The sequence below is a fragment of the Prionailurus viverrinus genome, chromosome B2, assembly GCF_022837055.1.
Source record: "Prionailurus viverrinus isolate Anna chromosome B2, UM_Priviv_1.0, whole genome shotgun sequence".
Classification (NCBI taxonomy): Eukaryota; Metazoa; Chordata; class Mammalia; order Carnivora; family Felidae; genus Prionailurus; species Prionailurus viverrinus.
The window spans coordinates 111,227,072-111,803,787 of record NC_062565.1 but is presented as its reverse complement, the minus strand read 5'-3'; the positions used below and the strand labels follow the sequence as shown (position 1 = coordinate 111,803,787).

General features: G+C 35.3%; 2 protein-coding genes across 2 annotated transcripts; both read left to right on the top strand.

Moving 5' to 3' along the window:
• Positions 1-95,140: 95,140 nt before the first annotated feature.
• Positions 95,141-401,023, top strand: TRDN (triadin). Its single transcript, XM_047860375.1, is given in 30 exon segments — positions 95,141-95,162; positions 95,463-95,672; positions 116,944-117,108; positions 118,171-118,203; positions 137,838-137,897; positions 152,505-152,552; positions 156,413-156,472; positions 164,604-164,774; positions 170,613-170,672; positions 196,536-196,617; positions 209,637-209,641; positions 215,381-215,434; positions 216,705-216,764; positions 275,947-276,000; positions 283,216-283,245; positions 292,999-293,028; positions 293,743-293,760; positions 296,924-296,956; positions 297,082-297,108; positions 299,085-299,111; positions 307,402-307,449; positions 323,417-323,464; positions 341,468-341,518; positions 347,827-347,877; positions 364,805-364,843; positions 391,571-391,597; positions 392,090-392,119; positions 397,213-397,242; positions 398,842-398,984; positions 398,986-401,023. Coding segments are annotated over 30 exon segments (1,800 nt in total). The 3' UTR covers positions 399,070-401,023.
• An 8,118-nt stretch (positions 401,024-409,141) lies between these two features.
• Positions 409,142-441,049, top strand: LOC125166572 (triadin-like). Its single transcript, XM_047860462.1, has 6 exons — positions 409,142-409,175; positions 409,946-409,990; positions 412,847-412,870; positions 432,950-432,991; positions 435,207-435,242; positions 438,914-441,049. Exons 1-6 carry the CDS (start codon positions 409,151-409,153, stop codon positions 439,051-439,053), a joined length of 312 nt encoding a protein of 103 aa, XP_047716418.1. The 5' UTR covers positions 409,142-409,150; the 3' UTR covers positions 439,054-441,049.
• Positions 441,050-576,716: the final 135,667 nt, after the last annotated feature.

Below are 576,716 nucleotides of genomic sequence, written 5' to 3'. Positions count from 1 at the left end.
ATTAGAATTTCTGTGATGAATAATGTAAAAAATGTTTTTATACCCTTACTGCATACCTTCTACTGTTAATTCCATTCCTAAATGTTCAGCTATTACTTAATTTGGTGATTTTTGTTATTATTGAATTATAAAAGCTCTTTATAGATTGTGCACATAAATAGTTTGTATAACATATGTATTATGAATATTTTCTTGCATTGTGCCTTACTGTTGTTTTCTAAATGGTAGCTTTTAAAGAGCTAAAGTTTTAAATTTTGATAAAATCCAGTGTACTATTTTTTTTTTTCTTTCATGGCTCAAGCCTCTTTGGTTCTATTAAAGAAAACTCGTCCTATCCCAAGGTCACAATGATTTTTTTCTTCTATTTTTTCTTTGAGTAATATTTTTAGTTCTAAATATTATTTGAAATTGGATTGATGTTCTTTTATTTTGTTCTGTACAGACATTCAATTGATGAAACACCATTTATTGAAAAGACATTTCTTTTTCCCCATTGAATTATCTTGACACTTTAGCCATAATCTAAATTCCCACATCTGTGTAGGTCTATTTCCAAACTCTCTATTTTTTTCAATTGGTCAATATATCTTTCTTTTAGCCAATAGAAAATTGTCTTGACTATGGCATTTTTATATTTAGTCTTAGAGTTTTATATTAAAGTCCTTCAAACTTTTTCTTCTTTGGACATATTTTTTATACTAGTTCTTCATGTGCTTTAGTTTTGTATTCCATGTTCTCCTTGTTAGAAGGTAATAAGCAGTAGAGTATCCATTATTCATAATTGCAGAGTTCAAAATAATTTTTTGAACTGTATATCTAAGGAGATTTTCCTCTTTTCTAATGTGATCTGCATTTGGGGAAGGAACATTTTTTTTCTCTTCTTCACATACTCTTAAATTGAGCTTTTGTAATAAGAAGTTTTTATAGTCCTTGGATTTTTTCTTTCAATAAAAATCATGCTAAAGTTCTTCTCCTGGTAAGGAGTGGAAAGTACAATTGATGGGCAGAGATTTGTTAAGAGTTAGAACACCTTAGACATCACCTTGTGGTCTATGCTACCAGAATTCCTTAAGCTTTGAAGAAAAACATGATTGGACAAAAGTGTACACCTAGAATTACTGGAAGCTAAGATCAAGAGCTAAATGTGCTGTCAAAGAAGATGGTAGTGAGAAAGAGGTTCTGAGAACAAAAAAGCAAGATTAGTAAGGAGCCACTGAGAGGATGAGCAGAGAACCAAATACCTGGAATATTGATCATATAACTGTTTTCTGTTTGTTTACTTTGGGGTACTGAATGGAAGGAATAATGCATTTAAAGTAGTAAGATATTGGGGCACCTGGGTGGCTCAGTCACTTGTGTCCAACTCAGGTCATGATCTCATGGTTCTTGAGTTCAAGCCCCATGTCAGGCTCTGTGCTGACAGTGCAGACCCTGCTTGGGATTGTCTCTCTCCCCCTATCTCTGCCTTTCTCCTACTCACGTTCTCTCTCTCTCAAAATAAATAAACACTTTTAAAAAATGTTAAAAAAAATACGGGCACCTGGGTGGCTCAGTCAGTTAAGTGTCTGACTTCAGCTCAGGTCATGATTTTGTAGTTCATGAGTTTGAGCCCCACCTTAGGCTCTGTGCTGTCAGCTCAGAGCCTGGAGCCTGCTTTGGATTCTGTGTCTCCCTTTCTCTGCCCCTCCCCCCCCCATGCTTGCTCATGCTCTCTCTCTCTCAAAAATAAACATTAAAAAAACTTTAAAAATATTAAAAAAATAAAGTAGCAAGATATTGGGGTGCTTGGGTGATTCAGTTGGTTAAGTGTCTAACTCTTGATTTCGGCTCAGGTCATGAGTAGGTTCATGAGTTTGAGCCCCAGGTCGTGCTCTATGCTGACAGTGTGGAGCCTGCTTGGGATTCTCTCTCTCCCTCTCTCTCTGTGCCTTCCCTGCTCATGTTCTCTCTCTCTCTCTCTCTCTCTCTCTCTCTCTCTCTCTCTCTCTCTCAAAATAAATAAATAAACTTTAAAAAAATAAAGTGGCAAGAAACATACTACAACTTATAATGATTAAGTGCTCATTCCACATGCCAGATATTGCTCTAAGCATTTGCATGAAGTAACCAATTCAATCCTCAGAACAACCCGATGAGTTTGATTTGTTAAGAAGTTCATTTTGGAAAACCAAAGTACAGACAGGCATCACATAACTCCATGTATCTCCATAGCTAGTAAGGGGGAAAGAGTGTTGAGGAGTGTGAGGCCTAGATTTGAACCCAAATAGTTACAAAGTCTCATGCTATTATCTGCCTTGCTAGGTAATCTTTTCAGATTAGATAGAAACAGGCCTCATGCTGGGTTTTTCTTTAGATATACCGGTAGTTCTTTTATTAATTCGTATTCCAGTAATTTTTTGTTGGTGGTCTATGTATTAAACAATTTTGTCTGATTCCAAAATCAGACTAATTTGTATAGAGTAATAAATCAGGCAAAATTTATGATTCTGAATAGCTTTAACCTATTGATTCAAGGTCAGATTTAGGCTGTCTCTTTTAAGTATCAAAAGCTTTGTGAAACCTCCATCTTTATGAATCTCACTCTTTATTTTCTTGTAACGTTTATTTATTGTTTTGAGAGAGCTAGTGAGCAGGGGAGGGGCACAGAGATTGGGTGAGTGAATCCCAAGCAGGCTCTATGCTGTCAGCTTGGAACCGGATGTCACACTAGATATCACAAACCCTGAGGTCAGAATCTAAACCCAAATCAAGAGTCTGATGCTTAACCAACTGAGCCACCCAGGAGATGCTGAATCTGACTCTCTCTAATAGGTCTCATACATTTTATAAGCATATATATACCCTTGGCCCTTTGACAATAATGAACCCTGAGAATGCAAAATTCTATATTGGATTTGACTTAGGAAATATGTCTTTTGTTATACTATAGCTATATTCATTCTCACACTTTCTCTACATTGTTCCTAAACTGGAGACGTCTTTAAAATTTTATTATTTTTGTAATATAAAATACACCTTTATGTCAGTTTTCTAAGAAAGCTTATTGAGGACTGAAGTGATCTTCCTTAATGGAAAATTCTGAAAAAGAAGTATCCTGGACCTCACTGACATTTGTAAATACATAGAGATTCAAGAAAAGCTCCTCAATAGCAGTGCAGTGCAGTGTCTGAGCTTTCACTAAGCATGTCTATAGCCACATTTTCTTGTTGTTTGGAACTGGCTTTGGGTCATGAATTTGGAATGCAAAGTGGTAGCATCTTCTCTAGGGTTTAGTTCTTTGAAAGTATTTGCACATCAACAAAAGAGAGTGCTAAAATAACTATATGCTTTTTATCCTCCTCAAATTTTTACATATTTTCAGAAGATCCACTTCCACTCTGAGTTCTAAAAGGAGTATTGTCTTGTGGTTAGGAGCATGGACTTTGCACGCAAACTTGAAACTGCGTCTGCTTTTACGTGGATAGTGGTCATATTCAGAATTTCTCTGCTTGTAAGCAAAATGATAAGAACTATGAATAATAATAGTCGTGATGATGTTTACTTATCACTTACCATATATATTATTTTCAACCTCACAACAGCAGAGTTACCTGTGAAATAAAAAAAATGAATAAATAAACTTGAAAAGAAAAAAAAACTCAGAAACTTGGCTAGATTGCTAACGAGCTTGGAGCAGAGCCCAGATATTGGACTGAGACTGTCCAATTCAGTATATTTGATATAGCATCTTTTTTGTTGACTTAATGTAGGGCTGGGCATAATAGGCACCAGAAACGGATTTACCAAGAAGCTAATAAAGCTAAACTTTAGGACCCCTCAGTTGCATGGATACCTTTCAAAGCTCTGTACCTAAACTTGTATTTAAACTTTTGTTTCCCTTTTCTTATAAATGGCCCTACAAATCTTATAACTTTTAAGCTGGATTGACCTCTGCTAGTCATCCCAAAAATGTTAGCTCTGATTATTGTTAGCATCCATTTACTATTATTATTTATTAGAATATTCATGGGGTTTGTGCTGAAGTTGCAATTTCTCATTTACTCTTTTCTCTACTTCTTGTTTGCCAAAAACATGTACCTTCTCTCCATTCTTTGTTTACCTGGCATTCTCTGTAAGGCTTCTTACCTATAGGCTAACTTAAATAGAGATATGTATGTAGAAGGATTGTGAAGTGCAGATGTGAAGTGCAAAATACAGATGGATTTTTATCCCTGCTATCATTCGACACATGCCTTTGAGAAGTGAGAAGATATTCTAGAGAGATGTATCCTCTAGTTGCCTCTCCCGTTTCACTCCTCACTGCCTATCATTTGTCACACTGAATAAAATACTAAGTGTTCTGTAAACTTAGCATGGCCTTGAAATCTATTTAAGAGTAATAATAAATACATTGAAAGTCTTTATTGTTATCATCATAACAATAACTGTACCAGAAACTGATTACTGATATAGTCATAGGCCAAATGCATGACCTATATTATTTGATTATTATAAAACCTTCTGAGATTGCAATTTGATTCCCAATTTATAGATAATGAAACAAAGTCTTGGAGGGATTAAGTAACTTACCCAAGGTAACATAATAGGTGGTAGAGTCAAGATTGGAACTCAGATCTATAACCCCAAAGTCCTTGATCTAACCTCCACACTGAGTTCCTTCTGCCCAACATTACTCAGACCACTAGTATCTTGACTCTGCTACATAAAGTATGGGTATAAATAGTAAATTGATGCAGGGGGGAAAACCTCGAAAAACTACTCTTTATGTCTGAAGTATTCAGACAAATCATGGAGTTAATTATATATTCTAAAATTATGCAAATGATCTTTTTAGTTGTGAATTAATCAATGTTAATCACTTGAAAAATAGCTTGTAAGTTCTTTTTTTTTTTCCTAGAGATATGTCAAAGTAGTTGAAATTCTCTTAGTAAGCTTCCTTTTTAAAAATTCCATTTTTTTCCCTGGCAGATGAAGACTACTTGAGTTATTTTGGTGTTGAGCAACAGTCACAGTAGGTGATTAAATTAGAGGCAGGTGTAAAACCCCTAAGAGTTAGCAGGACTCTGTTTTCTGATCACTGGGGTTATGGATCAGCAGTAAATTTCTGACACTTGAATGCTTTCCTTTTGTGTAAGAGGAAAAGGAATTAATGTGACTTCCTATTTAGAAAGAAGAGCTAATAAAAGAATAGAATGAACACTGGATGAGGAAGATATGTTCATCTGCTTATTTGAATGCAAACACAACACATTCTCAGCTGTGGGTGTTTCAAGTTTGCACTAAGAAAAATGCCAGTACAGCAAAGGAAAAGGCAGCCAGCCCTCTTACCAGCAATCAGTAGGCCTAGTAGTAACTCCTCATTCATTTTCAAAAGACCCTACTCAAGTGACTTTCAGTAAAGTTTCTGAAGGTCCTCTGGTTAGAATGGAAGCACATTCTAGCTTGCTCCTGACTCTCACAGTTTTGTAAAATCAACAAAGCTGCATGGATGTATAACATGAGAAATACTTCAAGTCCATCATGAAAAGGAGATCTGACTCCTGAACGTCTGGGCATGTCAGGTGGCTATTATTTATCTTTCAGATATGTTTAGAGATGTATTTTTAATCTGAATTTTGCACCACAGATGCATATTTTTTTCTCTTCAGTAGTATATCAAAATACCTGAGAGATTTGAGTATCACAAACTATTGGTAACTTGTAAATTCCTAAAATTCATTGCTGTTAGACATCTGATGGTTTTGGCATGTCTATGATTTTTCCTCTTCACTTCCAAGAAGTGGATTAATTTTTTTCTGCATTAATTTTTTTCTTTTTGAAAAAAATGTTCTGAAATATAAATCTTTGTTTGATTTCATGGTTTTTTAAAAAAATTTTTTTAATGTTTATTTATTTTTGAGACAGAGAGAGACAGAGCATGAATGGGGGAGGGTCAGAGAGAGGGAGACACAGAATCTGAAACAGGCTCCAGGCTCTGAGCTGTCAGCACAGAGCCCGACGCGGGGCTCGAACTCACAGACTGCGAGATCATGACCTGAGCGGAAGTCGGCCGTTTAACCGACTGAACCACCCAGGCGCCCCTGATTTCATGGTTTTTATGTTCTATGGTTCTTAAGCTCAACACCTTTATATGATTTGAAAGGAAAGATTAATTGTTAATCTCACATATGGTTGGGTTTCTCCACTGGTTACTACTAAACTGGATGTACCTAGGGTCTGATTCTTCCTGGATCAGAGTGAATCATGATGATGGACGTGTAAATTAAGTTTCATAAGAATAAGCTAATAAACTTACAATATATTGGAATCCTCTTTTCCCAGAGTGGCTAAACATGGGAAGACTTTCGCCGTCAGAACCTACCAGCTCTAGGAAGGACCCTGAAAATACATTTGTTTTCAAGTAAAATCTTACATGAATCTTTTAAATAATTTAATGGTATATTAGTACTCCAGGAGGTCTTTTACCTTGCAATCACAGGTGTGTCTAAAAAATCCAGTGCATTCAGGTCATAGTTATATACACAGTTATACATGATAAATAAAATTCAGGTTTTTCAAGGTAAAAGCTAATGAAAAGATTTAGATTTAGGAGAATTACATTTCAGTTAAAACAATACTATCAAAATGAACTGTAAAATGATATCATTAAAAATATCTAGCTGTGTTTTTATTTTAAAAAGGTGCACATTACACAAGCCACATATATTTATTTTTGAGACAGAGACAGAGGATGAGCAGGGGAGGGGCAGAGAGAGAAAGACACAGAACCCAAAGCAGGCTCCAGGCTCTGAGCTGTCAGCACAGAGCCTGACATGGGGCTCGAACTCACAGACTGTGAGATCATGACCTGAGCTGATGTCGGATGCTTAACCAACTGAGCCACCAAGGCATCCCATACACAAGCCACATATAGATGCGCAATAAATCCTTACTGATTGAGCCTTGATGACAAGAGGTTTATTTAGTAACCTAGGAAATCAAAATTCATCATTTTGAGGGCACACAGAAGACACATTTCAATGAATAGGGAAGTGAGTACTTTATTTTCCCAAAGCTAGTTAGACTAATTGATTTTGTAATCCTAAAGGTTTACAATTATTTCAACTTTGTTTCAGATGACTAAAAACAAGTTATCCTAAAATGAGGAGGCAGGACATAGGATGTTTGAAATTTTTACTTCTCATTTATTAGAGTCATTTCATTTTCATTTATATATGTATACAGATTTACTTCTTGTTTTGTTGACACCTTATTATGAAGATAAATGAAATATAAGAAACTTGCAGTGAAAGTATTTATGGAGATTGTTATGGAAGTTGAGGTTTGTCAGTTTCACAACTAGTTCCATTACCAAGCCTTCTGACTCTTATTTCTATGCCTATGCAAGACACCTAGATCCACTATCCAAAAAACAAAACTCAGCCTTGTCTTTTACTTCCACCGGGAATCTAATCACATCGGGGGGGGGGGGGGGGGGCACAAGGTGAAGTATGTACTAACCTTGACCTTACTTTTATTTTCTTGGAAATGATACAAGATGACCAGCTCATTCTGATTTACCCAGAACTATCTCAGGTTTAAACCTGAAAATTCCATTCCGGAGGGCAAACCAGAATGTTGGTTACCCCAGATTCCCTCATTCTAGGGGTATTCCAAATTCTAATACTCCTGTTTAATAAACACTTTTGATACACACACTGTAGTTCACATATTCTACCCTTTGCAGACACTCAAGAATTCAGGGGAATATATATTTTTTAATTTCTCTCTGAGTGAAAAATAAACACCATTTCCTTAGCAAGTTTTGTTACACACATTTTTATCTGAGTCCATGAAAAAGCATGGTATTTACTTGAGTCTTCTGTGACTCATGCTCCTCCTTAGTGGTTGGGCAAAGATTTTCCCCAAGTTGCTTTCTGGGAGAAAATGCCTTCTAGTAGTTTATGTAGGATGGACAGTCATGCCTACCCTATAGGAGGGTGATCCCCACTCTGGGTGGGTCAGTGAGAGGTCATTCTGTTAATAAAATTCACCAAGGATTCAGGGGGACTAGAGAATATGCATTTGTTGTTATATCAAACTCATCAGTGGACTTTAAAAGTGTTCTAGAGGGCAGGCAGAATTCTTAGTTTGGGTCTTTGGCAACCCTTTTGTCATGTTACTCAGAGCCTCAGTCCCTATATCTGAGTCTTACACTAAGAAGAAACAGTATTAGATGGATATCTTATCCATTTTCTCTGTCTCCTGCTAAGTGAATGTGATGCTGTGCCCATCCAGCTTCTTTTGAGTCCAGAAAACTTATAACTATGGCCTCTGCCACATTGCCTGACCTTAATTTTGGAACAAAGGAAGAAGATTGCCTTGGAGAAAAAGCATATTTCAAGATACAGATCTTTAGTCCCAAGGGAAAGTTTAGCATAGTGACAGAGACTGCACAATGATTTTTTGACCTTTGCTTGTTCCTGTGAGCACACAGCTAGGTCATACTTTCCAGTCTCCATTGCAATTCAATGTGTGACTGAGTTCCAACCAATAGAATGTGAATGGAAGTGATGCCACTTCCAGGACTAGTCCATGAAAACCTGCCAGTTACTATTCTCTATGTTATTTCTCTTCTCTGGCTTGATGCAGATGATTACAGCCACCTTGAAATTGACATGTTGAAGATTAGAGAGCCACAGGATAGGCATGGGTCTCTAAACAATTGTTTGAAGGAAAGATGCCTTGAAACAGGAATACCCACAGTGAATTTGCTGAGTGAGAAATATAATTCTATTTCATCAATTTACTAAACTTTTGAGTTTCATCTATACAGTGCCTAGTGTTACTTTAAATAATACACATAGCAATTAAAGAAAGATTCTAGAACCAGACTGCTAGAAGTCAAGTCTTGGCTAGTTCTATATGCTGTCTTTATGTTCTTGAGCAAATATCTTAACCTTTTTGTGCCTTAGCTCTCTTATCGTTAAAGTGGAAATGATGACAGGTACCTACTTCATAGCATTGCTATGAGGATTAAATTGTTTATTACATATAAAGCACTTAGAACAGAGTCTGACATTTAAGAAGTACTATATAAGTGTTATTATTTCATGAGACTGAGTTTCAACAGTAATTTTTATGTATATGTTTCTCCAAAGCAACCTTTTAATTTTTTTTCTGACTGTCCTTAACTTTTCAACATGGCTACATTGGATCTTATTTGAGTCACTTGTGTCCATGTTTCAAGTCTTTAAAACTACACATTATTGCCAGATTCTGCCACTCTCATAATTGTCATTGTTTCTCCATTTTTCAAAACAACTTTACTGAGATATAATTCACATACCACACAATTCACCTATTTAAACTGTACAATTCACTGGCTTTGTATATCCACAAAGCTGTCTGTTGGTCACCATTATTAGTGTTCTTTATCCCTCTATTTCTGAGGGCTCCTACACCCATAATATTTTAGGAGCTTGTTACAACAATGACCCCAAATTCTAAATCTTCAAGTGCATTCATTGTATTCCCTGCTGAGATCTAGGACCTCTATGAGTTTTTGGCTCTGAGAATGGTTCTGGCAGCCAGTTGTTAGCTGTTCAGTCTCAAGGGACTACTGTTTTGTTAAGGGAAGTGGGTCAAGGTTCGTTGTTTTTGCTTCTTGCTTGTCATTTATATTTTGTTGATACTCTTTTTTTACTCCTATACTCCAACATGACTGCAATATTATTGACAGATAACATATGGAAGTTTAAGGTATGCAATGTGATGATTTGATACACACATACATTGCAAAACTATTGCCACAATAAGTTTAGGTAACACCTCCATGTTTATCACTATGCACCAAAAAAATGGTGCGCAGTGATAAACATTTAAAATCTATCTTAACTTTCAAATATATAATTCAGTATCATTTCTTGAAGCCACAATGCTGCACATTAGATTCCTGGGACTCCTTCTTATAGGTGGGAATTTGTACACTTCGGCTAACATCTCCCATTTCTTCCTCCCCCAGCTTCTGATAACCACCATTCTATTCTCTGTGAGTTTGACTGTTTTAGATTCCACATGTAAATGAGAACTTATGGCATTTGTATTTCTATCTGACTTATTTCACTGCACAAAATGCACTCAAAGTCATTGCATGGTGTTGCAAAAGGCAGAATTTCCTTTTTTTTTTGTGGCTGAAGGGCATTCCATTGTATGTATACACCACATTTTCTTTACCCATTCACCTACTGATGGATGCATAGGTTGTTTCTATGTTTTAGCTTTTGTGAATAATGCTGCAAGAATCATAGGGTACAGACATCTTTTGGAGATACAGTTTATATTTCCTTTGGATATATACCCATAAGTAGGATGGCTGGATCATATGGTAGTTCTATTTTTAATTTTTTGAGGAAACTTCATACTATTTTTCATAGTGTTTAAACTAATTTACATTCAGGATAAGACTCTTTATCAGTTAAAAGTTTCTGCCATGACGTAATAACTTTTCCCTTTCAAGACAGTCTCCAATTTTTTAAGTAAGTTTGTGTTAATCAAGGATAGATTAATATCCAACTTTTGGCTTGAAATTTTCCAATTGATTTATTCATTCCAGTAAGTCATATAATAAACTTCCTTATTTCTCTGAACCACTTAATATCAAATATTTCATTCCCTGCCAAGGCTGTAATTCTACTTTCAGAGTAGTTTCAATAACTTTTCTGACTACTAGGTAGTATTCCAAGGATTATGCATGCAATAAAAAGGAAGGTGAGCGCTTGATATAGCACCTGGGTTGTTCCTAATTCTTGTTGTTAGTTCAAAAATTCTAGATGAGCCACCAAATGTAAGCCAAAAGTCCAAAGGGTCTTTCTTGCACCGAAGGACACAGCCTTGACTCAAGGCCTATGGCTTTTCCCTGAATTCAGCCCTTGCTGACCCTGAGGCTAAGTGCATTCTGCAAGAAACCATTTACTTGAAGATATGTAGTGGCTTACTTCAATCACTCACTTTCATTTTATTTCCTTAGCTTCCCAGGTGTCTCCATTCTTGAATTCAAATAGACTGAACTGTCCCTTTTTAACCTTGCCAGAAACTCTTTCTCAAGCACACTGTGGTTTTTATGGTTTCACTAAATATTTGCAAGAAGTAGTAGCAGGTACAGCATCTTGCAAAGTGTGTGGATTCCTTCCTCTAGTTGACTCTGAATTTCTTGGCAGGTGTCCTCTTCATGGTTTAGAGTTCCATAACCATCTAAAATCCCCATTCCTTACATGGAGTCCTCTTTACTTTACACAATACTAGGATTTGTAGTGAAGTTTGTGCACTGCAATTGACTACCCCTAGAGATGAACTTGCAGCCAGAAAGATTTTTCAAATGTCCATATTCCCCACCCATCTCCAGGAAATTCTAGTGAATAAACTTTTCTCAATCTCTTTATAAAATCAATAACCATCATAGAAAGGCCAGAGAGTTTGCAAATATTTTGAATAGATCTTATGTAGTGTAGATATCGAATAATAAAGAAACAATGAAATAGAGACCCACAATGTGGTGTGACTTAAAAATTTAATGGAATTTTTGATTTATGTCAAAATACATTGCATGTCAAAAGACCACTTTCTGGATTGTGTTACTTTTATCATGATGAAAAATACCACTAAATGTGTCACTGAAAATTAAGTAACGAAATGATTTGACATATGAAAGAAAATTTTAAAACAGTAGTTTTTCTTCCAGCTGTCACAACTCATTTAGATACCAATTGTCTGCAATTGCAAATCTCTGAATCCAAATGTCAGCAAATGTCTGCCTATGGTGGGGAAGATGTCTCTAAGGTGAATATGAATATTAATTGCCAGAGCTGTATCAAGAAAGAGACCTATGATTGGCTTATTCTTTTATTAGATCAAAAATATGCACAAACATTGGAAAATCTGGCAGAAATAAAGACCCAAATCTGAAGCACCCTCAAGAACATTTTAAGTGTGATACTCCTCTGAAAACATTTTTCCCTTGTCCACGTATTGCATCCCATATGCTCCATCACTTCTAGAGACACTGCTAATATATCTGGAAGAAGGAGGAAAAGATAGGAGAGGAATACGTAGTTTTTCAGATTGCCCTGCCTGTCAGTATGTCATGGTCATCTTATCTTACACACAAGCTATTATATGTTTAAAAAATGTCACTTTTTTGGACATAGTTTTATAGAAGAAAACTACTGAAGTGTTTGAGAATGGTCCTGACAAATCTTAACAATATCTTTTGTAACTGTTATGGGCTACAGAGATACCCAAAGGATAGATCTTTGAGACAGAGGTACTTGGCTTTCTTGTGATAAAAAATATTGCAGAATGATATGTTAAATAAAGATAGAGAGAATATTATATATTTAAAAATAAATATTACCTTATACGCTTTCTAAAAATAATAAAATAAGGAAAATATGATATTGTAGAAACAGGTTAAAGTAGTTTTAGAAGATTTTATATTTTATGATATAAAGTAATTGAATACTTAGACAAAAAGTTTGTTCTTATTTTCAAGTATAGAAAAGCATTTTTGAGATAATCAGATTCATTTTTTATTGTAAAATGAATGATTAAAGCAAACTACAACAAGGTTGGATGTTCCTAGTATTTGTTTAAGTCTATGATCAGAAGATTACAATTCCCATTATTTCACATTGGAATATTCCTTTTTCAGAAACAAACATTTCACAAATCCATGCTATATATAATATTCTTAAATATTAACATTTCCTCCAAACCTTCTCTGATTAACACTGGAAAGCAGTACATTTTATTAGTTGCTAATAGTTACCCCCACCCCCGCAAAAACAAACAAACAAACAAAAACACACACAAAAAAAACTGTCTCCATAGAGAGCTCTATTGTTCTGTCTCTTCCTCCTTTTTTCTGTGTAGCACCCACGGGGTTTACACCAGACCTACTCTCCAAAATCTCTAATTTTTGTCCAATTCTTTCTTCCTTGAAACAAAGGGTAATTGGAGATTTGCATCTATTGAAAGGACTTTTGGGATACTGTTGTAGTGGGCTGAAAGATGACCCCCACAGTTACCAAATTCTAGTCCCTGGATTTTATATGGTAACATATGCTTCTGCAGATGTGATTAAATGAAGAATTTTGAGATGAGATCATCATGGATTGTCTGGGTAGCACACCAGAATATTTACTGCGTCCATAAATACAGAAGCTTTTAAGTAAAGTACTAGTAAATAGAATTAATTGGTTTACAACAAAAATAATTATACATGAGCAAAATATTTTCGCTGGAATTCACAAATTATTTTATTTCAAATGAGAAAAAATGTTAAGAAATCAACAACAATTTAAAAAAACATGAATAGATAACTCAGGGGAAAAAAGCAGTTAAAAAAGGAAAGAAATAATCACTATAATTACACTTCAAGGAAATACAGACTAAAACAACATCTCAGTTTTTCAAGCAGGTTTGCTACAATTTTTGTTTTTTAGTAGCAAAAACTCAGCAACAGCAAGTATGTCATGAGATAGACCCTCTCATACTCTACTTAGGGGAATATCATTTAGAGCAACATATTTAGAAAGTTATTTGGAAATAATTCTTAAGAGAAATAAAATATTTATACCTTTTGACCTAATAATTCTACTTCTGAGAATCTTTCCTAAGAGAATAATTTAAAATGCAGATGTTTTTTGCTCAAAGATATTCATCACAACATTTTTTGAATATTAGAACTTTGGAAATAACTTTATGTGTTTCAAAACAGGAAAATAGGTATGGTATGTTACATTTATCTGCAGACTGATTAATTAGTTGTTGGGTTTGGTATATGAATTAAAATATGCATTTGTTAGAACAAAAATAATAGCAGAGTTAATGATATGGACATTAGCAAAAGAGGAATTAATATATCAGAAAGGGAACACAAATATAGTGTAGGGATTAACAATGAGTATAAATCACTAAATATACTTTGCAGGTTCAATAAAGGCCCCCAAATATGTCTACGGCCTAATCCTTAGAACCTATGGCAAAAGGGATTTTGCAGATGTGATTAAATCAAGGATCTTGAGATGGAGAGATTATCTTGGATTATGCAGTTTGACCAATCTATTCACAAAGTCACTATAGCAGGGGTGAGAAAGTCCAAAAGAATGGGTGATGATAGAAACAATGATTAGAAAGATGTGCTTTGAAGATGGAGGAAGGGTCAGGCACAAATCAAGGAAAACAGACAGCCACTAGAAGCTGAAAAAGACAAGGAAACAGATTCCCCTCTCAGAACTTCCAGAAAGAACCAACCTTGCTGACATCCTGACTTTAGCCTGATATTTTTACCTCTGTACCCCAGAAATGTAAGATAATCAATCTTTGTTGTTTTAACCCACCAAGTGTATAGTAATCTGTCATAGTAACAGTGCAAAACTAACACCACATAGATACAGGCATGTCAGTAACATCTTTAGTATGAAGATGTCTACTCATTAGAAAATTTTTTTTGTACTTGAGTATGGTTGACACACATTAGTTTCAGATATATAGCTTAGTGATTCAACTTCTTACATTGCGAGGTGCTCACCACAGTGCAGCTACCATCTGTCACCATACAGCACTGTTACAATTGGCTGTATTCCCTATGCTGTGCCTGGTATTCCGTGACTTCTTCATTCTACCACTGGAAGCCTGTATCTCCCACTCCCCTTCACTCTTTTTGCCTATCCTCCACCTCCTCCCCACTGACAACCATCAGTTTGTCCTCTGTATTTATAGGTCTGATTCTTTTTGTTTGCTTGTTTATTCATTCATTTTGTTTTATAGATTCCACATATAAGTGACATCATATCACATAGGAATGCCATAGGATCATTAATGTGTGTAAAATTACATTGTGGAAGATTTCACTGGAGAAGAAAATCCATGTTCTGATTACAAAATATGTGTGATAATGACATGGAAGGTCAGGGAGCAGGTAGGAAAGGTGACAGATACTGTGTATAGAAGCCCCCCAGGGAATCTGAGAATGTAACAAGCTAAGTCAGGTAGCATGAAGTACTCCTTTGAGACTGTCCAGATTAGGATTGAATAAATAGCTGCTTAAAGTGTATAAATATTTTCATTATTTTGGTGACCTCGTAGTAGCCATGGTAGTCTAAAAAGCCTAAATAGTAAAACACTTCATAAATTGGATTGTTTATAAGCCCATGAAAGATAGGTTTATAAAATGATTATATCAATCATTGTTTTATTTTATTAAATAATTATTTAACATCAAGTGAAAAAGCAAGAGACAAAATCGTATGTGCAAATGATCTCAACTAAATTACTGAAGTATAGATAAAAGGCTAATGGAAAGTGTAACAGTATTCTGAGTTATTAGATTTATCAGTGATCTGCTTCACTACTTAATTATACATTAATTTGTTTCCCAAATTATCTAAAATGCATATGTATTTTATAGTTAGAAATTACGAATCAGTAAAACATTTAATTAATAATTTAGTTATATTTGTGCTACAGATTTCTACAAATGTGCTTGCTTTAAATTTTTTTTTTCCAACGTTTATTTATTTTTGGGACAGAGAGAGACAGAGCATGAACGGGGGAGGGGCAGACAGAGAGGGAGACACAGAATCGGAAACAGGCTCCAGGCTCCGAGCCATCAGCCCAGAGCCTGACGTGGGGCTCGGACTCACGGACCGCGAGATCGTGACCTGACTGAAGTCAGACGCTTAATGGACTGAGCCACCCAGGCGCCCCGAAATGTGCTTGCTTTAAAATTAACATCCATATTGAGATAGAAGATTATTGTAGGATTTATTTTATTAAACAGCTTTTATGAAATCAACTTTATAGCCACAAACAATGGATATTTTAGTGGTCCTTGTCTAAAGAACGTTGGGGCCTCAGCCATCTGAAAACAAAATATACATCAACATTTTAATAATTAAAATGTAGTAAATTACTATGTGCCAGATGCCAGCATCTTCCTATTTCATATGGTAACTTGTTTAACCCTTAGGCCAATCCTATAATTGTTGTAACCTTCATGTAGCAGATGAGAAAATTGAGGGGCAGAGAGATTAAGTAATTTGTTAAAAGTGTATATAGCTAATTAATGGTAGAGCCAGCATTCAAAAACTGGCATCAGAACCCCAGAGTCATACCTTTGATGCAGGATTCTCACACAGAGAGTTGTGACATGGAAGCTTTTTCCAGGAAGCAACTTTATTTGTGCCAGCAAGGTGCAGTCTGGTTCCTACCCAAAGAACTGAGCCCCCAACGCCACGTGGCATAGTTTTTAAAATATGTTTCTATTTCTTTGTTTCCCATATATGGTAACACACAAACATGCAGTCTGGTTAATTGGTCTCATGTTATAAGTCATGAGAGCTGTTGTCACTTATGCCTATAGCCAGGTTGCCTTGAATTTTTTTTTTCTTCTTTCCTCAGGGAGGGGAATACTTTACTTTAGTAAAGTACCTACCATACTTTAAATGCGCTTATTTCTTTTTTTAAATTTTTTTCTTTTTTAAACGTTTTTATTTATTTTTGAGACAGAGAGAGACAGAGCATGAACGGGGGGGGGGGGGGGCGGGGGGTGGTCACAGAGAGAGGTAGACACAGAATCTGAAACAAGCTCCAGGCTCTGAGCTGTCAGCACAGAGCCCGACGCGGGGCTCGAACTCACGGACTGTGAGATCATGACCTGAGCCGAAGTCGGACACTCAACCGACCAAGCCACCCAGGCGCCCCTAAATGCGCTTATTTCTTAACTTTAAAATCATTGCAAGTACAATTTTAGAGTGAAAATTTAGGAGAATGAGTTTTATTTTCTTCAATTATGAAATTTTGTGGTATTTATTAATTTTTGGTGCTTTGTTTCCATATAAAACGCATAACAAACAAAAGTGGGTCTTGTTTTTGTCAATAATAAATTACATAAATATATATTATATATTATCGCAATATAAACATACACATTATACATTTCTTGTATCTCCTTTTCCCCACTGATCCTCATTTCACAGCAATGTCATAAAATATTCTGCATGCATACCTCTAAACTCCATCTGTTTTGTTGGAGAACTGTATTTGCATAGGAGTGTGGCTCTGGGTAGAACGAACCCATGCTGGGCAAATCAGTTTCTCAGCCCAAGAAATAGGGAATTGGATTCAGTATATATGAGAATTTAAAGTCTAAGAACACATTGGGCCCTTTGGGGCTATCGTATCATACTTGGGAAAACAGATACCATCAATCTGCTGACAGAGAAAAACTCAGGTGAAAAGAACTGGCACGCAAAGGCTTTTGGGAAGCAAATGGGATACACATTTCATACTCTCAGCAACCCCCTCCCTCTTTTAAGCTGGCCTCTGCTTTGTGCTCCAGACTCTCAGGAAAGTGGCTTGGAATCCTTAGGAGAAATACTGCTCTTTCAAACTGTGTGGGGTTTCTGTTGCTTGCATCTAAATGATCCCAGAATGAAACCATTATATTTTGAAGAGGAAATGTTTATTTTCAAGAACTATGAAAAGAATCTTAAAATAATTTCCTCTTGCCAGCAATCTCAAGAAATTCAGCATTTTGTTTTAAATTGCTTTAACAAGAAAGTAAGTAATATACCTAAAGATAACTTGGGGGTTGTCCATTGGTTAGTTCTCATTAAGGGAAGTCACAGGCATAAGTTTTGTTTTTAATGCATTTTGATATGTATAAAGCAGATAAAGAATGGTATTCACACCCAGTTTTTTTTTTGGGGGGGGGTTTGATGTAGAAGTGCTAGACTGATACTATTTTTGAGTGTAATAGATGGTTTAATGTCATAAGGGAAATTCAATCTGTTACAAAAATAGAATATTTTTAGACTAAGTTTATTTTTAAAAGTAATTCTAATACATTTTTATTGCACTCTGTGTAAACCTCATTATACAGGTATAACATTTAGGAATTAAAATTAAAAGGATTTATTTGCTTTATAATGCCCTCGAGGTTTTTTTTTTCATATCAGAAGATTACATTCATATAGAAAATTAGGGAAATATTAGAAATGAAATGAAAGTCATATATATCCCTTTCACATAAAGATAAACATTTTAAATTATTTAATGTATTTTCAGTCAGCCTTTGTTTCTATATGAATCTGTAATCTCTTTAGTAAATATTGGTGGTATAGAGATAGTTTTAATCATGCTTTTTTCACTTAATATACTTATGAATGTTTCTTGTATTATTATTATTTTTCCAAACCACATATATTATTAAAAGTTCTTAAGATTCAACTCTACAAATGCTTCTAGTTTGGGACTTTTATCTGTTTAAAGCTGCAATAAACATCATTATACATGAAAAACCATCAACATAAGATACTTTGCTTTTAATGGCTTCCATAGTGGTGTTTGTTGTTGTTGTTGTTTGTTTTGTTTTTGTAAGATTTGTTTTGCCAAAAATTGGGAATGTGTATATCAGAATCCTTTGTCTTATATCATCTAACCCTAGGAATAATTTATGTCTATTTTACACCACCGTTATGTTTAATATTTTCTTGAAAATCATGCCATATTGCACATTTGCAGGATTTGGCAATGGTTTCTACTTATTTTTATAATTTAAAATATGTTTATGCCCTTACCAATAAGTGTCAAATGCTGTCATATGCTACAATTTTGAGGTATGCTTCAAGATCATACTGAATAGATGCTCCAATGTTTGTGAAGTAAAAAGGTTAACCAGGAAACTTTTGTTGGGGCACCTGGGTGGCTCAGTCAGTTGAGTGTCTGACTTCAGCACAGGTCATGATCTCATGGTTTGTGAGTTCGAACCACGCGTTGGGCTCTGTGCTGACAGCTCAGAGCCTGGAGCCTGCTTTGGATTCTGTGTCTCCCTTTCTCTCTGCCCCTCCCCTACTTATGCTCTGTCTCTCTCTGTCTCTCTCTCTCAAAATAAATAGACATTAAAAAATTTTTAAAAATGAATCTTTCATTAATATGAGCTTACTTAAAAATAGGTTAAAGCATATGGCAAAGCACTATACATCTAATCCAGCCAGTTATATTTTATACATGAAACACTGAGGCTGTATACAAAACAACCTATTACACATGGAAAATTAAATTGATATTAGATTCCTAGTGCCTGAATATGCCTTATTGTTTCTTGGAAAAATGATTCAATTAAATTTATTCTACTGTGTACTTACAAATTGAGTATCCTGAATTTAATTGTCATTTAGGTTAGCTTTAACAGCCTTATTAGATGTCAAAGGAAAGTTACATGAGCAAAACTGGATAGGATCTAAGAAATTCCTTATGTATCTTTATATTTTAAATAATTTAAGTAGTATTTGATGATGATAGACAATGTATAGGACATTTAATGTTGTGAGTGGATTAATTAAGCAATATCACTGCTGAGTACTATGATCAGGAAAGTACTTTTTAATTTTTTTTGTTTGTTTACTTATTTTGAAAGAGAAAGCACAAGTCGGGGAGGGGCGGTGAGAGACAGAGAATATCAAGCAGGCTCTGAGCATGAATCCCTCTGTGGGACTCAAAAACACAAACCGTGAGCTCAAGATCTGAGCTGAAGTCAGACGCTTAACCAACTGAGTCTCCCAGACGCCCCGATTAGAAAAGCATTTGATGGCATTATTTGTTGAAAGGAATAAGGTATTCCCAAGTACTAAGGTGCATTTGCTTTTCAGCCTGGAACTCAAAGTGAAAGTGAATATTCTACCAAAAGAAGATTTTAAAATGATTTACCATAATATCAGGCATGCTAAATTATTGGCCACCAGGTGCTCAGTGTAGAGAAAGACTGAGCTCTAGCATCACAGATTCTTTCCTAATAAGAAATCAAGCAAGTACCTAGCAGTTATTGGGAGACTGGAAAGAAGTAAAGCTTCCTATGAACTTCAATTCATAAAGATACACCATTTAAAATAAATTGTGGAGGGGCACCCAGCTCATCTCATGGCTCGTGAGTTCAAGCCCCACGTCAGGCTCTGTGCTGACAGCTCAGAGACTGGAGTCTGCTTCGGAATCTGTGTCTTCCCCTCTCTCTGCCCCTTCCCTGCTCATGCTCTGCCTCTCCCTCTCTCAAAAAGAAATAAAAATTTAAAAATTTTAAAATAAGTTGTAGGCGACAGACTACAAGGTCAGCATCTGGGCTCGGAAAAGAATGATATCTAATTGCAAAACAGAAGGTGCCCAATATTGGTGATACACTGAAAATGACCACTAAACTAAGGCAAAGAAAAGAGACTGATTCCAAATGGAACCAGCGTAGAGAACTCTGATAGGCTCTAACTAAGAACTATCATCCAGTTATCAGTGAAGAAGAATAGCATTTATATCAGAATGCCATTAAAGAATATTTAGACTGATTTATAGATGCAGAGCTTTGTAAATATTCGTATACAGAATTATGTGTGTATATTACACACACACACACACACACACACACACACACATCTCCATAATTCCCTTCGTTAAAAAAAAAAAAAAAAGAAAAAAAGAAAAGTGAGAGGTTCCTGGGTGGCTCAGCAGTTAAGCATCTGACAGCATCTGACTTGATTTTGGCTCAGGTCATGATCTTACAGTTGGTTGGATGGATCCCCTTGTTGGGATCACTGTTTTTGGTCATGTATCTGCCATCTCCCTTCTCTCAGGAGTAGCACCCCCCTTCATTTTCAGGGCTTTTCTCTATTTCATTGCATGCCATCAGTGCCCTGTTATCTTCTAGCATGGGGAATGACTGACCAAAGCTTTGGCAATAGGTACGTCTGTTGTGGGATGTCAACTCTTGATTGGAGAGACAGAACCATTTTCAGAGTTGGGGCACCTTCTTTCTAACCAAATCAGTTCAAGATCTGACTTTCAATAGAATCAGCATAAAAATGTTAAGGATTTACTGTCAAAATTAATAGACTTTGTATCACTCTAATGCTAAGCATGTGCTCAATGCTTGACCATTAATTAGATAGCCTTCAGGAAAATGATCTGTTCACAGAAGGAAATAGTAACAACACAGAAAAATGGAGAAATAATTAACAAGTCCCAAGTTTCAGGACATTTAAAATGTTAAATGTTACCTGCCAATTGACATTTTAGTTCAAGAACACTGGAAAAACCATTATGCAAACAGATGTTCTGAGGTGGTAACTTTGAAAAAAGGTATTAGGTAAGAAGAGGAAGTTTTTCTCAGGCTCAAGTTACTTGTTAATATTAATGGAAAATTTCAAATAATCTTAGGACTACTCTTACAGTTTCAAGCACTCCCATTCTCTTATAAGAAGAATTTTCCATGTATGTATTATGTTAGTTTATTTGTGGTGCTTTTAATATTTTGAAAAAAATTTTCTGCCTATTCATGTTCAGAAATTGTTATGTCCAATTCTCTACAAAAGGGTACCTAAAAGAGTACTTATAGAGTACTATTGTTTGGATTTTTGGTGGATATCAGAGGTGTGTGGAACGAGGGGGATTCCTCTGTCTAGGCAGGAGTTTTACTCACACTGCTTCTCTGTCATGTGATCTAGAAATCCAAAAGTGTTCGACCTCTGAAGTATCAAATTCAAAATTAGTCTTGCAGAATCCAGCCTTGTAACATGACAACTCACTCATTTGGTTAATTGCAGCCATACTTTTTCAACCTCATCATAACCTTCAACATCTGAATTTTCCTACATCAGCATTCATTCAGTAATAAATATCTATCAAATGCCTACTACTCTGTACTATACCTGCTTCCAGACACTAGGAATAAGTGCTAAACAAAACATACAGACTATTTCCTCAAGGACATATTTTAGAGAGGGAAGCAAATAAAAAATAAATATGTATTATAATTTTGGGTAGAAATGAGAAATATAGAACTTCTAGCAGAATAATGGTATATAGAAAGTGATGGGGTATGTTTGGTTCTTTTAAATAGAGTGTAATAATTAGCTCTTGCCACCATATTGTTGCAAAACAAAATAATTTCAAAAATTCAGTGGCTTATAACACAATATCTGCCTGCTGGATGGAGTTAGGTGGTCTAGGTTGGGCCTGGCTAGACTTGGTTCCATGCTTCAGATGGGGTCCAGTTTTTCAATCTCCTTCAATCGGCAGCTACCCATGCATGTACATTTTAACTGCAGAAGGTAGGAATGCAAGAGAAAGACTAATTGGGCAATCACATTCTGAGACTTTGTTTTTGCCAAGTCTGCTACTATCCTCTTGGCCAAAGTTGGCTGCATGGCCAGACCCAAAATCAAGGGGCAGAAAAATACTGTCTGCTCAGCATAAGGCCATGCCTTGTAGCTGTATGAAAGTGAAGAATGTGGCAAAGTGTAGCAAAGTGAAAAGTTGAAACCAAATATTCTCCACTTTATATGAATGGGAAAATTACTTTGAAATTCCATTTAAGGCCTGAATTAGGTGAGTGAACAAGTAATGTGAATAACTGAGAGTAGAACATGCCAGGCAGTAGGAATAGCAAATATGAAAGTTTAGAAGTAAGGACAAATTAAAGAGACAGCAGTTTGGTGTGATAGAAGTGGAGTAAGTGATTGACATGGAAGAGTAGTAGGAGATAAAGTTAATGGGAACCCAATGTTAAAATCATTGCAAACCTTGAAGACCATGAAAATAAATTTGTTGTTTTTAAAGGAAATTCTTTTTTATCACTTTTTTTTAAAGTTCATTTATTTATTTTGAGAGAGACAGGGAGAGCACTAGTGGGGGAGGAGCAGAAAGGGAGGAAGGCAGAGGATCTGAAACCAGCTTTCTGCTGACAGAAGAGAGCTGGACGTAGGGCTGGAACTCACAAACCATGAGATAATGACCTGAGCTGAAGTCAGCCATTTAACTGACTGAGACACTCCAAATGAGGGTTTTATTCTATGTTCATTGGAATTCCTTCTGGGAAATTCTGAGCAGGAAATGGTTGTGATCAAATTTCTGTTACTAAAAGACCACATATCGCTGGGTAGAAATTGACTCTATGAGGGCAAAAATGGAAAGAGAAAAATTAGTGAGGGATTTTTGTAGAAATACAAGCGTGAACAGGTAATGACTCATATTAGGGTGTTAACAATAGGGATGATAGGAAGTAGAATTCTTGATATATATTTCTGGAAAGACCAATATTATGTAACAATGGTTTGGGTATGAGATGTGAAAGAAAGAGAAGATTCAAAAATGACTGCTGAGTATTTAGTTTGAGCAACGTAGTAATTGATGTGCCATTTATTAAGTGAGAAAAACCCAAGGAGGAATGGGTTTGGTGAAGGAATTGAGAATTTGCTTTACATAGCTTAAGTTTGAGGTGCTTTTTGGGCATCTAAAATTTTAAGTGTAAGGAGAGTAAGGACAAAAGAAATTGGTGTTAAAGACACAAATCTGGGCACTGTCAGAAAATAGGTGGTATTTAAAGCCTCAAGACTTGGTGAGATCACTTAGGGAATAAGAAAGAAGTTCAATGATTCAGCTCTGGGTGCTTCTAATATTTTCATTCAGAAAGAAGTGATGGAACAGGAAAGTGATACTAACAAGTGTCTGGTAAGGCAGAAGCAAATGCAAAGGTGTGTGGCATTCTGGAACCCAAGGGGAAAAAAGGAATTTCAAGGAGAGAGTGATGAACATGTGTCAGATGTTGCTTGAGGGATCTAGGAAGACGAGGACTAAGAATTATTCACTGATACTGAGCAAGATGGAAATCATGAATCCTTTTCACAGGAGAAATTTCTATGGAATGGTGGGGATGAAACCTTATTCAAATGTATTAAAAAGAAGGAATCAGAAGTAAGCTAAATCAGAATATCCAGTTCCTTGGAATTCTGCCAGCCTGTTAACTCCCAGCTACTTTAACATTTACTTTATTCCTTACTTTATTTCCTGTCTATTCTAGATCATATGATCAGAGTTTTCAATCAATTGTAATTGCCTTGCTATCTTGCTATTTCACTTGAATACCCAACAAAACCCCAAATCTTGACCAATACAACCACCTCCTCTTTATTTTTACATTCAGGCAATTGAGTTCTGCTGAAGGAAATCACAAACTCACATAGACTGATGCCTTGAAAAATTCATATCATCAATACCATCTGTCATTTTCCCTATGTTCTCCTAGTTATTTGTCTCTCTTCTATTCTTCACATCTATAATTTACTTGGCCTACATATATTCTTTCCATTTATAATCTCCCATGAGAAAGAAGTGTCCCTTCTTATAATTTATCTATCCCATTCTTACGTAGCCTCCCACCTCCTCAGTCATCTTGATCCATCAATTATCTCTTTTCCTGTGTCTTCAAAATTACTCCCCTCACTGGCTCTGCTCCATCAGCATTTAAATATTCTCAATTACTTTCCATCATAAATACAATGTTTTCCATCTCTCTTTCTGCTCCCATATTTCACTCACCTTGCAACAGTGGCCAAATTTCTTAAAAGGATTGTCTCCCCTTATTATGGTCATATTCCCTCCTCCTTTCCTATCCTATTCCTATAATCTGGAATCCTCTCTCATCTCCCCACTACATTAAAACTTTCTTGTGATCATCACCAGTAACTTTACTTAAATATCAGGTCCTTTGGAAATCTAATTTAATTTTATTTTTTTCCCTAGCAGATGACAATGTTTAATAGCCTTCTTGAAATATTCTTCTTAGTTGACTTCTGTGATGTCACACTTGTTTGTTTTCTTCTTTTCTTTCTGGGTGCTCTAAGTAAACATCATAGCTGACTCTCTTCCCTTTTTTTTATGTTACATATTGGTAACACATAGTTAACTCATAGGGTTCCAATGACGTTGTATTCTTTTTCTCCCTTTGTGTTCTATTCCTATATGACCTCATTCACTCCCGACACTTTAATTATCATTTATATTCTGATAACTCACAAATGTATCTTCCCAAACCTGTATATCCAACAATCTCCTGGATATCTCCACTGGTCTGTTCCTCTGAAATTTAAGCTCAACAAGAACATCATCTTCACTCTCCTCTAAGAAATCTGACTCTCTTCTAAGATCCTCTAAGTCAATGATTGGAGCCATCATGCATCTAAATGCCTAATAAAGAAAATTGGATAAAATTACTCCCTTTCTTCACTCTCTCATCTAATCAACCAAGTCCTATTGATTCTCTAGAACCTTTACATTTTTTATTCATTCAATACCATCCATCTTGTGTGGATTTACCCAATTCAAGAAAGCTATCACCTCTCTTCTGGATTTCTTCAACAGCTCTCTAAACTCAGTTCCCTGCTACAGCCTCAGCCTTCCCATTTATCTATCATGCACATATAATGCTCTCATTAGCTGTTTTACACTTTTCAATGTCTTTGACTTTTTTTGTCTTGGTAGATTTCAAATCTCTTTGGAATTGCTACATACTATGTAGTTTTTGGAGCACTCTTCCCCATTCATCTTTTATTCGTACAGCATCTAACTATATCCTACTTATCTTAAGGTTTCAGCTAAGATGTCATTAGTTCCTGGGTATTTCTCATCTTTCAAATTCTGACTTACTCTCTTTATAGCACTTATCATACTGAACTATATAATGCATACATGACCAGTTTCTTTAGTATGTATGTAGACATAAAGTTATATTCACATTGATACATGTTTCTTGTTTTTGCCCAACACTTGTACCTCTCTGACCCATCCTCCTGTCAAAATTTCAGAAGACCCTTGAAATGAGTTAGAGCATCAGTCAGTACATATTTTTGTAAAGGCCACTGTGAGGCCAGGCAATCCTTGAGGCTCCAGGAATGGAGAAGTCAAGAAAATGGAATGCCCAGAGAATTATGAGATAGTCAATAAACATGAAAACATACACATAATTTCAGGTATAGGTAAATGCTCAAAGTGGTTAAACAAGAAAATCTGGCAGACTAATTGGAGTCCAGAGAGAGAAGAGAAGAGGGTGTCATTTTACTTTAGAGAATACTGAATTCATGCCTGAATGGTGAGGAGAAGGCAGCAATACAATGATTTGGAGAAAGAGAACTCCAAGCCAAAAGAACATACTGGTATCTTGGCATAAAAATAAGTTTGGCATATTTGAAGACAGAAATGAGGCTCTCATAAGAGCAGCATTAGTCAGAGGGATGAAAAAGAGCAGTTCAGAGAGTTATTCAGGGCCGTGTCATGCAGGGCCTCATAGGCATGGAAGGAGTTTGGATTTTATTCTGGTTGCAGTGGGAAATCATTAAAGGTTTGAGCTGGACAGTGATATAGCTTCATCATTTGTTCATGAGTTTTTGTGAAGTGAAAGGACTCGCATGTTCTCACAAACTAACCTCTTCCATTTAGTCAACAGGTAGATAAGGCTCTAGGTCTTTTAGAGCCTTCAGTAAAATGGCTAAAGGACAAACTTGCAAATTAAATTAAATTGAAGCTTGCAAATTTTTTATTGCTTCTCAAAAATGGGCTCTGTTGTATCATTATGTTAATAGATTTTCTCTTCTTTTTTATTTAAATGTTTTATTTATTCATTTTTTGAGAGGAAGGGAGGGAGGGAAGGAGGGAGGAGAGAGAGAGAGAATGAATAAGTGGGGGCGGGGCCGAGAGAAAGGGAGACACAGAATCTGAAGCAGGCTCCAGGCTCTGAGCTGTCAGAACAGAACCTAATGTGGGGCTTGAACGCCCAAACCAGGGGATCATGACCTGAGCCAAAGTTGGAAGCTTAACTGACTGAGCCACCCAGACACCCCTCATTATGTTAATAGACTTTCTGCCTTCTGGGAGTGAACAAGGACTGATGGCACAGAGAAGCTCACTCTCTTTCTCCAGTGTTCATCTGGTGCTGCTTCACATGCCATAATGTCTTTGAAGCTGGAACTGTGACTTGTTTACCATTGTATCCACAGACCTGGTACAGCACCTGGATAAGAATCAATTACTGTTTGTAATTGTTATTGATGTATGGAGGCAGAAGGGAGAATTTTTAATTCTCTCCATGATGGTTGTTCCTCGTGGAGTCTCCATGTATGCTTTAGTGGCCATCATCCATTTCCCTGAAAGAATGGTCCATAGCTCACTGCAATCTCCTAACAGTGAATATACATTACCATGTCTCCTTGGAAGATTTGAGCTTTCATTCCTTGAAGCACAACTAGGTGAGGACTCCCCGTTGCTTGCATTTACTTAGATCCCAATGCAGGGTTAAAAAAAAAAAAACTAATTAAAGTGAACTTGAAGATTGGATTGAAAAGGCATATGTTTTTTTCATTTGCATTTGGAAGTGTGAATGACAAGATCTAGAGTTCTAGGGTAGGATAGTGATTGACAGTAATGAGTAACAATTCAGAAAAGAGAAACATATTGCTAGAGTCACAAAACCTGTAATGCCCCAAACATTTTCCATCTTTGAAAAATTGGCCCTTTTTGTATTATCTTTTTTTGTCAGATGAGTTGTAGCTGCCATTCTCAGCTCAGTTTCTTTTGCATTTGTGCTCATGAAAAAACAAAACTGCAAAGCACAAAAGCTCTACATTTATATGTTCAGATGAAAAGCTGAAATCCCAAACACAGGAAGATATTGACAGCCCTGACAGATCCATCCCTGGCTTTAACAGTCAAAGATGGTTGCATGGAAACACTAACAGTCAAAAATAACTTCTTTTGTTACAAAAAATAATGAGGAGGAGATGAATTGAAAGGCTTTGGGACCCAACTGAGTATCACAAAGATTATTCTCAAGTTTTGGACCTGACATTTTGTCTACTAATTTTCATTCTAAAATTCTCAAAATGAGCCTCAGAGAACTTTGCTTCCCAGGTTGCTAATTTAAGTAGAGAATTGAAAACAGTGACTTTCCCACAATGGCTCTTTAAAACACTTAATTCTAATTTTTTTCCTACTGTGATTGATACCCCGGAGTCTTACCTTAACTCCCTCCCCACCTTCCTAGATCAGTGCTGAGAGTTACAGCTCTGCTTTTCGTGCACTTGCTGGGCTGTGCTTCCATCATCATCATGGGAGGACACTCCAGCAGCCGAATTCTCATTTGTCTTCAGTGATACTGTGTGTCATAGTTTCATAAAAACACGGTGGGATAGCTAAATACTTAAAGGCATTTTTTAAGATTCAGGAAATAGACTCAGAGTTATGGTTCTGTGAAACCATCAAACTGGCTATTTAGGAAAGACTTTTAAAAAGTGGTTGTTTAATGGAATTTTTCATGTTCTAGTGAGATATATTGGCAGCCTATAGCAAGCCTTATTCCTCAAAAAGTTTGACTTGTTTAAAAAAAATGGACATTGTCACTGTTTAAGAAGGATTGAAATTCAGCAGAACTCATTTCCCCATATCTATAAATAACTGTTTATTGAAATTTACCCTCTCACAAATTCTATTTCCTTCCTACCTACAAAGCTCTGCCTGAAAAGTGCCCATTTCTCATTAATATTCATTGGAATTATTTTGTTCCCTAATTTTTTTTTCCTGTTTCTTTCTCTATTTCCAAGCATACTGTTGCACCTTGGGTGAACTAAGAGTCATTAATTTTTGAGCCACCTTTGAAGTTTCAGCTGTCTTGTGTACTTTCACCAGACTGATTCTCTGACTTTTTTTTTTTTTTTTGGCTCAGACTGAGCTTACTTTAACAGAAGACAAGAGTCTAATTGATTATGTTTGGTTAATGAGTTAATATTTCAGAAGGTAAATAAAACCTGAGGCCATGTAATCCCTACCCAGGCCCTCATCCTTACAAAATATAACATCAAATTGTTCACGATTTTCTAAGCTCTTTTAACATGCAACATTGTACTGTGGTATAATTTTTAAATTAATCAATATAAATCTGTATTTTTTTCAATATATTTATCAAATATTAAGTTTACTGGGCCCAATCTCACAGGAACCCTACAATAGCATGAATTATGGGAATGAGACAGAATCATTTGGGAGAACTCTGGAAGGTTTTTCTTGGCTGCTTGGCATATCTCATACCATGGGGATCACACTTAATCAAGAAATGACAGGCTTCATGAAGATTTTATAAGATCCCAAATTATATTTATTTCCCTAATATTCTTCCTTCAGTTTTATCCTCCCTCCAAACATAATAATCACTTACAAACATATGATGTGATGGGCATAAGCTCAATGGAAAGAATCAGTGTGTCATCAAGGAACATAACTAGCTGTCACAACCTGACTGCATTTCTGACTATTGTAAATGGGCAGGTGGAGCATAGTTCTGTCCTGAGGAGTATGGCTTCTGGAGCTTGAACTAGGTTTGAACTTGGGTGTTGCCATGGGCCACCTGGATGACTTTGGGAAAATAACCACTTTCCTCTGTGCCAAAGGTTCCTTACTAGTAAAATAAGGGATAATTATAGCACCTATCTCATAGGCTTCCATGTGGATCAAAACAGTGAATACCCATAGAAGCACTTAGAACAGTGCCGGGTACATATAGATACTATCTTAATATTTGTTATTTGTTATTGGTCACTTTGATATGTTGTTCATCATAATTTTTTGCATTAATTTTGATTCTTTAAAATATCGTTACAATATTATTTACTTCTGATTAGTGAGTTCTTTGGCCTTCCCTTACATTTTTTTTATCCAAGGTGAGTGTCTCATTCATTTTATCCTGGTCCTGGCCTTGTCCATAAATTATTACCATTACTAGCTTTCTTGATGCCCCTGATAAAATTTGAAAAATTGTTACCTTTATTTCTTCATTTCTTTCTTTCTTTCTTTCTTTCTTTCTTTCTTTCTTTCTTTCTTCCTTTGTTTCTTTCAAGAGAGCATGTGAACAAGACAGGGGTAGAGGGAGGGGGAAGAGAGAATCTTAAGTAGGTTCCATGCCCAGCTCAGAGCCCAATGCAGGGCTCCATCTCATGACCACAAGATCATGACCTGAGCAGAAATCAAAGTCAGATGTCTAACTGAATGAACTACCCATGCACCCCTTTCTTTTGTTTTAACCATTGCAATTGTGAAATCTATAGTATATGTAGAAAACATATTTTAAAAATATATATGTTGGTGATTTAACACAAATAAATGTTCACACCACCACAACTCAGATCAAAAAATAGAACATCACCAGCATCTCATACACCATCAGCAATAATTATCCTTTTCTTCTTTCAAAAGGTTGAGTTCTTTCCTAACGTTTGTGGCAATTGTTTCCTTGATTTTTTTTGATTATTGTCCATCTAAGCATGTGTTCTCAAATATTATAATTTCCATGTTCCTGCCTGTAAAATTTATACAAATAGAACGATGCCCATACATTATGTATTCTTTTATGTCTGGCTTTGTTGACTCAACATTAGGCTTGTGAGATTTATCCATGTTGTTTGTTGCACAGAGTTGTAGTTTGTTAAATTTCATTCCTGGATAGTGACCCATTGTAGAAATATACTAAAATTTATCCATTCTACTGTTCATGAGTATTGGGTTTGTTTTCAAATTTTTGCTATTACTAACAATACTACTAGGACTACTCTTGAACAAATCTCTTTGGACACTTATGGTACACGTGCTTGTATTTATTAAGTATGTCCTTGAGACTAGAATTAGTATTAGTGCTGGTTTTACCAAAAATAAAAGTGGTTTTAGTAGTTTTTACCTGTAAACTAACTTGTTAAATCTAATAGTTTATCTGGAGATTATTTTGTATTTTCTATGTACACAGTCATGTCAACTGTGATTGTATGGTTAATGTGATTAATGATGGTTGTATTTCTCTCCTTCAAATTTTCAAATCTTTCAACATTTTATTAACGCCTTACTGCAATAAGACCACCACCTCCAGTACTTTGTTGAATGAAAATGTCTGTGCTTTATTCCAAGTATCACAAGAGAAACTTCCAGCATTTCATGATTAGATGAGTGTTTACTCTAGATTTTGTGTAATGGTCATTTGTCAGATTAAAGAAGATCCTTGATATTATCAACACCCACACAAACATCAAAGAATGAAGGTATTATGCTAAGGGAAATAAGTCAGATTGAGAAAGACAAATACTATATGATCCCACTCATAAATGGAACCTAAAAAACACAAACACACAAAAGAATTAAAAAAGGAAGAATCAGACCTATAAATACAGAGAACAAACTGATGGTTGCTAGAGGGTAGAAGAGTAGGATGTTGGGCAAGATGGGTGAAGGGGAGAGGAAGATACAGGCTTCCAGTTATGGAATAAATAAATCACAGGAATAAGAGGTGTAGCATAAAGAATCCAGTCAATGATTTTGTAATAAGGATATAACAGGACAGATGGTAGCTACGCTTGTGGTGAACACAGCATAATGTATAAACTTGTCAAATCACTACATTGTACATCTGAAACTAAAGTGTGTTAAATGTACTCAAAGAGAAAATGTATTATTGTATCAAATAATTTTTCTACATATATTGAGATGGTCACAGAGTTTTTGTCCCTTATTTGGTTAATGTGATGAATTATATTAATGATTTGCTAATGTAAAACCAAATTTATATTTCTGGATCAATCCAAATAGGACAGGATGTTCCATTCTTTTGTATTTCACTGGGATGGTTTGCTATTTTTGCTTTAGGGATTTTTGCATCTATATTTGTGAAGAAAATGGTAGCTTGTAATATTTCCTTCATGAGATGTTCATATTTGATTTGGCATCAAGGTTGTCATGAATATAAAAAACATGTGTTTGAGTGATAATTCTTCACTTATTCTCTGGAAGATTTTGTGTTAACACTGACATTCATTTATCCTTAAACAGTTGATAGAATTCACCAGAGAAGATACCTAAGCTTAGAGTTTTTTCTTTGAGAAAATTTAAATTCTGGATTCATTTATTTTCTAGAATATTCATATTTTCTATATTTTCTTTGATAGTGTTGATCATTTGTATTTTTCAAAAGTTTTATCCATTCACAAAATTTTTCGAACTTAGTGTGTAGTAGGTGGAATTGTTGTTTTCAAAAATATATGTTCAAATTCTAACCCCTAGTACCTATGAATATGACCTTATTTGGAAAAGAGGGTCTTTGCAGATGAAATCAGGTGAGGGATTTTGAGATGAGGCCATCCTGGAATAACTCAGTGGGCCCTAAATTGAATGACAAATGCCCTTTTAAGGAAAGGAAAAAAAAAACAGTCAGACAAAAGAGAACCAAAGAGGGGGCCAGTCACATGAAGATGAAGGCATAGGTTGAAGTCATGATGCTATAAGCCAGGGAACACCAAAGATTGCCAGCAGTTACCAGAAACTAGGAGAGATTTGTGGAACAAACTCTTGCTCAGAGCCTTCAGAAAAACCAACCCTGCTTGATTTGGAATTTTGGGCCACCAGACTGGAAACTAACACGTTTCTGTTCTTTCACATCACCTAGTTAGTGCTAATTTGTTTATAGCAGCTCTGGGAAACTAATGTAGCCATGAACTCACTCTTAATATTCTCTTGTGTTTTTAATAATGTCTACAGGACATGCAATTACGTCATTATTTTCTTTCCTGATACTATTTCTCTTTCTTCTTCCCTGCCACCTTTTTTCTTTTGCTTTTCCTTTTAGTATTTTATAGGTCTTATTAAGGGTTTATTAATTTTATTGTCTTTTTAAAGAACAAACTTTTGGCTCTGCTGCTCTTCTCTACATTTGTTTTCTAGTTTTTTTGTTTGTTTTTGAAGTTAATTTATTTTTGAGAGAGAGAGCACAAGGGGGGGAGAGGGGCAGACAGAGAGGGGGACAGAGGATCTAAAGCAGGCTTTGCGCTGACAGGAGAGCTCAATGTGGGACTCAACCTCATGAACTGTGAGATCATGACCTGCTCTGAAGTTGGATGCTTAACCGACTGAGCCACCCAGGCACCCCTCATTTTCTACTTTCTTAATTTTCTGAATGCTTTCTACTCTTTCTTTACTTCTATGTTTTCTGTTTCATCCCTTATTCTCTTTCTGACTTGCTTAAAATGGCCATCGAGCTCTCCTTCCTTTTATGTATGCATTTATAGCTGTAAATTTCCTTTTATGCATATTTTTCTTCAGTATCATCAGCTTGAGAAATTTTAATTTTTCCATTGAACTTTCTTCTTTGATCCATGTATTATTTTTATTTCCTAAATTCTGAAAATATAAAGATTTTCTAGAGATAAACCAAGAAAATAAAATATACTAGTGGGGTGCCTGTGTAGTTCAGTTGGTTGAGTGTCTGACTTTTGATTTTGGCTCAGGTCATGATTTCACAGTTCATGGGATCAAGCCCTGCATCAGGCTCCCTGTTCTAAGCACAGGGTTCTCTCCTACTCTCTCTGTCCCTCCTCTGCTCAGTTTCTCTCTCTCAAAATGAATAAACTTAAAAAATAAAATGAAGTATACTCGCATAAATATACACTAGTAAAACAAAACACATATATTTTTGTTCTCTTAAATATTTTGATTTACTTTACAGGTCAGTATGTGAACAATTTAAAAATATTATATATTTTATTTTGAAAAGTGCTTATTCTGCAGTTTTAACTGTACTGTACTGTATTATACATGTCTTATTATGGTGGTTGTAGTGTTCAAATCTATCTTTCCGATATTCTTTTGTCCTCTTTTTTAATCAGCTGGTGAGAGGTGTGTGGATTTATCTATTTTCCTCAAGACTTTGTGTACATTTTTGCTTATATAATTCAAATATATATTATTAAGTGCATTCAGATTTGATGTTGTTATCTATTCCTAGTCCTTTATAACTTTTTTTTTCACTATGTAGCGCCTTCTTTATGCAGCAATGCTTTTTACTTTAGCATTAGTTTTGTCTGGTATTTAATGTTGTCATTCCTGCATTATTTGGTTGATACTACAAAGAATATCTTTTTTAATCTCTTTTTTATTTTTCAGTATTGTTATATTTCCAATGAGTGTTTTATGAACAACACATAGTTGAGTTTGTTATCGTTAACCCAGTCTGACTGTATCTTTTAAATGGATCATTAGTTCTTTTACATTTATTGTAATTACCAATATTTTTTAGCTTTACCATCTTAGTCATTTCTATTTGTCCTTCCTCCTTTGGGTTCTTTTTCTCTTTTTGACTTCTTTTAGATTGAGTTTTTTAAAAATTCCCTTTCTTTTTCTATTAGCTTGAATAATATACATCCTTAAGATTCTTTTAGTGGTCTTTAGAAAAAACAAAAGCAATATTCTTCACTTACCAAAGCCTTATCCTAATTGTTATTTTCCCTCTGCTTCTGAATGACTCAAGGATTTTAGAATACTCTACACCATTAAAAAATATAGTTAATTTTTTCTATATTTGAAAGACTTTAAAGCATCATTGTTAATGTTTTATATGACCAGTATCCACTCAAATATTCTCGCATGCTTACCTTTTGTCTTGCTCCTTAATTTTTTTCTGAAGTTTTTTTCATTCTGATTAAACAGTGACTTCTAGATTTTTTTGTTTTTTTTAAAATTTTTTAAAATGTTATTTATTTATTTATTTATTTTTTATTTATTATAGAGAGAGAGGGAGACACAGAATCGGAAGCAGGCTCCAGGCTCTGAGCCATCAGCCCAGAGCCCGACGCGGGGCTCGAACTCACGGACCACGAGATCCGTGACCTGAGCCGAAGTCGGACGCTTAACCGACTGAGCCACCCAGGTGCCCCTTCTAGATTTTTTTAAAGAAAAAGTTTATTTGTTTATTTTGAAAGAGAGAGAGAGAGAGAGAGAGAGAGAGAAAGAACATGAGATGGAGAAGGGCAGAGAGAGAGGGAGAGAGAGAAAATCCCAAGCAGGCTCCATGCTCCATGTTGAGCTTGCTGCTGGGATACATCTCAGCACTGTGAGATCATGACCTGAGCCAAAAATCAAGAGTCAGAAGCTTACTTAACCCACTGAGCCACGCAGGCACTCCTAGATTTTTTTTTAATCACAGGTATTATGCCTCCATATTTTGTACTTCTAAAAATGTCCTTATTTTACATCCATTTTTGAAAGATATCTGTAGGTGGGAATAGAATTCTCAATTGTCTTATTTTCTCTAAACATTTTAAAGATGTCTTCTGGCTTAAATTTTCCTGTATAAAAGTCAGCTCTAAGTCTCAGCTGATGCTTCTTTTTTAGGTAACCTCTTTTGTTTTCTCCTGCTGTATTTAGATTGTTTTTTTCTTTTGTCTTTGGTTTTCAGTGGCTTTACTGATGTGCCGGAGGGTGTGGTTTCTTTATATTAATTCTTCATGAAGTTCTTCATGTCTCTCGAAATATGGCTTGACATTCTTTAAATTTGGAAAGTTGTTAATGATCATATCTTAAAATATGACCTACCTTTAGAGGAATCTGACTGTATACCTAATAACATCTTTTCAACTATCTTTGTCTTGTACCCTATCATTTGCATTTTCCAGCCCTTTCTCTGGGCTTTAGTCTGGATATATTTATTTACTTACCTTTGGCTATGACTAATCCTCTATAAACCTATTAAATGAGTTCTTAATTTCAGTTGTTTTGTTTTTCAGTTCTAGGATTCCCATTTTTGGAAGTTTTTATTCTCCTTCCAAACTCTCACACTTGTCTTTTATTTCCTTGAACAAGTAGAATACTTATCTTAAAATTGGTATCTGATATCCCTAATATCAGAGGCTTTTGGAGTCTATTGCTGTTTCATGTTATCTTCTTTCTTTACTGCCTGAGTATTTTTAAGTATACCTTCTAGCTATATTTGTAAACACCTGGTAGAAATAATCTGTGACCTGGGAAATTATGTATCCTCCAAAGAGGATCATCATCATCATTATCATCATCATCATCACCATCGTCATTTTGGCTAGGTATCACAGGGAAATAGTTTTTCAGAATTATCTTAATACAATTTCTGGATTTAATATTATATGAGACTAAGCTGCAGTCCCTGTGCGGATTCTCATTTTGGATTCACCCTTTACTCCCAGGTACAGCCTTTCAGGGTCGAGCAAGTGTGTGTGTGTGTGTGTGTGTGTGTGTGTGTGTGTGGGTGGGTGTGTGTGGGTGTGGGTGTGTGTGTGTGTGGGTGTGTGTGAGTGTGGGTGAGGGACTGTACTCCAAATGTATTCCAAATCTCTGTTCTCCTCATGCATGAAGACTATCCAAAATCCAACTAAGTCTAAACTGCAGTTGGGGCGCCTGGGTGGCTCAGTTGGTTAGGCGACCGACTTCAGCCCAGGTCATGATCTCAACGATTCGTGAGTTTGAGCCCCGCGTCGGGCTCTGTGCTGACAGCTCAGACCCTGGAGCCTGCTTCCGATTCTGTGTCTCCCTCTCTCTGCACCTCCCCTGCTCATGCTTGCTCTCTGTCTCTCAAAACATAAATAAATGTTAAAAAAAATTAAAAAAAATAAAAAAAAAATAAACTGCAGTTAACCCTTCTGAAATTGCAAATAACCTCAAAAACAGAGAACCTTAACCTCAGGTTAAGAGAATCTTAACCATAACCTGAGCCTATATCCACACTGGATCACTGCTTACTAATCTTCATTGTTTTATTATTTCTAAAATATAGGCTTTTAAAAACATTTTGTCCAGCTTTTCTTGTTGTCTTTGGTGGGGGAATTGGTACTAATTACCTCATCTGACTTTACCACAAGTGGATTTACTTTTCATGTATAAACCCATTATACCAGATAAAGAAAAATTTCTATGTCATTTAATGCCACTGAAACTGAATCCAATTTCTTGAGGCATGTTTGCTCAACAGAAATATTCTAATTCAATTAGGAAATCCTTTTTACAAATATAAAACCATTCAAAATTAACTAGTCTTAAAGGGTTCAAGCAAATATTGGGAAAGAGGTAAGTCATTTGAAATTTTTTTATCCACATTGATTTTCAGTTCTAGTTCAATATTTATACTGTTACTATTATAACTATATCAAGGACCTGGCACTATACTAAATACTAGAGATACAACATGACTATGTGAGCAGGATAGGAGGAGCCCCTGCTCTGATGATGCTTCGAGAGAAGTGGGGAAGGCACCTAGTATTAAGTGAGGTAATCTTTGAACAGTGCTTGGCACAGTTCCTGGCATATAACACATGTTTAAACACTGTTTCTGTTAATACACACAATCATTTCCAAACTGCCCTGGGTTCCTAGGCCCCCATAGACCCACATCTCACACTGAGTGCATTTATGGGAGTAGGCATTGATGTGCAAATAGATTAGGCATTGAGAGCTCTTTATGTAGCCTTGTTTTTGATTGTAGAATTTTATTAATTTTACTGCTTGATTCAAAATGTAAGAAGATATTTTGATAAGTGTGTTGAAAGACACACATTTCTCTTCTGCCTCAGTCTCCACTATGGTTTTGTGGAACACTTACATGGATGTATGACAGAAATAGAAATGAAGAAAACATTGATGTAGGTGCTAAAATTGCCAATAAATGAGGAGGCTTGCTGGCACATAAAAAGATGGCAATGAATAGAAGAAGTATCATAAATGCATGCATTTTGGAAAAGGGATATTTATCCTGTTGGAAAGATAATGAGAAATAAGAAGGATGCCCCAAGATTTCTTCAGGCCCAGAGGTACAAGGGAAAATACTGTCCCTGCTTGACAGACTGTGTGAGGAATGGGGTCCTCAAGGTATGGCCAATCCTCAGGAAACCACAAAGGTGAAGAAAATACAGAATAAACGTTGAGGATTTTGCTAAGGAGAAACTATAATTTCAAGATGGTGCTGTGGCATGATTCATGTGTACTTTTCAAGGGAAACAGAAACAACAAATTAGTCCTTGTTCTTTTCCAAACTGTGTATGATGTCCTGGACCAGAGGTAACCACATTACTTCTTTTTCTTCATGTTAAAGAGATTATTCTCTCCTCACCATTATGTAAATGAGTATAGATTCTTTAAATATATTATTTAGCTCTAGGTTCAGGATTATAAATAAACAAACAAACAAATATATAGATCAGATTAAGAGTAAGAGGATTGTTCATCATCCAGAGATAAACGAAATGACAAGTTTTTTCTTTACATCCTTTGGGGAAGAGGTAAGCATGTTTTTAATTATATGTGAGATAGTTTTATTGGTAGGACAGGACATTGCCTATTGATCTATCTATCTATCATCTATTTATCATCTATATCTATCTATCATCTACCTATTATCTATCATCTATCTATATCTATCTATGTATCTATCTATTACTATCTAGGTATCATCTATGTATCATCTATCTATCTATCTATCTATCTATCTATCTATCTATCTATCATCTATCTATCTATGTCTGAGATGAAGTATATGTGATTTGTGTGTGTGGGTGTGTGTTTCTACTCATATACACAATCAAGAGGAGATTTTGGTCAGCTTAGTACTTTTCATCATCTTCTGACAATAGCATCTTCCTGCATGGGCAATTGCTCCTCCTTTCCCCTTATCCTCGAGACTCCTGGTAAGGCTGCCAATCATTACATGGGTACTGAGCCACTCAGGCCATATGAGATTGGCTCGGGCCAAAGTGACCTATTCTCCTGGTCACAGAGATTGGCTGGGAGATGTGCATATGATGTAAGTAATAAGGGTCACCATTTAGGGTCTATCTCTACAATTTTTATAGACAAACATTGATTTAAAAAACAGCTCTTTCTCTCTTCTGAGGTCATAATCTTGAATAATCTGAGTGAACGTGGGATATCTATAACCAGGCTCATAACTTGCCCTTCGTGATGGAAAATATCCTCATAAAGTGGGAAACACTAAAGCAAATATATAGATTTAAATGGAGCTGAAAAATGGAGAAAGTACTGGTGATATTATTCACACCCCACATATTTAAAGGTGTGTATAACCACCCACCTTTTTTGGAGATTCAGAATAATAGAAGGGAATCGTAATTTATGATAAGTGGGATTTTTGTTTAGACAACAACAACAACAACCATCAAGGAACGATGTAAAGAACAGTGGGCTAAGGGTCAGAGTGGCTGGATTCCAGTTCAGCCTCTTCAATTAACAAGAATTGATGTAAATGTGAGCAAGTCAGTCAGCCTTTCTGGCTTCCCAGTTCTCTCCTCTGTAACATGACAAAATGAGTCTTTCACTACTTTAAGATCTTTAAAGCCATAATGCACATGTCCTAGACTCTTCTAAAGTAAGTACACTTTGAATTAAGTGTCCCGCCTACGAATACATACTTAATAATCTTTTTCTTATAACATTTTATGCTTTTTCTTCTCCTTTCCTTTTCCTTTAAGCTCTCTGTTAAAAACAAAAAGTACGATGCTGCTAGATTAATCCATTACAGTGGAATGTAAATGTAATCAGTGACTAAATCAAACATGTCTCTGGTCCACAACATTTCCAAAGCAAAAACAAAATTATATATCCTTCTAATTTGAACCAGCTGAAGTAACTGCTGATTTTTACAGTTCCAATGAAATGGTGAATTGTCAGAATTGATTGTCTCTGCAGATTATAATGCTGAGCACTTAGATACAAAGAGGAACAACAGTCCCTAAACCAAATTTAGAGGTTCTTGAAATTTGGCATTGGAAACACCCTTAATGTGTCCTTTTAGTGATGTCACGACCCTTTCAATTTGTCCTTCTGACTCTTCCTAAGTTCGTGGCAATTAAGTTCGTCATCAAGGGCCAACTAGGATAAACTGTAGTGGCTGCATAGAATGTTGTGTTGAATTTTCCAGACTGTATCCAGGCTCTTGGAAGAGAAGGCTATGATAAATAAGAGGTTTCTGCAAAGGCACAATCTTCAAAAACAAGACTTTTGTGACTGTGATGGGTATGTGCCACCCAAACGCTAACCTAATCTTGTATTCCAAATGCTATTTGCCTTTTAATAGAAAAATTTCAAGTTCAATTTCTAAATGATAGGACTAAGCCTTTGATTTGTATACAACAGGCTTCCCCACTGGGTTGTACATTTTGGGATGAGGGCACTTTCTACATTATTCTTCATATGCAACCAACCATCTATTCTGCTTATTGGCCATGCCAAGACAGCATGAATTTAAATCTCCAGTGTCTTTCACAACTCCAATTTATTCCCAGCATGAAGTGCCACTTATATTGGTTTGAAATTCTATTCTAAACTTAGAACCCACGATTTCTGTGTGGGATGTAAAGTTGACAAAACACATACTTTTTCCCTAATGCAAATCCTACATGCATTGGCTTTCAGGTAGTCAGGCTGACACTGTTGGGGGCGTGTAAGACAGAAAATAACTCCTGTTAAATAAAAGGGTAAGGAGTGAGGAAAGAGGAACAGATCTATTTTGTTAAACGGAATTTTTAGAGACATAGAGCAAATGGTTCTGTTTTGCTTTGAAGGAGATTAAGAAAAAAAAAAGAAAGTATTTAAAATGAGAGCGGATACATGTTAGGAGGTCAAGGAAAGTGACAATCTGCCAGTTGTGACAACATTTAATAATATTCAAATTAATTATAATAGTGAAAATGGAAAACTCTGACTTCAAATGAATAATGAATAGCAAAACCAGACACAGCTCTGAGGTGAAATGTGATTTTCATGAGGATGGGAACATTTAACATTTATACAGCAGTTCATATTCTCAAAGTCATATATCAGTGACAACTGTAAAATACATCTTTAATTTGAATTGATGAAATACTCTGCAGGGGTACATTCAGATGGTTGTACCCTCCCTTCCCCAAATAAAAGGAGACAGACAGAGAGAAGGTATTTGGATAAACAGATGCTTAAAACTGCTTATAAAAATGTAAGTCAAATGCCCTCATATCCAATCTCTTGAAATGCTTTAATTCTTGGTAGGTATGTCTTTGTTATTCATTCACATAAATATTCATAGCATGTTGCACTATTCACGTGTTTAGAAGTTAAGGGTAATCCACATTCTGAATGCAAAAAGATTGATTTATAAATATGACTGTAATCCTTAGACAGTACTTAAAATAAAAGCCATTTAGATCATGCATTTTCTCTAAAGCAGTCATCTCTGCACTGTTCTTCCCATATCCTTGCATTAGTCGCAGTTTAGCTAAAACTTTTCTTGAAGACCACTCTTGCCCGGAGATTTTAGCCCAACCACCTACTTTTCTGCTCCAATATTCGTTCAGTCTATTAACGCGGCTATGGAGAACTCAAAAATAGTACTATGGAGAGATTTTATTCCTAGTAGCAAGGTTTTCATAGGGTGTCACTGCCAGCCCCATGTCACTTCCAGGTTTGACCCATACAGCCTTGCAAGCCTTTCCCCATTTTGTTGGCTGGAGTGGTAATGACCAGAACAATTTTGGAAGCCATGTAAAGGTGGTGGAGGTGCCATTTTCCTGGATTTCTAAATGGCCCCATGAAGAATACCTGCTCATTACCTTGGAACACCTCCCTGAACTGTGAGCCTGATCGGAATGTAAGTTCTTATTTTGTTTAAGAGGTGTATTTCAGACGCCTGGGTGGCTCAGTCGGTTAAGCGTCCGACTTCGGCTCAGGTCATGATCTCGCGGTCCGTGAGTTTGAGCCCCGTGTTGGGCTCTGTGCTGACAGCTCAGAGCCTGGAGTCGGTTTCAGATTCTGTGTCTCTCTCTCTCTCTGACCCTCCCCTGTTCATGCCGTGTGTCTCTCTCTGTCTCAAAAATAAATAAACGTTAAAAAAATAATAAAAAGAGGTGTATTTGGACTTCATTTTGCTTTTACTTCTTTTATGACTCTAATATATGCCTGGATTTGTTCCTATAAACTATGATCTAACTTAGAAATCTAAGCCCAGCAGGCTTCTAAGAAGAACTTTGCAATTCTCAAGAAGCTTTCTTTTTGCCTCTTCAGCGTTTTGAAACCTTTAGAACTCTCCTGGAGATGTCATTTTAACCTCTAGCCCTTTGTTTCTCAGCAGATGACATTGACTCCTATAGAAAATAATGCCATTGGCACAAATTCCTCTAAATCTTGCCTTTCACAACTCAAAAATTGTCCATATTTGTCCCAAACTTAATTCTTTTGATTAACTAAAAAATTTGTTTTCTCTGTAAAAGTACTCTCCACATGAACTCTAATTTTACCCTTCCATCCGTTTAAAGCTTTCTCTATATTCCTTGCCTTTTCTCTTTCCTATGTCATTAATGTTTCTTCCATTGTTCCTATATCCCTTCCCTTAAAGAATAAACAGGATCAGGTCTTTTGAGCTTTAAAAAATATCTCCTGCTTTACTCTGTTTCCCCCTCTAATTGTGAATCATCTCACTCCTTTGCTTTTCATGTAAGCTTCCTTGAAGCATGATTTGGGTTCTCATTTCATTTTATGATCTCCCATTTGCCACACATTCTGTAATCTGGCTTCTATTTCTAAGGTTCCCTGAAATTATCTCAAGAAAACTGTGATGATCACTTTGTTGTGGAATCCAGTATTTCCAAATGGTAAATTTGACCATTTCATATTTTTGCCTAAAACACTTCAATGTCATTCTAAATTAGAGTTAAATCCAAATACTTTAGGATGGCTTGTAGGATACATAAGTATCTGGCTCTTCTTTATTCTCTTATTTCTTCTGTAGCTTCCTTCCAAGTACCCTTGTAACCAAATCTTACTAAAGTTTTTATTTTTATTTTTGAGAGAGAGAGAGAGAGCGCGCGTGTGCGCACATGAGTGGGGGAGGGGCAGAGAAAGAGGGAGCCACAGAATCCCAAGCAGGCCCCAGGCTCTGAGCTGTCAGCACAGAACCCGACGCCGGGCTTGAACTCACAAACCGAGAGATCATGACCTGAGATGAAGTCACTTAACCGACGAGCCACCCAGGTGCCCCCTTACTGAAGTATTTAAAATTAATTATGTTTAAACCCTTATAGTTTTTTCTGAGCTGTTTTTCTGGGTTGTCCCTCTACTTGAGATGTATGTCCTCAATCTATTTATTTAAATAATTTCTTATACTTCAAGACCCAATGCCAGCATTTCCTTACTCTTAAAGCCTTTCCTATTGTATCAAAGCTCCTTCTCCACAGCAATGCATAGTGTTCATTCTACTAGAGAACGTTTTACATTGGTTTATAATGTTTGATGTATCTTTTTCATTCTCTTATTAGATTCTGAGCTCCTTGAGGACAAAATCCATCACTAGAACGGGGTTTAGTGCTGAGAGCAAAGAGATAATTAATATATGTATTTATTGAGCAATGGAATAACGAGTTTAAGCTATTTATAAGTAAGTTCAGAAAGTTAGTGACTCTAGTTGGTATGCAGTAATGATAAATCAGATATAACAGATTACATTGTGGATAATGCAAAAACATCAAAATTTAAAACAAAACAAAAGCAAAATAAAAACAAAAAAGAAAAAACCCCAAGATGATGATGTTGTTAATTTTATCCAAATTAGCAAGCAGAAATGTTCATTTAAATTATTTTTAGAGAATAAGAAATTTGTATCTAAGAACTAGTCAGCAGATACTTTTATAAAAAAGTTATTTATGCTTTTATAAGCAAATAAAAAGCATAAATGAAAAATCGCTTTTGAATAGCGACTAAGACTACAGACTGAAGGTCATATGTAATAGAGTGCACAGCAGAAGGCAATAATCCGAATTGTGGATTCCATAGGACCACCTACTATGGGATATGGCAGATCCTTATAAAGAGGACACTGGTAGTAGACAGAAGCCAGCAATTCAGAGAATAGAATCCCCAAGAAGGAAGGGGCATCCATTGCCTTTGTTAATTGAAGACTGAATTGACGTAGGCAAATTTCTGAGAGAATGTTTGACAATGTCAAATGTGTGTGAGGGAAGAAGCCTGATATTGGAGACTCAGCTATTCATGAGTCAGAGTTAAAGAGAGGAAAGTTTTTAATTGCACTGGAATGCCTTCCGTCATTTGAAACGAGCTGGATCACACAGTTTCTAAATAATCAGATGGTAAGCCAAACCTATGGAAAGACTTTCAACCTTTGGTTAAAGAAATGAGCACAGGCCATTTAGAGAAAATAAAGAGGACAGAACGAGATTTTCCATGACACAAATAGAAAACAAAATAATGTAAAATGAAGTGAACAGCAGTGCTGAGATGAATGAACTAATAGTTCAACTGAGACTTTTCTTGTGATTCTGAAGATTAAGTTTATCATGTGAGAGCTTCCGTGGAATTTCTAGGTCATGTGATGAGATTTCAAGGTCAGATGAAAGCAAATACCCTCAAATGGCTCCTAAATTCATATTCAGTGTTCCTAGTTTCTTCTATATTTCTTCCTTCTAAGGTTTAAAAGCCAATAGTTATTCTTTCCGTATTTAAGTTGTTTTTGCCAAGTTTTTCTTCACTTCCAAAGCTAAAAGTAAAGCGTTTCTTTTTTGTATATTCATCCTGGTAAGCTATTTGAACCGAGGCAGTCAAACAGTAGCTTGCATTTTGTTAGCTCAAATATAAAACGTTCTTACATTATGACACTCAGTCCCCTACCTCTCTCTCCCCTTTTTTTCAAAACCATTTGGTGGGTTATCTTTGTCTCTTATTAAAATGAACTTGAGGGGCGCCTGGGTGGCTCGGTCGGTTAAGCATCCGACTTCAGCCAGGTCACGATCTCGCGGTCCGTGAGTTCGAGCCCTGCGTCGGGCTCTGGGCTGATGGCTCAGAGCCTGGAGCCTGTTTCTGATTCTGTGTCTCCCTCTCTCTCTGCCCCTCCCCCGTTCATGCTCTCTCTCTGTCCCAAAAATAAATAAACGTTGAAAAAAAAAATTTAAAAAAAAATAAAAATGAAAATAAAATGAACTTGAAAATTTAAGCTTACATAAAAGTGATACCTCTTATTTTGTCAGGATCCAAGTAAAAAGTACTTTTAACCCAATTAGGTATCCCACAGATTTACCTACGCTCTGTTTAAGAGTACAATATTGCACAAAGTTCTTTATTATTTTATTTTTATTTGTCATGAATTCATGTGTATGTTATTCACATATAAGCTGTTTGTATCCATAAATTAAGAAATAGATCTTGAGAAATAATCCTAAACTCTGCTTTCTCTCTAATATCTCTAACCCTTGAGATGGGTGACTGATAGTAAATAACTATTTACTCCTAATCTTCTCACTACTTTATAAAACACACACAAATACATTGGCACAGAACAAGATAACATAGTACAGACTTAAAATGGTTTTGAAAAAAACTTCACTTTGCTTTATTTTATGTTTTTTTTGGTGGGAACCAAAAATCATCAAAACTTCCCCGGTTGCCTCCTGAATCTTTTTGCATCTGAAATTCAGTAAAAATATCTTATTCATAGCCAAATATAATGTATGTGTTACTGATTGTTAGTTCATGATAAGAGCTGACAGAGCAGCCAGATTTTTTTAAAACATTGCTCTAAGGAAAAATATTTTTGTCTAATAATTTGAATATTTAGCACACCTAGTGGAAATCACAACAGGCAATGCCCAGTATAATCAAATTGGAGGGGCAGCTTGGACTAAACGGAACATTTAATAGAAGAACGAACTTTCATGGTTTACCATTGACTTGTAGAGACCAGGTCAGTGAATGATGTATTGCGAACAGTTACTCCTGTTGGCAAAACTAGGATAAGTCTACCTGTGTTGACCCAGGAAGCTATTAATGAGAAGAGAGAGCCCAACGTTCAGGTCATCTTAAAAGAGCCCAATGAACTGGTAAGGTCTCTTGTAAAATGAACACCTCTTTCAAATGAAGAAAGGCAAAAAAGATGATGAAAGTCAAACACATTGTAATGTTTTATTCTTTGGATAGGTATCCTGAAGAATGCGGTCTTTGCCTTTAGAAAAATGTCAGTTGCTTGGTTTTGGAAAGCTTCAGAGAGTTCCACTTGAAACTCAAAGATAGATGTTACTAATTTCAAATAACTTGAAAGTTGTAAAATTTTTAAAATGAGAAAGATACTGGTTTCTTAATGTCTAATAAGATTCATCAGCTCATCCAACAGATAGATTTAAAAAACTTATTATCTTTCAAACATGTATATTTGCTAGAATATGTTTTATTCCTCTTTCTCCTAGTATGTATTGCACAAAATTAGTGATTGGGAATTTAAGAGTAACATCAATCACTAGGAATTTAGTATTCTTGCTCTATATTCTTATTTCAACTTCTTATTAAGTAGGAGTTTGTAATTGTGATTTATTCTTGCTTCAAGCTAGCTACTTTTATTTAGGCCCTGACTCATGTAAATTCTTAGTGAATTGCACACAGGATTATTATTTTTTCAGTTAGGCACAATGGAAGACTGTGAAAGTGACTGACAAATGGAGATGGGAAGTGCTAAGTTTTCTTAAATTTGGAAGCACTGTGATGTTATTGAATGGAGATGCCTTTGGAGGTCAAGTGAGGACAAGTCTGCTTTTAGGCTACCCCCTCCCCATTTTAGAAAGCAGGCACCAACCCTGTGCTCCAGGAAGGGGGCGAAAGAAGTTTGTGTCCTTCCACCTGCAGGTGACCTAATCTGCAAACCGTAGAGTCTGCAACAAAGACTCACCTCTGGGGGGAAAGGTACAAACTTGTAGTCAAAAGCCTCCAGGCCCCATCCTAGGTATAGAATCGTTTAGAAAATTGTGAGTGTGACCTGGAATTATTTACACTTTTGTGAATTAAGATTGCTTCCTTACTTATTCTGCAAATATATGAACACTTCCTGCGTGCAAAGAATTGAGGCAGCAGATACAAAAATGTTGACGTGGAGGGTGGAGGATGTAATTTTCTATGGAAATAATTATTGTAGCTTTCTTCTGAGTCTCAAAAATTAAAACAGCATATTTGACTTTGCTTTATGATCCCTGAAGTCCCATACAAATCAAAGAGATTTTGACAACCATAGGCAGTAAGTTAAGGCTAAAAGTTGAAACTACAAACATTTATTCGGTTGAATATGAGAATAAAATAAAAGATAAGTATAGTCACCCCTTGATTATTCAAATTGGCTACAGTTTGTGATTATCAATGCCCTTTGATTCTCCTTCCCCTTTCTACCACCAACTATTGAATATTTCTTCGCTCATTAACACCTGTCTAGGAATGGGAAGGTGAAATGCTAATCAGCCCATTTGGTTAATTGTTAGCTGCTATGATCTTTTTTCTTCTATTTTCTTGATAGGGAAAGGATGAAATCTTTTACTAAAATGTTGGCTGTGGATTTCTAAACTTTATGTCACTTTTCCTTTTTTTTTTTTTTTTTTTACTCCATAGATAAAAATTCAGATATTTTGTTTTCAGTATGAAATTAAAAAGAATATAAAAATCAAGTAATTCATCAGGTCTCACATGTTTGGAAAATCTTAATCCCCTACAAGGAAGCTTCAGGATTTAATAGTTGCAAGTTTAAGTGTGGCCCTATATAAATAACTGCACTTGCTAAGTGGATTTAGACCAATAGGGAATCACCTTGGGGAAAATGACAGACGACTACCCTCCCCTTTGCTTCTGGTAGATGTTACAGGACCCTCCCCACACCAAATAAGGGAAGAGGAATGTTCTGAGCATGAAGGGCGCTAAGAATAAATCTGAGCTATCACAGATAAGATTACTTTCAACTCTTTATTTCATGTTTTCTGACATAGACCCCAAGATCTATAATTATCATAGGGAAACTGTGGGGGTTTAGACAGTACTTTCTAGTTTTGTTTTGTTTTGTTTTGGCCTATCTTTCTTTGGGGCTGGAGAGCTGGTGTGTGTATGTGTGTGTGTGTGTGTGTGTGTGTGTGTGTGTGTGTGTGTGTTCCCCTAGAGTGCCAAAAAAAAAAAAAAAAAGTGCTGAAGAGTCCTAGGGAAATGAGGCTATTTTTGTTCGAAGCTGATACTTCTGCCTGAGCCACAAGTGCAGCTTGGAAAGGGCTCAGGTTGTTTCCAGGGGGAGAACTCTGCAGAGAAGACACAAAGTTCAACAGGACAACAAAGGAGCAGCAGAAACAGCCAGGAAAACGAAGAGCCCTCACATTTTCACACAGAACCCCCTATCAGAGTTCTCAAATCCTAAAGTATTCTGCAAAGTGCCACTTGACGGGAACTTTTCACCTGCCTTTTCCTTTCTCCAACCACCATGACGGAGATCACTGCTGAAGGTATTGCTACCATTTTCCAATAGTACCGACTAGGAAAAAAAGGTGGAAGTCGATAGTGACATTGACCGTCCATTTGTCGACTTAAATGTTGCTTTTAGATACTTTCTTAATCAATGATTCTATATAGGATTGGAGAAGTGGGTTTCGGTGCTGAGATCCTGATAGATCTGTGTGTTGGGGGAGAGAAGGGGTTTCTCTGAAATTTTGCATGTGGAAACTGTTGTGTGCTATGCCAAAGGCCTCAGGTACCAATTGTAACCTGCCCCTCTATAAATAGCTATGGTCATGTAACATCATGGCTAATATCTAACCTTGCAAAACTTACAAGGCTCAAAAGGATAGAAGCCACAATGAACTTGAAATGTTGCATCTAATATTTAAGCATGGAAGAATGATTTTGAGTACTTTTGCTTTATGATATTTTAAAATGCGGATCTTAAATGTTTTCCCTTTCTAATTTCAATGCATAAATATGCACACACACGTATATAAGATTTATATACAACTTAAGATGTAAGTGCCCCCACAAAATTTGTATACATTTTACTATTGGTAGATAGTCAGAGACAAGGTTTGGAAATACACAAAATATAGATAAATATGATTTTAAAATAAAGCAATTCAAATTCTGATTCTTTTCACACACTCATGTCTCTTTTGCATTTACACAAGGAACTCTATCTTTCTGTAAAAGTAAATATTTTGTTTCAGTGCTTATTCTGAAAAGGTTTATGCCCTAACTAAAACGCAATTTTTAATTATTCGACCATGGTAGCAATCATTTCACCTATATGCAAATATATAAATATATAAAAAATATTTATATTTCTTAGAATAAAAGGACCCTTTAAAACAACTAAAGCATTTTAAATACAGACACAATCCAGTTCTAGTTGGGGTAAAAATCTAAGAGGTGGATCTAAAATTTGCTTCTGACAGCTGTAAGAAAATCAGACAGGTGGTGCTCTCATCAGCTTCCAAGTTGAATGCTGTTCTGGTTTGTTTTTAATTAGACAACTGAAAAATAGAACGTGTGGTTTTGGCTCTTCGCGTAGACGTTAGTATGGACACACAGTGATTTCAGAGTTGGAGATTTTTCAGTCAATATTTATAAGAAGAAATGTCTTACTTGTATATTCCACTGAGAAATTTAGCCTGGTACCCCAAATTAATAAAAACAATTACTGAGAGGTTTCTGTTTATCAGGTATTTTTCTCAAGACTTTGTATTTACTTATTTAAACCTCATGCAATTCAATTAAGTCGGCATTATTATCTCCATTTTGCAGAAATAGAAACTAAAACTCAGATGTTCAGTGACTTGCTCAAGACTATGGCATTGCCAAGATTAGAAGCCAGCTCCCTTAGATCTAGTTTGTGTTTCTTCTTTTTTATAAAAGGATATCAGGTTTACTCTTTACCAATTTTAGTTCAGAATTTGCTAACTAAATATAAATAGCAATTTTTCCTATTCTTTAGATATTCTGTATCATGTGGCCTTTAGTTTGTCTTAAAGAGAACTATCTATAACAACTTCTTGCTTCACCCTGCACAAGCTATTAAGATACCTATGGGGCGCCTGGGTGGCTCAGTCGGTTAAGCATCCAACCGCAGCTCAGGTCATGATCTCACGGTCTGTGAGTTTGAGCCCCATGTCAGGGTCTGTGCTGACAGCTCAGAGCATGGAACCTGCTTTGGATTCTGTGTTTCCCTCTCTCTCTGCCCCTCCCCCACTCATGCTCTCTCTCTGTCTCTCTCAAAAATAAACATTAAAAAACATAAGAGACTCTTAAAACTGAAAACAAACTGAGGGTTGATGCGGGGTGGGAGAGAGGGGAGGGTGGGTGATGGGTATTGAGGAGGGCACCTGTGGGGATGAACACTGGGTGTTGTATGGAAACCATTTTGGCAATAAATTTCATATTAAAAAAAATTAAAAAGTTACCTGTGAATGTGTTTCCCTCCCTATATATGGGATGTGCACATCCAGCTGATTCAGGAGGTCACTTGACCAAAACATTTTTGGTTTGCCTGTGGATGATCTTTGTAGACCTTTGCACTTGATTCATAACTTTTTTTTTTATGGGAGAATTCTTAATTATTAAGTAGAACTTTTGTTTCTGTCTTCTCCATGTGGAGCATCTAAAGGATTTTCAAAAGACTGACTGGAGTCTCCCATAAAAGTAGTTGAATTAGTAATAAATTAAAGTGTAAAAACACCATCTAGTGATGGTCATTTTCCTCTCCTTACCCCCTGCAGTTCATAGGATCTATGTCATTTGAACACCATTGATGTACTTTTTTTTCTTTTCTGGAATGATTTATTAATCATATTTCTCAAATAAAAATTAGACTGTCAACTCAAATAGCTGAATTTTTAAGTTTGACACTTCAGTCCTTCTCTGTGGTTATCCAGAGTTTCCTGCACACTTCTCTCCTACACACTTTTCATTTTGTCCTCATGAGTCACACTTTTTTGGGCCCTGGCCACAATAGGCTTCTTTTAGTCTTTCATAGGAGGTGTGCTTTTGTGCAGAACTTTGGTACACATTCTTCCTTTAGTCTGGAATAGTCTTTCGACTCATCTGCTGTATTTCTTTTGTCCCCACTTTTGGGCACATTTCTAAAATGTAAGTACTGTACCAGTAGTCGAGGGCATCTACTGATTACTCTTCCCATCCATTTATCACAAAGCAAGCAAACACCACATAGCACTTATGAAGGTTAGAGCTAGCGTAGCCCCTTGGAGAGCTCTAGTCCACTGGCCTGACCTCAATTTTTGGAAAACTGAGGCTCATACAGATTATACCACTCTCCTATGGTCATTGATAATTAGAGGAAGTCTGAAGATAAAATTCATGTCTCCTATGGCTTATATCAATGCTTATTCAACTATAATGCAGGTCATGTGGATAAACCTTAAGTTTTACTAAGAACCTTAGTAAGAACCTTCATTAACCTTTTATTAAGAACCTTATTAACTGAAGAGTGTTACGCTAAGTGAAATAAGTCATACAGAGAAAGAGAGATACCATATGTTTTCACTCTTATGTGGATCCTGAGAAACTTAACAGAAGACCATGGGGGAGGGGAAGGAAAAAAAAAGTTAGAGAGGGAGGGAGCCAAACCATAAAAGACTCTTAAAAACTGAGAACAATCTGAGGGTTGATGGGGGGTGGGAGGGAGGGAGGGTGGGGGATGGGCATTGAGGAGGGCACCTGTTGGGATGAGCACTGGGTGTTATATGGAAACCAATCTGACAATACATTTCATATTAAAAAAAAAGGAACCTTATTAAGAACCTTTATTAAGAACTTTTGTTAAGAACCTTAAGTTCTTTACATAGATTTTCACTGCATGGTCCAAGTTGGATTACTTCATCTGACGGAATGAAGTAATGCTTTTGTGTTTCAGGTATAGAGCAATAGACGAAGTAGAACTAGACCAAAGGTGAAAGCCAAAGGATTTTAGGGAAACAGCATCTTTGATTCTGGCCATGATGAATTAATAAATATAATTATAATAATATTTCACATTTATTTAGAAGACCTTATATGTCAAGCAATGTATGAAGTTTGTTATGTGATCACTGATTCCTCAATTTAACTGAGATAGATATTTTTACTATTGCTATTTATAGAATAAGAACCTGAAGTTTAGAGAGGTTAGGAATTCACCTGAATTTATACAGCTGTATATAGTGTAGCTAGGATTCACATGCAGATCTCTAACCTGAGACATGCTGAATACTTCTCCTTGGTGTGTGAGACTGTTAGCCTAGTGTGGTTTCAGAGGCTGATGGGGGCCTACGCTAGGCCCTTATTCTACTATGGCCCATGCTAGGTTGATCAGGTATAATCAGGCCACAGACTGAATCAAACTCAAAGAGTGCCAGGGCTTAGGACTATAAATAGCCTCTACCTTCTTTCCAGAGGCCTAGTTATTCCTAGATAAGTGCCAGAGTTAACGCCCCTATGAGTCTCATTGTGAATTTTCAACCACCAATTTCAGCATTTGACAGCATATAGCATTATGTAAAACTACCTTTTGAGTACTTTTAATAATGAAGTATAATTAATTCTTCTTTTAAAGTATAGTTAATTCTTCATAGCTTTTTTGAAAACATAGAAACCTTTTTAAAAGTTGATGAAATATGTTTTCAAATTGCCAGGTAGCTAATATACAAATTATGCATTACTATAATATTTACATAACTGTGTTCTCTGGGTCCAAGGACCTTTAAAAGATAGGAAAGTGCAAATTTTTATGTAATAGACTCAAGTTGGTAGAGATCCTATTTGTAATTAACTTACAATTTGCTAGAATGCTTAGTTAAGGGAAATTCTGTAAAAAAAGTTAGAAGTTATGTCAAACTCTCAACTTCAATTATATAATTTCAGGATTCAGGAGACGGTTTGTTGTACTAAGTAGGGGATTGTTTCCTCTCTTTTAGCTCAACCATGTTTTACTGCTTCTGTAACAAACCTGTGAGAGGATTTGATGTTCAAAATTTAGAGCGAAAATAGTAATTTATTTTGCACAATGCACCGCTTCAACAGATTCTATAGCACCTCAGTGGCAATTGTCATTCTCAAGAAAAGAGGTCAAGAATTCACAACCGGACTAATTAACTATGCACACAAGTTATGTCACTTAGAGCAATAGATGGTGAAATTACAAGTAGGAGGAGATCTAGATTATATATTTGTGTTTATCTTGCCAAATCAAGAGTGGCATTTTGGCCCAAGTAGAGATGACTTGGGTTGGGAGGTGGAGGAAGAGGATGAAGTACTAGGTTCAACACCTAATGACTTCCAAATTATGTTCTCCTGTTCAAAAAAAGCGATATACCACATATAGAATGTCTACACAACATATAGAATTTTTAGTTCTAGGAAAACATTTAAATTTTTTTTTGATGTTTATTTTTGAAGGAGAGAGAGACAGCATGAGGGGGAGGGGCAGAGAGAGGGAGACACAGAATCCGAAACAAGCTCCAGGCTCTGAGCTGTCAGCACAGAGCCCGACGAGGGGCTCGAACCCATAAACCACTAGATGATGACCTGAGCCGAAGTCGGAGGCCCAACCGACTGAGCCACCCAGGCGCCCCCAGGAACACATTTTAATATTGACATTGACAAGAGAATATATTTGGAGGAGGATCATGATCATAACAGGCACAGTTACATGAAAAGACTTTTGCACAGGTTGTTTAAAGTGTAGATTGGCGGGGAGGAGACAATGCAAAAATCAATAGATAAAAAGTCTGGAAGCCACAGAAAGGCAAACTCTTGGGAATATATAAGGCAAAACCTAACCAACCATTACAATGAGAGCTAGAACTAACTCTTCAGATTGAAAACCAATAACAATAACAAAAACAAAAACAAAACCCAGAATAAAGAGAAACAAAAGAAAAGCAGTGAATGGAACACCGTCTCTAATTATCAAGTAATAGATGGATGAGGAGTATGCTAAAAACTACACCATAGCAGGCAGTCAGCAAAATCCAGGCTATGGGAACCTCTGCAGTACAAACAACAAAATTCCTTCACATAAGTTACTACAAACAAAAAGAGATGTCAAGGAAACCTATAAAACCAAATGTGAAAATAAAGCAACCCATCATAATGTGTATAATTAATGGATCATGATTCAAACAACCTTAAAAAATTTCAATTAAATAATTGGAAACTCCCCACACTTTGAATGTTTGATGGTAGTGATGGTGACCTTGTCTTTAGGGATGACCATATTGTGGTATGTTTTAAAACTTCTTATATTATTTGGAGATACATACTCAAATATATATGAATGAGATGATGCAATGTTTGAAACTTCCTTTTAAATAATATTCCACAGAGGAATTTCAATGGGCTGTGTGTGGCATAAGATTGACCATGACTTGATTATATCGAGGCTGATGATGGGTTCATTATAACAATCTGTTTTGTGAATATTCAAGTTTTTCCTTAATAAAGAGCTAGGGGGAATAAAAGAACAGAGCTGGTGTATTTAGTAAATACTTTTAGTAACAATTTACTTTTTGTTATATACATGGGTCAATGAATCCATTGACCACCAAATTTATTTGTAAGTGCAAATTACTGTCTAAATTAACAGTCTGCTGTCATTGAAATGGAAACCAAATATGCTTGTATTAGACAGAGGGGTCCAGACATGTGTATTACATTTGTAATAGCAGAAAAGGAAACAATGCTTTTTAAATATATCTGTTATGATGTGGGAATTTGGAGGTTTGTTTCATATCATTTCTCAGAATTATTAGTGACATTACTTAGACATCTTAATTAGTAACAGATCATTTTCAAGATGGTCCATGTGAAAACCTGAGAAGAAATTAAAAACCCAAGAGGTCAATATGAGGCAAAGAAAAATAGTTCCAAAAAATGCTGTAGTCAGGAACATGGTATTTACTGACAGGGTATTAAGGACCAAGTCTTGCATGGATATCGTTTAAAAATATCACAGAAACAGTGAAAGCCTAAAAGGCCTTTCACATAAACCTGATTAGTCTGATTCTAAAACTTCTCAATCTTCTTTCCTGCTCAAGTTGAATTTAGAAAAAGAGAAGAAAAGCAAATTGTGAAAACCAGTGGGTGACGTAATTCGTTGAAAGTGAGAGAGGACAAGGAGTGCAGAGCTGAGAGAGAACAGCATTAAAATAATTAAAGGCAGTGTGATAGAGTACAACGTGCATGGAGTTTAAGTCAGAAATCTGGGTTCCTGCAGTAGTCCCACTTCTTAACCATACACTGGGGGAGGATGAGAAGCCTCATGGGAGGGGCCGAATAATAAGGCCAGAAGAATGTTTTCAGATACAGAAAATGTATCTTTTTAGTGTCAACCTTTGCTGGGTTCCAGTAAGAAGCTTTTTGTTGTAGCTTTTGTTATTATTTCTAAGAGTAATTCTTTTTTTTTCTATCACATTTTAAGCACACAGCACCCATTGAAGATGTTCTGTTTGGCAGTTTAAATGCTACTTAATTTTTTTCCTGTTTGTTTTTGGTCATCATTGTGACTCTGATTTATAAAACCATGCTACTTTTACAATGCAAAAATGAATTGAGCCTATTCAGCTATTATTCTAAAGGCTTAGGAATCCTTAGAGACTTAAAGCCTTCAATGCTGTTTGCATTAATTTTTAATCAGTTAACAATATTTAATATAAGGGAAACATAAAATGGTGCAACTAAGCAATTTTAAGGCGGTCTGTGCTGACCTTTGGGTTGAATATATCAATTTGAAAAGAGAATGCATACATAGATTTTCCAGTTAAGCTTTTGGTTTTACAGTTATAGAGCTTAAATCATTACTCTTTTCTTCCTTCAAATAAAAAGAAATACTTTAGCAAAATGTTTAATATTTTTTTAAAAAAATAAGTATTATTTAAAGCAACATATTTAAAATGAGAAATTTAGGGGAAAACCTTTGTCTGGAAACCATGCATTAGCATAATACAATAATTCCAAGTTTATGGAGTTTAGATTCCGTTCAACTTAAAGTTCTAGGAAGATCTAGCAAAGTTAAGTTTTGCATCCCAAATTCCCACTTTCTCTGAATTACATGAGTGCCATGAATAATTTCTCATAGGAAGTGCCTATTTGAGTGTCACATGAACATGTATTGCCCCAAGTGAGGGTTAAGCAGAGATCGATGAACTTTCTGGTCCAAGAAAAGATAGTATTTTCCATCTTCAAAGGAAGTTAAAAAGAATATCCTTGGCAAATGTGTAATGAATAAAGTCCTGCTTCTCTCTGTACTAGTTATGCTCTCTAAACATCAAACATCTCCACATCTCTGTGCCTGAAGTCAAGCTGTCAAAAGCACACGGAATTTACGATTTTGAGAGATCCTTTGGTATGTAAATGAGCTGTTTCCTCATAAACCATGGAGTCCATCTCACTTATGATGTACTTCGTATTACATTTAAATATGTATGGTTCATATAGTTTCTAATTCGGTATCTGTGGCAAGGGCTGGGGTATGTGGTCTTCACTTAAAGCTACAATCTTTTAATCTAGAAGAACAAAGATAATTTATGTTCTGCAACCTGCTTTTTAGCAGGGCACGTGAGGCTAGAACTTGCTGTTAGAGACTGGTTTTATCATTGCTACTCATTTGCTCTTTCCTCCTCCTCTCCCCTATACAGGTTAATGAAATGCTGAGAAAGAAACAAAAGAAAGAGCTCTTAATATAATATACAAATCATGTATACAACTTAGGGCATTGGTGAGCTTATGGATGTGAGAGAATCATTTTCTACTTCTTTATACTTTGAAAACATTTTTAGCAAGATTTCGCTGGAAAATTTATTGTTGCTTGCTAAAATAAATCATCATATGACTCAGAGAATTTTCTGTTTGTGGTAGACAGTTGATATGACATCAAAACAAAAATGGTAATTATAAAGTGACATTTCTTTGACCTCTAGTGCCAGAGCTATTATTTTTATCCATCGTTATTCTTATTTTACTTATGTATAATTGCCTGAGGGAAAAGAATGTGGTATAAAATCTAGAAGTTACCACAGTATGGTGAAATGCCAAGTTTGTGAATTTAATTATGCAGAAGCATTAGGCATTGCATTTAGAGAAAAGCAAACAAAGAAAATACATCCATTTGAAATATAACAAAATTATAGACTCTGTGGTATTAATTACCAACCTATAATTAGGTTTATAAGGCAGGAGGTCATGTCGGAGTTTCAGTTGTAGTCAATATTTTAGAACCTATTGTGTCCCAAGCTGAATACCAGACAATGGGGAAATGAAGAGATATAATACGAAGTCCCTGATTCTGATACAGTAGATTGAAAAACAAACAGAAAAGGGCAAAAGATAATCATTAGATTGAAGACTGAACAGATTTAAAAACATAAACTCCAGTTTGGATTTATGAATGATGAGTTATTTGATCTAGTTGACAAAATCATGCTATTGTTCATAAATCTTATGATCAGTGAGGACACATTGAAACTTGCTTAAAAAAGTAACTTTAGAATGATTGAGTGTCTTATTCTTCACTCTGGTAATTTGCAGTGCACATGCCATTATTGGACCAATAATGAAATAGCTGGCCAAAGTACAGAGATCATGAATAGGTTTGATCAGTGAAGAGGTGAAAGAAAAAGAGAGAAGGGGTAGGTGAGAATTAGTGGTCTGTGGGATGAGGCCCTAGGACGGTCAAGGTACAGAGTTACCTGGCTAAGAAACTGGATAAAAATCCTGGTTTAAACACTCTAGTTTAGTTAAGGCCCCCTATTGCTGTATCATGGAAAAGGATGGATGTCTTACATTCATGACTTATTTTGAACCAGTAGTTTGATATAATCCCTAGTTTTTGGCCCTCTGATGTGAGTGTGCTCCCAGTATTTGTATGTCCATTGCTGTTTTTGATCGTCAAATACCCTACTTGAGTTCAGTTTGTATTTTGGGAACACTATTTTCAATTCATGGAAAAAAAAATGAAATAACACTGTCATAAAAATGACCACTAAATGACTATCTTCAGGTTAATGATGATAAATCAGTTGTTACAAACTAATTTTGTGGTCACTGTTGTTCTAAGTGCTATGGGAACTGGTGTTATAGGCCAGTGGTCTTGTTATGGTGTCCTATAAAGGCACTGCATTAAGCATTGAGGGAAGGCAAGAGGGTTTTTGAGATACTAGGGAAAGGCCTTTATCAAAGAAAGGATGAAGAGACATGATCCTTAGTCCAAAGTTCAGAAGACATGACAAGGAAGTACCTAAGGTAGCAGAAATGGCTAGATTTAAGTAGTAACTCTGCAGAAACCTCTAAAGACTTTGCTCACAGTGACTGAAAGGTTTATATTAGAAATAGTAGCTTTGGCAGGTCTCAGGAAGTTTTTCTTATCTCTTGAATCAAGTAGACCAGGTTTACTATTCAGTTTCTGCCCAGTCTTTGGATCTAGAAACCTTGCAGGTCCTGACTAGAATTGACTTGTCATAACCATAATACAGCCTGGGTCCCTGTCTTTAAGTGCCATAGGATCTCAATAACCAGGTGTTTTGGAACATGGTATCCTTATCTTTGTCCCTTTCCTCTGTCATTCATTTATGGATGGAAAGGGACAGACCTGCTGACACACTCAAAGATATTTAATAAGTATGTGCACTTCAAGTAGTTGCTTTGGCCAGTAACTGTGTTAAGTCTGTGGATGAAATGTGAAATATATGTAAACCAGCCCTCAAGGGAAGATGAGATAATTGTAGAAATAACTATATGAGAGAAGGCTGTCAGTTGCCTAAAAGAAGTACAGATAAAATTATATATAAAAACTGTGAGATAGTTTCCTGGGTTTCTCATCACTCAAGTTTAAAGTAGAGACCATTTACACATATGAAATAACTAGAGTATAAATTAATGTGTAACAAAGAAATCAAATGTTTTGAGGTATGAGTGTCAGGAAAACCCGAGAAGCAGGAGGATAAACGGACATGGTTGATCAGAGACTATTATTAAGTTAAAACTTGAAAGATACTAAAGGAGGTGCCTGGATGGCTCAGTTGGTTAAATGTCTGACTCTTGATTTCAGCTGAGGTCATGATCTCATGGTTTGTGAGTTTGAGCCCCAGTTGGGCTCTGGGCTGACAGTGTGAAGCCTGCTTGGGATTCTCTCTCTCTCTCTCTCCCTCTCTCTCTGCCCCTCCCCCACTCACACTTTCTCTCTCAGAATAAATAAGAAATGTTTAAAAACAAATAAATTGAAGGATATTTCTAAATGAAAGAACAGGAGCATAAAGGAAAATCAAAGAATTAAGTTTTCACCAACATCCCTAGATCCTAAAAGTTTCAGGTTAATATATCTAGCAAACAATTATTTAATATATTTTTACTAATACCTTAGTTTCATGCTCTATGTGAGAGCATCAAAGCTGGAGGAGTCATCGTCTATTAGCATTTGGGACAGGAGAATTAGTCAAAGATCTTTCCAAGACATTGCAGGTTAGTTAGCATATAGTAGCACTCGTCACTATCATTTTAACTCCACAAACAATGACAGACATCTTCCAATGGAGATGCTAACTACACCCCAGTGAGCAACCAACAAGAACCTAAGGCAAAGATGAGCATAAATTCTAATGGTTGTGAAGGAGGTGGGATTAAAGTACTCAACTGAGAAACTGCTGACTTAGTTATCTTCCAGTTCTACATAGAAGATTCTTTTAGGCCAATATAAGAGATTTGTATTAGTGAGAAGATCTTTTTAATATTTTCCAGTCAGTTACCAACTAAGAGTTTGTATAACATCTATGGTATATACCATCTATTTCAATGATTAGAAAGTTATTTGGGATAGAATGAAATCCTTACTGAAATATAATTATATTTGGCTGTCTTGATTTGCACTTATAATTCTGTAGTAGAAAGGGAAAAAAAAGATGATAATTTTAAAGAAGTATGGGGCAAAGGGATTCACAAACCAAATGGAATGACCCAATTTCCTCTGGAGAAAAATCAGTGAAAGGTGATGGCTTATTTTCTGTGTCCTCGAGCTAATGAGTTAAGAAGTGACAGCATATGGGGCGCCTGGGTGGCGCAGTCGGTTAAGCGTCCGACTTCAGCCAGGTCACGATCTCGCGGTCCGTGAGTTCGAGCCCCGCGTCGGGCTCTGGGCTGATGGCTCAGAGCCTGGAGCCTGTTTCCGATTCTGTGTCTCCCTCTCTCTCTGCCCCTCCCCCGTTCATGCTCTGTCTCTCTCTGTCCCAAAAATAAATAAACGTTGAAAAAAAAAAATTAAAAAAAAAAAATTTAAAAGAAGTGACAGCATAATTTGAAGAGAGGCACAGGTGGAAACATCTCTGATAGGTAAACTGAAAGATAGTACTTTGCAAAATTGCCTCTCATACAGTATTACAGAAGCTAAATAATAAACTTGAGAGTGGATTATATGTCCTTACTTCATAGTCAACTTATATTGTGACATTTTGAACTCTGCATGTCTGCTTAAAGTACTTCCAATGTTTCTTTAATTCCTTGCAACACTACCAAGATGACAAATATGTTTTCCAATATTGCAGGAACTCACTTAAAATTAAGCTGTTAGGTAACACTGACCTAGAAGCCAGAATGCACAAGAACTCTAAGTGAAAAAAAAGTCGATAACTGTGGCAATGTTTTAATAACAGTGTCCCACTTGGTTTTCAAGAGACCAGCCACCTCATCAGTTCAGTGTTAAAAAATATTATGAGTCATCACAGTGTTTAAAATACTAAAAAAGAAACTTTTTGTAAAATACAGGCACTGAAGCTGCATAAATCATATACATTTATATATCATTTACTAAACAATAAGGAAATGATATCCACATAACCAATATCCAGGTCAGGAAACAATGTTTCCATTACCTCTGAAGAATATTCCCATCTGTTACCCACCCACTGACTCTAATTTTGGTTTTGCTTTCCAATCAAGATTCGTCTTTGTCCATCCCTTTCTCCACAGGGAACAACTATTCTGATTTTTTTGATAACAATTTTTTTACTTTGCTTTATAGCTTTATGACCTCCACATCCATAAACGATATAGTTTAGTTTGGCCAAGTTTGTTCTTTCTATAAGTGGAACCACGCAGCACGCATTATTCTGTGCATAATTCTTGCTGCATTAATTCAACACTATGTTTGTAAGACTCATCTATTTTGTTGTATGTAGTTGTAGTTCATGTTATTCTTGCTGCACAGTATTCCACTGTATGATTGTCATAATTTATTTATCCACTTGAATGTTTTCAAGTTGACAGGCTGTTATGAATGATACTGTTATGATTATTTTTTTTCTTTCTAGCTTTAATATTCTCTGGTTCTATCATCAATGTGTATTTATTTCATGGCACTATGCTCTGTGTTAAAAAGGTGAATTCAGCATAAAGAAGATACCTTGTTTACTCAGATTGGGTCGTATATATTATCATTTAAATCTAGTTGAAAAACATAGAGCAAGTGTGACCTCAGTGGCCATCTACTAGACATGCCTTAACTTGTTTTTCAGAAGAAATTGATGTATCCCTATAAGATATATAAAATAAAATGGGTATTTGGGAGAGCAGGGAGAGAATGAATAGAATAGTAAGAACTTCTCGAAGATACAGAAGTAATCCTCAATGTATAATGACCCCTATTTGAGACTGTACAGGAAGCAACCCAAAAGTTGACATTTTTTTAAAAGTTTGTTTACTTATTTTGAGAGAGAGAGAGAAAGTGCAAGAGGGGAAGGGACAAAGAGAGAGGGAGAGAGAGAATCCTAAGCAGGCCTGCACTGTCAGCGCAGAGCCAGATGTGGGGCTCGATCTCATGAACCATGAGATCAAGACCTGAGCTGAGATCAAGAGTCATATGTTTAACCAACTGAGCCACCCAGGCACCCCTCAAATTTGACATTTAGACCCAGCATAATCTGGCATAAAAAAGAGATTGTTCAACAAATATTATTGAATGAAGGTGTATGGAGGTCAGGAGCTCAACATATGCATACAGAAACTCATTAACTTCTTCCCAGTTATTCCTCTGACCCTGCAGAATTTTGTCTTTTTCCTATTTGCTCAGTCTCTAACTTTTAGATTCCTCATTTCTTGATTTCATATTTTCTTCCTTATTCCCACTGTTCCTGCTTTAAACTCCTATCATTTCATATTTGGATCCCTTTATGTGCCACATTGTATTTTTCACAAGCGGCAGTGGCAATATTTCCCACCCCACTTTCTCTTCTCATAATGTGATCTTGACTTTTTTTTCACTGAGAAGTGAGGTCTATTTTTCCTCCTCTCGAATCCAGAGAGACTCATCTGATCAACTCAACAGATAAAATACAATAAAAATGATACTGTATGACTTTCAAAGATAGATCATAAAAATGCCAGTCGGTCTGTCTTGCTCTCTTGGGATATTTACTTTTGAAACATGCTATAAGAAGCTTAAGCACCCTGTTGGGAGAACCATAATGAGAGAAACAAGTCCTTGGCTGATAAACCCAGCTAAGCTCCCTGTTAACCAGCACCAACTTTTCAGCCATATGAGTGAGCCATCTTGAAAATGGATCCTACAGTCCCCAGGCGAGCCACCCTAGGTGATACTTGTGGAGCAAAGACAAATCATACCTGCTGAACTCTAAATTGCATATCTCTGAGAAAAATGAGTGATCATATAAGTTTGAGGCCACTAAGTTTCAGAATGTTTTATTATGCAACAATACATAACTGCTACACTATTACTGTGACATAAGCATCCATCTAATCTCCTGACCCCTAACCCATCTTCCACATGACTACCAAATTAAATCTATAATTCTATACCACCCATTGTCTAGTGGTAACTTACAGCTGCTTCAGCCAGATTCAACATGATGTTAGTCAATTGAAAAATTGTTATATTTCTACAACTTTGTCATTCATTTGTCCACACGTTCATTACTTTAGCCAAAAATATTTAAGGAATGTTAGCTATTATAAAAGTGTTCTAGTCCCTGGAGGTATGTTAATTGAAAAAAGAAAAGAAGAAGAAAAAGAGGAAGAAGAGGAAGAGGTAGGAGAAGAAGAAGGAAAAGAAAGAGAGGAAGAAGTAGTAGGAGGAAGAGGAAGAGAAGAAGGAAGGGAAAGAAAGGAGGAGGAGAAGAAAGAAGGAGGAGAAGGAAAAGAAGAGACAGAGAGAGAGGAAAAAAATTCCTGCTGTCGAAAGACTCACTGAACCAAATTCTCAGTTACACCCCACTTGGAGATTCTGCAAATGTGAATGGGCATTTTTTTTTGGCGGGGGTTGGTGGGGATTTAGTGTGCTTAAAATATGTCTTGATTGTGGACCAAGGAATTTAAATTTGTAAGATCTCCACACAATAATTTATAGAACAGGCCTAAGCAACACCTTGCATAGAGTAGTGCTCACATAATGTGTATGGATTGATAAAGAATAGAGAGAAGGGCACATGGCTGGATCAGTTGGTTGAGCACTCAGCTCTTGATTTCAGCTCAGGTCATGATCTCATGGTTTGTGGGATAGAGCCCTGTGTCAGGCTCCGAGCTGACATCGCAGAGCCTGCTCGGGATTCTCTCTCTGCCCTTCTATTTCCCTCCCCCACACTCTCTCTCTCTTTCAAAAAAAACTTTAAAAAAGAATAGAGGGAATATTAGTTATGGCATATAGAATAATGACCATCTAGGATATCCATGCCTCAATCCCCAGAATCTGTGAATATGTTATCTTACATGGCAAAAGGGAATATGCGGGTGTGATTAAATTAAGTACCTAGAGATGGAGAGATTATCCTGGGTTACCTGGATGGCTTAAACTAACCACATGAGTTTAAAAGTGGAGAATGTTCTTGGTTGTGGTTAGTGGCAGATGCGATGTCAAGATCTGACCAGCCACCAGTAGCTTTAAAGATGGGAGAAGAGGCCATAAGCCAAGGAGCACAGTAGTCTGCAGAACCTGGAAAGGGCAAGGAGACTGATTCTCCCCTGGTCCCCCAGGAAGGAACGTAGCCTTGCAGACACCTTGATTTTAGCCCCTTGAGACCTATGATGGACTTCTGAGTCCCAGAACTGCACGATATAAATTCATGTTATTTCGAGCCATCAAGCTTGTGGCCATTTGTTATGTTAGCAGTAGAAAACTAATATGCTGCTGCCTATCTGATTACTGTAAGTCTGTCTTATATGCTAAGAGACAAATTTTCAGAAGGCACATATAAAGTTGACATAGAAGAAAGGCAAAATTTTTTTCCACAATGTATTTTTACATAAGTCACTTTTTAAGTAAATAAGTCTCCCCTTTATATAAGAAACCTGAGACTAAAAAGAAGCCACATTTTCAAGGTCACAGAGCTCATTATTGGGACAATTAACAATAATTAAAAACTAATTAGATTATTCTTTCTGCAGAAATGCATACTGAATTTCCTTCCAATAAACTTGTAAGTAACATTCCCCCCCCTAATAATAAGCAAAGTTAGAGAGACACCTCATTTGATTTGTCTCTGTCATCAATGGATAATTGCAAATCTTTGGAAAGAGGATTGTAGTTCGTGCAATATTTATTCCTTCTTAATATCTCTACAGTTAATCTGCTTACATTCAATACTATGAATATTTCTGAAACACAAATTGTTATTTAATAACACTTGTATATTTATCTAGTCACCTACACACAATATATAATACATGTTGTCCACACCGTCTTTGGATGATTGTAGAGTGAACTTCTTCAAAAGGCTCTCTTAGTTCTTAAATGAGGACATCTTGCCCTTCTTTGGAATGGGTATCCTTCACCTGCGTAGGTTTGTACACACCAGGAAGGTATGTACATTTTCCGCTGGATAAGGGCCTATTAATAGAAAACTGACACTACAGCAGTTAAAAAAAATCAGGTCAGGGATTAATTTCATGGAACCCACAGTCATGTCAGCTAAACATGATCTGTTTGAGGTAGGCGAAAAATGTGTGATCACTTTGCTTGCTGTTCAAACTAAAATAAATATGTCTCCCTTTTATATTTGGATTCTGAGACATTCTGTCATTTAGAATTTCTAAAGTATTCTTGCATAAAATTTCTGCAGATTTTCAACTACTAACACAATCTTTGTGCTTAAACATCTTCCCAATAAGGTCAATTAAAGAAAAAAAGTGATCAGAGTGTGGAATACAGGAAGATATGAGAAATTAGCTTAATTAAAATTGTTGAAGTAATAAAAGTTAGAAAAGAAAAACTTGGAATTAAGTAAACATGAAATTAGATTTATAGGAAAACAAACTTGCCTTAGTTTGACCTGAAAACAATAGTTTCCACTACAGGGCAGAATGCAGGTAAACAGACATACCTTTGTTGATAAATATGAAAGGAAAATTTTCAGAAGCAACAGAGCAAAATTGTAAGTGGTAAGAAACCATAAATACATAGTGTTTGTGTAGTATTTACATAGTATAAATGCATACAAACATTTATATAGTATAAATGCATGTAAACATTTATATAGTATATATGCATACAAATATAAAGTATACATAAATTTCACTTGTGATGCATAGAATAAGATATGCATGTAGTTTTTATTTTAATAAATATTGCGTTCCTACAACATAGAGACACTGTCATGAAGCACTAAAATAAATTATTTGATCAACATATTACAAAAGATATAATATTGTGGTAGAAAGATGTTTAATAAATATAATTAAAATAATTTTAAAAACCTTTAAGTATAATAGCTTAAGGTTAGTAGCTAGTAATGACATTTTTACTCTAGAATAATTTTACAGGCGTGTCTTGTTTTTCTAAATTTATACTCTATATATCTTTGAATTAATATTAAAAGAATTAACCTGAGGTTATTAAAAAATATAACTAAGTATTGCCCCATAGTAATACTTATGCTCTATGAATGGTGGTGTGTTTGAAGTAGGAAGTGATAGAAACATACTTAGACCCATGCCTTCCAAACTTTGATGTGCATATGAATCAGCTGGGAATTTTTCTAAAAAGCAGGTTCTTATTCAGTAGGTTTGGGATGGAGCCCGAGAGTCTGCCTTTCTAACAAGCTCTCAGGTGCTGAGAATGCTACTGGTCCATGGACCACACTTTAAGAATATACTATGGTATTTTAAGAAGTGCATAGAGAAAAATTCTGCTTTTGGTTTTAGTCTCTAATTTTTCAACTGAGATGAATAAATCATGGATATCCTGGTTTATCCAAGGACCAAAAAGGAGGAATAATTTATTATTTATTCTTTATTTGACTCTTTGAAGAGTGTGTATGAACCCTTTTAAGAAAAAGGTTCAAGGCCTCCAGGTGGCTCAGTCAGTTAAGTGACTCTTGATTTAGACTCTGATCATGATCTCATGGTTCGTGAGTTGAAGCTCCATGTCAGGCTTTGTGCTGACAGTGTGGAGCCTGCTTGGGATTCTCTCTCTCCCTCTGTATATGCCCCTCCCTCACTCATGCTGTCTGCCTTTCTCCAAATAAATAAACTTAAAAAACAGAAGAAGAGAAAAGGTTCATGATGTTGGGTTAATTGTTTGCCATCCAACTTGTATATAGTGGCAAATACTCTAAATTCTGTAAACTAAAAAGAATTTTTTACCTGTTAATGATATTTCTGTGATTGTTTATAAAACCTTAGATTTTGAGGGTACCTGGGTGGTGAAGAATTTATTATTTATTTTTTATTTGACCCTTTGAAGAGTGTGTATGAACCCTTTTAAGAAAAACGTTCAAGGCCTCCAGGTGGCTCAGTAGGTTAAGCCTCCAACTCCTGATTTTGACTCAGGTCATGATCTCACCATTCATGAGATTGAGACCTGTGTCTGCCTCTGTGCTGATGGTATGGAATTGGCTTGGATTCTCTCTCTCCCTCTCTGCCCCTCACCTGCTCATGCTCTCTTTCTCTCTCAAAATAGGTAAATGAACATTAAAAACTACCTTAGGTGTTTAAAAGGATATAAATTGCATGATGTTTTATTACATGCTTGTCAACACTCAAAAATGATCAGTTATCATCAATTTATATTTATTGAACATCACTGGGTATCTGGTATTAGATTTGACACTTTCAAAATGGTTGGACACATATCTGTCTGTAATGGACTTAAAACTGTCTCAGTGCTTGACTTAAAAGCATTTCAACTGAACTGAAAAAAATGAGGTTATTAAGCAGAATAGCATAGTTGATTAATAATATTGATGACATTAATTGATTAGTGCTGAAAGAGATTATGTTCTTCTCTCCTTAAGATGATAAATTTTGAATTTCTTACAGTAATTAGGAAGCATAAAAGCTTGCAAATATATTTTTAAATACATTTATTCAAGAAACTGCTAGCAAATCTCTAAGTTTATTTTAACTGGAACTAGATATGTCTGCTAATTTAAATATAGGTTGGGAGTTAACTCATGAAAATTCTGGGATTAGTTGACCATTTCCAAATCATGAGTCTCTATTTCCTAGTTCTATACTGGCTCTCCCATGTGAGCCTTTGATTTGGTCAGTGTATGAAATTTTCCAATACCTTTGTAAGTGAAGGATGATGCAGTTGCTTTTCACACTTATTTTTGGTCATTATTCACTAAATGCACCACTTTCCCTTGATATTCATTGCATCTAATTTTACCTTTGCGCTGTATTCAGTTATTGATTTTATTTTTATGATGAGAAAGAAATATCATGATGATAAAAGAAGTAGAATTGGAAGAAAATAGAGTTGGAACAGGTTTCAAGGTCATTTCAAGCAATTTCATGTTAAAATACAAGAGTTATTCATGTTATAAAATTATGTGCCTGGAAACTACTTCTAGTCTTTCTCCTGTCCCTAAGCAGAAATATAGTTTTACTGTAAGAAATGTCAAAAAAATGAATATCTTTCTTATGGTTAAATATTTCCATGCAAGGGTACTCAACATTTTCCTTAGAAAGCTATTTGTGTCTAAAAATACTTATGTCAAGATGTCCTCACCTAAATCTCTATGTTAAGATTTAACACAATTTCCTCTTCTATTTTCAAGCTTGAAAATAGCAGGTCACATTTTCTTTATAGTGACCCTTTGTCTTCTAGAACATTGATCTTATGTTTTTCTCAGCTTTTGACTTAACAAGTTGAAAGAGCCAGGGAGATAAAGAAAATGCTTTTCCATATGCTGTACACCATTTTTCATCCCTTTAATCATATTAATTTCTAACCTGCTAATTGAAAATGGTAGTATATTTTAAGAATACATAGATGTGATATTTCAAACATTTATTAATACATAGAGCAAAGAAAGGCACTGGCTGATCAAAATTCCACCAAACCAATGAGAAGGAACAGTGGCTTTGAATCTGTGCTTATGCTTATTGTCTAGTTCTCGCCTTTGTGTATTGAGAATGGTGGGAAAAACTACATAAGGTCAGACAGTCATGGTTTTAAACTCTGGCCCTCCCCTATACTCACAATGTAAACTTATATTACCTTACTGAAAAGCAGCTTCATTATCTACAATAGAAAGGGTATAAAGACAGTTCATGGAGTGTGTATATGAAAGTGCCCAACACTACTTGAAACATACCAGGACAACATAAATATGAACCTATTCCTTGTGTCTTATATTGATCAAAACAAGATCTGGAGAATCATTTGTCTGTGTGGGTGTATGTATGAATCATACATACCTATATAATCAATAGTATGTAAGGTTATTTTATTCTTTCTCTTATAGAAAAGATTATAATGTTCTAACTTACACAGAGTACAGTGGGGTCATTGTTTCACTGCTATCCACCCCCCACCCCCGCCCCCATCCTCACATCTTATGAATAAAGTGTAACTTTTTGTCTTACCCAGCCTGGTTCTCTTCTACCCAGCCTGATATTCTCAAATCACTGGTATCTGCATTTGTCAGATTTAGAATTTACAGTAAAACCTTATTATTAAAAGCATTGAGTTTTTACTTTTCAATTTTCTTTCACATACTAATATCATTTTAGCTCTTTACAAGAATTATGAAAGTCCTAAATAATTTAATTTTTTCTTCCAGCTCTAAGAACTTGTACAAATTACCAGGGCAAATAGGGTCTTTTCAGGGTTAGCTCAGCTTAGAAAACCCCCTTGTACTACTCTTCTGTTACTGTATAACAATATTACCTCAAAATAAGTAGCTTGAAATAGCGTGTATTATCTCACTGTTTCTGTGTGTCAGGAGTCTGGGCATGACTTCATTGGATTTTCCGCCTCAGGGTCTCTCAAACGTGCAATAATAAAGATGTCAGTTGGGGCAAGGTCTCATTTCAGGGTTAAATGGGGAACAAATCTGCATTCAAGCTCCTGTGGTTGTTGGAAGAATCCAATTCCTTGTGGCGGTAGAACTGGCCTCAGTTTCTGAAGACCCTGTTGGAAGGAGGTTGCTGTCAATTCCTTAAAGTTGTCTCTGAGTCCTTGCTGTGGTGCTTCCCAACATGACCACCAGCAAGAGAGAGGGTCTTGGAGGCAAGTCAGATGTTACGATCTTATGTAAGGTAATTACATACACATCCTTTTGTTGTATCTTGTTGGTTAGAAGCTAGTCTCAGGGCATGGTCACACTCAAGCGGTGGAGGTTATAAAAGGGCATAAATACCAGGTGGTGGATATTACAGAGGCCATCTTAGAATCCGTCTGCCACAACCCTCGATAGTTCAGGATCTGATCTTCAGCTGAATAGGTCAGAAAACTGTCTACTAATCAGGTTTAGTCTAAAGGCTTAAATCTTCCGAGGCTGGGTTAAAACATGAAATATCTGTTTATTTGTTTATAAAGAGTTTTGTTCTTCCAGGGACCAAAATATTTGGACTCAATTCATTTCAGTCTCTTCCAGCATTTAAATACTTGAATAATTTAATCAAAGGAAATTTTAGCTAGAAATAGAGCAAAGGAATTTTCAGGGTCCCGAGGGGTGGTTCATTCTGGAAATGGGAGATAATCGTAGATCAGGGCTCATGCCACTAAAAATCAGCTTCTATAGTGACCCAATTGTGAGGGTGGGACATTTCTGTATCCTTGGACAGGGCTGAATTAACCAGCAAAAATGTTCTCCTGTTCTACTTTTTCTGGATACCGTAGAAAATCTTTCATGCTTCATTTTATCACATTTTTATTTCAACACATTTTCAAGGTCAGACCTGATTTCCTACATGTATTCAGACTCCAGGGGTCCCACTTAGGTGCTCAGGGGCACTTAATACAGTTTTTCCTTTTGTCATGTGCTATGAAAAGCCTTAGGGACCAGAATCATTTAAACTTGTTCCCAGAAAGTCCCAGTACTTGGGTAAAAGGAAAAGAAGAACTTGGTGTCCTTGTGATGATTAACTTCTACTCATCCCTCAGATTTCAGCTCAATTGTCACAGTCTATGATTAAGGCCCCATTATAGGCTTTCATAGGGCATATACATCTCCTTTGTAACATTTATCATAATTGTAATTGTCCATTTGTATAATTATCTAATAGATATCTCTGCCACTAATTAGTCTTGGTGCAACAAAGGCAGAGGCTATAAAGAAATTTGTTCACCTTTTGATCCCCAAAATTTAGCAAAGTGTTTGGCACATAGTAGGCATTCAATAAATCACTGGGAATGAATGCATATATGAGTGTATGGAAGGGGAGTTACCAGGAGTTCAGAGCTCCTGCTAGAGGTAACCTGGTTTCAAGCTGGGAGCTGTGTTAAGGGAAAAAATAATTCATAATGAGAATGGCACATGACTATGACTGAGCTGGGGGTTGCTCTTAGGTGTGCTGATTTTCAGCTCTTTGTTTTCTGCCAAACAATTGAATGCTGACACTTAGGATTTGTTAAACTTGAGTATATTTTTGAACACCCTTAATAACTATGACATGTAAGGAATCATTCTGTTCGTTGACAAAATCAACTGGACAAATAAAAAGGCTGTTTGTAAAATCATTTGTAGTTCTTGTTTAACACTTTATTCTTCAGTTTGCATTGTTAATTAATTAATTTTGCAACTTTAACTTATGGAAGAAGTTACTTTCAGAATTTCTAGTATGAATTTTGTTCTAATCATTTGGAAAGTTTCTTATAATGTATCCAGGCATTGAACAATCGTGAGCTGAGTGACTCTTTTTTAACCTACATATAGTAGAAGGTATAGTGATAGAAACTAGTGGGGAGAATAGGCAGGAATTTCAAGGTAGTATAATAAGAAACACAAATTTTAGAGATGCCTGGGTAGCTCAGTTGGTTAAGCATCAGACTCTTGATTTTGGCTCAGGTCATGAGCTCATGGTTCATGGGATCAAGCCCCATCAGTGCAGGTCCTGCTTGAGATTGTCTCTCTCTTCTCTCTCTTTCCCTCCACCCTACCCCAATCACACTCTCTGTCTCAAGATAAATAAGTAAACATTTAAAAAATAAATGTGAAATTTATACAAGAATAATTATGATTTGTATACATAATACCATGAAAGTATATCAGTAATATACCAGTCTATATCCTGCTGAGGGACCAAAATGGGAACATTCTCAGGAAAAGATTCTGTTTAAAGGAGATAGTTAAGTGAATTCTTAAAGAACTACTTACAAGTCAGCTGGGAGAGAACAAAAAGAAAAGTGATTGATTTCCTAATTTTGCCTCATCTGTGTCTTATCAACTTTTTAAAATCCTCTAAGTAATTAATAATTCAAAGTATTCATCAACCAGTTACTTTGAAATTGGCAGGATAGAGTTCTTTTTTAAATATACAAGTACGTTCTAGGGATAAAAGTAATATGAATAAATATAAAGAAGAAAAAGACACAATACCATCACTTTTATCATAACTATGTTATGATTTTCTTTGTTTCATATATTTGGCATAATAGTATAATACAATTTTACATGAGGTTATACCTTGAGAAATGCTTTATAATTTGATCCCTTTCGTAAAACCTTCTTGAATATCTTTTTCTTTCAGTAAAGATAAATTTTCATCAGCATTTGCCTTACTGTATTATATTTCACTGTATTATTTAGCCAATTGTTTTATGTTGTGTATTTATATTGCTTCCATTTTTTTTTCATTATTATAAACAATATGGAAATGGTTATATCTTTGCTCAGCATTATTGATTCTTTTGTAAAAAAATTTTAAAAAGATTTAAATATATTTTTTCAAAAATTATGTTACATAAATAAAATACTTATAAATAATAACATAGCTTAGTATATAATAAATATAATATTTCAATTAATATGAAATAGATTCTTTAATAAATAATACCTGGACATGGTCATATCCAGAAGAATATCAATGGACTCTCTGTTTAAATTATATATAAAGTTAATTCCAGATGAATTAAAAACTTAAATATGAAAAATAAAACAAAAACGTCTTTATTGAAAACCTAGAAAACTATATGAAAAGGCTAGTGATGAAGAGCTTCCTAACTGAGGCTGAAATCCTAGAATCTATATTTTTGTTAAAGGGAGACATATATTTATATAAACATGTAAATATATGAGAATAAATAATACCATAAACTAAGTAAAGAAGAAAGCAAAAACAAAGAGAAAAAAATGGTAAATTTCACAGAAGTCTATATTTGATCAAATGTATATGCATTTATGTAAAATTCATATTTATGTGCAAATGGATTATAAATTTAAATTAAAATATTTTCAGATGTGTAATAAAAATAATGTAAGTGATATTTGATTCTGTTTCAAATGATAAAGTTTATACTTAAATTATTATTTTTGATTTTTTTAACATTTACTTTATTTTTGAGAGACAGCATGAGCAAGAGAGGGGCAGAAAGAGAGGGAGACACAGAATCCGAAGCAGGCTCCAGGCTCTGAGCCTTGAGCATAGAGCCTGATGCGGGGCTCAAACCCATGAACTGTGAGATCATGACCTGAGCTGAAATCTGATGCTTAACCGACTGAGCCACCCAGGCGGCCTTTAAATTATTATTTAAAAAAAAACTTTTTTTAAGTTCATTTACTTTTGAGAGACAAAGAGAGACAGAGCACGAGCAGGAGAGAGGCAGAGAGAGGGGGAGACACAGAATCCAAAGCAGGGTCCAGGCTCTGAGCTGTCAGGACAGAGCCTGATGTAGGGCTTAAGCTCAGGACTCATATGATCATGATCTGAGCTGAAGTCCGTTGCTTAACCTACTGAGCCATCCAGGTGCCCCTATACTTAAGTTTTTAAAACATTTCTTTTTCTACTCCACTAAATTATTTTATTTTTATCATTATAATTTCATTAAATGTCCTCCTTTTTAACTTGCTTGCATATATTTAGCAAATTGTTTATTCATGGAAAACTTGTAGATAAATTCTAGTTTGGTCACATTGACTAATGATGATGGCTTTTAAAAAGATCTACTTTCAATAGTGAACTTTGGCTCGACTTTGCCTTTGATAATAAGCCCATTCTACCTATGACATTATAAGTGATAATTGAAAGTTATACTTAGTGACATTAACCATCAAAAATAAAATAAGAGGCTTCAAGCATATTGTGACATAAAAGTTGATTTAAACTATGGTTAAAATTTGCAAATACCCATTTCTTTAGAATGGAATCCTTTTGTTTTTCTTTATTATTAAATAGGTTTTTAAAAAAATAGTTTGGAATCATAGTAGTAGTGTTATGTCTAATGCATTATGTCAATCATCACATGCCCTTTTCTAAAATGTCAGCTTATTCCTTTCCAACATGTTCAGAGGAGTTTTGTCCAGCCTTGCAAACAGTGTATATATATTAAACTCTTACAATATTCTCTCTATGTATCTGGCTATTTTGCAAGAATCACGATGGAATCTTACTGCTCAAATTAATAACTTATTTTAGGGCACATGTATGGTTCAGTTGGCTAAGTGTTCAGCTTCAGTTTAGGTCATGACCTCATGGTTTGTGGCCCACTTTGGGCTCTGCCCTGTCAGCACAGTGCCTGCTTCAGATCCTCTGTCTCCTTCTCTCTCTTCCCCTCCCCAGGGCTCTCTCTCTTTTCTCTCTTTCAAAAATAAGTAAATATTAAAAAACACTTACTTTGTGAACAACTAAATCCTCCTGAATCTAGTCAACAGTAATGCATAAATCATATCCTGTTGTACATGAGGTGAAATATGCATATATGTGTGTACGTGTGTATGCACGCACATGTGTGAACATTTGGCATATGCATTAATAAGTATAAAATGCTAAAAACTAGGATGTGATCAGTTTGTTCAAGTACATATCAAGCTACTTTAGTGACTAAATGCATCATTTTCCCCAGTACCTGCTTCTTTCCCTTAGTATTCTGTCTTGGTGAATGACACCATCTACCTACTTTCCAGAGCTAGAACTTTAATAATCAAATCATTGACCTTCCCTACCCTCCAATCATGACATCATTAAATCTCTGCATCCCACAACTTAATCATCAAACATTCAAATCTTGCAGATACTATTTCCTGAATATTTCTGAATCCCGTACTTTTTTCTCCATTCCTCATGCCATCTCCAGAGTTCAGCTTCTTATCACAGAAACTTGGATTTCCGCACAATTTTCTAATTTCGTTTCTGGGTCTGCCTCAACAACTGTGCCCTGCTATTTAAATGAACTTTCCAAAATAAAAATATGATCAAGATCCTTCTGTGTAAAATTCAGCTGTGGCTTGCCATGGTATTTGTTATAAAGCCCAGCTTCCTCATTTTAGCAGTCACAGACATTGGAGATGTATTTTCTTCGTACATATCTCCTGCCTCTTCTATTTCCATTTTGCCACAAGTGCCTTTGTCTTCAGCAACATGCATAGACTTGCAATTTCTTAAACACAGCCTTCTTTAATGCTCTAAGCTTTTACTCATGTGGTCCCACTGTGTGGTTTAACGTGTCCTCCTCACACTGGCAACTGGGTGGCTAAGTCAGTTAAGCCACCAACTCTTGATTTTAGCTCAGGTCATCATCTGAAGGTTTGTGAGATCGAGCTCCAAGTAGGGCTCTGCACTGACAATGTGGAGCCTGCTTGGCATTATTTTTCTCTCTCTCTGCCCCTCCCCAGTTCTCACGCCCCCCCCCACCCCCTCAAAATAAATAAATAAACTTAAAAAAAATAAAGTATCCTCCGTATGCTAAATTCTCACAGTGGCCTGCACATGACATCTTCACACAATTAGCAAACAATACTGTGGTTATGGTTCCCTTGGTGTCAATACTTGCTAAACCACTCTACTGTCATGGAAAATACTTAATATGCCTTTTATTTTATTTTATTTTATTTTATTTTATTTTATTTTATATCATATTTTATTTTATTATTTTATTTTGGAGAGAGAGAGTGTGTGAGTAGGGGAGAGGGGCAAAGGGAGAGAGCAAGAGAATCTCAAGCAGGCTACATGCTCAGCACAGAGCCCAGTGTGGGGCTTGATTCCATGGCCCTGAGATCATGACCCAAGCTGAAATCAAGAGTTGGTTGCTCAATGGACTGAGCCACCCAGGTGCCCCAATATACATTTATTGATGAATGAAAAGAGGCCAAATTATGACAAGTACTCAAGGAGCAACTTTATTTCAGTAATCTTCTGAGAACTCATCAATTTACTTCAGATAGATGTTTCTTCTTTTGGTAACAATATTAACTCTAGTCTCATTTTCTTTAACAAAATATAAGAGAATATCAGTAGGGTTAGGTGCATTATTGCAATTGATACAACTAAGAAAAGTAGTATTAGTGGCATTTGAATTGATAACTTTTAGAAATGAGTGCTTTAAGGTTGAGATTTCTGCAAAGATCCAAATTAAAAAAAAAGTGTTGCAAAGTAGATATACATGGGAGCTTCCAGTTATCTCAGCAAAAGTTTCAAGGTCTGTGGAAGATAGATAGTGGCAGTAAGAAAAGTGTAAAGAATCTCAATTCTTTAAAAATTAGAGCAGATCTAGGTCCATATTTTTCATTCCTATAACATAGAAAATGACTGGAATGAGTAAGTGCTTAAAATTTTGATGAGTAAATATATGAATGAAGAAGAATGTGAATGTTGGGGGGATAGATGAATGAATGAGTGGATAAAGAAATCGAGCTCATATTATATTTTAAGCAATGGGGTAAAATCAATCAAATATAGTATCAAAGTAAGATGGCTTGACAAATCATAACATATCTCTATATAGACAGAAAACAGGTACGAGGAAAAAAAAAACTTTAGAAGGAAGATAAATAACTCTGAACATAATGTATTGTACTAAAATTCCAGAGGAAGATAAGATGTGGATTGGATGTGGTTGAAAAGACAAAAACAAGTGTTTACATTTTTCCTAATGGCATCTCAGATAAAACTAAATCAGGCTGTTCATTTCTAGATTCCAATTGCATGTTTGTGATCTTAGTTTAGATTATGTTTACAATTCATGAAAAACCAAACCTGGACAGAAACACAAGCATACTTTTTTTTTCTATAATGGCTTTGTAATTTCTTTTGTGCCAATTATATTTAAAAACTACCATACAGGGGGAAAAAAAAGGAAAAATGAATAGCATTATGGTTGTGATTGGATTTCAATAGCCCTATGATTTATCCATTATGTTTTAGTAGTCTCTGGAGTAACAAAAATTTGAATTCTAAATATCTAAAATTTAAATAAGAACTGATGCCAGATTGAATAATAAATCCCAATGCCAAACTTTAATTTTGTATTGCTGCATAATTTTTATAAATCTAAATTGCATACTTATTTTAAATATGATCATTGTCCTTTGGCTAAAGAAATAGTATGAAGTCATTGTGGTGGGGGAATAGCATAGTGATTAAGTTTTGTCTTTGGTGCTGTTTTGAGCTTTTATCCTGGGCTGCAATTGCCAGTCTATAGGGGATATGGAAATAATGTGAGTCTTCAAAGATGCCCTTTCTAAAGTCTGCTTCTGAAGGGTAGGGAGGGAAAATTTTATGGTAACTATCATGATTTTCAGAGTCTAGTTTCTCTATGTTATCAGCTTTGTTCATTCCCTTTCCTTCTCTCAGCAGTAGATTGAGCTAGGGTAACACTGGTGGCACTGGAGAAGGTAATAGGCTCACTTAAATTTGTATCTCCTATTATTCAAACTCATCTTCTAAAAAAAAAAATTCTTTTTCATGTTTATTTTTGAGAGAGAGAGAAAGAGACCAAGCATGAGTTGGGGAGGGGCATAGAGAGAGGGAAACAGAGTCCAAAGCAGGCTCCAGGCTCTGAGCTCTCAGCACAGAGCCCAACTGTGACTCACAAACTGCAAGATCATGACCTGAGCAGAAGTCAGACGCTTAACTAACTAAGCCACCCAGGCACTCCATTATTCAAACTCATCTTGAAAACAGATTGAGGTATCATTTCTCCTTCCTGGAATATAGATATCATAAGAGTATGGACTATATATGGACTATTTTCCCAGCCCTCTGAGAATAGTGCTTAGCATATAGTTACCTTAGTGGATATGTGCCGCTTTTCCTGATGCTCTAGTTCAAGCTGACAGAGTTGACCAAACCTAAAAATCTGGATCTAGTCTTGGCACCACTATTTTCCAGTACTTATCACATAATCTTTTTGAGGATCGGTTTTCTCTTCTCTAAAGTGAGGATTAGCTGCCCAGCCTACTTCAGGAAGATCAGTTGATATGGTTTACATAATTTGGCATCACAAATTCTGAATACACAGATGTATGATACTGTTAGTCCATCAAAGAAACAAACAAATAAAAACTTTTGAACTGGTTAGTTGTTACCGGTCAGCTTACAGTTCCCCAGTCCAGATAGATTAAGACTGGGAATGTTATAGGTTGTACTCTGCAAAAATGTGCCTGATTGAAGAAGCAAGAAAGGCTACAAATCTAGGTATTCTCTACTCACCAAGTCTTGACCTCTGGTATGCAGTTGTTATTGTTCAGAAGAAGGAATATCATCTACTAATAAGCACAAATGAGGCATTTGGGGTAACTGGGACTTTGACCAAGACCATCATTCTTTGATTCTCTGTTATAGTTGAGTTTGTATTGAAGAAATGTAATCCTTGCCATGATGAAATCTGCTTTTCAACGTATAGAAGGGGCTGCAACTTTATTCTTAAAACCTTGTGGCTACACATGTAGCAAGGATGAATAAAAGGTGTCAATGATGGCTAGGTTTCTTTACCCCATTTCAAGGTAAAGCAGTATGTTGTCCATAAAGAGTTGATCAATTTTGGCCCTTAGATGTCAGAATTGTCAATGGCAACACATTTTGTGGTCTACAAATTCTGTCTCTGTTGTACATCCAGGCGATTAAAAAAATTTAGTACTAAGATCTTTATTAAAAATCTATATGCAAATGTTTAATATTTATCATCACACATTTGACTATGCTATATTTCAAATAGCCATCCTTGGCCAGCCTTCATACTAACACAAATAAACTGTCAAGTATGGTTGACTGAGAGTGGGGGAAAGGTGAGAAATCAGATGGATGCAGCATACATTAATTTTTTTTCATATTTGTAACTTTTAACTTGTGTTCAGTTATTTAATTGATAAATTCAATATAATTAATAAGTTTTTTTAGTCTTTTAAATATTTATAATGGGTTATAAAGAGCCACAACTGCATACAGTGCTATTCAATTGATACACTTGTGCTAAACTAAGGCAGAATCCTGCTCTTCAGAGCTCAAATTTAGGAAGAAAAAAGAGACATTAGTTAGTCCTGTACTTATGAATACCTCCCAAAGATACTTACAATTACCTGTGAATATGATGGCTGTTGCTCTCCTTCCTCAGCCCTCTTCCTTCATCACTTATAGCCAGAGCTGTTGGATGCTTCTTTACACAAAACTCTGAATTCACTTTCCATCCCTTTGTGGCTCTACTTGAACAAGACATAGGACCTAGAAGAGCTGAAAACGGCTACTACCACTCTTGTCCTCCCAGACTTTGTTCCCAACCCTCCCTTCATTTTCCCATAGAAAAGTTTTTTTCCTTAGCCCTCACTCTCAGGATTCTTCACCCGGTTCACTCCATTGTCGACTCACTCTGCTCATTGTTTTTGTCTGATCCTAACTCCCTTCCCTTTGCACACCCAGCCCAGGTGTCATTCCCAGAAGAGCACACCACTGTTTTTGGCTCCTTTCTTCTAGAGAGCTAAAGACAGTGGCTGAGATCCAGTTGTGGTCCACTGTAGACCCTCTGGGGGCTTAGGGGAAAGAGGTGCACCATTTCTTCACATTTCCTTAATACTCTGTGATAATCTAGTGATAAAGGGGCACATGCAAAATGTGCCCTTGGAACACCTGCCTGGGACTGATAACACAAAACACATGGGTGGGGGTGGGTTCATTCTCTAATGTAGCACCCACCTTTGGATCATCTGCTACATAAAAAACACCAGGAGGAATTTCAATATTCAGGTCAGCATGCCAATTCAGTAACATTTACCTTCAGCTGATCATTGCACCGGGCACCAGAAGTACACAACTGAATATAAGCATTCCAGTGGGAGATCCAAAAAATAAACAGGTAATTGCAATATAATATGTTAGGTCTAAGGTAAATGTGCAAAGAAGGTGGTTGGAAGCCCCCAAGAGGGACAATTAACTCACCCCAGAGGTTTGCATCTAAGGATGCTTGAAGGAGCTGGGGATTGGACTGGCTGGAACTTGCTCCCATCCCTTAGGTAGATAATATGCAAACACATAAAAAAGCATAAGCATGTCTACAGTTTTATTTGTATAACAATTCAGCTGCATAATATTAAAAAGGTTTTGATGGGCATATTGAGACCATAACCAACCTTCATAACATTCTTTAATTAAAATGGGGAAATACATTTGTGTTCCAAATAACTATCTTATGAGATAATCCTTTGAGACCTAATGCCTCTTTAGAATAAAGAATAGCACCAAACTGTGGAAGAGATTAACAAAAATGGCAATGCTGTGCTTTTTGTAATTGGCAGTTAATGCATTAAAAACACTGTGAGTTTTCCATGTGAGTGAAAACGCATGATTTTACCCAGTAAGGGTTCTAAACATTTTTTGGAGAAGTACATTTCTGAATTTACATCTCTTGGCTTTATTATAATGGTGGTTATGAGTGAGTTGAACATCAGTTGTATACTTTGCAATGTAAAGTCTCTTCAAAGAAATGAACCTCTAAGCCTCCGGGGCTTACATTCTCAGTTATATAACCTTAATTATCACATACATGAAAAAAAGTTTAATCTCAGTACTTCCGAAATTCATATACAGGCCTAAAGAATGAATAAATGGAGCTGAAGTAACTTCCTCCGCCCTAAGAGAGACATTTAAAAAGGCCATATTTAGGGGCGCCTGGGTGGCGCAGTCGGTTAAGCGTCCGACTTCAGCCAGGTCACGATCTCGCGGTCCGTGAGTTCGAGCCCCGCGTCAGGCTCTGGGCTGATGGCTCGGAGCCTGGAGCCTGTTTCCGATTCTGTGTCTCCCTCTCTCTCTGCCCCTCCCCCGTTCATGCTCTGTCTCTCTCTGTCTCAAAAATAAATAAACGTTGAAAAAATAAAAAGGCCATATTTATATGGAAAATTACTTATCACTATTATCAATAATAAATTGAACTAGGGAAGGTTAACAAGAAAGGGAAAGGAGTTAATAGTTACTGTGCCTAACACTGTGCTAAATACTTTGTTTCTCATGATAGCCCGATGAAGTGATTTTAATGATCTTGATTTTACAGCTGACTGATAAGTGCAGTAGCTAGAAAGGAGCAAAGCCAGGATTGCAACCCAGCACTGTCCCATTTTAACCCTACTTTTACGTCACCATGTCATATACCTTCCCTACGCCTGATTAACATTTAATAAATGCTAGCTTAAATTATTTCCCAATTTTTAAACCATTAAATATCTATTTTTAAGTTTCTACTTTGTTAGTTATACCCCTAAACTCAAAGAACAACGATTGGCAAGCTTTTTCAGTAAAGGGCCAGACAGTACATAATTTGGATTTGGTGGGCCATATGATCTAGGTTGCAACTGCTCAACTCTGCCACTGTAATGGGAAAGCATAGAAAACAAACAAAAGACAATCCATAAATGAATGGGTGTGGTGTGTTTTAATCATATTGGGTCCTGAAAAGGGAGTAAGGAACAAGGTGAACAATCAGGTGAAGTCATTTCAGACTTAGGCTGCAGAACACTCACATTCACAGTGGAGTGTGCCCAGGAATCACAGACGTTTTGGGTTTGTCGAAGTGTATAATCGAAGGGGATGAGTGATGGGAGATAACAGGGCCTCAGAGGTGGAGACGGCAGGTACACAGTCTGTTGGTTTTGTGTCACTTGCATATACGTACATCTAATGCACCTAGGTCTTTGTTATACGTCACATTCCCTTAATGGCACTTACTGAGCACTATGGTTTTCCAAGAAGAATTTATATGCCTTCACTTTCAACTGGTTCTGGTCACCGTAGAAAAGGAGGGGTCATTCCATGATTTACATTTGCAGATACTGCCTGGCTTACAACCAGATAAAGCAATACCCAGATACCTGAGAACTCGCCCAGTCAACCCTACCCCAGCTCCCAGTTTAGTTCTCCATCCTCAACCTTTTGCTATTAACCTGTGTCATATTCTTAATGTCTTTTTAAGATAACCTGGCAAGCCTTTTTCTGATTCCTCATTCCTTTCAGAAGAACTAAAGCCATCTTTAAAAGCAGATAAAAAGAATACTTGAATGCTTTTTAATTTCTCATTTAGATTTGCAAATCTATTTATGGCAAAGTCCACTTAGCAGCTGTTCAGTCTTTCATCAGGATCCATTGCAGGGCAAATTGATTTTGTCCCATTCACTAATAGCTTGCTTGCTTTAGGTCACAGAATCTGAGGGGGATGGGACTATAGAAAGTACCCCATGAAAAATAGTAAAATATTGTGTCAAAGAAAGTATTACTAGAATAATGAGTTATAAAAGAGACTTTTATTCATAAGATCTATGAAAAGTACAAATGAACAATGGAATAAATTAATAAGTGATTTCATTAAAATGTTCTGCTTTACATAATTAAGACTTAGATTTTATAGATTATACTTGGTTTCAATTTCATTAGAAACCATTTGCAGAAGACGGGGAAATGTTGCTATATTGCTACAAATGCATTTCAGTCATATTATGGAAACTCTGGGTTCAAAAACTATTGTTATTTTATGAATCAAGAAATGTGATTCTCACAGAGTAACTTAACACTGTTTCCATATTATACAGGCATATTCTGGGCTGAAACCATATTCTAGACTTATTTTTCGTATTTGTATTTGTGTTTTGTTTCCGTTATTAGGTCTTTTTGGGAGAGAATGAGATCTGATCATTTGGCTACTGAGAATTCTTCAGGATTGAGTGATAAATTGGAAGACTTGCTTTTTAAATATTAAGATATATATAAACAATACTAAAAATACGTCAAAATCTATTTTTTAAATTTTTTTAATGTTTATTTATTTTTGAGAGAGGAAGAGAGAGCATGAGCAGGGAAGAGGTAGAGAGAGAGGGAGTCACAGAATCTGAAACAGGCTCCAGGCTCTAAGCTGTCAGCACAGAGCGTGATGCTGGGCTCGAACCCACGAACCGTGAGATCATGACCTGAGCTGAAATCAGTCACTTAACCGACTGAGCCACCCAGATTTCCCTGTCCAAATCTATTTTTGACACTTCACATTATGGTTCTTAAGTTGCTTATTAACCCTACAAAGTTCCTAGTCTTATAACTGTGTGAGGGCAGTAGATTTTGTTAAGTACATTTTCTCAGGATCAGTCAACAAATATAGCTAAGATTTCATTCTGTTCAATTACATTCATGCATTAGACATTTCTTAATTCTAATTAATTAAGAATCAATAATTATTAATTATTAGAGCAAATGTTTCTTTTTCTAGGATAAATGAAGGAAGCGAGTTGTCTTTGGAGAAACATTTTTATTGTAAATATTTTGATTTAGCAATCATTAGTTTTTCTATGTATGTATTAGTGTTTTTACAGTTAAATCACATAAAGTCTGCAACCTATAATAAAACTTTTTCTGGAAGCATAACATCCATAAATGTTGATGCCTTTGGCAAAAAACAAAACATGTGGTCTTTATTTACACTATGGTTTATAGGTTAAGGCATAAAGGGCAGGTTTATTTAAATATTAAATATCTGGCTAAAAGAATCTAATATTTCAATATAGTGAAAAAAGGAATAATTTGGACAAATAGTTATGTTAAATATCTGACCTAACTGCAGTTACTTTGGGTTTAGATAATCTATCATTTTGTTAAAATATGTTGATGGCATTTGCCTAACTTGTAGTGTGTGTGTGTGTGTGTGTGTGTGTGTGTGTGTGTGTGTGTGTTTGTTTTTGTTGTTATGGCAGCCCTAAAAAACTGATACAATGTTTAACTTCTTGGCAAATGACAAATCATCCTTTTACTACATTAAGTTTTGACAAACCTCACTCATATGGTCTCCTTCATTTATTAACCAAATTTTCTTTTTTTCAAAAAAAAGTTTATTTATTTTGAGAGAGAGAGAGAGAGAGAGAGAGAGAGAGAGAGAGAGAGAGAGGGAGAGCAGGGGAGGGGCAGAGAGGAGAGAGAATCCCAAGCAAGCTCTATGCTTGAGCGGAGCTCCATCTTATGAACCCTGAGATCATGACCCGAGTCAAAATGAAGAGTTGGAAGCTAAACTGACTGAGTCACTCAGGTGCCCCTAACCAAATGTTCTTTATGAGTCACTGTGGTTTCTGCACTGTTTTTGCCAGGAAATCATATATGTATATATGACATATATCCCCAGAAAGTCTGGTTTGTGTGGTGACATTTATTTTCTCTGGAGCAAAGATACTATAGAAACCCAAGGCCATGTAATTATGATCGGTTTTGGGACTAGAATATCAGCCATTATAATTTTTTATCTAAAAATTGTCTTAGCAAAACTTTTTTATAATTTGATTCTTTTTACGATCTGTAGTCTTTAATAGGAGGCACAGTTAACCAGAAGTAAGATGTGGAAAAGAATCAATGCTGTTTTTGAGGAACTTCCTCTAATGCTGAACCAAAGGGTTTAATATTTAAATTTGAATATTTAATGTGTCTCCCTTTTGTTATAAAATTAAAAAGGAAAATAATTTTAATGTAAAAAAATGATTCCCATACTGTTTTCCATTTCTTTTCTCCCCTTCCAAGATGGCAAGAGACATTGGATTTCAGACATCTTGTAAAGCATAACTCTAGAGCTGTGTTGCTCAGGGGAAGACTGCTTAGTAGTTTCCAAAAAAGCATGCTATAGGGCAACCACAATTTTATAAAGCTTATTTTATGGAATCTGCTATGGCTTGGTGATACTAATGCAGTTGTAATGCTTGAATAAGCTTAGTCAAATAAAGCTCATAGAAATGCTCACTCCATAGAAATAGCTGCTCTGAGTGATCTAAATGTCAGAAGTACTCTTCTGTCAATAGTAAAATCCTATTCAGATAAGCCATTTGAAATGAGGGGATAGGGGATTTCACTGTTCTACATAGCACTGATGGTCCCAATACCTGCAGTCAATCCTGGACTGACTGAGGAAAGTGGCTCCTTTTTCCCAGTCCCTAGCACTAATACCAAAGTTGAGTCCACCTGACAGTAAATACCACCACATAGGTTCTTAGAAGACAGGGTCCTAATTTTCCATTTATTTCTTATTCCTTCACGTGTTGAGGAGATATAATTTTATGTTCAGAATAGTCAGTAAAATGACTGTTCTCCTGCCTAGTAAAACTGAAAATGAAATGTTGAAGAGTGTGAAGGAGTTAGAAAAAGTTCAATTATTAATCACTTTGTTTATATCTTTGCTTTTTAAAATTGTTTCGTCTCGGAACTATAATTGCCCAGGGACAAAGCCTTTTATTTGTTGCCAATGAGTGGCATCATCCAGCCATAAAATTTAAGATCAATATTAGATCTATTTGGACAAACACTTCAGAAGATTAAATATTAGGAACTAAGCTTGGAAACTTTGATAATGAGTAGACTTCAGAAAACTGGTTCTCTTCAACAACTCCCCTGTTTCAGTTTTCTTTCATATCAAAGAGGACTAGGATATTCGCTCCATTTTATAGAAGTGTGCAGCCTTCTCAGCTGTTTCTAAAACTCTATGGCTCCTTAAAAGAAAGATTTGTATAAAGTATTATTTGTGTTTACCTAATTGCTTGCATTTTTAAAATATGAGCATGGATACCTTAATGTTCTTTTCAGAAATGCATAAAGGAGCTTCAAGCTCATTTAGAAGTCCTTTGAAAGGCACAGGAATCTGCTTTTTTCCCCCTATAGATTAAATGATTTTAAACAACACAGCAAATCTCTTGCTCTCAATTTTTAGGCTGCACTTTCTTCATGCAATATGGGTATTTTCTTCATGGGATATGTGGACCCAATTCAGAAAGATGAAGGTTCTGGCTATACTGTTCTGATCTGTTCCAAACCTTTCAAATAGCTTAGTGATGATGTGGGTGCAAGTTAAACAAAATATAATAATATCCTGTTACAGAGGTGCCCAATTGTAAGTATATATCTTCCCTCACCAAAATTATTAAATATCTTATTTCATGGAGAATTTTAACAGTTCTATGGAAAACAATTGTTTTCAGTCAAATTATGGCCATGGCATTATTTCTTGAGTAACTATAGAAAGTGTCGATTTATTTTACTCATAATTAAAGTTGCACAAAAGTAAGGATACTTCACTGTAATTTTTATTCCAAAAGCCTCTTGGGTGTTCAATAAAATTAGTGATTTTATACTCTATTATTAGTTGTATTAATATTAAATTGGTTACGTTAATGGTTATATGTTCTAAATAACCTTATTCATTTATGTGTATGTATGAAAAAGATGAAATTATTAAATTATCACTGCTTTTCCAAGAAATGGATGGGAATGTCCCTATAAATAGAAAATATAGGTTCAGTTTTATTTATATTTAAATATATCAAAAAACAAGTCAGGTTGATTGATGAAATAATTACCTGAAAACTCACCCAGAGAAGTAAACTTGAAAGAAATGTAGATCTTAATTCTTAAATTTCTTCACTTCCTGAATGTAGCTGATGGGAATGTGAGAAACCCATTATTTTATATGAGCATAGTTTTAAACAGAAGCTTTACATGAAGTCCTTATTATTATTACTGAATGAATTTACATGCAAAGAGTATGAATACGTTGTGTGCTTTTTTTGGGGGGGGAGTGTCACACTTTCTTAATGAAAATAAAGTAGAAGCTATGTGACACTGTAATGGTAGGATTATGACTCCATGTTGGGTAAAAGCAGCGGGAGATGATTAATTCTTAAGGAATAGTTGATTTCCATGAAAATGTCTTTAAGAAAAAGAAAGTAAAAAACACACATTAGAATCAACAAATCATGGAAAGCTAATGATTTCGAAGCATTGAGTTTAGTATTTTTTTTCCTAAATTGAACTAGCATGTCATTACTCAACCCTTTTCAATTTCAGTGAGTTTGTGATTCAGTGACAATGGGGCAATTTAGTAGGAGGACTGCTGGGGCTAGGTAAAGCATTTCAATTATGCATATTTGGCCCAGGAAGAAAATGAGTCAACCCAAACATAAAACTCTAGAAAATTAATTTTTCAAAGGAACTTGAATACAGTATATGGATCTTATGTCTATCCTATTCAAGTCATATTTGCTAGGAACCAGAGTCTAACTTCTGTTTGCCTGAAACCAAATCCTCAAAATTTGGGAAATTTTCTGCATATCCTATCCCCAAACTTCAAACTTATAAAATCAGACAGATCCTAAGATGGCTTAGCTCTTGCATGAGACTTCCTGCACTCATGAGGTGAAGATGGATTATTTTCCTAAAATAAAGCTGATTGAATCTGTCAAAATCATTGTTATAAAAAGGTGATCTCATGGGTCTTATTGATTAATTTCCATCCCTAAACTACCTCATAATATGTAGTAACCGCTGACATTTTGATTTGGGCTGCTTAGGCGTGTACTGGTAGTAAGGAACTATGGCCACAATTGCCATTATCTTAACATGAAATATATAGCTCTATTAAAATATTTATGCTTATTAAGCTTAAGATATATTAATGTTCTTTTGAGCAATTTTAAAATAATCAAATAGAAATATGCATGCTATGGACTGAATTGCATCATTCCCAAATTGACATGTTGAAGCTCTGTCCTCCAAGATGATGTTATTTGGAGAAAGGGCCTTTGGGAAGTAATTAGGTTTAGGTGGTCATGAGGTGGGAACCCTCATGGCAGAATTAGTTCCCTTGTAACAGGAGATGCTAGAGAGCTTGCTTGTTTGCCTTCTGCCATGAGGATACAGTGAGAAGGCAGCTATCTGCAAGCCAGGAGGAGAGTTCTTACCAGAATCCCACTCCACTGGCACCCTTATGTGGAATCTCTAGCCTCCAAAACTGTGAGAAAAAACCAATTCTGTTAAGACATATAGTCTGTGGTATTTTGTTATGGCAGCCCCAGCTGACTAAGATGGTGCATTATCATGCATTCGTAAGTTGACTATCAGCACTTAGGTTCATCTGTACATTTACTGTGCCTGATGCGGTTGTAGAAACCTGTCCTAGAGTTTGAAACTTTCAGAGATTTAAACCCTAATAACATTGCAGATGCTAGTTCTAATTGCCTCATTAGAAAAAAGTGTGTCTGCTTAATTATTAACATTATTTAATAAATGGATGTTTTTCTTCAAAGAAATGTACATCTTTTAGGGGTGCCTGGGTGGCTCAGTCGGTTAAGCGTCCAACTTTGGCTCAGGTCATGATCTCGCGGTCCGTGAGTTCCAGCCCTGTGTCGGGCTCTGTGTTGACAGTTCAGAGCCTGTGCCTGCTTCAGATTCTGTGTCTCCCTGTCTCTCTGACCCTCTCCCGGTCATGCTCTGTCTCTCTCTGTCTCAACAACAAATAAAAGTTAAAAAAAATTAAAAAAAAAAAGAAATGCACATCTTTTTCTGTACCCCACTAGTCTTCTCTGTTGGAGGTTGAATTATTGTAACCAGCTAAATTTCCCACTTATGAGATGCTCCTGAACAGATATTCTTTTACTTCTTTCAGTAATATGTCTCTTATCTGAACATTTTCATCTGTCATAAAAATAAATTTTGTTTTTCACTTAATTTATTTCTCTGGTTAGAAGTCACTATGTACTACACATCCTTCTATATGCAGAAATACTGAGATTATTTGGCATGGTAGTTTTTTAAAGCCAATTCCTTTTAGCAAAACTTAAGAAGTTTTTCATATTTATTGTTTATTAGGGCTTCACTGTGTAAAAATGGCTGAAGTGCTCCATACTTGGTAAGATACATGATTACTCTCAATCAAGAGCCTTGCTGAACAACAAAAAAAGAACTATATGAAAGTCAGGATAATTTTATATCACTGCATTTATCAAAAACTTATATAATCACAGGTAAAACCAATAGCATTTATTTAAAAAGATCAAAGAAATATCATTAAGAAGTGGACAGTTGAGGTCATTCTTTAAGAGTGGACTTTTTTTTAGTAGAAACAAAAGGAATTGATCAGAAATCCTTGCCCACTTTAGACTGGTAAACACCATGCATTTTACCTGTAATGTGTTAGGAGTTCAACACATTCTGTTTCACAAAATTAATTTTAGTTATGCACTCATCATGGCTCTTCATCTCTAAATTCAGTTTACAATTTGTAGAAAAAGTAGTAACTGCTAAATTGAAAATGAAAAGTTCAAAAGGTAGGGGAAGACTGAGCCTTACTGGAGCTACTACAGGAAAAGACTTCTATTTTAATTTGCAGTAAGGACTAGAGAACTGGAGAATGGGCTAGCGGGTCACCATGGGGGACCACAATTTAGGAAGGGAGATCCTGCCTTTCACACCCAGAACACAAGTGAGCTCTTCTCAATATATGAATTTGACCTTGAAAGCACCAAGAGATCTCTTTATTTATGACCATGGCAATGAAGCCACTTGAGAATTAAGAGGTTTTTTTTTAAATGAAAATAATTAAAAAAGAACCTGTATATTTAGATTGTTCTGACTGATAACCCCTCATAACACAAACACTGAAGGAAAAGAATTAATTTACATCCCTAGCAAGAACCAGAACCTCAATCAGAACTCGTGATATCTAGTAATACAAACATAAACAAATTAGTTTATATATTCTCATATAACTGGAAAGTCCAGAGATACGTCTGACTCTAAACACAGCTGGGTCTCCTATGCAGTGGAATCTGAATCCTGCCTCTTTCCATCTTGCAACAGACTCTCCGACTGGTGAGCTAGAAGGCTACTGGTAGACCCTACCCACTTGCCAACCCCAGGAGAAATAGAGTGTCATTCAATAGTTCCACAAAATATGTGGAGGATTCTGACTGTCCATCCCTTTCCAGTCATGGGCAAAAGGATGTTTGTAACGGTCAGGCTTATTTTAAAGAACTGGTCCTATGGCTGGGGGTTAGGTAAGGGTTCACTTTCTAGTTCCACCACTAGAAAAAGAAATTCATCTCCTAGAAGAGTATAGGGAGTGGGTGGGTAGGAAGGATTGTTAGTTAATGTAAAAAGTAAATATATATTTGCCACGTCTGTAGGTAGATTGGATCGCCAAATCATCCTCTGAAATATTACAATGATCGTATCCCAAAAATCTGAATTCTTTTAAAAATTACTCTAAGTTATTTATTATGTATTATCAACACTTTGTATCTATCTATCTAATCTCAATCAGAGTATGTAGGATTATTTTGATAAAGACTGTTTTTGTAAATTGTCATCATTTATCTTGCCTCACAAAATCTATTTTTATTCCATTTATATATACTTGTAGAAAAACATAATTTAATTGTCACAGATGTCTATGTTTATGCTACATAGACATTCTGCAGACACCAGGATTGAGAAAAGATGGATTTTTCATTTTTCAACTTTATTTGCCAAGAAGTCTTTTTGGCAAAGTTTCTCCAAAATTCTTACTTACATGTGTTTTCTGGAACACTTAAAAATATGGTTAAGGTCATTCTTACTTGTAATTGGGAATTACATTCTTAATATAATTTCAGAGTAATACATATAATTTGATAGTATATACTCCTTTGTCCTTTATCCTCTAATTTTTGAAGGGAAAATATAACATTGGAGTACGCCACAAACCACATCCCAGAGCATTCTGGAAGGGATTGTGTCATCAGTTTCCCATAGGAATAATAATGGGCAAGTGTACTTGGCAGTTTCATCTGATTAATAAAGTGTGATGAGGTTAAAAGTGACTTCTTTTAAAAGGCTTATGGTTTAGTCTTCAATACATAACCTGTGATGCTGGTCTTTGGAATCACTTCATAAGCAGCCCCTAGTTTTACTTTGTGGGGCAGTCACATGACCTTTCAGCCAGATCCCCATTTCTTTTGAAGCTGATTCTAGATTTCTGGCAATCAAAATAATTTGTATGAAATCAGAAGGAATGGAAACGAAAAGTAGGCATGAAAAGTACTATTACATACCCTAGCTGGTCTGAGATGCCAACTTTCCAGGAGCAATGCCCATGTCAAATTTCTCAGTAATATTTACCTCTCATTTCTTCCACCATATCAATAACTAGCTCTTGTCATCTTCAAAGTACTTCTCAAACATTAAATAATCTCAGATTACACACTCTGTTCTTCGCATTTATCTTGACCAGCTGTCAGAGAAGGCAATTTATTTCCCCTCAATTTTATTCCTCTTGGCTCTGGGTGGCTTCTGCAGTAAATTTGAATGCAAAATGAAAGGTACAATTTAGTGTGTTTCCATAACAAAGGAAACACATAATTTTCCGTAAGCAGTATAACCTTCAGATTTCTTTCAAATTGCTTATAGTTTGCCTTCTGAGCTGGATACTCGGAATGTATTTTCATCATCTTTGAGTCTTGATTAATTTTTAAGTGGAAATTTTGAGAATGTGAAGGCAAAAACAAATAGAAAAAATGTACAAAGTCATTTAGTGTTAGCTTTATCATTTTCATCCATTTAAAATGTTGTATTTTAATGGTTTGGCAGGATTATAAGGTGAAATAAAATTTGAGATTCATTATAATATCAGTTATTTTAAATATTAAAAGTCACATTTGAACACTGAACTTGCATTGCTTTCTGAATTTATACAGTTTCTCATTTTTCTGATAAAAAAAAGAAAAAAAATGTATAGAAATTCTTGTCCCTTTAAAAACTTTTTGTCTTTTAAAAATATGATCATGATTCGACTAATTTGTATTAAATCCTGGTAAATTTGTTCTTTCAGCTTCAAGATACCAGGCAGGTGTGTATGATATTGTCTACAGAAATACCCTCTAATCCACAGTTCACTGAAGTGAATCTGAAGTGCAAAAGCAATTCTTCCGGTTTTCTCTGTATAGTGGTAGTAGGACGTCTTCCAAAGGTTAAAAAACTGGAGATTAGCAACATATCAACTTTCAGGTGGCCTCTCCTAAGCACTTGTAATTCACTTACTCTCCTGCAAATCATTATTCCAAAGGTTTGACTCACTTGTAGCCCCACTTGGATCTTAAATTGCATTTCGAAGCACTCCTATCATTCATCCATTTTCAGAACTGCCATTAGAAGTGATGGGAATTTGGCACAAAAATCAATGAAAGGATATGATATGAGTTCGTTCTAATTTTTCCTTCTTCGAGATCCATCTCAAGTACAGTCTGTGAAATCTGTTTTTTAAAGATATGTTTCCATCTTGCTATTATTTCAACTAAATTGAGTTCATGACCTTGGGATATGTATTCACGCAGTTTTTCAGGAAAGAAAGGAGATTCATTGTCACTGTTGTTAATTGCGACTTAAAATCATTTCAAAATCTTAATTAAATCATTTACCGCTGATCTCCTCAACAGCTTTTTAATCTCTTAAAAATAAGGGGTTAGATTTACTATTGTCACCTAAAAATTATTGTATTAGTTATGTTTGGTTATTATTAATACCTACTAATATATACACTTGGATGTATTTGATTTTCTTTTCCCTAGTCTGTGATAGAATTTTATGGCACTTATTTTTTATCAAGGGAAGGATACTGCCATTTATTGGTAAAGAAAAATTTAACACTTTATTAACTAGAGTATTTAATTTTAATGCACTATTTTCATTTCTTCCCCAATAACTAAAAATTGTCATATGAACTGGATTCAAACTCTAAGCACCCCATGTACACAGCTGTTAGAAGTTTCAAAATTTGTCTTTCTGGTTAATGAGTTCCATTAGGCTACAAACATTTGTATTGTAACAAAATAACTTTATTTTTTATATATAATTCTCTCTTAATTTGTTAATGGGGCAAAGCACTCTCTGTTAATATGAATGAATTACAGTTTGTGTCCCACTTCTGTATCACAAGAAGTAAATTAGCTGATTCAAGAAAGTTGTGGAAGGAGTCATGGGGCGCCTGGCTGGCTCAGTAGAGTGTGCAAGTCTTGTTCTCCGTGCTGTGAGTTGAAGCCTCACATTGGGTGGAAATGTTACTTAAAAATAAAACCTTTAAGGGGTAGCTTGGTGGCTCAGTAAGTTAAGCATCCAACTCTTGATTCTGGCTCAAGTCATGATCTCAAGGTGTGTTAGACTCTGCACTAACAGTGTGGAGCCTACTTGGTATTCTCTCTCCCTCCCTCTCTGCCCTTCCCTCGCTTGTGCTCTCTCTCTCAAAATAAATAAATATTTTTAAAAAACCTTAAAAAAAGGAAAGAATGTCATTGAAGCAATTATAGCATTCCATTTTGGTTTGGTCTAGCCTAACGTATATGCTTATTAAAGAAAACAAATGCCTGCATTTATTGAAAACTTAGTTTTTCAGCCTCAACTGTAGTTTCTAAGGTTGCTCTTGCCCTTCTGGTCTTTCCTTACCACGATGGTAATGGTTGTACCAGCAGTGGAGGTGGCAGTAGAAGTAACGGCGATGGTGATGTTGATAATAATGAAGATATAGTTTAGTAGTTATTGTACTGCCATTTATTGAATAATTCGATGTAGCAGGAAATTTGCCAAGCAATTTATATGAGTTATTTTTCCACCATCATAAACCTGTAAATCGGGCCTTACTAACCTCATTCCTTAGATATAGATATTTCTAACTCAGAGGTAAGGCAGCACAGTAGGGACATTCTAGCCAGGAAGTTAATCCTAATCTCTATTGTCTATGAAACCTGTGGCAGAGCTGTTTTTCTTTACTGTTTCCATGAAAAATCTGGACCTAACTGAAAGGAAGGATTGTGAAAGGTAGAGAAAGAGGTTGGAAGATTGAAGGGAGCACTTTAATTCCACTTGGAGACCTAGGAGTACTAAGAATTCCCTTCAGTTTTAAAATTTGAAAACTTTCCAGCTATTATTTAGCACATTCTAGAAGTAACACCAGTTACATGAAATTTATTTTGTGAAAAGTGGCAAGGAAGTATCCAAATTTGGAGTTTGCTTTTTTAGTTTGAGAATGCAATTTTGAGGTAAAAACTAAAATTGGTAATAGTTAATTGTATATATTAGGAGATGATTAATAACATTTCCTTTTTTATATTTAATTGTTAAATTATGATAGATATTATGGCCCATATTTAAAATATATGAAATACGGTGTTAAGCTGTGATTTTGGCAAAAACATTGGGATTGTTAGAGATTTTTTTTTCTCTTTTGTATTCAATTATTTACTACATATCTGTATGATTTGGAATTGAAAATGCTATTTGAGAGTCACTTGAATTTTCTGGTTGATTTTGAATTGTTATTAAATGTAATATGATATAGTTGCTTCAGATTTCAAGATACCCCTAGAGTTAACTTTCTATGAGTGCAGGTTGTCAATGTAAACAGATATGCTTACTCTCCATTGAGGGGGGGCTTTCTAGCCATACAAAGGCAGCAACTTTGCAGGAGTAACATGAAACAGTTACAGATTTTTTCAGTGTTTACTCTGTACATTAAAATGCCACAGGGGCACCTGAGTGGCTCAGTGGGTCAAGCATCCAACTCTTGATTTTTGGCTTCAGGTGATGATCTTGCGGTTCCTGAAATCCAGCCCTGAGTCAGGCTCTGCTCTGACAGCATGGAACCTGCTTGGGATTCTCTCTCTCCCTCTCTCCAACCCCTCTCCTATTTACACTATCTCTCTTAAAAATAATAAATAAACATTTAAAAATATTGTACCACAAAAAGAAAGAGGTGGACAGTTGAGGGTAACAAACTGCAACCTAAGATCAGATAAAGTATTATTATCATATGTATGTGTTTGTATATATGCATACATGTATACCCTCTTGCAAGGAGTATAAATGTACAAGTACGTATAGATACATACACATGCACACATATGGATATCTGTATGTGCACATATACATATATATAATATGTATAAATACATATACATGCATACACAAAGATATCTGTATATACATGTATACTCGTGTAAAAATATATGCATACATATGACTGTGTACATGTAATGTGTATACAGTTCTTTAAAACACTCAAAGGAGGTTTATGGAAAAGTGAGCAAAAAATTTCAAAAGATAAAAAGTATAAAGGGAAAATAAATATATAAAAAGCTTATTGCTAGTAATCAAAGAACTACAAATGAAGCAGAAATTTCCTCCTACGTGATTGAAAATAGTTTTAACACTGGTAATACCCAGTATTGTCAAAGATAAGAAAACAGAGACTGCTGGTATGTACATTTTCAAAAATATACTAATTTTCTGGGGTGCCTGGGTAGCTTAGTCGGTTAAGCATTTGACTCTTGGTTTCAGTTCAGGTCATGATCCCATGGCTTCATGGGTTTGAGCCACTCATTGGGCTCTGTGCTGTCAGTGTGGAGCCTGCTTGGGATTCTCTCTCTTTCCCTCTGCCTCTACCCCTCCCTGACTCATGCTATCTCTCTCAAAATTAATAAATAAACTTCAAAAACAAACATACAAATTTTCAAATACATATGTATATTCTCAAAAGATATAAAAGTGAGAATACTGTTTGTATCAGAAATTCTAGGTTTAGGAAATTTTCTGAACATAAAAATTATGAATGTGTGCTAAGAAAACTTTTGCCATGTCCCAAGGTAGAAAACTTTTTGACTTAATTATGCATATCCACAAAATGACATGCCATGCAGCCACTTAAGTGATATTTTACGGAATACATACGGCAGGAGAACATGCCTATTATATATTGCCTAGTGGAAAACAGGATGTGATGATGACTTTTCAAATCAAATACAGCATATTTATATATTTACATGTGTGTATAGAAAAGTAGGTGTAAACAGCACGATATGTTAACAGTTGCCTCTGAGTGGTGAGATCACAAATAATTATTTATCTATTTATTTTCCTATTTTTTAAATATTTTTTGAATTTTCTCCCATAAACATGTAGATTTTGAAAGCAGAAATAAAAAAGTTAATGCATATAACAAGATTTTCTCTTAAATCTTCTGTGACCCTTCACAAATAAAAATGAATGGCCTCTATATAAAAGCCACTTATACAATTAAGCCAGGATATCCAAAAAGGATTTTGTCCATTTGTGCTACTTTATCATTAACTTTGCTCCCCCCCCACCACCCAGAGGAGATATTTTTGCTTACATTCAGAACTGACATATGAACTTGAATAAAGGAAAAGGGTATTAAAAAACAACTTGACAAACAAACGGATTGCCTTTGATGGTAGTGGATATAGAAGGTGGTAAGGGAGAAATAAACATGATTAAAGGTGAGGACAAAGTTTGTGGCTCCGATGGTATTATTTGCAGCGCTTAGGAAGTGGAAGAGTGCTAATCACAAGGGCATGTGGATTTCAGAGTGGAGGGTAAATACTGGGGTAGTGGGCAGGAGATGTGTCCCTGCCATTAAAGAGGTATGCTTTGCTATATAGAAAATGGTACAGGCAACTTAAATATACATCTATAATCTGTGGGGGTTTTTGGTTATTAACATTTGACATAAAGTTCTAAATTGTAATTCTCCTTTCTGAATGTTTGATTAGGAAATGCGTCTACTACCACCACAGTGATAGACAGCAAAAATGGATCTGTGCCCAAATCCCCTGGGAAAGTTCTGAAGAGGACAGTCACAGAAGACATAGTGACAACATTCAGCTCCCCAGCAGCCTGGCTTCTGGTCATTGCTCTGATAATCACATGGTCAGCTGTTGCTGTCGTTATGTTTGACCTAGTGGATTACAAAAACTTTTCAGGTAAGTGTGGGTTATGAAATGTGGGCTTCAGATGAATAGAAACTATGTTCTCTCCCACTGTCTTTGTTTCTCTTCATCATGTCTTAGTGTGAGAAATAAAGCACCTCTCAAATGTGCTTGAATGTCAACTACTTCTAGTTTCTTTGTCACCATTTCCTTTGATCCTTCTTTGTCTATTGTTCAGTGATTTCGAATGAAATATATTTCCATATTTGTAATGCTGACCGAAAGCCAAACATTACAGTTCTATGAAGATAACTGATTAAAAGGTTTGGTGGAGATTTGGTTTGGGAAATGAGACTTTATCAATTTAAAACAGTACCAAACCAAGGAAAAAACTTTTGGACAAGTGGAAAATTGTGTGAAGCATTTTTAAGTCCCTCTACCATCTGGCTCCAAGCTTTCTTTCCAGACATTTTCTTTGCTCCTCCCATCAAAACATCCTATTTTGAGTTCCTGAAAATAAAGAGTGTTAAAAGGATTTTCTCATAATTACTTGTAATGAGATAGTACATCTTGAGTGCCCATGTGTTCTTATGGATTTGGAGTAAAACAGGAATAACACATGTGAGGAAAGACAGATTTTCATTATGGTCTATTCAGTCTTTTAGAATACATTCTGTCTCTTTGTTCAAGGTATTTTGACACTTAAAAATTATATTTGTCTATTTCCACATCTGACATGCTCTATTGACTGTGAGTTCCTTGAGGGAGGGACTCAGTCGGGTATACAATAAATTTTAAATAAATAGATGAATGAATTCATGCATATCACTTTTGACCACAAGCAAAAACATTTCATTAAGCTCTTAATGTGCTCTTTCATATTTGCACCATTCACCCCCCAACCCCCCACTTTCCATTTTCTTTCTCCAGTGGGAATAGAAATCAGTAGGAACCAGAAACTATAAATACTGTAAATTGCATTCTGTATAGTCAGGGATTCCCCTACTTCTTGCTATGGCATTTTACTCATTCAGCAATTATTTATCAAGAACCTACTATATGTGCCAGGCAATGGCTATGTTAAAAGAAATGTAAGTATAAATATTGCAAAGTCATAAAACTATCATTTGGGTTTATTTACATGGCAGTGTGCTTGAGATGACTTTTCCTGCAGTACCATTGATAGCTGCCCTAAAATGAGCATTATCTAATCGGTAGAGATAAGTCCTATGATGTCAATCAAAGAAAAACACTATTAATTCAGAACTGTGAACCTTTGCTTTAAATAAGCTATAATTTTGGTATATTGTATAATGTAGGCTCTTAAAAGAATATACAATTGAAATGCCTATAATATAAAATTATGACCTAGAATTTTAAGTGAAAAGCTTGGTTACACCACTCTAGGTAATTTCATTTCCCTTGAGCCTCTATCAGCTGTGATATTTCATCTATTCTTTCCTTTTCTAGAATATCATTCACTTACATTTTAGAAACAAATATGGTCATAAAATACAGTTCCAATAGATATATCTTAAGAATTCCATGTTGGGGCGCCTGGGTGGCGCAGTCGGTTAAGCGTCCGACTTCAGCCAGGTCACGATCTCGCGGTCCGTGAGTTCGAGCCCCGCGTCGGGCTCTGGGCTGATGGCTCAGAGCCTGGAGCCTGTTTCCGATTCTGTGTCTCCCTCTCTCTCTGCCCCTCCCTCGTTCATGCTCTGTCTCTCTCTGTCCCAAAAATAAATAAACGTTGAAAAAAAAATTAAAAAAAAAAAAAGAATTCCACGTAAATCTCATATTCGTTAAGTTAATAATTTAATAAGTACACTACAGAAATTACTGTTGCAAGGAATTTGTCTTAAATTATTTTATAAAATGAGCAGCTACCTATAATTAGACTTTCAGATTAGATTACTTAAGTGTAAGACACACAATCTATGGTAGAGTTTCCTTGGATTACTGTAATTAGGTGTTATGGATAATGCCTATGTTACTGGCATTTCATCTCACAGGGAAAAAAAAATAGCCTCTGTATTACTGCTACTTCATTTCTTCTTTCAAGGAGTGTTTATTAGGCACATCTTCTATGTGAGGCCTCCTCTCCCCCATTTCCTGTATTTATTAGTGACCTAACCATCTATCCGTTCCCCACAAAAAGAAGTCTGAAGTCATCTTTTAAATCTGCTGGATACCCGATCAATCACTATGCTGGATGCTGACTACTAACTCTCCTGTCTCATGAACTCCCTCCCTTCTCTTGGTTACCACGGTCTCCATTATCGCATTTCCGACCTTGATTCTCTGCTGAGGGGACAAACGCAATTTCTTCTTGTCTCCCTCACCCAGTATCTTCCCTTTGACATTGCACCAAAGGTATCTTCATAAAACATAACTTCGGCAAAGTATTTCCTATTGCCCAAGTATAAACTCTTTGCCGTGAAATTCAAGTCCTTAGCCTACCTCTTTATTTTCATCTTGTAATTCAGGTCATGCAATCTATTTTCCAGCCATAGTTACTATTGTTCTTCCCTGCATTCTTTTCCTACGACACATATATTCTCACTCTTCCCTGCTTCCGTTCATTCCATTCTCCTGCCTCCCAACCCCCAGTAGTGCAGAAATTGTAGTAAAGTGGTTAAAGATGTCAATTCTGGTGCTGGATTTCCCTAGGTCTTATAACTTCCTAGCTGTGTAATATTGGAAAAATCATTCAGCCTCTCTTTGCCTCAGTTTCCTCATCTATAAAGTGGGGTCTATAATAGTACCTGTGTAATTAAGTTGTTAAGAGAATTATATAAGTGAATATATTTGAAGTGCTTAAAACAAAACCTGCTTTATCACAAGCACTGTATTGATTAATATTACTAGTTGGTACCCATTCCTCCATTTTCTTGAAGGATGAACTCATGCTTAAGAGCTACTCCCTTTTTTGGTGAAACAGTCTCAGATTTCCTAAGAAAAAATCACTGTACTGTGCTTTCATCCCCTTACTACCTTATGGGCAACTGTATTAACAGCAGTTAGCACACTGTATGATAAATATATTTTTGCTTGTCTATCTAACTCAGAAACATAAACGTATCCAAGGAAGGGACTGTCATATTCATCCCTGTATGTGAGTACCTGTCATATAGTAGATTTTCTGGTATCCATTTCCTAAAGGATACATAGTGTTGACATTTTGATTTTGAAACAATTTCTTACATTATGAAGAAAAAAAATACATCATACATTTTTTATTTCATCCAGTTTTTGAGCAACTCTAAAAATTAGTGAATACATTTAATAAAATCAGAATGAAAAAATAATAAAATATGTTTATAAGATGCAATGTTACTTGTCATATTTTATAATGGTCATCTATGCTATATAATAAATTACCTCAAAAATAAGTGGTTTAGAGATGCCTGGGTGGCTCATTTGGTTAAGCATCTGAGTTGGTTAATATCTGACTCTTGATTTCGTCTCAGGTAATGATCTCCTGGTTTGTGAATTCAAGCCCTGAGTTGGGCTCTGGGCTGACAGTGTGCAGCCTGCTTGGGATTCTCTCTCTCTCTCTCTCTCTCTCTCTCTCTCTCTCTCACTGCACCTCCTCTGCTCTCTCTCTCTCTTTCTCAAAAATAAATAAATAAACTTAAAAACAATAAGTGGTTCAAAACAATAATAAACATTTATTATCTCAATCAGTTTCTGCAGGCCAGGAGTTTGGGAATGGCTTAGCTGGGTGGTTGTTGGCTTAGGGTATATTTTGAGTTTCAATAAAGACATTGACTGGGGCTGCAGACATCTAAAGATTTTCTTGGATAGTGGAACCACTGGAAAGTTGTCACACTCATTTTGCTGTCAGGTTAATGCTGATGTGTCTTCACATCGTGGCAACTGACTTCCCTCAGATCCAAGAGAGAGCATGGCAGAAGCCACAAAGCCTCTTATGACCTAGACTTGAAAATCACAGGGGTGCCTGGGTGGCTCAGTTGGTTAAGCGTCCGACTTCAGCTCAGGTCATGATCTCACGGTCCGTGGGTTTGAGCCCCACGTCGGGCTCTGTGCTGACAGCCCAGAGCCTGGAGCCTATTTCAGCTTCTGTGTCTCCCTCTCTCTCTGCCCCTCCCCTGTTCATGCTCTGTCTCTCTCTGTCTCAAAAATAAATAAACGTTAAAAAAAGAAAAGAAAAGAAAAGAAAATCACATACCGTCATTTCTGCAAAGTCCTTTTGGTTACACACGTCAGCCCTATGTATTGTCCTAAGAGACTAACTACAAAATCGTATGAATACCAGCAGGCAACGATCGTTGGGGGCCAATTTGAAGGCTGGTTACCCCATACCCACTCTCAGAAAAATTATATTGCCAGGCTATACATCTTTAGATAAATGCTTAGATATAAGGAAATGCCATCCAATACTCTAGCTGACAAAATGTTATTGTAATTACCACAGGTGCAAAGAGAAAGATGATGTATTGGGATGACTGTCATCACAAGACCATATCTAGGAAGATAAATAGTCTCTAATGAATTTGAAATGAAAAATAAATAATCACAGAGTTAAAATTCTAAAGAAAAAATATATACATTCTTCAGATAAAAAGTTCAAATACTTTTTGCTAATTAAAATTTGAATGTGCATTTTCTGAAACCAAAATAATATAAGTTCAAAGTCTGTATAATTACAGCATAAAACTTGTAACTCATAGTGACCATTAGTTGCATGAGATATATGCACTCATATTAAAATTTTTATTTCTTTTCTCCATTTAGTGAATTCTAGCCTTTTTAATGTAGATTATTCACAGAAAAAAATTGTTTTCTTTAATAAGAATGTCAAATGTAAATGGTATTCCTATGTTGCAATGCTATTTTTAATTGATACATTTCAAACATTTACTAGGGATTAATATTATGATGATGAGTCTTTTGTAATAGATAATGTTTTTGAAATTTGTATCATTAACGTTTAAAAAACAAGGCTGGTGATAAAAGAAAGCATATTGGAAATAACTGAAGGGCAGACAGGATAACTGTCTCTGGGCTCTGAATTACTCTCTGGCATTTTAGAAAAGTAAGTAAATGCTTTTAAGGCATTAAAAATTGTTCTTAGAGAAATGAAAATCTATTTTCATAAGCAAATACTATACTGCATTGAGAAGAATGATTCTCCTTTAGGCCAATCTTTGAAATTCCTTATTTTCTGAATTTGGTTTGATATACCCAAATAACGTACTGGTGAGGGATATGTGGAACTGACTTTTATGTGCCTCTTTCGGAAGACTTGAGTTCACTCTACAACTCTGTGACCTATAAGCTAACATGACTAGGAACTTATGTTTCCTTGTCTGTCAATGGAAATAGCACTTTTCTCTGTGGTCTGCAAAATGTGTGACTTTGCCTGCTCTTATCAAATGAGATAAATTGTAAGACATCAAAAAAGAAAACAAAAAACCAGATACTAGAAAGGATATTTCACCTACCCTTCATTTCTTCCTAAATATAAAGTCCTAATACTATCCAAAAATAATATGATGTATCTGTCACAGGTTTTGATCAGAGTAGAATCACTATGAGTGACACAGAACAGAAGGTTTAGTGTAAAGCTCATGCATTCATGGGAGCTGATCAGCCGTCTAGGTAAGGCTATTGCAATGTATCAGGCACTAGGTCATGAGTCAGTAGAGTGGAAGTTGGTATAGCAAAGGAAAAATATCTTGTTTAATGTAAGTTTTATGAGACACAAGAGCCTTCATAAAGAAAGGAAGACCTTAAGAAGTAGTTAAGCCTGAGCATTTTTATGCTAGGTTTGATGAAAAGTGGAAAGCGGTGGAAAAATGTGACAGGATAAAAAGAGTAGGAGCTAAGTGTCGTAAATTGAGGGAAACAGCAAGGGCTGTTCATTCACATCACTCTGGGCATCTTGGAAATAAGGATATTCCCTTCCTCTGGGTTTAGGGAGGACACCTTTCTCATGAGAGTTTTATGGCCTGCTTCAGAGGAATATCAGCAAGTCCTTTTTGCACAATGTCATTTCTCAAATTCTTTCAGCTGAAAATATTTAATATGCCAAGGTGCCATATTTGGGGTAGCATGTCCTGAACCCTGTCATTGGAAAGGGCAGATGGAAATAGCATAGGGGAGACTGAGGACAAACTGGCACTGACAAGGACAAACTAGAGCCCTCATTTGACTTTGACCACCTCAAATTACGATGATGTGGGTGAGCTGCAAGATAAATTGGTGCCTTCCACTACGGAACTGCACAAGCGCCTGGCCAAGATTTGGAGATGCTGGAGGAGGCGGTCCAGGGGGAACTGAGAGCATGCTGCCGGCTGCTGCCACATGTCAAGGTCAGCCAGCATATCGGTGATAATGTGCTTGAGCTGCAACAGCACCTGCCCTACACCAACCTTCAGAAAATAAGCAATGGCTATTACTTCTTTTTTGCCTTCTAAAGCTCATGCAAATTTCTCTTGTGCCCAACTGTTACTTGGACCTTACACGTAAGGGAATTCTGGGAAATGTCATTCCAATTTAGTGATTTAAGAGCATACAAAGCCACCACATAGGATGACTGTATAATTTATCATCCAAAACAGGACACTTGTGAGAGTGAAATGGAGAGCTGTTAATATTTGTCTCAGGACAACAGACACAAACCAAGATGTCTGATCAGCCAGATATTATTCATCTTGCCTCTACTTTTCTTCCGGAAGATGAAAGTCTTCAGAAAAACAAAGATGGGGGTCTGGGAAGGGTTGGTTAGTGCAGGGCAATGTTACTTTCTTATTAATTGAGTCTAGAGGGTCACAAAGGCTGCTGGATGCCTTGCCCCCAAGCTTCTGCAGACACAGCCAGCAAGTTCTTCCAGAAAACAGAGGAGTGCCCTGATGACTTGGTAACTCTTTCAGGATCAAAATTTGTGGGCTTTGGTTGAAATTCCTTACAAACTTGTTTGTGTTATTTATAAAGGGAACAATTTTCTCTCTAAACAATAAATGCAAAAAATAGGATTTCTAAAGAGATTATTGCAAACTTAGGCACTCTTGGATAATAATGATTTCCCTCTAGGTCAGAAGGTACAGGAATAAATTGTAGTAACTTGTGGCTTTTCTTGCCTAAGAACAAGGGTTATAATTTATTAGCATCCTCATCCATAAGAGGGAAAAATCATTCTATGGCTATACCCAGAGGTCTCAAAGAAGCGCATTTGGTAATTTTTGCATGCATTCCACATACTTATTTCAAAACAATTTTGTAAAAATTAGATAAAATAATCCATGTAAAACATACGTGCCTGGCACATACAAGGCACTCATTAAGCATAACTTGAATTTGAATCTTATTACTGGGAAGTAAGATCAGTAATCTGAGAAGAAAGCCAGCAAGGACATGATGGTAGGAAGCATCAATTTCTTATGAAAGTCTTGCAGACATCTCCTGATGTGCCTTTTAAATAGATTTTCTAATGAGGTGTGCCATTTATCTACTGCTCTTGGAAATTAATTTCCCTGATTTTTTTTTTCCTGGCACTTAGCCCAGTTAAGCAGGTGCACTGTTTGTCAGGCTGTGAGTTTAGAGGAGTAAAATGATTCAGGGAAGACCCATAGCCAATCAGAATGTATAAATTTAACATTTAATAGTTATGTATATATGTATATTTATGTGTGTGCGTATAGAGATGTCTGTGTGACTGTCTGTATATGAATATGTTCTCACATTTTAGGAGACTTGAAAAACTGAGACAATTAAATGCAACATTTTAGACTTATCAGTTCTCATGTGCACTGACTTTTCAAGTATAGTTGGCATTTTGTGAGCTTCTGATTCTGATTCAAGTCTTATTTTGATTACCACTTTTCTGTTCAATGTCCCAGGCCCGTTTGGTCCTCTTGGTCACTACATCTAAACGGACACATCTCATTACCCACATCCAGTCTGCTTATAAATACCTCAAGGAAGCAGAAATTTCCATAGTCCAATGTTTTCCAGATCCTAATCAAAGTGTGTTGATTTTTCATGAAATGAGGGAAAAGATAAAGCAAAATTTATTTGTTTTAAAGAAGGGTCCTTAATTTCATTGTTCCTACATTTTTGGACTTAAAATTCTCTTTCGAAATGATGATAATGACAGACATTATTTCTGTCACTGTTTTTAAATGGCATTCTTCTATAAAATAAAAGGTTGGCAATTTAATGTTGGGTTCCAGGTTTTCGCTGGTGGTGAATTTCAAGGTAAAAAAAAATCTAAAAGTTTGATACCAGTGCTCTATACCACTCATTTGAACCTTACCAAACGAGGCTTTATGTTAGATTTATTATAAATTTACCCATATAGATGGATATAATTACGAATCATACCATCTGTTAATATTCACCTTTTTGATGAATTCACTATTATGCATCTTTCAGTGCTCTGATTAAATTCACTTTCTTAGAAAAACCTTTCCTGAACTTTCAATGTAAATCAAGTGACTTCATCATAATTCCTCATTATATTATTTACTCTTCACTCATAGTGTATATTTGCAATTTACATATTATATATTTAATTGGGTGTGATTATTTACTTAAAATCTCTCTTCTCCATTGAGCTGTTAGGTTTGTAAAGAAATGGCTTTATTTCATTTAATTTTTCAAGTGCTTAGAAGTGCACAAAGTATGAATGCAATAAATATTTGAATTAATGTTGAGGTGAAAGAATGAATGAATAAATAAGTAAATAAATAATGGAAAAGGTAGTAGCATTTTTTATACTCTGAATGCTGAGTAATGAGCATAGTATTTCTTCATGAAATATTAGTTTATGATGATTCTGATAATATTAGTATTCGCAATTAAAATATTTTGTAAACCTCTATTTCCTTGATTGGACTTTAAGCATCTAAAAGGCAAGGATTGTCTTATTCATCTTAATAGTACTGTTGCCCTGTCTACTGACTGACACATATTGTTCAGTAAAATTTGTGTGATCTAAACACAAGTTATTTGCTAAGCATATCTGCCAAGCAAACAAAGAAACTTAAAAACAGAAAAAAATAAACAAAGGAACAAAACAATAATAACAAAAGAACACATGGACTTCAAGACCAGAACCACAGTAGCTGAATGCAGGCTCTGCGGGCTAGAATTTTGGATTCGAATCCTGACTCTACCATCAGTAGCTGTGCAATCTTGGGAAATTTACTTCTCTGTGCCTGTTTCATTCTCCATAGGTAATAATAGTACCGATTCATATGGTTCTGTGAACACTGAATAAGTTAATACATACAAAACACTTGGAATTTTGACTGGCACACATAGTTAGATAAATTGTAGTTAGTATCATTTTAATTTATTCTTCATGACCTTAAGCATATCTCAATGTTTCAAAAAGATGAATAGGCGTATTTCAAAAAGACGAATTGACTACTTGATTTCCAATTTTTAAATATCATGTGAATATACATAGATTCCAGCAATTACACTAAAGAAATCCGATGATTTAAGCACTCTATTTTATTTTAACATTGAGTAAATGTTCTAGTCATTCTGAAATGGTTTGTTACTCTTATATGACATAGTAAGCACATAATTCATGGCACTACATACTACATTTTAATGTGGTAAAAAGAACTTCAAAATTATTTACTCAGCTAACACTGAGCAATAGAATAGCTAAAGAGACTACATAATACAGTTGAGAGTTTCCAAAACTAAACCTTGACTGACCAAACGCATGTTTATGAAGTAATTATTCCAGATATGCTAATTGCTGTATTAATCCCAAATCTAATAACTCTCTTCTCCACTGGTCTGTTAAGTTTGTAATATAATGATCCAAGTAAGTCATCCAATTGGAGTACTGTGACATTTCAACTATTCTTATGCTACCAGCAAATTAATGCCACTGAATGTTAGCTTGGAAACAAATCTTTGGAAATCTGTAAATCTGCAGAAAACTTGCTTTTCCATTATTTATTAATATTGTAGCATTAGAACTGTGTTGATATTTAAGATATGATTTTTTAAATGAAGAAAGCAAATTAGTATTTCAATTAATATAATAATATCCACACCATGCTCATTAATAAAAGTATAATAAGATTCTTTTATTTTATTTACATACTTGACATGGGCAAATGAAGCCAGAAGTTGCTTGCAATTTTGTTTCAGAATATAAAATGTCCTTTATTTGACATGGGTCTATCTCTAGTAGGCTGGAAATATTCCAGGCTTCAACATTTGCAACACAATTTTGCCAGCAAAAAATTGGTTGATTGGGGTCATATTGGAAAAGAGAGGTGAAATGTACATCTATTTGCATTCACTAATTTTCCTTTTGCATCAAAAAGTTACAGTTGAAGAATAGCAAAAAATAACTTGGAAAAATTTCTATGAAACTATTAAATATTGAAATAGCCATGTAATTTCAACTAAAGTTGCTTGTCTTTAATTTCATTAGGGTTGCATACAAGTGCAGGTTTCTAAAATACTGAAGTCAGTTAATAGTAAAGATGAGTACGGGAAATTCTGAATTGAGAAAATGTTAAAAAGCAGAAGGAAAATGCCCATGCCTCAGACGTTGAATGGCAAGGATTGGAACTACACTATGACTATTCAAATGTAGATTAGAAAAGTGACAGTCATTTCCTTGTGCAGTCAATAAAACAATTAGCTCACCAAAAGTGCTTTTAAATCAGGATCCTAGTTTTTCTTTGGTTTAAAAGCATCTAACTATCCAACATCTGCAAGTATTTTATTTTTTCAAAATTGTGAATCACATGAGTTTTATCTTTTAGAATCTTATGTACTTCGAAAGCTTTGTGTCTGCCCTTTATTATTTTATTTTATTTTATTTTTTACATGATTCCCACTAAACAAGAGAAGTCCTGATCATTGTAATCTATGGGTAGTATCCCGAGATCCTAGGGAGAGGAGAGAGGAAGAAAGGGAAACCATTATGAGACAGAGAGGAAGAGAAAAGAAGAATAGAGAGAGAAAATGACAATGGTTTGGGAAAATATACTTATCTGGGATCTTGAAAGATAAACTGAGGTACATTCAAAATTTTAAGAATGAGAAAAAAATCAGTTTGAATGAGGCAGCACCACACAAAAAGTGGTTATAAGAGCTGCACGTACAGGAGTTAGGGGAAAGACTTTTCTAGAGAGGAGATGGAAGCAAAACAAGGAAATTATTTGATTGGCTACAGCTAAGCATTTGCCTTATTTGGGAAAGGCTAGTTGGCTGTTATTGGTTGTTCGTTTTTATTTCTTAACTTTGGGGCATTTATAGGCTTAGGTTTTGGTTGGCTGCTAAAACATTAGAACCACTTCAGTCTAATGTCCTCCTTTTTAATTAATTCAATAGGGAAGTACAAGTTATTGCTGCAAAAAGATTTGGCTTTTATTTTTTTATTAAAATTTTTTTTTAATGTTTATTTATTTTTGAGACAGAGAGAGACAGAGCATGAATGGGGGAGGGTCAGAGAGAGAGGAAGATACAGAATCCGAAGCAGGCTCCAGGCTCTGAGCTGTCAGCACAGAGCCCGACGCAGGGCTCGAACTCACGGACCATGAGATCATGACCTGAGCCGAAGTCGGACGCTTAACTGACTGAGCCACTCAGGCGCTCCAAGATTTGGCTTTTAAAAAGGGCTCATTACTTTTAAGGGAACGTGTGTGCTTGGGTGTGTAGGAGAGGGAAGAGCTTCATGAAGATGTATTTTCAATGTTGGTACATCTAAGTGTTGCTAGATGCAAATGCCATCTCCTTCCTGTATCTTCAAAACCTCCCCCTCTATTCCCTCCTTTTCCATGGGTGTTTATGGGTTTTCCAACTTGGGAAAACAAATTTCCCTCACTTTCAATATGCCTATTTAGATACAACCCTTTTTGTTTCTGTCTCTTTAGCCAAACCCCTCTATTAAGAAATGTTCTGACACTATTCTAACACTGTGCTGAAATGTCTTAAATACATACTTGACTTCTTAATGAATACATTAAGTTTATTAAAATAAACAAACTCATCTTAAGCATGAACAAATTGCACACTAAACATCTTCATCTTGGTTAAACTTTCAGCCTTAGAACTGTTGGCAGCCATTTTCTTGTTAAAACCTTATCTTATGACATTTGTAACTCTCTTCTTCATCATCATTGGCTTCTTGTCCCCGTTGGACAATATCACCTTGTTCCATTGCTTCGGTTTTAATGACTTTGCATTACCCAAAAAGTGATAAGCAAACTGTCATCGTGTTTAGCCTACTTATCTTTAATATGTGGTTCTCAAGCTAATAATAGGATCAATCTTCTAAAATGACTAAATAGTAAGATTTAGAGGAAAAAAAGCAGTGACACAATTCTAAATAATCAAAGCATGTAAGATGAGTTTTAAGACAACGACTTAAATGACTCCACCATGGGAGTCAGTAAAACTATTTTTATTTTGAAAGAAAAATTAATCTTATAGACATTTTCATTTTCCCCATTCTTAACCTCATTCTCTCTCCAATTTTTCTAATGCATAAGGATATTCAGTTGGATCAGCAAACCCAAGATTCCTAACTGAGCTAGTTTATATATCTCTCCAGGCTTGCCTCTTAGATTCTAAATCCAGTTCATTTTCCAAATTTTTAAGTCAGAAACATGGCACTCCTTGTGAGATTTCCCCTTTTCCCACCATCCATAAACACTCAATTATCAAAAATAACTCATGTAATTTTTAAAAATCTCTTGGTTCTGTTCTCTACTCTGTGCCTTATCTCAAGAACCCCTGTCTTAGTTTCCCCAAGATCATTGCACTAGCCATGTATTTTCTTTTTGCCTATAATCTTGCCTTTTTTCTCCTTTTCATTCTGAGGCCAGAATGAAAATTGCAAATCTTTTAAATTATTCTTCCCCTATTTAAAATTTTAGATGTCTTTCTTTAAAATATAAGTATGCATGTTGTTCTGATACCTTGGCGCTCACCTTGTTGGCATGGGACAACAGCTGCTCCTATAACAACTCCAGCTTCTGACAGATCCTGCTTCAGCTTCGTCCACTCCTCGCCTAGGTACATATTTAGCATGATGAGGGCAACAGCTTCTTCTCTTTGGAGAGGGAGGTTTGGAGGTCATAGGACTGATGCAATTTCTACTTTGTTCTCATGAATTTTATCCCATCCTTTGTAGGCTGCGAATTTCCTTACTCCCTCTACTTTATGTCCATATTTTCATCCCAAGTGACTCTTCTGCCTTCAGATCCCAACTCCATCTGCATAAGTAAAGACCTCTCCTAGAGAGGTTAGTATTAGAAGTACCAAGGGAATTTCATGATTCCAATTTTTCATTTCATCATTTTTGAGAAGTGTTCATCGATGATAAGGATAACAAGTTCAAAGGAATTTCAACCTCTGCATATTGTCTCTACATTAAAAATCTAGTTTGAAGAAAATTACTCAGAGAAACTTAGTTCTGAAGTTGCATCATTTATGTAATTCAAGGAAGGTGATTATACAACTTTTTAAACATCCTAATTTTAAAATCTATATTATTGAGTCTGGCATTATCAAGGTTATCACCCATTTGTGAAAACACACGTTTAACTAGAGCAAAATGAACTTTCATCATGTTCTTTTTAAAAAAAAAAACCCTTTTTTAATGTTTATTTATTTTTTGAGAGAGAGAGGGAAGGGACAGAAAGGGAGACACATAATCTGAAGCAGGCTCCAGGCTCTGAGCTGTGGACACAGAGCCTGATGCGAGACTAGGAGCCACGAACTATAAGATCGTGACCTGTGCTGCAGTCGGGCGCTCAACCGACTGGGCCACCCAGGATCCCCTTCATATTCTTTTCTTTATAGACATATCTGAGAGATGCTCTATAGAAATATCTTGTACTTGATAACTTAATTATCCAGTCTTAATGGGCTGTCCTAATATTTACATTTCTTGCTAAATCACAAAGTGTTAATTAAATAAATACAAAAATTATTGTAACCTCCATATTCTATTTCAAAGAAATTTTGCGATATAGCTTGAATTCCACATTTTTGTCCATACAAGGATCCTTGAAATGATATTATTATATACAAGCTATCCAATGCAGAGTTTATTCTATTGCAGCTGAATTTAATTTTCATTGGCCTCCACATCTCCATATTATTATTATTTTTGCCTTTGCTTCTCCCAAACCTCTATTATTTAGCCGGGTTTACTACAATTAGCCCTTTAGGGGAAATCCACTACTATATGTGGATTTAAAAAGAAGATATTAAGAAATGAGCCTCTCTCAAAATATTTCTTGTTTGAAAAAAGCTATTTAAAAAAAAACTATTTTAGGACTACAAATTATCACTATTCCGTTTACAATAAATTTGCTTCTCGGATACCAAAATAACAAGTGTTGTTTCTGGAACTGAAGCAATCTTACAAAAATATAGCTGTCCTCCAGGAATTTTTCAAGAGAAAATAATGGGAAGATTTGGAATTCCAGTTAGTGTGCCTTTTGCAAACTTCCATTGACAGGATATAAATACACCTCAGAGATTCACTATGGAGGAATAAAGGCACTGTGTCAAACACTTCTTGAATTCTTGACTTCCTTGGATGTCCTTCCTTTCTTATTTTCCTCATATTGGCTTTACTTTCAATTGGAAATGAAATACAGAATAAGAAAACAATAAACTTATGGGATAAAAAAGGCATATAAATAAGTATAGGAGATTGAAATCCCCTCCATTGAGATGATAAAAATTAAAGATGGGAATCCTGACATCATTGAGTTCAACCATGTTTGTTCAAGGTAAATGGTCCAACCCATGAGAAATTGTTTGAAAGTTACTTCAGACTGACCCTAAAATGCTTTAAAGTATGATATCTTGAGTAAACATTGCTTTGATGAAGACACCAACCTTAATAGTGGATATAAAAGCATATATTGTTGTTTGTTACTTCTTAAGTATCTGTACTTAGTGTTGTCCATGCTGGAAACTCCAGGGCCTGAAGACTCAGAGGGCTCTTAAGTTCACTGTGAGTACTTTTCAAATGTGCTCTGGTTAAAAATAAACTAAATTAAATCAGTATTTCAACCTTATATCCTTAGGAAATTATTGACTGTTATAAATGATGCCAAACCTCAAATCCAAAATGTTTTATAAGAATTTGCATTCTCTCAGTTTTCATTTCTGTATATAAGAAACTTATGAACACAGTGGTGACAACCATTGCTTTTTGCTCACACTGACACAGCAGGAATATATTTATTTTTTTATCTTTTTGCTTGTTTTTCCTACTTATTTGTCCCTTCTTCCTATCCTTGGGGATGGCATGGGAATGGGAAAATACATTTGAAGCTCTGTTTGGCACTGCTTAAGTTCTAGGGAATTATGTTTACCTTGAACAAAGGCTAAGTAATTTCACCGTACTTTAAGCAAGAATTGTCATGTAACTCAGAGCATATTAAATGATCCATAATTTGCTAATATTTTTCTTCATCAAATTTTCACCAACAGAAACAAAAGTATTCTAGGACTTATCTGCAACAAGAATGGAAAAACTAGTCACTTAAAATTATAAATTTTTTAGGTCTGGATAATTACCACTATATATTTCCAGAAAAGATTCCTCACATATCAAAATTAGAAACACCTGTGTAGTAAACCCATAAATGACAGCACTATGTCGATTATATTACACATAAGATACTGTATACAGTAAGTCCTACATAATTGTCTTGAAAGAAGTCTCTATTTCCTAGTCAATTTCATTTGGGTACTAGTATGTGCAAGGTACACTCATCAACATACATACAATTTGATTTTTTCCTAATTGGGGTAGCATTTGTGACACTTTTAAAAGACCTTACCTCAGTTTGGATCCAAATATTTAGATGTGAATATTTTCTTGGAGGTAAGGGGCAATCACTAGTTCTTTCACAAGTCCTGATAAAAGCAGTGTTTGGTTTTCAAAGACCCTGCCAAGGTTGCCTGTGAGGATGTAGTGACTAAATGATCACAAAACAAAATTTATAACAGCCTGCATTCGTGGAGCACCACCATATGTTTGAGTTAAATGGCTCTGAAAATTGAATTAATAATTACCTAACATTCACTATATCCTTTACTCTGCTTTAGGCACTTGATACTAAGGAGTTTATGTACAATGAGTTTGAGCAAAGTTCAGTAAGCACCATCTGGTGTGGGCAGAGACTCAAGGCAAAAGGGCCAGAAGATGCCTGGGATTTCGGTTCAATCACCATCCTGTGGAATGGTTCAGACAGATGCAGATGGGCAAAACTATCCCGCCTCTGAGTTGTTCTTGCCTTTGATAAGATATGCATGAGGGCAGCCTTAGTGTTGGTGGAGGGGGAGGGTAATTCATCTGGGAATGAATTCCTTGCAGTCAGAATTTAGGACCCAGACATCCAAGGGGATACTGGAAATGATTGGGTGCAGCATTTGGAGACCTTAATGGAAGCTGAGATCACACACAGAGCTTCCTGGTAAGGGGAAGAGAAGCTACTGCCCTAGCTAGCAAACTGGAAAGAACCTCTGGTTCATTCAAGATAAAAGGCAATCTTGCTTTTTTTCTCCACATTGGCATCTATTAATTCACAGGCACCGTACTGTGTGCTTCGAATGTATTATCCCATGTAATAATTGTAACAACCTTGTGAGGCAAGTGTTATTACTCTTATTGTGATTTTATAGTTCAGCATGCTGAAGCACAGAGAAAAATTTGTGTCCCCAATATAGAATACTGTTTGCCAGAACCAGGTATACTATAGAAAACAGGCATGAAGGGGTGACTTTAGAATTGTGACTTTGGAAAAGCATAGGCTTCGATGAATTTTGTAGACATAGCAAAAATTAATCTTCTCACCATCATATAGCTATCCAGGGGGCGAACATCAGGACTAGCATGGGATCAGTGAAACACTCACCTTGGCTGTAAAGTGGAAGGGCTCCAAAAAAACCTCAGTAACTAAGATGCATGATATTTTAATGTAATAATTAAAATTTTTAAATTAATGCAAAAATCTGTGATGAACAAAATATCGAAAATTTACATAAAGACAGGATTATTCTGACTGATTTTCTCTTCTGTCTCTGACTTTAATATGGCCTGGCATGGCAACAGGAGGGAGGCCTGAACTTGAATGCTGTCAGTCTGAGCTCAGAACACAAGCTTGTAATCGTTATTGGCTAATGTTTGTCAGGATTTGGAAGACAAAGAAGAGTAAAATATAACTTAAAGAATGTAAGACTGATGATCAAGGATAATGGCAAAATTATGGAGCTGGTTCTTCAGGAGGAAAACAGAAAATGAGTAATTTAATTTCCCGTGTAGGTTTCCACTTAGAAACTTAAGTAGCTGGCTAGTTTGGCTTCAAAGACAGAGGACCAACAAAAATCTTATTTAACTTTAAACTTTTCTTTGCCTCTCTTGCCTCTCTTGGTACTCTTTTATCAGTGCCAAGAATCCAATTACTGATCATAAGGAGCCTAGAGCAGTTTCCCTGCACCTGGTGGTATATTTTTTAAAAAAAAAATATAAGATACAATTAAGAGTGACTTGAACACTGAGAAACATTTCTTATCTCACATAACAGAAGCTCTGGAAGTAGGGCGATTATTCCAAGATTGGATAATTCAATGCCTCACCAATGTCATATGGACACAAGTTTTTTCATTTTTAACCTTTGCCTTCCTCAGTGAATCAGCTACTGTCTTCACGGTTATAAGGTGGTTACAGCAGCCCTGGGCTTTATGTTCCCATGCATCAAAGTCCTTGTTTCTCCTTTTAACAGCAAGAAAACCTCCTCCCAGAATATCTCATCTAATATCTGACTCCAGAACCAATGGTGAATTCATATTTTTCTTTGTTGGTAACAGTATAGCATAGGTAAGAGTCATACTCTGGAGGGTGCAAAATCAGCCTCCATCACAATAACTATGTAACCTTAGGCATCTCATTTACATTCTCTGTACCTCAGTTTTCTTATTTAAAATATATAATATAGCTACATCATTGGGTTATTGAAAAAAATGTGGGTTAATATACATTTAGTTCTTAGAGTGGTATCTTGTGGGTAAAATACACTCTATTTAAACTGTTAGCTACTATTATTTTTATGATGACCCTCAATGTAATATATTTAATTTAACTCATGGAAACATGAAAGGTAAGAAAATGTACTAAAAAATCAATAAAAGGTTCAGTTGCATTGTATAATATTATTCCCATGATATAATTTGAATGTGATGTCTGAAAAAGGGAATAAGAATCACCTTGAGGACTACTGTCTTATTTAAGATATACCTATAATCTATATCTGTATGCATATCTATATCTATGTTTTTAAAGTTGTTGTTCACATAGCTAAAATCAGAGGCTGATCTTAAGTCAGCAACATTGACTTCATGAAAACATCCTGATTTGACTATTTTAGAAGCAGGCAATATACATGTCTGCAGAGTATATATAGTGCATTTAGGCATAAGGATAATTAAACTGATATCTATTTTGTTGGATTTTATTGTTAAGTTCCTCAGTGAACATTTAGAAAGAAGGGAAATGGGGAAATGGTCTCACTCTATTCAGATAATAAAAATCCCATTTGCAGTATTCTTCCATTAGATATAAAATATACTAGTGCTAAAATATACATTTAATGGTGCCATTACAATCCAGTTCCTTACATATAATTCTTTAAAATTTTTCCATTGCAATTATAAAATTCCATTTCATTTCCTTTCTCTAAGGTTTAATCTTACCATTCAGACTACCATATCTTGCTCACACGAAACTCTCCAGAATGCAGTAAAATAAGGTCCAAAGAGTAAAGTTACACCGTCACTGAATCACTGAGATAAGTTTTTCTGAAACCAACATTTTGTAACTTGGCCTCCTTGAATGAGCTGTGAATCCCCAGAAATAGAACATATAAAAGTTTCCCAGAATTCCCTTCTATTGTATCACTTTCCCCCTTTCTAGTATATGCACTGCCTGAGCGAGCACACACTTTTCCCCTTTCTGTGGGATCTTCCCCATCAGCATAAAATGGAATATTCTTCCCATTTTAAACAATGTTAACAACAGAAAACCCACTATGATACTAGTTCTCTTTAAACATTGCCCAAACTCTTGTCATTTACTTTCAATAAAATGTACTTACCACCTTTACATTATTCCCATTTGGTCGTGAATGCATTCCACTAAACCAGCCCTTTGAAGGTCACCAATGACATCCTCCTCATTAAATCTAAAGGTCTATTCTCATTAAATTTCAAGGTCTATTCTCAGTCTTGATTTTACCTGACCTATCCGCAACTTTTGCCTGTTGATCACTGTATCCTCCACAAGACAATTTCCTCACTTGACATCTAGGACGTTATGCTCTCTTTTTTCTGCTTCTTTCTTTCTCTCTCCGGATGTATGTGTCAATATCTCTGTCTCTGTCTTTCTCATCTCTCCTTGTCATAATCAATTGCTGTTGTTTTTCTGACTGATCTCTCTGTCTTCTAAATGTGGGAGTGCTCCTGGGTCCACTTCCTTGATTTCGTTCAGTATCATGATTTTGAATACCTCTGCTGAACTCCCAAATTTCTATCTTCAGCTAGGACTTCTCTTTTGTAGGTCATATTGAGTTGTAAAAATGTCTACATCTGCACATAGATGTTTAATAGGCAACTAGAGTATGATGAATCTAAAACTCAGGTACTTGTATACCACCCCTATAAAGCCCTGTTTCTCTCCAGACCTCCTCATTCCAACAAATGACATTTCCATCCTTCCAGTATTTCATGCCACAAACCTTGAAGTTATCCTGTACCTGTATCTTTCTTTCATACCTAAGAGCCAAACTGTAAGCCTGTATTATTACTTCTATCTTTTAAATACATTCAGCTGACCACATTTCATGACCACACAATCATCCTGATAGAAATCACCATAATCATCATTCTCCTTGATTATTCCATTTGGCTCCTTACTGATCTCCCTGTTTCCAACCTGGCATTCTTTGAATCCTCAACACAGCGAGTGAAGTTACACAAGTCAAATCATATCATTCCTTTGTTCAAACTTACCAGCGACTTCTCTCTATCAGAACAAAAGCTTAATTTTAGAATACTTAACCTTTAGATAATATAATATGTTGGTATAATTGTAGTCCTTTAACATATCAAATGGAGAAGAATCTCTGAGAAACTAAAATAGTTTTTAAAATTAAGGAAAACAGAGGGAGATGGGTGGGGACGGGCTAGATGGGTGATGGGTATTAAAAATCATCACTTGTGATGAATGCTAGGTGTTGTATGTAAGTGATGAATTACTGAATTCTACTCCTGAAGCCAATATTGCACTGTATGTTGGCTAAATAAAATTTAAATTAAAAAATTAAAAATAAATAAAAATAAATAAAGTTAAGGAAAACAAATCTAAAATTTAATTATAGATTGACGGAAAGTCAGTTGCAACTTATACCATATTTCTAGATAGATCTCCTCTTCAGTCAGATAATAGAGGTTACTCTTACCCCCTCAGAGTAGTTTTCATAAAATTAAAATGAGAAGAAAAACATTCTAGAAATATCTATTATGTCTATTTGCTTGCATTTTTAGTTTTTAATCTCCCATTTAGCAAATAGTTTATATCTCCTAGGATATAAAAAATGGAAGATTTATAGACTTCAGGTTTTCCTAACTCTATCTACTAAAATTACTAGAAATTTAAATGTTTTTTATTTTTAGGTACTAGGATGCCTAATAAGGATAAACAAATTGGATCTAGCTGGAACCTGATATAAATACTACCTTGACAATTCCAGACTTTTTCTGATATATCACAAATTATAATAAATGGACCTATCGCTCTTACTTGAGTCACAGCTACTTAAGTCAACTTGGAACTTATTGTTTGCTGAAAATTTACAGAGCCATCTTCTCCATGATGCTTTCCAGTATAATATGGGCCAACAGTGATTTCTTCTGTGCCTGAACATCCATAACTTACAGTGGATATACCAATTTGAATAACATAGATACACATTATTTCAATCCATTTCTAATTTTGCCCTGTGTTAAACTACTATTTAGATTATAAGCTTTTCAAGGACAATTTCTTTCTTGGTAACTAAATAGTGTTTGGTACCATAGATATTCAAAAACTTTTTTTTAACTGAATACCTATGCATACTATGACAAAATGTACTTTCTATTTCTGAGCCCCCCAAAAAGTTGTAGCTAAGAGATATTTACATTTATAAAATTGACATATTTTGTGTCAAAAGCACAAATCAGTAAAAACAGCTTTCCTTAGCTTCTTTGGGGATGATTGTAAAATTTTTCTCTTATTTTTAATTACTTTTAGCAAGCTCTATTTCCAAGATTGGCTCAGATCCTCTAAAACTCGTACATGATGCTGTGGAAGAAACCACCGACTGGGTCTATGGCTTCTTTTCTTTGTTGTCTGACATCATCTCGTCTGAGGGTGATGAAGAAGATGATGATGATGGGGATGAGGACACTGATAAAGGTACAAAGCATAGAGATACATCTAACTTCTTGGACCAATTTTAGTTATGTATTACAGTGGTTTTCTTAAGTTAAAATACAAATGAGCACTTGGGTCAGGCTAACCCAAAATGAATACACTTCTGAGTTCTAATAGCTTATCAACAGGCTGCCAAACTCAGTAAATTGGTCTCTATTTGGCTTTCATCTTATGGCTTATCTGCCTTTATGACAAAGATGTCAACATTAAATGCTACCATGAGGGTAGCATTATAGTAGAGAGGGTCTTATTATGCAATACTACAAACTCACAATAGGAACTCACATTTATATGCTTCTTTGGGAAAAAAATTGTAGCTATTTCTCAAGTTTATCCTTCAGAAGATTGAAATAACAACAGTAAAACTTGATAGACATATGTTTTATACATGTAAGTCATATTCATAGTCAAATAGCAGAAAGCAATTCTCCTAAAATCATAATAAAAAGTAAATTGATTGAACCAAATGGAGGTGTGATGGAGGGAAATGTACTAAATGTCACAATTATGCAGCTAACCTATGTACTTTCTCATATATATTAATAAACAAAAGAAAATAAACTCCAACCATACATAAACTGCTATTGAATGGATGTGAAAAGAACAAAGCATAATGATCTTGTCTTCTACATGACATTTTTTAGGGCCAGCCTCAGTCATCAGACTACCTTGACTACCAGGAAAGCTCTTATTATTTTAGACCTCTCTATGACTTTGTCTGAATTTGTATTTGTTTGGCCCCAGTGAGAGGTCGAGATGAACAATAGAGAATAGAAATGAACATGATATATGAACTATAATGTATAATTTGGATTGCTGCCACACTTTTATTGAACTCATAAAAGTGAAACTATCTCACATAAATGTACATAAACAAAGTTTATACTTAAAAACTGGAATTTGGGAGGCAAAGTAATATAAAGACTACTAATGTCAAAACTAATGGATGGCTTTTTTAATGAACAAAAGAAAATGGGAAAATGGAGAAACAGTATTATGCTAAGCTAAAGGTTTTTCTAATTCACTGTTTTTGTCTTGGTCTAGGAGAAATAGAGGAGCCTCCCTTGAAACAAAAAGGTTGGTTGTTTTTACCTTTAATAATGCATTTTCTCCCTTTTATGGTAATGCTCATTTTTCAGCATGACTCAAAATGTATTTTACATGATTTGGAACCTTAATGTACTTTCAATGTACAGTTTTTGTTTGATGATTAGATCAAATTTTATAGGTAGGTAGAGAAATACTCCATTCTCTCCAATAAAGCTGACCCTATTATTTTTCAGTTGATTACTTGGTGCCTTCTTCAGCATATGTGTGAATTCATCTACACATAGATCTGTGTGAGTTGGAATTATAGGAATGAGGAGTGAATTCAGTAGACACAGAAATGGCCCAGAAAATGGTGATGCCCATTTTCTTTATTCTCACTGTGGCCAGATTTTAAACTTTTATTCATTTTCTTCTTATTTTACTGTCACTATTAATATTCTTCATTTTTAGGTGATAAGTAGGGGACAGGGTATATGAGATAGTGTGCAAAATAATAATCTTGGAGGCAAAGACATATCAGTCAGTATGTGCCATGCATCATCCCAAAGGAATAGAGTCACCTGGGTGTACTTGGATTTGGTATGGAGGGATTCTTTGCAGAAATAGATTTTGCCAGGCTTTTCAATAACTGCCCATGATTGTCATGAATCCAAGAGATGGAAGCAATATGGCTAGGACAAAGAGGTATGGCTATGGGGCAAAAACCTCAGAGGGGCAAGTATTTTTATAGGAAGAAGGGAGAATTATTTCTAGAAGGGACAAAAGGAGAAAGGATACCTTCCTGAGGTATATTTGGAATGAGAAACAGCCAACACATAGCCAGACTTGATACAATTGTGATGTTTTAGTCATCGCTGCACATATTCAGCAGAGGCTTTGGGGAGTGTTTACTCCAGGGGAGAACTTGCTGGCTTCTCTTGCTATCTGCCTAGACCTCCTATAGATACAAACAGTGGGATCCAAATTTAGAGCTTTAGCCTTGCCTGAGGAGATGATGATTATCTCACTCTCTGGGGTAAAATCCATTTAGTTTATGTTAATTTGGAAAATTTGAATTTGTAACTTATCCAACAAAAGAGAGCTGAGCTAGTGATACTCAAATGTGAGAAAGCCAGAAATGAAAGTGTTTGTGAAGTTATCAAGAGGAGAAAGGTTTCATGATCACAAATCCAGAATGAGAATGTAAGAACTCAAGCCATAGTTCAGCCATCAAATCCAGGTTTAGAGATTCTAGATTAGTTTTAAACTTCTTGAGGTTAGAAACAGCTTTTTTTTTTTTTTTTTTAATAGCTGATCTCCAATGGATAGTGCCTAGAACACAGTAAAAGTTTAAGCTAATGAGTTACTAGCCATTGTCTGGAAACAAAAGGTTATGTATATTGTGTATTCCAATCAGAAAAGGAAGGGAGAAAAACAAATATTTTCTTACTTATAAATTGAATTCTACAAGAAAATCATAAGATCATATTCTTCATAAATCAATATCTAGAATTTAATAGTCTGTTCTTTCCTTTTGATTTGAATTTCCCTATGGGATTATTTTTAAATTGTTTCATGTAATGATTAGCATAAATTGCAAATCTGCATAAAGCTGTTTAATTATTATTCTTTAAATTATTGCCGTATTTTATAAAATCAACAGAAACACTATTAAATAGCTGTTAAGAATACTTTTTTTTTAAAAAACATGTCAACAATGCTCATTAGTTAAAACAGTCTAAGTGATATATGTGTTTAAAACCATGTACACTAATGTCTTGAAAGATTACCAAAAGAAGAGTAGACTTAAAATCATCTGAATGTATATATATTAAATAGATATATATATTTAATTTTTAACATTTATTTATTTTTGAGAGACAAAGAGAGACAGAGCATAAGCAAGGGAGGGGCAGAGAGAGAGGGAGACACAGAATCTGAAGCAGGCTCCAGGCTTCAAGCGGTCAGCAGAGAGCCTGATGCAAGGCTCGAACTCACAAACCATGAGATCGTGACCTGAGCCAAAGTCAGACACTTAACCAACTAAGCCACCCAGGCGCTTATTATTATTTTCTTAATAATATAATTCAGAGGGTTGCATGAATGGACATTTGAGGAAACAGATACCCTACCTTGGGTATAAACGCTATGTAATAATGAACGTTAGTTAAAGTAGACTGAAGGAAATATATTTCATTACAATTACTATTTTTTATTTATAGTCTTTTCCTTTGTAGAGTCATAGAGGCGATGAGAGTTTTAAGGCAATATATAATATTTTACAAACATTTCTAAAAACAAAACATTTCCAATACATATTCTGTTTTTATTTTCATTTATTTACTTTTTATGTATTCTGTTTTTAAAAGCAAATTTCAAATATTATTATTAGAGAAGAGATGCTATGAACTTATCTCTATTTTATGATGGATTATTTTATACATTTGCATATTTAAAAATTGTGGTTTAAGAAGTATGTTTTTGGTAATCTAGAATGACAGTCTCTTAAAACATTTGATTTTCATCCATAAGTAAATGATTGTTGGTCTCCTCGTGAATGCTCTTTCCCATTCAGATATATTCAATACTATTTATCCATTTTATATTACCTAAGTCATCAGGCCGTGGAATTGTTTATTTAACTGTCCTGTGTCTGTATGAAGCATTTTATTTAAATGCACTTAAAATGTTAGTTTCATTTGTCCAGTTGCTATTTTCATCAAACTAAAAACTCAGCCATCCTGTTATTTATGGGTGGAGTTCACAGGTCGAATTTGATGTAGAATAATGGTTGAGTCAATCTCAGAGTTGAGGGTTGATTATTAAATAAATTATTAATATGGATGACATTTTTGAATCTGCAATTCTGTGGCTTATGTTGTTATAAATAAATATAGCTTCAGGGCATTAGATGTAGTACCTAGTGTCTTTATATTCTTTATGCATATTTACTTTTCAGCTTGTCAAAATTTTAAAATAGTAAATTCTATTAACAAACACTATATGATGAGTCCAAGGCACTGAATCATTATAAAATTTTATATTTTATTATATAATTATTTGAAACTTATAACTATGAGAAACAAATACCGTTGTAAATCATAATTCCTGAAACAGTTTTTGGCTGTGTATGGTAGGTGTGCTTTTTTTTATCATATCTGGATCTCCTGTTATGTAACTTCTTCCCGGTACAGTACACGTTATGGATGTTGACTCCTTACTTTCCCAGGGTACACAAGTACAGATAGCTATAAAGGAATGTAATTACATCTGTATGCTTTCTTAAAAGTAATTTGCCTGAAAACACACCTAAGTTCATAATAGTATTCTACTTTACAGCATAAAGAAATAGACTTCGCCCATCCTAAAATTGCTAGAATGCTGACCAGAAAGACCAAGAGGAAAGGTCTTGACCTCTTTCTTGGTCTTTCTGGTCCATCCTCATACGTCTGCTAAAGGAGAAGCATGATTTTGATACACAAGTGCTCTTTTTCATGGTGGGATGTTCTGACACCAGAGATATGATGGTGTGGAGGAGATTGGAGATTAGAGCAACGATAAGTTTCACTTAATGACTTTACCTTTTATTTAGCTGAATAATGTAAAAGATTGGATTGCTCTTGAGGGAGATTCAAGAGCAAAGCAAAAAGAGTATAGGTAGGAAATACTAAAAGCTATCAAGGGCTTTTAAAAATTTAAAAATAAATAATCCTTTCCAGTTATTCTCAATATATGATCTTGCGAACTGTCATTGGCTTGAAAGAGCACTTTGAAACAACCAAAGCAGTGTAGTTTAGTGACATTGATTCTTTTAAATATAGCTGGGATATTTTCTGAGACAACCAAACTTTTAAGATGCACTGAATTAACAACATTTTATGTAATTATATTATAAAATATCTAATCTAATTATAGCCAAATCTCATATTATTTCATCTAATGTAAAATGCTTAGTATTTTATATCTCCTACTGACAAAAACTTAAGTCATATACTAGTTGAGGAAACAATTTACTCTATGTATATACACATATATGAACATGTGTGTATATATGTATAATACATTATGCAACATTTATTCATTATATGCTATTTATATTACATGTATTTTCTACCTCCTATTAATAAAAAGTATAAAACTATATGCTAGCTACTGTTTTTAAATATACATATTTAAATATATGTAATGCTTAATACATTATACAACTTTATGGTAGTTAACAAAATTATGAGTCATTTCTTTTATATTTGAAACATATTTATTAAGTCCCAAAAGTAAAACCTTAGAATTTGATATCCCTTCACATATATATTGCTGAAATTTCAAACTCTTTATCATGCTCTTAGCTTCATAAACAATTGAAAATTTTATGTATACATTACATGACATTAGTCCAAATAAAATAAGGTAAAATAGAATATTGGTTTGTCTGATTTTTATAACTTATTAGTAATATAAATTTATTAGGGGTGGCTCAGTCTGTTGAGAGTCTGACTTGATTTCAGCTCAGTTCATGATTCCTGGGTCATGGGATCAAGCCCCCTGTTGGGCTTCATGCTGAGCATGGAGCCTGCTTAAGATTCTCTCCCTCTCTCTCTCTTTCTCTCTCTCTCTTTCCTCTGTCCCTCTCCCCACTTGTGTACATGTGCTCTCTCTCTCTAAAAATAAATAAATAAAAATTTTTAAAAAGTTTAAATAAAATAAATTTATTATGTTAACTCCACCTCATTTTAGCCTTTTCATCTACTTTTAATGACATATCTTCCAGTTGTGTTGCAAAATTTATTCTTTCTTAATAATTTCCTCAAGATGCAAACTAAAATTATTCTTTTTTAATTTTTTTTAACGTTTATGTATTTTTGAGACAGAGAGAGACAGAGCATGAATGGGGGAGGGTCAGAGAGAGGGAGACACAGAATCCGAAACAGGCTCCAGGCTCTGAGCTGTCAGCACAGAGCCTGACGCGGGGCTCAAACTCACGGACCATGATATCATGACCTGAGCCGAAGTCGGCCGCTTAACCGACTGAGCCACCCAGGCACCCCCAAACTAAAATTATTCTTGAACTGCAAAACAAAATTATATTTTTTGAGATAGGTAAATTTGATTTGAGTAAGAGGTTTGAAAATAAAAGCTGGTTTGTCTATTAGCTAACATGGAAAACATTATAAATAACAATGGCAAACATAAATAAAGTGAGCAGTACCCAGGGTTTAGATGAATATACTAAAGCAAGACATAATTTTATCCAAAATCGTTACAATTTACAATATTTTGGGTTTTTTTTATCCTTTCTGGAAAATTGGTTGGTTGCACAAGTACTCCTATTTGAGAATAGTAGAAATATCTAGCAGTCATTTGGAGAGCCTAATAAAATCATTTTACTTCCAGGGAATTCAGAAAGTAAATGACTTTCAGAATAGAGTAGTAAATCTTTTGCAAATCATGTGTTTTTCAGACCTTTGTTTCCAATATAACTGAAGAAAGCATTAATCAATTACTCAGCTGAGAGATCATTGAAAATAAATTTCTTATTAATTCCCTATGTCATTTTAACATTACTTGGAAGAACACTTAAAAAAGTAAACATTACTGTAATAAAATTGTCATCTCTGTGTATGTGTGTGTGTGCATGTATGTGTAGCTCTTATATACATGTTCATGCATAAGGCATATGTATGCATGTATGCATACATTTTCATAAGGCTTCTCAACATTTGTATCGTTAAAAGTAAACAAGAAGGTTAGATTTTTTGTTGAATCTTATCTAATCCCATCTGTATATCATATCCACAAACCCATAAACTTATTGAAGTTTTATGCATCTCATGAAGAGATAGATGTCTTTCTAATATAATTTTGCTTTTCAGGTTTAATTATATTTTATAAAAATTCTTAAGATAGTAACCTTTAGATTCTTATAACCATAGGATATGAAATAAATTCAAGATTTCAATTTATAAACTTTTTTCTAGGGAAAAAAGTATATAAGTTACGCTATATCATAGTTTAATCAAGAAAAAAATTCCCAGTGATAAAAATATATTGTTCTTGAATGAAATTTTGTGAAAGAAATGGAGTGAAAATATGAATTTAAAAAGAATAAAGATATACAATTTCCAAATGTTAAAAAAGAGCTTGTTGTGATATTTTAAATCCATAATGAAGAGTCTCACAACATTGTAGTATTTAGAGTCCATTCACCTGATTTTTTTAGAGACATGAAGAAATTTTATTTTCAAAAGCCAAAATTCATAATAACCTGTAAATTATTTGCAACTTTTTAACTATGATAAAAAGTTTAGAAGTTATCTTCAAAATATGGAAGGAGATGCGGTTTTCCAAGGTTTGCCAAGGTAATGTCAAAGGGAAAAAAATTAATGTCACTGTAATGAAAATGAGCATTTTCTTTTCTGGATAACCTGAGGATTCTCAGTGAGAATATTCAGAACATGAGGGCTCATTTCCACCATAGTCTACAATGTTGACTCATGTAGAGGTAATCACTAGTTCAGGACACTGACATGTTTTATCCCTTCAGTAAATTTATTTTTCAGTAAATCTTTTTCAAGTGTTTTTTATGGTTCAAGCAATATGCTAGGTGGAGGAGAACATATAAGTCTTTGGGTACAATATTCCCAAATGTTGATGATGAAAATTTGTGAAATAAGATAATAAATAAATGACTGTAATGGAGCTTTTATATCATATGGCTAATAAAGTTAATTATTCCCTACCAAAATCAGGATCAATGTAACATTGTATTCTACAGCCAAGTAATTGCATATGACTAAAAAGATCACCTTATTTACTATAATGTACTGAAAAGACCTTACTGAAAAATTTAATGAATAGATGATCAATTGAGATAGTAAATGAGATCAAATAATTGGGGCATTGCATATTTCATAATGATGATGTGATCATATGCAAACTGAACTTAAAGTGGATGAAAATATGAATAACTAATTATACAGCAAATGGATAAACTCTGTTTTGGGAAAAAATAGAAATATAATAAAAATACATAAATAGTTTTAATTCTCTTAATTATTCATAAATTCTCCAAGCCAAAGTTAATAGCATAGCAGGCTTACTAACACAAACAGATAGAGAGGGAGAGCTTAAGAGATAGAGGAAGAAAGTGAGAGAGAGAGTGAAAATCTAGTATTCTTAAAGGAAAGTTAAGAATATATACCCATTCATCATAGGTGTAGGTATTTTTCTGTTTCTTTTTCAAAAATAAATTACCAGTTTATCAGAAACCTAGCATGATTTTTCTCTCACATTTCTGTATTGGTCTTTATGTGAGGCTGACTTTTCAGATTGGGTAAACATCGACAGAGAGTATAATTCTTTAAGGGATATATAGCTTTTTAATTTTTTTGTACTCACATTTCTCAGTGCAACATAATGAATATACTTATTTCCCTTTTACAGTTTTTTCTTAGTTAAACCTCAGTCTGTAGTAACTCTGTACATAAGAATAATCATTATAACAGTTATGTCCTTTGGAATATGTAATTTTAGAAGACAACAATAGTCTCCTGACAAGAAATCACATTTTATAATGTCATTTCCATGTCTAGATTTAAAGTTAAGAAAAAATAGTTTTAGTCATTTGGATCTATGCACATTCAGTTTTTTGGGAAGGAAGAACTGTTTTTCAATATTAGGGGCATTGGTGGCCTTACGTGTTAAATCATTGTTTGCCTTAGAGAACGGAACTAGAGACCCCACTACATTACATTGAATTTCCTTGTTGCCTAATTACTTGCTCTTTGAAATAAGGACCTGTCCTTAAATTTGAACTGGACTCAAATATGAAAGCTGATTCTGTAAGATTGTACCTGATGCATGTCAACAGCGGAGGCAGAGGCTCTTCTCTACTTAGAGCACAACAAATTACATCCTCCTTATAGTCATGTTTTTAAATTTCCCTAAAACTCCTCGGGTTGAAAAGAACCCAGTAAATTTAAACTGAGTTCTCTTATTGTGTATTTTTCTCACTTGATTGAAACCCACAATAGCTCTTTGCAGCCAGGGTGAATGAGGAAGAACCAGGAAATGCGTGCATCATAAATATTCAAGACTTTAGGATTAGGCCATTGAGAAGGTTGTATCACGTCATCGGGAGTAAGATAGATGGACAAGTTTCTGTGCCAAAGATTTCATTGCATCCATCTTTGCTGGCAGCTTCAGTGGCTTACACCAGGCTGAACATTAAGTGTCTGAAAAATATGGTGAGTGAAAAAAGGAGAGGAAATGGAAAGGCGACTAAACTTGTTAAAATTCATAGGCTCAGAATATTGGTTACTAGGTAGGCCCTAGTAACCTTGTTAAATAGATACATTTATCTTTGGACCTCTTCACACAGTAAGTCTGAATCAAAACTCACTTCCATAACTGCAGAGCTGCATATTACCCTGGGGCTACACAAGGAACTCACTGCTTTATCTTCTGCCTGTTTTTCTTATTATTGATCAGACCTACAATGACAGGGTGACAAAGCACAGAGAGAACAGACAGCAGGCTTGGAGGTGGACTCAGACTAAAAAAGTCTGAGAAGGTTGAGGTAAAGGAAGATCTGGTGAGTGATCCAGAGATTCACTTCTCAATGGGGTTGCAGCTATAGTGAACTCTGGATCTAATGGGTCAGTCAACTTTTGTATCTTGTGCTACTAGAAAGAGCTCATTTCCATCGAGGCAAGCAAACTAGAACCAGGATGATTAGTAAGTAAATAACAGTAGGGAGATACTACCACAAATAATAGTATGTGGAACCAGAGCCTGTAGGGACATGCCAAAGAAAGCACTGAGATTATTCCTGCTCCAACAAGAAATATTAAAATGGTTGGGTCTGAGTTGAGTTGTCTCAGAAACCCTTCTTTCCCATGATGCTGACACCAAAATCTGATCTCAGTGTTGCTTTGATCTTACCTATAAATCAGATTGGATAAGTATCGAAGAAGTGTATGAATGGGAAGCTGTTAGGTGTCATTCATTTATTCTAGACTCTATTCTCTCCAGATATGTAGGTTTCCTGTCTTAAAACCATAAGAAATGAGGTGTTGGTTGCATACAGATGGCTTAAAGTGCTACATATTCCAGATTATGTGTTTTTAGAATGGTTTATTGAAAAATAAAATGAATTCAGAATAAAGCAAAACAGAAAACATCCCAGTGGTTCTCAACTCTGTGTATCAGATTCAAATGACAAGAGACTAAAATTCATTTCAAACTGACTTAATAGAAAGAATACTTTAATGGTTGGAGTGACTGAAAGATACAAGAGCAAAACTGGCTTTAGGGATGGTTAGATATAGGTTTTTTAATAATGTGATTAGTAAATCCTCTCTCTTTGCTCCTGACCCTGCTTTCCTGCATCTGCTTAATTCTCAGACAGGCTTTCCTCTCCTTAGTGGCAATTACAATGACCAGAAGCATGAGGCCAAAAGTATCTTACTTTAGCAACTCAGAAAAGGAGCCTATGCTTTTCCCCAAGTATTTCAGCAAAAACAATGTAGTTGACTCTCATTGATCTCTATTGAGTAACATGCCTTTCTTAGAATCAATCAGTTTGCCAGGGACCTGCACTTTGTCAAGACCTAGAGAATAGACTCACTATTGGGAGTAAAGAGTGAGGTTAGCATCAACCGGACTATTTATACTGAGATTAAAAAAGGATTGGTTCCTGAAACTAGAGGAGGGATGCTGTTAACAATAATGAATTCTAGCAGGAAAGCCACAGATGTCTTTTTAATTTGGAATCCCAGATCCCTTCCCACTTCAGATTTACCCAGCCAGAATCTCCAGGGGTCAAGCCTTAAGCAGCTGTATTTTCAACCTCCCCCCAAAATGTGTTTCTAACTCACAACATGGGTGAGAATAATTGCAACCCAAACGATTAATTCTAAAAATGAGTGATTTTATGCATTGTGACACCAGGAAGGGAGAGAGTTGAAGATAAGTGGATAATAACATGTTTTGTTTATACATAGTGACTGTTCTTCTATATAAATTTCCATTAAAAATACCAACATGAATGATAAAATGCAAACTAAGTTAATAGCACTGTCACATTAACCTAGACTACTGGAATCACTATTGACAATTGATGCTCATCAGCTGAACACATCAACATTTTAAACGTGATTGAGATAGACTTGAAGGAATATTATGAGGAGATATTTGCATTGGTTCCCCTTCTGCTGTTTACCTACTATGGTTAAGCCACTTAATCCCAGTGGCTCTCAGCTCTCACATCTATAAAACAAAAATGCTGGATTTTACTGATATTACATTCTATCTAGCTATAATATTTTATGATTTTATTATTAAATTGTGATGTCACATGTTAATAGTTTCACCAAGAGTTTCATCTGATCATGGGACAGCGGCATTAGCATCATCTGGGAGTGATTTAGAAATGCAGAACCAGGCTTCATCTAGACCAAATGAAATGAATCAAAATCTGCATTTTTAAGAAGATCCCCAGGCGACTCATATGCACATTAAAATTTGAGAAACTTTGGTCTAGACAACAATTCCTACTACTGGCTGTGCTTCTGAAACCACCTGAGAGCTTATTTAAATTGGAGATCCCTAAAAGGCTCCTCACCATGAGAGACTAATTGATTAAGTTTGGGGCTGTAGCTCAGGAATACATTTTAATATCTCTCCAGATGATTCTGGTGTACAGCCACATTGATCTTGTCTAGTTTATCATCAAATATGAAACACACAGTCAAAACATCATCTAAATCCATAAAGTCCACCAGCAATTATCTTACAAAAGGTATTGTTTGTAGTCATTTACACCTCTGTCTGGCTTATGAACACATGGGAAATAGTATCTCATTTTATAGATGGAAAAGTACAATTCAAAGAGGAAAAATGGATTAACCTAAGATTATTGAGCTAATGGCAAAAATGAGATTGGACAGATACTGTCATATTTATTTTGAAGTTTTTTGTAGGGGTCAAGATTACGCAGTATTGAGACTAATATTTTTCTTGAAAAAGTTGAGCTTAGTTTACAAAACCTTACCAAGTAATCAAATCTAACAAAATTAAGGTCCCAAACATTTTTATGTTTATGGGATTCGACATCCCTGAAGGAAACTATTCTCAATATTGTCTAACACTATATCTGAGTGTATACCAACTTAATCATAAATATTAGGTAGCTTTGAGGGAAAGTATATATTCCTTTTTATACTCTTCATTAATGGTCAGTAGTGTGATTTCCTCAAACTTGTTTATCAATACAATAGAAATATTATCAGAAAAATCATAGAAAATATAAATACCTACAAATGATTTAGAATGCTTATCTAAATTACTCAGTATTCAATATAATATTTTCCCTTAATAATCCTTAATTAGCCACTAAATAGATAACTAGTCTTGCTTGGTTATTTATCATAATTAAACTTTTGTGTCCTAATCACAATTGGCAAAATCATACAAAAGAGATTCTATGTTTAAATGAATAAATAATTTGAATTTTCAATATTAAAATAAGACAAATTGTAAGAAGACATTTTATATTGTCTAGCGCTTGTGAGATATATAGAGAAAACATAATGATAAAAGCATTCATTGAAACCCACCAGCCTCATAATAATTTAATGAACTTGATTGCCATCTAAAAGAATCAGTACAGTTGCCTTGGTGACAGAGATTATATTTTTAACTTCTTGAGTCTGTCATTTTAAAATCTTGAATTGATAATATTTTTAATTTGTTAACAATGTGTTATATTAATAGAGATAAATTGTATGCTTTAAATTGACCATGTGACTCCTTTTTTTAAATGTAATTTATTGTCAAGTTGGCTAACATACAGTGTATAAAGGGTGCTCTTGGTTTTGGGGGTAGATTCCCGTGATTCATTGCTTGCATACAACACCCAGTGCTCATCCCAAGTGCCTTCCTTCCTCAATGCATATCACTCATTGAATCTTAAACAAAATTATAAACTACTCAAAAATAAGCTCTTCTTTAATTACAACTAAACTATCATAAGCAAAATGCACGTAATACACAAAATAACTCAGGAAGACTTCATTACAAAATAAGGTTATCCTTAGGACTCATTTAACACAATCTATTTTCACTAATTTGGTCCCATTGATTGCTACTGCTAGTGACTCTCCCATTTTAAGTACCATGGCCTCTCCTCCCAAATTATATTTGGGAGATGAGCTCAGAGTCTTGGGAAAATCTGTTGGTTATGATTACCACTGGCCCTGTGGGAGACATAGAGGTTAGATGATTACATATTGATATAATTAAACTGTCTAAAGATGAAGAAGGAGAATCAAGCCAATGAAATTAATCTTCTAATTTAGAGAAGTTTTAAAGACTTTGTCTATTGAATAATTATGTGTTCCCATGGGCCATGCAGCACACACTGTGAGAACCAGAAAATTCCCTGTTACACCTAAAAGTTCCATTTGGACTACCAAAAGGATCACTGAAATCTATACTTATCTTCTCAGATGTCCAGCATAAATATGTGTAACAAGTTTCAAAATTTCATTATTTCTGTGTATAAAATATACGTATATAACAAGTGCCATCAAATAAAAGAGAATGCAGATTATCATTGAAATACCATAAGTGTCAATAGGGAATGCTGGAGAACTGCAATAACATCTAACATGTAAAACAAAAGGGATAGAAATTATGGACCCTTCCTTTAAGTTATGTTGAATTGCATGTCCTATTTTTAAATCCTGTCCCCAATTATTTCAAATGAAAGAGACATGATATTTGTCAACATTTTATTACAGGTATAATATATTCAATTCATAGTTGACTTACTTTTTATATAAATATCTGTGAATAAGTTTTGAAATAAAGCAAAGCACGAAAAAACTATTTTAGTATTAAAAACTAGTATTACTACTAGTACTAATTATTACTAGTATTTTAAAAATTTTTTAATACTCAATATCCTTCGACTTTTTAAAAAAATGTGTATTTATTTATTTTTGAGTGTGAGAGGACATACATAAGCAGGGAAGAGGAAGAGAGAGAGGGAGACATAGAAGCCAAAGAAGACTCCAGGCTCTGAGTTGTCAGCACAGAGCCTGACGTGGGGCTTGAACTCATGAACCGTGAGATCATGACCTGAACCGAAATCAGACGCTCAACCGACTGAGCCCCCCAGGCTCCCCTATTATATATTTATCAAGTCGTTGGTATGTGACAGCCACTATTGTTACACATTGAAAATTTAACGTGGAATAATATAAATATAATTCTTGCCCTCATCAATTTAGAATTTAATGAGAGAAACAAGTAATTATGATAAAAATAGCCAATATTTACAGTATGCTTACTTGATAACCAGATGTCGTTGTAAATTCTTTACATTTTAGATTATTTTTAATGTTTATTAATTTAGTTTTGAGAAAGACAATGTGAGTGGGGGAGGAGCAGGGAGAGAGGGAGCCAGAGAATCTGAGGCAGGCTCCTCACTGTTAGCATAGTGCAAGAACCCACCATGGGGATTGAACCCACGAAGCTTGAGATCATGCCCTGAGCTTAAGTCAGATGCTTAACCAAGTGATCCACCCAGGTGCCCCACATTTTAACTTATTTTAATTCTTCTGTAAATCTATGTGGAAGGTACTATTAATAACCTCATTTTACAGATGAAGAAATAAGGTTTGCACAGCTGGTAAGAAAAGGAATCAGATTCCAACTGGGCAGATTGACTCTAGCATTGATTATCTTAACCACTAAGCTGTATTTTAATACGTGTCAGATATATTTTTGTATAGATCTGTTAATAACTTACCTGTGTCTACTTTTTCTAAAAAATGCATATTTTAATTACATTAGAATACCATAGATTTATACCAGCTTTCATATGACAATTATTAAAATAATCATTTAATGATCATTGCAACCCAGAAATAATGAAAAATCTCAATATTACTAATTTTTACTTTCCCAACACTTCACGAGTCTGGTGCTGAGACTAACACCTCCTCAGAGACGTTGGACTCTGACCTAATTGGTTGTTTGGCTTTGAACTTTAGAGAAACAGCCTGACTGAGGAGGGTATATTTCCTTATTATCTTCATTGAATTATAAAGCATAAAAGCCAAGGTTTAAATTTCCTGAGTTCCTTAAATGAAGGAAATTTGTAAATGCATTTAGAGCCTAGCTTGATATAGTTTTCCAATGACTTCAAATGTTTTTAGTTTTAGAGTGGGAGATGAATAAAAATAAGGATTTAAAGGGAGACCTTATAATTTTTCTCCATGTCTTACATTTATTCATACTTCCCTGTAGATGTGGAGGGAAACTACAGAGGAAAATCAGGAGTAGTGAAAAAAGTTGGACTATGCTTCCCACATTCTGTGGTGATAACTTGCCCTTTTCATAAATCTTTTAGTACAATTGTACCATTACCAACACTGTAAACATCAGTGGAGTACTGCTCCACTCTTCTAAGGTACGGTTACTGATGACTCCTTTTTCCCTCCTGACACATTGAGATAATTATTGCTCTTCTCCCATATTATTTTTCCCTTCTCCAATTCTCAAATTTCAAATATAGATTTGTATCCTTAAGGGCCTGTGGGCAGTCTCACACCTGGATTGAGATACTTTGACTTCTGTGCCTTCTCAGCCACAAAACAATCTTTAAGGTTTACTGGTTACCAGAATGTCTTATGATTCCAACTGGCATCTGGTGCTGTGACTTATTATAATGTCTTAATAGACACTGGGCATTAATCTAATTGGAAAACACATATATTTGGAGGTAAATAACAACTGCTTTGATCTTCTTCTTTGTCCCTCGTACCCAGGATTTGTGCAGGTCTAAGTGAACTGTATCTAAACAGTGTCATGATGTTAAATGCAATTTTATGCGATTATAAATTATTGTCATATTACACAAAATGGAGTTATTCACCAGTCTATGGAAATTAGCAAATAACTGGAAGCCAGTTGTAATATAATACAGGGAATTTTATTTTTCTTGGAAGTTTTTTGAAAACCATAGGGCGATAAAGTTCTACCTTTAGTGACTTGAATCTTTAAAATTTAATTTTACATTCTTATATAAATGGTTCTTAGCTGGAAAGAGCAGTTGAGAGTAAGAAATCAAACATCATTTGCTTGTGAGAAAAAGATCCTTCTGAAGTCTAAATTGGAAGGACATTGTTACTCAATTGGACAAGAGCCTGGATGGTTATCATTTCCTGGCTCAAGTGTAAGGAGATAGAACTGGCACATGTGCAGAGGCTTCACTGGTTTCTCCAGGCATCTGATAGTCACAGGCATCAACACTTGCCATAGAATGCAGTCACCAAAGAAAATTCAGTGTTGCAGTAAAACATGCAGAGAGAGATGTAATTTATCCTTAAGTCTCAACCATAAGAAATAAATTTCTTTTGTCTTCTATAAGCAGAGAAATGTAGGCCTATGTATGCCTTTATAAGGTTAGCTGTGTGAGTCTTCACTCGCCTCTATAGAAATACTAAGGGTCTTTGAGTGAGTTAAAAATTTAGTTGATAACAGTCCTGCACACAAGAAAATGCCTGTGTAAGTCATCATATTTCATTGTGACCTATAAAGATCTTATTGTGTATGTGTGTGTATTTTAATCCATGATCCCTGCCTCCACTTATGAGAAATCTAAGTAGATCTGTCCAGAGCCATGAGACTGTCCTCATAAAAGACTGAAGTATGGAGTCAGGAAAATAAAAAAAATAGGGCTTTATCCTTGAGATTGGTCTGAGTTATAGAACTGGGTTGTGTCTGCTCCATTTACTGTTGAGTAAAAAGCAAATACTCAGAAATATATTGCCATTTTTTCAGTCTAATTCTCTTTTAGTTTCATATTATTTATATTTTTGCTTAAGGAAAATGTGTAGTGAAATATATCCAACATGCCAGGATTTACCTTCCTTCTTGGAGTTAACTCTCTCCGTGTATTTGGAAATCAGTGGATTTCCCCCTGCCTTTTCATGAATGGTGCTCTTGATCCCAACCTTGTTGAGATTTGTCTTCTCTCACTTTATTTTTTTCCCTCTAGAATGGACTTCTGCTCATTTCAATGCTGATCACAATCTACAGCTCATTCCCTTTTGATGGGATGCTGCTGTGTACAAAGGAGCTAGAGCTAAGGGGTGCCGAGTTGGCTCCTGCTACTGCTTCTTATTTCTGTTCTCTTATGTGCAAACATCCACCTGCCTTGCAGGAAACCCAGCCATGGATGAACATGGGTTGTCCAGTCCCACAAAACACCACCCTGTCCAGCGTATTTCCCCAAATGAAATTAGGGTAGGAGGCTCTGACAGGTTTGCCCAAGCAGGATGGCCTTTAGCACTTGATCCTGCAGAAAATTCTAACCCAAGTCTGATCCTTTGTGGGAGCTGCAGAACCTCTGCTTTATTCTTCTGAGTGGCCAATAGATGCCTGCGGAACATGCACACGCACACACACATGCACACACACACATGCACACGCACTTACCTCTAAAGGAAGAATATTATTCTAAATGACAACTTTAAGACCTTCTTCTCTTGGGGCGCCTGGGTGGCGCAGTCGGTTAAGCGTCCGACTTCAGCCAGGTCACGATCTCGCGGTCCGTGAGTTCGAGCCCCACGTCGGGCTCTGGGCTGATGGCTCAGAGCCTGGAGCCTGTTTCCGATTCTGTGACTCCCTCTCTCTCTGCCCCTCCCCCGTTCATGCTCTGTCTCTCTCTGTCCCCAAAATAAATAAACGTTGAAAAAAAAAATTAAAAAAAAAAAAGACCTTCTTCTCTCACAATGAAGGTAGAATTTCAAGTAAGCTTTTAATTTAGAAGATTTCATCCCATTTCTGTATTCAAATCAATCCCAACTAGGAGTAAGAAATTATCTCTTAAAGGTGACTCCCTTAGCATGTCCAGACTACTCTAAATCTTTGGCGTTTTACTTGCTTTACTGGCCTGATTTATACAAGGCACCAATCTTTGTGGCCTCTGTTGATCTGAATAGGAAGGAGGAAGCAAGATAGTACTGGCAAGGGAGAATTTCAAGTTTTCTTTTTCATTTGTAAAAGATTGAACTCTGTGGATGACCTAAGGTTTTTCAAAGGTCGTTTGCCCACTCCTAGGACTAAACCAGCACTGGCTGATAGTAATACAGTGTGAGCCACATACGCAGTTTAAAATTTTCAAGTAGCCACATATTTAAAATGTAAAAAGAATAATATGAAATTAATTTTAATGACATGTCTTATTTAACCTAATCAGGGTCTCAGTGAGGGCTCAACCAGAAAAGCAGAACCAGTAGGAGATTATGCAGATATATTTATATATTAAGAAATTTATCACAAGGAATTGGCATATGTGATTGTGGGGACTGGCTAAGCATAGGACAGCAGTCAGGAAAGGAAAAATCACAGGCAAAATTGAACCCACAGGCAGGGACCAAAGCTGTCATCCCCAGACAGAATTTCTTTCTCCTCCTTGGGAAACTTCATGATCCAGAATCATCTTCTTATTTAAAGTCTATGGATTAGGGATTTTAATTACATCTGTAAAATACCTTCACAGCAAATCCTAGATTACTGTTCATTTGAATGACTTGGAATAGTAGTCTGCCCAAGTTGCCACACAAATAAAATGATCACACTAAATATGCCCCAAATCATATCATCCCAATATGTTATTAATATAAAATCATTAATGAGATATTGTACATCTTTTTTTATACTAAATCTTCATAATCCAGTATGTACTTACACTTACATCACATCTCAATGTTAGACTAATCTCATACCCTGTCTTTAACATCCACATGAGTCCTGTGGCTATTGCCAGGCGGTGCAGGTCCAAAGTAACAGTGATTAAGTAGGTTATCTCATATGTTTAGACAGTTCTAAAAATATAATTCTTTGTGTGTGTGTTAAATAAGGTTTATGGTAGTTTTATTGCCTATAGCCGATAAGATGCAACTTTATTTTGCTTTTGCAAACTGAACACAGATGAAAATTTTCTACACATATACCTCTATATGATAATTCAGTATAGTGCAACACTATTCTTCTTTCATAATTAGAGAAATACTACAGAAACCAAAAGCACAAGGTAATCAAAATAAATACTGTCTTGAGTCATCTGAACACGTTCTTTAGGGCTCCTTTTGCCCTACAGAATGCATTTGGCAATGTCTAAAGACATTTTTTATAGACATTTTTCAATGTCTAAAGACATTTTCATTTTTCATGACAGGGGATGGAACTACCACATACATTTAACAGGAGGAGCCAGGGTTGCTGCTAAATATCATAGATTGCACAGAATAACCTATTCCACCTCCAAATAATGATTCACCCACCTTAAAAAGGACTGATGATAACTGGCCAACAGATATCTGAACACACACACACACATGCACACACACACACACACACACACACACACACACACACACACTTGGGAGTAAGATTTGGAGACCTATAGAGAACAGATTTTTAAAAAAAAATGGTGAGGCAGACAAGAAAATGTAAGTTTCCTGTGGTCTTTGAAGATCTTTCTTTGAAACTTGGAGAAATTTTACCAGGGATGAGATAAAGTATCTTAATCTTTTGTATCTCCATTGCCATATCAAAGCCAGGGATGGGATAAGGGTAAAGGAGTGGCCCCGAATATAGTGTGATGATGGATTCATGGAATAAACAAAGAGAGGACATTTTCACAGTGATAATTACCTCCTTAACAGGTGAAAATCACTAATTGTTTTTCCCGAAGATACTTAGGATTTTCCTATGGTTGGTCTTGATTTTAGACTTCTGGAAAAATTACAAAAATGCAAATTCACATTTACAAACGGAGAATTTAAAATGTGTACAGTAATTAGCACCATCTCAGATCATCTGTGAAATAAAGTTGTGATAAATAAATAAGTAAATCTCATTAGCATTTTTCAAAGATAAACCATGGTATTAAGACTAAGTCACTTTTCAGAGGTAGTAATCATATTTGTAAACTCTAATATCTAATTTAGTTCCATCCAAATTAACTGCAAATTCAGAATTAACTTCATTTTCTAAGCCTTGGCAATGTACGTATACTGAAGCTAGCAGCAAATTAAATATATTTGTTAAAATCTGATATTTAGAAAAAAATGTAACGACTGACTTATTCCATGAAATGTGTCATATCTGCATGCAGTAATTATGGGTTAAATGCAATGCCAAATTCTGATTATAAACATAACTTAGACTCAATACTTCTGAGATATATTTCCTATTAGGTAGTTACAGTTCATTTCACAAATTCTTAATTTAATATGTAAAAATGAAATCTTCCTCAATCTAAATGACATTCTTACTAAGGATTCTTAATTGTATTGAGAGTAATTGAAATAAAACATAATTATAGTTTGTGATCAATTTTAGCACTGAAAACAGTAACAACATATCCTCATTGATGCAAGTTTTTAAGCTTTTTCAAATAGCACTAATTTTGAGGTAAATTCATTTTTTCCCTTATTTCAATAAGTGAGTGATTTATGTAGCAACATGTTACAGTGACTTTTTCCATTTAGATACCTATACCTTAGACTTCATGGTGGAATTTTAAAGTTTAGATCACAGTTATAGTTTATATATTGTATATTTTCAAAAATAGTCTTTAAAGTATAAATTCTATGTTTTTCTAGAAATACACAAAGACAAGACTGAAAAGCAGGAGAAACCTGAAAGGAAAATAGTACCTAAAGGTAAATGTTTAATATTGTGTTTCTTCTTTTTTTATTTAGGATACATATTTTGTGTATTCAAACAGGAGGAACAAAAATTTTCATGTTGAGTGTTCTCTTGTTGTAACATTTTTGGTAGTGTTTAGATGAACACCTTTATTTCTCAGTCAACTTCAGGTATAAATATATATGTAATATTTAATAATTGGAATAAAACATGTGACAATCTTTAAATGACTTACAAACAGTTTTTACTTACTGAGATAGTACTGTGAATATAATTTTTGACTTACTAGCAAACATTTTTTCTTCTTTGAATAAGTTACTGTAATTAGTCAGAGTTCAAATTTTTTTTAACCTTGAATTTTTTATGCCACTTAGAACCTTTAAAATCTTTGGCACAGAAATGCAGTCATTTTATTGGCTCACTGCTGACTGCTACAGCCCCACAACTTTCTTACCAGACTCAAGGGGTGCATGGACAGTGACAACATGATTAATATCCCTTTCAACTCAAATGAATCCAGTATCTGCAATCTTGCATTAGAGGCATATTAATAATGACGAACATTGTCTTGCTCATTTTATCAAGCATCACTTTTCCAGGAGTGGCCTTGTAGTCATAAAACTTTAAAGAAACTTACAGGAAGCTTTCAAAGGGATATATTTCGAAATATGCCCAGGTTTCCCCAATGATCAATCTCGTGTGTTTTTTAGGTGAGTTAGGGAAAAAATTAAAACCTTATAATTACTGTATTTGTGTGATAAGGGAAGAAAATGAAATACTTTTTCTGGGATAGAAATTGAATCTTGTCTAGTATTTATTATGTCAAAGATGTCTAATGTAAAACTATCTGCAGTAAATGGCAAAGTTGCAAATAGTGAAGTTTCATGTAATAGAAGTTCTACTTAGCCTTAAAGTATACCAAGATGCCAATCTATATTAAAAAGCCGGTTTTAGTATACTTCCTGTACTTCCTTTTTGTGAAGAGCTTAAATCATTCAGCAGATATTATGTCTTCAATCCTAATGTTTGAATTCATTCCAGACTGGTCAGCCAATCCTTATACAATCAGGGACATGGAAGCTTACTCAATTGAAACCTATTTATATTTGTACTTAGGGAACTAATGTCTTCTTACCGTTCCCTTTCCTTTTTTGGTCCTTCATTCCTTTGGTCAGGGAAATTGGACACAGCTCTTGGGCATGGATTAACTAAGCTAGCCATGACTGAACTGGCTATGTGTTTCAATCTGCTGGAGGTTAAACAGAAACTCAACTGGTTCCACATGATGGGAATCTCTGCTGTTTTATCTTGCAGACTGTACTATTAATTTAATAGCTGTGCTGCTGGAGTGGATGTGGTGATACAGATGGCACCATTTGCATGTTGGACCTGGCTCTATTAGAATCCTGCTGTTAAAGACTTTGAGCAGTGGGCTGTAGAATGGGCTTATTAAACTAGTGAGTCTTGCATAATTAAAACAGTGAATTTGGCAGAAGTTTAAAATAAATTTCTCAAAGACTGGGTTAGAGATTAGTACCTGAATATATTCCCCCAAATAGACCAAATATATTTTGGAAAGTGAATATTTCTCAAGAAAGATAAAATGGAGCTTCAACTGTTTGAGACTTCCAAGGGTTTTAGAGGTAGTTTCTTTTTTCCACATTTTTTTTCCTGCATGAATATGAACAAAAGATTCTGTTTCACTGCTTGGTTTCCTCATCCAGGTAGAATAATGCGTGTTTTTTATTTCCAGGTAGTTCAGTGAAAATACGTGTGTTTTTATAACTTCACAGATGTAGATAAATATGTTTTCTACATGCCACATTTCGTATCAGTTATGGTTATATGTGATGGAGAGTTAGGAATTTAAATTCTTATGAAAATATTTGAACTCTTATAAGAAAAGATACAATATGTTCAAGGTAATAGTAGCCTGTGATGGTTATAGACAAGCCAGGAAATATCTGAGTCTAAAAAGCTGGCAACAAATAAATAAATACATAAATAAGAAGCTGGTGAAAGCTGGTGAGGCTAGGGGAAATAAAAGTGTTAGTGGTGATAGAAGCTAAATCACATCTTTTTGTCTCTCTCTTTTTTTTTTTTTCCTTTAAGGGATTCATATGGTATTTGAAAAGGTTTAAGGAGTGTGAAGTCTTTTGGAAAGCCCTGGAAATCTACATATAGATGATTTACTCATCAAATAGAATGCAGAAAACCATAGAATATTTAATCCCAGATAATACACATTTCCAAAATACTTCTATATAAATATGCTAATTCATTTTTAAATTGTTAACGGATCAGTTTCAATTCCCACTTCTTTTCATAGAAAATTATTAATTTTTATAGCCTTCCACATTAAATGATTTTAATTCATGGGGCTACAGTAACTTTTATTCCTAGTTTGTCCCTGTGTTTATTTTGTCGGATGTTTTTCTTAGGGAAAATGCAACAGTTTCAAAGAACTGAGAAGCAAGCCCTTTAATTCTTAATCTGGCAATAAGTACTCATTTTGATTTTAATGTATAAACTCTGACATGTTAGTGAATGTCTACATTTAAATTAATCTTGGTTTTTTCTATATACAAGAAGTTGCAATTTATTTTATAAATATGATCACAGTAATGTCTATACTTGTGACCTTATAGTGAATTAATATAGTAATAGCGGAACAATACATTGGCTTAGAAGAAACTTTAAACCCTAATTTAACTTTCCTGGATTACTAAAATGCCATTCACCAAGTTGTTGCTGATATAAATGTCCCTGGTGAGCAAGTAGAATACCATCATGCCAGAGTTGTTGTGGGCACTGAATATTTTGCTGTGGCAGAAGTTAGCTTGAAGAACATTGATTCCATTCCAGGGTGATAGTTTCTAATGAAAGATTTTATAGGTCAAAAGGGTCTTATGGTACACTCATATTTATTTATTTTTGTTGTTAAAATTTTTTAACGTTTATTTATTTTTGAGAGACAGAGAGAAACAGAACGCAAATGGGGGAGGGGCAGCAAGAGAGGGAGGGAGACACAGGGTCCGAAGCAGGTTCCAGACTCTGAGCTGTCAGCACAGAGCCCGACTCAGGGCTCCAACCTACAAACCGTGAGATCGTGACCTGAGCTGAAGTCGGACACTCAACTGACTGAGCCACCCAAGTGCCCCCAGAATACATTCATATTTAAAGCCAAATATTTTGGAATATATTTTTGTCTAACCTATATGAACTAATTTCCAGATAGAGGTGAGTAAGGCAGTCTAGGAACCACAGTCTATGAGTATTTCAAATGACTGGATGACCATTATGGAATGCAGAGCCACATGTCAAATGATAAGAAATAGTGATCAGTCACATCTAGCAGTCCACAGTTTGGGTATCCTTTGAGGGTATAATTAACTATGTGCACATATGTCTTAAAAGAAAGTATATACATTCACTATAGGGAATTATAGAAACTAGTGCTATTTGTTGTAAATAAAAGGTCCTGGTCATGATTGTTAAAGACCATTTCCCTGGCTCATGATAAACACTCACAAATGTGTTTTCAATAAATAAGTTAGGAGCACAGTATATGATTTTGACAAAGAAGGATGTCATCATTATTTTCTTCTACTTTTAGAAATGTGTTGAATTAACCAATCTGAGTCAGAATCCAAATCTAGAGGCATCTGGGTAGCTCAGTCAGTTAAGGGTCCAACTCCTAATCTTGTCTCAGGTCTTGATCTCATGGCTCATGAGTTTGAGCCCCACATCAGGCTCCAGGATGACAGCACAGAGCCTGCTTGGGATTCTTTCTCTCCCTCTCTCTCAAAATAAATAAATCAACATTTTAAAAATTAAAAAAAATAATCCAAATCTAGTAACTACTGCCTACGTAACCTTGCTAATTAATGTATGTAACCAGGTTAATTAATTTTTCATTGCCTCTATTTTATCATATATAAAATGAGTATGATATAGTTGTAAAGATTAAATGATTAGGAAATGTATATATGAAATTATTCAAATAATTCTTGGCAAATTTTAAACAGTAACTATCAGTCAATTCACTATTCTTCTTGATCACTACCGATTAGGTCAGTGATAATCTCTTGTAGGTTTCTTATGTACATTACTTCTCATCCTATATCTGGGACCACTTGATATCCATCTGATTATAGACTGAAGGATCTTAATATCTGTCATCTCACAATTCTGTAACACAACACTAAACCACCTTTATTGCCATTTCACCCCTGTATTTGTGATTCCCTTTTTAAAAATCTCATATAAGCATTTATCTACTATGAAACAAATACTATACTTCACCTATGGTTTCTAATGTTTCACTTAATCTTCATGGAACAATATAACATGATAGATATAATCCCATTGAAAACTGAGAATACTGTGGTTTATCTGAACCCAATGATTTTCTCAATGACTCATATTTATTAATTTATAGACCCAAGCTGTCACCTCAGATGTTTCTAACTTAAGAAGATGTGGCTTTCCCAGTATATCCTCCATTGCATTTTCCTTCTTTTTTTGTTCCACTATGTCTAAATGTCTGTAGTAGAATTTCTCACAGCTGAACGTTCTTGACTTTTTCTCTGAATCCCCATGTTTAGGACCTTGTAATCTGCTGATCAACTTGACTGAAAGGCTTGTACTTCCAACTATCTACCAGTTACTACTCATTTCTGTTCCCTCCCCATCTGTCTGTGCACCATATAACCTGGAGTTGTCCTGCTTGATGGCTTACCTGCAAAGCAGGCACCATATACTTAATAAACAATATCCACCTCTAAATTTCCCCACCATTATTTCTACACTTAGCAAAATGAGAAATGAGACCTGACAGTCCTTATTTCCTTGTAGAAATGCCAAATGGCACATCATGGGTGTATTAGTTTCCTGTGGCTGCTGTAACAGATTATCAAAAGTGTCTGTCTTAAAAACAATAGAAATTTATTATCTTCTAGAGGCCAAAAATCTAAAATTAGTTTCACTGGGACCAAATCAAGTTGTCAGCAGGGCCAAACTACCTCAGTGGGGCTCTAGAGGAGAATCTGTTCCTTGCCTCTTCCAGCTTCTAGGCCTGCCGTACTTCTCTGGTTTGCAGATTCATCACTCCAATCTCTGCCTCTGTGGTCACAGTGCCTTCTCCTCTGTCTTCAAATCTTCCTCTGCCTCCCTATTATAGGGATACATGGGGTTACATGCAAGGCTCACCTAGATAATTCATGATAATTTCCCTATTTGAAGATCTTTGACTTAATTATATTGCTAAATCCCTTTTAGCCGTATATGGTAACATTCACAGATTCCAGGGATTAAGACATGGCTATATTTTAGGGGGCTATTATTTAAATCACCCCACTCAGCTACTCTTTAACAAGAGTACAAACAGGTCAGATTTCAGAGAAGACTGATAGCTAAATACAAAATATATGTGTTTAAAGATAGGAATCACAGAATGGTAGAGTTTACCGAATTTATGGTAGCAACATTGTCATTAGAGTTTTTATAAATCTTTAGCTATCAGCATACCGAAAGTAAGTTGTAAAATTATTATTGTTAGAGAATTTGGATTTGGGGGAAATATTCATGTTTCATTATTTTGGATACCAGAACTAGTTAGAATAATTCTATTATTTTGGTTTATTTTAGGAAGCCAGATGTTTGTTCGTTTGTTTGTTTTTAATTTTTTCCTGATGAGGCTATGTGAAGAGTTTAGTCACTTTAGCAGTAGGATAAAGTTTATGTGTGGCCAAGACAGTGCCATAATTTCCTTAGATTGTATAAGATAAGTTCCTTATTAAAAATTCATACTCAGTGTACATGTACTTTAAATCAGAAATCTGAGAATGACCTGAATACCCTAAGTATTTTTATATTGAATTATCTCTTCACATTGCATTTAAAACATTGATTAATTTAAGAGCCCAAGTGGTTAATTAATTTTGATACTCAAAATGACTGAAGAAGTGAAATATGAAAAGCCCCTGGATTCTCCTCCACAACTCTCATCTGACTTAACACAGGTAACTAACAGACTTCTTTCACGTAGTGTGTTTGAAGTTAGTATTAAGTTCCTTTGCACAAAATGTCTTCATGCCTCTGTGTTATTGGTCAGCATAATAGGTATCACTATCCATTCAGGCTATTCAAGCTGCAGAACTAGGGGTTATTGTTGCCAGTAGTGGCATGGACTTGATGGATTTTAGAATCATCTGAATAATTTTTAAAATATATATCCATTGCATACTCCATTTTGGGATCATTAATGTTTGGAAGGTAAGACAAGGGTTTGAGTCAAGCTCTTCTAAAAACTCGAATGACTCACCAAGGTTAGAATCACTGTCAATTAAACTCATGGCCTGGAGTTCAAGTACAGTCCACAGAGCTTTCCACTGACCAGGCTGTATTTTAAAACGACGTATAACTGGCTATCTTGGGGTGAGGCCTGCATCTATGGTTTACCAAAGTCTTTACCATTCTCTCTCATCGCTCCTGGAGTAGACATGATCTGTCTCATTTCAGAAGGCGTTTGAGTTACAGTCCTTCCATAGACATCTTGGTCTTTTTCAATATGAAGAGCAGTCCTGCTCAGCCCCTTGTCCTACTCCTTTATTATAATGTATCCTACTCTCACCTCTTCTCTCCCACTGTTATCTCCTCCACAATCATTTCTCAGTTAGATTAGGACAGTGAATTTCACTGAATTACCCCTCACATTCATGTTAATCATGTTACTAACAGGCTTAAATCCATCCTTTGCCATTACAGTCTCTTAGAGATAAAAGCCACATTTTCTACCATGGCACAGAAGACTCTTTTCATAAAATCAGTGATGACCCTACAAATGTCCAGTTTTGTGTACTTTCCCACATACTTTCCCAGTTCTGCAACCTCCTCCTCAACACTTTAAACTCGCAACTCTGCCCCTGTTGCCCCCCCGCCATGACACCCAGACCCACCAACATCACCTTTGCCGTAGGCAGCCTGCACTGTTGGGCACTCCCTAAGCAGGCCCTCTGCCATCTCTCAGCTCTGTGCTTCTGTGTGCACTGTTCTCTCTGGCCTGCCATCCCATCTTGTGCAGTCACTTGACAAGTCTTCCATTCATTTCTTTGATTCTCGGAAGGACTGTCAATTCCTTTAATAGGCCTTCTCTGCTGTCCCTCACTCTGGGAGCATTTTGGCATTTTCTCCATGCTACTTTTATACCCTTGACTTCACACTATGAAACATTTTGACACCAGTTTTTTATTTGGGTTACATTGATCTAACTCATTGAGATCAAGAACTATGTTTGTCTTCATATATGTTCTAGGTCATTTTTGACATTTACTCTTATTATTCAAGCTCTATGATTCTACCAGCTCTGAATTTGTGTGCTTATATCATATTAAAAATGACTTGAACATTTAGCAAAGTGACCAACACAAGAAACAAACTCAACAAACATGGAAATAATGAATAAGTTAATTAATGAAGCATTCATTTTATCTATTTTGTTGATCTCTACTTGACTCCTATTTTTTCCTTGAACATTTTTTATGTTTAATTTCAAATATATATCATTATTCGGCTTTAATTGGGCTATGTCAAATTTATTTGGTCAGAAGCAGTTGAAGAATTTGATAGTAAGGTCCATATTAAAACAAAGACGGTCTATAACATGTAATTAGGAAACACAATAAAATTTATAATATAATAAAATAGATTAAATTATACAGATTAGGGGCGCCTTGGTGGCTCAGTTGGTTAAGCGTCCAAATTTGCCTTGGGTCATGATCTCACCGTTTGTGAGTTCAAGCCCCGCATCGGGCTCTGTGCTGATAGCTGGGAGCCTGGAGCCTGCTTCGGATTCTGTGTCTCCCTCTCTCTGTTCCTCCCCCATGCACACTCTGCCTCTCTCTCTCTCAAAAATAAATAAAGATGAAAAAAAATTGTTTTTAAGTTATACAGATTGGAGTGCCTGGGTGGCTCAGTCAGTTGAGCATCCAGCTTCAGCTCAGGTCATGATCTCATGGTTTGTGAGTTTGAGCCCTGCGTCAGGCTTTGTGCTGACAGCTTGGAGCCTGGAGCCTGCTTTGGATTTTGTATCTACCTCTCTCTCTCTGCCCCTTCCCTGCTCAAACTCTGTCTCTCTCTCTCTCTCAAAAATGAATAAATGTAAAAAAAAATTTTAAAAAGTTATACAGATTAATTTGGACAATTTGAAAAATGCAAAAAAGAAAGAAAGAAAGAAAGAAAGAAAGAAAGAAAGAAAGAAACAACTACAAACCACTTATCCGAAGATAAACACTAATATATTTTTTATTTTCCTCACATTTTTTTCTTTCATTTAGTTGTGTTTTTTTTTTTTTATTGAATATTGCCTTGGGATTTTTTGGGGATGGAAAATTTTATTGTTTTTTCAGATAACATTTAGGCTTTTATTTAACTATTAAACATGTCAATTTACTCAGAGAACAAACCATAAGAGACTGGAACCCAGTTGGTAAACCTATAACCAGATGAGAGAACTTTATCCAAGATGGCTCCCAGACAAAAGAAGGTTTTTAGGCATTCAGAACAATAGGTATTTGCTACATCAACCTGAGTTGTTTAGTGTTTGGGTAAAGAACTGACCTCAGGAATGGGGAAGAAGTTCACATGGCAGAAGTGTGTGCCGATGAATGGTCAACATCAAGGTGGGCCAGCCAGTGGAAACGGGTATATCCTGGCAGGCAGATACTATAAATGGAAAAACTGACCATAGCCATTAGGCAATAATACACATTAATTTATTCACAGCACTTACTTTGTGCCAAACACCATACTGAGCACTAAAAATTTAGCGATGAATAAGGCCTAGTCCAATGAGAGATCTAAAACACACTTATACCACCATTTAGTGAGTATTCTACAAAGAGACATCCTGGAGGAGATAACCGCCTTCCTCGATTGCTGAGTAAGTCTGAATGCAGTTTTTTGGTAAAGCCTTAGAAGAGTGGATGACTTAGGATTTAGATGTGCACTCTGGAACCTAAAATGGAATATATAAGAGCTAGGCCAAGGGCCATTCAAGGAACCAGGTGAGAACTTAGTTAAAAAACACAAGAGAACCCCAATGATTAGTATTAGTATTGGTTTCCTAGGGCTCCGTTAACAAAGTATCAAAAACCAGATGGCTTAAAATAACAGAAATTTATACTCTCACAGTTACACACATTAATTAAATTTATTTGTTAACGATCAGTTGAAAAATATAGTACCTATATATTGTCTCTAAAGTCACATGACTTTTCAGAAGGATTGATTATCTCAGAGAGCTGCAAAGGAGAAGCTATTCCATGCTTCTCCTAGCTCCTGGTGATTGGCTGGCAGTCTTTGGCTTTTAGATGGACCACTCCAATCTCTGCCTTCATCTTCAAGTGGTGTTCTCCCTACATCTCTGCTTTTTCCTTCTGTGCATATCTGTCTCTGTGTCCAAATTTTCCCTTTTCATAAGGACACCCATAATATTGAGTTAAAGACCACCGTAATGACTTCATTTTAACTTGATTACCTCTGTAAAGACTCTATTTCCAACTATAAGGTCACATTCTCAGGTACCGGATTAGGACTCCAATACATCTTTTGAGACTATGCAAACCAATGCGGTCAGTATCACATGTGGTCAGAAGAACATTTTTTTGAAAGGGTAATTTAGAATAATAATCCTGATTGACTGGCTTAGGGTTGTTTCTGGGAAATAATTATAGGACTGGAACCAGAGGCTGGCAAAGGATTTTGCTGAAGATGAGGCTCAAAAGCCAAAGAGGACAGGACATTAAAATGTATCTAAATATCCTGGAGCCCTTTATAAAAATGCTCTCAAAGACCACAAACTAATTTAGTCAGCCTATATTGTATAAACTTTTATTTTTGCCTTCTCTCAGTCATACTTAATTGACTCTTTAAAGTACAAAATATATTTTCTTTTTTCTCTCTGACAGCTGTGAAAGATAAACCTGGAAATGAGATATCTACAAATATCTATGCATCACCTCCTCCATAGTGATTGCTCACTTTTGAGGAAGTGATTACAGTTCTGGAGCCCCAGGTGAAGGGGAAATTACCCATACAATTAAATCAGAATTCACAGTAAAACCAATATTTTGGAATTTAAATATATACTTTGTGATTTAGAGCATTTATCAGATGATATTGTAATTTGGGGCAATTTGCCTAATCTGCACTTTAATGCATAAATAAATGTAATTTTATTATGAAAAAGAAGCATGTATATTATTGCAGGATTGATTGTAGGTAACAAGCTCGGAGAGTCCAACCAGCACACTTTGGCTCATAAGAACAAGTTTCTAGTCTGCACAGGACCTGCATGGACAAGGTAGCATAGTTGGGGGAAGAGTACTAGTTTGGCAATTTGATCACACTGTATTCTTATTCTCCTCTGCCATAGCCTCTTTTGAGGCAGTGTTTTCTTATCCAGGGGCAAAGAAGTTCAGGCTAACTGCTCCTATCAGCTCTAAAATTGTGTGCTTATTTTAAATAAAAAATGATAAATTTGTCCTTTAGGAAAAATGAGTAATATAATCTTTGACAAGTTTCTCTACTCAGGAGTGCTTTTCTATTGAGTCCATCATTACCACTTAGAATGTGTAGATCATCTTGCCTTAACACAGAATGGAAATTCTACAGATTAGTTACAAAATAAATAGATAAATACATACATACAGAGACATACATACTAACCAAGAGTATATCTGACACTGTTTAGTGTTGACTAAAGCCTAGGCACATCAGTACTGAAAAAAAATTTTGCACCAAACTTTTGATTTTTTCCAACTGAGAACAGAGAGATCAGCAAAAGGACTTGGGCAGTCTGGCACTGAATCCTTACAGATTTGGCCCCTAGGGACGGTTTGCCTGATAAGAACCTCAGAGTCAGGTGCACTGTGAGCTCTGGTACATTCAGAAAAGGACACAGGGCTTGTCCGGCAGGTTGCCAGGGCCACACTCTGTAAAAGCACAGAGCACAGCTTGCAGAATGCTGGAGAGGGACCACATGGGGTGGGCGAGAGGCTGCTGCAGAGTTAAGTTGAGCTGAATGTTCTGGTCAGGGAAAGGTCAGAGTCTGGGCAAGTGCAGGAACAGCAGGGCCATGCCAGCTCTGATGCCAAACATCAGGGCCATTCCAACTGGTGGATTCCATTTGTTTTTAATTATCAGTATACCGAAGAGACTTTTGTTTCTTGTAAATAAGGATGACAAGCAAATTAAGCTCCAGCAGGTGCAACAAGCTTATTTTGTCCTGAGCTAAAACTGTCCTGGCTAAGATGTAACTTGCCAAACAGAGCTGGTGAAAGGAAGGTACTTTTTTCTTCCATTTGAAAACTGTCAGTTTGTAGTGTCTAAGCAAAGAGGTACACAAGTAAACAGTTTTTGTAGAAAATTATTTTTTTAATCTTAGAGTGATTATTAAGTCAGTTACTGATGGTTGCATAGTTTTGATAAAAGAAACTTTAAACTTGATATTTGAGCTCAGTCTTGCCAAAGTTTGAAGTTTTCATCCAAGAAGCTTTACTGGCTGTCTGCCATTTTGAACAGCTCCCTAGAGCACAGGGGTCCAGCTGTTTCACTGAGCAATGTTATGGTACCATTTCTGAGGGGGATAATGAAATTTCAGCATACAGGACTGTGTCTGTAAATCAAAACTTAGACTGTGAGGAACCAGATTTTCCCCCAGGGTAACAGGAACGAGGCATTACTATGCTAATTTGAGTCTGAATTCAGCCCCCTTGCTCTTTTGATTTTGTATTAATTCTTCCATTTATGCCTGTGCACACGTCAGCCAGAAAATCCTTTAGTGGAATGGACAACCAGCTGTCCAAGGTGGGTGAGGTCTGGTCCTTCACAGGAGCATAGACACAGATTAGGTGTTCTCTTGAGAATCTTGCCAATGAGGTTCCAAAAGCACAGCTTATCTCATGCAAACTTGGTTCCCTCTAGAGAACTTTTAAAAGAGGCTTTGTTTTTGCCAAGATTCTCTTTTAGTTTTTAGCTTAATTAATAGTGGTCCAAAAGAACCAATATAAGCTATTTGTGGTCATGTGTGAATGCTGATGTCCTCTCTTTCTTTTGTGAGATATTTATATTGAACTTAGTAACTCAGAAACACCTAAAAGGACTATTAAATATAAGGAAAAATAATGTCTAGATGTTCTAAGGTGTATTTTTTCCCCTCTGTTTTTCACTGGGGTTTAATTATTTAAGAAATTTTGATAAATTAGAAAATTTTTAAATGGCCAAACACAAGCAGTGCTTATAATATCTATACCATATCATTAATAAATAGAATTGTACTAGAAGATGAAAGCAGTTTTTCTTATAATGTTTTAGAATTTGGCTTACTCCAAAAAAGTCTATTAAAACTCCACTATGGGGAAGACAAGTGATCAGCCAAGGGTACAAAAATAAAATAACATGCTATAGTCTTTAAAGAGATTTCACTTACTAGGAAGTCAGATATATGGACAATGGCAACATTTTTAAAAGTTTATTTATTTATTTATTTATTTATTTATTTATTTATTTTGAGAGAGAGGGAGAGAGCGTGAGTGGGGAAGAGGGAGAGAAAGAGAGAGAGGGAGAGAGAGAGAGAGAGAGAGAGAGAGAGAGAATCCCAAGCAGGCTCCACGCTGTCAGCTCAGAACCCAATGTGGGGCTTGATCTCATGAACGGTGAGATCATGACTTGAGCGCAAATCAAGAGTCAGAAGCTCAACCGACTGAGCCACTTAGGTGTCCTGACATTGGCAATATTATTACTTGATTGCTAAAATGGAATTATGCACATGGTTCACTTGGTGTATAAAATAAGTAGAGATCAAAGAACACTTTACAAGGAGGAACAACTGTGTCAGGACTGAAAAGGTGCATTGACAAGAGGAAGTGTGAGAGTGGGGATTTGAGTATAAGGCACAGGCAGGTAGAGGGGAGGGCATGCTTGCAGCTGCACTTGTTTTGATATGAGTGGAATGTAAAGTTCAAGGGGAAATTCAAGTAGATAGGATGGGATTGACATGCAAATGTCAAATCATTAGAGCAGTAACATTTTTATATTTCATATAACACCTACTATGTAATAGATAACATGTTAAGCCATGAGGGAGATACTAATATTTGTAACAAGTCAAAAGTATAATCAGAATTTCCTGTTAGAAAGGTTACTCTGAGAGAGAAAGATCTAAATCTAAAGGTTCAAGAGAATAGTTAATGTTATTATAATAATATTTGTAATACTGATATACCAAGAAGGGCATTCTGCTCCAAATTTTGAAATGGTCTCTTTCCTTTTCTCTCCCCAACTCCCTTACTAGGTTAATTTCTTCTCATCTTCACATTCTTAAATGTCACTTCTACTAAGGGATACTCCTGTAATACACAGGCTACTGTGGGTCTCTGAATGCCACCCTAAATTTTTTCTGCATTTATACCAACTGCAATTAACTACCTTTGCAGTTATTTGTTTAGCCTCCATTATTCATCCACTTGTTGACATCACAATGACAGGGATAGAGTCTATCTTGCCAGTCTTTAGCACATAGCATGTGCTTCTATATTTTTGTGTAAATAAAGGACAAGTAGAGAATGCAATATTGGATTAAAAAAAAAGTTGGGTAAGAGGTATATTGAAAGGTAGATTGAAAGAGTTTGGCAAATGAACACAAGTGGAAAATAAAAGATGAATCCTAGATGACTCCCACGTTTCTAGACTGACAAATGGACATGCCATTAATAAGAGTTATGACTAAATTATGGGGAAATTTTTTGACTTAAATTTGAGCTCTCCTGTATTAATTAATTGGATCTCACCTCAGAGTAAATTAAATGTAGTTTTCTGTAAGGGGATTTAGTGTCATTCTAATCTCATACCAGAATATTTTCAAAAATTTGGGGTGGAGAACGTTTCTGTAGAAGAGTAACATATGCAATTTAGTTGGATTATACTTTGCATCAGATTCAGAAAATTATCTCTCTGCATTTCTGTCCTTATATTTTAGTGTTTCTCTCGTATTGAGCTAGGATCCTCTGGCATATAGCATAAGTTTTTAAAGTTTTCTACTTAGGGGCGCCTGGGTGGCACAGTCGGTTAAGCGTCCGACTTCAGCCAGGTCACGATCTCGCGGTCCGGGAGTTCGAGCCCCGCATCAGGCTCTGGGCTGATGGCTCGGAGCCTGGAGCCTGTTTCCGATTCTGTGTCTCCCTCTCTCTCTGCCCCTCCCCCGTTCAAGCTCTGTCTCTCTCTGTCCCAAAAATAAATAAACGTTGAAAAAAAGATTAAAAAAAATAATAAAGTTTTCTACTTAAATTGAAGTTAAAGATTTGAAAAAGCTGAGGTGTATTCTTACTTTTGCAATCACACCTGGTTTTGGTACAAGTTTGTGCTTGGGTATGAAATAAAAATAGAAATAAAAAATTTATAATTATCTTAATATTTAAACATCTAACTACGTAAAACTTCGTTCCAGTTAAAAAAGATTTTCAAAAGCAGCAGACAAGTTTTTGACATCAAAAATTGCCATGCAAACATCTCATTATTTATTCTCTTTATTTAAGTGAAAAATATTGTCTATTTCTTTCCAGTTACACACAAAGAAAAACCAAAAGAAAAAGAAAAAGCTGAAAAGAAAGGTATGGAATTGTTCTTACTGCTGTCCTTACACACTGGTTCCTCCCTCTTTGACCTCTTCTTCTCTACGTAAGATTTTATTTTTAAAATTATATTTTGATATTGTCCTTAGAATTGAATCTATAAAGAGTAATTCATAGGCTGAAGTAAATAAAATATTTGAGACTCCAACTTGGTTACCAATTTACTTTCTAGAAATGTATTCATTTTTCCCCTGGCAGTTGTGAGACTGCTTTAGCTAACAGTGAAGATAGTATTTCACAAAATATTTTTTCAATTTGATAGGTGAGAAAGTATACTCTATTTTAACTTGCATTCTTTAATTACCTATAAGACTGGAATTTTAAAAATTAATTTTTATGTATTTGTTTAGAATCTGTAATATAGACTCATTGTTCAGTAGGTAAAGATACATTATGAAAAGCTTCCTCCCGCCTGGTTCTCAGCCCTCCAGTAGCATTCTATCCTACCCACACGTACACACAGCAAACCCCTTTTATGGGTTTTATGTGCATCTTTCAAAACTTCAATATGCATTTATAAGAGAATATAGCTTACTGTTTCTCCACTTTTTACACAAAATATAATGTGTCCTATATTCTGGCTTTTATAATTTAATAATATATCTTTTTTTTTTTTAATTTTTTTTTCAACGTTTATTTATTTTTTGGGGGCAGAGAGAGACAGAGCATGAACAGGGGAGGGGCAGAGAGAGAGGGAGACACAGAATCGGAAACAGGCTCCAGGCTCTGAGCCATCAGCCCAGAGCCTTGACGCGGGGCTCGAACTCACAGACCACGAGATGGTGACCTGGCTGAAGTCGGACGCTTAACCGACTGCGCCACCCAGGCGCCCCAATAATATATCTTAAAGACCTTTCCATATCAGTAAATAGGTATTTTCCTCATTTTTTTTAATGTTTATTTATTTTTGAGAGGGGAGAGAGGAGCAGAGAGAGAGGGAGACACAGAATCAGAAGCAGGCTCCAGGCTCTGAGCTGTGAGCACAGAGCCTGATGCAGGGCTTGAACCCACAAAACTGAGAGATCATGACCTAAGCTGAAGTCGGATGCTTAACTGACTGAGCCACCCAGGCACTCTGGTATTTTCCTCATTTTAAAATAAAAGCTTCATGGTATTGAAATGGAGGTACTTTCTTGGGGTGCTTGGATGGCTGAGTCAGTTAAGTGTCCGATTTCATCTCAGGTCATGATCTCACGGTTCGTGGATTCGAGCCCCATGTCATGCTCTGTGCTGACAGCTCAGAGCTTGGAGCCTGCTTCCGATTCTGTGTCTCTGTCTCTCTCTGCCCCTCCCATGCTCGCTCTGTCTGTCTCTCTCAAAAATAAACATTAAAAAACATAATTTAAAAAATGAGTAAATGGAGATATTTTCTTCCACTATATCTTTTAGCTACTTATTATTTGTAGATTTAAGGATTTAAGAATGATTTTAATAATATATTTTTCTTATGTAAATATTCACACTTATTACTCATTTCTCCTGATGATATGTGTGCATGTCATTTGGATATATTTTCCTGGTCTGTCACTTTTTCAAATATTTTCCTCAGGTTTCATAATTAATTTCAGGATTTCTGTGTGAGTGGATATGTGTGAATGCATATATGTGTATATACGTGTGTGTGTGTGTGTGTGTGTGTGTGTGTGTTTAGATTCTTGACTTTTTATATGGCTAGATATGTTTTATTTTCTTTTGGTGTTTCTGTTTTTGAATCTTCATTCAAAAATTAATTCAACAGTTGCTAATATTTCCTCAAGTTTTTAAATTTAGTTTCATATTTCACATGTAACCTTAAATCATCAAAAAATCCATTTCAATGTATTATGTGAAATAAATCTCCAATTTCATTTTTTTCTTGCTTGTGTGTTAGAGTGGATCATGTCTAGGATCTTTGTGCTAGATTTCAGCTGATTCATATGTCCACAATATGCATAGACTGCTGTGCTATTTCCTGTGCAACATTCCAGTCAGATAGAATGTTTTATAATATTTTAGGAATCAGATCCATGGGAACATGTTTCAATCTTCTTTATTCTATACTCATATTTAAAATTTTGAATTAAATAGTTATTAGTTTATTAGTGTTTACTTAGTGATGATATACACGAATTGCAATACAGCCACCTTCTTTGTTCTAGAAACAGGTATCTATTTCCCTTCTGCTGTTAAGTTATGCGAAATTATTGGCATTAGGTTCTATATACTCTGACTAAATGAAATAATCTGATATTTCATATGATTTTTTTCAACTTTCACAGCAGCTAAATATTTGTATTACAAAATAATCAAGAATTTGTCACTCTTAAATTAGAAACATTACAGGAAATTTTCATATTGGAAAGCAGAATAAAATACTTTATTGTAAGTGTCCTTTATTTCATTATATACCAGTTAAAGGAGTTTGCTTTTTATGAAGTAAGTCATTACACTGCAACCCCATGTCCTTATGTGAATTGGGCCTTTCTTGGCTTGGCATCATGCTCCTTCAGCTAACACTGTCCAGGCTCTTCCCCATAATTCCAAATGGTAGTGGAAATGGCTATGGGGCAGGCTGAGAGGTAGAAAGGCTGAAACCCTGGAAGGGGTGTCATCTGCTCTCTTTCGGTGAACTTGCAACTGCGGGGGTCACTTGGTCGTCAACTGAGCATCGTGCGTGAAGCTTTCTGTGAGATTTGCCTTATCTCTCCAAGATTCTGGGGAAACTGTTCATCAACTGTGTTTTAAAACAATAGTTTGTTAAATACATATTGAAGCACATTTTGTCTTTTATAGTACAAGTAAAGCTGATGGACATTAATGTTCTTATTATATAGTTGGAGAAATGGAAATAATTGGGACTCTCATTTTTAATGTGAATAATTTGGTTCTTTAACCCACCTGTTTAATTAAATCTCTTATTTTTTTCATTTAGTTTTCTATAATTTCTTTAATTCCCATTATTCTCCAATAAATAATACATAAATGCTGTAAATTGTGTGGTGATTTGGGAAACTACCAAATTACACAGATTAATGAATTATGACTAACCTGCACAAGCTCCTGTATGTCTCAGAGCACCTTTACTTCATAGAAGCTAGGAAAATAAATTTATATTGATTTATTAATTTGTTACATAAACAGTGAGAAGGTATAATGTTTCAAGTATGTCAAATACTATTTGTTTAAGAAGCTGCACTCGATCAGTAATCATTTATGATTATATAATTTATGATTTTGTTTTGGTCATTCTCTACCAAAGATGCTATTTCTTAGAGCTTACTTGGGTAAAAAAAAAAAAAAACAAAAACTTTTTGGCTGTCAAAATGTCATTGGAGTGGAGGACATTTGGTTAGCAGGGACCAGAGATGCTAAGCATTTTTCAACACATAAGACAGTCCCTTATAGTAAGAAATTATTTTTCCCCAAATGTCAATTACGTCCTTGTTGAGAAACACTGCTCTTAATCCAAGCTCTAATTCTGATTGAAATATTTATTTTAATTAATCATAAAGTGTTTCATCACGATAATATAATATCTTTTGACTAATTATTATAAAACTGCTCTCTCTCTCTGTTTATCTTTCTTGAAAACTTAATCTATTTAGAATAATAACTTTAAAAAGGAGAGTGAGGTTAGCTTTCAAAATGCTTTCTAAATCTTTATGCCAAGTCTTTTAAATTGGATTTTATATAGTTGTTATTATATTGGTAATTTTTTCTTATTTCTAAATCAGTCTCATTAATATCATCAATCTTCAAAATCGTACATAATTTGGTGGCTATAAAGCTAAGATAAAGAGAAAGCTTGGTCTTGAAATCTATTTAAAGTGTGTACTAATATAAATTTTTTTCTGTTTAAGCAACTCACAAGGAAAAAATTGAGAAAAAAGAAAAACCAGAAACAAAGACAGTGGCAAAAGGTAACTTTTCCTTTTATAGTTTATATAATCATTCTTTTTACTTTAAAAGATTACACTTTGCGGGGGTACCGGGGTGGCTCAGTCAGTTAAGAGTCCAACTCTTGGTTTTGGCCTAGGTCATGATCTCATGGTTCATGAGTTTAAGTCCCATGTCCAGCTCTGTACTGACAGCGCAGAGCCTGCTTGGGATTCTCTCTTTCTCTCTTTCCCTCTCTAACCACCCCTCTCCTGCTTGTGTTCTCTCTCTCTCAAAATAAGTAAATAAACTTTAAAAGATGATATTTTGGGTGTCAGGTAGCTGGCTGATTATATGCATTCAACATTTCTTGTACATAAAAATTAATTTGGCCTTACATGTAAAATTGAATAATAAAGAATAATAAAAAAGAATAATAAAACTAAATACTTAATAGAGCATCTGGAAATGTTAGAAAATGATGAAGAGTATTCCCATATGTGGTAGGAAGAATTTGGAACCCCAAGAACTTTACCACTTGCGGTCATCCTCATGGATATGTTACATTACATGGCAAAGAGACTTTTGGAAGTAGTTTTCTCTAAAATAGGGAGATTATCCTGGATTATCCAGGTAGGCTAAATGTAATCTCACAAATCTTTAAAGCATAGACATGTGACAGAAGAGAAAGAGTGATTTGAAGTGTGAGAAGAACTTGCCACCCATTGCTAGCTTGAAACTTGAGGGGAGCACGTGAACAGTGGGAGGAGAATTTTGCCAACATGTTGAATTTCAGTAAATAATGCAACCCTGCTGGCAATTTGATTTTAGCCTTGTGCACCCTAAGCAGAAAACCTGCTTGAGCCACATTGTGCCAAGACTTTTGAACTTTGGAAATTGGGAGATATTAAATGGATATTATGTTAAGCAGCTAAGTTTGTGGTTATTTGTTACTATAGCGATGGGAAACTGGCACAATATATTTGGCTTATAGCTTTTGACTAGCAGTACACTTTGGATTAATTTTAGAAATTTCAAATTCAGGATTTGTTTTTTTCAAGAAGAAAGGTAATGCATATATCTTGATTGATATTTTAAGCCATCGAAGATCAAAAGTATCTTAATAATATACTCCCCCCAAATCAATTACAATATCAATGTAATGTTATGTATTTTGGAGGATTACATAAATATTAAATTATAAATATAGTATGCTAAATTTATTTGCCAATTGTTTGATGTTAAACAAATATGGATTCTAAGTGATAGTTCAATCTTACTCCTAAATTTAAATTCCTTTTTCTTGTTGTAAAATGCACGCATTTTGTGAACAATAACTTTTAGAAATCTCAATTCAGTATTTTCAAGGGACTAATCATTTAGATAAACATTGGAATCTACTTTCAAAATTCAAGGTGTTTATCTAAACAATGCAAAATATTTAAATATTTGAGGCAGACATATTTTTTACTAAATATTTTTCATGAGATAACCAAATATCAGTGTATTAAAGATAGATGGATTATAAACCAAGACTTCGTTTTCTAGAAGGTAGCATGAATTTAGTCTCAGGATGAAATTTATAACTAAATATGTATTATTTTATTCTATTTGGTTCTCTTCTGTTTGACAGATTTGAATGAAAATAAACTCAAATGTATATGAAATCTTGAAGCTGGCAGGGATGTTAGATATCATCTCACTTAATTACCTAACTTAACAGATGAACAGACTGACCTCCAGGGAGGAAAAAACAATTTGGCCAATTCACATAACTAGTATGTAATTGAACTAAGGCAAAATCCCAGGTGGACTGAGTATAAATCTAGTATTTTTTCCAAAGATAATTAAAGGTCTTCAAGCATCAATTTTTCCTTCAACAAATATCTATTTAATCCTGTACTAATTATTTATTGGTGTGAAAAAATTACCACAAATTTAGAAACTTAAGTCAACACACATTTATTATCTCAGCTTTTGTGTCTCAAAAATCTGGGCATGGCTTAGCTCAGTTCTCTGTTTCACAGTCTCTCACAAGACTGTAATTAATTTGTTAGACAAAGCTGCAGTCCCATCTGAAGGCTCAACTGGGGAAGGATAAATTTCAAATTCATTTACATGATTGTTGACAAGATTCAGCCCTTCATGGCCTGTTGAGTCAGGGCCCCAAATCTTTCTTTGTTGGCTGGAAACCATTCTCAATTCCTTTTCAAACGAGTGCCACTAATATGACAGCTGGCCTTGTCAAATTTAGCAAGAGATAGAACCAACTAGTAAGACAGAAATAATCTTATGTAGACAGTCATGGAAGTACATGCTATTGGTTAGCAGCAAATGTGCAGGCTAGTCCATATTCAAAGGGAAAGGATTACACAAGCATATAAATATCAGAAAGTGGAGATCACTGGGGGCCATCCTGAGTCACCCTGGGCTGCCACATATCACAAATATTTTGCTTACATACTTATATTCTTATGGAGGAGATAGATGTAATCAACCTATCTATATATGTATAAATTGTGGGTGTGCATACACACACACACATAAATATAATTTCCCTTTTTATTTTATGTATGTATTTATACATTATGTTAGGAATATAGTAAATACATAGGAAATGCTCTTTGTATAATTTGGGAGAAAACTGAGTAAGATTAAAAAGGCATACATTATAGCATGTGATAATTAAGTTAGAAACAAAGATAACCTATTCTATTTGAAAGGTATGACCAGAGTTAAAATAAAACTCTCCATCAGAAGACTTTGATTTCCAAAGGCACTGCCATGGAACATAGCATGTTTCTTGCTCTGTTTCAAGTCCAGCCTGTCAAAGAGCTGCAATTTGCTGAACCATGTCAGGACATCCTCTTGGGGAAAAGTAGGCCTTTCCATCTACCCTGGTACATGTGTAGAACCTCATATCTATTGTGAAAAGTAGCCTATTCCTACAGTTCATTAAAAATAACAAAGACTGGGAAGAAGTAGAATAAAATGATGGCAAGAGAAGTGAGTGGGGTAAGCCAAGTTCAGGGAAGGCTGTCGCGCTGGCCTGTAAATAGCCATCTTTAGACATATGTGTATTTGGTGAAGTAGGGGAGGTTACTATTTTGATCACTTTCTGAAGACTTTCCATTGTTTTCACTGGTTTGTGTATATTTATGTCTCCCCTCATATGTCTTACAATATGTTTTTTGTATCATCCTCATGGATTAATATGAATAACATTATGCAATTGATTATAGTGGGGAAATGGGTTAGGCGTTTTGGTTCTACTACTTCTACTCTTGCCTCATTGGTTGCACCATGTTTGACAAATGGCTTCTTCATTCCTACATTTCTCATCTGTAAAGGGAGTATAATATAGTAATTCCTGTTATACATCAAAATCTAAGTTCTAGGAAAACTCCAAAGAGCTCTAGGAATGCAGGGTATGAGGATTTAATATTAGAAATGCCTATGTACTTATTTTGCAGTTTCCAAATTCTTTTGCTCATGTGTTTTACTTTATCTCCACAGCTTCCTTAAAGGAAGAAATAGCTACAGTGTTATTTTTTTTTTAAATGGGAGAAACTTGAGGAATAGAGAAGTTAAGCAGTTAGCAGTTCCTTAATGAATGAGAGTTGAAATTTGTTATTTAACTCCAAAAATGAATAGTATGTCAATATGTTTACTGGATAATGTGGTTTTCCTACTTTGGCATAAGACATTTTGATTCGAGTACAGTCACTAATGGGTAATGCTAATTCCAAAATGAATCAAATATGCTAATGTCTTTCATTTGATTAGACCATTTAATTTTTTATTTGACAAAAATCATGAATTAAATTTCTTCCTACATAGAACTGGGTGATGTGAAGGGCTCCTGGGTGGCTCAGTCAGTTAAGCGTCTGACTCTTGATTTCGACTCAGGTCATAATTTCACGGTTTGTGATATTGAGCCCTGCTGTTGGGTTCTGTGCTGAGGGAGCTAAGCCTGCCTGGGATTCTCTCCCTCTCTGTCTGCTCCTCCCCTGCTCTCTCCTCTCTCTCTCTCTCTCTCTCTCTCAAAATAAATAAATAAACATTAACAAAAAAAAGACTGGGTGATTTGAATATACCATGACAATACTTTTTTGTTTTTCCATTCCTTAGTGAGCTCCTAAGTGCTCCTAAGAGCTCTTAAGTTCTTTTTGAGAAATAAAAAGCAAACAACAGGGTTTCATGGTATTTTCCCCATTATATCCACATCATTTTTGAGTTCTTACCCATTTTAATGCCAGGCAAATTTACTTGTTTCCAATATGAAGATCACTGACAAATATCTAAAATAAGTAAGGATAATAACAAAATTTTATACTTAAAATCATTTGATGAAAATAAGTTTGTTTTAGAGGTGGTCGTGACTTGAAGAAAATTATCTTTGCTCATTTATAAATTATAATGACATTAAAGGTAGATCTGAATTTCATATATTGCTAATTCCATAGTATGATGTTAAGATTAAATCAGGTGCTACCTACAAGTGGGTAGGTGTCATTTAACACAAGGAAAATAACAGTTTCACACACAAAAAGTATAAACAAAAAAACCACTTGGCAAATTTTTCAAGTTTTGTCAAGTTCATTTTAAACACACATTTACATATACAATCTGTTTATCACTATATGTACACTTGATCTGAATATAGTAAAATGCATACTTGTTTTCTTGATCAAAATTACTAATTCAGTAAACGTTTGTGTTTTCTCTGAAAAAAGCACTGTGCTAGACATTACAATGCTACAAAAATGAATAATATAGTCCTTATCCTCAAGTTGCTCTGTCTGGTAGGGAAGAGAGATGTGTGAATAATCATTTGTAATACAAGGTATATAGTAGGGAAAAACAGGTGTGTTTTAGCAAAAGTTGAGGCAAGTCAAAACTCAGGAGAAGGAATGATTAATTCCAATGGCATTGCCCTTTGTTGCCTATGTATTGTGTGCAAAGGAATGTGTATATGTGGAAAACAAAGAAAACATAAAGAATGAAGCCTGGAAGCATTATTCATATAGAAAACACAATGAGATATTCAAGAAAAAGAAAGTAGTCTAGTGGAGGAAGAAACTTTTGGAAGGGTGCTATGAGAGGAGAGATAGGACGGGGCCAGATCTTGTGGGATTTTTTTTTTAAAACATTTATTCATTTTTGAAAGACAGAGTGTAAGCAGGAGCGGGGCAGAGAGAGAGGGAGACTAGAATCCGAGGCAGGCTCCAAGGTCGGAGCTGTCAGCACAGAGTCCGATGCGGGGCTCGGAACCATGAACCGCAGGATCATGATCGGAGCCAAAACCAGATGCTTAATTGAATGAGCCACCCAGACGCTCCCAGATCTAGCAGGGTTTTAAATGTTATACTAAGCTTTTTTTACAGATAGGAATATTATCCTGTTAATCCTTAGAGCGCCAGCAGCTCGCTCTGAGCCCATGCCATGGTAAGCTCTCTGGAAGGGTTCCTTAGGTGAGCAAAGGTAAATTGTATGAGCCTGTGGTGGTGTTGGCATCTCAGGGGAACTTTCTCTGCAGTTAGAAACTAACAAATATTTGGTGTGAGGTTCTGGAATTATGCTGATTTATAGTATTTGCAGAGAGCTGATGGTTTCAGACACGGAAATCTATTAATCTGCTGTAGGAAAGAGCAGTAACCAGCAAAAGAGATTTAAAAATGGTTTAAAGGAAGTAGAAGAAAATCCTCAACTGAGTATAGTTACAGAAGCCACAAAGACATTGGAAATTTGTGGAGTAATAGGGTCATTTTTGTGTAAGAGTTTTATGACTAAGTAACTTTGGAAAACAATGCACATAATAATCCCCCTCTTTGAAGATTCTCAATATACTTTAGCTTTGAGAAATATCATTAAAAAAACTCTTTTGGGGTTCCTGGGTATCAGAGTTGGTTAAGCATCTGACTCTTGATTTCAGCTCAGGTCATGATCTCCTGATTCCTGGGCTCTGGACCCACATTGGGCTATACACTGATATGAGGAGCCTGCTTAGGATTCTCTCTCTCCCTCTCTCTCCGCCCCTCCCCTGTGTGCTCTTTCTCTCTCAAAATAAATAAATAAAAACTTTAAAAAAATGGTTTAGCTTAGTGTTTCCATATTTACTGGATCATAGGGATATCCCTGTACTTCTAACACGTAGCATCATCTTCCTGCAAAGTTTGTGAGGAACAGTGCTTTGGGAAGTTTGGCCCGTTCAATTAAATGTAGTACCACAGATGATTTTGGTTTTGCAAGCATCAGGCATTATCATTTTCATTCTTCTTCTCATGGGACCTCACAATATTATCTTGCATTAGTCTCAAATTATTGCTTAGGGTACTAAAGCCAGGAAACTTGATTATAATATTTTCATCAAAATTTTCAACATGAGTGACAATAAAGCCTATCTATTACATTGACAAATGACACAAGAGAGTCCACATTGCAGTAGTCTTACTATGGGGTCCAGTGATTACGTGTGGCCCCTTGAATAAGTAATGTCCAATATGTAGCATCTTTATAAACAATTTCCCACTAGTGTGTGCTACATTATTGTTGTCTTTTATAAAGTAATTGAAAGATTCACAAACTGATCAGTTCATATTCCCAGTTCCTTCCCCCCAAATGCATAGAATATCAAAATAAGTATATATGTGTATAGAATATATATGCATATATGTTATAATTCACATAATAGTTTCTAAGTTATAGCCCTTTCTGTTCACTAGGATATATTTAAGGGTTTTAAAAGTCATTAAAATTAGCATTTCTGATTTAAGATAAGCCGGAGCTAGTATCTCAATTTCTGCTCTTTTTCCATCTCTTTAAAGTCAAGTCATTATAGACTGAATGTCCCTGAGTTATCCTTTAATGGATTTTATTGTTTCATTTCTATTAGTCACTACCACTACAGCAATTTCACATTTGTACTCTTAATAGTTATTTAAACACATATATTATGTTCAGTTTCTTGAATGGCTTTTTTAAAGTTTGTTTATTTATTTTGAGAGAGAGAGAGAGAAAGAGAGCATGCATGTGTGAGCACACAAGTGGGGGAGGGGCAAATAGCAAGAGAGAGAGAGAGAGAGAGAGAGAGAGAGAGAGAGAGAGAATCCAGACAAGCTCTACAATTTCAGTGCAGGGCCCAAGGTGGGGCTGGAACTCACAAACCATGAGATCATGACCTGAGCGGAAGTCAGAAGTTTGAGTCACCCAAGTGCCCTTCTTGAATGACTTCTAAGATATTTGAGTTATGGATTGGAGTGCCTGGGCGGCTCAGTTGGTTGAGCGTCTGACTTCAGCTCAAGTCATGATCTCACACTCCATGAGTTCAAGCCCTGTGTTGGTCTCTGTGCTAACAGCTCGGAGCCTGGATCCTGCTTCAGATTCTGTGTTTTCCTCTCTCTCTACTCCTTCCCAACTTGTGTTCTGTCTCTCTCACACGCTCTCAAAAACAGATAAATATTCATTAAAAAATTTTTTTAAACATATTTCAGTTGTGGAACAAAATGATTATATCCTTGTTACTATATATATATATATATATATATATTTATATATATATATATATACACACTATATATAGTATATAGTATATATATATACTTGGCTCTTTGGTATGGGCATTGCCTTTTGCTGAACATGCCTGTCTGTACAAATTCTGTGTATTTCAAATGCCTCTTTGTTGATATACTAAGCTCGTGGCTACCTAAAAGATAATGTTTTCATGTACAAATTAAGAATGTGCCCAACTTGCAAGTGAGCTACATTTCTTTTTTAAGTACTCTAACATGTCACTTCATAGACGATATAAAACTTAGATAGTAGTCACAAGTACATATGTGAGGAATGCTATTTTTTCTTTTTTTTAACATTTTATTTTATTTTATCTTATTTATTTTTGAGAGAGCACAAGCAGGGAAGGGGCAAGGAAAGAGGGACAGAGGCTCTGAAACGGACTTTTTGCTGACAACAGCCAGCCTGATGTGGGACTTGAACTCACGAACCTCAAGATCATGACCTGAGCCAAAGTCAGATGCTCAACCGACTGAGCAAACCAGGGACACTATTTTTCTATTGTTTTTCCTGTCTCTCTCTTTCTAAGTTGTTCTTAACAATCAATAAAAGATGATTGGTAAACAAACAAAAATAATCCAATTTGTCTTTAACTCTGTACAGAAGAGAGGAAAACAAAGACCGAAGAGAAGATTAAAAAGGAAGTGAAAGGTGGGAAACAAGAGAAAGTGAAGCAAACAGCCGCAAAAGTCAAAGAAGTACAGAGACCATCACCTAAGCCCAAGGAGAAGGAGGGAAAAGAGACCGCAGCTGTGTCCAAGCATGAACAGAAAGGTAAACATTCAGAGGAGGTGGCCAGAGGTTCTAAGAGAATTTTGGGCAAGAAGCAGATACAATGAAATTAAAAACTCAAAAAGACTAAGATCAGACTTCAAATAGGAGTAAAAAGATGTCTATCAGTTAATATTACCTGAAAGGCGACGCAATAATTGGGAATTAAAACGTATTTATAGGAAGACTAAAATATGTTCCATATCTAAAGATGCAATGTGAGGTATTTGTAAAAGAGGATTTGAGTTAGTATCTCAAGTTATTCAAAGCGTGAGGAAAAATTTTAAATTCTTGAGACACGAGATTTCTATTAAGAGGTGGAAAAACAATTTTGTGTGTCCTACTCTTTGGAGACAGCAGTCCAGGAAAAATGACAATTTTACAGGAGTTTTTTTAAGCAATATATGTTCAGATCTTGGCGAATAAGTATAAAAACTCTCCATACATTCCTGTTGCCTCTGCAAGTGCATATAATTTGGAATATACATTGAATTATTAAATTCAGTTAATTTAATAGGCAGAAAGTTATGGGAAAGAGAACTCTCAAGCTTCTTTGCCAGCTTCCACTGACTAAATTTAGGACTGTAGAAATCTCTGTATCTGACACTGTGCTGCTCTTCATAAGAGTGATGTCAAACTTACAGCCCTACTTCACGGAAATAGAGCATTTAAATGGAGATGGAATATAAGCCTGAAATTTTTTGTGGACACATGCTATGAAAATAAAAGGGTGGAGTTTCAAGAGGGCAGCTGAGGGCTCGTCCCTCATCTCTGCCCTTTGTTGAATCTCTTCTACCCGAGTCCATTCCTGGCACTATGCTGCTATAGAGTCCTAAGACTGCCCATATAGAATGTGGGATTACTCAGTTGGGACTATTCCTATAAATGTTTTTTAGGGGTGTTGCAAAATAATACTTTCCTTTACCCTGGTAGTTTTGAATGATTGTATTTGAGGACTAAAATTAAGGACTGTTTTCTATGAGATTTTCATTTAAAAATTTGAAAACTTTATTACTGAGTAAGCTAGTTGGACACTGAAACTGAAAAATTTTCACCATTATAAAACATAAGATGAAATTTGCAATCCACACTTTTCTTTTTGATTCCACATATAAGTGAGATCATGTGGTATTTGTCTTTGTAATCTGCCCTTGAATTTTGTCTTTGAATCCCTTTTTTCCTTGAATTCACAATATAAATTTATCTGGCAAAATATATATGTTTTTTGAAAATATATTTTAAAAAAGAAAGAAGAAAAAACCTCTGTCTCTTTGTTTTTGTGTGTGTGATCTGCAAATTTTGAAATAAATGAAAATTATCTAAATTTAAAATTTTGTAGATCACTAACAAAAAGAGTGGGATTAAAACTTTGGATCCCTAAGATCTTTCTTCAATTTAAAAAATGATTATATTGTCTTGAAAAAATTTTTAAAAATTGGTTATTACCTCTCTTAAAACTTTATATTTTTTCTGAAATCTTTGGGGCAGAAAAAAATTACAGTAAGTAAAGATAAAATATTTTGAATGCAACATTTTGCTGTGATAGAAAATAAGAAAATTAATCTTCTGACTCACTGATCTATTTTAAAGTGATCATCAAGGTCCTAAAATACTTTACATTTTAGATTGCCCCTTAAAAATGAAAATAATCACATGAAATCAGCTGAAACATACCAAGTATATTTTTATTTTTTGTCCATAAACACAGTATGTAAAAATTCATGCCAGTTATATATAAGGGTATTAAAATATTTATCTAGCAACTTGGAACATGAATAAACTTTTTGATGTCCATTTTTAGTATCCTTGGTTTTTCTTGGGGGGGTGGCATATTTTATTGATGCTCTAGACACGTCACTAGAGCATTTTAAAATAAGGTTTATTTTCCAGGTCACATATATTGTATTTTATTCTTATCAGTAATCAGAATTACTAAAGATAACATTCTAATACCATTTTCATTTTCAATTTACTGTTTTAATTTCCACGTAAAGAGCTATTTATCTATTAAAAGGACATTCGAATATCACTTAGAGTCAGAAACAAAAACACAAATGTGATTTTATCAGCTAAGTAAATGCATTTGCTAAAGTAAGACTCCCCATTAAGACAGCTAGCATCAATTAAATAATTGTATCATTAAGTAAATAATCAAAACTATACTTCGGATAGCTGGCCAGACACATAAATACATTATTTGTTTTAATTAAGCAAAGATTTAAGAACATTTATTCATAAAAAAACTTATCACATTATGGTTTCAACTGAACACGATACACAAAGATGCAGTGTTTTTTAAATAATCTATTTGTGAGGTGGCTTTCATTTTGAGACTCTTGTATTGATGATTTAGTGGGGATCCCTTCTGTGGGGAAGGGATTATTTATTTGCTTAGTGTAAGTTAGTCTTAATGAATTTGAGTTCTTTTCAAATAGATTTCTAAATAGTTTGTTGTTTTTTTGTTTTTGTTTTTGTTTTTTGTAAATCAAAGGCCTACAAGTCTTTCACTGGAAACAGATTTTTACATGGAGCAGACACATTTATTGGCAGTTTTTAAATTATATAGTAAACATGCAAATACATTCACATGAAGTTACTTTTAATTTTATATATTTCCACTTAAAGCACTGGGAATAAGATGCATAGGTATGTACCAGCCTACCATACACTTCTACACACCCTTATGTACCACATAATCTAGTTTCTATGGACCAATCTTAATCTGTTTAAAAAGGGTAAGAAGGGCTGGCATGATCAGTCTTTGCTTTTCTGTCTGTGGCAGAAGTGTGGAAAGGGAAAAAAAAAATCAAACCTCCTGACTGCTATTCTTATTCTTCCTTTTCATTCTCCTTTTCATCCTCCTCCTTCATTTTCTTCTTTTTAACAACTGTCTACATATTTGTGGCAGGCAGAGAGAGTATAGCTAATGCGAATCAACCATAGAGTACCAGACCACACATGCCCCATGCTCATAGAGATTTTTTAAAATTTCCTTTCTGTTGACATTCTGCACCCAGAATGCATTTTCTCTCTGCTGCCACTCCACAGGCAACATGACAAGGTAGCAGCTGAATAACATCCATCACTGCTCCTTGAGGAGGGGAGAAATGGCCAGCATGTGTGATTCTTAGAAGGTGTTCATCTGGGAGAAAAAAATATTAAGAAATGGTGACCACATATGAAATTCCATGAATTATTATCACAAAAGTGTGAAAGCTATAATAATAGAACTGTTCATATTTTCTTTAGGAAAATTTTCCTAGTCTAATATTTCAGTTGCATTTAAGGAAGCATTTCTATAAAATGAAGCTTCCATATTAGGAAGGCTTAGTTTTGCTTTATCCTTAGAGAGGTGAAACAGACACCCTTGAGACTGCCCAACATATAAGTGCCTAGAATTCTGGCACATTGTTAAGGTCAACACTCAGGACAGACAGAAATGGGCATCCTAATTTAAAATATTTAAAAATTCTTGATTTAAAATATTGTAAAAATACCCTCTCATCTTCCTACTTGTGCCATTAGACTGCAACATCACAACATCACTCAAGTTAAACAGAAACCTGTTAAGTATTATAACTCAAACAATTTTCTAGATTAAGAAAATAGACATGTTTTGAATTAGTAAAGGATTTTCTTTCTTAAATTGGAAACACATAGGATGATTGGTGCATGAATTAAATGAAAGACGACTCTTAGAGCCAGAAAATACTGGTATAATACATGTAAGCATTTTACTTTGGTAATAATTTAAAATATAGGTTAAATAGTTTCATGTCACTGTCAGCATTCAGTTAAAACGAAAAACAAACTCTGAAGCTTGAAGATTTTAGTTAATTCAATATACTATTTCACATGTTATGTGTATAAATATGCCATCACCACTTGCGGCAAAGAGCATTATTTCATTTTAGGGGATTGTCCAAGCCTTTCAAATTTTAAGTAGTCCCTGCATTCTAAACTTTTCACATGAATATACTCTCTGTTGCTGTTGCTGAAGACTATAGTGCCAGTAGGATTCAATGTAAATGAAAAATAAAAAATGGGGAGATTTTATATCAGTGATTCTGGAAAATGATCTAATTAAATCCTCTGAGGAGTTTGTTAAAAATGCATATTCTAGGGTTTAGACCCATGGAATTATAACACATTCCCCATCTTTTTGATCTTTAAATTGCCCTTTGAGAACAACTTCTGATTATAGGAAGGAGAAATCTAAAAAGAATATAGTCACTTAAGTTACTGAAACAAAAGAGAAAGCTTGAAAATTTCAGGAAGTCCACCCTTCCCCACCTCAAATTTGTCATTTAAGGGAAGTGTGTTTTTTTGTTTTGCTGTATCTGAGAGCCCAATTGCCCATTCTAGAATTTGCTCAGGAAAATAGTTATGTCCAGAAAAGAGAAAATACTTTCTACATTAATCTTAATTCTCTCCTGTACCATAGGATTCCCATGTCCTGTTATTAATGTATACAGGAACAAACAGGTTCCTGGACTTGACCTGGGAACTAGCCTCCTTCCAACTTCTACCTTACCTATGGGAAATGTGCTGTAATTCAAGAGTCAACATACAGGCAAATTTTTGAAACTTTTTGAGTTTTGGCTTACTCATATTTAGGTACTAATGAAAAGGATTATATTTTACATTTACTGCAATAACCACATTTCTTTTTTCAAAGACCCGGCAGAGTTTCATAATAAAATGGATTAGTCTAAAAATACTGTTAATACTTTTAAAAGAATAAGGTTTACAAAAATCATTATATGCATATTTATTATAAAGTAACAAGTTTTATTATTTCACATGTTAATGTACATAATTTCAAGGACTTAAGGGTGTGTCATGTTGTGTAAATTGAATAAATTCTCTTGGTCCTGAAGCTGCTTTGGATTTGTTAGATCAATAAAATGCCTGTTTAGAAACATTAAAATGTAAATCAATCATCTTGAACAAAGTTAATTTCATAATATGTAGTTTTAAAGAAGATATGGTAAAACTTCTGGAATAATTCACCAACTACAATTTGGGTTGGAATGACCTCAGCAGAATCTAAAGTTATGTGGGAATTTAAAGTTCATTGTAATGTCTTTAATTTAGAGGGAACAGAAAAAAAATTCCTGAAATCATTTTTGATTGTTTGCCCCAAATGCTCAAATTTTCTGTTTTTGTTTTGTTTTTGCTTTTAGACCATAGACCATAGACTAGTCAGGATCATAAGATATCTTCAGTGAAGATTACTGATTAATTAGCTTAACAATGGTATCATTTAATGCTGAAAGTCTGTTCTTCTGCATGTACTCTTATAATTAGGAGTATTTCCATGCAGAACCTGTAACACAATGCAAAGGAGTTAGCCTTCCTGCTTGCCTTTTCTGGAAAACATTCTACAGCTCCATTTAGACAATTAGCAGAAGGGCTGAGAATGAATAATTGGTAAAATGTTCCAAGTTGGAAATAATTTCCTCTTGTAAAACTTCTGTTTCATTAATGGAAGTATATACATGAACAATGAGAAAAATTGCTTTAATATGATGACTTTTGTAATGAATTTGATGAAAAATGTTTTGACTTAAAAAAGACAACTATATGATATTACCCTGAACTATTCTGTTTCAATTTTTTAAAGCTATTTTTTTTGTATGGAATAAATGGACCTTATATTTATTATGTCTTTTTTCCCTGTGTGTTCATATGAGTGCAAATTATTCCTTCACAGAAGACATTGTAGTAACTAAAATAGAATTGTGCTATTTTGTTTGTTTTGTTAAACCATTTCTTCCTAGAAAGAAGAAAGGTGTTGATGACATTCTTCCATTGTTCTTTTTCTTTCTACTCTGTCAGATCAGTATGCATTCTGTCGATATATGATTGACATGTTTGTCCGTGGGGATTTAAAACCAGGTATTCCAAACAATTTTTGTACTTGTCTGTTTTAATAGTCTTGTTTCTAAGATTGCTGGCTTTTTTATGCACTAAACTGAATTTCCATTTTAAAAAATTGCATAATGCATGTGTAGTTCTAGAATAAAACCAATGAAAAGCAGAAGTAATAACTGGCATTAGGGCCTTTAATTTTACTTTCTATTACTGCATGGCCTATTGTAAATGAAGTCAGAAGCTAAAAAAATTCTAATATCTTTATATACAAAAAAGTGCTAATATCTTTAATAATATCTTGGAGTGAAGAGGTGAAACATTTTATTTCTGGTAAACTTAGAAGACCTATGATGATAAAAGTATCCTTTTTTTAATATTGAAAAAAATTTATATTAAATCTGTCACAATTCAGATATTTCATTTACTTCAACATTTTGTATTTTCTCACATATGGAAGGGTTAGCTACTCTGGAGAACTACTATTGATGGAGCTAGTCAACCTTAGAGGTAATAGTCAACACAATGGGAAGTCTTTCTATTGAAAGGAATTTGTCTATTATCTCTCCTATCTTTAATTGTTGCCCAGAGTGTAACAAGGGATTCTTTACTAATATCTTGATTAACAATGAATAACTTGATTGCTTGTGCTAGGCCTTTTGCAGATTTAAAGACTGATAATACTATGTTATGTTTGGGGAAACAATTCTAAGAAGATGGTATTGCCAAGGATAGAACTAATTTACAATAGAATAATTGAAGCTAATTGCTTAAAGCAAACTATATTTTGGTTCTAAGCTATTTTATATGGAAATCTCTCTAAAATGTATAATTACATCCATACGTATATCGGCAAATGGGCATATCATATTTAAGACAAATATATAATACATCTAGGTCCTAGAAAATTAGAAGATCATGAGAACTTTGAGTTTCAGGAAAATTTAGTTAATTCTAATAACTTATGCAAGCCAATTTCCTCCCTTCTCTTCTTCATTTTCTTAATCTTCTTTCTCTTTTTTGTTTACTTCCTTACTGAGTTAGAAACTGAAATAAGAGGGAAAACACTGAAAAATATGGTGATTCACTTGGATGATGACTCACTTTGTAAAAATGATTAATGCTAACATATGTATATAGCATCATAATAACCTTAGAAAGAAACATCAGGAAAGTAGTTTAGTATAGTAAAAAAAGAGGGCTTAGGACATAAATACAGATGTGATTCTTGACCCCATCCTTTTCTAGCCTTGGACCTTTAGCAAATCATTAAACTCCACTTGATCTTCAGTGTCTTTACATTTAAAATTGGGGTCACAGTCAGCAATAGCACTACTAGAAATTTATCCAAAGGATACAGGAGTGCTGATTCTTGGGGCACATGTACCCCAATGTTTATAGCAGTGCTTTCAAAAACAGCCAAATTATGGAAAAACCTAAATGTTCATCAACTGATGAATGGATAAAGAAGATGTGGTTTATATATGCAATGGAATACTACTTGGCAATGAGAAAGAAGGAAATCCTGCCGTTTGCAGCAACATGGATGGAACTGGAGAGTATTATGCTAAGTAAAATAAGTCAGTCAGAGAAAGACAGATATCATATGTTTTCACTCATATGTGGAACTTGAGAAACTTAACAGAAGACAATGGATGAAGGGAAGGGGAAAAATAGTTACAAACAGAGAGGGAGGGAGGCAAACCATAAGAGACTCTTAAATACAAAGAACAAACTGAGGGTTGATGGGGGGATGTGGAGAGGGGAGAGAGGGTGATGGGCATTGAGGAGGGCATTTGTTGGGATGAGCACTGGGTGTTATATGTAGGTGAATCACTGGAATCTACCCGCAAAACCAAGAGCACATGTATGCACTGTATGTTAGCCAACTTGACAATAAATTATATTTAAAAAAATAATATATAAAAATAAGTCAAAATAAAATAAAATAAAATAAAATAAAATAAAATAGGGGTCACAGTAAAAACCTTGCAAAATTAGAGGTACCTGGGTGGCTCAGTTGGTTAAGCATCGGACTTTGGTTCAGGTCATGATCTCATGGTTTGTGAGTTCAAGCCCCACATCAGGCTCTGTGCTGACAGCTCAGGACCTGGAAACTGTTTCCAATTTTGTGTCTCCCCCTCTCTCTGCTCCTCCCCTGCTCTCAGTCTGTCTGTCTCTCTCTCTCAAAAATAAACATTAAAAACATTTTTAAAAGCCTTGCAAATTTGCTGACAAAGCATCTAAGGAGAGGCACAAAATACTATTATAACTTTATTTCTTAAATCATTCAATTTAGCACAGCCTGTATGAAAGAAACTTAACATTGACAATGCTCAGTCTATACACACCATTAAGTCCATTTTAGGTAAGAGATTTGTTGCCCATTTTATTTATCTGTGATGGTTTAAAAGAGTTATATTCTACGCATATTTTGCTTTGTTAAAGATCAACTGTTTACTTATATGCAACATGAATCAATATTGTTAATGAGCATGTGTTTTTAAATTTTATTATTTGAGGAAAATAATGTGTTCTTTGTGTCACCCAAGTTATTGATAGAACTAATTGATCATAAAATACAATTTCTAAGAAAATCACAGGACAGAGAGAACCATACACTGTCAAAGTCAATGAGAGATGCTAAGCATTTAACAGTCACAAAGCTAATCAGATCTTTTCCAAAATTTAACAGCAGATCAAGATCAGAAGGAACAGTGAAACCATGTCTACATGAGTTGAGAATTCCTCTATTAACCATACAGGGGGAGGTCTTTTAAAGTCATATGTGAACATTTTCTAAATAGCCATGAGTTCAGATCTGTAGCACTATCTAGTATCCTAACCCATGAAAATAATTCCCAAGTGCTATACGATTAGATTTTTATGAAAGTTTATGTATTTATTTTGAAAAAGAGAGAGAGAGAGGGGCAGAGAGAGGGAGAGAATCCCCAGCAGGCCCCATGATGTCAGTGCAGAGCCCAATGTAGGGATCAAACTCACAAACTGTGATATCATGACCTGAGCAGATATCAGGAGTCAGACATTCAACAGACTGAGCCTGATGCCCAGATTAGATTTCTTAATATCATTTATTACCTTTCTAACTGCTTTCCTAGTTTATTTCATCTACCTACATTCATGATTTTGAAGATTTATTTCTATAATGTATAAGAAATTAAAGAATATGTAGATGAGTATTTCTGGAGAATTAGTGTTTTTCAGCATTTCAAGGGGTGAAACAGAAGACTCTGGAGAAGGGAAACATGTATGGTATGGCTATTGTTTCATGTAACAAGTCATGTAAAAGTTCATAAGTGTACAGAAGGAAAATTTCTGATATTTCCTTTGTTGGTGAGACAATACATACGATGGAGTTAGAAAGCACTAAATATGGCGTGTGTTTTGAAAAATGAGGAATGAGAAACAAGATTTAATCTGGGCATATTAATTTAGGGAAAACGCAAGTGATAAGACTTTGACTCTGACTGACAATTAGAGAATAAAACAATTCCTGCCAAGCTTATTGCTCTGCATGTATCCAGTATTTATAAAACATTTGTGCTTCCATCTGTTTCTGTTTGGGATTAGTAGAACACCTGTTATTGTTTAGCTAGAGTTCATTATTAATTATTGGTAATGAGTTTTTTAAACTATAATTTGATTTTTTCCTTTTGGGATAAAATATTTCCCTTGTGCAATGTTGCCACACCCTCAAAAGTAGCCCAAATCACAGCTGAGATTTGAAAAAACCTCATTAATGAAATGTACTGACACTATGACATATGTCCCAAGTTTTTCTTTTCTATCCCATTAAATAAAATACTTCTGACAAAGATACCATTAGCATTTTTTTTAGCTAAGATATACCTGAAAAAGAACTGAATTGCTCTTTCTGAATCTCTGTAGTGAATATACACTATCTTATGGTCAGTAAAAATCCTTACCTCAATTATGGGGACTATCTTAAGAAGCCAGCATAAACTGTAAGGATCACATCATTTGTTGTATATAACAATTAAAATTCTCGGGTACTGACTCACTCTATATTCAATTGAAAATTAAGAAAATTCTATTTAAACCTAGAAAATGAGTATATGCTACTAAGGCTTGTCCTGTGGGCAATCGGAGTAGATGTATATGTATAATGTATAATTTTAGGGATATTATGGATACCGAAGTGCCCCCTTCTCTAGAAATATTTTTTTTTCTGCTGCTCTTAAATGATCTAACAACCCTGACATTAGATCTCTTGATTGTGTACTTGGTCAGTTCATAGAACATGTTTTGGGTAATCCCTAAACTGTCTTAAGGAAGAGAGGTGAGAAAAGGAAAGGGAGAGGAAGGGAGGGAGGGAAATGGATCCTGTTCTAAGGAGGCTGTCTTGAAGCTGATGATTCACACTTTTTAGGGTGAAAATAGTCTAGCTGTCATTTTCTTTTAAGACAACTATGAAAACTGGTCAAGGCAGACATTAGTAGCTACACTGAGATTCACTTTATGGTGGTGGTGGTGGTGGTGGTGTATGTGTGTGAGTTTTGGTTTTGCTTTTAGAAATTGATAGTAGTGATGATCAAGATAAATGACTTTAGGTTTGCTTATCTTTATCATCCTTCCAGTAATTCCAATCTCCTTTTCAATACTTTGCTGCTAAGCACATTTTTCTTAAGTGATAGCCATACTGATAATTTCATTCATTTAGGTACACTCTAAAAGAACCATTATGGGGCACCTGGTGACTTGGTTAAGTTCCTGACTTTTGATTTCAGCTCAGGTCATGATCTCATGGTTTGTGAGTTTAAGACCCCCATCAGACTCTGTGCTGAAAACCCAGAGCCCTGTTTAGGATTCTCTCTCTCTGCTCCTCCCACTGCCTATGTGAGCACATACACATGTGTGCTCTCTCAAAAATAAATAAACTAAAACCAAAAATTGTGGCCAAATAAAATTGAAAAAGAATAAATAAAAAATAAAATAACCATCATGATCTTACTACGCATTTTCACATTAGCTCTTCATCAACTTTCATCTGGGCCAAATAGGTTGCATGTACTCCTGGGTGAAGTCAACTGAGTTAAGCAAGAGACAAATTTCAATAAGGAAAAAAAAAAATCACATGGCTTACAGACCTCTTTATATTTATTGTAGATAAGGAAATCAATTTAAATGTCCAGTACAAGAACTAGGCCTTGTATGCTTTTGCTTCATCATTTTAACACTTTTTTTCAGCTTTTAATCTCTGTATGAAAAAAATCATAATCAAAAAGCCATTATGATTAAAGTTCAATACAAGTTAATGTTTATCCCTTAGAACTTATCCCACCATTAAAATCCAACTACTACCTGACTTACTTGAACCAAGAATTTATGTTAAGGTAATTTATTCCCCTTTCTGTGTCATTTACTCTCTTAAAATTGAAGGTAGCTACCTATCAAAATCTTCTCTGAGTATAATAAGGTATTCTTTGGCAGTCTGTATTCCAATTCTATGGGTTTTTAGGTCCACAGCTAGAAATAGAGCCTCAAGGAATAAGAGTACTCTCATTTTATTAAGATCCTTTTCTTGAACTTCAGTTGTGCATTTTTGGTTTGATCCTGCTGAGAAGAGGTCAAATGTAATTGCATTATAGTCACTGTTATTAAATGGTTTAATCTAATGTATTTCAGAGCTCAATTGGCTATAATGTAGAAGACTAGGTAAGATTCAGCCTTACTTTACTTTCCTCCAAAAAACACTGCTCCATGAAAACATACTCACTTTAATTCCAAACATCTCATTATTTTCACAAAATAAAAGTTCTGGGAGTTTTGATGTTAACGCAATAAACATCTGTTGAATCCCCTCTGCAAGCTGATAGTCCAGAAAAGAGATAAGACATGGCATATATAACTTTATAACTAAGGATAAATGGATAAGTATGCAATAGAGGTTTAGAAAATGTAAATGCTAATCTCAGTATACTAGGAACAATAGTTATCTTTACTTACCATTTGGACCTCTTAGTGTTTTTTTAATATTTTAAATCATTTTAAAAATGGTTTACAGAAGTAAGAGTAAAGGGCTGAAAATTGTGATAAGAACTTAAACATAGCAAAACCAAAAGTTTATTTCATCAATTTTCTGATTTTGAAGATGTATATACTCCAGATTGGAAACATCTTCAGAAAGGAACTAACTGCCCATCAATATCATGAATAAACCTGCAATATATACATCTAATTGATACTAATTCTAGATTTCAAACACATCTTTAATAGGTTCTAGCATAGTATCACTTCTGGTTCATTTAGAATTTGCGTTATCAAAATGCAACAGTCAACTTTTTCAAATCTTTGAGGCATGTAATTTCGTTAAAAGACAATGTCATCTCCATTCCATAACTACAAGACATTTTTATTTTTAGATTCTTAAACATTATTTAGAATGATGAATCCAATGAGTTTTTTTTTTATTTATACATAATTGATTTCATTCTGATACTGGCCTTAAACTTTCTTTAACATTTGTGTACTTAAAAACTATAAATTTTGGCACACAGACTTTATAAAAAATGAAAAAGTATTATAATATACCCTTAAAACAAAATGAGATAGGTTAGGTTCTTGCCACAAAATATTGCATGGTAAAGTCCTTCTGGTTGAAGGACTAACTGCATGAGAATATCCTATTTCATTTTTGTCCTTGGAAATGAATTGTTCCCTCATGGATTCTTGAGTTTGAGAAAATTCATTGTCATCTGAAAATCCATGGTCTGAGATTTCATTTGAACAATTAATTTCAATTTCACCCTAATCATTTAAGTTTAGCATACTTAGCTCTCTTTTTTACATTTGTTCTGATTCATCTAATAACCTAAACATCTTCCTTTGTCGGTTTTCTTCTTTTTGCAGTTATGGACGAAACATAGAACTTCTAAATTCTAAACTGTGCTCAATGAAACTAGAAGTAGATCATAAGAATGTTTCCAGACTTCTTTTATGCGTTCTTGAATGACGATGCGACATTTTAGTCAAAAAATAAGAAAACTGAATGATGGTGAGAATGGAGATTTATTTTGCAATTGCATCATCCTTCCAGGCAACTCCATCATTATTCTATTTTCTTATCATTTTACTCATTTTTAGCATTGTTGGGAATAATTGATGAGTCATAATGAAGTAATTCCTGAATTCATGAAATAGAAATGTTCAAGAGAGAGGAAAAATAAGATCATAGAGATTCCATCATGTGTCCTGGATTTTTTAAAATTGCCCAACAGTGCCATGTAGCAAATTACAAGTTATAATGAGTTTTATTCTGTTTAGAAAATAAGTATTTTTTTTCCTTTGTTCCTTGGACAACCTGTAAGGAAAAGTAAGACAAGATAAATCAGTCTCTACAAGTAGTTACAATTGCTCAAAACAAAACAAAGCAAAACAAAACAAAATAAAACCTCAAAAACTCAGATTGACTTCAATAGACTCTGCTAGCACACTGAGAATCAATGGACAGAACATAAATTGAAGGTCACACAAGCCAGGATTTAAATACTTTGCTTAATAACTTTTTCTGAGTCTCAGTTTTTAAATCAAATATATTTCTTAAGGTTGTTAGATGGTGAAATAAGATAGTGTATGCACATGTCCTCTCCCCACACTTTTTCACTTTCTCTTTTACCATGTAAATTTTCTGCAAAAATGATAATGCTTCTAGTGTGAAGATCAGAGAAGATCTTATGGAAGAAGTGAAAGTTGAAAGGGGTCTTGAGACATTGGTGGACTGTGTCTATATAAGTTTAAGGATAAAGACGTAAGACTGAATGGCTAACATTTAAGGCACATAGTCACACTATCTTGAAATGTTCTTTTATAACTACCTGCTGTTGAGTATTTATTCTCTGCTAGATTCTTAAAATAATCTTATTTAATCCATATAAAACCTTGGGAGGAATGTATTATCATCCTTGTTTTATAGAACAGAGAATGGAGGTAGAGAATTTAAATGTTTTGTCTGGGTCAAACACAGTGCAGACAGGGGATTCAAACACAAGCCTGACTAATTCTAAAGCCCAAAGCTCCCTGCTTGTTTAGGCATAGATGGGGAAATGCAAGTGGTTCACAGTGGTTGACATTCAGGAAGCCTAGAAAGAAAAACAAAATTGGAAACATTTGTGTAAGAAGGTTTTGAGGGGATGGCCTTCTTGCACAGTTAGGATATGTCCAAGGAGGTTCACAGAGGTAGAACCATGGGTTTTATCATCACAAATACCAAAAGAGAGGAAAGTAAAAGATTATTCAGAGGTTGTTGGCTTGAAAAAACAATAATAATAGTGCTCTAAATAGGGAGTAAAGGAAAAGACTGGTCAAAACTCATGAGAGTGAGAAGAGCTAGCGATGTAGGAGATTTCAAATCCATTACCTATTCTTAAGGCCGCAGATGATGGTGTTCAGTTACAAAAGGGGAATATATGAAGATTCCAATCGAAACATCATTTAAGCACCTGCTAAATACCAAGGTTCATAGCAACTATTTTCACACACTTTACTCATTTAATTTTCACAGCAAACTCTGAAGTAAGCAGTTAGATAATCAAGTGTGGAGTTTTGGTGAGAACCCAATGGTGGAAATGAGGTTACCAAGAGAGTGAGTGAAATAAGTGAGCATACAAATATTGAATACATGAATACTACATGCACTGTATCTCAGAATGAACACAGTAGGGGATATAAGAATACTAAAAGATGATCCCTAACTTTAACAAGTAGAATTATTTGAAACAGAAAATGGAACAAATAATTGATAGTAAAAGGTTAAAATTGGGAGTGAGATTGCATAATACTGACACCACATGTTACATGTTTCAGAGAGACATCTGTGATTCTTGATGTCAGGGAAGACAAAAGACACCTAGAATTTGAAAGATGGGGAGTATTTGACTAAGTGCTAAGGAATACACAGCCCTTGGTTCGTGCATGAATGAAAGAGAAAATGAACATGGACATGACATGGCAGAGCATGTGAAATTGATGTATTTGTATGACAATGAGGATATTAGACTGACAAAAAGATAAATTAAGATTAGAAAACATTGGGAAATAAGGAGTGATAAGTTTGTGGTGACATTATACTTGGTCAATCAGCAAAGCTGTATGTAACTTGGCATGGAAGAGAGTCTGAAAAATTTGAAGTAGAACAATGACATGAAATCAGCATTACAGAGAGTGTGATCAAGCAGCATCTGCTAAAGGGATTAGAAATAGGATAAAGTTTATGAAATATTGCTAAAACTGATGAATCTAAAACATGGTTTTGAAGGAAGAAAGGACAAATTTACTAAGTCATCGTTCATATAGGTGGTGATGGGAACTGTGTACAAGTGACTTAAGAAATTAATGTTGTAACTCAAAATGTTATAAACTATTTCGACGATTTAAGTTCACACATGAGGTGGAAACTTAAATGAGGTTTAGATGTAAATGAGAAGAGTGAGTATATGTGACTATTTACTAAAAACATAGTGCAGTGAGAAAAGTGCTAGAACTGACATGTTCATAACCTAAAATGGAGTAATAATTTGCTTTCCTTCTTTGGCTGCTTTCTGTTGTTTTCCATGGTTTTATTTGGATTCTTTGGAGGTAGCCACCAATGCATGGACATTTCAGGCAGTGAAAGCAGGTGGGTAGGCAAGTAGACTCCAGAGCCGGACTGCATGGCTTTAATTGTAGGCCTTGCCACATGCTTGAAATATGACTTAGTCACATTAATCAATCTCTTTAGGCCTTCATTTCCTCCTCTGTCAAATGAGGCTGATAAGACTGTCACAGAATACATTAGCAGATGGTCAAAGCACACTTAAGGGTCCATGGCTCTCTGAGTGTCAGCTTTTCTTTAGTAACTGGGCACATATCTATGAGTTGTTACAAGCAGAACCACATCAACAAATACACAACACCAATTTTATCCATTGTAGCCATCTGATGTCTTCTAGCCTTGGATCTACTACCTATGTAATGTGGCCAATAATACATAATTGACAGTATTATATAGGGGATTGTAGGAAAAATCTTACATTATATGCTTATAATGAGTTTGGTTTAAGCATATCTTAGATGAGTTTTTGGAACTATGCTAGATTCTACAGATACAGCACTGAATAAATAGGCATGGTGCTTATTTCTCCTATAAAGGAGAGTAATAAGCATTATTTTTTAGGGTTAACATTTAGACCAATCCAAGAACACCCATTAACATTTAAGAAGCACTATTTACACATATAGTGTTGGTGGGGGTGATGATTGTGCCCAATAACAAAATTGTGATTTTCTACCCACCACTCCTGATTCCTTTCTGATTTAATTATTGTTTATCATTAGCATTCTCTCCCTAACAAGTCTTTCTTTTCTGCCTTGTATACACCTTTAAGAAACATTTGCTTTTAAATCCCTACTGTCTCATACTTTGCCAGATCCACGATATGTTTATTGAATTGAATTCATGGTGCATAATATTTTTCTCAACGAAAAAAATTATTGATGATCAACCCAGGACAGCCCTCTTTATTCATTCCTGGAAGTAATCTTGTTATTTAAAAAGATGACAGGTTTCTAAGCATTGCAAATAGGCCCTATGTAAAGATTCTTAAAGGAGTTATTGGTAGTATCTCTAGAGACAGAGGCTCAGAATTAACAAAGACTGGTTTGCTGCATGCATCTGTAAACTGCAGGCAGCATAAAGAATCAGAAAAAAGTGGTAGAAAGAAAGAGGAGAAATCCTACACTTAATTACAGGCATGCATGGTTCCTGGACATAGCATACCCTGTGAGAGTTGCCTCTGATTATCTGAAGTCCGTGGAAGCTGTTCAAGATAAATGTATTAGATTTCCATATTTGTCACAATCAATCCACGGAACATTCTAGTCACTATAAATAGCTGGTATGTACATAGAAATAGATCTGAGAACCTTTGCGTGGCTGTGATTCCTCTAAGGCTGTTGTACTCTCTCTAGCAGGTAAAGGGACCATAGATTTTGGGAGAGGGCTAGTAAATAGAAAGACCGCTGTCCTTGTAATACCAAGTTGTATGACTTCACTTCTCTGTGTCCAATTAAAGGAAACAAAATGAAGGCCTGTTTTATTTTCCTTACATTCTCATTCATCACATTTGTCTCCTAACCCTTTTGAAAGAAGTGGTGGATTTTAGAGGAGTATCTTTGCTGTGAGGGAACTTTGAATAAAGCATCGCTTTGGTCTAGCCTTGTCACTCTTAATGGCATGGACTTGCTGTCAGACAAAAATAAATTCCTCCTCAGGTAACCTACTGAGACTATTCAAAGCATGTTCTAAAATAGTCTGAAAAAGGAACAAATAATACAGAGTAATTTGAATTGCTGCATGAAAAGCAAGGAAAATTAAGGCTTAATCAAAGAATTATCAAACTAATTAGGTGTTATTTATTAATGTGTCATGTCTTATAATAATCTTATCTGTCAATTCATATGAAAGAGTGCAGATTAAAAAAGCATTCTAGTAATTATGTGAATATATTCATTCCCCTTGTCCTGCTCTAAGGTTCATTTGGGTGGCCCCATAGATAAAGAATGGAGAATCTGTGGCTTTCAAATAAATATATATATAGTTCTTATCACTTTTCTAAAGCAGGCCTTAATTTAAATATGAGAATAACAAAATATGCCCCATACTTATTTTGGTACAACTAATTGTGAACTAAGCAGTTTGATATAACTGCTTTCGGAGAGACCTAGATGATGAACAAATAGTCCTCACCCCTAGCTTTTTTTCCTGTACAGGATGTTTGTGCAAGATGGAGACAATAATGAATTTTGCAATATTAACATTACTGTTACCAAATTCAACATTTTGATGTCTAATAGTTGCTCAGCATTTTTTGATCCGGTATATATTTTGGTTTTCTAAAAATATTTTCTAAAATACTCTGTTAAGAATACTAATGGTCACAACATAAGTTTCAAAGCAGAAGGAGAAAACAATCTAGTCAGATTATTACAAGTAGAACAATGAACAGTATAAAGCAGCTGGGGAAGAAAAATGGGAGAAGGTAGTAATTAAGTACTAAATCATGTTTGCAGATTATACTCACTATTAATGTCTAAAGAGGAGAGGCCCACAGAGGTTAGGATAGGCTTTATAAAGCTATAGTATGTTTCCAATGCTTACCTTCAACATTATTGTGATTGTTCTTATTAATTGCTTACAATGAACTTGTTACTTATTTTTTTTAGGTAGTCAAGTTTTTCACTCGAAGGGGGATAAAATAGTCATATAATTATATGTACTTTTCATTAACAACACCAAGTGAGAAATCAACACAGGGTAAAAACTGAACAAAGCAATATCTCACCATATGGATGTCATCTACATCACTGTGCATCCCATTATACTTTAGTGTCTCTCCTTTGTCATTCACACTTAATTATTTATATTACATCTCTTAAATCCCCACCATTCTATTTTATTCCATATTTCTGCTTCGTGGTTGACATGAAGCTTTCCTGAAAGAAAAACTGCCACCTACAAATTACTTTCTATTGTATCCATCCACAGTGTTTAGGTAATAAGCGTGTGTTTAGTGGATAAGACTTGTTTGTAATAATTAGAATCTCTTATAGAAAGGGCAAATAGATATAGAGAAAGAACCAATCCTGTCATATTGAAACATCCTGTAAAAAACAACCTGATGAATTAATATTCTCTTATAAAATAGTTGCATAAGATGTAAACCGTTTCCGCTTTCTATTATTCATGATGGGATTATATTAATGATGATTTTTCTCCCAGAGGAATATTATTTTTTTGTATAATTATAAGTAGCCTCCTGGCAGACACTGGATAAGCAGTGAGTATTGTTTCAAATGACAAAATGGTATCAATTATACACAATTTAAAACAGGAAGAGAAGTTGGATGATTTCCAAATGTGTCATTCAAGTGAGAATGTATTTGTGAATTTAATTGTGTTGGTAAGCCTATTAAACAGTAATTATTAACATGTTACCATTTATCCTTTATCTATCAAGTGCAAGTATTAAAATATTTAAGTTTATGTTATATGCCTGTAGTTGAAAAGGTGTGGAGTTTTATCATCTTTATTAAAGCACCCAGTAGAGAATTCTCAGCTAAAACAAAACATCAAATCCTTTGTCTCCTCCTGAGATAAATCCTAAAGCCTGAAGTTCCCTTTTTCATTGGCTCTATGATTCTTCCTTCAGCTTTCCATATCTCTTTGAATTGCTTGTGAACATGGGATATATGCATGTGTCAGAGACAATTAACAAACAAACCAAAAAAAAAAAAAAAGGAAAGAAATTTTCCCACAGGTGGAGACAAAGGATAGGATAGTTGCAACATCCCTTTGCCAAGTACTGTGTGGTGTGGAAATCGCTAAATAGGGTGGTTGAAAAGTGCCAAATTGATTTTATTTTATATGAATGAGATCCCTGTATAAAAGAGAAGCAACACCGTTTTTTCAAATCCCATGCAATAGCTTAAAAAAGTCTGTCTCTGCTTTTGAGGATAAGGAGAAAAAGTCCCAAAGCACCTTGGTTTATATGGCTTACCTAGGGTGAAGGAAAACTCAGTCATACACACATTATTCAGCAGCTACCTCCCTTTTAAAGATGTTTGAGGGTGATCAGAGATGATGATCATGATGGCTTTGATGAAGACAATGGAAAGATATACCACTTCCTAAATCCTAATGGTATGCCAGGCCAGGTGCTATGCTAAACTCTGGACGTGGATCATCTCACTGAGTTCTTACCAAAACCTAGGAGCTGGGTTATAATTTTCCCACCTCATAGCTTAGGGAATTGAACGAAGAGGAATTTGCTCAGATGGCTGGATATTATCTCCAGCATTGTAGGGAGAATTATAAATATATTTTAAAAAGGGGGTCACTGCCTCCTAGGTTTTCTTTTCTTTTTTCCTTCGCTTTATTTTCTAAGTGGTATAATTTAAGAAAAACTCACCATCCCTGTATATAATGCAAATTTGACATGCACTCCTAAATCTTGTCATTACAACTGCCGAAGAAAGAAGGCAGTCTGTTGGTAACTTTCAGTTGTGTTTGTTGGTTGGTCAGTGAAAGTAATCTGGTATAGAAACCCCAGGCAAAGGGGACTGTGACTTCATACTCAAGAGCACAAATGTTTTTCACTGAAATTACTGAAGGAGTCTTGGATATGGTTTGCTTTTGAATTTCCTGGGATTCTATTAAGTTGGCCAAAAGCCTGATAAAATATCACACAGTTCCATGATTAGATTTTTAAGTGTATTTTATTTTTAATGGTTAAAGTGACAGCAAATTGAGATAGAAGAGAACCTAGGGTAAATTTATCTCGAAGGTTGTTGGTGGGTCCTGAAGTTACTGAGAATGAAAACAACAGATTCTAGCAGTTTAGGAATTGATTTAGCAATCAACTCTGCCAGCTGCTCTCTGTCAATAACCTCTTTGGTAGAATCCTAAAGTCAAACAGCTAGAAAAGACATGAGACAGAAGGAGACATTATTTATTCGTCATGTTTAGATAGTTTACAAAAATGTCAAGCTTCCTAGCTCTTAAGAAGTGAATTTGTTATGCTACTTGTAAGTTATTTTAATATGTTCTGTAAATGTAATGATTTTGTCTTGGGGGCCATATTTTCTCTTATTTCCTCATCTTTCTGATTACATACTTTCCCAATGATCAACAATTTGGTGTGACTTGATTTTCCATCTTTGAGGAAGTCTTTAAAGTGTCTCTGAAAAGTAATACTAAATATAAAGCCTGAATTATTACATTTTGACTTGAGAGTTATGACACATTAAATGTACTCATATTTAGGTGTATGCCATGTTATAATTACCTGGTTGATAAACAACAACCTTATCAGGACTGGTTCTTTTGTATTAACAGCAATGATCAATTAAATGAAGTGAATTATAGACTATTATTAGTCAGTATGTTAATGTGTGAGGGAGGAAGGGCTTGCCTAGGGATATAAAAGAAACCTGAGATTTTAACTCAAAATTTTATTGAGGTTTAGTGATTTTCCTCAAAAACTATACATTTATTTTTATTTTATTTGTTTTTGTTTGTTTGTTTTTCTTTTTTTGAGATAGAAAGACAGAGAGAGAAAGAGGAGGGGTAGGGGGAAAAGAGGGAGAGACAGAGAGAATCATAAACAGGCTCCATGGCCCAGAATGGAGCCCAATACAGGGTTTGATCTCAGGACCCTGAGATCATGACCTAAGCAATATCAAGACTCAGATGCTTAACTGACTGAGCCACCTAGGTACCCCCAAAACTATGCATTTTTAATTCTACTCAATTATGTGTTTAAAATTTACAAATAAGTATATTTTAAATATTTGCCGTGCAGAAAAAGTTGATTTCTTTTTATAAATTGACTAAAGTTAGATCTCTTTATTTTTTTTCAGTTTTATTGAGATAATTGACACAATATTATATTAGTTTTAGGTGTACAACATGATGATTTTCTATGTGTGCATATTGTGAAATGGTCACCATAGTAAGTTATAATTTTTATAATGCACATAGTTATAATTTTAATGATGAAAACATTTAATATCTCATCTCTCATCAATTTATAAACAATACTATAGTCACCATGCTGTACATTATAGCCCCAGGATTTATTTATCTTATAGTTAATTGGAAGTTTGTACCTTTAGGCTATCTTCACTCATTTCACCCACCCTTCATCCCACTCCACCTCTGGCAACCACCAATCTGTGCTCTGTGGGAATATGAGTTCTATTATTTTAGATTCCACATGTGAGATCTTATGGTATTCACCTTTCTCTGTCTGGCTTCTTGCACTTAGCATAGTATCTTCAAGATTGATTCATATTGCCACAAATGACAGAATTTCCTTCTTTTTATGGCTGAATAATATTCCATTTTCTCTTGATAAATAGATACAGTTAGATAGACTCCAATTCCAGCATATACATATATCACATTTTTAAAAATCCATTCATCTGCTGATGGACAGCTGGGTTGTTTTCATAAGTAGGCCATTATAAATAATGCTGCAGAAAGTTGATTTCTAGTAAGATGAGCTATTTTTATCCTATAGCTTCTCCAACCACTCAACACCTTAGGAAGTAGTCATCCCCATTTGGTAAAGAATGTCAGATATTTTTGACATTGGAAAATGGCATCTAAGAGACCTAATTTTAATTCATTATAACTTTGAATACTAACAACCGATGGTCAAAAACATGCATTATTTGTATTTTAAATTGTCTTCAAGTGGAACAAGAGGTAAAATGTCCATTAATAACATCACTTTATTATAATACAGAGAACTTCATTTAAGATCTGCTTTTTAATTATTATAAGATTATATCATTGAGTATAGAATTCTAAAACACAATATAACAACGTAATAATTGCAATTAATTAAAATTGTTCAGCACTATTCCAAATGTTGTTATATATTTTGTTCATTCCTTTTCTCTTTATGCTATTTATAAAATAAATGCAAAATACAAATACAGCATGCTACTGTGCAAAGAAAACAGCACCTGCCATCTTTATACACGGGTCCTGCTTATAAGCACTTAGGTGAATTTAGCAAGTTGTTTAATTTCTTTGGGTTTCAGTGTTTGGCACTAAAACACTATTCAAGTTACATTTAGTTGCAGAATTATTTAGGCTGAAAAATACCTGAGTGGATAATTTACATAGTCTTCTTTCCACTTGAGGGGACCTATAGATATTCAGAATATATTACAAGTGTTATATCTTGATTGAATTATTTAATGATGCTACCTTTCTTCATTTTGGACTTTAGCTCACTTTTTCCCACTAGCCATGGGTAAACACATTAGTTTTTCACTTTCATAGCAAGATTGTTGTTCCATTCATAAATAGGTAAAGATACTCAAAGGAAGAAAGTGAATGCTTTGGTCTGGAACCATTAATGATTAAAAATGAATAAATGAATGAATGAATGAGTGAATGAATAAACAAGTAAATAAAATTTCACTTTTTTGTTGGAAGTATTTTATACTCTATAAGTTCTATAAAGAACTTAAAAAATACCTATAATTTGGTCTGTTCTAGAAACTGTGACAGAGTAGCATCTAGCATTCACTGATTCACTCATTCAGTTAGTCACTCATTTTCTCCTTTAATGATTCATTTCCTTTCACAAGTATATAGTGCTGTTGCAAATTCTGTCCTCAAGTTGCTCATAGTCTACTGAAGATTTAAAAAGGTGGGGGGGTGTAAAGTCCAAACTTGTATATAAACATCAGTGCATTGATGCTCAGAAGATAAAGTGCATCCTGGGTGATCTGGGAGCATGCGAGGAGAGTGTGTGGAAGAGAATCAAGGGAGGAGATAAAATGGCCACGTTTTGAGGAATAACTGGAATAAGCCATGTTCTAGGCCATGTCATCACTGAGAATTTGCAATCCCAGAAATATTTGATTAGGGCATGTGGTGGCTCAGTTGGTTGAGTGTCTGACTTGGGCTCAGGTCATGATCTCACGGCTTGTGAGTTTGAGCCCCACATCAGGCTCTGTGCTGACAGCTCAGAGCCTGGAGCCTGCTTCAGATTCTGTGTCTCCCTCTCTCTCTCTCTCTGCCCTTCCCTACTTGTCCTCTGTCTCTGTCTCTCTCTCTCAAAAAAATAAATAAACATTAAAAAATTAAAAAATATATATTTGATTAGATACCAAGTGGGAGATTTGTATTGTATGTGCATGAGTGCATTCTAAGTTTTTATTTTTATTTCTTTTAATTGTGACTGCAGTTCATCTAATTTGCCTCCTTTATCTCTTTTCCTCCTGGCTTTGGCTTTTGCATTAAAAAAAAACCATATGATTCATTTTACCTATCTGTCTCTTTCTTCCATCTTTACTGTCTGTCCCTTGGTTTACCTTGTGTGCAAATATGATTTGCTGTGGGTTTGAAAGACATATGGTTCAGAGAGCTAGAAGAAACTAAGAAAAGTAAAGAAACAGGAATTGTGAAAAACTTAAAAGTCTCCTAGTGAAAGTCTATCTAGAATTGTGGAAATGAGGTCAGGTAACAAAAAGATTGATCTTTAAGTAGGGAGTCTTTTTGATGGGCCACTTGGGGTCAATTCAGCATCTAATTAAGGTGAAACAAATCATGAACACCAAAGAAAACTGTAAAACTCTTCATAGAATGAACTAAATACTTACAGATCTTTCAAGGGTTAGAAATCATTGATAATAATAGATAACTGGCATTTATCTCGATCTTCCAAATAGACGTTAAATAAATAGAAAAATAAAATAGAGTGGAAAAGGTCTTAATCTTACATTGGACTTGCTCTCAATGTATGATTTTGTTAGGCCATTTATCCTTCCAGGGACTTTTTTTTCCATTTGAAAACTCAGGGTGTTGGAATAGCTGATTTCAAAGGTCTCTCCTATACCCCAAAACTCTAGGATCATGATTCTGTGCCTCTATTTTCATTAGGTCCCAAACACCAGGTATTTTGTCATAATTGAGGTATAAGGATAAATAGAACAATGATATAATCTCAAATCAATCTTGTTTCCTTTCTTTTCGTTGACTGTTCCATGGAAAATTATTTCTACTTCATAAATTGGAGATGAAGAGGAAAAAACACTAATATTACCTTTATCATTTTTAATCAAAAGAATGTATGAAATATGCATTTGGCTGCTATTCCATGCTTTCCATCAAAGTGAATATGCAAATATATAACACATGGAAATATTAGGGAAGCTTTTTATCAGGATGCAAAGAAACCTTTCCAGTAGAAACATTTTGGCCTGGAGGAGTTTCTTTGATCTAAGAAGTTAAAGAATTTGGTGTTTTAAAACACTTATAATAGGGTTGTGTAACCAATTTATACTAAATAATCCATTTGCTTAAAACTTTTCTAAAATCATAGCAAAAAACTTGTAAATTAATTACCAATATAATATATTATTGGAATAATCTAATATAAAGTAACTATGGCTTCTACTTCAGTGTCCTCTATATAAGACCTCTGGCAAAATTAAAAACTACATAATCCAAGTGACAACAATGACTAAGCAGTTAGTTCATAAACAGCACCTGGCTGGGTAAATGGAAAATTCCTTGCCCTTATCTGAGTGTTCTCAGTTGTTCCCAGAAGCTTAAGTCAAATGACTTCTTTCCCTCACTTCTTACATTAAATTCATTTAATAGTCCTATTGGGTTTATGTCAAAATGTACTCTGAATCCATCCACTTACCTCCAATTCCTATGTTTTTCATTTATCATATATTTAAAAATGCCACCCATTATTCTGAATAGCATTTCTTATTACTTTTTCTTGATACATTTTTAATAAGATACTTATTTCCATTTTACTTGTTTAGTGACTGTTTTTTGTCTCTGCCCACTGGAATCTCAGCTCCATGAAATAGGTGATTTTCTCTGTATTGTTCACTGCTATAACTCCATATCCTACGGAAGTGCCTGGTACTCAGTAAGCATTCAATAAATACTTGTTGCATGAATGATTGAATCTCTACCTCAAACCACCTAGTCCAAGCCATGTCACTTTCTTACTTTCTATCATTTCAATAGTCTCCACCTGATCTCTTGTTGTCCCTCATATCCTTTTCTCTACAAACATTGTTTTGGTTCACACACCAGCCAGTGATCTTTAAAGAACCTACATGCTGTACTAAAACCCTACAAAATCTTACCATTGTCCTTAGGACAAATCCATACTCACCGGAATAGGCTAGAATGGTCTGCTATGAGCTTGTCTCTGTTTTCCATCACCGATGACCGTTAAACAAGCCAGACTGGTCACTGGCTTAGGCTTTTTGTACTGCTATTCTCTGTCAAGAATCCTTTTATCAGACATCTTCCTAAGGTTTGCTCCTTTGTATTCAAGTCAGAGCTCAGATGTGTTCTCCTTGGAGAAAGGGCCACTTCCTATGCTATGCATTCGTGCAGTTGTATAACAAAGGCCTCCAACTCTGATTCCCCTACCCCAAGACAGCATGCCCTGGACTGGAGCTGCAACTGGCCAGGAGAGAGCTGCCTCTTAATTTTGCACTAAGCAGGTTTTCCTGACCAAAACTTACCACCGTGGACTGCATATACTCAGAAGACACATTTTTCAAATTTGCACAAAGCTTCATAGGCTAGTGGAATCGTGCTTAATGGTGGCCCTCCTCTTCCCTTTCTGTCCATTTTAGCATAGTCTCTTCCCTCTAAATGTTATCTGCCTCATCACTCTATTTGAATGTCCCTACATTTCTGAGATCTGAAATTATATGTCTTGCCTGTCTTAAATTATTAAATTATTGCCTGTCTCCCTCCATCTCTAACATAAACTCCGTAACAACAGTGTATTTCTCTATCTTCACTGTGGTCCCTCAGTGATTTCATTTGCCCATGAACACTCACAACACCAGCTGGAGCAGAGATTATGGTTTCCATTTTATCTTGAAACCACTGAGACCTAAGTTAAGTGATAATTGTCTGTTTACTGAGTGCCCCATCCACTCGACTGAGTACAAGGGATGCAAAGTAGCTGTGTAGAATTTAGCAATTCATGAGTGGGAGGTATAAAGATGCCTGTATTGGAGTAAACACCTCCTTGATTCACCCATTTCATATGAACTCCAGAACTTCTTCAAGTAGTTCTTTTATTGGTGAGGTCCTCATTTCTTGGGCAAATTCACAAATCTGGGATTATTATATGAGTGGTCTAAAATTTTTGATCTTTATTTTAACATATGGGGTGGGAAAGGGAGGGATGGTTGACACCTCAAATCCTTCTGGTCCGCTGTCCAAACTACATGGCAAGAGAAAGACACTCAGTAAGGAAACTTGAAGACCAAGATGTCCCCATTTTAAAATAAAAGACACTAGCAAAATCACGTCTCAGCCTAAAATATAAAACCATATTTTTGTTTAATATTACTATTTGTTCAATTCCAAATTTTAAAAATGTTATTCTGCACATATAAAAATAGTGCAGCATACACAATTAATGTTATCGCTTTCACAAACTTGACCACCATTTTCTTACTAAATTCAGATCTCCCCACTTCACCATTAGTCATAGATTCACAAATGATTTTTATGAAATTGAAAGAACAAATTGGGATAGGAATTTGTAATTATTTTATACATTGTATTTTTTAAATGTAAATGAACTTGAACTCAACGGTCATTTACTGGAATGACACCTTCTCCATCCCAGAATCTATTACCATTTGCTGTTGGCAGTACAGAGGCCTTTCAAAGATCTTCTGGATGTACTTAGTACCTTCAGGAGAATGCAGTAGAGGCCTGGAGAATTAACTATCTGTCAGGCATTAGAGGAAAACATCTCCTCAACATTTGTTTCAAGATTTAGGGGATAGCCTTTAGTTGTATAGAAATGTTGTAGAAATAGGGAATCTCCTTTGATAAAGAAACCAGACAAATTAAATGTTAGTATAGTGAGCTGTTTTGTACTTCATGTGATCTGAATTCAGCTCATAGCCTCCTACTTGACTTGAGATTCTGAGTAATTCCATTCATCATTCCTAGCAGTGTAAAGAAAACATTGGTAACTTAGATCATTAGAAGGAGTACACACTGTCTACTATCCCCAGTGGATTTTGACTAAACCAGAAACAATCAAATTGACTTGTGAGAGAAAAAACTCAGAACAATAAAATATTGGCAGCTTACAAACATGCCATTCAGGTATTATGGAAATAAGCCAGCCCAAATCACTCAAGGAACAAAAATAAAGCCAATTCACTATGTTTGAATGTCAAAGGGATTTTCAGGTAATAGCTTGCAAAATGAAGGGCACCTTTTGAGTTCCAACATAAATTTCAACAACCTAAATTGTTCCTTCAGAGAGTAACAATCCTCTGGAATTCTGAAGGAATATATTCCTAATGAAATTGTAAAAACTTCTTTCTTGTAAATGAGTTCTGTTATTTATGTCATGTTTAATTTTATCTGTTGTTATGTCTTTGTTTACTTATTTCCAAGTCTGTTTCAAGTTCTCTTGTGTAATTAGATGGGACATAAATTGTAAATTCATTATTGAAAAAATTGGTATTTTGAGTATTTACTATGTGTTAGATGCTTTAACAGTTAATCCTCATAACATTCCTAAAAACTAGCCTCATTTTATAAAGGCCCTAAACTGAGGCTTGGATACTTCATGAGATTTTCAAGTTTACCCAGTTTGTAAATGATGAAGCTGAAACTCTCACATATATAAACGCTCACCATTTGCCTCTAAGCATATAGTCTTTACACTAAGCAACACTGTTTTTACTATAAAATTCTACTATTAATTTGACATTATATTAGCAGCATTTATTATATGATATTAAATTTATTCATATTTTTTAAAGTTTATGTATTTATTTTGAGAGAGAGAGCAGGAGTGGGGGAGGGGAGGGAAGAGAGAGAGAGAGACTGAGAGAGAGAGACTGAGAGAATCTCAAGCAGGCTTCACACTGTCAGCACAGAGTCCAATGCAGGGAACCATCTCACCAGCTGTGAGATCATGACCTGAGCTGAAATCAAGAGTAGATAGCTTAACTGAGTGAGCCACTCAGGCACTCCTGTATTTGTTCATATTTAAAATTTGGGGGCTCTTGGATGGCTCAGTCAGTTAAGCATCTGACACTTCACTTTGGCTCAGGTCATGATCTCATGGCTGGTGAGATGGAGGCCCCCCCACCCAGTTGGGCTCCACTGATAAGGTGGATCCTGCTTGGGATTCTCCATTTCCTCTCTCTCTGGTCCTCCTCCACCCTTTCTCCTGCCCCCCCGACCCTGACACACACACTCTCACTTTCTCTCTCTCAAAATAAATAAACATTAAAAAAAACTAATAAAATAAAATGGTCTCAGATTTCAACAGTATTCTCTGACATTATTTGAACACGAAAGAAGACTTTTCTTTATGTCAGTACTAAAGTCATGCGTCATGCTCTACTATGACGTATCTGATTTGTTTTAGTGCTCCCTAACACAACAAAAACTTGTTCTGAGCTGATAATTCCCCTGCCAGGGTGATTTATAACTGTCACTCTGAAGGTAGGAAGACATCTGGCTTTTTCTCTCTCTGTTTTTTTGTTTTGTTGTTGTTGTTGTTGTTGTTGATGTTTGTGTGGTCCTACTTCCCCACTGTGTCCACTGCCTCACAATGTAGCAGTTAGACATTTTAGGGAGCGTGATATAGTTGATTACAGTTGTAGAGAATTTCTGACATAAACTGGATATTGCACTTCCTGCTGCAGAAGGCACCAGTTTGTTTGTTTTAGGAGTCCTACGTATGTTGGCATCCAGTAACTGTTTTTTCACCAGATTCTCTCTGTGTAGAATCTCTTCTCTTAATTTCTTTACCTGGCAAACTAATTTTAGGTCTTTCAATGCAGTTTACAGTTAATCTACTCCAGGGATCTTTCTACAACACCCCCTCTGTATATATTATTTACCATCATCACACTGTATTATAGTAATCTATTATAGTGATCTAAGTCTGTTTTAGTCAGTATATTGGGAACTTCTTTAAGGCAGGGCTGGGGTTTAATGTTTTTGGTATTACTATTATTATTTTTTAATGTTTATTTATTTTTGAGAGAGAGAGAGAGAGAGAGAGAGAGAGCACAAGCAGAGGAGGGGCAGAGAGAGAGGGTGAAACACAAAATCTGAAGCAGGCTCCAGACTCTGAGTTGTCAGCCCAGAGCCTGACATGGGGCTCAAACTCACAAGCCAAGAGACCATGACAGGAGCCAAAGTTGGATGCCTAACCATCTGAGTCACCCAGGCGCCCCTAATGTTTTTGGTATTATTGATGCATAATAAGTGCTCACTAAAATGTTTTTAAAATAAAATAATGACTTTATAGTTCTTCCAGGAAAATCTAAAAAGATTTTAGAGTATAAATTATGAATAATTCCTTTGGAAAGAATTTCATATATTTTTGAAATAAATTTCTAAAAAGCTTATCAAGACTATAAAGGATTGAGATTTTACATCACCACTGTTCATGAAAGTATGACCTGGAAAGAAGTGACTTAGATTGAATAGGCACCATTCTATGAAGATATTTCTGAAAGCCTTAGTATTTAGAAACAATTGTTTTATATTCATGGCCACTTGTACTTTAAGTTTTAATCATTTAATTGACTCCTTCCTAAATCTAGATTCTTCCTAGATTTAAAAGCTACAAAATATCAGCCTACTTTAGAAATATTTTCTTCAAGAACAGCTCTCTAGAAAGATTTGAGAATGGATATTTACAAGTATACATCCTTTCGACTTATGAAGTAAGTAGAGACTGAGTCTCCCACCTGCAGTCATGGACTCCCTTATAGAAGACAACCCTTTTCTGGCCTTAGGCAGTGGGAAAGGGGCTTTGAGCACCTCAAATCTGGAGCCTACATGGAAATTCAGCTCACTTCTTAGGAGCTGAATGGCCTGAAAACCTGTTCACTTTAGTTTTCAAACCATAAAGTGAGAATACACCTACTCCTAAGGATCTTGTGAAAATTAAATGACTTAATGTATCAAAACTGATTGGGATTGTTCTAGGCATAGAGTAAGCAGTATGTAAATGTTAGGTAGGGAAAAATAATGGAGATCAAACTTTTTTTAGAGTGCCCAGCCTCATCTTCTCTTTGTACACTGAAAGAGGAACTTTCATGTTGCCATCTGTTTCTATCAGATCTTTGCTCTCATTAGGAAAAAAAATTAATGATGATATGGATCGATACTTTTCTAGGTATATGACTGGAGTGTCATGAAACAATGTGCTTTTATGCATGCTAGAATATGCTCAAGAATCAACCTAGATGGTCTAACCACTATAAGAGAATCCTATAATGAATGGAGACTAACCGCAAGAGGGTCCAGGATTCCTCCCTTCTCACCACCACAGAAGGTGGTGTGTGTGCCTCTCCAGTTGCTCTGCTTGCTAATCCACAATTCACCAGACCAAACTAATTTTGACAAATTATTTAAAAAAAGGAAAACTTCCAGTAAGCAGGCAGGTCTGCTGCTTACTGCTGCTGACATTTGATAATATCTAGTTGTCAGTGAGATTTCACAAGGTGCCTATGCCCACACCAATTCCTGGATTTAAAAGAAACACACAGCAGAAATTTGTGGAATGAAAATTAATGATAAAACATTTTGCAGACATTTCATACGGGATCATATGTTAGTTAATGTTTACAGTTCATGGCCTGGATGGTTTTGGTTAATTAAAGAAATCACTTGGGATAAGGAAGCACTCAGAAACGATTGTGGGTTTTTATACAGTTCATAATAAGCCCAGAGACTTGAGGGAGCCTTTCAAGGCTCTATAAAACTGAATATATTTTCCCTTTGGCCCATTATTTACTTAACTGCAGGTCATTTACTTCAGCAGGAGAAAATGTACCTGTTCAATATCAAAAGGCCCATGAATTTTAACCTTCTTTTATTGCCCTATTATATCATTTGAGAATTTTAAGTTAAATGAAAAAAAAATGGTGATTTTTCTCTATATTAGGACTCCTCTCAGCTTCTGTGATTTTAGTTTCCATAATTTAAAGTGCATATTGAAAATAAATTGCTTTATTTGATTGCATGTAGATTTTCCATTAATGAAGTCCAGTAGATATATTTAACATTGTATATACATCTATGAAAAGTAATATATTCAGAAATAGCTCTGAAGATAACGGAACCTGTGTATGTATCCACTTAAAGATCTCACCTAATAACAATTTTCTTATTTCATAATAATATGAATTTATACTTCAGATTATGAATTATGCATGTTGGGGAAGGATCTAGCTATTTTAGTTGAGGATATTAAATTTGTTAATACTTTTTTTTCAATACCTACTCCTGCATTGTGTGCACAGGACAAAGCCCAGCCGTACCACCTCCATTACCAACAGAACGAGCTTCCAGACCCACTCCGGCATCACCTACCCCTGAAGGCAAGTATTTTATGTTTCCAAAGCTCTCCTCTATTATAGATAAAGTAGAATGCAGAGAAACAAAAAACAATAGTAACAGCAGAAACAAAAAATCCATATTTTCTTAAATAGTGTTGGTACATCTAAGCTACAGTTTCTTTTCCCTGAAATTACAACTTGCTGTCTTTTGGAAAACCAAAATTTTTCCTCTTAAGATTTTATACTGGTGATCATCAGCTTCCAGAAGAATGACCAGCTTCATGCTCTGGAAATCAAGCTAGAAAGTACAGAGACAAATAGTCAAGGATATGTCATGAAACTCATGCAGTTTTACCACAACTTGACCAATTTAGTGTCTTTATGACTCTAGGACAGAGTTTCTGGGTTTAAATCTGAGTTTCACCTCTTACTAGTTTTGTACATTTTTATTTACTTAAACTCACTCTTCATGAGTTTTATCACCCATGAGATGAGTTGAAAATAGTACTGAGCTCATAGAATTAGTGTGAGGATACAATGGTGTGTATGTGTGTGTGCCAGTTTATAAGCACTTTATAAAATTAATGACTAATACTACTGCTATTAATTAGTTCTTCAAAATATGGTGTTTGGGGATTGGCAAAATTAGGGGAGGCAAGTGTCATCATAATCAAGTTTTCAAAATCATTTGTCTTCATTTATTCATTCAACTATCATTTATTAAATTCCAACCATAGGATCACATCAGGTATTGCCTAAAGTACTGGACATTCAAAGATTAATAGAAAATAGTTCCTGTCCTACCAAGACTCAGTTTACAAGTGTAAAATTAAAAGTAATTAAAGAGAAGCCAGATATAAAACACAAAGAATTAAAGCCAAGTGCACCACTACTTTTTTGCAAGGGTACAGATGGAGGTCTCCTTCAGACCATCATAGCACCCCTTCCACTCCTAGCTCTGTCAAACACTGAAAAGGACCTTGTGTGTGTGTGTGTGTGTGTGTGTGTGTGTGTGGACACAGACTGCTTACCCAAGTTCCACACCCATCTGTCCAGCAGCTACCTGTCAACTTTGCTCACCCCATGAGTTCAGCATCCCCAGAGAAAGAACTGTCTGGCAGAAAAAAAAGGTCAGAGTTCTAGGACCTGAAGTGTAAGAGAGGAAAAAATTTCAGGTGGCCACACCCTGTCATCCCCCCAGACCCTTAGACCTAGGGCAGGATGTAGCCAGAGGAGGGCACATAGAACCGTGTAAAGCACAGAACCTACTGGAGGCACCTTAGTTGCTGGGTTCTAAGAGTTGTGGTGATTACACCATAAGATAAGAACCAAAATAGAAACCAGTGCTGAGTACTGTGGAAGCTTAAAGAAGGTAGGGCATAGCTCTGCTTGGAAGAGGTGAGTAGAATTCCAGGAAAAGCTTCTCTGCAGAAGTGGCTGTAGAGCTTAAATCCCAAGAATATGGAAGAATACACAAGGAAGGCAAGAACATTACCAACAAAAGAATTGGCATATGCAAAAACATGGAGATGAGAAAGAAAGAGGTTTTGTTCAGATATGCCTAAGTACTTCATCTCGGAGAGAAAGAAGGCAGTATGAAGAGGGTCTGGGACAGATGAAAGGCATGCAAAGGACAGCTCACGAAGTGCCTTGTAGGCTAAGCTTGGGATTTATATTTATCTTTAAATTTTTATTATAAAGCATTGAATAGTAAAATAAATCTGCAATATACTCAGCCTGCAGATACATTTATCAACATTTTCTATTCTTACTTATCCAACCTTTCTTTTCTTTCCTTTTTTTCTTCCTTTTTTTTTGTTTTTTTTCTGCTTGTATTTTTATTACTTTTGCAGATCTCTGATATCATGCTATTTCACCCAGCTAAGGAATTTTTATTTCCTTTTAAAATTTTTGACATGTTTACATGGTTCAAATTTTAACGATTACGAAAATGATTTAAGGTAGTGGAAAGTTTCCCTCCTGGCCCTATGCACTAACTACACAGTTCTCCTTCTAGGCAACCAATGTTAACTCCTTCCAGAGATATTTTGTGCATATACAAGCAAAATATTTTCACCTCAGCTAAGTAATTTTTTTTCTAGAGACGATAAGGAATTTCCCATAGATGAGATAGATATGTTCATTTTAAAAGGACAATTTGACTGCCATCCTGCTGGTCTAGACAGGTGGTATGAGAGTGACTGCAGACACTTGAGAAGAGAATAGTCCAACTAAGTTGTAACGCAAGAACTTAACAGTGGTGTAACGGTTGGAGAGAGCAGGTAGATCGGAAAAGTACCTGGAAAGGGAATCAATTGGTTAAAGTATCTGATTACTATGCATGCGGAGATGCAACAAGTAATTAAAATGACTCCGGCTTTCTGAATTAGATATCGAGGTGGACAGAGGTGCAGTTAACTAAGATGGGAAACCACTGAAATAAAACAGGCCTGGTGAGGAGAAGCAGGATGTCATGGGTTTAGGACAGACTGGTACATGACAGTTTTGCATGGGCTTCCAGGGAGAATTACTGAGCAGACCATGCTAAATTGGCACATGGAACTCCAGAAAATATTATATGGCTGTTATCTGGAATTATATACTCATGTAAGCTGTCCTTTCCTCTATGCCTTACTTATCTTCTATCCCCCAAACCCCATCCCCAGATGAAGCTCCATAATGAGGAGGAAATGTCTGAGAAGTTCAGTTCATTTCATGTATCCAAACCCGTCTTACAAAAGGGACCAGGTCTTATTGAACATTTCTTGTTACCTAGAGGGATTGTGGGAATTCTGTGTCTCTGAAAATGGTGATTTACAGCCTGTGCTCTAGAATCACACAGATCTGTATCCAAATTCTGATTTTGCCATTTTCGACCTGGAGGAACAAATGCAATAACTAAACTTTTAGCCTGTTTATTGGTAAAATACTGATACTCATATTACCTGTCACAGAGAGGTCTTGTAAAGACAGAATAGAGCTACAAATATTTCAATTATTATTACTGTGTTTGATATTGATAAACTTGGGAATTCTCCTTCGACTGCATTTTATTGATTTAAGACAACTTTTCACAAAGAATAGTTTGCAGATTGTCAGCACCAAAATCAACTGTGAAGCTTCTTAAAAATTCATATTCCCACCATATCTTAGACCTAACATATCAGATTCTCTGGCAATTCAGAGAGGAAAGAAATCTCCATTTTTATCAAGCTTCTCAGTTGGATCTTATACACACTAAATTTTGAGAACCTTTGGTTTACGTCCATGTGTAAAAAAAACCTTACAGATGCAACAAACTGGTTTACACCAAACACCTAAACTTGGTAGCCTGTTTCAAATAGTCTTTTCTATTTTATTTTAATTCAATGAAATTAATTAGTTTAATTTAATCTGAATGCCTTGGTGAGAGATGCATTATCCAATTGACCACAGACCAAATGATCCTTTTGGCTATACGTTTATATTTCACACAGCCAATAGCCAGGGAAGGATTTGGGTAGCTAGGCAGGTGATGTTTTCCTTTGGTTGTGTTCTGACATCAGCATGTTCTACTCACCTTCTGTCCAGATCCTGACCAAGTCACACCTGCAGTTATGCTCTCTGCAACTCATATTTATTTAGAATATTATGTTTTCTGTACTTATATGAATTTTACATTTGATATTTCAAAACCTTGTAAAGTACACATTATTAAGGATTAACAAATGTAGGTTTGAAATTTATTTATTTATGCTAAGTTAGTAAATAGCAGAGCTGGGTTTCCAGCCCAGAATTTCTAGCTCTATGCCCAAGGATCTTTCTCATATACTGCTATGAAGACATCAGCATTTGAGGCTCCTACCTTCATGTCTTCTGAGGCCTCAACAAGTTTTGGAGGATGAAGACATAAAGTGTTGTGCTTTAGATTTCATGAAGTTCTGTGATAGAAACGTCATGTTCTGATCTTAGTATAGAGAAACCTAGCAATGCTTCTTAAAATTTAGTGTGCACACAAATTTCCTAGGGCTCTTGTGAAACTGTAGATTCAAATTTGGTAAGTCTAGTGTGGGGCCTGAGATTCTTCATTTTTACCAAGCTCCCAATGTTTGCTGATGTTTCTGGTCTAGGACTCCATCTCAGTAGCAAATCCCTAGGTGATTTAGACGGAAGTGGAGAGCAATTAAATATTTCTAAAAATGCTTTTAATTTAGGACTAGTCACCTAAATGACCTGTAATTGGCCAAATGTCCTTCAGAATGACTAAAATGTCACCCATGGAGAAATTTTGACTGCTACTTGTCTGGGAAAGAACAATAGTTTTCAAGTCAAGTACCTAAGCATTCTAGAAAGGCTTGCAAGAGAGCAAGAGAAATGCCAGTGGGAATGGGGGGAAAGGTTACATTATACTTGCAAATTATAATAACCTAGTGTACAGTATGTAAAATATTTTGATTTGGCCAGCTACACAAATGGAATGAACTAGGAGCTTTAAGCTTTAAATAAAATCCTGTATCATCTGTTAATCAGTGGTATATCAATACCCATCTTAAAAAAAAAGAATTTTTTGGTCATTAGAGATCACAATTTAATGTAAAGTACATGTAAAATCTTACTCCAAGACTCCAAATCAACAATGCTTCCTGAATTTTTAGAGAACAGTCCAGGACTAGTCCCAGGTTTGAAACCTTTGTCTCCCATCCAAAACTGCTGCACACACATTTTATTGGGTCCACACAAGTTTTCTACGTACTGATTTTTAAGTGTGGTCATCTTGAATATGGGGAATTTCCCATTGTTTCCATCAACTGCCACACCTCTGTTTCACCCATTCACTCACTTGGCTCTTGATGTCATTTCTGTGTGTGACCATTATGTGAAAACAATTCCTCTCGATATTATAATTTCTTAAATTCCTGATCAGCACTGGATGTCTTGGTTTGCAAGAGCTGCCAGACAAAACACAACAGATCAGGTAGCTTAAGCAACGGAAATTTCTCATAGTTCTTTAGGATGGAAGTCTGAGATCAGAGTGCCATGATGGTCAGGTTTCTGGAAAAAGCCCATGTCCTGGCTTGTAGACATCTACTCCTTGCTATCTTCACATGGTGAAGAGAGAGCTCAAGTGGCTCTTCCTGTCCTTGGGACACAGTTCTATGGGATCATGGCTCCTCTCTGACAACCTCATTTAAGCTTAATTACCTCCTAAAGGCCCCATCTCCATCTAGTACAGTCATATGGGGGTTAGGGCTTCATGTGTGTATTTGGAGGAGACACAATTCAGTCCTTAGCACTTGGCAACCTCTTAGCCTCATTATTAGTAAATTAGCCACCTAAATGTTTACCTTATACAATTAGAGTTGTTTAAATATTTCTTTTTGCGTAGTTGATGATTTGCCTTTGCATTTCTATCATATGTGGTTTCTCACCAGTATAAATTCCCAACTTGTATCATCTTTTGCATATGCTTGATTTTGATAGGAGTTAAATATTTTTTAAAATGTCTTAACTGGACTCAAATGTAGCTGAGTTATGCTGAAAATAATAAAACCAAAACTGAGTAAACTCATCACTAGCAATTATTGTATATCATTTACCTAGCTAGTAAGCAGATTATTTAGAAAAAAAATGCTTAGAACTCGAGAGAGAGAGAGAGAGAGAGAGAGAGAGAGACAGAGACAGAGACAGAGAGAGGTCAGAGTCACATTTTGTTTGGCATTTGGACTATAAGAGCTTGTGTTACTGGAGATAATTTGACAAAAAACTGACGAGTGACTCTGTCACTGCCCCAATGTTCACAGGACAAGGGATAGCCTATAAATAATAGTGTCACCTTAAGTTTCATTGGATTCTAATTCTGTTGTTGTTGTTGTTGTTGGGATATGGACATAAATCAAGGAACTCCAATTCCCCAATTTGAGACAGATTTTGATAGATTATTCAAGTGTTTGGCTCCAGTTTATCTCCTACAAGAGGTTCATAAAACACCAAGTAGAAAATGTTTTGCCTATCAGTCTGTCACTTGGAAAAGGATGTGTCATTTGTAAAGTGGGACACTTAGGCTTCTATTGTTCTATTAAAGAGCTATTTAATTTGACATTTTATCCTGGAACCCAATATGGTGTTTAAGCGAATAACATAATGATGCAGGATTACAGGGCTTTTGCTAGTACCTCCTTTTACTCCCAGAGAGTCTTTATGCTGAGGACACTGGCCCTGAACAGGTTCCCAAGGAGTCCATGCTATCAGGCGATGCTGAGATCATGGGCTTTGTCAAGGCTTGCAGATGTGCCTGCAACTTCATTAACATAATTGATTAGGAACTAGGACATATTTAGTATTAATCAAGCTGTTTTTAGTGAGGTTGATTATGCACAGTCCTTGATGCACTATTTTAGTCTGAAACTTCCTTAGGACCAAGTTGCAAGAAAATGGCATTACGTAAAAAGGAAATTGCATGTGGCACTAACGTATGCTATTTGATTTGAGGAATACAGATAGAACAGGTAAAATGTGGGAGCTTAAACATATTTTGCATTTTTTTGTTTTAAGAAAGTAGAGCTTATCTATACACTGGATTATTAAGTTTGTTCACAGGACATTGGCAACAGTTTAGAATTTTAACAGATTTTAAAAAATCATGGACCTTGCTGTGAGTGAAACTGCTCTCATGTCTGTGAGGCCCTTAAAAGCTTCCGTTGTGTTTTCATGGCACTGAAAACAAGGAAAATCAGTTTCTCACAGCACACACTTCCTTCTTGGAAATCTTGGTGTGCTTCTCAAGCTATTTGTCTTATGCCTTGAAGATGTATCTTGCCGTCCTTTAACTTCGCTCCTCTCCCCTCATCACATGCTTTGCACATCATAATGAAGTTTTTATTGCTTTAAATATTTGCATGTGAGGACTGATTGTATATTAAATCAGTGGTTTCCTTTGACTCCTATATTTTTTTAGGATATGTCTGGCCATGGAAAGTTGGCTACAATAGCATTAAACAAATCTCATATAACAATCACATCATGTAATCATTTCTGACATTGTCAATTGGCATTTAATTATGGATATAACTTAAAAGGGACTAACTTAAATATAATATTAATTCTCACATTCTTTCTAAAACAGTATTACATTTTGTGACAGAATTCCCATATCCACTGGGAGCTCTCCTGGGGCTCAAAAGCCTGCAGGTTCAAAGAGCCACTAAAGCTACCACTTACCTCATTAAGAGAGTTTATCTACTAAATTCCTCCCCCAAAGAAATGGCAACTGTTATATTAACATTAGGTTATTCTTATGTTTAGCCACTTTATCATCAAATGTTCATCAGAACTGTATTTCTCAGGAGGAATTAGCTAGCCCCTGACTCCTCTCAGACAGAATCCTCAGAGATTAAACAAACAGCTTCAGGCAACATTTTCCAACCTCACCCCATCACCAAAAAAAAAAAAAAAAAAAAAAGTTGCTTCATAAAATCGTAGTAGAAGCACAGTTACCAGATATGATCCCATTATTTTTTAATCAACAATGCGAAAAGATTTTTTCCTTTCCCCCTACTCAACATGGACATCCCCCACAACATCATGTTTTTTATTGTCATTGTTCTCTAAAGAATAGAAGATTTCTACTCACATGTAATTATTCAACATTTAGTGTAAAATTGTCACAACTTGTCTACTGTGGCAAATATGTGGAAAGAAGTTATGTGAACCTTTATTAACTATATATCTTATGCTTAAGTTACTTTTAATATTCCATTATAAACATATAATTTACATAAATAACGGCAAATATAATAAGGTAAATAAATACTGTATACCCTATCATCTTCTTGAATAAATATACAATTGGTATTTAGTATGGCAATTGTAAATAATATAATACATGCCATCATCCATATATGGGCAAAAGAACTCTAGAGAGAAGGCCAAGGACTCAGCTTCTAATCCCAGCTTTGACACTAATCAGTTATATGACCTTTGACAAATCAACTGACTTTGTAGGATCTCCATTTCTTCATCTGTAATGTGTGGGGACAGAACTTAAATGGTCTCTTTCTTTAAAATGTTTGATGTTTATTTATTTTTGAGAGAGAGAGAGAGAGAGAGACAGAGTGTGAGCAGGGGAGGGGCAGAGAGAGAGAGAGAGAGAGAGGGAGACACAGGATCTTAAGCAGGCTCCAGGGTCTGAGCTGTCAGCACAGAGCCTGATATGGGGCTTGAACCCATGAATCATGAGATCATGACCTGAGCTGAAGTCACATACTTAACTGACTGAGTCACCCAGTGCCCCTAAATGGTCTCTTTAAGTCCCTTTTTATTTCCACCCAAAGATTTTAAGCTTATTGTTTTCAGGCTGATGGGTTGGTAATTAACTACCTTAAGAGCAGAGGGAGGACTTAATGGCTTTGTATAGAGGTTAAATAGCTACCAGAGATGTTTACAGTATGCTTGTGGTCTGGATAGAGATATCTACTTGGGACAACCAGGCATGCCCCTATGCATAGAATACTACCACGATGCATTATTTACTGATGTACAGAAGTAAGTTGTACAGACCATAAAAGCTGTAAAAGTTAGGATGGAGATGAGATATGAGTGAGACAAGGCTATACAATGAAATCACAAGACTTGAATTGGGCCATAAAGAGTGGGTTGGTAGGATTTGTGTAGAGGAGAATGAAGCATTATAGGAAACTTATTATAAGATTATTTCTTACCATAGGATGAATTGGAGGACAATGTTCTACAGGAGCTAGTAATGTTTTATTTACAATTCTATTAAACCAAGAACCTTATCACCTTAGCTCTTCAGTGAGATATATCCTAAGAAGCAAAGAACATAAAATAATAAAATAGAAATTTGGCCCCCGTTCTTATTCCATTAACTCTATGACACAATTAATTTTATTGAACTTTAGGCCAATATAATATTTTTCTTTGTTTTGTGGTGAAATAAACTTGTATCTTTCAGCAATTTTTGATGGAATTGACCTTTAGGTATTAATTTTGATAAAATATATAAACCAAACTACTTTCACTAGTTATTTAACTTAGAAACTTAACACAACTAAATGAAATAATGTGTATAACAACTTAGCACATTTTTTAGCACAGTTAGGTACTCAACCATTAATTGCTATTATTGTTATTATTTTTATCAGGAAATTTCTCTTATATGTATAATAAATCATTAAATATTATGGTAGTTTTTAATTGGTATCTCTAGAAGATAATAATGCATTAGTGGTATTAGTATATGTGAAATTCTATATAATCTCTTAGTATACAATTTGGTTCATATCCTGAAGGGTTTTGTACACACAGCTAAAGATTTTATGCCACCTCACAGACTATATGAGCCTGCTAAAGCAATTGAGCAAAGAAGGAGTATGATCAGATTCACATTTTAGATTTATTGCATCAGCCATAGAAAGAATGGATAGCTGAGGGGTGGAGATGGGGGGTCTGGAGACGAGACAATTATAGGAGGCTACTGCTCATGAGGAAAAATTATGCTACTTTTCTTTTGAACAATTCCATTTAACCCTCAAAACAACTCCAAGCAGTACATATGATTTCACATCATTTTAGAATTTAGAGCTGATCAGAGAAATCAAGTAAATTGCCTAGGAGAACACAGCTATAACAGTGATATACAATTGACCTTCAAATAATGTGGAGATCTAAGGCACTGCTCACCCCCTCCAAGCAGTCACAAATCCATGTATAACTTTTGACTACTGGAAAACTTAAGTATTAATAACCTACTGTTGACTGGAATCCTTATGGATACATAAATAGCTGATAATACATATTTTATATGTATTATATACTGTATTCTTAAAGGAAACTAGAAAAAAGGTTATTAAGAAAATCATAAGAGAGAAAATGTATTTATACTACTGTATTTATACTACTGTATATTTATACTCTATTTATTTAAAAAATCCATTTGTAAGTGAACCAGTGTGATTCAAATGTTGTTCAAGGGTCAACTGTAATTGGAATTAGAAGCCAGGTGTCTCATATCCAGGTTTAGACTGTTTCCATTATTTTAAGACTAGCAATTAAGTGTTAGGGTTGAGCATGATTGCTAAAGTCTGCGTGACCTGAGTAAATGAATGGCATTAAGAATAAGAACAGGTTTGGAGAGATGATAATGAGCTCAGTTTGGGGCTTGTTGAGTATGTAAGGGTCCCTGGCATATCAAGATGCAGAGGTATGGTGAGACATCCCAGGGCTAGCAAAAACAGGAAGGCTCTATCAGTCCTAGGCCTGAAGAGGTAGGGGAATGGAGTGGTTTACAAAGCCAAAAGCCCTGTAACTCTAAGAGAGATGCTCAGTCAGAGCTATGTCCTGCGTTAAGACAACACATCATCAAAATTCTGTAAAATGATGTGTGTAATATCCTCGATAAGCCTGGGAGGGAATTGGAAGATAACTCTTTTTTGTTTATTTTTATTTTTGAGAGAGAGAGAGAGAGAGAGCGCGCGCGCACACACACACACACACACACACACACACACACACACGAGTGGGGGAGGGGCAGAAGGAGACAGAGACAAAGAGAGAGGGACTATCTTAAGCAAACGGAAGAATGTCAAGAAAAAGGGAAAGAAGAAGGGAAAGAAATGGGAGTTTTTCGTGGATTATGAAATATAAATACATTTTAATAGGTATTAAATATATTTCATAAGAAACTTGTGTCTCTAGAATTTTTCTCTCTTCTCATTTGGTTCTGACTTCCCACCACTGATTATTGGAAAGACTTTTTTTCTGAGACATTTACTTTTTCCTATTTACCTATGTGTAAGGGAAGTTTTTTCTACCCCTACACATCTAACAGTATAGTTAGGGTTGATCTGATTTGACCCTCCAGCAGGAGTAAGTGTTTATGCTGGGGATCAAGGGGTGGCATCCACAAAGCAGGAAAGAGTAAAGGAGCCATTTGTTGATTAGAATCTGTTATTTGTTCTCTCATAACTTTTATCATCGTATCAAGAAAGTAGTTTTTACCCAGTATTTTGATCTATAAAGGAACAGAGAGGAAGTTAAGGATGACGTGGGCTGTGAATATGTGTGAACATGATCTATTAGTAGCTTTCTTATTATGGCATTCTGATTAAAACCTCTCATTCCAGCAAATTTTTCTCATAAAACATTTTATAAAAAATAACTGGATCCCTCCAAAGCTCTACTTTGTAAGTACCAGTATTTCTTTATAAAACATTTATTTGTTATTTGTGTCAGCTTAACCTAAATGTTTCCTCCTCTTAGACGAGTTTGTTACAATTCCAAAAGATACTTTTCTTCTTCTCTAGAACAAAATGCAACTTTAAAGCCAGGTCAGTTTTAGCCAAAAGGAGTAGAGGCTTGGCAACTGGTAACATAATAAAGGATTTATTGTTTTAATATTTTTGTTTGATGTAATGTTTTGATGTTTAATGTTATGTTTAATGTTTTAAACATTAAACATGTAAAATTTTTTCATCTACTAGAATAGACCTTATATGTGGAAAGAGAAAAGAAAAAGTTTTGTTACTATTTTGGTATAGTTCATGAGAGATGATGGAATTTATGTAGCCCGTGAGTTAAACGCAAATTCAACATATTAAAATGATTACAATTTTAAAGTTGTACTCTTTGAAAGGATACTTGTTTCCTTTTTAATATTGATGTCCATTAGACATATTATTAAAAATGGAAAGGTTTCCATTGAAAATCAGACTTACACACGTGTCCAATAACTCTTAGTAATTTTAAAGTCAAATTGTTTTTGAAAATAACTATTCAGTCTTTTTAATTTATTTAGTAAATCAAGTCCTAACTTCTCAAGGATCTGTTATAAAAATAGCAGTATCTTTGAAATGGTGCTATAAGGGGATATATATTTCAATTTTGAATGATAACCAGCTTTGTCTCTAAATATTGATGATTTTGTCACAAAAAGAAAAGTTTAATTTTCTGATGTTTCTAGGCATTCTTTAAAAAAATAATGTTTATTTGTTTTTGAAGGAGAGAGAGACAGAGCATGAGCAGGGAAGGGGCAGAGAGAGAGGGAGACACAGAATCAGAAGCAGGGTCCAGGCTCTGAGAGATGAGCACAGAGCCCACAGGAGACTTGAACTCACAAACCAAGAGGTCATGACCTAAGCTTAAGTGGGATGTTTAATGGACTGAGACACCCCGGGGGAGGCCCTCTAAGCATTCTTAACATTCCATATGTAATGAAATACTTTTGCAATCCATTTCCAGATACAGATAAATATATATAAAAAAAATTAGGGTGAAAATATGGCAAAAGTAATCTCTTGTAAATAATATGATACTGAAAATGAAAAGGTGTTAGAAAACAACCTTAGCTTTATGTTTTTCTTACCTTTACTGAAAGACACATTGGAAACATTTACAATAAAAGATCTTAAAGAAGCAATAATTTTGCATAAAAATAAACTTTAAAGGGGTTAAAAGAGCTCTTCCAAAGTCCTTAAATGTGGGGAGCACTAAAAAAATCAAAACGAAACAAAACACAAAACAAAAGAACAAAAAAAAAATGCAATTGTACTATAGAAAGCTATCCAGAGATGGGTATGAAGAGGGAGAGCTTCTCACTCAGTGAAAGTCAATAAGCTGAGCATTTACTTTCTGAAATGTAAAAGCATTGAGGGAAAAAGAAAAACCAGAGTCTGTCTCTCTCATCTCTCTCTCGCTCTCTCTCTCTCTCCTCTCTCTCTCTCTCTCTCTCTCTCTCACACACACACACACACACACACACTCACACAGACACTCTGAGGTTGCCTTTGCTCTTGCACTTCTAGGTAGAAAAGTGAAAAAAAAAAAAAACAGATGTGGCAACCTTCATCTATATAAATATAACCCATTCAAAAGTAATGAAATCACTTATCTAAAAAGCTTTTATCATTTTTGAAAGGTTTGAGGGAAATCTATCTTATCCATTTTAAATATCAAGTTTAATTAACATAAGAAACTTTTTTTGCAATTTGAAAGCTATCAAAGAATCTTTCTCTTTGCATTCATTTTTGCATACTAAATTCAGAAGTAGAAAAAAATTTGTCATTATGTCAGAGAACGTCAGCCATAAGGGAGCTGAAACATAAGTTTGGCAACACAAAGCAAAACTAGAACTTCTTTTCTGTCTAGGGGTCAGTTCACTTGCAAGTTTTTAATAGAATAAGTCCACCTCAAGCTTTACTTTCCATTTGCAGGGAGAGCAGGATGTGTTTACCCTTTAGTTTGGACTCCTTGTTATGTCAATTACAGGATTTGGGAAACTGGGCAAGTGTCTTTTTCCTGAGCAGATTTCCTCACAGGTTACAGGAGGTATACAGTTTTTACCTGAGGACCAAGTCAATGCTGACATCTGTAAGGTCAAGTGCTTTATGACCTTAATGAGTGACGTTCCAACCAAACTTAAACACGTATGTTTGCCTTGCTCAGACCATACAAAATAATTATGGAGATCCCTTCTCCACAATCCTTTTGAGGCTTAATGAACCGTATTATGGTATCTTGAAAAAGTTTGGACTTACATTGATCAGATCTAGAGTCCTTTGGGACATTTCCTTTGTGAATGGTACTATATCGCTAGGAGTTCTCAGCAGCGCCTGAGTGGCTCCACCAGTTAAGCATCCAACTCTTGATTACAGCTCAGGTCATGATCTCACAGTTCTCTGGGCTGACAGTGTGGAACCTGTTTGGGATTCTCTCTTTCCCTCTCTGTGCCCCTTCCCCGCTCCAGCTCTCTCTCTCAAAATAAACTTAAAAAAAAAAAAAGGAGTTTGTAAGAGGTGCCTGCAGGACAGGAGCAGTCACTCTGCACCTCAGTTCCCTCAGCTGGCCGTGGCAATAACTCTGGCCACCCTCTGTCCAAACCAGGCTCTACGAGCTATTTCCGACTCAGTCTGTGCTTACTTTCCCCAGAAGTAGCTTTTGCAAGTTTCACATGGCCTTCTTGGTTCTGGGCCTCTGTGATGGTTCCCTTAGATTCTACCTTGAATATCCTTCAAAGTCTTTATTATAATTGTAAACTTCCCCACTTATTCCCATACCTAGTGTTCCCGCAGGGAATCTTTTAACACTATAGACCCTGGCAAGGGGTCTGACATAAGGGAAAATAAACATCTGTTGATTGAGAAAATTGTAATTTTAAAAGTCTCCGGGTAGTCACTGAAAGGTGCAATGGAATTGCTGATTGTGAATTGTTTGTTGTTAATAGCTGATAATGAGAGGAGCTGGCTTCCAAGAATAATTCAGCTATCACTAACAGAAAAGCTAAGGCAAAGACATTGGATTCAGGTTCGGACAGGCCAGTTTAGTTATGCCAGATAATTCAAGTGAAGTCCTTAATTTAGAGAGCTTTGCTGCCATAGCAACCTAATTACAATGTAAAGTGAGTTACTCCTACCACGATTCTGTAATGTTACATTCCTTCAAGAGTCCCAAATATAATTCAGAGGAAGAAAACAAGGAAAAAAGAAAAATATACATATATTTGTGTTTTATTCTTTTACTTTCTTATTCTTCTATACAAGATCGCAGTCCAATGGGTCACTTAACACCACTCAGTGACAGCCAAAGTTCCTCTTAAAATGTAACTCAGCGTCATATAATTTCTCTGCTCGAAACCTCTCAGTGGCTTCTTATCTTACAGTAAAATGGGACAGTCATACCATGAACAACAAATCCTATGTTCAAGGTCTTGGCACATATTTTTCCTTCGTCTCAAAAGTTCTCCCTGATAGCCCAAAGCTCTCCTGCTGTTTTTCAAGACACTTTTCAAATCTTACCTATTCTAAAAGATTTACACTTCTTCCTTAAAAAAAAAAAATGCAATGCTTCCTTCCACCCTCTTATTCTTTAATCTTCCAAAACAAGCTCTCTTTTCCTGACCCTTATTACCACCTGACATTATATATTCATGTAAATGTATTCATATATATAAATATACATATATATATAACATGAATATGTATTTAAAGCCTTAAAAACTGTTTCCCACATTTAACATTTTTGAAGCCACAGCAAGGCCAGAGACCATACAGCAGCTATTCACAAGGATAAAACTTTTTAAGTTGCCTACTCCCAGCAAAATTAAGAAATAATGCAAGAAGCATGCTTCATTTGGACAATACATGGGTGAAGAGGGCCCTGAATATGCTCTACTCATTCCCCTGCCTTTTATGGTTGACAATGGAAGAGTTACTCATAGTTACATAAGGCAGCGGCTACTAATTATAGCGAAACCAAGACTGGAATCCGCTTCATTCCAGCACAGCACCGCTTCATAGCATGTTAAACCTACTGATGTACTTTTTTTCCTGAAGTTTCTTAATATAAAGTATTCCAGACCCAGCCTCTCTTCATACAGAAAAATAAGAATTAATGTGCATTTTCTTAAAGAGATCAATAAATACCGTATCTAGAAAACTTGCTGAAGATTATATGTGGTCAGATTTTTATTGTTTCTAAAATAGCGTAATAGCTACCCGCTGCCAACATTTTATGAACATTCCCTCTGGTCTAGGCACTTCAGCTCAGCGTCTCCATTCTTCACAACAAACCAGCAAAGTAGATTTTATTAGTTCCATTTTTCAAATAAGGACAATGAAATTCAGTGTGTCACAGCACATTGCCCAATTTCCCATAACCAGAAAGGGTCAGAGACAGAATTTAGACCAAGGTCATCCACGCTAGCACCCATGCTTTCTCTCTTGCCTCATGCTTCTGTATGATAACAATGGAGAACTGTAATAATCACTGCTGTCATTGAACTTATCTGCTTGTGTGAAGCTTCCCATGATCATGGAATGAGTGGGGTTCCAGGCCAACCTTTGCCACTCTAAAGAAATAAAGTGAAAGTGGCAAGATGTGTTGGAATGCATTGTTATAGAACAAACACACCCTTGTTTACATGACTCGGACCAAGAATACATCCATCCTGGCCATAGAAGGTTAGAAGAGAAGCAGCCATCTGCTTCTCTACAGTAGAAAAGAAAAGAGGGGACAAACAAAACATAAGTTGAAAATTCAACATTTGCATTTGTTTTCCCATTTTGCTGGGAACAGGCATCTTAGAAAGCTTTAGGATTATAATTAACTATTGTTCATTCTCTGGGTTTGAGATGGCATAAAAACATTTAAAAGCAAGAGAAAAGCCCATTGTAAGGGCTTAGAAAGTAAAAAGTAAGTCATTTAATTTTTCTTTCATCTGATGTTAATTTATGCAGAAGCTAATAACATATTTGTGGCTCAGAGCTGCTCCTTGTGGAGAGGATTTCTCTCTCAACCAGCGTTCCTGTGATCCCTGCCATATAGAGCCATCATTTCAGGGCGTATGACACTTTTGCCAGAGAGAGGCAATACACTGATAAGTTCACATTCTACAGACACGTTTAATTGCTACCCCCTCTGAAAACCAATGGTATTAAATGTTCTAACTCTTCTCTAGCTGCCACAAACAAAATAGCCAACAACTTGGAAGAAAGGGTGAGGATGAAATTAAATATTTGGGTGCATAGTCAGGCGGAAAGGGAAGAGTGTTGTTGAATGTTGAGGGAGATACAAGTCAGGGGAAGGAGTATTTTCATTAAAGAAATTGGCAGGATATTCTGAGCAGGGTATAATTAAATTGTTGTGTCTTTTATAATTCCATTAATTCCACTGCTGCCAAATCACCTATAGAATAGAGACACTAGTGCTTGAAGAAATGCAGAATCTTCAATTTGATGTTTTAAGTGAATTCACCATGAATAAAGTAAGCCCCATAATGACAGCTTAAAGGTCTAATTCATAAAAATGTTATTAAAGTACATTATTTATACCTGCTTTTTTGTGGACTTCTACTTTTATTCATGACTCTCTCAGTGTATGGCCATAATCACAGGCAGAGTGTAAATGGAAGTATTAATTCAATCTGAACTAAGGCAAGAATACTGTATCACCACAATAAAATTCCAGTTATATTAATTTAAAGGGCAGAATTTATTGCACAAGAGTATTCTCTTTAAAAAAAAATGAAAAGAGTGTCTTCCATCTTATGACCTCAAATATCTACTTTCATTCTGAAGTTCAATGTAAGATTGACTAATTGGCAAGAACTTTTAAATGAAATATTTATTCATCTATATTATGAAACGGAGAGATTTGGATACTGAGTTGTGATCTTATTGTGACTACAGTCTTGCTATTTGATATGGGCTAAGAAATATTTACAAGTAATCTGTATTTTAATTAATCCATATTCTGGCACAAATGTTTAGCAAATGCCAATTCAATTGTCTGGCATATGCATTTATTTAGATAACATGGAAAATACCCTGCTATGTAAAATTTCTCCTAGACAAGCTGAAAGTAATAATACTTAAGTCAAAAGTATCTTTATTCAGAATTTTAAACATGATTTGCATATTTAATATGCATAAACCTTTAGGAAAAGGCAAAGTGGAATTCAAGTGGTTTATTTCTAACTCTGGAACTATCAGAATTGGACTTGTTGACTCTCTACTTCTGACTGGATGGGCTGTAATGGCACACTGCAGACACATTTAGACAGAGTGTGAATATCTTTCTCCCTATGACACCAGCTTATCTCTAGGAGCCATGAAAAGGGGTTCTTTATAAATTATACTTCTAACACTGAAAGTGTTGTCTTTGATCTTGTAGGTAAAAAATCTCTATACCTAAGGGAATGAATTAATTCCTATATTTAATGAGAGGCAGTCATTAGTAGACAATTTCAACATTCATACTAGAACTATGCATTGGATTTCTTCAGCACAGTAACAATCTCATAATATTTCTGGATGATGAAAATCTTTGAATGCTTGGCATCTATATGTGTGAGGAGAGACAAAGGACAGATACAAAGGTGTTTCAAATATAAGGTAAATAGCACCACTAATTGAGGATAAAAATTAGTCATCTTCCAACATTAACTGAACTTAGAGCTGCCTCAAACCTAAAAACACTGAATATTCCATTTCAACAACTTCTACATGACTTTGTTATGAAATGAGTACACTCACCAGAACAATGTCCAGAGATGACCAGTTGTTAACAAGGCTGTGGCTAGGCATTTGAGGTTCCCTCCGCCCCTCAGATTAAGATTTCTCAGATCTCTGAAAAGTAACTCTTCCACGAGAAGTCCAGAGCCACCACATGCTGCTCTGTGTGGGACCCAGACTTATTGCAAACCTCTGGGTGCAGAGTGTGAGCACCCTCGTTGATACAACCACTCAGAAAGGGCAGTGGAACTTATGTCCCCAACACACTGCCAGACAGATGTCACCAGGCTCCAAATGCCTGTTGACAAGAAGCAGATGTGACAAACGGTTAAATCAAAATAGATCACATTAATGGCCTCCTGTACTACTTCTAATGAAACTAAACATCTGAAAGGAAACGAAAAAAGTATTTCTTTTAGTTTACCTGCAGTATCTTTCCCAGATATGATGTTTTAATTTCATATATTACTATCTTACTTTAGGCACCAAACAATTGCTTGGTTCAGAAAGCTCAAAGGATCTTGTTCATTATTTATAAACAGTATTAACAACCTGCAATTTTATGCATTTACTGTGAGCCAGGCACTGTGCGGAGTGCTTTGTAAACATGATCTAACTTTGAGGGGAGTACTATTATTTTACAAATGAGGAAAATAAGATTTAGTGAGATTAAATCACTTGCTCAAAGTCACAAAGCTATCTGGAGGCAGAAGTGATTTCACAGTAATCCTTCATTCAAATCTTGGTTTTTCCTTTGTATTACATTTTCCTGAAAGAAATATTTTCAATTTTCTTCTCCAGAAAAAGAAGAGGAAAAGAAGAAAGCTGAGAAGAAAGTGACTTCTGAAACAAAAAAGAAAGGTGAACAATTTAAAAACTAACACAGAAACCAATTAATATCCTTTTACGATACTACTCATAAAGCTCTTGTTTTCTAAGAAAGATATTCCCTTAATAATTTTATTGTTATTGTTGTTAGCAGTCTTGAAATTTATAAATATTCTAAATAAGGTTGAATTGATAAATTTTTAAAAAGAAAATTTATGTCTAAACACTTTTCTAAATTGTTACTGATGGAATTTTTTTCTTACTGAGGAGTGGTACTCAGTTCTCTCTCTGCAAATATAAATATGAAGTTCCTATTCAATTCATTCAGTTTAATAAAAAGTGTCTATCAAAAGGGCAACTATTGAATGTATAAGGGAAAAAAAAACCTAGTTGATTGATACACTGTATTTTGTTACTTAAAAAAAATTTTTTTAATGTTTATTTATCCTTAGAGAGAGAGAGAGAGAGAGAGAGCGAGCGTGAACACGAGCAGGAGAGAGGCAGAGAGAAAGGGGGACACAGAATCTGAAGCAGGCTCCAGGCTCTGAGCTCTGAGCTGTCAGCACAGAGCCTGATGGGGACTGGAACTCTTGAACTGCGAGATCATGACCTGAGCCTAGGCTTAACTGACTGAGCCACCCAGGCACCCCTATTACTTTTAGATGGTTGTTTTCAAATAGTGCATCTGAAGTTTCAAATGAGCTCCAGAGATTTCTGCTTCTGACATGCTTCCAGTGGCTTGATAGCCCAGAGAACTTTCAATATATTCATTTTAATGTCCTTTAGAAAAACTATTGAGGGGCGCCTGGGTGGCTCATCGGTTGAGCGTCCTACTTCGGCTCAGGTCATGATCTCACGGTCCGTGAGTTCGAGCCCCGCGTCGGGCTTCGTGCTGACAGCTCAGAGCCTGGAGCCCGCTTCAGATTCTGTGTCTCCCTCTCTCTCTGACCCTCCCCCATTCATGCTCTGTCTCTCTCTGTCTCAAAAATAAAAAAATAAACATTAAAAAAAACTATTGAATTATAGCAAAATTGATAATGGCATATAATGTTTCCATTGTCATGAGAATTTTGTTTTTGAGCTTAGCACAAATTTGCTCCCTTCCTGAGGAGGAAACACAACAGAGCTCCTTTTGTGTTAGGAAGGTTCTGGTTTGCTCATATTTGACACTACTGTGGCACGGATTTAGGATTACTCTATAGAAGATGAGTTGGATGCCATAATGGCAGTCACGTGTGCCCCAGAATACATAAGAATTAAACAGACGCCTGAAATGAGTAAAATTTTCTCATTTTACTACCAGAAAAAGAAGCTGTCAAAAAGAAAACCGACAAGGAAACTGCCGTTGATGTGAAAAAAAAAGGTATTGTACTTTGTTTCCTTAGTCAAATTATGTTCACAATGTTTGTTCATGAAAGAATTTTGGAGCGATGTAAACAAACTGCATATAGGTACTTAAATCTGTGCATGTTCAGGCTGTCAAAGTAAACATTCACTGGACGAAATTAAACATGCAAGGAAGGCTTTATTCAAGGCTGTTGCAAAAGAGGATAGAGGCCACAACTCATTCTGAACTCAATTTCACTGAAACAAAGAGCAGGAGGGTTTTTAAGAGCTGCAATGGGGTAGAGGGTTTAGGCCATATGTGTGCTAATGCGCCTGACTCAAAGCAAAAGTAGACTGGTTTCTTAATTTCGTGACTGGAGTGCAGTTTTACAGCTTGGAGCAAGGCACTCCAAGGAGTTAGATTCTTACTATCCCACAGAAACTGGGAGACTGAGGTACTATTGTTCTTGATGATTACATTTCAAAGGGATGGCTTCCTGCTCCCTGAGAAAGGTATTCTTGAGTTAGAAAACCAGGAAAGAGCCTTTTAAAAAGATTTCTATTTGAAAGGAGCAGAGAAAGAATTTACAATTACAAGTCTTCTGAAGTAATTGCTCTAAGTAAAAGGAGGGTAAGAGCCTAAGGTCAGAAAGAAGCCTGTCTAAAGTTTAGTGAGGCTGAATTCAGAGAACTTTAAGGCCATCCTGGTGAAGACATAATGAAATTGAGAAGAGCTACATAGTATAATAACACCACTTTGCAAAGCTAAGAAGCTCAGAGAGAGTAATGCAGACCATTCAGAAAGAGCGTTGTTCAACAGCTTAGATTTTTGCTTTATACTTAGTCGTGCTTTAATTCTTGTTCAAACATGAATACCAGCTTCTATTCAGGTTAAGCTTAAGTCTAGGTGAAAAAGATAGTTGTCTCACATTATGAGAGATTATGGTTTGGTGTTAAGTGTTCTCACCCCCAAATATTTCCTCCACTAGTGTCAGTGATGCTTGAAATTCCACTATTAGAGATATTCCATTCCTTTGAGTTATGAAGGAATTGTCCTCTATTAAGATGCAAATCTCCTAGGCCTGTGTGTATGGGCTAACAAACTAATTCTTCTCAGTTATTAACACTTAAAGTGAATGAGATTTCCAGACCCTTTCTGTGTAATAATAAGCTGGAAACAATGCCCTAGAAAATGGGGTGGTAGGTAAGCTTAAATGAAGGAGAGGTTGAAGGGAGAGCTTCAAGGCAGGCTATTGTGTGGAGAGAGGACTGGATAGCATCAGTGAAAACGGTTTTCTTCTAGGAAGTAGATAGCTTATCTAGAGGGGAAAAGGTGATGGTGAAGGATCCTGAAAAGGAAGGCCACCGAATGCCAAACTAGATACTAGTTAGTAACAAATAGGGGTTGCAGGAAGTCCCCAACATCATGCTGTAAGCAGGGTAAAAAAAATTGTAAAGAATTAACAGTTGCATGATTGTATGACTCATGAAATGCTCAAGAAGAGACCTCCAGGTGTTCTGTGGGTCTGAGAACTGATAGCCAAATATTTTACCTTGCATCCAAATTTTCGTTATTAAGGGCATATTATTGTAGAATCTGTTGTATTGTTGAACATTCATTGAGTTTGACTTAAAACTTTCCTTATGCCCCTGGTGAAATATGTACCTTATCATATGAGAAGGAAAAATGCAATTTTGGCTATTTGATGGCTGCTTGGGTCCATATATCTGTGACATGTTTGGGTGCTAAAGGGAAACAAGGTTCTCCTTTCTGGACCATCAGTTTTACCAGGTATTTGCAGAAGAAGTTTTGAATTGAATTGTAATCTCCAAAATATTTGTCATGTGTTTGCAAATGCAAAATCAGAAAATACTTTTGGCAAAACTCAGTGATGTGCATGGTTGTCGTTTTAGTTTGGTTTTAGTTTTTTAGGAGAAAGGCAACATGCCTTATGGACAGTGAGTGATGGGAAAATTTGATATTTCTCTGCTACTGGGAGACCTGTGTTATTAGCCCAGCAGTCATGTCAGAGTGAGGTTATGTACCACTGGCAACAGAACTGATTATGCCAATATCACTCCCCACAAGGTCAGGCTCATCCATTCACTGCCTACAAGGCCAGTGCTCATGTGCTTATCCACTGAAACAGAACTAACTGGGTGGTTGCTCAGCGTACCTGGGGAAGGCTGCTCAGCTAGCGTTGAAAAGCAAGTTTGTCCTTCTTGGAACCAGTTTCCCGTGTGTTTGTTCGTTCGTATGTTTACTGTTGATGACACAAAATACTGTTGGATCTTAAAAATTAGTTCAACTTCCTAATGAAAATATGTGCAAATTGTTTGTTTATAAGCTCTTAACCCTCCAATACACTCAAAATTGTGTGTGTGTGTGTGAGAGAGAGAGAGAGACAGAGAGAGAGAGAGAGAGAGAGAGAGAAAGAGAAAGAGAGAGGGACAGAGACACAGAGATTTATTAATGTTGGTTTATAACTCTTGTTTCTTTTAGAGTTTAATAATTCTCCAATTGTATTTTCATGTGTGAGGCAATATGGTTTAAAAGCAGCCAGTTTGAAACGTGACAATAGTAATTTCTAGAGATAACGAAAGAAATTGAAAATAATCTGAAATCTTGAAGAGCTGGGGCACATATGTCATTTCTTCCTAAAATAGTCAGAGGAATATAGCAGAGTGTCTGATGTCACTACTCTAGCCCCAAAGAGTAGAAAATTTACAAGGCATAAGATATGCCTAGATACTTATGGGATTTACCACGATATTTTATTATATTTATATTGACTTTTGTATTATTTACATTTATATAACATATAAAGTTACTTACATATTATATTGTTATTTTATTTTATTACATGTATATTTTATAATTATGTAGATGCAAATGAACCTGAGACATAAATCCTATGATAAATGAGCCTCTACTGCCTGAAACTAGTAAATCACACTTTGCAAATGATCTATGCTAGAGAAAATTGCCAGTTCACAAGTTAATAATGGTTGAAACAGGGTAATTGGTGCATCCGGGTTCATGATAATAATCTCTTATTTTGTATATGTTTCAAATTGTCCTGATACAAACAAATATGTGCCACTTATAAAACACTGTATGAAATGGCAAAAAATAGTCACCAGGATATTTTTACAATGTTATGAGGTAAGTTTCAGTCTGAACACCATGGAAAACACAATCAAGAGAGGAAATAAAAACCTTTAGAAAATATCTCCCTGTGTTTATATGACACTTCAGTGTTAGACATACAAACTACTCAAGGTAGACAAGCAGAAGGACTTCCATCCAGGAAAGTGGACACAGCACAGTTGTTGGAAGCACCTGAAGAACCCTGAAATCAAGGAGCTGTTACTAGATTACTGAGCATCAAGGCCTGTCAGTTGGTCAGGAAGTGGCTTCACTCATCAAAGCTGCCTCTTAACACCCACAGACTAGATCCTGGAAATGTTGAGGCCAGCCTAAGCAACTGGCTCACATCAAAGTGATCTGTGCCAAAATATGTCTGCTTCTCAGTCTCCTATAGGTGCATCTAACTGGTAGAATTAAATATACTGCAAGTGAGTCTGGAAGATGCAGGTTTTTGGCATTCCATGTTTTCCATCTGGAAGGAGGATTAAATGGAAGTTAAAAGAGGCCATCTAAGGTATCTATAATAAAGATACAGAAATGTTTTATAAGATAAAACTCACGTAATAAAAGAAGGTTTTTGAAGGCCTGAATTACACAAAGATGGGTCGATCAAGCAACATGATAAAAATGTGGCAGTTTAAAGTGCTCATAAGACATAGTCAAATATAGTTTGTGTTATTCTTTACCTAAACTGTAGATAAAAGACATTCTTCATCACTTTATTTCACAAAATGGTATTTTTGAAGAAATAATGTTCTTAGTGCTTGATGAGTTTATAATGGTTAAAAAATTAACAAGTTGCTTTTCCTTGTAATGAAACAATTATAACCTGGAGAAAAAACATAAACCAGGATAGAATAAGATCAAAACTATGATTCATTTCTTTCAGATTGGCATTTCTGAAGTTATAAGTTATCATAAATTTTTTGGAATTAGATTCATTACCACCCTATAATGTTTACAAGCCTATTAATTACGAAGATAATTTTGACTTGATAACTGATAGATAATGGTGTAAAATGATGTTTCATTATCCCACTTTGCAACATGACTTTTTTCCCAAGAATTATCTGAATAGGAGTATAAACTATAAGAAAGATCCTGAAAAAACATACTAGTTTCTCTGGAATAGCTGCTAGAAAAGGACAAATTCACTCATCCATGTATTCATGCATGCATTCTTGTAAAAAATATTCACTTAATGTGTACCATATACCAGCCATTGTGCCAGGTGCTGAGTACACAGAGGTAGATAACTGAACATAAACCCTAACAGAGTTTACATTTTGATAAAGGAGGCACACAGTGAACATGATGTCCATAAGTCCAACTTGGGATAAAGGCCATAGGAGAAACAAATTTGAGGCAGTGAGGAGAAAGCAATAAGTGGGGATAGGGAGCTATTTAAATAGAAAAGCTTGTTAGAGCAGGCTTTTCTAAGAGACAGCATGTAACCTGTCAGGGGGTTCGATCCCATGAACCATGAGATCATGACCTGAACCAAAATCGGGAGTTGGATGCTTAACCAATGAGCCACCCAGACGCCCCTTTAAGAGACAGCATTTAAATTGGAATCTGATATATTGTCAGGATCCAGCCGTTGATGTGTGCATCTTTATGTGATGTGTGAATGTGGTATGTATGTGTGTGTGTGTGTGTGTGCGCGTGCATGATAGATGTATATGTGCAATATGTATGAGAGGAAGTACAAGGGGTCAGAATATATAGGGACATATGTAAGTGTTTATTAAAAGTATAATAGGAAACACGAAGGATATTAGCAGTGTAGAAAAACATTTTCATTTATACTTTACACAAGTATATACTCATTTTGAAAATGGGTTAGAGGGAGAAAAAGAAGAGGTAAGCCAATTAAAAGATGGGATCATTTACTGAGATGAGGAAGCTTATCTGGGGAACAACTGTGATAGAAACAATCTAGTTTCCTCTTGAGTATGTTAAGTTTCAAGTGTATGTGACATATCATTCACATTTTATATCAGGGACTATTTTCGCTGTTTTTTGATACTAACTCATTCAATCCTTATAATAAGTGAATAAATAAGCTGTTCTAATCCTTATTATAAATTGAGTAACCTAAGACACAGAAAGGTTAAGCAACTTGCCCAGGGTCACACAGTTAGTAAATGTCAGGGCCAGGATATTAACCCATCTACTCTACTCTAAAAAGGCAGTTAAATACATAGGTCTGGATTTCAGAGGGGATTCTGAAGTAAAGCGACATATATAGAAATCCATATAGATCATATTTGTTTCTCTGGGAATAGATGAGATTACCCAGAGAGATTGTGTGAAAAGAAATAGAGAATAGAATACAGAATGAAGACCTGTGGAATTCCAACATGTAGAGATTAGATAATGGAAAATAAAGCAAAAGAGGCTGAAAGAACTGCTAGAGAGATTAAAGGAAAAGGAAAAGGAAAAGAGTTTGGTATTAGAGACATTTCAGAAATGGATGTTTCAAGAATCGTGAAGTTATCAGCCTTGTGAATGTTACTTAAAAGCTGTGACACAAGGGCAGGAAAGACAAGAGCACTTCCTATAGAGTGAAGGAATAAAACCAGATTGCAGTGGAGGCACAAAAATGAAGAGGAAAGCAGTGACTTTTTTTTTTTAATTGTGTCTGGATAAAGGAGGAAAGAGTCTTTTTTGTATTGTTTAGTTTTGTTTTGGGAGGTGAATTTAGAAGCTGTGGACATCAACACAATTTGAGAGACTGATGCTCAAAAGGACAAGGTATGAGTGGAAATCTAAGAATTAATCGAGAATTCATTGTTTGATGAGCACATGGGTGAAAAAATAATCTGCTTTTTTTGAGATAATACCATGATGCTCCAGTAGTCAAAACCTGGTGTTTTCAAGTTATGAAGAAGAATCTATCTAGATTGTTGTATAAAAAGAAGCATGCATTTGAAGATGTACATGAAGATTAGGCAGCTCTGGTGATAAAACTAAAACTCCAATAATAAATACATTCTGAGTTGAAAGCCTTGGTTTTAGAGATAGACATATCAAAATGTCCTTGATGTTCACTGAATAGGAAAGGGTAAGTTTGTGAAATGTACTTTAATGTTTTTTAAAGAATTATTCATTCATAAAAAACAACTCATAAGGCTTGTGCTGTGTTAAAGTATGCAACCATATATATTTCCACAGAATATTTTCAATGATTGTTTGAGGCAAATACAATTAAATTCTGCACAAACTGAAATCTTTGACTATTTTATTTCTCTATATAAGATCTACTTTTGTCATTGAGAAATTGTAAATGATACTTTACAGAAGCTTATAGCTTGGAATATGTCATTAAGTTTTATGCCTACCAGACATAGAATAGCATCTATTTTACTTCATGAATCTTTTGTAATGGATTGTTCGAGCTACTAGAGCTCAAAATAATTTACATGGCAGATTGCAGACCACTAAAATAAATTTATGTGTAATTAAAAGTAACTTCCTATATATATGTACAGATAAAGATAATACATAGCATCTTTCCAATGTTTTCACTTTTAAGTTTTAGTTTAAAAGAGCAAACTTCTATTTTCCAGACTTGTATTTTGAGATGATTAATTATAGGTGTTTATGCTCACCCCATCTCTTCCTCTACTTGAAAAACACTTGGTTTTAGAAAGTTATGTTATATTTGAATTTTGTATTTTATGCATATGTATTTGGGTAGAATTTAACAAACACATCAGCTAAACATTATTTGTTACACTTTGAAACCTAGATTAATTTTTTCCAGAATTCTATAAATTTTGCAGTAATCTACCAGCTAATATCAAGTTAAAAAAATAGGTACTTCACATATTTTTGAGTGATATTCAGACAATTATATTAATGCATGCCCTAAATGAAATTATTAAAGAATTTGTTCAGGAAGGTAAATAATGAGTTATCTGGCACAAATAGACTTGATCAAATTAGTAACTCCCAGCCTTGACTTAGGGGTGCTCTGTAATTACAAGGCAACCATATGTTCCTTTAAAGTTAGCTTTTTGTTCCCAAATAGATCAGGCCGCAAGTCCAAGTTCAGGTGATGGCAGCTTGACTATATTAAAAACATTTACAATGCTTGAATTGCCTTGAAGGCAAAAGAATATATTTTCAAGTGTTTTGTAATCACAGAAATGTAAGACAATAGTTGCTTATTCTCTACAGGGCAAGGGATTTTGTGATGGAATAATACAAGAACGTCTGCTGACTTTTTACTTAATAATGATATCTTTGCTTACCTCTTATATCACATCTCAATTAGCAGGATAGAAGCTAAACTGCTTCAGAAAAGGTGAGAGAGAATTAATATCATGCCATGCTGTGGGATCTCTGGGATAATGCTCCACGTTCTAGCTTTTGGTTTCAACAATACAAAAGTGTGTCTGGGTCGAATGCAAACAAGAAGTAAATGCATTTTGATATTTATTTTATTTTATTTTATTTTGAGAGAGAGAACGAGTGCAAGTGGGGGAGAGGGGAAGAGGGAGAGAGAGAGGGAATCTTAAGCAGGCTCCATGCTCAGTGCGGAACCTGACTCAGGATTCAATCCCATGACTGGGTGATCATGAGCTGAATCAAAATCAAGAGTCAGATGTTCAACTGACTGAGCCACTCAGGCACTCCAAGGCATTTTGATTTAAAAAAGAATTTAGAGACAGTAGTGAACGTGGTGGAGAAGTAGAGGGACCCGAAGTTCCTTCATCCCTCAAACTCAGCAGTATTGAGTCCAGAAGACTTGTAATTCCAGGAAACCAGGCTACAGAGTGACAGAAACATCTCCAGGGGCCCACCAGGACAACTTGGCAGACAATAGGTGTATGATAGTGAAATGGGACAGATAAAACGGGTGGCGTAGGCATGGAGGGGAGGGATCCCCTTCTGTGGAGAGACAAAAGGAAGAGAATGAGAGGCTATGGAAGTGTAAGATTGTACTTGGACATGAGAAAAACCACAGACCAGGAAATGGAAAAAGTGGAGAAAGAACCAATTTCTAACATGATCCAGGTTTGCGGGTCTTTCTCCGGACTGGGGCTGGCCACCCTGTATGCATGCCCCGGGAGGAGGGGAACCAGCCCCGGGCTTGGTAGTGAGCTCAGAGGTGCAGTCGGAGAGACTAATCCCCTCCCTCCCCTGAGTACTGTAGGAAGAAAGTGTATAGCCTCTTCAAGGACAAAAGACCCTGCAGGTGCCCGACAGCCAGAGGCACTTTGTTGGCTGCTGGGCAGAGTGGCATTACCCCAGAACCAAGGCCGGTGGAGTAGGATTCTTTAAGACATCAGGGTTTGAATCCCAGCCGAGCACCTGGAGGTGAGGGAGACAGTGGAGCGGGACAAACCAGCTTCACAGGCCCATGCGGCACTGTGAAGAAGGCCTGAACGGAGTGGTCTGGAACACCCAGTCTGGGGAGGAGAGACTGGAGTGTTGCCATTTTTCTCCCCATCACCTACAAGGAGGGGCTTCAGGGAACAAGACAGGGGGCCCACAGTGGAGGCAGGACCGCCTATACCAAACCATGCCCCTCTGTGCCTGGTAACCGAACATCTAACAGAACAAGATTCACACTGACTGAGCCAGACAGTCCCTCCTCCAGACTAGCACAGCCACGGGTTCCAAGGCACCGTCAGATATTGGTCCAGTGGTTTTGCATTTTCTGATTTGATTCTTGGTCAATTCTTATTTTATATCCGTATATATATATATATTTTTCTTCCTTTTCTTCTTATTTCTTCCCTTCTCTATTCTGGTTGTTGGTTTGTTTAAGCAGACATTTTTAATCTAATTCTTTTCACACCTCTTCTGTATCTCCTTCTTTATTTTCCTCTCTGTCTCTCTGTCTCTCTGTCTCTGTCTCTCTGTCTTTCTCTCTGGAATAAGCTGTATAGCTTCTCCGATTCTCTGCCTTGTAAATTTTTTTTCTTTTTTCTTTTCTTTTTCCCCAGCTCTGTCTTTTTGTATGGGATAAGGCGTCTTCCACTACTACCCTCCCCTTTAAATTTTTTTTTTCCAGGGTTACTTCAATGAACAAATCAAAGCACCTAGTGGAAGGTCCAAACCACCACTACAAGTAGGGAGATAAAGCAACCAGAGTCACAATAATATAAAACATGCAACACATTCCAAAAACACCTCCTGAAGGGCCAGGCCCTGGACAGTGTTTGACTTTTAATATAGTAGTTTTTGCAGGTGCAGGGCACATAACAAGCTATTTACACACACAAAAGACAGAAAACTATCCAAAATGATGAGATGGAAGAATTATCCTCAAAAGAAATTCCAGGAAGAAATGACAGAAAATTCTTCAAACAGATATAAAAAATATATCTGAACGAGAATTTAGAAAAATAGTCATAAGATTAATAGCTGGGCTTGAAAAAAGCATAGAAGACAGAAGAGAATCTATTACTGCAGAGATCAAGAAACTAAGAAATAGTCATGATGAATTAAGAAATGTTGTAAATGTGGTGCAAAATAAACTAGATGCAGTGACAGCAAGGTTGGAGGAAGCAGAGGGGAGACTAAGTGAAATATAAGATTAAATTATGGAAAAAAGATGAAGCCGAGAAAAAGAGATAAGAAAATACTAGACCATGAAGAAAAAATTAGAGAACTAAGTGATTCAATAAAATGTAATAATATCCATGTCACAGGAGTTCCAGAAGAAGAAAAGAGAGAGAAAGGGGCAGAAGGTTTGCTTGAACAAATTATAGCTGAGAACTTCCCTAATCTGGGAAAGGAAGCAGACATCCAAATTCAGGAAGCATAGAGAACTCCCTTCAGATTCAACAAGAATAGGTCTTCACTGCTGCCTATCATAGAGAAACAGCAAGATACAAAGACAGAGAATTCTGAAAGCAGCTAGGGACAAATTGGCTTTAATCTACAAGGGTAGACATGTAAGGGTAGTAGCAGACCTGTTCACTTAAACTTGGCAGGCCAGAGAGAGGGGCAGGAAATATTCAGTGTGCTGAACAGGAAAAATAGGCAGCCAAGAATCCTTTATCCAGCAAGGCCGTCATTCAGAATTGAAAGAGAGAGAAACGCTTTCCCAGACAAACAAAAACTGAAGGAGTTCGTGACCACTAAACCGGCCGGGCAAGAGATCCTAAAGGGGACTCTGTGGGTGGAATGCTGCAAAGACGACAAATGACCAGACACATCACCACAAGCATGAAACCTACAGATAACACAATGACACTAAATCCATATCTTTCAATAATAAGTCTGGATATAAATGGACTAAATGCCTCAATCAAGGACATAAGGTATCAGAATGGATAAAACAAGAACAAAAACAAAAACAAAAACAAAACAAAACAAAAACAAAACCAAGATCCATCTATATCTGTGAGCACACCTTTGGACTGAAAATGAGAGGATGGAGAACCCTCTATCATGCTACTGGAAGTTACAAGAAAGCTAGAGTAGCCATACTTATATCAGACAAACTAGATTTTAAACTAGACTGTAACAAGAGATGAAGAAGGGCATTATATCATAATTGCAGGGTCTATCCATCAAGAAGAGTTAACAATTATAAATGTTTATGCTCCCAACTTGATACACCCAAATTTATAAATCAATCACAGACTAGCAATCTTATTGATAAGAATGTGGTAATTTCAGGGGACTTTAGTATTCCACTCAGAGCAGTGAACAGATTAAGCAGAAATCAATAAAGAAACAATGGCCTTGGGACACCTAGGTGGCTCAGTTGGTTAAGTGTCCGACTTTGGCTTAGGTCATGATCTCATAGTTCGTGAGTTTGGCCTCACATCGGACTTTATGCTGATGGCTCAGAGCCTGGAGCCTGCTTCAGATTCTGTGTCTCCTTCTCTCTCTGCCCCTTTCCTACTCATGCTCTGTCTCTCTCTCTCTCTAAAAAAATAAATACACATTAAAATAATTTTTTAAAAAAGAAATAAACAATGGCCTTGAATTGATACACTGAACTAGATGGACTTGACAGATATATTCAGAACTTTTCATTCAAAAGCAGCAGAATACACATTCTTCTCAAGTGCACATGGAACATTCTCCAAGATAGATCACATACTTGATCACAAAACAGCTCTCAATAAATATAAATATAAAAGAATTGAGATAATACCATGCATATGTTCAGATCACAACAAGAACGCTTGATCACATTCACAACACTATGAAACTTGAAATCAACCACAAGAAACAATTTGGAAAGCCTCCAAATGCTTGGAGGTTAAAGAACATCATACTAAAGAATGAATGGGTCAACCAGGCAATTAAAGAAGAAATTAAAAAATATATGGAAGCAAGTGAAAATTAAATAATAATCCAAACCCTTGCTATGCAGCAAAGGCAGTCCTAAGAGGAATTTACATTGATATCCAGGCCTATTTCAAGAAACAGGAAAAATCCCAAATACAAATCTAACCACACACCTACAGAAACTAAAAGCAGAACAGCAAAGAAACCCCAAAGCCAGCAGAAGAAGAGAAATAATGAAGATTAGAGCAGAAATAAACAATATAGAATTAAAAAAAAAAACAGTAGAACAGATCAATGAATCTAAGAGCTGTTTTTTTGAAAAAAATAAGCAAAAAGAAAAGAGAGACCCAAATAGATAAAATCACAATTGAAAGAGGAGAGATCACAACCAACACCACAGAAATAAAACAATGGTTAGAGAATATTATGAAAAATTATATGCCAACAAACTAGACAATCTAGAAGAAATAGACAAATTCCTAGACCCCTATGCACTACCAAAACTCAAATGGGAAGAAATAGAAAATTTGAACAGACCCATAACCAGTGAAGAAATTGAATCAGTTATCAAAAATCTCCCAACAAAGAAGAGTCCTGGGCAAGATGGCTTCCTAGGGGAATTCTACCAGATATTTTTTTTTCCAACGTTTTTTATTTATTTTTGGGACAGAGAGAGACAGAGCATGAACGGGGGAGGGGCAGAGAGAAAGGGAGACACAGAATCGGAAACAGGCTCCAGGCTCTGAGCCATCAGCCCAGAGCCCGACGCGGGGCTCGAACTCACGGACCGCGAGATCGTGACCTGGCTGAAGTCGGACGCTTAACCGACTGCGCCACCCAGGCGCCCCAAAAGCAGAATTAATACCTATCCCTCTAAAGCTATTCCAAAAAGTAGAAAATGGAGGGAAAGCATCTGGACTCATTCTACGAAGCCAGAAATACTTTGATTCCCAAACCAGAGACCCCAATGAAAAGGAGAATTACAGGCCAATATTCCTGTTGAAAATAAATGCAAAAAATCTCAACAAGATATAAGGAAATCAAATTCAACAATGTATTAAAAGAATTATTCACCATGTCCGAGTGGGATTCATTCTTGCACTGCATGGCTCGTTCAATATTCACAAATCAATCAATAGAAGAATAGAAGAAAGGATAAGAACCATATGATCCTGTTAATAGAAAAAAAAATTGACAGAAAAAAACATTTGACAGAAAAAAACATTTGACAAAATACAGCATCCTTTATTATTAAGAAAGCTGGGATAGAAAGAACATACCTTAACATCATAAGAGCCATATATGAAAAGCCCACAGCTAATATCATCCTCAATGAAAAACTGAGAGCTTTCTCCCTGCGATCAGGAAAGTGACAGAAATGTCTACTCTCACCACTGTTGTTTAACATAGCATTGGAAGTCCTAGCCTCAGCAATCAGACAACACAATGAAATAAAAGGCATCCAAATTGGCAAAAAAACAAAAAGAAGTCAAATGTTCATTCTTTGCAGATGACATGATACTCTGCATGGAAAACCTGAAAGTCTCCACAAGAAAGCTGCTAGAACTGATTCGGCAAAATCGCAGCAAAATCAATGAATCTGTGAGATTCAAAATCAATGAAACTGTGAGATCATGACCTAAACCAAAGTCGGACACTTAACCAACTGAGCCATCTAGGTGCCCCAAGGCCATTGTTTTTTTATTGATTTCTGCCTAGATAATCTGTTTACGGCTATGAGTCGGCAAAATCAATGTACAGAAGTTGGTTGCATTTCTATACACCAATAATGAAGCAATAGAAAGAGAAACCAAGAAACTGACCCCATTTAAAATTGCACCAAGAACCATAAAGTACCTAGGAATAAACCTAACCAAGATGTAAAAGATCTGTTTGCTGAAAACTATAGAAATCTTATGAAAGAAATGGAAGACACAAAGAAATGGAAAAACATTCTATGTTCCTGGATTGGAAGAAAAATATTGTTAAAATGTCAATACTGCCCAAAGCAGTCTACATATTCAATGCAATGCAAATCAAAATTGCACCAGCATTCTTCTCAGAGCTAGAACAATCATAAAATTTGTATGGAACTACAAAAAAACCCCAAATAACCAAAGTAATGTTGAAAAAGAAAACCAAAGCAGGAGGCATCAACAATCCCAGACTTAAAAAAAAAAAAAACAAAAAAACAAAAAAACAAAAAAACAATCCCAGACTTTAGCCTCTACTACAAACCTGTAATCAAGACAGTATATTGTATGACACAAAAACAGACACATAGACCAATGGAATAGAATAGAGAACCCAGAATTGGACCCACAAATGTATGGTCAACTAATCTTTGACACAGTAGGAAATAGTATCCAATGGAAAAAAGACAGTCTCTTCAACAAATGGTGCTGGGAGAACTGGACAGCAACATGCAGAAGAATGAAACTGGACCGCTTTCTTACACCATACAGAAAAATAAACTCAAAATGGATGAAAGATCTATGTGAGACAGGAAACCATCAAAACCCAAGAGGAGAAAACAGGCAACAACCTCTTTGACCTTAGCTGCAGCAACTTTTTACTTGACACATCTCTGAAGGCAAGGGAAATAAAAGCAAAAATGAACTATTGGGACCTTATCAATATAAAAAGCTTCTGCACTGCAAAGGAAACAATAAACAAAACTAAAAAGCAACTGACAGAATGGAGGAAGATATTTGCAAATGACGTATTGGATAAAGAATTAGTATCCAAAATCTATAAAGAATTTATCAATCTCACTCCAGAAAAACAAACAATCCAGTGAAGAAATGGGCAGAAGAAGTGAATAGACACTTTTCCAAAGAAGATATCCAGATGGCAATTAATAGGCACATGAAAAGATGCTCAACATCACTTATCATGAGGTAAATACAGCTCAAAACCACATTGAGATACCATCACACCAGTCAGAGTGGCTAAAATTAACAACTCAGGAAACAACAGGTGTTGGTGGGATGTGGAAAAATGGGAGCCCTCTTGCACTGCTGGTGGGAATGCAATCTGGTGCAGCCACTCTGGAAAACAGTGTGGAGATTCCTCAAAAAATTAAAAATAGAATTACCCTACGACCCAGCAATAGCACTATTAAGAATTTATCCAAAGGATACAAGAGTGCTAATTCATAGGGGCACATGTATCCCAATGTGTATAGCAGCGCTTTCAACAATAGCTAAATTATGGGAAGATCCCGATGTCCATCATCTGATGAATGGATAAAGATGTGGTTTATATATATACAATGGAATACTACCTGGCAATGAGAAAGAATGAAATCCTGACATTTGTAGGAACGTGTATAGAATTGGAGAGTATTATGCTAAGTGAAATAAGTTAGTCGGAGAAAGGTATCATATGTTTTCATTCATATGTGGAATTTGAGGAACAACAGAAGACCATGGGGGAAGGGAAGGGGAAATAGTTGTTTCAAACAGGGAGGCAAACCATAGTAGAGTCTTAAATATAGAGAACAAACTGAGAGTTGAAGGGGCATGTGGGGGGAGGGGAAAATGGATGATGGACATTGAGGAGGGCACTTATTAGATGAGCACTGGGCATTGTATATAAACAATCAAACAAAGCCAAGAGCACACTGTATACACTATATGATAGCTAACTTGACAATAAATTGTATTTAAAAAATAATAATAATTAAAAATAAAAAAAAATGAAAAAGAATTTAAAATACATCTTAAAACTCAGAATGGAAAAGGTTTATATTAAAACTTATTTAAGCCTGGAAAAAAAGGGACTGGTATACAAGTGACTAATTTCAATCTTCTTAACACCTACTATGGAGAATCAGAACTACCCTCCCAGTGAAGACAGAAATAAAATAAGCCCTAAATTTGAGTATGAGGGAGTTGTGTTACATTTTGTGAAATACTTTCAAGAGGGAGGATTAAAATACATTTGAGAAAGAACCAGTAAATAGACTATGAATATTTCTTCTTTGTTTGCATGGACATGTCGACATTTTAAGTATTTCCTCTACCCATCTTAGATACATTCTTTTTAACTGCAGTTTATATTCAGAATGAATGGTTTTCTGAAAAAAATATAAGAAATAAAATAATTCAATTTAACATTAAAATAAGTGGTCTCTTATAAACATCATAGATTAAATTTTAATGAGAAGATTATGCAGAGTGGTACAGGAACTGAGATATCAATTAGAAACAAGTTTTTTTTAATTAGAAAATTTGGGGGTACTTGGACCAATTTTGGGGGGAATTACACAGCCTGAGTTTTCCTTGTGATCTGAGATAAACATTTAAACATATAGATGTAGATGCCCACTAATTTTTTTAATTATATGTCCTAAATCTCTATAAGATTTTTCTTTCTGTGAAAGCAAAGCTTAAAAAACATTACAATGATATTTTCTTCAATTTCAGCTTCTCTTGGGTTACCAAAGCAAAATTTCAAAATAGCTTAGTAAATTGTGTCAATATGTATTCTTTTCATCAAGAGCATTTTTAAACTAGTAACAGTTAAATGTATTCACTATTTTCTCATTTAATCCTTACAACAACTTTTGAGGTAGGGAATATAATGCCTGTTTTATAGAACCCAGAATTGGAACAGTTAAGTAACTTGACCATGGTCACCAGTGACTAACAGCAGTAGAGACTTCACCAAAGAAATCCCACTGTCTTTTGCAACTCTCAATTTTTTTTTTTTGTTTTTACCAACAGTAGAAAATGATGATTGTAGATTGCTTTAATGTCTTTTTCCTTTTTTTTCCCATTTTTCCTTACATAATTTGAGACTATATTGCAGACAGTGTAAGCATTAAGAAAAGAAACAAAGGATATATTATGAGTCTAATTCTTTTTCTTACAGAAATTATTCTTTTCTTCCTTCATTCACTCAACAAACATTTACTAAAGGCATAACATTGGCAAGGAAATCTGCTAAATATTGGAGATAGATCAGTATAACTGACATGGCACTTGTTCTTAAAGACATTAGAAAAGAGGAAAATAAATAGACATTTATAATATACTGTGAGTACTGCCCCAACAGGGCAGATACAAGATCTCACACTAAGATCAAGGCATGAGAAACTGTCTCTTTCCTGGTAGGCTGCCCATTAGACATTTAGAACAGGAATGCCACAGACATATGTCAGAAGGCATTTGACCTAGATGCATTTAACATATTTTTAAACAGGATGGAGATTGGAATACATAAAATTTTAACAGTGGTTTATCACTGAGGGTATTTGCTCTCACAAGTGGCAGACCATTTAAAATAAGGAATTTATTGGTGTATCCAACTACAGTTCTAGAGTAAACTCTCTTCAGGTTCAGCTTGGCATAAGTGTAGAATGATATCCAAATGAAGTATATCTCTGCATTTTTTTAGATTCTGATTCCTTAGTATTGGCTCAAGTGATTTCAAAATTGGCCATTTGAAGTGTGGTCTTCCCTACATCCTCTCTTCTTAATGTCCCACGGGAAAAAGAACAGGTTGGCTTCCAGAGAGCTCAAACAGAAAACCTGAATTGAGTTAAACTGGTCCTTATGGGCCCATTCCTGAACTAATCTTTATAGTGAGAACAAAGTAATAATCTGTCTTAGGTTAGGCCATAGTTCCTATCTCTTGAGCAGAACAATTAAATATTTGGACAAAGACATTTGGACTGAAATTGCCAGGAAGGGGGGCTGATTCCCTTAAAGCTAAATTAGGGTAAACACACACACACACACACACACACACACACACAAACAAGCAAATGGAGTATTCACTACATGGGGAAAAACAAAACAAAGAGCGCCTGGGTGGCTCGGTTGGTAAGGCGTCCAACTTCAGCTCAGGTCATGATCTTATGGTTCATGGTTCAAGACCCATGATGGTCTCTGTGCTGACAGCTTGGAGCCTGGAACTTGCTTCGGATTCTGTGTCTCACTCCCTCTCTACCCCTCCCCTGCTCATGCTCTGTCTCTCTCTCTCTCAAAAATGAATAAACATTTAAAATTTTTTTTAAAAAAGAAAAACAACTCAACATAGGGTGTATAGTGTGGCAAACAAGAGCAAATAAAGTTGTGGATTTCATTAATTAAAATATTACATCTAGAGAAAAGAGTGAAATCCTGCTGTACTTTGTGATATTGGAATCTTACTTGGAGAAGAATCTTTGATTTTAGAAACGATCTTTTGAAACAAATCAGATTATATTCAGAGAGAGTACTTTGTGGATATGAAATGGAAATAAGAAACCAGGGCGAAATCAAAGCCATATTAAAAACTGATGTACTCTCTTATTGGGGTGTAGGCTTACTCTTTATCACCTCTAGAATTAGGACTCAATGGTTGAATATAGGAGAAGACAATGTGGGATATTCAAGATTATAGAAAGAATCTCTTGTGTGGTGCCTGGCTGGCTCAGTTGGAAGAACATGTGACTCTTGGTCTTGGGGCCCTGAATTTGAGCCCCCCCCCCCAATTGGGTGTAGAGATAACTAAAAAAAACCTAAAACTAAAAAACGAATCTTTTCAGTCAGTGAAGTCTACCATTTCAAGTTCAAGCAGAAGAGAAATAGGTATCTCCCTGGTATTTGTGAAGGTAAATCCTATAAGAATAATGATTATATTAAATTTAAGGAAACTGATCAGACTCAATTTTTCTAAAATTAAACATCAGGCTAAATGAAACTGATGTCTAGATTATTTAACCTTTTAAATTAAGGTTTGTATTATTATGATTTAAAGTTTGGCCATCTGTCAAACTCTCCTAATTGGTTAGTTATGAAAAAATAACTACTGTCTGTCTACTACAGCATACAGAATAATTCCAAATGTAATCAGAGAATGTGTTATTATGTCTGCCTAAACCTAGGACACTGAAAAAGGGAAATAAAATATATTATATATATGAAATGATGGTTAATTGTCCTCAGGGCAAAAATATCTCGAGAGCCCAGTGGAAAAATTACAATGACAATAAACTTAAGGTAGGACAGATAGTATAATAATTACATATGCTTCAAAAGACAGGGAATAAAGCTTTCAGACAACAAAAGTATTCAGGCCTGAAAATAAGAATTATGGTTATGTTTTAGGAAATTTTCCTCTTTAAATGAAGGGGGCATGGGAGTATATATAACACTTCTCTAACTAAAAACAGTCTTTTGTTTTCCATAAAATAATTTCAGTTTCCGGAAAAAGTGTAGTAATAAATTAGTCATTGCCCATATCTTGTTAGCTATATTGATCTTAGGATATAAGGTCAAAAAGATAAACAAATGAAAAAGCAAATGCTAAAGCACATCAAGAGCAGAAGCAGATGAAAATTGCTGTCTTCCTGAAAGACGCTATGCAGTTGTAGAGATGGACACATACTCAAGTTATACAATCAGAGAACAAAGGGTAAAGCAAAACTAAACAAAACAAGGCACTGAACATGTAAAACAAATCTACCAAGAGAATATGATGAAATACTTGAACCCTCTATTCCGTAAAATTATGTGTAAGCACCAAAGATTTTAGGAATTTATCTTACTTCCTACTGTGGCATTCAGTGGACATTTACTGAGTAAATGCTGAGTGCTTTGAAATGGTGGGGCCCTGCCAATTCTATTTCCTTTTAAGAGTGGAATTCTACTACCAGTTCTCTCTCCTCTTTCTGAGACTACTGTTTCCAAACATTTCCCCTTTTTTCTGTCCTACCTATTTACCATTCTTCTCTATCAGTTGAATACCTTGCTTCCTAGTTGCCTAAGAAAAGAACAATTGGAAGAGAGCTCTCATGAGCTCTGACCATTGAATCTACTAAAACACTCCATCTGTTTCTTTGTATCCTTAGCCTTTTTGGCTGAATGCAATACAGTACTTAAAATGTTCATACTTATAGGAACGGCTTTTGCACTTGTGCATAATACACTATCCTCATCTGCTAGTTTGGGAATGTTGCTCCAGCAATTCTCTCCTCTGCAAATTTTTTGACTTCTGCTGGTCACTTCCAGCAGCATACAGTATGCTATCCCTTCCCTTGTATATTAAAAAAAAAATGTCCTCCTGCTGATGATCTATCCCCCTTAGTGAAGCCCACTTCTCAGATCCCCTTTAGAACAAAACTCTTCATGAGCTATTTACACTCTCCTTCCAGTATCTCATGTACCTACTGTCCTCAGGCTTTTCCCCCCAACACAATTCCTGTTGGAGTCACTACTGACCTCCACATACCACATCTAAATGTGAGTCCTCAGTTTTCAAGAGCATCTGACAGTTGATCTCTCTTTACTGATTCTTGCACCATAGTTTTTCCTTCCTTTTAACCTTTTGTTTGGTTCCTCCTTTTCTTTCTGGTATCTAAAAGTGGAAGCACCCCAGGGCTCAATTCTAAGTGTCTTTCTCTATGCTTACTACCTAGGCGACCTCATATAGTTCCATGGTTTTAATACCACCTTTGTGATAATGAGTCCCAAATGTTTGTCTCTGGCTCTGATGTCTGTCTAAACTCCACACCTATCTATTTATTTGCCTATTTCACATTTCCATTTAAATACCTATTGAACAGGGGCGCCTGGGTGGCCCGTTGCTTAAGCATCCGACTTTGGCTCAGGTAATGATCTCATGGTTCGTGGGTTTGAGCCCCACATCAGACTCTGTGCTGACAGCTCAGAGCCTAGAGTCTGCTTAGGATTCTGTCTCCCTCTTTCTCTGCCCCTCTGCCACTCATGCTCTGTCTCTCTCTCTCTCTCTCTCTCTCTCTCTCAAAAATAAACATTAAATTTTTTAAAAAAATAAATAAGTACCTATTGGATACCCCAGATTAATATAGTTTACAAAAAAAACCCCACAAACTCAATCTGCACACACACACACACACACACACACACACACAGGAATATGCTTCTTAAACTTAGCTTTTTCTTTTTATCATTAAGTTATCACATCATTCTTTTTTTTTTTTTTGCTTAGACCCAAATCTCCAGAGTCATATTTGATTTATTTATTTCTCCTCCTCAATCTATTGTTAAATCTTGTCACTTTCACTTTTGAAATATGTTTAGTAGTTATCTTTTCTCACTATCTTTAAGAACCGTACCAGTTTGGGCACCATCATCTCTGGCCTCTATATGTAAGGTTACACTACAACAACTACCTTGACAACAAAAAGCCAAAAAGTTCCAGCAACACTGACAAAGTTTATTTCTTGTTTATGCTACATGTTGAGAAAGGGGCTCTACTCATCATAGCTACTCAGATATCTGGGCTATAGAGACTTTAACCTCTACCTGCATCTACCTTAACCTCTACCTGCATCCACCTTTATGGAGGTTTCCATCTCCCTCAGAGTAAAATCTAAGTTCTCCACCATGCTGTAAAAGGTCGTCCATGAACCACTAGCTGAAGATAACTCCAGGGCAGCATTTCTCATGTAGCAAGTTCATTAACTGAGATTCTAACCACATGCCCTTGCCATTTTGAATAATTTGTTATTTGAACAAATTTCTTCCATTTCCAATAGAACTCATAGTTTCAGCACTTGGGTTTCACAAATATGTGAAAATTTTATTTTGCTGTTCCAACTGAATTTTAGTCTTACTCAAATTTTATCACAATGACAGCTATAATCAATGTGTGAGGTCTTGAGCTAGCAAGTGGTTTTAATAAAACCACAGGCAGAAAGCTAATTAATGTATGAGTTATTCTTCCTTGTGTGTAGAGAGCTTGTAAAAATATAACACACATCAAAAGCAGGATTTCAACTTTGTTATAAAATGGTTGCAGGAAAGAATTTAGCCTTCATAAGGATTGGATGTGTGAAAGTCAGCACAAAGGAAGTAGATCAGAATAACCAATTAGGAATGGGAAAGGGGAGGCCAGTCAGGAAGGAGTTAAACACTGCACCTTGAGAGACAGTTTTCATTCAGTTTGATGCATCAGTGATACTAGGCTAAAGTATCCTTGGGTGCTACTGAATTCAGTTAGTTAGAATATACACATCAGATAAATTAAAAACTCTTACATTCTTGCCTCATGAAAAACTGTATTGCCAAACACTGGCAGTAGACAATTAAAATCTTTCCCTCTGGTACTTCTCTGCTCTTCTCATCCTGCTCCTTTAACTCCAACCACATTGCTCTAGTTAGAGTTCAAATCTTCATCACTGATCCATCTGCCACATGACCCAAGTTGGCTAGAGTCTTGTCTGCATGCTTTTTAAAAAGGACAAAAAAAGAAGATGGTCTCTTCTTCTTAGGTGGTTAGATTAAGTAATGAGAGCCCAGGAAATGCTATTGGTCACGTTTATACCTTGTTGTAACAGCCAGTCTTGAAAATAATGCTGACAAGTAGAGGCAGAGGAAAGGATGAGGATAGAATTTTAATGGCATTTCAAGCCTAGAATGCAGGTATCCCTGGAAACCACCATTCCCTTGACCTCCTGCAATTAGGTTACATCACTTAATTAATTCTCTGTTTTTTCAAGTTAGTTTATGCTGGGATTCTATCATTTCCAACCTAAATGCTCATTACCAAATGAAACTTCCATACAGGTTTAGAATAGTTGTAGCAATTTAAAAAGTATTGAATCAGGGGCGCCTGGGTGGCGCAGTCGGTTAAGCGTCCGACTTCAGCCAGGTCACGATCTTGCGGTCCGTGAGTTCGAGCCCCGCGTCAGGCTCTGGGCTGATGGCTCGGAGCCTGGAGCCTGTTTCCGATTCTGTGTCTCCCTCTCTCTCTGCCCCTCCCCCGTTCATGCTCTGTCTCTCTCTGTCGCAAAAATAAATAAACGTTGAAAAAAAAAATTTTTTTTAAAAAAATAAAAAGTATTGAATCATGGGGGTAGATAACAAATCATATCAAGCATTTTGACAGATTTCACCTTGCACAAATTCTTATGAGAAAAATAATTCTTCTCTGATATTTATTCATAGATGCTTGTTATATGGTATCTTGCTTTAGAGAGAGTGAATGAGTGAATATATATATATATATGTGTATGTATATATATATATATATATATATATATATATATATATATATAATCAGACTTAGAATTTGTCAATTCAGCACTTGGTTTCCAGAAAACATTATGGTACAATAATTTAAAAATTTTATGACTAAGACAAGGGTGACTCTCATTTACTTTATTTTATAAATAAAGGAGAAAACAAAACCCAAATGATTCTGTTAATTTTAGTCTGAGTTTAAACTTGCCTTTCTTTTTGACTTTTACTTTGGAAAGATGGCATTTTATAGCTGGAGTATAAAATTAACTACATCTTTATCTCTCCAAACTATTAATAAACACAGTGAGTCAGCCCAAGACAAATTGGATATAACACAATATCCCATAACACTGCCACATCTACTAGCTTCTCTGGTTATTGTAGTTAGAAAGAACCCACTCTCCTTTCTGTTACATGGTAACTCATAATTAATTCCTGTTACATGTTTTTGCTATTTTTTCCTAACAGCCCCATGAAAATACATATTCTGTCTATTATAATTTACAATATCTATTAGAAAGCCAGAAGGTTTTAAAACCTATGATAATTGTCATTATTGAGATAAACAGAGAATAATTAGAGGCGTTTGTAAATTTAGAACTTATCTTCAGGTGGTAAGTCCTAAAGATATCAAATGCTTCTTTTGTTACCACTGTCTTATTACATAACTTTGCACAATTTTGTTCAACTATTTTATCTTAAAAGACTCCTTGTATAAATTGTGAGCAATAATGATTTGCCATTTGAATCATCATGTGAAGATCACGAACACTTCATCAATTATTTTAAAAATATTTGGAGTACTGACTACTTTGTGGGAAACATATTAGGTCTTTGATGCATTGTGATGATTTCAATTCAAACTAGTTATTAAAAAAAGATTTATTACATTTCCTTTGCTTGGGAGTCCAAGGGGAGGAATAAAGATTATTACCGTTATTTTCTCTCTTGATCTCTCTTTTCCCACCTCTCATCAACTTACTTCTTACCTACAGTCTCATGTAATCTCTCTATACCCTGTAGCAAGATTACTTTTGTTGCTCCTTAGAGAGGCTACGTAGATTAGGTGGGAAAAGGTTGGAGAAAAGTCCAGGTAAAGCATGGAGAGAAAACAGCATGGGGAAGAGGGGGAAATGAAATTTGAATCCAGGTCCTGATGAAAAGGTCATGATTACCTTTGAGGACACACCTAGGTAATTTACACTTCATTTGGATGACAGTTGGGAGCAATTAAAGGTGTAAATGCAAGAGATTGACGTGATCAATCAAGAGATTGTTAAACATCAAGAGATGTTTAAAAGTATTAACCTACCAATATTTTGTCAGGGAAGAAAGAACAAGAGAAATACAAAATAGAAAGCTATTTTAATAAATATTATAAAGTTCAAATCTATTAAAATAGTGCTGGTGAGAGGTAAGGAGGACCTGATCCAACATGGTATATTTGGAAGAGATAACCACTGAAAACTTTATAGAGGAAATTGACACAGTTTATAAAAGTTGAAGTTCAAAACAAGGGAAGGAAAACATTCGTATATATTTACATGGGTTTTAGCAGATAAAGTTCCCCAAAGAATTTTGAATTCTCTGCTGGTACCTCATTTTTTAACTAGAAGAATGTTGTTCATAAATAAATGCAAAAGAATCAGAAGAAAATGGATTTCTTCCTGTCATGATGACTTTTAACAACAAATTTGTTTTCATTTAAGATGGCTGGTTAAGTTGATGCTAAATAATGTGTTGGGGAACCCAAAGAATATTTCCCTTCCCCATTTTTTTACCAAAAATTAAAATTTTGTTTCATTAATTTTTAATGTGTTTGCTTCATTAGTTAGGTTGTCTCTAGGTTAAAAAAAGCCAAAAAGTATGAGAGACTGTTGTTCTGCTTTGTTCAACACTGAATATCTAGCATCTAGAATAATGTCAGTATAAAGCAGACGCTGAATGTGTTTAGTGAATAAATAAAGGAAGCATCTTCCATCAAAGGAGAAATATTTTCAGTTTTATTCCCTTTAAAGAGGATTTGCCTCCTGTCAGTGAAGTTTCCAAATTCACTTTGTCTTTCTTTATTCACTTCTGCTCACCATGGTCCTGTGGAGAAAAACTAAATATCGTATTCCCAGTCTCCTCTGCTGTATGTGGAGTCTTAATTAGCTTTTCAAACACATTGCAGATAAAACCTATTAATCCTCTGACCTTCACTGAATTCAAAATTTTTTTGTGTTAATTGTTTTGAGATAATAATAGACAGTTTTGCTGTTAAAAAAAAAAGTCGTGGCATCTCTTCCAGGAAAACAGTAGAACCAGGAAGCCGATTTGAAGGGATGCTTGTGTCTGTGCTGCCATCCTTGGCTATTATTACAAATACAGAAGAGGGTCACTTCTAAATTTCATGGAGACTATTTGTTTTCTTATAACTATGATATCATCTTTTAAAAAACAGTTTCTCTCCAAAAGCAACAAAGATAGAAATTAGATCACTTGAGATAGTTGCAGTTTTATATATTAAAGCTGTAACGGAAAGAACTAACGTTAATTGTCCTCTTATTATATTCCCAGCACTTTGCTTGCTTTATCTCCTTAAAATTCCAGGATTCCCCCTTGAATGAGATTTGATCATTCCCGTCAACATTTATTTCTGCTTACAATGATTCCATCACTCAGGTACTGAGGATAAACTGATGAAATCACCACCCACATTTCACAGATGAGCAAACAGGATCATATATTCATTTGTTTTCAAGAATAGAAGTTCCTACGGCTTATATGAGAATGAATCATTATTTGAGCTCTGTTCTCTTTGATTCCAGACCCAGGGTCAGATCTTTAGTGATCATCAGCAGCTGGGAGGCAGGGGGAGCTTCAGATCACCCAAGGTCAAGGTGAAACATATCAGTTTGCATCTGTTGTACTAGTATAATTATTAATCACACTCCCTTTCAATTTTACAAATGTCCAGTAGAGACAATTGCATCCCAGCTTTTGAAATTATTGTTTCCCAGAGATGTAGATATGATGTGGCACATCAGACTCTATCACCCCCTCAGAGATTATGATTCCGGTGGCTTGGTGTGAGGCCTACAGATCTGCATTTTGAAATGGTCCTGGGCTGCCAGATTTTTAGTTGGCTTGGGCTGCCATAACAGAATACCATAGAATGGATGGCTTTAACAACAGAAATTTATTTCTCACAGTTTCAAGATCAAAGTGCCCAGCAAGGTAGGTTTCATTCTGAAGCTTCTTCTCTTGGCTTTAGGTAGCCACAGTCTCACTCAAGGTGCTTACACATCCTTTTCTTGGTGTGTGCCCATGGAGAGTAAAGCTCTCTGGTGTCTCTTCTTATAAGAATACTAATCCTGTCGGACCAGGGCCCCACTTTCATGACCTCATCTAATGCTCACAGACCCTATCTCTGCTTTAGCTTTTCCCTTATACACTGAGAAGTTGGGATAACATCAGAGGCTATCTGTTGAGATTGGGACCAGACTGGAGGAAGAAGTACCTTGTCAAACTACCTGAGATTCCAGTAGACTCTTCCATGGGAGTTGAACATGTGTGAAGAGGTGATGATCACTGCCCTCAGAGAGCCAGTGTTGGTGATGGAGGAAAGCTGTCTTCATCACTTATGCTGGGGCAGGGGAAAAAAAGGTTGAAAACTTGGGTAAATGATCTTTACTTTCTCTTTCTGAATTTAAACACTTTTTAAAAAACTTTATGATTGGATTTAGCAACTTCTTGATGAAATAAATTGTCTGTCAGCTGCTTAGTTTAACTACCCACATACAAACACACGCACACACAATCTGTGAAACAACAGCTGAGGACGTATTTGATGATGTGAGCACAAACTGGTTTTTTCAGTCTCTTTCCTACTGAGTTGTTGGAGGACAATAGTGTGAACATCCACCCTTCCTTGCCAGCTGGCTTGTATTCCTACACCAGGGAAATAATGGTCACACTTACCCTACCCATTATGACAAGCTGCCTCTGGTCAAAATTATTACAGCATGTCCTTATTAGTGTCTGAATCCTGCTTCCATTTGCACATTACACCTACCCAGTCCTGGATGAGTAATTTTACTTGTGAGAGCCAAATAAGCAAAATGTAGAATTAGCCTTGGACAAAAATAGCTGCTGTTACAAACGTGATTTAAGGGATGAAATAGTTCGGATCATCATCTCTGGTGTCTTCGCTTAACAAAGGCAGCTAAGAGGGGTTATCGGTCTCAGAGGTGAAATATCGCTATTGCTCCGTCTGAAGGAAAGTGTTCCTTTGGTTACTTCTTCTTTGTCCACAGGCCAAATGCTGTAATATGAGAAACCAGAGAGGTGGTCTGTGCAATAGCAGTTTGCCTTTGAGGGTATTAGGGCAGTATTTTTCTTTTTGCCCCCTTGCCAGCTGTCTTATAGCATAGGTTGAATGCAAGTGCTTTGCCTTTGACACTGTGCATTTAAAATGCCAGCCCCTGCAATTTACAGTACAAAAGGGCAAAGATACATGGGGGAATGAGAAAAAAACTCTCTAATCTCTTCTCATTGGTTGACCTTTTTGGTTCTGCTTTATATAGACATTAAAGGAGCCTCTGTGGCCATATTTCCAATTGTAAAACAATACAAAAATAACTCCTCATCCAATGTTATTTATATACATTCCTCCTAGCCTTCATGCATTAGAATATAAAGAATATTTGCATCCCTGAGCCTGAACATCAAAAGCCATTGTTATCTCCATTAGCTGAAAGTAAAAAAATTGCATTCTGTGATTTTCATGATAAGGGCCAGGAAAAATTAATATCTGAAGAAATATGAAGAAATAAAATGATAGTTTTGTATATAGGATTTTAGGCCAACAATACTTGAATCTAAAAGGTGTGCTTAACATGCTTACTTCAAGTTAATTTAGAAAATGTTAAATTTTAATAGATCGTAATATAATAATCTGAAGAAATGGGTATAAAAGGAAATGTAAAACTGAGAATGATGTTAGTACTGTGCAAATATGCATTCTTGACAAATGGTTTATGGATTCACTACTTCTCCCTAGATGTTCATTCATTCATTCATTTGTTTTCTTATTCACTTATTGAGTCTTACCATGAGAGGCACTCTTCTTGGTGCTAAGGAATAATGGGAAAAACACCAAATCCTTGCCCTTAAAGAACTTCACCATCTAGTGAAGGAAACAGACAACAAAGGGAATGTCATGTAATATCTGGGAGTGGTAAGTGCTATGAGGAATTATGAGGGTAAGGGAATAGAAACTAAGGAAGCTGCTGTTTTCCACAGGTTGGTCTGTAAAGGCCTCTCTGAGGAGTTGCTATCAGAGCGGAGCTTTGAATGAAGTGAGGGAGTGAACTGTGCATACATCAGTGGAAAGAGTTCCATGTAAAGGAAAGAGAAAATGTGAATGCCCCAAAGGTCATGGGGCAGTGAAAGAAGCCATGTGGCTGAAACAGCAAGAGCCAGGTGGGAGTGGTAGGATGTGAGCTCACTCAGAGTTGTGGAGGTTTAATCCCAAGTCAGATGTGGACCTTTCAAAGGGTCTGAGTACAGATGAGTTTAACAAATTATGAAAGTGAAAAAAAAAATAGAAGGAAGGATAACAGATATTCCTCATGACCTATGTTGGTTAGAAAGCTGTTTAGACTGCCTCTTGCTCTGTCCCCTTACCTCTAGTGACATTGCAGTCACTGCATTTTGCATATAAAAGTCTTCTCTTCAGAAAAGGAAAAGGCTAGTGCCATCTGATGGCCATACTTGTGAACATCATTCTCTATCTGGGAGTATTTGCAAAAATGAAAGCATTTAGGCCTAAGGGTAATAAAGCTTTCAGGGTTACTCATTGCCTAGGTAAATTTATCTATTGAGTACGTATAAAATAAGAATTAATTTTAAAACTTTGTTAAAATACTGGCTGAAGCTATTCTGTGCTTTGAACAATCTTTTAGTTTAGTCCAACAAATAGTTATTTTTGTCTGTATATGTAATTCTATTCATATAGAGGCTATTCAATACAGTTCTGCTCAGTTAAATGAATCTAATATCTCTTCATCAGTGAGGTACCATCTACCTTTCTTAATTGTCACAATAATCCCCTTGAATCCAGAGAGAGACCACACCATACTCTGCTTATTGTGGTAGTTATTGCTGTAGTCTAATTATTTGGCTAGCCCACTGACTTCTTTTACATAGTGTTCACCTAATAAATATAAGTGAATTAATAGGAAAGAAATAATTATGCTTTAATGTTACATAACACTATCTCAAGGACTGCCTGACTTTGAGTTTTGGCTTAGTTGCCTAAAAGTTGCAGATGCACATGAGTTTCTTCATGTGGGGGGACACTAACAGTTCTCTGCTCATGGGGGTGCTGTGAAGATGAAGTGAGAAAATATAGGTAGGATGCCTAACACAGTAACTGGCATGTCATAAGCAGTCTATACATGATCACTATTTTTATCATTATTGTGGGTTGTTTCTACTGCTGTGTACGTTGGGGGTCAAATTATGTCTCATGGAAAAGTTACATATGAAAAAAATGAGTAGCTCGTAAGGATGGTTTGGTCTGATTATTCGATCGGCATTTGATTGTATATCTCCTTTGTAGTAAACACTGCTCTGGCATATCCCACAAACATGTGCACTACTGAGAAGATTGAAAACTCCATGAGGGTAGGCTTCTGGATGCTTAATTATTGTGTCTACAGAGTCTAGAGAGGCGTCTGGCACAGAGTAGACAATTAATACTTGATGAATGAATGAATTAATGAAACAGTATTGAAATTATCTGGATTTATCTCTTAGTCATGTGACGATGTTTTAAAAAAATTGATTTAAATTAAAGTTTCTGAGGGTGTCTGGGTGGCTCAGTCGGTTGAGCCTCTGACTTCAGCTCAGGTCATGATTTCACAGTTCATGAGTTCGAGTCCTGTGTTGGGCTCCGCGCTGGCAGCATGGAGCCTGGAGCTTGCTTCGAGTTGTCTTCTCTCTCTCTCTCTCTGTCCCTCCCCTGCTCATGCTCAGTCTCTCTCTCTCAAAAACAAATAAACATTAAAAAAAAAATAAAAGTTTCTGTATGTAGATACATGCAAAATGGAATGATATTCTAAAGTGCATTATCATCATTGTATTTTTACCTCGGAGAATTATGTCAGAAGTAATACTATCCTAGGCTAGTCCTTTTTCAGCCATAATGAAAAGATTCTTCCATTAATAATAGTGAGAAGGATCCCTATTTGGGCACAACTATTACATAAATCACTAAATTTGTATATGTTGGCTTTTTCCTTATTATGTACTGTATATTATTTTAATTTTTTTAGTCTTTATTTTTGAGAGAGAGACAGAGTGTGAGCAGGGGAGGAGCAGAGAGAGAGGGAGACACAGAATCTGAAGCAGGCTCCAGGCCCCGAGCTGTCACCCCCACGCAGGGCTCCAACTCATGAACCCATGAAACGTGAGATCATGACCTGAGCTGAAGTCGGACTCTGAACCGACTGAGCCATCCAGGCGCCCCTATGTACTGTATATTATTTTAAATGATTATGTATTGTATATTTATTTTCAGTTAGTAACCTTATTTCCTGCTCAACCAACTAACTCTAACTCACATATGTTAAGTCTCTAACTCACAAATTTTTCCAGGTATTCCTATAGACCTTATAAAGCGATTTTTTATAAACTTATTTTGTGTTTTAGCCAGGTTTCAGTGTTCTCTAGAATTTTTAAAAACTCTGTATAAAAAGGGTCTTGTAACCTTAATGCTAAACTTGATCCATATTTCAAAAAGTATTAATACCAGATTATTTTTTGGGACTTAGGGAAGTGCTAATCATACAGACTTAGCATAGGTTCACCAAAATCAAGACATGGGAAATTACCCTTAATTCTTTATCAGGTAGTGAGGTAGAAGATCAGAAAAATCATGTACATAGTGCATGTGTTGTGAAACTTGTGGAAAGGTACCTTCTGTTCTGCGATTAAAAGAGAGAAAATGGACTGAATACAAGGACTAGCAATCCCAAGGACTTCTACTTACCCGTGCTTAACAGTGTTGAGTTAACTCATTCAACCTGGCAGAGGGTCTAATGGTGTATAGAGGGCCTCACCATTTCCTGACAGTCTGGATTAGTCATCCTTGAAAAAGAGATGAACTTGGGGTACTACTGAATATTTCTTTATTTGTAGGAAGTCCATTCATGATTCATCAATGGTTTGTGACACATTTGCTATCATAATAAGCCAGCACATCTTCAAAGTCAATAAGACTTATAACAATTTTGTGTGGAAAAATACATTTAAGAATGTTTGCTGGGACCTATATCCACTTGCCAGCTGGCTATATCAAACATCACTCTGTTGTTGAGTGCGTTTCTTACAATGCCCTACTTATTCTTACAGAATTTACTTTTTTTTCAGGCTGTGAAGTCATCAATTTACTCTCACCAGAAAGAACTAATGCCTCTCCCTGAGTGCTTTAGCTACTCCTAAGCAATTCTGAGCCAGAGAACTATACTGTTAAAAAAAAAATCTCAGGGCGCCTGGGTGGCGCAGTCGGTTAAGCGTCCGACTTCAGCCAGGTCACGATCTCGCGGTCCGTGAGTTTGAGCCCCGTGTCAGGCTCTGGGCTGATGGCTCAGAGCCTGGAGCCTGTTTCCGATTCTGTGTCTCCCTCTCTCTCTGACCCTCCCCCGTTCACGCTCTGTCTCTCTCTGTCCCAAAAATAAATAAACGTTGGAAAAAAAATCTCATTTTTAAATAATCATTATTGTCTGGTACTTCACCAAGTTACTATTTCAGATACACTTCCAATTAGAGTGGTGCCCATAATTCAATGGTTTGATGGTAGAAAGTATGGGCATCTACAGGTTTCTGCACTTGAAGCATTTTTGAGAATCTCTTTAGGAGCAAATACTGGATAATGTGTCCAAGCTTCAGCTCAGCAAGCTATTCCCTCCTTTAGCCAACAGTTTTACTCCCAACACCCACTAGTTAGGAGCCTGGGATGCTTATGTGATTGCCATTACTTCCCCCATTTCCCTCAGCACTGAGAATTTGTCCAGCACTATGTGATAAAACCATTTATGTTTACATAGAATTGCATTGCACAGGTTCTAAGCTTTCTAAAGGCTTTAAAAAAAATTTTTTTAATGTTTATTTATTTTTGAGACAGAGAGAGACAGAGCATGAATGGGGCAGGGTCAAAGAGAGAGGGAGACACAGAATCTGAACAGTCTCCAGGCTCTGAGCACAGGCTCTGAGCCTCAGCACAGAGCCCGACGCGGGGCTCGAACTCTCAGACCGTGAGATCATGACCTGAGCTGAAGTCGGATGCTTAACCAACTGAGCCACCCAGGCGCCCCAAGGCTTTATTTTTTAAATCAAGTTTAGCCATTAAAAACTCCTTATTATCTTTTGATTTCTTATATTGCTTTTTTTTCAAAATCCTGTTTTCTATGTAATGTGATTTTTCATTCTCAACCCCCACCTCTCCATAAAGTAAATATATATAGTGCAATGCTTAAACAAAGGGAATTATTGACTATTTTAGATAATTTTTTGCATTCCAACCTACTGGAAGCTGTCAAATTTTAAATTAGGTAATTACCAATGCCCCAATCATTTTATTTATTTATTTCTTCTTATGAGTTTCTTAAATTATGTGAATTCTTTTCTTATTTTTATGATTTAATTTGAAAACTATGTTATTTAACTTAAACTTCTAACATTTTTGTTACAAAATATCCATTCATGAAAATTGTTAAAATCTACATATTAGAGTTTTGTAAGTTTCTGGCTGAACCCTTCTAACAACTGTGCATAACCTTTGGTAAAGACACATAATCAATAACGATCAGGTGTCTTATTTAGAGACTATTGAGACCAAAAAGGATGTTTGCAACTTTACCAGGAAACTATACCAAAATGACTCGAAGATTCTAAAATCTTAAAAAAAAAAGTGGCAATTCTTAAACTAGATTGGCACTATTCAATTAAAGTTCGTATTGGCACTATTCAATTAAAGTTCGTATGTTGACAGATATGTTCCATATCTGTACCATTGAAAATGGTAGCTACTAGTTACATGTGCCTTACGACTCTTGCAATATGACAAGTGCTATTGAGAAGCGGAATTTCTAGTTTCATTTATTTTTATATATGAAAAGCCAGATGTGGCTAGTGGTGCCATATTGATGAGCACAGTCTACTCTTTGTATTCACCATGCCCTTCCTTTGCCTCCCACCCAACTCCCTTGTCTATATGACAGAAATAGAATATAAATTGTAGTTTTTGTTAACACAGAAGTCATTTAAGGTTCCTGTACTTCCTAAGAATTGTGTAAGTTTCCATAGTGTGAAGCTAATTTGGCTCTTTGGGAGAAAACTATAGCACAGAGTTAACATTTGCTCATTGCCATGGTGTAAATAATCCCACCATGGCCAATATGAAGCTATCTATGTGAAATCTATCAGCTAGAGAAACATCTGAAAATATAGCCAGGCTCTCATAAGCTGGTATGAACTTGATCTAATGTACCTATGCCCCATGACAATCCAAAGCCCTTCCTCATTTTCTTCAAAGTTCCAGAGCTTCATATGCTTGAGATCACCTCTGGCTATAAGCCCTGCTCATACTTAACTTTGTTCAGTTAGTAGGCTAGCTTGTTAATCCTCCTCATGCTATCCAGCATTTTTCTTTCATTTCAACAAAATACATTTACACAAACTATTTATATGAAGAGTCGAATTTTAAAAAGGAATTTATGGATGGTAGGGTGTGTGTATGTGTGATGGAACAGAGATCACTGCATAACATTACTAACAAATACAGATTAAATGTTGACTGTCTGCTATTTAATGCCCTTTGGATAGTATTCAGTGCTCTTTCTCAGGTAGCCTCCAGACGCATGTCACCTCTCTGACTCTCATCCTCCTTTCTTCTCCCCTCAGTTGTCCTTACCTCCTAACTTTTGGATAACCCCTAAGAATTCCAAAAATTTTTACTAAGTCATTAAAAGTAATTCCATTCTCCCTAGTCTCTACTCCCAGATGCTCCTCTTAATATCCCAACTCTTTAATTTGCATGAAGGGCCCTTTATTTACTAGGGTCAACCTATGTTATAAAGCATTTATTCATAAATTCAACAATATTCATTGAACATCGCCTATATGACAGACACTGTCCTGGTTGTAAATATCAAATTTGACCCTCTGTTACATTAGTATTGAGTGAAAGAATTCTCCAAATGCCTAACACTGTGCTGAAATATGTTAGCAGCCAATAGATGCCATTTTATTACATTGTTAAAGCAAAATTTAGAAATAAGAGAAAGAAATAAAGGATATGAACTTTAGAAAGATTAAGCCTTTTCATTTATTTATTTCATCTATTCCTCTTACTGACACATCTTATTCCACCCCAAAACTACCTTTTATACTATGATATTTATGAGCCTCAGCTATGTATAAACAATGATGTAACCTACTCTCACTTTAGTAAAATTTTGCATAAATACTGTAGTTTTAATTAATAGCCATATCCTTCCATTGACCTGTATTTAATTGTCACTGTTATCAATTCCCTAGCTGTGTATTGTGGGTACACAGTAAATATGTATAACATGTTTTTAGTTTCAATGAATGAGAAACTACAGTAAGTGACAAATACAGTTAAGTATTACAGCTATGCTTAATAATACGTTTTGGCTTATTTTCTTTCCTTGATCATTCTTTTAGTTTCCTGTGTAAAATTATTTGGTAATTTTTATAAGTGCATAAGCAATATTTGTATTGCCCTGACACTAGGTGCTGTGACAGAGGAAGGAATGCATTAGCACTGTGTGTTCCTGCATACACTAGGGTAGAGACATGTCTTATCAAGTCTCTCTTTCACACCTGCCTTCTGCTCTTGGTCTCCACAGCTCCTGTTCTAGTCCAGGCTACTGTTACCTCTAGTCTGAAACACCACATTATTATTCTTAGCTGGTCCTCCACAATCTGTAATTCACACTAACCACGTATTCTGCACTCCATGGTTTCAGAGACTGCATATGTGATTATTTCACTATCTACCTAAACCTGCTGAAGCTTTGTCTAAATACTGTCTTTAGGATGAAGTCCAAATGTAAGGGTTTCAGTGCCTTTCATGATCCGTGTCTAGCTTCATCTCTTGATCACCACTTTCCCACCCAAAATTCTATGCAATCTGTTAAGTCATCGCATTTTCTCATACTGTAGGTTCTTTCAGAGTCTTCTTTCTTTGTTCGAGCCCTTTCTTTGTTCTTCACCTCTCCGAGGTCTGTTTTTTTCTGAATACTTGTATTCATATAAAATTATCTAGTTCTTATTTTCACAAATTCTCACCCCTTCCTGCACCTCTGGATAAGTAGATGTAAACATCAGTTTCCATAATAAAGTATCCATCCCCTATAATGGAATGTAGCACATGTACTGGGTATTTAATTGTCTCTCACTAGATCTGAGCTCTATATTTTTTTTTGTTTTGGTTTAAATCACGCTTCTGTCTTAACTGACAGAGCTAGGCACAATGCAAAGTGAATTTTATGCCTCTGTTCAAAATTAAGGTGAATTAAATAATGTCCATACCCAGAAGAATTTGTTTCTCTGCTGGCATTCAAAAGTGACTGTGAAGAAAGCATACATTTGCAAGTGCCTATTATGTTCAAAGTATTGTGCTTGGTACTTTACATATGTCACCTCATTTAATCCCTACTGCAATTTGAGGCTTTGAAAACCTAAGCATGCTCAAGAGTATAAAATAGTAAGTGGCAAAGCTGGGATTCAAAGCTTGACCTTTTTGAGTACAATATTTATGTTCTTTTCACCAATCCACGTTGCTTTTGAGGGTCTATGAAAGCTGAATTGCTGGCTACTATCCATCTTGTTGACTGAATTGAAGAATATTTATTAGAGATCCTTGTAAATATTCAACCACAGGTACTGTTGACTATACGTACTCATATGTATCTATTGACTGAATAACTAAGTGACTAGATAGTATTATTATTGTAATTAGGGTCAGAGAAAAGCACAGAATATATATTCTTAGGAGTAACATCACTTAATGGAAATTCCTCATTAATGGGTATTATAGCAAATAAGAGTTCTATCATCAAATATGTTTAGTAGAGGCTCCTGGGTGGCTCAGTCAGTTAAAATGTCTGCCTCTTGATCTCAGCTCAGGTCTTGATCTCAGGGTAGTGAGTTCAAGCCCCACGTTGGACTTGGCACTGGGCATGGAACCTACTTAAAAAAAAGTTAAGGAAACAATGAGTCAAGTTAGATTGGTTTCACTACTAAAGAGTTTCTGTCTGGAATATGTTGAGTCATGGTATAATCCTAGAAAGATAACATTTTGTATACAGTGCTTCTCAGAGTTCTTCGAACCTTGAAATCTTTTTGTGGAAAAGAGCATCTGTTGATCTAATATGGCACAGATCCTACCTTAAAGTATTATAAATCACTTGTAAAATCATTTTACTCATGAGAGAATATTACTCTTAAAAATGCATCCTGCCATGGGGCCCCTTGGGTGGCTCAGTCGGTTGAGCTTCCAACTTCAGCTCAGGTCATGATCTCCTGGTTCACGGGTTCGAGCCCCACATAGGGCTCTGTGCAGACAGCTCAGAGCCTGGAGCCTGCTTCTGATTCTGTGTCTCCCTCTGTCTCTACACCTCTGCCACTCATGATCAGTGTCTCTATCTCTCCCAAAAATAAATAAACATTTAAAAAATGCATTCTGACATGTAAATTCAAACAAGGATTGTGGATGGCTACTTCTGAGATTGTAAAATATAGAAGTTAATTTATATGTATGGGTTGCAAAATAACTTATTAATATTGTTAGTCCTCTAAGACACAGATATCAGAGTTTTCCACTTTATACTAGAGGATATAAAATATGGCTTCTTATTCAAGTGCTTAATAAGTTATGCATATGGAGATGCTTCAATTATATTCAGAGACTTTGGTGATTGAATATTGTATGTATGATGTTGTGATGAACAAGATGAATAGCACTGAGCAAATGGTATTAAACGTTACCTACAAGGTCCTGTTCTAAGCATTTTTGATGTATTACCTTATGCATTAACAACGTGAAACCAAGTATCATTGTTAAATCTATTATTTCTTTTCTTATTGAGATACAATGTGTAATGACATATAACATTATATTAGTTTCAGGTGCACAATATAATGATTTGATATTTGTAGATATTGTGAAATGATCACCACAATAAGTCTACCATCTGTTACCACACAAACTGATGAAAAATAGTTTTTTTCTTGTCATGAGAATTTTAGGTTTTACTCTCTTTGACTCTTTCAAGTATGTCATGCGATATTATTGCAATATATAATTACCATGCCGTACATTACATCTCCATGAATTATTTTATAGTTTGAAGTTTCTACTTCTTGATCCCCTCACCCACTGCCAAGTTTCTTCCCCTTTGACAACGACAGTTCTATTCTCTGTAACTATAATTTTGCTTTTGTTTGCTTCTTCATTTGTTTTGTGTTTTAGATTTGAATATAGTAAAATCATATTTTTGTCTTTTTCTACATGACTTATTTCACTTAGCAAAATATCCTCAAAGATCCATTCATGGTGCCATAAATGGCAAGATTCAAGTCTTCTTTATGGTAAGTACTATTCCACTGTACATATACATGTATATGTATATGTATATGTACAATGCAATAGTAATGCAATGAACACAGGGACACATATGTCTTTTAAAATTAGTGTTATGTTTTGTTTTGTTTTCTTCAGGGACTCAGAAATGGAATTGCTGGATCATATGGTAGCTCTATTTTTAATTTTTTAAGAACCTCCGTACTGTTTTTCATAGTGCTGCACCAATTTACATCCCACTAACACTGTACGAGAGTAGACTTTTCTCTATATCCTTGCCAACGCTTGTTGTTTCTACTCTTTTTGATAATAGCCATTCAGACAGGTATGAGGTAATATCTCATTGTGGTTTGATTTGTATTTCTCTCATGATTAGTGATACTGAGCATCTTCTCATGTGCCTTCTGGTCATCTGAATGTCTTCTTTGGAAAAATGTCTTTTCAGATCATCTGCCCATATTTTAAGTAGAATTTTTTTTTGTCCCACTGAATTTATTAGTTGTAACAGTTTTGAAGTGGAGTCTGTAGAGTTTTCTATATATAAAATCATGTTGTCCACAGATAGTGACAGATTTATTTCTTCTTTTTCAATTTGGGTGCCTCATATTTCTTTTTGTTGCCTAACTGCTCTGGTTAGGACTTCCAATACTGAGCAGAATACAAGTAGTGAGGGTGGGCATCTTTCTCTTGTTCCTGATTAGAGTAATAGCTTTCAGATTTTCACCAGTGAATATTATATTAGTTGTGAACTTGACATATATGGCATTTATTTTGTTGAAATACATTACCTCTATACTCACTTTGTTGATTTTTTAAAACCATAAATGTATGTTGAACTCTATCAAATACTTTTTCTGAATCTATTGAGACGACCATATGATTTTTATCCCTCTTTTTAACGTGGTGTATCATGTTGATTGATTTGCAAATGTTGAACAATACTTGCATCCCTGAAATAAATTCCACTTGATCATGATTTTTGATTATTTTAATATATTGTTGAATTAGGTTTGCAAATATGTTGTTGAGGATTTTTACATCTATCTTCACCAGAGATATTGATATTTATTTATTTATTTATTATTTACAATTATTATTTTTTTTTCCTTTGGAGTCCTTGTCTGGTTTTGGTATCAGGGCAATGCTCCTCACAGAAGGAGTTTGGAAACATTCTCTCCTCTTCATTTTTTTGGAAGAGTCTGAAAAAGTAGGTATTAAATATTTGACTGTTTGGTAGAATTTACCAGTGAAGCTCTCTGGTCCTGAGCTCTTATTTGCTGGGAGTGTTTTGATTATTGATTCAATCTCATTACTAGTAATCTGTCTATTCTTATTTTCCATTCCTTCATGATTCAATCTTTGATTATTATGTTTCTAGGAATGTACTCATTTATTCTGGGTTATCCAACTTGGTGCTGTATAATTGTTCATAATACTCTCTTACGATCCTTTGTATTACTGTGGTATCAGTTGTAGCTTGCCCTCTTCCATTTCTGGTTCTATTCATTTGATCCCTCTCTTCTTTTCTTGGTGAATCTAGCTAAAGGTTTGTCAATTTTGTTTATCTCTTCAAGGGCACACTCTTTATTTCATTAACCTTTTCTATTGTCTTTTTAGTCACTATTTTATTTATTTCTGCTGTGATTTTTGTTATTTCCTTCCTTTTACTAACTTTGGGTTTTATTTGTTCTTTTTTCTAGTTCCTTTAGGTGAAAACTTAAATTGTTTATTGGAGAATTTTGTTTGTTTCTTGAGGTAGGCCTATATTACTATAAATTTGCCTTTTAGAACTGCTTTCTTGCACCCCATAGATTTTTCTATGTTGTGTTTCTGTTTATACTTGTCTCAAGGGATATTTAATGTCTCTGTTTTTTTTTTCCTTTGACCCATTAGTTGTTCTGTAGCATGTTGTTGAATCTTCACATTTTTGTTATTTTTCCAGTTTTCTTCTTGTAATTGATTTCTGGTTTGTTTTTGTTTTTGTTCTGTTTTGTTTAGAGAGAGAGAGCACAAACTGGGGAGACGGGCAGAGGGAGAGAGAGAGAGAGAGAGAGAGAGAGAGAATCTTAAGCAGGCTCCACACTCAGTGCAGGGCTCAATCCCATGACCCAAGGATCATGACCTGAGCTGAAATCAAGAGTTGGATGCTTAACCAACTGAACTCCCCGATGCCCATGATTTCTGGTTTCATACTGTTGTGGTTGGAGAATATGCTTGATAGGATTTCAATGTTCATGAATTTATTAAGACTTGTTTTGTGGGGCACCTGGGTGGCTCAGTTGGTTAACTGTTTGATTTCGACTCAGGTCATGATCTCACGGCTCGTGGGTTTGAGCTCTGCATCAGGCTCTGTGCTGACATCTCAGAGCCTGGACACTGCTTCAGATTATGTATCTCCATCTTTTTCTCTTGCTCTCTCTCTCAAAAATAAACAAACATTAGAAAATTAAAAAAAAAAGACTTGTTTTGTGGTATAACGTGATCTATTCTGAAGAATATTCCATGTGCACTTGAGAAGAATGTGTACTCTACTGCTTTGGGATGGAATGTTCTCTATATACCTATTAAGTCCATCTGTTCTAATGTGTCATTTATGACTGATATTTCCTTATTAATTTTCTATCTGGATGTAAGTAGGGTAGTAAAGTCTCCTACTATTACTGCAGTGCTGTCTGTTTCTCCCTTTAGGTCTGTTAATACTTGCTTTATATATTTAGGTGCTCTATGTTGGGTTCATAAATATTTACAAATGTTATATCTTCTTGGATTGACCCCTTTATCATTATATAAAGTCCTTCTTTATCTTTTATTACAGTCTTTGTTTTAAAGTCTATTTTGTCTCATATACATACTCCAGCTTTCTTTTGGTTTCCATTTACATAGAATTTTTTTCCATCCCTTCACTTTTAGTCTGTGTGCGCCCTTAGGTATGAAGTAATTCTCTTGCAGGCTGCATATAAACGAGTCTTTTAAAAAAATATACATTCAGCTATTGTATGTCTTTCAAGTGGAGAATTCAGTCTACTTACATTTAAAGTAGTTATTGATAGACTTGTACTTATTCTCATTTTGTTAATTGTTTCTGGTTGTTTCATAGTTCCTCTCTGTTCCTTTCTTTTCTTATGGTTTGATGACTTTGTTAATGTTCATTATGATCAGATTTCTTTCTCATCTTTTGTGTATAGACTATATGTTTTCACCTTGAGGCTACCATGAGACTCACACATAACATATATACAATAGTTTGTAAGGCAACAGCAGTTTAAAGTTTTTTTTAATGCATTAAAAAATTGTTTTACGTTTATTTATTATTGAGAGACAGAGCATAAACATGGGAGGAGCAAAGAAAGGGGGAGACACAGAATCCAGAGCAGGCTCCAGGCTCTGAGCTGTCAGCACAGAGCCCGTCCCAAGGCTCAAAATCACAAACTGCGAGATAGAGAACTGAACCGAAGTCGGACGCTTAATCAACTAAGCTACCCATGTGCCCCAACAGCAGTTTAAAATTGAGTGCGTTCTAAAACTCAACATTTTTAATCCCCTCACCATATTTGTTGTTGTTGTCACATTCTACACCTTTTCATTTTGTGTATATCTTAACTAATTGCTGCTGTTATAGTTATTTTTACTACTGTTGTCTTTTAATCTTCAGCCAGCTGTGTAAGTGACTAATCCACTACCTTTACCTTTACCTTTGCATTTACCTTATCAGTGAGATTTATATTTTGTATGTTTTCTTGTTACTAGTTAGTTCTCTTTCTTCAAGCTTAATTAAGTCCCTTGGACATTTTTGGTAAAGCAGGTTAATGGGGGTAAAATCTTTAGGGAGAAGCTCTGGATTTGAGAGATCCCTCCCAATTGTGTGTTCCTGCAATCGTTGGCATTTCTGGTGAAACTGCATCTCTGCATCTCCCGTCTTATCCTTTGTGACCGTTTTATTCTTTGTTGTAGAAGAGCTGCCCAGATACTTTTCTGGCCTTTCTCAGAGGAAATTGTTCCATATAAATAGATTTGTACTGTAGATTTGTTGTGTCTGTGGGACAAGATGAGTTCAGGATCTTCCCACCATCTTGGACTGCCCTTACCGGCTCACTCTTTACTGGTGAACTTAAAACATAAAAGTGGGGGGGCGCCTGGGTGGCGCCTGGGTGGCGCAGTCGGTTAAGCGTCCGACTTCAGCCAGGTCACGATCTCCCGGTCCGGGAGTTCGAGCCCCGCGTCGGGCTCTGGGCTGATGGCTCAGAGCCTGGAGCCTGTTTCCGATTCTGTGTCTCCCTCTCTCTCTGCCCCTCCCCCGTTCATGCTCTGTCTCTCTCTGTCCCAAAAATAAATAAACGTTGAAAAAAAAATTAAAAAAAAAACTTTAAAAAAAAAAAACATAAAAGTGGGACTTTAAAGCACAAGAAAAGAATAAACAAGTGGTCAATTATTGAAATCGATTTAGACCTCTAAAATAAAGGAAACTCAGGGAGCACAGGAGGAGTGGCAATGTGTTTATTTCAGATATTCATCTTTTGAATTGAATGCCTTTTTGAAGTGGATACGGAAATTATTTCACCTGATCTGTGTCATAACCCTATTAGATAGGCAGCTAGGCCTGGACTAAATCACAGATATTCCAATCCCTGGTCCAGCATCTTTCCAACATAGCAAGTGTTATCACCTCTTTTAAAAAATAATGTCACTTTGGGGCGCCTGAGGGGCTCAGTTGGTTGGGCGTCTGACTTCAGCTGAGGTCATGATCTCACAGTCTGTGAGTTCGAGCCCCACATCGGGCTCTGTGCTGACAGCTCAGAGCCTGGAGCCTGCTTCAGATTCTGTGTCTCCCTCTCTCTCTGCCCCTCTCCTGCTCATGCTCTGTCTCTCTCTGTCTCAAAAATAAATACAAACATTAAAAAAATTTTTAAAAAATGTCACTTTTTCTTGCAATTTTAAACTATAAATTTTAACATAAAGTTTGAAACTTTATATTATATATTATTATATATTTTATTTTATTTTATTTTATATGCATACATAATGAGAAAATATAATTTCTAAAAAGCTTGCAATGAATCATTTTGTAACCCATATATAAACATGGGCAAATATTTTAACACAAATGATTGTTTTTTTTAAAAACCAACATTAAAGACAACAACAATATTAACAGCTAATTTCTAGAGCAAATTTATAGAAAATCCCATATTGTTTGACTTAAACAAGAAGGAAATGCTTTATTTCATATAATAAGAAGTCCAAAATAGAAGTGTTCCAAGGCTTCCCTTATTTAATTACTTATCTCATTAAGCATAGAAATAGTATTAATAAAATAATATTAATTATAAATAAAAATGATGATATTGATACAAGAGAAACACATTTACCCTGAGAAACTTTAAATATTTAAAATATCAACCTCTATTTAAATATTCAAATAATGGCAACAAGTATATTAGTCCAAACTAGAAAAATAATATCTAGTTCTGCTCTGTATTTAGTTAAGTAAGGATTTATAATTCATTTACTTTTAGTAAATTTGATTGCCTTTATATGAATTTGACCTTTGAGTTGTTTCTAAAATTTTTATGTTTTTAAATTTTATTTTTTTTAAGTTTATTTATTTTTGAGAGACAAAGCAAGAGCGTGAGTGAGGGAGATGCAGAGAGAAGGAGAAACAGAATCCCAAGTAGGCTCTGTGCCATCAGATCAGAGCCTGATGAAGGGATCAAACTCACGAACTGTCAGATGATGACCTGAGCCAAGATCAATTCAGATGCTTAACCAACTGAGCCACCGAGGCACCTCTGTTTCTAATTTTTTTTTTTAATATTCAAAGTCTATAATACATTTTAATAACTTTGGAATTGAATTGTTTAGAGAAAAAAATTTTAATCTAGATTTTGTTGGATGTTAGAATATTGCCAGAATAATCAAATTAATTTGCTCTAAGAAAATTGGTCATGTGATTTACATTCAGTGTTATCAGCTGCTTTCCCAGTTAAAAGAAACTTGCCAGGGTCAAGCAAGAAAAAAAAAACAATATTTCGGTCTCTCTTGAGATCTAATACTGAAGAAATATCTGAAAACAGAGCATAAGTTTCTCTTGTTTATTGATAAGGACAATGGTGTTTTTGAATTCAATAAATGGCAAATATCAAAGAAATGCATGAAGACCATAGCATGCTATTCACACAGATTGGGACCTACAGTTGGGGCCATACAGCCCGTTTTTAAATAAAGATCTTAAAGAAACATGTAATTTAGCTGTGAAACAAATCTGAAGACAGCAATGTTATAGCAAATACTTAGTGCCCAGGAAGAGACAAGCGATATGCACTGGGAAAATCAGAAAAAACTTTTTATTTTGCACTCGTCCCAGCCCAGCAGAGTCACCGCCAAAGGCTGAGCCCCCAGCCCTGGTGCTGGCCTACTTTTTTGCCTGGCCAGCTTCTGGGTACTTGGAAACTTTCTATCAGCTGCACAGGTGGGCAGGATTGCAGGGGCTCAAGAAAAAAAAAAGGTGGGGGGCCCTTACTGGTTGTGCTACGTGGACAGTCTGCTGATCAAGAGGCAAACAGGATTATAGAAGCCAAAAACATGCAAGGGGAGTATCCAGCCTCGGACATCCAGCTGGTTCTTTTTATCTGCTGTTTTTAGCTTTCCTTCTCAGTAATACATACATTTGATGTTCGTATTGATGTTCGTAAAACTTAAACTGTGGTGCATCCAATCTCATTCAAGCAGTAATAGGCATTTTTTTCCCTAAAAATAAAATTACATATTGTTTTGGGATGGTAGTTAACCCCTATATCTGTGATTACTCCTAAAGTTAAAAGTCTGTGTATTACTTTACATGCGAAATATGAAATGAAAAAGACACAACCCCCAAAATAATGTGCGTGTGTTTCATCAATGTGAAAATTTTATGCTCAAAATTTTAATTAAAAAAAATTTTTTTTCAACGTTTATTTATTTTTGGGACAGAGAGAGACAGAGCATGAACGGGGGAGGGGCAGAGAGAGAGGGAGACACAGAATCGGAAACAGGCTCCAGGCTCTGAGCCATCAGCCCAGAGCCCGACGCGGGCTCGAACTCACGGACCGCGAGATCGTGACCTGGCTGAAGTCGGACGCTTAATCGACTGCGCCACCCAGGCGCCCCTCAAAATTTTAATTTTAGAGTTATAAAACTCTATAACTCATCTTTGGTGTGCAAGTTTAATATTTAAATATTCTACATATGCATATGTAATATAAATGACAGTAATTTGAAAAAATACAAAATGGTCCATAGAAAAGTATTTGATACTAATGATCCAAAACAATAAATATGCCTCAATTCCGCATCAAAGAAATTGGAGCCTGGGGTCAAAATCTATTAATACTACTATAAATATTACTACTACTGCTACTACCATTATAATACTACATGTTCTACTGCCCTAGGTGAACACATTTATGTTGTTTTACTTCAACACACGAAAAAATGGACAGTGGTACCTCATTGTTAATCCCAAGGTACATTTTTTTTCAGTGACCCTTGGGAGAAACATACCAAGTCTTAGTTACTGAGAAAAACCTCAGATATACTTATATAAAATAACGATTTTATATTTATATAAAATAAAATATAAAGTACTTTTCAATTTCCTTTTCTAGTTTCTTTATCTCAATGAAAATTGAGAAGACCTTTTCTTAAAAAAAAAGCAAAATTTGGAATTGTAAGGTTAGTAATCTAATGAGTTTTGGGAAATACTTTAAAAAATTAAATTGTGTAATAATGTATATAATTTAAATAAAGAAGACTAAAAATGAAAGATCTATTTTTATAATCCAAATGAGGAGTTTCTAAATTTTCTGAACTTACAGATAACAGTACATTTTCAAATTTACTGATATGTTTTAAGTGTAACATGCATCATACTTAGAGAGAAGTATAGTGTTCGTTCACTACAGAAATAAGTTTTAAATTAATGGCATACAATTTTTCATTTGTAACTAAATAATCAAGGTAAATCACAGAAAAAAAATTTAATTAACTAAAATATGTTAATAATATCAAAACTGATTTATTTTAAGATGTACAATAAGTAGACTTTCACACTTTTATCATTTCAAGTGGACAAGAAGTGATTTATAGATGTATCAATTTATAGATTTTTGGCTAACAATTAAGATGGCAATAATTATTCTAGTCCACATTTAGACATTATTCTTTTCCTTGATGAATTTTCATTACTACGTGTTCCATAAAGAGGATCAAACTTCTGTATAAATAATATATAATTTATATTTGTACATCTTAATGAATGAGATACCAGAGATATATATCTTCAAATACTGATTTACATAAGAAACTAAATATAGACATTAGGCAGTCACAGCAGACAGGCTAATCTTCAAAAATCGTTTACTCAATCAAAGAAAACACTATATTTAATAGTATGAAAAGGCTTTTATGACACATGCCAAATTATATATGGACTTAAGAAACTCCTGGGCATTGTATTCAAGGCTCTGAAAAATCATAGTTTCTGCTACATAAGCATAAAAAAAAGTTGAATATTGTGAACGAATCCTTCACCGGGAAGATGAAAACATTTGTTCAGCGTTTTTGCTGGGATGCATTTTTTGCATACTCAGAGAGAAAGAAAATGATGATATTTCTCTTTTAAATTAAATTGGAGAGCTTCAGAAAACTTGATATGTCCCTTAAAATGGGGACTGGGGAGAGGCAGTTTCATGCATCGGTACTGTCTTACACCTGGAAAAGTCTAAGGTTAGAAATTGTCCACTGAGTGATCCAGAGCAGCAAAGTAAAGATGATATTGATGGGAGCAGGTTGAGGAAAACAAAGGGTTTTGTAGCAGCAGTTAAAAGAGACCTCCACAACCATGGAACAACAGTCAGTTTGCTTCAGGGGAGGGATATCAAAGAATCTAAAATAGTGCCGCAGGAGAGAAGGAATCAATCATTTGGGGACATCTGACATGGACAAATGGCACCAAACTCAAGTTACACTTGAGCCAGGAAAGTAAGTTTGTGTTCTTTATCCTTGCTTCCTCCTCTTTGTTCCTATCCTGGAAGGGAGGAGGGGTGGGTAGAAGGCAGAGGGAGGGAAAAGGACAGGAATCCCACAACACCCTTCCCACTTTTAGGCTTCCAAGCCCAAAGCAGGCCCAACCTGAGCTATGGCACAATTTTAAATTGGGATAAAAGTTGGGAGCTTTGATATTACACCAAATTTGGATGTTTTAAGTGCTTGGAAAAGGAGACATTGTTTCATTATCTGGGCATAATCAAGAAAGCTGTAGGGTCTTTCCCTAATTTTGTCTAAGGGATGGAGAAAAGTAAGTCTAGAGAATGAGTTTGCAGTGATAGTTATTGAAAGAGCAAAGTTTCTTTCTATCTACACCCATCTGAATACAGCATGTTTTAGTAACTCCTAACCTACAAAACAGAGCTGGCCCTTGTTTGTGTTCATCTACTTTTCTGTTTATCTTCCCATGCAAATACTCTTACCCATCTAACCTCAAATACTATCATTTCCTGGGAACTTCCCTGATCCTCAAAGCACTTCTCTCTCTCCTTTGAGCCTGCATAGCATTTCACCAGGACTTTGCTTAGGGCATTTATCCCTTCTATGCTTGCCTTTGTTCACATATGTTTCTATCTCTCCCCTAATCTGCACATGCCATGAGGATAGAATGTGCTTATGTATCATTGTTCTTCCCTCATGCAACTCTTTCGATATGGATATGCACAAAACATTCTCTCTCTGTCTTTCTTGGTGATAAACTAAAACAATAAAACTTTCAAATAAAAAATGTGTGCTATCTTAAAGGATTAAAGAAGAGAGAGAAGCGTGGCAAAATATTAAATGTTTGGCAAAATGAATCTTAAGGAAGGTAAAAGTAGGACTGTTTCCTTTTGTAATTGTTTCATTCAAAATTATTTTAAAACTTGAAAATTATAGCAACATAAGAAACACTAGTGTAATAAGAAATGTTTCACAAAGACCTCACCACCAGAAATCTGATAGGAAGTGGCAATATCATATCATATCATATCATATCAGGGTTCAGAACATCAGCCCTAGAGACACATGATTCAAATCCCATCCCAAACAATTTGGAATTGTGTGCCACCGGCAAATAATTTGATGGCTCTTTTCCTCCGTTCCTTCATCTTTAAAATGTATTAACAAGGTGATCCACATGGGGCATACAGGAAGATTCTGAACTCCCCTCTACCACACACACACATGCTGGATCTACAGTTACATATGGAACAGTTCCCTCTGAAAAATACCTGAAAACTGACACAACAGCTCCTTCACCACAGCCTATGAAAGGGCCACATCAAGATCCTAAGAGAGGCACCACCCCACCTTTGAAGCAGCAGCCCACAGAGGGATCTTACAAACCTGGAGCTTCTCCTTGAAGAGTGAGGGGTTTGTGCCCACATGAGCCACCCAAACCCTTGATATCTGCATCAGAGAGAAAAAACCCCCAAATATCTAGCTTTTAAAACCAATAGGACTTGCATGCAGGAGACCAAAAGGCTGTAGAGAACTGAGATAATACTCTTAAAAGGCTTGCATGCAGCCACATTTAGTACAAAAGCAGCACTTTGAAAACCGTTTGACTACATATAAAGGAGATTCACATTCGAAAGGAAGCAAACATCTAGATCCAGGAAACCTAGAGAGTTCCAAATAACATGAACACAAAGAGATCCACACCAAGACACTATAATTAAAATGTCAAAAGTTAAAGAGAGCGTATTAAAGCAGCCAGACAAAAAACAACTCGCTATGTACAAGAGAATTTCCATAAAAGTCTACCAGCAAATTATCAGCAGAAACTTTGCAGACCAGAGAAGTGGCACAATATATTCAAAGGAAGCATATGCTGAAAGGAAAACAAATTCTAATAAAGAATATTCTACCAGCACAGTTGTCATTCAAATCTGAAGGAGAGATAAGAGTTTTCCAGATCAGCAAAAGCTAAAGGAGTTCAACATCACAAAACTGGCCTTACAAGAAATGTTCAAGGGACTTCTTTAAGCTGGAAACAAAGGGCACTAATTAGTAACAAGAAAACATATGGAATTATAAATCTTACTAGTAAAGGTAAATATATAGTAAAGGTAGTAGATTGATTGCTTGTAAAGAAAGTGTAAACGTTAAAAGACAAAAATAGTACAAGTAAGAAACGCAACATAAAAGCATAAAATGTGAAAACAAAAATATAAAATGTGAAAAAAAAGAAAAAAAAAACAAAACATAAAATATAAGGGGAATAAAAAGTTAGTTTTGGAACAAGTTCAAACTCAAAACACACAAACGAAAAGATGTTAAACATCACCAATCATCAGGGAAACAAAAATCAAAACCACAATGAGATGTAACCTCACACTTTCTAGAATAGCTATTATCAAAAAGACACGAGTTAACAAGTATTTTTATTTTATTTCTTTATCTTTCTATTTTAGAGAGAGAAAGAGAGAGAGAACATGAGTGGGGAGAGCAGCAGAGGGAGAGAGAGAGAGAGAGAGAGAGAGAGAGAGAGAGAATTTTAAGCAGGTTCTGTGCCCAGCACGGAACCTGATGCAGAGCTCGATCCCATGGCCCTGGATCATGACCTGAACTGAAATCAAGAGTTGGTCGCTCAACCGACTGAGCCCCCCAGGTGCCCTAAGAATTAGCAAGTATTAACTAGGATGTGGAGAAAAAGGAATCCTTATCTACTGTTTAAAACAAGGGTATGCTTGCAAAAGATTAACTCTATGATTAATGGATTTTTTATTGAGATATAATTGACATACATTATGCTTCAGGTATACAACATAATGATTTGGTATTTATATACAGTGCGAAATGATCATCACAGTAAGTCTAGTTACCAGCCATCACCATACCAGATTACAGGGTTTTTTTTCCTTGTGATGGGTACTTTTGGGATTTACTTTCTTTGCAACCCTCAAGTGTGTAATGCAATATTATTGACTATAGTCACCCTGCTGTTCATTACATCCCCATAACTTATTTTGTAGTTCAATGTTTGTACCTCTTGAGCCCCTTCACCTGTTGCCCCATCCTTTAATTGCCCCTCGCATCTAGCAACCACCATTCCATTCTCAGTATTTATGAATTTTTTTCATTTATTTTGTTTTATTGAACCACATATAAGTGAAATCATGCTGTATTTGTCTTTCTCTGTCTGATTTATTTAACCTAGGATAATTTCCTCCAGGTCCATCCATGTTGACACAATAAAAGCAAAAACCCCAGGCCTGCTCACTCTCTCCCTCCCTCTCTCTCTCTCATTCTCTCCTCTCCCCTGTGACCTCACTATGTGGCCCCAGATATGGTGTGTGATTTCCAGAACTTTTGTTTTCAAAGTTCCCTGATGGTTCTTGCTAAAGGCAACTTGCAATCATAATAAGAACCACAAAGGTCAGTCTAGCCACACATTGGTTGTTGATTGGCTGAGACCAGCCCCCAAAATAGGCTTTCTTCTATCTGCATCCAGATTCATATTCACAAATGTTGCCAGGGACTATCTATCTAGATAACAAAACAAATTCTCTCTCTCTTTTTTCTTAATTCTAAGGTTTATTTCCTCCTTTTTCCAACATCCTCTTTCTTTGACCTTTTTGAAACCTTGTTGATACCTTACTAGCCAATATTGTTCTCAATGGAAAGGCAACTTGAGGCTTTGTGTTTAACCCTTGGAAAAAACTGTAAATTTCATTCTTGTAATTTTAATTCACAACTCCATATTCCATATGACTTTAGAATTTCCTATCTCTTCAGGGGCCATATTTTCCTCCCAATGACCACTCAGTATTTTCACTTGAAGTTCCAACATTGTCTCAAACTCAACATGCATTGTAAACTTTAATTAAATTATGTTAAAAACAATTCTGTTTATCAGGCCCCAAACTTGTCATACTTGAGTAAACAGCCTTCATTTTCCTCTTCTGTACGTGTCAAACAAATATAAAAATACTTAATATCTTCTTTTAAATGTCTAACTAACGGTTTTCTTTCTGTTTCCACAAACACTTGCACAGTCTAGACATTGTCATCTTAAAAATAGAGTATTCAGTTTACCTGGCTTCTACCAGGTTATACCCTTTCTCCTAACAATCATCTCTTTAAAACATTGCGGTGCAATTCCCTTTATCAAAAATGCAATGGCTCTTAATGTTCTAAGAAAAAAAGCACATTTTGATTACTGAGATTTCAAGTGAATTATTTTGACCATAATTTAGTTTCAAACAATTTAAAAATTTTTATTTTCACTTCTCACTAACACCAACAATATTCTTCTGCCCCAGCCAGATTGATCAATAATCTCACTTTGCACCTTTCCTTCCCTCACCCCGCTTGTGGCTCTACATTCTCCTTCAAGACTTATTTATCTTCTGCCTCCTTAAAAATTGCCAATACTAAGACTCAGAATACTATACTATTTACTTAGCATTTTTCATATAGTGCTCCTAATGGGTGAAACTAGTTCTTATATTTAGATGCTATGGTGCCTTGTTCATAGTAAACACACAAACAACAAATATTGAATAAAGAATGAGTGATGGACCTCAGTGATTATTTGGAGAAATTTTTTTCACATTTAATATCATTGGGTGTAGTTCATTCCCTAAACTCTGTTCAACCCAAGAACAAAATTTAGCAGAAAGTGTTTGCTTAAAAATATACCTCTGAATTGCTTTATTTAGGACACTTTATTAAGGACCCCTTCTTTTTGGAAATCTTTCTAACTTATCAGTGTAATAAATCTACATTTTCTAAACCTTGCTATTTTTACAAGAAACTTAGATTTTCTTTGAATAACATCTTCAGATTTTGACATCTACAGTACTGTACAGAAAAAAAAGACTCAATGAGTCTGAGCAATTTTATGAAGATAATTGCTATCCATTTGCTTTACAATTTTCAGGTATATAACAATGATTTTTCAAACACCTTGTCTCCTTATCATTATTCATTTATTCATGCAAAAACATGTACTGAATGCCTTCTCAGTGCCAAGCACTCTGTTAGAGATTGATGACACAAATAAGAATAAAGCAGTCTTCACTCTCAGTTTTTCCTTCACTATGCTTATTATTTTATTTTTTTGTACAGTTACATTTACACTTACAATTGTTTGTTTACATAACATTTCCAAATTGGGTAATTAGACAAAAAGGGTGTGTGTTTCTTGTTTTCTAGAAAAGTGAAAAACAGAATGATAATATTCACAGACACTGTTTACTAATGTTAGAACAATAGGGACTGGTACTTTTTTAGGGGCTGATTTAGATGGTTCTGGTATATGGTATCATTTAATGAGGAAACCACTTCCCCATTCTATGTGTATGTTATGAGCTAGAGGATTTACCAGTACCTCACTTAATTTTTAAGATTGAAATTTTAACTAGAAAATGTGGCTGAACAGTCAGAAATTGTTTTCATTGTGTTTGTGTGTGTGTGTGTGTGTGTGTGTACTGAAGTAGCTTATATTCTCAAATAAACTGAGTTCTTAAAAAATATTTTGTTATATTTTTCATGAAGAATCTAAAGTAATCCTTACTAAAGAAATAGATAATTTCTATCGGGAGGGATGCCTGGGTGGCTCAGTCGGTTAAGCGTCCGACTTCAGCTTATGATCTCATGGTTTGTGGGTTGGACCCCTGCGTCCGGCTCTGTGCTGACAGCTCAGAGCCTGGAGCCTGCTTTGGATTCTGTGTCTCGCTCTTTCTCTGCCCCTCCCCTGCTCATGCTCTGTCTCTCTCTGCCTCAAAAATACATAAACATTTTTTTAATTTAAATAATTTCTATCGGGAAAGCAATAATTTTCTAAAACTATAACATTTATTTCAATGAAAACATTAAATATCTACTTGAGTCCTAAGTGTGCTAGGAAGGGTAGGCTTCTCCTAAGAGAATCAGTCCAGTTTGGTGGTCAGAATGCTTGCTTTTAAAATTTTACCAAAGGGAATAATTATTTTCTGATAAGGGAGGACTACCAATGTAAACCTCAATAATAAAAAGAAATAAATAATTAAAAAATTGCTATCAAAACATAATATCATGTTATAAGCAAAATTAAATGCCTATATAAAACATAATATGGGCAAAAATTTCAAATACTCTTATCTGTGTTCACAGTTATTGAAATTAGAAAGGTAGTGTAGAAGGTAGAAAGGGACCAGGAGTGATCAGCTGGGGCTATCTTTGCTTTTGGCAGATCTATTTAGGACTCCTCTAAGACAGGTATCTCTCTATTTGGCATTTCCAAGAATGTAACTTCATATATATATGTGTGTGTGTGTGTATATATATATATATATATATATGATTCTACATGTATAGAATATATTCTATTATATATACATATATATACATATATATACATATATACATATATATGCGTATATATGCATATATAATAGAATAGAAGGCTAAATGATCTGTGTCTCATTAATAACTTTTATTTTCATGCTAAAAATTTTCCTTCTTTTAGTCATTTAAATAAATTAATACCTTGGACCTCAACTTGAAATTCTGAATTGTTAATACTTAAGAATTCTTTCATCTTTACCACATTCTATCCAGACAGCCAGATGATGCCATGAGAGGGGAATGTACATTACTCCAATGGTAAATACTCTGACTGAATTTCAAGATTTTTTCCTGTACTTAATTCTTTCCAAATAATATAAGGAAAAGCTGATTCCATGTGTAGAAACTATAGGTAGAAGCTGACTTAAATTTAATTAAAACATCAAAGCTCTTTCTTTTCAAGTTAAGAAATACTTAGAATGGTTTTGATGGAAAAGATATGTTTTCTTAAAGATTAAGAAAAAATCAAGGGAATATTTTATCAGACATTGAATAATCTTTTTTTTTTTCTGAATTAAACTCTATAATGCTAAGGTATTAAGTTAAAGGCCACTTTGAGTCTAAAACAAAATACATTGCTTGATGAAATAAAAATTTCCTGGGGGGAAAAGAAAAGCTAAATTATGCTACCTATTGTAAATGATGCTGCCAGTTTATTTAGATTTTTAACCTCTAGCAATAACAGATTATTTTGATAAATTATTCATGTTTCTGCATTGTGCACCTTTTGCAATTTGCATATCTGGCAGCAAATAGGCCCTCCTTTCAGGCTTCTGTCCCCTTGGTCAGACAGGATGGCCGAAGGCTGCTTCATGATTAATCTCATCTCAATAGGGTAATTGTCATACTCAGATGAAGCAATGCCTCTGAAATATGCTTCCCTAGAGCTATGAAGTACAAGAGGCTCGTTTTAAGAGCTTTTAAGCATAGAGTAACTTTTAGTTTAAATGTTAACCTTTCTCTATTTCAGGAATATCTAAATCTAAAAATACTATATTTTATAAGAATAGAAAACAAAATTTAGGGCTTAATTTAGCAGTTCATTAGGTTGAAGGATGATTTCTCATGAGTGTCTAGAATCTTTTTCAAAAGAGGATGCATGCTTTTTGAGGAATCAAAGAGGGCTCATATTGCTGGCTCAAAGTCTGGCTGCTGAACCAGTAAATATTTCTTTCTTTCTTGAATAAGTTTATAGAAAACTTATTCAAATTTTCTGTTTAGTTTTCTCACCTAATAGCAATCTAAATATCCTGCAGTACTAAAATTAGCAAGACATGGCCTTGAAAATATGTTTCTGTATCTTTTTTTTTTGAAAATTAATGAAAGAAAATTGATTCATAATTTAAGGCCTAAAGAAATGCTTGGTTCATGTCATGCCTTTAAACAGAATTACTGAATTTCCAAACCCATGCAAATTGTTGTTGATTTGTTTCAAATAGTGAAATTCTAAAAAATTCCAAATTGCTGCCAGGATTGTAGCAGGACTCACTCAGTGGGTTCCTACCTGAAAAACTGAGCCCCCAGCACAGCGGTGTGTGGCCTTTGTACAATTTTTGCTCCTTTGTCGCCCATATATGGTAACACACAGCCTGAATGGGCCATCTATGTTACAGAGTCTTGAGGACTGTCACCCACGGACACATACCCAGGTTCCCTTCCCTTGCCTTAAGGTTTTCACCACATTACTTATGGAGGAGTGCTACCACAGGATCACATTATTATATAGTGAAAATGAAGTTCTGAAATTTAGAATTAAAACATTTTCTGCATATAGCATGATAAATGGTCAAAGAGCAAAAAAGGTTGAATTAGTTTTTATCATCTTAAAACTGAAACAGATTCCTGTTTTGTTTTGTTTTTATTTTGAGAGAGAGAGAATGAGAGAGAGAGAAGAGAGAGAGAGAGAGCACAGAGGGCCAGAGAGAGAGGGAGAGAGAATCCCAAGCAGGCTCTGCATGGGGCTTGATCCCAGGAACAGTGAGATCATGACCTGAGCTGAAATCAAAAGCCAGATGGACACTTAAGCGACTGAGCCACCCAGGCACCCCCAGATTCCTAAGTTAAATGTCTCATTTAAAACTAGTCAATTAGATTTTTTTATGCAATCAATTCTTTACATATTTATGAAGGACAGTTTTTCCCAGTATTTTGCCAGATGCTAGAGTTATGAAGTTGGTTAAATAACTAGTCAATGATCAGAGGGAGTCTATAGATTAGGGGGAAGCTACAGTTTTGTAAGTAAATAATTAAAATATTATCACACACTGAAACAGAGATCTGTACTGCAGAATCCAGTGGGCTGGTTATTTAGAAATGACCAAGATGAAGACTAAATCATCAGAAGCCATTAACTACTCTACCACCTGTTGCTACTTATTCTCCTGCCTTTGCCAGATTACTCCTCCCTCTTTCCTCCCACTCTTTCTTTTGTATTTTGCAGTTATTTGTTGAAGTGAAGGTATTTAAATGTTATATAGGGATTACTGATTGTCATTTTTGAAAAAGAAAGTGATCACTCCCAAGTTACTTAAAAGAATAAAAACATTATAAAGTTAATGATTTATTTTGGAGGGGGACTGGGGGGTTGCTTAGAAAATATTTAAAATGTAAGTATGATCACTACAATACTATTATTCTTCGTCTGTGTCCATTAGTCAAAGACCAGTACTAAACTCAGTATAGCAGTCCATTTGCCGTTAAAGTTATGCAAAGGGACATCTGGCTGGCTCAGCTGGTAGAGCATGTAGCTCTTGATCTCAGGGTTGTGAGTTCGAGATCATTACATTGGGTGTAGAGATTATTTAAAAATAAAGTTATGTGAAACCTACATTTCAAAACTCAATGAATTTATACTTCATATTAAAAGAAATCAGTATAGGGGTGCCTGGGTGGCTCAGTCGGTTAAGAGTCTGCCTTTGACTCAGGTTGTGATCTCGCGTTTCACTTGTTTCAACCCCGTGTCTGGCTCTGTGCTGACAACTCAGAGCCTGGAACCTGCTTCAGATTCTTTCTCTCCCTCTCTCTCTACCCCTCCCCGCCTTGTGCTCTGTCTCTCTCTCCCTCTCTCTCAAAAAAAGTAAACATTTAAAAAGAAAGAAAACAATAAAAGAAGTCAGTATAAACAGAGTCCTATAGACGAAGAGTTTGATGAAGAGTTCATGATATTAAAGTAGTATTTAAACTTGTGTGTGAAAATTGATTCCTTAACAAAATATTTGCAGAATCATAATATTTTTTCAATTTTGTAAATTGGACTGTTCCATGTGTCTTATCTGATTCATGACAATTTGTTTATATAAACACATGTTTCAGGAACCTAAAAATACTAACTTACTAACTTCTCTGATGATTTTCTGCTAAAACATTCCAAGTAAATTATACTGGCACATTAATCTGGGTCTATCCTGTCTCCTTATCAATTTCAGAATTATTATAGGTTTTCATTAATTTTCCTATCATCTGATGTTTTAATTTAAATCATTGTATTTTATTTAAAACACATAACTATAAAAATTATCAAATAAGGGGCGCCTGGGTGGCGCAGTCGGTTAAGCGTCCGACTTCAGCCAGGTCACGATCTCGTGGTCCGTGAGTTCGAGCCCCGCGTCAGGCTCTGGGCTGATGGCTCGGAGCCTGGAGCCTGCTTCCGATTCTGTGTCTCCCTCTCTCTCTGCCCCTCCCCCGTTCATGCTCTGTTTCTCTCTGTCCCAAAAATAAATAAAAAACGTTGAAAAAAATTAAAAAAAAATTATCAAATAAAAGCTAGAGAATGATGAAATCATTTGCTATAATAAAATTTTCATTTGGGATCCATGTAGAGGAGATAGTGAGTGATACAGAGAAAATAAGACTGGCCATCACTTGACAATTATTAAATGGGTGCTAAGAACATGGAGCTCATTATACTTTCTTCTTTAGTTTTATATATATTTGAAGTTTTTCCAAATAAGAAGTTCCTTTTGCAGATGGCAGTGATAAAATCCAGAAATATTATTTATAATAAAGATTTTATGGATTTGATGTGTTTTCAGTCTTATGCGATTTTTGGTGTGGGTTTAATGCTGTGCATTTATTGTCTCAGAGTTAACTGCTTCCTTAAAGACTTGTGGTTTTGAAAACTGAAATGCTGTACACAAGCAGATAATCAAATCCGATCACCTGTGCATATGTCCTCAATAGATTTGAGGCTGATGTCGGGTAGATGCAAGTTGGCAGACTTTTTGGAAAGCATTTGGTTTCAAACTTTTAATTTCTACTAGGATATAGTTAATATAATAGTTGTGAATCAAAATAAACTGATGTAAAAGCTTGAGATCAGAGAAAGAGTAAATGGAATTAGGAGTGATAAATAATATTTTACTGCCACAGACTTGAGAATTAGCTCCATTAAAGTTATTCCTTTGTGGGTGGACATTGTCTGTAGAATGACCCCTTTAAAATAACACCTTTTATCTGTGAACAGTATCATTTTTTAATTTTTTTAAATTTTATTTTAGAAAGAGAGAATGTGTGTGTGAGGGGTGGGAAAAAGTGGGGAGGATTTGGGGGGAATCGGACAGAATCTCAAGCAGGCTCCACCTTTAGCTTGATCTCATGACCCTGGGATCATGACCTGAGCCAAAATCAAGAGTTAGATGCTCAACCTACTGAGCCACCTAAGCATCCCTGGGAACAGTATCTTTAATGCATCACTGTGCATTAGCAGATTGGTGGATTTTTAGGGAGTGGGGAAGAGGGAACAGAAAGAAGAGCCCATAGGATATGAGCCCTTAAAACATGCTCACTCAATGTGCACACAGTCAGATACCTGGTAAGTTTAGTGAAGATGTGACTCTAGAGAGTCTGTCACCTGTCAAGATACTCAAATGGAAAATGCTGAATGGTCAGGGGCATGATCTGATCCCTGCCCACTGAGGGAGAAAGCAGATGACAGAGTAACGAATGATCAACAGGAGAAGTAATAGAACCCTAAGAAAAGTTCCCCATAATTCACAGTTGGGTGTATGGAGTATTCCAATAGAATCTTAGGTGTGGAGGGATCTTTTAGGAGCAGTGATCTGAGAGAACATAAAGGAAAAAGAGAAGACAGGAAAATCAGCTGTTAAAATTCTAAGGTACTATACTGACCACAATTTTTAAATCTTCTTTTTAAAAATTAGAAACTACCTTACAATTCTCTGCTATGTTAAGATCTTTAAAGAAGGAAACACCATAGCAGGCTAGGGTACTTCTGATGATCTTTTGGACCTATTCTTTTATCCTTTCATCTATTTTTTCATTTACCAATATTTATTAAGTGGCTACTAAAAGCTAGTCACTTAGGTTAGAGGAAGGTTAGGTAAGGTTAGAGGAATACTTAAAAATTCAATATCTGTACATAAATCTTGGCTAAGTATTGAGGTGATTTATCCTAAGTGTGACAAAAATAGCACTAGCATGAAGCTGGCATGGATTTTTCCCCAAGAAAAAAAATGACAATTAATAATAATGAGATTATAGGTAAAATCAAATCAATTTAATTTGGCTAAAGATATTTTCTCAGAATGATAAATAGGGTAATAATAAAAATTATATGTGAGTCAAATAAGATTTCTTTTATAAAATGCAGAATAAAAATTGGCATTTTCATAATCATGAAAATTATGATATAAATGAATAATTAACTGACCAACAAGAGGTGAAGCATAAGTTAGAAATTAAACCTCTTTTGTTTGCCCAGAAAAACATGGAAACTTTGATTCTTTGCAAGTTATTCTGACACAATCTTATAACTCTAACAGTGTAATATTAAATAAGCTGTAATCAACATTTGATGATTAAATGAAAGATTGAATATGTATGTATATATATATATATATATATATATATATATATGTATTAGCTACCACATTTACACATTGCTTAATGTATACACATAATAGGTCCTAAATAAACACATGATGAATGAATGAATAAAGGTCAACATCTATAACAAATGACCAAATCTTCATTCCCATATTATTGAATGATAATTTAATTATCAAAAACTTACAGAAGATAATTATGAAATCATTATTGAGTAAAATGGGAAATAGGCATTTCTATTTATAATCTTTATTTCCCCTTTACTTTTCATGCTAATTAAATAATTAAGTAGTTATCACATGTGTTTTTGTATCCTGTTTCTTTAAAGAGAAAATTCTGAAAAAATCAGAAACCTAAGACAAGAAAGAAGAAAGATTCAGAATGAAGTTTTCTTATTCCGTCACAATGCATACTGTCACCCGGGACCTCATGAATAGTGGAGTTGTGGCGGGGATGCCAGCGGTACAGGGAATGGCATCTTGAGTCAGACTGGTAGTGCATATTGGGAGTTCTGGACTTTATCCACATATTAGTCACTCAGTGAACTTCTATGAAACTCTTTATGTCTACCTGTTCCGTCCATTTCAAAGCACTGATAATACAGAAATAGTTTACAAAGAATTCTGAGATTTTCAGATTCAGGTGGCAAACAAATGCAAAGTGTGCCATGGCCAGACAACAATAAGGCAGTTTTGGGAAACTTTTTTTTTTTTTTTTTTGGTCTCAATATGCTTAATTCTTAATGATCCCTCTAACAATTGTATTCATTTCATAACAAAAATTCCAAGTGCCAAGGGCAATGTTTTCTATGTCTGTTTTTGATTTTCTACTCTCCCCCTTTTGGGGGGGTTAAATATCTTTCGGAAATAGATCACCATGGTAATTTATTTATCTTTTTCTTTATAAGAGCCAGGGAAAGCTCCTGAAACCAAACAAGGGACTACAAAAGTTGCAGCACAAGGTAAGCAATAAAACACTTCAAACATTCTATTTCTTTCTTTTTAGAAAGTACATAGCACTTTAAACAAAGCAAAAGCTGTTTATTGCAGAATAGCACCATCTGCTGGGTTATTACAGAAAATATTGTTGCATTAAAATACACATTTCAAGTATTTTATTTTTAGTACTTGGAGGAACCATAAAGGACCCAAGAGTTAGTATGTTGACTCCAAGTTTCAGTCATGGAGCTTTTAGTTATGTTTCTAAAAATAAGCCATATATTGATAGATGATAGAAAGATTGGTAGAGATTTACAAATAAATATAATTATTCCAATGTTTCCTTTGTGTAACTTGTGTCAAATTAGAAAACTTAGAATGTTATTAAGTTAATATTATTTCATCTATATAAAGATTGCAGAAATTGGGTTCTGGATATGACTACAAAGTAATCTCCCTAGTTTTTAGGAGCCATGTGAGAAAATCAGTTCCATCACTTACAAATATTTTGGAGTCATCAGAAGTGGTTTCCTTTAAGACATGTTTAAAAACATACTGATTCTTTAAAGCATCAGTTTGGGAAAGATATTTCTTTTAAACAATTTTTCTATAAAGTTATTTTTTAACCATCATCCAAAATCCATCCTTTGAGAAAGCTATTCTAAATCTTGTAACTCCAAGTCAACAGACTGGAATATGAATTATGTGACCATTATTCTTAAACCATGAGGAGTAATCTGATGTAAGTGTAAGGGAAGGACACAAGTATTCTGCCTTCTGTCATCTACAAAAACTTTGCAGAATTTAGGGGGGGAAAAGGGTAAAATGTTTAATAGAGAATATTTTTTTTACTTTTTAAGTTTTTATTTTAATTTGTTAGTTGACATCCAGTGTTATATTGGTTTCTGGTGTACAATACAGTGATTCAACAGTTCCATACATCACCCAGAGCTCATCATGACAAGTGTACTCCTTAATCCCCATCACCTTGTTAACCGATCCCACTACATTATACAATATCAAGCAATAAAGGATATGCATTTAGGTGGTATTACATTTGTTTCTGGGAAGAAGGCCTTTGTAGCAGACTCCTCAGCATATGACATATAACATGGTTGCATTTAATCCTGGACCCAACTATGTGCAGAATCATCCTGGTAAATACTGGTTACATGGGTTGACTGCATTCCATTCCACTGACCCAATGATGTTAGTTATAAGTAATGTATACTAAGAGGGCTGGGAGCTATAATACTAATTTTTAATTTTCATTTGATCATCATTTGATCATTTCTTTGTTTAAGAAAATAGAATCTTCTTTAGGAGAATTTTAATAGAGAGTATAACAAATATTACGGGAGGCAGAAAGGACAAATATTATCACTTTTGGTTTTTATTCATGAAAATGCAACTCGGAGTCAGGTCCTCAAGTATCATGGTTAATATATAGATGTTATCATTAAAAACAAAACAACAACAGCAACAAAACAAAAAAAAAGCAAAACCAACCAACCAAACAAACAAAAAAACACTTGCCCTGGGACACTTCTGCTTTGATCGAAGCTTCTGAGGACTTCATGGTGTGGAACTGCCACTTGAGGCAAGAGTTTAATGCTGCTTTAGTCTCATATTAGAGGAATTCAAGGGGAGGAAATTGCAGAGATATCTGGAAACTTGCTTCAAATTTGAGCTTTAGACCTTGGGCTCTTCATTTTTGCATTCCAACTATGCTGGACAAGGAAGCCTCAGAAATTATTCTTTTGGAATAAAAGACTTACTGTTGAGTCTTTAATACCGTGGAGTTTCAAAGTCTTGTTAGAGCCGTTCTTTTAAGAAATTAGATAAGTGTGTTGATTAAACATAGTGCACAAAGCACTGTTCACTAGAATGACAATGACACATCAAAAGAGGGACACTTCAAGCAGGAATAAATGTCACTTGTGTTGTGCACATCTTCCATAGATCTTTCTTAGGTTTTATAATACCATAGTCATATTATTAATCATGCATAGAAATAATTAATATTTGCATATACTTTATTAGAAGACAGAGCTTAAGCACAATTGGCAGTATTGCTCTAGCAGAGGCTGATATTTTTGAAGTAAACAATATCTTTTTTTTAATGTTTATTTATTTTTGAGAGACAGAGAATGAAAACGAGAGAGTGAGTGGGGAAGGACAGAGAGAGGGGGAGATACAGAATCTGAAGCAGGCTCCAGGCTCCGAGCTGTCAGCACCAGGGCCTGATGCGGGGCTCAGACCCACAAACCGTGAGATCATGACCTGAGCCGAAGTCGGACGCTTAACTGACTGAGCCACCCAGGCACCCTGATATTTTTGAAGTATAAAGTGACAAAATTGATAATGATGCTTATATTGTGGTAAAAGACTAGAATATATCTCTTCATTTATTTATTTTTAAACTTTTTTAACAAAGGGAATATTTAATATCTAGTTTTATATAAGCTGTGTCTAAATATGTAAATATTTTGCTCTATTATTAATATTTATCACACATTTTTTAGAAGTATATTAAAAAATTTAAGAAAGTTTTGAGACACTGAGAAGAATATGAAAAAAATGACTCTATACTATAGATTATAAGTTGGAGATACAAGAAATTGAAATAATAACATAAATAGAATATCAAGTAATGCTGAATTGACTTGTAGAGATAATAAATGTCATATTAGTTAAGACAAAGTGATTTTTAGTGAGTTGGGTTGAGGGATTCTAAATGGATGAGGAGAGGATGACTTCATGTGGGCTTGGAGCATGACTAAAGAATAAACTGGCAGTAAAAAAGCATTGCTAGTGTAGATGGCTTGAAATAAAGAGTTAGTGATAATTGTGAAAGGTTATTGTCATTATCAAGTTATGAGACAACCTCAACTATGATGGTGTCAGTGACTTCGGAAAGCTGCAACTAAGTTGGATATTTTGAAAAAACGCTAATTGATAGAAGATACACAATGAAACAAGAGAAGATTAAAACAGTATTGAACTTTTAAGGCTGGGTGAATAGGATGATTTAATTGTCAAAAATAAGTCCCAGGGAGGGCACCTGGGTGGCTCAGTTGATTAGGAGTCTGACTTCTGCTCAAGTCATGATCTCACAGTTGGTGTGTCTAAGCCCCCGGTCGGGCTCTGTGCTGACATCTTAGAGCATGGAGCCTGCTTGAAATTTTGTGTCTCCCTGTCTCTGGGCCCCTCACCCATTCGTGTTTTGCCTCTCTCTCTCTCTCTCTCTCTCTCTCTCTCTCTCTCAAAAATGAATGATCATTAAAAAAGTTAAAAAAATAAATCCCGGGGAAAGGAACTAACTTAAGGGAGAAGATGAGGATTCATTTTTCGGTGGATTTATGCTGAGCAGATGGAGGGTCATCCACACAGTGAATTTTCTGTATAGCCCGTAAGAACTAGGTGGGAGATCAATCTGATTCATAGACATTACATAATAAATTGTGTTGAAGAAATGGAATTAGAATAAAATGGAAAAGTGAGAAGAAAAATAGGAATTTTTAAAAATTAGGCAGATGCAATGGTTGGGCAGACACCTGCTGACAATGAAATGCTCAAGGAAGGACGGAAGTTACAACAGAAATCACCTTAAAAGATGAGTCTATATGCATCATATATTCATCTGTGTAAGCGTATTTCCAGTGATTTTTTTCCCCTTTGGATTTCTAAAGCAAACATTAAAAGTCTTTGATATATTATAGATAGAAAATAGAAAGAGAACAAGACAACTAAAATGTTAACCATTGCAGTCTCATTGGAATATGAAAACAAAGAGTCCGATAATGAAGAATCATGTCTACTCAGCAGATTCAGGGTCATCGAGCCACATAATCCAGTGAAATAGCATTAGGCGAGTTGAATGAGAGTCTGCAGTGGGACACATGGAACAAAAGTTAGAAAAACGTTCTGGAAGCAGCTGGATCCCGAAAGCCTGGTTTGGATTAACTTCTGGAGTGGAATCCAGCTTGACAGACCACATAGCTTTCCAGATGGCTGTGAATAAAAGCCACTCATTTTAAGGAACACAGGGCAAGAAGCAAAGCCAGTGTCAACTATGAAGGAATAGGCCAAACTTTTTCATTCAACTCTTGTTACTGTAGAGTTTAAAGCCAAAACTATTGAAGAATATGAAAGCAGGAAAGAGGAACACTTATACACATACCCACATGCCTGCACTTGCATATGAATGCGTTGTTCTTCTTAGATTATTTTAGAAATTAAAAAAAAATCTGCAAAAGATTTTTCCTATTTTTGGAGGGCTTTTCTTCTCTGTAGAATTCAGAAGAGATAACGGGTTTTCAAAATGCATTCATGTTCTCAGTCCTTTTTCTGGCATTGGTTGTCCTCAACGAGTGTGTTTATTGCTAAACTGGTGAAGTTTAGGGCCACTCTCTTGCCAGGGTGTCTCCCAGGACTCTCTGGGCAGCATTTTTTTCTTTAAAGTTTATTTATTTTGAGAGAAAGAGAGAGAGTGCGCTAGGGAGGGGCAGAAAGAGAGGGAGAGAGAAAATCCCAAGCTGGCTGCATGCCATCAGCATGAAGCCTGACCTGTGGCTTGAATCCACAAACTGTGAGATCATGACCTGAGCCAAAACCAAGTCGGACACTTAACCAACTGAGCCACCCAGGTGCCCCTGCTTTTATGGTTTTAATTTATTTTTTATTCATATATATATATATATATATATATATATTTTTTTTTTTTTTTTTGAGAGAGAGCATGAGCTGAGGAGGGACAGAAAGACAGAGAGAGACAGAGACTCCCAAGGAGGCTCCACCCCATCAGCACGGAGCACGATGCGGGGCTTGATTTCATGAATCACAAGATCCTAACCTGAGCTGAAATCAAGAGTTGAGCATTTAATCAACTGAGCCACCCAGCTGCCCCTGGAAGCAATTTTTTAATTTTTTTTTAAAAAATTATTTATTTATTTTGAGAGAGAGAGAGAGAAAGTAGGGGAGGGACAGAGAGAGGGAGGAAGAGAATCTGTACTGACAGTGCAGAGCCCAATGTGGGGCCCAAACCCATGAACTGTGAGATTGTGACCTGAGCTGAAACCAAGAATCAGACACTTAACTGACTGGGCCACCCAGGCACCCCTGGACAGCAATTTTTAATTTGTGAATTTGTGTTATTTTCCTTTTGTTTAAAGAGCTCTCTACCTAAATTCTTTGATCCAACTTATTAGAGACTCAAATATTGGGAAATAGTGTCAAGATAATTATATAGGAGAAAAGCAAAATATGTCTCTTGCAGTAAATTAAAGGACAAATCCATTTCACTTTTTTTCTTTACTATACAAATTCCAGGCAAAATACAAAAATTAGTGAATTCCAGAATCAAAATGTTTACTTATTGGATGATTTTGAAAATTATAAAGCTTCTTGGAGGAAATTCATACTTATAAAGTAAAGCACTAACAACAAATAAATCTACTGAGTCAAACCTATAGGGTTTTCTGAAATTATGCCTCATGGCTTTGAAATCTATCAGGTGTTGCTCATATCTTCCAAATCTTTGTAGTTGTCTTCATTACTATCCTCATTATGTCATTGGAATAGACAGATGCTTTAACTTAAAAAATATTATAAATGTAGTTCCTTTATACATTTTGTATCTTACAGTTAAAATCCTATTAAAAGGAACAAATGTTACAAGGTAGAATTATTTTGGTTATAAAATAATTTTTTACTACAAAAGTAACAACGCTTAATGACATTTAGAAAATAGAAAACAAAATAACCTATAATAAATTAAATTAATAAATTTAAAGATATTCCCTTTCAGTCTTTTGTTCCTTTTAGACCTCTTAGTTGTTTTCTTTTTTTTTAATTTTTTTAAACATTTATTCATTTTTGAAAGGCAGAGAGAGACAGAGTGCAAATGGGGGAGAGGCAGAGAGAGAGAGGGAGACACAGAAACAGAAGTAGGCTCCAGGCTCCGAGCTATCAGCACAGAGCCCCACGCGGGGTTCGAACTCACGGACCGCGAGATCATGACCTGAGCTGAAGTCGGCCATTTAACCAACTGAGCCACCCAGGCGCCCCTGTTGGTTGTTTTCTGTATGAGCCTGTGCAAACCATTTACTGTCTGTAATGTAGGTTTCTTACTCTGGGCTGCTTTCCTCAAAAGGCTACTGTGAAACCCCAGTGAGAAGACGCTTTAGTAAACGTAGCCTAGACTAAATACCCAAAGTAGTCTTACGTGTTGGTTCTAAGTGGTCCCCCAAATTCTTTTTTTTTTGTAGTTTATTTGTTTATTTTGAGAGAGAGTGGAGGGGGCAAAAAGAGGGAGAGGGAAAATCTCAAGCAGGCTCTGCACTGTCAGCATGGAGCCCACTTGGGGCTCAATTTCACCGAACCATGAACTGAAACCACTGAGCCACCCAGGTGCACCAGTCCCCGAAATTCTAATTCACTCAGGCAGGATTACTTTAAGGAGATGTGCACAGTCTCTGATTCAACTTGTGTGACCTAAGGCTTCTTTGAGTGGGTTTGTCTCCTGAATGAACTTTACACAAAACCAGGAGTCATCCTATTTGGAGCAATCCCCAGCTAACCCTACGTGTTTTTGGTAGCAAACACGTGTTACAACCTAGATCCAGATTTAGATTCATGATCCAGGATTAGATGAAATCCACCACAGAGGAAGTCAGAATTCAAAGATGATTAAAATGTGCTATGCCTTTTCCCTGTGTAAAGGTGGCATACATTTGCTGAAAGGAGGGTGGGACTGTCATTACCCCTTGCTGAAATGGTACCTTTAAACACAACTACTGTAAATGTGTATAATAAACTGGTATACAATTTCTTAGTAGTTAGGCAGAGATAATTTATAAAATATTACTTTCATTTTGGGCATAGATCTATTCATATTCTTTTAGAAGTGTTTGTGGTTTTCTCAGATATAACAATTTCAAACCTAAGATGAACTTATACTAAACATATGCTATACTTCTTAATTTGACTTCTTGTCTATGTTATGACATACTTTTTAATTCTTTTTTGGTTTTATGCTTATATCTGAGTTATTAAAAAACACTCATATGAAATAATATTTTCAGGTTATTCTCTTATTGCAGATTTGGATGGATTAATTTGTGCATAGATATCCACTCAATTTATAAATACATGGAATGCTTTCTCATATTCCCAGGAGTATTCTGAAGAATGATCATTTACTATGTCTTAACATGATTTTATTTATCTTATTTCAGCAACAGCTAAAAAAGATGAAAAGAAGGAAGGTATGTTTAATGCAAAAATTCCACTATGCCTTTTATGTAAACAATTTACCAAAATTCAGAGTTGAGTTTTGACTGCCATCTTGTCTGTATTTCCTTTGGATAACTGGATCTATATTATGGATACATTTCTCATGAATGTATTTTTGTACTTTACCTCATGTAAATGGGTGAACTACTTTTCAAAAATTTTTTTTTCATTTAAAAAATTTTATTTATTTAAAAATTTTTTTCAATGTTCATTTATTTTTGAGACAGAGAGAGACAGAGCATGAGTGAGGGAAGAGCAGAGAGAGAGGGAGACACAGAACCCAAAGCAGGCTCCAGGCTCTGAGCTGTCAGCGCAAAGCCTGAAGCGGGGCTCAAACCCACGAATCATGAGATCGTTACCTGAGCTGAAGTCAGACACTCAACTGACTGAGCCACCCAGGTGTCCCATGTTTATTTATTTATTTTGAGAGAGACAGAGACAGCATGAGTGTCAGAGTAGTGGAGAGAATCCCAAGCAGGCTCCTCATTGTCAGCACAGAGTTCAATGTGGGGCTTGAACTCACAAACCATGAGATCGTGACCTGGGCCGAAATCAAGAGTTGGTCACTTAACCAACTGAGTCACCCAGGTTGCCCCTCAAAAATAAATTTTAAATCTCATCTCTCTCAAGATAAAGGAGATAAAACATAACCTCTCAAAATCTCAGAACTTTTACTCTATTAACTACTAATCTCTGACACTAACCAGCAACTGATGCTACTTTGGTCTATTAAATTGCAAATAAGTTATAGTCCATCCCCTGCACACCACCTCCTTTTGTCAGAATGTCCTGAGATGGAGTAAAATATTCTTGCTGTCGAAGAAAACTTGCACCCAATAGAATTTAACAGGTAAGGAAGATTTTATTTAAGACTCTTGCAATAGGACTCAAGTCCATTGTAATAGGAGAAGTTGAACTCTCAACACCACTGAAACAAAAAGCCTAAGAATTTTAAAGCTCTGAGATTAGCTAGTGGAAAGGTACTGGAGGACACAGGGTGGTTGGGGCATGGGGTGCGAGTCATTGTGATTAGACCATCTGTGTTACTAGTTGTTGCTTATTGAAGTTAGGCTCCTACCTTCCCATAGAGATTGGGAGATAGTGGCACTGTGTCCTTTGATGATTACATTTCAAAAGGATGCTTCATCAGTCCTGAGAAAGATACTTCTCGGTATAGACAATTTATATTTCAAAGGAACAGGGAAAGAATGTACAATTGCAAGTTTTCTAGGGGCACCTGGGTGACTCAGTCAAAGTGTCAACTTTGGCTCAGGTCATGATCTCATAGTTTGTGGGTTGGAGCCCCGCATCACGCTCTGTGTTGACAGCTCAGAGCCTGGAGCTTTCTTCAGTTTCTGTGTCTCCCTCTCTCTCTGCTCCTCCCTTCCTCATGCTCTGTCTCTCTCTTTCTCTCAAAAATAAATAAACATTAAAAAATTTTTAAAAATTACAATTGCAAGTTTTCTAAAGCAAATGTACTAATAAAAGGGAAATCGAGGGTCTATAACATGTCTAAAATTTAGTCAAGCTAAGAGAAATACTAAGGTCATCTCAGTCACAATGGTTTTATTTAGAGAGGTGTTTCTCATGCACTCTGACAATACTTAGACAGGATCTAAATATCACCACTGTTTATTAATCCAGGCTTATTTTCTTAGTAAAAATAGTATGAAAATACAAGCAATCATTGCCAACTTTGAAAATGACAGTTGTATCCAATTAATGTTATGTAATTTGAGAAAAATGCAAAGCAAGTGTTATATTTAATATTTAGTATCATCAGAATTTTGCATAATCATAGTTTGGGAGTCACATTCTGCTTCTATTAAACAAGAATCTAAGAGTTCATGGATATGAGACAGAAAAAATATTTTAGTTGGTCATTATTTGTTCAGAGAGAGAAAAACGATGGTATCATAATAAAGCCTAAAAAGACACATTAGTATGTTTGTTTTCAAGAGATTGAAATCAGTATTAATTACGCATGTACACATAGCAAATCTTTCAGTATATTCTGGAAATTATATCACTTACATGATCAACACTGTGATGAGGATACAGATATGTTACAAGAAAAAAAGAGGTAGTAAGTTTTTGATAAGACAGTAACTACTCAAAATGTTAACTACTTTGATAAGACAGTACTCAAAAATGTTAATCTTTCTCCCACCATTCTTTCTTGGGAATAAAGAACAATTTACCATTTAAGTTAAGAAAAAGAATAATATGAACAGTTATTTTTCCATTTGTTAGCATTCAAACCAAAGTATTAAAAGACTTTTGGGTATATACAACAGTAGTCAAATTACTAACTGAACAACTTTAGGCTATGTATGATTCTTTTTTCTCATTGCTATGGCTCCTGGATTTTTTTGTTCTATTTTCCCTGAATTTGCTGCTCATTTTCTTTTTCTTTTTTTGAGAAATTGTTTGTAATCAGTATGCAATATTTGGAAGAGCTTGGAGAGCTTGGGTAGAGCTTTGCCATGGAGATTCAAGTGATCCAGTGTCCACCACCAACTATAAAATGTATAAATTACATACCCCTATTATTAGTAGTAGTAGTATCATTATCATTATCATTATCATTATCATTATCATTATCATTATCATTATCATTATTGGTGTTGTTTTCGAAGAGTTTCATGGATTATCTTTTATCTCTTATTTGGAAAAGTTTTGTAATTGTGAATATTACGATGTTTAAGAAAAAAGACAGCTATCTAGAATAACTTTCATTGTTTCCAGTGTATAAATGGAGAACAGACTCAATGTCCAGCTATTCTAGCCAGCCATTTGATTTTGTTTCATGAGCTTCTATTTCCCTTTCTCCTGTTAAGCAGGGCTGAGAGGTATAAGGACATAAGTTTCTTGACTCTTGTTTCTTATTTTATATAATCTCAATAAGATTATTGCAATCTTTTCCTAGAGGCAGGAAGCACATGTTTATCCAAATGAGACATAGTTAGTACAAATAACCAGATACAATTTGGATTTTCAACATTTTCCTTATACAAAGTTTATTTCTACTCACATGCAAACTTTTGGGGTATAATTCAAAGATATTAATGGTTGACAGCTTTCCTAGAGAAGAAGAGAATGAGGAGGGCTTTAAGAATTAATTAGAATGTTCTGTGAAGTTCTTTTGTTAATGAATTATAAAATGCAGAAACAAAAGTGCATACCAATGATTTGTGCACCGGGAGGCAAAGGGTTTCTTGCATAGTGAACTCTGAAGATTTGTTTTTCATCTTAAGATCTTATCCCCCTATGTCCCATCAAGTCTCTTTTAGAAACCTTAAGAAGAGAGACCCTTGGCTGCACTGAGCTTTGCCCATCACTTTTACTGTTCTTTGGACTTCGGGCATCAGAGCAACCGTATCTTAGCTTAAGTGGAGTGACATTTTTGAATATTCAACTGGGGTCCTTTTGCAAGCCCTTTTCTACTGAAATTTCCCTTGTATGCCACTCTTTCTCCCCTTACAGACATTTTACTTGTTATCTGTTAACACATATTCTTTCTTATTTTCCATTAGTTCTCAAAGTCAAGTTCCATTAAATTGCATTTTTCACTATAAAATGTGCTTATTCTCTATTTCTTCTTATGTCATTGCCCTACTCTCCTTGTAGACGAGGAGACTCAAATTCTGGGGTAAGCTTCAATCACTGTTACTCCTTTGCCCCTGGCATTTTGTCTTCTAGAATTTTTAATTTGGTTGGACTCTCTTTGGTTTAATCTTGTCTAAAATAATTAGAATGGCTGATCTTCATTCACAGCTTCCAGCCCTCTAGCTTTCACCTCACATTGCCGCTTGTGATCTCACATTAGTTTTTCTAACTTCTCATGTGGACCAGGGTAATCATCTCTGAAGTCACAGGTCCTCAAAATGTGGTCAAGGACTCTTGGGGGTCCCAGAGACCCTCTCAGTGGTTCCTCAAGGTCAAAACTATTTTTGTAAAAACATGAAGTCATCGTGTGCCTTGTTCATTCTCATCCTCCCATGAGTATGCACTGGCATTTTCCAGAGGCTACATAATTTGCGATTCTGCAACAGATTGAATACTTAAGCAGATATGCAAATCCAACCATCTTCTCATTAAGCTAGACATTAATAAGATTCACAAAAATGTAGAACAAAGTCACTCATCTCACCATTTTTTTTGTATTGGAAAATATATTTGTCATAAAAATATTTATGTTAACATGTAACATGTTTATTCTTTTTTTCATTTTTTTAACATTTAATTATTATTATTAGACAGAGAGAGACAGAGCATGAGCATGGGAGGGGCAGAAAGAGGGGGATACACAGAAACCGAAGCAAGCTCCAGGCTCTGAGCTGTCAGCACAGAGCCCGATGTGGGGCTTGAACTCACAAACCATGAGATCATGACCTGAGCTGAAGTCAGATGCTTAACCAACTGAGCCACCGGGGGGCCCCTATTCTTTTTTAATAAACGCATAAGCAAATATATTTTTTAAATTTTTCTCAATTTTAATATTTTTAGGTTTATTTATTTATTTTGAGAGAAAGAGAGAGAGATAGAGACAGAGAGAGTCCCAAGTAGGCACCAGACTGTCAATGAAGAGCCTAAAGCAGGGCTTGAGCCCACAAACAAGGAGATCATGACCTGAGCCTAAATCCAGAGCCAGATACTTAACCCACTGAGCCATTCAGGTGCCCTTCAACCTTAATTTTTAAAATTATAAGTATCAATGGATAGAAACTGCATAAATAAAAGCTGTTTGGGATCTTTTAAAATTGTGAAGAAATTAAAGGATTTCTGAGATGAAAAGTTTGAGAATCTCTAACCTAAATAATAATCCTGCCTATAACATTTTCTCTAATACTTTCCTCCAAAATATTCAATTGGCTTCATAAAATTTTTCCTGTTTTTACCTACTTAAAATATTCAGTAGTTTCACCTCAACCACAAAATATAGTCTACAGGTCTTAACCTATAATCCAAGTCCTTATGGTCTGTTTTCTGACCTCCTGTCATGCACACAGCTAGGCAAAGTCAAAGCCAAGGCCTAAATAATTCCACCAGTAAAGATACAATGAGCCCTCTTGAGATAGAGACAATTCATTACTTTCATGGTCATCAAAAGTAACAGTATCTGAAGGTGTCAGCACGTCATGGTTCTTGTCGTACACAACAAAAAATGATGACACCCCCAAAAAGAGGCCAGAGAATGCAACACAAGTTAAGAACATTTCAGTGGTGAGGAGCCAATTCTAGACCACATACACTCACATGGTTTTATGGTGTGCAATTCTATTCTCAAGGGTTCTAGGCAGGAGAACTCAGGAGGCAATAAGAAGCTGCCTATGACAGCTTCGCCTCCTATTATGTTCCGGAAAAATCATGAGGCATTCCACAGAGACTCACATTAGCTATGGTTTAAAACTTGGCCTGTATGGCTTATATGGATATGTGCACAACCATCATGGTACTATGGTGGAATCTTTTCCCTATACTTCTATCCACTTTCTTTATTTATGTATTACATACTTCTATACCAAGTCATTCTCAACTTTTAACATAGAACTTGCTGTCTTGCCTTTGTTCCTGCTGTCATCATAGTAGACTTTATCCTTTCCTTTTCCTTCAATGTTTTATTCAATGATTTTAGGACTCAGGAAAAATTCTACTTCCTCTAAGACATCTGTCTGACCCTCTCAATTAAATATAGTTTCTTTTTTCATTTATAATCTTCCATCAGAATTTACTTATACCTCCCTACCATTGCTTATTTCTTGCCACCTAGTACTTCATATTACTAGTTTCCAAATTCCATCTACTCTAATTGACTTTAAAACTTCTGAGTAAAGGCACCATGTCTAAGTTTTATCTTCTATTGGGACTAACAGATTTCCTCAGTTATCACATTGCTTAATAAATATTTATTCTGTGAATGAATCAATAATATCTAGGACTCTTAAGATCAATATGAGAGCCACAAGAAATATGAGTAGGTATTCATCCCAGGGAAGGAAGAATTTTTTTAAGTTATTATTGGAAGTTATATTCCAGGGAGATTTTTAGGTCTGAGAAATCATAGCCAAAAACTGACAGTTTCATCGTAGGTATATTTTGATCACTAACTGCTACTTGGGTTGCACTAACACATCTAGGTAGATCCCATTCATTTAAACTTAGCTTCACTTATGAATTCTTAGGGGCTGGAAAGCCTTTGAGTTCTCCAACACAGTTTATCTTCTGAAGGACATAGTTTTATTGAGAACGGGCTGGATTACATTTCTCATTTATTATAGCTAGAACAAGAGCGAGGAGAGCTGAATGCATGTGAGAATTATAGGTTCTAGGGCTTCAGAATTGAGATCTGAAGGGAGATTATATTGAAAAACAAAGCAAAATATAAAATATATGTTATTGTAACTGAGTACAGGTGTCAATGGGGCAAGTTATACAAAGAAAATGGAATACTTCATCATCTGCATTATTAGACTATGTAGAATTAATTTTTCCCTTCAATGAAACTGATATACCATTTTTTTCTGGCATCACCTAGGAATATAGTAGACCATACCAGATACAGTAGTCCCCCTTTCTCTGTGGCTTCATTTTGGCAGTTTCAATCCCCTGAGGTCAACCACCACCTAGAAGCAAATGAACCTCCTTCTGACACATGGCTAGAAGTTCAATAGTAGTCTAACATCAATCATAATGCCTATGTCATTCACCTCACTTTATCTCATCACACAGGCATTTTATCATTTCACATTGTCGCAAGAAGAGTGACTACAGTACAGTAAAACATTTTAAGAGAGATCATATTCACATGACTTTTATTACAGTATACTGTTATAATTTGCCTATTTTATTATTATTATTACTAATCTCTTGCTGTGCCTAATTTATAAATTAAACTTTATCATAGGTATGCATGTAGAGGAAAAGAACATAGGATATACAGGTTTTGGTACTGTCTGCAGTTTCAGGCATCCACTGGGAGTCTGGAATGTACCCCGCCACCCCGCCCCAGATGAGGGACACTACCGTGCATCGCTAGCAATGAGTGAATGATGAATTAAACAGATTGCTAACACATCACTTCTTTTAAATCACAGCTGCTGTGAGTCTTGATGTTCTTAATAAAAGACTGTTGTTCAGATTATTGGGCATATGGTCTTTAGGGAAGTATATTCACTTAGTAAGCCTTTATCATATTTTTAAGCTGTTTCAGCAGAATGCTCAGAGGGTATAATGAAGCCTAATAGCCTGAGTATTAATGGCTAGTACTAATAGATTTTCAGGGTCAGTATGTGATCTTTCAGTTCCAAGCATTATGTTTTTGGTTGCTCAGGTATTTTACTTGTAGAAGTCTCCTGCTGTGTTGACTCCTAACCCCCAAACATGATTTTAAAATGGTACTTTAAGTTAATTTCACTATAGCTCCCAGTTTTTAGAACAAATGCAGTGAACTTTTGAAAGATTTACCTGATTAGATTGTGGCTTATAATTTTGTTACATTTCTTCTTCATGAAACACTTTACTTTATCTGAATAAATTCTATGCTGATCTGATCCTGGACTTCAAATGATTTTTTTACTCTTTCATTTCAGTACAATTGATATATAATACATTATATTACCAATTCCTATTATGAGGGTGAAAGAATGCAGGTTAAAACAGCAGACATTTCACAGCTAAATATTGTATTTAGCTTTCCACACCTCCCCCATGCCAGCATCTAATCAAAGAATAGGGGTGGGGTGGAAATAATCTTCTCATCTGCCACATTTCATCCTCTGTCTGTCCCACAGATCTTCCCAAACCTGATTTTCAATTGTGTTATTTTTTCAAAAGTTTTAAAAAGTTTTTATTTTATTTTTGAGAGAGAGAAAGAGAGCACTTGGGGGGAGGGGCAGAGTGAGAGGGAGACACAGAATCTGAAGCAGACTCCAGGCTCTGAGCTGTCAGCACAGAGCCCAACTCAGGGCTCGAACCCATGAACCATGAGATCATGAAGAGCCAAAGTTGGACACCCAATGGACTGAGCCACGCAGGTGTCCTGTAAAGCACATTTTACAGTTCCAGATGAGAAACCAAATATCAAGAAACTATTTTTTGAGGGGGTGGGAAGGATATTAAGAAAAATCTAGTCTAATATTCTTTATACTGTGCCATGCTGGACATACTAATGCTTAATAGATGTTTACTTATAAGTAAATGTTTTATTCCAAGGACTTATTATTTTTCATAAGGTTTGTTTGTACATGAAACATACTCCTATTACAGAAAAATGAGAAACTCACAGGTTGCAAAAATATCATTTTAATGACTGTATTTTTCTATTATGTGGATATCCTACGAATTCTTTAAGAGTTCCACTACTGTTCAGAGGGTACTGTTTAATATTCCCATTATTTAGAAATATAAAACAATTTCATGGAAAAGTCTCTTTCTATGTATATTTTTATGATAATTTTCCATTTTTCTCTTTGGATTTCTAGTAGTGGACTTACTGTATCAAAACCATGCTCATTTTTATGACTTTCTAGGTTATTTCTCCAGTTGCCTTCCTAAAATGTGTTTCTAGCTTATACTTCTATTAAAGTGAGTTTTTACTTTTACAACACTATTACTGTCATTGGTTATCATTTTTTCTTAAAACAACTCAGTTGACCATGTAACTGCTTTTTGTGGATAAACTCCTATTCATTGTCATCTTTAAACATTTTAGCTCCATTACTTCATTGTGGAAGTAAAATCATGGACCCAACTACATTCCTATATGGCCCACAAATCCATTAGCTTACATATTATTAGTAAATGTCTACTGTTCTCAGTTCTAAAGCATATAATTATCAGCCCGAAAACAGTTTATCTACCTTTTCCAATGATCAATTTATAGTTCCTTATTATAATTGTAATTTCAGTAATATCCAGAAAATTTCAAAGTTAATTTACAGAAGAGGTAAAGAAAAAAAAACATGGAAAAAATAAATATTTCTAAGCAGAAACTTAAGATGCCTCTATACTAAAGTAAAATGGGATCAACACCTCTCGTTTTATTTTCAAGTGATAGGAACAGAAAGTTGCATGGTCTAAATACTAAAAAATAGTAAAATTTTTCATAATTAAACTGAACACACAAAAGACAAATAAAACAGATGCCTGTTGACTATTGAATACACATTAATTATTACTTTATGGCAGCTACAAAGAATGATGATGTGTTCATCAGTAACCTATGTGACAACCTCAACCTGTTTTGTTTCACAGCAATAATTGAATATTTGTATTGTAAATATATTGATTGCTCAGAGAGTGTAAAGCAGGTCATCTGGGTGGCTCCAGACTGAACAATTGAAACTTCAGACTAAATTCATGGGCTTTAGCCCATCTTTATGGGAACAGACCATATATTTTCTCAGTTTGACTTTCTATGAAAGAGTTACCAGCTTTGATAGGCACAATGTAATCTCTGTGCAAATCATATATGGATATTTTTTATCTCTTTTCTTTTTTGTAATCTTTATATTTCAGAAAATTGCTTATGTACTACCTCACTCTAATACTCATCTACTCAAAAACAGAGTAATTTCTCTTTAAGCCTCATATTCTAGAAATATATCATGCAATCAGTGCATTTTATTGAAGATTACTTCAGAGTGTTTGGCATTTTACTGTAAACTAATAAATTGTTGATTTATCATATCTACTTTATCAATAATTTATCTTTGTTTTTTCAGATTCTAAGAAAACAAAAACAACTATAGAAGGTATTGGAAATATTTTCTTTCTCTGTCTTATATTTGATGAATCCCCAAATTGCATTTATCCTTCAAGGACTATTGTAGAAGAAAAAAAATACATATAGGATAAGGAAAGAAGGGGAGAGAGAGAAAAAGATTGAGAATGAGAGAAAGTCAAATCTTTTCTGACAATATTGCTATTAGAAATATTTAACAAAATAAAAAATAAATATTGCCTATGTTTACCTTTCACAATAATTGTTTTCAAAGAAATGTTTTCTTGACAAGAAATTGTATAATGTTCAGTATCAAGCATGTATTTTACCAGAAAGCATAAATTCACTTAATCTTGGAAACACCAGCATCAATTAGGAACTGAATCATTACTTTAAGTCTTGAATAGAATCATAACTCATCTGGCAAGTATACCTGTTTCTTTTGTATTTGTTCATATGGGTTTACGTGTTCGCCTGTGTTTAAGAAGTCTGCAAGGTATAAATCACTGAAAATGATTAAACAGTGCAATTCTAAGTCAGTTTATTGTCACACAATGTTTTGCACGAAAATTATGGAAACACCTACAGTAATTGCCAGTAATTCAGAGCAACACTGAAATTTATGGAAAGAGAATGGGAAAGGGGCTGGAAAAATTATAGTCTAGTCCATATGTTCGGAGAGCAGTTTTATCTTTAAAAGTTTTAAGAGCAATTGTTTTGTTTTGTTTTTTATTTCTTCCAACAGAACAACCCAAGGGAAAAAGTAAGGAAATACATGCAAAGTATATTTGTGTATATGTTTTTTCTCTTTACTATCATTATTGGCCTGCTGATAGACTTGCAGTTTTGAATCTCTTTTTTTGTTTTATGCATGTGAACTCTGTTGGTTGTTTTTCTGTCAGTATGAAAAAGTACACAACCTGAGGGTCAGAGGGACTGAAAACCATGGCAATCATTCTCAAAGTCCATTGCCAAATTCATACAATCATCTAATAATATCATCCACAGCCACATAACTAAAAATACAACTTCATTCCATTAACCAAAACTGTGAGTGTAAATATAATTCCTGTAATCTGGTAAATTCTCAGTCCTTAAAAAAGACCAAATAGAATTTATTTTTCAGGCTGGTTTCATAACCTCTTTCTCATTATCTTTCTTCTTGCAATCCATAAATATTTTGGTATGTTCATATTATATATATGACATTTTGTTCTTAACATGATTTACCTTTATAAGCACCTGAGCTCCGTGTAATAGCATTGCTTGAAATCCATCCCTTAGGCAGCATCTACTGCTGCTTTAACACTGTGTTAAAGCTGTTTGCTAACAGTAAAGCCAGATACCTTGAGGTTGTATCTTTTGCAAATATACGCTCTCCTCTGAAGAAATTCTGATATATTGAACAAATGGAAACAAAAAGCCCCAACTTAACCCTACTCGATCAGCTATTAAAAATCATCACATTCCCAGAATGTAGAGCTTTTCAGGATCCCAGTGATATTAAAAAACATCTGTTTTAAAATACATACCATTTTTGAAAATTTTATGTATGTTTTGGTACTGTAAAAGGTTAGGATGCTGAGGCATTCTGTGTCATAAAAATGCTCTAAATGCACTGTGGGATGAATCATGAAATTATAGTGCGACTCAGCCAGGGGGAGCAATCTATCTATAGAGAAGTATGTGTTCCTTCAGTTTCAGATTTATGTGAGCGCACTGCTGCTGATGAGCACGAGCACACGGAAACAGAAACACTGTATAAACCATTGCACCAGCAGAAAAATGAAGGACAACCAAAGATTTGAAAAATGATATTAAATTATATATACACACACACACACACACATATATATACACACATATATAACCCTAAGGCCCTCGCTTTATTGCAGTCTGTATAATTTAAAAGATCCTGCAGACACACTGTGTCTCCTTGACAATCTCGGGAGCATTGGTAGATTTAATTTAAGAAAAAAAATGCCTTCCCAGGCATTCATTTACATCCCAACTGCTTCCTTCTTTGAGAAATTCAGTGGATTGTGACTTGGGCAGTAATAAGAAAAAGAAAACGAATTTTCCTCAACTATAGTTCCTCAACAACTATTAATTATTTCTAAATTAACTTATTTATTCTGGTTTATCATCTAGACTTGGCTTTTATTGTTGTTAATGTTGTATCTTTTAATTTGTTTGATTTCATTTTTTTGTCTTTAAGATTGTTTATTCAATTACACATCTCTAACCCTATATTCTTATTTTGCTTTTACTTTTCTAGTTGTCACAATTAAGAAGTTTTTTCTTTAGTTAAAAAAAAATCATGATAGGGAAACAGTGAAGAGTACATGGAGCCTTCCTATACATAGTTTTGAAAATTCTCATGATCTATAATTTTTTCAAAATAAAAAGTAAAAAAAATCAATCATAGATATGATTTGGCAGTTTTATAAATTTATATTTATTAAAAATAATTCAACAGTTACATCCTGAATTATCCCATATAAGTGCTCTCAACAGCATTTTTCCTCATGTTGTTCCAAATTAGCACAGGTATTTTTTGCTTGTATGATGGCTTTCTGATGTTGATTGGAAAGCCCCCTTGTTTCACTTTGAAATTTCACATATTGCCGGGATTGAATTTTGATGCATACCCAGATTACTCCCACTATGTTTTTGATGGTCATCACTTTGCAAATTTCTTAGAAATGTTACATGATTGGTGCTTCGGTCCCACAGTAAATTAAGCAAGATATTTAATTACTCCATGTTTTTCAAACAACTTTTGGGAATGTTCTTACTGTCTTTAATTTTAGCTAAATCACCTAAGTGTCTGCTTTTTGACTTGTAACACTTGGTCAAGTCATTTGTTTTATTTGTTTTACTGCCTGGATGCAACCTTGTGAGTGGGTAAACTGCTCTTTATACTTAACATGACTACACTCTTGATAAACAAATTATACACTTGAGAAGCTCATGAGATGACCATAGAGATTTGATGGCACTCTATGTTTCTGAAATACAGTTCTTAGAATTCTTTCAATGTAAACATCTTCCAGTCTCCAAAATGTATTCATTGAATGAAACTTAAGAAATCTTCACATACCTTCTCTTTAAAAAATCCGATAATAATATACCTATGTTAAAACATTTCTTGAAAATCTTCTTTTAAATTAATTTGACAAGCTTGTCAAGGGGGAAAAAAGGATTGCAGATAATAACACTCCATATAAAATCAGTACTTGCACTTTATATAAAATTAGTGCTTATTATAATAAAAATGCCATCTTACTCTTGAGGCCAGAATAACACTTTGCCTCACACAATATTGACAAGAGTGGATTCTTAAAAAGAAACACTATCTAAAAAGGACCCTATATGGAGCATTTGTCCTAAAAACAAGGGGAGTGTGTTTTGCTTTCCACTGAAAATTCAGTCTATTTTGGTGTTCTCAGCAAAGTCTTTGACTTAACTAAACGAATACCTTTTCAATATAAGAAGATTTCACCTTTGAAGAGGAAGTCCATATGGAATCTGTCCATCTTTATCTGAAAATTATTTTAAAACAGCTGCAATAATTATCCTTTGTGCTTTTTTATCCCAAATTTATTTGATGTTGATCTAATACAATAGGAAATTAATTATTTTCCATCCTTTATGGACCCTATTTAATTTTCTTTGCTTTATTAATCGTGAAGAATTGCTCTTATATAGAATATTTTTATGCTGTTCGGTGCAGGAACTCAGTGAGGGAAAGAGAGGAAAGATTTAAATACACAGTCTTAGTCTTTTCATAGCAATTATCAGTTGTTGAGCCCAGCATTAGCACATACATGTTTCTTTGTGTTAAAGCAATTAAATTATGACATATAAAATTGGAATGATAATAATGATGGTAATAATAACAATGATAATATTGTTCCTTTCAGAACAGGAAAAGAAAGAAAAACACGTGGAACCAGGTAACTGTTTTTAAATTCCTCTATCTTACTTTCATATTGTTACTTAATTTGCAATTGAATACTGAATTGCCATAGAATGGCTTGGAATTTTGACTTTTTTTTTTCTTTTCTTTTCTTTGATACAGCAAAGTCATCAAAGAAGGAACATTCAGGTGAGTTAGTCTGATGTTGCTGGGTTCTTTCTACCCTATATGCAATGTTTATTAATGTTGCAGCCTTATGACAAGAAAGGATAGGAAATCCTTCCATCCCATAGTCTTTGCAAGTTCTTGACACAGAGTTAGCACCAATGAAGTTTTTGAAAATTAAAGCCAAATAATTTGTTACACTCTTGCTACCCAATATATGTCTGTGAGCCAGCAACACCAGGTTGTTAGAAATGCAATATCTCCAGCTCCTTCCTGGACTGACTGAATCAGCATCTGTAGCTTCCTAAGTTCCCCAGTGAATTTTTCAGAGCAGTGTTTAGTGTAAAAAACAACAACAACAACAAAAAACCCCAAAAAACCCAATACAAAACAAGAGAAAAACCACTTTCTATAAGTGCATCCAATATTGCTTTACCTGTAAAATACGGAATATTCAATTTCAGCAATTACTCTCTCCCTATTCAAAATGTTACTTAATGACATTTCTTGAGTACTCAGGGGAGCTGCAATAAAAGTAGAGGTAGATTATGCCCTCAATATATTTACATTCTATTGGGGGAAAATTGAATTGAGAATCAATCAGTAAAACACATATACAAACAATTCTAAAAATGCAGTAAGTATGAATACCAATGGTTTTCTTAAAGGTTTCTAGCATTTAGCCTGCCAATTAGTTATTTCAAAGGAAAATAAATGCAAGTTTCTAAACTTATTTTATTGACTTAATTTTAAAATATTACCTTTTGTTTTTGCCTTCAAATTTCTACTCAAGGAACTTCATTGAGTTTTCGTGTGTGTGTGTGTGTGCGTGTGTGGCCATAGATTCATATAATGTCCATTATTTTCTCCTCCCATTTTATTGTATTTGAATGGAAATTGCATGTATTCAGTGCTATATAAATACCCATACAAATATAGCTCAACTATTTACTACCCTCCAACACAGACCACAGAAAACCCAGGTTCAAAGCTATACTTCTTATTCTTCTAAGTTTGTAAAACTTCCTCAGACAACCCAAATCCATTTAGTTCTTCCTCCAACTAGTTTCCATAGCATCATCCTCTTTCCTTTATAATAACACTTAACATATGGTCAGAAATTAGAGTGCTTATTTTAATGCCAGGCACACAGTAGGCACTTGATAATGGTTTATTGCATGAAATGAGCAACACCAAATAGAATAATCACATTAAAAAATTAAATGGGAATGAGGTTTAAATAATTTCCAAGATGAAATGATCACATACTTCACCATTTCACATTAATGTTGATATTACTTATCCTTTGGGAAGGAATTGTTTTGTTTACCTTACAGAGAACAGAGTATTAACATTTCCACAAGTAGGCCATAACACATATTCTTATTTATGCACATATGCAGAAAACTAAAATAAAGTATATATCATGTAAATATATAAAATATAATCCTGGAGAAACAGAGAATGACTATGGGTGTAATGAGTTTCAAGAGTTTTAATAGCTAACCATTATTGTCTAATATTAAACTTGACAAAATACAGTAACTTAAATTGCTTGAAATCATTATCTGTTCATTTCAGGGTATGATTACAGTGTAGCAGCTTTGCAGTAATTAGCTGTATTTTAAAAATTGAAACCATTGGATAATTTATCAATTCACTATGTTCTTTTCATATCACTTGAAGTAAAATGCATTGACTTGTATGTAAAAACAATCAGATTCTTAGCTAATTTAAAATGCAAAACAAAATGAATAAGTTGTGAGTGAACATTCTGTGTTGGGAGAAGATATATAAGTATAAAAAATATCTATGTTCATGGCATCTATTTATAATATATAAAAGAAAATGGAACAGTGTGGAATTTTCTCCTTCGCAGACCTGTATTTCCTTAGTTTCCAAGGTTATAGTCTTTTAAAAAATTTAAATAACCTTAAAACTATGTTAGAGACAGTGGACTTGTAATTAATTTAGATTTTATTATTTCTTGTCTTTAACAGCTCCAAGTGAAAAGCAAATAAAAGCAAGTATGTTGAATAAAACTTAAAATAACAGAAAGAGCATACTTCACCAGCTTACTAATTTAAGTTTTCTGCTTATAGACAATGCTAATGCTAATTTTTGAAGCTGGCTTACCAAATGTTTCTTGATTTTAATAATTGTTGTGCTGAAATAATATACATAATTATTCAAACTTCCCTTTTCTGTGAATTTATTCTTCTTAAAATTTATTTTCATTTGTAAATGTTAATTTCTCCAGATCATAACTCCTTTTTGAGTGGTTCATAATTTTTGTTTCTTATTTTGCAGAATAAGTGATCTCTTCAGTTTCTTAAACACATCAGACTTAATTTTCCTAACAATTAATCACTTGATCGAACCAACAGGCAACATAATTTGTCTACCAGTGAAAGACATTGTGTCTTGAATGAAATGAAGCCTCCAACAACTTTAACTATTGCTCTTATAAAATCATAATTTCCTTTTAGGGTTTATATCTTCAGATTATGAATATTAACAGATAACTATAATATACCATGACATTTGCATCAATAGTAGCTTTCACTCCATGCTAGGGATAAATGCTGGTGTCTTTGATGGTTTTTCTCAATTGTATGAAGTACTTAACAGATTGTCATTAATGAAAGTTATTTTAGGCATAAGGACATATATTTGATTTCAGAAAAAATATACTTTAACTTCTCTAAGATTGATATACAGGACTTACTGTCAAACTTAAGTTCTTCACATGATATAAATATAATTATATTTTTCATTTGGTTTGGAGCTGCATAGGTATGGTATTAATATATAAAACAAATGCATGTTTTATTTAGTGCCAGGATTTTGAGATAAAGTATTTCATTGGTGGATATATCAGAGAAAAATTAGAAATATAATGGAGAGTAACTTGGTGGGCATGTCTTTTAAAAAAATTACAGTTGGAAGTGTTTATATAGACATTACAGACTTTGATTGAGAGGTGTAACATGAACCTAAAATTCTATTTATATTTTCATGAAAATTTTTAGTTGAATGTAAAGCTGATTGGAACTCTGTATTATGGAATCTTCAGCATGCTAATACTTAGTCTGTAGAAATGCATAATCAAGAAAATATATAAAACAAAACTGATAATTTTGCAGCACTGGTAGAGAATGTTAGATTGAAGACTATGCTAAAAATGAACATTTTCTTCCCAGAAAAATGTGACATATAGATAAAAATGTTGATTTGCAATAAAACAGCCCTGTTAAGTTCTGCTATCTATGAGGCACACTATCCAATCAAGTTTTGAAGAGATCAGCATCTTTTGCAGGAAATTAGCAAATTAAGTTGCTAAATCATCTTAGACCCAATATAAAAGTTTCAAAAGAATTAATACTCAACTCTTCATACAGTTGAAAAATTTAGACTTGACATGGGCATTATTGCTCAATACAAAAATTAATTACAGATAATTCATAAATTGCTTAAATTCTCTACTAACAGTGTGACCATCCATTTATTCAACTAAGAGTTGCTTTTCGGTCTTGAAACCATACAACAGAAGAATTTTTACACATCTGCTATGCACAGTAGGCCATTACTTTATTGTAGGCAATAACTTTATTGCCTAAGGTAAAGATTGCTCTTCATTACAAATACTCTTGAAAATTCCTCATATAATATGGTGCACATAGTTTTTTGTATATAACCTAAACATTTGGGATATGATTTATGGTATCCTAAGTTATGAGAGCAAATGAGAGTGAGATGTATAGTTTAATTAACATAAATTAAATATTTATATGATACAATTGCTTGGTGTTGAATTAAAAAGGAGAGGTGAGATTGACAGGGTTAGTGCAAGTCCATCGAAAAATAAAAGGTAGCTGGTCATTAACACTTCATTCCAGGAAATAACTAGAATGTTGGTTGAATTTGTGGTGTGGAACTATTTGTTCTAGGTGCCGGAGGAAATCAAAATCACTGTAGGAAAAATACTGGAGGACACAGACAAACTCGGGAGCTCTCTTAGTTCATGGTGGAGGTCGTCATTGTACCATGAACTTGAAGGAAACAAAATATTTCAAATTCTAGAAGGTAGTACTATGGAGGGGCACTTAATACCTCTCTATATAAAGTTATGTGTCAGGGGTTATGTGGGTAGAAGAAGACTGTCTTGGACTTAGCAGGCATGCCAAACCTAGATTTACAATTTCTGCAAGTCAACACAAATTCTTTTATCATAGGACATACAAAAATGCTTCAACACACCCAGTTCCCTTCTCTGCAGTCCATTGTAGCTGCTTTCCCACATGCTGGATAGCAACATAGGAGTTGACAATATGATTAGCCATTTCCAAACAGGAAAAGATCCAAATAAGTAGATTTTTAAGCCCTAGGTCATTTCAGGTCTTTAATGTTCTCCTTGGTGAATCTTCAAGAGGAAATGCAGTACACAATGCTTAGCAACTATATTTGACCACATCATATCCTTTTTTTCCCTCCAAGAACACTTCAGTGACCAATGTGCCTCAAGACCTTGGAAACACATCTATATATTACTTCCTTCTTCGTATCAAGGACCACAGGGCTCTGATCATGTATTCTGTGTGCATGTTCTTCCAGCCTCTGGTCAATCTGAATTTTGAGCAAAAAAGGCTCCAAAGTCCAGTCATTTTTAATTTTTTTAAGTAATTTTAATTGAAGTGTCAATAGTCATGCATTTTTCTTCCTTTGATCTTAGCACTGCATTTGACTTGTGTGTGCTCAGCCACCAAGCCTAACTGTCTTTATTACCTTAACTACACTTCAATACCTAAATGTGTGAGTCAGATGATTATCTCTTGATCTACTAATACATGTCAAGATTCTTCAGGAGAAACCAATACACAGAATTTAAAAGTAAAGTTCCTTTGGGACACCTGACTGGCTCAGTCAGTGGAGCATGTGACTTTTGACTTTGGGGGTATGAGTTTGAGCTCCACATTGGGTGTAGAAATTGCTTTTAAAAAAAGGGGGAAAAAAGTCCCTTTTGAATCCATTAGGTGTATACTATTAGAAGAGTACTTGGGGACAATTTACATTAGTTAGAAAAGTGGCATGGCTTTTGGGAATCAGTTACCTACTCTGTAATGGAAGTTACGGGGGGAAAATATCTATGGACCTGAACAATAGCTCTGATGTCAATAAGGTGTGTCTAGAACACAGACTGCATGACATGTATGACCATGCATGTCAATTGGTGAAGACAGTCTTAATATTCATATTCATATTCATATGAATAATTATTATTAGCACTTCCTTTCACTTGCTCAATTTTGATAATAAATTATAATATCACAACTCAAATTACAGACAAGGCTGACTGAATAAATTCAAAATAGTACTAATACAATACTAACAAAATACAAGCTACACACTTGGAAACAATATTTGTAGCACACATAAGTAACAAGAAGTGAGTAGCAAAAATTAAATAACTTTAAAAATGAATACAAGACATTGATAGAACAGTGGACAAAAAAAATGGGTAAAAAGATATAAGTAAGCATCAAAAAAAGCCCACAAATGTTTTATAAGCATATCAAAAGATGTTTAGTCTCTTAGTATAATGGAATTTTAATTAGAAGCACAATGGGATACTATTGGACATGTGCCAGATTGACCAAAAAAGAGGAAAATTATTATTCTGGGAACAGTAATCATATGAAACAATGGAAACTCACCATACACTGTTGGTATGAATGTAAAATTTGGGGGAACATTGTGGCATTTATCTGGAAAAATTAAACATGAGAAAATGCTATGAACTAATGATTTCACTTCTAAGAAAATTCTTCAACATGTGCACCAGGAGACATGTGTGGGAATGTTTAAAGCAGGATTATTTATAACAGCACAAAAATCAGACATGACCTAATGTCCATTGGCAGAAGGATGAATATATAATTATTAGAATGTACATATAGTGGAATACTGTACAGCAGTTAAAATTAATCAGCCACAGCTACTCATGTCAACATGGCTTCCATAAAAAGTTAAACAAAGATTTTGAAGCAGTGCCAAAAATGAAAACTAGTTAAGGGTACTCCATAGGCAGGATCTAGGGCAGAGGTTTAAGAATACACAGAAGCAAAACAAAGAAGTGATTTAATTGGCTGTAACTTAAATGTTTGCTTTGTTTGGGAAGGTTTAGTTATTTGGATGTCATGATAGTTGCTCTTGAGTTTTAGTTTCTCAGATTCCAGAAAAATCTAGAAGACTCTGGCTTTGGTTTATTTCTATAAGCCACCAAAATCGCTAGAGCTACCCCAGTCTAAGAGCCTCTGTTTGTGACTATTTTAACACTGCATCTCAACATGATGTTTTGAAGAAGCAAATTACAAGAATTAAACAATATAAATCAATATTTATAAAGTTATCTCACTAAACAATATAGTTCAATCTATGAAAAATGGTCTTGTCTTTGTTTAGAGGTAAGTACATGTAATAAACAACTGTGTTAAAAAATAAGAAAATGATTAATATAAAATTTAGGACAATAATAATTCTGAGATGAAGGAAAAAGCATGAGGTAGTGGAATGAGTAAGAGGTTTCACAAGCTTTGGTGATATTTTATTTCTTAAGCTTGCTGGATGTTACAAAGGTATGCATTTTTTATTACCATTCATTAAAGTGCGCACATATGTTATATGCTTTTGTATCTTTCATTTATATAATATTTTTCATAATTAGTCAAGTTTTAAAAAAACAGAGTGAGAAAACAGAATTGGTGACACTGTCACAACTCCCTGGAGGCTGTGATGGACCACAGAGAGAGGAGGCAACTGAGATGGGAGGTGTATAGAAGTGAAGGATGTGGTTGTCTGCAGTTATAAAGAGTGACATATTATGTTTTTGAACTGATGTGAAAGTGTCACTGAGGTGGAAAACTGATGAGGTAGCAGATAGAAGCAATATTTGCAAGAAAAAGACCTTGACTTGGCAGAAGGAGAAGGGAGGCAGGATGGACTGGTATTAAATTGGGGTGGGGACCCATCATCCTTTGGGATTGAAAGGAAAACAAATGGCGCAGGTATGTGCTGGTGAGGTGGTGAAAACAGGAGGTAGTGTAGTCTGCTTTTATTTTCTCCCTGAATTTCTCAACAGCAGCTTGCCTCTACACTGCAGGATATTGGAAGTTTGAGGAGGGGAGAGAAGGCATGAACCAGTTGTCTAGAATGGGAAAACAATTTCCATAGGTCTGTGCTAGTATTGCTGATCAGTGTTGAACACTCCCCTTAACTACTGAAATGTGACAACTCAAGTGAGACCTGAAGCAGGAGTAGGGACTTCCTCAAGTTTGGATGGCTGCTCAGGTGGCAGACATAAAGTAGTTTTGTGTTTTGAGGGTGTCATGGGCTGAATTGTGTCACTGCAAAGGATATCCTAAAGTCCTAAGTCGGTACCTATGAGTGTGATTGAATCAAGTTAGGATGAGGTCATACGGATTAGAGTGGGCCCTGAATCCAATGACTGGTGTCTTTAGAAGGAGAGGAAGATTTGGAGATGCACAAATTCGTACAGAGGGAGGAGAATCATATGAACAGAAAAGGAGGAATTGGGGTGAGGCAGCTATAAATCAGTAAATGCCAAGGACTGCCAATAACCACCAGAAGCTAGCAAGAGGCAAGGAAGGATTCTTTCTATGAGAGTTCCAAGATAGCTTCAGAGTATGGCCCTGACAGCACCTTAATTTTGGACTTCTTGCCTCCAGAACTTTGAAAGAATAAATTTCTGGTGTTTTTAGCCACCGAACAGTTTAAAAGCAGCCTGAGAAACTGCTGGTAACTGTAAAAGCAGATCACTAAGTGAATGATTTAACCATGGCTCATTTAAATATTGATAAGACTAATGAGCAGGAGCAGTGAAAAAGGGGTAAGGTCAAAAGAACAAAAGTATTGATGGAGTCAGATACCATTTGGAAAAGGTTCTTTTTAAAAAAAATTTTAATGTTTATTTTTGAGAGAGAGCGACAGAGTGTGAACAGGGGAGAGGCAGAAAGAGAAGGAGACACAGAATCTGAAGCAGGCTCCAGGCTCTAAGCTGTTAGCACAGAGCCTGATTCAGGGCTTGAATTTATGAACTGCTAGATCATGACCTGAGCTGAATTCGGATGCTTCACTGACTGAGCCACCCAGGTGCCCTTATTTGGAAAAGATTCTTGAGTAAGTGAGCTGTAAAATGAAGAATGGTGCCAGAGAATAGGATTTGGGGGATCAAAGTTTTGGAAGCAAAGTCCAAGAGTATGTTGGTAGGGGGCAGGAATCTTGTTTTAAGTGAGGAGGTCAAGGAAATGAGAGATAAAGCATACATATGAACTGTGTGTATGACTCCCAATCCTAGTTAAATATTAGAGTACCTTGGAAAGCTTCCAAATATATGAATACCCAGGGCTCCTTTCAGATCCATTAACTCAGAATCTCAAAGCTTTCAAAACTCTATAGCTCACCATAGACCTACTACATCTGACACCCATAGACTTGTAATAGCCCCCAACTTATTCTAATGCTCAACCGTGTTTGAGAGTGGTTCTTAATGAAATCTCACAATAGTAGAGGAAGACAACTATGTGCAAAAATACTCAATGAGGGATGGTGCTAGAGTATAAGGTCAATAATGACAATAAGAGGAGGGATCAAGCCAGATACAAACTGATAGTGTACACTTCAAAGGAAATGAGATTTACGGAAAGCCAGGAGATAACAACCATTGAGAAATAATAGACACTTTGGTATGTAAGGGTTGGGAAAACAAACATTCTCCATTTTAGAAGACTGCTTGCAGAGTTGCAGAGGCCTTAGGTAGCTAGGGGGTGGTTAAAAGAAGACAGCAAAGCTCATGCTCTGAATAGGGGCTGAGGATACTGTTGCATATACTGTAGTGGAGAGTTGGAAGGACTTTGGTAAGGATCTGTTTTTAGGAGAAATGTGAACTCTGTTTTCTGCCAGAAGCCTAGGTTCATGGTGGTAACTGAGGTAAACACAAATGGGGATCACAGAAGGATTCAGCTTGATGGTCTCTTAGGGGATATATGGTAATCAGTTTCCAAACTATGGTCTGGACCAAAGGCATAAGCATCACCTGGGAAATGATTAGAAATGTAAATTCTCAGGACATGCCCTAGACTCTTTGAATCACAAACCATCTGGGCTGTGTCTGAGTTTTAACAGCCCACGGGGTGACTCAGATGCATGCTGAAGTTTGAGAACCACTAGTGTAAAGTCTTTATCTGGAAGGTGTACAACAGCCAGGGGTCTGCATAGTCCTGGAGCTCAGGGTCTTAAGACAGCCTGGAAGAGGTTATTTACATGACTTCTCAAATTGCAAAGCTCATGATATCTAATATGGTAGAATTGAAGCCTGAACATGATGTGAAGGCCTCTTCTGACATCTGATCTTTCTCACAGCCCAAGGTCTATGGCATAAGGATGGACGGAGAGGGGGCATGAAGAGTCCTGTTGTGTGGTTGTTCCTAGAGCTCAGCTGCTGAGTGCATATGAGTGAGGGGGATACGTACACATCTAATGAAAATAAAAGTAAACATAAACATACAGGTGGCCAAGGAGAACAACATCAAAAAATAAAAAGTCAGTAAAATGAATAAATATTTGTAAATATTCACCAGTTCATTGTTATTTTTGTTATTTTCCTATAGACTGGAGAAAGTTCTTTCAATTAGCTATGATTCGAGGTCCAAAATTTTGTACTAGGACCAGCATTTCAGATTATGTCTTCCAGACAGCTCTCTTATATTCCACACCAGATAAACTACATGAGAAATCACAGGAGGCCACTTTGGCCTTTAAAAAATTTTCTCTCTCTCCAAGCAATATTCAAATGGAATTTTCCATAATATTACAGCTAATCTTTTATAATATAGAGCTAATTGATTGAGATCAAATACTGCTTGCCATCCCCATAATTAAAGGCTAAGCGAAAAAGTCCTCTTCCACACAACTCATACATCATTTTACATTTGAATATAAACTAATTAGTATTCCAGTGTATTTTGTGAAATAAGCCACCTTGTTTTATGGCCACTACTTACATAGGCATTAAAATTTAATACGGCAGAGCAGTATGTGGGAGAGATAAGAGAGTTCATTACTTTAAAAATATGTAAGTACTTTATAGAGTGGCTCTTCTTTGCTGCTTGCTTTGCTCTCAGGCGCCACACATATTTTATCTTTTGGGCACTTTTAGTCTTGTCTGACTTACAATACCATAAGATATCGACCTGGCATCTCTGATATCCATTTCTCATTCTTTAATATCTGAATTTGCAGAAACTGAACGAGCCAAAGAAGAGGCTGGTGCTGCCTCAACTAAAAAAGGTAAATGCAGCTTGAAGAAAAAGATGTCATGGCTATAGCTTATTTCTGCTAAGGTTCCTAACTTAATGTATTGTTCGGTGCTTATAAAAGAGGTCTAATTTATTGATTTTGCTATTTCATTGACACAGAAACAAACCCACTGTGCATAAGATTTATGGTATCCATGTTAACAAGGCTTTTGTGTTCAGTGTTCTAGTGCCAATGGTTTCACTTCTTTAAGGTCATAAACTAAAATGAGTAATTATAGTCCACTTGCAAGTTAGTTTTCAAAAAATTGAAGAAATGCTGCTATTCAAGCTGAACAGGATCCCAATCATCTGGAGAGTATTCAAGTTCAATATACTGCCTTAGGAAGACAGGGCTTGAACAAATGAAATATGGACTAGTAGAGCTTATGTGAACAATGTTCACTTTGTGCTTGCATAATATTAAATTAGAAAATATTAAATTGAAATGCTCACTTGGGGATATTTTGCTCTAAAAAATATTGGGAAGTTAGGGATTTAAGTTTTCAAAGTTATTTCTCTTGTCATATCTAATCAGAGGCCTACATATATGAATTTTGATGCCTTTTAGGAGACATTTAAATAACATGTTTAAAACAGTAATATACATTAAAAGTAATCATCATGAAGAAAAGTTTTACATATTCCCTATTCAAAATAATCTGGAACAATTCTACAATTTGTGATTCTTCTTTACAAATAGAAATGAAGTCAGCAATATATCCAATGTTTTCAGAAGTATCTCAAGAGACAATTTAACAACCTTATACTTAACATACACTCACACATATTATATTCATATATATATACTTAACATACACTCACACATTTATATTCATATATATAATATATATTTATATATGTGAATATAAATATATATTATATATATGAATATAAACGAATACATGGACATAAATTAATATAATATACATTTATATATTAGTTAATAAACCATAATATAAATTACTATATTTAATTAATATATAAATTAATGTATAAATTAGTATACATATGTATGTCTAAGACAAAAATTAGATAAAGAATACTTTAAGAAAAGATATAAATTTTTGTAAAGTAATAATTAGAAGCTAGAGTTACTGAAATTAATGGATGCCTTCTCTTAAATACAGTTCTATTTATTATTCTAAATTTACCACACATAGGAATAAAATGTTTCCTAATTATATCTTTTTCTAATAACCTAAACTATTCTTGATAAGTGATTGAAGTAAATTTAGCTCAGTATCAATGTGTCCTAAGTGATAGAGCCATAAATCATCGAAGTCACTTTAATGTATCTCATTCTTTTGTGGTGTCTTATTTTCAAATCAGTTTTCCTTGTTGGCATTAAGTGGAATGTGGGTAATACTTGCTTGTTTCAGAAAGGATGATGCCATGGTATCATGAAAAGGCTGAAGGTCTATAGATTCAGGAAAAGTCATTAATATAGGGAAGGGTACAAGTGTACATGGGTCCAGGAAGTGAATATGACACCAGCATATGGATATGTGTTAAAAGCAAGAACAAAAGCAAGGCAAAGTTGTGGTTCAGAATTGGTAGCCAAGAGTGAGGCTAATGGGGTTTCATTTGGAATTAGATTTCAAATATAGAGCCTTAGGAAATTCCTCATTATGAAAGGCAGTCTGGAGACAGAGTTAAGAAGAGAAGATTTGAGGCACCTGGGTGGCTTAGTCGGTTAAGTGTCCGAATTCGGCTCAAGTCATCATTTCACAGGTGATGGGTTCGAGCCCCATGTCGGGCTCTCTGCTGACAGCTGAGAGCCTAGACCCCGGTTCGGATTCTGTGTCTCCCTCTCTCTCTTCCCTTCCTCCTCTCATACTCTCTCTCTGTCTCTGAAAAATAAATAAAAATGTTTAAAAAACTAAAAAATAAACTAAAAAAAAACAAGGAAAGATTCAACTACTTGGAGGTTGAGCCCTGCACAGACTCTCAATTACTTGGAGCCTGGATATTTAGGATTGAAATACAAACACACATAGTTTGAGTCCAATCAGATCAAATTGGAGTGAACAAAGATATTTAACTGGGACTGAACCTTCACTTTGTTAACTCACTGGGAACTTCAACCAAAAATGGTCCCTGAGTTTATAGTATTGCCAAACATTTCGGTTGGGGTTAAGTAGACCTGATTGCTAGACTTAGAGTGAAATGAAAAAAAATAACTAATCTTTTTATGAAAATAAACTATTGCACCAATTACTTTGCTTCTAGTAAATCTTAGGTCTCATGCCTCAATTCTTAACTTAAATATGATTCTGCACATTGGGTTTGCCTGCAACCACAGCATGGCAGAAGCAAGTGATCCTTCCAAAGCTGTCATAAATAAATGGAAATTCAGGTAGTGCTTTTCCAATTTAACAACTTACAAAAAATAGAAGTCAACATATACTTCATTCATTTGTCAACTAGTTTTTCTGTCCCCTACACCCTCACTGACAATCAGCCACACAAAACAATAGATACTGTTTCATCATGGATTTAGCCCCTAATCTCCACAACAGTTAGCATATTTTACAAGATGTTCAACTTGTAGTCTTTTCAAAAATAAGTAGAATAAGGGATTGAAGGAAGATGGCGGCGTAGGAGGATGCTGGGCTCACCGCGCGTCCTGCTGATCACTTAGATTCCACCTACACCTGCCTAAATAACCCAGAAAACCGCGAGAGGATTAGCAGAACGGAGTCGCTGGAGCCAAGCACAGACGAGAGGCCCATGGAAGAGGGTAGGAAGGGCGGCGAGGCAGTGTGCGTTCCACGGACTGGCGGGAGGGAGCCGGGGCGGAGGGGCGGCTCGCCAGCCAAGCAGAGCCCCCGAGTCTGGCTTGCAAAAGCAGAGGGGCCTGACGAACTGTGTTCCCACAACAAGCGCGACTTAGCGTCTGGGAGGTCATAAGTTAACAGATCTGCTAGGGAAGTGGGAAGGCTGGAGGACAAAGGGAGGGAGAGCTGCTGAGCCCCCTGACGACAGAGCTCAGTTTGGTGGGGAACAAAGGCGCTCGCCAGCGCCATCTCCCCTGCCCATCCCCCAACCAAAATCCCAAAGAGAACCAGTTCCTGCCAGGGAACTTGCTCGCTCCATGCAAACACCCAACTCTGTGCTTCTGCGGAGCCAAACCTCCGGCAGCAGATCTGACTCCCTCCCGCTGCCACAGGGCCCCTCCTGAAGTGGATCACCTAAGGAGAAGCGAGCTAAGCCTGCCCCTCCTGCCCCTGTGCACCTTGCCTACCCACCCCAGCTAATACGCCAGATCCCCAGCATCACAAGCCTGGCAGGGTGCAAGTAGCCCAGACAGACCACGCCACCCCACAGTGAATCCCTCCGCTAGGAGAGGGGAAGAGAAGGCACACACCAGTCTGACTGTGGCCCCAGTGGTGGGCTGGGGGCAGACATCAGGTCTGACTGCGGCCCCGCCCACCAACTCCAGTTATACCACAGCACAGGGGAAGTGCCCTGCAGGTCCTCACCACGCCAGGGACTATCCAAAATGACCAAGCGGAAGAATTCCCCTCAGAAGAATCTCCAGGAAATAACAACAGCTAATGAGCTGATCAAAAAGGATTTAAATAATATAACAGAAAGTGAATTTAGAATAATAGTCATAAAATTAATCGCTGGGCTTGAAAACAGTATACAGGACAGCAGAGAATCTCTTGCTACAGAGATCAAGGGACTAAGGAACAGTCACGAGGAGCTGAAAAACGCTTTAAACGAAATGCATAACAAAATGGAAACCACCACAGCTCGGCTTGAAGAGGCAGAGGAGAGAATAGGTGAACTAGAAGATAAAGTTATGGAAAAACAGGAAGCTGAGAAAAAGAGAGATAAAAAAATCCAGGAGTATGAGGGGAAAATTAGAGAACTAAGTGATACACTAAAAAGAAATAATATACGCATAATTGGTATCCCAGAGGAGGAAGAGAGAGGGAAAGGTGCTGAAGGGGTTTTTGAAGAAATAATAGCTGAGAACTTCCCTGAACTGGGGAAGGAAAAAGGCATTGAAATCCAAGAGGCACAGAGAACTCCCTTCAGACGTAACTTGAATCGATCTTCTGCACGACATATCATAGTGAAACTGGCAAAATACAAGGATAAAGAGAAAATTCTGAGAGCAGCAAGGGGTAAACGTGCCCTCACATATAAAGGGAGACCTATAAGACTCGTGACTGATCTCTCTTTTGAAACTTGGCAGGCCAGAACGAATTGGCACGAGATTTTCAGTGTGTTAGACAGAAAAAATATGCAGCCGAGAATCCTTTATCCAGCAAGTCTGTCATTTAGAATAGAAGGAGAGATAAAGGTCTTCCCAAACAAACAAAAACTGAAGGAATTTGTCACCACTAAACCAGCCCTACAAGAGATCCTAAGGGGGACCCTGTGAGACAAAGTCCCAGAGACATCACTACAAGCATAACACATACAGACATCACAATGACTCTAAACCCGTATCTTTCTATAATAACACTGAATGTAAATGGATTAAATGTGCCAACCAAAAGACATAGGGTATCAGAATGGATAAAAAAACAAGACCCATCTATTTCCTGTCTACAAGAGACTCATTTTAGACCTGAGGACACCTTCAGATTGAGAGTGAGGGGATGGAGAAATATTTATCATGCTACTGGAAGCCAAAAGAAAGCTGGAGTAGCCATACTTATATCAGACAAACTAGACTTTAAAGGCTGTAAGAAGAGATGAAGAAGGACATTATATAATAGTTACAGGGTCTATCCACCAGGAAGAGCTAACAATTATAAATGTCTATGCGCCAAATACCGGAGCCCCCAAATATATAAAACAATTACTCATAAACATAAGCAACCTTATTGATAAGAATGTGGTAATTGCAGGGGACTTTAACACCCCACTTACAGAAATGGATAGATCATCTAGACACACGGTCAATAAAGAAACAAGGGCCCTGAATGAGACATTGGATCAGATGGACTTGACAGATATATTTAGAACTCTGCATCCCGGGGCGCCTGGGTGGCGCAGTCAGTTAAGCGTCCGACTTCAGCCAGGTCACGATCTCATGGTCCGTGAGTTCGAGCCCCGCGTCGGGCTCTGGGCTGACGGCTCAGAGCCTGGAGCCTGTTTCCGATTCTGTGTCTCCCTCTCTCTCTGCCCCTCCCCCGTTCATGCTCTGTCTCTCTCTGTCCCGAAAATAAATAAATGTTGAAAAAAAAATTTATAGAACTCTGCATCCCAAAGCAACAGAATATACTTTCTTCTCGAGTGCACATGGAACATTCTCCAAGATAGATCATATACTGGGTCACAAAACAGCCCTTCATAAGTTTACCAGAATTGAAATTATACCATGCATACTTTCAGACCACAATGCTATGAAGCTTGAAATCAACCACAGGAAAACGTCTGGAAAACCTCCAAAAGCATGGAGGTTAAAGAACACCCTATTAACGAATGAGTGGGTCAACCAGGCAATTAGAGAAGAAATTAAAAAATATATGGAAACAAACGAAAATGAAAATACAACAATCCAAACGCTTTGGGACGCAGCGAAGGCGGTCCTGAGAGGAAAATACATTGCAATCCAGGCCTATCTCAAGAAACAAGAAAAATCCCAAATACAAAATCTAACAGCACACCTAAAGGAACTAGAAGCAGAACAGCAAAGGCAGCCTAACCCCAGCCGAAGAAGAGAAAAAATAAAGATCAGAGCAGAAATAAACAATATAGAATCTAAAAAAACTGTAGAGCAGATCAACGAAACCAAGAGTTGGTTTTTTGAAAAAATAAACAAAATTGACAAACCTCTAGCCAGGCTTCTCAAAAAGAAAAGGGAGATGACCCAAATAGATAAAATCATGAATGAAAATGGAATTATTACAACCAATACCTCAGAGATACAAACAATTATCAGGGAATACTATGAAAAATTATATGCCAACAAACTGGAAAACCTGGAAGAAATGGACAAATTCCTGAACACCCACACTCTTCCAAAACTCAATCAGGAGGAAATAGAAAGCTTGAACAGACCCATAACCAGTGAAGAAATTGAATCGGTTATCAAAAATCTCCCAACAAATAAGAGTCCAGGACCAGATGGCTTCCCAGGGGAGTTCTACCAGACGTTTAAAGCAGAGATAATACCTATCCTTCTCAAGCTATTCCAAGAAATAGAAAGGGAAGGAAAACTTCCAGACTCATTCTATGAAGCCAGTATTACTTTGATTCCTAAACCAGACAGAGACCCAGTAAAAAAAGAGAACTACAGGCCAATATCCCTGATGAATATGGATGCAAAAATTCTCAATAAGATACTAGCAAATCGAATTCAACGGCATATAAAAAGAATTATTCACCATGATCAAGTGGGATTCATTCCTGGGATGCAGGGCTGGTTCAACATTCGCAAATCAATCAACGTGATACATCACATTAACAAAAAAAAAGAGAAGAACCATATGATCCTGTCAATCGATGCAGAAAAGGCCTTTGACAAAATCCAACACCCTTTCTTAATAAAAACCCTTGAGAAAGTCGGGATAGAAGGAACATACTTAAAGATCATAAAAGCCATTTATGAAAAGCCCACAGCTAACATCATCCTCAACGGGGAAAAACTGAGAGCTTTTTCCCTGAGATGAGGAACACGGCAGGGATGCCCACTCTCACCGCTGTTGTTTAACATAGCTCTGGAAGTTCTAGCATCAGCAATCAGACAACAAAAGGAAATCAAAGGCATCAAAATTGGCAAAGATGAAGTCAAGCTTTCGCTTTTTGCAGATGACATGATATTATACATGGAAAATCCGATAGACTCCAGCAAAAGTCTGCTAGAACTGATACAGGAATTCAGCAAAGTTGCAGGATACAAAATCAATGTACAGAAATCAGTTGCATTCTTATACACTAACAATGAAGCAACAGAAAGACAAATAAAGAAACTGATCCCATTCACAATTGCACCAAGAAGCATAAAATACCTAGGAATAAATCTAACCAAAGATGGAAAGGATCTGTATGGTGAAAACTATAGAAAGCTTATGAAGGTAATTGAAGAAGATTCAAAGAAATGGAAAGACATTCCCTGTTCATGGATTGGAAGAATAAATATTGTCAAAATGTCAATACTACCCAAAGCTATCTACACATTCAATGCAATCCCAATCAAAATTGCACCAGCATTCTTCTCGAAACTAGAACAAGCAATCCTAAAATTCATATGGAACCACAAAAGGCCCCGAATAGCCAAAGGAATTTTGAAGAAGAAGACCAAAGCAGGAGGCATCACAATCCCAGACTTTAGCCTCTACTACAAAGCTGTCATCATCAAGACAGCATGGTATTGGCACCAAAACAGACACATAGACCAATGGAATAGAATAGAAACCCCAGAACTAGACCCACAAACGTATGGCCAACTCATCTTTGACAAAGCAGGAAAGAACATCCAATGGAAAAAAGACAGTCTCTTTAACAAATGGTGCTGGGAGAACTGGACAGCAACATGCAGAAGGTTGAAACTAGACCACTTTCTCACACCATTCACAAAAATAAACTCAAAATGGATAAAGGACCTGAATGTGAGACAGGAAACCATCAAAACCTTAGAGGAGAAAGCAGGAAAAGACCTCTCTGACCTCAGCCGTAGCAATCTCTTACTCGACACATTCCCCAAAGGCAAGGGAATTAAAAGCAAAAGTGAATTACTGGGACCTTATGAAGATAAAAAGCTTCTGCACAGCAAAGGAAACAACCAACAAAACTAAAAGGCAACCAATGGAATGGGAAAAGATATTTGCAAATGACATATCGGACAAAGGGCTAGTATCCAAAATCTATCAAGAGCTCACCAAACTCCACACCCGAAAAACAAATAACCCAGTGAAGAAATGGGCAGAAAACATGAATAGACACTTCTCTAAAGAAGACATCCGGATGGCCAACAGGCACATGAAAAGATGTTCAGCGTCGCTCCTTGTCAGGGAAATACAAATCAAAACCACACTCAGGTATCACCTCACGCCAGTCAGAGTGGCCAAAATGAACAAATCAGGAGACTATAGATGCTGGAGAGGATGTGGAGAAACGGGAACCCTCTTGCACTGTTGGTGGGAATGCAAACTGGTGCAGCCACTCTGGAAAGCAGTGTGGAGGTTCCTCAGAAAATTAAAAATAGACCTACCCTATGACCCAGCAATAGCACTGCTAGGAATTTATCCAAGGGATACAGGAGTACTGATGCATAGGGGCACTTGTACCCCAATGTTCATAGCAGCACTCTCAACAATAGCCAAATTATGGAAAGAGCCTAAATGTCCATCAACTGATGAATGGATAAAGAAATTGTGGTTTATATACACAATGGAGTACTACGTGGCAATGAGAAAAAATGAAATATGGCCTTTTGTAGCAACATGGATGGAACTGGAGAGTGTTATGCTAAGTGAAATAAGTCATACACAGAAAGACAGATACCATATGGTTTCACTCTTACGTGGATCCTGAGAAACTTAACAGGAACCCATGGGGGAGGGGAAGGAAAAAAAAAAAGAGGTTAGAGTGGGAGACAGCCAAAGCATAAGAGACTCTTAAAAACTGAGAACAAACTGAGGGTTGATGGGGGGTGGGAGGGAGGAGAGGGTGGGTGATGGGTATTGAGGAGGGCACCTTTTGGGATGAGCCCTGGGTGTTGTATGGAAACCAATTTGACAATAAATTTCATATAAAAAAATAAGTAGAATAAGAAAATTGTGTAGGGGTTATTTTTGTTTTCAAAACTTTGGAAATTGTTTTTCTGCACTGAGGTTTGAACTAGGAACTGTATATGCAATGTTAGGTGGAAATTACTAATTTTGCAATTGTTTTAAAATTTTCACAGTTAAAAAAAGTTTATTTTAAATTAATTGCAATGTGCCAATTTATATATCTAGTATAAATTGTTTGATCTTAAGCCAGATTTTAAGTCATATTTTCTTTGGGGATATATATATATATATATATATAGTCATCAATATATCATCTTACCAACTTAAATTTGTTTTGCAGTATTCAAATCATTTTTACTTTCATTTGACACATATTTATGGTTTACACACTGTATACAGAATTAAGGGAAAATGTAGATGTTAATCTTGTTATTGAACAACTTAAAATACTGAAAAATAGGAATTTAAGTTGTTTAAACCTCATTTTTTGCTATCACATAAAAGTTTTCTACGTAATTATAGTTTATGGTTTAAAGCCAACAGGGTAAGAAATAAATACAGATAGATTTCCATAGGAGTTTAAAAATGATTTGTACCTGGGGTAAAGCAAAGATTTACTACCTAAGATGACTTTAGAGTTAAGTCTTAAATAACAGATAGAATTTTGTTATGTAATCATTAGTTTGAAGGGTAACCGGGGTACAGGTAAAATAACAAGGCAGTGGTGGGAAATTTCAGGATGTATATGAGGAATGGCAAGAGAGTTACAGATATGGCATGAATTAATACAACCTGGGCTAATAATGCTATAAAGAGGCCTAATTTTAAAATTGGACTCTATTCCATGAGCAACATGGAGTTAATGAAAAATTTAAGTTTAGGAATAACATTCAGACATTTGCTTTAGGAGGAGGTAGTGTAGGTAGGATGCAATAATGTAGGTGACATGTATTAAGACCTGGTATTAATTATGAGATTGCAAAGGAGGGATATTAATAGAATTTGACAACTTACTAGCTTTGGGAGGGAAAAAAGAAATGATTTAATGACAATAAGTTTTCAGACTGGGTGCTAGAAGAATATTATTGATATTCTTATAAAAATTAAGAAGGAAGATGAGAAGTAGTTTGGGGAGGAAGGCAAGATTTATTTTAGACATATTAAAGTGCTGGCAGCACATGCAAGTGACTTCCCATAGGTGGTTCCAAATATAGAACTAGAATTTCAGACAATTGCAAGACTGTAGATATAGAAGTGGGTGTCTTTTGCATGGGATTACTGGTGGAAACAGTTAAGAGTCCATGAGCTTGTCAGAAAGAGACGGCCTAGAGTGAGAACAGGGCTGGTGTGGAGTGTTAGGGAACATTGAATTTGGAGGAAAGAGGGCAAGGAAAGTCAAAGAAAAAAAAAGGACAGAAAAAAGTGACTAGAAAGATGAGGTTAAAGAAAAATAGTTGTAATTATGTATAATGTCATAGTCGCCACAGGAGCATAAACCATTTTAGTGACAAGGTGGAGGTCACCAAGTCATTGCCAAGCAGATAATTATTGATTTTTAAAATAGAATTTTTGGGGCACCTGGGTGGTTCAGTCAGTTGAGCATCTGACTCTTGATTTTGGCTCAGATCATGATCCCAAGGCTGTGGGATTGAGCCCTGTGTTGGACTCCATCCTGAGAGTGGAGCCTGCCTAAGGTTCTCTATCTCTCTCTGTCTGTCTCCCCTTCCCTCTACCCATCTCACCCACTCATGTGTGCTCTCTCTATTGAAATAGAAAATAATAATAAAATAGAATAAAATAAAATAAACACATTTTTAGGGGAATGGCACACTTGAAAGCTAAAGAAGGACAAATTGAGGGAAGAGGTAATGAAACATACAGGCAATCATGCTGAAGAAAATGGCTTGGAATAAAAGGAAAATAGGTTAGTAGCTTGGTGTTCTTGTTTAATTTAGAGCCATCTCCCCTTTAATCTCAGAGGTAAAGTGTTTATTGTTCTTGTCAAGACGAGCTTCTCCAGTTGTGTCCCCTTTAATCAGTCACCCATGCATTTTTGTGGTATCATAATCTTTCCCATTATTGATTTTGTTTTGGAAATAGTATTCTCAATTTCAAAACTCCTTTTTTGGTTAATATTTCCCTCTCTGCCATTTTGTCTCCTCCACATTTTATCCAGTCTTCTGGACACTGGAATGCTAGCACCCCTTCTGAGCTCCCGCAAGGATGAGGCTTCTGTCTCTACTGTGCCACTGATGTTCTGGATAATGCTGATGATTTTATCATTGCTAAACCAAAGGAGCCATTTGGCATTCACATAATAAGCTTCTCAGTTTTATTCACCATTTTATCTTTTCTCTAAGCTTCTCTTTTGTTGGCTTATCATGAGAACATAGCCTCCTGGTTCTCCCCCATATCCTCTGACCTTTATTTGTGACTTGTGTTTCTTTTTTCTCTGCTGACCCTTCAATTATTGATGTTCCCAGATTCCATTATTAATCCTCTGAACTTTTCATTTTATATTTTCTCTTTGTGAGATATGTCCACTTTCAAGGTTGAAATTCTTCCCTATATCCTGAAGATTCCCAGTTGTATGTTGCCACTTCAGGACTTCTCTGTGAAAAGGTTTTTTCCCTCAAATTTCAAACTTATATGTTCAAATGTCCAACAAACACCTTCAAATATAACCTGTTTTAAACTAAATTCTTCGTATCTCCTTCCCAACTTGCTTTTCATTATCATTGGTGAAAATACAATCTCTCTTCACTTCACTGGAAAATGGGGGGTGATTTTTTATCTTTCTTTACTTCATCTGATTAATCTCCAAGTGCTGCTGATTTTATCTCCTTAATATTTCTTGAACGTATTTCCTCCTATTCATAACTGACTTTCATCTTAATTTAAGCCTTCACTATCTTTTGCTTGAACCACTGTAATGAACTCACTACTGCCCTTAGGCTCTTTATTTTTATTTCACTAATATTCATTTTACCAGAATTTCCCCATAGTCATAGTAAGTTATTAAAGTTATAAAACTGAACAAGTCATTCAATTTAAAACTGTCTTTTTCCAAGTTGACCATGAAATAAAGTCCAACCTTGTTAAAATGACATAAATCCCTCAAGATCTGACCCTTATATTCCTTCTCAACTTCATTTTCAAGTATTCCCTGCTTTGAATGCTACAACAAATACTATATTGCTCATAATTCCAAATTCAGGAATATGATGTAAAATTCAGGAAACATGGTAGAAGGAAAGGATGGTCTTGTGAATACATTAATTAGCATCATTTGAGAATTGATGAGAAGCCTCTCTTTCTTGTCTCTCCACTATAACATATAGCCAAGGACCTTTGTACCCAAGATGTAAGACTTTTTATTCCACAATTAATGATTTGTTCCGTTGTTTCAGTCAGTGACATCTCTATGCACTACCTTTAAAATCTGATCAACCCTTGGGCAGATAACATTGCATTCTTATATCCTTGAAAATAATAGTTTATTATGCTAAGTCTGTAGGTCTACATCCCTGAAGTAATGTATAAATGTCATGTGGGGTACTTTTCAAACTATAAATACTTTTCCACCACTCCTCACTTTTTTTACCAGGATTCTAATATATCCCATCTCCAAGTAAGCTTCATTGCCTATGTACAAGCCCTTACTGCTAATGGGAACACATCAGAGCCTTAAGAGTGATTAAGGTCAAGAAAGGAGAGATTAAATTGTACTGGAGAAGTGGATCCCTGAAGGAAATTGAAGGGGAGAATAATGATAAAAGCCTGCAGCTACAGGAAAGTAACTTCTCCATCTCATAGTTTAGCTCAGGACTATTCCTAATTCAGGCATTACTTTCTAAGAGTGTTAGTTGCTTTGTTTCCTTTATATTAGTTGGGATCTCTGAAGAAGTGCAATATAAATCTACTTTTCACCCTAAAGTAAACCCTTCCAAATGTAGAGCAAAGAGAATTTCTCTCAGGACCAAAGGAGATTTCAGGTACCCTGTAGCACAGAAAAAGAAATTGATTAAGGTCTTCTTTTGATTCCAGGAAGTTAGAAAATCCACTTACTTAGATGAGCTATTTATTTCTAAAGTTTACTCTCCATAGGATTAGGCTTGATGAATTTTACATCAGAAGTAGAAGTGAAAGGATCATCATTTCATGCAAAATGTGTTATTTTCTGTACAGATAATCAATATTTTCAGTGACCTTTTCTGAGTAACAAAAACTGCTATAAAGGGGACTATCCTCCTTTATTTAATATGAATGTAGAACCCATCATTGGAAAGAAAACTTGTTCTTTTTGTGTAAATCACAAATTGTTTACTTAGAGATATTTACTTTTCAAAGGATTAAAATAAAATAAGCTGAAAACTACATATTTGCTATACAATATTTATAATGAGTCTTCTGAACAAAATAATTATGAATAAGACTATATACCCATGGGCTTTATTATAATTACAAATTATCAGTGTTTCATTTCCACTAATGTACCACACATTTTACTAGCTCCTTTATGTAAATAAAGTAAATTCTGACTCTAGTTTGGAATTCAAGGCCTTCTATAATTGGCCCTTTCTTCTATTTTTGGATTATTCCATATCTACTTTGGGGAAACCTCTGCTTCAGATTAATTTGTTCACTTTCCTCTATGCATACCTAAGGATTTTATGCTCCTCTTTCTTCACATCTTATTGGCTACACCTAAAATCAGTCCTATTCCTAGAAAACCACTAATACCAAAGCTTACCGATTTTCCCTCTCAATGCAAAACATTTCGTATTAAGACATATTGTTTGTCAATTAGCACATTTAATTGCTAAGCAAAAATATATTAATCACTTGTTATATTAGGAACAATGCTAGATACTGTAATAAATTCAAGCAGTACGTTTCTAAATATCCCATGTATCAAAGAAAAAAATGACAGTAAATTTTGGATATATGTTGATCTAATGTATGACAAAAGCATTACATTGAAACTTGGGATGCAGTTAAACAGTGTTAGGGTAAAACTTATGCACTTAAACAATACTCATTAGAAAAGTAAAAAATCTGAAAATTGAATATCCAGAAAGCCAATAATTTTTTAACACAGAAAATTAAACCCAAAGAAAGCTGAAGGAAAAGAAATTAAAAAATGTAATAATAAAGGCTAATGAAGTAGTAAATTAAGTTGTACAATAGGGAAAGCAAAACAGTCAAAGTTAGAGTCTCCATAAAACCTAACAAAGCTGATAGACTGTTATGAAAACTTATTTAGGAAAAAAAGAGAAAGCACCAAACATCAATATCAGAAAATTAAAAATAGGCATCATTACAGATCCTACAGAAAATTAAAAATAAGAACATTTTCCAATAAATGGACTCATATTTTGAATCCATAATCCATATTTGAATCCATAATTCAAATCCATAAATACGGATTCATATTTTGAATCCATAATTAATAATTCTTCCCCAAAGAAATTTCTAGTCAGATAGCTTCACTGGTGAATTCTTTCAAGAATTTAAGGAAAAATTGACACTAATCTTACACTAAACCTTCCAGGAATCTAAAAAGAGAAAACATTCACTTATTTTATGGAGCTAGAATAACCTCGGTGCTAAAACCTGACAAGAACTAAAAAAGAAACATGCAAGCTACCTTCTTTGTGAACATAGAAGCATAGGCCTAAACAAAATATTAGCAGATCAAGTCTGAAAATATGCATGAAGGATAAAATGTCTTAAAGTTGGTTTTGTTTTGGGAATACAATCTTTAAAAAAAAATGAATGTAATTAACCAGATTAATAGAATAAAGGGAAATTACATTCATCATAGTAAATGCATTTGATATAATTTGTCCCTAGAGTAGAAAGAAACTTCCTTAATCTGATAAGATATCTACAAACCATTGGCAAATATCATACTCAATGGAGAAAAACGGAAAGATTTCCAACTGAGAATTAGAACAACACAAGGATGTCTGTTATTACCCCTTCTATTACATATTGTATAGATATTTTAGCCAGTGAAATAAGGTGAGAAAACGAAATAATATGTACAAGAATAGAAAAGTAATGAATAAAACTCATTACTTACTGATGAAATTATTATCTACTTGAAATAATCAAAAAGGTCTACAACTAAACTATTATGACTAATGAGTAAATTTAGCAAGTTTCTGTAAAAAAAAATTATGTTACCCCCCCTTCTCTGGTTCATGACATTTTTGTTGAAAAGATCATGGCCAGTTACACTGTAGACATTTTTGATTGCTTTGATTATTTCTTCAGAATATTATTCAATATATATTTTTATATACTGTATTTGATTAAACTGAAAGCTAAATCTTTGGCTTAACTGGATTCCAGTTGACTAGTTGGATGCTTTGGCAAGAACACTTCAGAGTGTGTGACACTGCATATCATTAAGAAGTCAGAATGTCCGGATGTCCCATTATGAATGAATGGTTCTAAGTTTTATCAGTGGTTGTGTTGGTGACAACCACATTGCTTCATTTCAAAGTTGCATTTTTCTCCGTGCAGCTCTGTGGGGTGATACTTGGGTGTGATGGCAATATTCAGTCCCCTCACTCATCTTCATCAAACAGCTGCTAGTATCCTCTGAAGGTCCTTACTTGAATCAATTATTTCAGTGGGGTATACTGATTTTGAGTGAATAATTTCTAGTGTTTTGATGTATAAATAGGTAGACAGTGAGTAGTCCACTGAAAGCAATAAATTTTAAAGAAAGCATAGTTCAGGATAAACAGCATCTTATTTCTCTTTTGGTTACCTGTGATTTTGGATGACTTTATTTAACATTTAAATGAATCTCAAGCATGACTACACTGTCCTTTCAGTTGATTAAGTTAAGTTGAGCTTGAATTTAAAACAGCATCTAGTTGACATTTTCAAGACTCTGAATGACTCCAGCAATAACCTGGATTGTAAATCGATTAATCATAGTCCTGTCAAGTAGAATTCCTTGTAGAGCTTGTTTATCAAAGTAGAGTATAAAAGGAGAAAGTAGAAAGGGGTATGGAAAAACTAGTCAGAAGCCAAGAAATTATTTCTTTTTCCTTTAATTCTTTAACATTCAATTTGAAATCGGTTTCAATTGGTTTATAGAGAGATGAGAAAAGTTGAAAAACTCTAAAATAGCTTGTTTCGAAGAAAGAGCTGGCAACGAATGAGTTACAAAATGCATTTTTGAGCAGAAGCAGCATTTCCATCTGGAACTTTTATTTAAACCTTATCTCTGCCTTGCAGCTGTACCTGGAAAGAAGGAAGAGAAAACAACCAAGACAGTGGAGCAAGGTAAAAAAAAATGAAGGAGGTTGACATTATCTTCTTTAGAAAGACAACAACATGAGGAGGAAAGCACTGGATTCAGACAGGAGGAAGACAATAACCGTTCTATCTATTGCTCTCTATCACTGTCCTTGCATGCTTTTCTGTTTCAGGGAGGATGTGAGGCAGCAATCTGGGTTTTTGTTCTTTTGTATAACTAAACTTTGAGCAGGAAAACTCCACAGACTTCTTAATTATATCAGGGGAAATGCTGAAGATGATTGGGAACAAGGAAATGATCTGGGGTAACTGGTAGACATTTTTCTGTTTGCTTTGTGCTTTTATCACCACCTTACTGATCATAGTTTAAAGAATAAAGATGGCACAATTCAATTGATGCAAAAACAACATCTAATGCTTACAAAACAGTATGTAACACTTAAAGGGGAAAAAACACCAAACGTAAATTATTTGAGCTTATATTGTGACTTCAGCAAGTGATTCTCCCAAGAGGTCTGAAATTTGAATATTAAAAATCATAATGTTATAAGTAATGCATTTTATTTTTATTTATGCAGCTGTATAGTACATATATCACTCCAAAATTTGCTTGATAGAAATGCAAGAGTAGAGTGAAAACATTTAAAGTGATGTTGGGCCTTCTGTTAGAGCTTAGCGTGCTAATAATTTTATTTATGATTCCCCCACTGTTTGTTTTTTCATCTATCATATTTACTAGTTATTGTAATAAAACAGAACTAGTAATACTTTTGTCAAGAGTGAAATCAACATAATTTTTCCTCTGAAATTTGGGAGTAATTAAGTTCCTATTATCAAAAATGTAACATTTTTGATATGAACAGATCAAAAAAATCCTTTAATTTCTCACATTTCAGAGAAGTAAGTTAAAGTTACGAATTCAACTAAGTTAAATGATTGGTCAGATATTTATTTCCTTGGGCTTTTCAAAACAAAATCAGATTACAATTATATTGAAAAGTTTTCAAATGAGTTTTGGCTTCTGGGGACTTCCTGAAATTTTAGAATTCAACAGAATGTTTCTATCAACTTCATTTGATGTGGATATTTCCATCTCTGACAAAGAAAGTAGAGGAATGGTACGACATCCAGTTTTAACTTGTTCACTTAGGCAAGGAGGGCCCTGAGCCTAAATTTCTTCTGGGGGAAAAAAACAAAACAAAAACGGAATGACTTCTGTCTGACCTGCCTATTCAACAAGATGTAGAGCTCAAACAAGAAAACATGGGAAAAGATATCAAAAATGATAAATTCCTAGATAATTGCACAGTCCTTACATGAGCATATTTCCTTATCAAATCAACTTTACGACAGGTGAGATAAACTACCAAACCGTGTCAATTTAACTGTTTCATAGTTTTTTTTCTTCTAGTATAAAGGTGTTCATTGCTCATCTTTGGCATTTGTAGCTTTCCTTTTAGAGCCAAAGCATATTAAGAGAAGACTGACAACAGTGTAAAATGCCCAACACTAGTACTTGTACCTAAAAAATAAGTGATTTAAACACAGATTGTTTATTTTTCTTACCTGCATGTTGGTGTCAGTTTCATTAACTCTATAATGTTTCCTCAGGTAGTAGGAGACTAGAATTGGTTCTTAGAAATGTGAACTTACTTCTTCAGATAATTTTATAATTCATTTTTTTATGAAAGATACCTTTTATCATATAAAATGTTAGGCTTTTAGCTTGTATAAAAAATGAGGTTCTTTCAATGGCTCTTTTTATATTGACTTAGTAAATCATTTCAATTTAAATATCGTAAAGCAATAGCTTCATATAGTTCAACTATAAATACCATAAGAAATAGAATATTTGGGTAAATTGCATATTTTTGAGAAGATATGTCTATGACTAATCATTGATAGGAAAAATATATTTTGTGATTTAAAAAATCAAAAGTTTATGTAAAATTAAGTCAATGATATTCTACAGATTTCATCAGAGTATTCTAAAATTTATTCATAAGATGAGGCTTTAAATCTATTTTGTACTTCTGCAGTTTTTAGTTATCTTTAGAAGTATAAATAATCTAAAACTAGTATATAAGGCATTGAAGTATGATTAAATAGTTTTTAAAGTCATTTTTATTCATTTAAGCTTGTACTTGTAAACTTGCACTTGGGAAAAATATTATTTACAAACTCTTACTAGATTTAAAATACACTTGGTGATCTATATAAAATTGTGTATATTGAACCTCTGTACTGAGTCTGAATTATAATTGTACTCAGGACACATCGATTAAGCTAAACTTCATATTATGGGAAATTCATAGAGTGAAAGGTGGAATGAATTTTATTTTAACATAATGTAGTAAACTAGACATCATATCACATAAGAAGTAGAAATTTAGTTAATCTAACTTCTGCAAAAGTCCAAAAATGTAACTCTATTTTATCTCTAACTCATGATGAACCGTGTGTTTTTTTAGTTATTCGTTTTGTGAAGATCTTAAAATGGCTGGACTGGAATTTTGAGTATAAGGAAACACTTTATAAATAATTTCTCTACTTTAAAGGTGTACCTTTAAAGATGTACACACACACACACACACACACACACACACACACACACACACAACCACCACCATTAATTATTCCTCCTTGTTTAGAAATCAGTTACCTAGAAGTATCAAGAGATACAAATGTTTAATACAATAAATGTTGCTATCCTTGTAGTGAGAGCTAAGGAATGCCAAAGATAAAACCTTACAACATTTGCTAGGTGCTGTGTGATACCATATGAGAATTCATCTTTAGATATTCTATATTACATCTAGAGAAAGTACATCATGTTTCATTAAGCTTAACTTATTCCTTTGTTGATATTTAACTTCCTATAATTAGTGAACATGTTGCTCCTTGGTATTCATTTGCGAAATTGACCTGCTTCCTATATCCCATTTACATTTCTCTTTTCAATCTTGCTTTCATTCAGAAGAAAATTTTTAGTAATATTTGTTTGTTACTAGACAGATAAGCAAAACAGTCACTCTAAGGAAGCATCCAGTGGCTTGCTACTTCCTGGGGCAGGGAAGGACATCAGTCAAGACAATTAATTAAAAAAAATACAATTAACTTTGAAGATCTGAACTCTAGATTGGAGTCACAGCATCTCTCTATTTTTAATTGTCTTCCTTCAAAGTGACTTAAATCCAACCGTGATAAGGTAAAGGAAATAGTAATAAATTCAATCACTTGCAAATCATTTTTCCTTTTCTTTCATTCATTCACACATATGCATGACTTCACTTAAAGTCTTCTTTAAGAGTCCGTTCTAGAAGTCTGTAACAGTGCTGGAATACAGTATGTGTTCAATGATATCTGTGGGTTGAATGAAAACCGAGGGATTTTTGAAGAAAGGATTATTAGGCGATCCAGATTTCAATGAACATGGCCTCTAAATATTGTGCAATTAAAAGAATATTTCAGTTCATCAAAATATGATATCAATTAGTGAAGTTTGTCATATTTCAGAAACCAGGACATAAGTGATTAAATTCTTCAGTTTTAAAGTGGAACTAGTAGAGAAAAAATAATAATTAAATATGTGTTATTCATTAACGACATCATGTTGTTATGATCTTTGCTGATGGTGTTGTTACATAAACAAAATTGCCTGCAGTGAACAGTTATCATATGGATAAACATATTGAAAAATTAAATTGTAGTAACTGCAACTATTGTGAATTTCTTTAAAAACTTACAATGAAAGAGAAAGTTAAACAGTTGCCCAATTAATACAATAAATGATTCTAAATATAGAAACATTAGGCCTATTATTTCCTTTCTTATTTTTACAACTGTGGAGCTGAATTAGATGATCTCTTACTGCTTCCAAGTGTAAAATTTTCTATTCAACAAAGTTTTAAGTGGTGTTTCCTTACAACAGAATATAGAGTCTATTTCTTCTTTAAGGGAAGGCTAGTCTAGAAGGACTTACAGTTTTAAGACTTAGAGATTCAAATGCTAAGGAAAACCACACTATAAACTTGAATACTTATAGATACTTCAGTATCCTAAAAATAAACTGAAAGTTTCACTACAGACATATTAAGTACAGTTTTCCATTCTCTTAACAATTAAAAATCACTTCAAAATTATTAAATAGAAACATGACAGGAAAATATTCACAAAAAAAGATTAAATAGAATTTACGTGCCTATTTACCACAAGAATAAATCTTAACACAATTAGTAATCATTTTATTCAGGATAAAACTGGAACATGTGGTTCATAAATGTATCCAATGCAGTTCCTTTCCTATAATAAAAAAATTCTGCCTTGCCTTAAATTGAGAAATGTTTCTGAATTCACAAACATGCTAATTTATGTTCACCTGTAGAATTTCTGTCTTTCTTTGCCTTTGATTCTATTTTGTAAACAGTGGTGCCCTACATAATTGTATTAGTGTTTTAAGTTGCCATATCAGTAGGTAAAACCCAAATGCTAATACATGCTTTGTGTTTTTGTCATTGTCTTCACTCATCTTTTCAGATTCTCTGTTCTTTGTACATGCACTGGTCTACCTAGAATATGTGATGTGTACTTGTAGATTTATCCCATATTTTCAAGTGAATGTTAACAATAAGAGTAATGATTTCCTTACAGAAAATTATTTATTTAAATAAGTAATGTTTATATTTTGTGGTGTGTTAACATTATTTTTAAAAGATTAGTATTATGTTTAAGATCAATGGAGTAAAATTGAAAGTTTAGTCAATACAAGTTGTATTTAACTATTTACTTAATGTGTGATTATAAAATACCCTATTTGCACATGTGGACTAAGTCATGCTGTTGACCCTCAATAAATGTTAAATGATAACAATACTATTGATTCCTGTGAATTCCAAACTTTTTGACAACAGTTTGTGCTTTGATTGTTTAATATTTATTGAGCGCCCACAACAGACTAGGCGCTGGGGAATGGGTGTGAGGAACATGAAGTGGGCTACAGAGAGAGGATGGTTTACATGTGGAGCTTATACAGCATGTGAAAATGAGTATACTCTGCATATTTGTGTTTTTATATATTTTTGAGAGAATCTTTAGCAATTCTCCACTGTCCCTTTTGCTCACATAGCACATATCACTTTTTTTTTTACATTTATTTATTTTTCAGGGAGAAAGAGCATGCCTAGGGGAGGGGCAGAGAGAGGGAGAAAGAGAATCCCAAGCAGGCTCTGTGCTGTCAGCACAGAGCTCTATGTAGGGCTTGACCCCACCGACTGTGAGGTCATGACCGGAGCCAAAACCAAGAATCGGATGCTTAACTGAGCCACCCAGGCACCCCCACATTTCACTTCTTACTCTTATTTTATTTAATACTTTCAGAATGTTCTTACAATTATTTTATCTTATGTATAGGAAATTCCTTTTAATAAGCAGATAAATCTGAATCCTACTCATCACAGCAGAACAACATCTATTCAGAAGAAATTTGTATTGTTACATTGATCTCCTGCAGGGTGCCACATTCTGCCATGAAACATTTGGTTCATGTGATTCACATATGTATTAGTAGGAATGCCATTCAGTGCCAAAGAGAATTCCAGCCCAATAAAGGAAAAATGTATGTCAATGCTGTTGACAAGATTTGGAGGTGATGCTATGAGACACATTGTGCTGTACCTTTTTCTCTCAAAGTTAAAGCTTCTTTGTTATTAATGATCCATTTTCTCTAAAAAGCTAATGTGTGACTTGATCACTCTTACTTTATGCAGGATATACTAGAGGCAAGTACAGGTCACACAGGGAAATCATGGTAATGCCCAATTTCTGTTTCCATGCAGGTATTCTCCTTTCATTATCATGAAAATGAATTATTCATCTGCCTATCTAGCCTCTGTGACCAATTTTTTTAGAGATTCTGAGCATTTTATGAAGAGGCACACTAACACTTCAAGATTGCCCTAGGAACCTCCCCTTACACTTCATACTGGGGTCACCAATCTTAACACCAAGTAACCTTATTAACTGCAGGTCAGAGATACTGGTATATAGATGAACTTAATTACTGGAAATTATCAGAACAGACAACATACCCTAGAGCAATGTGTCGTTCCTACTATGCCTGCATTTTACTCTTACCATGATTTATCAAAGTAGTTTTTTAATGGAAATATTACCAATCTTTTAGTTTCTTAAAGTAACACATTTTTTACATCAAATGTGTGCTCTTGCTTCACTCATAAGTCTCAAACCTTCTCTTGATTTACCTTCAAACGAAGCTTCATGTAAAAATAATAGAATGCAATTTTGAACCATTTCTTAAAGCCCAGTCAAATCTAATTGTAAATATAAAGAAAGTTGTCATATGATCTGTGAATTTAATGGTAATGAACTTCAGATGTCTTTTATCAATACTTAATATAATTTTATAATTTTAAAACAGTGAAAATATGCATTCTTATTATCTACATCTTAATATTAGGTTGATAGTTCCTTAAGTCATCCTTAAATCTGTAATATGCCATTTTTATTCTCCTCATAGTGAAATTCTCTTACAGATCTTATTTTTCCTAATATATAATTTCAATAACCATCACCCAGATTTGGCATGTAAAAATATTTTTTAATTATTTAACATAGATATTTGGAATTTAATATTTTGTTCACCAGTGAGAAAAATCAACTTTGTTTGTTTCTTTGATACCCTAGGCTAGATTGTATAAAGGAATGTGGAAATGCATCATAATATTTACCATACAACACATCATGAAAATGCCTCCTTACAAGCTCAAGTATATCAAGCTGCTAATTATGTCTTATTTTTCTATTAATATTTCCTTCCACTCTTGTTATTATCCTGAAGCCATATATGGGTTGGATCTTTTTTTTTTCCCCTAGAAATCTTTAGTAGAAAGTAGATTATAAACTATGTAGCAAAGTTTACTGGTTAGAACAAGGGTTGTTTCCTGCGACTTTTTGTTCTTTTTACTGACTTTTCCTTCATTTATAAATCAATTTTCTATTAAAGACCTATTTACGAAAAAAATTGGCATACACTACCTTGAATAAAATTGTGTAAAAACAAATTGTTATGCTACATCCTGTTAAGCTCCATTCTCTAAAAATCAAATTGCAAAAATCATATGAAATAGCCCCACATAAAAATGCATTGTTACTTTCTCCTTGTTGTAAATGAAATTATACATTTTAGGTGAAATAACTTCAAGAATGAACATGAAAATTTTATTAACAGTCTATATAAAATTTACCTGTGCCTTATTGGTTATTACCACCCCAATTTTTCATAGAATGATGATGTAGTATAAACTGATTAAAAAGTAATTCTTTTAAAAAATGAAAATTTAATTCAGATCTTCTTTGGAATTCTAAAATGGCAAAATATGTTAAGAAATTTTTTCATTATTATAACTTGCAAAGTTTGAGTTTTTTTTTTACTTGATTCTTATACCAGGGGAAAAAAAAGATACTAATCAGATTACCCATACAAAACATCTATATTGTCCTTAAAATCTTGATAATAAATAAATAAATAAATAAATAAATAAATAAATAATAAAAGTCATTGTGAATAATTCTTAACTTGGAGTTAGCACTTGTATTGTGGCCCTTGGGGAAAAAAAACTGAAGAAAGCCAATGGTGGTTAAAAATGTCAGCCTCCTTGAACAGTGCAGTACAGAGGTATCTCAAAATAACATGTATAGCTTAGTCTACCTTTCCTGTAATTTATCCAGTGACATTAGGTTAGTTACCTGCCTTATCTAGCCTTTTTTCTAAGCCAAGATTATTTCACTAAGCAATCTCTAGAGGAACTTCCAGTCATAATATTGTCTATTTCTCATCTGTAAAAAATATCTCTTATGCTTGAGATATGTCCTCTTTGCTCCAAATGCTGAAGCATAGACTTATTTTTCTGATTGCAAGTACTATCTTTACAAAAGTATATGCAAAGAAGTCAGATTCAGATTCTAAAATGTTAATGTTTAAAAATGTTATATAGGGGCGCCTGGGTGGCTCAGTCGGTAGGGCGTCCGACTTCCGCTCAGGTCATGATCTCACAGTCGGTGAGTTCAAGCCTCCGTTGGGCTCTGTGCTGACAGCCCAGAGCCTGGAGCCTGCCTCGGATTCTGTGTCTCCCTCTCTCTCTGCTCCTCCTCTGCTCATGCTTGTCTCTCTCTGTATCAAAAATAAACAAAAACATTAAAAAAAATGTTATATAAATCTACTAAAAAGAATTATATTATTTTAAGTATTTATTCTGTTTGCATTTCAAAATATACACCTAAATAATACTTAAAAATCAAAAAATACATCTCTGGAGCAAAGCATGCTATTGGATATTTAATTTATGGACGTGAAGATTCTCTAAATGTGATTTAACCAAAGGTATCAGTAACAATGGCACACAAGATGTAGAAATTATGCCTTTGAAACACACACACACAAAAGAAACTATAAAAAATGAAACAGAAGATATTGTCTCTGGAGATAGGAGAATGTGGAGAACATAACTGTAGGTGGTTTCAGTTTTGGACTATTTCCAAACAAAATTGCAATGACTTTCTATGTATTGTTAGTCAGTTTAGTATGTATAATATTCTTTTATGAACAAAACTTGATTACATTGACATGATACCAGAAAGAATGTTTGCATTTAGCATCTTTAAAGACTCTTCATCATTGGAAGGCTATAAATTTAAATTCATTAGTAGGATACTGTAGATCCCTTCGTCACCAATTCTCAGTGTGACTTTCAAGCTTTTCCTCACTGCTTTTTCCCGACTTTGTATATCCAGAGATCCCTCCACATGAAATTTCACCCTCCATGGTTTGCTTATGTTGGAGATAGCTTTCCAATTCTTTGATGACAAACCCTTTATCCAGTTTCAGAATCCACTGCAAATGGCAGTGCTTCTGTGATATCTTTTCTCATTCCATCAGCTAGAGTTAATCCATATGCTATGGGCCCAGTGCCCTGTGTATGTGTCTGTATCATCCATATTGATGCATTCTGGCATTAAATGAACTCAGTGCAATCATTTGTGCTTTCCCAGCTCCCAACACAAAAGAGACACTGAATAAATGTCTACTAAATAGATTGAGTTAATCTTTATAAAATACAAAAAATGTATTCTCCTTTTAAGTGAAGTCCCAAGTGAAGGAATCTAAATAGACAAAGTTCCTTGTTTGGGTAGGGGGATCACTTTGTCACATTGATAAGCACTGTATGAAATAGAATTTCTAGTTTGTTGAAATGGCCTTAGCTTTTGTTTTACCTCAACTAAATCCCCTTTGGGAGTCTTGAACCTCAATTTTCTTTTCCATGTGTATATATATCTCTAAGTTTAAAGCAATGTTAGATTAGAGATTTCTTAAAAAATATATATCATGGAAATCTAAAGTATAAGCAAGTAAAATAAAACAGCAAATAAAAAAAATTTACACCATGACCAAGCGGGATTTATTCCAGTATGCAAACCTAGTTCAACATTTGAAAAACCAATTAATATAATTCATCACATCAACAAGCTAAAGAAGAAACACATGATCTATCAATAGTACAGAAAATCACTTGACAAAATCTAGCACCCATTCATGATAAAAAAAAAAACTCTCAGCAAGCTAGAAATACAACAGAACTTCCTTAACTTGATAAAGAATATCTACAGAAAACCCACAGCTGACATCAGGGTTAACTATGAGCAGCTAAAGGCTTTCCCACCAAGATGAGAAAAATGGCAAGGATATCACGTCTAACCACATCTATTCAACATTGTACTAAAAATACTAGTTAATTAAATAAGACAAGAAAAGGAATAAAACTCTACCACCTGGGAAGGAGGAAATAAAGCTGTCTTTGTTAACATATGATGTGATTATCTGTATAAAAAAATTCCAAAGAATCAAGAAAAGCTTCCTGGAGCTAATCAGTAATTATAGCAAGGTTTCAGGATACAAGGTTAATATACAAAAGTAAATTGCTCTTTTATATGCCAGCAATGAAAAATTGGAGTGAACAAAATTAATAATGCAACACCATTTACCTTAGCAACAACAAAGGAAACATTTAGATATAGATCTAATAGGATACTTGTAAGATTTACATGAGGAGAACTACAAAACTCAAATGAAAAAATAAAAGAACGAAATAATTGAGAGTTATTTCATGTTAATGGGTAGGCAAACTCAAAATTGATAAGATGTCAGTTCTTCCCAAACTGATCTATAGACTCAGTACAATCATATAAAAATCACAGTGGATATTGACAAACTGATATTTATGGCTATCAACAAACTGATTTTACATTTTATACAGAAAAAGAAAAGACCCAAAGTAGCTAAGACAATAGAATTAAAAAGTTGGAGAAATGACACTACTACTACTTCAACTGTAGCTATAATGCTATAATAAACAACACAGAAATATTGCTATTATTGCTGAAATAATAGACAAATAGATCAGTGGAACAGAAGAGAGAGCCCAAGCAATAGACCCACAAAAATACAGTCAACTGATCTTTGACAAAAAAAGCAAAAGCAGTTCAATGGAGAGAGTATAGCCTTCTCAACAAGTGGTGCTAGAACAATCAGACATCCACAAGCAGAAGAAGGAGAAGGAGAAGGAGAAGAGGAAGAAGGAGAAGGAGGGGAAGGAGAAGGGGAAGGGGAGGGGGGGGAGGAGAAAAGGAAGCAAAACAAGTAGCTAGACACAGATTCTACAACCTTCTCAAAAAATCGTCTCAAAGTACATCATAGACCTAAATGTAAAACTATGAATCTCCTAGAAGATAACATAAGAAAATCTAGGTGGTTTTGGGTTTTGGCAATGACTTTTTAGGTACAACATTAAAGGCAATATCCATGAATGAAAAATTCGTAAGTTGGACTTCATCAAAATTAAAAACTGTTCTTCAGAAGATTCTGTCAAGAAAAAAAGAAAATTTGAAGACAAGACACAGAATGGGAGGAAATATTTGTAAACCACACATCTGATAAAGGGCTATTATCTAAAATACACCGAGAACCCTTAAAACTCAACAATAGGAAAATAAACAACTCCTTTTAAAAATTGGCAAATGATCTGAACAGCTAGTTTACCAAAGAAGATATACAGATAACAAAAAGCATATGAAAAGATGTTTGATGTCACACATTAGGAAATTAGAAATTAAAACAATGAGATGCCACTACATACTTATTTGAATGGCTGAAATTCAAAACACTAAAAATATCAAATGTTGAGGAGTATGTGAAGCAACAGGAACTCTTATTCATTGTTAGAGGGAATACAGAATAGTACACCCACTTTGGATATCAGTTTTGTGGTTTCTTATAAAACTAAATGTAATCTTACTATATGATCCAGCAATCATGCTTTTTATTGTATGCCCAAATGACTTAAGAAGTTATGTTCATGCAGAACATGCAAACAAATATTTATACCAGCTTTATTCATAGTTGGTAAAATTTGAAACCAACAGATATATTGTTCCATGGTGTATAGATAATTAACCTCTGATACATCCATACAATATTTTTTGCAGTGCTAAAAATGCATGAGCTATCAAGTCACAGACGTAGAAGAACCTAAATTCTACTTCTAGGTAAAAAAAGCCAATCTTAAAAGTCTTCTTATTGTATAACTCCAACTACATGATATTCTAGAAAAGGTAAAATTATGGAGATAGTAGAAAGTTCATTGGTTGTTAGAGGTTTCAGAAGAGAGAGGGATGAGTCAGTGGAGCATAGTGATTTTTAGGGCAGTGAAACTATTCTTTATCATACTATAATGGTAGATTTATGTCACTATAACTTGTCAAAATCAATAGAATGACCAAAACGAATAGTGAATATTAATGTTAATTGTGGACTTTGGTTGATAATGATGTATCAGTGTTGGTTTATTGAATTATAACAAATGTATCATGCTAATGAGAGATATTGATAATAGGGGAGGCTGTGTGTGTTAAGGGTGGGGGTATGTCCGAGCCCTGTGTACTTCTCATTCAATTTTGCTGCAAACATTAATCTGCTCTAAAAATCATTGGAGTTCATTAATTTTTAAAAAGCATATAAATCTCAATAGATTAGTCCATTAGATGAATTTCAAAGTATTATATTTTGAGATTCTATACCATGAATAATAGGAGGATTCATACAAAACCCTGCTTACTTTTTATTATATTAATTTTTTTTTATTTTTTTAAACGTTTATTTATCTTTGAGACAGAGAGAGACAGAGCATGAGCGGGGGAGGGGCAGAGAGAGAGAGAGACACAGAATCGGAAGCAGGCTCCAGGCTCTGAGCCATCAGCCCAGAGCCCAACGCGGGGCTCGAACTCACCGACCGCGAGATCGTGACCTGAGCTGAAGTCGGACGCTCAACCGACTGAGCCACCCAGGCGCCCCTATTATATTAATAATTTTAAGTTAACATTTTTGTTATATTCAATTATATTTCTTCAAAATTTCTGTGTGTCATCTCATAAAATAAATTTCATGTTTGAATGCTTAAACTATAATGAGACTAATTTCTAAGATCTCACATAAATGTGTTTACAGAAGAGGAGTTCTAATTATGAAAAGAAGTTCAAAAGAAAATACAGACTATGGATAGTGAATATTATTGTAGTTAAAATAGAATATATTATATTTAAAAATGAATAGATCATTAGAGATTATTTTAAACATTGAAATAAGTGTATAAACTTACGTGTTTCAGATTATTAACATTGGAAATTCACCATCTAAAATTTCTTGATAACAAAAAGTAAAGTGTTAGGTTTAAGCTTCCAGGAAAAAAATGCTAGGCAAATATTAGGTTGAAATATATACTTTTTTTGCCCAGGAAAACTGTCAAATATCAACAATTTTATTTGACTTCGATACCTTAGCCAGGTTGGGATTGCAAAGTTGGGCAATAACTAACCACAGAAGGTGGTTATAATGATTACTGGGCTTAAATGTAAATGTTAAAGGGTAATTTTCCTAATAAAATGTAGTCAGCACAAAATTTGGAAAATTTATTAATTTATTCAATAAATAGTTACTGAATTCTTAGTGTGTGCCAGGTGGTTCTGATTCAGAAGTATTTGGAAGGCTGTGGCGAATGGGTAGTTATGGAGAACATTGATAGGACGTTGTGATGCAAACATGCTCACTGATCATTCTGAGGAGGCATCTGAGATGCTATCTACTTTATAATCCACTATTCTCTCAGTGAATAATATTTAGCTCTGACTTTGTAGTTTGATAGTCTGGGTTCAAGTTTCCCACTACTGCTTAGTTGCTGTGATCTTGGGCAAGTTTTTACCTCTCTTAGCTTGGTTGTCAATCTATGAAATGTAGATAGTACCTAACTCACTGAAATGAGTGAGAAATTAAAGAGATTTGTTTCAGTCAGCTTGAGGTTCCTATAACAAAAGCAGCACAGACTGAGCGGCATACACAGAAATTTATTTATCACAGTTCTGGAGGCTGGGGAGTTCAAGATCATAGTTCCAGTCAATTGGGTTCCTGGTGAGAGTCCTCTTCCTGGTTTGCAGATAGATGCCCTCATTCCTGATTTGGTAGAGAGAGAGGGAGAGAAGGAGAGACAGAGACACAGATCAGCTCTCTTTTGCCTCTTTTACAGGGCCACTATCTCATTCATAAAAGGCTCTGATCTCATGACCTAATCACTTTTCAAAGCCCCACCTGCAAATACCATTATTTTGGTTTTTAGGCTTCAACATATGAATTTTGGAGGGACACAAACATTCAGTTCATAACAAAATCATATGTAAAATGCTTAATATTATAAAATAACATTGTATCATTGTATGTGAGTGCAGGAATGACCAAGACTTAGCTTTGCGTGCCCCCAAGCAAATTACAGTCCTATAATGATATTTTTTCTTGAAACAAATGTGAGAACTTTGACATCTTGGCCAAACATTATTAGATGAGAAAAATTTTATGGCTAATAAAGTTTTCTTTGAAAAATAAAATCTTTTGTAGTAGATTTAGGGCTCAGTAGCTAATTCTGTGCCTAGGAGGTCCTAGTTTATCTTGGGTCCCAAATATTTAAAGAAGTGATTTTTTTTTTAATCACTGAATATTGCTGATATTTCTGCAAGAGCTGGGCAGAGATGAACCAAAATGACTAAAATGCACCCCACTGAAGTAATTCCCAAAATTCTGATCAGTATTCTGATTAGTAGCGTGTAATGAGGGCCGGAATATAAAGGTATGTGCAGAGTCTACTTTTTGCAGCCAAACTACACAGCGTAAAATCATCATAATTATGAAGTTCAATCAGAATTTAAAGGAAAGAGGTATTTAGACGATTTTAGGAGAGTCCCTCAACTAGGATAATTTGAAAACTTATACTATGGTAGGGAAGAGCTGGCCAAAAGCAAGAATACTGAATCCACTGGACAAGACTTTCTCCCCCATGGGGACTGCAAGATGTGTATTAAACAAGTCCTACATCTGTTAGTTGTTTTGAATGTTATGCTGTGCTCCATGTAAGTCTTCATATACTAACACAGCCCAGTTTGCCTAGATCTCTACAGTGCTTGAGTAATGCAAGAAAGCTCTTTGAATGTGTATTTATAGTATTATATGGTTGGTTCTTTCTGAGCTCACTAACCTTCCAACTCTGTACTGATTATATAGCTAACTTTCAAAGAACAGTATAATTTGCCTTATTTACATTATTTCAGGAATACCTCACCATAGTCTCCAGTTGCTGACAACATTGTCCAGATGTCATTCAAACAAATTTTATATTATGCTTTTTAATTAGGCTGTCCAATTAGAGGTAAATGATAATGTTGGTTACAAAATTATATTCTTTTTTTAAAAAATGTGAAGGCTAAGAAATAAATAATAACAAATAGATTAAAAAAGATACCAACATATAAATATAATTGAATTGGAAATATTTTTAATTAAGGATACTTAAACGGATATTTAGAGAAAAACATTCTAAAATATTACAATTACGTTTGTCAAGTTCTTTAGCCCACAGAATAGGGAATTATTAAGTATATCATTAGCACCAAGAGAAAGTTCAAGACAGCCTCTGATCATGTCATACTTAATTACAAAGTTAATGGACAGTGTTCCCAGTAAAATTAAACTCTGACAACATCTTTTAAGGAGCACTAAAACTTATTATCAAATAAATATCAATACATTATATTTTTCCCCATGGGAATTATAATCATAGTATTTTAAACCATTTAGAGAACTTGAGAATGCTTTTCTCTGTATTGATTCATAAAATTTATATTTTGGAGTTTGTAAAATGTATTAAATTCTATAAAACGCCTTTTCTAAAATATCTCTGTCAAAAATTAAGTCGAAATGAACATAAAACAATGACAGATGCATGTAGATCATTCACATATTAACTATTTTAAAAATTCATGCAATTAATCACAATTAAATCACTTTAGGAACAATATTGTATCACTTTAGGAAGGAATAGAAACGTTATGAAACAACTTTAATACTTTTGATGCTATATGATGTATATTAATAGTCATATCCAGGAAATTATCAGGTATCATTAAACTTATAAATGGAGCTCTCTAAGGGTGCCTGGGTGGCTCAGTCAGTTAAGTGTCTGACTTCAGCTCAGGTCATGAACTCGCAGTTTGTGAGTTCGAGCCCCACGTCGGACTCTGTGCTGACAGCCAGGGCCTGGAGCCTGCTTTGGATTCTGTGTCTCCCTCTCTCTCTGCCCTCCCATGCTCGCACTGTGTATGTGTCTCTGTCTCTCAACAGTAAATAAACATTAAAAAAATTTTAAACACATTGCTTGGGGTTCAAAATATTTGTTTGTGCTAGAGAAAACCTCTAGTGCTGATTTCCTTTGCTACAATATTATCCATTATTTCAGTCTTCTGTTTTGCCTGTTTTGTAGACATTTAAAAAAAAATTCTAGAAAGAAACACTGTTGTTATAAATACATTTTATCTTCCACAAGACCATGTTAGAAGAAAAAGCAAGTGCTATTTTATTTTTGTGTATTTTGATCAGATATATTTAGGCCCTTAAATTAAAAAAAAAAATTCCTGAACTTACTGAAATCGAATATGTTTCTCTTAAAACAATTTTTACCCAGTAAGTTTTTGAAACTTGACTTGCACTGCTATTTTGAACACAGTTGGTGTGAGTTTTAAACATCTTGCAATAGCTAAGCAAAATTTATAAAATTAAGTTTCTTACCACCAATATGTGAATAATATTTCAATATTGGCAATTTATATAAGATCAGATTTGAAACATACAAGTAAAAAATTATAACCCATTGGTCTCTTTTTCAATTTGCCTGTATTATTAAGAAAATAATTTTTAACTTTCTGGTTTATTTTGCCTTTGTATACTTAGTTTATTCACTAAGTAGGGTCAGTATGTATAAGTAAATAAGATTTGTTGGGGCATTCAAAATTCATTTTACTGATTGTATTATTTGTTTCCATTTATAAATGAGACTGCAGGTTGCTTTGCTTCTGCAACAGTTGCAAATTATCTGTGGTTCACCTGTATTTCCAAGTATTTGCTAGACATTTGCTTTTTTGGGTGTCTTGTAACTACATGAAACAAAATATATTCAAAACAAACATGATGTCTTTCTCCAAAGTCTTCTATTTCTTACATTTTACATTTCAATTGATAGCAGATTATCCTTCCGTAAAACATGTACAACTCCTGAAGTTATCCTTAGCATTTTTTCATCTGTTTTATATCCTACATCCAGTTATATTGCTAAATTGACATTTCCTAACCAGTGAGACTACTCAATTTAGGAGCCTTATACTCAAATGGCATCTTCTCATGAAAGCCATCTCAATTATAAAGTAGAGTTAATTAATCATTTCTCTGTTGTTTATGGAGTTTCACTGTTTATGGAGCTTCGCAGGAGAACTTACCACATGCTGCAATATTTTGCTATTTATTAGCTGGTGGTTTCAAGTGCTGTTTCTGTGTACAGACCACTCCAAAACTTAGGGAGTATAAAACTATAGCTAGTTTTACTGTGCTCATGATTTAGAGGGTCAGAATTTTAGGAGGGATCAAGTAGGCAGTTTTTACTTGAGTTATCTCATGTGCCTGTAATCAAACATAGTCTTAGAGCTATTGACTGGGCTGTGTATATGTAGCTTTTCCAACATGGTGGTGTTAGTTGGATTACTGACATGGCAACTCGCTTCCTCAGGGCTACTGTCCCTAGAGAAGCAGATGGAAAGTGCATGATCTTTCATGATTAACCCAGGAAATCACATAGCATAATTTCCATTACATTCTGTTGGTTAAGGTGACTCAGCAAATGGACAGATGACCAGCTCATGCCACCCCATTCTTTCTGCTGTCCTTCTAAAATGTGTCTTTCTCTCCATTTCATCTATATCTCTCTAAACCTTTTCCATTTTCAAGGTCTCCCTCGGTATCACCTGCCTTCCAAAGCCTTTCCTGATCTTATCATTCAGCTATACGAGCCAGTACCTTTGTGGTTGAGTACAGAAAAATATCAGTTATATCTCAGGTCTCCTGTCATGAGCCACATGACCTTGGAAAAGTTATTTAATCCTTCCATGTGAAAAACAGAAATAGTAACAGGATCTACCTACCATACAGGGTTGTTATGAACATTGAATGACCAAACAGTAGAGAGCATTCCCTATGATATATAGTATAGACAATGTTAGCTACCATTGTTATATCTTCTTTCCTCAAAACCTATAGCATTTTATTTGTATCTTTTATGTGTCTATCATAATATTCCAATTGTGATAATAATTTGTGGGCTTATTTTGTATCTTTTGCATATTTTGCATGTGTTTTATAGGCAACTTGTCCCAGTTGATATGTCTGTCTTGAATATCAACTCAGAGCCCCTCTGAGTCTTTAAGCCTCAGAAAAAAAAAAAAACAAGAAAACAAAACAAAACAAAACATGAAAAACTTGCAGTTTTTTTCCTCTCTGTAATTCCTTGTAACCTTTTCTCCCTATGATTCCTCTTCCAGAAATTAAAAAAGAAAAATCCGGGAAGACTTCCTCAGTTTTGAAGGATAAAGGTAATAGAGTCAATTTGATGTAACACTAGTATTTGATATAATACTAGAAATTTATTAGCAAAACTATCTGAAAGAGTCCATAGTACGTTAGAGTCATCTCCTTTGCAGATATGTGAGCCCAAACTTCACAGGTCACATTCATATATTTGAAAACTTATATTTATTTAATTGTCCCTCAAAAACTTTCTTCTAGTTCATTGTCACTTAAAAAGTGCTCTGATTACAATTTCTAAAAGAAAGAAAAAAGAAAGAGGATTTTTCCTTAAAGAATGAGAAGAGGGGGAAAAAGTTAGAAGGAAAGTAAAAGTTATGGAAAGAACTTGCCCTATGTGCTTTGATTCTCTCTTTTCTATCCATTCATAAAATATATATTTAGTGCATAATCTATCCAAACACTTGCTAATCACTGGAAAACAAAGATCGCAAAGCCAGTAATAGGGAGGAAGACTCTAGAATTAGAGTTCTGAATTGTTCTTTTCAAAGACTCTTAGTCAAGTTCTGTATGCTTGAGTCTTGTCTGGCTCTATGTTACTATGAAAGAGCATGACATTGTTATTTAAATTTTGCAATTTCAATCTCTGGAATGGACTGACTTTCCTTTATGTCCATCTAAATCCCAGGTCTCTTTCCAAGCATAAAACATCAAGCCTTCTCTATCTATTTCAACTTTCACTGAATTCTCTCTTCTGAATTTGTATACTTACATGTTTATAATCTAATATACACAAAAATATGTGTGTATTTTATTAATTATTTGAAATACCACCTATTTAAGCATCAAAAGTTAATGTTATTCACATTAATTTATGTGGATAAAGTACCACATTTAATAATTACTTTTTGTGCATCTAGTATGCAATAATCAGAACATGTACCCACCAGACACTGGGAGTACAAGAAAGTCATGGTCTTTGCTTTCATGGAATTCATAGTATTAATTACATAATTAATTAAAGCAATAAGAATTATAGAGGAGATATACAGGGTGCTATAAGAGACTGCCATGGGGGATTCTAGTCAAGTGTGGGGCATCTGAGGAGGCTTTCCTGAAGTTATATTAAATTCAAGTAGGAGGGTGAGGAATTAGCCAGGCAAATGTGTAAGAATCGTTTGAGCGAAGCAGGGCATCTGCTCTTTGATATCTACTTTATACATTTTGCTTTACCAAGTTGTGCTTGAGATCTTAATCATTTATAAACAAGGAAGCTGAGACAGAGATAATGTAAGATACTCAGTATCACATCGTAGGTAAGAGGTGAAGACAAGAATCAAAGTTCAGTCTTTCAGACACTAAAGTCCATCTCTTCATTTTAACACAGATAACTGCTCCTTAAATAAGGTTCTTATATTTTTATTCTTCAAAGCAATTTTTCTTTGAGTGTAGAGTCATTACCTAAGTTTGAAAAATCTATTTGACTCAGATACATTGGCTCTGCAGTATGTAAATATAGTCTTAGTCCTTTAGCTATTGGGGGGAGGGGCTCCCCTTAATTCCCACAGAAGAGTTTAGTCTATTTTTTCTCCAGTGATTATCTGTACTTTGAGAGAGATTCCTCATTCTCCTTTCTCATTTTATCTGACAATTAATGAGATTATTTTCCTTGATTGTGTGAGAACTGAAGTGTCATTGAAACATACTACCAGTAAAATCCAAACATATATATGGAGATATATAGAGATATCTATATCTAGATGATGAATCGATAGATAGATAGATAGATAGATAGATACACACATATAAATATATATTTATATGATTTTCAAACCATAATTTGCACAAAGTAAACCTTCCCTCCTTCCAATGTAGTGTGAGATACATTTATTTGGGTTCACAATTATGCCACAGGAATATTTGGGCCTTATATTATTTGTTCACAAGAAAAGCAGTTCAAAAGAAAGACTGGAGCTTACCTCTAAAACTACCTTTGAGGCACTGATGATTATCAAAGAGTTAAACTACTACTTAAAAGACTTCACTTGTGCCAAAGCTTAAGCTAGTTGGAAATGGCAGTTGTAAAAATCTGTCCCGGAAAATATTATCTGGGGGGTTTAAATCCACACTGACCACTTCACTAAGCAGACTCCTGTAATTTCTATTTCTGTTGTTATTGTTATTAATGTACAATTTCAGGCAATTTCCTAGTGAATACTTTGTCTTTAACGTTAAATCCTGTATTTTGCAAGATGTCTCCACAGTCACTAGAAAATTATGTATATAAAGGTTCACTGCATATGATTAGTGATTTAGAACTATTTCAAATGCACCTGTCTTATTATTCAATTGTGTTAATGCCATCAAATGTCTTTGTTATGTATAAGGTAGATACTATTTTAGAAGAATTGTATTACCACCTTTCCTTTGTTTTCTGAGTATAATTTATCATTACAAAAAATTCAAAGAATAAAGTGCAGCATTACTTGTAATATTTCAGGGACATTAAACACTTCTACCATATTACTGTATTTGAAGAGGCTCTTTGAAGCCTACTGCTGAACTGTGGCAGAATTAGAATGCAGCAATTCCACTTGCTAAAAAATCCAGTTATTGCATTGGAGTCACTGTATTTTGTGAGTTATTTCTATTAAGCTGCTAAAAGTTTGCCTACATTTGCCAGTCTCATCAATTCCACTTGCATGTACACATTAGAATACATACGGAAACAGTGCTACAACTCATAAACCTAGGGTTATCACCCAGAAATCCTTTGAGGCCCCATTTATTGGGAATGTGATGACCATGAGCAAATTAAGGATTTAGGGAAACATGATTAGACTGTGCCTTTATTTAAGAAGATAGAGGTGTTGGGCGCCTGGGTGGCGCAGTTGGTTAAGCGTCCGACTTCAGCCAGGTCACGATCTCGTGGTCCGTAAGTTCGAGCCCCGCGTCAGGCTCTGGGCTGATGGCTCAGCGCCTGGAACCTGTTTCCGATTCTGTGTCTCCCTCTCTCTCTGCCCCTCCCCCGTTCATGCTCTGTCTCTCTCTGTCCCAAAAATAAATAAACGTTGAAAAATAAATTAAAAAAAAAAAAAGAAGATAGAGGTGTAGGGAAGAAAAAAGAGCAGGAGAAAGACACATCTTGCTGGCTTTTGCTGCTGGTTCAGCTACTGACTTCCCTTGGCTAGTGGACTCACCTAAGTCCTCTCAATACACCTGCAAGAGCAGAAGCCTGTGTGGCCTTGAACATCAAGAAACCAGACAATCCTGTTAGACATGCCTATTATTGGTTATATTCTCTATCTTACTGTCACTTGTAACAGCTGGTCTGATTTATATGATGATGGAAGAATCACCCATGGTCTGAGGCACTGCAGACTGAACCCAAACAAGGAAACAAAGAGATTAATTTCTCCTCTACTGAGACTGCAATAGTAGCACTCTTAGGTTACTCTGGTATTGGAGTAATATGATGGATATTAGAAGTATTTTCTAATTTTGTGACCCAGGCCTGTGTATGTTTGGATCTAATGCCAGAGAATTCTCAGTGGACCTTGTCTTTCCTTATATTCTGATGCTTGGGACCATGCACATGATGATCCCCCAATTTCTATTTGTCATAAACATGCTTTCTCTTGGCCATCCCACCTGTACAAACAAAAGGTAGAGCTAAGGATGAGGTAAGTTGTCTGAGGACTTTGATCCCCAATGATTTAGAATTCATTGTGGACACTCACCCTAGTTTATTACTGCCTTTATCTGGGGCAGTGTAGAGGGATTAAAAACCTGAAACCATTTTCCTATTCTTCTGTGAATTTTTTTTTTCCATCACAACCTCCTTTCCCAGATGACTTTGAGAATTCTAAATTATATCCAAGCATCTTTAAATATGTTCCAGATCTTTTTTTTTAATTTTTTAATGTTTATTTAGTTATGAGAAAGAGAGAGAGAGAGACAGAGAGATAGAAACAGAGTGTGAGCAGGGGAGGGGCAGAGATAAGAAGACACAGAATCTGAAGCAGGCTTGAGGCTCTGAGCTGTCTTCACAGAGCCCGATGTGGGGCTCGAAGTCATGAACCAGGAGATCATGACCTGAGCCAAAGTCGGATGCTTAACTGACTGATCCAACCAGCACCTCTAGATCTTGATAATCAAGATTCATAAGCTTTTCTGTAGGCTCTTGGACAAACACAAAGAAACTGCCATATTTGTAAAATCACACAAAAAAAGTGCTCTCCAATGCTTTGCTCCTGACAAACAATACAGATGACTTAAAAAAAAAAACCTTAATAGCTGACCCAAGCCAACAATATCCTTATACTTCCTAATATACAAGTACAGAATTACTATATAACATTCTTCACAGTTTGGGTAAGATTTGATACCCCACTCCTTTCCTACTTCAGCCTGTGGACTTCCTAAATCAGGTGAAAACCCCTTGAAATCAAAATGGACACTGAGAGGAAATGACCTTCAAGAAAATCAGTGCAAGAAATGATCCAGCCTGGGAGCAGAAGGCATCTTCCCATTATTGAACTTGGAAATAAAAATCACTTTTGGGGAGCCTAGGTGGTTCAGTCAGTCAGTTAAGTGTGGGACTCTTGATTTCGGCTCAGGTCATGATCTCATGGTTCTGAGATCGAGCCCCAGGTTGGGCTCTGTGCTGTCAGTGAGGGATGTTTTGGGATTCTCCCTCTCTCCCTCTATCTGCCTCTCCCCCACCCCCTGCTCACACACAAGTGTGCTCTTTCTCTCAAAAATGAACATTTTTTTAAAAATCAATTTTAGTGGCCTAGAAGGCTCAGTCAGTTGAGTGCCCGACTTTGGTGAACTTTCACCACATTTAAAGTGATGAGTTTATGACTTTCAAATACATTATAAATTTGCATTCCACCTCTTCTTTCTTTCTCCACCAATATCAAAGCAGTCTTGTGGGTTCTTTCCCTCATTCTTGTGTTTTATAACTACTTTAATCTCACACAAACATATACACCTCCCCACTTAAATCAATATGCTGTATCTTGAACTTGAAATTCCAGGTGCTGCACTCTCCCACCCCACTAGGAATATGTCCCCACCAACATTTCTCATTTCACAATACATTATTTTTTTTTTTGGTTTAGCCAGGAAATGCAAAAGCAGTAAATTACCCCCATTAGCTTGAAAAAAGTTAATGAAGCTTCTCAGTCTGTTTATTCAATCCATGGCTCTTGATTTCATCTTCAGATGCTGAAATACAGAAAAAAAAAATAGGCCCTACTTATACTTAGCACATTAAATGGCAACACGGAATTTTCCTTGCCACCAAAGCCATTTAAAAATATTCTGCAAACATATGGATATTTAAGGATATGGAAAGGAAAATATGGATATTTTCTACCAAGAAAATCTTGCTTTGAGGGACACAGCCTTTTCAATAGAACTCCTAAGTCCATTCTTGACACTATCCAAAGTCACCTGGACTCAATTCTAAACAATTGCTTGAGTGAGATATTCATTTACGAGTCCCACCATCATATTCTGCACTCTCCCCCTGACACACACACCATAAGGTGGGAATAAAACAAAGGGCTGGAAGGTTAGATTATTCCCCTTTCCCTTCTTTTCTCACTGCATCAAAAGTAATTTTTGTCAGTAAAATGTTTACTGAGATATGTTGCAGACAAGGCAGAAAACTGGTTTATCTTTTACATAGGCTATTGAGGAAGTATGATCCTATTCAAGACATCACCCACATATATGTCTGGAACACATGATATGATTAGAATCACTTTATATTTGAACCTGGTAGAATAAACGAAGTTTTTTTTTTTTTATACTAAGGGCCACATTTTTTGATGGTGGGAGTTTACAGATAAAATTGGCTTTTGTGTTTTATTTCTGTCTTATTCTTGAAATGTGTTTGACTGGAGTCTGATGACTGAAGCACCACATTTACATGACAGATGCAGGGTTTTCCATTTGTTTATTTAAAAAAAAAATAATCACATAGCCTGAAAGAAATAAACTAAGTTAGTGCTGATTATAACAGTTTGGGAGACTTCTAGAAGCCATATGTTTTTAAAAAAATTACAGCTAAAATAAGTTCCTATCCATCCAAAGCCCATTCTCTTAAATGAACAAATAGATTGTAACTCATTTGACAATTTACATTTATTTTAAATGAAAATGATCAGGGAGGATGGATTGTTGTACTCTGTGCTGTTGTTTCCTTGTCTCTGTATGATTAAAATCATTTTTGTAAGAAAACATTATATAAGTTCCACCCAAGTTCACCTTACTTATAGCTCACTGACTCCATTATATATGTGTTCTCAAATCCTTTTATCTTGGCTTCAAATAAAGGCTCAATGTTTTTTTTTTTTTTTCCCAGAGCCTATTAAGGGGAAAGAAGTGAAGCTTCCAGTTTCCCTAAAGGAAAAAGGTAATATTGTATAATGAAATGTGAAAACACATTGATCTGCCTATTGCATATTCAGTTATTTGCAACAAAGCAATATATCATTTATTTTTCAGGCTTTTAAAACTATAACTTTCATACGCCCTTGTATATGTGTGAGCAAAGGAAAAAGGACTATTTTCTCTCTCAAAATTCTAAATTTTACTATTAATTTTACTATTAATTTTAAATTAAACGAAATTGCTATTTAATGAAACATAAGAGTACAACATGATTTTTGTTTCTCAGCCCATAGGCTACTTGATTTTTTTTTAAGTATTTTAAAGCAACATGGATTTCAAATCTGTTAAGGCCTTTATATTTCACTTTAGAAATGTATTATCATACCTAAAACTTTATCTTCACTTATGATACTAGTTATTTCAGTGCTATATACAATTATGCTAGTCTGGTATAATATGTAAATCAGAATATTTTACTTTGCAAGAGAATTCTCACTTGTAATGTTAAATGCCCAATAAACAGCAAAATGTTGCCACATTGTATTATAAATTGATTGCGAAGACTAATGGCATTCCTGTAGATTTACCTGAACACTAAATTATTTTAAAGAAACTAGATTTCTTTGGCATGATCTGGTTGGTGGTTGGAGTGGACACTTACATAACAATCTAAGTTGAAATGATTTGATGCCATTAAGTAATTTAAGCATTCAAGGATGCTAATTATTCCTTTGCCAATCTAAAACAGAAATATTAAAAAAAATGAGGAAAAGACAGGCATATTTCAAATTTCCACATTTTTATTAAGGCTGTTCAGTTCAAAAATTTTCCCTGGAAGAAATGCATGTGGAATGAATATATATATATATATATGTATATATATATATATACATATATATATGTGTATATATATATGTGTGTGTGGATATATATATATATATATATATATATGTGTGGATATATATATATATATATATCCACACACAAAATAATTCAGATTTCCACCAAAATCACTTGATGTGCATTTCAGTCTTTGATCACTGGACATACCTACTTAAGAGTTTCCTTTTTCTTTTCCTGTCATTCCAGAATCCTTTTTCATCATCCCATGCCATATGGTCATTCTAACACTAGCCAGTTCATGGTCATAGATAATGGTGGTGGAAAAGAAAGCTTTTTGGAAAAGATAGATTTTTTTAACATTCTGCCCTTATTTCATCAATTATTATGTTATTGTACTATTTTCTCCCTAATTTGTAATGATGAGTATGTATAGACAAGGAAGGGGGTGCATAAAAATTCAACTAAATGCAATCACCAGAACTTTATTTTATTTTATTTTATCAAAATATAATTGACACACAATACCTAGTTAGTTTCAGGTGTACATCCTAGTGATTCAATACTTTGATACATTATGAAATGATCCCTGAGAAGTCTAGTTACTTTTTGTCACAATGCAAAGTTATTACAAAATTATCGACTATATCCCCTGTGCTTTACACCACATTCCCATGATTTATTTATTTTATAACTCGAAGTTTGTACCTCTTAATCCTTTTCACCTATTTTGCCCTGCTCCCAACCTTTCCCCACCTCTGGTAATCAGGAAATTTGTTTCCTGCATCTATGAAACTATTTCTGTCTTGTTTGTTTGTTTGTTTGTTTGTTTTTTTAAATTCCACATATAAGTGAAATTATATGGTATTTTTCTTTCTCTGTCTGACTTGTTTTACTTAGCATAACTTCTTGCCCATATATGTTGCTGCAAATGGCAAGATTTCAATCTTTTTTATGACTCAGTATTCCATTGTGTCTGTATGGTTAGAGTAGGATTTAAGACAAAAAGAGAACAAATCCAAACAGAAAAGATAAGCTTCATACTGGGAAGATGTATTACAATGCATATAATTAACAAAGGATGAATAAGCACATTATATTTTTTAAACCTACAGATTAATAAAAATAGAACAAACATACCTGAAATGTCAAATTTGTCTATGTTTATTCATTTAAAAAATTGCTAATTGAGCAAACAACCAAAAAATAAATTTATAATCACTGAAATGTGTGGGTAATATTGGTAATTTTTAATCGGGAATGACTAATATAATTAATTTCCATGATAGTAAAAGTCAAATAAATGAGAGAGAGAGAAGAGCTGGAATCTATCTCAAATATATGCAATTTTAAAAAATAGCATATTTATATAAACCCCATTTTAGTATTAGGATGATTCATATAAAATAATTTTGAGTAATCCTGGAAGGTTTTTATAGTCAGAATTCAATATCATGGACTTGTAGAAGATAGTAATACAATTCCAAATTACTTCAGCATACTGGAAGCCAGGTTCCAACAGAAATGAATGTAAGGAATTCAATTTGGGACAAAATCAAATTGTATATACTTAAGAGAAAAACTGTACAAAATCAGCATACAGGAATTTTGCTTTAAAGAAACCCTCAAATGAATATGAATAAAGAATTCAGCTTTTACAATATGAATTATACTGTTAATAGTGACTATAATAACTCATATCACCATTGCTCTTTACTCTTTATTTCAAATGATTTTGATCCTCATGGCCTTGTATGGTGTGTAGTTGACAAAATATCATTCTTATTTTAAAAGTGTAACTTAACAAGATAAAAGGTGACTTATGAGCAAAATGATTTTGTTTTGGTTATTTTAGTAGAAAATATGTACTAAAGTGCTGTGGAATATGTGAACATGCAAAACATATTTTTTTCTATTTGCTCATTCTCCCTTCTGTGTTTTTAATTTTCTGACTTTTCTCCAGCCCTTTCATTATCTCCTTTTAAGCTTTCTTCATGAAGTTCAAAGTGATTGTCCTTATTTCAGAATATCTTATTTGATTCCAAATATTCTTCATTGCACAGAAGACTCTTTTCTTTTTTTTTAATAGTAAGGTAGGTCCTTGAAGAGGCGCCTTGATGTTTCCTTTACAGAAGCTTTGTAGTTACAAAGAATGACCACCATGAAATGAGAGTTCCTTTCTGAATCTATTTTCGGAAGAATGTTATTTTGTTCAAGCAGTGGGAGAACTGGTACCTAGCAGTTGTGTTAGATCTGGATTAGCCCTTTAGGAAAAACTACTCCAGATGAAATACATGGTCTGAAGACATCTGCGTTTAAGGATTTCCACTTCCCATTAATCCTTTCTATAGAGATTCTGATTTTGTGTCCACCTGATTGGTTGTATATATTTGATCTCAACAAAACAAAATAAACAGTAAGTACAATCTTGGCTTATATCAGGCAAAGTCAGAAAGTTTTAGCTTGTCCATCCATCCATTTCTTTCACTTCAACTGCCATTTAACATTACATGATTTAACATGAAATCATAAAAATAGCAGAAAGCACCAATTTTCTTTTCTGTATACTTATTTGTTACCGTAGGGAGTAATAATTTTCAATTTCATGTTCGCATGGCAAAATACAGTTTTTTTTAATTTTAAAAAATTTTTTAATGTTTATTTTTATTTTTGAGAGAGACAGAATGCGAGTGGGTTAGGGGCAGAGAGAGAGGGAGACACAGAATCCGAAGCAGGCTCCAGGCTCCGAGCTGTCAGCACAGAGCTTGCTGCGGGGCTTGAACTCACAAGCTGTGAGATGATGACCTGAGCCGAAGTCGGACGCTCAACCGACTTGAGCCACCCAGCAGCCCCCAAAATACAGTTATAAGTTACCTCTGCCTCATTAAATTTGTAAGGTAGCTTCATGTGACATTGAAGAGAAATTTCAATCATTTAATTTGATATGAAAAAGTAAAAGCTTTTACGATAATTAAAATTGTTTAAACATCAAATCATAGACAAAAATCAAGTGGTCAGCTACTTAATTCTAAATTTTTGCCAAACTCACGACTTTGCTGTCATGTCTCTAATGATTCTTTTCTTGAAGAAATTTATAGATCATATTAAACAAACTTGAATATGTGGATTTTATAGAATAATATATTTAAAATAATAAATAAGGTTATATTATTTAAATTATAGTATTTATAAAGCTTTACTGTAATAAATCCATATTTTATCATTTATATTAATGAAAGTAAAATTTTTTCAACAAATAGCAAAGTAACCGGTGAAAACAAATAAAGATCTTTATAGTAAATCTGAAAATGACTTTATTCTGCCACAGCTTTTATTGAATCATAGAAATCACTATGGAACCAAGAATATCTTGATTCATTTTCCAAGTCAGCATTTGTGATATTCACTTTTATTACAATTTTTACACTGGTGTTTAATATGTGCAAGTCCTTTAGGGACTTTAGGGACTTTAGGTGGTTTCATATTTGTTGTTGTTAGCAAGGCTTCAGTAGTTGTTGCAAATTAATATTGAAACAAAAAGTAAATTTAAAGAAATGACTCCAGGATAACGTCTCACATAAGACTTCAAACATTTAATTTTTGCTGACAAATTTTTTCATCACTTATAGTGGAATAGAAAGTAAGGAAAATACTTCCTAAAACTTGCTTTCATCTGCACTTTTCTTTTGTGTTTTTTCTCAACTAATGACTCTTCAAAATATTGCTCAAAAACATTTCTTGAGTCCTTGCTCTGGTTGACAAACTGACTGGTTGTTTGCTTTATAGGTGGTTTTGATGGGCACTGTGCTCAGTACTGCAAACCCTAAGTGATGCAAGTCTCCAATTGCAGAATTAACTCAAAGGCAGACATACAAATACAAAATAAAATCCAGATGGGGGGAATCTTTTCACAATGTATACATATATCAAATCGCCATGATGTACACTTTACATGTCTACCAATTTTATGTGTCAATTATACTGTAATAAAGCTGAAATAAAAATAAAATAAAATGGAGTAAAATAAAATAAGATCCACTGGAGAGGAGTGAAATAAGAAATAGGAATTACAGCCAATGCTATAAAACTATCGAGACAAAGCAACTTTAAAGCAAAGAATACACATTTCATATTTAAACAGAGATACATTGCAATGTAAGATGTAAAAAGATGGAATGTGCCTTTATGTATAGTTCTTCCCTTCAGGACACTTGCCATTTAGCTTAAGAGTCAAAGAAAAACTTTTGTAACTGATGAGGTATAGTGCATAATGGTATGCCACTAAGGACAGAACAGCCAACTTAATTTGTAAAAACTCTCTATGGCATAAAAATGTCTTAAGATGTAGCCTTTAGCTATTTTAAGTAAGTTACTAGCACTAGTCTTATGAGATGCCAGTTTTCTCATTAATGAAATTCTGCCACTATATTCCACAAATTCTGTGAATATTTTTAATGTTTATTTATTTTTGAGAGAGAGGAGGGGGAGGGAGAGAGACGGAGGGAGACACAGAACCCGAAGCAGGCTCCAGGCTCTGAGCTGTTAGCACAGAGCCCAGTGTGGGGCTCGAACTCATGAACTGCAAGATCATGCTGTGAGCTGAAGTCGGATGCTTAACCAACTGAGCCACCCAGGTGCCCTTGAATTTTTAGTTACATAAGTGAATTTTATCTGTGTGTGTGTTTCCCCATTTTTGGGTAATCAAAAAAAATTTGATTAGAATGATTTTAACATATAAGGAATTTGTTTAGGGCAACAAGGTGTTTCATTTTCCAGCCTCTAGACTAGAGGAAGGAAAGGTAAGGAAGTATGTGAATACGTTTTGAATGAACTAGCCTACATCATTAGCCGCAACAGGCCATATGTGACTATGAATATTTCTCTTTAAAATATATGAATGCCATGATAAAATGAGAGTCTCCTGTGAGTACTACCAAGATTCTTCTGTAATGTTTTTTCACTTGAGAATACATCTTGAATTTTTTCATATTATATACAGAAAAGACAATGACAAGCCAAAAATTGGGTTTCAGCTTTCATAGAAGTCTAACACAAAGTGTTGAATATAAAGGGGTAAATCACACAAATAAATGAACAGCTATAAAACTGAGAGAAATGCTTTGATAGAAGGAACATGGTATTATAAGTATAGAAAAATCTGACTTAACGATGCCTGGGTGGCTCAGTCAGTTAAGCGTCTCACTTCAGCTCAGGTCATGATCTCACAGCTCCTGAGTTTGAGCCCCACATCAAGCTCTGTGCTGACAGCTCGGAGCTTGGAGCCTGCTTCAGATTCTGTGTCTCCCCCTCTCTCTGCTCCTCGTCTACTCTGTCTCTGTCTCTGTATCTCCCTCTCTTTCTATCTCTCTCTCTCTCTCTCAAAAATGAAATAAACATTAAAAAAAAAAGTCTGACTCAGGTTGGGGAATCAAGGAATACTTCTAAACCAAGCAAAATTCTATCTGAGATGTGAAGGATAAGTAGGAATTTTAACCAGTGAAAAAACTGAGAATAGGAGAGGCCAAGGAGTGAAGAGATATTTCAGCACATTCAAATTTCTTGTGAAAAAGGACAGTGTTGCAGATGTGTAGAAAACATTAACAAGAGAAGTACAAAACAAAGATAAGACATAAGCAGAACTTTGAAGGCCAGGAGTAGGCAAACTATATTTCATGGACCAAATCTAGAATGCTTATATATTTTTAAATGGTTGAAAAAAATCAAAGGAAGAATAAAATTTGGGGGCACCTTAAACATATAAGAAATTCAAATCTCAGTATCTATAAATAGCATTTTATTCGAACACAAACACACTCATTTATGTTTTGTCTGTAGCAGTGTTTGTGCCATAATAGCAGAGTTGAATATCTACACCAGAGATCAAATGGCCTGTAAAACTAAAATATTTACTCTCTGGCATTTTACAGGAAAAGTTTACCAACCCCTGCTATAAGCCATATTAAGGTTTTTGGTATTTAGTCTAAGGGCAATGGATATACACAAAAGTATTTTTTACGTGTTTGACCACAGAAGGGGAGAGAGTTGCTTTCTGTGATGGCCACTATGGCAGTGAGTTGGAGAAAAGCAGAATAGGATTCAAGAAGACAATTAAGATATAACTGATGGTATTAAGGTGAGAGATTATGGTACCTTGACCAGGACGGTTGCAGGTGAAATGGAGAGAAGAGGACATTTTTGAAAAATATCATATTTAATAAGATTTTTTTTTAAAAAATTTTTTTCAACGTTTATTTATTTTTGGGACAGAGAGAGACAGAGCATGAACGGGGGAGGGTCAGAGAGAGACGGAGACACAGAATCCGAAACAGGCTCCAGGCTCTGAGCAGTCAGCACAGAGCCCGACGCGGGGCTCGAACTCACACACCGCGTGATCGTGACCTGAGCCAAAGTCGAATGCTCAACCGACTGAGCCACCCAGGCGCCCCAAGATTTCTATTTTATACAGCTAAATGGTTGGTGACACCACTGAGATGGGACACCAGAAAAGGAGAAGCTTAGGATCAATCATAAGTGTGGCTAACAGCTTGTTGAGTTTTAGCTGTTTATAGGACGCCCAAAAGAAATGTAGAGCTGGAAGCTGACTATCTAAGTGTGAGGTGCAGAAAAGGAATTTAGGTTGAAGATACACTTGTGAGATATGTTTGTCAGTGTATGGATTTTGAAGGTGTGGTCACACATGGATGAGTGACAGAAAGAATCAAGGTGAGATGAGTAAAGTTCTGAGGACAGTTAGTAAAGAATACATTTAAAACTGCTACTTGAAGAACCCAGGACATTCTTTTTAGCATGAGTACAACTAGGTATCTTGAGGGTCAATACTAGTAATCTATCTGTTCTGCTTTTCATTTGCTAAAAGTTGGTATTTTGTGCATTTTCAGTTTCAGTTTGTAAGTCTTATCCCGAAGTTCCCAATGTTGGTTCTATAAACATTATTTAAATACTGAGACCTAGAGACCTGCAAGGAAAAGTTTGACAATCTGTTGAAGAAGTAGATATTATACAGTCTTCTTTTATGAAAAGAATCAAAACCAGTTGGTCTCAGAGAGTTGTCTCTAAGAGCACTTTTTAGAATATGTTAATTCAACATGCGTCAGTTGGAACATAATCAGCGTTGCTATACTGCTACATTATCTGGGACCAAAAATATTCTGATGTTCAATGATTGACACTAAACTTCCAAAAAGTTCCAGTTTTAATGTTATTTATTGTTCTAATTCTCTAAACTGATATTACAGGGATTTACTTTGTCTTTTGCAACTGATCATTCTAATAAGTGAATGCAACTAACATACATTTTGATTCACCATTCTGGAATTAAAGTTCTTCTAATAATACTGCAATTCACAAATGTCATCTTTGCTTATGACATTGCCATCTTCTAAGAAATATTAGAATTTGCTGTAATATTGTTTTTAAAATCTGATAGTTGATCTACAATACTTGATTTAATAATCAACATTAGCATTTTAATATTAGTGTAGTTTTTTCTAGGTTTTCCCATGCCTGGTTTCTGATTTAATTATTGACATGATTTATTTCTGCCTTGAGTTATTTTAGGAAGAAAATATTATACTATCATTTTAACAAGTGAAGAAATTGATGCACAAAGATTAAAGGATTATCTAAGGTTTCTATGCTGGATTAGCTACTTAGTATCAGACTTAAATGCACCTAAAAATAATCTTATTTTCCTTTGTTCTTCAATATTGGAATATATTAAAAAGACTTATCCTTACACGGTCTCAAGGTTGTTTTTTCCCCATAACAATTTTTTTGCATTTGGTAGGAATGGAGGAAAGTTATAGATAATTGTTGATTAAAAGAAGACCAGTCAGGGGGGCGCCTGAGTGGCTCAGTTCGTTAAGTGCCAACTTCAGCTCAGGTCATGATCTCTCAGCTCATGGGTTCTTGCATTGGTCTCTGTGCTGACAGCATGGAGCCTGGAACCTGCTTCAGATTCTGTGCCTCCCTCTTTCTCTGCCCCTCCCTCACTCACACTCTGTCTCTCTCTCTCTCTCTCAAAAATAAATAAACATTAAAAAAATTTTTTGAAAGCAGTCAGATTCAAAAAATAAAGTGTCGATAGGTGCCTTTACAAATCCATGATGACTCACTTTCTGAAGAATTGTTTAAGTGAAAATTGAGCTAGTAATTGTAGCTCTGTCACTCTAAGCAGAAACTTACAGACTAACATTTTTTCCTGTTGTGCCGATCATGCTAAAATGCCAAGTTGACAGAATGGAAAGGGGTTATGTGTTGGCAAGAAAGCAGTTAAGGTTGCCGAATTTTCTGTATTATAATCATTGGCTTTACAAATTAATGTATCCAAGTGTTGTGAATTTTTATTTTCTCCTTCCAAAAAATTAATGCTCAATGATAAATACAACTATATGTGAAATATATAAACAATTATGGATGTAAAGCCCCAAGATTCCTTCTTTGGTATTCTTTCCGGTTAAGGTCTCATTAGAAGGGGCAAAGTAGCATAAGAAAATGAGTCACTGTCCCTTTGCACATCTACTTTTGTTGTCACTCATGCTACCTTATGAGAATGTTCTAATATGCCTCTCTCCTTGAGGATAATTTTTTTTAATGTTACCATAAGTCTTTTTATTTTTCCTGTTCACTTTAAAAATGTTAAATGTATTATTTTTCATATAAGGTCATGCATTATTTTTACATATTTGAATAAGATATAGGATGATCCATACTTAAACTTGTGACCTTTTATTAACTTCATTGATTATTCTTGCTTCAAGTTAAAGAAAGTGAATGTTGGTGCCCAGAGAAACAGGGAAGAATCTAGTTAAAGAGGGACCCTCCCTTTGATAAGGAGAAACAAAAGAATGTCTGCTTCCTTACCTGAGCAAATGATCGTTACACAACTTTCTGAACCCATTGAATGGTTTAAAGTCAACTGGCTCATTACCTAAAATATATTCAACCAACTATCCTGCCATCTTCAAATAACACTACAGGACATTGTTCTGACTGACTGTTCTTTGTGCAGCTGATAAGTGCAGCCTCTTCCAATTATTTCTTACTTATTTCAATGTGTACTCTTTACGATGGAAACTGCAAGAAGGAAAGAATAATGAGGCACACATAGGGAGGTCTAAAAGAAAGAGAAGATAAAGGCAGAGTGGCACTATCAGAAGCGTGGTACATCGGCTTAGTATATGTGAAAGACCAAGGATCGCAAAAACGAAATGATGACAGAATGAGGCAGGAAAAATGTATGTGTTTATTCTTTGCTGCGAAGAGAGAATGCCCTTGGGCTCATTTTGCATCTTTAGTGTCTACTCAGCAAACTTTCCTTGTGAGCATCAAACTCCTTGGGAATCTTGCCAAGGAAGGATTGCAGCATCAGGTCCTAGACACAAAGCTTTGAGTCACACATTAAGTGCTTGCATTACAAACTAGAACCATTTTATTTTTTTTTAAATTTTTTTTCAACGTTTTTTATTTATTTTTGGGACAGAGAGAGACAGAGCATGAACGGGGGAGGGGCAGAGAGAGAGGGAGACACAGAATCGGAAACAGGCTCCAGGCTCCAAGCCATCAGCCCAGAGCCTGACGCGGGGCTCGAACTCCCGGACAGCGAGATCGTGACCTGGCTGAAGTCGGACACTTAACCAACTGCGCCACCCAGGCGCCCCAAACTAGAACCATTTTAGAACTATGCCTACAGAAGCTTATAAAGCAAATTTTTTTTGACCTAATGGGAATGAGAGGCAAGAGAAAGAGACAGACACAGAGGCAAAGAGAATGTGTGTGTGTGTGTGTGTGTGTGTGTGTGTGTGCGTCTGGGGGGGGGGGGCGGGTGTTTGTATGTGTGCATACATGTTATGGAAAGAACACTGCTCATTAGCTTGAGACTCTAGCTTAGACTGGCTATAAACTAGTTAATTCACTTACTCTGGATAATTATTCCTGATTGGAGCAAATTAAATATAAAATCTGAAGATAATGTGTATCAGTGTTGAATGTGGGTGAGTCAGTTCTAATGGGCTTTTAGTAAGGCTTAGGTTAATGGAAGAGAGATTCCATTTCATATTTTGGCCTGAGCCACCTAAAAGCAAAGTTTATAGATTTGATTTTCCTGACATCTTTAAACCACATTTTTCTTTGTTTTGTATCAATAACAAATTTTGAATGTTGGTATAGTCTGGGGATATTTTAGATGCTGTGTTTCCAAAGATGAGCAAGACAAAAGTCTGTCCAAGAAAATCTTACAATATTTGAAAAAGAGGAAATATAAAGTGGCCTCCAATGCTGCCTTAGACAAGGGATATCAAAGTTTTTTATCCAATCTATGGGTATCTGCTATTTAGATATTAGTATATGAGTGCTCGTAAAATATTTATTCAATTATTTAATCTAATCTTAGCCACAAATACATCATCTAATATAATTTTCCATTTCATAAGGTGAAAAAATTAAAATTTAGAATTTCAGATGCCTCATATTAAATCATTGATTAATATAAAGGAAATAAATTTCAAACCAAGGGATTTTTTTGTTTAGTCGGTTTGTGTGTCTGTTTTCCTCCAACTGCAGTACAAAATGATCTCTGCAAGTCCTTACTTTTATGAGGTTGCCTAGTTACTTGAGAATACCATCACCTTGCCCCTTTATTATGAATGGAGGATTCCTCACTTTATAAACAAATATGATACAACTTTAGAAACTCAAGCAGGAAAAATAGAAGCATAGAGGATGTGTAATATTTCAAAACCATATGGACATGGTTAAAAAAGAAGAAGGAAAATATTAAATAGTCCATAGAATATTGAAGTAAAGAAATGTAGGCACAGATAAGATGAAAAGTCATGAAGGAGATGATGCCAGGTGTTGGTTCTATACGTGACATCACCTAAACTTGGGACAGTTTCTTCTTTTGTAAGTCTGTAAACTGAAGAAGTTCCAAGTCAAACCTAAAGGTAGTCAGATTTTTTCTTTCTCACAATTGTATTTACCTGGGCTACAAAGTAATGTGTCCACAGCAGATGAAATCAAATGCTACCTATCAAAACAGATGAAATGTGTGCAAAACAAGTCCTCTCAGGACATGAAAAAACATGAGTTCAGTCTGAATTTTCCCTAATCCCAAATTTTGAAGCCAAGTTACTTGGAATGACAGTAGTTCTCTGTCCCCTCCCATAAAGCATCAAGGAAACAACAAAATGTGAAAGTGTGTGTGTTTTGCATATAATTTATTTTTTTATGTTTGTTTATTTATTTTTGAGAGAGAGAAAGCATGAACAGAGGAGGGGCAGAGAAAGAGGGTGTCACGGCAGAAGCCAACAAGGGGCTTCATCCCACAAACCATGAGATCATGACCTGAGCCACAATCAAGAGTCAAATGTTTAACTGACAGAGCCACCCAGGTGCCCTGGTTTTAAGTAATATAATGAGAGCCATAGTACAGTCCTGTAAATGTGTATGTGTGCACACTAGTGGCAGATTTTCATTAGAAATTGCAAATGATTACTCAAATGATATAAAAAACATGGGTTTAGAAAAAATTCATGAACACTAACTTTTATTAAATACACAAAATTTTAATTGTCTTATTTAAAAATATATATTTAAAATATATTTTATTTAGCAGTATGGTAGAAAAATATAAGAAACATAGTTTAAAGTATCAAGAGAATGATGTGCGCTACTTGCATTGTATCTGATTCTGTTCTAAATGCCTCACATGTAGTGTTCAGTTTAATTTTTACAGCATCCTTTTTTTAAATGTTTTTTTGAGAGGCAGAGAGAGAGCAGACAAGTAGGGGAGAGACAGAGAAAGGGGGTGTAGGGGGGACAGAGGATCCCAAGAGGGCTCTGTGCTGACGGCTTCAAGCCCAATGTGGGCTCAAAATCATGAACCATGAGATCACGACCTGAGCCGAAGTCAGATGCTCAAATGACTGAGCCACTAGGTACCCCTACAGCATCCTTTTTTATTAATGTGAACATTGAAGCACTGAAAGTGACTTGCTCAGGTCACATAGACACCTGGGGTGGATCTGGGACACACCACTGGCAGTATGAGTTGTGTCCTTAGCCACCAGGTTTCCAGACTCCCTCAGACCAAAACTCACAAACAACTGACTGCTGAAGTTCTTCTGTATATTTTACAAAAATGGACTTGGTGACCTGCTTTTAAATGTAAAACCTTCCCGTGCCATTAAATATGGAATACAACCACAGGAGTATATCAGACAGCTATCAATTTTTTATCAATGCTCAATCTATTTATTTAGTTTGACCAGCCTAATTTAGGAAGCTAATTTATACAACATGATTCAATGAGTGGCTAAAAAAAATAGAAACTTTAGTGTCTAAATTGTTTATGTCAACTAAATAATAAAAACTGTTAATAATTGTTTTTGTCTACATAAAATACACTAGGTAAATAGCAACCTACCTGTAAGATATGGAATGTGGCTTACTGTAATGTTTTTATGTATGAAATGTTTAAAAGCTTTTATTCTTTCTGTAGCAACAGTAATTATAGCTGTTTTCATTATAAGTGCTTAAGGCTTTGAAGGTGGTCATAAAAACCAGTATTCAAAGACCAGTTTTGTCACTTATTAGGGAAAATGAACTTAGACAAATTATGGAGCCTTAGTATTGTTATCTGTAAAGTGGGTGTAATAGTAGTATGTATCTCGTAGAAGAGGCATGTGAGGATTATGTAAGATAATTTCTTCATTTTTGCAACAAATATTTTGATCCTTATTCTGCACAAAACATTGATCTATGTGCTATGATTCAGCAGAGGAAATAATAACTCATCTCAGGACTCATGACGTTTATACTCTACTGGGGTTAGAGATCAAATAAACACAAATATTTCATATTACATAAATACGATATAAATAATGCATATAATACACTTATTTAGTGAGTGCCATGAGGAAAATATCATTGGTTGACAAATCTGATTATGGTTATTATTTATTATACATATCAGGCCACTATGTACTAACAAGCAAATGTGAAAATGGTAACAAAATAAAGTGAAAAAAGAAAAATCAGTGATAGTCACCTTCTCCTTACAAAATATCTAAAATAGAGGCATTCTTAATGTCGATTCTTGGAATTTATATATTGTATAGATTTCTTTTAATTTCATGAAAACAAAACAGAGACTCCTAAACAGAGTTGGTCTCCATGGCTGCCCTTCTCTGACTCAAGCACAAGCATGATGAAGTTTGGTCGGCCCGCTTTACTTGAGAACATAGTGTTGATGACATTGAAAAATCGTTAATGAAGCTCCCTTCCCCAGGCCCGTCAGCAATTTACATTTCATAAATGAAATCAACAGCCTGGAAAAGTCAGTGCTGCATATGAAATGACAGGCTGTCTGTCTCAACAACTCAGCGTGGGGATTTCTTGATTCCATGTTTCTGCAACGCTTGCATGTGGAGCCCAAAATGAAGGGCTCAAGTGACAAATGTTTATGCAAATCGGTTATTTTATTATTATATGATAATAATCAGTGGTGAAAAAAAAATTTCAAACCGTAAAAATTGGATGAAAATAATTCCCATTCTGGCCTCCAGGTCCCAATCTCCAGCATTAACCGTTGTCCTTAGTTTCTTGAAGTTTCTCAATGAAGCCGTTGGACTAAACTTAAATATAAATACATATATTCCTTAATATATATATATATATATATACACACACACATATATAGATAGATGTACATATATAGATATATATACATATACATAGATATACATATATATACATTTGTCATTTTTATGTGACTAGGAACAGGCATCCATTTGTGACTCAAAAATTAAAGACTTAACCTTCAGTAGTAATGCCATTTTCAAAATGAAGGCACTGAGCTCTGAATTAGCAAGTAGCCTAATAAAGGAGATGCTCACCTTAGAAAATCCTTTAACAATAATCTCACATATCAACTCCTGCTTTGCATCTTCAAGGGTAAAGGCCCAATTCTGTAAGAAAAAAATGAAAATCACTGTGCAATTTAAGTTTATGAGTACAATTTAAAATAATAAAGTGCTTTCCATACATCACTTATAATTCTCATTAATTTTACAACATTATTTTCTCCATTTTAGGAATGAAAAATTTGAGATTTAAGGTTTTAAGTAATGCCCAAGGTCACAAAACTTGAGCAAGTGAACTTGTCTTAAAGCCATATTGTATGATTCAAATCCTCCTTTTTACACTTACCATGAACTCATAACTTGTGAGGTCATGCTGTAAGTGTTTTTACGCAATACCAAAAGTCAGTATTTCTATATAGTGTGAGGGTCCATGGGCACACGCATGTTGGATAGTGCACGTTCATAAGAGAGAGTGTAAAATTCTATGTACAAGATAGAAGTTGATTCTGGTTGTATTGCACTCATAAAAATCATAACGTACTGATAAAAATATTCTCAACAACTTTTATGTTTCTCAGATCTCTCGACACACATTAAGACTAAGATAATCCCATGTCAAGATTGCGATAACAATGTAATTGAGGGGGAGAGAGCCATGTGTAGTAAGAAGTAAGGCCCTTTCAAATAGATTGCTCTACCTGATGAGTAACATGTTTACGAAACCCATCCTGGGACACTGAAATTTTATTTCTAGCTCCGGAAGCGTGAGATAAATGAATTTCTTCTAGGACTTTAGATACACAAGAGGGAGCATTCGGTCCTTCTGTAGTCACCGTTTTGTTCATTGATCCACTCACTCCACAGTGTTTATTGATCATATGCCACATGTCAGATATGTAAATAAATGTTGATATTTGAATAGTGCACAAGACATAGTTACTGCTCTTGTGGAAATTAAAATCTAAGATGGGGACTTAGACAATAAATAAAAATTAAATTTAAATTGTATAAAAATTGTTATATAACATTAGAGCACATGGAAAGCAACAGAATAGCATGTGCCCTACCCAGTTTAGTGAATGTGTGAAATAAAAAGAGAGGAATATGTGGTAGGGAGTGTTGAAGTGCGATAAGAGCAGCGATATCACTTTTTACAGGATATGCATTCAAGTATTATAGGAAGTAGGGTGTGAGTGGTTATATAATTCTCTACTATATAAAATTCTGCTGTTAAACAAATGAGGTGTTTTGTTTTGTTTTGTTTTTTGTGGGTTTTGTTTGTTTGTTTGTTTGTTTATTTTGTAACTCCAGAAAATGAGACTCTACTAGGCTACCACTCAAATAAAGCCAGAGAGCACTATCTCAGATAACACAGTCTGTTCTCAAAACGTATCCCAACGATGAGGTCAGTTTTTCTGCTGTCTGAAGGAAGGAAAAATCATAATGTAGCAGGGCCCTTCCATTAATCAAAACAAGACTTTTTGCCAGGAAAGAAGTATACAGCCTAAGAAAAATTGTTTAAACAAGAGGAAGAAATGGAAAACATTAAAATATAGTCAACCATTACCTTGATTGGCAATGTATCACGAACATTATTTGGATACTTTCTAAAACTATGTGTTTATCCTATAATGATATTAAGTTGGAATGCAGTTTCTAGACAAAAGACATTTCCTAAGACAATAAGAAATTAAAGTACTTCATTCTAATAAAGTTTTATATTAATGCTTTATAAATCAATTTAATTTACTTTATAAAATTAATAATAAATACTAATAAAAACAGAAATTATACCTGTTTGAAATTATTAAGTTAACCACCAGGTGGCGCTCCATGAATTGAGCGTATGTAGTCAAAATTAATAAATGGCTTGAATTGGTTAAATTAGGAAAAATTACAACACTTTTTCCTAGTAATTATTATTAATTTTTTATTTATATTACTTAGAGGACTTATGAATCCTAAGAAATGGGCTGTTAGTAAAGACAAATTACTTAGTATGTTCTATATAAAACTTAGCAAACTAGATTTCAAAATCAAGTCATTTTGTTTAAGTCACTTTACCACTTACTAAGAACACATGTTTCATTGCATATTGATAAAAGTGTGTAACTATAATTAAAATTGATAAAAATCTATTAAAATTGATTTGTATGGGTTTTTTCAAATGCTTATTTTATCCACCTGTGTGTTTGTGTGTGTGTGTGTGTGTATGTTTTACCCCAGAACCTGAAATTAAAAAAGAGGAAAAGATACCCAAAGCAGGTAAGTTCACTTTCTAAGATTTACATATAAATAGATGTTCTGTTTTGTTATGAACAAAACTAGTGTTATAATCAGGGATGCGTAAGGCCTTGAAATGCTCAAAACATTGAAAAAATATTGATGCACCCATCCCATATATATTAAGTGTAATAAGCAATAAACTTGAAGATATTCTTAAGTTAAAATAGATTCTGTGTTTTCTGGATAAGGTCACCAAAGCGCTGGAACTGTTAGCATATGCTTCTCCTTATTCATCTAGTGGGCAATTGAGCACTGTTTACAAAGTGCCAAGGGACAATTTATGTTTCAGAGGCTTCAACCAGATCAAACGCCTGAAACTGATTCATATCTTCATTGAAACTTATGAAATCACATATATTCAACCATTTTTACCTCAAAACAGTAGTTTTATATGGGTCAGCCTAATAGATTCAACCATTTTCTTTCCCATTGATTAAATATGCAAATATTCTTTGGAATGGGAGTCCATTGCCTTCTTGACCATTCATTTGAAAATTGGAATACTTTGAAAATAGAATTGCTGAAAACAGGTTCTGTGAGGGAGGAAGACAAGAGCTGGACACTCTTAAGAGAGATGTTAAAAGTTAGAAGGAACTTCATTAAATACAGTGCAGAAAAAGAAAACCAAAAATTCCAATTAGTAATTACAATCTTTCTAGAGCTAACCCTATTCCAAATATTTCATATCTATGTAAAGATACTTATTTATATGTCTATATCTGCATACGCAAAGGAAGTTTATATCTATATCTCTCCATACAGTGAAAGTACTATGTACACACAGACATACATATCATTGGTCTTAAAGTATTTGTATATACTCATTTTGACAAAGTTTAACCTATATGTAACTAATTCTTGTTTCCCCCTTCTGTGTATATGTTAAATATTAACTTGAAGTATTATCACTTCTTTTCAAAGTACTGTTAACATAGCAAAAGTAATTCATTGTTTTTTTAGTGCATAAACATAGCCTCTTTGATTGACTTTATGAAATCTGAAAGTCTGCATTCTCTAGAAGATAAGTGGGGAAAAAATGACCAATTTTACACAGTGAGAAAAATGCATAATAGAGATATGATACATTATTAACATCGAAACTTATAACTGAGCTTTAGATATATCTGCAGAAAAGGGAAAACTACTTATAAAAATTGCTCTACTGTTGTTAGCTCTTTTACTGGTGTCACTGAAAGATTGCTGATCAAATAAAAGGTGCATGACGTCACTCCTTCCTGTGAGCATAACACTGTATTTGATGCCTTATTTTACTGTTGGTTTGTAATGGGAAAAGTAATATGCACTATAAATTTCGTATTATTAGTTTACATTAAATATTTATATCTATTTTGATGTTATATTTATTTTTAACTCCCTAAAAGGAAAGAGAAATCGGCATTAATAGCATATTTTATATAATCAATCAGCAATTTATTGAAAATATATATTATGCTAAATGACACTGCCTTATGTTCAGGATTGTGCTTGGTGATGCAAAACTTACAAACAAGTGATAAGGCCTTGTTTCTCTACTAAGAGAGTATAATTAAGGACATAGACACAAACTATCAAACGTTGGCTAGAAGACAACTCTATTAGTGATGACTGCTCTAAGAGTCTGGAGGGAGGAGTCACCCCTGTGGTCTTGTCAATCAGTGAAAACCTCAAGGAGATGATGATGGGTTTAAGCTAGGATTTTAGGAATATGCAAGAACAGCTGAGACAGGGAGGTGATTATACAGCCCAGTGGAAGCAGTGCCAATTTTATAAAGAAAGACATGAATTTGACTCTTTTTGCCACTTGCTGGGAATATGACTTTACTTAAATTACTTAACATTTCTGAGTTTCAACTTCTTTATCTATTGAACAAAGACCATCATAATAGGCCAGCAGGATTGTCAAAAAGAAATAGAATTGATGCTTGCCATTTGGTTTGGCTTCAGTAAATGGTAGCTCGATCAAGGTGCTAACTCAGGGGCCGGCTGAGCATGATGTAAGCAGGATGCAGTGAGGAGAGGACCAAGGACAAGAGGAGATGCCAGGTGCTGAATGAGGAACAGAAGAAGGCAAGACTGCAGCTGTGGTATATAGTCAAAGGAGGGTGTTTCTGGAAATAAAGAGAGGGAGATTAGGAGGCCAAAGTGAAAAGTTTGGATTCTTAGAATGTGAATTGGAAGAAGAAAGTCTTATAATGGCATGTGAGATGAAATCCTATGGAAAGGATTCTCAATCAGAGATTTGACTCCAGTGTGTTTTAGCACTCTAAGTATTACACAGTAAAAATGGGAGAAATTGACACAGAGAAGAAGCAGTGAGGAAGTGAATTTTGTTTATTCCCCACATTTATAGACATGACTAGTGTTCAGTGTAGAATTATTAGGAATTAAGTTTTTAAAAACCACAGAACTGGGGCGCCTGGGTGGCGCAGTCGGTTAAGCGTCCAACTTCAGCCAGGTCACGATCTCGCAGTCCGTGAGTTCGAGCCCCGCGTCGGGCTCTGGGCTGATGGCTCAGAGCCTGGAGCCTGTTTCCCATTCTGTGTCTCCCTCTCTCTCTGCCCCTCCCCCGTTCATGCTCTGTCTCTCTCTGTCCCAAAAATAAATAAACGTTGAAAAAAAAAATTAAAAAAAAAAAACCACAGAACCTCGCAACCCATTGAAAATATGGATAATATCTCAGTACATATTCTTTCAGTTACATGAAATCATATGCTTTAAAAACACAGTCATACTCTCTATACTGTGCTATTGCTGCTTTTGTAACTGTCAAGATGTTTCACAGGAGAAGAATAGGCATTGATGACATAAGCTATACCAAACTCCAAGGTCTCAAGCAAGAACGGATGGTAAAGGTGATCAAATGTAGACTTCGTAAAGGAAGCATAGGTGGGTGGATGCTAGTGGACCCGCACACAGAGATATCCAAGCGAGCCTTGGAAATTGGGAGCATACACTTGGGATCCTCAGACTAGGTTCTGTAAACATGAGTTCAGAAGTTTAGAATTCAAGGGGCGTCTGGGTGGCTCAGGTCATGATCTCGAAGTTCGTGAATTCAAGCCCCACATCAGGCTCTGTGCTGACAGCTCAGAGCCTGGAGCCTGCTTCAGATTCTGTGTCTCCCTCTCTCTGCCCCTTTCCCGCTCATGCTCTGTCTGTCTCTGTCTCTCAAAAATGAATAAACATTAAAAAAATTAAAAAAAAAACAAGTTTAGAATTCAAAGGCAAAGGAGGAAAGGAGTTGTTCAAAAAAAAGTAATGTAGAGAGAAAAGAGGAGGGAATTAAGGATAGCTTCTTGGAAAAGTAAAAGAACTGGTCATGAGAAGGCAAGTAGGTTACCTGGAAGATCAGGAAATGCAACGTATCAGCATTCCAAAGCAGGGACACTTTCAAGAAAACATGGAAAAGTCAGCAGTGCAAACGTCTCAGAAAGGTCATGAGACATGATGACTGAGAAAAAGCCACTATATTTGACAAAAACCTGCCATTATGTGACCTTTTGGAGAGCATTTTCAGTAGAGTGGTTAGTAGAAAGTTTATAGGAATTAAGTAAAGGATTGATCAGTAAGTGGAGACAGCATAAACTTCTTCTTCCAGGAGTTTGTTGATAAAGGGAGGCAAAGTATTTTATTTTGACAGGTAGAATCAATGGAATATGTTTGTTGTGCTCATATTGGTGATAATCAGGTAGATTATTCCAGAGAGAGGCAGAGCAAGAAATCCAGAGGGAGATACTCATGAGGAGATAACTGTCCTAGAGATGAGAAAAATTGAGATAGGCACTACAGGTGGACGGAATTGGCTTAATTATGAGCAAGAACAAAATGCCCCTGAGCTTTGAGGGAATAAAGAAAGGATAGATTAACTTAAAGTTGAGCATACATGAGGACACTCCTGTGGAATCATCTTTTCTCCTAAAATCTCTGTGTGGAAGTGACCACTAACATGTTTGTTGCCAAAACCAGGGGATGGTTTTCTTGCTTCATATTACACTGACCCCTACACAATATTTGACCATGTTCACCATCTCTCATATTTAAAAAAACATCTTTCTTTGGCAAAAACTAAACCACTTAACCCACACTGTTAAAAACAACAACAAAAAATGACTTCATTTTAAAATACTGGGGCAACATTATAATTATTTGTTTTTGACATAGCATATTATTAGCCACTAAATTCCTTTTTTATTTGCCAATGAAAATGTTGGCAAATGGGACATGCATTTCATTAGGTAATTAGAAAATAGCTAAGTGTTCTTTTCGGGAAGCCATGACTAGTAATTAAAAGTAGTTATATAATTAAAAACAAACAAAAAAAGACATAAATCACAGGGAATAATTTATTTTTCTTATGTATCAAGAAAATTAATGTTCATAAATAAAATCTTCACAGTTGTGTCACTGTGTTTCTAAGTGTCTAACAAAATTTTCACTTGGTTATTTTGCCTACACCTCACTTTGTTTATAACTGAACTCAACATCTCCTCCATTGCCTTGTTGTTGTTGTTGCCATTGTTCCTTGTCTCAACAAATGGAACACACGAATCACCATTCAGTTACATTGACTTAAACTTGAGTCATTTGCAGCTTCTCCTTCTCTTTCAGAACCCAGTGTCCAGTTAGGTATCAAGTTATGTATCTCCCACCTTTGTGATCCCCTTTATTCTCTCTCCTGGCAAGACCATACTTTTAGCTCTTCTCATCTCTTGCATGAATAGGTAAACAAACTCATGACTTAATCCTCTTGCTTCCATCTCCTCTTCACAGATCCAGCACATGCTTGTGCTAGTTATTTTTTCTAAATGAATATCTGCAGAGAATAGAGCTAGATTCATTGCCACTGCATTATACAGCCCTCAGCATATTTCTTCATGTGCTCTCCTTTCGTCTAATCCACCACCACTACTGCTCCCCCTGCACTCACACAGACATTTAAAAAAGATTGCCACGTTTGTGGAATTTTGTCTCTTCAGTGTCTTTGAATAGTTTTCTTTCACTTCAGGTCCATGTTAAAAGCACCTTACCTATAAACCTTGTTTCCAATCTTGACAGCTTACTTTCCCACCCACCACTGTTCTCTTTCTACAAACACACGCCATGAGTTCTCCAGCCTTGGTCGGTTGACACACGTTTTCCTCTAGCATGTCATGTGGTATCCACATGTATTGAATGGGTTTCTACTAATTTTCTATCTAAGCTCCTATATTAACTGCTGCGAGCTGTTTAGTCTTCTCTAATCTCTGAGACAGGAAAACATTCAAAAGTTACCATAGCCACCGCGTGTTGACAATATTATCCTCTTGGAAAGAAAGGCATTGGTTAGTGATTTTTAAAATATATGTTTGATATGTGTCTTGGCTTTATGATATAGGGCGTGTAGAAGCAGTTTTTTAAATGTAAAAAACTAATGGGGGAAGGATGGTATAGAAGGAGGAGTTCCAAGAAAATAGATATGGAGTATTTTACAACAAATCTCTTAAGGGCTGAATCTCTCTTAATTTACCTATAAAATAGAGTCACCACCAACAGAACATCCCATGCCAATCTAACAGACTTATCATGAGAATCATGTGATATAATATATATGAAAGTACTTTCAATGCTATGAAAACAGAAAAATATAAAAGTTTATCACATCTACTCTTGCTATTTCAACGGTGGTTCTCAAAACAACAGCAGCATCACCTGGTTCCTTGTTAGAAATATAGCATCTTGTAACTGCTGAATAAGAATTTGGATTTTAACACATTTCCCAGGTCACCAGTATGTACATTAAAATCTGGGATGTACTATTACAGATTTCATAGACATCTATTATTGCCCTTATCTCCAGGGAAGAATAACATTAAACTTCTCTTTTACCAAAAACTTTGCTAATTTAGAATGGACTTGGGGAATCTGGGTGGCTCAGTCGGTTAAGTGTCCGACTTTGGCTCAGGTCGCATTCATGAGTTCAAGCTCCACATCTGGCTCTGTGTTGACAGCTCAGAGCCTGGGGCCTGCTTCAGATTCTGTGTCTCCCTCTTTCTCTACCGCTCTCCCACTCATGCTCTGTCTCTCTCTCTCTCAAAAATAAATAAACATTAAAAAAATTAAGAATGGACTTATATTTTTATTTTTTTTTAATTTTTTAAACGTTTATTCATCTTTGAGAGACCAGAGAGAGACAGAGCATGAGTGTGGAAGGGGCAGAGAGACGGAGCCAAAGAATCCGAAGCAGGCTCCAGGCTCCAGGCTCCAAGCTGTCAGCACAGAGCCCGATGCGGAGCTTGAACTTACAAACTGCAAGATCACGACCTGAGCCGAAGTCGGACGCTCAACCGACTGAGCCACCCAGGCGTCCCTGGACTTATATTTTTAAATGGTTTTTTTCTCACTAGCAGTGGGGTCCTCACACTTACTGAGCACTGGTTGACATCGTCTACCCACTGTTTCACTTGATGGGTGATTTCTGGACTTAAGTAGTTCATGAAATGATTAAGGAAACACCTATTCCTTTCTTATGACATAGCATAGGCAAACAAGCACTGAACATACCTGTGCATTCCTTTGACCTTAAAAGGAATAAACAAACACATATTTTGTTAGCAGAACATGTATGTCAAGAGTAAGCTGTCTGTGTATTTTACCACCTGGCTAAGATATGGACACAATAGGTAAATGTTTTGGCCAAAGGAAAACAGTATGTACTCAATACCTATCAGTCATCAAAGTATCTTTGGCTCATAACACTCAAAGAACTTGCTTCTAATTGGTGACTCTATTTAATTTATGTCTGTCATCATAAAACTAAACTGATGTAATAACTATCTAAAAATTACTATAGTGATCCTACACAAGTGTGTATATATATATGTATATATGTGTATATATATATATATACACTATATATAAACATTATATAAACATAATTATACATATTATGCATATATGTATAATCCTATGTACATATTATACATATATGTATAATCCTTCCCCCATTAGTTTTTTACATATATATAACATGTATAATTTATATACATATAAATATATATGTATATGTGTACATATATATATACACTATATATATAAACTATTTATATATAATAACTATCTAAAATAACTATCTAAAATAAGTGCAGTAACTATCAAAAAATTACTAGTGGTCTTACAAATATATATATATTTGTATATATATATTTGTAAATATGCATATATATATGCATATAGTTTATTAATTAGATCCTTGGACAAGAGAAAATGTATTCTCTCTGTCTTCCTTCTCCCTCTCTTTCTTCCCCCAACCACTCCACACACCACCTGAATAGTATATACATCTTTAGGTAACCAGAAAGCATTGGATATGCAGGACTCCCATAAATTGTAGAAATAGTTAAATCTTAATGTCATTAACTAAACTGAGTTGTGCTAGGATCAAAGGCTCATTTTAGTTCAGTATTTATTGAATTTCAACCATATATTTAAAAGTGTGTTAGGTTTTGAGGACATAAAGATAAATACCTTAAATTCTCAAGAAATATTTTGTATCAAGGCAGAGATCATTAAATAAAGAGCTAATCATAACAAAAATGAATAAAAGAAAATCAAACAAACAGAAAAGTTGTGCGGAGTGTGCTTTCTGAGCACAGTGGAAAGTTACATTTCTCCAGCCTATTGGTTCAGAGAAATATTCCCAAAGGAGAGGATACATCAATAGTTTCACAAGATGGGTGAAGATAAGCCTGGTGAAGAAAGCCTGAGTGAGGCATTCTAGACAGAGATATTTGCACAAGCCTCAGCCAGATGGAAAACAGTCAGGAGAACTGAAACCACAAGATCTCACCTTCATTTCAGTACAAAGTCAAGAGTCAGTACATGTCAAGTGGAGAACAGGAATGGATGAGGCTTAAGAGGAACAGCAACAGAAAATCATGCTACCTGAGTAAGGGTTGTGTCCTTTTTCCTAAAGGAAATTAGAAAGAATTACAAGTATTTAAGCAAAATGAGGTACAGCTTAACATAGAATTTCAAATTACTGATTCTGAGTAATCACAGAGATTGAAGATAAAGAGGATGCCAGTAGTTTCAGGAAACCAGTTTTCTAGGTGATGAGATCTTGCACTGACACCTGTAGAGTTATTAAAAAGATCTAGAGAGAGCATTAGTAGGAAGGAAAAGAGGAGAGCTATTAAAGAAGTATTTAGGAAGTATAACTGCCATTATTTGGGGTGGGGGTGAGAAAAATTCAAGCTAACTCCCAGGTTTCTGTCTTGGAATAGTATGTGGACAGTAATGTCATTTGCTGTGGTTGGAATTTCCAAAAGAAGTGGCAGATTTTTAAAAAGGAAGCCATACATATTAAGTAAATTTTTGACATATTAATTATTCAAAATTTGTATTGAGCAGTTACTATATGCTAGGCAATATGGTGAGCACAATCATAAACACAGTCAAGTTGTTGTGTTGTGTTGTATTGGTAAACCCAGTTAAGTTCCTTTCCTCCTCGAGTTTGTAATCCAGTTGTAGTAGCCATCACGGAGACAAATGTTGAATTAGAGGTAGCTGTGGGATATGCGCTTATGTATGATTGTCAAGTATCTGGGGGAAAAATACGGTAGTAGAGGTGGAAATTCCTAGCAAAGATATGCTGGTTTAAACAATGAGAGTTATTGACATCTACCAAGGGAAGTGAGAGAGAAAGACCCAGAACTAAGGCAGCAAAGAACACTAAAGAACACCAAGAAGAATACTAAAATGTAGGAGTGGTTAGAGAAGAAGACCCTGAAGGAGTTAAAAAATTTAAAAAGGAAGGAGAGAATTCTTTAGAAGCTAGAGATATTGTCTCAGAAACCAGGGAGGAAAGAATTTCAAGGAGGAGAAGCTGTCAAAGTGTCAAATGTGGAAAAAACTCATGGTAAGATAAAGACTGAAAAATATTCATTGGAATGTATAATATGGAGACACTAATGATCTTACAAGTAGTTTTAGTGGAGCTAAATAAGAGGAAAACCAAATTACTATAGTTTGAGGCATTTAGTTGGAGGCCAGGAATTAGGGCCAGAAAATCTACATCGTATACTTTGTCTAAATTGTAGGTTATTATTTTAAAGCCTTGTCTGAAAAAGGGAAAAGTGTGACTTAGGAAAACAGCATGGCATAGTAAAGAGAAAGGAAGATGTGACATCAGAGAAACTGTAGTTTTAAATGGTTCCTAATCTATCAGAGATATAACAGCAACCATCTTTACAACTTCACAGGGTTACAGAATCAATGAAAGTCAATAATGCATTGGGAAAATGCTAAAAACTAAGGCATACACTAATTCCATTTTTGAAGACCTGAAAATAAGGGATTTCTGTATGTAATGCCTAAAAGTATTTCATTTTGTTTAATTACCTGTCATCAAGATCAAATCACTTCCTTTCCCATATAGATCTTCTCATTTTTAACTTGTTTACTTGTGTGATATTTCTCCAGTGGCTTATGTGGTGCCACTTTTTTTTTTAACTTTTTTGTTTCTTTTTTTTTATTTAGAGAAACAGAGCAAGCAGGAGAGGGCAGAGAGAAAGAGAGAAAGAGAGAGAGAGAGAGAGAGAGAGAGAGAGAGAGAGAGAGAATTCCAAACAGGCTCTACACTCTCTGTGTGGAGCGCAATGCGGGGTTCACCCATGAATTGTAAGATCATGCCTTGAGCTGAAATGAAGAGTCAGGCGCTTAACCAACTGAGCCACCCAGGCACCCCTGTGTGGTATCACTTCTAACCTTAAAACTTTGAACTAAGTCCCTCTTCCTTAGAAACTGTATAATTGTATACAGTTCAGCTAAGAGTATACATCAATAACATTACTGTTACGGAGTTTTTCTTTGTAACTCTAAAGGGTAGAAGGATGTCTTGCAGTATAAGTTATTTCTTGCATTTGTATTTAGCAAAGTGTTTTGCATAGAAGACTAGTTATAATTTTTGGTACATGAAAGAATTTTGAGGTTACGCAAGTTTGGGAAAAGCTCTTGGAATTTATCATACACATGGACACATTAAGGAAGTGTGATAGTAAAGAAACCAGCTGAACCTTTTTTTACCCAATGTTTTTCACCTTTATTCAACCATGGTATCTTTTCTGTAATATAATAGCAGTGTTCGGCTGAATGCACTGTGAGGAATGAGGTCTTTTACTTAAAAGATTTGGGGAAGCAATAGAGCAAAGATAATAGAATTTTTTTAAAAAATGAGTGACAACATATATTAAAAAAAGAAAAGAAAAACCAAATGAGAAAGACTGGAGAAAATGTTCAGTTCGCGTCACAATTAGAACAATGAAGATATGTTAACATGTATAATTTACTTACACCCAGGCATTGCTATCTCAAAATTTCATGTTATTTTTCCCATAAATAAGAAGACAGAAAATTTTGTTGTAATTTAATTTGGGGGATAAAAATTATATTAAAATTAGGCTGATATGGAAAATTGAGTAATTGCTAGAAAGTGGCAGTAGTGATAAATACTTCATAAGTATCCCTACAGAGACTCATGTAAATCTCTGAGGCAGCAAGTCAACCACCATTTCTATCATAGGCTAATGTTTATTGAGTAGTCAACAGGTATGTGTCATTATAATATGCTGAGAGGGTTTATTACTGAAAAGAAACAATAGATCAAGAAAATTATAGTGATTTTTACTCTGTTAGTTGAAGGACATTTATTAAATGTCTTGTAATTCAAATCTTGGAAAATGAAAAATAACTAATATTGGTGTAGCAATTAATTAATCAAGAGGATTTATTTACATACATACATAACATAATTTCATCTCATAATGATCTGTGTTTCAGGTTCCATTATTTAGCCCACGTTATAGGCAAGGAAGCTGATACAAAGATCAATTGTTTCCCATGTTACAAAATTCATGGAATAACATGGCTTCTTTCAACACATCAATGACCTCATTCACACACTCAATTTGATTTCTAAGTCAGTGAACAAAAGACTCACAGTGTCTCAAGTTGTCCTCTTTGACTTTAAGGTAACCTAAAATGTAGCATACTTCCTTTTGCCAATATATCCTTGGTATAGTGTACTGCCAAATTTGGAACCTCAAGTATTTTCGTCCCAATAATATAGACATGATAGATCAAGGCAAGAGAGGAAGGTGGGTGGAAAACAACAAAACAAAACAAAACACCTCAAATGGTGGTACTCTTATTTTGAATTGTAAACTTAAAGTAATCTTTGGATAACAATTCTAGATGATATTAATAACAAAGCAGGGCAGTGTACCTTATGTTGTTTAGGGCAGGGATTTTGCTGGTTTATTTCATGTATTTCCTGTGCTTAAAACAGTTCCTGGCACGTAGTAAGAGCTCAGTAAATGGTTCTGAATGAACAAATGAGTAAGAGTTTAATTATATGGTCAAATGGATCTGAAAGCCTGTTTCCTAATTTGTTAAATGGAAAGATTGACCTTACAAGGTTTACTATAAATGTTAAAATATTTTTTAAATGTTTAGCATGGTTCTTGGCACAAAATAAACATTTAACATGTTATCTATAAATTAGATTAATAAATATGGGAAACAACCGCTTTCCAGAATTAAATTTGCTACAGCCTTTAAAAATCTGAGACACATTCATTGGCCATTTGGCTTCCCAAAATGAAAACAATTTTTGTTTTGCGGTAAAACAATATAACCTTTTCATGCTTAGCTTTTGATTAACCACTTCTGTACTAAAATCTTATTTTTTTTTCTATTTTTAATGGTGATTTGAGTATTAGAGTCTTTATTTTTATTTTTATTGTTTTTAGTTCTATCTTATAAAGATTGGGTGATCTATTTTTTAGCCAATTCAATCAAGCAAGCATAATTCCATTAGTAGCTTCTGAATCAGTCTATGACAGGTATAACTTTTCTTAGCTGACTTAAAGGAGAGACACAGGGTCTGTGGATCCTGGAGAAGTTGCCTCTATTATGAAAAATAAAGAATACAATAGTTTCTTTTAACATTTATAAATGCTACTTATGCATTAGTATAGCCAACATTAGTGTAAACAAAGAATTATTAGCCACTATTAGATATGTCATCTTTTTCAGAGATTTCTTCAACAGTATATATTTTAGAATCTTCCAAAAGTCATAATTTTTAGTTTTCAGGCCTTCCTCAGAATGATTGTCTTCCTTCTGTAGTTTATGGGAATCAAGAAATGCTCTTTTTTTGCCCTTTATAATAAAATTTTCATTGAAAATCCTCTTTTTTCATTTCAATCCAATCAGAAAACCAATTGAGGAAGGTGGTAATGAGACTTGGATTTAGATGTTTCAGGGTGGCAAAAGCAATTTACTACAGAAGGCTTTATAACTTGTCATAGAAGAAGTTGATTGGCTCTTCTAAATTAAAATAAAACTCAGAAGCTCTTTAGATACTTGCCTGTTAAGAAGTCAACTCTTTTAGAAAGATTTCTGTTTCCAGGCTAATTTGTGAGTTATTCTGACAAAATATTGCAAAATTTACAAGATCCAGTTCCCTCATGTTAATGTCCTGTTTAGTTTATATCTTCTTTGCTATTCTAAAATATGCTGGTTTCATAGTTATTTGAACCTATTCTCAATCCCTTCTTTTGTTTCTCCTATGCCTATACATGCTTTTATACTATTTGTAAGGTAAAATATATTATCCAGTTTTCAAAACTATGTTCTTAGGTCAAATATACTTTGTGGTTTTTCAGTTTAATGGATCAACACAACATCCATGCATGGGAATATTTCTCAAGCCTGTGATGAAGTGTTTCACACTTGTAAGATGTTTAAAAGAGGGTTGATATTTAATAATTGAATCATATTCCAGGAAAAAATGTTTCAGATGCCTCTTGTAGACAAACATGAGGTATCTTTTCCTTTCTTTCATATGCTATTCAAATTTAACTCTCAATAGCACAGAACATCTTGAGAAAGAAATATGGTACTATTTACTTGACTGTAGAAGAAACAAAGAAAAGAAAGAAAAGAAAAAAGAAAAGAAAATAAAAAAGAAAAGAAAAAAGGAGGAAAGGAAAGGAAAAGAAAAGAAAGGAAATGAAAGGAAAGGAAAGGAAAAAAGAGAAGAGAAAGAAAAGAAAAATAATATTAACTACCATCTCTTTTATTCTCACCTTTCTAGTTTCAGAACATAATATTCTCAAGCTCAGGAACTGAGATTGATGTGACCAATAATAAACATAGCAGAAATAATGGTTTCTTTGGGCCCATGCCTTACAACTTTAGACAAGCCCATCAAAATTTAGACATTTTACTTAGTTTTCCTTCTCATAAACCCTCCATCCCCATCCCTTGCTCTAATCAATGCCTTGACTTTTAAGATAAGGATTCAGCATGGTAAATGCCCATTTCTTATTATCTCATTTCTTTCCTAAGACTCACTTAAAGTATCAGAATGTGATGCAGTAGAGTTTAGGGTAATATAGTTTAGTAAGTCTTAATAATTAAAATATGCTTGGGCCAGATGGTGCCAATCAATTGAAAATGATCAGGAATGTCTATTATATTCCAGGCCAAAACTACTCAAGAGTAAACATAATATAATTTTACTACATCTAAACATAATATGATTTTGTCCTTTTCATCGGTGAAATAGCCATAACCAACATTAATGAGAAATTCTGTACACAAACTTTCACGTTTTATTTTTACATATCCTGAAGCAAGATGATCACAACACAAATTTGAAAAACCTCCTATGTAGAAGAAAAAATGGAAAATTTCTTCTGATGGTATGTTTCAATGAAGGCCCATAGAATTAAAAGAACTCTCTCTTTTCTGCAAGCCCTTTTAAAATGTTTTAGCAGCATCTTCAGTGAGTCATTAGGGGAGTATGTTTAGTTGAATGCATTACTCAATAGAGTAACTCTCCATTTATATAGAGTTGTCACTTGTTCATTAAAGACAATGATTGCTGACACTGTGAGACAATGCACAAGTACTAAGAACACAAAGATGATAGTTTCATTGCTGTCCCTGACTAGTGAATTTCACAATTTATTTGTCGAAGACAAATGAGTAAATAATTACAAAGTATTGCAAATAATTACAGTGTACAGAGATGATGGCTTTCAAACGATGCTGAGAGTACAGATTAGGGGCATCTAACTCATCCTGGAAAGAGATCAGGAAAGGCATCCAGAGGGAGACAACAGCTGAACTGAGACTTGACAAATGAGCATGGTATGGTGAAAAGATGCAAGAAGAGGGCAAAAGCATCAGGTGATATGAGAGGGTATGAAAATGATATATTTGAGGCTCTAATAGAAACAGAAACTGAGAAGGAAATGAACTAGTGGAAGTACACTCAAGATATATTTAGAAAAGGGAATCAACAGGACTCTGTTAACAGCTGAATAGGGAGGGCAAAGCATGGAGAAGAATTTTGGATGATTTTCAGCCTCCTGGTTGGAATTGTAGATGGAATGTAGAATCATTTACCATTATAGGGAATTGTGTTTGGAAGAGAAAAAGCTTTTACTTTCGGAAGTTCAGTATGTGGGTCAATAATGGAGTAAGACCATTTATCCCTTATCTTCTTTTGTCTCTGAACTTTTTAAAGTATATGTGTGATATCCAGAACTGATATCTTTTTCTATGCCCTTAACGAGAGGTACACCAAATCTAATTTCTATGACTGTCACCAGAATTGCACCCATCCATAAGAATCTGTTTTTTCAATTAATAGGTAAGCCTTAGAGGCTAAGTATTCTTAGAAGACTGAAGTGCTGAGCAGGCACTAAATGCTGAGTCATTGCTTGCTGAATGAATGACTGAATAGTTGAATGATCATGGTGTGTTCTCAGTGTTATATTGTTTCCTATCAATAAAAAAAAGGATTTCTAAGTAATGATCTGATTAACTTCTTCTATCTTTCTATTAGTTCTCTGAAAATTTCCCCTAATCTATTACAACTAATCATGGTGCAAACAAAACATTTGCTGCTAACAGTTTAATCAACATCATGAAGGAGAAGGACCCAAAGTTGCCATTCATGTGAGGCAAAATACACATAACTGAGAGGGTTTGTGAGAACACAGTGGTCAAGGGTAGATGCTTGAATAACAAAAAAGTCTCCATAGAAATTTATTGTAATACAGCCTCAATAAATTTAGCTTAATTGGAATCTAGAAAATTTAGCATGATGCAAACAAAACCAACGAAGATGAAAAAGTCATTTCTGTATATGAATTTCACTAGGTTCATGTATCTAAGAGGCCATATGACCACAAATCTTAATACAGTAGACCTTAAAGGACTTTCTAAATACTATCTAATTATATTGCCAAATACTTCTGCTTTTAAAATTAAAAGATGCCATAAATGATATTTTTACTTCTTAGTACCAGACTGCATTTTTATTGGTCCTAACATAAAATAAAAATTCTTCTCAAAATTTAGTTCGAATTGTCAGTGGCAATTCTTGCTTACCAAGTAGCTTTTAGAAGATTAAAGGGCAATTTTCAAAGCACTATTTGTAATTTATTTTTCTGATGTACAGTGCTACATAAATAATGCTAACCGTCACATAATTTTACATTAAATCTCTAAAAGTATATTTGTAAACATCAGATAAAAGATAAAAGATGGCATTATTTCAATTAAGTAGCTTTATACAGTACATTTGATGAACAAGATTGCCTGTATATGTAAACGGCTCTGTAGGTAAAAGAAGAAAAAAGAATATTTACTCAAATTGATATCCAAGCCAGAAAGCAATTCCTTTCAGAGTTTTATAATATATTTTACATGTTTAACATTTATGTATCTTACATTTTAATTTTGATTATTAAAAGATTAGAGAACCTCATAAAACATGTAGGTGAGTAATAATGGCTTCTAGTAGTATGTAATAAGATTTCTGAACTGATTCAAGCATCACATAAAAGTCCTTATGATATTTTCTTGCTTCCTCAAAATGGCTTGTTTTTTCAACATACATAATACAAAGTTTAGATTTCCAAGTCAGTTTAAGAGGTAAAGTGCCGGGGCACCTGGGTGGCTCAGTCGGCTCAGGTCATGATCTCACAGCTCGAGGCTTGTGAGTTTGAGCCCCACATCGGGCTCTGTGGTGACAGCTCAGAGCCTGGAGACTGCTTTGGATTCTGTGTCTCCTCTCTCTGCCCTCCCCTGCTAATGCTCTGTCTGTGTCTCAAAAAAATAAAAATAAACATAAAAGGTAAATTGCTTGTTTGATAGTTCTTTCTGGTTAAGATGTAAATCTACAACAGAGCCAATTTCTGCTCTGTAGTAAATAGCTGTGTAAACAGATATATTATATCTGGAACAGACACTGATTTTAGAAACAAGGTTTGTTCTGTTCTTCTGCCCTTAGACTTAAACATGTTTCCATCGACAGAAAATCTATCAGGAATTGAGCAAACAGATTTATTGAAGAGCAACAAGCCAAAAAGAAATTAATGCTGCAACTTTTCACGTTGATTATCTAAATGGTGCCTCCTTTGTAAATGATTTACTATTTAGATTTAAATTAAAATTTAACAGGGGAGGCTGGGTGGTTCAGTCAGTTAAGCATCCAACTCTTGATTTCAGCTCAGGTCATGATCTCTTAGTCTGTGAGTTCAAGCTCTACATCTGGCTCTGCGCTGACAGTGCAGAACCTGCTTGGGATTCTCCCTCTCTCTCTGCCCCTGCCCCTCCCTTGCTCTCTTTCTCTCTCTCTCTCAAAGATAAATAAACTAAAAAAAAAAGTTTAAATTAATATTTAACATAAATATATCACTTTACCTGGATGAGATCTTAGAAACCATCAATCTAATTTCTACCATTTCTTTTCTTTTTGTAAAAGATGAGGAAAGCAAGTTAAATGGCCATGTCAAGGTTCCACACCAAATGAGTTTCAAGAACCAAACCCAATCCTTAAGGTCTCTTATCTATTGCTTGTCCCAAAACACTGCACATTAATATTTTTTTATTATGCTAGGTCAAGATTTTATTATCTTTTTCAGATGTTACTTTAACAATTTCCTTAGTATATATAAATGTAGACATGCTATTTATTATTTTATGTAATTTTAAACTGCATTGATTCTATATTCATGTGTCTAATATTGCAGAATATTTTTGACTCATTGTTTTCCTCTTCCTTCCTTTTTTGTTCATTGAACATGACCAGTTTTTTAAGTCAATGCATAGTAAAAGCAGAAATGGAAAATATTACATTGATAATTTCATTTGTTTTAATAAAATTTAAGAAACTTAGAAAATACAAAAAATACAAAAGCTATATTAAAAATTTCTGTTATATGAATTTCATTTCATATCACGTCCTTTATAGAACTCAATCACAAATATCTCAATACAATATTACTGTCATCTATATTGAAAAGTTGACACACTAGAATCAACATAAGCATGTTCTGTTTTTAACTTTATCCATTTATGTCTCAGTAGATTGAAACCTTTCTCTTTGACTCTAATTAAGCCTTATTTGCTTAAATGACATACACAATTAGCTGGAACTTAAAATTGCAAAAAAAATAGTCAGATTTTGTTAAATGAATACTACTAACAAATGTAGTCATGATTCTCAAACAGAGGTTCTCAAATTTCAACATGTGTCTGATATGCCTGGAGCGCTGGGCTCACCCCTAGAGTTTATGATTCTGGAGGTCAGGGATGGGGTTGAACATGTACATTTATAATAAGTTTCCAGGTTATGTTATTGTTTGAGAACCACTACTTTATAGAATTCTTCTCCAACAAGCAATCTACAGTGTTCTTACACTTATTGCAGTCTAAATGTGGATCTAAAGGAATCTGTAAGCTTAAACGACATACAAATGCACTTTATTCATTCATATATATGCAGCTGTGTTTTCTTGTAAAGTCTCATCAGATTTTAAACTGGTACAATATTGTCTTGTAACTGAATGCATGAGATCATGAAACTGAGAATGAAAAAAGCTAAAGAACATGTAGGAGTAATATTAGCAAAATTGTGGTATAGAAATTTCTAGTGTCCATTCCCTCCCCAAAACATCAATTTGAACAACAATCTGTATGCAAAAATACTCTCACAAGAACTAAGGATTCCAGGTGAGGAAATATAGCACCTGCATGAATAACAGAAATTTAAAAAAAAGACAATTGAGGAAGGTAAGAATAGATTCACATTACCCCCATCCCCTCTGCCAAACCTGGGCAGCTTACCACAAAAGAGACACCCTCTCTGTAGGAGAAGGAGAGTGAAGAGAGCACCCAACTTCACTGCAGACACCAGTTGGCCTTTGCCAGCACCAGGCTGACTCTCAAGGGCCAAAATGGCTCCCATGGTACTAGGCTCCCAGCCCACCCTGGCATTGACCAGTTCCCACAGCCTGAGGGCAGCAAGCATGGTACAAGATTCCCAGTAAGTTCTCATGAACTTGCTGCTGGCCCATCCCACCACCAGCCAGCTCCCACAGACCCCATGATCCCAGCCTGCCCCAGCACCAACCTGGCACTTGTAGCCTCAAGGTCTAAGCAAGTTTCCATCGACCAAGATTCCCGGGCTGATCCCAAGCCACATAATCTCCAGTAGACCCAAGCCCCAACTGGGCTTCTATGAACCCAACCCCTTGCCCTGCCCCAGGACCAGGTCATCTTTTGTGGCCTTCTAAGATCCCAGGTTTTAGACTGGCTCTCACAACCTAGGCTCCTGTCCTGCCCCAGGACCAGGCCAGCCCACATGGCCCACGCCTCTAGGCTGGCTTCTGTAAAAACAGACTCCCAAACTGTCCCAGCACTGGGCCAGTCCCCAAGACCCAGATGCCAGGCCCTTCCCTGTGGCCCTTGGCATATCATCCCCTGCAGATCCAGGCACTAGGCTATTCCCCATGGACCCAAACACAAGGCCTGCCCACCTGCTGATCCAGGCACCAGATCTGCCTGCCCAAGGTCACCATGAGGTGGCACACCCTGAATCTCTGGATGAGCTGACTGGTGTGAAGCTTTGCCTGCCAAAGCCAGTCTGTAAAGATTGGAAGGAGCATTTACTTGCTCAAATATGCACATATCAACATAGAGACACAAGGATCACAAATAATCAGGGAAACATGACACCACTAAAGGAAATAAAGCTTCCATAACTGACCCTAAGGTTATGGAGATCTATGAATTAACTGACAAAGAATTCAGAATAATCCTCTTAAAGAAATTCAGTGAACTACAAGAAATTAGAGACAACTAAATAAAATTGGGAAAACAATACATGAATAAAATGAGAAGTTTGAGAAAGAAATAGAAACCATGAAAAACAACAAAACAGAGATCTCAGAGTAGAAGAATACACTGACTAAACTGGAGCATCCAATACAGAGCTTCAATAACAGACTGGACCAAACAGAAGAAGGAATTAGTGAATGAAAAATAACAGGTCACTTACAATCATCCAGTCAGATGAGGAAAAAGAAAGGAGAATGAAAAACAGTGAAGAAAGCCCTGTGAATTATGGAATACTATTAAAAGAAACAACCTAAGCATTATTGGAGTGTCAGAAGGAGATGATAGCAAGAAGGGACAAAAGTTTATTTAAAGAAATAATGGATGGAGTGCCTGGGTGGCTCAGTCAGTTAAGCACCCAACTCTTTGTTTCAGCTTAGGTCATGATCTCATGGTTTGTGAATTCAAGCCCCACATCAGGCTCCGTGCTGACAGTGCAGAGACTGCTTGAGATTCTTTCTCTCTCTCTCTCTCTCTCTGCCCCTCCCCCTTTCACTCTGTCTGTCTCTCTCTCAAAAATAAATAAGTAAACATAAAAAAAATTATAAAAAAAAGAAATAACGGTTGAAAACATCCCAAATCTGGGGAGAGATTTGGACATTCAGGTTCCTGAAGCTAATAGGTCACCCCACTTAATACCATAGTTGCTAAGACAGCCAATCTCAAATGTTATCATCACACACACACAAAAGTAATAAATATGTGAGGTGATGGATGTATTAGCTAAACTTTATTATGATAATTGTTTCACACTACATATGTGTATGAAACCATCAAATCGTACACCTTAAACTTACATATGTAATGTGTCAGTTATATCTCAAAAAATATTTAGATTTTAGTGGTGAGATTTCATTGTCAAGGCTTCTTAGCCTACTCTCTCTGTGCTTTGTATCCACTGATTATTAACAAGTCATTAAAACATTGTCTCATAGGTACTCTATCTTGGCAAATCTTGATTTTATCCCTCTAGGACAATAGTTCCCACACCTACGTGGTCACTAAATTCACCTGAGAAAGCCTGCTCCAGGAACCCCAGTTTGGGAATTACTGCTCTAGGACCTAGATTGACAAGGATATCTCAGAGGGAAAATGTATAGAAACATAACACACAGATAGCCTGGATGGTTTGTGAAGCCAGGTATGTTTATTTTGGAAAACAAGAAAGTATTTGGGATGATTTACAAGATTTATCCAGTTTTAAAGTTCGCTCATTATAGGGTGTAAAACTTATAAGGTCCTTCTGCTCTTATATCCAAACTCTTATCTTGTATTGAAATTTAATGGTCTTATTTAATGATACTCTCTATTACATCATCTAAGTAAAAAATTTCCAAGATTTTCACACGTATTATGTGTCTAAAATAGTGTTACATCTAACCATTTTACAAAATTCAAATGTTATGATATTCATCTGAATTGTCCTGACTAAACTAAAGTATAATAAATCCATATCGAGGGAACTAATTTGCTCATTAGATCCAGTAATAAGGCAATTTCTGTGGCATTCATCAAATTATGATTTTTTGAGTAAATTCATGAAAGTTCAGTTTCCTACTTCTGCTTGTGAATTTTACTTTTCTTACTTTTAAAATTTAAAGTCTAGGGGCACCTGGGTGGCTGAGTTTGTTAAGTGTATGAGTCTTGATTTTGGCTGAGGTCATGATCTCAGGATACGATTCATGAGATCAAGCCCTACCTCAGGCTCCACACTGACAGTGTGGAGGCTGCTTGGGATTCACTCCCTCCCTCTCTCTGCTCCTCCCTGACTTGTGAGTGTGTGTGTGTGTGTGTGTGTGTGTGTGCACATGTGATCTCTCTCTCTCTCTCAAAATAAATAAACTTAAAAAAATAAAATAAAATTTAAAGTTTAAGTGACCCCATAATAGGTAGGCTTTAGGACACTCTTGACTGGTTTGGGAGTGTATCTATCATATTGTAGAGGTGGTTGGAGAGTTTAAGATAAATACAGTGCATGGATAAAGCTACTTCATTAATGAATTAAGATAGTAATTAGACATATATGCTTAAGATATGTTAAAGCTATTTGTGGACATGTGAATCAGAAAGCTCATTAAATGAGGGGCGCCTGGGTGGCTCAATCAGTTATGCACCTGACTTCAGCTCAGGTCATGATCTCAGAGTTGGTAAGTTCTAGCCCCAGGTCAGGCTCTGTGCTGACAACTCAGAGCCTCGAGTCTGCTTCAGATTCTGTGTCTCCCTCTCTCTCTCTGCTCCTCTCCTACTCATGTTTTGTCTCTGTCTCTCAAAAATAAACATTAAAAAATTTTTAAAAAGAAAGAGCACTAAATGAAATTATTCCATTATTGATCAATGTTAAACAATTAATAAATTTTGAGAGAATTTGTTATGAAGCAGATTACTTAAGAGCCTTTATTGATATCACTCATGTAAACAATTCCTGGGCCAGAATTGTTATTACACTAACCTGTATAGATCTATGTTCAATGCAGACCTTTGGCTATTGATACATACATAAAACCTGAAATTTAATATTTCTTTGAGAGTCAAAAATCTGTACAAGTAATTTATTGGTATATTAGGTAATAATTTTACTGCATCAGAAATAATTTATTAACACATAAAATAATAATTAGATATATCAGAAAATACAATAACAAGTCACATAACACAGGGATGTGTATTAGTCTCTTTCCTTCGTTTTTGTTATTTGTGTTTTTCTTTGTTTGGTTATTTGTGGGGTTTTTCCCTGTATCTTAAAGAATTGATACCGATTGAGCAAGGCATGTTTGTTCCTCATTGTAGAAAACATAGAAAACATATGTGACTACTGAAGATGACACAGTTCTAGGGTCATGAACTAGAGTTGGATATCAGGAGCAATTGAGACTGCTACCTAGTTGTTGCAGGAATGACTTAAGATTTATTATTCAAATCCCATTCAATATTTAACAGGCTTACAGTAAATAGCTTTTACTGCAATTGCCTCAATCATTTAAAAGTAACAAGTTAATCTTGAAGAGAATGTCAAATGAGGTGTGACTTAAAGTTAGCAATTCTATTCATTAGGACTTTATGGACTGAACATTTGGTTATATGCATTTACTTTTTTTTCAAGTTCAAGGTACCATTGCTAGGGATAACTTTGTTCCTTTAGCTAACTTACCCATTTGGGGTAGAATAATGGTCCTTCCTTAGATCAGCCTCTAACCTGGCAGCAGCAATGGTCTCACAGCCTTATAGTGAGGCATGTACCCCAGCAGGCTTCTGGTGAGAAGCTCCCAGTCCCAAGTTACACTCAACTGCTGGTATAGAATAGTAGGTATTCATTTAATTTAGTCAATATACATTTATTGATAAATTCCAATATATCAGGAACCATGCTAAGATTTGGAAGCACTACAATCCTTGTATATATGGAAGTTATAGGATATTAGAGGAGGTAATAAAGTAAACAGACATTGATACAGTATATATATATATATATATATACAGAGAGAGAGAGAGAGAGAGAGAGAGAGAGAATACTATTGGAATATGAAAGGTACACCCAACCCAACTCAGTCTGAGGGATTAAGGGAAAGCTATCTAGAGCAGCTTATTTTTTTTGGATAATATCTGAATAATAGATGAGATTTAGCCAAACTAAAAAGGAGGAAGGATGTTCTAGATAGAGAGATCAACATATAAGAAAGCCCAGAGACAAAAGACACCTTAATTTGGTGTTTAGAAATACATTCCTTCAGTATGCCTTGAATAGAGAGTGCAAAATGGTGAAGAGAGAGAAAAGGGTAATGAGATATGTAGCAGTAGTGGACTAGACTAAAGTACTGGCATAGTGTACTTGTTGCCTAGGGCTGTGGTAACAAGCACCACAAACTGGATGGCTTGAAATAACAAAAAATTATTCTAGAGAGAGAAGCCCAAAATCAAGCACAGGCAGAGCCATGCGCTCTTTGAAGGTTTGGAGGAGAATCTGTTCCATACCTTTCCCTTAGCCTCTGGAATTGCCAGCAAAACTTGGTGTTCCTTGGCTTGCAAAAACATCATTCAAATCTTTGCCTCTGTCACCACAGAGGTACTCTCCTTGTGTGTCTTCACATTATCTTCTCTCTATGTAAGTCAATTTCTGTATCTCTACTCCTCTTGTAAGGGCACCAGTCAGATTAGGATCCACCCTACCTAATGACGTTATCTTAATTATACCCGCAAAAACCCTATTTCCAAATAATGTCACAGTCACAAGATACTGAGCCTTAGGACTTCAACTTAACTTTTTAAAAATTTTTTTAAATATTTTTTGTTTTTGAGAGAGACAGCACAAGTGGGGGAGGGGGAGAGAGAGCCTGCCAAAGGGGAGACACAGCCTGCCAAAGCAGACTCCAGGCTCTGAGCTGTCAGCACAGAGCCTGATGTGGGACTTGAACTCAGAAATGGCAAGATCATGACCTAGGCTGAAGTAGGACACTCAACTGACTGAGCCACCCAGGTGCCCCATTGAGGGAACACAATGAAATCCATAAGGCATGATGGAAAGAGAACAGCAGAATAATTAGATGTTATGAGCTACAATTGAAATTGACTTGGAAATAAATATATATGGGAGAGGACATGTAAAAACCAACTCTAAAATTCAGATTTCATAATTAAATGCTTTGTGGAAATAAATAGTTGCTCAGTGTTTATCACAACCTGATTGTAGGAATGAGTAGAACTTTTAAGTAAAGATTTCTTAATTTGGCATGGCTCCAAGTACATAATTGAACAACCTTATATTTGCATACAATTTGTGTGTGCTTGCATTTTTGTGTTTTTAATTGTATTCATGCATGTTTCCTAGAATTATGTCAATAGGTTTATTAGATTCTCAAAAAGGAACATGACCGTTCAATACTCCAAATGTCACTATGTATAGTCTTGGTAACTTTGCTTTTATCCTTAAATTTAGGCAGAGTGCATAGCTGTATACCTGAGCCACACTGGTTGGGCTTGAGCCAAAGCAACATTTCTCTTATTGAACTCTGCTTAGTTCATGGTTTAGAGGGTGGAACTCTCTGAAAATTATTACATATTTATGGTAGGTTTGTTGTTTTTTTTTTAATGTTGTTTACTACATTAGACTATATTAGAGTTTTTTCCCCCCTGAGAACACATGAAATAAACTTATCTCAGGTAACAATACCAAGAATAGTTATACCAGGAATTCTTTTTAGAAACTATTTGTTGATACTTTAAAACATTGTAAATTTTATCATTGATTACATTTTTGATCTTTGCCTGAGTACTAGAAAGCTGAGAAGTGGATTGTCATGCCAAAAGCAAGAAAATAGGTAGTAACTTGAACACAAATTTTGCGTGCTAATGTAATTCCTGAATTCATATATTTTCTTACCTTCAATTTTCTTGACTCACTTCTCCATTTATTTACCTTCTCCTATTCTCATTGTTTCATTTATTTACCAAATGAACAAATAATAAGGGAGTGCCTACCATGTAACTATATATTAGGTATTGCACCAATTCCCTGGATCCAATGATGGATAAACATGATCTCTGTTTTCAAATACCTCAGTCTAGAAGGGAAGTATTTATTCAAGTTAATATTTACAGTAGATTGTGATTAACATGATCAAAGATCTAAAAGATAATATTAGTGCATAAAAGGGGAACACAGTCCAACAACCTCAGATAAGTTTTTCTGAAGAAAAGATAGCTGAGCTGAGCCCTGTGTAGAAGTTAGCCAAATAAAAATTGAAGGAAACAAAACTCTGATGGAAAAAAATTTAAAAAATCAAACTCTCTGCATAAATGGTGAGATATTGCATGCTTGGGAAGTAGAAGATTCAATACTGTTAAGATGTCAGTTGCTTCCAACTTGATCTATAAAATAGTGAAATTTCAATCAAAATCCTAGCAAGTTATTTTGTGAATGTTGACAAACTGGCTCTAAAATTTATATGGAATGGAAAAAGACAATAGCCAACACAATACTGAGGTACAATATCAAACTTGGAAGACTGACACTATCCAACTTTAATGCTTACTATAGAGAACTATGGTATTGCTTCCATTGTTTCTTGCCCTGGTCTCAGGTACGTTACTCGTGTGCTTATGCTGGCTGGCGCTCATCTGAAGATTTAAGAGGGCCTTCCACAAATCCCTAGAACTTGCTTTATCTCTTTTTCTCTTTCTTATTCTCTCTGCAGTGCTCTACTTTATGTGATTCTGACCTGTGATCTCTAGCTGTCTTGGTCTTTCCAGACTCCCAGCTCCATCTCCTCAATTCAGCTCCATTCTGCATTAAGACCTTATAATTCACTTAAGTCATTAAGCTGAGACAATCATAGGACACACCTCATTTGTTTCCCACCACTTAAAAATCAGTCCTTTGTTGTCTATGTTCAATATCTTTAAAGCCAGTGTTTTGTGTATTTTGTCTGTTTTCTGTAATTTTAAGTGGACGAATCAGAAATCAAGTGAACAGGAATTTTAAAAGGAAAAAGTGATCGATATAGTTAATTATATCCATTGGTACTGGCAAGAAGGGGGGGATTGGTGACCGGAGAGACCTGATAAACAAAATGGTGGGAATAAAAGCTAGATTTTAGTGAATTTATGATTAAATGGGAGTCAGGAAGTGTAAAAAGCATTCCTAGGAAGCTGAGTTGAACAATGATGGAAAGGTACTGAATGACATTTGTAAGGGAAGGTGTTTTACGGTAGGTGTTATTTACTGTCAAAATCTTTGTTGAGATAAAAAATAAAGAAAATTGAAACTGACTATGGATAAGGCAGAGGTTGACAAACAATGGTCTATAGATTGATTACCAGTCTTTTCTGCAAATAAAGTTTTATTGGAATACAGCCATGCCTATTCATTTCCATATTATTTATGTCTATTTCTGTGTTACAAGAGCAGAACCGTAGAGTTGTGCAGAGATCATATGGCCCAAAGCCAAAAATATATACTAACTGATATTTCATAGAAAACTTGTCAATCCTTACACTAGGGATCCAATATGCAATAAAAGCCTATAATGTATTTTTAGTCATTTGGAGTTCCAAATTCAGTAGCAGTCATTTTTAATGTATTATACTAGGACAGATAACATTAATGGTATTAATGGAAATGAAAACAATAAGTCTAATTTTTTTTTATTTTCAACAATAAAGGGTTAAATAAAAGTAATTTCTCAAAATAAAATTATGTGCTCTGTCCTAATATTAGACTAAAAAGTTAACACTGATAACAAAATTTGTGAGCAAATTATTTTTAATGGTGCAATGAAATTAAAGTTTCATTACTTAAAAATAATTTGTTCAATTAGTGATTTTGTGTGGATAGTAAATTACATATCCTGTAGAATTTTTAAAAAGTTGGAGTATGTAGTTTTATTTAGATTTTCAAATATGTAATATTCTATCACATTTGAGGTCAATTCAATAACAATTGAATGACTCATTCTCTAATAATTTTTAAACTTTTTCTAGGCAAAGAAGTCAAGCCTAAGCCTCCACGTATGTCATGTGCATGCCAAAAAATAAATAAATGGAACAAATCTTAAACATATGCTTTTACTCATCCTCTGACTTCATAGTTGAGTATTTTGCTTAAAATCAAAGGCTTAACTACTTTGTGTAGACAATGTGCTTAATATCCTTGTATTTCTAATATCCTTTGTATTTTTAATATCCTCTTTGTTTCTGAGAATATGCTATGCTAAAATTTTCTCTCATCCTTTGTTCACTGAAGGTACAAAGCAATACCTTTTGTTAACTTCTCATAAAAATCTTAGTTCACATTTTCATTCTGTCTTAAAATAATTCATGCTGTGATTGATAATAAGGAAACTTTATTTGTCTGTTTGAATCAATTTGCTGCATTCATAAAAAGAAGAAAACTAATATGGCAGATTAAAAAACAATGAATAATATGTAAAAGATATATGTCTAAGTACAGGAAATAAATATCTTTGTATAATCATCATTATTAATCTTCTATATTTTTAGAGCCACAAGTAAAAAAAGAAGAGAAACCAGGTATGTATATTTTATATATAGACTCATACTTGCATTCCATATTTATAAAGAATATCATATTACTCCTTTGCTAATGTGTCCTAGTGCAAATATTATACAAAAATGTTATCTTTCATTAACTCTTTAAAATAAGACAAACATAAAGCATATTTATCTATTCCACCTCTTCCTAGAAAAGATTGTACTTACAATGGAGAAAGTGCTGAGAAATTGATATGGTTTAATTAATTAATTGATTGATTGATTAATTAAATTAACAAATAATTTTATTTATTATTTATTATATGTAAATAATCATATAAATTTTATAATTTATATGATTATTTATATATATTTATAAATTATATAAATAATAAATAAATAAATTTATATTAATTAAATTTATTCTCAAGTTAGCTAACATACAATGTAGTCTTGGCTTCAGGAGTAGAGTCTCATGATTCATACAACACCCAGTGCTCATCCCAACAAGTACCCTCCTCAATGCCCATCGCCCATTTTCCTCACCCTCCCAACCCCTTACCCTCATCAAACTTCAGTTTGTTCTGTATTTAAGAGTCCCTTATGGTTTGCCTCCCTCTCTGTTTTTATCTTATTTTTGCTTTCTTTCCCCTATGGTCATCTGTTAAGTTTCTCAAATTCCACATATGAGTGAAATTATATGATATCTGTCTTTCTCTGACTGACTTATTTTGCTTACCATAATACCCTCCAGTTCCATCCACATTGTTGCAAATGGCAAGATTTCATTCTTTTTTATTGCCAAGTAGTATTCCATACAATATCCATTATATATATATATATATATATATATATATTAGATCTATCTATATATAGAGAGAGAGAGAGACAGAGAGACAGAGAGAGACAGAGAGACAGAGAGACAGAGAGACAGAGAGAGCTCATCTTATTTATCCATTTATCAGTTGATGGACATTTGGGTTCTTTCCATAATTTGGCTGTTGTTGATAGTGCTGCTATAAACATTGGGGTTTGAATCAGCACTCATGTATCCTTTGGGTAAATTCTTATTAGTGCAATTGCTGGGTCATAGGGTAATCCTATTTTTAATTTTTTGAGGAACCTCCACACTGTAGAGTGGCTGCATTAGTTTGCATTCCCACCAACAGAAGAAACAATTGACTAATTGAGTCAATTACAAAACCCCTATTTTTGCTGTTTATTCTAGGACACAGACATCCTGCCAGAAAAACAGCTCCCCTCACTCTTCTAAGTCCGATGAACATTTCTGAGGGCTACAGTAAGCAGCAGACTTTTTATAAAGAATACACAACAATCTGATTCTCAAAACAATTAAAACTTTTGTTCATGTTTGCCAACTATTAGTGTTATAAGGCTGCTGTAATAAAATACCACAAACTAAGTATCTTAGTACAGCAGAAATTTATTTTCTCACAGTTCTGGAAGGTAGAGGTCTGAAATTAAGGTGTAATCAGGGCCATGCTTCTCTTGAACCCAGAAGGACCTTTTCTTGCTTCTCCTGGTTTCTGGTGTTTGTGAGCAATGCTTGGTGTTCCTTGGCTTGAAGTTGCATTATTCTAATCTGAGCCTGTGTCATCCCATGGGCATCTTCTTCCTTTGTGTCTTTATCTCTGTCTTTTCTCCTCTTCTTGTAAGGACACCAGACATATTAGATTAAGGAGCCACCATACTCCCATAGAACTACATCTTCACTAATTACACCTGTAAAGACCCTATTTCCAAGTAAGGTCACATTATGAGGTACTGGGGGTTGGGACTTCAGCCTATCTTTTGGGGGGAGCACAATTCAACCCATAAAGGCCAATCTTCTTACCCCCCCAAAATGCATGTCCTTCAGATGTAGCAAAATACATTCACCTCATTCCAACATCCGTAAAAGTCACAACCATTTTAGCAACAACTAAGTCCAAAATTCATCAATCCAAAGTCCCAAATCTCATTATCTTAAGCATTTATGGGTGAAACCCAGGGTATGATTCTTCTCGCAGAAAATTTCTCTCTATCTGTGAAAACAGAAGACAAATTATCTGCCTCCAAAATAAAATAGTGGAACAGACTAAGATAGAAATTCCCATTTCAAAAGGGAAAAAACTAAAAGGAAAAGAAGGGGTTATGCATCCCAAATAAATCCAAATCATAGCAGGAAAAATTCCATTAGATGTCAGGATCTGATATCTTCTTTGACTGAGTACTGTGTCCTCTAGGCCTGCTTGGGTGCTAGCTCTGCCGTTCTATAGAGCCCCCCAGCTGGCAGCCCTGCCCTCTCTACCCAAGGAGTTCCCATCAGCCCAGGTCTTTGAATCCATGGCTCTTCTCTTGGAGTTGTTTTTTTTCTGTGTGTCCATTCCTGTCCAGGCCAGCATTGTTTTTACTTGTATAGAATTCTCACAAACATGACCAGTTCTGCATTTAATTCATGAGGGTCCATGTCACTGGACAAAGAGTGTCCTCTTTAGATCTTTCCTCATAACTACATCTCTGTTCCTACCTTCTGCTTAGGTGGGTAGATTGGACCTGCAGGTTTGTCTGGCCACTCTCTTTGCTCTGTATCCAGGGCACACTATCTCGATAGGTTGAGAATTTTCCATATCATCAAGTGCTGGTTCTTTTTGATTAACAATTCACTCCTCAATTTATCTTCTCTCTCACATTTTATTATGTGCAGCAAGGAGAAATAGGGCTGCCCCTTCCACACTTTAATTGGAAATTTCTTCAGCTAAACCATGTTCTTCACTTATAAATTCTACCTCTGTTACTTAAACCCTAGTTTGGCCGCTCACTGCTTGAAAGCCAATACAGATGTTCTTTGGAAAGGAAAGGCTGCTTCATTCAACCTTGAACTGATGTCCAAAGACCATCTCCCAGGTTCCCAGTTAAGGAGTGGGGATTTTTAAAGGGGAGATTCAGGGTAGGAGATTACATACATATTAGTGAAAGGGATGGGGAACTTATGATTATTCATGAGGAACGCTGGAGCACGTGAACCAGGCAAACATATATGTAACATCCATCTTATGTTCACTCTGGAGTGGGGACTTAACACCAGAACAAGACAAAATTCAGCCCCTGACGTCAGGAGGTTACCTTAGGGCAAGAAGAAGGGGCTATGGACATGCTCTGAGAGCTGCTTTAACCTGGATGGGGTCTTAGGCTTGTTTTCTCAGGTAAGGAATTCTGAGCCTTGTTTGTTCATAGGTGAGAATCATGTAAGTTGACCTTGAGTCCAGACCTCTGTGGAGACAGCTAGTGTATTTGTTAGTGGAGTCTGAAAAGACACAATAGCTAACTAGAAGGAAACCGTTCTCCGAAAAACAAACTTTAAACCTTCTCCTAGTTTCAACTTCATTAACCCAGGGGGCACAGTTTCACTTACTCTATCTGAGGAACACAATTCAGCCAAGCTGTCTGCCATTTTATAGCAAAGATCACCCCTGAAGTATATCCAATAGCATGTTCCTCATTTCCTTCTGGGACCTTACCAGGAGCACATTTAACATTCCTATTTCTAGGAACATTTTGTTGATATATGTATTTGATGATGATATACATATTTTCTAAATTATCAGAAGCTTTCTTCATAGCTCTTACCAATTCTAAGTCCTCAGCAGAATAGACTCTAATGTTGGTATTTCTGCCAATATCCTTTTCAAGGCAATCTAGGCTTTTTTTTTAATCAAGTGTCTCAAAAATCTTCCAGCCTCTTCTCATCAGCCAATTCCAAAACCACTTTCATATTTATATGTATTTGTTACAGCAGCACCTGATCTCCTGGTACCAAAATCTATTAGTTTCCCTGGGTAACTGGAATAAAGTATCACAAACTGGATAGCTTAAAACAACAAAAATTTACTCTCTCACAGATCTAGAGGCTTGAAGTCCAAAGTCGAGATGTCAGCAGAGCCATGCTCCCTTTGAAACATGTAGAGGAGAATCTTCCCTTGTTTCTTCTAGCTTTTGATGTTGTGAGCAGTCCCGGTTCCTTGGCTTGTAGATCCATCACTCTAAGCTCTGCCTCCACCATTACATAGCCTTCTTCTCCCTGTGTCTCCTTTGTGTCTCTTATCCTCTCCTTATAAGGACACCTGTCAGATTGGATTAAGGACCTACCTTATTCCAGTATGACCTCATCTTAACTTAACCAATCATATCTGCAACAATTCTATTTCCAAATAAGGTCACATTCTGATATATGGCAGATTAGGACTTCAACATATCTTTTTGTGGGGTACAATTCAAACTATAACTCTGTCTAAATTTCTAAATCACATAAGAACTTAATTAGATATATTTCAAAGATACTCTTCCTATTCCGCCATCAAATCATTTACCTTATACTGACATTGAAACTATACTCCACAATAATCATCTTGAGAAAACAGATTTTTCGAATTGAAATCAATCAGCAGTAGCAGCAACTTAATGACAGATAAGTACATGGCATGATATTAACTACTGTGTGTTTAATAGTCCAGCTCTGGGGTGCCTGGGTTACTCAGTTTGCTAAGCATCTGACCTTTTTTTTAATGTTTATTTATTTGTTTTTGAGAGACAGAGAAAGAACACGAGTGGAGGAAGGAGCAGAGAGAGAAGGAGACACAGAATCCAAAGCAGGCTCCAGGCTTTGAGCTGTCAGCACAGAGCCCGACATGGGGCTCAAACCCACGAGTGGTGAGATCATGACCTGACCAAAGTTGGACACTAAACCAACTGAGCCACCCAGGCGCCCCAAGCATCTGACTCTTGATTTCAGCTCAGGTCATGATCCCCTGGTCGGTGGGGTCAAGCCCTGCGTCAGGCTCTGCACTGACAATGTGAAATCTGCTTGGGATTCTCTCTCTCTCCCTCTCTTTCTGCCCCTCTCCTGTTCATACACACTCACTCTCTGTCTTTCTCTCTCTCTCTCTCAAAATTAATAAATAAACTTAAAAAAATAGTCCAGCACTAACAAACTAGCAGGAAACTGAAATCATTTTTAGTAAAATTCTGCCTTTTTAATAATGGTAAACAGAATAAAATAATTTCTAAAAATGAATTTGTGCTCTAGTTTATTTTTTCAGATTTTAAAATTTCTGCTTTTTGTTTCCCTTTAGAGTCACAAGTAAAAAAGGAAACAAAACCAGGTAAAAAATATTTGTATTCTTAAATAGATACAAAGCTGATATTGCCTTCATCTTAGAACTAAAAGAGGCTTACCACCCACCAATGGAGATTTACAGGGTATCCCGGAGCCTTATTGTTTTTCTTACTCTGTTGCTCAGTATGGTTTTATATCACTGGATTAGCTGAGAAGGGGAATATTCTGTAGGCAAAAAAACCTAGAATATGGCTTTAAATGGACCACAGCAGATACTGTAGGTTTCAGGAGAGATGTCTGGGAGTCCTTCAACCCTAGTATTATCATATTTAATTTGTAGGTTTATTTCCAATGACATAGCAGTGACAAAATCACAGACTACTGGGATTTGAAGAGAAAAATGACAAGAATTTATTAAACACCTGTTAGGAGCTAAGGAACAGCTTAGGACTTTTATTTTCATTATAATGCTGTGAGACACATGGAACATGACAATTATTCATATTTAATGTGTGTGGAAACAGCTCAATAGACTCCACTCAGAAAACAATTTATTTTTCCAAGGTTTTCCAGCTAATAAATGTTGGAGCTAGGATTCTGCCCATGTCGGATTAACTCAAAACTCTGGGTGTTTCCACTAAGAAATTGTCCCATTCTAATGATTATTTTATGAAGAGGTAACATTGACCTAAAACCAGAGTGACCTTTCTAAGTTTACATTGCTATTTAGTGTTTAAGTCCTAGCTTTGGTACCAACTAACCACTGACCTGAAGCAAGTTAAAAAAAAAAAAACCCTCAGGCTCCATGGAAGCTATTTCTTCACTATAAAAAATTGCATACCAAACTTCCTCAATGTCAACAAATTCAGGAATCCAAGTTTAAATGTACATACAACACTATATTACCCTTTTAATTCTCACTGAAACTTACCTAGCAACTGATCAGAAGCTTGATCCTAATTGCTCTTATAAATAATATATTGTTAATGTATCAAGGCTTATGAATGCCTAAGTACTGTCTTATGATTTATTTTTTTGACTGTATTTTTTTTGCTGCAATTCAATGTTAGCAGATGGAAACATTTTGCATTTTCCTTTGTTTTTAAACCGGAAACCATTGGAAACTTCTAGTTAGGCCCAGTGCCATTTCAAACTTTTATTTATTATTGGAAAATAACACAATTTTGCAGGTAATTTAATTGATTCTGTTTTTTATATATAAATGTTTCCTTTAGAACTTCATCTGAAAAAAACTCAAATACATAGGGCATGTATTAATTTTATCTGTAATGCTTACATAGAATTTTGACAAGAAAATTTTAAATATTTCCAGTAATATGCGTTTGCTATCTATGCTTTAGTATTTATGCTTTGTTACAACTTATCCTTTGTAAAATATAAGTACTTAAATGTAAATAAGAATTCTTGTTATATTGTTTTCATGCAACCAAAACCATTAAATTTTTCACTTAAAATGACATGAAAACTTAGAAACAGTTTTTTTCTGTGTGGACATATTTCCGACATGTGTCTGTTATTTTCTGCTAAACAAATCACTGGCCTATGGAACAGAGAAAAAAATCACCGTATGTTAATTTATAAAGCTTCTAAACATCTGAAAAGATTTTATTTTTATTATTTTCAGAACAAGACAGAGCAAAACCGGAAAAGACTGTTTCTCATGGTAAACCAGGTATTTTGCAGGTGGTGTCTATAGTATAAAATTGTCTCTCCATGTTCTGGTTTCAGCAGAATGAAGAGTCTCATGTCAAATCTAAAGTTTTTAGGGACGATTCAAGTCTTAAGTCACCCAACTTCTAGAACATCTCCAATTTTAGTCATCTCCACCATATTTTTTGAACTGAGGACTTGACGTGTAACAGTAACTACACAGTCTATCCCTTCTCATCAGATACTTAGCTGAGTAAGATCATCACCTCCAGCACTGAGGTGAATGGGCTCCATGGTTTACTTCTGTTCTGCATGAGACAAGATGTCCTTGGGAAACTTACAATTCAGAACGGCTTGTTCAAACATGACATCTTACGTTTCAAAACCCCCAAGAAAAGGAAATCAACATTTCTCCCTGTTTCCTCTCCTTCTTTCCTCCGTCTTTGCCTCACTTTCTTTTTTTTCAACCCTGATCTTACATTTTGGTGAAAGTAGAGGTAAGCCAGTGTGTTCTGCTCAGAAAGCGAGATACAGAATTTACCAAAACAAATGTATTAATTGTTTTTTATTTAAGACTAAAAACTTTTAAGTTTTCATTTACGCTAATTAAATATGACTTTAATTTTGAGGCAGTCCCAAGCCTCAGTTATTGTCCTTCATTCCAGGCTGAATTGTTTACCCGAAGTTGTAAATGGGGTTAGGCCAGAATCTGTAATAAGGTAAAAGCATACTTTCTGTAAGCATATCTTAGGAAACATTTTCCTTATACTTCTAAAATTTTTACTTCAGGAAAACTGTTTACAATGGGTTTGAGTCCATTTGCTTTCATTCGCTCATGCTTTAAAATACATGACACACCAACAAAAGAAGCTATAGGAGTAGAAAAAGCAGAGCTGTAGTGTGAGGAACCAAGAATAACCGTCTATATTGACATAATCAGAACCTTAGAACCTCCTCATTTAATGAATGATAAAATCTTGCTATTTTCTTGACTGTCCCAAATGTCAGTCATTTTGAGCTGAAATACAGAGAGTGAGAGAGTTTAGTCTCCAAGTATACAGCAAGCACACTGTCCTCCAGCCACACCTTTCTTTTATTTTAGTGATAATATCCGTATTCTAAATTCTGCTTCCCAGGGAAACGTTCTAATTGATTAATTCTCACTGCTGAATTATTGAAAAGTTTCATTTTACATAGGATCATTTTAATAATCTCTCTACACCGATCCAAGTCTCTTTATGTCTATAAAAACATAGAGAACAGAAGACATCCCATAAATGTACCACTTTGCCCTTCCCCAGCTTTGCACAATAAAACACACACACACACACACACACACACACACAACGAAAACAAAACAAAAAAAAAAACCCTTGGGTTTTCTCCCATTCTGAACCCTAGGCTAATCCTGGGTTCCCAGGGAGGTATTTTGCACTACAGAAATTAAAAAATGCTTCTTCCTGTTCCAGTTCAATTATTAAAAAAGTATATGTGCTTTTTATTAAAAAAAAAAACAGAACAAAACAAAACAAAACAACCCCTGCATAGATAAATACAGTGAAATACAGTGAAGGCAAGGCATAGGGTGTATATTGGCAGGTTAGGGGACGATTCCAATTAGGAAAACTTTTTTGGTAGGATAGCTGCAAAGGATGTCTGCAGCTGGACACATTTTCTTTGTGCTCCATCCAATTTGAATAAAAGATATAGCTTGCTGTGTTTTTGGAAAAATAGCTTTTTCTCAGTATTGGTGTTATTTCAAAGAGAATACAAAATATCAAAGTTGACTTATGTCACTGTTTTATAGTAATGTATTTAAATTTCCTACTTGTGTTAAAATTTTTTCCTATCACAGAAGAAAAAGTTGTCAAGCAGGTAAAAGCTACTACAATAGAAAAACCAGGTAAGATATTTCATATTTTTCTTCTGTGTATCAGCTTTATGTTACATGGGTACACACACACACACACACACACACACACACACACATACATTTTCACTGAAGTGTATAGTTTCAGTGCCATAAATTCTAAGATTTTGAATTCTTATAAATCACTAAAATATATACTCAATAAATTAACAGTGGAAAACTAAAGAGATATAATTTAATTTTTAAGTGTGCTTGATCTAAGCTTGCATGTAACTCATAAAGTAATCCAAGTAATACATTGATTATCATATACTATTAGGTGTTTAATCTTATTTCATTTTAACTTATTTTTAAGTTTATTTATTTATTTTGAAAGAGACAGAGACAGCACACAAGTAGGGGAGGGGCAGAGAGAGGGAAAAAGAAAGGATCCTAAGCAAGCTCCACACTGGCAGTACAGAGCCTGACGCCGGGCTCAAATTCATGAAACTGTGAAATCATGACCTGAGTTGAAACCAAGAGTTGGATGCTTAAGTGACTGAACCACCCAGACACGCCAGAGCATATAATATTAAAATAGTTCATCTCTCAGTATTTCCTGTGAGGAGAAAAAAAGGAACATACACACTTCTCCTATTCTGAAGTTCTTTCCTAGAGGGATGAATAAAATGGAGTCTTCATCTCACATGACATCCTAAACCATTGAATCTTTTCCATTGAATTCCAACATCGAAATTCTACCCACCTGGACAACTGACAGTTAATAGAGTCCCATTTCTTAACTAAAAAAATCATTTCAAAGGAAAAAGTCTGTGAAGTAATTTTTTCATTTTAACTGAGAGAATCATAATCAGGATTTAAATACAGTTTCTCAGTGGAAAATATAATAGAATTCAGGAAAGAACTAATTATTTATATAATTATGTACTATTAACACATGAGGGAAAAAAAGAAACCTTATGAGGCCATTTACACATGACCTCTTATGTCCTTTGTACTCTATTACAGCCATTGTCAAAGCTCATAATTTCAGCTAATGTTCCTCTAATGTGCACCCTAAGGTGTTAATGTGGCCCCATGAGTATTTCATTTAGTTATATGGGTATTTAGAGATTATCAAGAAGCTAGCCCAATGTACTTGTGTGCCAAATATAGAGATTGCTTTAAACTTTGCATACATTCTATGTGTCATAAATTTTCAGAAAGCAGTGTAATTGATATATTTGCTGACAGTGAAAGGATAGTGCTCAGAGAGAATGGAATAGCTTAATATAAGAAGAGAATCTAAAACTAAGAAGAAATAAACACAGATGGTAAAGAGTTATTTTTTCAAAGGTTTGCACTCATCAATATGCCATTTACTTTTCTCCACTCTTTACAGTCAAGCTCAAACCAACAAGTAAGAGATGAAAAGAATAAAATCTGAAAACTAATCCTTGGCTATTTTAACACTTTGCTTGTTTTTTCTTTAATTGTTAGTTTTCGTGTTGCCTAAGTCTAAATTACCTGTATAGATGACAAAATAAGGTTTTGCAATAGCTTTGATTTAACATCTTTGCCTTTCCCTAGTAATTAATACTTTGCTATAATTATCCAGAAGAAATCTCTGGAAGTTGTATCACCATTACTAATACTAAAAGAGCGATTCCTTATAGGCTATAAAATACCACTAAGAAGTTAGAGTAAACAGGCAACCCTTCAAACACACACAGTGAATAACAAAGGAAAATAAAATGATACACAATTATCAGTGTTATGAACCACATATTGATTTTGATTTGTTTGTTTTAAGTAGCATTAATTATATTGTAGGTAGACTTTGCTTTTTCAAAATCCATGAGATTATAATCATATTACCATTTGTTTATTAAAATCATGAACTTTTCTTAGGAGTGTGAACTTAAAAGATCATTCATTTTACTGCTCAGGAATGATACAGAGATTACAGTGACAGAGAGTTTAATAGGTGACTATTAGGCTCAGAAGGGCAATAGACTCCTTGTCACATAGATAGTAAATAAGTCCAAAATTGTCTCCAAGTTTTGATCTTGGTCCTTGAATGTCATGTATATGAAACAACTTCAATGAAAGCATGATTAGCTGTTGCTCAAATATGCTCCGGATCCTATATCAAAAAAAGGATTGACCCCATCCAAAGATGAATTGGGTGAGATCAATTAGGAGACCATATGGGTGGTTTCAGGAGATAATATGCAAATATGTGTAGCCTAATAGAACATATTCACATCCTGGAACCTGTTGCATATGTTTTGAATATGCATTTTTATATGATTATTATTACTGTAATCCATTATACTTTTGTAGTTGCCTTTATTATGACAGTTTAAGAAGTTGAATATCAGCTTTTCAATTTTATTTTATTTTGCATGCTTATTTAATATTAACATTTATGCAAATTAAGTTCATGAAAGTGTATTCTTAAATGCTATCAATCTCTAATTTACAAATATCCAGTTTAGTCTTATGACAACATAGGTTCCGCATCTTCCCACATACTTCACTGCTGGTGCATGACGTTGGGGAAACATAGTAGTAGTTTTAGAATCTCCAAATTCAGGAGTGAGTGAAGAAAAAGACAGATAAACATCAGTAACAGCTCAGGAGGACTAACCCAGGGTGATTAGAAAGAACTAACACTTGGCAATGATCCAAATATCCTCAACTCCATTCAATGTATCCTACCCATAATGGCTTCATTTGAAATTCCACTTTTGATGAAGGAGAGAGATCTATTTTTTTTATTTCAAATATTTTTCATGGGACGAAGAGAGATACCAATTACACATTTGATTCCATTTGTCATGTCCTCTAATTAACAGATTCATCTGTGAGAGTTCTAACTGGACCTGGAAAGAGAAAGAGGTCCAGGAAAACAAAAATACAAAATGTGGTACTTTCTGGCATAGGGTGGGTCTAGGTTCAATTTTCAACAATAAAATAATGTCCAGCACAAATTACTTCTGATCTGGCAAGAAAGGAACTGGAAGGAGTCAGAGAGGTACAAAGGGGAGCTTGTAAAATGCCAAAGAGAAATGTCATCTGCTTTAAAGTATCCCTAAGGAATGACTCTACCTTTAGCAGAGAAAGAAAAATCCTCTTTTTATTCTCCTTTTGTCGTAGTCTAGCCTCTTCTTCCTATACCACGTGGCCTCAAGAGGGCTAGTACCTTTGTATCTAACAGGTTGCCCTGAGAATGAACCTGACTGTGTTTATAATGCGTTTCTATGGCAATATGCTTTCTGAGTTCCAGCGTGCAAATGACTTTGAGGGCATGCTTCCCATATAAACTGAGGACCACTTGTAAACACATAAATAAGAAATGCTTACTACACAAACAATCCACAGATTGCCAATTAATTTTTAATTTCTTTTTCTAGAAAAAGCTGAACATCAAGAAAAAGAATCTCCATCTATAAAAACAGGTGTTTTTACATTCTGTCTTAATTGCCTCTTTGTATTAAATTTAAAAATTAAAACAAAGCCTACAACTGTTTTTCATTTTGTCCTGGTAATTTTTAGTCTTGTGGTTTTGCAGCAAAATCTAGTTTATCTGATATAGATAAGCTGACAATCATACATTTTGCTGAGTATTATAACCAGTATGTATAGGATTGCCAAACATACTATTATAATACAGCAGTATATTTGGTTTCATGTTTTTTTTTAAATTCTAGTTATGTAACATATAGTGTAATATTGGTTGCAGGATTAGAATTTGGTGATTCATCACTTACATATAACATCCAATGCTCTTCCCAAGAAATGCCCTCCTTAATACCCATCACTCATTTAGTCCACTCCCTGTCCACCTCCCCTCCAGTAGCCCTCAGCTTGTTCTCTATAGTTAAGAGTTTCTTATGGTTATAATACAGCACTATTAACAAAATAGTATTTGATTTCATGATTCACAAGCACCTTTCACTGTTGTCAATATCAATGTCATGTGTCATACTGATTAAGTCAATTCACTGCTGATAGTATTGTAAAACAACTTGCCAAATTGCACAAATTACATTTTACTGAAAACTAATCATGAATTTCAGCTTGATATATTTTCTTAAATATAAAATATATAATTGCTAGCTTAATATTTAAAAAAATACTACTCAAATTTTAAAACTATAATAGTTGGCATGGTTCAAACATGAAGGCATACACTATAGGAGACTAATTGTGAAAATATACCTCCTTCTCCTCTCTTTTTCCTTATTCTACCAGTTCCTATTCGAAAATATCCAATAAGTAATGACTGTTATTTCTTATTGTCTCCTTCTAGCAACATACATACATAGCATATACACATAATATACATATACATACATGCTTACATAAAATAAATATATATCCCCACTTTTATTTTTTTACACAAATTATGACATACTCTATAAGTTACCATGTCCCAGATTTTTCTATTTAAGAATGTATTTTGAAAATTTGAATTAGAAATGTAAAAATTAATTCAAATTTTGAAATTTTAAATTTGAAATGAATTTTACATTTCAAATTTGAAAATTTGAATGTATTTTGAAAATAATAGTATTCTATTAGATAATTGTATAGTTAACTAATCTCTGGTATGTTTAGGTTGTCTAACAAGATTTCTATAATGATACAAAATAATATATATATATATATATATATATATACATATATATATCTACCAGTCTAGTTTTGTTACTTTACCTTTGGAGTAAAATTTCTTAAAGTGTTTTAGTGAAATGGTATATACAATGTAATTTTTATAGATAATTCTAATTTTTCTCTGATATAAGTTGTATCAATTTACATTCCCACAGTTAATGAATTAGAATTAGTTGACCCAATTTTGAGTGATTTGAATTGTTCACAGTCATGACCACATGCTGTAAACTTTTTTATAAATATATCGATCTTTAGGTGTATGACTGTGTAATGTTTTTAGTTAACAGTTTCAGAAGACAAGGACTACTGGAGAAAGAGGTCATGTATTTGGATGGTATAGTTTTGTGGTTTTCATCTATCACTCATTTATTCCCCCTGAGATTTTATAAAATCAGTTTCTTCATTTAAAATGCTGTATTGGGGGACTTAGATAGTTAATATGAATTAAAGTTAACATGTATTCTGCAAAGATGATGGTGTAATATGCATTTTAGGCATTCAAATTTTTGTGAGCATTCATATTGCATCAAATCAAACATGAGGTTTTATAGGGATAAAGAGAGACCAAGAGGATTCTATATTTGAAAGCTGTACAATCTCTTCTACAGAGAATTCATTAGGAATATAACTTTAAAATTCCTCAAAAGGCATTTTCTATTGCTTATTTTAATATAAGTTTAGCCTATTCCTATTTTAACTCAGACAGACATAAGAATATAAATGACTGATATTTTACCTATGGGTGGAAATTGACCACTGGTTTTCTTTTCTTCTTTACTTTTTAGACAAACCCAAACCAACTACAAGTAAGTGTAGAATGTTAAAATTAAAAATTTGCTATTTAATTATTTTAATTTTATAACCCTTGGAGTTTATATGCAGCAGAGAAAGGATGGTATGTTTATTAAGGCGATAGTCATTATGCGATCACCTATGTAAATCTGGTGATTGACAAAGATTCTGATTGACAAAGAATAATGTGTATGTTGTGTTCATTTATCCTTGAACATGTCTTTATTGGGCACTTATTAGCACACTATACCAGGATATGTGAGAGAATGCCTACAATGTTTTCTGTTGTCATGCCTGTGTAATTAATACATTTACCATAATAATGCCTGTGTGGAAAATAGTGGTTGGGTCTTTCTTTTATGTACTTCCTTTTGTTTGTGAGGATGTATTGAGTAAACACAGTATGGAGATCCCTCTAATAGTTGCTTCTGAGTTCGGAAAATTTAGAACACATAATACCTGTCTCCAATTATTTAATTTTAACTACATGAGCCTTTGATCATCTTACTTTTTGAAAGCCTGAAGGTGAATTGTTTTTAGTTTCAGAATCACTGTTTTATTTTGACATTCCAAGAAATAATACGAATTTAACAGTTAATACGTTTTGAAAATTTATGTTTTGTGTAATTTCATAAAAATTAAATCATTATGTATTAAATCATGACCCAGACTTTAACCTGGAGTAAAAATCTGTGCATTTCAATCTAGCAGCTATATCTAAAGTTTTGAAATGCCAAGGAATAGCTTGGTTCCTTAAAAGTATCATAACAGATTCCTTACAAATGCAGCAACAATTTTCTTATAAATGAATTTTATGTTAAAATATTAAATGTTGCCTTTGAATTGGAGAAAATCTTTAGCACATCTAGTTTTTATTATTTCTATGGATATAAAGAGTACTGTAAAATTTAACAGTTGAAAGTCAAAACTAGAATGCTAATATATCACCATAATCCCTTGTAAATACTGTTTTGTTTATGACTCATTATTCATCTTTCATCTTCATTATTATAAAATATGTTAATCAATTTTTCTTGAATTTTTAATATAGCTTCCAGAAAAGTTATGGAAGACAAAATCAAATGTATCAGGTTTATAGAAAATGTTATCACTTTAAATGAATTGTGAGGAAAAATACATTTTAAAAACCTGCCATGTTATATTTTAAAATATTATTGGTCTATGAAATAGCTGAAAGAACAAAAAGAAAGGCTGGTTCTATATTATCATAAAGACAAGTAGCATTTTATTTCTTGTCTCACTACTCTGACAATAGTCACCATGAGCTGAATTTATTTCTGAGATGTTTTTCAGTCTCATCCCACGACCCCACCTATTACATTTAGTATAACTTCTTATATGTGTAGTGGCTTTATAATATTCAGTGAATAAATGCATGCACATATGTATGAAGATCAAGTTAAAAGTTTGTGAAACAGAGCTGTATAATTTGTAATTAAGAAAACTAAGCAAAGGACTTCAAAGTGATTCATTCTACTATATAGAATTAGACTGTTTTAGATTCATCTGTAGAGTAGTTCTAATTTCAAAATAGATTTCTAGTTACAGTTTTCAGAGATATTAGTTACCAGTGTGTTTCTTTGCCATTTTAAGTATATGTGTTTATTGTCATTACCGGTGGAATTTAATAGGATACACCTGGAGGTAAAGCTCAGTTGTATGCTACTGAAATACAAAATTATTCTTTCCCTTTCTTTTTCTATGTATTCTTCTTTTTTTCTAAAGAAGAAACATCAGAAATCATAGAATCAGGTAAATATTTACTTTCCCAAAGGAGGTAATATAGATCAGTTGAAACAGATCTGTATGTAAATTTATCTTTATCTAGCTGTGTAACATTTAGGAAAATCCCTTACCCAGTTCAGCTTCCTGGTTTCCTCACCTATAGAACAGGCAAAATGGCTTCCCAAAAGGCTTACAACAGTTAAGTATTAAATAAGAAACATATGCAACATTCCCACTACATAATTACTTGTCACTCATTACATATTGATTTTCTTCTCACTCTTGTCTGATAAATATAGTTGAAGAAAATCATCAACCAAAAGTGTTTTGAAAAGCCTGTGTCCACTTTTGGTTTGGAGATATTTTGTGACTCTCATTGTTTTCAATCCATTGTTTTATTTATTGAGCACCCATAGCACCAGTCAAATACTCATTTCCTTAAGAAAACAGTTGAAAATTCAGATGTTTTTTCCTGTTGTTACTAGTTAACATTTAATAAATGAATGGCTTGCTTTAACTCTACTTCAAAGTACATTTAAAAAAAAGACAAAAAGAAAAAGGGAAGAGGCTCTGCCATACAGGTGACTGAATACAAGCTAAATAAGCATAACAAAAATACCTATGTTCTCACACATGGGAGGTACCCTCTTGCTTCACATCTTGCAAAAGTAGAGCCCTAACCCCCTACACTTATGGGATTAAGTCCTATCTCCAACTGTTTACTTCAAGATTGAGTAAGAGACTCATGTTTTTTAAACTGATAATTTCTTGTTATTATATTTTCCCTCCTAGGGAAGAAGAAAATTGAAAAACCTGAAAAAGAAAGTAAAGGTAAAGATGACATTTAAAGACATATGCACCAAATTAACAATAAAAGCACATAAATAAAAAAACACAGAATTATATAAATTATGCCACTTAAAAGCAATTCATGAAAATGTGGGCAGCGATTTTAAAGCATATATCAGAATTACAATTCACTATAGGATTTTCCATGCAAGAGGTGTAGATATCACTTATTATTACATATGCAAAAAGAGAGAAATTTAAGTTCTGCTATTTCTAAATTAATACCATAGAATTCTTTTCATATAATACCTGAAGTGTGAATATTAACTACACAAAATTTAATTCCAAACCTTAGGAAGACCTATGAATAAATGTGATATATGATTCAAAATTACCTTCATTTTTTTCTACAGAAAAAACAGAAATGAAACATCTTAAAGAAGAAAAAGGTAATTTTTTACAAGATTGAAAAGTGAAATGCAAAGCCCTGAAGCAAAAATATTTGAGTTGAGGATTATTTATATCACTTTAAAATAAAACTTTTATTTGTGTACATGATGAGAGCTAAGGTCATTTAAAAAAGAAATGTGGAAAATAATCAGTGGATATGTGGTAACGGCCATGGCAAAGGAACAGTGGATGGCAGGCCAGTGCCAACAAATATGTGTTGCACCATCGGTGAGCAACAAGTCTAGAAGCTGAATCACAAAGTTGCTATTTTTCTTAACATTGGGTGTATTTATTTGTAAACGATAAAAGATAATATGATAATCACTGATTTTCAATGCAGGTATCTGAAAAACCTTGCAAAGACCTTAATTACCAGAGAAATGTTCTATTGGATCAAGAAGAAAGCATTCTTAGACATATCGAAAAGATTGTTAATTATGAAAGAAGACAGATGTTTTCTTTTGTTTTTTAGTTTATCCTCAATTTCAGTTACTCAGGATGACCAATTGTTCGCAGATTCTAGTTAGTTTAAATACTGTAATCAGTGCAATCATGTTATATCCCTGTTTATGCAAACAAAACAATCTCTACCGGTGATGTTTATTTTTGTTAGATGTTAAAAGAGAAAAAAATTTTAAATCATCCTGAGAAAATATTTACAACAGTTAAATATTCCCATTTTCCCAAAGCTTGGTTGAAGTGAGCCAAAATTTTTATGAAAATTCCCCTTAAAAATTCGTAGTTTAATTTACATTTTCCTTATCAACAGTCTCAACAAGAAAAGAAAGTCTTCAATCACACAATGTGACAAAAGGTAATCTTGAATCAACTTTGTAAATATTCAATTGCTAAGTTAGTATGGAGGTGCCTAAATTATGTTTGCACTTAACACTGAATTTTTTAAAGCAAAGAGGTCTAGCAGCTATACACTTCTGCTAGTAGCAGAAGTGGAGAGGCGGGGAATCTAGCAGGGAGTTTACATTTCAGTGTAAAACTAGCCAACGTAAAGAAATCGAAACTATTAACAACAAAAACATTCAATAGAATATTCTAGTACATACCAGAAGATATATTTCTCTATTACAAAAGACTTTAGTAACATGCATAAGGTCAAAAATGATATAGTGGTAAAAATAGATAGAGTAAGAATTATTTTATGTATTACATAAATACAGCCAAAATTATAAATACCTTTTTATTACCTAAACTTGGCTCTTTAAATTAATTCAAGAAGTGGATGGTGGAGGGATAATGCCAGCATGCACATGGAAGGGAGATGTCTTTTACCTAAAATAAGAACGACATGTTTTGGTGATTTGATCATCAAAAAACTACAAATGGATGTTATAACTGAATTATGCAATCCGAGTGATATAATTTTTAAAAATCTAATTAACTTGGGGTACCTGGGTGGCTCAGTTGGTTGAGTGTCCGACATCGGCTCAGGTCATGATCTCGCAGCTGGGGAGTTCAAGCCCCACGTCAGGCTCTGTGCTGACAGCTCAGAGCCTGGAGCCTGCATCAGATCCTGTGTCTCCCTGTCTCTCTGCTCCTCCCCTACTCGTGTTCTGTCTTTCTCTCTCTCTCTCTCAAAAATAAACATTTAAAAAAAAGAATTTAAAAAATAAAAATAAATAAAAAATGAAATTAAAAAATCTAACTCAAAAGGTAATGGTATTTAAATATTTTAAATTTTAAGGTGCTAAGTAAACATGCCATAACTGAACAATTATTTTCATTCATAGCAAATATATACATCTCCAGTGTGTGGAGAGAGGAAATGAGTCTTGTTTTTTACTGGTTCCTTCTTTCTGCTTAGTGTATTATGTACGCCTGAAATGACGTACTGAAAGGACATAGCTACACATAAAATTTAGACATATAGTCATTAGTAATTTAGACATATAATTATCAGTCATACTAGATGGTAAAATTTAGATTAAGAACAAACCAGATCTGTAGAAGCATAAAGGGCCATAAATTTTATATCTCAACTTTCTTAACTTTTAAAATATTGCCTAGCATTTTTTTAGGATAATTAGCAAGAAGAATGAGAAGATATGTTATTTAAAAAACCCACTGGTACATCCTTTCCTAACGAATCCTATTAGTTCATTTAATCCTTAGAACAGGCCCAATCAAGCCCAATTTAAAGACAAGGTAAATGCGATAAAGGAACATCTAACATCTCAGAGTGTTTACCTGGTAGAGACAGGATTTGGCTCAAAGTAAATATGACGCCAAAGACTTAACGGTTAAATCCATTCGATCCCACTTCCCAACCCTATCACACTGTGGCACATACAGGAGAATGTATGGGCACAATCAGGGCAGCCCAAAGAAAAAATGTACCCCTAAAGGAAAAAATGTTTCCAAGAGAGTGGTAACTCCTTTGTTACCCCACTGTGTGAGTCCATCATTTCCAAGATCTTTATATTATGAAAACACAGTAGGGACAAATTATTATATATGAAAGCACAAGACTAACCTGGAGCCTGTTGATTCTTATTCATTCCTTCATCCAACAGATAATTCATTGTATTTCAGTAAATGTTTACTGTACTCCTTTTTAAGTTCCTGTCTTTTAGTCAGTGATAGCATTTTTAAAGGAAAAATAATAACACATGAGCCTTACTGAAGTATTTTTTTCTAAATTATTTTGTGTTTTGAATACATGAGGTATGCAGCTGTAATATAACTAAAACCATAAGTATCTCAAATGAAAAAAAATTTTCTAAAAACCTTTCTACTGGCATTAACCACTTTCTGTAAATTTATAATCCCTAGGTTTATACTAAAAACTCTGCAAGTCTCAAAGTAAATCATATAATGCAGATTCCTTTAAAAATTTATGTTTTCAAGTCTGGCCCTTTAAATTAGACTAATGTTGGGATGGCAGCTATACTTGTGATGAACACAGCATAATTATAAACTTGTCAAATCAGCAAGTTATACATCTGAAACTTGTAAGATTATGTGTCCACTATACTAAGAAAAAAAAAAAATAGACTAACGTTAGTACAATGTAGATGTTACCAATCTTTTTTTCTTTCCAAGAAGTTAGAATATCTGTTACAGTATTTGGTATTTGGGACAATCATCTCACTTTATATTTTTGTCCTACATACATACACTTTAATGTAAAAAGATACTACTTTGAAGAATTATAGTCTCTCATTGAAACTAGACAAATGGTTATGAAAAATTAAACTGATTTTGCATGTTGCTTTTTAAGGTTTAGTTATTCATCATTATTACCTTTGAAAGGAAAATAATTCTTAATGATACATTTTATGGAATTTGGAAACTTTAAACAAATATTTACATTAATTACATCATACAAAGTAATTTTATTCAACTTAGTTATAATTAAAGTTGAACCAAAACACTCAATTTAACAAGAATCCTGCTGATTTTAGTAAGCGTTTAAAATGTAAACATGTTGTAACATCTGTAATAATTAAGAGCTTTTATTATATTTCACATAAAAACAATTAATACACTCAAAGACCCATGTTCTCAGGCAATAGTTATATTCTTACATTACATTAAGCAATAAGAAAGTCAAAATATGTGAGATACTTTCATGTAGTCCATCAATGTATAATTTCTTTGCATTTTACCTGAGTTAAACAAAACTTTTTTTCTTCCCTTTTTTTTTTTTTTTTAGCAGAAAAACCTGCAAGAGTATCAAGTAAGTACTGCTTGTATTGATGATAAATTCTCTTTGGCATGCAGTATAAATTTCCAGCTGAAACTCATAAAATATTTATACTTTTAATGTGTTCAGAGACTGAGTCATTTCATACTAAACCCTCTGACAGAAATTTAACTTTTAAACTTAGTTATGTTGAAATTTAAAAAACTATGTTATTTGAAATAACTTGTAACAGAAATAATTGATCGTGTTCTCAAGCCTGAAGATTAAAGCAACTTGCATTCAAATACATTAATTTTTTTCAGTGATTGAAGCAAAATGAAATAAAATAATCCTGTTTCTGCCTTCAACTTTCAATCACTAAAGATTTGCTGTAGAGTACATATGATTGAGCAATAATGTTTTATTTGCTGGTATTTTCTAATGGTTGTTAAATATAATTATATATCTGAGAAGAATAACATAGCTAAGAATGGATCTAAGCTCATATATCATAAACAGACAAAGTTCTCAGAAAACACTCTCTAAAATATCAATTTCTAGGTACCCAATAGCATTCTAAATATATACAATACAACTTTAAATTTTCCTGTAAGTTCCTAAAAATTCTGAGAGATAGGAATTTTCCCTCCCATGTTTTCTGATTTTTAAAAAATCATTTTAAATCGATGCTGTCTAGTGCAATTTCATGTGAACAACACATGTAATTTTAAATTTTCTGGTAAATACATTAAAAGGATAAAAAGAAACATGTTAAAATAATTTTAATGTTTATTTAAATATTTATATAAATATTATTTCATTATGTATCAGTATAGAGCACATTGATAGTTTACACTGTTTTTTGAAATCTTGTGGTGTGTGTCTGTGTTTTACACTTAGCACATTTCAGTCCATACTAGTCACATTTCAGTACCCCAAAGCCCCATGTGGTTAGTGGCAACTACATTGGACAGAGCAGATCTTAATATTTCTTGAGCATTTCTACTGTACACACTACATCGTGAGTATTGAGGACAGTATAAGACAATCATCAAATGTGGTACTTGCCGCATCTCTCATTTGAACCTCTTTGACAGCGAATAATAGAACTCCGCATGGACTTACTTCAGGGATTTAAAAAAAGAAGAATAACAAGGGTGCAGAATTGTGTCACTGATGCAAGGGCAAAGCTTCCAGCTGATACTCAAGAAAGCCCTCTGAAACCATTCCACTCCACACTCTTTCCTCATTCCCAAAGGTAGTCAGGGCAGACTTCATGAAGGAAGTGATTACAAAATTCATAATTTGAAGAATAGTTAGGTTTGAATAACTGGAAAAAGACTGAAGTAAATGCAAAGGAAAAACTCACTTCCCCTGTGTTTCTTCTGCACTCTTACAGAAGTACCACGCTCCCGGCACTTCCTACACTAGATATATGGGTTTTTGTTTTGTTTTGTTTTGTTTTGTTTTGTTTTGTTTTGTTTCCACACCAAGAAATTCTCTGTGATGCCAGCTTGGTGTCATACAATTTCAGTCACTTCTGACACTAACTGGGTTTAGCACAGTCCCCATAGGTTAACGGCTTAGTCTCACAAGACTCCTCCCCATTTCTGTTGCCAATTGTTAGGTAGTAGGTCCCCAGGTTATTCATAGTTTCCATCCAACATGGCTACAAATCAGAGGTTCTCATGACTTCCTCCCTTGAATTCAATTATTTGCTAGAACATCTAACAGAACTCAGAGAAACAATTACATTTACTAGTTTATTATATAATAAAGGATATGATAAAGGATACAGATGAACAGCCAGATGAAGAAATACATAGGGCAAAGTCTGAAAGGGTCCCAAGCACAGAAACTTCTGCCCCTGTGGAGTTGGGGTAAACCACTTTCCTTGTATGTAGATGGGTTTACTTGAACCGTATACTTGAATCCCATACTTGAGAGAATTTTTAATGGAGGCTTTATACATAGGCATGATTGATCGTAAACTCCATTTCCAGTCCCCTTCCCCTTCCTGGAGGATGGGGAGTGGGGCTGAAAGTTTCAGGCTTCTAATCGTGGCTTGGTATTTTTGGTGACCAGCCCCCATCCAGGAGCCCACCAAGCATTTGCCTCATTGGCAAATCTATCACCTAGTAGATTCTAAGGGATTTAGAAACTCTATGCCAGGAACCAGGGGCAGAAATTTTATATATATATATATATATATATATATATATATATATATACTGAAAACAGTGTGATGAAAAAATGTCTACTTTTTCTTATGGATCATATGAGATACATGTCCAATGACATCATGAGATGATACATTTTAATAAATTGGTTGCTATGCATATGAATATTATATTCTCTATAGAACATATTTTTATCAGGCTCTTTTGGAGGCAATCATCAAAAACTTCAGGTATTTATCTAATAAAACATACTGAAGATAATTTAAACTGAAGATTCATTGTTCTTTTTCTCAACCCATTTTCAGCATAATGTCCATGTGTATTTATTTTTGGTCAGACTTCTTATTTATCTTTCAGTCTTTTCTTTGCCTTTCATAAGGGAGGTTCACAAATAGCTTTTGCTTTGAGCCCAGACTTGCACGCACATTCTCTAACTCCACGCTGGTGCCTGCATGTCTTGTCTTCTGGGTGGCTTTTCTGCTTTGGTACTGGAAGCACAGACTGCCCTTCATTCCTGGGTCTTTTGGTTAGGAAGGAAGGTTGCTAATGTGTGGAAAAGGATTAGTGTAATACAGAAGGGGGTATTTCTTCCTGAATTCTGGTTCACTCTGCTTGAGATGCTTGAGATCATCCCAGTGGACTGGATTCTCAAATATCTGGGGTTTTATTATAGGCATAAAGAAGATGCTGATAAGAATCAGCAATACACAAATATCTCTCTATGACATCAGTGAAAGTAACATTGCAAAATCAAAATTTCCATGATTCATAGGCAATTATGGTTTAAATTGATGCTTGCTTTTGTGGGTTTATTTTTTGTAAGGATGTAGCTTTCTGATTCTAAATATCCATTTGATTTTCATTCTGTATATTTTCTATAGATATGGCAATTATATAATGAATTATTTACTTTCCATAGAATTCTGAAGAAGACATCAAGGAATGTTAAGGTGTATTATATTTAAGATATATTACCCTAAAAATTAAAAGCAAAATAAACACATTTTTGAATTTTAAATGGCCCAACCATTTGATATTATTTTAAGTCTTTTGAGAAAATTTCTTTCTGAAAAATATAAATAACTGTACATGCAAAAACATTACTCCCCAGGAAGTTTCTCAAAGGCAAAATATGAAATAAAACAGAGGACTGAAAACATACATTATCATAAGGCAAATAGTGCCAAGGGAAGACTAGCACGTAGTGGAATTGCAAGGCTCTTGATGTAGCTGAGACATTGACAGTATATTTATAACAATGGGTGTGGGGATATCAAAGACAAAGATTTTATAGAGGCCCATAGTTATTTTGTTTTTATTATCTGGTAGACAACATTTGAGTAAAGAGAGGTTGGCTTCCCCTTAAAATTAGTATTTTAAAAGAAGTGATGCAGTAAGAACATTTCTTGAGATGCTTCAATATGGAAATTTAACTTTAGCATCTTTTCCTATAACATTTTTCTTTGAACATGAGCATTTTCCCATCAGCAACTCAACAAAATTATCTGCATAGACTGGTTTGGGATCATCATAAAGCCTCTGAGATCTAATTTTGATATCAAAGATAATGAATTTAATTTTTAAGGACATACTAATAAAAATATTTTATAGAAGTTAATTACTTTTTAAGGACACTTCAAACAAGACTGGCCAGGATTTCCATGTTTTAGGCAACTTCCTTTATAGCTTACATTTGTGATTTGCTTTACAAAGCTTTCTAACTTTTAAAATACTCATTCATTTTTTCGTTTTGCATTTTTTCTTTTTACGTAAATATGATATATTAATGAGTAATTTGCATCAATATTACAGTTTGGTGAATATTTTAGATATCAGCATTAAGCCATTTTGGACATTTATCTAAAATTTAAGCACAAGGTGCTTAAAAATTAAACAAGGATGTAAAAGCTTATAGCCTTTCTTGATTTACACATTTGATACAACTTATGTTAAAGACTTCTTTTAAAAGAATCTAATTAAACATAACTAAAGTATAACATTTATCATAATAAAAGTGTAGCCTATTTTGTATTGATTATATGTCCTTGCATTGAAATTTTTCAAGAATTTCAAAAATCCAGAATTTACTAATAGGTATGTAATTCCCATTTGAAAGAATATTTCACTTTTTGAGACAAACTATTAATAAGTCTGTGAATTATAAAATTAAAATCTAGTGACGTAAAGAACTAATTTTCATAAATTCTTAAACACAAGAAAAATATGCTTTGCTTTATGACGATATTATATATAGTTGCCTTTTATAAATAATGAAATTAATGAATAAAATGATTGAATTCAACCTAAAAGTCTTCTAATGGTTAATTCATGTCTAAATCAATTTATTTATGTCATCGAAGACTAAGTAAGTTGATTTTTTTCCTAATTTTATCACTTGTTGGTCTCTCATATATATGAAACTATAGGACATATTCTGAGATTTTCTCTTAATGGTATGTTCTCAGATTCATAAGTGTTTTTGTATAGTTATAGTGTATTCATTTTTATTACTGTCTGGTATATTACTTTGTAAATATACACATTATAGTCTATTCTACTATCATTAAATATTTGCTTTACTCCTAATTTATTTAAGATTTTTCTGTGTTTATTTTTAGATATCTTAATGTGGATGTTTATTTTATTAGTCTCTACCTTTCTCCTTTACTAATATAAGCATATAAGGCAGTGAGTTTAAATGCTATTTCAGCAACATCCCACAAGCTTTTATATGCAGTATTTTCATTATCATTCTGTTGCAAGTATACCTTAATTCCATCAACATAAATTCTTTAACTAGCATTTTACATGGACATTTTAAAACTTGTTTTTCAATTTCCAAACCTGTGGGGATTGTAAAGATCATCCTCTTTTAACCAATGCCTAATTTAATTATATAGTGGTTAGAGAAAATGGTCTCCTCTTTAAAATACATTGAGCTTTATCTTACAAACAAATATATTTGTTTTAGTAGGTATTCCATATTTCATCCAGAATATTGTGCATTTTCTAATGGTTGGAAGCATGATCCTATATTGATTGAGTCAAGATTCATTGTTTTTCAATTACCCTTTATCTTCATTAATTTTTTGAATAATAGAAGTATCAATAATTGGACAAACTATATTAAAATCTTCCTCCAAGATGGAAAATTTTCAGTTTATCCCTGTAGTTTTATCAATTTTTATGTTAGGAGCTATTTTATACATTTTATCCAAGCTTTGTGTATCTTTCTGGTGAATTGAACATTTATCTTTACATAGTAACTTCTATATTCCATATAATGACCTTTTTTAAGTAAAGTGTATCTGATATTATTACAATTACTCCAGCTTTCTTTTGGTTAGTATTTTATCAGAATTTTTAATTAAAAACTTTTATTTTATGTCTTTTCATGACATTTTGTTTTAGATATCTCTTTAGTAAATAACATAAAGTTAAAATTTACTCTTTCTTTATCCAGTACAATGGCCTTCACTTTTAATCTGATGAATTTCAACTTCTCACATTAGTTGTGATTATTAATATCTTAGGTCTAGTTCTTACCATCTTGCTTGTTTTATATTTCTCATGTTCTCTAAACACTTCTTCGTATTTTTTCTTGTCCGTTACAAAATTGAGTGTTTTTTCCCTTTAAATATATTTTTATTTTCTGTTTTCTAATGTCTACCTATCTGGAAAGACAACACTCTATTTCTCTTACTTCAGCCGTGACCCTTGAAATTTTACTATGCACATTTAAAGAATAAAATTACTATAAAACACCCTCCCCCAGGGTGCCTGAGTGGCTCAGTCGGTTAAGCGTCTGACTTCGGCTCAGGTTATGATCTCACAGTCTGTGAGTTCGAGCCCCTGCGTAGGGCTCTGTGCTGACAGCTCAGAGGCTGGAGCCTGCTTCCGATTTTGTGTCTCCCTCTCTCTCTGGCCCGCCCCCACTCACACTCTGTCTCTTTCGCTCTCTCTCACAAATAAATAAACGTTAAAAAAAAAAAAAAAAAACCAACACCCTCTTCCAAACAAGAGAAGGATGCTACATTTAAATTTCATCACATCTAAACCTGATTTACATGCTAATTTTGTTCAATAGTTGAATTATAACCTTTAAAAGAATCTGAATGTCAAATTGTATTAGTATTATTTTTCAACGTGTGTCTATCTTCACCTACAGATTTCTCAGTTATATTGCTACCATCTCTCTCACATCTCTGACTTTTCCTTCAACATCATACTTCTTTAGCATCTCCTTCTCTAGAAGCGTCTTGAGCAAAGACCTATTGGTGGAAAGTGTTCTCAGGTTTTATTTATGTGACAATGCCTTTAAATCATCCTTATTGTCGAAAGCCTTTTGCTAAGCACAAGATCTAGGTCACCAGTTAGGCACTCTGATTACTTTGAGTACATCATGTCACTGTATTGTTTTCTCTTCCTCCACTAAGGTAGAGGAATTCTGTTACCAGTTGAATTGTCACTCCTTCCATATGACCTATCCTTTCTCTCTGTCTTCTTATATATTTTTTCTTTGCCCTTGATCCACTGCAGACTCACTATAGTTTATGGAGTGAGAGTTTCTTTTTATTGTGAAATTTTTCCAGGGCACATGGAGTCATTTTTCTTTCCTTTACCACTTTGGAGAATTCATAGCCATTATTTCTTCAAATATTCCTATTTTTTCCTTGTGCTCATTATTAATGTGTTAGGTATGCACATTTTTCTTCTTTCAACATCTCTTTCTAATTTTTCATCTCCTCATTTCTCCATGATGTATTTAGTGTAATTTGATCAGTCTTAACATACATTCACTAATTATTTCTTCAGTTCTATATGTTATTTTACCCATCCAGTGAGATTTTATATAATTTATATTTTATTATAATAGTTATTTTTCAAATCTTACTGGTGATTTTAATAATCTATTGTTTGTCCTTATTTTTGAATTCATATTTTAATTCTTAGAAGATTGATATATATATTAAAGTTCAAGTTTGAAAACTTGAATATCTGAAGTACCTTGTGATATAAATGTGTTTGTTGTTTCTTCAGGCTCTCCCTTTTGAAGGCTTTTTTCCTTCTGTGATTGGAACTTTGATTATGAGCTCATAGTTTTATTTTATTTCCCTCACTTTTATCTAAAATTATCTTTCTTTCTCTCCATTGTCCCTATCTTGCTCAACTTTTATTCCACCCCTAGTAGTGTCTTCCATTTGTGGGATTCTGTCCTGCAAGTGAACCCTGGCTCATAAGTTCCCCAGGGGTCACAGGGTACCAGATGGTACCAGCACTCACACTTCGTGGTGAACCCTTTATGCTTACCTGCTCTGGGACTGGGCAAAGCCCTTTCCAGGTTCAGCTGATGATCTCAAGTTGTCATTACTCACTTTTCAGAAAATGCCTATTGGCTGTTTGGGGGTTTCCTGTTTGGGGTGTCTCTCAGACTCCCTATTGCCTTCCTCTCCTTCCTTCTCCACAGATGCTAATACCTGGTAGGTTTCTGACTGTTTCAGTCCACATTTCTAGGGCTCATTTCAGTTTATTTTAAATATTATCCATGGGTTTCACTCTCTGTTTTTACAAGGGGATTTGAAGGAGATTTAAATACTGTGTTGTTGCTATCTTCTCCAAATCACCTGGGCACTTATATTTTTGTCCCACCATCTCTGGCTTAACAAAGGCTCACAGCCTATGCACCCCTACTTTGCTCCTTGCACACTTAGTTTTTGAGTTCTTGTTTTACTATAAGCACTTGTCCACAGGGTGACCTCACCGTTCGTGGATCAGCAGGTGTTCTTTTTCTCCTCTTGCAACAGAAGGGAAGATTCTGGAAGCTTCCTTTGTCTCCTCTGAGCCCAGCACTTCAACAAAAAGTATGATTTTGTGCGAATATTGTCTATCGTGTCCTCAGAATTAGAGTCCAAGAGTTGTTTTTTTAATGTTACCCCAAACCTTGTTTTAACAAGATTCATGCCTTACTTGCTTAAATTAAAAAGTGAAACTCTGATGTTCTAGTTCTGGGCAATTGTATAAAATTTATTATTAAAACTTTATACAATCCTTAATCATAGAAATATAAATTTTATCTTCTTTAAAAAATTCATTCTTAGTTAATACAAATATGCACAAGCCTTTGAAAAAGAAAAATATGCTTTCTTATAGTGTTTAGGTTAAAGTTTATATTAGGACATATGTTTTTTTCCTAAATAGCATCATTTTATACAATGACTCACTTGTTTGTTTTGTTTTGTCTTGGGACACTTGTTGGGATGGAATATTACTGGAGATCACTTGCTGGAATGGAATGCTAATGAATATTAACATCAATGTAGTTGTTGTTAAAAACAAATTATCACCAAATTCATGATAGAAATACAGATGTTATCATTGGGTAGTGGCTGATAACAGGGAAACTGTTTTAAAATTTGTGTAAACTTGGGAAATCTACATAACATCTCTGTGCTCAGTAGTCTTATTTTTAAAATGTGTATAATAATAGGGGTGCCTGGGTGGCTCAGTTGGTTAAGCGTCCAACTTCAGCTCAGGTCATGATTTCATGGTTTGTGAGTTCAAGCCCCGCATTGGGCTCTGTTCTGACAGTTCAGACCCTGGAGGCTGCTTCAGATTCTGTGTGTCTCTCTCTCTGCCTCTCCCCTGCTCATGCTCTGTCTCTCTCAAAAATAAATAAATACTAAAAAAACTGATAATAAAATGTGGATAATAATAATGATAATATTACCTCATAGAAATTCTGGGTAGAGATAAATAAGATAAAATAGAAGGTGCATAAATAATAATTGGTGTCTATTAAGTATTTATTAATTGGCATCCATGGGAATGAGGATGACAATAATGGTAATAATTATGGCATGATAATGTGTTACTTTTCCTGGGTAGGAACAGGTTTCGCTTATTAAGCTTTTGTGTCAAAATGGATACCATAATAAGAAAAAAATCATAATGGGAAAAAACATCTCACTCGTTTTGGGGTGGATTTAAAACAATGCCACTTTTTAGAGCAAGGGTGATTATACTCATGGAAATTTTGTTTCAGGAGAAAAAGAATGGAGCAGTAACTTGGTTAAAGCCTTCTGAATAGGGACAGCTGCCCTGCTTACTCTCTCTGATAACTCATTCTGCTAGACCTCAGAGCAAGTCTGTGTATAAGGCATATTTGGTGAAATGTTTGTCACTGTTGATTATTAGTCTTTGGGTACCAGCAATGTGGCCTCATTCATTTATTGGTGATGTTAAGTTGTTCTGACATGGCCCTCAAGACAGCTGTGTCCTATCCTCAGAGTGACAGGACAGACACTCAGAAAGGATTGCATACATTTATTGAACACCCTTGGCTTCACTGTGTGCAAAATTCCAAATGTGAACTGTCTCTGCATACTTTATTACCCCCGGAGGTCAATCTCGAGAATTCTGTGGATATTGCTCAGTGTAGTAGTTAGTTTTCTTTAAAATGCATGAGCATTTAAAATAATAGCTGCATATAGGAGGCTTTCACACCAAAAAACTAAAATAAACTGGCTATCAACTGCTGCTTTGAACTACAGCAGATCCCTTTGAGTTCTTGAAAAAAATGTTAACTCTTAGAATGTAATATTGCATCAAATCACTTACACATGATTCATCAAATCAGTTGAGAAAATAATTGTAAGCTTTTAATATTTCTACAGAGTCAAAATGATGCAGTGAATTAGATAAAATAGGAGGAGTGAAAATGAAAACAAAAATTCGTGCAAAGTTACATTTCTGTCGATGCTTTAGGATCCCAGATGTTTACCTACAAGTATTTCTTAAAACGTTACACAAATCAAAATAGATTGCTGGTAGAAATAAACATGCAGTATCTGCTGGTACACATGTTTGCATTATTTAGGTCATTTTTATTTATTCATCATGTTTGCTAAGAGTACACAGAACAGGCTGGGCACTACACAGGAAAATTTATCTTTAAAAACAAGAAAAATGAAATTCATGATCTATGCCATCCATGTGGATTCCTTAAAATTTTTCTTTTCTCCAAATTACAGTCTCTTTTAACCTTTCCCATTATTTTACCACCCTTACATTCTCATGCTCAGATGACGAAGCCTTGCTTTTCACCCGAGATTTATCATTCCGTGTTTTCTCCTTGACTCCACCCCTCTTGCCTCTCCTTGATGTCGACTCCCACCATCCTGCATCTTCAGTTCTCGTTCTAAGAAGCCCTCCTCCCTTCACCTGCGAATATCCTCAGACTCTTCTGGCATATAAAAATTTCCCTTGCTCTTTCTGCTTCCTGAAGTTGTGCTTTTGCTCTGCTTTCATTTACAGTTACACCTCTTCAATAAGTTTCCCACCAATTCTTGACCAAATTCCTCAGACTTTTATTTCATGCAAGCTGAGTATTAACCTCTGACACTGTCCTCAAATAACTCACTTAAAGCTCAACCCAGACCTCCTAATTGCAGAGCTTAATTACCTTCTCTCACCCCTCTCCCATTCTCAACCTCTCTGATGCATTCAATGTTGTTGGGCTCTCGTCCTTCTTGATGTTTTCCTCTCTTGGTTTTCATAATATCAGACTCCGTTTTCTTCAGTCTGATATTTTCTCAGCATTATCTTTCTGCTATTTCCACACACACACACACACACACCCCGCCCTGAGGATTGGTTCTTCCATTGTCAACCTTCTTTTCTCCTCTTCACACTCTTTCCCAGCAGGGCCCTTCCACCTTGCTATCTATCTCTTTGTGGGTAAGACCCCAAGGTATTCTGAAGTCTAACCTGCCTTATCAACTCTGGTCTCACATTTTCAAATCTCAGCATCACTCTTTGTCTGCACAGGCTCACGACTGACCTTCCTATCTTATTCCCCCTTCTTTCCTTTATTCCTCAACCCCAGCAAATCCCAAAGGGAATTGCCACATGATTTCTATTCTTTAGTCACGTAGACATAAACCTTCAAATTCTACTTTGCGTAATCACCGTTCTTTTTGTCAGGCTCTAATTCAGTTGTCAAGTCATGTTAGCTTTGCTCTTTCTCCTCTGAATCATTGCAGTGACTTTTCAGCAGGTCCCTTTCTGATTTCTGTCATTCTTCCATTTCACATCTACTAATAAATTAAGTTTTCCAAAACTTCAAATTGATTAAGCTATTTAGATAATAAGTGTTCAATATTTCTTCATGGAAAATTTAGAATACATTCTACACATCTTAGCTTGAGGATCTAAAGCCTCTATAGTTCAGTCTTAAACTACATTTTATGTCTTTTTTCTATAATCGCTGTGTATACCTATAAGAGATACCAAACCAATTCAACTGTCCATGTTCCTAATTTTCCTCCATCTTTTGATACTGTCATTCTTTTTTCCTGTATTTTTCTTCCCATTTCTGGCTATATGATCCTTCATGGTCTATCTCCCATGGGATAGCTTCCAAAAAATTTCTTTGACGTCCGTGGGAAGAAGTGATTGTACCACCACTGAAAACATCTCACGCTTGTTTTGATGATTGTTATATACTACTTGCAACCCATAGTATCTTATATTTGTTTGGATACTTGTCCATTTTCTCTACTTGACTGCAAATTACTTCTAGGTAGCATTGTCCTTTTCTTCTGAAAGTGGAGATAGAATGTTTAATTGAAAGATTGAGGGTCTAGAAGCTCAAGAAATTCAGCTTTATACCTTCATTTAATACTTTAAAAATGTGTTGCTTAACACATTTTAAATCTGCTGAGTCTCAGTGTTATCTTGTAAAATGAAGCTATTCCACCTATTTCTTAGTGTGTTATGAGACGTAAGTGAAAATGTAAAGTACCTTGTAGGGCACCTGCACAGAAAAAGAGCTCATTGTAGTCATTGTTGTTGCTGAAAGAGTAGCTATTTCTTAAATGAATAAATTACAAGAAAACTTTAAGGTGGCATTTACTTTGTAAAACTAAACTAATCTTTCAAGAAATATGTTTAGGGACACCTGGGTGGCTCAGTTTGTTAAGCATCTGACTGCAGCTCAGTTCATGAGTTCATGGTGGATTCCGTTGGGCTCTGTGCTGACAGCTCGGAGCCTGGAGCCTGCTTCAGATTCTGTGTCTCCCTCTCTCTTTTCCCTCCCCCTCTCATGATCTGTCTCTCTCTCTCAAAAATAAACATTAACATTTTAAAAAAATAATAAAAATAAAAATATATTTATATTTTGACATTTTTATTTTATTTTTTGCTTATTCATTGGTTTCTTTTTTCTATGCTATTTTCAATTACAGGTTAACTTTTGTAAAAAGTTTTTTGCTGCTGCATACATTGCTCTTTCTACTTTAAATTCCTTTAGAAAATGTTTGTTACTTTGGTCTTTTTTAAAGTTTTTAAGTTTAATTCCAGTAGAGTTAACATACAGTGTAATATTACTTTCAGGTGCACAATATAGTGATTCAACAATGCTATACATTACTCAGTGATCATCAAGATAAGTGTACTCTTATCCCCATCACCTATTTCACCCATCCCCCCCCCCCACTCCCATCTGGTAATCATCTGTTCTTTATAGTTAAGAGTCTGTCCTCAGTTTGTCTCTCTCACCTTTCTTTTCCCTTTGCTCATTTGTTTCTTAAACTCCACATATAAGGGAAAGCTTATGGTATTTGTCTTTCTTTGACTCATTTCTTTCACTTAGCATTATACTCTCTAGCTTCATCCATGTTGTTGCAAATGGCAAGATTACATTCCTTTTTATGGCTGAATAACATTCCATTGCACATCTATATATACCATCTCCTCTTTATCCACTCATCTATTGGTGGACACGGACTACTTCCATAATTTGGTTCTTGTACATAAGGCTCCATATTTTGAAATGATTAAATGGTTTTTATCCTTTCTCTATTGATGGCATGTATCATGTTGATTGATATGCAAATACTGAGCCACCCTTACATCCTAGGAATAAATATCATGTGATCATGGTGAATAATTTTTTAAATGTATTGTTGGATTCATTTGCCAGCATTTTGTTGAGGATTTTTGCATCTATGTTCATCAGAGATATTGGCCCATAGTTCTCTTTTTTTGTGGTGTCTTTATCTTATTTTGGTAATACTGAGTAATACCAGAGTATTACTGGCCTCATAAAATGAATTTGGAAGTTTCCTTTTTTCTTTTCTTTTTTTTTTTTTTTGAATAATTCAAGAAGACTAGGTATTAACTCTTCTTATAATGTTTGGTAGAATTCGCCTATGAAACTGTCTGGTCCTGAACTTTTGGTTATTTGGAGATTTTTGATTACTGATTCAATTTCAGACATTTTTATGTTACAAACACATAGGGGACATCATAAAATACACATGATGAATTTATACACTTTATACGAAGAAGAAACTGAGATTCCAACAACCTTTAGAAACCACTGTAAATATGTTTCTAACTTATTAACATGCATATGTGTGATAGTGTTGTTAAATTTATTACAGTTATCCAAACTTAGAAGGGACAGTTTTAATATAGAAAAAAAAGAAGAGAGAAAAAGAGAAGGTAAGAAAGCCAGCAAGCAAACAAGAAAGAAATTGATATCTAAGCCTAAATCTAAAAAATTTACATTCATTGTGTATTTCAACTCAGTTTAAAATTTTTCTTTTAATGCAATATTAACAGTTAATTGGCAAATGGTTGCTATTATATGTAATAACTTTTGCGTAAAATATATATGGTAGGTGAAAGCGCATACCAGATATTTCTTCTGTAATAATTTTTAATTTGAAGAATTCAGTTTTGCTTTGTCTGTGTTCTGCTTATATCTTGCATTATTTTACTGGTTCCTGTGTTAGAGAAATAAAATGTTTTGTGTTTTTTTCTCAAAAGGTGACATTTACTCTCTTGTTTTCTCAAATACTTTGATCTATATATAGCCATATGTAATATATGGCTAATAAACTTACTTTGAATAATTACCTTTCCTTTTGACAGGTTTATGTTTAATTATTTCCTTTTGTTAATGTTGGTTATTTTGTAGAAATAGAATTCTTCATCTGGAGTAGCATTTCTCAATGTCATAGTCTATGGATCCCTAGGGTCTCCAAAATCCTTTCAGGTGACCTGAAACACTTTACATAATAATATTCAACCACTATTTACCTTTATTGCTCTCATTTTTTCATGAGCATACAGTGGAATTCTCCAAAGGCTAAATGATATGTGAGAAAGTCATCGCTCTTTCAGCCAAAGAGCTGTTTGCTTGAGAATCCTTATGTTTAAAAACAATGTCTGTTTTAATTTCTGTTACATTAATTATCAATAGACGTAATCCACATAAACAAAAGTTTTTTGAGGTCCTTAATTTTTTAAGACTGCTAAGAATTTCTGTAACCAAAAATCTGAGAACACCCTCATAGAGAATAAGAAATGGAACCAAGATAAGATTGTTTGTTGAGAATGATAAATCTGTCATTTTTACTATAAAGTTTGTTAATTCATATATTGAATCCATGTATTTATAAATACATGTAATTGTACATCATAATAACTGTTGGTACTGCAGCTAAACTCCACATTTCTTTATGTTCTTGGAATTTCTCTCAGCCAAATATTAATTACTGTCCATATTGATGCTATATATATATATCCATATGTATTAATGTTATATACACTCAAACACACACACAAACACACACACACACACACACACACACACACACACACGAGTCTCCTTACTGTCAACATACTGGCTTTTTAAGTTGTATCTGTTTTCAGCCTCATAGAACCAAGGCTACCCTTGACCCCATGCAGACAAAGACTTATCTCCTGAACTTTCCTAAAGTCCCATTCTGCTCTCATTCTGTTTTTGATTAATGGCTGGAGACCAGTCTTGGAGCTCAGCAAAAACTATGAAGCAAAGGGCAAAGAGAATTTCTGATTTTTTTTTCAGGGCCTTACACTTGATGACAAAATAACACACACACACACACACACACACACACACACAGAGGCGCCTGGGTGGCTCAGTCGGTTGAACATCCGACTTCGGCTACCGTCATGATCTCACGTTCGTGAGTTCGGGCCCCACATCGGGGTCTGTGCTGACCGCTCAGAGCCTGGAGCTTGCTTCCGATTCTGTGTCTCCCTCTCTCTGCTCGTCCCTCACACATGCTCTGTCTCTCTCTGCCTCTCAAAAATAAGAAAAACTAATAAAAAAATTTTTTAAATAACACATGTACATATTTATATATAAATATGTATATACATATATGTGTACATATTTATATATTTTATAAAATTTATAAAATTATATATATATATATATATACACGCATACATGTAAATTTAAGTGTTGGAACAGACACTTATGTGATATGAAGCAGATTATGGAATTGAGACAAGGAAGGAGTTCCTTTACTTCATGATAAAAACCAAGCACTACTTGAAAATACAAAATTTAGACCTATCATGATCATTTTATTGTTTTCTTAGATAGCTAAGAACCTCTGTGTCTGTAGCTGTAATTTCATAAGTATAAAAGAGTTATACAAAAGCCAGACTTTGACATCAGCATGTTTAAAAGATTGAAATGGTAGCAACACAGACAAGACCTCTCATGTGTTCATGACTGTTATCGTGGAGAAGTCTGATTTAGATAAGAGGACAGAGTCATTAATACTTGTGATTCCTTTGGAATCTAAGTTTCTATATAAATAAAAGATGAAATCTACAGTTTGGAAGTCTGGATAATATTTTCACTCTTAATTGATTAGAATAAGTTTACCTAAAATACAGTGTTTAGGCAAACAGAACAGATATATTTTCATCTTCATTGTTATTATCATTTTCAAATACAGATAAGTAACTCTTCTATTCATCCCACCAGAAAGAAAATGGATTGTTAGAAGAGGGACACTCTTTCATTTCTGCTCTGCACAAGTTCATGGTTTATGCAGTCGGCGACATAATGCATAGGTTCTGAAATCGGAGAGAACTGAGTTTGGGAGGCCAGCCTCTAGAGGTGGAATGGCACAGTGACTAATAACACAATCTCTAAAGCCAAAATGCCTGAGTTGAATCCCAGGTTTCCCCACTAACTAGCCCTGGGATCTTGAGTCTCTAGCCTTCAATTTTCCTACCTACAAAATGGGAATAGGAATAGTATCCACTTCCAAGGAGGTGAAATGTGTTCTCATTTATAAAGTGTTTAGAACAGTGGCTGGAACATAACAGGAATAACATTTATACTATTTGTGAAATAAATATAAATCCTCATTCAAGTGGTTCTGATCCAGGTAGACTGGGGTCCATGGTTCAGTCCTGTCACTTAATTCATTCTGTGACCTCGGACAACACTTAACCCTCCTCTGCTCCATCTATATAAGAGATTTAAAATAAGAACACCTACCCCACAAAGGGGTTGTCACAATTGAATGTGGTAACACATATGAAATAATAAGGCCCAGCAGATGGTAAGTATTAGCTATCATTGCTATCAGTAAAAGTGAGCTCTTAAATCACGCAGTTTTGCCTATTAACTCAATGCATGTCACTTGTAAACTTTTCCAGACAACTTGCCTTCTCTTTCTTCCTTTTAGACACTTTTAGTATCATGACCAACCAACACCACAATTTACTGCTAGAAAACTAAATTTCCTATGATGCCCCCAGCTAATGAGTACCTCCTAGGATTTCCTTGTTGCTGGGAGTGGCACCACTATTTTCTTCCAAACTCAAAAAGTGCATTAAGGTATCCCTTATTATATAATCTCTTGCATTCACATGTACTCAATCCTATTTAATTGTACCTATGAAGCCTTATTTATACTCAACTCTGTCAGTGATTTCCAATTGCAGAAATCATTGTTTTGATGTTGACTGTTAAAATACATTTCCAATTTCTTTCTCTGAATCCATTCTCTCATATTCTAGTCTTGTTATTTTTACAAAGTACATTAGAACATGATTTCCTTCTTGAATGACCTTCACTGGCTAGGACATTGAGTAGAGAATGCTCAGCCTGACATCTGTCTTTCCACATGATAACATTTTCTAACCTTTGCAGATGCACTTCTCCTGCCCTCCTCAACATTCCATCTGCTCCTTGAGTCTCTTCTGTTCTTTGCTATATCTAGTCTTTCTTCATATGATTGCCTTCACTTGAAACTTGCCATCTCCTTCGGTCATATTCCCCTCTATATTAAGGACCCATTCTATAAGACAGGGACAGAGCACCAGGTGGGGAGGGGCAGACAGAATCTGAAACAGGCTCCAGGCTCAGTGCTGACAGTGCAGGACTCAAACTCATGAGCTGTGAGATCATGACTTGGGCTGAAGTTGGATGCTCAACCTACTGAGCCACCCAGGCACCCTCAAAGGACCGATTTTAAATTAGACTTCCTTTTTTAATGAAAAGATACTGTTTACTAAGGGACATATGCAGAAAATAAAATTCATTGTGTTCTAAAATTATACAAAGTATACAAATCACTTTTTAAAAATCGATGTTCTAATAGCTATGATGTTCCAGTGATGAGTTGTGGATAATTCTTCCTTCCCTTCCATTTCACAAATAAGATGCAGGTACACTCAGATCATCACAGAATCCCAAGGCCTCTGAATCATCTGATTCTGCTTTCCAGTCATTGTCCTTAGGCTTAGGAACGTTTGTCATCCCTGTTTGGCTTGGAGATTGCACTGTCCAGCTTAGAGAACTCTAAGGCAACAAATATCAAATTATTCACTTTTAGCATCTTGAATTGTTTATTCTTTAGACTGGAGTGGGATATCTGCACTGACGTGACCCTAAAAACTGACAAAAGTAAAACATCACATTCCTTATTCTTGTGCAAACTTAGCAAGAAATTGAAACATCTGTCCTATTTGATTCCAAAATTGGGTGTGGCTATTATATATCGCTATTTCTTGATTTCTTCTACATCTGATCTTAAGTGTATTTCTTCAGATAAACCTTCCAAGGAAAAAAATAAAAATAAAAAATAAATTAAACTTCCTTCATAAAATGTTTTCTTAAAAGTCCATTGGCACATGTTGATACATCTTTTATGGTAATTATTATACCTTTTTAGAGTCATATTTGTTTTATCCAAGCCACCACTCACCTAATCAATGCGCAAGTTATAAAATTAAATGGATTGTAAGTGTGTTATTTCTTTTTTGTATGCTGAGCAGTGACAATTGCGGTACATTCATTATTCCTAGTTCAGTAAATTTCTGTTGCTGTTAAGTTGCTTACACAGAGACTGCATCTCTATAGCAACTGCCCTAGGCTTGCGGTTTACCTTCTGGTGCCTCTGTTCTCCCGGTTAGCTTGAGCAATTGACATATGACTCACTTCTTGCCAGCTTTTATCACGTAGCTAGTTTATGCTGGGTCAGAATACAGAATTTGGAAAAGAGAAGCAGCTCGTGTTTTTATTCTACCCATATTTATTTCTCCAGGGATAACAAATGAATCCAGAGCATAAACATCTTAAGCTTATGTGTGCTATAATCCTCAAAAATAAAATCTGTATTTCTTGTGTACAAGAACCTTGCATTAGTTTACTTTTATAAACATCCTCCATAAAAATTAGCAGATTCTTGCTACACAATGAAAGTGTAACTATCATTTGCTTCTTTTAAGAACTCTGACATCATTTTAAAAATATAGTTAAGTTACTTCAAAATATCATGTACCCATTTATACCTTTTCTTTATTCATGGCAGCTAACAGAGCAATTTCAGACCATGGTCATTTAATCCAGCATTTAATTGAGTTAAGCTTGTATTTAAATATTTCTAAACTAATCAGGGTGAAATTTTAGTAACTCACTGCTCCAGCCCAAATGGATGCTCCAGTCCACAGTTAAGTGACACTGCCAACATCAGGAGCAAGGGACGCTCAACACAAGGAAGCCACGAATGCCCTGAACTAGGTCCTTGGATGAAGTGAAGCCAGTTTGCAACCAATTTACCTGAGACCCAGATGTAGAGAGTAAATTATGGCCAGACCTGGAGAGGTTCTTTCCTGGTTCAAACTCTGCTCCAGCCTGACAAGGAAAAAAACAAACAAACAGCTGTTTTGGGGTCTCAGTCTTGGCCTCCGAGTCCTGATGAGACTTTTTTCACCAAAGTTGCTAATTAAAAAATAAAATTTTTAAGTAGTTTAAAAATATTTACTGCAAAAAAGTGGTCGTAATTTTCTTTTTTCCCATTTTGTTCTTTTACATAATAACATCTGTTTCTAAAGGTCACATTTCTTTCTTATTAGAGAAAATTTGCATACTGACCTATTTTACCCCTTTTCTATTTATTAGTGAGCAGCTGGTATGCAAAATCTGAATAAATAATAGAAAACCGACCCTCTTTCAGTTCATTAAGAATGCTAAAAAACTGATGTGAACATTTAAAGATCATTTAATTATATTTTCTTAGAATTATCTCTGACTTAAAAATCTTCCACATTATTCCACATGTGCCTGTACACAAAACAGCAAGTAATTTACATAATGTAAGCTAAGAGTCATTGTGTATTTGAGCTTTGGTTCAACTTCTAGTGTCTTTTAATTGCCTCTACAATTATCCATCAAAAGACTAAAATCTAATCAGTCCACTAATAAAATATGCTGGCGGATATTTTTCTCGGGATCTAGCTTATGTATTTATCTCCAATGTCCTAAATTCCAGAAGTGTTGGTAGTTTGGGGAAGGAGTGTTAGGAGCCAGAGAGGAGAGCCACATTTGGGAGCATCACTGCAGGTCCTTCTTATCATAGCCAGCTTTTGTCAGCCCTAACCACAGCCTGATACGGTATCCATTGCCCCCCACCCTCTTCCCAAGTCAGAGAAGTTGCCTTGTTTGTCAGGAAGTTCTTGTTCATAGAGACACTAAATGCTGAGTTCGCAGAGTAATAGATCTTATGATTCAAAAACCTTAAATACAAAATTTCTTCTTTGGGAAAGCTGGAAAATAGACCATGGATTGATGTGTCCTTTCTTTACTCTCTAGGAGAAGATCTGGAAGATGTACCGGCTTCAAAGAAAGCTGAAGGTGAACTTGTTGCTTCAGTGTATTTAGGAGTTTTCTCTTAAGGCTATGATGTTTTGTCTGTTTTATTTAACTATTCTTGATTTAGTCTTTAGCTTTTTCTAAGTAATATTTAGATGGCAGACCCATTTTTTAGACAAACAGCTTTTTTACATTATTTGGAAAAAATATGCATATCTTCACATGTTGAAGGCACTAGACACTGGTTTATTTAAAAGTAAATATTAGATGCATTTATTGTCCAATCTGCTTACAGGAACAATATTTCAAAACCATCATTTCACTATTTTTGAATTGAATGGGGATGTTATTTGATAGAAAGAGAACCAGATAAATGTTTAAAGGTGAAGTTGACATATTTTTATTAAAAAAATTTAAAACAATTTGCCTATACTAACAGCAATGGCTAGAGAAAGGAAGGGAGGAAGGAAGGAAAGAAGGAAAGAAGGAAGGAAGGGAGGGAGGAAGAAATGGAAGGAACAAGGAAGGAAGGAGGAAGGAAGGAAAGATGGAAAAAGGAAGAAAGAAAAGGCTCAAACTTCAGAAAAATATATCACAACTAGATACATAATCTTGAGCAAGTCTTTTCAGGACTAAATTTCTTTATTTGTATTGTAAGAGTTTCAACTGATTTTATTTTATTTTTTTTACTGAAGGGTTTCCAGAGTCCCTAGAGTGGCATGTTATATAATAGATATTTTCTATTATACTTCCAAACTTGCCTATAAACAATAGAGCTTGTGTAAGAGTTGTTCTTGCCATGAAAATATATGTACTATAGCAGTGCCCAGAATTAATTAACAGTATAGAAAATAGTGTTTTGAGGAAAGACACAAAGAAATGGACACCTGAGTCTTAGGATGATTTACACTTGTCCTAAGATATGTTTTTGAATACTTAATTTTTAGATTTTTTTGAAAACTTGAATTATTAAGAACAATAACTCTTAACATGTTTTTGACTTCTAGACAATTGCTTCTCAAATCATTTTATACATAAATCATCTGACAATCTTTTTAAAATGGGATAAATGTGGGTTGGGGCCTAAGAACTACCTTTATATATTAATATATATAATTAATATATTATATATAATATATATAATATATAATATAATATATATAATTAATATATATATTATATATATTATATATATATAATTAATATAATATATATAATTAATATATATAATTAATATATTATCTCTAATATAATATATTGTCTCCAAATAACAGTGAAACTCTTGGAATATGGATCACACTTTGAGAAGAAAGGTCCTTGAACATATTTAGAATTTGTTGAAGTCTAAAACCTAACTTTTGATGAAAGACACATGCATTCACATCTTTGTTACCTTTCAGGGTTTTACAAGAAACCCCCAAAGCCCAAAAGTGAACAACAGTTAATGTGAACGCTAGATAAAGGGGTTCAACTAGATAGCTTCAATTTATCCATCACTAGATAAATACATGGCACTTATCACTACTGTAGAGAAATCCATGAGCCAGATGAGAAAAGGGACTAATACAGGACACCAGTCTGCTGATATTCTTTCATGGCAAAGATGATTACTAAAAACTTAAGCCCCTCAAACATTTAGAATTACATTGGGGAGTCTGGCTGGCTCAGTCAGTTAGGCATATGACTTTGGCTCAGGTCATGATCTCATGGTTTGTGAGCCTGAGTCCTGTGTCGGGCTCTGTGCTGACAGCTCAGAGCCTGGAGTTTGCTTCAGATTCTGTGTCTCCCTCTCTCTGCACTCTGTCTCTCTGTCTCTCTCAAAAATAAATAAACCTTAAAAAAATTTTTTTAATTTAGAATTACTTTGAAATATTCATTATTTAGCCCGCTCACTCTTACATGTTATAACTTTAAACATTAAAGACCTCTTCTAAAAAAAAGAATATGTGCATCTGCTAGCACTCACCCACCAACATCCAACACATCAGGACCAGTGTTCCTGTTTGAACAAGTACATACTGAACACCACATTCTTTTCTTCCACTGGCTCCTCTTCTGCTACTGGCTCTTAGCTATAAATTTTAGGGTGAGAGATTGAATAGAATCTGAATAAGAACCTAGAATATATTATAAAGAGGGAATTAGCTCCTGTTTCTTTCATATTGTGCAACCGTTTAGACATTTTTAGTTCCCTACATATTTGTATAATAGCTGTGAATGTACAAATTATTTACTTTCATATTTTTGTATACACCAGAAGCTGAAGATGTGTACTCCACAAAGAAGCAAAAAAGTAAGTTTATAATTACTTTAAAACTATGAAGTCATTCTATATTAAAGGTAGAAGTATAAACCGGCACTTTAGACCCTTAAGAAGACCAGGATGAGAAGAAAAAGATTTTTAGCACAGACATGATGAATAACATTAAAGTAGGTCACTTATATTTCAAAAAATAAGCCCACCACTTTTTGTGTCAAGCAAGAGGCACGTATTTGGAAGAATTACAAAGTAATGACTGAAGTGGCATTTATCGCAGACCATTCTACACAGCTCTGATCCTGTGCACTCTCACTAAACTTGTGCTTCAATATGTGCTACTGTCTGCTTTATAATCAGACAGCTGAAGTGATATGCTGAACTTTCTTATATCAAAGAGAAAAAAATGTAGAAATAAGATTCAGCAATTCAATTGCTTAGAAACTCACTTCTTTTAAGATTGAAAGTTCTTTTTGGTTTTCTAGATATGTGGCAGGCTCTTAATAGTCTTTGGATCGTTGATTGTAGAATGCAATCAACATTCATGTGCAGTTACAAAATTCAATGTCCAAGATTCTCATCATTCTGATATTTCCAAATTAGATATTTTTCTTCAAATGGTAAAGCAATACATTTTGGATTCGCATTTGCATTAAAGTCATTGCTGGACAGACTAAAAGAAGCAATGTTTGAAATAGGTATGACTGAAGTTCGTTTCGCTTAATGCTTTTAAAGAATAGACATTTATCTGAAGAAATGAAATCAATAATGTTCTCTGGATTCTAACTGCTTCTTTAAGGTGTTTCTGCAGGAAGTTACTAAAATGCCCACTACAACAGCAAATGACTCCTACTCCGTATTAATACTTGATTCACTGAGCAAATATTAAGTGCCTACTACATTCCAAGCTCTGCTTCAGATGTTGAGGCGATTGCGGCAAATAAGAGAGGGAGTCATTACAGCCCTTCATATAATCAGGTTTTGAGAAAAACAGTACTTTTCACTATTATTTCAAAAATCTATAAAGTCAATCTGGGCATGTTTCTGGTTTAAACAGGAGTTTCCCAATTATTAGCCTACTGGTAAAAATTTGTGGCTATGCCACATAAACAGTTAAAGTCTTTATTTTATAAATAAATATTAAAATATAATTCAAAAGAATAGGTGGATTGTATCAAGGTCAATTTCCTGTTTGGAATATTGTACTATAGTTTTGTAAAGATGTCACCATAGTGGGGAAACTGGGTGAATGGTATATGGGAATAGCTCTGTATTATTTCTGACAACTGCAAGCAACTCTATAATAATCTCAAAATAAAAGGTTTAATTAAAAACAAATGAGGGGCACCTGGGTGGCTCAGTTGGTTAAGCTTCCAGCTTCAGCTCAGGTCATGATCTCACAGTCTGTGAGTTCAAGCCCCGCATCAGGCTCTGTGCTGACAGCTCAGAGCCTGGAGCCTGCTTTGGATTCTGTGTGGGTCTCTCTCTCTGCCCTTCTGCTATTCACACTCTGTCTCTCCCTGTCTCAAAAATAAATAAAAACATTTAAAAATATTTAAAAAATTAAAATGAACAAATGAATCAATTCAATATTTTTAGCAAAAAAACTCATCAAATATTTTAAGTTTGATTGGAGCATTTTCTGTAGAAAAACAATACTTCCTATTTCCATCTAACTATAAAATAGTTCTACAGTCTGATATTCCTGAGCCTTTTATATAAGCCTTAACATTTGCAGATGTAATGATATTTCCATTAACAGCCTATCAGCATCAATTAAGTAGATGCTCAGAAATGTGCCCATGTCGGGGCGCCTGGGTGGCGCAGTCGGTTAAGCGTCCAACTTCAGCCAGGTCACGATCTCGCGGTCCGGGAGTTCGAGCCCCGTGTCAGGCTCTGGGCTGATGGCTCGGAGCCTGGAGCCTGTTTCCGATTCTGTGTCTCCCTCTCTCTCTGCCCCTCCCCCGTTCATGCTCTGTCTCTCTCTGTCCCAAAAATAAATAAACGTTGGAAAAAAAAAAATCTAAAAAAAAAAAAAAAAGAAATGTGCCCATGTCTAGTACAGTTCAGCTGGAAGGTAACCTGTCCCTGCTGGACTCTTCTACTTTTAGCACTGATGCTGCCATTCATCTTAATGCAGTCCAGCTATTTTTTTAAATGTTTATTTATTTTTGAGAGAGAGCAGGGGAGGTGCAGAGAGAGAGGGGGGCAGAGGATCTGAAGCAGGATTGGCACTGACAGCAGAGAGTCCAACCGAACAAACAGTGAGATCATGACCGGAGCCGAAGTCAGTCACTCAACAGACTGAGCCACCCAGTTGTCCCAGTGCAGTCTAGCTTTATTGCCATCCCTGGCAGTGGCCCGTCAAAGCCCCAAGCACTTACAACCTTGGGAGTGGGGGCAGATTGTGTTACTGCCTCTCTTTAAAGCTACAACAGAAAAGAAAATGATTCTGGATAAGATGAAGGGGAAAAGAAAGAACAAAGTCAAGATTTCTCCAAACTACTTTCATCACTGAAAACCAGTGATTCAAGTCAGCTGACACCCAGGGAGATGAAATCAGAATAATTCCTTATTGCTTCCTTTAGCTGCTTAATACCCCTGCTTTGCTTCATTCTATTTCATAAGCCCTTAGGCTGATACGAATTTGGCCAGCTTCACCATATTCCACATAGCAGTCACTTCAACAGTCATTCTCTTTCTTGGCCATTGGCAAAAACTCTGTGGTTCATTAACAGAAGGCAAATAGATAAAATAGAAAGCACTGAAGAGTCAGCAGGTGCCCATGATTGTTCGGAGAAGTTAGAGTCACCATCTCTTAACAAAGCTGCTACATGGGAGCATTGGGAGCTCATGCCCTTACCCACCACGCTGCACTGCCTTGCTTGGCTTTAACACATTTTCTGTGTTGCTGTCTGCTCTGACAACAGAGCGGCTACCTGGACGCATTGTCGTAAAAAGTATTCCCCGGGTGCCTGGGTGGCTCAGTCGGTGAAGCATCCGGGCTCAGGTCATGATCTCACGGTTGGTGAGTTCCAGCCCTGCTTAGGGCTCTGTGCTGACAGTTCAGAGCCTGGACCTTGTGTGTCTCCCTCTCTCTCTCTCTCCCCCTACCCCACTCATGTGCTGTCTCTCTCTCTCTCTCTCTAAAATAAACATAAATGTTAAACAAAATTTAACGAACAGTAACTATGCCATCTCAGGAGAGTAAGGGCAAGTGGAAAGCCTCAAGACTCTAAGACCACAAGGCTCTCTGTGGTTTTATAAAAACATTAAAAGAAACAAGAAAAGTCAGTTATTTTTCATATAGATAAGCTCATGTTTTAAAATCTGTAACTATATAACAGTTTTTCGGAGTACAGTGCACATCAATAGATTCCTATGATGTAAGTATTTTGACTTTCTATGCCAGATAATTTTTATTATCATTTGTTAAGGGATTATTATGTGTCAGGAAAGATTTCAAGTGCTTCACATATATTTACTGATTTAATTTCCACAACATTTCTATGAGGTTTTTGCTATCGTCTTGATTTTACATGTGAGGAATCTAAGACACAATGAGGTTTATTAACTTGATAGTTACTGTCAAGGCTATCTAGCTGAAGAACCCATGTCCACATACATTGTATTATCTGGCTGTGATTTACCTTTGTTCCTGCTCATGTTCTGCTTGTTTTAACAAATTATCATGCTCTCTTCCATAGGCCCCATCAGTTTCTTCCAATGTGTCTACTTGGATGGATACAATGGCTATGGATTTCAGTTTCCTGTCACTCCTGCGCATCATCCCGGAGAGAGCTCTGGCCAACGAAGTTCTCCAGGACAAAAGCAACAAGGACAATAGATACACATGCATGGCCCTTACAAGTGCTTTGAGACTTCGACGATAGGACCTATTGTTTGTCTGCAGTGGCGTAGGCAGTTAAAATCATGAATCTGGGGAGTTTCTCTGAAAATGTTTTACTCTCCTGCCTGACCTACAGAGAAAGGGTGGGCAAAAGGATTGAATGATAAGCAAACATGTTGAAAGATATGGCGCTCAAGAATCTGTTATTTGTGTTTGTTGCTAAGTGTGGATGCTTATATTTTCCTATTTCTATTCACTGTAGAGTTGCTTACAAATTAAAGTTTCCTTAATAATGATCTTTTAAATATAACTGACACAATTACAAAATGGAATTCCTGATTCCAGTTAGATATATTCTTACATGAAAACACAGACTATGCTTTCAGTTTAAGGAGTACAGGAGCCTACACAAAAGCTACTCTTTATGATGTGGATCTCTAAACGCAATTTGCCCACTAAGTTGATGTTTAATAGTTTAGTTTTACTTATGTCTCTTTCTATTTTCGTTGTGGCAATGCTTTAAGAATGGGTAATAGTTGCACCAAAGAGTGCTGTAAGTTCCTTGTGATGCTCTTTTACACAGAATTCAAAATATCTCTGAACTTTGGACATGATAAAATGAGGTAGAAATGTCTGATAAACCTTCTCTCTCAGATTTGTCTTAAATTATAATTAGGACATTCACTCCAGTGGAAATATACCATCCAATTAGGCAGGTCTGGTGAATCATTTGTTTGACATAAAGGCAAATGAGATGTAGTATTTTCAGATTTCTCCAGACTATGTCCTAATGAAAATGTCACCTGGATGAAATTTTAGTTCAATCACTAAATTTGGGTGACAAATGCAAAGGCATTTCCTTTCACTTACATAGGATCATTCTGTACAGTTAAATGGGTTTTCTTTCTCAAAAATATATATATATGTATATAAATGAATGTCATCAAAATTGAAGAACTATATTTTAACCATAAGTGCTTCATGAGATGTCTTACTTGTTTTTTAGTTAAGTGGTTATCAGCACCAATAGAACAAATGACAATTTTTAAGTTACTTGATGATCATTGGGAATGACTATGATGGCTTTGTCATCTTTTTGTCTTCTGGTGATATGAACACTTATGTTCTTTACCACATTTTTCTATCAACTTTAAAAGTCATGCCACTGTGACCTTAATCGTGTTTACAGTTGCAACTCAACTTACGACAAATGAACTCAGGAAATAAATTAAGTTATCCTTTCTGGCATTATAATTACCCTCTGCTGAGGTAGCCAGAGCCAATACTAGCCAAGTGACTTATTTTCAACAACTATCAAGTTCTTTAAGTCTAATTTAGAACTCTGATTTACTAAAATATTAGGCTAGGGCATCAGTAACACGTTCAGTATTAATAATGGATTTTCAGTGACTTCGGTGAAAAGAGTTGGTCTCAGACACCTGCTGGTAGATCTAACTCACACCACAAAAGCCAACATTACGATGAACCAAGATTAATGACACTCTTTCGGGGGGACCTAGAGTGTATAACTTCAGGACTGACCAGATGGTATCATCTTGTAAAGCTTCTTCATGTAGCAATGGAAACTTGTGGAGGGGACAGTTGGTAAAGTTTATTGCTCAACTGCTCCTACGGCTTCTTCAATTTAATGAAGAAGGGAATAGAGAGCAAATATGACAGTTGTTTAGATTTCATAGAATGATTTATCCATTCTTTCATTCAATGACTATGTATTAAGTACTTACTCTTTCTAGGACACTATGTTAGGCACTGGACTATGTAAGAAAAATACCAGAAATAAATTCTGTTCCCAGTGCTATGTTGACACAATGTGTGCCCTTGGAAAATTTACTAAATATACTGTGCTTGTTTTCCTATGTGTGAAATAGGGATTTCAAGACAAACAACAACCTGATACCTCACAGATGTACTGTGGACACTGACAACATATCTTAATATGAATATGATGTCAAAATAAATTTCTGAAATAATACTTTGGATGTAGCACTGATTTTTCCTCCGAGTGCTTTTCTACATTGCATCATTGCATCTTTCATTGTCATTATAAAAACTATTTAATAAAAAGTAAAATATGCCAATTTATTGTAATTGGAGTTTAAACAAACCAGTTAAGATTGAAACAATGTTAATAATAATTAAAGTTTATCTGCTTAAAGTTACAATGATGATAGCACTTCAAAAATACTAACTAAACTCTCATCTGTTTGTATGGTTCCATCAAATAAAGTGTTTCTAGTCCTTCAAGTTTGTGCTTTACATTTTAAAGGAAAAGATAAATGGTTGGATTAAAAGTTTTTGTCTTTAATAGGGAACTCACAATTCATGTCATATCGGTCATAAATATGTAAGCATTTAATAATTGTTTTAGTTCTCCATTTTGTCCAAATGACATGAGATACACACTCTCTCCCACACTTCACTTCTCTTAATAGATGAAGATCTGTAGAAAATTGATAATTATGGGGTACCTGGGTAGCTCATTAGGTTAAGTATCTGACTCTTGATTTCAGCTCAGGTCATGATCTTACAGTTTGTGAGCTTGAGCCCCACATCAGGCTCTGCACTGACTGTGTGGAGCCTACCTGAGATTCTCTCTCTCTCTTTGCCCCTTCTCCTGCTCATGCTCTATCTCTCTCTCAAAATACATAAATAAACATTAAAAAAATTAAAAGAAAATTTATAACTATGTAAGGTTTTTATTTATGTTTAGTTTTCATAAAATATGGTAAATCATCATTCAAAAGGGGCAAGTCTTTTTCAGAATAATTCCAATGAAAAGCACCTATATATTGATTCATTCTGGTATATCCCTGTAAAAACTCCTCTTAGAAATTTTTGGAAATTAAAACTGTGTTTCCTTGAGTTATTATACTGGAAAAAGGCAAAGAGAATAATGAATGTTATTACTGATAGAAAACTCAGGGACCATCTAGTTCAACTGGCACATAGAGAAAAATAAACCTAATCCCTAGAGAAATGCATAAATTTGCTCAAAGTCACTGACTGCTTCAAAGCTTGGCCTAGAACATTGGTCTGCCGGTTCCTAAATGCTTTTAACTATATCCTCGGTGTGTTATTACAAAACTTGGCTGATTTATCCAGCATCTCAAAATCCATTTTTTGAATTATAATCAGTGTCAGATATGTAACCCCATGTGGAAAGACTTGCTTTTTCCAACATGAGAGCTGTAAAGGACCTCAAGAGTGATTCACATTCACCTGCCTTAGAGATACAGAAAAGGAATTTCAGAGAGGTTAGGTGACATTCCAGGATCACATTGCTAGTTAGTAGCAAAACTAAACCAAAAACTGAAAGGTTCTATTTTCTAATCCACTGTGTATTCTCTACTCTGTGTGAATCCATATAATGTCTCCATCATTATAAGCTTACCTCTGTGATTTGCAAATTCATTACAGCATAGAAACTCAGCACAGCCTGCCAGAAAGCTGATGACAGAAAGCTTTCCAGACACCTGACGACATTTCTCTACTTCTTTCAGGCTTTTACTACTGCTACCCTGTACCTTTTCCCCTTGTTAATCATGTATGCCCATAAAACATTTAGACGTTTTTGTAGATGTTTTCTCTTGCATATAAAACTAAATAGCTTTATTTTCCTATATCTGCAAAAACAGTCGCTGAAAGGCCCCAAATATTTACCCCAAATAAAAAGAAAACAAAGAACAACTGCCTTTATATGAATCACAACTCATCCAAAGATGTGAGTTAAAATAAAAATATATGCTTATCAAAACACACTTAGACTCTAAAGGAAAGCTCAGAATAAATAACGAAGTGAATTAGTGTTTATTAATATTTAAGTCATACAATTTCCAGTAAGAAGTGCATGTTAGTAAACAGTAATAGCAAAGAAGGAAATCCTTGGTTTCTTACACAGCCACATTCAGTTCCTGGCCATGTGCACCTTGCAAGATTACCCATTCCTATATCCACGCTCCATGGTAAACTTTTATCAAGAACTAACTGTTTGCATCAAGTCATTAGTGCTATTTTACTTGTTTTCCTTCTACATCCACATCTCTCTTTAAAAACTTAACAGGGGTATACTTGATGCCTCTGAGTAGAGTTGCCAGGCCAGATGTGTTTCCAGAATAAGTGTGCTGGGGTAGAGCCCAATGGACTAGTGGCCTTCCGACCAGAGATGAGATTCTAACTCTAGGAGTACCTCTGGTCATTCATCTTCCCTGTTCCTCATTTTTTTTTAGCTCCAAATAAAATAAAAGTTCATGTGGCACAGGACATTCATCCTTGGTGAGGAAAGTATGGGGAAGCACTGTGTAAAGGAATATTATTGTTAACACCTTTCAAATTCCCTTCCAGTTTTGTTACTAAATGGTTCAGCTATGCCTGACACTGAAGACTGAGTGTTGCTAAATGGCATAAGCCAAAGCAGCAAATGAAAGTCAGACCTACATAAGCCAAACACAAAAACGAGAATATTGCCATTGGCAAAAATAATTTTGCTTTAGAAAAATCCACAACCTTGTGTCATTTTTATGGAATTGCTATAAGTCAATGGCAAAATGACTGAATGAGAACACACAAAGCTTGTAACACGTCTGTAAAAAAGTGGTACTCGGAATGGAAATCTGAGATGGAACACCAAGTGACTCATGAGCCCCAACAGAGACACAGCCATGGAATTGGAATTCAGTAGAAGGTATGAAGGTGTTTTAGCAATGTAAGTTAGTGAAGGCAGTGCCCAAATAAATGCCAAGTGTTTTATCTCAAAACAGTGTATGTCCTTGCTTGGGGAAGAAGCACCTCTCTTTCTCTGTGACATTCAGAACTCAATGAAAATCGTTTGTACATTTGTATATATTCGATGCCATTAGGGACAGTATTGGGATGATCTAAATGGAAGGTGCATTCTCTACAAAGAAGAGAATATTTTATAGAAAAGAAAAGACAACTCTGAATTCGAGCAACTTTGAGGAACAAATGTAGCAAATAAATAATTCAACTATTTTTATGTTTGAAACATGCATGCGTGAAAAAATATCTTTAAAATTGAGAATATATTAACCTTGTTCAAAGTCAAATGGTATTAAAGGTGTACACGGAAAGTGTCGTCTCATCCCATCCTTGTTGCCTCAGTTCCACATCCACTCCTTTACTTCTAAAAATGAATCACATTTATAGATTTTTATATGTCCATCCTATGCAAATTCAAATGAAAACAAACGTGTATTCTCATTTTGTTACTTCTCTTACACAAACATTGCATATCATAAACATCATCCTGCACCTTCCTTTCTTCACTTAACAATGTATCCTACATTATTTCTTTATTCTAGTACATACACAGCTTCCCTATTGATAAACATATATAGACAGCATATATGAGAGCATTTATTTCATGCACACTTCTCAAGTGGAGAGCTAGGTGCATTTATGAAGCCATCACCTAGGTAAACATATAGAACATTAATAGCCCTCCAGAACTCTCATTCATGTCATACCCCTTGGATAACTACTACTCTAACTTTGACTACCAAGTAATTTTTCTGTTTTGACCTGTTATGAATGAGATCGTAAATTACATACTTTTGTGTCTAATATCTATTCTGTGTAATTAAGACTACACAGGTCAGACTGATTCATTTTGTTGCATGTAGAAGTAGTTTATTCTTTTCATTTTTTTATAGTATTCAAGTTTGTGTATACTGAATAATTTATTTATATATTCTATTGTGGGTGGATATTTGCAATATCTCCAGTTCTCTTTCTTTATAAAGCACAGCTATAGAAATTCTTGTTAGTTTTTCATACTGTATATATGTGTGCATGGGAAGGTGAAGGCCTTATATCTCAGAGGTGAATTATTGGCTGATAGAGTATGAAATGTTCATCTTTAGTGGATAATTCTTAACAATTTCTACCTGTTTGTAACAATTTGTACTCCAACAACAGAGGACAGGATTCCCAAATTCTTACTAATGCTGGCTATGGACAGGTTTGTTAATTTTAACTTCTAGTGGGTATGTAGTCATATATCATTATTCTTATTCCTCATGATGTGACTTGTCAAAGCCCCCATAAGGTACAAAGCAGAAGTGAAGATAGACCTGTCCTCATTGTACTTCCCTCTTTCTCTAGGATATTGACCTCTTGATACATAGCTGCTGCACCTGCTTTTTGATTTCTTTAGTTTGTTTTTTCAACTACGCTTTATGGTTGACCTCAGAAAACTTAGTTTGATAAAATACTGTAGCATGGTTGGAAGTGAATTCTCCTCATACTTCCTTTATAATTGTATAGTATTTCAATGTGTGGGTATGCCATACAAATCATATCCAATTGTTTCCCATTATGAATAACATTGTAGTGAATAATGTTGGACACTCTATATTGCTACACATATATATGTGTATAGACACACACACGCACGCACACACACACACACATAAGGCTAAACTCATTAAAGAGGGATTTCTGACTCAAAAATATATGCATTTATAATTTGAAACGGAGAAATCGTTTCCAGATAAACTGTCTCCTGTTTATCACTCCTTCTGAAGGCTCAGTGTTGCTGAGAGCAACACTAAAATTCAGGATGAGACTATCTCTTTATGAAAATGAATGTTCACTGTTGGATTTTGAGATCTGCCAATGTTAGGCTCTTCCACAGTCTGATTCTTGCATGCACTGTTTGCGACTACCCAAACAGTGAAACAGTTTTTGTTGATCTCACTTATTTTGACTACACTTACATATAGTTTTGAGTTTCCATGTCTTTTAATTTGTTTTTTTTTCCAAGTTTTGCTGAAGATGCATGATTTTTGGATCTTTTTTTATTTGTTCATTTGTTTGGTTCTTTGTTGACCTATATAGCTTCCAGGAAGTAGCCAAAATTGGATGCCATATTTCTCTTAGAACCAGAATAGCATTAATTTCAAAAGATTTTTAAATTAAATATTTTTAAAACTAGAAAATAAACTGAATTAAATTGAAAGTTCTAAATGGCAGTACTCCATTGTTAATATCAATTTGCTGGTAAGGTTTTGGATGACTGAAATACACAGACTTTATAAATAGTAGTAACTTGTTTCTTTTCAAATAAAGGTTCAGTGTGGATGAGGAAGCTAAACATACTTTTTTGAACAATGGGGAAGAAATTTTCATTTGTAACTGTTACTTACAGAAATATGATAATATTAGGTAAAGATTTTCTAATTGGTCATTCTGAATAACAAAACTCTGATGGCTACATTTCAGATCTCTGGAAATAATACTAAATTTTAATTTCATTTTGAGATTTGAGCAATATGAAAAATATTTTAAAGAAATCAAAAGATCATGATTCACATCATTAACACTCACTCTCAGCTTTTCAATTGTACCTTTGATGTGAAATAGTCTTTAGTTCTCCTTAGTTCAAAAGAATATTTGCCTGAAATATATGATAAATCCCATTCATATTCCATTTTATTTAATTCTGTTAGAGCTTATAATCCCTGCCTAGTAAGAAAGAAATTTATCATATGCAGATCTAAAATGACTTAGCTAGACTGCTTAGCCATGTAAAAGCTGTTCAAAAGGAAAAGGCTTAAAATAACTTTAATCCATGTTGTTGATATCCATCCTACTGAAATTTGCTATTTTAAGTCCAATTTAAAAATGTATTTTTTTACTTTTAACTACAAACTCTTAGCTAGTTGAGTGGGAATTGGTAAATGTCATTCATCTCATGGCTTATTTTCTATCACATTTTACTATAACACAATATTAAAACAAAAAAATAAATAAAGCATATTTAGCGTGATGATTATTTAGAGCACATTTTGAGAAATGATAAAAATTGTGCTTCAACATTTTATATGACATGGCATAAAATAGCATATTTTACGTGAAATGGAATGTTTCCTACAGAATATGAGACCACAACACAATTACATTTTCTGTAGTTTAATTTCTGTGGTACTACTTGAGTCAAGAGGTGGGCAACCCATTTGAAATGGAGAGAAAAATTTTGAAACACATTGAAAGATTTTTTTTCTTTGGTTACCGGGCCAATTCCTAGATGTATAAAGATATCTTTAAAGTATCTAAATCAAGCTAATAATCAAAAGTATAATGCTTTAGTTTACATTTAATGAGGACATAATTTCTTTATATAGGTATACCTAGGAGATACTCTGTTTCCAAACCACTGCAATAAAGTGAATATTGCAATAAAGTGAATCAGATGAATTTTTGGTTTCCTAAAGCATAGAAAAGTTATGTTTATACTATACTATAGTCTATAAAATATGCAGTAGTAATACAAAAAACAATGTATATACATTAATTTAAAAATACATTCTTGTTTTAAAAAATGCTAACGATCATCTGAGCTTTCAGGGAGTTGTAATCTTTTTTGATGGTGGAGGGTCTTGTCTCAATGTTGATGGCTACTAACCATCAGGGTGGATGTTGCTGACGATTGAGGTCACTGTGGCAATTTCTTAAAATAAGACAGCAATGACGTTTGCTGCATTGATTTTCTTCCTTTACGAATTTCTCTACAGCATGAAATGCTGTTTGATAGCATTTTATCCATGGTAGAACTCCTTTCAAAATTGGCATCAATCCTTTCAAACCCTCATGATGCTTTATCAGCTAAGTTGATGTGGTATTCTAAATCCTTTGTTGTCATTTCAACAATCTTCACAGAATCTTCACTTCACTTTAGATTCCATTTTAAGAAAATTTTTTTTGCTTATTCATAAGAAACACCTCCTTATCCGTTCAAGTTTCAACATGAGATTGCAAGAATTCAGTTACATCTTCAGGGTCCACTTCTAATTTTATTTCTTTTGCTATTTCCACCACATCTGCAGGTTACTTCCTCCACTGAAGTCTTAAACCTCTTTAAGTCATCCATGAGGGTTTAAATAAAGTTTTTCCAAACTTCTGTTGATGTTGATATTTTTACCTTTTTCCATGACACATGAATGTTCTTAGTGGCATCTGCAACTATGAATACTTTCCAAAGGTTTGCAATTTACTTTGTCCAGATCCATCACAGGAATTACTATCTATGGCAGCTATAGCCTTCCAAAATGTATATCTTAAATAAGACTTGAAAGTTAAAATGGCTCCTTGATACATGGACTGCAGAATAGATTATGTGTTACTGGGCATGAAAATAACATGAATATCATTGTACATCTATATCAGACCTCTTGGGTGACCAGAAAATTTGTCAATAAGCAGTAATATTTTGAAAGGAATCTGTTTTTCTGAAAAATAGTTCCCAAGAGCAGGCTTCAAAAATTTAGTAAATCATGTAAACAGATGTAATGTTATCCAGGCTTTACAAAGCACAGGCAGAGTAGATTTAGCATAATTACAAAGGGCCTTAGGATTTCAGAATGGTAAATAAACATTGCTTTAAACTTAAAATCACCAACTGCATTAACATCTAACAAGAGAGTAAACCTGTCCTTTGAAGACTGGAAATCAAGCATTGACTTCTCTCTAGCTATGAAATTCCTACAGAGCATCTGGGTGACTCAGTTGGTTAAGTATCTGACTCTTGATTTCAGCTCAGGTCATGATCTCTTGGTTGTGGGATTGAGCTCCACGTTGGGTTCCATGCTAAGCATGGAGCCTGCTTAGGATTCTCTCTTTCTCTCTCTCTCTCTCTCTCTCTGCCCCTCCCTTGCTCATACTTGCTCTCTATCAAAAGAAAAATACTTGCTCATACTTTATCAAAAGATAAATAAACATTTATCTGTCTGTTTTTGTGCCAGTACCATACTATCTTGATGATTACAGTTTTGTAATACAGCTTGATGTCTGAAATTGTGATGCCTCCAGTTTTGGTTTTCTTTTTCAACATTACTTTGGCTATTCAGGATCTATTCTGGCTCCATACAAATTTTAGGATTGTTTGTTCTAGTTCAGTGAAGAATGTTGGTGCTATTTTGATAGGGATTAACTGAATGCATAGATGGCTTTGGGTAGTACAGACATTTTAACAGTATTTGTTCTTCCAATCCATGAGAATGGAATGTTTTTCCATTTCTATGTGTCTTCTTCAATTTCTTTCATAAGTTTTCTATTGTTTTCAGGGTACAGATCTTTTACCCCTATAGTTAAGTTTATTCCTATGTATCTTATGGGTTTTAGTGCAATTTTAAATGGAATTAATTACCTGATTTCTCTTTCTGCTGCTTCATTTATGGTATATAGAAATGCAACTGATTTCTGTACATTGATTTTGTATTCTGCGATATTGATGAATTCTTGTATTATCGCTTCTCGGCCTTTTGGCTAAGATCAAGTGTGATGAATTCTTGTATCAGTTCCAGCAGTTTTTGGTGGAGTCTTTCAGGTGTTCCATGTAGAGTATCATGTCAACTGTGAAGAGTGAAGAGAATAGAGAAACAAGAAATGGACCCACAAATGTATGGCCAACTAATCCACAACAAAGCAAGAAGGAGTATCCAATGGGGAGTCAGGGCCCAAATGGCAGAATAGCTTGGAAGTATTTTTTGCATCTCTCATCCGTGAAATGCAGCCAGATCAACACTAAACCATCCTGCACACCTAGAAAACTGGTTTGAGGATTAACACAAAAATATGCACAACCACAGAACTCAGCAGACACATGGGGCAGAGAGGTGAACTGAGGAAGAGAGAAGTTGCAGAGGGGAGGGAACTGTTTTTGCATGTGGGGAGAGGATGGAGATGGGGGAAGAGTATGGGAAAAGCACCCTGCAACAAAAACATCTGGAGAGAAAGTGGAAAAGTGGAAACAGCCACAGGGACTGAACTAAAAAGGAAGAAAGGAGAAAGGAGAGGGTTTAAATTCCATTAAGACTCTATAAACATGGGGAGTGCAGAGTTTGAAACCCGTAGCTCGATACCTGGTGGTGCTCTGGTGGGAAGGGTGAACCCCAGCAGCAAAGAGCAAGGTCTGAGGGGTCTTGAGGGCCACACAGGGAACAGTGGTTCCCTTGCTGGGAGGACATTTGATAGAGGCTGTGTGGCCTCCCACAGGCAAAGGTCCCAGGGGACCCTAGAGAACAACCACATCCACTGGTGTTGGAACAAGGACGTTAAGGGTGAAGCCTGGAGCCAGATGTGTGTTGTGATTTGCCATAATCCCTGAAACCCTGCTGCTACACGATCACACAAACTTTTTCTGGGGCAGACTGGCATCTCGCCACAGTCTCTGGGCATTGGGAGCAGCAGTCTCTTGAACATTCCTGGGGGTGGGCCAACACACAGTCATTGCTCAGCAAGACCCTCCCCCAGAGGGTCTGAGCAGGTCAAAGCCACAGTCCCTCCTAAGTGAGGGGTTGGGAAACACAGCCTCATCTGAAATAAAACTCAAAACTCAAATAAAACCTGACAGCCTGACATTTTGGTCACAGAGAGTGTAGAAGCGAGGAGTGGACAGAAGCTGGAGATAAAGTAGGGGTGCTTGATTGTCAATCAGGGAGAGCACAGAGTGGAGAAGATATTTGCAAATGACACATCAGATAAAGGGTTAGTATCTGAAATCTACATAGAACTTATCAAACTCAACACCCAAAAAACAATAATCCAGTGAAGAAATGGGCAAAAGACATGAATAGACATTTTTCCAAAGAAGACATCCAGATGGCTAACAAACACATGGAAAAATGCTCAACATCACTGATGATCAGGCAAATACAAATCAAAACCACAATGGGATACCACCTCACACATGTCAGAATGGCTAATATTAACAACTCAGGCAACAACAGATGTTGGCGAGGATACAGAGAAAGAGGATCTCTTGCACTGCTGGTGGGAGTGCAAACTGGTGCAGCCACTCTGGGGAACAGTATGGAGTTTTCTCAAAAAATTAAAAATAGAACTACCCTACAACCCAGCAGTTGCACTACTAGGTATTTATCAATGGGTACAGGTGTGCTGTTTCAAAGGGGTGCATGTACCCCAAGATTTATAGCTGCACTATTGACAATAACCAAAGTATGGATAGAGCCCAAATGTCCATCGATGGATGAATGGATAAAGAATATGTCGTATATATATACAATGGAGCATTACTTGGCATCAAAAAGAATGAAATCTTCCCATTTGCAACTACGTGAATGGAACTGGAGGGTATTATGCTAAGCCAAATTAGTCAGTGAAAGACAAATATCATATGACTTCACTCATATGAGGAATTTAAGATACAAAACAGATGAACAAAAGGGAAGGGGAGAAAAAATAATATAAAAACAGGGAGGGGGACAAAACATAAGAGACTCTTAAATATAGAGAACAAACAGGGTTGCTGGAGGTGTTGTGGAAGTGGGGGATGGGCTACCTGGGTAAGGGACATTAAGGAATCTACTCCTGAAATCATTGTTGCACTCTATGGTAACTAAATTGGATGTAAATTTTAAAAATAATTAATTAATTATTTTTAAAAAACAAAGAAAGAGTATCCAATGGAAAAAATAGTCTCTTCAGCAAATGGTGCTGGGAAAACTGGACAGTGAGATGCAGAAGAATGAAACTGGACCACTTTCTTATACCGTACACAAAAATAAGTTCAAAAAGGATGAAAGACCTAAATGTGAAATAGGGAACCATCAAAATTCTAGAGGAGAAAACAGACAGCAACCTCTTTGAACTCAGCCACTGCAACTTCTTACTAGACATGTCTCTGGAAGCAAGGGAAACAAAAGCAAAAATGAACTATTGGGACCTCATAAAGATAAAGTTTCTGCACTGCAAAGGAAACAATCAACAAAACTAAAAGGCAGTATACAGAATGGAGAAGATATGTGTAAATGACACATCAGATAAAGGGCTGGTATATAAAATCTATAAAGAACGTATCAAACTCAACACCCAAAAAACAAATAATCCAGTGAAAAAATGGGCAGAAAACATGAATGGACACTTTTCCAAAGAAGATATCCAGATGGCTAACAGACACATGGAAAAATGCTCAACGTCATTCATCATCAGAGAAATACATATCAAAACCACAATGAGATACCACCTCACACCTGTCACAATGGCTAAAATTAACAACTCAGGAAACAACAAATATTGGTAAAGATATGGAGAAAGGGCAATCTTCTTCCACTGTTGATGGGAATGCAAACTGGTGCAGCCACTCTAAAGAACAGGATGGAGGTTCCTCAAAAAATTAAAAATAGAACTACCTTATGACCCAGAAATTGCACTACAAGGTATTTATCCAAAGGATACAAAACTGCTTATATGAAGGAGCACATGCACCCCAATGTTCAGCAGTGCTATCAACAATAGCCAAATTATGGAAAGGGCCCAAATGTCCATCGACTGATGAATGACTACAGAAGATGTGGTATATATATATATATATATATATATATATATGCATGCAATGGAATATTACTCAGTAATCAAAAAGAATATCTTGCCATTTACAACCACGTGGCTGGAATTAGAGTGTATTATGCTAAACAAAGTAAGTCAGTCAGAGAAAGATAAATTTCATGTAATTGCACTCATATGTGGAATTTAAGAAACAAAACAGATGCGCATAGGGTAAGGGAAGGAAAAATAAGTTAAAAACAGAGAGGGAGGCCAATCATAGAGAATTTTTTTAAATGTTTATTTGTGTTTGAGAGAGATAGACAGAGCATGAGCAGGGGAGGAGAAGAGAGATAGAGGCACAGAATCCAAAGCAGGCTCCAGGCTCTGAGCTGTCAGCACAGAGCCCAAAACAGGGCTGGAACCCATAAGCTGTGAGATCATGACCTGAGCCAAATTTGGATGCTTAACCAACTGAGCCACCCAGGTTCCCCAAGAGAATTTTTTTAATGTTTATTTATTTATTTATTTTGAGAAAGAGAGAGAGAGAGCACAAATGGCAGGGGGTGGGGGGATGGGGTGCAAAGAGAGAGGGAGAGAGAGAACCCCAAGCAGGCTCTGTGCTGTCAGTGCCAAGTCCGACATGGCATTCAATTCCACAAACTGATATCATGACCTGAGCCAAAATCAAGAGATGATTAACCAACTCAGCAACTCAGGTGCTCTAAATAAGAGACCTAAATACAGTAAACAAACTGAGGGTTGCTGGAGGGGAAGTGGGTGGGGGAATAAGCTAAATGGGTGATGGGCATTAAGGAGCACACTTGTTTGGATGAGTGCTGGGTGTTGTATGTAAGTGATATATCACTGGGTTCGACTCTTGTGACCAATAGTACACTGTCTGTTAACTAACTTGAATTTAAATAAATAAATTATGTACTCTAGAAAAAATAAATAAAATGTTTGTTGCAGCAAAAAGAAACAACACACACACACAAAAAGATGATACAATATGTGTCAGATTATCAATTTCTTATTGTATGAGATTTGGTAGTTTGCATCTTCCTAGGAATTTGTCCATTGTATCTAAGTTGTTGAATTTATGGGCATAAAGTTGTAACATTTATTTATTGTCTTTTTAATGATTGTAGGATTGTTAGTGATGACCCATTTTTCATTCCTAATATTGACAAATTTTATTCTCTTTCCTTCTTTAGTCTCACTGGATGTTTATCAATTTTTTGAGCTTTTCAAAGAACAGCTTTTGATTTTATTGATTTTTTCTTGTTTCTCTGTATTTAAGTTTATTGATTTCTCTGGTAACTCTTATAATTTCCTTCATTTTGCTTCCTTTGTGTTTAACTTGCTGTGATTTTGTTTCTTGTTTAACTTGAAAGTGTAAGTCATTGATTTAAGACCTTTCCTTTTTCTACTATAAGGCTTTAATGCTATAAATCTCCCACTAAGCACTGCCTTGGATGTATTTCACAAATTTTGAAGTGTGTTTTCCATTTTTATTCAATCCAAAATATTTTCTGTTTTTCCTTTTTCCTTCTGTTTTCCTTAAATCTGTGGATTGTTTAAAAGTTTAATTGCCTTTTTTTTTAGTTTATTTATTTTTTTATTACATTTTTTTTAATGTTTACTTATTTTTAAGAGAGAGAGAGTGCGAACCAGGGAGGGGCAGAGAGACAGGGAGACAGAGAATCTGAAGCAGGCTCCAGGCTCTGAGCTGTCAGCACAGAGCCCAAAACAGGGCTCAACCCACCAGCCATGAAATCATGACCTAAGCAAAGTTGGACGCTTAACCAACTAACCCACCCAGGTGCCCCTATTTATTTATTTTTTGAGAGAGAGAGAGAGCACACACGCACAAGTCAGGGAGGGTCATAGAGAGAGGGAGAGAGAATCCCAAGCAGGCTCCATGCTGTCACCACAAAGCAGAGCTCAAACTTACAAAGCATGAGATCCTGACTTGAACTGAAATCAAGAGATGGACGCTCAACTGACTGAGCCACTCAGGTGGCCCTAAAAGTTTAATATCTAAATATTTGGGGTTTTTTATACATGTTTCTATTTTATTTATTTCTATATCAATTCTGTAATGGTCAGAGAACATAATTTCTATTATTTAAATTCTTTCAAATTTGTTGAGATTATTTATATGGTCCAAAATATGGTGAATTTTGGTGAATATTCTAGGTGCAGCTGAAAAGTACATGTATTCATCTATTTTTAGGTGATGTGTTTTTATAAATTTTATTTATGACAATTTTGCTGCTTGTTGTTGATTTTATGTTCCTTTCTGATGTTTATCTGTCCTAACTATAAGCTGAAGAAAGTTTTAAAATTTTTCAGCTGTAATAATGGATTGGTCCATTTCTCCTTTCAGTTCTAAAAACTTTGCTTCATATTTTGAAGCTCTGTTGTTAGATGTATTCATATTTAAGATAGGTATGTCTTCCTAATTGAATTGACCCATTTAACATTATGTAATGTTTCTATCACTGATAGTTCTCCTTATGCTAAAATCTATTTTGTCTGATATTCATATAAATATATAATTCTTTTGATTGGCATTTGTGCACTATATATATTTTTTATTTCTTTTTTTTTTGTTTTAACCTATCAATATCCTTATATTTAAAGTGGACTTCTCATAGAAAGTATATGATTTTATCTTTGTTATCAAGGCTTTACTTTTTGTCAAGACACTTTGTATTTTAATTGGTGGGTTTATATCATTTAAATTTAATATAATTATTAATATGATTGGATTGAACCCTACATTTTACTTATTATTTACTCTTTGTTCCAGCTAGTTTTTGTTACCTTCCTTCTCTTTTCTTCTTGTTCTCACAGTAATTGTGTATTTCTTATGATATCCAATTCACTATGACTTAAATTTATATTTCTTTTATAAATTATTTTAGTATCTCTCAACTGGGTTATAGTAAAGATTTTTGATTAATCATAACCTACCTTCAAAAGGTATTTCCCATTTCATGCATAGTGTAAGAACTTAGAATATACTAAAATTCCTGTCTCATATTTTATGCTATTGCTATTTATTTTTCCTTTAAATACACTATGAACCAACAATCTTTTTCACTTCTCTTCCATGAAAGAGGTAATTATTTTTCAGAACAATTAAAAGAAAAAACATACCTGGTATATTTAGCTTGTTTGTTTTTAAAAGTCTTTATTATTTTTTGTTAAAAAAAATTTTGTGGGATATAAAATGCTGGGCTGAAAGTTTGCATACTTATTGTTCTGTTTTTCAAACTTAATGAAAAGAAATCTTTTCTTAAATTAATTTCAACTGTTTATTTGTTTTTGAGAGACAGAGAGAAACAGAGTATGAGTTGGGGAGGGGCAGAGAGACAGGGAGATACAGAATCTGAAGCAGGCTCCAGGCTCTGAGCTGTCAGCACAGAGCCTGATATGGGGCTTGAACCCATGAACTGTGAGATCATGACCTGAGCTGAAGTTGGATGCTTAACTGACTGAACCACCCAGGTGTCCCAAAAGAAATCTGTTTTTTTTCCCTCTTCTGTGTGTAAGGTGACGTTTTTCCTCTGGATGCCTTTAAGAATTACTCATTATCTATGATTCAGCATTTGAATATGGTATGTCTAGGCATGTTTATTGGTATTTATATTACTTTGGTCTTTTCTGAGCTTCTTGAGTTGTGGTTTATTTTGCAGTCTTTCATTATTTTTTTTTATATTTTCAGCCACTATCTCTTTAAATATTTTCTCTTCCCAATTTTCTCTTTTCTCCTGAAGATTGTATGTGGGCTTGACTATTTGATATTGCCTCCTGTCCTTGTATGTTCTGTTCTGAGTTTCCTTTTTCCACCTCCTTTTCTTTATGCATTTCAACTTGCATAATTTCTATTGCCTTATCTTCATGTTTATTAGTTTTTTTCTTCACTTATGTGCATCTACTGATGAACCCTTCAAAGACATTCTTCTTTTCTATCACCTATTATATATGAGACATTCACTTAAAAAAAATTCAAGCATTATCATTTGACTCTTCTTTATAATTTCCTTGTCTCTGTTGACATTTTCTCTGTTCTCTGCTGTTTATTCATGTTGTCTACATTTTTCATTATAGTTTTATCATATAAATCAGATTTATTGTAAATTCCCTGTAGGGTATTTCCAACATTTGGCTCGTCTGTAAGTCTGATTCTGTAAATTACTTTGTCCCTCAACAGTGATTTTTACCAATTAATTTTTTGTATGTCTTCCAATTTTAATTGATTGTGAGCATAGTATATAAAGTGTTAAAAATTTAGATAATAGTAGTTTTGCTTGGAAATGGGCATGCCTCCTGTTCTGATACTGTTAGGGTGGGGAATTGAGTCATCCTAGTCAACAGTGGAGTTGGATTTGGGTTTTGTTGTTGCTGTGGTTACCTTCAGCACATCATCAGCTTCAAATTCCTTTGGTGCAATATTTGCTTAATGAAGGGTATCTTGATGTTCATGTATACCTTATTCAGGCTTCCTTTTCAGGTTAACCACAACTCTTTTGTGGGTTCAAGAAAAGCTATTATTATGTAGACTTTCTGACATTTTCTTATTATTAGAATGGGAGCAACATTCTCCCTTGCTTTGTACATTCTAAGCATAGGACAAAAATCCACATGTTTCCTTGCATGATTGCTAGTCCAGCATGTGTTAAATGTTAGAAGAAAATAAGTCAATTTCTCTGGAACCAGATTATGAAGTCTTTAACTTGATATTAGAGTATGACTGGAATCACTTACCCATTATTGCATACTGTCAGGACCATTAAAGTTTAAATGGTCCAGAAGTTATTTTGTAAGTCACATAATTACATATACAACAAATATCTTTTTAAAATTTTAAAAAATCAATGTTAGATACTTTTATTTTTTAACTTTATATTTGCTTACCCTTAATTTTCTAAAAAAAAAAAAAAGTAAGCCAGATAAGCAATTGAATGAAGTCATGTAGATGTTAATTATCACATTTCACAAGAAGAGAAATAGTTCATTCCCATTGTAACTCTTCCTAAATAAGCATAACCCTTTCTCTGGTCTGTGAAAATATTCGTGTGACCCTATATAAAAAGAAAGATTCAGGAAAATGAATTTAAACTTTTTTTTTAAAAAATCTCTGCTCTCAAGTTCAAACAGCATGTTTAACCTCTATTTTCTTTTTTTTTTTTTTTATTTATTTTTTTTTTCTGAAATTTATTGACAAATTGGTTTCCATACAACACCCAGTGCTCATCCCAAAAGGTGCCCTCCTCAATACCCATCACCCACCCTCTCCTCCCTCCCACCCCCCATCAACCCTCAGTTTGTTCTCAGTTTTTAACAGTCTCTTATGCTTTGGCTCTCTCCCACTCTAACCTCTTTTTTTTTTTTTCCTTCCCCTCCCCCATGGGTTCCTGTTAAGTTTCTCAGGATCCACATAAGAGTGAGACCATATGGTATCTGTCTTTCTCTGTATGGCTTATTTCACTTAGCATCACACTCTCCAGTTCCATCCACGTGGCTACAAAAGGCCATATTTCATTTTTTCTCATTGCCATGTAATATTCCATTGTGTATATAAACCACAATTTCTTTATCCATTCATCAGTTGATGGACATTTAGGCTCTTTCCATAATTTGGCTATTGTTGAGAGTGCTGCTATGAACATTGGGGTACAAGTGGCCCTATGCATCAGTGCTCCTGTATCCCTTGGATAAATTCCTAGCAGTGCTATTGCTGGGTCATAGGGTAGGTCTATTTTTAATTTTCTGAGGAACCTCCACACTGCTTTCCAGAGCGGCTGCACCAATTTGCATTCCCACCAACAGTGCAAGAGGGTTCCCGTTTCTCCACATCCTCTCCAGCATCTATAGTCTCCTGATTTGTTCATTTTGGCCACTCTGACTGGCGTGAGGTGATACCTGAGTGTGGTTTTGATTTGTATTTCCCTGATAAGGAGCGACGCTGAACATCTTTTCATGTGTCTGTTGGCCATCCGGATGTCTTCTTTAGAGAAGTGTCTATTCATGTTTTCTGCCCATTTCTTCACTGGGTTATTTGTTTTTCGGGTGTGGAGTTTGGTGAGCTCTTTATAGATTTTGGATACTAGCCCTTTGTCCGATATGTCATTTGCAAATATCTTTTCCCATTCCGTTGGTTGCCTTTTAGTTTTGTTGGTTGTTTCCTTTGCTGTGCAGAAGCTTTTTATCTTCATAAGGTCCCAGTAATTCACTTTTGCTTTTAATTCCCTTGCCTTTGGGGATGTGTCGAGTAAGAGATTGCTACGGCTGAGGTCAGAGAGGTCTTTTCCTGCTTTCTCCTCTAAGGTTTTGATGGTTTCCTGTCTCACATTTAGGTCCTTTATCCATTTTGAGTTTATTTTTGTGAATGGTGTGAGAAAGTGGTCTAGTTTCAACCTTCTGCATGTTGCTGTCCAGTTCTCCCAGCACCATTTGTTAAAGAGGCTGTCTTTTTTCCATTGGATGTTCTTTCCTGCTTTGTCAAAGATGAGTTGGCCATACGTTTGTGGGTCTAGTTCTGGGGTTTCTATTCTATTCCATTGGTCTATGTGTCTGTTTTGGTGCCAATACCATGCTGTCTTGATGATGACAGCTTTGTAGTAGAGGCTAAAGTCTGGGATTGTGATGCCTCCTGCTTTGGTCTTCTTCTTCAAAATTCCTTTGGCTATTCGGGGCCTTTTGTGGTTCCATATGAATTTTAGGATGGCTTGTTCTAGTTTCGAGAAGAATGCTGGTGCAATTTTGATTGGGATTGCATTGAATGTGTAGATATCTTTGGGTAGTGTTGACATTTTGACAATATTTATTTTTCCAATCCATGAGCAGGGAATGTCTTTCCATTTCTTTAAATCTTCTTCAATTTCCTTCAGAAGCTTTCTATAGTTTTCAGCATACAGATCCTTTACATCTTTGGTTAGATTTATTCCTAGGTATTTTATGCTTCTTGGTGCAATTGTGAATGGGATCAGTTTCTTTATTTGTCTTTCTGTTGCTTCATTGTTAGTGTATAAGAATGCAACTGATTTCTGTACATTGATTTTGTAGCCTGCAACTTTGCTGAATTCCTGTATCAGTTCTAGCAGACTTTTGGTGGAGTCTATCGGATTTTCCATGTATAATATCATGTCATCTGCAAAAAGCGAAAGCTTGACTTCATCTTTGCCAATTTTGATGCCTTTGATTTCCTTTTGTTGTCTGATTGCTGATGCTAGAACTTCCAGCACTATGTTAAACAGCAGCGGTGAGAGTGGGCATCCTTGTCGTGTTCCTGATCTCAGGGAAAAAGCTTTCAGTTTTTCCCCGTTGAGGATGATGTTAGCTGTGGGCTTTTCATAAATGGCTTTTATGATCTTTAAGTATGTTCCTTCTATCCCGACTTTCTCAAGGGTTTTTATTAAGAAAGGGTGCTGGATTTTGTCGAAGGCCTTTTCTGCATCGATTGACAGGATCATATGGTTCTTCTCTCTTTTTTTGTTAATGTGATGTATCACGTTGATTGATTTGCGAATGTTGAACCAGCCCTGCATCCCAGGAATGAATCCCACTTGATCATGGTGAAGAATTCTTTTTATATGCCGTTGAATTCGATTTGCTAGTATCTTATTGAGAATTTTTGCATCCATATTCATCAGGGATATTGGCCTGTAGTTCTCTTTTTTTACTGGGTCTCTGTCTGGTTTAGGAATCAAAGTAATACTGGCTTCATAGAATGAGTCTGGAAGTTTTCCTTCCCTTTCTATTTCTTGGAATAGCTTGAGAAGGATAGGTATTATCTCTGCTTTAAACGTCTGGTAGAACTCCCCTGGGAAGCCATCTGGTCCTGGACTCTTATTTGTTGGGAGATTTTTGATAACCGATTCAATTTCTTCGCTGGTTATGGGTCTGTTCAAGCTTTCTATTTCCTCCTGATTGAGTTTTGGAAGCGTGTGGGTGTTCAGGAATTCGTCCATTTCTTCCAGGTTTTCCAATTTGTTGGCATATAAGTTTTCATAGTATTCCCTGATAATTGTTTGTATCTCTGAGGGATTGGTTGTAATAGTTCCATTTTCATTCATGATTTTATCTATTTGGGTCATCTCCCTTTTCTTTTTGAGAAGCCTGGCTAGAGGTTTGTCAATTTTGTTTATTTTTTCAAAAAACCAACTCTTGGTTTCGTTGATCTGCTCTACAGTTTTTTTAGTTTCTATATTGTTTATTTCTGCTCTGATCTTTATTATTTCTCTTCTTCTGCTGGGCTTAGGCTGCCTTTGCTGTTCTGCTTCTAGTTCCTTTAGGTGTGCTGTTAGATTTTGTATTTGGGATTTTTCTTGTTTCTTGAGATAGGCCTGGATTGCAATGTATTTTCCTCTCAGGACTGCCTTTGCTGCGTCCCAAAGCGTTTGGATTGTTGTATTTTCATTTTCGTTTGTTTCCATATATTTTTTAATTTCTTCTCTAATTGCCTGGTTGACCCACTCATTCGTTAGTAGGGTGTTCTTTAACCTCCATGCTTTTGGAGGTTTTCCAGACTTTTTCCTGTGGTTGATTTCAAGCTTCATGGCATTGTGGTCTGAAAGTAAGCATGGTATAATTTCAATTCTTGTAAACTTATGAAGGGCTGTTTTGTGACCCAGTATATGATCTATCTTGGAGAATGTTCCATGTGCACTCGAGAAGAAAGTATATTCTGTTGCTTTGGGATGCAGAGTTCTAAATATATCTGTCAAGTCCATCTCATCCAATGTCTCATTCAGGGCCCTTGTTTCTTTATTGACCGTGTGTCTAGTTGATCTATCCATTTCTGTAAGTGGTGTATTAAAGTCCCCTGCAATTACCACATTCTTATCAATAAGGTTGCTTATGTTTATGAGTAATTGTTTTATATATTTGGGGGCTCCGTTATTCGGTGCATAGACATTGATAATTGTTAGCTCTTCCTGATGGATAGACCCTGTAACTATTATATAATGTCCTTCTTCATCTCTTGTTACAGCCTTTAATTTAAAGTCTAGTTTGTCTGATATAAGTATGGCTACTCCAGCTTTCTTTTGGCTTCCAGTCGCATGATAAATAGTTCTCCATCCCCTCACTCTCAATCTAAAGGTGTCCTCAGGTCTAAAATGCGTCTCTTGTAGACAGCAAATAGATGGGTCTTGTTTTTTTATCCATTCTGATACCCTATGTCTTTTGGTTGGCGCATTTAATCCATTTACATTCAGTGTTATTATAGAAAGATACGGGTTTAGAGTCATTGTGATGTCTGTATGTTTTATGCTTATAGTGATGTCTCTGGGACTTTGTCTCACAGGGTCCCCCTTAGGATCTCTTGTAGGGCTGGTTTAGTGGTGACAAATTCCTTCAATTTTTGTTTGTTTGGGAAGACCTTTATCTCTCCTTCTATTCTAAATGACAGACTTGCTGGATAAAGGATTCTCGGCTGCATATTTTTTCTGTCTAGCACCCTGAAAATCTCGTGCCAATTCTTTCTGGCCTGCCAAGTTTCAAAAGAGAGATCAGTCACGAGTCTTATAGGTCTCCCTTTATATGTGAGGGCACGTTTACCCCTTGCTGCTTTCAGAATTTTCTCTTTATCCTTGTATTTTGCCAGTTTCACTATGATATGTCGTGCAGAAGATCGATTCAAGTTACGTCTGAAGGGAGTTCTCTGTGCCTCTTGGATTTCAATGCTTTTTTCCTTCCCCAGTTCAGGGAAGTTCTCAGCTATGATTTCTTCAAGTACCCCTTCAGCACCTTTCCCTCTCTCTTCCTCCTCTGGGATACCAATTATGCGTATATTATTTCTTTTCAGTGTATCACTTAATTCTCTAATTTTCCCCTCATACTCCTGGATTTTTTTATCTCTCTTTTTCTCAGCTTCCTCTTTTTCCATAACTTTATCTTCTAGTTCACCTATTCTCTCCTCTGCCTCTTCAAGCCGAGCTGTGGTGGTTTCCATTTTGTTATGCATTTCGTTTAAAGCGTTTTTCAGCTCCTCGTGACTGTTCCTTAGTCCCTTGATCTCTGTAGCAAGAGATTCTCTGCTGTCCTGTATACTGTTTTCAAGCCCAGCGATTAATTTTATGACTATTATTCTAAATTCACTTTCTGTTATATTATTTAAATCCTTTTTGATCAGCTCATTAGCTGTTGTTATTTCCTGGAGATTCTTCTGAGGGGAGTTCTTCCGCTTGGTCATTTTGGATAGTCCCTGGCGTGGTGAGGACCTGCAGGGCACTTCCCCTGTGCTGTGGTGTATACCTGGAGTTGGTGGGCGGGGCCGCAGTCAGACCTGATGTCTGCCCCCAGCCCACCGCTGGGGCCACAGTCAGACTGGTGTGTGCCTTCTCTTCCCCTCTCCTAGGGGCGGGATTCACTGTGGGGTGGTGTGGCTCGTCTGGGCTACTTGCACCCTGCCAGGCTTGTGATGCTGGGGATCTGGCGTATTAGCTGGGGTGGGTAGGCAAGGTGCTCGGGGGCAGGAGGGGCAGGCTTAGATCGCTTCTCCTTAGGTGATCCACTTCAGGAGGGGCCCTGTGGCAGCGGGAGGGAGTCAGATCCGCTGCCGGAGGTTTGGCTCCGCAGAAGCGCAGAGTTGGGTGTTTGCGCGGAGCGAGCAAGTTCCCTGGCAGGAACCGGTTCCCTTTGGGATTTCGGCTGGGGGATGGGCGGGGGAGATGGCGCTGGCGAGCGCCTTTGTTCCCCACCAAACTGAGCTCTGTTGTCAGGGGGCTCAGCAGCTCTCCCTCCCTTTGTCCTCTAGCCTTCCCGCTTTCTGAGCAGAGCTGTTAATTTCTGACCTCCCAGACGCTAAGTCGCGCTTGCTGTCGGAACACAGTCCGCCGGGCCCCTCCGCTTTTGCAAGCCCGACTCGGGGGCTCTGCTTGGCCGGCGAGCCGCCCCTCCGCCCCGGCTCCCTCCCGCCAGTCCGTGGAGCGCGCACCGCCTCGCCGCCCTTCCTACCCTCTTCCGTGGGCCTCTCGTCTGCGTTTGGCTCCGGCGACTCTGTTCTGCTAATCCTCTGGCGGTTTTCTGGGTTATTTAGGCAGGTGTAGATGGAATCTAAGTGATCAGCAGGACGTGCGGTGAGCCCAGCGTCCTCCTAAGCCGCCATCTTGCCGCAACTCCTAACCTCTATTTTCATTGCCTACTGGGGCTTTCCCTTTCAAAAAAAAAAATATTTTGCAAATAACTATCTTCTTCTTACTCTTGTTTATTTGGAGTATTCTTCCTAATCTAGGAAGAAATTTTGCTTTCTCCAAACCTTGAAACCATAAAACTTAGTCCTTTATATACCCCTTGAGCTTTGGTCATACATTATCTGCCCTGTGTCATTTTTCCTTTTTTTTTTTTAATAACAATCCTATACCTGAATTTATATAGTTCACCAAATGATTTTTGAAAAAGATGTCTTAACAATCTTACATTTTAAGGTTTCTTGAGCAATTCAATGCTTTGATAAAGTCATGCTCTGCTCTTAAGAAACATTATGAGCATTATGTTCCTATGCATTTTAGGTCCCTTGTCAAGATTATACAACAAAGGAAGGGTCCTATGAAAAAAGTTTGAAAGGAAAAAGTCTGTTTTGTTTCTCTATCTATCTTAAATATAAAGATCCAAAGGGCTTCATATTATCTACATGTCAGTGCTACATCTCAACCCATCTTTAAAAAGAATCACGTCTTCTGGTTGAATTCATATACATGGAATAATACAGTGCATACATGCATACTTTTTTGGATACCTTTTTTTTCATTTGACATAATTTTTAATTCCTATTTATTGAGAGAGAGAGAGAGAGAGAGGGAGGGAGAAAGTGTGTGCACACAAGTGGGTAAGGGGCAGAAAGAGAGGGAAAGAGAGAATCCCAAGCAGGTTCCATGCTGTCAGCACAAAGCCCAGTGTGGGGCTTGATCTCATGAATCATGAGATCATGACCTGAGACAAAATCAAGAATCAGACACTTAACCAACTGAGCCATCCAGGCACTCCCTCATTTGACATAATTGTTATCATCATAGTCTAGAACCATGCACAGATCATTGACAAGCTTCTGGCATAGTGATAAGTAGAATGAGCCTGAGGATCAGATTACCTGGGTTTAAGTCAAATAGTATTTGATCACTAACAAGTTATTTAAACTCATTGTGACTCAATTTCATCATGTATAAAATGGAAATGACAATAAAACTACCTATATTATAGAGTGGCTATAGGATTTAAATGACAGTCTAATAAACACATAGTAAATGCCTAGAATAAAGAGAGTGCTCAGCACATATTGATTTGTGTTGTTACATTTAGTCTGTAGATCCAGCCACAAGATTAAAGTGTCGTGTGACTTGTATATATGACCTTTATGTCCAGTCTTGGCTGAACAAATAATTTTGGGCAATCTCCTTGATTAACAACTTCTAATTTCAAAAGCACTATCTTCCATATTTTAGAAAATATTCCATTTGGACTCTGGTAGAACATGCACTAACTTGTTGGTAAATATGCCACTGTTTAACTGATCTTATGACTTTTGGTCTTACAAAAAAATCGAAAACCTTCTTATTGTGAATTTCTCTAATTCCTTTTCCAGAAATAATTATCTTAATTTAACTTTTACTTTTATCTCTCTTATTTTAATTAAAGGGAAAAATATTTCATATATGTATATATATATGTGTGTGTGTATATGTGTGTGTATATATATATATATATGGCATTTTTATCTGTCATCCTGATTTCTAATCTATGTTCAGCTATTCTAAAAGAAACTGCTCTCCAATATACATTTTATGTATTTTTTCAAAAAAACTGCTTTTTTCCCCTAAATCAGTTTTTTGAGATATGAAAGAACACACCCATTTTAAGAGCACAACTCAAATGTACACACCAGTATAACCTCCACCATAATCAAGATAAAGAACATCAACATCATCTAGTGTCTTTCAAGCCCCTTTGGTATGAAATCTTTGCCTATGTTTGGTTCCTAGAAACACTGCTCTGCTTTCTACCATTATAGTTTAATTTTGCCTTTTCTAGATATTCATATACATGTAATCATACAGTGCATACGTGTATACTCTTTTGGTTATTTTTTTTTCATTTGACAAATTTTTTTATCATAGTTCCAAAACTATATAGAGTCACACAGGGACACTGGAGAATTCACGGCGACAACACATATTTTAGATTTTTAAGGAAACATAGTGACATCTGCCAAAAGCTGTGTGGGCTACTAGCTTGAAATGACACACAATTTCAACATTAAATAGAGTTATATTCCTTTTGATGAACCACATCTCTGTGAAGCTGAAATTTTTTGGCTGTGATTTAAAAAAAATAAGTACTACATGAAAATCAATGTGAACAAGGAAATTAGGGTGGTAATGTCCAATTTGATTCTATGTTGAGAAGTTATGCAGTGCCCAACAGGTGCACAAATCCAATTATTAATAAATGTGATTTTTTATAGAATTAAATAAATATGTTATTTTTCTTTCAACTAATGTATATTACTTTCCAAACAGCCACTAAGTGCACATTAGCACCAAAATACTTATGAATCATTTTGACCTAAATACATAATCAAATCTTTATTTATTTATTTTTTACCTAAGGGCCATGAAAAAATGACAGACACTACAAGATCTGTGACACCAGAAAGTTTGGTTAGGTTTGGTTCTTGACATTCTTCAATAATATTTCATCAGCAGTCCGTTCACTTTAGTATAATATTTCATTATTTATACTGTAACTTTTTATCCACTCACCTTTGAAATACAATGCATTGTTTAAGGATTTTGACCATATTGAATAAAGATCAGTTCAGAACACTCATGTGTAAGTCCTTGTGTGATCTTGTTTTCATTTCTTTTGAGTGAACACTTGGATGTGGAATTTCTGGGTCATATGTAATGTGTAGTTTATCTTTATAAAAAAACAGCCAAGTTTCCATCTCTTATTATTTTTCCTGTCTGAAGAACTTTAAGTGCTTGTCTGCTGGCAACAAATTCAGGTTTCATTTGTGTTAAAAAAAATCTTTGCTCTGTCTTAATTTATAAAGGATTTAGTTACTGAATATAGAACTGTAGTTTGGCATTTTTTGCTTTATATATTTTAAATATAGCATTCTTTTGTTTTTTTGGCTTGTGTTATTTCTGATGGAAAATCTTCAGACTTTATTTTTGTTTTTCATACACTATGTTTATTTTCTGTCCACTTTTAAGATTTTCTTGCTATCATTTGTTTTGACAATTTGATTTTTCATATACCTTTGTATGGTCTTCTTTTTTTTAATCATGCTTCAGTTTTACTGAGGACATTTATCTGTAGATTTACAGTTTTGATCAATTTTGAAAATTTTAGTCATGACTTCTTCAAATATTTTACTGTTCTTCATGCTTCTAGGACTCCAATTACACATATGTTAGAACACTTGATGGTGTCCCACACATTACTGTGACTCTGCTCATAACTTTTAGGGTTTTTTTCCTCACTATGCTTCCATTCAGAATTTTTCTGTTGCTGCGCATACAAGTTCGCTGATCTTTTCTTCTATAGTATGCAATCTGCTGATAAGCACACTCAGTGAATTTTTTCACTTCAGATATTTTATAATTCTTCTCTGTTTCTTTTTGTTATTTTTTATCTTTCACATTGTCTCCTAATTATGTTCATAGCTTTAAAAAAATCCTTTAGCATATCCATAATAGCTATTAGAAAGTCCTATTCTCCTAATTCCAAAATATCTGTTCTAATATGGGGAATACTTTTCTATTTCCTTTTCTTTTTAGTAACATTTAATTAATGTTGGATATTTTTTACATCTTTGAATGCTGGAATTTTTGTCTTCCTTTAAAGAGTGTTCAAGTTGCTTCTGTAAATCAATCAAGTTATTGATGGATTAGTTTTTTTTCCTTAAAGGCTTATTCTTACCCTTCATTATGCAGTAGTCTTTTATCCTCTGTAGTCTCTACTAAATGCTCTCGGTGTTTAGTGAGGAGTCTCTACTCTGGCTGATTAGAATACACTGAGAATGTTCAGGGAATTTCTCAGGTTACAATGTTCCAGTTGTTTTATATCTTGCTTCATGGAATTCCACTCTAATTAAGCACAGATGGGTAATCAGCAACTGACTCCGCACCTATTTATTGAAATTCTCTTTCTTTGTAATTCCTCCTCTCTAATACTCTACGGTGCAAAGTCCTGTCACTTCAGTCCACCTGAATCTGCTGTCTCCACCTTAATGCTGCAAGTCTGCCATGTTCTTCCTGAGTTCCTTTTACATGAATCATTTGTTTGAAAAGTCTATCTAGGCCAAATTACATGGTGATTATTGTTCTCATATCTTTTGCTTCCTTTCTGTCATGAATTGATGTTCTGCTCAGCTTGTTCTCCAGTTTCTGAAGATAGTTATGCCATATATTTTGATCAGTTTTCTAGTTGTTTATGGTTTAAGAGCACATATAATACCACTATGCTGAAGTGGAAATCCCAAAAACTCATTCACATTTTTTACACAATGTCTATCAGTAACACATGTCTCTTTAGGCCTAACTTTCTCTTGTCCTAGACCTATAAACCATATAAGGAGAGAAATAACTGGTTAATAGGGTCACAGAAAAAAAGTGGTATGAGGTTTGGGTATAAGACATGAGGGCCAAAGAAATAGCCAAGGTACCCTGATTTTCAGGTTGAGACTATGCAAGTCATTAAGGTTTGAGTGAAATAAGGGGTAAAAATGGATTTTCTTCATATAACACCCCAAAGTTTTAGTGTAGGTTTGGAGTGGGACTACAGGCAAAATCAAAGTAAACATATTAAAATATGTTTAATAGAAAAAAAAAAGAAATTTAGAGTTAAAGTCACTTGGGAGTAGCTATCTTTACTCTGAGATGAAATTACTGTTCATTAAAAGAATATTCATTTAATGGGAATAGCCTAATTAACAAAAGCATATAGAAATTAGAATGCTGAAGAAAATTATAATGGGTTTTATTATAATTTAATGTGTAATAGAAATTAAAAGTAATTGGTTTGAATATGATATTTTATGAAAAACTTTCTAAGTGATGCTATCTTTTCAATGCATTCAATTTAACCCTGGGATAATAAATTAAGGAATAAAACAGTTTATGGTTGCATACTAGACAGAAAGTACAGAGGAATAAAATGATTTGACCAACTACCCAGAGTACTTATTGAATTAGAATCCAAATATGACAATAGGCCAGCATCTCCAGGATGAAAAAGGCTGTGAGTTTAAACACACAGACCCTGGGGCGCCTGGGTGGCTCAGTCGGTTGAGCATCCGACTTCAGCTGAGGTCATGATCTCGCGGTCTGTGAGTCCGAGACCCACGTCGAGCTCTGTGCTGACAGCTCAGAGCCTGGAACCTGTTTCGGATTCTGTGTCTCCCTCTTTCTCTGACCCTCCCCCGCTCATGCTCCGTCTCTCTCTCTGTCAAAAATAAATAACCATTAAAAATAAATTTAAAAAATAAACACACAGACCCTTCTGGAGTATGTTTAGTGAAGAAAATAGCTATCATCACACTGGTTTATGGTGCATACCAGCCTGGACTTCCTGAGAAAAAACATAGATGGCTAGTTCTTATAGCCAGTAAGAGAGTAACTAAGGGTACCTCCACCTTGACCTTCCAGGTCCTATCACTATGTATTTGTTTTGGTTTCAACTATCTACAGATTAACATTGAACAAAGTCCTTCTTTATAAGATTTCTCTTTCAGAAGTTACAGAACACATTTTTATTCTAAAAGCATTCCTAATTTATAGTTAATAGTTATCTATTAACTATAAAGTGCACAGTTTGGTATATATATACACACATATATATATCTGTATCTAAATCTAGAATAAGTCTACAGACAATTCTAAATTTTCAATCACTTTTGGGAAAAGTGGGCAGTTTACTTCAAAGTAGCTTCTGTATGTGTGTGTGTCAGTGTGTGTCAGTGTGTGTGTGTGTGTGTATCACATTTTGTTTGGTCAATGTCTTCATGCTTTTCTATCCCCTGTCAGCATCTGATCTAACCTAATATATCATTTATTTACTCTGCAGGCATAATTGTTTAATCTACCCTTACTCCTTTCTTTTCTTCCAGTGGGACATACCCATTTGCACTTGCAGGCCTCAGATGGCCCATGCCCCAATCACTGGCTTTTTCTTCCACTTACAAATATATACACCTCAATTACTTCAGAAAAGCTGGTAATAGAAAACACTTGGCTTTGAAGTCATGCACTTTTCAAAGTTTAAATCCTAGTTCTGAATCTTATTAGCCTTTTGACTTTGGCAAATTTACTTAATCTCTCTGAAAACCAGTTTCTTTATGTAACACAAGTATATTAGAAATATTGATTTCCTATTGAGTTATGGGGAAGATTAAATGAGAAAACACATGTATGGTACAGATTAGGTGTTCAGTAAAGGCTAGTTTCCTTCATCTCTACCCTTCATTTCTTCTTGTTCGTCTTAATTTCCTCCTGTGGTGTATATCCCTGACAGTTGTTTCTCTTTCTTTTCTTTCTTCTTTTTTTTTATTAATACAAGTGTCTGATTTAAATTTTGATTGCTAAAGCATCCATTTCAAAGAAGCATCTGCTTCAAATAGCTATCTCAAATAAACACAGTGCAAGCCACACTAAAGAGTCAGGTAATCTCCCTGCACTGGGACTCCTTTGTTTTAGGAATTTTGCTTGATTTCCATAACTGATCATTTGAACCACTTGTCCTTTTTTCTTCCCATGCTTGAAAATCCTGCTCTTATGTTTTAAATTTCACTAATAGAGTTAGCCCTGGAAACCCTAGCCAACCCTGCCTCCCTACCCTAAAAACCTCTTTATGTGACACAGGGTGTAGTTTGCTGATGGTTGATGCTGAAAAACATCTTGTAATCCTGAGAACCACAAGGGCCAGTCCAACCACAGCACTGGGTATTGATAGGCCGAGATGGGCACAAAACACCTGCCCACCCTGCCTTGTTTTTCAGTGTCTAAGTCCATCAGCTGCTATTTGATTACCTGATATTCTCTAGTCATATGATTTTTATGATCACCCTTGACTTCAGCTGGTCACAAGACTCCCAACATTTAGCATCACCTTTTAGGTTCTCTTGGGAACTGGTCAACGCTGGTGCCTGCCCAGTCCTCTGCTCTCCTAGCCTCATCTTCATGCTTCCACACCCACCTTCCTTCCCTGTCTCTATCCTCCACAATTATTCTTTTGGCTCCAGTGGACTTGAAAGATGAAAATGCTAAGGACATTTACTCTAGGAGATTATTTGTATTTTTTCTGCAAAGCTAAGGAATTAAGAACGTTTCCAAAAATCAAGGAAAAAATGAATTACTTTAATGAAGGCGGCTTACCTATGTTCAGAAATAATATTCAAGATGTGGTCCCTATTCAGTTTCCTATGGAAGTGGCCTTGTCTCAAGGAAGAAGTTCATAGAATCCAGCAACTCTTTCCAATACAGTGCTTGAAGAGTTTAAACTGTGGCAGCAGACAGTACCTCCTGATGTGAACCACCAGAGAGAGGAGAGGGAGAAACAAAAGCACATCCTTATTGGGCCTTATAGATTGTTTTCCAAAGATTAAGTAGTCCAAACTGTCCTCCTCTAAGCTTTCTTACTTGGATTTTAACCTTTACAACAATGTATGGTAATCAGCTTTAGGTTTGGGTTATAGTCAAGACTCCCAGTCTGTGCAAGAATTCCCTGAGAGAATTCAATCCATTCCATGCATCCACTCTCTCAGTCTTAGAAGCTCTGTATTGTACCTTAACTTTCTTTTTCTTTCAAATCCTGGAGATGCTACATTCTCTGTTTGTTCTGCCCTTTGTAAGAAGCAGGTGTCATCATGAAGCATTTTCCTACTGATGTTTTTTAAAGGAAAGGTAATTTAATCAGCATGTGTAATTTTCTATTCTCTTGCAATTCATTGCCTCTGATGCCATCTCCCAAAAACATCTTTTTTCTCTCCATTTAGTTCAATTTCTACAGAGCTGTGGGGAAACTCTATTATGCTAATGATGAGGCAGATAAGTGGTTTACTTAAATTAAATTAGCAAACACAGACAATTACTCTGCAACCATTTTGAACTTAACAAGAAAATTCATTATCAACACAGAGGAGATAAAGCCCCCCCTTTTTTTATCCTTCTTTGTAGAAAACTTCATGCATGCCCAAAAGGTCCCATCCAAAGGATTAATGGTTGACCGGTTGAAGTCAATTTCCCTAAATTGAAAGCTGGCATAATAAGAGAGTTTGTGATTCAGCCTGTCTCTCAATTACAGGGCTATAAAGTTATAACCCTGGCTGGTAGCTTTAACTATGAGAATTATGTTCCAAAATAGTTACCCTATTGCATTTATCTGTAAAAGCTAAGCATTGCTTCTCTTTTTAAAGATACCGTTACACATTTCCTATACTATTTTTGAGTTGCCTGGGGAATAAAATTCATATATTATACATTATAATGTTGGTCTTCCAATAAGAATCCTAGGCAACAATCTCACATCAATTCATTTTATAGACATTTGATGAACATAAATTATATGCCAGACCTGAAGCACAATTGCTAGGGGCTAAAAATACCCCAATGAGTAAGCTGCAGTTCCTTCCCTCAAGCATATGAAGTCCAGGAGGAGAGACAGATCTGTAAACAAATGTAAAGTAATGATACAAGCCTACAAGACGGTCATATAAATTGTGATAGAAACCTGGAGGAGGATGTTTTAAATTCTATTCCATGTGGTATAAGAGGAAGGATTGGGAACATTTAAAAAGAGACCTCATGGTAGTAAAGTGGAAGGCAAGGCAGTAGAAGGCAGTCTGGAGAAAAGGAAAAATATCAGCAAAAGCCCAGGGTTGTGAAAATATGCAATTTGATGACATCAACAAATTTGTAATGTTTATTTTTGAGAGAGAGAAGAAGAGACAGAGTACAAGCAGGAGAGGGGCAGAAAAGAGAGACACAGAATACAAAGCAGGCTCCAGGCTCTGAGATATCAACACAGAACCTGACATGGGGCTCAAACTCATGAACCCTGAAGTCATGACCTGACCCGAAGTTGGAGATTAACTGACTGAGTCACCGAGATGCTCCATGACCTTTTTTTTTAAATTTTATTACTGCCCCTGCATTCACAAGCAGGGGAGGGGAAGAGAGAGAGGGAGAGAAAGAATCTCAGGCACACTCCACACTGTCAATGAGGAGCCCAATATAGAGTTCGAACCCATGAACCATGGGATCATGAGCCAAAGTCAGACCCTTCAACGACTGAGCCACCCAGGTGCCCCAATTTGATGACATTTTTAAGGAAGATCAAGAAACAGTCTGTGGAAGTATAGGATGAGTGGTGAGGAAATGAGGAGCCTGAGACAGATATACATGGTAGCAATGTGACTAAATGTGAAATTCATAATAGAGAAAATATTGATTGCCATGTAAATAAAAAAAAGACTACATACTATTATTCAAAATGCTTGACCAAGGAATCAGTCATATCTATTGCCTGATTATCCAAACCGAAGACATAAATGTATGAAATGAAAGCTCATATCACCCTGAAAAAGACAATTTAGTTGCTTTTGATTCCAGATGATGTTTCCTTCCATAATTCCTGATTGTTGCAAACAACTATGTCTTCATTTATACCTTTTAAATAATATCTGATGGGGGCACCTGGGTGACTCAGTCACTTAAGTGTCTTACTCTTGATTTCAGTTCAGGTCATGATATCTCACGGTTGGTGAGTTTAAGCCCCACATTAAGCTCTGTGCTGATAGCAAGGAGTCTGCTTGGGATTCATTCTTTCTCTGCCCCTCCCCTGTTCTCTCTCTCTCTCAAAAATAAATAGATAAACTTAAAAAAAAATAATATCTCATGGAATTGTCCCAGGAGATACAAACATTCTCTTATCCCACCAACCAGAGCTGGATCGACTTGGAAGAATAAAAGGAACCCCACTAAGGTGTAATTTATGTAAATGCTAGCTTCTCAAACATATTTATAGACTGTACCAATATAGCAATGCTGTTATTTTACACCGTTGGGCTATTAACTGTTTTTTAGCTGAATAACTCAAAACCTTGATTTTTCCATTTTCTGGCTTAACAGTTCCAACTAAAAGAACTCTGGTTACAAGGTATTGATTCTCAAGCCAGGAATCTATCTGTGTCCACATGTTCTTCCTTATCACTTTCCTTTCCTCCTGGACCACAACATCCCGCACCAGGTTTTGACAACTCTGTCTTTCCAGTTCCCATCCACTTCTCTCCACCGTTACTTCTATTTCCTTAGCTCAAATTATGTGCATCCATTACCTGGCAACTCTAGAAGTGTTCTAAGTGAGATCTCTTTCTGCAGACCTGTGCCTTCAGTCCATTTCCCACACTGTCATAAAAATTAAGTCTTTCATCTGAAAGTCTAATTATGTCATTCTACTGCTGTTCCATTCCCAATGGTGGCTTCCCACTGCCATTAGAATATAATCTAAACTGATCATAGAATGCACCACCCCTCCCTGTGCATATTCAGCTTTTCTCTTCAGATTCATCTGTTGCAGCTCCCTATAGCCACTGCCTCTTACTCTGTGTTTTTGCAAGGCTGGAACACTGATACCAGCATACCTGTACCTCTCAAACTATAATATCTTTATCAGATCTTCCCTTGCATAACTCCTACTTATCCTTTAGGAATCAGTTCTACAGTTAAATGCTCAAAGAAGCCTTCCCTTTTCTCCCAAAATGCATAAATTGACTCCTCAATATAGTTAGTTTTACAGCGGCCTATGCATCTTAACTCCTTGGCTATACTGCTGTTACTGCACTGTGAATTTTTGAGGATTGGAACTACATCTTTATTATACAATATATCCCTAGTGCCCACCACACTGATTGATGTAAAACCCCCAAATATATGTGTGTCCATTCATGAAATAACTGTTAATTTATTTTAAATAGTGGATTTTGGCATAGGACTTACCCTTTATACACAGACACAACCCAAAATTTTCCTTTATGGCTCTCATCTCTCATTCATGCCAGGATTTACAGCATACTTTGATTTTTGGAGGAAAAGTTGGAGAAACATTTTTGGATATCTTGGAAACCAGTGAAATGCCAAACAACACAATTATTTTATCTTGCAAATGTATAAGACTTAGACAAAGTCATCACAAACCTTGCACCCTGAATTACCCCTGTAGCTCCCTCTTGCCTTCTGAGCAGTTAGCCCTTATCTCTTCCCAGTTGTAAAAAATGCAGTTTCTACTCTTTGGAGGTTAGGTTCATCTCTCTTTCTAGCATGACTTAAGTTTGAAGCTCCACCCTTTGCCTGATCATTTTTCTCTTGGGTCTCAGAAGCCACCAATTCCAATGATTCCTATTCTAGGCCTCTGTGCTGGCCTTTGAAGTTCAGTATCTTATGAAAAAATAAAAATAAAAATAAGAAACCTGTCCTCACTATAACTTTGTTTTATAGTTAAATAAATTTTGAGTATTAGATATCCACACCATCCCAAACTCTAATTTTAATCCACAGTTGGGATGTAGAGACAGAGAATTCTCCTATAGTCCCAATCGATGTCTCTCAATTTTTGTCAGGTAGGAGGAAGACAATGCCACCATGATATCAGAGAACTGTTGCATTCTACCTATAACCTTTTCATTTAGAAAGGCTGCATTAATTCTTCTAGGTTATTAGGCCACCCTTTGGGGTTAGGCTTGTAGCAATTTACTCATTGGTAGCTCAGAGAACTAAAGTTCAGGCTGTGGCTCCAGGAAATGCCTAATCTCTTGCTACTCAAAGTGTGGTCTACAAACCAGCAGCATTGCCACAACCCAGAAAATACATTAAAAATGCAGAATCTCAGACCCATTCCAGACCTGGTAAAATAGAACCTGCATTTTAACTAAGATCCCCAGATGTTTCACAAGCATATTAAAGTCTGAGAAGCAGAAAACTAAGGATTTTCCCTGAGTGACTGGGTCTTCCAAGTCTGGGTCTTCCCTTTGTTAGAGGGAATACATCACCAGTTTCTCTATCTGTCCTGTCTCTGATCACTTCATCCCAATGCAATGACTCCATAACAATACAAAAAAAAACCTTAAGCCACAAACATTTAGATGTCTATGTAATACTTCAGAAGGTTGGAAAGTTTGCAGAGATTGAAGAGAAGGAGATCTAGTAAAATAAAAGAGAGGAGAAGAACCAGATCTGAAGTACTGAATTAATGTTCATTTTACTCTGCAAAAGGAAATTCTGTTCATGTCTTCAATCACCCACAAATGTATTTTCAATCCTTGAGTAATGAGATATGAGAAGAGAGCATATGACCAGAAGAGTCTTTGGTTAATTTCTCATACGAAGAATATAATTTTAAAATTGGGAAAAATCAAAACCCAAATGATATTTGTTTAGAAAGATGATTTTCTTTATAAATGGCCTTTGGGTTTTATTTTATTTTGCTAAGCCTGCCATAACAAAATATCTCAGACTGGGAGGCTTAAATGACAGAAATGTATTTTCTTACAGTTCTCTAAGATAAAAGTCTAAGATCAAGGTATCAGCAGGTTTGGTTTCTCCTGAAGCCTCTCTCCTTGGCTTGCAGATTGTCTCCACACTGTCTTCACATGCATGGCCTTTCCTCTGTGTATACACATCACTGGTGCATCTGTCTCTTCTTAGAAGGATACCAGTCATATTGGATTAAGGCCCCACTCTTATGTCCTCATTTGATCTTATCTGGTCAAGTGTCCTGGCCCCAAATATATTCACAATCTAAGGTACTGGAGCTTAAGGCTTCAAAATGAATTTTGAAAAAAAACACAATTCAACCCATTAATAGTGGTATAAAATGAAATGAGAGAGCATTGGTAATAAAATCCTCTTTTCAGAAATTCTTGAAGATGAGATAACTTAAGTATAAGATCCATTCAAAATAAGATCAATACGTAAACTCTCCATATATGTAGAATGTTAGGCTTTCTGCAGTGCAGATGGAAAGAAAACCAGAATGCCTTGGGCATTTCCTTATACCTAAAGGAACATTCTAACCCTACTTGAATTATTAGATAAGATTAGATAGTATTAGGTGAGTTTTCTCACTTGAATTTTATTTTTTCCATATTTAGTATAGTTAGTATTATATCTTAACAGAAAATATGTATAAATATCCCTATGATTTATATATCCACAAATCAATTATTTTTTCTTTGAGTTGGATTTTAAAAAGTGATTAAAAATAAATTTTATCTAGAATATATGTATAGCATTTTGCATTGACTCAGCATTATACATGCTATTACACAAGCATGGACTCTGGCCTAAGATACTGATGGATCTCAGCTTCCTGAGCTATTTGGGAATAAGTGTGAAATCAAGGCCAGGTAAGGATGGAATACTAAGTGCCATGTCCATGTCAGAAGACTGCACAGTGGTTTTAAGCACCAGCATCTAAGACAATCCAGTCTGCTGGGAGGGGTGTGGCTATAGAAATCCTGGTGACCAGAAGTAACTGGCATCAGGAAGTCAGTAGCAATACTGAGACTTGTCCTCCTTAAGGCTTTGGAAAATCAAGGGACATGAGCCAGGTTTGAGATCACCAGGGCAACTAAAGAGACAGCAACGTGGGTGGAACTGAAAGATATTATGCTGAGTGAAATAAGTCAGTCAGTGAAAGACAGATATCATATGTTTTCACTCATATGTAGATCTTGAGAAACTTAACAGAAGAGTATAGGGAAGGGAAGGGGGGAAAATAGTTACAAATAGAGAGGTAGGGAGGCAAATCATAAGAGACTCTTAAATACAGAAAACATTCTGAGGGTTGATGGAGAGTGCTGGGGGAGAGGGGAAAATGGGTGATGGGCATTCAGGAGGGAGCTTATAGGGATGAGCACTGGGTGTTGTATTTAAGCGATGAACTGCAGGAATCTACCCCAAAAACCAAGAGCACACTTTACAAACTGTATGTTAGCCAACTTATGTTGACAATAAATTACGTTAAAGGGAGAAGGAGAGAGATTCAAACTTTAGAAATAAATTCAGACCTAAGGGTTTAGAATAAGAGACTAGGTTGGAGCAGTAGACGTTGAAAAACAAAAGATGGGCTCATTAGGTCATTGTTGAGAAAGGCCTTGGGATGTCCATGAGTTATCTTTAAGGACTAGCTGGCAGATTCTTAAATTAGATGGGTTTTGACAAAGGAATGGAAGCAGGGTTGGGAAAATGAAAACTAAAGGAGAAACCAAGATTGTTTTGTTCATGTGAGTATTCCTAGCAATGGTAGTCTTAGCACAGTGCCTTGTCTATAAGACGTGTTTATTTATAAACATATGTTGTTTAAATTAATTTAAAAATATATAATTAAATAATAAGAAATATTTTAAAAATACTGAGATATGAATCCTTTCCCTGAAAAACTGTCATCCATTTCACTGATATCAGAAATGAGATCCACGTCCCTTAAAGAGGGACTGCTGAGTGCCAGAAGTGAAATCAGGTTTGGGCTGGTTCTCCTGAAGGTTCTCCCATATAACAGAAGGTACGGTGGAATGTGCTAGTAGAAAATAACCAGTAGAGGATGGGTGTTGCATAGGCCTGGAACAATGACAGTAATCCAGATCTAATCAATTGTGATTTTAAGATGCTGATGTAGGGGGCGCCTGGGTGGCGCAGTCGGTTGAGCGTCCGACTTCAGCCAGGTCACGATCTCGCGGTCCGTGAGTTCGAGCCCCGCGTCGGGCTCTGGGCTGATGGCTCAGAGCCTGGAGCCTGTTTCCGATTCTGTGTCTCCCTCTCTCTCTGCCCCTCCCCCATTCATGCTCTGTCTCTCTCTGTCCCAAAAATAAATAAACGTTGAAGTTGCTGATGTAGGTTAGATTGTGTTTCCCCTCACAAAAGATACATTGAACTCCTAAACCTGAGTACCTTAGAATGTGACCTTATTTGGAGACAGCAATTTTATAGAGGTAATTAGGTTAAATGAAATCTGTAGGGTGATCCCTGATCCAATATGCCTAGTCCTCTTATAATCAGGAAATTTGGGGCACAGAGACTCACATATTGGGGGATAGCCATGTGAACATGAGGAAGGTCATCTATAAGCCAGGAGAAAGAGGCCTGGAGGAGATTTTTTCCCCTAACATCCTTCATGAGGAGCCATACCCTGCCAACCTTGATTTCAGACTTCCAGTCTCCAAAACTGTGAGACAATAAATTTCTGTTGTTTAAACCACTAACTATGTGGTATTTTGTTATGACAGCCTCAGCGAACTAATATAGATGCCTTGCCTAAGAAAGACTAAACCATCTGCCTCAGTTTGTTTTTGAATGATGCAGACCCTGGAAGAACTAACTAACTCACATTAAAAGTTTATCATATTTTAGGATATCATGTAGCATGTCTGTATTTTGCATCTTACGTGTCAATTCTTATTCTGAGACACTCTTTTTATCCCTTTACATGATTGCGATGATGATCAATGATCCTTCACTGAGTATTCTATGTATTCATGTTACTTTTGGTATAATGTAAAACTCAGCCTTTTCCATTTTTCTCACTTATCTTCATCTTGTTTTTGTTCTTTATGGCAGTTATCAGCATGGAACTTATGTTTATTGTTTCTTTTCTTTTTACTTGAATGTAAGCTTCATGAGAAAACAAGATACTTGGTTTTTTTTTCCTATTTAGTATCTAGATCAGGGTCTAGCACATAGTAGGCACTCAATAAATATGTGTTACATGAATGAACATATTTATGATTGTACCATTAATCTTTGAATTTATTGATCCATTAATTATTCAGTCAGACTCACACAAAAACGTATCTACATACTGCTGTCTTCTTTTACTATTGCTAGAGATATGATGAGACGGATTACAAAGACAAAAATGATTACAATTCTCTTGGAAAGAAAGTAAGACTAATAGTAACAATGAAAGCAAATCAAAGTAATAAAGAGGATTTTAAAATGGCTTTTCAGTGGGGAGGCTATAAATTTTATAAGCATTTTTATTCTCTCTGCTATCCCTTCCCCATCTCTCCAACAAATATTATTTTGTGTTGTCATTACTCAGTGTCTACATTGTGATATCCATGAAAATATGATTTATGATTGAATGTTGTGTTTTACTATAACTATATGATATTAGTTACTTTTATTTCCCACTTAGTTCTATTTGTATCTGTTGCTGATTATTCCTACACCGTCCAGTAGCCTCTTAGTTCAATTTTCAACAATGTCAAGCACATCAGGCCATTTTTAAGTTGCCATGTTCTCTTGTATATATCCTGGCTGGAGATCTCCACTCTTCTCTCTGCTGACCAGGTGGCAGCATAGAATGTTCTTCATTTTATTCTTTCAATTCTCTTTACCTTTCCTCTAGGTTGGGTTCCCAGGTTCCTAGATTTCTTATCTTTTTCTTTTTTCATTTATTCTCCAATTTTGCTAGATCATATACCCCAATGATTTTGTCAGATTGTAAAATGGCATAACAGCAAAAGGCCTGATGATGATAGCCTTCAATATATGTGTCATTTGCATCACACCAGTCCTAGTAGACTGGCCACCTTCATGTCAGGGTCATAGATTAGCACCCTGGGCTTTCCCTTTTTGTGGGTCTGAAATTCCATTTTTTTTCACTCTGCTTTGTTGGATCTCCTGTTTTCATATTTTGTAGCCCACTTTCTCTTAGTTTATTGCCTTATTTATAATGTCAAAGGATTTTTTGACAAATTATAGGCAAAGGGTACAATACAAGAGAGATATGGATCTTGAAACTTGCATATCTGAAAATATTTGTGGGGAAGTGACTGCAGTCAGTCTCTTTAAGTATTTCCCCTGAGGCTATCAATTTTTCCAGAGACTATTCTTCCATCTCTTATTTGGGAAGTAAAGTTCTGTCTGCCAGGCTTCTGGGAGTTGAAAAGAGAGAAGACAGCCAAGATGCAACATTGAGTATGTGTAAGGGCACTTAGTGACTCTATTTTCAGTAGAAAATCTGTGACTTTAACTATTCTGTGGATGCCCAGGACAAAGATTTTATGTTCTCTTCCATTTAGAAAATAACAATACATTATTTTGTGAGCATTGGAGGAAATCAATCACCCCAAGGCATGGAATCTAGAAGAGATTTAGAGCTGTACTCAAACAGCCTTCACCCAAATCTTCCTTACATCAGTGTCCCTCCTTCTCCAATTTCTGGAGATGTTGGGACTGGCATTTTCCAAGCCCTTTGAAAAAAATAAATGTTATATTGACTTTGAGCTTTCCCCAGTGCTTACTTAGGATTTTTCTTCTCAGTTTTGTTCATTCCTTTTTCCTCCTTCATCTGCTTTCTAGCTTCCAAAATTCTGTTGTTTCTCTTCTTTATTTGTGGCTTAATATTCAAATAAAAAAAATTTTTAAGGATTTGCTATATTTTAATGGGGATGTAGGACTTAAATGTATATGATAAATGTGTTCTTAACATACAAGTATAGCATCACTCTTATTGTAACATGATTTCTAAGGGTGGCTGGGAGGTCAGTCAGTTAAGTGTGTCTGACTTCAGCTCAGGTCAAGATCTCGCAGTCTGAGTTCGAGTCTCCCATCAGCCTCTTGTTGACAGTTTGGAACCTGGAGTCTGCTTCCAATTCTGCTTCTCCCTCTCTCTCTGCCCCTCCCCCACTCATTCTCTATCTCTTAAACATAAATAAACATTAAAAATTTTAAAAATTAAATATGATTTATATATTATTAAAACTTGAATTAATAACACTGGCATGTTTTGCTTCTTTGGTAAAGATTATTGTTCTTATGGCTACCATTACATACTGGCAGACATCTAAAAGACAAATTGAATACACATAATTTTTTCATAATCCTACATGACCTGTGTGGTTGTGATGTCGGCAAAATAACTGGATGACTAATTGAACACTTAACTTTTCATCTGGGTAGTTTGTTCTAAGTTAAATGCATACCCTGTTCTGAGAGTCTTTTGACCTTCATGAGAAAAGGATGATGTTATCAGCTACTAATATTTCTATCTTCCCATCCCCCAGGAACCTGATGTTTTCATCTCTTTACTACTAAACTTTTAATCCTTTATTTGCAGAAATAAATGATTGATACAAGATAAAGGTGCTATTTTAGCCATTTAGATTTGCATTTGAAATAATCTTACTCTGCAAGCTTTTAAAAATTCCATTAATATTGAGGTCAGGTACTGGTCTTATATGCAAAGTTTCCTCTCTGCCCCAGATTAATCTTGATTACTGAATATCTCTCTGCAAATATTATAAAACATTTAAGCCATGGGATCAATCTACTTTGGATGATAATGCTGCTTTTCTGAAGAAATGTAGATAGTTTTGAGGAGTTCCAATGCAAAACCCCCAAGAAAGCTTAAGATAGAAGCCTGAAGTCAGGGACAAAGCTTTTACTTTAATCAAGAAGAGACAAGTTTGATACATGAAGAGACTCTATTTTTCACTCATCTAAAAAAAAAAAATCTTTGGAAACTTACTTGCTTATAGATAAGTGAGCTTATATTTAAATGGTCCAGGGCACATGGCACTTGTGCCTAAGTATAAAATAACTTAAGGCTATTTGAAACCATTAGCCCTGTCTGCTACTTTCACTGGGCATCCCAAAGATGTTGAGATGCTAATACTCTAACAACCAAGTATTGCCCTTGTTCCATCACCCACTTATACCCTGTTTCAATTGTCATTTAGCCTTTCTAAGCTAATATGTAAAATCAAACCTTAGATTTATTGATTTAGTCCAGACTTCACCTTCTATTTATAATAATTTGCTCTATAATCTAATCACAGTTATTTGTCTTGCTTGTCTTTTTTCAATTATTAACTCTTAGAACTTACTAAATATGTTATTTAGCATCTTCCAACAAGCTGTATTTATATACTTAGTTCATATACTAGCAAATATAGTAAAACTAAATGAAATTGTAGGTTAAGTTTCAAAATTCAAGGCAGATACTCATGTTGCTTCTTATTGGTTAATTATGGAATTCCAACTGAAATCATTCTGAATAAGTCATGCTGTTCATTCCTCTTCCTTTGATTAAGTTTCAGAAAAATAGTTTTCTATTAACATTGACCTCTGCCCCACTTGTCATCTGTTTTGCAATTTCTTTAACTCCAAATATATCAAAGGGATTTGAGGCATAAAAGGAGGCACAGGGAGCTTTTCATCTCTCAGGAAAAAAAAAAAAAGCCATGACTTCAGTACTGCAATAATGTTCACACATCACAAAAACATTGTACACCCAATGAAAACTTTTTTCTGTAAGAAATTTAAAGCATTGAAGAAGTGATGAAATGTGACTATCCCATTTTCACTCTTTCTTTTTCTGCAGATTTATAGTTTTAGTACTCTTTTATGTGAAAGAAAATTGCTATGAGTTTTAAAGATGTTAGAAACATCACTTCACAAACAGCACTTTTATAATATAATAGTAACTGTTTAAGTAGATTCTCGATACATCTTCCAAAAAAGGAAATCAAAACACATAAACAAGGAGAACAAATAAAACCAACCTTAATATTTACACTGGAGTAACAAGGAGACAGAAAATGGCACAAAGTCAAATTTTGTGGAAGTTTAGAAGTAAATGTCAGAAGAGAGTAGAGCCAATTTCTTAGCCACATCAGACCACATCAGAATAGAGAGTCAGGATAATATTACAGAGAAAACAAGAAAGAGGAGGTAGCCACAGAAGTGCCAGAACAGAGATCAATCACCCAGAAGGAGAACGTTCTACCCTAATGGCTTAGGTATTGAGGACATATCTGATACTTGGTAGACCAGAGGACCAGCTACTGGAGAATTGAAAAGACATGATGAAAGTATGTGGAACTAGACACGACACTGAATAAGAAGACACTGCTTATGGGGGAAAGAAGTGTGAGTTAGAAAGAAAAGCCATCCCTTAGTAGCTTGACCGGGAACGGGGTGAAATTTAAGAGACAAAACCAGAATCACAATATCAGAAACACACCAAACCTTTACTCTGCAAACAAACAAACCCTGTCAAGTAAAGAAATTGCACTGCTATATACAGACCGAATGTGTCTAATAAACTAGGGCATCTGGTAAGACAATCAAACACTTCTGTGTACATTGTCTGTTATAGCTAGTCCAGGATAATAGGAGACATTCTAAGTTGACCAGAAAATGACATATAATGTCCACTCAGCTACTAAAAGAAGAAAAAAAACCAAAAATCAAAACATTTCAGCTGCAAAAATTGCTTTCCCTAAAATAATCATAAAGTACATAAAACTATAATACCATACTTTAATTCAAATTAAATATCCTTAAACAAGCATTGAAAAATATGAAAACAAGTTTAAATAAAAATTCAAATGTCAGAATAAAAATGTCTTATTTTCTTTTATTTTTTTAAGTTTATGTGTTTATTTTGAGACAGACCAAGAGAGCAGGAGGGGCATTGAGAGAGAGACAGAGACAGAGACAGAGACAGAGAGAGAGAGAGAGAGAGAGAGAGAAAATCCCAAGCAGGCTACAGGCTATCAGCACAAAGCTCAATGTGGGGCTCAAACTCCTGAACTGTGGGATCATGACCTGAGCCAAAATCAAGGGTCAGACACTTACCCTACTGAGCCACCCAGGCACACCTCAGAAAAAAAAAATTCAATGAAATATAATAAATAAGACTAGAGTGAACTCATAAAGGAAATTGAAAGATAAGGACAAATTATTTTAGAAATGAAGACTAAATTATAAGATGCCCAAGGAAAATGATAAGATAAAAAAAAAATCTATTAAAGTTACTTTATTTAAATAAAGGAAAAACCCAAGGGGGAGAAAAAAGAGAATGTAGGAGGCAATATTATTAGGGAAAAAGTGATATGCAGAGAAGCAGGCAAAAAAAGATCTAATGTACCTGCAGACTTTTGAAAATTTAAAATAAAACAATGGAGGGGCTTCTGGGTGGCTCAGCTGGTTAAGCAGCTGACTTCGACTCAGGCCATGATCTCATGTTTTGTGAGTTCCAGCCCACGTCCAGCTCTGAGCTGACAGCTCTGAGCCTGGAGTCTGCTTCAGATTCTTTGACTCCCTCTCTCTCTCTCTGCCCCTCCCCAACTCTCTCTCTCTCTCAAAAAATAAATAAACATTAAAAAATTTAAAAAATAAAATAAAACACTGGAACACAACTATCTTAGTATTATACACTAAGAAAATTTTCTGGAAATAAAAGATAACCAGAATGTACTTATTGAAAGACTTGCTGTATGCCTTAGTAAATTAAGAATAATCAACTCTAAGACTTATCCTAGTAAAACTGACTTAAAAAGTAGGGGCACCTGGGTGGCTCAGTTAGTTACACATCCAACTTTTGATTTCGGCTCAGGTCATGATCTCACAGTACATGAGTTCAAGTCCCGTGTCAGGTTCTGCCATCTCAGTGCAGAGCCTGCCTGGAATTCTGTCTCACTCCCTCTCTCTCTCTGCCCCTCCCCTGCTCTCTCTCTCTCTCTCTCTCTCACTCTCTCTCTCTCAAAATAAATAAATAAACTAAAAAAAAAATAAAGAAAGAAAATAATTCTCTGGGACTTTAAACAAAAAGATAGACTCACTTATAAGTAAAGAAATTAGGTTTATTGCCATCAAACTTAACAACATAGTGAGAAAATAATGTACTATCATCTAAAAGAAACTCCAGGAAAACAGCATGAGGCAAAACTGTTTTATCTAGACAAACTGTATTTGAAGAATAAAGACTATAGAAAAATACTTAACTCAGGGAATACAGTACTCATGAGTGCTTTCTAAATAGGCTGTATGTGCACAAGAACTGACTGCAAACAATTAAGCAAAAAAATTATTATAAGGCTTCAATATTTTTAAAAGTAGAACTATAGTTAAAAAATAGAACATGGATGGATGAATAGTATATAATGTTATATGTTCTGATAGTAAAAATAATATAACTTAACAGGAGAAAAATAGAAAAGAAAAAATAGAGTAACCACTTTGATCATTGCACACAGGTGGGTGTCTAACAATATAAAGCTAACAAATCAAATAGTAAAGGAAAAAGAAAATAAGTGTATCGTAGCCATAATTAAAATAATGACAATTAGGGGCACCTGGGTTGCTCAGTCAGGTAAGCATCTGACTTTGGCTCAGGTCATGATCTCACGGTTCATGAGTTCGAGCCCCTAATCTGGAGCCTGCTTCAGATTCTGTGTCTCCCTCTCTTTCCGCCCCTCCACCACTCACACTCTGTCTCTCTCTCTCTCTCTCTGGTAAATAAATACACATTAAAAAAATTTAAATAATGACAATTATTAGTATAAACATTATAAATGTTCCTAATTTATCAAAAAAATACATTTAAAAATCAAATAATAAAAGACCATATAGAGGGAAAAAACGCTAAATACAATGTAATGCATTAAATATAACAGAAAATAACATAAGAATTAAAACCAGCCACTACTATATCAATAAATATATATAAGCGTAACTCACTATTCAAAGAACGATACACAGATTGGCTCACCAAGTAAACGTTGAACTCAATTCTGTATATGTGAGGCAGGCCTAAAACGATGATTCAGAAAGTTTAAAAATAGAGATGAGCAGGGGCATGCCAGTTAAATCACAAAAAAGAGTAATTATCCTTTAAAATATCCCCAATAGAACAAAAGTAGAATTCAGGACAAAAATTAAGGCAGAGAAAGACACTTGATAATTTTCAGCAAAGTTATGTTGGTGATGCATACATATGTGTAAAGTAACGTTAACAGCCAACTTCATAAAGCAGAAACTCAGGAAGCACAAGATCTAGATAGGTATGCATGTAAAATGAGAGATGTTAACACATGACTCTCAGTTGAAGACAGGGCATTTAGGAAAAGGGTAATAATAACGAAAGGTGGAAAACATAAACATAGTAATTAAGGTAGATCTTATGAATATATACCAAACTCTTACGCTGAAAATGAAGAATGCCCTTTGTTTTCAGGTGCACGTGGAACATTCACAAAATTGGCTACTATATTAAATTGACAAAGAAAACCTCTATAAGTTTCATGAAGCAGAAATAGTAACAGCATTTACTAATTACAGTACAATAAAATGAGAAATTAACACTCAAAATATTTGGAAAGGCTCCTCCTAAATCAATTAACAAAACTTCTTTTAAAAAGTTTAACTATGGGGCGCCTGGGTGGCTCGGTCGGTTAAGCGTCCGACTTCGGCTCAGGTCATGATCTCACGGTACGTGAGTTCGAGCCCCGCGTCGGGCTCTGTGCTACCAGCAGGCCTGGAGCCTGCTTCAGATTCTGTGTCTCCCTCTCTCTCTGACCCTCCCCCGTCCATGCTCTGTCTCTCTCTGTCTCAAAAATAAACATTAAAAAAAATTTTTTTAAGTTTAACTGAAGAGAAAATATAATATAAACTAGAGAATTTCAGCCTCCAAATGATAATAAAAACACTGCGGGGTATAGCAAAGCAATGATCAAAAGAATGTTCTTGGGTGTCTGGATGGCTCAGTTGGTTAAGCATCAGACCGGCTCAGGTCATGATCTCAAGGTTTGTGGATTTGAGCCCCGCATCAGGCTGTGTGCTGACAGCTCAGAGCCTGGAGCCTGCTTCAGATTCTGTGTCTCCCTCTCTCTCTGCCCCTCCCCTGCTCATGTTCTCTCTATCTCTCTCAAAAATAAACATTGAAAAAAAAAAGATTTAAAATAATCATTTAAATTGGAGCTTAAAACTCTAGAAAAAGAACAATAAAATAAAGGAAAGCAAAACAAAAGAAATAAAGTTTCTGCTTTTAGCAGAAATCAAACAAAACAGAGCTAATAAGTAAATCAATATGCTACTTAACAAATTATTAGAGACAAAACAATAATGACCTACACGGGGGAAGGAGATATCATGAGCATAAAAACAAGAAATGATGAGTGAATAATTATTCACACAGATGAAAGTTTAAATATATGTAGATTATATAGAAGAGTTATATGTAAAAAAAAATGAATACCTGTGTAAAATGAAAAGTTTCCTATGAAAACAAAAGTACCATAACTGAACATAGTAATCATAACAACTTAGCCAGAAAAATTTCCAAAAAAGAAAGAAAGAAACATATCAAAAATACCCCAGGTGAAAGCACAAATATCATATAGTTTCACAGAGTAATTCAAGCATACCTTTAAAGATCAGGAAATCTCAGTGCTGCATAAATTGGTTAAATTATTTCAGATCATAGAAAAAAATAGGAATTAACAAATTTAAAAATCATTCAAGTATAACATTGAAGGAAGATTTATTAAAGGCAGCATCATTGACACCGAGGAATTAATGAATGGTTAAATAACGGGGAAATCATTCTATAATTCACCATATTAATGGATCAAAAAGAAAAGTAATATTATTTTTATAAATGCTAAAAAGGATTTTGAAAATTTAACATCCATTTCTGATTAAAAAACCATGAACCACGCTACTTAAAATAGGACTCAAGAAATATTTAACATGGCTGTATAGATGAGTATAATACTACAGTTAGCATTCAGCTAGGTGGAGAAACACTAAAGTAATTCTCACTAACAAGGCAGGGATGCTTATCATTACCACTACTATAATTATTTGCAGATTATATAACTGGAAAATTAGAATCTATTTTTAAATCAATACAAAGAATAAAATAATTTTAAAATAGCAAAAAATAATATTAACACAAACAAGTCTATAGTCTTCATAGATATATATACTATAATTATTTGCAGATTATATAACTGGAAAATTAGAATCTATTTTTAAATCAATACAAAGAATAAAATAATTTTAAAATAGCAAAAAATAATATTAACACAAACAAGTCAATAGTCTTCATAAATAAAGACAATGAATCCCATTTACAAAATTAAGGATAAAAGTTAAATATTTAGGAATCACTGTGAACACCCTCAGCTAAGGAAACTGTTAATATCCTGAAAGACACAAACGTAGACCCAAATAAATAGAAAGACATCTCTTGTTTTGGAACAGATATATTAAAAGGACTTATTAAGATTCATTCTTCCCAAGTTAATACATAAATTTAACATGGTCCCAATTAAAAAATTATTTTTTCCCTTGGAGCTAGGCAGTTAATTATAAATTTCAGGTGTAAACAAACATACTAGAATACTCAGTAAAGCCCTAGAAGGGGCAGGAGGAAGAGTAATTAAAAGAAACAAGTCCCCGGGGGGCCTGGGTGGCTCAGTTGATTAAGCGTCCGACTTCAGCTCAGGTCAAGATCTTGCAGTCGGTGAGTTCGAGCCCCTCGTTGGGCTCTGGGCTGACGGCTCAGAACCTGGAGCCTGCTTCCGATTCTGTGTCTCCCTCTCTCTCTGCCCCTCCCCCATTCATGCTCTGTCTCAAAAATAAATAAACGTTAAAAAAAAAAAGAAACAAGTCCTACCGAATGCTAAATCATACTATAAAGTTCTAATAATAAATCACTATGTGATCCTAGCACATGAAAATACAGATCAGTGAAATGGAATAAAAAATCCAGAAGTACATAAAACAAGTACATACAGATAGCATATGATAATGATGACATTTTAAAAATACCAAGTAAAGGATGAATAGTGTTAATAATACTGGGGTAACTAGGTAACCATTTAGAAATGATAAAGCAGCACACCTGGGTGGCTCAGTCGGTTAAGGGTCCAGCTCTTGATGTGGGCTCAAGTCATGATCTCATCATCATGGGATGGAACCCTTTGGTGGGCTCTGTGCTGAGCATGAAGCCTGCTTGGGATTCTCTCTCTGCCTCTCTCTGTCCTCCCCTGCTCGCCGCTAACTCCCTCTCTCTCAAAATAAATAAAAATGAACTTAAAAAAAAGAAATGATGAAACTACTTCCACATTTCATACACACATAAAAATAAACTTTAGAAGTATTAGTGATCTAAATGTCAAAAGTAAAAATCATGCAAGTACTAGAAAAATACGAGGGAGTTATTTTTTAACTTGGTATTATTAATATAGTCTTTCAAAGAATACTCAAAACCCGGATGCAATAAAAAGATAAATAATTCAGACTACATAAAAGTTAAAAATATATTTTGCATAGAAAATTACCATAACTTAGTAAAAAGAGATTCAAATTTGGTGCATATATTGCCAACACAAATCACTGAAAAAGGGCCCATCTCCCTAGTATATTTTTATTATTATTTTTTGGAGTTTATAATCTCTTTATATATGATCGAGACTGTTATACATAGCTGTTTTAAAGTAATCTGTAAAACATGGCAAAGAATTTGATTTAAATTCTGTTGGGAATAATTACAATCGGTTACACAGTCACTATGCTTTCAAGTCTAAAGGCTTATAAGTTTATACTCAAAACCTTAAAATGTCCACATAGCCAGTCAGTATATGCCTAATCACAGAAACAAAATTCTAGTGGCTTAGTGTCCATGTGCCCTGGAGATACGCAGATATTCTGCAGAACTAAATTGGTCGAATTTAAACTGCACTAACTGCATTTTATTCTTAAACATCTAAAGTCACTGGTTGCAAATTCTATACCTGTTTTTTTCTTTAATGTCATACCTCTTCCATACTTAAAACAAATTAGTGGTTTCATAACACAAAATTTAAGTTCAAAGATGCCATTACCAATATGTATTTACTTAAAACTCTCTAAAATGGGGGTTTTCTGTTTAGAGATTTTAAATTTGCTTTATTTTTTGATTCTTTGATCTTAAGGAATCAAATATGATGGTTCTTAATATGTAAACATAACCCTTAATTTTAGTCTATAAGTTTAAATTTACCAGATATTCATATGTTTTTTAAAAGTAAAAATTTATTTCCAAAATATAAAAGACTGATAGAAAAATGGGCAGAAAACGTGAACAAAAATTCAAAGTAAAATACATACAGATGACATTTAAACATATGAAACCTTGCTCAAGTTCTGTCATAATAATATAAAACAAATGTCCACAGACTCCATAGTGACATCATGTGTTACTTTCCCAATATTGGTTATTTGCAACCTCTTTTTCTTCCTGATAAACCTCTCAAGAGGTTTATCAATTTTATTGATCTTTTTAAGCAATCAGCTTTTGGTTTTATTGATTTTTTTCTAGTGAGTTTTTCTTTTCAATTTCATTGACTTCTGCTCATTTTAAAATTTCCATCATTCTGCTTGCTATGTTTTTACTCTACTCTTCTTTTTCTAGTATATTCAGATTGAAGTTTAGATTATGACTTGAGGCTTTTAAAAACCCTAACATTTAGGGTTCCTGGGTGTCTCAATTAAGCATTCAACTTTGGCTCAGGTCATGATCTCACAGTTAGGGAGTTCAAGCCCCACATTGGGCTCTGTGCTGACAGCTCAGAGCCTGGAGCCTGCTTCTGATTCTGTGCCTCCCTCTCTCTCTGCCCCTTCCCTGTTTGGTCTCTGTCTCTCTCTCTCTCTCAAAAATAATAAACATTAAAATTTTTTTTAAAAAGTATCTACGTCGGGCTCTGGGCTGATGGCTCAGAGCCTGGAGCCTGTTTCCGATTCTGTGTCTCCCTCTCTCTCTGCCCCTCCCCCGTTCATGCTCTGTCTCTCTCTGTCCCAAAAATAAATAAACGTTGAAAAAAAAAATTAAAAAGTATCTATACGTATCTATATATCTACAGATACATAGATGCATAAGCATTTAATGTTATATATATTTTTTCAGTCACTGTTTTAGGTATATCCCTTTTTTTGATATGTTGTCTTTTTTATTTTCATTCAGTTGCAAATTTTCTAATTTTCTTCCAGACTTCTTGGACATAAGGATTATTTAAAAGTATGTTGCTTAACCTTTAAATATTTGGAGATTTTTCCAGATATCTTTTAAATTTCTATTTTAATTCTATGATGGTCTGAGAACATACTTTGAATGTTTTCAGGTCTTTTCAACTTGTTGAGATTTGTATCATGGCACAGAATATGGTCTATCTTGGTGAATGTTCCATGACATCTGGAGAATATGTAGCCTGATCTTTTGGGATGGAATGTTAGATATATGTCAATTACATCAAGAAGGTTGACAGCACAGTCCAGAAAATGTATACCTTTATTGATGCTCTATCAATTACTGGGAGTGGAGAGTTATATTTTTCAACTACAATTATGGATGTGTATTTCTCCTTTTAGTTTGATCATGTTTTGCTTCATCTATTTAGGACCTTTGTTGTGAGATGCATTTACATTTAGGATTACTATATCTTCTTGGTGAATTTCTTTTTTATCATCTTGTAATAGTTCTCTTACTCCTGGACATTTTCTTGTTCTGCAGTCTATTTTGTCTGCTATTAATATGGTCACTCCATGTTTATTTTGGTTAGTATTTGTATGACATAACTTTTCTCAACTTTTTATTTTAATCTATTACATTTTAAATGAATTTCTAATATGAAGCATATGATTGTGTTTTTTAATCATATGTGAAAATCTCCACATTTAAATCCATGTGCTTAGACAATTTTTATTTAAAGTAGTTTATAAATATGATTGTAATTAAATCTGTCATTTTATTATCTTTCTATCTCTTCTCTTTAGTGCTTCTGATTCTCCTTTCCTGCTCTTTTTGGATAATTTAGATATTTAGGGGATTATATTTTAATTTGTCTATTGTCATTTGGGCTATATTGTTTTGTATTATTTTATTAGTGGTTTATGTAGAGGGTATAATCTAAAACTTTTCTTTTCACATTCTACCTAGAATAAATATTTACCACTTTGAGAATTTATAGGAGCCTTACAGACATATAAATCCGTTTACCTTCCTTCATTTTTGTTATATTTGTTCTATGTATTACATCTATATACTTATAAATAATCCTAGGCAATACTGTAAGGTTTGCTTTCAACAATCATTAATATTTTAAAAAATTTAAGAGAGAAAAATTCCTCATTACATTTACCCAGATATTTACCAATCCTGTAACTCTTTTTTAAAATATTTTTTTAAATTTATTTTTGAGAGAGAGAGAGTGTGCAGTAGTGGGGCAGGGGCAGAAAAAAGGGGACAGAGAATCGGAAGGGGGCTCTGTACTGACAGCAGAGAGCCGGACATGGGGCTCAAACTCACAAACTGTGAGATCATGACCTGAGCTGAACTTGCAGGCTCAGCCAACTGAGCCATCCAGGTGCCTCCCTGTTACTTTTTCTTTATTTCTAACGTTCCAATTTCCCTCTGGGAATATTTCCCATCATCGTGAAAACTTCCTTTAGTATTTCTCTTAATGAATATATACTGATGACAGACTTTCTTAGTTTTCCTTAATTCTAAGTTTATTTCTCCTTTATTTCTGAAGGATACTTTCACTGGATATAGGATACAGATTGAAAATTATTTTCCCAGCACTGTAAGTATATTTTTGGTATATTTTGATTTTCATGGCTTCTGATGAAAAATACACATCAGTTCTATATGCTGTTCCCTGATACACAATGTGCCATTTCTTGCAGCTGCTTTTAAGATTTTTTTTTCATTTTAGTTTTGGAAAGTTTAATTACTATGTATATGGATATGGTTTTCTTTGTGGTTGTCCTATTTTACATTCACTAAGCTTCTTGAATCTATAACTGTATTTTTCATCAAATTTAGGGTACCTCTAGCTATTTCTTCTTCAAATATATTTTTTGCATCCACTTCTTTATCTTGTCCTTCAGAGAATCAAGTAACACAAATGTTAAACATTTTATAATTTCTCACAGGTCCCTGAGGCTCATTTCATTAGTTTTTTGTTGTTTTTTTTAAAATTTCTGGTCTTCAAATTTGGTAAATTCTATTGATCTGTCTTCAAGGTCACTGACTTTTTCCTCATTTATCTCTATTCTGCTATTAAACCTAGCTAGTAAACTTTTTGCTTCATATTTTTTCAGCTCTAAAATCCCCATTGGGTTCTTTTTTATAGTTTTCTACATCCTGGAGCATAGTAATACTGAGAGGCTAAGAGAAAAATTACCAGGTGTACTCACAACTGCAAAGAAAAGATCTTTCCCTTCCCCCTCCATTCCCGAAACCAGCCAGGGCGCCCAGTCGTAGTCTGACACAAAGGCAGAACCAATCAAGTTTTGCTGAATGGTTTGAAATAAAGGCGGGAACCAATCAAGTTCTGCTGAGCGTTCAAATTTAAATGTCAACCTATAATAACTCTGTAACCTCAAAAAAATCCCTAACTTGTTTGTGCCTGTCTATAAAAGAAGCTGTAAGATCCTTGCTCGGGGCCTCTTGCGTCACTGGCGACGAGTGCACAGAGGACCGGGTTCGAACCTGCAATAAACGACCCTTGCCGCTTGGCTTTGGCTCTGGACTCTGGTGGTTTGTTTTCGGGGGTCTCTCGAATCGGGGCATATCAATACTAGCTGCTTTAAAGTGTCTATCTAATCATTTCAACATCTGCCTATTTCGAGGTTAGTGTATTTTGTCTTTTCCCTTGAGAACTGATCATATTTTTATACTTTTGTGTGTGTTGAGAAACTTCCGATTTCATCCTAGACATTTTGAATAATATACTGATGGGACTTTGGGTCCCACTGAAACGTCTATACAACACTGATCATTTGTTTTTTATAGCAGGCAACCAAGATGGTGAGGTATAGACCCTAAATTTTGTTGTACATTCTAAGGGCAGTGGTGCCAGTATCAAATTGGTTTTCAACACCTTTACTGTGCTATTTGAATCTACCTTTCATGGTTGCCTTGTAATTCAATTCCTACTGGACAGTAATTTACATTTTAGTTCATTTCCAAATTTTGTATTGTGGTTCATTGGGTGTGTTCCCTACATGCACAGCCTGGAAGTGAGCCCAGGACTTGTATCAGTTCCTACACAATTTCACTTACACTTTCTGGTTCCTAGGGGGAGGCTGCTTATGGTTTCACTGGCCAGAAGTATAGGTTTTTCTCAGCCCTCCCACTTTGTAAGGTAATTGCCACCTTTGGGGTGCAACAATGAGTGAAAGAGAAAATCATTAATGTGGGTTCCTTCATGTTCTGCACAATAAGGATCACTTTTCCTAGTTTCTCTCTGCAGAGGGAAGGGTTTTCTACAGAGCTTTGCCCACATCTTTTACCACAGCAACCCAGCAGTTTTCCACAAGTGAGGTTGACCTCAGGGCAAGACCGCAAAAAAAAACAGAAAAAAACAAGATTTCTCCCCTATGTTCTCTAGCTCACAGCAGCCTGTTATAACCTTTGGCCAGAAAGAAAATCTCTCTTGGAGTTTGCTGTGTGCACCTGCTACACAAACAAGGGGATTAAAACAAGGAGAAAAAATATAAAAACAGTAAACTCTTTGCTGCCAAATTGGCGATTCTTCAAGTTTTGCCTTCCTGCTCCAAACTGCCTGCCATTACTCACTTTTCCAAATTGTCAGAATTTTTTCTTTTAGAATTTTAAATTGCAACCAGTGAGACAGATAGACTGCAGTAGGCTTCTTCCTTCTTGGTTGGAGTCAGAAATCCATCTTTTGTTTTTAAAAACAGTCACTGAAGATCAGTTTTAAGATGTAAGGGTCATTGGAGACCCGCATTTTGACTTCAAATCCTTAAATTCGTTTCCCCCTAAATTACATATTCTAAACCCTATTCTATTCAAGTCACATAAAAAGCCAAATCTTAATTTACATGAAAATAAAATCACTAGAAAGCACATAGTTTAATCCAGTGGTGGGTGAGTCTCTATTTTGAAGACTGATTTAGCAGATTTTTTTCATACAACAGCATAAAATAACTCAAACATACCATTTTCCCCCTGATTTTGTTTCTTTGCTCATTAAAAAAAAGTTTTGGTATAATTAATCTTCCCTTGTATAACTCTTACACTTCACAGTATACTAGGTTTTTAAGGATGTACTTATTTTCAAGAATTAATTAAGTTTGAAGGAGGATACAAAATATCTTCAAGTATCTTATAAAAAAGTTAGACTCTACATTTGTTATTTCTCACATATTTATACTCTATACTAAAAGGAAACCAATATGCTGATTTTTTTCTTCACCAGATTGATATATTTTTTTTGATTCGGGTCCAAGAGGACAAAGCTATAACCTTTCCTGGTTGAATTGTTGAGAAATAAAATATTCTTCCAGAGGATATTGCCTGGCTGGAACATAGAATTTTACAGTATATTGAAGGTAATAGCTGGGTTTAACACATTCCATAGATGCTGAGAACTTCTTAAATATAGCTGAATAATTTAATTAGATAAGAAAATAGATGTAAAGCATTTCATAATTTCTGAAGTGACATGGCAACCTTGGTTATTATTTTTATCTGCTGGATTTATAATTAAGCATCTGCTTTCACTCCCAGGCCTTCCATTCAGTCACATGCCATTTCTATGTTTGCTTATTATCTGAATTTCCTCCCTCCAGATTTGATCCCTCTAATTGCTCTACATTTTCCCACCGTGAAAAACACAAATATAATTATGTCAATACCCTGCTTTAAGCATTTTAATCACCCTCCATTATTAACAAACCAAATTTGAAGGTCAGTAATATGTAAATGATGTTTCATCATTTGCAATCACACATATGTCTCTTGTTCTCCAGACACTGAAAATACTTGCAGTTCTTAGTACAACATGTGCTCTTTCAAACCTCTTGAGTTATCACATCCTGTTTCTTCTTCCATCTGATTATTCTGGTGAGACATTATTTATCTTTGAAGATGCATCTGTCATGTCTCCCTTGATGGCCCCAGAAAAAGCTAGAAAATTCCACTTTCTTTCCTTTTACTAATTATAATTTTTTTTCAACTTATAACACATGTTATTCTAATTGGTTGCTTTTCTCAAGACTTATTTAAAACAAGCTACACATTCAAATCATGGTAATTGAATGATGTGAGAAGGAAGGAAGGAAGGAAGGAAGGAAGAAGGAAAAGAGGGAGGGGAGAGGGAGGAAGGAAGAAAGGAAAGAAGGAAGAAGGGAGTAAGGGAAGGGAAGTGAAGGAAGGAAGGAAGGAAGGAAGGGAGGGAGGAAAGGAGGAGAGGAGAGGGAAAGAGGACAACTAATAAGCAATAAGAGTACCTGGAACCAGTCAGGCTGTATGATTAAAATACCAGACAGTCTGACCCTTGATTTCATTTTATTATACAGCAGTAAACTAGTAAACCCTGCTGTATTAAAAAAAAAAAATCTGTTGAGTCTAAATTTGACACCCTGAAGAGGCCTAAAAGAAAACCATTTTCACCAACAGTTATTGTCATTGTCATGCAATTGTATTTTCATAATAAAATCAAGTGTGCCCTCTTAGCCTTGCTGCAATCATCTCAGAGCAGTGACATCTGTCTCAGCTGTGAGATTTCAGGGCTTTAAAGGTTACATGTTTCACAATTACCTTGTATTTGCTTTTTCGGTAAATGTTTTTAGGCTTAAAACATTTTTGAGGCTGGCCAATAAAAGGCCTTACCCAATATGATTTCTACATCCCTTGACTTGAAATGTGAAAAGGAGATTTTCTAATATATGTTCCAGTTATAAAGATGATGTTGAGGTTTTTATGTTAGCCTATCCAATACCTTTAGAAGCATGATTCCTATGAGAAATTTCTCTGGAAATTGTATAAGTGATAGTTGGACTTCTCTGAAGCAACAGGATAGTTTTTTTCTTTTGGTCACCATACATTGCATAGCTGGTAATACTTCTCTCTTCCCTTTCCCTGCTAAAAAAATACTTGTAATTAAATTTGATAACTATCCTTAACAGAAACATAGACTTCCTGGCTTGTGTCTTGTACATAACATTCCAGTTTGCATAATTCGGTCCCAACTTTGCTTTGTCTTTCTTGCCACTTTTCAAGTTATTTTTGTCTGTTCAGAAATTCAGATAAGAGATTATTTCCAACTGGGTCAGTAGAACATAAGCCATGTGGAGTCCACTTTTTTCATCACTCCTGCTCTGCATGTTCAATGGTGAATTAGAGTACAATTATTCCATGGAAAGAAGACAATTAGAGAGAATGATGTGTTCAAAATTTATCAGTGTGAAGCCCAGGATCTTTTGTGGCATTCTTAATACCTAGCATTCTGTTTTCTGGGTTATTTCTTTACCGTATTCATAAGCCCAAGATAAATTCATCAGAATTTTTAAGAGTTCATCTTGATGGGTGATTGTTTCATTCTAGTTAATTTAATTTGTGGAACAGAAGTTTTTAATGAGTATATTCTTCTTATGCATTTTCTTCTAAGATTCACCATTGTGTCAATATTAATGTGGAATAGGTAAAAAGAAAGCAGCAACCTCAATCCCTTGAGTCCTTCATGGTTTCTCTGCCATGAAATAGAAGGCTTTTTCTTCTTTGGTCCCCAAGAATTGTCTCATGGTTTATGTGGCCTTCCGGGTGGTCTTAATCAAGTCTTAAGGATTCTTAGTCTCCGGGCCACTGGAAATTCAGCTTATTTCTAATACATTTCATGTCCTCTTAAATCAAATAGCATGTATTTGTTATATTGTTACTGTATATTATTTTACCTCACAGTTAATTCTAGGTTTTTGTATTATTCTGATTTATTTGAATGAAAGCACAGCTGAGTCATTCATTCCAAAAGTAAAAAAAAAAAATTACACAAAATAGCTAGCTGTATGTTGCCCTGGATTCACATTAACTGTAGGAAATTGGACATATGATAAAGTTAGGACATAAATCTGATTCAAATTTCCTTTTTATTTTATTTATTTATTTATTTATTGAAGATCATTTATTTTGAGAGAGAGAGCATGAGCAGGGGAGAGGCAGAGAGAGAGGGAAAGAGAGAGAATCCCAAGCAGGCTCCATTCTATCAGCAGAGAGCCCAACGCAGGGCTCAAACTCACAAACAGGAGATCACGACCTAAGCCGAAAACAAGAGTCAGACACTCAATTGACTGAGCCACCCAGGTACCCTTCAAATTTCCTTTTAAAAAATAAGTCCTAACATTTTTTAAATAATGGGATTAAATACATGTGAACAAGTTGGCTACCATTTGAGGGGATCAATATGCTAACCAATAGATAGCAGTTTGGCAATAGTTAGGGTATAAGTTCAAGAGCCATGTTAAACCACTTGCCACCTGTGTAAGTTCATTCTCAGTTTCCCCAGCTGAATGTGCGAATGACAATAAAAATCATCTTATGGGGTCATTATTGGGAATAGATTTAAAGACGTATGTAAATCTTTAGTGTAGTACTGGCACAGAGTAAATAATTAGTAAAGCTCAGATTCATTTTCATCACTGCAGCCAAGGTTAATTCATTAAAAACGTAGTTCCTCGTGTTACTGAGGACACGACTACTTTGCAGTCCACTTGAGCCACCATCCCCTAAAACCGGGCAGGAATCACAGCCGTTTGTTCAGTATATTGTTGTCCATTGTCTAGTGGGTCAATTAAACCATCTCAGGCAGACATGTGATATCACACCACATATATAGAATGATAGAAAATTAGATGGTTTTAGTTCTTATTGCATATTTTGAGTGCTTCTTGAGTGACATATTTAATCTGGGGACTAAAAACATAGGCATTAATATTGCTAAAGTTTGAAACAAATATTTGCTATTACTCATCTTTAACACTTCTGGGTCACTTTTATTTTATTTTATTTTATTTTATTTTATTTTATTTTATTTTATTTTAGAGAAAGTGAGGGAAAAAAAAAAACATGAGCAAGGGACAGGCAGAGGGAGAGAGAAAGAATCCCAAACAGGCTGTCCACTCAGGGCGGAGCTCCATGCAGAAACTCAGCCAACTGAGCCACCCAGGTGTCCCTGGGTCGTTTTCAGACAGAAGTATCCTAAGGCAGCAGAGTAAACTGCTAAAAAACAATTATTACTTGCTGGTACATATCTGCCTGACTCAGGAGTTTCTTATACTAAGAAATGATTTTATTGCTGGGATAATAAGACTACAACTATTACCTATAACCCAGGATTTCATATTTTCATGCATCCAAGCTGCTTCATTCTCCTCTCCCATATGTAATATAGAATGCACACAAATTACTGTGTGTGTATATATATATATATGTATATATATATATATACTGTGTGTGTGTTTGTGTGTGTGTGTGTTTGCGTGTGTGTGTGTGTTTGCGTGTGTGTGTGTGTGTGTGTGTGTGTGTGGTTTGCAAGGCACAGCCTTAAATTTTATTGTGATTGAACAAAGATGAGCTGGACCATAGATTTCTAGGTTCCAGTCATTACAACTGAAGTCATGAAGCTCGTGTCCTATACGTAAGACTCGGAGAACAGATGGGGATTTGGAATCTCAGTAACAATCTCCTTCAAAAGTGTTTCTCCTTGGGTTTCTCCTTGAGACAATTAACTGGCTAGGAACAGGCTCTGCTAGGAGCCATCTGGTGTTGACTTTTTTTTTTCATTCTGCCTCTTGAGTGTTTACCAGGGCCACAAAGCAAAGGAAGCACTGATTTCTCCTAGACTATCATCACATCAACAATGGAGCCAGTCTGATTTTCTGTATTCACCAGTATTACACAGAGACATCTCAGAAAACATTTTACAGTTAAAGGGCAGGGTCATCAGTATCTCAGTGTTCCTATAATTCGACAATTGTATTACTTTTTTCTTTAAATGTAGGCACTGATTTTACTGTTATTTTTTGTTTGTTTCATTTTTTTTACCAGAGATCTGTTCATTCCATGCTGACTTGTTTATTATCTATACCTTAACAAAGCATTAGTGAGTGCACATGGGGCCATATGGCTGTGGCGCACTGAAGCTTCCCTACATAGGAGTAAAGCTCTTTCTCCTACTTTACACCACACAAGTCTCTTGTCATCCTGTTAGGTTGCACCCACCTGACATTAGAGCACCAGTTCATACTCTGGTGCAAGAGGGCTAAGATATGGGAACATGGATGTGTTTGCGCAGACGTGAGCAAGTTATTTGTCCTCTTCATAGTTCAGAAGTAGTCAATGTCTTCTAAGTATTCTGGAACATATAAGAGGGAAATGTAGTGGGAAAGAAAGCAGAAAGCAGAGAATAAATGAGAACGAGGTAAATAGAGGAAGGCTTTTGAAATCATATAGCCACTAAGACATTTCCAGGCAGGAAAAAAAAAAGATGTTATTTGCATATCATTAGTGTTCATGTAATAACTGTCCCCCCAAACTGGCTGATTTTCCTGAATAATTGAAGCTGAACAAATTGCCGGTATTAGTTTATTGTCTGCTATAGCCTCCAACATACAATTTCCATAAGAGTAAGAACCTTTCCAGCCAGGTTTTTTGCTGCATCCTTAATACCACAAGGAGTTTCTGGCAGACACTATTTCCTCAGTATCTGGCATATCCATCCACTGAATGCAATTGGCCATGCAGAGCACCAGCTGGGAGAGAAGTCCTGATGGGTGGAGTGCTATCAACCCATCAACTGCAGTTACCAGAGCACTCATACCTTTCCTTTTTTCCTGCCTTCATAGCAAATCTATGTAATCTCAGTATAAACAGAATCATAGATTGCATTTCATAATTTATACACATGATTCCACATATTTTGAAGAATTCACATATTTCTAAAAGCTATAATTGTTATTTATCATTATCATTATTATTATTACTGATAACAGAGCAGGATATGAGACCTGGGGGTACAGAACTTGGATTTGTAGTACTATTTTACAGACTAAATTTGGTAAAATGAAGTAGTTCAAATTCCACGTCAAGATTGTCAGCCTTACAACTCCTGAGGGAAAGGAAAACTAATTGTAAAGTATATTAGAACCATCAATGAAGCCAACTTTTTAATAATCAAGGAAAATTCCAGGGCCTTTTACATAGGAAACAATTAGCAAATCTTTTTTTTTTTTTTTTTTTTTTATGAAATTTATTGACAACTTGGTTTCCATACAACACCCAGTGCTCATCCCAAAAGGTGCCCTCCTCAGTACCCATCACCCACCCTCCCCTCCCTCCCACCCTCCCCTCCCTCCCACCCTCCATCAACCCTCAGTTCTCGGTTTTTAACAGTCTCTTATGCTAGCAAATCTTTTATTAAGGAGAGAATAGCTCCCAGTTTTAGTCGCGGCACCTGACTGACTCATTCTCAGACATTGTACCTGAATTTCTTTGAGATAGGAAGGCCAGGTCTTGTAATCTTCAATGTATGATTGAGCTTTAATCATGCTACAATGCTGATCTCTGGTCATTGGTGTCCTCCATACAGAATCCAATGGTCATTAGCAAATTCTAATTTATTTGCTATAATAATGAGTAGGAACCCTCCCCCCGCCCCAGTTTTATCATTAAACTCTATTTCCACAAGCCATAAAATATGCAGGTACTTTGATGCAATTCTATAAAGTCTTAAATGGGATGGAAAAAGTGTATTATAGAATAAAGCCTGGCTTTCAGCTTGTAAACGTAGATACTGATCTAGAATCCAACATCCCATTCACATGTGTTAGACCTAGAAGAGAACTAGAAATATATTAGCATTCCATATAGATACCCATTGTAAACTTACTGACAATTAGAATTTATATAGACATAGACTGCCCGGTGTGCTCACATACTTCATCTCATTGGATCATGTGAGGTAAGGAAGTTATTATCATTGTTTAGAGGACCACACTGAGGCTTAGAGCATGATGCTTCCTTTTCAAGGTCACAAGGCTGCTAAATCAGGAGAACTAGGTTTGAACCCAAATCTTCCAATACTGGATTCCCTGCTTACTGAAATACCAAGGTGCTTTCCCGCTAAAGAGAAGTCCACTGTTTGTTGTCATTTATCTGACCTAGTCCTATCACAGGAGAGACAATCCAATCTGATGATTTGGTCTGCAGAGCAGTTTAATGTCATCACTGCCAAAAAAACACTGCATGTTAAAAGCCTTTGATCTTTTCTGGGCTCCCCAGTCTAAACCCCTCCTTTCTACAACAAGCTTAGTCTTTTCCCAAAGGAGAGGATTACAACTCTTTCCTTTTCTAAACACTGTTGTTGTTTTCTCTTCTACTCCTACTACAATTGATCAAAGACCAAGCATTCTCTTCAAATAAATGCGTTTAACAAGCTTGGCGGATCCGCCGGTCCCCATGACACTGCCAAGCAGTGAGATTTATGGTGACATTCAGCAGGTTCTGTTTGCCTAAGGGTCCACTTGGAATTACAACTGAGCTGCAAATATTTTAGCAGAGAAGGACCAAGCAGTGAAAGCTCTAGAAATGACCAGTGCATTATATATGACTCCCAGGCTTCTAGAAAATCTGTTGAGGAAGCTTATTCTTAAGGATGTCCAAACAGGATAAGCCCCTAGAGATAAAACCAAGAATTAATCCACACAAGAGTTCTCAACTATAACATCAGAGAACGTAACTGTGTAAGTATTTCTTTTTTGTCAGAGCACAAAATAGATATGACCAAGGCTTACACTGTTTCTTTCCTCAGGGAGCTTAGACTGTTTCTAGTTATAATGTGGCTGTTAAGTACCACAGGGTGATTGTGCGTCATGTATAGGAGGTACTCGTCATCATCGTGGAGGCTGGGTTTAGATCCCAAATCTGTTTCTTATCAGTTATGTGGCAATGGGCAAGTAAAGTCATTATTATAAATGTCAGTTTCCTTGAGAGTAAGTTTTCACTGTGCTTTAATGAGAATTACATGAAGTAATGTAAATGAATCACTCAACACAGGGACTGTGTATATTCTATTCATACACATATATGTATGTGTATATATGTGATGTATATGTGTATTTCCTGCTAGTTATATTTCTTTGGTTAAACACTGACAACCACACACTGATGTAGTCCTATGCATATGTCTAGGGTTGTAAGCTCCAAAAAATAAGACCCTACCCTCTTATTACAGACTGACCTTGGCACTCTGTGCAAGTAGGAAATGGTTTTGACATATGTATGCCCACATGAAGCCACCACCACATCTAACAAGATTCAGACCATTTCTATGCCTTCCAGAAGTTTCCTCATGTCCCTTTTGTTCTGGTTTTAAATATAATTTCTAGTTTATTTTCTTGAAATAAAGATCCCTGTTTTATCTGCTTTCTGTTTATTAGGTTTGAATGAAGGCAATTCTTTGTAGACTATTTATTGCTAAAACTGTGGGGCAAGAAAGAATCATGTCAGCTTGGTTGGAATTGTTTTGGCTCAGACCTCCTTAACAAAATTCTTATTTGCAGGTATATCTCATCTCCAGGGTACCAGAAAGTCTACTAGATTCACAATAGAGGTCTGTATGAATTAGCATAAACTTCTCTTTCAATGACAGTGATCAACATCTGCTTGGGGCAATTTACCATTCCAGGTATCCTTCCTCCTGTGTAAATAAAAGCCCACATTTTGCAAAATGGTATCTCTGTGTTGCTATTTTTCAGCTCTCTCTGGCTAAATGGGCTCAGATATTCTTTTTAGCCTACCTATAGCCCAGACCTTGACCTTGTAAGTCAATCATCATTGATCTGGCCAGCTAGGACTTGCTACTTGATTTTGGAAAACTCTCTGTGTTGCTTAAGATTTGCAGAAATATAGTCAGACACATGCAGATTTCATTGTCGTCAATTCGATCCAAATTTGATTTTTTTAAAGCAACTGTAAAGGTTACAGTTAGGGTTACCATAAAGATGGAGTTTTTAAACTTTCTGTTTCATTTTCTTTTTGCTTTCAGTTGGCATTAAAGATTGTAATAGTTTAAAAGAGTTTACTCAGCCATTACTTTGCTGCCAAGCTATATCCAAAATTCAGTCTGAAATTTGATTCCTTTCAGGAATAATACTTCTCTCTTAACCCCCGTAACTTTTCATACATTCAGAATTTAGTATACAACAGAGATATTTATTTAAATATTTCTCTTTCTCAATAGACTGTGAGTATTGCAAGGTACAGAATGTTTTTTTTTATTAACTTTGTATTCAGGGATGTGCATACAATGCTTGACATTATTCTTAGACTTTTCTTAAATTCCATTTTGATAAACTAATTTAATCAATGAATAAGTAATTGAACAAAAACCTCTCTTGTGGACATGATGGAGATGTACATGTTGAAAGATAGCTTAATTATGTGAAAGCACACCTGTGTTGAAGTAGCATTGATCAGCACAGTGATGTCAACTTGGACGAGAGGAATCTAGTGAGCATTACAGTCACCGTATATGATTCTGTTTTCTCAACATTTCTTAACTTTGAACTTGATAAATTAAGGATGGTTTGCCCTTAAAGCAAAGGCTGATTACAACAACAAGCTGGAATATAACCATACATGGTACCAAAAAATATTTTAAAACAGTTACTTTAAAAAGAGAAAATAATAAAACTATCTAATCTATTAAGTCAATTACATGTATATATATGAGCATAAAAACATGGAAAGATGTACAAGGCAATGTGTGTTTCATCACTGCATTCTGAGAAAAAATAACTTTTTCACATTTTACTATATTTGTATTTCCCACAATTTTTCTACTATAGAAATATCATTTATATAATCAGAAATATATTTTGAAAAAAAGCATAAAAAAGATGCTTAATAAGATGGAATAATGAGTTTAAACTAGTAATATTAATTGTAATAAAATAAAAGTAAATTCTTACATTTATTCCTAAATCACATTATAGGATCTAGTCTTACACAAGGCATATATATAAGCATAATGTGAGCCAACTGTGTCTATACAGTGTACTAAAAGAGTGCCTAGAGTTGTAGGCAAATTTTCAGAAGCATGACATTCAGATAATGAAAAATACTAGATTCTTCAATGTTTATGCTGCCTAGAAAGGAATTGTTGGTTTTAGTTCTCTATACATTATATTCTGAAAGGATATTAACAAGCTAGAATTCACACACAGATAACAGGAAAACTGAAAAGTCTAGAAGCGAAGTCAAATAGGAAAGATATGGGAAGAGGAAGAAACGTGACAAGAATGACCTCATGGGGGCATGATGGTTGTCACCAAATAGCTAAAGGTCATTATGCTGAAGAGGATCAAGAAATACTAAGTAGACTAACTAATGATGTGATCTCTGCCTTTTGCCTTGACCCAGTACACCTGAGCTGTATGTCACACATACTTCCACCAGTAACTGAGACTTCTGCTGGTAGAAATTATTATCTGAATGATTAATTTAGAATTGCTACTTGGAGCAATTGGGGTAGGAGCTAAGCATTTATAGTTTGAAAAACACAACTAGATTACACACTGACACATTGTTCTCAGGGATTGTAGTGGTGCTGTGATTTCTACTTCACTCACTAAGATTATCTGTTTTAAGAGCTTATTCTATGACAAGCATTCTGCCGAGTACTTCACATAAATTATCTTATTTCATCATAAGAAGTATGAGTATTTTTTTGCTCACTTTGCAAATGGTGACACTGAAGCTTAGAACAAGATTAAATATCTTACAGGTAATAAATTCTAGAATTTGAATGAAAACTTAGAACTATCTCAATATAAATGTTATACTTGCAAATATTATGCTACAGGCAGGATAACAGGGTGCAATTTGGCTGGATATTATGGATTTTCTAACTATGAAACAGGCATAAATTAGATACAGCCCTTTCAAAGTAATCACAGGAAGCATTTAAGAAAACTGCTATACCATAGAACTCTGAGTGAAAAGTAGATTTAATCTGTTTCAGTTAGAATGCGTTTACTGAAAGTAACTGAACACCTGTCTAAAAATGTATTTAAAATAAAGGCATCTAAGCCTGTCACATAAGAAGAGACTCCAGGATTCGTATATCAATCTGGTATATTAGCAATATTCTAAAAGGTCCAGTATTAGGTGTTCTATGTCTATAAACATTTATTTATCTTTACAGGAAATATGGGGGTTCTAGATGACAGAACACACTGCTTGCTCACAGAGCATCTTTCACGAGCTTCCCATGTCCTGGTTTCTTTTATTTTCTTTTTTTTTAATGTTTATTTATTTTGAGAGATAGAGAGCACGAGCAGGGGTGGTGCAGAGAGAGACAGACAGACAGACAGACAGAATCCCAAGCAGGTTCTGTGCTGTCAGTGCAGAGCCTGATGCAGAACTAGATCTCACTTCATGAGATCAGGACCTGAGCTAAAATCAAGAGTCAGGTGCTTAACCAACTGAACCACCCAGGTGCCACAGTCCCAGTTTCTCATAAGGCAACACGATGAGACCTGCAGCCACCTATGCATTCAGTGAGGGTTGTACCTCATGAGAGAAACACCTTCTCTGGGAAAGGAAAAGGAGTGTCCTGAGGTTTTATTATCTTAAATTTTTTCTAATGTTTATTTATTTTTGAGAGAGACACAAAGTGTGAACGGGGAAGGGGCAGAGAGAGAGGGAGGCACAGAATCTCAAGCAGGCTGCAGGCTCTGAGCTGTCAGCACAGAGCCCGGTGTGGGTCTCAAACCCATGAACCATGAGATCATGACCTAAGCTGAAGTAGGATGCTCAACGGACTGGGCCACCTAGGCACCCCTGAGGCTTTATTATCTTAAAATGTGAACTAATGAGTCTGAAGGATATGAGTCTCTAAATCTCTCTGGAGCAATTCAGTCTCTAGTTTCTTTGCTCTTCAATCCTAAGGCCCAACCTGTGCAGAAAGATGAAATAGTCACAGAGCAACTCAGTTTACTCCCTCCAACACCCTCTCTGCATGCTGCTCTGTCATCCTCAGAGTATCAGGGAGGTCTCGCCCTCTGGGTTACCATAATTCTAAGTTTCACATTTTCACATGTCCTTTTCCAAGCTCAAGGAAACACTAAGTCGAACAAATTGCATTCTCCTTACTTGGCTATTTCTCTCATTAGGAAAGAAAACCTTTCCCCAAAGAATCCCAGTGGAGTCTCCTTCATAACTTCTGACTTAACTGGATCATATATTCATTCCTAGAACAATCAATGTCAAAAGAGAACACCTATTGCCATATTTGACTTTAGATCAAGTGTGGGGGAAATTGGCATTCAGAAAGATTTAAGCTCTGATTGCAATGCCTATTGTATGGGAAGATCTGCTGCAACATTTAAGACAGCTTCATTTAAGATAGCTTCATTCACTTAGCATACATTCATTCATAAGGCACCCACTATGTGCCAGGCATGGTGAGGAAGAAAAAAAACAAAAATAAACAAGACGGATTTATAAATCTTAGAGTTTATGTGACTACATAACACAAAATAAATATTAAGTATATCTTTTATTTAAAGAATTTTTTATCAAATTGATTTCAAATGTGAATATTTAGCAATTGATTTATTGTCCTTTATTCCTATACTGATGGCATTTTAATTCAACTATCTACTATGTAATTTTAAACATAAAAACTACACCATATTAATATTATATATTTAATATTTCTATTAGATATTAAATATATTAAAATTAAACAATTATATAATTCAACATAATCATTGGGAATTATGTGAAGAGAGAGAACAAATTTGGTTTCTTATTACACCAACTTTTCAATTTGGTAACAACCACAATTGTAAATTCAAGTAAAGAAGACAAAAATAATCAAGGTAGCACCTTACATTTTTAATTATCTCAGAATATAAGTTAGAGGGGAAGACTATGGAATCCACATCTCTGGAAATACTGTGGAGTAGGAATGAAACCACTAGTCAATAAATAAATAATTGTACTTCGAGTATACTCAGGACTTTTCTTTCAAAAATTAGGGGAGGGGTTAAATGACTTCACAAAGTCCCTTAGTATTAGATCTGATGTTTTACTAAAAATAAATGATGGATTTCTTTTGCTTCCTAGGTAAGACTGATCATCAATTGATAAGTTATGCTACTTTTTTGAGTACAGAAGAAAAAACATAATGCAAATCAGTTACTAATTTGTGAGGTTACAAAATACAGTTGAACCTCATAGCGGCTTGGATTTTACGTATTTAAGCTTTCCTGTCCTCAGGCAAACACATGTTTTGAACTTTAATATTTCATCACTTTTTTTCTCGTACTGCATTTCTCTTTAAAATCATTTTTATGTTGATTTTGTTAGTGAGTTTTCCAAAACAGGAATTGCAGGATTTAGAAACAGCATCAGGATAAGCCACAAAAGTATGTGGTATTTGAAAAGTTGGTGTCACTTAGCAGTTGAAACAAATAGAATATCATTTTCCAAAGTTTTGGGGTTTGGAAAAAAAGGTTCACCTTCAACTCCTTGCCATAAATGTTTGGGCACAACACATCTGAAGTTTCAGTTGGAGACTCAGTACCTGCTTGCTTCATTTCTCTCATGACAACCACATAACTTTTAGTAACACTTTAGAGCTGACTGATTTTGTTAGTTTTAATAGATTTTTTTTGGTGGAGTCTTTAGGGTTTTCCGTATACAAAAACATGCTGTCTACAAATAGTATACAGTTTTACTTCCTCCTATCCAATGTGGATGGCTTTTCTTTTTATTTTCAGCCTAATTGCTCTCTCTAGGACTTCCAATATTATGTTGAATAATAGAGGTGGGAAAGGGCATGTCTGTTTTTTTCCTCATCCTAAAAAAGAAAAGCTCAACTTTTCACCACTGGTTATGATGTTATCTGTGGGCTTGTCACATATGGAAATAGAGGAACGTATTCTGTACATCTCCTATTTCTTCATTTTACTTGATTTACTTGATTCTGTTTGTTTCATTGCAAAAGACCTCTCTCTCCCAGTCTTGCAAGTGTGGACTTGTGTAGAAGATGAAACTTATTGTTTAACTTTCCCCTACCTTTTTGCTGTTTCTCTCACCTTTGTGATGGTCTAATCTTGATAGTTGTTGAGGGAGTGCCAAACCCTGTGATTGTTCCATAGAGAGGAATCTCAGTCAGCCCCTGGTTTGAGGCAGATGGGAAGCTAGACCCTCAGGCTGCAGCTTTTAAAGTGTGCAAATAGATATAATCCTGTGGGACCACAATAGTAAACCCTGCTGCCCCTGGGATTCCTTTGACAACAGTTGCAAAAACTGGGGCTCCGGATGAGCACATGATCTTTTTTCTGGGAGGTATCAACAAGCTAGAGCAAGGGAGAGAACAAAGAAGGCTTCTCCCAGCCTACTTCCCTGAAAGCACCTCCATACCCTCCTTCTGCGGTAATTCTAAAGTGTGCCCCTCAGGCTAAATAAAGCTCTCAGACAAGTAAATAAGCTGTTTCCCAGGATGGGAATGTGTTTTGGTCCATTATCTCTACAGTGCCCAGGGGGTGGTAGTCTATTAAGAATTTTTTTTCTCCAGATTTTCAGATCTGTGGGATCCAGAAATGTAATTCTCCTTGGCTACCAGAGCCAGGCACTCAACCGGCATCCCCTTTGTGGGTTGTGCACATTTTCTGTCTTTGGTGGGGACCAGGGATGGTGCAGGGGCAAGGTGTTTGGCCATCTGGCTCAGGCAGGGCCACCGAGGGGATGAGGGAGGCGCTTGCCACCAATGCTAGCAGGTTAGAAGGATAGTGGCAAAATGGCACTTCCAGCGCCACCATTCCCCTTGAGGAGTCCTAACAGGCCCCTGCCCTTCCCGAAGATGTTTTAAGATTAGCACATGAATCTCTTTGCATAATGTCTAGGCACTTTTCAAAATGCTGCTTTGGTGCTGAGTTCTGGGGGCAAGTGAGTCTGTGCAAGCCCTTTAAGAGTGGAATTTCCTACAGCTCTATGATTCTCCTGGATGGAAGCTCCATTGCTTTTCAAAGTCAGACATTTTGGGGGCTTGACTTTCTGGTTCGGATCCTAAGGGTTGATATACCTGACTTGGGGCACAAAACCCTCACTGCTCTAAGAGAAACTCCATGCTTGTGCTGTGGCGAGGCATGAGGCTTTTAGCAGGACTATGTCTTGCCTGTCCTATCTGTCTCAATGTTGCCCTCTTATCCTTTGTTATGAAGGAGCTGGTCAGCTAGTTTTCAGCTCTTTTTCAGAGGGAATTACTTCATATGCAACTGTAGATCTAATGTGCTGTGAGGAGGTGAGTTCAGGATCTTCCTACACTGTCATATTGAACTGCCTCCTTTTGCAAGTGATTTTGTGTGTTAACTTGGTTAACATGTTAATTATAACATATATTTTAAATTTAGAATTTGAACACAATATTTTGTACCAACACTCTTGGCTAATGTGCTTGTGAAAAATTAGATCAGCATCACTTTACTTGGTTATAAATTGGGAAGGAATCTAAAACAGTCATTTGAGTGTTATTACATGAATGTACTATGCAATTTTATCATTATTCCTCCTATTAGCAGACAATTAACACTCTATGTAATTGCACTGTTCAATCAGGATGGCAATGGAATGGAATGGCAATGGAATGGAAGTGTGAATGCAGAGAACTGCAGTTTCTGTTAAAGACTCACACATTAGATCTGCAATAACTACTCTTTGATGATAATCTAGTGTCACAATGGACTACTTACTCAAAAGTCAGAGGAGACTGCTTTCTGGTTAACATTTCAACTGAGTTTAACAAGTAACATATCGAATGCTTGCATGGATTAGGAATTAGTACACTAAAAATAAGACAAATACAACACCTGACCTCAGGAGTCATGCAATATAATACCATCTATCAAATTATACAAATATGATGTGTATTACAAGGACTAAGTAGTAACAAGAGTGGAACTGGAGCTTATAGAAACAATGTTTGATCTCTAGAAAGTCATGGAAGGTGTCCATATGGAACTGACATTGAAGCCGGGCTAAATAAGTAGGAGTGGGAAGGAATGCCAAGAAAAAAGAATTGAAAATACCCAAAGACAAAATGGAACATTTAATAGGAGACCTGAAATAACCAGGGGAAATAATGTATGTATTGCCATGCATTTAACTTCAGTCCTCAGTGCGTTCACTTTTTTCTTGTATATATTCATGTTCTAGGTGCTGATCTTTATGGTCCAATAGCAATGGTATACTGATAATAGTAGGAATTATATCTTCAGAACAAAGTTTTAAACTTTTAACTCAAGCCTCATAGTCAACTTCCTACTCAACATCTTTACTGTGATGTCTAATCGCACCTTGAATATAAGCTGAAAGTAACTCAACTCCTATTCCCTCAGCACTGCTCATCACAATAAAATGTCACCCCCATTCACCCAACTCTTTGGCAGGGGTAGGTTTTAGAGGCATCATTGGCCCTTCACTTTCCTTCATATTGCATATCCAGTCCATTCTGTGATTCTACCCTCAAAATATATTTTAACTCTGACAACATTTTGCTACCATCACCATTGCTACCTTTCTCCAGCCACCAACAGATCTCTTATCAAGGACTGTAGCAGTGCTCTACAGGTTTTCTTGATCCTACTCTTGCCTTACTACCATCTATTCTCCATAGCATTCAGAAAAATCCTTTTAACTGGAAGTCTTATCATAGTAGTCCTCTGTTAAAACTCTTCAACAATTCTCCATTTTATCCTCTGAATAGAAGCTAAGAATTCTCTTCTCTGAGACGTCCACATAGCCTACTCCTTCATTTCACTCTCTGCCCAGTGGTTATCCTTTCTGAGACACCTACTCTCAACTCACAATCCAAAATAGCATATTGTCACCACCTATACTATTTATACAATTATTCTAATTTTCTTTCTTTCTTTTTTTTTCATATCACTTCTTGGGTCCCTGAAGATAGGGAATTTGGTCTTTTTTGTTGACCATTATTTCTCTGGTATCTAAAATAGTGCCTGATACATGATAGGTACTCAGTAAATAGTTTTGTTATGAATATGCAGTAGAATGTTATATCTTGAGATGTCAATGAACAAATAAAATCATCTAGTAGTAGTTTCAACTGGTCCATAATTATACTTCAGGAGAGGGGGGAAAAAAGTACCAAAGGTTCCATTGCCAATAGCTTATTAATTAGCTGATTCATCAATATTTTTACTCCTCATTCATAGAGATTTACTATGTGTTTCACACAAATAGGTACTGTGTGTGATTTCAAATGTTCTAATGAAGAAAATACACAATCTTTACACTCATGGAACATTAGTCTAATAGGAAGAGGAATGAGTAAACAAATGATTGCAATATTATCCAAGGAGTACTATAACAGGAATAAGTCCTAGAAACCTTCAGGAATGATCACCTAAAGAAAGCTGGGGAAGTCAGGGAGGACTTCAAAAATAAGAGGCTTGCATGCTGCTGTTCTCCTCAAGAGATGTGGCTAAAATTCTGCCATTCATTAACCTTCTTTGATTAGGAAAGTTTACACTTCAAGAACATCTCTCTTTTTTTAAGTTTATTCATCTATCTTGAAAGAGAGAGTGGTGGGGTGAGGGAGAGAGGGAGAGGGAAGTGGAGGAGCAGAGAGAGAGGGAAAAAGAGAGAATCCTAAGTAGGCTCTACATTCAGCATGGAGCCTGATGCAGGTCTCAAACCCATAAACTGTGAGATTATGACCTGAGCTGAAATCAAGAGTTGGAGGCTTAATCAACTGAGCCACCCAGGCACCCCTCAAAGACATCTCTTAAATGTGAGTGAGGACTGGCTGACCCTTCCTCTGATTAGGAAATGATTCCAGCCAGAGAAATGAGAAGATTTGTGAAAAAGAACAGAGATTCCAAAGATGGGAATGAAAATTAAGGAAGAAAGGAACACAAAAGATTTGCAGCTACAACGTTCACAGTTGGCACATACCACATAGGACTTATTAAGAGAATTCCCAAGTTATGCAGGCATACTTATTTCAGTTATTATTTAAATAATGTGTATTTTTAATTACACTACCATTAAAAATCTATCATTGCAAAACAAGCTTTAGTCATAAAATATATGTAGATGAATCCCTTAGGTGGAAGAAGGTGTAATGCCTTCTTTTTCAAACATTCAGCAGAATCGAATGTCTCTCTTTTTCAAGTCAACATATTCTAAGATCCTTACCAATATCACTACCTCATGTGGTTGCATAAAAAATGATGGAAACTTGATTTTTTTCGCTTCTTGCTTTTTCATTTCTGTGTAGTCTTTTAAAAACTAACTTCTTCTGACAGCTCTGCTGAGAGGCATAGAATCCTAAATAAATGAAGGAGACTGGGAAGCTTAACAGACATAGAGAGCTTTGACATTTTGCAAAAAGGTTGGAAATGTAGCTGCAAAATCCTTGTGTGCAACAAAATAGGCTTATTCTAGCTAGTTCTGGTAAGAGAACAAGGATATACCTTCACTCTAGGTATCCAATGAGCCCTGTATAGGACTAAGAGTTATGATATTAGTTTCCACCTTTATTGCTCTGTGCCTGTGAGCTTCAGCCTCTGCTAGAAAATTAAATTGTGAATGCTGACCAACTGCTTCAGATTTTGTAAGAAATGACGACTATGAAGACTTCTATAATAATGCAATGTTATTTCAGCATCTAGTCTGTGGTATTATACTTATTAACTCTATAATGTTGAAATTTACTTTCCTGTTGAAAAAGAAAGAAAAAGATTACCTATTTATTTTCTGGACTGTTTCTCTTGATTTTTTTCTGGATGTAAAATATGTCTGCCTACTGTTTATTCTATTACCATCTAATTTCACAGAGACCTAATTTTTGGAAATTTAAAGTCTCTGCTTGTCTTCATTTTTCTTTAGACTTTTGTGTATATCATTATTCGTCACCCCACATATCAGAGTATAAACTTGATAATGAAGAAGGAAAACCTAACAGGACAAGGTCCTTTTGAAAAATAGTTGTTTGAAGGATAAAGGTGAAAGTTTTCTTTAGATGATTTAAAAAATCTACACAGCTAACAGAATAATTATTAGCACACAATCCTTCCAAAGCACTTCTACAAACGTGTATTCACTTTTCCACATACAAAAGACAACTGGGAGAGTGCCTGGGTAGCTCAGTCGGTTAAGAGTCCGACTCTGGATTTCCACTCAGGTCATGATATAAACTTCAAAAACAAAAAACAAAAGACACCTGGAACTTGTTCGAACTTATGACCTTGCATTTGACACAAGAACACAGGGCTCTAATCTCACAGAAAAAATTGTTTTATCTTCCTAACCATTGGCTTATTGAAGCAACAAAGTATTTAAGAAAGTCAACCTGGTAATGACGGGCTATCTTGGTTTGGCAGTATCTCATTTAAAAATTTATATTCCTAACATGTGTTTAGGCAAGTTCTATAGCTTTGAGCATATATTAATACATAACCAGAAAAGTCTCATTTTAATAGAAAATAAAAATCATTGTTCAGCTGACATTTGGGCTCATGATGCCTACATACCAATGAACCATCTGATTTTAATGATTTATTTTTATTCAAGGATATCACTTAAGCTTGATGGTTCAGGGTGTTCTGTCATTGATACATTTCCCATGGTTTGTTGCAGATGACTTTTTCTAAGACTTTACCCATTCAGTGAAGGTTTGGCCTTGAAACTGAGCTAACGTAATTGATAAAATTTGATATCACATCCAAAGGCTGTATTAATGCACCTTCTTCCTTATGACATGCTTCTGATTAGAAATTAAAACAAAACAAAACAAAACGAAACGAAACAAAAAACAAACATTGTGTGTCAGTTAGAAAGCATATATTTGCTTTAAGCCTAGGATAAGATAACCTAGAAACTTGGAGAGTAATAGGAGGCATTATTCATATTTATGCTGGGACAAAAAGCATTTCTTCCACTTATAAATACTTTGTTATGACCCATTATTCAATGAAGAAATGAGTGGGGGCTGAGTCTTGCTGAGTTGTTAACTCAGGCTCAACCTCCAACTGTACCAGTCACTCAATATAAGTGTATCACCTTGAGCATCACTGTTACCAACAACAGTAATTAACATTACCGCTGTGTAATATGTAATGCTTACCTATTATGTCATCATTTATTGAGGAATTAAATGTCTAGAGCATAGCGCTAAATATGATATATATATTACCTCCTTTTATCCCAAACTCTGAGAGGAAGATATTATCATGCCTGTTTTATAGATGGAAAAACTGAGGCCCAGAGAAATTATAAACTTCTGCAGAGTCCAAGAGTTAATATCCAGAACTGGTTTAAATACAAGCCGTGGTTCATTTAAAGTATCTGTTAGTCTTCCTCAGCTTCCCCATTTATAAAATAAATTAAAATGGGTGGGATTAAACAATCTCTCAGTACTTCAATCTAATTTCCTTTCTGTTTAGCACCTGCTAACACATCGTCGACCTATAATTTTACAAATACAGAAAAGAAATCTCAACCCCATCTTTTGCTACAGCAAAACTGGACTTAAATTTTCCAGCAAAGTTTGATTTTTGGATATAATCAGAATGATAATATGCTTCATTCAGTGAAGTGACAGCTTAGATGGTGCTATCTATGAAAAGAGCAAACAATTTAATTTAAAATGCAGAGGGATAAACATTATTTTAATGCATGGACATAGTACCTTTAGGGCTCTCTTGAGGATTATTTTGAGTTTACCTTGTTTTTAGAATGACAAAATTCTCAGTCATTTTAAATTATTTTAGAGGCATATTTCAGAGAGAATAAAACAAGATGATAAACTGTTATTATTCAGCTGGCATTATTATCCTTGCCTGCCTATATTATAATGGGGTTAGTGAGGTATTTTTTTCCAGTTTCTATTGTCATTCTATTCAGCTTCACATCTAGAAACTTCTTATTCAAGAGTTTACATTACTTTACCTGGTTTTATATAATTTTATTTCTTTAACAAACATGTACTTATTGACCCCTCTATGCTCTAGATGTTGGGGAACAGCAATAAATAAAACAAAACAAAAAAAAACTGCCTTCATAGAACTTGTATTCTAATTAACAAATACTCACTTCTTAGTTATAATTAGATATACAGTTTTATCAACCAGAAGTTTACATTCTCCATAAAATCTTTCTTGAAAAACCTGAATCATATTTATCTTTTTCCTTCTAAACATTTACACATTGTTTGAATTACAGCATTTAAATATGCCGGTCTATTTTCTTAGATACATGTCTTAAGCTCCCAGCCAAATAAACTCGATGAGGATGAGACTACATATTAAAACTTTATACTCCCTTTAGCAATGAACATCTTCGTACCTGCTTCTGTAAGTTCTCATGTATTTCTCTGAAGTCAATATCTTAAAGTTGAATGTTGAATTGAAAGATAGGTGCATTTCAATTGTAATACTACCCATTCACCCTGAATAAAGCTACACAAATTCCTACCAATTTATTTTCTCTCACCATAACCATCAACAGATATTAACAAGTTGTTATTTTTCCTAATATTATGATAAAATAATATCATTGTCATTTGCATTTCCCTGATTAGTTTTCATGTTTTACCAGGCATTTGCACTTCTACAAACTTCTATTTTTATCCTCTCCTTTTTCTGTTGGAGTGCCTGTGGTTTACTTGCTGATTTAAAGAAGTCTTTATTTGGGGCCCCTGAGTGGCTCAGTTGATTAAGCATCTGACTCTTGATTTTGGCTCAGGTCATGATCTCATGGTTTGTGAGATTGAGCCCCCCCATTGTGCTCTGCACTGACAGCACAGAGCCTGCTTGGAATTCTGTCTCTCCCTTTCTCTTCTCCTCCCTTGCTCATGCTCTCTCTCTCTCTCTCAAAATAAATCCACAAACTTAAAAAAAAGAAATCTTTATTCATTTTGGACACTAATTATTTGAATTTAATGTTGTAAGTATTACTCATAGTTTGTTACTTGCATATTTATGGACCTGTATAAATAATCATTTATGGTATCAGTAGAATGATGCTTTCAGTAGACCTGTTACCCATCCCTTCTTTAAAACACATTTCAGGGGTGCCTGGGTTGGCTAAGCATCTGACTCGATATCAGCTCAGGTCATGATCTCACGGTTCAGGAGAATGAGTCCCATATCGGGCTCTGTGCTGACAGTGTGGGTCTGCTTGGGATTCTCTCTCTCTCTCTCTCTCTCTCTCTCTCTCTGTGCCCCTGCTCATGCACAGGTGCTCTTTCTCTATCTATCTTAAAAATAAATAAACATTAAAAAAATAAAGCACTGTTCATATTCAAAGCATTACAGGAAAAAAACAGCTTACTTTATACATCTGTTCAGACCAAGGGGCTTTCATAATGTGTTTTTCAGGAGTATTGATCCCTATTTGGAATAACCTGAAATCTATTCTTTAGGGTAAATATCTCACTTACAGATGAGATATAAGAAGAATTTGTCTCCAGCCTAAAGAAAATTTAATTATAGTTACATATCCCTAATAATTGTCCTCCAAACTAAGCAACATCTTGTCCCACCTCCACTTAGGCCCAAGTGTCAATATAACATTTCAGTAATTCTTTTATGAAATATATTATCAAAGAATTATTATACTTTAAGAGCCTCCAAAATTACTGGGCTGACAATGCGTTTTCCAAATCAAATTTCTATACTTTCCTCCCCTTCCAAAGCTCTCCTACCCAAGTGATCATGATAGTATCTATTTCATGGGTAGTTCTCTGTCCTTATGAGTTAACCCCTTATTAATCCAACCCCATACCCACAGTACAATTAAAAGACACTTCAGTTTGCATCCACACAGCTTGGGGCAGTACTTCTCTATCAAAGCCTACCCTGTCTCAGATCCATCTAGGATATGACAGGAGTTCACCAAGCCACTACAGCTTACATTCAGTTTCCCAAAATTGATCCCAACTCGGGTTTTCTTTCTTTTCCCCCTTCCTTTCTTTTTTTTTCTTTTCTTTTTCTTTTTTTTCTTTTATTTTCTTTCCATTTCCCTTTTCTTGTCTTCTCTTTTTTCTTTTCTTCTCTTTTTTCTTTTTTCTTTTCTCTTTCTTTCTTTCTTTCTTTCCTGCTTTCTTTTATCTTCTCACAAACAATTCACCTGTAATTCATGGCTTCTTATGTAGCCCTTACCAAGCAATCAAAACACAAGTTCTACAGTATTCCACAAATAACAGCCATGTTTAGCCACCACAGCTTTAGAATAGAAAATACAGCAAAGCCAAATGTATCACACAATATTCCTCTTACAAGCCTATCTAAATCTCTTCTGTTTCTGTATTAAAAACCCATTTTTAAATGTTTTATGTCTAGATGGTCAATTATAAGTCTACTCATGAACTTACAATTTGTATTGGCCATTTTATGGACCTTTTTTTTTTCAATTTTTTTTTTCAACATTTATTTATTTTTGGGACAGAGAGAGACAGAGCATGAACGGGAGAGGGGCAGAGAAAGAGGGAGACACAGAATCGGAAACAGGCTCCAGGCTCTGAGCCATCAGCCCAGAGCCTGACGCGGGGCTCGAACTCACGGACCACGAGATCGTGACCTGGCTGAAGTCGGACGCTTAACCGACTGCGCCACCCAGGCGCCCCTACCATTTTATGGACTTTTAAAGACAATATTGGAAACTCATGTGGGCGAAATAACTTTTAGTACATACTTTATGTGAAAATTTGCATTTTTGTTTTGACAATGTTGCTTATTTCATATACTGGGAATGTTTCAATTGACAATAATAATTGTTTTCTCTTGATGCTCTAATTGTCAAAATGTGTCCACTAAAAGCCCTTTTTTAAGCTGACCAAATTGCCCATTTTAACTCTAACCCAGAGATTACTGTCTCCCTGTTTCTGAAAACAAAATGTTATAGTATGATCTTTATTTTTCACGTGCCAAGACATGGGACCAATTATTCTCCAAGTGGCTGTCAACAGAGAGTGCCAGAAATCCAAATCTAGGCACTAATAAAGCATAAATCCTGATGTTAGCCAAGTGACCTTAAGAAGAGAGAATACTTAAATCACTTTATTAATGAAGTGAGAAATCCTTTCTTACTGTAAAGGTCATGAGTTCATGTTGATGTTTCCATTTGATATTTACTTTTAAAAATTCTCTTTTTACTTGATCTATTATGACATTTTCAAAATAATCTTTCCTGTTTAGAATATTTAATGGCTGAACATGTTATATATCATTACATAAATTATGTTCTTAAATTCTAATATTGAACTCTAATTTTCACAGTGCAATTTTCAGCTCTATTTTTCTCCCTCTCTAAGATTTCTGAAAATGATTCAAAATTATATAAATCTTGATGATCTTTGTCATCTGTATCACTTGAGAACATAACCAACAGTCTGAGATCACACACACACACACACACACACACACACACACATGCACACAGCCTTTATTTCTTCAATAGAAACAACTCTAAGAAATTTTAAGGCATGGAATATATATAACAGTACTAAAAAGGTTCCCCCTGCACCAAATGTTAACAAAAATACAAATGAAAAGCAGAGAAATGTAAACTAGATTCATCTCTTAAGACTTTTTTGAAATCCCAATGTAGTTTTGTTTAATTCATTCCCACTGTTTCAATTCATTTTTTTCATAATATTCCTTTGTTTTGAATCACTTGTTAGTACCATTTTTTTTGGCTGCAGACTTTGTTTAGCTATGAACCCCTTTAATATAAACATATAATCATTTCTGTGTTATTGCTTAAGAGACTTTCAAACTATTCAAGAGTATTACAAAATGTACTTAAATTAATAGCGAGAATTATAAATATATTTGTGTATATGTATCTGGACATACTATACATTATAATTTGGTAACTCCTACCAAGTAAGTTACACAGGATAAATTATGTAGATCCATATATTTCCACAATATTGACTGTACTCCATAAAAACCAACTCATAAGACACAAAAGAATAGATTCTTCAACTCAGCGACACTTGATGATGCTGTGGTGGGAGTAATGTGAGAAGAGATTGCCTAAAGCATAATAATCAACACTTTCAGTGACAAAAAAACCCTATATTCTAACTTAAATTCTATTATGGTATTATAGTTTTTAACTCTTCTTTAAAACATACAGGGAAATGATTTTCCAAATCTTTCAATCTTTCAAAAGGTATTCTTAAACACTTTGCACATGCTGTCCCTCTTCATGGCACTCTCCACAAGGCTAGGTGCTACTTCTTATCTTTTATCACAGAGGTTTTCCTGTGTTCTTACCTAAGCATAGGTCTTAATCACCTCACTATTGTATTTATTTGCTTCTTTGTTTGTAGGGTATCTGTTGTCCCACTGCATTGTAATGTGTTTTCAAGCCCATGAGGGAAAGGCCACCTCTCTGTTACACTCTCTACCTCAGTACAGTGGTAGATATATAGTAGTTACTCAAGAAATATTTGTGAATGAATGAATGCATAGGTGACCCTGGGTCTTCATCTGATTAGTCCCATTCTCAGAAACTTTTAGTGCCACTCTTATGACTTCAAATGCTGGGCCACACTCACATCAGATTGGCTTTTTGCTGATTTCTATGAACCTAAAAGACTGTCTCTTTTCTTCTCCCAAATTGGTTGTATTAATAGTGAAATTTCAGGGAACTTCCAAGTTCCTACTGCAGTGTAAGTAGATTCTTACATGTAAATTTATGGGTACTCAGATGCTTACAGTTTAACGAGTCCCTGTAAAAGAGGGATTTATTCATTTTTACTTGGGGTGGTATTTTGGCTCCTGTATTATTTACTATTGTTGGATTGGCATATGTGTGGATCTCAGGATTTAGCTCTTTGTGAAATTCAACCCATTTTAAGGTAAAAATTATTTGATGTTTACTATGTGCCAGATGAGGGGAAGATTTTGAGCTACATTGAGGTAGTATCATGAACCCTGCTTTCAAAGAGTTGTTTAACTTGCTTTACACAAACTTTGGAGGAAATAACTACATTTACTTGATGCAGTTTTGTATTTCTCAAAGTCTGATTTGGAAGCAGTTTATATTCCATAGAATATTTGACTTTACCATACAGATAAGACATATGTTTTCATTTGAAGAAAGAACTTTCTTTAACAGTCTCCAAGGTCATACAAGACTGGTTCCTGATTCATCTTGATGTTCTCAGGCAGAATAAAGTGATTTCCTATTTAGTTCTTGATGTGCCTGTTGGGATATATTAAAATGTAGTGATACACCATTTATTTTTTGAGTATACTATTGGAAAATTTTATTTATGAGGCCCTTGGGTTTAACAGGACTTTCAGAATTTACTGTGACAGGCCAAGTGCTCTCTGAGTTTCTGAAAGAAGATAGTCCAATTTAGGCTGCTGATCAGGACAAACTTCCTCAGTCAGAATTCCATTAGACATGGATGACAACCTTCTTATAGAAGGTAATGGAGGATGTTCTCTGGAAGTTCACCTCTGGAAGCTCAATGAGTAAGAGAAGACCAACTGCTAGAAAGTGTAAACAGCAATTTCTGAAAGAAAACACAGGCCAATAAAGTCAAAGAGCTATGTGAAAATACTGTTCATATCACAAATATACTTTAATAAAAGTTCAGCAGTCAGGCAAAAAATGCAAGGTGCTTTTTTATAGTCACTTAGATTTTCACAAATTACGCTTCCACGTATAATGAGGAGGCTCAAAGTTATTAAAAATTTATGAGACATATTGAGCATTATTCTTCCATCAATAATATGTCATAGGCTTTGCTAGTGAGTTTACATCAAAGGGATATCTCTATGATCATAAGGCAGATTTTTTTGAGAAATTAAAATTTTTAAAGCTCAAAGGTGGCTTCTTAAGGACCATTATTTGAGTAACATTGCTTGACTAGAGTCTTGCCCTTTATTTATTTTTTTTATGTTTATTTATTTTTGAGAAAGAGATAAAGCATGAGCAGCTGAGGGGCAGAGAGAGAGGGAGACACAGAATCTGAAGCAGGCTCCAGGCTCTGAGCTGTCAGCACACAGCCCGATGCGGGAGTCAAACCCATGAACCGTGAGATCATGACCTGAGCTGAAGTCAGATGCTTAATTGACTGAGCCACCCAGGCGCCCCTAGAGTCTTGCCCTTTAAATAGATGATTATATCAAGAGTAGAGTGCTTGGAGAATGTTGTTTACATGCTTATCACTAAACAAATGCTAGCTAAACTGAGCTAAAATCAAGTTCACTATGTCAATATCCAGTCTGAGTGGTGCAATCTCCAAGCTACAAAACTTTCAAAAGCACTGTTCAATAGCCAAATGTAATTAAAGGACAATTCAATTTTTACTAAATCTCATTAAGATCATTAGAGGAATACAAATGTACAGCATTACTGTTCCTGTTATCTATTGTATGATAAATCACATCAATATCAGTAGCATAAAAACTGGTCATTTTATTATGCTCACAAATTTGTGGGCCAGGAATTCAGATGGGGCAAAAAGCAAGGGTGGCTTGTGTCTGCTCTACAGTGACCTGATCCTCACCTGGCTTTGGGCTAGAAGCTTCCTCATTGTTTTATTTGATTCCAGGCCTAACTGAGGTTGCTGATGGGTGCCAGCTTGCTACTTCTGGGTGTACTTTGGTTTCTCATAACAGCACGGTTCTTAAAAGACGATTTCAGACAAATAATTTTTAAGGGAGTTTACCATCTAAAAGCCCTCACTGAAAAAGATTCACCTCATTAAGAGAAATGACTCCAGTGGAAAGTTTTGTGTGAATCAGCAATGGTGTACAAATAAGTCAATACAAAGGGTGGTGTATGTCATTTAACCATTAACATCAACATGTGATGATAATTATCACAAAATTTTATGCTAAATAAAAATATGACAAACCTTCTTTATAAAAATGCCATGCAAGATAAAAGGGCCTCTGTGTGTGGATACAAAATTTAACAAAATATAGTTCTCGAGTAACTTTTACTAGACAGGAGTACTTTAAAAAGTTTCTCCATAAAGAAAACTGTCAGTAGGAAAGTTTTACCACATATGTTACTATGGAGAGTGTTTAAGCTAAAGTCTACCTCCTTTCTGTTTCAATTTGGGTAGGTTTTTTTTCTATCCATATTAATTTGGCACTGTTAATGATGTATATGCTTTTTTTCCAATTAACTGCATATTGACATTTCCAAACTACTTACAATCAAAGCATTTTAAATGTGAGTTTTCTCTTTATTCGTGAGATCAAATGTATATTGTATAAGAAAAAGGGAAGCATTATATGTCCAAATTGGTTAAAAAAAAAAAGAAAGTGAAGAAAAGAAAAAAAATAAGTATAAATCATGAGCTTCATTGGCTGTAAAGGAAATTTTTTAAAATTATGTTAAGAACAACTTCAAGATGAATTTAAAAGTGCAAGGCTGCACATCAAAAGTTAAAAAAACAACTGGATGCTGGCCAGTTTCGTATGTACCACAGTTCAGCTTTGAGTCAGCTGAGGGGCCAGACAAGTTCAGATCCTAAAATTGAATTATGATTCTTGGTTGCTAATGCCCACAAGAATTGGCAGAAAGAAAAGAAAATCCTCAATGGAGAAAAATAATGTAGGGTCAAATAATTTACACAAATTATCATGAAAAGTTCAGCCTAATTAAATAATAAGTCTAATAAATCTTTAATAAAAGATAAAAGTTCAGCATAAAATAAAAGACACAAAAGGAAATAAGACAATATGAAAGAGAATAAACAATGGCTAGCAGAAATAAAAATGATTGAAACGAAAGCCATACAGTGGAATTAAAGAACCAAATTAAAACACATACAACACGACCACCACCATCAATAACAATTTAGCTAGCTGTGATTTTTTTTGGGAATCTATTCATATAATAAAATATGCATTGACAGACATAAAAAGGATGTGTTTATTTCAATAATACAGAAAAAGATATGCAGTCAAATATGAATAAAATTCAAGGCCATTCATCTTTAAATAAATCATTGTAAATAAGAAATAGTACTTGTAAAATAATAATAATAATAATTAATAATAATAATAATACCTGGTGAAATAAGTGAGAATTCACTTTAAATAAGAACAACAGCAAAAAAGATGACTGCATTCATTGTTTTTAATGTCACATTAAACTAGAGGAACTGGCTAATGCAATAAATTAAGTGAAATAAATAACATATAAGGATTTGAAATTGAAGAACATTTTCAAAGGTAGCAAGCTCTTGGCTTAGGAAAACATAAATAAATTTTAGATTCTAGAACATGAACCTGAAGTGACTAAAATAAATTGGGTGATATCTTAAACTGGTAACTTTTCTATATCCTTGAGGATTATTCCACTAAAGTTATATTTTTCAAAATATTTACTTCACATTATTATACATAAGTGGTCATTTGTCTGTATTTCAGTTGTATCTTAGCTAAAACTAGTGAATACCCTAACTTACATGGTTTTTGAAGCCCGTACATTTGGTATTGTTTGACCTTTAAACTTTTATATATCTTAGTATAGAGGATGAAGAAAGGTTGCATGTTGTTGCTAGACAGTATGTACATTTAAACCAAATTTGTATTTGCAATACAAATGGCACTATGGCAAATAAATGGAAAAAATGTTAATACATTACTAAATTTTTTGTTTCTTTTTTTTGATCAGCTTATACCAGTGCTTGAAAATCTCAATTTATGTTCATGACAGTGGGAGCTTTTTTAATGGCTACATGGTTTCCAATAAACTGTTGGAAGACATCAAAAAAAACCTTCCAGTTCTGGGAATTTATCAAAGGAAAACAAAAACACTAACTCAAAAAGATATATGCACCCCCATGTTAATTGCAATATATTTACAATAGCCAAAATATGGAGACAAACTAAGTGTCCATTGATGGATGAATGGATAAAGGAAATATGGTATATATAGACACAATGAGATATTATTTGGCCATAAAAAAGGAAGAGAAATATTCACTGTAAAATTTCAAAATTAAACTACTTTTGAAGAATTAGTATTATACCAAGAGGTAAGTTAAAAACCACTGTTAACAAAAAGATGAACTTTATACAGTTGGAGGTTTAAAATTGTACTGTTTGGTACCTGATGGGTCAAAGATCACAATGAAAATCAAAATACTTAGAATTGAATTTTGTAAAAAAAAAAAAACTACATATTAAGATGTGTAGGAAAGTCAACCAAATAGAATAGAACATTGTAGAATTTAAAGCTGACCCCGCCGTTGTCCCATACATTGGTGAAAGCTATGCACAGAACAAGGCTAACAGGCTTGAGGAGGCAAACGGGGGCTGAATCCAGTCACTCTCTGCTAGCCACAACTTGGCCTTACTTGTGACTAGAGGAGAGATATCTTTTTTATTTTTTGCAAAGGCACTATTTAGGCTGATCAATAGTCACCAAATTGCAAGAAAGTTAAAAGGATAACTGTTCAGACTAGAACTTAGAAATAAGAAATCTAGAATTAAAAATGCATATTTCATTGAGCTGATTTAGAAGAAATGGATACAAATGAGCAAAAAATCTACACTTGTGACAAATGAATCCTAATTTTATGCAAATGATAACACATCAATTATTGTATCTAGTAGCTAAAGCTTATATAAAGCTGTACTGTAAGTAAAATATAATTTGATCTTAGTAAGTGTTATTTTGGTCAAGTAACTGTATCTAACTTAATCTCAATCTCCTCATCTACAAAAGGAGACCTCTTAATTATATGATCCTCAAGGACAATTTTAATTTTAAAATTCTGTGACTCGCTTTTCTTTTGAAAAGAAAAGGTACTTGAAGGCAAACTTCTCTACCTAAACTCAAGAATATTCCTTTTCAGATATTTAAAAAAACAGTGTGACATGTCATACAAGAAATGTCCAATGTTTCATATGTCCAATGTCACATAAGAAAATTATTTCTTGTAGCCAACTAGTATGTGTTTACTCAGAAGACCTAATTGCTTGCCTTTGCAATGTCAAACACTAATTGATTTTAGTTAAATATCTCATAAATATCACTGGAAAGCAATGCACATATTGTAGAAGAAATATTAATATCTTGAACACATAAAGTAGAAAAGTTTTGAAAATATTTTTAAATATTTTTAATGTTTTATTTATTTTTGAGAGAGAGACAGAGTGTGAGCAGGGTAGGGAGAGAGAAGGAGACACAGAATCTGAAGCAGGATCCAGACTCCAAGCTGTCAGCACAGAGCGCAACGCGGAGGTTGAAGCCATGAACGGCAAGATTGTGATCTGAGCCAAAGTCAGACCCTTAACCGACTGAGCCACCCAAGTGCCCTAATTTTTAACATTTTTTTAAGTTCATTTATTTATTTTTGAGAAAGAGAGAGAGCACAAGCAAGGGAGGGACAGAGAGAGTATCCCAAGTAGGCTCCATGCTGTCAGTGCAGAGCCCAATGCAGAGCTCGAACTCACAAAGCCTGAGATCATGACCAAAACCAAGATTCGGATATTTAACTGACTGAGCCACTCAGGCGCCTCTAAAATACTTTAAATGCATAATATTATAACACAATATTTCCCAATGTGGTATGCATACCACAGTTTACAATACTTATTCTATAACTTTTTATGTATTTTAAGATTATATATATATATATATATGATTTTTAAGATTATATATATATAAGATTTTTAAGATTATATATATAGTACCATATATAGTACCATATATATATATATGTATTATATATATATACTATAATATATTATATATATATAGTGTGTGTGTGTGTATATATATATATATAATATCAGCACTAACACACTGATATTTTATAGAAATCACTTAGGCCTTAACTCTTAGGATGATTCTCTGTAAAAAAACTGAATTAGCTTAAAATAAAATTAGAGACTTCTGATCCAGAGAAGATGGCATAGATTTGTTTCTCCTTGCTATTCCCCACTAAGTACAACTCTAGCTCCTGGAAATAACATAAGAAGCAGCCAAATGAGGGCCCTGAGAGATGAAAGGAAGATGGTCTAATTAGGGATGCTAGAACTGGAGGAAAAAAATGGTAGTATCTCTTGACTTCCAACATAGCAACCAAAAGCATTTCAGGCACGCAAATTTTCCTCCAGATTAAACTGGAATTTCTCCACTACCAACAAATGGCACCAGCAAGGGGGAATCAATCGGGAACTTTACTGACAATAAGCACCCAGAAAAAATAGTTTCCTTCCCTACTGATGATGGGACTGCTTTCATCTACCTAGCTGAGAATCACCCGTGAGGCCAAGAACCAGGACAATCACAAGTTGAGTGAGAATGATGCCAATGCCCAGATAAGTCAGATGTTGGAATTATCTGACAAAGTTTTGGTCATCACAAAAATAATCTCAACAAGGAGGGCCTGGGTGGCTCAGTTGGTTGAGCATCCGACTTCGGCTCAGGTCATGATTTTGCGGTTCATGAGTTCCAGCCCCACATTGCGCTCTGTGCTGACAGCTCAGAGCCTGAAGCCTGATTCGGATTCTGTGTCTCCCTCTCTCTCTGCCCCTCCCCCGCTCATTCTCTGTCTCTCTCTGTCTCTCAAAAATAAATAAACATTAAAAATTTTTTTGAATAACTTCAACACACATTCTTTTGAAACAAATAAAAACATAGAAAATCTCAGCAAAGAAATAAAAGTTATAAGAAATAATCAATAACTATGATAAGAAACTTCTTAATGAGTTTATCATTAAAATGTAAATGATAGAAGAAGATAGGATCAGTGAACCTGAGGATAGATGAATATAATTTACCAATCTGAATAACAGAGAGAAAAATAAACTGAAAAAGTAAAGTGAACAGAACCTGGAGAGCCTGTGGCATAACTAATGATCCAATATTAGTTTCACTAAAGTCTCAAAAAGAGAGAAAAAGAGTGGGGTAAAAAATATTCAAAGAGGGGTGCCTGAGTGGCTCAGTTGGTTAAGGCTCTTACTCTTGATTTCAGATCAGGTCATGATTTTTCAGTTCGTGGGCTCAAGCCCCATGTCTGGCTCTGTGCTGACAGCACGGAGACTGCTTAGAATTCTCTCTTCCCCCCCTCTCTGCCCCTCCCTCACTTGTGATCTCTCTCTCTCAAAATAAATACATAAAACTTAAAAAAAGGAATATTCAAATAAACAAAGGCTGAAATCTCCCCAGGTTCAGGAAAAATTTGTCAGAAGACACAACTTAAAAGGTCAAGGAGCGGAATAAATCCAAATAGGACAAATCTAAGCAAAGCTATACTAAGACACATCATAATTAAACTTCTAAAAACTGAAGGCAAAGAAATGATCACAAAAGAAGAAAGAACTGATACATTTCATATAGGGGAACCCTAATTTGAGTGACTGCACATGCCTTATCTAAAGTCATAGAGGCAAGAAGCAAGTACCACAACATTTTTCAAGTGCTGAAAGATGAGTATTGTCAACCATTAATTCTATATTCAGCCATAGTATTCTTCAGAGAAGAAGGTAAAATACATTCTCAGATAAAGGAAAAATAAAGACTTCATCACTAGCAGACCTACCTTAAAAGAATGACTAGGGGAGGTTCTTCAAACAGAAAGGAAATGATAGAAGAAAACTTGGAGCATCAAGAGGGAAGAAAGAAGAATAGAAAGAGCAGAAATATAAAAATATATAATAAACTACCCCCTTGAAATTTCTAAATCATATTCAATGTTTAAAAAATTGTAAAACTTTCTAATACCAAAGACAGTAATATTTAAGAGTGATTAAGGTAATGGGACAAAAATGGAAATAAGATTTCCAGACTTTACTCAAAATTAGAAATGTTGTACCCAGAAGACTATGACAAATCACACATATTATAACGTTCAGAGCAACCACTAAGAAAACTCTACAAAATGATAAAATAAAAAACACTGTAATTAAGTCATAATGAAATCTTGAAAATATTCAAGTTACTCACAGGAAGTCAGATGTCTTTTAACAGGTGAATGGTTAAATAAACTGTAATATATCCAAACTATGGAATACTATTCAACAATAAGGAAGAATGAATTATTGTTACATGCATCAACCTGGTTGAACCTCCAGATAATTAGAGTGAGTAAAGAAAAGGCAACTTTAAAAGGCACTATTATATGATTCCATTTATATAACATTTTTAAAAAAACAAAATTATAAGGATGGATAACATATTAGCTGTTTCCAAGATTTAGAGGCCAGGTGAGGGTAAGGGTGGTTATAAAAAGGAAGTGCAAAGGATCTTTGTAATGATGGAAATGCTCTGTCTCTTGACTGTGATGGTGGATATACAAATTTATATGTGTGGTTAAATTGCATAGAACTAAATACATCTACACATACACAAGTAAGACCAAGGAAATCTGAGTAAAATTGATGGAGTGCTTCAATGTTAATATCTTGGTTGTGATATTATACTACAGTTTTGTAACATGTTCCCATTGGGGGAAACTGGGTAAAGGGTATATAGGATCACTGTATTATTTCTTACAAAGGCATGTGAATTTTAAACAATTTCAAAATAAAAAGTTTACTTAATAAAATCCAATTCAAAAATGAAGGAAGTTGCAGAACAGGTGGTATTTCACTGTGGGGAGTATCCTGAAGGCAGCATGTGATAAAATCCAGGCCCCTGGGGTGGACAATGGTCAAGGATGTGAAATCTGGAACCTTCCAAATGTAGAATCCTCCAGATGTGGGCTTACATGCCAAGCATCTGTTTTCTAGGCCCAGCCTGTGCTCACCTCCCAAGTGGATGAGGTGGGAATGGGAAACTCCACCCCACCCAAGTAATATCAAGTACATTGATGTAATAGTAACAGAGGAGGAGTTAGTGATCCTAGGCTGGCAGAACACCAGAGATGCTCTACATGTAGAGAAGCTCAATATAGGGAATTTTCCTTCCCCAACCCCCCAGAACAAGATATGGGATGTCAATCTTTATTCCAGCAGTACATATGAGGGGATGCTCCCACAAAGGATCATTACAGTCTTCAGTCATGATTTTATATGAGAAGAAGAAACCTTTGAAACATGACCATCATCACGTTGAGAGGGACTTGAACCAGAGGAGAATTAATCATAGTTCATGGATTGGAGCATGAACCTGAGATTCTCATAACTTCTAAAATTCTGATCTGGTCACTATTAATTTCAGCCATACTAAATGGAAATGTTAACAAAAAGCAGTGTAGTAGCTCCATCTGGAAGGAAACATTAAATCAGAAAATTATTTTTGCTTTGTGTTCTAATATAGCAGTTATACTTGTAGCTATCTGTGGGTTATGCTTTCCAAAGCCTGAATATGATATAGAAATATTTTCAAAAAATTGTCTAAAATAGTTTTTAGTCTGTAAAAACATGAGAATCAGCCTCATTACACTAAATTCACATTGAAAAATCTGTTAATTTGCAAAGAGGGTGCTTAGCAACAAAAAACCACCTATGAGTCATAGCTTTTGTTTGGTGAGTAGAAAATATTCATACTATGACTTTTGGTGATTAGTACAAAAATTATGGATCATTTCAATAGGTGTCTAATGGTGCCTTCTGGTAGGATTGCAATTAGATATTTTAGCTAATTATTTAAAAGAATATACTTCAGCTTAAAAGCAAATCAGGTAGAGCAACTGCTCATTAATGGAAAATTAGCACCTTGAAAAAAATGATGGCCATTAATTACAGAGTACTAAATTCATGACATTATTTTCCTTAGTAAAATTGAATAGAAATAGCTAAGTATGTTGAAAATAATTTTCACCTGATGAAAATATCACTTTACAAAGTTATTCTCTACCTCACTCACTTTTACTTTTCAAAGTGAATAAGTATGGCTGTTAGCTCATTCTGCCAAACAAACAAAAAAGTTTGGGTTAAGAATCTAAAAAACAGATTTTATTTATTTTTTTAAGTTTATTTGTTTATTTTGGAGGGAAAGAAAGAGAGCACAAGTGGGAGAGGGGCAGAAAGAAAGAGAGAGAGAGAATCCCAAGCAGGTTCTGTATTGTCCCCACAAAGCATGATGTGGGCTCGATCCCACAAACCATGAGATCATGACCTGAGCCGAAATCAAGAGTTGGTCACTTAACCAAATGAGTCACCCAGCCACCCCAAGAAAATATATTTTAATAAATTATTTCCATTGTCTTATGGTTGTGAGAGAAGACCTTTTATATTAATTTTAGATTATTCTGTGTGATAGAAAAAACTGCTTGCAAGTACAAAAAAAGCAAATAAATTATTTGATACTCCTTTAAGTTCTACAGTGTAAAGTGTAAAGTAGTATAGAGCATGTAATTTAGAATTAGACAAATTTAGAGTAGAAATTTTGCTCTGCTTTTGATTATTTGTGTGGCTTTGGGCAATTTACTCAAATTCTCTGGGACTTGTTTCCTAACCCAAATTAGGGGATATGTGACCTATATGGTACAATTATCGCACAGATTAAATAGTATGTCAATAAAGTAATAAAAGTGTTTGGCACAATGTCTACCTTATTGTGCTAAATAAAATGATGGAAACAACAGTGGTGAAGGTTCGTTGTAGTTACATCCAAAAACTCCAATTGCTTGGATGCACAGCTTCAATTTTTTTTAAGTTTATTTATTTATTTATTTTGAGAGAGACAGAGAGAGTGAGTGAGGGAGGAGCAGAGAAAGAGGGAGACAGAGAATCCCAAGCAGGCTCCACACTGTCAGCTTGGAGCCCGATGCAGGGCTTGAACTCACAAATTCTGAGATCATGATCCAAGCTGAAACCAAGAAAGTAGGATGCTTAACCAACTGAGACACCCAGGTGCCTCCACAGCTTCAATTATTAATTGAATTTAGCTAAGTAATCCATAAATAGCAGTCAAGGGCAATAGGCATTTTAAAGAAAATGTTCATCTTTGAAAGGTGTAAAGGATGAAGAAGTTCAAAATATTGTAAATGTATTACATCACAGCACAATGTTCGCTGAAGGACAGTATAACATATTCTATGCTTTCATAGGGAAACATTTATTAGTTAACATATTTTATGTACTTTAATTGTTTCTAGTTATATATTATTATATATGGCTTATCACATTAATAATTTTATGGAAATCACTAAGGCTTTAATTTTTAGGGTGAGACTATGTAAAGAAACTGAGAAAACCTAAGATCAAATCTGAGAAACATATTAAGTAAATTACAGTAGAGATTGTATTTACTGAGTATAAGAAATGTTGTCTATCACCTTCACTTTAATATTTATCTTCTTTTTTTATACAAAATGTAAAGAATATTATGACAAGGTTCTTGGCAGCCTGGTCCTTTACCAAGGAATCACCCCTTTTGTGAGGAGCATGAGGAATTTGAGAGTCAAGGGGTTGGAGAAGATGAGTCCAAACTCTTACAGAAGAAAGGACAGGACCTGTCCTCTACCTCTGCTGTGTAAATACAGGAGTTGTGCCTTTTTATATCTATGATGGCCCTCTCTCAGAACTGTACTTTAAGGCTGAAGAATTACAGTATATCAATAGCAGACCATTCTTTAGAGCCAGCCCTAAGCAAAATTGTGAAATAGATTGAGTTATCTTTGCCACTTTCCCCTCCTTCCTAATAATTCCACTCTCTACCTGAGGCGTATTTCTTTCTAGTCCCAGTAGAACAGGCTCTCTTTACTGTCACTAATTGAGAAAGTAAGATAATTCCCCTTAAAATGCCAAGTGTTCAATAGTAGCCTCTCCCAAGAGTATTAAAAAGATTCTTGCTGACCAAAAGAGTCTTCAAATCCCAAAGAAAAACATTTCTAGAAGTGCAAGTTAGCATTATCACAAGTGCTTATGTATATACTTTTGGGCAAAAAAAACAAAAACAAAAACAACAAAAACCACTTTCTTAGTACCACTGAAATCCTAAAATAAAGATACTATATACTGATAAAGCCAAGAAGCCAAGTCTAATACCATCTTTTTTTCATATATTTAGCCTACTTTCCATCCTAAGCAGACAAAACACACACACAAACACTCACACACATGCACACACACACACACACACAGGCACACACAGTTCTATGAAAGAAAAGAGAATAATAGGCTCATATCTAGAAAAGAGATGCCCTATAAATAAGATGTCACTTGTTCTACAAGACCAAGAGATATCTCTGTACTACTTTGAAATAATGTAGGAAATTTGTTTTCCTGGGACTGGTAGTCAAAAGAAGAAAACATCTCAAGAGGTATCTGGGGCAAATAGAGTGATAGCCCAAAATTTGGACATAAGAGTTATCATCTTTATCTCTAATCTGAATTTAAATTTTCCATCAAAGCATCTCCTCTGAGTCCTTTACTTTTTGCTCATAACACCACATAACCTTACTTATTCTCAGAAGAAAAAAAACAAAAACTCTTTGATTTAGTGCCTCTGGTTGGTTGTTTACTCCTTATTTTTACTGCTCTCTTCAAAGAAGTCATTCATAATTATTACAGACAACCTCAACTTACTATTCTGAAGAACATCGTCTACCACCACACTTCCAATTTGTTAAAAATAAAAATTTAATTCAAGAGATTCCTGGGAGCTGGGGACTTGAACTATCAGTAGGGGCATTTGAAAAAAATGTACTATAGAAACAAGGAAAAACTGGATATAGATCAAGCTACACAAAAACAAAATGCCCAGAGTTTAATCACTTCAATTTCAGATTGGATTAATGTAATCTACCCAACCTTTCTGCCAGAATTAAAAGAAAATCATATGTAAATCATCCAGAGACCCTATTTTTTCACACACAGTCATCAGCAATCAATAAAGTATACCAGGAAACCAATTTAAGAAAAGCAGGGGAGAAGACTGGACACAGAACATGGATCATAAGGAATAAGTACTTAGAGTCACCAGACACAAACTTGAAAATGAATCTGATTAATATATTCAAGTAACTAGGGAATAAAATGGAAATGTCATCAGAAACCTGGAATCTATAAAAAAAGATGCAATAAATTCTAAAACAACAAAAATATACTAACAGAAATGAAGGATTCAGAAGATGGATTTAACAGCTTGCTAGGCATGGAACACAAACTGAAAATATAGGTCAACAGACAATATCCAAACTGAAGCATGAAGAGGAAACAAAGAAAATATGTGGAAAAGACCCTGTAAAAGGTACATACAGTATTTCATGAAAATGTCTAAAATACATATTAATGGGTTGTAGAAAGAGAGAGAATGGGGCAGATAATGGGACAGTATTTTTGTTAAGAAGAGAGCCTATACTTAAAAGAATCTAGTAAAACTGCTTCAAGCTAAAGGCAAAGAAAGAAATCTTCAAAGTAGCCTCAGAATTATTGAATTATTTTCAATAGAAATAATAAGAATAGAAGTTGACCTCTTAACACAAATAATGGGAGCCAGAAAACAATAGATAATATCTTTAGAGTATTGAGAAAAACTAACTACAGGGGCGCCTGGGTGGCGCAGTCGGTTAAGCGTCCGACATCAGCCAGGTCACGATCTCGCGGCCCGTGAGTTCGAGCCCCGCGTCAGGCTCTGGGCTGATAGCTCAGAGCCTGGAGCCTGTTTCCAATTCTGTGTCTCCCTCTCTCTGCCCCTCTCCCGTTCATGCTCTGTCTCTGTCCCAAAAATAAATAAATGTTGAAAAAAAAAATTAAAAAAAAAAAAAAAAAAAAAGAAAAACTAACTACAAACCTAGAATTCTACCAACACACACACACGCGCACACACACACACACACACACACACACACACTATACACATTCATTCATACACATTTGAGGAAACTTAGCATCTGTTTGGAGGTAGATGTTGATGAAGAATTGTGGGTGTCTCTAACCAGTTTCCCACTTCAATTTTGAAGTGGATGTTGAGAGCATTTCTTTAAGTAGAAAGGACACAAAGAGGAGAAAGAGTTAGAGCTCAGTTTCTGACACTAAGGCATATAAATAGATATATATGTTTGAGGAAAGAGATCTAAGATAGATCTTGGAATTATCCACATGCATGTGGCAACTGAAGTTATGAGAGTTGATGGAAAATGTGTAGACAACAATAGGATCAGGGTGCCTAGGTGGATCAGTCAATGGGTGTCTGACTGTTGATCTCAGCTCAGGTCTCAATCTCAGAGTCATGAGTTCAAGCCCCATGTTGGGTTCCACACTGGTCATGGAGAATACTTAAAAAGATAACAGGGTCTAGGAATACTTAAATTGGAGGATAAATTTAAAACAGTCTAAAAGTAGTAGGTAGAGAGGAGGTCACTGGTAGGCACAGTAGATCAATTTGAGAAGCAAGGTAGGACTGTGTGAGTCAAGGTTCTCCAGAGAAACAGAACTAATAGAATGTGTGTGTATATATATATATCCATATCCATATCTCTATATCTATCTGTAACTGTCTAAAGAGATTTATTTTAAGGAATTGGTTCACACAACCATGGAGGCAAGCACATCCAAAATCTGCAGAGTAGGCAGGCAAGATAGAGACCTAGGGAAGAGTTGGAGTTTGAATCTGAAGGCAGTCTGCTGGCAGAGTTCCTGTTGTTTTGGCTTTTTTTTTTCTTAATGGTAGGTCAATTTTGTTTTTGTTTTTGTTTTTTAAAGTAAGGTCATCAACTGATTGGATGAGGTACATCTATGCTATGGAGGATAATCGGCTTTATTCAAAGTCTACTATTCAAATGTTAGTGTGGTCGAAAAAAAACCACTCTTACAGAATATCTAGAACAAAGTTTGATTAAATATCTGTGTTCCATGGCTTAGCCAAATCGACAAATAAAATTAATTATCACAGGGACCAAAGTCAGAATGTCTTGGTTTGAGAAGCATTAGAGAAGTGTAAGAGGAAGTTTTAACTATTCTTTCAGAAAGCTTGACTGTGAAAGGAAGGGAAAGCAAGAAGGAACAATAGGATTATAAGGTAATTGTGTATAAAAGTAGTATGTCGCTTACAATAGGAGAGACTTGGCATATGTACACTTTGGAGAGAATATTCAGTAAAGAGAAAGATTGATGATACAGGAATAAGGGTGTGTGTTTGGCAGCCAGACCCCTCAGGCAGGAATGAGACCCTGAGACTGGTGTGAGTCCACTTTTGAACAGAAAATCAGCACACTTTTTCATAGCTCAGATACACAGTTTTAATGTTTTAAGCGTAAAATAGATTTAAGCAGTGATCTGTGTTGGTTTTGTAATATGCTAGCTTTGTTAGTTATGTAAGAAGTTCAGTGATGATCTGATACAAAGAGGAAAACACAGCATTTTATGATTATCGTAATACAGGTAGGGAGAGTGTTCAATCAGAATTACAATGGGAAGGTCAGGAAAAGGTTCTTGCAGGACACATTTTAGATTGTGCTTAAAAACATAGAATTTATCTCAGCAAGGAGAGGAGAATGGAAGATATGGGAAGGATTATATGTGTGTGTGTGTGTGTGGGTGTGTGTGTGTGTGTGTGTATATATATATATATATATATATATATATATATATATCAGGATAATGATAACTTTTGAGTCCAGGAAGGAGTTTTCTTTACTATATTACAACGAAAACTAGTACCATCAGAATAGCAATGTTATTTTAAATTGTTTTCAAATGTAAAGACAATAAGCTCATGTATTTGCTATGTATTTCTTTAAAAATAAAGCTCAATATCTACGTCAGCATAAATTTAAGCGCTATATTTGTAACACTACATTTAAAAACTTTTAGATTAAATTTTGTTCAATAACTACTTTTGAGCCTTATTTTTTTTTTATTTTTTTAACCTTTTAATTTATTCTTGAGAGAGAGACAGAGCATGAGCGATGGAGGGGCAGAGTGAGATAGGGATACAGAATCTGAAGCAGGCTCCAGACTCTGAGCTATCAGCACAGAGTCCGACATGGGGCTCGAACTCATAAGCCATGAGATCATAACCTGAGTGAAAGTAGGACGCCCAACTGACTGAGCCACCCAGGCACTGCTGCTTTTGAGCCTTTATAATGGATCTAGGAAAGATGGTAGTCAAAATATATTTTATATAATGCAAAAAACCCCACACAAAACAGACATAGTTATAGACCTCAAGGAACTTAAATACTATTGAAAACACACATGATATGTGATTATAGTAGGTCAAAATGTATATTGGTAACTTTTACAAAAGTTATAAAAAAAATTTTAAATTTTATCATTTTCCTTAAGAATCTGTCACCTATGAGGAGAGAATTATATAATTAATTTTAACAGCTGGTAGAGGAAGATAAGAGCAGGAAAGAGGTACTAACAGAGCTCTATGGCACTCAAGGGAAGGAGAAATTACTTTTCAGAGTGGAAAGGGGGTGGTTTATGAGGGAGAGTGCCATTTGAGATGAACCCCAAGGACTGAGTAGAATATCAAAGTATGGATGCTGTGGCAAATCAACAAGGAATCCATAATTCCACTTAGTACAAGATAAGTGCAGGCAGGAAGTCACAGAAACATGGACTAAAAAGCTAAGATAGAATTGCTCAGTGTCTGAAATTTAGAATCTGTGTGAAGGAATAGTTAAAACTAAAACTGGAAAAATTATTTGAACCTATATTGTCAACAACATAAATACCAAGAAGAGAAACTCTTCCTTAATTTGGCAAACAATGAGTTACCCTCAAATAATTTTTATGCAGGGAAAGGTGAATTTGGATAAGAAAAGATGGGAGCTTATCACTGGTCAGGGGAATCTTGTAGTAGTTCACACAGGAAAGACTTTGGTCCTAATTTAGTGTGTTGGAAAGGGAAATGGAAATTTAATTTCATAAGCCACTCATAATTTCTTTTTTTTTTTGGAGGACTAACATAAAACATTTTATCTGGCTAAGAAAGGGAAAGTGTTTTCTGGGGGTACTTGGCTGGCTTAGTCGGTAGAGCACATGACTCTTGATCTCAGGGTTGTGAACTGAAGCTCCACATTGGGTGTAACACCTACTTAAAAAAAAAAAAAGGTATGTTCTAATATAACTTCATGACCTACTCTGCAGTTAATATTGTCCAGGCAGTGGTACTTAGCAGGCCCTTACTAGCTAGTTGGGTCATCACTTCAACCTTGAGGTCATTCACTCAATTCATAAATAAGTATTATGCACCTATTACGTACACTATACTCTTCTAGGTTCTGGAATACTGCAATAAACAAAACAGAATCACAGCTTTTTTAGAGGTTATCTTTTAGGAGACAGACTGATAGATGAGAAACAAATATAAATAGACTATGAATAAAAGTAAAAGCTTTGGATTTTATTCTGAGGTAGATAAGAAGTCTTTGAATGCCTCTAACTTTGTTTTAATAGGATCATTGTAGCCAATGTGTAGAATTTTCATGTTTTAGTAGAAAAGAAGAGATGAACTGGTGCAGGTGAGTTATTCTGCATGAGAGGTAATGGTAGTGCAGACGAGACATAGCACTGGAACTGAGGAGAAATCCCAGATATTTCCTAAAGCAGAGTTGCCAAGGAGTGTTGATGGTTGGGAATGAGAATGAAGGTTGACACTTTAAGCCAGATAACTCTTTGTTGTGGGCAACTATCCCAAGCATTGTGGATGCCAGCAGCATACATCCCTTAGTTGGAACATCCAAAAATGTCTCCAGACTTTGCCAAATGTCCTCTTGGGGACAAAATGACCTCCATTTGAGAACAACTGTGTTAAAATAAAGAAGAAATAGATTCAAAAGGGAATTATCAAAACTTTGTTTTAAGGTACACTAATTTGGGATAATTCTTATATATCCTAAAGGAGATATCAAGTTGGAATTTGGAGGCACAAATATGTAATTTAGGAGAAAAGTCAGGGCTGAAGATGCAAATGTGAGAGCCATCAGCATACAAATGAGATCAAGTTCCTGAGAAGGAAGGAGAGTCATTGCTGCTACAGAAAAGAAAATGCCCAAGAGGCAAACCTGGAATGTGCCATGTGTCGCTGTGGGGAACGTGATTCAGACCCAGGTAAAATAATTGAAAGTAAGCAAGAATGGTGGTCCAGAAGACAAGACAAGGCTGTGTTTAAAAACAGAGAGAAAAACGGCTTCATATGTTGCTGAAAAGTCTAGAAAGATAAAGACTGGAATTGGGATTTATTGGTGACCTTAATAAGAGCAGTTTTGTACAGAGGTGAAGACTTAAAAACTGGAGTCAGTTCAGAGATAATGGAGGTAAAGAAGTGGCACCCACTAAAACAAAGAATACTTTAAAAGAAATTTATAGATTTGCTACAGAGGAGAACAAAGAACTGGGCAGTCCCTGGAAAAAAAATGTGAGGTCAGGGGAGGTGTTTTGCTTTTTTGTTTGTTTGTTTGTTTGTTTGAACAATGGGGAAAACTGTCGCATATATGTTTGCTATGTTAATGATCCAGAAACAAGGAAAAGATGATGAAGCAAGAACCGAGAATGGCTGAAGTCATTGAGTAGGGCGATGGATGCCAGGATCTCTAACACAAGCATGGATGGTCTAATCCAAGGACACCAGGGAATGAGTAAGTGCCAGATTTTCAAGCCACTGGAGCAGAAGTGAGGTCCTACAGGCCACTACAAAGGAATGACTTCAGTCTTACCACTCGAATTTGGTTCCGAAATAATAAACAATAAACATTGTTTAAGCAGCCAAAGATATTTTTCAGGCCCCATTGTGAGTAAAGCATGGGCCACTGTAGATGTATCTTTTACACTGACTAAGGGATAAATTTGGACATGTTGGCTAGATGGATGGATACAATTATTCCCTGGGAAATACCATTCACTTAACAAAAGTTCAGCTACCACTTTCACTCAAAAATCATTCTCTATTTGCATATGTTAATTTGTAAATACATTTACAAGGCAAAATAAAGTCCCCTCTTGTAAAACTCTACATCTCTTAATTCCAAACCTGTCCTATTTTATGTACTCAAAAATTTTCCTTATGGCCTAGTTCAAGTGCCGTACTCCCAAGTGATAAAAAAGTGAATTGTCATGATCCTGAGAAAAATAAGAAGTAGGAATTTATTTTGCTCTATTTTGCAGCCAGATTTTTTTGCTTGCACTTAAAATTTTATTTTTAAAAAATACACCAGATAGCAATGTAATAATGACTATGAATATATGTCTTATGAAGTGACTTATAAAATAATTTTGCATGTTTTGTGATAACACAAACTGGGGAACTGGAGAAGTAACTTGCTTTTCTAGGTTTTAACTGCTTCTACAGATAGAAGGAGAGATCAGCCTTGATGATAATAATACATTTAGAATGAAGTAGTTACCAAATGCATATTGTTACTTTTGTTACATGGTTCAGCTTCATTTGGCTATATTTCTCCCTTAAGAATAGTTTATTGAAATGATGTCCTACAGCTAGGAACAATTCAGTTTATAAAATCTTATAATACACTTACTTGTAATCACAAAGTAGAATTTTTTTATACTTTTGAACCTTTAGAATATATGCAATGTATTACCTATCTGTTTCAATCCTACTCCTGAATACATTTGGTGTAATCTTTACTAACGGTCCTCAATGTAATACTAATTGGATCAAATTCCCGTAAGCACGTTTTTGTCTCCTAATGTGCAACAAGATAAAATGGTTTTCATTGTAGACAAAATAGAAGCTTAAAAAATGAAATAAGGAAAATAACAGTGAAAATGTATAAAATGCTGGAGTGACCTTTCTGCCGGGTTGCTTCTTGTGGCTTTTTTTTCTTTGCTAATGTGGTTTTATCTTATCATCTTATCATTTTAACCATTTGACCTTCATTACCTTAAAGGAGGACATGGGTTTTCTATTTTATGTCTCCATTTTATCACCCTTTAATAATAAATCATAAGCTATCTATAATTGTCTGCTTATAAATAATGCTTATAAATATTCTTAGAGAAAGCATAATATTAAATCCAGAATTTAGCTCATCCACCAGGCACAATAAGAATTTCCCTTCCTTGGGCACCTGGGTCACTCAGTCAGTTAAACATCCGACTTTGGCTCAGGTCATGATTTCCCCATTGGGGAGTTGGAGCCCTGCATCGGGTTCTGTGCTAACAGCTCAGAGCCTGGAGCCTGTTTCAGATTCTGTGTCTCCCCCTTTCTTTGCCCCTCCCCTGTTTGCACTCTTTCTCTCACTGTCAAAAATAAATAAACATTAAAAAAATTTATTTAAAAAATTAAAAGATTTTCCCTTCCTGTTAACATTTGCGGCATAAAGAACTTAGAAACATTTTGGGTTTCAATTCCTTTAAAAATATTTATTGGTTATGGGGACTATCTCCTTTTCCATACTTTCTGTATGGGAGGCAAAGAAGGGACTCTGTATACAACATCCTTTTTTTTTTTTCTTTTGAGAGAGAGAAAGAGAGAAAGAGACAGAGTACAAGCAAGAGAGAGGGGCAGAGGGAGAGAAAGAAAATCTTATCTGCGTGGAGACTAGTGCGGGCTCAGTCCTATGACTCTGGTATCATGACCTGAGCCAAAATCTAAAGTTGACACTCAACTGACTGAGCCACCCAGGCACCCTTTCATTTCCCTTTGGCAAATACCTTTCCCTGCTCCCTAGTCTCCCTGCCAAGGCCCATGAAATGTACTTTTGCATTTCTCTTCCCTTAACCCAAACACATAAGCCTTCGGCATATGAATATGTGCATATGTGTATATATACACATATACATACACACATATATAAATACACATACATATACATATATATTATTCACATATATGTCTTCTATGTACATATACTAAAATATATAACCTTTCTATATAACATTTTGATCAAGTCCATTCACCACTATAGATATAGAAATGCATAAAACTGTATGGTACTCACATCCATGAAGCCATCCCTAAAAAAAAAAGAAACCATCTGACAATGAACAGGCCCTGTGCTAAGCAATTTGTATTTGTTATTTTGGTTAGTGCTCACAACTGTACTTATGAATAATGCCATTTTATAAATGATTAAATTAAGGTTCAAAAATATTAAATAATTTGTCAAAGATCAGGCTGCACTGTTGGTGAGTGAAAATCTTAACCCAGGTCTACCCAGCTGAGAGAGTTCACAGTGCTTCCATTTATTAATCCATTTGACAAATATGTATTGATAATGTATTATGTGCCATACACTGTGCTAGGTACTGAAGTATATGCATGAATGAGACAGACATAATCCGGGTCCTCATGCACTTACAGTCTTAAAGGGGTCAAATGTATTTTTTTTAAATAATAGTACAATCACTTAAGACAAAATCTGCAAAGTAAATGCACAAGGATAATTTTTTTCCTGCAAACATATTTATTTGTTATGCGTAGTATTTGTCTGCAGAGTGTCTTTATTATTTCAGTTAATTAGTAATATTTATAAATCAGAAGATTTCATACTCAGGCAGACATACACATGCTGGAAGCCGAGCTATCCCAGCCTGAGTGGCAGGGCCCGGGCTGTGGACGGATTGGTGACTGCAGGGCGGCCCGCCGACAGTGTGTACTCCAGCTTTTAGGTAATTTGGCCTTATTAAATTGGGTACCGTCTGTTGGGGAATTGCCCTCGGCAGGCCCCCTGGGAAAAGAACCATTAGGGAAGAAAATAAGGTTCCGCAAGAAATTGTGCAGCCCGGCCTTACGTTTAGCCCTTGCCATCCCCTAAGGAGACTCCTCTACTTACAAGAAGGATAGCCTCATACATTTGCCAGCAAAGAGGGCCTGTAAAGGAGAGACATATGGATTTGAAAGTCCCAATCTGGCAACTAAAGAGTGTATCTCTGGGCACAGGTGACTTCAACCCCTAGACCCACCTGGCCCCCTGGAGGCATTCCAGGTGATGACTGAACCTAGTCGGTTAAGGTACAGAATGGTTCATTGGTTCCTAGGTGCGTTGTCTCTCTGAGAATGTGTGAGGCATGGGGGTTTCTAAGGCTTTTTCGGCCCCTTCCTGGCACCTCAGACCGAGGCAAACACATTGTTCTTCTGGCCTCATGTGGTTAGGAGGTCATGTCCCTGTAACTGTTCCACTTGAGGTGTTGAGAAATGGAGGGCCTTTCACGAGAACAGCAAAGCAAATGCTTTGTAGATTATGGATAAACGCGGGTGCATAATGGAATAATGTAAGGAATTAATCAATAATCAAAGGGTATGCGGGAACTTTACGAGAAAATCGCCATGTTATTTCTTAAAGGTCGATTACACATAAGAACATTTTCAAAATTAGGTAATGTTAGAAAAACATAGATGACGTATGTTACAAGGAAATCACTAGCATATATAATGCCACGTTTACTACAATAAATTGGCCAGTTCAACACACTGCTGTTGTCTGTGTCCATTTTTATTTTAGTTTTAGTTTCTTATTTTAGTTTTGTTTTATTTTCACCGACGCCATTCTTCTTTCGGGAACCCCTGGACCTGCTGGAGCCGGACTGGGGCATACACATACGCACACATAAATCTGGATTTCTGGCTGATCTGAAAAACTCAGATGTGACTCACTGGGCTGGAATTGCCTGCAAGGCAATGATTGGCTAAAGCTGAGGAGATATGTGTTTTTTAGATGGCAAGAGGCTCTCTAATGCACCACACACTCTATGGCTTCTTCTTATCACTTCATTCATTAACAAAACCTGCCAGCCATTGTAGGCATTTGAGTTTATAATCCTTGATTTGATTAGAATTTTGGTGAGTGTTCAGATAAGGAAAGAATGCCCAAATGAAATTACATATCCAAGTGAGGTAGGCAGAATTCTAAGATGACCTCCAAAAAGTTACGCCCTTGGAAACCCCTTCTCTTGAGTGTGAGTAGAACCTGTGAAAGAATAGGATGTTAGGCTATATGGCAAAGGTAAAGAGATTTTGCAGATATAATTTAAGCCCTGAATCAGTTGACCTTAAGTAAAAGGGGGTTTTTTCTGGGTGGGCCTGTACTAATCTGGTCAGCATTTTCAGAGACGGCCCAGGTTTCAGAGACTCCAAGCAACAGGGAAACTCTCCTGCTCACCTTGAACAAACTGTCATCCTGTGGGGTGAGCAATGTTGCAGGAAACAGCAGGCTACTTAAAGGAGCTGAGGGTCTCAGTCCTATGGCCACCAGGAACTGAATTTGGCCAACAACCAGTGAGCTTGGAAGTGCTCATTCGACCTTAGATGAAATCGTATTCCAGGTTTAAACCTTCATTGCAACCTTGTGAGATCCTAAGCCGAGGACTCAGCTAAACGGTGCCCAGACTCTTGCCCCATGGAAACTGTGTCATAAGCTGCTCAATTTATGGCAATTTGCTGCACAGCAATAGAAAACTCATAGATATTTTCTAAGTACACAGGTTAAGAGAGCATTGGGAATGAGAGGAAGCAGTTTATGCAAAGGCTCTATGATAGAGATATGGGGGGGAGGGCTTGTAGTAAAGGTGTGTGTACATGTGGAGGAGGGTGGACGGGTGCTGCTGGTATGCAGAACATCCAGGGACTCATGGCCAACATTTTATGAAAACTTCTTTGGAAGGGTTTTAATTTACAGTATGGTACACTCACTTTTGTACTTTAAAAGAATAAGTTAAATACAGGAAACCAAGTAAAAAATTATTGAAGCATACTATGTAGCTAGGATTAAGAAAGAGGATATAGAAAGGTGAATGGATCTGAGAATTATTTGGAGTCAAACCATTATGACTTGGTGATTAGATGCAAGAGTGTTACAGAGTGGGGTCTAAGAGCTAAAATCTAGGTACCTCTGTTCCTAACTTAAATCCAAGTCAGTTTCTGTTTCTGAACGACTTGTCCCTTTGTCAGTTTAATTTACCTGAAAGCCTGTTCACTGTTAAAATTCCACCATTTTCTGTATGGAGTAACCATTGCTTAGTTAAGGTTTTGAAGACAAAGGAAGAATATGGAGTAACAGTGACATTTAGCTTAGGTTCTTAACACCTAAACTTTAAAGATTCTCCCTTCTTGGAGGCTTTAGGATGGTGGAACAGTAAGGGGACCTGGGCTGGTCTCATCCCTTGAACACAGCTAGATCAACATCAAACCATTTTGAACACCTAGAAAATTGATCAGAGTATTAACAGAACAATCTGCATAATTTGAGGAAGAGAACACAGCAGCTTGTCTTAACAAACAGACCAAACACACTTAGGATCTAGCTTCCTTTATTTTATTTTTTCAATTTTTCAATTTTTATTTCATTCTATTATTGTTGTTGTTGTTTTTCCTTCTTCCAAAATGACAAGAGGGAGGAATTCACCCCAAAAGAAAGAACAGGAAGGAATGATGGCCAGGGATTTAGTCAATGCAGATATAAGTAAGATGTCTGAACTAGAATTTAAAACAATGCTTACAAGGATACTAGCTGGTCTTGAAAACAGCATAGAAGACACCAGAGAATCCCTTTCTGTAGAGATAAAAGAACTAAAATCTAGTCGGGCCAAAATTAAAAATGCTATAACCAAGATACAAACCCAAATGGAGGTCATAAAAATGAGAATGGACAAGGCAGAGGAGCAAATTAGTAATATAGAAGATAAAATTATAGAAAATAATGAAGCTGAAAAGAAGAGAGAAACAAAGGTCAGGGATCACAAAGGCAGAATCAGGGAACTCAGCAATTCATTAAAATGTAATAACATTCATATCAAAGGAGTCCCAGAAGATGAAGAGAGAGAAAAAGGGGCAGAAGGTATATGTGAGCAAATCATAGCTGAAAACTTCCCTAATCAGGGGGAAGGAAACAGATATCAAAATCCAAGAAGCACAGAGAACTCCCATTAAATTCAACAAAAGCTGGTCATCACCAAGACATATCATAGTCAATTTAACAAAATATACCAACAAGGAAAGAATTATGAAAGCCGCAAGGGGAAAAAAGTCCTTAACCTATAAACAAAGACAGATCAGGTTTGCAGCAGATCTGTCTACAGAAAGTTGGCAAGCCAGAAAGGAAGGGCACCTGGGTGGCTCAGTTAGCTAAGCACCTGACTCTTGATTTCAGCTCAGGTCATAATTTCACACTTCATGAGATTAAGCCTCATATGTGCTGTAAGCACAGAACCTGCTTGGGATTCTCTCTCTTTCTCGCTCTCTCTCTGCCCCTCTCCCTCTCACACTTTCTCTCTCTCTCTCCCCTTCTCTCAAAATAAGTAAATAAACATTATTTTAAAAAATAAGTAAATTTTTAAAAAGGAAAAAATAATTTAAAAAAGGAAAAAAAGTAAAAGAAAATAAAATAATATTCTCCCTCTTTCTTGGAAACAAAGAGTGGGTCACTGATAGGATTTATCCTTCCAACTGACCCCTTTTTCCAAGCACATATAAACTTCATTATGTGTTATGGACATTTTCATTTACTCCTTCATATACTGGCCCCTCTCTTTACCTATTTAATTTATCTGCCATGATGAAAAAAGGAAAATGTCATTACCACAACAACAAAAGATAAGAGCAATACCCAGAATCTGGTTGTGTCAGTGGTGGATATTATCCTTCCCCACATCTCAGAAAGTTAGCATTGCTGGTTCATGAAACAATGGGATGAAGTAATGAGGTGTTCTGCATTGAGATTTGATTTGGAGGTTGGAATCAAACATTCAAAAGCCTCAAAGGATAAACTCAATGACACTTTTAAGGAGAAGTTTATTCAAGAGAATATATGTGTAACAGGAAAAGAATTTGAAATTTCAGAGAGTGAAATTGCAAACCCCAGGAATCATGAACTTGGCATGGCAGCAACTAGGATGGGAAATGTGGAGGCATATATCATAACCTGAGTGCTCAGTCCCTCAGAAAGTCACAGGTACCCAAATTTGGCATGTGAACGTAGTAAGTAAGACTGCCAGTTTGAAGAAACCAATCAGAGAGAAGACAAATGGAGCCTTCCCCAAATGCGTGGAAGAACTAAACATACCCAAACTTGCCAAGAACCTGACAACCTCCTCTCATATCCTTTCCTCTTCAGTTTGTTCCTCTTCAGGTAAGTACCAATGTATAAACCTACTCTTTTATCTCAGCCCCAAATAGAACAATTCTTGCCCAGTAACTCCTGTCTTAACTAGAAAGAGAAATAGCATCCACTTATGTCTTCCATCTATACTCCCTCTCTGGAAGATTTCATCTAAGCTCCATCGCATGAAAAATCTATGTCCCACCATTTCCGAATTTTTATTTTCATACCTTGGTTTCTCTTGTGAGGTCACTTCTACCTATCTGCTTATTTCTGCTTACATGTCTAATAACTATCATAAACTCAACATGTCAAAAGAAAACTACTGATTCCATATCACTGCCAAAGTCATTTTCTTCCATTCTTTCCATCTTAATTGATGGCAATGCCATCTGCGTGGTTCCCAACCTAGACCTCAACTATGATGATTTTCACCTCATTCTCAATTGAACAGTAAAAGTTCTATTGATTACTCATCTGAAATATATTCCAAACACTACCTACCATTCCACCGTCTCTACTGCTACTTGCTAACGTAAGATATGATTATCCCACCTAGACCTCATTAGTGGCCTCTAGGAGGTCTCTAATTCTATGCTAATGCCTTATAGTCCATTCTCCTTATATTTTTAAACATAATCTTAAAACCCTTCAATGGTATCTGATTGCAAAGAGACCAAAATCCAAATCCTGTCATTCCCTGATTTTATCATTTACTATTCTCCACCCCTCTCACTAATTCCTCTCCAGAAATACTGGACTTCTTTCTGATCTCTTAATAGACCAGAATCTTCTCCTGGATCATGACCTTAGCACTCACTATTCCATGTGCCTAGAACTGTCTCCCCACTCCTCTCTTTTCCCAGATTGTTACATGTTTTTCCCTCCTAGGATTAGCTCAGTTGTCACCTCTTCAGAAAGCTCTTTCCTAACCATCCTCACTGAAGTGACCCTTCCTTCCACCAAGTTATTCTCTTTGCTATTGCCACCCTTATTCTATTTTCTCTACAGCACTTAGAAGTTATCACACTTACTTGTTTACATGATTATAGACTATTTTCACATTAAAATGTAAACCTCATAAAAACAGAAATGTTGTTTATTCCCTGAACCTAGAACATTGCCCAGGGTGGATAAATCTTTGTTGAATGGCATAGACAGAGTCTGACCTCAAATCATTCATCAAAGCTTCATGTGATTTGACATATACATCCTGAGAAAAACTTTGAGGAACTTTGTTGCTTCTGGATTATGATGAGATGTTACTTAGTCCCCTGGATTATTTAACCAGATAATAACATCTACTTCAAATTTAATAGGACATCAGAGTAATGGTAAAAGTCAATATGAATTAATAAGGAAAACTGTTTCAAATATAATTCCCTGAAGAGTTATTATCTCTTAGAGTTCCAAGAAAAAAAATTCTTACCCTACTTCAAAAATAAGACCTAAAGTTACTATATTTATTTATAAATTGGCTCAAAATTAAGTACTGAATTATAATTTTTATCTTGTGATCCAGGATAATGAGTAATAATTTTTATATGAGAATACTTGATGAAGCATAGTAAATATATATTTAAGTGTTTATTTTTCCTAAAAGGATATTATTAAGTTATACATCCCCAAAATAACTAAGCTTCTATTTATTTCATAAAATGGTGCTAATTGCTTTTGGATTGAGATTCAGTTTCCCTATGTCCCTAAACTGATTAATAAAAGAGAAAGAAAAATCAACTTTTTGATGTACCTTACCCAGATAAACTCCAAATAATGTATTAGCTAGATGCATATCGATCTGAATTGTCATAAAGCTGAGATCCAGTCTCTGGTTTAAAAGCCTTTACTTGGGCACCTGGGTGGCTCAGTCTGTTAAGCAACTGGATTTCGGTTCAGGTCATGATCTCACAGTTCAAGGGATGGAGCCTTATGTCCAGCTCTGTGCTGACAGTTTGGAACCTGCTTGGGATTTCCTCTCTCCCTCTCTCTCTCTCTTTTTCCCCATCCGCCCATCCCCCACTTGCACACACACATATTCTCTCTCTCTCTCTCTCTCTCAAAATAAATAAATAAACTTAAAAAAAAAAGCTTCTGCTTGCTTTACATCTCCCATAGCAGGAAGGGCAACACCACACTCCCTACTTGCCAACCCCATCCACTACCTGCCCCACTTACCCCATGACCTGGTCACAGTTTGCCTTTTCAGTCTTGCCTCTACACTGTCCCCACAAAACCTCATTTTATAGCCATTGCTGGTGGGTCATTTTCACTAAAATATTTCACACACAGGCCTCCTGTTCAGACATTGACCATGGTTTTCCCTAGACCTAGAATGTCTTTCTCCACTAGTTAACCTGAAAAAATGGTTTTCTCAGGCCTGAAGAACAAGCACAAACATTACCTCAGCTTTTGGTAATTCTGTTTTTACTCCCAACTATCTAATCTTATTCAGAAAAAAAAATTGTTTCCTCATCAGGAAACATTTTATGTTATAACTCTACCACTTTTCTGCATAGCACTGGTGCTTAACACATACTTGTGCTTATATGTTTATCTCACGTACTGGGCCTTACGACCCTCAGGACACAAACTATTTCTTACTCATATTCCTATCATAGCAACTAGATGAAGCCCACCAAATATTAGATGTCCACGACATATTTGCTAAATTGAATGGGAATAAAAGTTTGTCATAGAGGAAATGGAGCCCATAGGTTTTGTTTATCTAAGTAACCTACAGAGCAATCCATCTTGCAACAATTTGTAAGAATCGTAAAGGAGTCTAAAGGAGTCCAGCCTTTAGTAGTCTTGTCATTTGACAGAAGTGAGAGCAAGAGTTGATATGCAAGTTACCTAGATTGGTTTTGTTGTACATATTTACTATTGTAAATTTCCCCATAATTTGGATAAAATAATTTTTAAAGGGTATTCACTTAATAAATATTTGTTAAGTACAGATTTACAAGAGCTGAGGCATACACAGCCTTGCTCTCTTTAATTTCTCATGGACCAAATCATTTAAATCACAGCAATAAATTATTTTAAGTAACCTGACAGATATCAGCAAAGAATCAATTTTATTATAATGCCTTATGCAAAATTTTTTAGAATTATCATTTCAAATAAAAATGATTTCAATCAAAATTTAAAGTGGCATTCTAGATGCCAGAAAAAAAAAAAAACTTTCTTAGACTGGGAGGTGGAAACAAAAGTTTCCTATATTCCAAGGTCAAGGATCATGAACCTAAAGATTCATATACAGAGGGATAAATCAACATATCTCCCTATGGCATTCCTGACAAATAGCTATCTGAACAATATAAATGAAAATTGTGTTCTCATTAAATAATGCCCTGGATAAATCTTAACAAATTTTTAACAAAGTCTGGCTTGAAACTCTTTCAAAGCCTTCTAATATCTCCAGGGATGATATAGATACATGTTGTTTTCATACCTCAAACTTCTATGGAGAATCAATTATTTACCTAAGTCTAAATGTTACCTTTGAAATTAAATTCTTTTTTAAAAAAACATTTTTTTTAATCTTTATTTATTTTTGAGAGAGTGAGAGAGAGACAGAGTGAGAGCAGGGGAGGAACAGAGAGAGAGGGAGACACAGAATCTGAAGCAGGTTCCAGACTCTGAGCTCTTAGCACAGAGCCCGATGCAGGGCTTGAACCCACGAACCATGAGATCATGACCTAAGCTGAAGTCGGACACTTAACTGACTGAGCCATCCAGACACCCCTGAATTAAATTTTCTATGCACTTTTCCGTGGGTGAGATAGAGTTTGGGGCAAATGAAAGACCTAATTTTTCTTTTAATTTGTTAAATTCCTTATTTTAATATATAACAAATACAACATAACACAATAAAATTTGAATTTTGAGTAAGGACCATCTATCTGCTCACCTCATTTCTTCCCAGTTTAATAATATAGTAGTTTGACAGACCCAATATTCAAATACTGAGTAGCTCATCAAAAAAAAGTTAACTTGTTATAAACTGAAATAAGCATATTAAAAAAAAAAAAGATCTTAGGAAATTAAATGTTATCACCTCCTCAAAATATTGACCTCTCCAAAGAAGACATCACAGAGCCATTGCTTTTAATCATTTGTTTTAGGTAATTAATTCTAGCTTGTTAGCAGAAGGTGAAGTACTATTTCCTCACTTATAAAGACTAGTTTGAAAAGTACTCTTTAAATACTACTATAGCATGCCTTTGAAATAATGGCCCTCATTTTGAATAGAGAAAGCTGCCTCTTGCATTTTATGTCATTACTAATTCATAGTAATGAATGAGAACCCAGATCATTTTGAGTAAAGTCACAAGACCATGTGGCCATGAGAGAATGCACTCCTGTCTGCTGCTCTTGCTATTTCAATGTACTTAGTGTCACAACCAATACTCATCATGGTATGGTTCCACACCACAAACTAGCCAATATGTGTTCTTATTGGTCAGGAAGCCCCTTTCCCTCTGCCTCACTAATAATTAAATAATTTAGATATTACCTCTGAATAACATCTTATTAAAATAAGACTTATATTTGTCCCATTTACCACAAGCTGTGCAAGGCTATACACACCTATATGTGTGTAGGTACATTTATGTACACACACACAGAAATGTATGTATTTCTTAAATCATCCTTATAGGTTAATTTTTTTTCTCATTTTAAGATAGAGAGCATGAACCTGAGAAAAGATAATAACTTTCTCCATATCATTTTCTAAATAAGTGATGCCAGCTACATTAGTTTGATTTAAAATTCAAACAAAATATGCCCTGGGTATTAAACAAAATTCTCTCTCCAATTGCTCTCAGTATGTGACAAAAAATAATATTTTGCAGTATATAAAATTAAAGGTATATTTTGTCATAGTGCTAAGCCTGTGTTCATTGACACACGCTGTTGGAAATGCCAGGAAACAATCACAACTAGATGAGGTGGGAACGAACCCTCAGGCTGTCGCAGGAATATTTCGCCCCTGTCATTTGAAAGCCATGGAAAATTCCGACCAATCCTTGAGGATGTCCACACAATGCAGAAATGTAGCTGGACCCACCTAGCACTGCTGCCAACATGTAACCCCGAGCCTTTCCCCAGTGAGGAATCACTTGACTTCAGCATCATTGCTCGCTGTTGCCAGCATTGATATCCCACTGCACTGACAAAAGCCACCACTAGCAACCCTGATGCTAAATGGCAACTGTAAGGCCTTGCTTCCAGACTGCAGCTAAGTCCCTCAGTTCATAAGATCACAATCAGGACCAAGCATACGATATCTCTCTTCCCCGTTTATAGTAGCCATTGCCCAGAGTCCATACCTCTCAGATTAGTCAATCATTTCCTCCATTCTCATTGCCACAATGCTGGCAACATATTTTCTCCTAGCCCAATTTCTCATTCTAACATTCTTTCCTAAACCTTTCACAGGGACCACTGATATTCCCTAAATTATCTGTTATATAAACTACTTTAACCAAAACCTAGGTATTCCCAGAAAACATAATTTCCTTTTTATCCTTCTCAGGCCAGGTATTTTTGTTTGGTTTTTGTTTGTTTCCATCCCACACCCTCAATGCCTAAGTGTGGGGCTAAGAAGTGGCATTAGGGTCCTCAAGGTTTTTATCAGGAAACATCCAAAGTTCCAGAACGTTATGACTTAATTCACCCAGCTTCACCACTCTCCCCAACTCCAAATTCCAGGTCCTTCTTAAAGACTTCAGCACCTGTGCACAATCTCCATCTTTACCTTGGTTGCTATAATCATCCAAATGAGTATATCAGCCTCACGGATGAACCAGCCAAAAGTCTTGAGTCTGTGTTCCCTGGGCTTCCGAAGGATTTCCTCTACTCTACCTAAGCCACCTACTCCCTCAATCACAACCTGAACTCTGTCGTCTCAAGAAACTCAAATTACTCCCTGGGGCACCTGGGTGACTCAGTCAGTTAAGCATCTGGCTCTTGGTTTCAGCTTATGTCATGATCTTGCAGTTGGTGAACTTGAGCCCCACCTCCAGCTCTGTGCTGACAGAGCCGAGCCTACTTGGGATTCTCTCTCTCCCTCTCTCTGGCCCTCCCCTGCTCTGTCTCTCTCTGTCTCAAAATAAATCAATGAACTTAAAAAAAATTAAGAAACTCAAATTACTCCCAAAGTACCCATTTCAGATATTCCACGCTGACCCAACTCCTGTTATTCCAGTCACTTGCTAAGCACGCCCTGTACCCCCTGAAGAAGTTGTCCGTAGAACTCTGAGATTGCCAACTCACCACTTGGTAGTGACCCTACCATTTTTACCGTATCTAGCAGCCTTTCTGTCTTACCGTCTTTGCCTACACATCTTCAGTTTGGAATCATCAGTTTGGAAGCTACTCGCTCTGTTACACTGTTACAGATGCTGTGAATCCCGCTGTCCTGCCCTTGATCATCACACCCAGAGGAGAAAACCACACCTCCAGACGAATCTAACTATAAATCTAACTATAAAACGTCTCTAAAAAAAGCTTTCTGCAAATGTTTCTTTAGTTCTTCACTTTCACTGCACTCTTCAGTTTAGTCTGGCTTCTGGCCCTAGCGCTTGGGGAAAAAAAATGCTCTTGTAAAGGAAACTAATGCCACCAAATGGCTAAATCACAGGAAAACCTATTTGACTTTCCTAGGATTCAACCAGCCAAGCACCAAGTTCTTTTGGCTTTGAAAAAAAAACAAACTATTTCTTTTCTTCTTTAACAAGACATTCTCCTAGTTTTCCTCTTATTTCTCTGACAGCCCCTTCTAGTGACACTCGTGCATGCCTTCTCTGCCTCCAGACTTTTAAATGTTGGAATTTTGTAGGCTCAGACCTAGGCTATGCACATGTTTGAATTTACCCTCATTCTTTAAGTGTTTATATCCCTTCCTATTTTTTTTTAAATCATCAATATAAAGCACATTTATATCTTGATTTCTCTTCTAAGCCTTAGACCTATAGTCAAATGCCTAAATGATATACCACTTGGATATTTCACAATTAACTTGTTTGTTTATTTAATTAACAATTTCCCTCGATCTGCCTGTCACAGTAGCATAATGAGAAGGCAGTTAGCTCCTATATAATTGACAGAATTTTATGTCACAAATTCAAAGGTTAAAAACTGCATTTAACAAAATAACCTTAATATTTGTTTTATTTTCCTGAATCACCATCAGGCCCCCTGTAGAGGTCTTCAAAGTATATTACACTTGGTTCTTCTGAAAAATACTGTTTTTCATTATTTTTCAAATGTAATTGATCTCCTTTCAAATGCATATTGTCAGCATTCCCTTTCAAAGAGACTTTGGAAGTTAGTTTACTTGGTGAGCACAAAGTTCTTTCTCCCCTATGAATTACAAAGTAATTCTTGAAAGCCTGGGGTGGTAGTGGTTGCCCTACACATAAATGAGAACCTGTGATCTTGATGTGTTAATGACTGAGGGGTGGTAGCTTCCCTATGTCTACCTGGTGGCTGTGTGCCTAATTTTTTGTGTATCTGTAGATCATGAGTAAACAATGCCAGCCATATTTTCAAATTCTGGGTCTGTGGTCCTTTTTTTTTTTTTCTGAGAATTAGGAATATATTGATGGCCATGTCAGTGAGCCAATGAATATTTCCTGCATGGTTACTATAGATGTAAGCCCCAAAAAGACACGGGAGCTGGGTCACTATATGAACTACAGGAAAAGTAGTCTGAAGATCCAATTCAAACTGTGCTGTGATAAATAACTTGCTAGAGTTTCTCTTGTGTGTGTTTCATTGAAAAGAAAAACTGTGCCCCTAGCACCGATCCATCTCCAACCTGGTGGAGGCCTGGCAGAGTGGCTTCTCTCTGCAAACCTCTCCGTAATGAAGGCCTTCTAGCAGGAAACTGCATCCTGTCTGTCTGCCTCTCACTTTGGAAAACATGTTTATCAACTCAGAGATGAATCATTGCAGCATTTATGCTAAATGGACAATTCAGGGCCACATAGTGATTTTCCACTGCTTCAGCAGACTTTCTCTTCTATTTACATCTGACTCTCAGCCCACTCCTATTGAATAGAGAGCCTGGCCTCCTTCCAGACTTCCCAAATCTGATTCTGGAGTTCCCTGAGGATAGGTCTGATTGGTGTATACTACCTTGAGGGGCAGCTTCAGCTGGCGAGAGGCGTGCTGCTCTGCTCTAATTTGTGTGTTACGGAGATGTCAGCCACTCTGAGTCATCAGCAAACATAAGTTGGAGTACAAAGTGTCCTGAAATGATGTAGGGCAAAACAGAGTCAGTCTTCAGCTTCGTTCTCCCCTGACTGCTGACAATGCACAAGACACTTAGGATAGAGAGTTTCACATTGACTTCTATAATTCCTTAAACGTAGTATCTGTCCTTTGTAAAGCAGTGTTTCGTGGTGATTAAACACCTAGGTTTATGAATGAGACAGAACTGGATTCAGATCCTGACACTTACCAGCTAAGTGTCCTTGGGCACATTAAATTGATGTCACTAAATCAGTTTCCTTCTGAGAATTTTGTCTAAGTATCCACACTATAGAGTGGTTTTAAGGATTAGGATTTTAAGGATTTAAATGGAATACAGTATATAAAAGGCAGAACATAGAACCAGGTACAAGAGGAGGGTTCAAAAACTAGTAATACTATTAAGGGCATTCTATTCATTGTCTGTTTCCATAATAATCCAATGTTCTTCCAGCTGCTACTAACATCATTTATTTCTTTTTATTTAGTCATTCCTTTGGCTTAACTCACCACAGCACAACTCTTTAAATCTTATCTTCCCTTCCACCTCAGAACAATCCATTCATCTAAAGGAATAAAGACAGAAAACTATTCACGTCTAAGAAGAGGCAGGAAATGAAAAATACTGATATTACTTTAAAACTCAAACACTAACTTTTTGACATTAACTGGACCCAGGGCCTACCAAAAACCTGGGTGTGGTGTTTGCTTTATTTGTTTATCTTTTGCTCTTGTTTGTGATTTCTAAAATATGAATGGGCTTCAGAATAGGCCATTGAGCACTAAACCATAGAATATTTATTAATATGCCAACATTCATGGGATGTTACATTAGAAATAATACAAATATAAGGCAAAACTCAAAGAAAGCCCCCATTCATACAATAGCTGAAACAAAATTTATTTCTACCCGTAGATGGGATTTACACTTGGGTTTTCAGCCACATTGGCAATCACTTGATGTTTGAATAAGGCAATGGCCCACTTTGATGCCCCTGTGGATCTCTCTCTTAGCCAATACCATACTGCTAAAGACTTTGCTGAGGTAGCTACTTGATGTTCTCTTGGCCTTTTCAGTTTCTGAGATTAACTGACGTTCCTACCTCTGGTCTTCAATAAGTTTCTGGGTTTACAATCTCATATATCCCCAAGTTTGAACAGTTGTATTAGTTTGCTAAAGCTACCATAACAAAATACCACAGACTGGATGACTTAAGCAACGGAAATTAATGACCTCACAGTCCTGGAGGCTGGATGTCCAAGATCAAGGTATTGGTATATTTAGTTGCCCCTAAGGCCTCTCTTCTTGGTTTGCCAACAGGCTCCTTCTTGCTATGTCTTCACATGGCCTCTTCTTTGGCATTCTTTCCTCTTCTTATAAGGACACCAGTCCTAAAAAGGCCCATACTTACAACCTTATTTATTAACCTTAATTACCTATTTAAAGACCTATTTAAAGACCCCCTTAATTACCTATCCAAATACAGTTATATTAGTGGTTAGGGCTTCAACATAAGAAATTTGGAAGAATACATTCCAGTCCTTAACACCCTTGCAGATTTTTCATTTGATAAAGATCAACCTCCTTGACCTTGTCTAGTGGTACCTGACATAGCTGGACATTATTCTATAGGTAGCTTCCAAGAAGCATGGAAGCATGACATTCGCCCCAAGGGTAGATCTGGGACTAATGCAATCAAATTACACAGGGCCTGGAAAAGGCTGAGACATGTCAGTTAATTAGGAGACCAATATTTATTTAGTGAGTTGGATTTTAAAAATTTTTTCTTCTTTATACTGAAATATTTCAAACATATAGGAAAATGTCAAGAATAATAAAATGAAACTTAGGCACTCATCCAACGTAATCAAAACTTAAGAGAAAATATTTTTTTTTATTTTTTTAACGTTTATTTAATTTTGAGACAGAGAGAGACAGAGCATGAACGGGGGAGGGCCAGAGAGAGAGGGAGACACAGAATCTGAAGCAGGCTCCAGGTTCTGAGCTGTCAGCACAGAGCCCGAGGGGGGGCTCGAACTCACGGACCGCGAGATCGTGACCTGAGCCGAAGTCGGCCACTTAACTGACTGAGCCACCCAGGCGCCCCAACTTAAGAGAAAATTTAAGATAATTATTTTAAAAGAAATATAGTTATTTTCAAAGAAATGTGTTTGAAGTCCCTGTGATTTTTACTTTATCATACTTCTTTTCTTCTTACAGGCAATCATTGTTTTGAATTTGGTGATTTTTACCATCAGGTATGATATTCTTATACTTTTGCTTCATTGAATAGACCGTTGTTTTTGCCATTATTAAATTTCATATAAATGGCATCAGAATATACATGTAGCTGGAGCTATTTTGTTGTATGTCCTTCCAGGGTAGAATATATCACAATGTAACTATTTATTCTTCTCCGGTGGACATTTACATTGTTTCCAATTTGCTGGTTGTTACAAATAACACTTGAAGAATTTTTGAATCCAGCCTCCTTTCCCAGCGTGTTCAAAAGATCCTCTAGAAACTGGAGGAGAAGAAAAAGTGTTCCCAGGTTTCCAGGTTCCCAGGTTTCTTCTTTTTCTCTTCAATCTTTTGCTCAATTTTCTATGGTATTGACTGTCTTTTCTTATTGATTTTCAGGAGTTTATATATTCTAGATTCAAATCCTTTGTTGGATATATTCATTACAAATAGGTTTTGCTGGCCTCTAGCTCATCAGAAATAAATTTGTTTATGGTTTATAATTAAGTTTACCTTTTTTATGGAGAGAATTTTAATTTTAATATAATCAAATATATGTTTTCCTTTAAAAGTTTGGGGGGAGGGAGTTGAGAAATCCTTCCCTACCCTAGCTTCAAGATATTCATCTATATTTTTCTTCTAAAATTGTAATGTTTTATTTTCACATTTCAAATCTTAACCCATTGAATAAATAAAGGTGTGTGAATCTATTAAGAATACTCAATAATTAAATTGGTAGGCATGCATACTTATAATTCTAATATTTGAAAATTTAAGGATGGTGATATCCTTGCTACTGTTTGTTATATCTCATTGATTCTTGTTCATAGTCAATTTGTTCCTCGTGGATTTTAAATTTTGTACTATGAACTTATTTTCAAGATTCCTTTGTATGTGGAAGTCCTGGGAAACAGGTTTAGTGTCTTCCTCCAGAGTGGTTCTGCTTTTGGTTTTCTGAACCACTCATGTAGTGTAAATTGGAACCCTAATTCCATATGGTTACCAATTTTCAGTGGAGACACTTATTTTCCACCTGGGCCCAGAGTAATGCTTGTACCTTTCCTCATGGGGATAAATTTACCTACTAAAGTAACTATGTTATTCCTTTAAGGAGGGTATATCACTTTGCAGGGCTTAGCTGACTGTAGGATCTCATTTCTGATTTACTATCTCTTTCTTGGACCCAAAACCTCATTCTACTTTTATAACCAGAGCAAAATAGAGTAGAAACCTCTTCCACCTTTTTCTAATGGCACCTTCCCCTATTCCACAAACCCACTACCCAGTGTGATCATAGAGCTTCAATACTTTTACTTCATGATCTTGGATATCTCCCTTATTTTCTTGCTTGCTCAGCTATGCATTTAAAAAGACAAAAAAACATTGTGATCATTCTAGTTATCTTGTTGCTATTAAGTGTTGCTGTAAGTTGATGTTCTGCTTTTCTATTTATAAATGTTGTATATCACATAGATTCACTTAGTGATTCACTTTAATTGGGCAAAGCAGGATTTATATCCTAAAATAAATAAATAAATAAATGTTCTATAGTTTCTATTTTCTGCATTTTTATACATTTTTTTCCTATTCAGAAATCACTTGGGAGGTTTAGCAAAGGGTTTAAAATTCAGGTTAATTTCCTATAAACAGTACGATATCATGAATTATTTATTTTCAGAATTTCAGCTGACTGCCTGGCTGCCAAATTTCTGCTGTCGTGCAAATTGTAAAATAAATACAATAAGTAAAGCCCAATATTGCATAACAAGAAATGTTTCTCATCTCCACCACTTGAAACTGAGAGCAGGGGCAATTCAAATTTTTCCAATTTATGTCAATAATGTTTTGGTGTCCCACACAGAACATCTCAAGGCACTTTCCCAGCTGATCTGCTCCCAATAGCACTTACCTAGCTATACCCAGAATCAAAGGATTCAGTCTATGTAACTTTTCACATCTCATTCTAGAGAGACCATCCAGGAAAAAAAGTAAAAATCAACCAAAAGTTATTTTACATATCTCATCTATCTTTGCTGCTTTTTTTCTTCAAAACCCCAATTCTTGTTTACCCTTGGGAGACTAGTAAATGCCATGTGAATAATATAATTAACCAAGTAAAGATCTGCTTCAATTGTTAGTATTCCCAGAAATCTGTTAAACACCTTTTTTTTTTTTTTACTATGTCATCTCAAAGATTGGATGAGTAAAGACAATATAACAGATTTTCCAAAATTAAAAAAAGATAAAAGTAAGCATTTAAGTGCTTGTCATTTATGCCTTTCTTTTAACTCCACAAACCTGTCCTGTGAAGGAAAAGAGCAAGAGACCCTTCCAGTGTCTCCAGTCCCCACTCAGTGGAGTTCATAATGTATCTTAAGCAAATGCACTTGTTCATGAAGGTAAGTCATCAGAAAGTAGGTTTCTCACATTTTTCTTCTCTTATAAAATGCTTTTGATTAAAAATAAGTCTGTGAAAAGCTCCAACACATACCTGTCACATTTTTTCTCAGTTGTCAGGAACATTAGAAATCATTTCTGATGGTCATCCAAGTAGCTTCAGATAATATATGTTTCCAGCATAAATCTCTTTTCTGAGAACGTCCATTCTTATTTTCAACTCATATTTTTACTTTAGTTTTGCCTTGACATAAAAATAGTGACATTTGCCCTCCAGAACATTCACACCATCAGTCACTACACAGCACTGAAAGTACTTCAATACATGTAGATATTGTTGCTTTATGAGATCTTCTGTGTCTTAAATCTGTTTATTGACACATTTTGCAAATGTGCCAATAGTGAAAACTACATTGTGCTAATAAATATGAAATTGTTTTATTACTATAAAATGACAAAAATCAATTTCAATAGCAATTAAACAATTTAATTGTTTGGATTATACAATACGTGTTATATATAATATGCCTGATATGCTGCATTTTATAACACATGTTATGATACAAAATTTCGATTAATTAGAACTCTTCAAAAAACAGAATATCCTGATCTGATATATATTTTTTTCAACGTTTATTTATTTTTGGGACAGAGAGAGACAGAGCATGAACGGGGGAGGGTCAGAGAGAGAGGGAGACACAGAATCGGAAACAGGCTCCAGGCTCTGAGCCATCAGCCCAGAGCCCAATGCGGGGCTCGAACTCACGGACCGTGACATCGTGACCTGGCTGAAGTCGGACGCCTACTGCGCCACCCAGGCGCCCCCTGATCTGGTATCTTTAAGTAGCAAAAAATTGTAGTATAAATAACTTCAGCATTAGATAAGCAGGTTTTAGAATCCTGCTCCTTCTACTTACTACTCTGAACTTGTGTTTACAAAATCTTTACTTCCATCAAAGTGAAGCATGAGTTAAAAATACCTTCTTTCCACAAAAACAAAACAAAACAAAACAAAACAAAACAAAACTACTTGGCACATGTGTCTCTCTTTTTCCATGTTTATTAAGAACATTTAAAAAATAGAATAAGCTATGTATTAAGTAATAATTAAGGTAAAGTAATATAATTCTCTCTCTTCAGTCTAATTTCATTTTCTGTACTGGTTATAATATTGAAAACAAAAATAAGCTATTGGGACTAAATCAAAATAAAAAGCTTCTGCACAGTGAAGGAAACAACAAAACTAAAAGGCAACCCTTGGAATGGGAGAAGATATTTGCAAATGGCATATCTGATAAAGGGTTAGTATCCAAAATATATAAAGAACTTATAAAACTCAACACCCAAAAAATGAGTATTTCAATTAAAAATTAGCAGAAGTCATGAATAGACATTTTTTTTTCCAAAGAAGACGTGCAGATGGCCAACAGACGCATGAAAAGATGTTCAACATCACTTATCGTCAGGGAATACAAATCAAAACTGCAATGAGATACCACCTCACACCTGTCAAAATGGCTAACATTAACAACTCAGGCAACAACAGGTGTTGGCAGGATAAGGAGAAAGGGGATCCCTCTTGCACTGCTGGTGGGAATGCAAACTGGTGCAGCCATTCTGGAAAACTGTGTGGAGGTTCCTCAAAATTTAAAAATAGAAATACCCTATGATCCAGCAATTGTACTTCTAGGAATTTACTCCACCCCCCCAAAAAAAAATTCCAATTCAAAGGAATACATACCTTCCCATATTTATAGCAGTATTATCTACAATAGTCAAATTATGTAAACAACCCAGTATCCATCTATTGATGAATAGATGAAGATAAATAGATATATACAATAGAATATTACACAGCCATAAGAAAGAGTGAAATCTTGCCATTTGCAACAACATAGATGGAGTTACAGAGTATTATATGAAATGAAGTAAGTCAGTCAGAGAAAGACAAATACCATATGATTTTACTGATATATGGAATTTAAGAAACAAAACCAAAGAGCAAAGGGGAAAGAGAGAGAGAGAGAAAGAGAGAGAGAGAGGGAGAGAGGCAAACCAAGAAACAGACCCTTAACTACAGAGAACAAAGTGATAGTTACCAGAAGGGAGATGGATCGGGGATGGGTTAAATAGGTGATGGGGATTAAGGAGTACACTTGTGATCAGCACCAGGGGATATAGATGTATGGAAGTGTTGAATCACTGTATTATACGCCTGAAACTAATATCACACTGAATGCTAATGAACTGGAATTTAAATACAAACTTAAAAAATGATATTGATAGTGAACATAATAACCAATATTATTTAACATTCATCAGTATTTTAAGACTTTGTCAGAATTTTCAATGTTGCTTATAATACTCATCTCAACCAGGAAAGCCTTGGTCCTCTCTGGCTTCTAGTGTCATGACATTGTTGCTATTTCCCAAGTCCCCATTTGCCCTCAGTAAGTTGCATTCTCCATTGATGGGGCATGAGTTGTTTAGTGGCAAGAACACATAAGGATAGTTGGTCTATGAGGCAGAAGACGTTGGTCAAAAGCACTGTAGCAGTTTCCTCTTTCTTCAGATGGGCTTCTGAGGCTTGGAAAAGGATTAACACACATGAAAATATAAAAGATAAAAGAAAATATCTGGAGCAAAAGAGACCTCCTCTTATAGATGTTCTCCTTTATACTAAGATCAGTTTACAATGACAAAAGGGTCAATCTCTCAAGAAGACATACCGGTTATAAGCCTTTAAGTACATAAGAGTAGAATCCCAAAATACATGAAGTAAAAAACTGACGGAATTGAAGGAAGAAATAAACAATTCAACAATAATAGTTGGAGTCTTCAATATTGCATTTTCAAAATAGATACAACCTCTAAGATCAATAAGGGAAGAGAATACATGAACACTACAAGCCCACTATCTTCAGAACATTTCATATTTTATGTTTTGTTTACCTAAATGTAAAAACAGAGAGCTTCCATTACAGAATAATTAGCACTAATAGTTAACATTTGCTAGGTACCAGGTGCTATCCTAAGTGTTTTGCATGTTTCTTATTTTTTTAATAGTCACAACAATCTTAAGAAGTACAAGGATTTATCTCACAGCTGGGAAATGATAAGCAAGGATGCTATAGTATGAATTATGTCCCCCCACTCCCAAATTCTTGTATTGAAATCCTAATCCCCAGTACCTAAGAATGGGGCTACATCTGGACATAGTGCCTTTAAAGTGGTAATTAAATGAAAAATGAGACTCTTAGAGTGGGTTCTAATCCAGTCCCACTCCTGTCTTATTAGAAGAGGCTCTTTGAACGTGGAGAAATAGGGGAGTTCCTGCACAAGAGGATAGACCATGAGAGGACACAGCAAGAAGGCAGCCAGCCATCTGCAAGTCAAAGAGAAAGGCTTCAAAACAAACAAACTACACCAACATCTTGATCTTGGACTTCTGCCTCCAGAATGGCAAGAAAATAAATTGGTTGTTCAAGCTACCCAAGCTCTGCTTTTTCGTAAGGCAGCCTTAGAAAACTAATACAAAGGACTTAAACTCAAGAGTCTGATCTGAGAGACCACAGTTCTAAATACTACTCTAGAATGACATGGCTTACATGATTATTTTTCTTTGTTCTCAATTTCTAAATATGTATGTGTTATTCTAATCCATCTATATTACTAATTCTTACTTTGAACCTTTTTATCCAAACAACTGTAGAGAGTTATTTAAGAATAAAAGTTACCTTAGGTTCTGAGTAACCTTAGCAACCTCAGGTTTTGTGATGGTTCAAAAATATTGAATCCTATAAGAGACCACCCCTGATTCTGGACCACCCATTCTAAAAGGCATAAAATGATTTTGTTAAAAATTGTTTTAAAGGCAACCTGGAAGTTTCTGAACACTAAAGAATTTAGAGATAGAAAGAATCCCACTTGAATATTTTGGTTACTATAACATTTCCTCCTATAATCCTGCAATGATTTTATCCTTGTTATATGATTATTTGAAGAGAAGAAATCAGGGGCACCTGGGTGGCTCAGTCAATGAAGCCACCAGCTCTTGATTTTGGCTCCAGTCATGATCTCACCATCATGGGATCAAGCCCCATGTTAGGCTCTGTGCTGAGCATGGACTCTGCTTAGGATTCTCTCTCTCCCTCTCTCTCTCTCTCTCTGCTCCATGCCCCCATCTCAAAATAAATAAATAAACTTTAAAAAAAAATAAAGAGAAGAAATCCAAGGGAAATTACTGCCAGTTGAATACTTCTTGTGTATCCATGACCTCAGAAAATCCTGAGGTCATAACATTATGAAAGAGTGCATAGAGTACAAGTAAAATCTGAGAGCTTTTTGCCTAGGCTAATGCATAAATTATCTGCAAGGGAAAAATAAGTGACAAGGCAATTGTTATTCCAAGAAAACTTACTGTCCATCCCAACTGATGTGGACTGACTCGCTTAATGTGCACCAACAATGTCTATGACATTTATTATTAAATCAGTAGGTATTTACCTTTCTACACCCATAATATCTTTTCTTTTTTTTTTTTTAATTTGCAATATTGGAACACCTTACATTGAGGTACATGTCAAAAATGTTAGTAATAAAAAACACATCACAAAAGGAACTCCCAAACCATGAGATCATGACCTGAGCCAAAAATCAGAGGCTTAACCGATTGAGCCACCCAGGAGTCCCAAAAAGTTCTTAAAATGGCAATCAATTTAAAAGACTTTTGCACTATTGATATATAAATACTCTGGCAATACCTTCCTCTACAGAACAAGTAGAAATGCTATATTTAAAAAAAAAACTATTTAAATGCTGCTAAACTGTCAATAAAATAAGGGAAATCCTCAGAGGATAAATATAAGGCAGGTGTGAGAATCCAAAGAAGGATACCAAAGACTGATGACAGCCATTGACTTGGGATTTTTTACAAATACTGTTTCACCAGAAGTTTTGGTTTGAATAGTTACTGAAGGTACAGGAGATAAAGGAGGAGGCCTGTACAAACCTGGAGCATTGGAAACACAGAACAGTGAATGAATTCAGGACTGCCTAAGACTGTTAGACACTTGATGGGGGGAAAACAATATTTGATTTCCATCATTCACTACATAGAAACATCAATTCCACTGAGGTTGTCAAAAGCAAAGGTAAAATATTATGAAAAAAAAGAGAAAAAAATCATTTCCTACAAGAAAATCCATAGCTTTAACAATGTTTATTAAAAATAAGAAAGACTAATAGTTCAAAACCCAAATTAGAAATTTATATTAAAAAGACAAGATTCACAAAATTTAACATTAAGAGGCAAATTAAAAAAAGAATATAGTGAAATTAATGAAATAGGAAGCAAAGCTATAATAGAGTTTCAACTAAGCTACATAAATTTATAAAGCTATATAAAGAAGGTCTAAGACAATACTAATAAAGACACATGTGAATAATCTGAGGAGTAGGAAAAGGAGATGAATACAAGCAAGGCATCTATATGTTAAAAGGTAGAGATTATTATAAAATTTCTGCAAATCAATTTGAAAACCTCATTGAAAATGGTCGCATTCCTAGAAAAAGAAAACAGTAACTGAAACTAACTTAACTACAAACTGGAAATTTCAATTGTCCTAAAATCATTGAGGATATAGGATTAAGAGTTTAAATATTTACATAAGGAAAATGCCAGTCCCAGATCATCTTAACTGAGTTCTGCCAGACATTCAAAGAAGAGATAACCCAATTTTACATGAACTAGCAGCAAAACTATGTTTTCTAGAGATATATACATAAGTGGTAAACTAGAAAGTAAAATTAAAAGTCAACATAATTTGAGATAGTTACCTTTAAACAGGAATCAGAGGGCATTATGTAGAGACATAAAGGAGGATTTAAACTATTGGTAATGTTCTGTATCTTAGGCTGAGTGGTGGATACATGGTGCTCCTTCTGTTTTCTATATGTATACTATATGTATTAGCAATGTCAAAATGCTTTAAGACAGTAAAAAATTCTTAAGCTTTTTTAATTTGATTTTCAATAAATAATACATTCACAAAGTTCAACAATAAAAAAATGTAGAAAGGTGAAGAATGAAAATTTCCTTCTCACCCTTACCTTAATCCATCCAATTTCCAACTCCCCCAACAAACAACAAATGTTATTAATCCTTTATATTTTTCTGCATTTCCTTAATATACAAGCAAATATGAATTTTTTATTTCCCACCCCACTTTTTTACATTAAGCATAATATAGTCTCTACAATACTCTGTCCCTTGCTGTTTTTCTCAGCAACATATTTAGAGAGCTATTTCAGCACACACAAAAAATGTTTCCTCATTTTTTAAGATTTGTATGGTATTCTCATTTATTTAAACAGATTATATCAGATCTACATAGTATCCTTTCCATGGATATATCATATATTTTTGTTTTTTCTTCCAAATTTTTGGTTCTTGGAAACCATTATCCTATAAATATCTTTGGAAATATTTATTCTTGGAAACACATTTGAATATATCTTATGAAATATTTCTCATGTGTGCAAGTATGCCTGAAGGATAAATTCCCCAAAGAGTAGGTGGATCGAAGTACAGTCTCATTTGTAATTTTGATAGATTATGCCAAATTGTCATCCTTCCTAAAAGCAATATAAGGAGAGCTTATGTCCTCATAGCTTCCTTGAAAAAGAGTAGGTTATTAAACTAGTCCATAGTTTCAATTTCTATTTCTCTCATTTTGAGTATGGCATAGCAGTTTTTCATATTTTTAAAGACACTATATTTTCTGAGAACCATCTGTTCATATCAACTGCCTATTTTTCTACTAGGGTTTTCCTTTTCTTATCAATTTCTAGAAACCTTTTAATATATTAGAAAACTTGACTCTATGTCTGTGATATAAGTTGAAAATTTTCCCCAGCTTTTCATTTGCCTTTTGTTTTGATTTTGCTTATGTTTATTCCATGCAAAAATTGTCGAATTTCATTTTTTAATTTAGTCAAATGTACCTTTTTTTAAAACTTTTTGGAATTGGGGCGCCTGGGTGGGGCAGTCGGTTAAGCGTCCGACTTCAGCCAGGTCACGATCTTGTGGTCTGTGAGTTCGAGCCCCGCGTCAGGCTCTGGGCTGATGGCTCAGAGCCTGGAACCTGTTTCCAATTCTGTGTCTCCCTCTCTCTCTGCCCCTCCCCCGTTCATGCTCTGTCTCTCTCTGTCCCAAAAATAAATAAACGTTGAAAAAAAAAAAAACTTTTTGGAATTTAAATCATAGTATAAGGCCTCTATTCTAAGATTATGAAGGCATTCTTTCATGCTTTCTACCAAAACTTCTGTGGTTCCCTTTTTTTAATTTGAAATTTTTAATATATTTGAAATTTATCATAATATATGATGTGATGTATGGAGCTATGCAGTTTTTCACAATTTCCTTTCCTGAAGAGAAATCATATCTAAAGTAGATCACTGTCCATCTAGAATATAATAGTATCATAAGTACATTTTTAAAAATGCATTATTTTAAGACAGCACGACTCTGGTTATTATTTATATTTTCAGTATACATCTAATACAAGGTCTTCACATAGTATTTTAAAAGCCATAAAAAAGCAGTTAAAAAGTCGCATAAATTGATTGTGGCCAAGTGATTCCAAAGCCACTGTCTTCCAAAGTCAGCAATAGCAATGCTAAAACAATCTCAAGTAAAATCTGATGCAGAGCCTTTTTTACTCCCTTTTAGTGAACTGAACTAAAGATTTTTTATGTTTAGATTAGCCAATTTATTAAGACCCGCATTTCTCTCCGTTTTTTTAAAGATTTCAGAAAATCTAATCTGTTAAAAAGTCCATTCCACAAAATTCCTGTAGGATATCCTATGAGAACTGCCCATCATAAACCAATACAGTAGGGAAAACACCTGAATAAACTCATGGGAAGCTCCCAAACAGTACCTCAGCTCTCCTATACATCTGCATGGTTGCTTGACAGGCATCATGGTAGTAACATCCTGTCCCACCTGCCCTAACTTACCAACAAATATAGAGAAGATTCTCAAGAGCTAAGTGGAGCACCTGTGTTGAGATGTTCCCGATCCCATTTTCTTCTTGAAATCAAGGAACACATGCTTCTAAACACAGTAGTTGGCTTTGTTGAATGACTATTTCTTTTAGAGATAAGCCTGATAAAGTATCATCTTCCTTTAGGACTGGGCTCATCCTGAAGCTATTGATTGCTAAGATCCTGAATGGTTGGGAATAGTGGATGTGCCCAATCATCCGCCTCTGATTTGAAAATCCCTGAGTCCTGCCCTCTTTGCATGAGTAGATGTTTACCGAATGTAATGCCAGTGGAGAATTCCAAGCACAGTAAACAGTATGGAGAAAATGAGACAGGTTCATTATGCAGGCAGAACAGAGTTACATAGAAAAAGGGTTAGGGGAACAAGGGAAAGTTATTAAAAGGAACAACAATATCACTGGAATGGTTGAGTCTTGGTTCTACCCTTAATTTATCGTATGACTTCCAGCAAGACAGAGTATTTATAGGCCTCCGTTAATATGCTAATAAAATTGGCAGCTTGGATTAATCTCTAAAGGATCTTCCAGTAGTGGCATCTATTATTTTCAGAGAATGCAAGAACAGAGGTAGTTTTTGGTTGAGGTGAGGGTGCCATAGCTGAGGGATAATAATAAACTTCTTTTCCTTTTTTACTGAAGTGTTCATAATAATCTGTCAGTCTCCATTAATCAAATATATTTGTAATTGGTAAATATTCTCATAATTATTCCAATTAAAAATATGTATACTTACATGTCTTTAGTTTTTTTTAAGTCTTGAATTATACATAGTTTGTTTTACTACTCTCGAGAATAGATTGTTAAAACATGTTTACAATGCCCATTAAATGACATAAGAGCAGTTGTGGCAAAATAAGATTTGAAATTCTTTTCTATAGAAAAATGTTTTCAATCACCCTTTAGTAATAAAGTTGTGTAAAAATCACTATTTTTTTCTGAGACTGGCTAAAATCCCCAGTATATATAATCAATGAGGGAAATAAATTTATAGAGACTTCATAAACAAATAAGTTCACAAAAGTAGGCAATCTGAATGGTGTCCATAACTTCCTGCTTCTAGAAACAAGATGCTTTATTATGACCATACTAAATTATGTTTTTTTTTTCCTTCATAAATGTAATGAGTCAATTGCTGGTGTTCTTAAATATCTCTTTATAAAAGTCAGTATGTGAAATAACTCAATTTTTCTGTTTATTGATTAACATAGAATCAGCCTGCCCTAACACAAGCGCTCACCTTTAGTGATTTTCTATACGAATGAAAATAGAGAAGCTCCGTTTCCTTAAGACGAAAGTCATTTGCTGGGTTTTTTTTTTTTCCTATGTTTCAAAAAGGGAAACTTTTATTTATTCACAGCTCCTTCTAGCTAAGTTATATTCAATATTCCTGATACCCTTATTTTGAGCCTTGCACATGGTGAGTTTTTAAGGTATTTTATAATACGACCACTTTATAAAGGCAAAGATTCTCGTTTCACATACCAAGCAGGAAATAATCCTTTTAATGCTACCTACATTAGCGCCTCTGGAGCTACAATGGTCAGAGTTCCCCCTAACAGTGGGACATAGAATACATCCAAACATGTCCAGGAAAATAGTGGCTTTGTGGTTCAGATTAAATGGAAAGATTAAATTGAACAGTCTATCGGAATTTGTTTATCTTTGGTTCCTCTTTGTCTTCTTTTCTGATGAAAATCAGTGTTCATTTTTCAGTTATAATGAGTTAAAGCAGTAGGAAATTGCCTGACAAGGGGCAAAACTGGGCAAGAGCTGACACCTCTGGGTCACCCCGAGAGGCAGATTGTGAGATGCTATACCCCTGAGTGTCGACAGCCTTGAACTACTACCAGTGCAGAGCAGAAAGGAAGGAACCAAAAACTGTAACAGTCTTCCCCAAAACAGCATGGATATGAGATGATACTGCATTTTTCCATGAAAAGGAAGGGGCCAGGTTATCAAAAATTAGTTCCTGATTCTGTGCTGACAGCTCAGAGCCTGGAGCCTGCTTCGGATTCTGTCTCCCTCTCTCTCTGCCCCTCCCCCACTCGTCCTCCCTCTCGCACGCACTCTCGCTCTCTCTCTCAGAAATAAATAAACATCAAAAGTTTGTTTAAAAAATTAGCTCATATTGTTGAAACAATAATTGCCCCATTTCACAGACGAGGAAATAAGGCCAGAGGTCACACAAATTAAATTAGGTGTGTTCATCACGCTTAACACACTATCTGATTTCCGGAAGGGCAGGAGCTTTGTTTCACTGCCATGTCCCTGGAACTTAGAACAGTGTCTGGGCAGAGCAAACACTCAATAAACATCTGTTAATGTTAAAATGAAATAAACTGAAATCATCATTCAACCCACTCCACTGCTTCAGGGCTGGACTGTATAACTCATGCTGGTTTGTATCTCCATTCCATCATTCTAGAAATCAAGATGTGACTTTACAGTGATTTGGAGTTTATATCAAATTTTATCAAAGATATTGGATCGAATCAACAATAAATTCAAAATAACATTAAAATATACCCACACATGTTTAAAATCCATTTGAAAGCATTATATATTCCCATATACTAACATCAATGCCATATCTCCATATTTTAATAACAAATCTATTCATAGCTATTTAATATGATAGGTTTTCTAAATTTACAGGAGTTTAGTTTATGATAAAAAGATTGAAAGAAATATATACACATTCACATTTCTGAATCTGAAATTTCATTTAGTGACATTTTATTTAGCAGAACTTCATTCATCTTCAGAGATCCAAAGGGACATGAAATAACCTTCACATGAAGTGAAACATTAATACTATGGTTTTAAGAATATAATAGAGGAACTGTAAAATTTCTAAATCCATTTGAAAGCAGATAGAATTAATAAAATTTACCAATGAATATATTCCTAGGATTCAATCATAAAAATGACACATTAAAAAAAACAACAAAATTCAGTATAAGATGATATGAACAACAGCATCTTCCATGCACTGTGTATACTTGAACTTGAACCCTTTATTTCTGATGTAATGCTAAACACATTCTTGGAAACTGGCAAAAAAGGATGTCACAGAGGCAAATACCTCCCACTGTCCAGAGAATTCACACAAGAGAATTCTGCCTTTTCCCAAGCACAGGCCATTTAGTCTGTTCTCTATAGAAGGTTTTCCACATTCCTCATTAACCCTGTCATATATTTGGGTAATCGGCAAGAAATATGATCTACACTGATTACCAATATGCTACATCATGCCTATTACAAAGCCACTGAAAGACTGGTTGTCTTCTGAAATATTTTCAAACATCTATTCTCATTTTTCACATTATAGTTCCTTCTTCAATTTCACATTCAACACCATACTTATTCTCAGTGTCTTGTTAATAGAAGACCTGGTAGCAGATTGTAAAACTGGAGGCTTGAATTATTACAATGTAGAGAAAGGCACACAGTGCAGTGGAGTAAAGGGAATAACATAGGTTTGGCGAGAAAGAGAAGATAAACTGCAAAGGATAAAAATCAGAAACCTATCACACCAAGAACCAGTATTGAAGATATTTAGTTACTAAGATTATGCCGGTCAGTCCAAATTGTAGGGATACAAAGTATGGGGATATTTAGGGGTAACAAATGTGATTATGAGTTTCAGAAAATGATAGCTGCAATCGTACAGAGGAGAAGGGAGTAAACCAGTTAGAATATATTAACAATTCCTGCCATGTGGTGTCAGAACTAAAATTTCCAAATTAAAAAATATACAAAAGGTATCAAATATAAAACCCAACTGATATGACTTCTGTTAAAGTGTTCCCAGACTAAATAGTTATAATACCTATTTCTAAGAATAGGTATCTTTTCTAATGAAAAGATTGTTTAGAAACACCATAAAACTTCATTTATGTTGTAATTGTTTCAGAGAAGGAGTGATCATAATTTCTTTTCCCCCCTTCTCTTCTCCTCTTTCTCCTTTCCAGTTAAACTAACTATCTTGGTGTTTTCTCTTAATCTAGTTTCCAATTTTGGAAGAGTTATGATCTTTTAACTTGTAAATTTTAAATTGGAACTAAGATAATCAACAAAGAACAATTTACTATGGTTTTGACCTCAAAGTGACTTTTCATCTGAGCTATCTTGTAGTCTTTCCAAAACTGAGTGTAAGCTATGCATATTATAGGTCAAGAATCAAATGATCTTAGAGTAACTTCCAAAGACAAAGCTCAAAGAGTCATGTAAAACTGAAGTTCTGGGGGAGACCAGATCTGAGGGAGAGGGGAATTTAATTATTGGTTCATGTTTCCATCATCATCAGAGAGGGAAAAATTCCCCCTTTGAAGATGAATAACAAAAAGAGGTTTCTTATTAAGAAAAAAAAAAACTTTTCCTTGGGTATGTGGATGGCTCAGTTGGTTAAGCGCCCAACTCATGATTTCAGCTCAGGTCATGATCTCATGGTTCATGAGTTCGAGCCCTGAATTGGCATGGAACCTGCTTGAAATTCTCTCTCTCTCTGTCTCTCTCTCTCTCTCTCTCTCAAAATTAAACAAATAAATAAATAAATAAATAAATAACTCTCCTTAAAAGCATAACATAACACGCTGAAACAAATTAAGATCTTCATGCAGTCTTTTTGGATTTTCTGCTAAGTCCAGGCACTATTCAAGGCACCAGTAATGAAAGGACAGGCAAAAACCCCTGCTTGTGTGGAGTTCATATTCTGTTAGAAAAAGATGTAAAATAAACAAAATAAATAAGCTATTTGGTGTATTAGAAGGTGATAAAAGCTATGGGGAAGCAATAGACCAGAAAAAGGAAGTATGAAGAACCATAGGGCCATATAATCTTAAATAGGGAAATTTAGAGAGTTCTAAGAAGGTGACTTTTGAGCAAAGATGAAGGAAATGAGGGAATAAGCCACATGGATTTTGGGGAGTTGGGGGAGAGGCAGAAAGAACAGAAGGGCAAAGGTTCTGAGCTGGAGGAATGCTTAGCAAAGTCTTGGCACAGCAAGGATGACAATTTGGCCAGAGTATAAAGAGTAGAAGAAATATTCTTAAGAAATCTCTAGAAAAGCCAAAGTCATGGGTGAGGGGGTATATTGCGTAGAACTTTAGAAGCAAGAAATTAAAGTATTTAACAATTACTTTTGCATTACACAGGTGACAAGATGCAACCCAACCAGAAAATCTGCTATTCTGCTCTTCTGGTGCTTACAAACTTCTTATCAACTCTGCTCATTCTCCATCATAAGGACATTGGTTTTTAGTCTTGCAGGTTTTGAGAAAGTGAAATGATCTCAGCTCACTCTCACTAATGTGTTATAAATCCACTCTAGGCGCCAAGGGCAGAAGCAAAGAGACCAGTTTTCAGATTATTAAAATATTCCAGGTGGAAAATGTTGAAGTCTTAGGACAGGGTAGTGATGTCCTGGTTAGAGAAGTGGTCAGCATGGATATTACATTTTGAAGGAGAGCCCACAGTATTAGTGAGCTGATTGGATGTGATTTTGAGACAGAGACAGGGAAGAGAGGATGACTGGAAAGTTTTGAGTCCTGGAACCCAGAAGGTTGAGTTGACACTTGGGGAGATGAGAAGGCTAAAGGGGAAGCAGGCTCAGAGTGAGAGAAGAGAAGTTTGTTTTTTTTGTAAATGTTAAACGTGACATGTTCATTAGACACCCAAATAAAAATGTTTAGATAAATGAATTCAAAAGAAAGAATATTACTGGTCTTCTCTGTGGATTGAAGATCCAAAAAACATTTCATAATTTTCTATCATGAAAATCTTATATGTTTTTGAAAAACATTTACTTAAGCATTTACAAATCAGTAGGCAAATACCCAATCCTATACAACTGACTGATTTATGTTTTTATGTGTATAATGGCACATTTTTTCTTAAAACGTAGCAAAGTGTTTATGGTTTCTGATACTTTTATGATTCCAGTTAGAAAAAAAAAGGGACAGAAGAGAGCATACTCATTTTTATTTTTAGAGAGAAGTGATATTCAGAGACAAGGGTTTTTGATGTTGTTGCTGTGTAAAGACAGACTACACATCAGAGCCTTGACCATCATGTCCCCATGGACTCTTTTATTGGCCAAGTATTTAAGTCTTGATATCAGAAACCCTTGACATTTTGAAAACGTTTTCTGTATGTACACTTTAATACACTTTAATGTACTTTTTAGTGCAGAAAGAATTCCATATCTCTGGTTTCTCTTGCATTCTTTGGTTGTCCTGAATTCATTCCCACTTGTGATGCTTCTTCAGTTGCTGCTAGAAACATGGCCCCTTCCTGACATGGCTTTACAAAGAGGCAGCAATAATGATCCTTAATAATCTCAAAAGCTGTGTACAGGAAAATCATCTGCATCTGAGCCAGAGAAAGTCATAAAGTCTATCACAGAGGGTTCTAGCTAAATGTCTCTTTTCCCTCATTAGATAACTTTTCATCTATAGGTAAGTTAAATGAGGGAAACTCACAGAAGACACAAATGTGTATTTATTAAGCATTTTTTCCAAGTCAGGCTGAATAATTTTATTTTATTTAATAGTTTGAAATGGAGTTATGTTTAACAGAATTTATTTAAATCAATGCTTCTTTATAATTTTGAATGTATGTCTAATCTCATAACTTTACGTCAAAAGTGAAAATATCAGCTATTTAATGGTCATCCGCGTTGCTATATGCAACTTAAAAGTTAATTCACTTCTTCATTCAAACCAGCCTTTGAAATCTTGTCTAAAACTTACAGAATACTAAAAATGATGTTTTTATTAAATGAAATATGTTTTCTCCTTTAATCTCCAAACATGTAAATGTCAGAAAATCTCAGATATCCTAACCTAAATAGCTAACTAAAATTTCTCTAAAAAGAAAGTTATTGTCCATTTTTAGATGATATTTTAGAAATTTACATTTCACAGGTGCAACAGATCCAATACTACCAAATTCAACATTCACCATATGCAAAATTATTTTTAAAGCAGAAATGTATTTATTCCAAAATTATATTATACCATTTATAATGTTGTATTGGAATAAATCACTCCCTCAAAAGGTCATAGGTATTTAAACCAAATAGTAAACAGTGTGCTTGTATTCTTATGTAGGACTTTTATAAATTACCTCTTAGACATCTTGTTTTGTTTTCTTTCTGGACAGTTTGGGAAAAAAAAGTATGTGGTTTTGGAAATTTATTTATCTTCTAAATAAGTCTGAAAGCTGAAAACTAGATTAGAAATAAGACAATGCTTGAAACTCTATTATATGTAAACCATTTATAGTCCATTGAAATTTTTCAAAATAGTTGGGGATTGATTAACTCTTGAAAGTTCTATTAACATTTATTTCAATTTTCACTGAGGTCTCTCTCATTCACCACAAAAATAATTTTGACAGAATAAATGAATTGATATCATTAAAGATACAAATATTTGCATTGAAACTTGAAACTAAGCCAAATATTGACCAACACCTTCTGAATTGTAACATGTCCACTATCTACTAGAAAAGTGCATTCATTGTATTTAAATCTATGCATATTTGGTTTTTTTCTTAATTTAAAAAGTATCATTTACACCCTCCACCTTTGAAAAACAGTAAAATTTGGCTGTTTCAATCCACAGAATTGCTACTTTATATTTTTTCCCCACAATGCAAAGGAATAAATTCCCACAGTTATCACAGAATAGACTCCATAATAGTATCTCCATGTGTGGGGTTAACCTATGGATGTTTACAAAATAAAAACTTGAACTTGTGAAAACTTACATTCTTTAAGCCACTAAGATCAAGATACAATAATGTTTCAAAGTCAAGTCTCCTTTTGTAGTCTTACTTATTTGCCACCTTTCAACTAGCAAATAGTGTTAAATAATTCCAATTGCGCGTTGAAATCAGTTTTCTTTCCACTAAAATGAACACAAAAAAAAATCCTTTTTACTACTGAAGATAATTACACATCCTGGATATTTAGCCAATCTTGTACTTTTGTGCCAATACATTTTATGTAACTTGCTGATTCTTAAATGATCTAATGGTATCATAAATTTAAAATGCACCACTATTTTTTAGGCTATATATCTATATAGCATACTTAAAAAGGAATATATGCCTATGAGCTTATTGATGTAAAAATGTAAATACTATATCTGAAAGTTCAAATATCATGCCAGACCTTTGCTCCTTTTATTTTGTGTGTTGAAAATCACTCTAAAATGTCCTGATGGCTGATGGCAGCTTTTCAAGTAATCATCAATAAATACACACAAAATAAGAATCAAAAAAGTTATTAACTAACCAGATCAGTTAGACATTTAGATACAACAACAGAATACATAGCCTCTCAGCAGGTTTTCTTCATATAATTTCTCTAAGGGGTCACAGACACATCCATAAACCTTTAGGTTGTTTGTAGAAGGAAAGGAAATCTGTTTCTGAAGATACACTCTGCCATGGCTCTAAGGGTTTCTTTTTGTGAGTGATAAACATGTTCCCCGAGGTCTAAAACAATGCTCAATTTTCTTGATGCATTAGAGGGACCTCTGCTCCCTCGGGAATAGTACAGAAACTTCAAATATTTACTTTAACAATGTGACCTAGTTAACAATATTAGAGAGAACCTAGCTGCTTGGCTTTCCTGCTTATGAATGTATGAATTTTCAGTATGGTAAAATAAACAAGCATTTTTCTGTGAAAAGACTCAAGGAATGTCTGCCTACACTAAGCAAACTATTACCGAAATAAAAGAAATCATGCATGCCCACTTCAAAAACTTCCTTGAACAAAT

Excerpts from the sequence above, each read along its gene's own strand:
- LOC125166572 (XM_047860462.1), top strand. The coding sequence starts at position 409,151 with ATGAAACATCTTAAAGAAGAAAAAG. Across the intron at positions 409,176-409,945 it reads ACATCTTAAAGAAGAAAAAG|TCTCAACAAGAAAAGAAAGT; the intron begins GTAATTTTTTAC and ends CCTTATCAACAG. Across the intron at positions 432,992-435,206 it reads GGCTTCAAAGAAAGCTGAAG|AAGCTGAAGATGTGTACTCC; the intron begins GTGAACTTGTTG and ends TGTATACACCAG.